The sequence below is a fragment of the Peromyscus eremicus genome, chromosome 10 (assembly GCF_949786415.1).
Source record: "Peromyscus eremicus chromosome 10, PerEre_H2_v1, whole genome shotgun sequence".
Classification (NCBI taxonomy): domain Eukaryota; kingdom Metazoa; phylum Chordata; class Mammalia; order Rodentia; family Cricetidae; genus Peromyscus; species Peromyscus eremicus.
In genome coordinates, this window is record NC_081426.1 from 61,103,331 (window position 1) to 61,680,046 (window position 576,716).

General features: G+C 37.2%; 1 protein-coding gene and 1 long non-coding RNA gene across 3 annotated transcripts; one reads left to right on the forward strand and one right to left on the reverse strand.

The window, feature by feature from the left end:
- Positions 1 to 139,410: 139,410 nt before the first annotated feature.
- Positions 139,411 to 240,183, forward strand: LOC131921232 (uncharacterized). The gene is made up of 3 exons (XR_009381904.1): positions 139,411 to 139,668; positions 237,778 to 237,846; positions 240,131 to 240,183. It is a non-coding gene; the product is annotated as an uncharacterized LOC131921232 (long non-coding RNA).
- Kctd8 (potassium channel tetramerization domain containing 8) lies at positions 228,958 to 466,069 on the reverse strand. Of its 2 annotated transcripts, XM_059275945.1 has the most exons (6): positions 465,534 to 466,056; positions 465,093 to 465,458; positions 350,830 to 350,839; positions 348,982 to 349,002; positions 253,169 to 253,193; positions 228,958 to 230,192 (listed from the first exon to the last, which is right to left on the reverse strand). In XM_059275945.1, the coding sequence occupies exons 1-6, from the start codon at positions 466,013 to 466,015 to the stop codon at positions 229,798 to 229,800; spliced, it is 1,299 nt and encodes a 432-aa protein (XP_059131928.1). In that variant the 5' UTR covers positions 466,016 to 466,056; the 3' UTR covers positions 228,958 to 229,797. The 2 variants fall into 2 exon arrangements, with proteins under 2 accessions (XP_059131928.1, XP_059131927.1); XM_059275944.1 differs by lacking the exons at positions 253,169 to 253,193; positions 348,982 to 349,002; positions 350,830 to 350,839 and having other exon boundaries at positions 228,958 to 230,258; positions 465,097 to 466,069.
- Positions 466,070 to 576,716: the final 110,647 nt, after the last annotated feature.

Below are 576,716 nucleotides of genomic sequence, written 5' to 3' on the forward strand. Positions count from 1 at the left end.
ATAATAATGTGCCAAAGATCAAAAGTGAAAAATGCAATTATTTTTTATTTTTTATTTTGGTTTTTAAAACAGGGTTTCTCTGTGTAGCCCCGGATGTCCTGGAACTTGCTCTATAGACCAGGCTGGCCTCAAACCCAGGGATCCAACTTCTTCTGCCTCCTGAGTTCTGGAATTAATAGCTGAGGAGCCCCCAACTGGATCAGGCCCTCTGGATAAGTGAGACAGCTGATTAGCTTGATCTGTTTGAGAGGCATCTAGGCAGTGGGACCAGGTCCTGTACTCAGTGCATGAGTTGGCTGTTTGAAACCTGGGTCTTATATAGGGACACTTGGCTCAGCCTGGGAGGAGGGGACTAGACCTGCCTGGACTGAATCTACCAGGTTGATCTCAGTCCTCAGGGGAGTCTTTGCCCTGGAGGAGATGGGAATAGGGGTGGGCTGGGGGGAAGGGGGGAGAGAACAAAGGAATCCGTGGCTGATATGTAAAATTAAATTAAATTATAAAATAAAAATAAGCATGCACAATCTTTAAATAAAGCCTCCTATACATCAGGAAACAAAAACAAAACAAAACAAAACAAAAAACAAACAAACAACAACAACAAAAAAAAAACCCTACTTATTTTCAACGTACCATGTCACAGAGTACTCATTTTCATTTAGAAAGGAGACAATGGGGGAATAGTAAGAACATGTTGATCCAAAGTGAGACTGAAACGCAGGAGAGCAAGCATCAAATCCTGCATCTCTGTGTTCATCTTGTGGGTTTTCTAATAATACCATCTCATTTCCAAAGTGCTTAGGTGGCTCCTCCCTTCCACTTCTGCTGCCTGCAACATACATCATCTCTTGGGCTGGTTCTACTCACTGATGCAACTATCTACCCACTGATGCCCCATGGCTGTGGCATCTCTAGTGTTGGGCCCCACAAGGCCCGGGTGTGAGGCCCAGTGTAACTTCCCAAGCCTAGCTCGAGTTTGGTGACCTGTCCTGGGACATGACTTCTGCATGAGTGACTCAGCACTACCTGACCTAGAATCAGCCTCTGCCTAGTAACTGTGGAGATGGCATCGTCTCATTGGCCCGCTATCCTCACCCCATCCCCCTATCTCCCCAACCTATATAAGTTCACTCCTGATGCAATAAAGAGAGTTCCTGCTTCGACAAGACTCCCGGCCCAGTGTGTTTCTCTTCTGTGGACAGGAGGGGGCCGCTTGACACTCATCATCCCACTCAGCCCAGGCAGAGACCTCCTGGCCCTGTCCTGCCTCCACCCTACCTGTCGGTCAGACCAACACTCCAGCATCTTGGGGTCTCCATTGCACCCCAGGTTTTACCCTCACAGCTTCTTTATGTGCCAACTTTTGTCAATCTATGCAGATCTGTGTCGTGTGGACCTGGAATATGATGACCTGAAAAAATGGGGTAGAATATGGTCTAATGCTGTAGACAACCTTACTTCAGTTTCAGTGTGCCTTTATACACAAATGGAACAAGGAAAGCAATGATCCAAGGAAGGTTGAGTTCAGACAAACGTAAATAAATGTCAGTAAGAACACAATAATATTAACTGAGAAGCCCTTTCCCAGAACTTTCTCAGGACAGACCAACTTAAACACAATTGCCTGGCATGTACTATAGATAGTATATGGGAAAGTATATTTTATCTGGGAAAGAAAGAAAGCAAGTCAGAAGGCCATATCTAGATTCAAGATACAGTGATCAGATTGGGTTCTGTAGTTATGTTTTGACATCCAATAAGAATAAATGTATCCTATAAATTAAATGTAAGTGTTTGTCACAGAAGGCATGACATCAAGTCCAAGAATACTCCACGGAACAAAATGCACCTGAGGTAAAATCCCTCTGCCTTTTTTCCTGGAGTCTCTCTCACAGTTCCCCAAGGCATTATTCACCATGAATCATTCTTTTGGCCTTTTGACACATACGTATTTATTTTTAAGGTATTTTTAGTCACATTGTATAGTCATTCTTTGGCAAGGTTTGTAACTTTTCTCAATTACTCAAATAAAATCACTATTAGTAATTAATATTTGATCTTCAATCTATTTGAGAAAGTATTCTGATTTGGAAGTTTGTGTCTATTAGAGTAAGTTCTGTTTTTGGCTTTTTTGTTTTTACAGAATTTTTATTAAGTGTCTTGCTTTAAATTTATTTTTTTCTGTTTTAAAAATTTTATACATGAGTATTTATTTATATTAATGCTACCTTACCCTCTACTGGTTTCTGTATCCCCAGAACTCCCTTATATATTGGTAACCTCTTACTTACTAATGATTATTATATTATTATTATTATATGAATTCTGCTGATTTCAACCTCTTTGAAGATAGTTTCTAGTTTTTCTGAATTCATCCATTCATTTCTTTTTAAATCATAATTGTACACAGAATTTTCTTACTTGGAATTCTTACGTTAATCATGCTTATTTCTGTCTTAATCATTTTACATATGTGTTGAGGTTTATTTCATTATCTCTTTATGTCTAGGTGAGTGTGTCTGTGCTTGAGTGTATTTTCATGTGTATGTTTTTGTCTGTAGAGGCCAGAAGAGCATATTAGATGCCCTGGAGCTTTAGTTATAGAGAAGGGCCATTGTGAATCTTTTGCTGTGGATGCTAGAACAAAACTCAGGTCTTCTGAGAGTGTGGAGCTCAGCCTTCTATTCAGCATCCCTTTATATACTGTTAATCAGGCTAGTGGAATTATAATTTTTTATTTCTTATTTTATTTATTTTCATATTAGTAATTATTGAGAATTCTATACATGCATTTAATGTGTCTTGTTCATCTCTACCCTACTCATAATGTTTAGATTTCTCTATTCTTTCTATTATTAGTTTGCCCTCTAGCTTTAATCATTTCAATTTTTGTGATTATTTGAGGGTCAAAAATTATTTAATTCAGTTGTTGTTCCAAATAAAAGAATATATTACCCTAACAAATTATTTGCCCATTTTAAAATGGAAATGAGAATGGTAAATTTGATAATCAGAGTTATTCTGGTTTAAGTTTATTCATACATTATTACCAATAGAGAGGGTTACAAATAGTGTAAACCAAATTTTATACATAAACATGGTCAAGAAACATCAGTTTTATGTGTCTATGTAAGGGTAAAATAGATTGTGTCTCAATTTAAGTTATTTGAATGACTAAAATGATTAAAAATTGCATATTTAAGTTTTTGAAAACAAATAGATACAGACATTTATTATATCGGTTCAGACTGTTTCTACAATTTTACTTAACTGCTAGTGTTGACAATAGGCAGCATATATGAAGCAGGCATGGAGGTACATGCCTGTAAGTCCAATGTTTTGGAAGGAGAAGGTTGGGGGATTGTTAACTAAAGCACATCCTTGGCTTCATACTGAGTTCAAGGCCAGCCTGGGCTACATGATAAGAAGAGAAAGGACAGTGAATATACAAACTGTTGTAATATTTACAATAAGATAAGAGAATTTTAAAAATGCATAGCTCTTAACTTCTGGCTGCATTTCAAAGCTAATGGAGATAAGGCTTCAGGTACCATAATCTTTAATGGCTTTATTCAAACTCCTAGGAGAAATCTAGTAATGTAATTGCCAAATACTATTTTTTTATTTAAGAAGAATCTTTATTATATCCACTATTCTATAATGCCATCCCTTTACCCAGTATCCCACAATGTGAAATGTTTTGGAATGAATAGTTTTGGTAATCTGTTATGAATTAATAGAGTTACAAGTACATTCAGCTAAGCTTTTAGAATATCAATATGACTTGGAGTCCTGACCATGAGTTGTTATTACTGACCATCTGGAAGTAGAAACAATTCAGTAAAGACATCAACAGTCTATTCTCATTAGCCACATCCATTATTTAGTGTGTGTTCTTTTCCTTTAAAAATGAATTCCCCAGATTGATTCAAGCATCTATTACAAGAGCAGTCCAGTATTCTCTTTCACACTATGTTATGTAAATTCAATATGGTTCTGCTCATTTTCAATATTTAAATCTAAAAAATTAGCCATGTAAAATAATCATCAATTATTTATTTATTTGGCAACCTTAGTTTTTCCTGAGGAGGTTACACAGTTGAACTCAACAGATTTCTTATCTTAATAGTGTTCAATTCTAAGGGAAATGTTTTCAAAAAGTTAGATCAATATAATAGGATAAGTGCTATAGCAGAATGTGATCAGCTATCTGTTAGAATAATTCATTTTTTCAGGAAGCTGAGAATCACTGGAGTAAATATGAGGTATAGCTTGAGGCAGGATAGAACCTCACCATTTAAGATAATTTAAGACAATGACAAGAACAAAAACACCACTTTAGCAATGGGGAATTATAGGATGTGTTTTAAATGTTGTTTAGGGAAATGGACAAATACATTTGAGTAGTTTGTGTTCATTTGCCATTTGATTTAGAGTAGACATTGATTTATGATTTATGCCATTATGATAAAACTTACTGTGATCAATAGGGTACCTAATGTTTTAGCATTGGTTTAAAACATAAATTTTGTGTATGTGTACAATAGGAAAGACAGCTTGTTTTTCTGAATCTTTCCAGTTCAATAATTAAAGGCAATTTCAATAACCGTTTTTAGAGATTCAACCTCTCTCAAAAAAGACTATTGTTTTCTGTAGTAGAAAAATATAATTTCCTGTATTCAGGAAACTCATTTGAAATAACTATGTAGATTCTATGCTTGGTTAATCAAGGAATGTCATATTGAAAACCATTATGTAATTCTTTTATAATACAAAGCAACATGATGTAATTTTCAAATGATATTATGATTTCTTCTTTGAAAATGATCTTATCAAGAGTGAAATTCATCATCTCTTTATGTCACACTCAGAACCAGGCTAGAATAAGAGTTTATTTTTCCTTAAATTTTAAACATTTGAAAATGATGATTCTGATACGTGCATATGATTATTTGTAGATGAAGTACATAATTTTGAACAGTGATAGTATTATATTTCATTTTTTAAAAGGTTATCTCTTCTAGTCTGTCAATAAATACTTGTAGGAAGAAATCCTGCTTCTCCACACATCTGATATAGGAAAAGATATTTGTAAAAATGGCTCTAATTCTGGCTAGTGTTTTGTCAACATGACACAGGCTACAGTCATCCTGGATGAGGAATTTTATTTGAGAAAATGCCTCCATAGGCAAGTCTGTAGGGAATTTTCTTGATGAATGATTGATGTGTGAGGGCCATGATTTCTGAAGCGAGTGCCTTAAAAGATCTCCAGCACTCCAGACATAATCCTTCTTACTTTCATTGTGAAGAGTCAGTCCAATTTCCTCATGGTAATCTGGATCTATCAACCCTCCTAACACTGTTATTCCTTTATTAGTCTGTTGACTTAAGGACATCAGAAGACCAAAGTGACCAGAGGGAAGTCTGAGCTTCCAATGAAATGAAATGTTTGTTGTGGGTACTGGCAGAAACACTCACCCCTCTGGAACCAAAACTTTTTTTTAATTCTAGCTCCAAATTTTTATTCATGTTTTCTTATAATTCTGTCACTTCATTAAAAATATTACTGTGAATTATTTGCTGTGCACTTCATGGGTCTTGCTTTCCTCTGTGTTTGCTGCCAGAACTTCACCATTGTTCTCTGTCAAGTTTTACTTCTCCGGTTTTCTTTTCATTTATTTATTTAATTTAAAAATACTTCTTTTATTCACTTTATATACCAACCATAGATCCTCCTCTCCTCTCTCCTCTAACTCCCCTCAGCCTCTCCATACCCTGTCCACACCAACATGTCCTCCTCCAAAAGGATAAGGCCTTTCCATGGAGAGTCAGCGAAGCTGATTTGCATTTCACTGATGACTAAGGATGTTGAACAATTCCTTAAATGTCTTTTGACCATTTGGGATTCTTCTGTTGAGAATTCTCTGTTTAGATCTGTAACCCGTTTTTTAGTTGTTTGATATTTTAATGTCTAGTTTCTTGAGTTGTAAAAAATCAGGTGTTCATAGGGGTGTAGATTAAGGTCTGGGTCTTTAATTAGGTTCTATTGGTCCACACGTAGGTTTTTATGCCAATACCAAGCTGTTTTGATGACTATAGCTCTATAGTAGAGCTTGAAGTCAGGGATAGTGATGCTTCCAGATGTTGCTTTATTGTAAAGGGTTGTTTTAGTTCTCCTAGGTTTTTTGTTTTTCCATATGAAGTTGTGTATTGTTCTTTCAAGGTCTCTGAATAATTGTGTTGGAATTTTGATGGGGATTTCATTGAATCTGTAGATAAATTTTGGTATGATTGCCATTTTTAAAATGTTGGGAACCAAAACTTCTAAATTATCAGTACTTAGGGTTGTGGCAACAGATAGCAAAAACTTTCCTGGAGAGTCACTAGGGCTGATAGTGAATGAAACTATTCCATTTCCCAACTCTTGATTCCTAGACCCATGGATCCTGGTTATAAGAGAAACAGTGCCATATATTGGATGCTGACTCAAAGCATATGCTACCTTCTATAGAACCCTGTATCAACCCTCCATTCTGATGCCACATAATTGGCACTGCAGCTGTGTCTTCAAAAGGTCATTCCATCTTTCTCTCAGGACAGCTGATGCAAGATAGTAGGGAACATGTTAAGACTAGTGGATTCCATGATCATGGATCCACTCTCACACTTCTCTGGCTGTGAAGTAAGTTCCCTGGTCAGAATCAATATTATGTGAAATACCATGTCAGTAGATCAGGCACATATAAGTCCACAGATGGTGGATTTGGCAGAAGCATTACATTTCAGGAAAGGCAAATCCATAACCAGAATAAGTATCTACTCCAGTAAGGACAAAGCATTGTTCTTTCCATGGAGGAAGTGATCCAGTATAGTCAATCTGCCACAAGTTTGCTGGCTTGTTACCCCAGGGAATGGTGCCATATCTGGTGCTCAGTGTTGGTCTCTGCTGATGGTAGATCTGGCACTCAGCAGCAGCTATAACCAGGCCAACCTTGGTGAACGGAAGTCCAAGAATCTAGTAATTACTCAGTCCCATAAGGCAGGGTGTCTCAGCTGGTCTTCTGTATCTGCTATAATCCAGAAGAAGTAAACTCCAATGCCAGTGAAGGGATGGATTGCTGACAAGTTGAGGCCAAGCAGGAGAAAAAGGAACAACCCTTCCTTCTTCCATTGTCTTTATATAGGCTGCTAGCAGAAGGTGTGACCCACATAAAATGTGTGCCTTCTTACCTCAGATTCTGTATTAAATTTGTGTGTCATTCTGCCTCAAGATCCATATCAAAGGCCTGTGTCTTCCAGCCTCAAGATCTGGATCAAAGGCATGTTTTCTTCCTGCCTCAAGATCCAGATCTCAAGTTTACACTCCATTTCTGAACTGTATTTCATTCCAGATATAGTCCAGCTGACAACCCAAAATAGCCATTACAGTTGCCGTCTAGTTTGGAAAGGTTGCCATGTCAAACCATGTCCATTGGCAAAGGTGAAAGCTCTTGGGGAAAAGACTTTTGCCTAGTGGTTAGTTATTTATAGTAGAGTTGATGACACATTCTGAACTTCATTGATTCATCCAGAATTATTTATTTAATTCCTGTTCACATTATAATTGCTAAAGGACCAGGACTGAACCAACAAATAGCATAGCTCACCAACTTAGATTAAAAGAAATTAAAATGTAAGGGTAGCCGGGTGGTGGTGGCGCACGCCTTTAATCCCAGCACTCGGGAGGCAGAGCCAGGCGGATCGCTGTGAGTTCGAGGCCAGCCTGGGCTACCAAGTGAGTTCTAGGAAAGGCACAAAGCTACACAGAGAAACCCTGTCTCGAAAAACTGGAAAAAAATGTAAGGGTAGTTATAGATATAAAGTATGATTAATAGGAAAAGATTAAAGGTTGATTTTACATGATGTTTACTGAATAGATAAAATAACTACTATAGGCATTGCCATCCCAGATTTGAAACTGTAGTACAGACCTGTAATAACAAAACAGCATGGTATTGACGTAATGCTTTTATGACAAAGTGTTCAATGGAATTTAACTGAAGATCCAGACATAAGTCCACACACTTATAGACACCTATTTTTTTCTTACAAAAAGCCAGAAAAGCCCACTGGAAAAACAAGCATTTTCAACAAAAGATGCTAGTCAAACTGAATGGTTGCATATAGAAGAGAGCGAATAGATCCATAATTGTCATACTGCACAAAACTTAACTTCAAATGGATCCAGAACCTCAATCAGTATAAGGGCAGCTGTCCTGAATCTGATAGAAAAGAAAGTGAGGAATAGGCTTGAGCTCATTGGCACAGGAGGTGACTTTTTGAACAGAATTCTGATAGCACAAATAGGAAGAACAACAATTAATAAAAGGGACCTCAAAAACCTAAAAGCCTCCATATGGCAAAGAACATAATGATTCAGACAAAACAGCAGGCTATAGAGTAGGTAAAGATCTTTACCTATTACACATCCCATAGAAGGTTAATGTAAAATATATAAAAAGAAAATTTAAGTGGACATCAAGGAAAAAGAAACACTCCATTTTAAAATTGGGTATAAACCTAAAGAGGAAGTTCTAAAAAGAGGAAACCCAAATGAATAAGCAACTTAAAGAAACGTTCAACATCTTTATTCATCAGGGCAATGCAAATCAAAACTACTTTGAAATTTCATCTTACCCCAGTGAGACTGGCCAAGATCAATAAAAATGACAGTTCATGCAGGTGAGAATTTGAGTTAAGAGGAACAGCCATTCATTGCTGGCAGGATTGCAAACTTGTACAGCCACTATGCAACTCAGTGTGGTGGTGGTTCCTCGGAAAGTTGGGGATTGATCTACCACAAGATCCAGCTGGGCCAGTCTTGGGCATATACCCAAAGAAGTCTACATCCTACTACAGAGACACTTGCTCATCAATATTCATTGCTGCTATATTCATAGTAGCTAGAAACTGGACAGTCTAGATGTTTATTAACAGATGAATGGATAAAGAAAATGTGGTACATTTATAAAATGGACAATTACTCAACTGTTAAAAAATGAAATCATGATGTTTACAGCTAAGTGGATGAAACTAGAAAAAAATATCCTCTTGAGTGATGTACCCTAGACTCCAAAAGATAAATATTGTACGTCTTTTCTTATATGTGGATGTTAGCTTTTAAGCCTTTGATACGCATGCTAAAATCAGTATAAGCACAGATATCAGGATAGATTAAGAAAGTAGGGGTGAATGGATTATCTTCCAAGGAATATTAAATAGAATATATTATCAAGTACAACAGGGACACTGGAGCGAGTTTACATGGAGAACAGAAGGGAAGGTGGTATAAGAAAGGAAATACGGGGAAGGACAACTAACACTGTGTCATTTGAGGGGTCATATGGAAACCTACTACCTAGAAGTTTATTAAAATACACACATACATAAAATAAATTGAAATATAGTCACCAAATAATGGAGGAAGATAATGCCCCAATTATTGTATAACAGTTTCCTCCTAAATTGAAACATTAATTCCTGCAGAGAACCTCCTTAAGCAAGACAGTAAGCAACTCAAAATAACTTCAGGAAGTCCCTAAATCTGACCAGGCTCACTAGTCCCCTCCCTGCTAGAGTAAAAACTGAGAGTCTCTTTCAGACAAGACAATTTCAAAGAAAAACTCTCACACTAGCCAAGTTGCAAAGACAAAACCAGCTGAGCTTCTACAGCAAAGATTTAGAATAACTGAGTCACGTGGATGGGCCATTTTCCATCCATTGAGTTGCCTGGAGGCTGCACAGTGTGCTCCAGGTTGCCAGATTCTGTGAGCTGTCACCGGGCTCGGGTAGGCTTCGGGGATGCAGCTGTGAGTCATTTCTGCTCTTGTAAATAACCTTTAACTATATTCCTGTAAGTAATCCCAATAAAACTTACTGGTTCACCAATCTGGACTTCAGTGGTTTTCATATTTTGGCCATGTGGAGTCGTTATCTGGGGTAAGAAGATGTGTGTATAGTCTCTCTAGGAAAGGTTTTGTCACACAACACCTACAAGACATCTCTTGCCACAAAGTGAAATTTCTGTTCCAGGAATTAGTTAGATCTAAAGTTGTTGTTGAGAGGATCAGGGTATGGATTAGGTTATTGGTTACTCAGGGAAACTGATGGTAAGGCCATGTTGCTGAAGATAACACATAAGTTTTAAATAACTTCAATTATTTTGACTTAATGAAATGTATTTATACTGCTGCTTACCCAGTCCCTGTACGTAAAGCTCATATATATAATATGTACTGTTGGATTTATATATAAGAAAAGGTCTTGAGTTTATGTTGATTTTTTCCTCTTTGTCCACTACTATCTCCATTCTCTTTTTTTTTTTCATATTGCCCCATCGATGACTGTACGCCGAAGTTCACCATTCAAACATGTTTAGAATTTAGCATTCTGATGGTTAGTTATGATTATCAATTTGAAAAGACCATGAAAGCCAGATTTTGGGAATATACATGAATGATTTTCTAAACTAGATTAGTAGAGGTAGGAAAGCTTATTATAACTGAGGACAGTTATCGTTTGACTGAGAGGGATCCTGGACTGAATTGTAAAGGCAAAGCCAACTGAATATTTGCATTCATCATTATCTACTTCCCGACTGCAGATTCAAAGTAACTAGATGTTTCACATTGCTACCACCATGCCTTTCCCACTATGACAGACTGTTTCCCCTAGAACTGTAGCTAAATGATCCCCCTCATCTCTTAAATTACCTCTAGTCAGGTGTTTGATCACGGCAATGGGAAAAGTAACTAGTACTGAGATAATCCATTTGTTACAGTTTGGAATTGAATAAATCTGAGGTAAAAATCTATAACTAATATTTTTTTGTAAAATTTTAAAATACCTAAATGCATAGCCTGTCACTGATTTATTATTAACATGCACCTAGATTTCTCAATCTTTTGCCCAAGGCTAAAAAGTGCACACATCCATTAGTTCTCAGTCACTTAAGGCAGAGACTCCTGATCCCTTGTCTTGTCTTCTGTTGTCCTCTATGTTTAAATTTAAGGATAGAGTGCAAGCGGTTTCCTGGAGATTAATGATATATTCAGGCCTGCTCACGTCCCTGGGATGAATATCTAACCATTAATCCTTCAAAAATGTTATGAACCAATGCCATCATCACCCCTAACAATGGCAATTTGTTTTCTCATCAGGTAAATTCTTTATTTCAAGTTAATGAAAAGTTTTAGATGGTCATTCTACAGGGAGAAGTGTTTCATTAATTTACTGAACAAGTTTATATTAGACAAAGAAAGAAAGGAAGGAAGGAAAGAAAGAAAAGAAAAGAAAAAGGAAGAAAGGAAACAGAAACATTTAAGCAGGTATTATAATCTAGACCCATAAGTGTTTTAAATTTGGTTAATTACACTAATGAAGGGGTGACTTAATGACTTTGTCATCTGCCTTTATTGTATTTTTGATTTCCTAGTGAATGTGATTTAATCTAAGAGCTTTTCTGTTATTTAATTGATTTTATCAGTCAGCATGCCTAATTCTTAGTTTCCTCAAATAATCTATCTATACTTTGACAGGTTCAAGTCAGCTTCACACCACAAGCTAGAGATTGGTGAGGGGGCAGATGGTGAGTTGCTTTCCTGAAATCAGAGGCAAAAATCAGTATTTTTAGGTAAGTATATAAAGCCACATAAACCCAATCCATTCTTTCATTGAATCAAGGTGTATATGCTGAGCACATGCTAAGTAATAGCCACCCATTTAGGCATAAAAAATTTGGCTGTTACTGTGAGAGATGAGCTTTTGTTCTTAGAAATATACCTCTCATGAGAAAAACACAGATGAACTGATGAACAAGATGACAATATGTTTAGCACTGACAGACAGAGAAAAGGGTCTTGTACAAAACCAAAAGGTCAGTGATTTAAGATGGGGTACAACTTCTGACAAGTTGTTCACAAGCGGTTCCCTGATGCATGAGTATTTTTAAGAATGTAGATGATCAGGTCATATAAAGATGTCAAATAGAAGGGTACAGGAAAAGGGAACAGTAAGTCCCAAGCCTCATGACAATACACTATCTGCTGTATTTAATGAATATAAAGGTCAACAGGCTGGAGCAGAATTAGTAAGAAGAGATTCAGAGAAAACATAATGGTCTGTAGAAAGGTCACTTAAGTCCTTGGATACAACATTCAAGGATTTGCCTTTTTCTTCTGAGTGCTATGACAAGCCATTGGAGAGGGCTTTTATAGGGTGTGTTCTAGATTTGCTTTTAACAAGAATTTTTCTAGCTGTTAACAAAGATTTTCTCCTTGACAAACCCTAATATGACTAGTCTGAGTCTTTTCCTTAACTAAATCTCGAAGTTACTCTTTAAAATCCACAAATAGTTAGCAAATGTCATCTCATCCTTAGCCAAACATTCTCCTTCCCCAACACACACACACACACACACACACACACACACACACACACACACACACACACACACACAACCAAACAGAATTGTCAGTTCAAAATGTATTCCTAGAATGATAATTCCAGCACAAGTAAGTTTCCTCTTGTGAATGGGAAAGGCTGAATGAAGAATGTCCTCTTTGTTGGAGCTTTTAACTGAATCCCCTTGTTCTCATTGCTAGAAAGAGCATAGCAGCAGAATTTCAAAATAAACCAGTTAGCAAACACATGCCCTAATCACATTAATAATTTCTCCTCTGTATTTTGAGAATCTCTACTTATCTGATACCTGAATCCTCTATAGAGACCCCCAACCTCATTCTCCTTGCTAAAGACCAAGTTCAATTGATATGGGACGTCTTTTCTGCTGCCATAATTACTACTGAACAAATTTGGCCTCTCTCTTTCTTCGTGTGTGTGTGTGTGTGTGTGTGTGTGTGTGTGCACATGTGTTTGTGAGGACTCAGAGGCTTTCTGTCTGAGGGAACAGGCTTGGCTCTGGCTTGCTCTGCTTCTTGAACTTTCAGCTTTCACCCCAGTCTGTTTAGCACTTCGTGTTACATCCGTAAAATGATGCATGGATCTAAAGAGCACAGTTTGCTGTGTTTGGATGACATACTCCATAATCTTAAGAACACTCAACAGTCTTCCATCTTTTTTTAATGTTCTTTGGTCTCTTCCCTTCTCAGACTCCCCAGACAATTATAAAAACACTGAAACAATCACTCTACTTCTTTTCATCATAAATTAGTTTAACTAATCCTGTAATGTCTTATAAATTGACTTGTTGAGTATACATATGTATCTATATTAACATCATATTTTGAAACATTATCAGTTTGGAATATGTATTTTGTTATATTGTGAAGTGTCATGTACTGACTTGAGTGATTACTCCCAACCCCCATTTATACATTCAAAATATAATATACATTGTGATGTAATTAAGAAGTTGGACCTTTGAGACAGAATTGAGTTTCGATAAAGTTGGGAAAGTTGGGGGTTTTTGGGATGGCATTATTACTCATTTAAGAAAAAAGAGGAGATACTTCTTTTAACTTTCTGTTTCATAAAAATATAATAAAACGCAGACATTTCCAAGCCAGCAAGAGTGTGTTCACTAGAACTCAGCCATTGTGGCATATTGATAATGAACTCCTTAACTGAACAAGTAGGGGAAATAAGCCTCTCTTAGTTAAGCCACACTCTATGACATTTTTTTTTTGAATAGCCTCAAATAACAAAGACAGGATATAATCCCTTGTATAGATTTAACACTGTGTATTTTTTAGCTTGACTATTCATGACTTGTTTCCAGTTTGAGTCTGTTACTAATAATGGTATTATGAACACCTGATGAGGTTTCCTTTTGTAGATACATAAGAAAAGAATTAGGAGGTTACAGGACAAAAACATGTTTAACAGTATCAGAACCTTCCAGAACCATTCCCCAGCAAGTGCTGGTACTATTTGTCACTTCCAGCAGGGTAACAGAATTTAAGTTGTTCCAAAGACATAAGCCTGGGACACTGTCAGGACTGGGGTAACCATTGTGTGCCTAGGAGGAGAATTTGGTCGACTGTGGGTTTTTTTTTTTTTTTTTTTGAAATTATTATTATTTTTTTTAATTTTTATTTTGCAATACAATTCAGTTCTACATATCAGCCACAGATTCCCTTGTTCTCACCCTCCCGCCCCCCTCACCTTCCCCCCAGCCCGCCCCCCATTCCAATCTCCTCCAGGGCAAAGCCTTCCCCACAGACTGAGATCAACCTGGTGGACTCAGTCCAGGTAGGTCCAGTCCCCTCCTCCCATGCCGAGCCAAGGGACCCTGCATAGGCCCCAGGTTTCAGGCTGCGACATCTGTCACCCCATTGATCGCCAGGGTTGATTCGGCTGATCTGGCTGGCTAGGCGGGTGTCCCCTTCCTCCCTCACCGCTCCATGTGCGTCCCTCCCGAAGCTGCGCGCTCGGTCGAAGAGGACGACCTTCCCCGAGTAGAGGAGGACCGGTCTTCGGTCAAGGGTATACGAGTAGCTGCGCTCCCCTGCTAGAACCTCCAAACAAGCTCTCGACTGTGGTTTTAATTCGCAGTTGTGTGAAGACTGTTCATATGCAGTCATCTTTATGTGTTTGGTCCTCATTTACGTAGTTTCTTTTTATTGTTGCCGTTTTTATTGTCCCATGATTGTTTCTGTATTTGACTCTTTAACTACTAAATTGTTCTATTTATTTATATATTATATATATAATATTTATAATATGTTTAATAAATACATATTATCTGTGTATATATAACAAAAATATTATATTTATATAAAAATATATTATTATTAAATTTCATTCACCAGTTTATGGATATGTCACAAATCAAAATCTTTGTCAGCTCTAAGATTATTTTTTTGGTTCTCAGATTTCTTTTAAATATTGCACTTGGGAGTATGATTCATCTAAAGTTAATTTTCCTGATTGTTTTAAAGTCTGATTATATTTTATATTTTACACTTATATCCAATTTTTCTTCATGATTTGTTCAAAATTCTTTCCTATCCCTACCTAACATATTTAGCTAAAAGTCAACCAATCATAGAATTGGAATTTTGCTGCTACAGTCTCTGCTTCATTTTTAGTATATTTCACTGTGCATATTTGACATTTGTAGCATGATGTTTTGGGATACAGATTGAGAGTACATGTTTACATCAGGGAAACAAGATAGTATCTCCAGTAGCTTTGTTTTTGTGACACAAATAACTAAAATCAGCTTAAGAAAACTCCCAAATACAAAAGAATTTTGTCGATAATATCCTTACATTTTTAAATAGCTCTCCAGTTTTGTTCATCCTACATTGTTGTATGATACCTTGTTTATGTTCTGACAAATAAAGCTTGCCTGGAGATCAGAGAAGCAGAGCAGCCAGCCATAGTCACTTCTTACCTCTATGAAATCTCAGACTGATTGGGCCAAGATCCTGTCTCCACCTGCCTTATATTCCTGTCTCCACCTCCTAGGGTTGGGATTAAAGGTGTGAGCCACCACTGCCTGGCTCTGTTTCTCTTTTTGTCTGATTCAATCCAGGGTAGCCTTGAACTCCTGATCTTCCTGCTTCTTCCTCTCAAGTACTGAGATTAAAGGTATATGCCACCACTGCCTGGCCTCTATGGTTAACTAGTGGGTAACTCTGCCCTCTGATCTCCGGGTAAACTTTATTTGTCAGAATGAAAAGAAAATATCCCACAACACTACATATCGGCTGCTTTGCAACCTTTCATAGATATGTGTTTTTGCACATAAGCCAATACAACACTATGTACTGTAGAATTTCAGTAAGTCTTAAAGCACATATTGTAACTAAATCATTTGCAAGTTTATCTTATTGTGAGTTCTTTCAAATCTGGTTCATGTACAACTAAATTCCTTGCTACCTTCCCAGGGGAGGCTCAATATAACCAACTTCTCTAAGCATAAAGACACACAATGAATAGGTGAAGAGTGGAAAGTGAAACACTTGTGTTTCATACTCAGTTTAAATTTAAGCTTGTAATGCAACTTCCACCATAGAGCCATGCATTAGCAACTGCTGAGTCTCACGTACAGAAATAAAATGACCACCTGTTTTCTGCTTCACTTCCGTCAAGTTTGGAACTCTGTAGAAGAAGGAAGAAGGTGGCAAACATGGTTATTCTTTTCACTACCAACTCTACAGAATGCAGTACTTTGGTTTAAAAAGCAACTACCATAATTTTAGGAGTAATATTGTAGCAAGCTTTGCCATGGAAAAATATTTCAAAACACAAAAATACATTAAAAAGAAATAATAACTTTCACATAAGCATCATGCATTTTTTAACATTTTATCTCTTCCTGGATGGTCTATTCTAGCATTAATTGAAAATCTAAATTCACCTAATTAGTTTTCAATAGGAAGCATAGGGAACTCCTGCTGAGAGCATTATAAAAACATATTTATTTATTCATTTATTTGCAGATGCAGATGTAGAGCTGAGTACGGCTGTTAGTAAGATAAGCTCATATTTGGCGAATGTCTAAAGTGGGGAATAAAGTAAGGATGATGAATTCAGCTCAACTTTGCTCTCCTTCCAAATGGTTTGGTCTTTAATAAACAGAACACTGAATTCCTTAAAGAATACCATCATCTGCTTGGAATACAGCAAGACAGAAACATCAACAAAATGAAGACATATATTTCTGGCTCAGGCTGTGAACATTATGGAACTTCTTGAATGCACTGCAAGCCAGGGGGAATTAATATTCTGTAGCAACTGTGGCCAATATGAATAAAGAACTACCACAGAAAGTGTAAAAGCCTATAAAAAAGACTCAAAGATAAATGTTTTCTGAGCTTTGATAACTCTGCAATGGGTTTGGTCATTTCTCTTGAACTTTCCAAATCCAAATTTTATATTCATGAAACCATCAAAATAATATGATATCTTTGCAGGCTATAGTCAATATTGGCTGAGAATAATGTGGTGGAATGGGAGCAGAAAGGGATTCTACTATCGCTGAGCACAAGGGTGCTGTGGGATGTCCTGTATGCTGTGAATATATGTTGCTATGATTGATTGATAAATAAAATGCTCATGGGCCAGTAGCCAGGCAGGAATGATAGTGTAGGCATGACAAGGAGAGAAAGGAACGCTGGGTGGAAGAAGGCTGAGTCAAGAGACACCAGCCTGCAATCCAGGGAGCAGCATGTAAAGGCAATAGGTAAAGCCATGGAAAACGTGGTGACATACAGATTAACAGAAATGGGCTGAGTTTAAGTATAAGAGCTAGTCAGTGGTAGCCCTGAGCTAATGGCCAAGCAGTTTAATTAATATAAGCTTCTGGATGATTATTTTATGAGCGGTTGTAGGGTCCATGGGGCTGAGCAGGACTGGAGAAAACTCCAACTACACAAAGGCTATAGGTAGATTATCAGAATCTTTAAATTCCTGAGGTTAAATTTAAACAGCATGTTTCATGACTGTTTCTCTTTCTTTAAACTCACATCTTTTATTAATGCTGTTGAACTAAACGATTAAACTCTGAAAGATACCCTGGTTTAGCTTATCTTCTCGCAGAGACCTTAAGGAACAGTGAAATGGTGACAGAAAGAGCAGCGGAGGGCCTGGCTGGAACCAAATATGATGTTTTATTAGTTTATTTTTTTAAAAAAAAATAGATTATTTATACTGCTGTAATAAGATGTAAGCTACTGGATGCTTCTATTCCTCATTTTCAGTTAGTATTCCATGATGCATGAGACTAAGATTACATTAGTTTAAAATAGTGAGTCCTCATACTGTCCTCACAGTGAGCCATATTGCAGTAAGTCCTTTGTATGAATTGTGATGACCAATTCTAAAATGGTAAGGCTATCCACGGAGGAAGCACATAGTTAAAAATCCTAGCCTGGAAAAAGATGCACAGATTAGAATCCTAAGTCTTGCCTGTATTGGCCATGTGAATTTGAGCAAGTTACTTAAATTGTTTTTGCCTTAGTTTCCTTATACACAAAGAAGAGGCAATAATGCTAACTACGCTGAGAAACATGGAACAAAGCAATTTTACCTGATGAGTTCTTAAGGCATGCCTACTGTATAATAGATAAATAGTTTATGCATCAATGTAACAACATATCCATTTCAAAGAATTTAATTAAAAGTCTCAAGTTTTCACCACTTATTGGTAGAGATGAATATTAAACTCAGACCGATTTCTAAATGAAACTTCGGAGTAAACACACTCCTACACTGTTACCATCCTTCATGGAGTTAAGCATGTAGAACAATATACAATACAATTATAATTGCTGAATTCATTTACTGAATGTTGTTTTAAAGGTAGCAAATCGCTTTGCTGTATGAGTTGATGAACGGCATTTCATCAAGGGACACCTAAAAGCAATGTTGTGATATTAGCAATAATTTCAACCTCCTGTTAACCCGTAAGTGGCAATTACTTTCTATGACAGAAGATTTGTCAAGTAACTACTATTCTGTTCTAAAGGTCAATTAAGGTAATCCTCAGCTGTAGCTGCATGTTGTTCTAAGCACAAAGAGGTCATGGGAAGGGAGCCTTGTAACTGAGCTGTAACGGGGCTCAATCTTTAAATTCATCCAAGGATCAAATTTGCTACAGCTGACAACTTAACTCCTCATCATTTATTTTGGTTTATTAAAATTGAAAGTTTTAAGGAAATTATCACTAAAATACCAGACTTTTCAAAAAATAATAAAAATCATTACTTTCAAGGGACATAAGTCAGGGAAGGATACACGTATTTAGCTACCTATTCAAGCACTCAACTTAACTGTTTCACTGAGCACTTAGCATCCGGACATAGAAAATGTCAAGTAAACTTTCCAGTATCAGTCCTTGATAAGATGTAAGACAAATGTTATATTCATAAAAGAAATGGATTCTCAAATTTATAAAAAAGCTTTAGAATATATAATAGGTGCTACCTAGAAAAACTCTTAAATTGTCTATTATTATACCTTATTTGTATAAAAAGAAAAATAACACTCAGAAATTCCATGGTGTCTGATCAAAAATGCAAAAAAAGAATTTAATCCCAAGCTTTTGACTATAAGACCAGTATATGGATAATACATGAGAAAGAAAACATCTGTTAATTTATCATTTGTATTAATCAGGATCTTCTCACAGAATAGGAACAATTGAAGAACTACAAATTAAGAAATAAATAGTATATTGGACTGGCCTATATGATCAGCATTGGAAAGTTCGATGATGGCCTTCTGCAGTGTGTAGAACTAGAAAACACAGGAACTGCTCAGTCCATGAAGCTGAAGAGACTTCAGGACAAGAAGAATCGGTGAATCACCCCTAGACTGACACCAAATACCTGTAGTTTCCCTGGTGAGCTGTGGGTCTGAATCCACAGCCATGTTAAAAGGCAGATGAAATTCAAAACACACACATGAATAAGACCAAAAATTGCACAAACAAATCAAAATGAAAAAAGTACACACACACACACACACACACACACACACACACACACACACGTCAGTATATACATACATTTTCTTCCCAAACAAACAGACAAACAAACAAAAGTGTTAGGCAACTGCTCCTGGGCACACACAGTTGCTGACAGTTTGTAATAAAATAAAATACTTATTAAAATTTTAGAATCTTAAGGAAATCAATTATTCTTTGTTTTGTTTCTATTTGAAGTTTCCAAGACAGAAGTTTGATTAAATTCTTTAATCCTCCATAAAGATCTATTTCAGGCCTATGACCTGTACATCATAAACTCTCACATTGCATGCCAAGATAGCTCTCTTCCTGTGATCCATTCATATATTTGGAAAGGAATATCGGATGAAAAGTTAGGAAACATGAACGGTTTGAGTCATTGCTGAGTCTCACTTAAAAATAATTTAATTATGAGGAGAAACAAAAGTCCCTTCTTGCCTAGGCTTAGTACCACTGAGTATTCACAGCAGTAGTGAAGTTAGAAGGGATCTGTGAGGGTAAGTCTGCCCATCAATTCAGGCCTCGTGTTCCTTAGCTCAGACTGAACTAAGATTGAGATTATCATTCCTGAGACCTGATCTATTCAGATCAACTGGTTTGACAATATGAGATGTCTAACTTAATGTTGCACTGAACAGCATAACATTTCTAAACTTAAGTAGACTCTTAATTGACACTAATAAAAACAGCTTTTTGCCACATAAGCTCCTTATGGTATAGAAATGTAATGAGTAATTACTAGCTTTAACAATGCTAAATGCAAACATTTTCAAAATGTTAATGCCTAATATCTATGATAATAACTGTGGCTGTATTATCTTGTATGTGGCATGATATATCACTAAAATACGAGTGATTTTAAATGCCCAGTGTATTTAATATACTATGGTATTTTTATGAATGTATATTTAGCAAATGAGAACAATTTTAACAAATTATACAATAGCTGGTAGTCCAGATGGCAGGTTTTTTTATTCTAAATGTATGAAGTGACCTGTGAAATCACCATCATCTAAGGTTGAAACTGAATGGCTTAAGTATGATATTTAATTAATGTTTAATTAGGGGTACCATGAGAAGAATGTATCCTTAATCTTTTCCTTTGGGAATCCTGATAAGGATTAAGACACAGGTTATTTCTTTAGGTGCCCAGCAACTGACTGGGACCTGTTCTTTATCCCCTTGTCTTTAGTGAACACCAACATTCAGAAATTAGTTCATTGATTTGCTTAAGGTATTCCAACATAGTTTGCATAGCTATGGTGTCCCCCTGAGCTCTGAGGAGAAAATTCCATGCTGAAAATGAAGGAAGGCATTATTTCAATTGAGATTTGATCTCCACTTGAAATTGAGATTCCTAGAGCTGGAACTCAAAAAATAGATGGACAGACAGTGTCTATTTTTGTACTAACAATCTTATTTTAAGAAAAGTCATTTTGGAAATGCTAAGGAAGATGAGAAGGTATTTTATCAACTGTTTATCAGGGTTGCTTTGGGATGCTTTGCTTTCCTCAAAATCAACTGGACACGTAGTTGATTGCAGAGAAATGCCAAACTCTGATGCTGCCACACGCCACCTGGAGAGTTGGGTCTCATTATGCAGAGATGTGCTTCAGTAGGGAGACACTATATGGTTTAGATCACATTCTGGTGCTTTTGAAAATAATATGGAGTCAAGTGAATGGTGTGTGGAAGGTCAAACTTTTCCATGTTCAGACGTTTGGGTTTGTGTTAATTAGTAAGGAAAGTTCTATAAATACGTATTGTTAATTGCAACGACATTAAATATTCATTTGTAACATTTACTCTAAAACATTGATTTCTTAATGAATATGAAATGAATAGGTCATAGTTTTAGTACATACAGAATTCCTTGCAATTCATTAACAAAAGGAACTAACTCTTCCCCACCTGCCCTCAGTCCACTCATAAAATCTCTTCTATTTCCTCTTCCTGGAAAGATCCAGGTGTCCCCCATGGAACCTCTCTGTTACCTAGTCTCTCTCGGACTGTGGATTGTAACATAGTTATCCTTTACTTTACAGCTAATATCCACTTATGTGTGAGTACATACCATATTTGTCTTTCTCGGTCTGGGTTACCTCACTCAGGATGATTTTTTTTTCTAGTTCCATCCCTTTGCCTTCAAATTTCCTGCTGTCCTTGTTTTTTTACTGCTGAATAACACTCCATTGTATAAATGTGCCACATTTTCTTTATCCATTCCTTGGTTGAGGGACATCTAGGTTGTTTCTAGAATTTTAGTTATTACAAATAAAGCTGCTATGAACATAGTTGAGCAAGTGCCCTGTGGTATGATTGAGTATCCTTTGGGTATATGCTCAAGAGAGGTATTTGTGGTACCTTGATTTCCAGTTTTCTGAAAAATCACCAAACTGACTTCCAAAGTGGCTGTATGAGCTTACATTCCCACCACCAGCCATGAGTGTGATTATTCCCCTTGCATTCCAGCATGAGCTGTCCCGAGTGTGTGTGTGTGTGTGTGTGTGTGTGTGTGTGCGTGTGCGTGTGCGTGTGTGTGTGTGTGTGTGTGTGTGTGTGTGTGTGTGTTTAACTTTAGCCATTCTGACAGGTGTTAGATGGAATCTCAGAGTCATTTTGATTTGTATTTCTATGATAACTAAGGATGCGGAACATCTCCTTAAGTGTTTCTCGGCCACTTGAGAATCTTCTTTTGAAAATTCTCTGTTTAGATTGGTACTCCATTTTTTTTTTTTAAATTGGACTGCATGGTTTGTTGATATCTAGAACATAGGCGATCAGGTTGGGAGGACTGAATAGAGAACAGGAGTACTAAAAGAGACTACTGGAAAGAGGGAGGCCTTTCTGGGTCAGATAAAATCCTGCCACAAGGGAATCTCCTAGGAATCTACAAGGACGGGCCCAGCTAAGACTCCTAGCCATAGTGGATACATAGCCTAAAGTGGACATCTCCTGTAACCAGATTGTTGCCTAGCCCGATTGTCATCAGAGAGGCTTCCTCCAGCAACTGATGGAAACAGGTGCAGACCCACAGCCAAACATTACGCTGAGTTCAGGGAATCCTGCAGAAGATAGGGAGAAAGGATTGTAGGAGCCCAAGGCGTCATGGACACCAGAAGGAAATTCACAGAATCAGCTACCTTGGGCTCATAGGAGCTCACAGAGACTGAACCGACAACCAGGGAGTCTGCATGGGACTGACCTAGGCACCCTGCATAAATGTTACAGTTGTGTAGCTTGGCCTTCTTGTGGGACTCACAAAAGTGGGAACAGGAACTGTCTCTGACTCTTTTACTGGATTTTGGGACCCTACTCCTCATACTGGGTCACCTTGCCCAGCATTAATACATGGGGAGGTGCTTAGTTTTACTCTAACTTGATATGTCTTGTTGATACTCTCGTAAGATCTGTCCTTCCCTGCACAGAAACTGAGGAGGAGTGGATTGGGGGGTGGGAACAGAGGGAGGTGGGAGAGGGACTGGGAGGAGAGGAGGGAAGGGAAACTGTGGCCGGGATGTAAAATCAATAAATAAATTTATTTTTTAAAATATGAATGTTTCTTGATATTATCAATATTCTCCTAAAACATTCATTTCTAGAAGCAGGGAATCCTTTGTTTGCAGCTTAAATTCTAATGTAATAATAATAATGATAATAGAATTTTTCTCACTTTGCCCACTGGTTTCTGTTAATCTAACATTCTCTGCAATTGCAACAGACATAAATCATTATGCACAGCATCCAAAGTTTTCTCAGGTATTTCCTGCTCTCCGTTCCACCATTTCACTTCATACTCAATAGCTAAGTCCTCATGTTGTCCCTTTATGAACACAAATCAATTGATTAGGATTCTTTACTCAAATTGATTTCTTCCCCCCAAAAGGTAAGAGTCTATTTAAGTCTTCTGTTTTTTAATCCTCCATCTCCTTCTGTATCTCACTTTTTTTTATCACTGTCTTGTTACTCTCTCCAAGAGCAGCATGATTATTTTCTATTGTTTCTTTAGCTTCCTGAGCATCCAGCTTAGGACAGCCAGAAAGCCTCCCACGGGACGGCTGTACATCTTCTTTATCACAAACTTAACACATCTTTATCGGAGCTGACCAGCCATGGTGCCAGCCCTCTCTTGTGTATAGCTGCTTCCTGTTTGATGTTCACTACCTGGAGAACACAAGGCCTTCTGACGTACTGCAGGTTTACATAGTTACATACATAGTCTTTCATTTGGTTTCTCTTCCTTTCCCAAATATAACTGGCACTGGCAGGGGGCTTTGGGTTTTTCCAACTGTAATCCAGTTGGAACTGTGTTTGAATATAGCAGACATTTTTTCTACTATGCAGGAATCCTTTCTTTGGATGCTATAGATTAAACTTTTGACAAGGTAAAGGTGACTGACTCATAAGAAATAAAAGAATGATGTGATCTACAGAGGGAAAAAAACATTATTTTGCTAGTACAACCATATTGCCTCTGATTTTAATTTTTAAGTTAGCAAATATCAAGATGATAAGGCGAGTCATAGTCATAAAAGGTTATCATACTACAGAGATCCTTTTAGAGTGCTGGGATATATTGAGATTTTCTTTGTGTGATCATACAAGACCAATGTGAACAAACAGAAATCATGAGCAAATCCAAAGATAACCTGAGACCTGAGTGTAAATCACAAAAGGAAACTGGTGTTTATGTTGTCTTTAGAACACTTTCACACTAGATGTGTTTTTAGTTTTATCTGCAACGCAACTCATACATTTTTGTGGTATTTATACATGGCAAAATAAAAAAAAGGATGGAAGGAAAGAAAAATATTCAAAAATTCAGCCTAGAAAAATGGAACACTCTAGGTTATTTGTTCTAATTCCTGGGTTTATGGTCTATCCCTATCTCTCTGAACAGAAGATAAATCTGATGCCTTCTTGGCAGGTTCTCCATATAGCTATGAATTACTTGACAAGAATATAAAAGTACCTGAGACCATAAGAGCATGTGAATAAATATTCACTTAAGTATGAAAAAAACTAGTTCTTTAAATTCACCATTATAAACAGAAAGGAAGCCAATATGAGCAATCATTTGTAGAAAATAAAGATATAGAGCAAGTATTGTATCAATGCATACCTTTAGAATCCACCACAAAGTATGGAGTTTATTTTTACTGGAAGATTATTGTCCCTGTAACCTTGCAGTAAAATCTTCTGAAGGAAGCATATGTGATTTAGACACGACCTGGAATTCCACCCTTTTTAATAGAATATGAAAATTTGGTTATCTATTTATCATAATCATTTTCAGATTCTGGTGATGCTGAAATTTCCATATCCCATATAAACAAGGTAAGTTTGTTCTGTAAGATACAGGGCCATATGGCAACTTATCACACTGGTGTTTCAGGGACAGCACTCTGAGGCTTACCTAAGACACTCACTAGGAGTCGTTTCTGGTTTTATTGCTTTGAATCTGCATATTTTCCTTCATAATACTCCCTATTTGATTACTTTCCAAGCACCATTTGTATTTCAAAGATGTTTATTTTTATTTTATGGTCATTTTAAATAAACAGAACAAAGTATACTTTGGGACTAGCAAATGTCCTAAAACACTTTAGGGACATGAAAATGGCTGAAAATATATTTTGGGGAAGTGACTCCATTGAAAACTTGGGAAAATATATGAAACTATGTAACTGAGGAAGATGGCTGAAAATTCATATTCATGAAATATCTAGGAAATGAATTATTAATATTTTATATTGACAGTTTACCAATAATTTCATTTTTAAAGTAATCACAAAAAAACAACCATTCAGAAGGTGTTTGCCTCTGATGATATTTCATGGAATGTAAATCTGCTGATGATAGTTTTTGATATTAATCTGCCAGTTCTCAGTAGAATGGGGAAGACATGACGTACAGAGAGTGTCATTTTTCTACTAATTGTGCTGTTTTCCTTACGAATAAGTTATTAACATTGATCTTTTGCAGTTGTGCACTTTTATCCGCATTTTAAAGATGTACAGCCACTTCTATACATTCTAGAAAACACAAACTCTCTATAAAGAAAATATTAAATATATGTGATTTTCCAATCATTATTTTGTGTCAAAGAAAATATAACCTAGGACATCTTTTTAAAATTGATTTGTTGTTGTGGTTGATGGGATCTTATTATGTACTAAAGCTGGCCTGAAATCACAATCCTCTGTCTCAAGAGTTCAGAGACTGGAGCATTTTTTTTTGTAGTCTTTTCAACCATGTTTCTTCTACTCTTGACTCCAGAATAAATAGAATCTTGAAACATTGGCTAGAGAGAGCAATAGCCTTCATATTCATCATACTAGTGAATAAGAGACTATGATGATATTTTTGGAATTATTACTATACAGTAATTGACAATATGGAAAAATGACAATCAGAAAGCAGCAACTCTTGCTGAAAATTGAAATAAAATTTGAGAATAAAAATGTCAAGCTGTGATTCTGAAACCACATTTTTCTTTAATTATTGGTTTTGCTTTGAAATGAGATGATGAATGCCCACAGTACTTCCACAGTACCGCTGTCAGGGATACTTCTATCTGTTGGGAGAAGAAATAAAGCATCAGAAGGATTACGAGTTTTAAAAACTATACATATAATAAAAGCTCTCTATCATCCTTATTAAAAGTCTGTAGATGATCCAGATAAAAATCCCATCACATACAAAAGTACATCTTTCTTTGGTGTCATTAATAAATTTACTTCAAAGCCATTTTCCTTTAGATTTAAACTTTTCCAATTTCTGAAATAAAATTAATATTAATATTTATTGATAGCTTTTCTTCTTATGATAAAAGGTCTAACTTAAGTTTGATATATGGGCTACCTATGTACTTTTAAATTATTTCTCAGGCTATAAAAGTACTTCAAGAGCATAAATATAGAGCAGAGTACAAGGAGTTTTGGTCTTGGTACCAATAAAGTAGTAGAATTCTCCATGATTCCAGGTATTTACTCTAGACACTCTTCTATGTCTCCTCATGAGTGCAACACCATACTCAAAATAACTACCTCTCGGCCCAGATTCCTTTATTTCTACAAATCCCACTATTTTAAATGGAAAGTAATTGGGATTACTTCACATTCTGAGAATTATGGTTAATGCAGCTTCAAAAGGAAATGTCAGTTTCCACATAAGTAATTGAAATGCTCATATCACATTTCTTTATATCCGTGGTATAATTTTCATAAACTTCAATTATCATTTTTATAAACTAATGGAATTTTTTGGATAAAATATTTTTTTGCAGAAGGGCATTAATACAGCTTAAAAAATCAAAGGACAATGACAAAAATCATAGCACTGATTTTAGCCACCGTTATTGGTTATTGATATACATTGACTTCATTAAGTGAAATTTTATTGAAAAAAATTTCAGTATGTAAGCATAGTATTTCATTTTTCAACAATATCTGAAAATACTTGGAAATATTCTTTGCTACAAGTTTCCACAGGGAGGGGGTTTGAAATCATTTTTTTAACATGCATAAAACAATTATCTGCCCATGAAATAACACAGCAAAGAGTTTTTAAAATCTAAATGGGAGCTCTATTTGGACCTAGAGGTGGGTGACTCTGTTCACACCCAGTGAGTCCTGCCCCTAGGACCCAGTGCTGGGCCCCAGCAATTTCCCAGGGAACACCTGCCCAACTCAACCCTGTTGCAGGCCAGCAAGCAGGGCTCCTTCTGGAAGCCCTACCCCCCCAACCAAGATCCCCCAGTGGAACCTGCAATCTACATGCCCTGCCCCCATACTCATCTGCCAGAGAACCCAGCCACTTTCTGAGGCTGGGAAACCAATCCCCAGCTCTCACTAGGCCTAGAGAGAGCGCTCCCATTGAACAAAGTGCTGTCATTGAACCAAGAGTAACCTCAGGAGACAGGGAATCTGCCAGCCCTCATTAGACCAAGAGTGGCTTCCTGAGAAGTAGAATCTGCCACCTCTCATTGGACCAAGAGAAGCTTCCTGAAACACAGAATCTGTCAGCTCTGACTAGATCAAGAGCCCTGATAAGACCAAGAGTGGAACCATGAGTCACAGACTCAATTAGCTTGGGTTGACCCAAGAAAAGCTCCCTGAGACAGAGAAGCTGCCTGCTCCAATTAGACCAAGAGATAAGATTGGAACCAGAGGGGCCTCCTGAGACACAGACACAACAAGCACAGAGTGGAACAACAGCAACTCACTCAGACACAGGCACCTCTTATACCTAATAGAGGAGGAGATAGGCAGACATCAAGGCAGAAGTACATAAAACACAGCATCACCAGAACTTTGCCCTCTTCAACAGCAAGACTGAACATCACAAGGTAGAAGAAGCAGAAGAAAGCAACCTTAAGAATAGCATCATGAAGATGCTAGAGGCCTTTCAAGAAAAAAATGAAAAATGAAATTGAGGAAAACACAAACAAAAAAGTGGAAGAAATCAATAAAGAAATTGAGAAAAAGACAAACAAAAAATTAGAAGAAATCTATAAAGAAATAGAGGAAGGACAAATAAAAAATTGGAAGAAATCAATAAATCCCATAAAGAAAATCATGAAAAAGCATTTAAACAGGTGAGGGAAACAGTTCAAGACCTGAAAAGGGAAGTAGAAACAAAGAAGAAGACACAAACCAAAGGAATGCTGGAAATAGAAAATCTGAGTAAACAAACAGGAAATACAGATGCAAGCATAGCCAACCGAAAACAAGAGATGGAAGAGAGGATCTCTGGTGTAGAGGATACAATAGAGGCAATAGATTCCTCAGTCAAAGAAAATAACAAAGCCAAAAAAGTCATAACACAAAATGTCCAAGAAATCTGGGACACCATAAGGAGACCAAACCTAAGAATAATAGGGATAGAGGAAGGAGAAGAATATCAACTCAAAGGCACAGAAAATATATTCAACATGATCATAGGAGGAAACTTTCCCAACTCAAAGAAGGAAATACCTATGAAGATACCAGAAGCCTATAGAACACCAAACAGACTAGACCCCAAAAAATGTCTCCTCACCACATAATAATTAAACAACTAAACCTACAGAATAAAGAAAGAATATTAAGATCAGCAAAGGAAAAAGGCCAAGTAACTTATAAAGGCAAACCCATCAGAATAACACCCTATTTCTCAATGGAGATTTTGAAAGCCAGAAGGACCTGGACAGATGTAATGCAGACACTAAGAGACCATGGATGCCAGCCTAGAATATTATACCCAGCAAAACTTTCAATCATCATAGACAGAGTGAACAAGACATTCCAAGACAAAAACAGATTTAAACAATACCTATCCACAAACCCAGCCCTACAGAAAACACTAGAAGGAAAATTCCAACCTAAGGAAGTCAGATACACCCATGAAAACACAGGCAATGTATAACCCCACAGCAGTGAACCCCAAAAAAGAGAAGTACACACACACTACCACCAAATGAGAAACACACCTCAATTTCAAAGATAGACACTATTTCAGAATAAAAGCCCGGAGAGAGTCTTCCACTCAAATGGTCTTAAGAAACAAGCTGGTGTAGCTATCCTAATATCCAGCAAAATAGACTTCAAACTAAAATCAAACAAAAGAGATCAAGAAGGGCATTACATACTCATCACAGGGAAGATCCACAAAGATGAAGTTTCAATTCTGAACATTTATGCCCCAAACACAAGAGCACCCACGTATGTAAAAGAAACATTACGAAAGCTTAAATCACACATAAAACCCCACACATTAATAGTGGGAGACTTCAACACCCCAATCTCACTACTGGACAGATCTGTCAAACTGAAACTTAAGAGAGAAATAAGGGACTTAACTGAAGTTATGACTCAAAGGGACTTAATCGATATCTACAGAACATTCCAATCTAACAAAAAAGAATATACCTTCTTTTCAGCACCCCAAGGAACCTTCTCTAAAATCGACCACATACTTGGCCACAAAGCAAATCTCAACAGATACAAAAAAAAATTGGAATAACCTCCTGTGTTCTATCAGACCACCATGTTTTAAAGTTAGATTTCAACAACAAAAATTACAGAAAGCCTAAAACCTCATGGAAACTGAATAATGCTCAACTGAATCACCAATGGGTCAAGGAAGAAATAAAGAAAGAAATTAAAGACTTTCTAGAATTCAATGAAAATGAAGACACCACATACCCAAACTTATAGGACGCTATGAAAGCAGTGCTAAGAGGAAAATTCATAGCACTAAATGCCCACATAAAGAAGGTGGAGAAATCTCACACTAGTGACTTAACAGCACACCTGAAAGCTCTAGAACAAGAAGAAGCAAAGCCACCCAGGAGTAAGAGATGCCAGGAAATAATCAAATTGAAGGCTGAAACAAATAAAATAGAAACAAAGAGAACAATACAAAGAATCAATGAAACAAAGAGTTGGTTCTTTGAGAAAATCAACAAGATAGACAAACGCTTATCCAAACTAACCAAAAGACAGAGAGAGAACATCCAAATTAGCAATGTCAGAAAGGAAAAGGAAGACATAACAACTAACAATGAGGAAATCCAGAGAATCATCAGATCACACCTCAAAAACCTGTACTCCACAAAACTGGAAAATCTAAAAGAAATGGATAGTTTTCTGGACAGGTACCACATACTTAAGTGAAATCAAGACCAGATAAACTATTTAAATAGACCAATAACCCCTAAGGAAATAAAAACAGTCATTAAAAGTCTCCCAACCAAAAAAAGCCCAGGACCAGATGGATTCAACGCAGAATTCTACCAGATCTTCAAAGGAGAGAGAATACCAATACTCTTTAAATTGTTCCACACAATAGAAACAGAAGGAACATTACCAAACTCCTTCTAAGAGGCTACAATTACCCTGAATCCCATACCAAACAAAGATACAACAAAGAAAGAAAACTACAGACCAATCTCCCTCATGAACATTGATGCAAAAATACTCAATAAAATATTGGCACACAGACTCTCAGAACACATCAAAACAATTATCCACCACGATCAAGTAGGCTTCATCGCAGAGATGGAAGGGAGGTTCAACATATGAAAATCTGTCAATGTAATACACCATATAAACAAACTCAAAGAAAAAAAACACATGATCATCTCACTAGATGCTAAAAAGGCACTTGACAAAATCCAACATCCCTTCATGATAAAGGTCTTGGAGAGATCAGGAATACAGGGAACGTACCTAAGCATAGTAAAGGCAATTTACATCAAATTAAATGGAGAGAAACTCAAAGCAATTCCACCAAAATCAGGAATAAGACAAGACTGTCTGCTCTCCCAATACTTATTCAATATAGTACTTGAAGTTCTAGCCAGAGAAATAAGACAACATGAGGATATCAAGGGGATACAAATTGTAAAGGAAGAAGTCAAACTTTCACTATTTGCAGATGACATGATAGTATACATAAGTGACACCAAAAATTCAACCAAGAAACTCATACAGCTTATAAACACCTTCAATAATGTAGCAGGATACAAGTTTAACTCTAAAAAATCAGTAGCCCTCCTATATACAAATGACAAACAGGCTGAGAAAGAAATTAGAGAAACATCACCCTTTACAATAGCCACAAATGATATAAAATACCTTGGGGTAACTCTAACTAAGCAAGCGAAGGACCTGTATGACAAGAACTTTAAGTCCCTGAAGAAAGAAATTGAAGAAGATATCAGAAAATGGAAAGATCTCCCATTCTCATGGATAGGTAGGATTAACATTGTAAAAATGGTAATAACACCAAAAGCAATCTACAGATTCAATGCAGTCCCCATCAAAATCCCAACAATTCTTCACAGAAGTGGAAAGGACAATACTCAACTTCATATCGAAAAACAAAAAACCCAGGATAGCCAAAAGTATCCTGTACAATAACATAACCTCTGGAGGCATCACAATCTCTGACTTCAAGCTCTACTATAGAGCTACAGTAATAAAAACATCTTGGTACTGGCATACAAACTGACATGTAAACCAATGAAACTGAACCGAGGACTCTGATATTAATCTTCACACCTATGATCATATGATTTTTGACAAAGAAGCCAAAACTGTACAATGGAAAAAAGAAAGCATCTTCAACAAATGGTGCTTGCATAATTGGATGTCAACATGTAGAAGGCTGCAAATAGATCCATATCTGTCACCGTGCACAAAACTTAAGTCTAAGTGGATCAAAGACCTCAACATAAATCCAGTTACTCTGAACCTGATAGAAGAGAAAGTAGGAAGTAGTCTTGAACGCATTGGCATGGGAGATCACTTCCTAAATATAACATCAGTAGCACAGACACTGAGAGAAACAATCAATCAGTGGAACCTCTTGAAACTGAGAAGCTTTTGTAGAGCAAAGGACACGGTCAACAAGACAAAATGACAGCCTACAGAATGGGAAATGTTCTTCACCAACCTGACATCTGACAGAGGGCTAATCTCGAGAATATATAAAGAACACAAGAAATTAGACATCAAAATACCCAACAGTGCAATTAACAAATGGGCTATAGAGATAAATAGAGAATTCTCAACAGAAGAAGCTCAAATGGCTGAAAGACTTTTAAGGAATTGCTCAATATCCTTAATCATCATGGAAATGCAAATCAAAAAGACACTGAGATACCATCTTACACCCATTAGAAAGGCTAAGATCAAAAACACTGAAGACAGCTTATGTTGGAAAGGATGTGGAGCAAGAGGAACACTCCTACACTGTTGGTGGGAATGCAAACTGGTACAGCCACTTTGGAAATCAGTATTCGGACTTCTCAGAAAATTGGGAATCAATCTCCCCCAAGACCCAGCTATACCACTCTTGGGCATATACTCAGGAATGCTTAATGATACCACAAGGACACATGCTCAACTATGTTTATAGCAGCATTATTTGTAATAGCTAAAACATGGAAACAACCTAGATGCCCTTCAACTGAAGAATGGATAAATAAAATGTGGTACATATACACAATGGATTACTACTCAGCAGAGAAAAACAATGACATCATAAGGTTTGCAGGCAAATGAATGGAACTAGAAAATATCATCCTGAGTGAGGTAATCCAGACTCAGAAAGACAAAAATGGTATGTACTCATTCATAAGTGGATACTAGATGTAAAGCAAAGGATAACCAGACTGCAACTCACAGCTACAGGGAGGCTACCTAGTAAAGAGGACCCTAAGGGATTACCCAGTGATGGAGAATTGGATGAGATCTACGCAAGCAAACTGGGGGTGAGGGGGTTAATGGAGGACAAGGATCAGGGGAAAGGGAGCTTAGGGGAGCCAGAGGTCCCAGTTGGAACAGGAGCAGAGTGGGAGAACAAGGAAAGAAATACCATGATAAATGAAGACTCCATGGGAATAGGAAGAAGCAGAGTGCTAGAGAGGTCCCCAGAAATCCACAAAGATTCCTCCACTATAGACTACTGGCAATGGTTGAGAGAGTGCCTAAGCTGACCTACTCTGGTGATTGGATGGCCAAACATCCTGTCATGATAGAACTCTTATCCAGTGACTGATGGAAGCAGATGCAGAGATCCACAGCCAAGGCCCAGGTAGAGCTCCAGGAGTCCAATCGAGGAGAGAGAGGAATGATTACATGAGCAAGAGATATCGAGATCATGATTGGAAAAAGCACAGGGACAAATAGCCAAACTAGCAGAAACACATGAACTGTGAACCAATAGCTGAGGAACACCCATGGAACTGGACCAGGCCCTCTGGATAAGTGAGACAGATGATGAGTTTGAGCTGTTTAGAAGGCCCCCAGTCAGTGGGACCAGGACCTGTCCTTGGTGCGTGAGCTGGCTTTCTGGAACCTAGGGCCTATCCTGGGACACTTTGCTCAGCTTAGGTGAAGGGAGGAGGGGACTGGACCTGCCTGGACTGAGTCTACCAGGTTGATCTCAGTCCACGGGGAAGGCTTGCCCTGGAGGAGGTGGGAATGCGGGGTGGGCTGGGGGGAAGGTGAGGGGGGCGGGAGGGGGGAGGACAAGGGAATCCGTGGCTGATATGTAAAATTAAATTAATTATAAAATAAAAATATTTAAAAAAATAAAATCTAAATGGACTCAGTGGGTTGACAAAAAAGAGAGCGCATCATATTGGGAGTCAAAGTCTTGATAGGGTAAGAGAGAAAGGAGGGGAGGGAATGAGAGGGAACTAAAAAGTGATATTTTTACAGAAACGTTCGGCCTTATTTTATATCAATTTTATATAAAATATATTTATATAAAATATATTTTATGTTTTCTATACAATTTGATCATGCTTTCCCCTCCCTCAGCTTCGCTCAGAACCCTACCATCTCCCTACCCACCCAATTAATCCCCCACTTTGAAAAGTAACCAAAACAAACACAAACCAGAAAACCCCAACAAACAAGCAAAAAGCCAATGAGACAAAAATGTCCAACCACATAAAATGAAGGAAAAAGAGAGGGTGTCACCAGGTGTATCTATAACACTTCAGGGCCGGCTCCATGCTCCAGCTGTTGACCAAAAGTAATCCTTTTACATCTTAAATGTTTGTCATTATATTCACATAGAAAACTGCTTCTCTTTGCAGCAGAGGAGACCATAACAGAAAGACATAACCAATCAAGATGCAGACTTGTGGAGCACCGTCCCAAGTGATACATCTATAAAACAACATGTACACCAAAGACTTAGGAACCATTCTGGAAGAGTGGACAGAAAGATTGTAATAACCAAAGGAAGGGGGACTTTACCATGTGATTGTGGCTCCCAAGGATGTTATAAGCTCCTCACATAAAGTCTTAACAACATGACTGCTGAGACATGAACTGAACAAGGACAGCGTCAGTAGGATGCCAAAGTGGACAGTGAAAAGCCAATGAGGCCTCAGCTTTTCACAAAGAACTCCAGGCACCTAAGTGATGCAGAGAGTGGGAGAAATAATCTTCTGTAGGAATAAGTATCCAAATTACTTATCCAACAGCAAATGGTCAGCCCTGAAAACATAATTACACGTAGCGTACAGACTGAGCAGGTTGCACAGAGGTATATTTGGAGGGAAAGAAGGAAAGAGGAAATGATGTAATCTTAAATAACAACATATCTTTTAAAACGTAATCTTGAAACAAGGTAATTTTAATTATAATTGAACAATTATAGCACTGAGTTGATGATGAATTTATATTAAATCTGTACATACAGGAATTTAGAAATAGTATATATTTTCACAGTGAAACTTGTCATAAAATAATTTTACAAACTGGTTGGAGAAGTCTTGAGAAAGATTGCTATAGACTTTGATCAGTGTGTCTCAGAAGACTCATCCTTTCTGGGAAAATTAGCGTGTTCCTTCCTCGCAGAAAGCAGAGCATAAATGTCAACAGGGAAATTTTTTTATTTTTCAGAAATTTGAGCTTGGATTTTACTTGTACATTCGTTATTTTCAAGTTATAAATCCAAGAAGGAGAGACTCCATTTTTTGTTTTGTTTTTTTGTTTTTCGAGACAGGGTTTCTCTGTGCAGCCTTGCGCCTTTTCCTGGAACTCACTTGGTAGCCCAGGCTGGCCTCGAACTCACAGAGATCCACCTGGCTCTGCCTCCCGAGTGCTGGGATTAAAGGCGTGCGCCACCACCGCCCGGCGAGACTCCATTTTAACCACCACTTTTTTCTCCTTCACTCTTTCCTGTTCTAGTAAATGTTCAGCACAGTAACCGAGACACTGAATTTGATGCCTCTGAATGATCTTAGACACCCAATTGCCTGTCACCCCACATGGTTTGCAAGTATTCTGAACTTCCCCTACATTATATTGGAGACAAACCTATATGTTAGCATTTCTATGGACAGAATCAATTTTTGAATGCTAAAAATAAGGAAAATTTAAAAAGCTGTTCATAAACCACGTGAAAATGTAAACTTTCATTTTCTTCTAAAACAATTTTTTCCCAGAATATTCATACACATGCTTTAGATGAGCTGGCTTTATTAGTCACCAATGCTATCACTTCTGCCTTATCATGCATTCCACTGGCATTTTTCTGTCATTCTTTCTGTTGTTTTACCCTGGGTGGCCATCATCTCTTTATAGAACACAACATATGTTGCTAATAGCTCCTTAGCCTGACGTCTTTCCCAGTTATAGCCTCTCCTCCCTTCCATTTATCTTTCTAAAATTCAAACACAATCAAATCAGTCTCTTGTTTAGAACTTTTATTGATTCCCTGGTGACTCCCTATACTCCAAGTGACTCCACTGCATTGATTTAAGCATAGAAAGAAGAAAAATTGAAATATTTCCTACCAGGAAGCTACTTATTATACCATTTCAGTTGTCCTATGGAAAATGATTTATTTTCTTCCAATCAATGTGTGACTCATCTGAGGAATATATTCACCTGCATTTATTGGGTCTTATTTGTGAGTTATCACCTGTAAGTATTTTAAACATACTATCTGCATGGAAGTAATACAGCTCTCAAAAGAGAGGGAGCCGGGCGGTGGTGGCGCACGCCTTTGATCCCAGCACTCGGGAGGCAGAGGCTGGCGGATCTCTGTGAGTTTGAGGCCAGCCTGGGCTACCAAGTGAGTTCCAGGAAAGGCGCAAAGCTACACAGAAAAACCCTGTCTCGAAAAACCAAAAAAATAAAAAATAAAAAATAAAATAAAAAAATAAAAAAATAAAATAAAAAAAATTAAAAAAAAATACTCATTAGAAACAACCTAATTGGGGGAGGGGTCATACTGTTTCATGGTTTCAGGGAAATCATCCACCATGTGGATATAGCCTGATGACTGGAATGACTCCATCTGTGTTGGTGGATACAGGAGACTCTCACGTTACATGTTCATGAGTTAGGAAGTATAGAGCAAGACTGAGAGTAGAAACGTCTATAAATCTTCAAATCCCTGCCCTACTAGCCTATGCTCTCCAACCAGGCTTATGTTCTAAAAGTTCTACATCCTCTCAAAACAACCCCCAAACTGGGGACCAGATGACCAAACACAAGAGTCTGTGTGAGACAATCCATATTCAAACTACAACATAGAAACTCTTGTTTTTGGTTGCACCTTTTATAAGATAAGTTGTCTGTCTATAGCTAGCAATCCTCCTGCCTCAGTCTCTTAATTACTAGAATTACAAGTATGGGTCACCATGTCCTAGCACGATCATTATATTAAAATATGTCTATACATTAAACATAATGGGATTTCCAAGTTATTTAATTACCCGAGTCCATTTCATTTTTCTTATAGTAGAGCTATTGACAGCTAAAGGGTTTGTGTAAAGATAAAAAGAAATAAATGATGCTGCATCAGGATTTGAATATGAAATATTCCTTACAGGCTCATGAGTTTGTCTACTTGGTTTTCAGCTGCTGGCGCTTTTGGGGAAGGTTGTGGAAACTTTAGCAGTGGAGCCATGATGGAAGAAGTATGTCACTAGGGAACTCTCTTGAGATTTTGCAGCCTGGAACCATTTGCTGTTCTCTGTCGCTCCTTCCAGATTAATAACACAGTTAACCACCTGCCCCTGATGACGGCAAGCCTCCCCTGCTGTGATGGATTGGATTCCTCTGGATCAATAAGGAAAAATGCCAAAATGGCACTTGCTCAGCTATGTTCATAGCAGCATTGTTTAATAGCCAGAACCTGGAAACAACCTAGATGCTCTTCAACTGAAGAACGGATAAATAAAATGTGCTACATATACACAATGGAATACTACTCAGCAGAGAAAAACAATGACATCATGAGGTTTGCAGGCAAATGATGGATCTAGAAAAAAATCATCTTGAGTGAGGTAACCCAGACTCAGAAAGACAAACATGGTATGTACTCACTCATAGGAGGATACTAGATGTAAAACAAAGATGACTAGACTGCTACTCACAACTCCAGGGAGGCTACCTAGAAAACAGGACCCCAAGAAAGACACAGGGATCGCCCAGTGACAGAGAAATGGATGGGATCTACATGAACAACATGGACGTGAGTGGGGATAATGAAGGGCTAGGGTCGAGAGAAAGAGAGTTTGGGAGAGTGTAAGATCCCAGCTGGATCAAGAACAGAGAGGGAGAACAAGGAATAAAAGACCATGATAAATGAAGACCACATGAGAATAGGAAGAAGCAAAGTGCTAGAGAGGCCCACAGAAATCCACAAAGATACCCCCACAATAAACTACTGGCAATGGTCGAGAGAAAGCCCAAACTGACCTACTCTGGTGATAAGATAGCCAAACACCCTAATTGTCGTGCTAGAAACCCCATCCAATGACTGAGGGAACTGGATGCAGAGATCCATGGCCAGGCCCCAGGTGAAGCTTCAGGAGTCCAATTGGCAAGAAAGAGGTGGGTTTGTATGAGCGAGAATTGTTGAGACCAACGTTGGATAAAGCACAGGGACAAATAGCCATGAACGGAAACACATGAACTATGAACCAATGGCTGAGGGGTCCCCAACTGGATCAGGCCCTCTGGATAAGTGAGACAATTGATTAGCTTGATCTATTTGGGAGGCATCCAGGCAGTGGGACCGGGTCCTGTACTCAGTGCATGAGTTGGCTGTTTGAATCCTGGGGCTTATGCAGGGTCGCTTGGCTCTGCCTGAGAGGAGGGGACTGGACCTGCCTGGACTGAATCTATCAGGGTGAACTCAATCCTCAGGGGAGTCTTTGCCCTGGAGGAGGTGGGAATGGGGGGTGGGCTGGGGGAATCCGTGGCTGATATGTAAAATTAAATTAAATTAAAAAATAAAAAAAAAGGAAAAACATCCTTTCATCACTGATGTGCTTTCATTAGAGGATTTTATCACAGTAACACAAAAGAAACTGGTGGGATGAGTTCCTAGTCCAGGGATTACACATGATGGGTGTGTTTTTGGATGTGTGTGTGTGTGTGTGTGTGTGTGTGTGTGTGTGTGTGTGTGTGAATATAGACACTTGGCAAAATCTAATCAAATCTCAGAACTCTCTTAGTACCACTTATTATTACATATTTAGAATAAGCTCATTCTCAAAGATTTTAGGAAAATAAATTATTCTTTCATTTTAAATGTTGCAAAAACAGTGATTGAAAAGGGTAAAAAATTTAGAAGTTAGAAAAATTAAACTTAATACTCAGTGTACAATGATAAAAGAACTGTTCTAGATAATCCCTCTGAAAACAGGACTAACTAGAGAGATTTCTGAATTACATCCTTTGGATTGTATGAGAAAATCCCCTTTGAGTATTCCTTCTTCAATCCAACTTCAGTGGAGATTCATGTGTAATTACTGTTTTAGCTTATAATATCTATTTTATCTGACTGTCTTACCTGTGAGGATTTGTGGTATTTTTGCAGCATGTCACTTAACTAAATTTGAGATTAATTGCTGTCAGAGACAAGGTTTTGAAAGCATTACAATATTTTAACTATTATTTTTTACTTGAAAGAACATCATACCTCAAATACAGAGTTTTAAGTAAAATTTCGTGATTATATATTGACACCATACAATTTAAAAATACATAGGTATTTAAATTTATAAAGACCAAATATTTTTTTTTTATTTTTTTGGTTTTTTGAGACAGGGTTTCTCTGTGTAGCTTTGTGCCTTTTCCTGGAACTCACTTGGTAGCCCAGGCTGGCCTCGAACTCACAGAGATCCACCTGGCTCTGCCTCCCGAGTGCTGGGATTAAAGGAGTGCACCACCACCGCCCGGCAAGACCAAACATTTAACTTTAAGTTTTTAAGGAAAATTAAAGTATACAATTAATAAAATTCTTCATTTATCATGGTATCTCTTTCCTTGCTCTCCCACTCTGTTCCCATTCCAGCTCGAACCTCTGGCTCCCCTAAGCTCCCATTCCCTGTCCCTTGCCTTCCATTACCCCTCCTCACTCCAAGTTTGCTCATGTAGATCTTGTCCATTTCTCCATTGCTGGGCAATCCATGCATCCTTCCTAGGCTCCTCCTTACTAGTTAGCCTCCCTGGAGCTGTAGGTTGCAGTCTGGGTAAGTGAGACAGTTTAGCTTGAACTGAATAGGGCCCCCCTCAGGCAGTGGGATCAAGACCTGTCCCTAGTGCATGAGCCCAGGACCTGTCCCTAGTGCATGAGCTGGCCTTTTGGAGCCTAGTGCCTATGGTGAAACACTTTGTGTACCCTTGGTGCAGGGAGGAGTGGCTTGGACCTGCCTCAATTGAATGTACCAGGCTCTGCTGACTCCCCGTGGGAGACCTTGCCTTGGGGGAAGTGGGAATTGGGGGTGGGGTGAGGGGGAAGGCTGGGGAGTGGGAGCAGGCAGGGAGGACAGGGGAATCTGTGGTTGATATGTAAAATGAATAGAAAATCTCTTAATAAAAAAAATCTTGACATAGAGAAGAGTTACTCAGGTTTGAAAGACAAGTTATGAGGAAACAAAGTATTTAAAGATATACACTAGCACATTATCAATCCAAGGTGATAGTGGAGGAAGAAAAGAAAGAGGAAAGAAGGAAGCTGGTATCGTGAAGGAAGAAAGAATATGAAGAACACACAGTGATACGTTTGGAACAGAAACCATGTGCTGTGAAACAGCCATACCAGGCCTGGGGATGTGTTTATAATTCATAGTCCCAAAGTAGAGACATCATCTAAAATAAGGAAAATTAATCCCAAGTCCCTGAAAATGCTTAGAAACAAAATGTCTACACTAAATAAAAATAAGAATCATATGCTGAAAACAGAGAGAAGTGATAGTTTGAGAATGAGGGGTTCTGTTGACTCCAATCAAGACAACAAGACTCAGATGAAAAGATTTTAAGGCAATGTGCATTAGCAACATGTGGCCAATAGGACTGTTATACAGAAAAGACCACATCTATCAGCCTGTTATCCTCATTTACTGGGTGGAAGCAGCATGAAGACTTTCTGGTCTTGGAGTGAGCACTGAGGTATCTCCAAAACAGATTGCAGGTGGATTTGCTTACAAGACAGACTCAGAGATGATGTGAACATGGAACCTGCTAAGGCCACAATGTTCATGAAAATAAAGAACCTCAATATGAGGGATAATTTAGTCAGATGATTTCATGACTCAATGGGGAAAATTTCAAAGGTATTCACAGACTCAGACAATGTGAGAATGTCAGGTTCTTAGATAGATGATATGTAAGTAATTGTAATATAATAAGTGAATACTATAGACAATGTCACAATGACAGAAATGATGTGGAATATATAAATATATTATTATATGTAATATTTATTAAATATCTTATATGACTCTATCACCCTGTTCAACATATAAGTTAAGCAAAAGGCATCAAAATACACATAATATAAATATTGATAGTTTTAGCTTATTTAAAATATTAGATGAGGGAGAAAAAATAAAATAATATATTAGACAAGGTAATAAATGATGAGAAGATACAGAATAAAAACCAACACATTATAACTAATTACAAAATATAAAATGAAATGTAATATAGTATATAATATAAACATGTTATAACATATAAATATAATATAAAAAGTAACACAAAATGCAGCAAATTATAACCAATTAAAAATAATAATTGTTTTAGAAATCCATTCCTAAATGAATCAAAGATCTTAATAAAAGACTTAAATTCTGAAACTGTTGGATGAAAGCAGGGAAATTACCTGAAAATTATGGTAAAAGCATGAAATTTATTAAATGATTCAATAGGGCAGAAAATAATCTCAAGATTTGACAGATGAGATTGCATCATATTAGACAACTTCTGACAGCAATGAGAGAACAGAGTGAGTGGAAAGAAAGCCTAGAGAATCAGAGAGCTTTACTATCACTCTCTGATAGAGAATTATTTACCTAGATTATACAAATAATTCAGTAAGCGAAATAATAAGAAATCAAACAAACGATTAAGAAATGACTTCATGAAATAAGCAGATGGTTCTCCAAAGATGAAATAAAAAAGAAAAAGAAAAGTATGAAAGCAGTTTGGTGTCTCCAGCAATCAAAGAAATTCAAAAATAATGGTCTCTGTTGCCATCTCACCGGTCCCTGTGGCAATTAATTTTTTAAATGCTGTTGAAAAAGGTAAAGTGCAAAACAAGCTCTCAAAAGCTGCTAGTAGAAATGTAAACTTTTTCTGACCACTATGGAAACTCCCCCAAAACTAACCCCATGACTCAACTATACCACTCATGGGTATTTACCTGAAGCATTTTACATTGCTATAAAACAGAGGTAGTAGTGCATTGGTGGTTTTTATAGCATTGATTAAATAGCTAAGTAATTAGATTAACCTAGGTTTCTGACGTTGTTGCTAGGAAAATATGACCCTTCAGGATTCCTTCCACCCCTGGTGATCCAGTAGTCTAGAGTCTTGTGTTCCTAAAGATGAAGACATCATAACAGAGCACAGGTACAGGAGCAAGGGGTCAAGGTTTATTTCAGCTTGTGAGAAAGCAAACTGCAGAAAGAAACTGAGGAACATAACTCCAGCTGGAAATAACTATAAACTGTTGCCTATATTATCTGGACTTAGGAGACCTGCTTTATTTTTTCTCCTCCCACTGCACATACTTGGGGCTATATGGAGTTATCTCATTTCTGGAACAGGAATAGGCTTTCTTAGAAGACATATTAGCAAGCAATTCAATCAAATGCATTCTGTGGAATGCCCTTCTGTATGCTGTGAATGTGCGTTGCTCTGATTGGTTGATAAATAAAGTGGTTTGGCCAATGGTGAGACACAATAAGGTTAGGCAAGACATTCCAACTAGAGAGAGAGAGGAAGGAGAAAGGCAGAGCTGAGGAGATGCTGCTAGTTGCTGCCAGGAGAAGCAAGATGTAAAACACCGGTAAGCTACAATCACATGGCAAAGTATAGATTTATAAAAATAGTTTAATTCAAGATGTAAGAGGGAGCTAGCATTAGATAAGCCATTAGGCCATATAGTTTGAAAATAGTATTAGCCTCTGTGTGTTTATTTGGGTCTGAGTGGCTGCAGGACCAGGCCACACACAGGAAAACTTCCAACTACAAATGCATTATATGCAGGACTGTACATAATACCTACATACTTACATATTAATAGTTTAAGACTATTTAGAATATTAGCTAAAGGGGGCAGAAAAAATAAAACATTAGACAAGGTAATAAATACATAAGATACAGATTAAAACGTAACACATTTTAACTAATTATAAAATATAAAATGTAATGTAAGATATAATATGAATATGTTATAATATATAAACATTACATATTTTTGTGTGTATAAATACCCATAAAGTACCCATAAATTTGACAAGTTTACTATAAGGAAAAGCTACCTATGTCCTATTCCTGCTTCACAGGGGGGTTTTATGGGAGCCAGTGGGAACCTGCCCATATTTAATTTGCTGCTTTTTCCAGCACCCTGCTCTCTCTTACCTGGTCACCTGTCTGATATTCAGTTTGATATAAGTCCTCTTATTTACCTTCTTCAGAATCTCTCTCATTGTTTTGGCATTAACATTCTTTTTTTTTTTCCATTTTAAGCCTAAAACTCTTTTCATTGTAACATGTATGCACAGAGGAATGGATATGGAAAACACAGCATACTTACAAAATGGAATTTTATTTTGCCATAAAGAGGAATGAAATGGTATTTTTTTTTAGGACAATGACTGCATTGGAGATTATCATCTTAAGAAAATTGAGACCCAAAGATAAGTATGTGTTTTCTCTCATGTGTGAATGGTTGACATTGTATAGATGTGCAAAATCATGTGTGCATCTATAACACAAAAGTGAAAACAAAACTGTTTAGGGAAACAAAGATTACTAATGATAGGATCTTTCTAGTAGAAAGGAGAAGGCTGAGGAGTATAGAAGTACATAATCAAAGCCTAATTTTTATACTTGCATGGACATTTCCTTGGGGATTATTGTTCATGGTTAACAAACACATTCCACCGGGCGGTGGTAGCGCACGCCTTTAATCCCAGCACTCGGGAGGCAGAGCCAGGCAGATCTCTGTGAGTTCGAGGCCAGCCTGGTCTCCAAAGTGAGTTCCAGGAAAGGTGCAAAGCTACACAGAGAAACCCTGTCTTGAAAAAAAAAAAAAAAAAAACAAAAAACAAAAAAAAACCAAAAAAACAAAAAACACATTCCAGGAAAAATAAAGAATAGAATTGAACTACAGAACATTTATGAATGGAAAAAATAAAACATACCAAAAGGCAAACTACTCTGCAAGCTGGAGTATACACACTTTGTGTATACAGCCTACCCATATACACTTCATTACCTTTTAATCCCAATCCAGAGAAGAATAAGAAAAATTTACAGTGACTGTGGACTCATAGCAGAGAAAACATCCCACAGTGTAAGGCAAAGGGGAAAAGAGTAACAGGAAAGGGAGTTGTGACTCGGTGACCTCTGAAAAAAATGTCCCCAGCTTTTCCAGAACCTGAAGTGAAGATTATAAACCCACAATGTCACAAAATAAAAGAAGTAAAAGTAAACAGGCAGATATAGATAAAAATCATTAGAAGTGACTGAAAAATTTAAAAAGTGTTAAGAAGATAAGACATTCCATTGTAATAAATGCGAAATTTATATTAGAAACTAAAGAACAAATTTATCACATGAAATGATGAAAGCCAAAAAGAGGCAGTAAAGTAGTGTCTCTAAAGTACATTGAAGTAAAAATCAACCTGAAGTTTTGGCCAGTAGACATATTCAAACAGTGGAAAAATAAATACATTTTTGATGATAAAACAGCTGGAAGACTTCAATTTAAGTAGATTTTGTTTCAAAGAATATTTTTAAAACCTTTCAGCAATAAATAAAGATGATATTTGGTAAGGAAGTACACATGTATAAACACATATCATAGGAAGAATGAGAGTTGATAAAAAATGTGGGGAAATACAAAGTACTCTTAAAAACATCTTTTCAGAGATGTGAGGGAGGGAATATAGGGAGAGACAGCTAGAATTGACAGGTATTTGAGTAGTGATATGGAAGCCTACTGGAGCGGAAACTTCTAAAATATATGAAGACAATCCTATTGAAGTCTGTAAATAATGAGAGAGATGGAGTCTCAACTGGCCATCACTTGTCATCAAATGAAGCTTACAGTACTGGTATTTACAATATTGGGTTATATACAATTGAGCTGTTGGCCAAAGAGGTTCCATGGAAATCTCAAAACAACCAAGGCTGTTGCCAAAATAATAGACTGCTCTCCAGAAGATGACAAGGCTCCATTGCTGAAGACAACACCCACACAGCTCATTGAACATGGAGAGATAGAACTGGTGCCTACATAGAGCCTTTACCCCTTACATTATAGTCTCTTTTATTTATGGGCAGGTACTCTGCTGGCTACCAAAAGAGAAATGTAAACACCAACCTAGCCATGTAATTTTTGATTTACAAAACTGTTCTGCCTGAAAAATATTCTAGGATGATGGTGGCACAAAGCTTGTGGGAGTAATCAACCAATGTCTGATTTGGCTTAAGGCTCACTCCATGAGTTAGAACTCATTACTCTATACTGCTTTGGGTAACCAAGAATCAGAGACTAGAAAGCCCCGAACCTATGGTGAAACAAATAGTACTGTTCTCTAAAAAAAAAATGTAGTGATAAAATGACTCCTATGATGTACTCCTATGACTGTACTCATAGATCAGTGCCTTACTTATTCAGCCATCATCAGAGAAGCTTCCTCCTGCAACAGATGAGAACAAATACAGAGACCCACATTACACAGAAAGAGAGATCTTGGAACACACATCTATAAATGGGAAGGCTCCATTAATTTCCTCCCCTCAGGGTTCAGGGAATTCTGTAGAAGAGCAGGTGGAAAGAGTATAAGAACCAGAGGAGATGGAGTCCAAAAGACCCTCTCAATGGAACAAAGCTCATTTGAATTCACAGCAACTGAAGCAGCAAACAAAAGGCATATAAGACTTTGTGACAGGTCCCTGCATATAACTATTAGCTTTAAGTTTAATATTTTTATGATATTCATGAGTGTGTAAATGAAGGAGTCTCTGATTCTTGTGTCTTCTCTTGGGCTCTTTTTCTTCTACTGTCCAGCTTTGATATGATGTTCCTGTTTTATCTTATATTTTATTTTGGTATGTTTTGTGGTTATCTCTTGGAAGCCTGGTCCTTTCTAATGAGAAACAAAAATTTAATGGATCCAGATGGGAGGGAATGTGGGAAGAAAACAGGGAAGGGGAAATTGTAATCAGGATATATAGTATAAGAAAAGAATATTTTCAATAAAATTAGAAAAATTAATAAAAAATAAACAAATAAATAATTTCGTGTTCATTTTTAGCTTGAAAAAAACTATTAATAATATATTCTGTGGTTCCTGGCAATATGAAACATGATACATAAGTACAATTTAGGAAAATACTATGAAGTGTGAAATAGAAGTGTACTATTGTAAGGTTTGGAAAATATCTGTCAGTGTAAAATAGAATTCAAAGAGAAAGTAAATATATCTATGGTTCATTTTCATGCAGTAAATAAAATTAAAACAAATATTTATAACTGTAGTTTATAATTATGGTTATAGTCCTGTAATGAAAATGAAACAAAAGCATTAAAAACAGTAAAAAAAAAGCATTTTTTAGCATTTAAAAATATAAGCCCATAAGGGAGATCAAAGAAAGTAATTTGTGATAATATCAGCAACATCAATAGTTACATAAAATGGAAAGAGAAAAGGGAAGGGAAAAGTGTTGCAATTATAATAACAAAATATTTAAAAATAAAATAATAAATAAATAAGATGAACAACCACAGTTAGAGGCAAACATGCATCCCTGTATATGATCATATGATGTAGACTCCAGGGTTTGGGAACTACCTAACATCTTTCACATACACCCATCTTTGACCACTTGTTATTACTGTAGATTTTCATAGAATACTTTAAAAATACAGAATACATTTTGAATGTAAATATTATGGGAATAAAAGAATAAAAAGTATGGCTAAAACTTTTTCCAGATCTGGCCATAATTTGTTAAGCTCAGTTAGTCATACTTCAAAATTAAACATTCAGTAAAACAAAGCAAGCTATTTCAACATGAGCAAAAATTAAAAAAAAAAAAAGAATATAGATGAGAACAGATGCCCATAAAGAAGCCAGTGATCTCATGAAGAAAGGGAGTGAAGTCAAATTTTCATTCTACAAAACTATAAATCATATTGCAAATTTCCCATTTCTTTATTCTTATTAATAACTTTCTTTCATAACTTCTGTCATATTAACATAGAAATGGCACTCCGATGGCTGATTATTTGATTATTGTAACATTCATTTAGGCCCATAAGAACACTTGGAGCCCAGAAGATGCCTTATAATTTGCTCTAACAACACATTGGCTAACAGTCTCTGCTTTATATGTAGGGTGTCCCCTTACTGTGTTGGCTATGACACTCATTGTCACAGTAGAGAAATTGAAAACAAACTAGCAAGCATTATAAAAGAGTTGTTACAGTTCATAAGGAATGACCTCTTCTGCCTGCTGTTTACTCTCAATTTACTACTCATATGCCTGGATCAAACTCTACCAAAGAGGGGGGTTAGTGGTGATACAGGACTATTGCCAAGAATTTTAGGTCAGTTGGCCTACAAAAGAAGTGCCAGGTTAGTTTGAATTATATAGAAGGTCTCTGTCTCTATAACCAAAACAATGCAACAAAACAAACAGAAAATGTTGAACATTTTAATAGGTAACTACAATTAATGAACTTGTGTAATCATAAATATTACCAACGTTAACCTATCAAGTCATTCATCTTGCATGTTAATTAGAATTCTAAGCTACAGTAAAAATCAATTTCCTTTATTCACTTCATGATCTTTCTCATAGATAAGATTAAAAAAAAACAGTTGTTGAAACTTTAAAAAGAAATAGTATTGCTTCAAAACCTTTTGTTAGTATTGAGGATTCATTTGTGAACTACAGTGACCTCACTTGACCTTATGAAAATATCTTAAAACAAAAAATATAAAAAGTCCTAGAACCATGAAGATATTAAAATAGTGTGTTGGTTTCACTATTAACTTGATGCAAGCTGGTGTTACCTGAAAGAAGGAAACATCGGTTGAAAAATGGTCTCCATAAGACTCCATAGGATTCTGCTGTAGGGAATTTTCTTGATTAGTGATTGGCAGGGAAGTGCTCACCTCATTGTGGGTGAGGCCATCCCTGGTCTGATGGTCTTGAGTTCTATAAGAAGCAGGCTGAGCCAGCCATAGGGAACAAGTCAGTAAGCAGCACCCCTCCTTGGCCCCTGCATCAGCTCCTGCCTCCAAGTTCCTGCCCTGCTTGAGTTCCTGTCTTCCACTGCCTTTGATGATGAACTATTATATGGAACTGTAAGTGAAATAACTCCCTTTCTCTCCATTGTTGCTTTGGTCATGGTGTTTCACCACAGCAATAGAAACTATAACTCAGACATAAAGTAAAAAAATTATCTGTACACTGGGAAAATATTTTCATAAGATGCTATAATGCCATTTTTAAAAGTACCCCCACTGTACAGCCTAAATGCTGATGTTTTAGAGACAAACATGGACGCAAGATTGTTTTCTAGGAGGAACATTTAATTAAAAGCTTTTAACTGGAGCTAGAGGCACTTTACTCAACCCACAAATAAAACAATAAATTATTACATTTTGTGCCTATGTCCAGTGATACAAAAATACTAAAATAAACTATTGCTTATTTAATTGTCTGTAAGAATGCATCTCCTTTTTCAGTTTTCATCATCAGTAGTAATTTGCTGTTTTGGTTTGTTTGTTCATTTGCTTGAGACAGAGCCTTGTTGTGGGATAACCCCTCTGTGTGTTGTGAATATATTTTATTGTCATTTGGTTAATAAATAAGCTGCTTTGGCTTATAGCAAGGCAGGATAGAGCCAGGAGGGAAATGCAAGCAGAGATAGAGGAGGAAGAAGTGGGGAGTTGAAGGGATGCCAGCCAATCGCCAGAGGAACAAGATGTACCAGAACACAGGTAAAGCCAATAGGCATGTGACAAAGCATAGATTAGTAGAAATGGGTTTATTTAAATTGTAAGAGCTAGTTAGTAATAAGCCTAAGCAATAGACCAAACAACTTGTAATTATTATTAAGCCTCTGAATAATGGTTTAAAAAGTGACTGTGGGACCAGGCAGGACAGAAAAGCCTCTGTTTACAAGGACTTACTCAATATATATTACTGACTGGCCTTGTAGTCAGTACGATACCCTTTCCAGACTCACACTCATGCAATCTTCTAGCTGAGTACAAGCAATTCCCGTCATGAATCTCCATGTCCACCTTTCATGTAAAATCTTACACAAGAAGAATTTCCTCTTCAATGTACAGACAGGATCATGATAACAAAGGGTGAAAAATGAACTATTTTTTTCTTTTAATCAGTGTATCAGGAAGCAAAAGGAATCGCCATCCTCACGGCCTCACTTTTCAAGCCTGAACATAGTATGTTTGGATTTCGTGGCAGATCACTAGACACTCACTCAGAAGAGTGGGCCTCTGAATATCTGAGTGATCTCTTAGATCAGCATTTCTAAGTCAGGATTACAAATGAGAACATATTTAGAAATGTAAAGTGATATGATTCGAGACTCGAAGGCACAGCCATTATAATTTAAGTGGGTCTGTTGTGATCATCAGGACTAAATTCAAGGCTTTTCAGGTAGTGTGAATATGAAGTTGGAATTAGTAGCTATTTTACTTTTATATACAGAACTCCATATTGTATGTTGTATAACTTTTATTCTGCTTTTACATAATTTTTGTTTTTAACAACTTAAAATTTAATGCCTCATTCTAAGAGACAAAGATTTTTATTAATTTGATGGCACTTGGTATATTCACTGGTTATTCATTGATTTTTTTCAAAGAAATATATGGCCACATACGAGATTATATATATTATAATTCTCATTAAAATTCTAAGGAAAATCATTCAACATGAAACATTAAACACAGTAACATTTAATAACACAATTTATATTGGATTTCTGGTAAAATAGGATATTTCATTCTTGCAATAACATGAAATTAGAGTTGTGACTGAATAAATGCAAAGCACAGTGGATCAACATGACTGCTGTGATAATGAATTAAATAATAAAAGGGAATCTTAATGTGGAGATGAGTTAGAGAGATATGCTTGCAAGACAAATTTTAAAAAGGCTTCCAGTTTGATGTGGATTAATCACACTTTTTGCCAGTATCCAATGAAAATTCTTGTAAATGAGTTGATAGATACAAAACTTTCAGAAGAGTCCATGGCACATGTCAAATGCTCATAAGAGTTTTATATTACTAATATAGTCATTTTTAGCAAAGGGACCCTGTCATGACAGCTCTAGGAAATAGAAGGACAATATCACTAGGGCAGATTATTGTTGTTTTTCTGGAAGATATGTAATGATTGATAGTTTACGAATAGCTACTATGCAAAAACACATAAAGAATTCAGTGGATTCTGTGAGTGGCATTCTGCCCAAACAAGTATGGAACTCTCAGTTTGGCCTGGAAAAATGCAAGCACAGGGAAAACATTAAGGAAAAAGCCAAGTTGATGAACTAAAATACGTTCCATGTGGTCACTGTTTGCACACTCCTCCACCAGCCCTGAATGAGAATCCACAAGAGTAAGCCAATAGCAGCACTCCTCCACAGCCTTTGCACCAGCTCCTTTCTCTAGGTTCCTGCCCTGTTTGAGTTCCTGCCTTGAGTTTCTTCCATATGAACTGTGACATAGGAGTGTAAGCATTGGGAATCAATCTACCTCAAGACCCTGCAATACCACTCTTGTGCATATACCCAAAGGATGTACCATCATGCCACAAGGACACTTGCTCAACTATGTTCATAGCAGCATTATTCATAATACCCAGTACCTGGAAATAATCTAGATGCCCTTCAACTAAAAAATGGATAAAGAAAATGTGGTACATTTACACAATGATGTGTTACTCATCTGTAAAAAACAATGAAATTATGAAATTTGCATGGAAATGCATGGAACTAGAGAAAACCACCCAGACTTAGAAAGACAAACACAGTATGTACTCACTCATAAGTGAATATTATATGTAAAGCAAAAGATAACCAGGATACAATCCACAACCCCAGAGAAGCTAAGCAACAAGGATTACCCTAAGAGAGACCCTAAAGGGAAAGAGGTAAGATCTCCTGGGTAAACTGGGAGGGAGTGATGAATGAAAACATGAGAGAACAGGATGGTTGACTTGGGGGAGGGACAGAGAGGAAGAGCAAGGAAAGATACTTTAATAGAGGAGTCATTATAGGGTTAGGGAGAAACCTAGTGCTAAGGAAATTCCCAGGAATTCACAAGGATGACCCCAGCTAAGACTCCAAGCAACAATGGAGAGGGTGCTTGAACTGGCCTTCTCCTTAATCAGATTGGTAACTACCCTAATTGTCATCATAGAATCATAGAATCTACACCCAGTACCTGATGGAAACAGATGCAGAGATCCACAGTTAACCACTGGGCCGAGCTCCTGGAGTCTAGCTGAAGAGAGGGAGGAAGGATTATATTAGCAAGGAGGGTTGAGATCATGATGGGGAAACACAGAGAAAGCTGACCTAAGCTAGCGGGAGCTCATGGACTCTTAACTGACATCTGGGGAACATGCATGGGACCGAACTAGGTCCTCTGAATGTAGGTGACAGCTGAGTAGCTTGGGCAGTTTGTGGGGCCTCTGACAGTGGGACCAAGATTTATCCCTAGTGCATGAACTTACTTTTTGGAACCCACTCCCTATGGTGGGATACCTTGCTCAGCCTTGGCGAGGGAGGGAAGGGCTTGATTCTGCCTCAACTTGATATACCAGACTTTTTGACTCCCCATGGGAAGCCCTACCCTCTCTGAAGAATGAATGAAAGGTAGAGGGAGGAGGGAGGGTAATTGTGGTTGGTATGTAAAATGAAAAAAAAATTAAATTAAAAAAAGAAGTGTAAGCAAAATAAACCCTTTCTTCCTCAAATTGCACTTGGTCATAGTATTCCATCACAGCAATAGAAATCCTAAGACAACAATTTTATATTTACCTATGAAAATAAAAATATTGTATGTTACATCATTTTCAAAGTTGGAAAACTAGATATCCTAAAAATGTCATCAGTTGCTAAAATAATCTACAAATTTGAATAATTTATAATAGTGTGGTCATAGCCTACCTTAGTGCATATTTTAAATTATGAAAAATATAACCTTTAGGTTGTGTATGTGTGTATGTGCACAGGAGTGGACGTGTCTGTGTCTGTTTTGTAGATGTATGTAAGTCCATGTCTGTGTGAAGGTGTGTGTGTGTGTGTGTGTCCTATGTAAATGAATGCAAAGGCCAGAGGAGGACATTGCTATCTTTATGTATCACTTTCCACATTATTCCCTTGAAATGGGGTCCCTTGCAGAATTTAGAGCTGGGTATTATTTGACCAGCCTGACGAGTCAGAAAGCCTCAGACATCTCACTGTCTTCACTTCCCTCAAGGCACCATCCTAGCTCAGCCAGAACTCACTGACAAGTGAGACATATTCAGTTTTTATATGTGAGTGCTGGTGATCCAAACTCAGGTTCTCACGTGCAATTTTTCCACAGAGCCATGTCCTCAACACCTTGCTCCTTCCCCACCACACACAAATAAAAGATTCTAAAGAAATAAAGCACTGGAAGAGCCTGACCTATAGACTTAGAAGACAGAATTACGTTTATACTGCGTTAGCAAAACAGAAAAATAGAATAGAAAAGAGGGCTTTCACACACCTAAGTGTTGTGGATCCCAAGCACTGATATAATTTGTAATTCACTGCAAAAGTAATATTATGAATTAAATACTTAGGGTAGAAATAAAGGTTTTTGTTGGTTTGTGTTAGTTTGATCCCAGTGGTTTAAAGATCATTGTTCATGCTAAATACATTGAATTACACCCACAGCTTCCAAAGACTTTCTGAATGGGGTTTTAGGGCTGTTTTTGCATATTGGAAAGCTTTCAGAAGGTTACTATAGACTTACTTACTTTGTGATAGTTTAGTAAAGTGGATGAAAGTCATAGAATACAGAATTTCTGTGTGGTGTCAGCTCTGGGAAGGCTGAAGCACAAACAATCAGGGTTTGAGGACAGCCAATATAACACGATGAGGTCTTACGTTAAATATAAAAAAAATCAGAAATTCAAGTTCTACTTAAAATTTATTCATAGGGTAGAATACATCCTTACGTAAGTAAATATAGACATTACAAAGTAAAAGAAGATACTCTCCAAGCATCTAAATAATCTAAATAACGAAGGACTAAAATGTAGACCACACTTACTTTTAAAGCATTTTTTATAAAGCAATAATAAAATCTTTACCCAATCATGGCACTGCACACCTGTAATCCCAGTACTTAGGAGAGTACAGAAAGAAGAATGGGATTTGAAGCCATCCTGATCTGTAAAATGAGGCTTGTTCAGATAAATATGCAAATAAATTAACAAATACATAAAGCTGTAGGCAGACAATCAAGGAACTCATAAGACAGAAAATTTAATGCACCAATAAATATTTTTATATGTTTAATTACCTTAGTAATCTCCCCAAATGCCAATCAAAGCTACAATAAGTAATTATCATATATCAAATATGATGGTAAAATATTTAAGGAATTTTACTAAATGCATTATATGTGAAAAAAACACTTATTTATTTATAGTTGGAGTAAGATTGATAAATTATATGCATAATCGAAAAGTTTCATGCTTATGTATGTCTACATTCTGAATTTCCAGCACTTGGAATTTAGACTTAGTTTGTCACACATACTCTAATCATATGATTGGGAAATTCCTTAATATGGTTAGATATAACAGTAAAATTACTCAAATTTGAACCAAACTATTGATGAAAATTTAGTCTTTTCATCACAAAAATATTTCAGAGTATAATAAAATTATGTGAGCTATCTAGCATAATTGAGAGATGTAAGTCACAAAGAATCATGTTGTTAAATATTATAGTGTATATCCACCACAACTACAAACTCATATGTTAAACTAATTAGTCCTAGCATTAATATATTTGGTGATAAAGCCAAGATTAAATTAGGCCATAAGGATAAAGACGGACTCCAAAGACTTGTGTTTTTATGAAAACAGACTGGAAGCATGAAAATCCAGAAGACAGTTTGTATAGACACAGAGAAGAGACTATCTACAAAGCAAGGAGAAAGGCCTCACCAGAAACTAAACCTGTTCACCTGTCAAGTTTAGATTTCCACCCTCCATGGCACAGACACATCACTCAATAGTCCAAAGTTTCTTTTGAGAGTCAAAGCAATCAGTTAACTGTGGACCCCTACAAAGTCAAAGTATTGTATATACTTCTTTCTACAGTGGTGCAACACAAACATTTCCATTCTTGAAGACAGGAATTGGAGACTAACAATGAAATACTAGATTAAAACAAACATAGTAAAACAAACACTGAGCCATGAAGCACTAAGTCTGGCCTTTGGGACTCTTACTGCTGTCATCTTGGCTGAATCATGTGGCCTAGATTTAAAGGCATCTGATGAAAATGTGCATAAGTATCTGCTTTGACTTTAGTGAGTGGCATCCATCACTGTTACTCCCATTCTTCACTGACATCAGAATCTTTCAGCCTTTCTATTTGGACTTAGTAACAGCAAATCTCCAGGGAGCTCCACACCTTCAGTACTGAATTTGGAACACTGAGACATTCAGCTTTCTAAATGAGAAGCTACAAAGCCTCTTTCCTTTCCATCATATAGGTGGCCAGTTTTTAACTACACAGTTTCCTTTCATGTAAATCAATTTAGTAAATCTCCATCTGTTGCATTAGCTCTGATTCTAACCTGCCTAACACATCTACCATAAACAAGGTAGTAAATGATGATGTCTAAATTTAATAAACTAGGAACTAGCAAAGTCAGCTATTTTAGAGATATGCTGATAAAGCAAACCATAAGAAAATTCCAGGCTTAAGTTTGTTTTATAGGCTGAAGACATGTCTCCATGGGTAAAGAACTTGCTCTGCATGGCTGAGAACCTGAGTGTGAATCTTCAAAACACATTTTTAACTAAGCCAAATAATGCACATTTATAACCCCAGTGCTCACGGAGACAAAGATGGAAGAATACTTACATATTCAAAGACCAGCAAGCCTGGAATACACAGAAGCATCCAACAAAGAGATTCTGTCTCAAACAAGATAAAAAGCAAAGACTTACAGGTGAGGTGATCTCTCCACATACATACTTGCACTCATACATGAAAACACATAATACACATGGGAGAAAGGAATTTTACAAATATTTGTTAAGACAATTGAGATTCTGCATAAAGAGAAAGAACTAAAATTTTCATCATAAGCATTGTATGATTATACAGCCTATTAGTTACTTTTCTGTGGCATGATAAAATATCATGACCAAGGCAACTTATAAAACAAAGGATGTATTTGAGCTATGGATCCAGTGGAGAAAGAGTCCACTGGAGCAGCCAGTGTCAGGTGTGGTGATGTCTGCATTGGTTACGTTCCTGTTGCTGTGATAAAGCATCTTAGTCAAGACAACTTATGTTAGGAAGGGTCTGTTTGGACATATAATTTCAGAGGGAGAAAAGTTCATCATGGCAGCAAGCGGCAGGCACAGCAGCAGGAACAGAAGCTGAGAGCTCACATCTTCAAATTTAGGCAGGAAGGTGGGGACAATCTAGAAATAGGGTTGGTGAAGCTTTAGGTTCTCAGTGCCAGCCTCAAGTGACACTTCCTCCATCATAACCATAGCTCCCAAACCTCCTCAAACAGTGACACCAACTCAGTACACTAGTAGAAATGTCCCAAATTCTGGGGGACACTTCTCATCAAGCCACCATGTTTAATACAATTAAAAATCAAATCACTTTATAAATCTATGCCAATCATCAGTTTATAAGATAGGTATGTAGTTTTCCTTCAAACTATCTTCCCTAAATTACTTGAAATGCAAGATATATCCTTTTCTGTAGCTGAGCTAAGAATGACAATATCTCACAAGGACACAGGCAATGCAACATTTTGAAGAAGTCCCAAAGAAAGCATGAATTTCTAGGTTTGAGTCCACAAAATGGCAAAATAGCTACAATACACCTAGACATTGGAAAGGTGAAAATGTATAGACAGATGAAGAGTGAAAATATTGAAATGCTGATTTTAAAATGGTCAAAAGTGAATCCTCTATCTATAAAATACAAATATGAAGATTCTTATTCATTGACAAGTTGTGCTGCACTATTGTGGAAGGGAGAGCCTTTGATACCTTCAATATAATGAGCTAACTTTAACAAGAGGGTGGCGGGTAGAGTCCCCATGGTGACTGCACATCTGCTGTGAAAAAGATTTGTCACCACACAGGACCCAACTGGAGCTATTAAAATAATTTACTAGATGTAACTCATGTTTCATTTCATTTTACGTCTCTAATGAAAATCACAGTTATGAGTAGAATTTGGTAAACCTTCATCTAATTTGACTATGCTGTGTACTTTGAGGGTAATCTTTTTATACTGGAAACATCTTGTTACCGGCTTTGTTCTCAATTACATCTGGATTCAGGGAGTAAGGTGACTTTGTCAAATAGTGTTTTGCCTTTCAGAAAGCAATGTGATCGTTTTTAGAGTATGTAATAGGAGACAGTAAATTATGGAGTTTGCGGAGATACTGTGACCTTTTCAGTATTCAGTACCTTGCATAGCTGGTCTTTCCATCCTGCTTGATTAAAGCTCCACTAATCATCAAGAAAGTTAATGCAAGATAAAACATTTTTTTTTAAATGGCACGGCATTAATCCTTTCATATGGCAGAAGTTAGAATGGAGACTGTTAGACATTTGTAACAAATTTCAACGCCTCTGCTGTAGTTGCAAATCTTTAGACAGCAGCCATTGACTTTGGATGATGAAATTGTGACCTGGAGAAAACTTGATCAAGCACTTTTGAGAGTAATAGTATATTACTAAAGTGTCTGCTGTACACAGACAGTAGCCATGACCTTGAGAGATAACATGAATGACTCACTCTCCCATGAAGCATTACAGACAAACTCTACTTGCAAAGAATCCTGATTATAAACATATCCAGTGACAGCAATTTTAGCATACCTTTCTGTAACCCTCTGAAAATAAAAACTTTTAGTGTTGCTCAATGAAATAACTTGTAGTTGTTATAAATCTATGCCAAACTTACAGCTAGGTATTGTTAACTATTCAATAAAAAACTAATTTATTAGAAGTTAGTGAATAACAAAAATTTAACTAACATTGAAAAGGCAGAAGGTTCTAATGCACAGTTTTAATTGAGAATTAGAGAAGCTGTGTCATCGACCAGTGGTAAAAAATACTGGGTCAAATTTAGGGGAATGGGGAGATTCTACAAACAAGAGAGAACACACTACCGCATTCTTTAATGCCTGCCATTTCATTTAGCCTATTGTCAGAAGGACCAACCTAAGGACGGTAGTTAATACTGTGTGGTATTCTAGGAGTTCAAATGAGGCTTTAGGTGCTCTAACCACCAAAAGAGTGAGGGTGAAATGACAGACACATGAATTGGCTAAGGATATAATTATTTGACTGTGAATATGCAGATCAAATTATCATGCTTTACATCTTAAATATATACCATGAATATTTATTTTGAATACATAGAAATAAAGGAAGTCATCTATATTTCAACACATTGGGGGATTCCTTGCATTATATTTTCATGAATAATGTGCAGGCAATTGAGTTGCGTTGCAAGCAGTAGCTATTATATGTACTGTTCATAGTAAACTTTTTCATGTTCGACACAGTGTGAATGCTCAATAAATATGGCAATAAGTGGCTGATGGTGAATGAGAAAATGAATATTACATGCATGCACACTTTATTCCTTTGATTTCAAAACCCTGAAAGTTCATATGAACCTGTTTTCAACTGAATGACAGATTTAGAAAGTGGAATGATCAATATTTCTTGTTAAGAGAATATTATAAATGGGAATTTATACATATAAACAACTGTTGTTATATGAGAATCAGTCAAAAGGTTTGGAGAATATTAACTAAGTTTGTGAAATTACAAAGTCCTTAAATTAATTAAACTAAAACAATATCTTAATTAAAAAACAGTTTGACTTTTGTAAGTTTAATGGAGACATAAACTTTCTATAACATTATAAAGGTTGGAGTTAAGCATATTTTCTGAATTAGAATTAACCACTTCCAAACAATATTATTTATTTTTAAATCTCATAAAACATTCAATAGGTATTTTATTTTTATAATTGTTGTCTGTGTGTTTGTTTATTAAAGACGATTGTGTTTTTAGGTCCTCAACTGAAAAGTCAACATTAGATTATTTTTAAATTGCCATCTCTATTGATTCTTAAATCAAAACTCTAAGTTCTATTGTAAGTAAGATGAGTATTTAACAGGTAAAAACTGTTTCTTATTTTTAATTTCCATGTCCACTAAAGGTAACATAAGTTTCCATGTTTTGTAAATGTATTTTTAAACTAGTGGGTTCAAATTGTTTCTATAAAAACTATAGTTTAATACTCAGAAAACTCTATACTTCATTATCTTTTGTTTCAATAAAGTTTCTAGTATATGTCTGAGTTACAAAACATACTATAGGTCTCTATTAAAAGACCACAATAGTGGCCTTAATTTACAACTTTTTGTAAAATATGAATCTATAATTAACAAAGAAGACAGTCAGATCTAATAAAAATATGGATGATAAAAATAAGAATATGTGGCTAAGCACGGATAGGGTGTAGTTTGTACTTAACTTATGTATTTTCTATTTAAACCATTAAAATGACTTTGTTATCCTTGTTTTACTGAGGAAGCAAAGTAATAACTAACAGAGTAGTTAACCGATATTGCTTGAGGTTGAATTTGTGGATGTACATTTAGCCACTTGTCTTGTTAACCATAATTCAGTGGCATTATTTTACTATCAGTTCATATTTAATGGATAATATTTACTCTGCATTGTAAATATAAACTAGCTCCTCCATACTGAAGGGAAAAAAGTTATAGGACTCTCAGCGTATGAATAAAATAAGGTACAATGCCAAACCCTTTATGTACAATGACTTTTCTATAGTACATATCTATGATAATGTAAGCACAGTATAGGATTAATGGTAATAGCTGATCACAAAGTAGGATAAATATGACAATATAATGTAATGATAATGAGATAAAACTTAGCAATCACTAACAGAACGTTTCACCTGCTATACCTGACTTCAATGGACCATGAGTAACTGAGGCTGTAGAAAACAAAACCATGGGTACTAAGAATCTATTGTGATTGAAAGATAGTAAGTTCTCCATTCAAATCTAATCTGCTTGCTTTGCATGGATCCTAGTAACAATACCAACTTGATGATCATGTGTCAACTTTCAGTTTCTTTCCTTGTATTGGTATAGCAAGAGAGATGAAACTCCCATTTTACAAAAATGAAGGAGTGATTAAAATACTAGTATCTTTGAATTTTCTTGATATTCATATCTGAAAACCAGCTAAATTGTTTCCATTCCCTAAAAAAGTGTGGCTAGAAAATTAATTTCTGAGTACAACCGAACAATTTAGTAATTAGCATGACTCATGTATCTGAAGGAAGAAGATAGTTTAATTTCAAGGAGAACCCAAAAGTTGTCCTTGAATTTCCAAATGTGCTTTTCTTTGGATTTCAGATATGGGTCATAGGTAGAGTAAGGCATTAAAGCAGCAGAATGCACTTGCATCAACATTAAGATGCTCCTAAGACAAAAGCTGAACATTTGTGTTAAAGTCTTTGTGAAGAGTTTACATTAAGAAGCAAATAACTTTTGTTTCATTAATACCTCATCACATCCATTGTGTAAATAGTTCCCAGGAGTGCAGCTCTCAGAGGGGGAGTGATGATGTATTTAAAACACGAACACAGATGATGCCCCCTTTTTGGGTCACTTTACTATTGCTCATTGAGTCAATGTTCTCCTTGCATGCACATATTGAACAGCTGAGAAAATTTAAAAGGGTATATTCTACATCTATTTGCAAGAGAAAAGAGAGAGTGAAGGGGGATGTTATTCTAAATCAATTTTAGGAAATGAATCCATTGCTTCATTGCTTCTCTACATATTTAATTAAGATTTTCTATGACAATGTCAGATTTTCCTTCTTTGATTACTGGGCTTAAGTTACTGCCATGGGTGTAAATTAGGGAGGCTGTCCTTTAAATGTTGAAAGAAATTTCTGATTACCAAATGTTAAAACTCAGATTTATCTTAGTGCCATTTCTCTTGGGGCAAAGCGCAATAAATCACTCAGTTGAGCCTCGTGAGTTAGGCAAGATGTAAATGCAGAGGAGCAACTAAAAAGAAGAATTTATGGAGTGAGCACCTAAATGCTATGTTTCCTAACGTGTATTTACTGCTGCTGTAGCAGATTTATATCTCTGCATGTGCTTTTCTTAGATTAAAGTCTGTTTACTTTTTTTTTTTTTCTCAAAGAAAAATTTCGATTGTCCTGAGTCTTTAGCCAGGCCTATTCTTGAGAGTTGTGAAATGCTGTCCCTCAGCAGTTCCTGGAGGCTCCAACCTGATGTGCTCCTCACTTACTGTAAGAGAAGGAGAGAAAAAAATCGTGGACAAGAGTTAGCAGGACACAACCTGACAACTTACTTTACTATGTTAATGAGGTGTACTAAGAGGACATCAACTCCACTTCTGACTGCTTCAGATCTTGGGAATTCATGTTGCCTGAAAACTTATCAACACCTATCATGCTTGTGTAGTTTACAAACTGCTAAAAAATATAAATAAATAAATAAAAGAAGCAACCTGTCTGTGAATAGAAGCTAGGGATTTTTGTTGCCTAAGACTAGATCCCACCAGCAGGAACACACACACACACACACACACACACACACACACACACACACACACACAAACAAACAAATTCTTAATGTTTGCACTGAAGTGGAACCTACTCATAGACTTGGAAACCTTGTAGCTCTCAGCTCCTAAGGGGCAACTTTTCCTGTCTGCCTGTAAAAGATGTCATTCACCTTCAAACACAGGCACTCAATATACTAGGAGAAGTTTGGACTTCACTAGGTAGATAATAATGAAAGTCCTGAACAAGGACTAGATACCTACAAATTGTCGAGTAAATCATGTAGATAATCCTCAGAGATTCAGGCTTACACTAGATTCTAGGAACTTTCTTGTTCCTTTACATCACTTTATTCATGCATGATATGCAACATGATTAAGCGGTGCTCCCTCCAAATTATGAGCAGGGCAGGGAAATGACAAAATAAGGAACTCTGTGGAGGAGATTCTGCAGTAATTATAAGCCCTACTTTACTCCCAGGATTCTGAAATATATAGATATTGACAGCTCTGATGTCCAGATTGAGTATTCTATAGAAAAGAAGGTAAACTATTGATCCTTTGTTAGGATACAGTTCAAACAGGAGAGCAACATTGCCTTCTCTAAGCAATGAGGGAATATTTACCTGTGAGAAAGATTCTTTGCAGGGAAAAAAACCAAAATGATCTGGTATGACATAAATATAAAAAAATAATACATTTAAAGAATTTACCCTTTTATATTAAGTCATTCATCTAAGTGATATAAAAATATTTGTGCTAGGTAACTTCTCTGGGCGTTACAATTTAAGAAAAATGTGGCCAGCCACCCACAATAGAAATTGATAAAGCTTTTAACAAAATGGATTATTTTTACCAAGAATTCTTGCATTTTTCTCTTCTGTCAGGATATCATTTTCAGGCATAGTTAATGAAAGAATGCCAAGATTGTTCAAATCCCAAATGAACTAACAGAAATTTCAGCTGAAAAGAAATACAATTTCTTCTTCTCATGGTTGCATTGATAAATCTTAACCTACTGGATACAATGATGAATTTATAGTTATCAATGGTCTTCACAACCAATTTGTTAACCATAGTGATTGTTGAGAGATGCGTATGGCTCTAATGGGAATCAAACAGAAGTCTTGCATAATATATGGGTATATGGTCCTAAGAAACTTGCTACTTATCTTTACCCAGGATTTATAAATTAAAACCTTGTACTCGAGGGTGTTATCACTAGATACTCTATAGACTCTTATCTCAAGACAGAAGCAAAACCACTGCACAGAGAAGCAGAAACTATGTGGACAGAGTAGTGTACAAACAATTTTGATAAGATCTAGACTTAAGAAGGGGTTGAAATGAATTCACTCTCTTTACTCTTTTTAGTGTGCTGAGTTGGCTTTCTAGCATGAACAATTCTATTCTTCGATAAAGAGATGTCAAACACTGCTGGATTGATAATGGTAAATGTCCATTCATACTTTTTGACTGTCTGATCATGTACTAAACAATGATCAATAGTAAAGTAATTTCTTATTTTTTTCCCTAGTAGATAGACTATTCTCCCATGCAATGAAATTCCCTTTTCTTGTTGTTATTATTATTTTATTTATTTTAATTTTAATTTTATTTTATTTTAATATATATCATTCAATAACTTCTATTTTATCACAATTACCTGGAGCCATTGTATCCACTGTAATTATGAGACACCAGTAATTAATAAGTGAATGTGGTCCCCATAATGTTTAATCTTTAATACATTTAACTATGAACATCTTAACAAATAAATAAGACAATCTCAAAAATACATCAAAGTTAGCAAGTGTAATGGCTTTTGACAAGGGTGATATGTGCAAGAAAGCTGTGAATCTCAGCCAGGCTAGCTGGAAAGGTTCTGCTATAAAAGAAACACGTAATATGAAACTTGTACCCTACTGATTTTGAGGTGTGGGGGGGGTCCATTGAAAAAAGAAGACAGTGGAGAGATTAAAGAAGATTGTGTCATATCCAGCAATTAAAGGGGACATAGGAAAAAAGAAACTGTGGAATAACATTCTCACTCACTCTACTAACTTGAAAAGCCTGGAATCAGTCATCAACGGAGTTGATCCTCATTTGTTCCACAGTAAACACTACCATCCCAATGTTTTGCACGTGTACTTGAGTATATGAAATATTTTGAAAAGTCTAGCTCAGCAAATCTGAAAAACACAGTCAATCTTGGCTATGTTCTTTTACTTAGATTTAGAATGCTTTGGGGAGAGAGGCAAAGCTATAACTATCATTCTCTATCAGTCTACGACCATTAAAATGCTTGTCATCCTTGTGATAAAAACTAAGCAGAGTACAAACTGCTTATGTAGCTGAGATGCTGTTGGTAAGTAAGTAGACATTATGTTTAGGTACTTAATATTCTGAACACCCTCCCCCAAGAATATCATAAAAACGTCTCTTTCCACTTAGAGAATCAAGCACATTGATACTATTTTTTTTACCAGAATTTGAATATTCACTAGCAAAATAAATACACCGATGACAAACACATCATGATTTACATAGGAAAGTATGTTTATGGATTCATTGATCAAGATTTATATAAGTGGTATTTCCTTTCTCTACCTCTCCCTGTTTATAACTACATGCCATCACCTATATAAATACCACTTTAAGGTATAATATCAGAACTGAGTTCCTGATGAATAGGATAACAATAGACTTGCTAATGATAGCACTCAAAGCTAGCTCACACAAGGCTGCATAATAGATGGTAAATAAAGAGGAACAAAAGCACTGGGCTATGGTGGTGCACAACTTTAATCCCAGAGACATGCAGATCTTTGTGAGTTTGAGGCCAGCCTGGTCTACAGAGCAAGTTCCAAGACACTCAGGGCTACATACAGAGAAACCCTGTCTCAGGAGTAAAATGAAGGAAAAGCAAAACTCATTTTCAGTGGATCCAAACAGGAATATGCATGTGGTGGTGCCTGATGAATTTTGCATTAAGCATTGAACTGTTGTTGATGGTAAGGATGTCAACAGACTTTCATTGTGAAAGACTGTGTTTAGAACAAATTCAAAGTTCAACATCTGTTCATCCTTTGTCTCAGTTCTTCAGTTTGGTGTAACACGAATTGCTAAATGGCCTTTTTATAAAAAAAAAATCTTGTCGTTGGAAGGTTTCTTTGGTCCTGCCCAGGCTCCACAGTCCTGTGTTCCTCTGGACCTGCCCCCCATCCCCTGCCCATAGTCCCATGGAAGCTTATAAAACAATCATTCAGAGGCTTCATATTAATTACTAATTGGATGACCTAAGGCAGGCTTCTTAATAGCTAGCTCTTATGACTTAAATTAACAAATTTCTACTAATCTATGTTTTGCCATGTGTTCTGTGTCTTACCAGTCTCCTGGCATGTTGTTCCTTGGGCAGAAGGCTGGTGTCCCTTCCCTTTGCCTTTCTTCTTCCTGTCTTTCCAGTTGGAATCTACCGCCTAACCTTATTCTTCCTTGTCATTGGCCAATGCAGCGCTACTTATCAACCAATCAGAGCAACTCATATTCACAGCATACAAAAAGACATCCCACAGCAAAATCTATTGAGGTAAATGCTGAAAGATCAAAGAGACAAAGGAACAAGCCACCTCTTACCTCTAGGACTCCTCAGCCTAAAAAATTTTCCTCAGCCTTTAGTTCCTGTCTCATCAAGCCTTATATACCTTTCTCTGCCCACTTATATAATTTCCTGTCTCAACTTTCCTAGTACTCTGACTAAAGGCATGTGACTCTCAAGTATTGGGATTAAAGGTGTGTGCCACCACTGCCTGCCTCTGTTTCTCTCCTAGACTGCATCCATCTCATGTAGTCCAGGGTGGTTTTGAATTCACAGAGATTCAGGATCTCTCTTTCCCAAGTGCTAGGGTTAAAGGTGTGTGCCACCATTGCCTGGCTTCTATGTTTAATCTAGCAATGTGCCACTACTCACTGCCTGGTTTCTACATTTAATCCAGTGCTTGTTCTATTCACTGATCTTTAGGCAAATTTATCTGGGTACACAATATATCACCACAGTTTGGGATTTGCAAATCTTAGGTGTGCCAAAGAAATCTTACACTTTAAAATGGAACTGCCGTAGGATGTCTTTCTGTATGCTCTGACTATGTGTTGCTCTGATTGGTTGACAAATAAAGCTACATTGGCCTATGGCAGGGCAGGATGGAGCCAGGCTAGAAAATCTAAGAGAGATAGAAGAAAAGAAAGGAGAGTGGGGCAGATGCTGTTAGCCACCTCCAGGAGAAGCAAGATATAAAGTACAGGTAAGCCATAAATCACATGGCAAGGTATAGATTCATAGAAATGGGTTAATTTAAGATGTAAGAGTTAGCTAGCAAGAAGCCTGCCATGGCCATAGTTTAAAAATAATATAAGCCTCTATATGTTTATTTGGGTCTGAGTGGCTACAGGACCGGGCAGGACACAGGAAAACTTCCAATTACATGGAATATCGCAAACAAACTTAAGCAGAGAAAGAGCATTTATATAGAAAACTAAAAGACATAAACAAAATACAGGAGTTAGAGAAAAGCACAGAATCAGCTTCAAGTGCCTTGTGGCCTTTACAAGGATCTTGGCTTGCATAGAGTCTCCAGACACTAAATTTAGCACTATATGATACCCCATTTCAGGTTCTTGTCAAAGTTTTTTGTTTAAATTTATATTTTGAAAATAGAGTCCAATTTGTCATTGAGCATGCATTAACGTGCACTTGGCATTTCCTGGCTTCTGTCCTCATCATAGCTTCCCATGTCTTCTGGAGGGTTTCTGGGCCACTTACCCCCCTGCAACAGTGCAGCAATTGTTCCTGCCTACCACTAGACAGAAGTATGCACAGAAGATGGGACACATCTGTACACAGTTGTGGGGTAGGACTCCCTGTACGTTTAAGAGTCCACACTCATTCCACAAAGGTCCCCATGCCATAAACAAAACAAAACACCATGCATCATTAAACAGGAAATAAAAATCACCACAAGAGGTAAAAACAGAAACAGCAAAAAAAAAAAAATGTTTTATTGGTTTTGAACAAAAGTCTCAACATTTTCATTGGTCAAAAAACTTGTGAGTTATGTAGCTGGTCCTGATTCCAGATCTACCTTATTATGTACTATGTTTATCCATCCATCAATTGGAGATTTTGTTTTCTGCTACAACATGATGCTTACTAAAAATAGCATAATCTTGATAAGAAACAGTGCTGAGTAGCCTTTGAGTTTTACTGACTGATGGGTATTTCAGGTTCTAAATCAACTTAAACGTACAAAGTTATAGATCATCCACAGCCAAGTCATGGGGCAAGATGTAATTCTCAAATATGACAATAGACATGGAAAACACTTCCCAGGGAACTCATTTCTTAAATCTTCACTAGGGTCTAAACACTCTAACCCCATATTTATATTATAGATTGGACATGATTAAGTCACATTGCTTAGAAAATAATTGTAAATTCTCATGCAATAATGCCATTATTATGTTTCCACAGGAAAAATGTGTCTGTATTTTAAAATACAGCAAGAGGAATTTGACATTCTGTCCTGTTTGTATGCTGGATATAGCCCGGCAGTGATGCCTTTTGGGGTGCTTGAGCCATAGCTGTTAAGGATGTGGAAATTAAATACTGCTGACATACCCTTCCAGCTCGCCCCTGCCCTGTATCTGTAATTAAAAACTCTCATGCTAGCAGCAGAATTAGATCTATAGCCTCCCTCCCTCCCTTTCCAGTCATTCATACTTATATTTTTCCCTTACCCATCTCTGTATCTTCACTCGTTAAAATTTAAATGTGCAAAAGCTCATGCAAATTCCTAATTGAAACATAAAAGGGCACTAAGCATTCGTATAAAAATGTTCAGAACTTCTGGCAGGCTGCTTTTCTCTGTGGTACTGAGGAATGCAGTACTTCAGGGAGTTTAGCCTAGAATACAGACAGGTTATTTTCTATGTAGTGTCAAAAGTAAATACATCTTGAAATCCTGTTTCTAATGCCTAATTTCACCATGAAGGCAAAGTAATTGGAGGAACATCTTCCCAGTAAGGGGATTTTAAATTTATAAACATAACATACAGTTTGCACTTTCTGACAGAGCCACAACAAATATATAATTTACAATTTGGGCTTATTATCAGGGACTGTGCACATCAAGCAACTTCCCAGCTAGCTTGTATGAGATGTTGACAGGCAGTATTTAAATTCAGGTCCAAAGATGTAAATGGCTGTTCCACTTTTTCATGACACGGGTTGTCAAGAGCACAATGAAAATAAGAACCAGGTCTGACTGCACTCAAGTATTCTAACTGAAATACTATCTCAGGCCCACTAAGAGCTTATGCTCTTTATAGGGAAAGAGATTTTATAGTTCTTCTTTCACGGACTAATATTGTCTGCAGGTAAGATAATAAAATTATGTATAGTAAAAAAAGAATTTTGAAGAACTAAAGGAAACTAACAGGGAGTGAGTGGTTAAAAGGAAGAGATGTGGAAACTAGATATTGGATGTAAATCTAAGAAGTTTTCTCTAAAGAAACAAAGAAAGGTGAGATGAACAGTCCACTGAGCTAAGAATAGACTCTGAAGATCCATGGTTACATCCATGAGGCACTGATCTGATCTTCTCAGTAATGCTATAAAATTTTCCCTAGTCATATATTCCTATATTCAGAATTTAGGAAGAATCTTATATTGAGAATGACATAAATTGGATCACGCAACATCTCAATGACTAAGGATCTAATTTTGACACCATAAGTCTGTCCTCCAGACACTGTTATGTAATATATATATAATAAATTCTGACATATTTTCTCATAGACTTGCTAACTTTCTCTTGACTCTACTGCTCTCTTTGTTTCTCAAATATTCTTAAGTATTTCTTTTTCCTAGTTCCTTTTCTAACATTTGGTTTCCATTTCCTCCAAATAAAGGTCATTTAATTATTTCCTTAATAATATATATTTATACTAAACTTCATAAAATGTAATTACAGAAAAAAATGTATCCAATGTATTACTTTGTAGAATGGCATAACGTCATATTTAAGGAAGACATATTTGTGTCCATACACATCAAATATTCTGTTTCAAAATATTATAAAATTAATGAAATTTCACATTATATTGAAGCTTTTCATATTTTCATGTTTCTAAATTATGACAGGATAGAAAGTAATATATAATGATTTAGATAAAAAATCAGATGTATTGAGACTAAGGGGACCTTCTATGAACATCTATGAAGTTAATTAAGCTTAGAAAATTCTAAACAATATCATGAAATCAATTTGTAGAACCATTATTTTCAATTTGTTTTATGTAACCATACCACTATCACTAATCTATTCTAATTTTGATGTACCACCAAGAGCTGTGGAATAATCTTCTTGTACACTAAAATTTGTTACTCAAATTTGTTTAATAAGGCTGATTGTCTGGTAGCTAGGTAGGAAGTATAGGCAGGGCAAACAAACTAAGGATGATGGGTGGGGTCAGGAGTCACCAGCCAGATGCAGAGGGAGCAGGAGATGAATGTGACATGCTAATAAAGGTACCAAGCTACTTGGCAAAATAGAGATAGAAATATGGGTTAATTTAAGAGTCAGCTAGTAACAAGCCTGAGTTATTGGCAAGGCATTTATAATTTTATTTATTTTTTGGTTTTTCGAGACAGGGTTTCTCTGTGTAGCTTTGCGCCTTTCCTGGAACTCACTTGGTAGCCCAGGCTGGCCTCGAACTCACAGAGATCCACCTGGCTCTGCCTCCCGAGTGCTGGGATTAAAGGCGTGTGTCACCACCGCCCGGCTGGCATTTATAATTAATATAAGTCTCTGTGTGGTAATTTGGAAGCATCTCCTGAAACAGGAAAAGTCAGCCTACAACCTAGCAAATATCAATCACACTTTTGCACTGGACACCATATATTGTAATTCACACATGTATTGTCTATTTAGTAAAGTTCAAAAAGTTATTTAGGAAAAATCCAGCATTTAATTTCTATATCCTTACCATCCTTAGCTAAAAGTCTCTCAAGTTAAAAACAAAGTTAAAATATTTAAAAATTTCAAAAAGTGTATATTTAAAATGTTCTTACCACAAAACATTGTGTGTATACTGTAATAGGTGCATTCAATAACTTGTGTAAATTATTCTATAACATATACATATTTATAAAATACTGCTTTGCAGTGATAGATATAATTGATATTCATCTAAAAATGAAAGACATAAAAAATACCAACCAAAACTTTAAAAGAAATAACAAAAATTAATAATAACAATTTAATCACCTTCATGGAAAAGTTTTCTTATATTTCACAGAAACAGTGTTTCTGCTATGTTGTTTTATGAAAGAGGTTCCCCTTAGAGGTTAGGAATAAGGTGCAGTTGGGGAGGTGAGAAATGAGGGGGTTTCCATGTGTGCTGCAGAAGAGAATGTGAGTGTCTTATATTCAAATAGAAACTGTCAGAGGCTGGGAGTGGAAATACCAAGGTAATCATTTAGTAGTTGATGAAAATAGTAAATAAATTGTCATGGCAGTTTCTCCTTTTGGGTAGTATTGATAATAGATAAGCAGTATTGGTATCCGTGAATTTGTATCTATGTCTCTCTGTCATTTAGCCACTGCATATACCCTGTAAAGTCGTCCATGTTGTTTCCATTTATCATTTGAGTGTGATGAGGCAGTGATAGGTAAATAACACTGCAGCTTTCTCCCCTACAAAATGGGAGGCAAGGCTCAGACTTATGATTAAAGAATAAAATATTTAGAAGATGACTGGGCTCTCAGACACAGGTTATTTATGTTCTTATTAACATATCTGAAACTATTCATAATTCCTTCCCTCCCTTTGAGAGTCCCTGTGGACCTACAAAGAGAAGATCATTTGTGTGAAATAGATTTCCATTTAATGAGGCTGTCACTCAAGTTATCTGAATCAATTTTTCTGGTTTATATTTGATCATGATCATATATTGCTTTATGAAGCACTACCCAATTAGATGATTGAAACATTTCTGCATGGCAATTAAGCATATGTTAAAAGAGTGATAATTGCAAATGACAGGAAGGAAAATCGATTTAATAAACCACATTAGTGTGTTCATAACTTTGGCATCGCTGTGACCAAAAACCCAAGAGAACAACTTTAGGAAGAATGTTTTATTTTGGCTCATGAGGTCAGACCATGGTTCCTGAAATCCATCTACTTTATTGCGGCAGCAGCCAAGATAGGGGGAGGATGTTCAGCTCATAATTGTCAGGAAGCAGAGTGAGAAGGGAAATAGAGTCCAACGGTTACTATCAATGTCGTGTTCTTGAACCTTACTTTTTCATAAAGGGCTAAGCCCGATTCTTAAATGTTCTGCAGCCTTCCAAAATGGAGACAACACCTAGAGAAAAATGCTAAATACATATCCTGTTAGAAACATTTCATATTCGCTGCAACACACACACACACACACACACACACACACACACACACACACGTGCGCGCACAAACAACAGAGAGAGAGAGAGAGAGAGAGAGAGAGAGAGAGAGAGAGAGAGAGAGAGAGAGAGAGAGAGATGGATGGGAGGATAAAACAAATGGTTCAGAATTAGCAGAGAAAAGGTTGTGCTTTGCACTAACTGTAGTAAAAGCTTAGAGTGTTAGTATTGCAACCTTTCTCTCTGACTCCTCATAGGTTATGTTTTGCCTTATAATATGATATGTAAAAATGATTTTGCCTCCCCAAATTTTTGAAATTGAAACCTCAAAGTAATAGGCGTCATCTGAAATGTCATTAAGACACTGAGCCAAAGCTCACCATAAAGGAGTTTTGTGCTCCTGGTTAAACTGTCTGTTAACTGTCTACATTGTACAAACTAGAATCACCAAGAGTGTCCCAATGAGAGAATGTGTACATTACATTGATCCATGGATGCCCCTGTGGGTCACTATTATGATTCTACCAATTAAGGTAGGAAGGCTGGTCCACTGTGGGTGGCACCATCTCTTCAAATAAGAATTGTGATTGTATAAGAGAAGATAAGCTGAGCTCAACACTGTCATGCTTTAATTAATTACTCTTGATTCTTGAATACAGATGTAATGTGATGAGATCTCTAAAGCCCCTGCCACTGTCATTTCCCTGCTCTAATGGAACGTAACTTGGAAATGTGAGTCAAAGCCAATCCTTTTCTCTATATGTTGCCTGTCAGGATATTTTATCATAAGAACAGGCAATGAAATTAAGACAACCTGCATGAATTAATCCCAAAGGGTTAGCAATACCTATAGTCTTCATGGAAGCACATGGTGGAGGACATGTGCAGAGAACATGTCTTTGAACTAGAAAAGGAGCCCTTCTCAGAATAAATTAACTTTAAAGACTAAATGCTTAGTAAAATAATCAATAACTCAGATTTTATTAAATAAAAATTCACTGAAAAAATCATAATTTCTCAGTATAAATTTTAACAATAAAATAAAATCTATTTGGAGTAGAGTTGATATAACACTTAAAGATATATTTAACATATAATTTAAAAGGCAAAATAACTGAAGACAAGGTAACATTTCTCTCAAGGACAGAACAGTAAATTAGAAAAGTAAATGAAAAAATTAAAAATGTGAACAGAAATTAAATATTTTTATTGAAGAATAAAAAGGCAATTTTTGGAAATATGAATGATATTAAAAAGTCCTTAAGGAAGGAATAAAAACTCAAAATTAATTAAAAGGACAATGAAGAATAAAGTTAAGTAAATTATAAAATAACACATTGGCATTACATATCAGTAAAATTTAAAACATATATGAAAAGAGTGCATTGCATAGGAACACTATAGGATGACAAAATTGAAAATGTAGGAATCTTGGATATGCAAGTGTTATTAAATTTATTACAATAAGAAGAAAGGAGAAAATAGTAATAGAACTATATATTGTTTAAGGATGCACATAATTGAAAAAATTGCATATGTGTGTCATATTAAATATATATGACATATTAAATATGTGTGATATATATCATATTAAAGTGGATGCTACTGGAGAGTAAATATGAGAGAAAATAGATGCTAAGGCATAAAATATTTTATGGTAGAAAAACAAATATAGAGAAATAAGAATTCTTAAACTCTATAACAATCTCTTAATTGCTGAGAGGAAAATAATATGACAAAGGGAAATGATTTAAGAGCATAATTTTAAATGGTTTTGTGTAACAAGCAAAGAAAGGAATGTAATGCCTCAAACCACATACCAACCCTATGGTAAATATCTCAACGATGCACAAAGAAGACATAACTTCTTGGGTTGACAGCAATCCAGATGCTTTATTAGACTCATCTCTGTGTAACAATGTGTCAAAAGTAGAACTTCACTGGTTAGTTTGGCAAAGAAAATTTGATTTCTCTCACTGTAAAAACTTTTTTATTTTGATTAGTTTGGATGGTTAAAATGTTATATAAACATTGTGTAATAACTCATAAATGATTTATGTGAACTCTCTATTTGGAGGGGATAAAGAAACATGTATTTATTTTAGCTACTGACAGTATAGACATCAGCTTACGGCTGACTAAAAGGCTCCCAAGTTCCGGCATGCAGATGTGACTGGTTGAGTCAAACAGGAGTTGTTGCTTTCTTTCTCAGTCTTCTTGTGTGCACACATGGATAAGCCAGACACATCACTCAATAGGTAAGGTATATTAATGTGTACCTCTTCTAAAACAATGGGAAATATTCTCAATTAAAACTATTCTTGTCTACAAATGGAATGACATGTTACAAAATTTTCAATTTATCTGTTTATGTTGAAGACAACCTCTTACAGCCAACTGAATAATCAGGTTTTCATTGTACTTAATTAAAGTTATTCAGTATTCATTTGTGAGCAAAACTCCTGACTCAAAAAAACTACTGCTGAATATTGATTTCATCTCAGTCCACATTTCCATGTTTGCCAATTCATAGCACAATGCAGGCAACTGCCCATCACATTTAATGAGATCCTATAATGACTCCATAAATGAGGTACTCTAGTCAATAAGTACCTTGTGATTTATTGTAAGACTCATCATTATTCCTGAGTAATCTGTGGTTTTATAATAATCTTACATATCATGCTGAAATACATATACAATTACCACTCATGTTTATATTAATTTAAACCAACAATTCTATGAAATCTTTTTTTTAGTGTTATTGCATTGATGCTTTCACTGGGCATTGTATAAATATTTTCAGTTATTTAATTTTATAATTCACTTTTTGAGAGTATACCTTGGTGCAATAATTTTTAATATTTCTATAATTAATAATTAATATTCCTATAATTTAGCACAAAAGTAAAATAAATACTAAAAATAACCCTGCCATAAAATTAACAGAAGTTTAAGGTACTATGTTCCTAGATCATAGGCTTTTCTATACCTGTATCAGTAACTTTCCTAATGCTCAACACAACACAATTCACACAGCTTCCCAATTCAGACTATCATATAAACCTTTTAAAAATAGTTTTTCAGTTCCTGTAACCCTTTCGAAATTCACGCTGAACTTTGATCCCCAGGGGATAATATTAAATGGAAATTTATGAGTTGACAGGGCTGTGAAGGGTTTGCTCTCATAGATACAATTGTGATTTTATAAAAGGACTTTGGGATCTTATTGTTATTTTATTTTTTTGTCTTCCATTGTTTGGTATTGGATTGCCAGCCCTTCACAACTTTGAACAAATATTTTTATAAATTCCCCAGTCTGAGGTGGTATGTTACCATAGCACAAATGACTAGGGAACAGAACACCCCACCCTAACTCAGCAACACCATTCTAGTTCATTTCCTTTGCCTGGTGTCTTTTCTCCTCCGTGCTTGGTTCCACAGAAGAGCAAATAAATGAGAAGATTTCTGAACAGATGATATGGAACATAATGTGCCAAATATTTAATGTTGACTCATGCAAAATCTACCCTCCTTTTCCCCAGGATGAAGCAGTTAATCATCTTTGTACCTGTGGTGAATAAAACCACATTCCCTAAAGGAGCCTTAAGATTTACATTGGTGAAAGAATCATTTCAAATTAAACAAAAAAGTTGTTCAAAAAATGAAATTAAGAACTGTGAAGGAGGGAGATTATCCTAGATTATCACATGATCCCAGTATAATAACAAACATCCGTATCAGGAGACAGAGAAACACTCATAGACAGATTTGCTGAAGTGCTTGAGTGGCCTTGAAGATGAGGAGCACAGATTGAAAAATGGGGTGTCTCTAGAAGCTGAGAAAGGCAGTAAACATTCTTCCTGCACCCAAAGCCCTGTGCCTCCTCTCTCCAGACAACCCGAGTTCTAGCCTCTCACTTCCATTATTGCAAAATAATGAATCTGTGCTGTTTGAGGCCATTGCAACTGTTACTACAGCAGTAAGAAGCAACGTTAGTGCTGCGAACTCATCATGGCATTCAGAAATACGTCTGTTTCTCTTCACAGTATGTTCTTGACACTGTTCCTGTTTCCTTTATTTGGAAATGAGAGCTGTGGTATAGAGGCTTTACAGGGTCAACTGGCTTTTTTGCCTCTCTGTTTATACTCTGTTTTGAATTTTGTTCTATATTTGCACAAGTTCAGTGCCTACATGTGTATGTCATTAATACATTTACTAGAATTTTTTTGGAGGAAGGAAGGGCATTATTTAAAAAAATGTGAGCATTTCTCAACAAAATAGGAAAACTAGGAAATCTTTGAGTCCATTCTTAACAAAGCCATATTCCATGAATCTTGAAGAACAATGAAGTCATTGCCTTACTGTTCATAACTTTGAAAGATAGTTTACATAAGAAAGAAAAATAAAGACCTGTGTCCCAACATGTGCACACTCATGAGAATTACTAAAAGATTTCCTAATCAACCTTCCTCACTTCCTGTTGCCCTCTCATTCTGCTACTCTCTTACCAGCAGAAGTCCCTTCAATCCTGAGCAAAAAGACATTTCATTACCCAAGTAATGTAGTGGTAATGAACACGGTTTCCCTTCAGGTCAGAAGCTTCACCATTCTTCTTTTCCCTTCATTCTGATGTCATAAAAATATTGAGCCGGGTGACTGTGGCACATTCCTTTAATCCCACCACTCAGGAGGCAGAGCCATTCAGATCTCTGTGAGTTTGAGGCCAGCCTAGTCTACAGAGTGAAATTCGGGACAGGCACAAAACTACACAGAGAAACCCTGTCTCAAAAAAACAAAAACAAAAACAAAAACAAAATTATTGGACATTAATGAAGAATAACATTCTCTACTCTGTCACAGTACACTGAAAATTAAAATCTTACATGAGCACTTGTCTGCAGTCAGTCTCCAAAGTCCACTAAAATAACAATGAATGAATATTTTGGAATTATTAAATCTGGAGGACAATAGAAAGAATATTTGAAGTAATTATAATCTACAAAATATTAAGTTGATTAATATAATTAAGGAAATTCAAATTAAGGGTTTTTTAAATCTGGGAGGAGATCAGCAGGGGAAAATTTTATGTGTGTGTGTATGGGTGTTGTCTGCAAATGTCTATGCTCATGTGAGTGTGTGCAGAAGAGTGTGCATATGTGTGTTCATATCTGTAGAGGCTAGAGGTCAACTTCAGGTGACCTCTTCTATTGTTTTCCACCTTCTTTTCAGGATAGAGTCCCTCACTGACAAGGAGCTCATGAGTTCTGCAAGAATAGTTAGGCGAGGCTGCTGTAGGATGTCATTCTGCATACTGTGAATATGTGTCGATCTGATTGGTTGATAAACAAAACACTGATTGGCCAGTAGCCAGGCAAGAAGTATAGGTGGGGTGAGCAGGCAAGGAGAATTCTGGGAAGTGGAAGGCTGAGTCAGGAGTCACCAGCCAGACACAGAGGAAGCAAGATGACAAGGCAGAACTGAGAAAAGGTACCAAGCCATGTGGCTAAACATAGATAATAATTATGGGTTAATTAATTCGTAAGAGCTAGTCAATAATAAGCCTGAGCTAATGGCCATACAGTTTCTAATTAATATAAGCCTCTGTGTATTTATTTGGGTCTGAGCAGTTGCAGACCCAGCAAGACACATGAAAATTTCTGACTACACAAGCAGTCCAGGAATACTCCGATCACTGTCTCTGAAACTCTAGGATAATTTCTCATGTCCCACTCCTAGCTAACATGGATGCTGGTGATCCACATGCAGTTTTTTCTAGTATGTAAGGCAAATAATTTATTAATTGAATTATCTCCTCAACCCTGCTATTTTGTTTAATAGAATTTATGGGAATATTTGATAGCTTTTATTTAAATTCAAATATAATCTAACAAAAGTACAGACGACAAAAGTTAAACTACTATTGTTAATATTGGCAACTTTTTCCTTGTTTAATATCATCTCAAAATATATCTTGTTTTCAAATAACAATAAATTTACCTATTCACATGCACAAAGCTTTGTTATATATCCTAAGTGTCAATGAAGTATTAAAGATGTTTAAATTATTTTTGTTAATTTGTAAAGTTAAAACCTAATTTATTTCATTCAACTTTTTTCCAAGACAATGATTATGACTCCCATAAGAAATCATATAGTATTATGATATCTGACCTGGGCAGACAGATAGCCAATAAAGTACAGTAAAATCAAAATACACCTCACAGCTAATTGATTCTTTTTCACCATCACTCACATTGGATTTATTTCTTTTACTAGATGAACTGCAAACTTTTTATGAAGGTAGTTCTTCATTCTTCAAGGGCATGCATATTTAGAATATCCACAAATTTTGAGCTATTTAATTAATATTGATTCATAGTTACTCTACTCGTGAAATAGAAGCATTAAACCAAAGGCAAAATGTTAGCATTATTTTCTGAAAGATTTGTGGAACACATTTCCAACTTTTTTCTATACTACATTTCCTCCTAGAACAGTCACGGCTATTATGTTGGATAAGATTTTCACAGAGAAATTGACAATTGAAATATAAAATTCACATTCGTTAAAATATTTAAATTTATTTTCATGGCATTGCTTCAGACTATAACTCTAGTGCAAATTCCCTGAACTTAGAGTTTCATACAAAATTTGACAATTCATTAAGTTCTCATACAATAGACATTGCAAATGACAACAGAATGGCATTTTTAAACACATTCATATAAATATTTACTAAATTATAGCCAGCTTTCACTAAGTGTTGACTAAACTCACAGTAACAATCTCAAGTATTGGAAACACAGCAGTGAATGCATGTTATGAATGCCTGATGTCCATCACTTACATTCTATCCATTTCATTGGTAATTTAAAAGATTGCACATCTGGCTTAGTAGATTTCTCAATGAAATATAACAGTGCTGAAGCTGGGATACAAAACGAGGAAGGGGAAAGGCAGGAATACAGAAACATACACTATTTTAAGTATGCCAAGATAACAATTCACTGTCTCTTATTTTGAAATTCAAATGATGAGAAGTCAAACTTGCATTTGTCATTGACAGTGTGAGCCACAATATCTGTGGTAAAAATAAACAGTGTTTACTTTGGGAGAGAAGTATGAATTTTCAACTAGACATGCATAGAGGTGATGTAGAATAGGGTTGGTATAAGGCGCCAGAGTTTAGGAGAAGGCTTTCAGATAAAGATAAAAATATGAGTCATGAGCTTATAGATATAAAACACACGATTCTGGTGTTGGCTGTGGTGATGTTTAAAGTCTTAGACACTAGGTTTTCAATCTTTCTTTCTCTAGAACTCTTTCATCTATGTGTATGGCTATCTTATCAAACACTCAATTTATTTTATGGAACTACATATTGTGATTCTCTCTCTTCTACATTTATGTGTTTTAATAGTAGTTCTGCTGTGGGATGGTCTGTATGTCAAATATGTTGCTGATTGTTCAATAAATAAATCACTGATTGGCCAGTGGCCAGACAGGAAGTATAGGCGGGACAAGGAGGAGAATAAAGCTGGGAAGTGGAAGGCTGAGTCAGAGAGACACTGCCAGCCACCACAATGACAAACATCATGTTAAGATGCCGGTACGCCACGAGCCATGTGGCAGGGTATAGATGAATGGAAATGGATTAATTTAAGCTGTAAGAACAGTTAGCAAGAAGCCTGCCATGGCCATACAGTTTGTAACCAATATAAGTCTCTGTGTTTACTTGGTCAGGTCCGAGCGGCTGTGGGACTGGCAGGTGAGAGAGATTTGTCCCGACTGTGGGCCAGGCAGGAAAACTCTAGCTACATAGTTCTGTCTTTATTTTTACTACAGTAGCATTTGAAACACTACAATGTTCTCTAACTCACCTATTTCCAGAACACTTGAGATTTTGCCTGTCCCCAACTATATCTTCTGTTTTCACTCACTTCCTGAAAATGAAGCATTTCCCTTGTAATATGAATCTCTGTTTAGAGTAGGAAAGTCCTTAGATGTGAATCTGGGTTTTATAACTGGATGGAGATGACTTGGATTTGATTCTTTGTTGCTTTGTGAAAAACAATTTGCAGAGTCTGCAATCAAGTGTTTGTATAAAACTCCCCAAGGCCTCTCTTTCTTCCTTTGGGAAACATACCAGCAATGATTATCACCATCTATGGAGCTGGCCAAGTGGGAGCAGCCAAAACTTTTTTCCCAGTTTGAACTCCATGCCTTTGACATGGCAACATTCAAAGATTCATCACAGAAGAAGGTCATCATCAGCCATACTTACTCATCCATACTCTTACCTCTTGCTGAACCATGAAGTTGGTCTTTATTTTCAGGATAGGATACCTCATTGTGGCCTACTATGGTAGACAGAATCTTGCACTTGAAGTGAGCTGAAGGCGTTTACGGACCATATAAATATATTACCATATGTAATGTGATTGCATATTATATCTTAGTTCTTAATCCTCTGCTACCTCTCATATTCCCTTCATAATAAATGGGCCATTTTTTCTATTTGTCATGGAGAGTGGTTTAGGCTATCTGTCATATCTACCATACAGCTAAGGGAGTATTTCATTGGTGTACACCATTCTAAGAAGTGAAACTGGAATTATAAATGACAGACAATGTTTTCTGTCACTCTATTATTAAAGAAAAACACTGAGGTATTATAATATGGATTTATGGTCTCTATAGCTTTCAAGAGTACATGTTTAATGCTATAAAAACCTGTCTCAAAAACCTTCAATAATCCAATTAACACATTGAAACCTCCTGGAAAAATATTTAGAGGTTACAAAAGTTCAGCACCTTGTAATATATAAAAAATCCAAGACACAATTACAGTTTCTGCATTGACATTGGGTTTCAAATTACCCTTTTACTAATATTATGAAGGTTTTTATGAGCATAATTCATCCCTACTGCTTTTCTCTTGTTCTGTGTCTATTGATATATGGACCACTGCAAATTATTAGAAATTTTATCACAGGGAACAGTTTCTAATTATTTTCACTGATTAAAGTTCAGATACATCAAAGAGCTTGATCTTACATGTGGCCACCTAATGGGAGGAATAATGCTATTAATTAACCTATGTCATTAAAAATAAAACAACAGACTCTCTCCGTTACCATAGATCCAATCCTTAGGGTCGCCCCTAGTACTACAACAGAATACCAGCTGCAGCTTCCCCTTCTCACTGTCCACACCTCCTGAAGATCCCATAGACCCCTGCCCCTGCCCTTTGCTTCCTGCCTCATAGCTGTGATCCAATCCCCACACAGACACCCACTGCTCAACTACGGGCCACAACTGCCAGGAGACAAAGTTGGCTACCTCTGGACCTTTCCCACCCTCTCTGTTATCACTGAGCTAATTCTCAGGGTCACCTATAGCAATAGAACAGAAAACCTGGGGAAGATTTAATTTCCCGGTCCATGCCTCCAATGGATCCCTCAGACAATCTCCCCCTGGCATCTGCTTTCCCCAGCCTCCAATACCAGCAAGCACTTCACCATGAACACACAAGCCCAGCAGGCCAGTAAAACAGGTAACACTCAGCCAATTCTCTGAAAATCCAGAGAGGAAACAGAAACCAAAGAACAAAACTCTCATCACACCAAGATAAACCCAGAAATCATCACTTAGAGCTATAATAACCCCGAAACCAAGATGCCTAGATGCCAGTAAATAGCATGATCAGTAAATAGCCATGACAATATGTCTCCACCAAATCCCAGCTACCATACCACAACAGGATCCAAATATTCCAACATAACTGAAACTCAAAAAAAATACCTTAAAACCAAGTGTCTGAAGATTATAGAGCTCTTTAAAGAGGAAATGAATAAATCCATTAAAGAAATCCAGGAAAATACACATGCATACACACACACACACACACACACACACACACACACACACACACACACTGACACAAAGAAATAAATAAATATTTTAAAGAAAGCCAAGAATAAACAAACAGTTGAAGCAAACGAAACTGTTCAAGACCTGAAAATGAAAATAGAAGAAATAAGGAAAACACACACAGGGAGTCTTGGAAATGGAAAATCTAGGGTAGCAAAGTGAAACATCAGATAAGCTTCACTAACAGAATACAAGATGTGGAAGAAAGAATATTATACATTGAAGATATGATAGAAGAAATGGATATGTTGGTCAAAGAAACTGTTAAATCTAGATAATTTCAGACAGAAAACATCTTGGAAATCTAGGACAATATAAAAAACACCAAACCTAAGGATAATAGGAATAAAGGAAGGAAAATAATCACAATTCAACTGCCCAGAAAAAAACTTTCAACTGTAGCTGGAGTTTTTTCCAGTCCTGCCCAGCTCCATGGACCCCACAACCACTTACAAAATAATCACTCAGAAGCTCATATTAATTAAACTGCTCGGCCATTAGCACAGGCCTATCATTGTCTATCTCTTACCCTTAAACTCAGCCCATTTCTGTTAATCTATATGTTGCCATGTGTTCCGTGGCTTTACCTGTTGCCTTTACATGTTGCTCCCTGGATAGCAGGCTGGTGTCTCTTGACTCAGCCTTCTACTTCCCAGAATTCTCTTCTCTGTTTGTCCCGCCTATCCTATACTTCCTGCCTGGCTACTGGCCAATCAGCATTTTATTTATCAGTCAATCAGAGCAACACATTCAACATGCAGAGTGATATCCACAGCACTTCCCCTCTTCTTTTTTTTTAAAAGGGAAGATTTTAACTTTCACATATTAAAATTACATATAACAAAACAATTATCAAGGAAGAATTGCAGTAACAATATCTAGTTTATTTGTATTTGGCAAAATTAAAGAAGATATCCTATCTATCTTGTATTTGTGAATCTAAGGTTTTTCTATCTAACTTATTTCTTATCATAACTAAGGAAATTATACCTATCTAGTCTTCGACTACATCAAAGACCTCAGAAGGATATAATATTACCTGAGAAATGGGAGAAGGACACAGGCAACTTTAGGGAGTCTTGAAAGAGTAGGCAGAGAAAGCTCGCAGCCTGGACAGTCACCCAATGTTCCTTTGTAAAGTTGGGGCATCTGTCTTCATCCCACAGGCCTAGAGTCTCTCAGTCACTTCTCTCTGTGCCCTGTAGAATGTCTGGCAGTTTCCTCTGCAAAGAAGGTACCTGAAGGACCATCTTGCCAAGCAAAGTTTAGTGGTCACCTTCCTATGGGTCCTCAATGTCCAGTTGGTCAAGCAATCAGGCAAGAACAGTTTCTTGCCCAAATGGCTATTTTTGCCAAGGTGAAGATAAACTCCATATGGAGTGTCTTTGATGCCCATCCTCCTCTCTGAAGTAAATCAGTGCTGCCAGGAGCTGACATGTCTCATTGTCCAGAAAGTCTAAATTTTTAAAACATTTTAAATGCCATATTCTGTAGGTCTTTGACGTGTTTGAAGATTCCCTACCTAATTGAATTATATCTATGTATACTTAGAAAACAACAGGACTATAAGTTTGACTATCATAGAAGACTAGTTATTAATCTGTATTTCTTAATTATTCATTGCAATCTAAATGAGTTACATAAACTTAATACCTCAAATGAGAGTAGAAATATATATATACAGTATAACAAAATTAAGTTTAAACTTGAATCAATAAACTAAAATCCATAGCAATGTAAAACATTTTTAAACAAGTTGTTGCTCTTTAAAAGTAGGTTCAACACTCTACCCTTTTATCCTATCATATCTATATCCTATATATCTATATCATATCCCCCTTTCTTCTTTTACAAAGATATTGTATTTATAATTAACCTGGTTTAAATGAAAAATATTGGTTTTTCTCTGTCCCACTTTCAACAAAGTCATAGGATAAAATTCTACTAAACTAAAGAAAGAGATGTCTCTAAAGGTACAAGAAACTTACAGATCACCAAATATATTGGACAAGAAAAGAAAGTAATTTTGCCATATAATAATCAAAGCACTAAACACAGAGAATGAAATAAGAATATTAAAAGCTGAAAGGGAAAGAGACAAAGTAACATATAAAGCAAACCTATTAAAATTATAACCAATTTCTCAGAGGAGATTTTAATAGCCAGACAGGCCTGGAGAAATGTGTTATAGACTCTAAGAGGACCACAGATCCTGGGCCAGACTACTGTACCCAGCAAAACATTCAATCACCATAGATGGAGAACATAATATATTCCATAATAAAGTCAAAATTAAACAATATCTATCTACAAATCCGTCCCCATAGAAGGTGCTAGAAGAAAAAATACAAACCAAGGAGTTTAGCTACCCATAAAACACAGGAAAGAATTAACTCACATCAGCAAAACCAAAAGAAGGGAAACACACACACACATACACACACACACACACACACACACACACACACACACCACAACCACAACCACCAAACCATCAACAACAAAAACAAAATATCAGGAATTCACAATCATTGTTCATTGATATCTCTCAATATCAATGGTTTCAATTCTTCAATAAGATAACAAAAAAATAGGGATTAACAGAATGGATAAAAAACAAACAAACAAACAAAAACCAGGATTCATCTTTTGACTTCATACAAGAAACATACCTCAACATCAAGGATAGATAATACCTCAGAGTAAAGAGTTGGAAAAATATCCCAAGTGAAGGGACCTAAGAAGCAAGCTGGTGTGGTCATTTTAATATCTAACAAATTTGACTTAAAACCAAAATTAATCAAAAGAGTTAGGGAAGGACACTACATATCCATCAAAGGAAAAACCCACCAAGATGGTATTTCAATTCTTAGTATCTATGCCACAATACATGGACATCTATCTTTATAAAAGGAACACCACTACAACTTAAATCATACATGGAGACACATGCACTGATAGGGGTAGACTTCAATACCCTACTCTCACAAGTGGACAGGTTATCCAGACAGAAAATAAACAGAGAAATGCTGGAGCTAACTGATACTATAAACCAAATGAGCCTAACAGATATTTACAGAACATTCCATCCAAACATAAAAAAGAATATACCTTCTCAACACCTCATGGAACTTCCTCCAAAAGTGACCACATACTTAGACATAAAGCAATTCTTAATAGATACAGAAGAATTGAAATAACCCCTTGCATCATATCACATCACCATGGATTAAAGCTGGATATCAATAATAGAATCAATAGAAACAATAGAAACAATAGAAATCTTATAAACTCATGGAAACTGAACTACTATCTATTGAATGAAAAATGGGAATAAAGAAATTAACAACTTTGTAGCTGGAAGTTTTCCTGTGCCCTGCCCATTCCATAGCCACTCAGACCTAAGTAAACACACAGAGGCTTATATTAATTATGAACTGTATGCCCATTAGCTCAGGCTTATTACTGACTTGCTCTTACACTTAAATTAACATATAATTTTTATCTATGTTTAGCCACATGGTTTGGTACCTTTTCTCAGTTTTGTCTTGTCATCTTGCTTCCTCTGTGTCTGGCTGGTGAGTCCTGACTCAGCCTTCCTTTTCCCAGAATTCTCCTTGTCTGATTATCCTTCCTATACTTCTTGCTACTGGCCAATCAGCATTTTTTTATCAACCAATCAGAGCAACACCTATTCACAGCATAGAATGACATTCCACAGCAGACTTTTCTAGAATTCAATGAAAATGGATACATAACATACCAAAACTTATGGGATGCAATGACAGTGGTGGTAAGAAGAAAATGCCTACATTTTAAAAAATGGAGAAATCTTATTATTGCAACTTAACAGCATACCTGAAAGCTCTTAGAACAAAAAGAAATAATCATATAAAGGAGTAGATGGTAAGAAATAATTAAACTGAGATTTGAAATCAATAAGATAGAAGCAAACAATACAAAGAATCAATGAAACAAAGGAGTGACTTCATTTAAAAAAAAATAACAAGATAGCCAAACCCTTATCCAAACTAATTAAAAGGGGAAGAGAATACCCAAATTAACAAAACAAGAAATGAAAAAAGGGATATACCAACAGATATTGAGATTCATATGGACATGCTTTAAGAACCTGTACTCCATCAAATTGGAAAATCTAAATGAAATTAATAATTTTCTCAATAGATAGCACTTACTAAAGTTAAATTAAGATTAGACAAACAATTTCAAAAAAACCTATAACCTCTAGTGGAATAGAAGCAGGCATTAAAAATCTCCCAAACAAAAAAATCCTAGGTCCAGATGGTTTTAGTACACACTTCTAAGACTTTCAAAGAAGAGTTAACCCCAATACTCCTCAACTTATTCCACAAAGCTGTAACAGAGAAACAAACTCATTTTAGGAGAACACAGTTACCATGATACTCAAACCACAAAAAAAGACTCAACAAAATATTTACAGAATAATATTCGTCAAAAAAATTGAAAAATGAATCAAAGAATACATCAAAAAGATCATCCACCATGATCAAGTAGGCTTCATCCCAGAGATGCAGGGATAGTTCAACATACAAAAATCAATCAATGTAGTCCATCACACAAATAAACTGAAAGAAAAAAAAAAAACATGATCATCTCATTAGATGCTGAAAAAGCCTTTGATAAAATCCAACACCTATTTTTGGTAAAAGTCCTGTAGAGATTAGGGATACAATGGACATACTTAGCATATTAAAGGCAATTTACAGCAAACCTATAGCCAACATCAAATTTAAAGGAGAGAAACTCAAAGCAATTCCACTAAAATCGAACAAGACAAGGTTGTCCATATCTATACAACACAGTGCCTGAAGTTTTAGCTAATGCAAGAAGTCAACTAAAGGAGATCAAGGTGGTACTAAGTGGAAAGGAAGAAGTCAAATTATCATAATTTGAAGACAATATGATTATATACATGTGACCCTAAAAATTCCACTAGAGAACTCATATAGTTGATAAACATTTTCAGTGAAGTGGATGAATACAAGATTAACTCAAAAGTATCACTAGCCCTCTTATATACAAATGACAAACAGACTGAGAAGATCAAGGAAACAACACCGTTATAATACCCTTCCTACAAGGAAGGATATTGTGCTGTTTTTAGTATAAGGAAGACATAGTTCTATATCTCTCAGAAAATTTTAACCTCTAGCAACTGAATCTTCCGCAGGGATTTCCTGTCATAGGTTGAGCTCAGACTTCTTTCAGAGAAAAACATCGATACTCTGAAGCACTGTTTCCAACTTAATTTCCCATGGACAGAGTTCTGTAGACAAGCTAATTTTCATTGTAGTGAGAAGTTTAAAAACTGGAATCAGTAATTAAACCCTTACCATAGGAGACAGCTGTGAAGAAAATAAAGGTCAATATATTTTTTTCCTACACAATGAAGAAAGATAGTTTAGATTTAGAAATTAGTGAACTAAAGTTAGTTTAGTTTTTACCCACTGAGTCCAGCTAATGCTGTCCATACACACACATATGTAGGAACAATGGTGCATTGAGAACCTATAACTAAAGTGACACACCTTCCCCCAGCAGTCATAAACTGCTTATAGCTCCTCAGCTAAGGGTGGGGCCTCCTGAGCCACTTTTCCTTTCCTAACGGAAGTTTTTTATTAAGAAATTTTTATTCATTTTACGTACCAACCACAGATTCCACTCTCCTCCCTCCTCCAAGCCTGTCTCCACTCACCCCTCATTCCCTGCTCAGACAAGGTAAGGCCCCTTACAGGGAGTCAGCAGAGCCTGGTACATTCAGTTGAGGCAGGTCCAAGCCCCTCCCCTTGCATCAAAGAATGTGCAAGGTGTCCCACCATAGGTAGTGGCTCCAGAAAGCCAGTTCATGCACCAGGGATGGGTCTTGATCCTACTGCCAGTGGCCCGTTAAGCAGATCAAGGTGCACAACTGCCTCACTTATGCAGAGGGCTAGTCTAGTCCCATGGAGGCTCCACAGCTATTGGTCCACAGTTCATGGTTTCCCACTAGTTTGGTTTGGTTGTCTCTGTAGGTTTCCCCATCATGTTCTTGATGCCCTTGCTCATAGAATCATACTTCTCTCTGACTGAAACTCGTGGAGCTTGGCTTGGTGCTTGGCTGTGGATCTCTGCATCTGCTTCTGTTAGTTACTCGATAAAGACTCTATGAAGACAGTTAGGGTATTTAGCAATCTTATGACTGGGGTAATCCAGTTCAGGCACTCTCTCCACTATTACTGGGGTCATCTTGTGGATTCCTTAGAACTTCCCTAGCACCAGGTTTCTCACTATCCCCATGATGTCTCCCTCTTTCACGGCATCTCTTTCATTGCTTTCCCACTCTGTCCCTGTTCCAGCTCAACCATCCCATTCCCTTATGTTCTTATCTCCCATCCCCTACCCTCTATTTGCCCCCTCACCTCCAGTTTACCTACAGAGATCTTATCTATTTCCCATTCCCAAGATGATCCATGCATCTCTCTTAGGGACTTCCTTATTCGCTAGCTTCTCTGGAGCTGTGGGTTGCAGTCTGGTTATCCTTTGCTTTATATCTGGTATCCACTTATGAGTGAGTACATACCATGTTTGTCCTTCTGAGTATGGATTACCTCACTCAGAATGATATTTTCTAGTTCCATCCATTTGCCCGCAAATTTCATGATGTCATTTTCTGGGAGCTGCAGAAATATGAAGTGGGAATTCATCTGAGAAAGGCCAAGAGCCTTTCCAGAGGATAAAGCCAAGGCTTAAGGAGTCTTGGTGATACTGGCTTTTAAATATTAGCCATTTCCTGCTACGAATTTCTTGTTTGCCATTGTAGCTTTTCCATCCCTAAGAACATATGTTTGATCATTCATTGGACACAATTTCCTCTATACAATTAAAATATTTGTATAACTTCCTCCAACTGTGCTAACTACAGACACAGTCAAGATCCTTAATTTCAGGCTTTTCTGTAATTATTATCATTAGCAACATCTCTATCCAGGACCTTCTGCAGAGGAAAATATCTTATCTGAGATACTCCCCAGACTTTCTAAGAACAGATTTAAGCATCCAGACGATCTGTTTGAGAAGGCCTGGAGGATGTGCTAATTAAGCTTAACCCTCACCTTTCTAAAGTCTTATCTCTAGTTCAAGATCTCCCTTTAACAATTACCAGGTGCATCTAACTATGACACATGCTGCTTAGCTACCAAGCATACTTCCTTCGCCCAGCCAGAAAAATGGCAGTGGCCGAGAGAGCTTGGAAAGATAAGGGACCAAAGGAAAAAAGAAGGCAGTTTTATTTTCACCCATGACTTAATGACTTATAGATTCTTAACATTTCTACTAACCACTTCTAAGAATATAGTTTGAGCACATAAATTCCCCTTTGCTTAGATATTAACTGAATTTAGCCCCTTAGTTGATGCATTTCCCCATTAGTCACTTCCCTTTTGGGTTGCAGAGACTGGCTGACAATTACTGTTCTTTTGTGTGGATCTTATTGCCTTTCTTTTTGACCCTGAGGGAATTCAAGCCTAGTGACTTGCCTTAGCTAGAGCAATGTCACTGCATGGGTATATAACTGTAAACCTCAGAGACTTGAGGAGAACTATACTGGAGGACCAGAAAAGAGGAAGAACTAGATGAGAAAGAAGGAGATGGGAGAGGAGCTAAGATGAAAAAGAACTATATGGATGAGAAATTAGATGAGACAGAACTAGATGGAGAAATTAAGATAGCACTTAGAGGGAGCAACAGAACAATGTAGAGAGAAACCAGGTGAGAAAGGAGGTAAATGAGACAGCAGAATAGAAGTTGTGTAGTGAGGGAACTGACTCAGAAGAATAAAGTGAATGGACTAAAGAGTTTCATGTACATGTATTCATTTGATATTGTCTTAGATTAGATTATCTGCTGATTGCAGATTCTTCCACAAACCCTTTGAGGAGGATATCAAGGGGCTGTCTGTACCCCAATAGCCTTCAATAGTCATTGTTTTTGTACTGCTGAGTAGTACTCCATTGTGTATATGTACCACATTTTCTTTATCCATTCTTCAGTTGACAGGCATCTAGGTTGTTTCCAGGTTCTGGCTATTATGAATAATGCTGCTATGAATATAGTTGAGCATGTGTCCTATGATTGAGCATTCCTTGGGTATATTCTCAAGAGTGGTATAGCTGGGTCTTGAGGTAAATTGATTCCCAAATTTCTGAGAAACCACCATACTGATTTCCAAAGTGGCTGTACAAGTTTTCACTCCCAACAACAGTGGAGGAATGTCCCCCTTGGTCCACTTCCTCTCCAACATAAGCTGGTATCAGTGTTTTTGATCTTAGCCATTCTAATAGGAGTCATTTTGAGTTGCATTTCCCTGATGACTAAGGATGTTGAGCATTTCCCTAAATGTCTTTCAGCCATTTGAGATTCTTCTGTTTAGAATTCTCTGCTTAGCCCTGTAACCCATTTTTAAATTAGATTGTTTGGTATTTTGATGTCTAGTTTCTTGAATTCTTTATATATTTTGGAGATCAGCCCTCTGTCAGATGTGGGGTTGGTGAAGATTTTTTACCATTCTGTAGCCTGCTGTTTTTGTCTTATTTACAGTGTTCATTGCCTCACAGAAGCTTCTCAGTTTCAGGAGGTTCCATTTATTAATTGTTGCTCTCAGTATCTATGTTACTGGTGTTGTATTTAGGAAGTGGTCTCATATGCCCATGCATTCAAGGCTACTTCCTACTTTCTCTTCTATCAAGTTCAGTGTAACTGGTTTTATGTTGAGGTCTTTGATCCACTTGGACTTGAGTTTTGTGCATGGTGATAGATATGGATCTATTTGCAATCTTCTTACATGTTGACATCCTGCTATGCCAGCACCATTTGTTAAAGATTCTTTCTTTTTTCCATTGTACAGTTTTGGTTTCTTTGTCAAAAATTAGGTGTTCACAGGTGTGTAGATTAATGTCAGGGTCTTCAATTCTATTCTATTTTTCCACATGTCAACTTTTATGCCAATACCAAGCTATTTTTATTACTATAGCTCTATAGTAGCTGGAGGTCAGGGATAGTGATGCCTCCACAAGTTGCTTTATTGTACAAGACTTTTTGTTTTAGTTATCTTGGGTAATGTCCTTCCTGCTCTCTTTTGATACATTTTAGTTTGAAGTCTGTTTTGTTAGATATTGGGATACCTACACCAGCTTGCTTCTTAAGTCCATTTTATTGGAAAGTCTTTTACAGGCCTTTTACTCTGAGGTAGTGCCTGTCTTTGAAGTTGAGGTGGGTTTCTTGTATGCAACAGAAGTATGGATCCTATTTTCATATCCATTTTGTTAGCCTGCATCTTTTTAATGGGTAAATTGAGTCCATTGATATTAAGAAATATTAATGACCAGTGATTGTTAATTCCTGTTATCTTTTGGTGGTAGTGTGTGTGTATTTCCCTTCTTTGGGATTTGTTGCTGTGGGGTTATCTATTGTCAGTGTTTTCATGGGTGCATCTAAATTCCTTAGGTTGGAGTTTTCCTTCTAGTGTTTTCTGTAGAGGTGGATTTATGAATAGGTATTGTTTAAATCTGGTTTTGTCTTGGGATGTTGTATGCAATCCATCTATGGTGATTGAAAGTTTTGCTGGGTATAGTAGTCTGGGCTGGCATCTGTGGTCTATTAATGTCTACTTTATGTCTATCCAGGAACTTCTGGCTTTCAGAGTCTCCATTGAGAAGTCAGGCGCTATTCTGATGGGTCTGCCTTTATAAGTCACTTGGCCTTTTTCTTTTGCTGCTCTTAATATTCTTTCTTTATTCTGTATGTTTAGTGGTTTGATTATTATGTGGCAAAGGTACTTTTTGGGGGATTCTAGTCTATTTGGTGTTCTGTAAGCTTCTTGTATCTTCATAGATATTTTCTTCCTTAAGTTGGAAAATTTTTCTTCTATGATTTTGATAAATATATTTTCTGTGCCTTTGAGTTGGTATTCTTCTCCTTCTTCTGTCCCTATTATTGTTAGGTTTGGCCTTTTCATGGTGTCCCAGGTTTCCTGGATGTTTTGTGTTATGACTTTTTTGGCTTTAGTGTTTTCTTTAACTGATGAATCTATATCTTCTGTTGTATCATCCACACCAGAGATTCTCTTTTTCATCTCTTATATTCTGTTGGTTATGCTTGCATCTATAGTTCCTGTCCATTTACTCAAATTTTCTATTTCTAGCATTCCCTCAGTTTGTGTCTTCTCCATTGTTTCTATTTCAATTTTCAGGTCTTGAACTGTTTCCTTCACCCATTTTCTTTTTTTTTTTTTTTTTTTTTTTTTGCTTTCTTTAAACGATTCATTGATTTCTTCCAATTTTTTCATATGTCTTTTCCTCAATTTCTTTAAAGGAATTTATTTCCTCTTTAATGGCCTCTATTATCTTCATAAACTTATTTTTAAGGTTGCTTTCTTCTGCTTCTTCTACATTGTGATGTTCAGGTCTTGGTGTTGTGGAACTGCCAGGTTCTGGTGGTGCCATATAGCTGTTTATGTTGTTGTATGTGCTTTTGCATTATCATCTACCCATGTCTTCCTCCAACATGTGCAAGAGGTATCTGTGTCTGATGGAGCTGCTATTGTTCCAACTGTGATTGCTGTGTCTGTGTCTCAGGGGGTCACTGCTGGTCTAATTGGAGCAGGTGGATTCTGTGTCTCAGAGAACCACTCTTGGTCCAATCAGACCTGGCTGATTCTGTGTCTCAGAAAGCCACTGAGGCTGCAATAGGACATGTGGGGTTGGGGTAGAGAGTGGGTCTTGTAGATTGCAGGACCTGATGGGGAGTGTGGGTGGGGAAACCTACCTGCAGAAGTCTTTGCTGCTGGCCTGCAACTTGGGCAGTGATCTGTGAGGGTTCTGGTACATGGGTTGTACTCCACTGCCTAGGCCCTAGAAGTAAGACTCTCTGGGTGGTATGAGAGTCACTCACCTCTTAGTCCCATCAGAGCTGGCAGATTCTGTATCTCAGGAAGCCTCTGAGATCGCAGGGATATGGGCGGGATTAGAGTAGGGAGTGGGTCTTGTAGATTGCAGGGCTGGATGAGGGGTATTGGTGGGAAGCCTACTCCCGGGCGTCTTCCCTGCTGGCCTGCAAATGGGGCAGCGATCCTGATCAAATTTTTAATTAACTTGATCTTTGTATGTCTTGGGCAGATGGACTTCCATCTGCTTAGGTTTGACACCTGCATTAGCAATGCCATGTATAGTGGACATTTCATAGGATTCTTCTTCATCCTCTGTCTCCAAGATTCTTTCTACTGCCCTTTCCAAGATGATCCCTGAAGCTTGGAAAGGAAAAAAATCAGAGTTCCCTTTTCTCCCCCGGGAGCCTATACAGCACTGTAAAATCCAGACAGGAGGAAGATATTTTTCTGGTCACTTGAAGATTGATTTCTATATGCTTATTGTATTTTTCTTGAATTGAGAGACCATAGCTTCTCAAGTAGTTTCTTCATGCACACTTCAATATTCTTAACCTTTCCACTGCCCTCTAACTTCCCCATCCCCATCACTCTATTACCTGCTTAGCCATAATATCCCCCCTCTACTTAAATTTCACCTATATTTAATTATATTCTCTCCCTAAATGTACCCTCTTGCTAGTCATCCAGTTTATATATATATATATATATATATATATATATATATATATATATATATATATATATATGAATTTTAAGCTTCCTTGAGAAGGTTATTTAGTTTATCAGAGTTTGGTTTCTTTAAGGAGTGGTTTAAAGAAAATCACCAACACTAAATTATTATTGTAAATTACATGTTAATAATCTTTGAGGCTATTCTTACAAAAGAGAAAAGAGAATACAAATAATTGAGTTAATTTTTTAACTATAATAAAAAGATAACTATCTTATATTCAATTAATAACTCATTGGCAAAAATACAATTGAACAATTATAAAGAAAAACCAAATGTCCAAAACTCTTTTAGCATAAGTTTAAATCATAATGGAAAGTCTTGCTTCAGTTGAAATAAAGTGCTAATAAGAAAGCTTCAAGTAGGCAGCATGTGCCAGAAATGTGATGAAATCTTATAAATATTTAAATAGTAATGCTTATGATTCTATCAATTTAGAATGGAAAAGATAATTCAATAAAAATATTGAATGTACACTTCCAAGCAATAAAAACTCCAGATATGATCAAAGTACACAATTTTCATAATATTCCAGCAGATACCAGATTCTAAACAATAAATATGATGAACACAATGCCAAAGAAAACAACTTAAAATAGGTTTTCTTTTGTTTATTTCATTCTCCAAATCAATTTAAATAAACATATGCTTATCTTAGGCACAAATTTTTTTTTAAAAAAATGGAAATAAAGTAATAAAGGCAATGCCTTTGAAAGAAATTATCATAGCTAAACTATGATTTGTTTGAAAAGTGTTATCTTTCAAAATTACTCGGCTATTTACTTCCTGGTTCTCAGAATCAAAAAAAAAAATCTAAAATCTCAGCCTTGCCATAAAATAATTTCTTCTAAGAGTTATACTTTTTTTTTTTAACTATCAAATGTTTGGTACAGTAAAGAAAATAAAATGGAGAGTGCAGTTCCACTGATGTTTCAGTTTCAAGTTTAGGAAGTGACAGTAGCTCAGAATAAACAAAATATGTTAACCTGTTTTCTTTACTCTCTGACCCCTCATTAGCCATTACCATTGTAGCTGGAGTTTTCCTGTGTCCACCTGGATCCTGCAGCCACTCAGACCCAATTAAACACACAGAGACTTATATTACTATAAACTGTATGGCCGTGGCAGGCTTCTTGCTATCTAGTTCTTATATCTTAAATTAACGCATTTCTACTCATCTATAAGTTGCCACACGGCTTGTGGGTTACCGGTACTTTACATCTTCTCATGGCAGTGGCTGGCAGTATCTCCTGACTCAGCCTTCCCATTCCCAGAATTCTCCTCTCTCTTTGTCCTGCCTATACTTCCTGCCTGGCTACTGGCCAATCAGTGCTTTATTTATTAACCAATCAGAGCAACACATTCACAGCATACAGATATCCACAGCATACCATTTCAGATATTCCATTAGTTAAGAACATTTTAATGCACAAATAGCTGTTATTTGGTGTTATTTTTAATTAACTTTTAATGAACATTTACTATATAATTTATTTCACTTAATTTTGTGATTATATTGAGATATGCTGCATTGGAAATGTGAGTAGTAGTTTACACCCTGTATGAAGACCATAGACCTATTAAGTATGAGGACTTAGTTATTTTAGACATATGCTATCATTAAATATAATATATAATTTCTTTCTGTATGTTTGTACTAAACCCACAGAAGTTAATTAAATTACTTGGTTATTATCAAATCTCTCTGTTGTCTGAATCTGATAAAAGGTTAGAAAGAAATGTAGAAAAATAGGAAAGAACTATTACTAGAAACATAAATACAGATGAGTATGGTAAAAGCAAGCTAATCTCCAGCACTGTGTCTGCCTGCTCGATCATATCACCATGATGATAATGGACTGAACCTCTGAACTGTAAATGAGCCACTACAATTAACTATTTTCCTTTACAAGAGTTGCCATGGTCATGGTGTCTCTTCATGGCAATAGAAACCCTAACTAAGACATATGAAAGATAAATTTGACAAGTTGTTAGAGAATCTAAGAGAATTCAGGAGCTCCTAAGAGAAACTGAATGACTTTTTTCTTGATTTCTCCCATCACCCCATTGTAGTTCAGTAGTGTGTTGTTTAGCTTCCATGAATTGCATTCTTTCTGTTCTTTCTTTTGTTGTTGACATCCACCTTTAAACCACAGTGGTCAGATAGAATGAGGGTTTGGTTGCAATTTTCCCATATTTCTGAAACTTGTTTTGTGTCTTAAAATGTGGTCTAATTTGGAGAAATTTCCAAGGGAAACTGAGAAGAGTGTGTATTATTTAGTATTAAGGTGGAATTGTCTTTTGATACCTTGTATTTAGAATGGATACACCTGCTTGCCTCCTGCTTCCGTTTGCTTGGAATACCATTTCCCATCCTTTTTCCTGAAGGTAGTATGCATTATTTGTCATCACGTGTTTTTCTTGGTGTATCCAGTTCAAAGATAGATCCTATTTTCAGATAAACTATTAGTCTATGTCACTTGATTGGGAAGATTGTACTACTAACAGTAAGAGTTTTATATTACAGTGCTTATTTATTCTTGTTCTTCTTTCTTTCTTTTTTTTTTTTTTTGCGGGGGTACGGGGTGCTGATAAGAGTTATCCCAAGTATCTGAGACTCAGTAATTAAGCTAGGATGGTTGGCCAGTGTGACCCAAGTGATCCACCTGACTCTACTTTCCCAGCCTTTGGAATACAAATATGCAATCAAGCTGGGTATCTAACGTAAATGCTGGGGATCCAGCTCAGGACCTCATACTTGCACGGCAAACACGCTGCCAATAGGTCATTCTCCTCATTCTGTGAATATGGGTTTTTAAAAATTGATTTTGATTACAAAACCTGAGTGTTTTCTCTTTTACATATTTAAAACTACATTAAGATGCCCCAATATAGTGTTATTTAATGTGTAAAATGTGGTTATTTATAAAATAAAATATAACTTTAATATTTTAAAAATTAATTTTGGATTGCAAACTTCAAAATTCAATAATATCAGTACTTTTTTCTACTTTCATTAGTGACCACTATTCAATTCTCCAAATAAAACTGTGCTTGTTACACTTGTAAATTTCCACCTGTTCTGGATTTTGGGGGTTGTTATTAATTTCTGTTAGAAGGAGAATAAACTATTTGATGTAGACAAATTTCTAAACAGTCTTATTAAATATGAAACACAGAGCCAAATACAGGGGTGCAAGCCGTAGAAATCAGAGCAATAGCCGCCAACTAACCTTAGCTCACCATCTTGCCATAGCTTCCCAAGAAAACTTCTTCCTTTCTAACCTGCACCTTTATTGCCTTCCTGTTCTGCCTTCTCATTGGCTCTAAGTCCAGCCACATCACTTCTTTGTCACTGCCTGTCTATACAGACCTCCAGGTTTCTATGGTTGGTACTGGGATTAAAGGTGTGTGCCACCATGCTTGGCAGTGTCTTTGAATACACAGAGACTCTGCCTCCCATGTGATCAGATTAAGGGCATGTGCTACCACTGCCTGACTTCTGTTTATGACAGGCTATGACCTCTGACATCTAGGCAAACATAATTTATTATCATACAAATAAAATATTACCACAATTCTAATGTAATATACACTTCTATCATTAAGAATCAATTTTCTCCAAACTTTAAAAACATGATAGCATACTAAGAGACAGTGTTTGTCTTATCATAATATTATAATTCAATAAATATGGGGAAAATCTACAAATTTTCATTGGAAATATATTTTCAGACACTGTTGAAACTGTTGGCTAAGGAAATATGCTTTGGCAGTTATTACTGTATAATTTCTTAAAATCTATTATGCTAAGTGTCTTTATTGCTTGTTAAGCAATGAGATATAATTAAAAGTATTAATCTTAAATATCAAGAAGACAACCCAAAGTGTATTCCATATAACATGCATTGTTTGTTCTCCTTTTAATATGAAGAACAATTTACTATTCCCCTTATATTTTTTATGGCTACACTCTGCCACAGGAGTTGTATCAACCTTTGCTAGGACTTTCCTGACTTTATAGCTACAGTGACACACTTTGAGAACAGAGTATGTTTTGGATTGATAATAGTGGGTCTTGTGTATCACCTAAGATAATAATTTGAGTAGCTACATTATTAGATATTGTGATGCTCTAACTTAAGAATGGACCTTTGCCCCAGTTGATACAAGGATCACCTTAGCTGAAAATTCATCCAACTAGATCATCCCCTTCCAGGGATGACTGACATGGTTTGAGTGTCTGTTAACATCCATTTCATCCAGTCCAAGGAGACACAGCTGCCAGACCATGGTAGCTCCCAAGTATAACTCATGCTCAGTCAATGCAGTTATCTGGTCCCATGTTCCTACCCAATTCTGATTTCTCTCATTCTTGAGGCTCTAAACCAAACCATTCCCTCTATAAGAACAGAAAGAAACAAAGTAAGACTCTCTCTTAACTTCTGTGAGCTTCAAATTCCCAGAAAAACTGCCTTGCCTCAGAGCTAGACAAAGCTATATGCAACTCTATACTCTGGGTTGGGCAAAGAAAAGAAAAGTTTTGTGGGACGAGGATTCATATAAAAGCTGGAGCATGGGATCATAACCTATGTACAGTTCAGCTGAAGATGCTGGAGGCACAGGGCTCAAATGTCACTAAAGCACCAACTTGTCTCCTAAAGATAAAAACTGCCAACTATGAACTAGAATGCACATTATTCATCAGATACTCTTGGATTTTAAATGCTAACAAACTTCAATTTCTCATAATTTGGTTCACATGTCTATAATACCTTTGGCTTTCTGGATAGAATTCATTCATTCACAGTTTTGAAAATAATTACAGTAAAACTACCAGCGTTTCTTAAACTGAGTGAGCAAAAATTTTTATTCAACATTGCAGTAATATTTAATTTCCTTTGTTCACTGGATATTGAGCATCAGAATGTCTCAAGAAATGACCAGTCTGGTCTTGAAAGCATACAAATCATACAAATCTATCATCAGTAAGCACATTAATAATTAATATAATAAAATAGCAACATCTTCATTTACTGAGAACAGAAGATAATCTAATAATTGTCAAATAGGTCCATATTAATAGGCTAATTAAACTTACAGCCTGTCCTGTCACTTTCTTTGTAAATTTGGACCAGTTGTCTACCTTCTCTGTGTCTGTTTCCTGTTATGAAGACAGAAATGTAAAATCTAAATTCTATTCTACTTCAAATTCTCTTGGTCACTTCCAACTTCTATACCACCACTGTGGTGGAAAGACTCTTACCCATGTCTTGGCCACGTTGTGTAATGGCACTTTACCTAAAGGCCATGTCATATATATCTTTCTTTTGCTCAGTTAGCTCTCTGATGGACAGTATAAGACGTCACCAAAAAGGGTTTCATACTTGATTATATTCAACAAGGAAATGAGAGTAGTAGCACCCATTGGACCACCCTTGATGAGTGCAGACAGGAATTGATGAAGAAATATTTCTTCTCCTTGTTCTTCATGGTAGCTCTGTACCACAAAACTGCAAATGCAAGCACTTGCACTCAAAAATTCAGTTTTGATTCTTTCCTTCCACATCTGTTCCTTAGGATAATATGCTCATGTTTTTTCTTGGGACATTGTTTAATGAATACCTGTTGTGACAGAGCTGGTACCATAATTTTCAAAAAGAAATACCAACATGGGATTTCTGCTCCACCTTAGCTACAAATTTGAGGTGATATGAATACCCAAATATGGACAATTCCTCGTGTGGAGTGGTAGTACTGTGTCACTGTCACAGTTGGTAAAACACTTTTCTGTGCTTCCCTGGAACAAAGCTCAGGTGCAGTAGGTAACAAGTTCCTCAGCAGTTACGCTAGAGGGGTGGAAGCAAGTGCCATGGCCAGCGTCACAGAACTGCCTAGGCTTCTTAACAATAGTTAAAGCTTTTATCGAACAAAATATTTTAAATTATCCAATTTTTTTTCAAGCAGGTCATAAAAAGGAAGCCAGATCCCATGACATTGCCTAGGTCTGATATTCTGGAGGAACAATAACCTGAAAAGCGAGCCAGGGTTTTCACTAAGGATACAAAAACTACAAATGAGATTGGAAATATACACCGAAGTGGTTCAGTGTGTCAGCATCAGAACAGATTTTACAAACTGGAAAGGGATTGTTTACATGAGCCTTAGTCTTATTATTAGAGATATAAGCTACTGAATTCTTCCAGTAGTCTCCACTAGCTCGTAGGAAGACCTCGGATGTTAAAGAAGGACATGACTGATAACACCTTGCTTTCAGTCACCTGACATCCTGAGGAAATTACATGGCCTGCGCACAGACTTCTGATCTACATAATCATTACTTGGTGTTACTCTGGAGCACTGTGTTTGAGATTATTTATAGTGGATCATTAATGGCTTGTAATTAAAAACTCTCAAAGGATCTCTAGCCAGACTACAGCTCAGTTATGTTAATACTTCAAAACTTGGAAAAAATAATTACTTACAGATAATTGAAAGAAAATGCCAGAAATAGCTTAATATGATACTAAGCAAGGAGAAAGATATCTCATGTAGATAATGAAGTTAAAACAGATTTATAAGATTCAGGAATTGGTTTTTTTTTTCTTTTTTTGGTTCTTTTTTTGGGGGGGGGTTTCTATGTAATTTTGGTGCCTTTTCTCGATCTTGCTCTATAGACCAGGCTGGCCTCAAATTCCCAGAGATCTGTCTGGCTCTGCCTCCCAAGTGCTGGAATTAAAGGCATAAGGCAATGTCACCTGGCAGGACCTGGATTTTTAAAGAAGACACTATAACAATAACCCACTCTGTGGGCTACACAAGCATTTATAAGAGTCTTAGAAATGACTGTTCTCTGTGGACTCGGCTTGACTATTCAGCATGTTGATGTACTGTGAGACAAAGATTCCAGAAGAGAAAGGTTGGAGGTCAGAGGTGACTTAATAGAATTCCGATGAGTCTGCTCCACTCAGAGAGTCCAGATAGTCCTGAGCCTAAGCACAGAACACATCGAAATCTCTGAATGTGTTGCACTGCTTAGGAGGTCATTGAGATATCTGAGTTTAATTTGATATCATTAAACATATGTCAAAGTTTGTGCTTGATATATGTGAGGGTAAAGTGATAGTGAGGGAAATAAAGGTAGGCTGTGGTCTAGGCAGACATGATGGTGACTTAAGGGATAAGTGTGGACAGATGCAGTGAGGAGAGATAAAGCTGCCATAATGTTTCAAAATTGCAAAGAAGGACCCCCGAATGGATCGGACTTGGAATCTTTTTTCTTTCGGTAAATAAATAAATAGCATACAAACAAAACAAAACAAAAAGTCAACCTTCACAGTCATAGGGTTTTTTTCTTGAACAGCTGAAGTAAAGTGATGGTGAAAAAAGTGAAAGGTGGTAGTAGTGCTTGTGAGTCAGGACTTCGCTTCCAGACACATTAAAATTTGAGCAACTGTGCTGTTCAGCTAAGTACAGACACCTACAAAGAAGAAAGGATTTGATGATATTAATTTAATGTTCATAAACACAGTGATGTGCTAGCCATGGCTAGGAGCCTCGATAAAATTGCCCAAATTATGAGTATAGGTAAATGGAAGTCACAAGGATGAGTACCAGGATATTCCAGCAGTTAAATGTCAAAAGCAAGGGAAAGCAAAAGAGGAATATATTAGTGGTGAATACATGGCCTACATTAGATTTGGAAAGCTGGCTCGCAATACTACATAAATGGTGAGATGGGTGTTATTAAGGTTGAAGTATAATGAATGTTGAACACAGACTGCCTTCCAGCTAAAAATGAAACACACAGAGTCCAATAAGTGACAAAGTATAAAGGGATTGACAGAGATATACACAATTTATACATTTAACTAAATTCACCCACATGCCTTAAATTGTATGCAAATCTCAATATAATCTATAACAGCCGAAGACCCTAGCCAATAATCATCAAAGCCTCAGTGGTTCCATTCAAAGCAATTGAATACATTTGCTCTGGTCTATGAAATAAAGGTAACTCTGTTTTTGAATTCATAAAGCGTCTTTATTTTTCTGAAGTGACTCAGAGTAAGCTAATCCTGGTAGTATTTCTTCCTTGCAAACAATTCTATATAAAAATTACATCGTGCCTCCTCTCAGCAGACACTTGGAATTGTTGTCAGAGGAAATCAAGACAAACAAAATGTGGTTGCTGTGCATTAAGGCTGCATGAAAGAATTCCCACAATAGCTGTTTGCTAAAGGCAATGTTTTATAGTCTTAATTATAAAACCTCTAGAAAATCACAGGGCATACACAAATTCATTTACCTCATTTATTTCTTACCCTTAGGTGTAATATTGTAAACAAATGTATTTGAAATCTGAAACAGAGATTTATTTCACAACACTGTTTATTCATTTCTAGTAAAATGGACTTCACTCAAGCAGTATGTCATCATAGATAATATTTGGCAAGCCAGAGTTTTAATTTCATCATATGGTACATATTTTATAACTCCAAATGTTTGCCACCATTTGTTGCTGAAGAACTTAGTAATAATTGGAAAATGTGAACTTCTGATTACTGGGAGGATATTTTGGTAAAGTAAGTAATTAGGTAATTATGGCCTCTATAAAAATTAATGCAAATGAACAAAACAAATATGCAGAGACACCATCACAATGTCTTGCTTTGTCACTAAGTGAAAGTCTAGTCATCTCTGGGAAGTAAACATCCGTTTGTTTTGAGTGGAACAAAGCATACTGAATAAATCATAGCGTGAATGCAATGAAGTCTAACCAGGAAATCAGATAGATGATTTTTCCCATCTGTTACTTTCATATCTCAGTGTTTATATCTAAAACACTTTTTGCATCATTATTAGATTCCTTACTGTCTGGTGTTCAACTCATAATATAATAGCATTACAAATGAGTGAAGGATTTATCTCTGAAATTAGGATTAAAAGGCAAGAGAGGATAGCAACATCTCATCATACCCCACTGAAAAAAGGTAACAGAGTTTTCTTTATCTTGTATCCATTCTGCCATGTATCTCTAAGAAAATAATCGTCAGTAGAAACCAAAACCTGCCCAGAAAGGAACTATGACTAATAATCGCCTCTCTGAGATTTCTCCATTGTTGAACTTCCTACATTACACTGCATTCAATGACTCATCAGGATTAGACAGATGAACTGATGAAACTAGTTTTCTTCTATTATTTAAAATTGTAAAAGTCGAGAAAATAAAACTAATAGTCAAACTGTGGTTAGAAAGCATAGAGGAATGATGTTATCAGAACTCTTAGAAATACCTCTTAATTCTTCAGAACTGGATTCCACTGAAGTTATCATGACAGCTATTGAGATGGAGATCATATGGCCTTCTGTACTTATAAAACAATCATAAGAAGCCAAAGCCACAAAGGCATCATGGCCACAAATGTCTGCTCTGTCACAGAGCACCTGATTTTATTCTACCTATTGATGAAGTCTCACACAGGAAAACTTTTAGCCATTTCAGATTATTTTGTGAATCCAATGAATATCAAAGGAAGAAACCAGAAATGGAATAGATGACCATCAAAATTTTAATCTAATATAATTGGTGCCTCAGAATCCATTTTTGGCCTGAAATGTTGTTTGAAAGCCACTCCCAGTTGTGCTGATTAAAACACCCTCTCTATGGCCAATTGACACACAAGTCTACTTTTCCCGTATCTTTTTAACCTATGATTAAATAAAAAGTGATTTACACTTTTCATGTAAATCATTACTCTATCTCCTTAGATGGTGATGCTTACTTTTTTGACTTTTAAAGTAGGACCTGATTGCTTTTATTTATAATCTTCTTATAAATGATGAACTGTAGTAGCTTTGCCTTTCCAACAATAATTCTGACACATGATTCTGCCATAAAATAGATTTCAGTAAATGTTTATATTACTTCCAGTAACTGTACTCTCAGAAAATGGTGGAAGTGGGGATGATAAGCATAATTCACCATTTAAGTGGGACTACCTCGAGTATGAACATAGGTTAAAAATATTGCTTTTTTAATGCACTTTTTAATGCCTGTGATAGGTACTTACAATAAGGAATGGTAGTTAATACTGCTATGTCAATGTGTTTTTGGCACCCCATGACTTTTGGATTTGCTGATTTCAGTGAGTAAAAACATCCTAGGTAGGAAGTTAAAAGACAGGCATAAATCCAAGGGGTAAGATTCATATAGCGATGACATCAGAGAGCAGAACACCCTGATTACTACCATCTTTTACTGCCTGGTATTCTCAGTAAACTTTGTGATAAGATCCTTGACTGTCACATTAGTGTATAATGTGTAACAATGTAAGTCTTATATATTATGCTTATAAGGTTTTTTGAGTAATATATAACAGCTAAAAATACTCAAATGAGATGTAAAGCATTCTGAAGTGCATCACTTTAGTAGAGAGTCATATCATCTCATTCAATTAGAATTAGTCTCTTTGACAACATGACCTTTGTATTTACACAATGTTGGGTACACATTAAAAAAAGATTCTATAAGGAAACTCCACATAAATACTAAGTGTATAGCTCAAGCTCTTTTCCGAAAGGCATAGCCAAGTTTCCCACTGGATTCTAACTCTGAATTGATATCATTCCTGGGTAACAGTCAAGAGGATTTGAAAAGCAAATAAAGCAATATTTTTAACCTATGTTCATACTCGAGGTAGTCCCACTTAAATGGTGAATTATGCTTATCATCCCCACTTCCACCATTTTCTGAGAGTACAGTTACTGGAAGTAATATAAACATTTACTGAAATCTATTTTATGGCAGAATCATGTGTCAGAATTATTGTTGGAAAGGCAAAGCTACTACAGTTCATCATTTATAAGAAGATTATAAATAAAAGCAATCAGGTCCTACTTTAAAAGTCAAAAAAGTAAGCATCACCATCTAAGGAGATAGAGTAATGATTTACATGACAGCTCATTTAGATACCTTATTTGACCAGAACTAAAGACAGATGGGCCTTTGAGAATGGCTGAATTATCATAAGCTTAATTAGGTGGGGTTTCAGGTTGCAGCTGCTGTTCCAGATGTGTAGCTAGAGCAAATCAGTAGAGTAGAAAAGGACATAGAACAGTTAATGTCTTCCACTAGAAGAAAGTTTTAAGCAGATCTTGCTGCCTCCTTGGCATCATGGAATGACAGCCTAAAGTAAAAATACATATAATTTCTGGTCAATTGATTTTCAAGACTATATAATTTTAATATTTGGATGAGCTAAATGCTTTAAAGTAGATGTAAAAGGATCTGAGACAAGAATATTTTCAAGTGTGGTGGTAATTCTGTGTCACATGAATACATATTAAGGGCTTTACTGACCTTTACAGATTGGGTCATTCATTTTCAGAGGTGGAAAACACCCCAGTCAGCAAGTCTGCATGGATAACCTCTGTCACCTATTGCTTGTTTGCTGGGCTTAGAAATATGATACTGAGAGATAACACATCTATACACCAGTAACATGTTCTCATTCATTTATGTTCACTGTGTTCTGCACTCTGAACCTAGACATTCTACTTTTTAGAATTATCTGACAATTGGATTCAGATTAGTGTTAGATGATGGAAAATAATGGTGGTATATTGAAGGCAGGGGAGTTTTTTTTTTTCTTTCTTATTTCCAGTATAATCTGTTGCAATCATTTCATCTTTTTAGTTTCTGCTCCTACCAGGCATCTCCAACAGTTGCCCTCTCAGGCCTTGTCCCTCAAGCCCTAAGGGTGACAAAGCTTCTGTTGCCTCAGGGAAATGCTGCACAACTCTCAAATTATTCTCAAATCTTTTTAACCATTTTTCCAAATACAATATTCCTATACATTTGTAATTGAGTCTGGTCTGGCAGGAGGCTTCCAGAGCTATGGGGTAAGTATGTGCTGGCTTCAGGCTACATTGTTTCTACATTCATCACTTCTACTTCAACACTGGAGAATTTCTATGTTTAAACAGTGGCTGCCCATGTTTTTCCTAATCTATTTTCTAAGCTTTATTTTCCAAATATGTAATCATTTTTGTGGTAAGCTATAGAATGACATTTCCAATTATAAAAATTAAAATCAATGTACATTAAACCACCTAACAGAGTTAATTTCTCATAGGTGACTCTTAAGTAAAAAAATACCATAGGCAATAGCATTATTTTAAAAATTGCTGATAGCCATGGCGAAAATTTAGGGACTGATATCTCTGAAATGAGCACTCCAATAAAGCAGGCTGAATAGAAAATGTTACCAGTTTCCCATAGTTGTTTAAGTACATTTTCCTTGTTCAAATCTCATTATTCCAAAGTCTGGGCTTCAACCTGGAATATTCAAAACCTACTTTTTCAGCTCACCAAGAACGCATACACTTCAAAAGTACACAATTGAAAAGAAAGGTCATAAGAATATTTTGAACATACAAAAATAAACTTTAGTCAGCAATGATATTCTCATAAATTACTGTTTGTAGCCTTAACTGCACATTTTGATAAATGGTAAACAAACGAACAAACAACAAAGCAATAAAACATTTATGGAAGCTCAACTCGTACGTCCTGATTTTATAGTTGTCTGTTTCTCTTTTTACATTGAAAGTGATCAGAATATTCATTGCATTTGAGTTGAATCAACATCTTAGAGTTCAATAGTTATAGAATTATAGGACAGCCCACCACCTGACTGTCCAAATACTGATTACATAATTATGGGAATATCACAATCAATGTCAAAGGACTTTACTTTTCAGTCTAAGGATGGTGTGGAATTCTATCCTTCAAACATCAATAAGTCCTTACCATCTCGAAATCATAGTAGCTTTAATTCTTGAAGAAAAAAAAAAACCTTTCAAGATTGAATCTATTAACATATACTCTTGAAGGATTTGGGTAGTGGAGGGGATCATCAGATTCTTACCTGAGGTCACAGCAGTTCCCTCCTTTCTAGTTCTCATCCAGCTGCACATAATCCTTCCCCAGCTGCAGTCAGACTGGAGAGGTGAGAGAGTATAAAGGAAACCTAAGGCTAACAAGAAGAGGCACTTTATCTATGCAAATTTTGAAAGGTTGTCGTCTTTACTGTGTAGAAATTTTATTGAATGTGGCTGTTTGGCAGTCACCTACACTCCTGTAATACTTATCCATGGTTCTATAAGCTAGTCCAATAAACTCATTAGTTTACTAACCTATACTCAGATGGAATTGTTTCTTTAGATTCTCCTTGATGCCTGACCTGGACCAGGAAAATGTTTATTCTTGCTGTCCATGAGAAATTGCAAGAGAAAAGTAGCATTAATTACTTTTAAATTTAAATTACAGTTGTTTTCTTTTTTGTGGAACAGAATTCATTGTGCTTCCTGAAAACAAAATCATTCAGAAATACTCTTTGGAGTATACGAGGATTGATTCATAAAGTCTTCACAAGTATTATTAGACTACAAAAAAGAAAAGGAGTAAAACTTACCAAGACAAAATAGCAAACAAAAAAGAATGGATAGACAGATAATAACTAATGTGTCTAGTCTGATAAAGCTAAAGCCCATGTAAGACACATGGACACGAAGACAGATGCCCATCTCTCTAGAAATACACAGATAATAAGATGAACTAGAACAATTTCATGACTATGAAATTGTAGATAACGTAATGATAGAAATAAGAGAAATGATAAAAATTCTATGTAGTCACTAACCTTCAATATTCCAGTTATGGTAACATTATCATTGAAGATGTGTATTTTACAGTACACTTGACGGAGGATGAAATACACAGTACAATGTGGAAACCGCTCATATCCAGCCCCATCCTTTTTTTTTAGTCTATTTGAAGATGTTTTCAGCAGGGTACATAATTTGTAAAAGCAAAACAAAATAATTACAAAATGAAGGTCTGTTCCAAGAAAAAAAGTTATAGTCTCTGTTACAGGAATCTCCCTGGAAATGTTAAATCCCACTAGGTAATCTGAATTAGTTTTGAGACTCTGGAGACCCATACCATAAAAAGGTATGGACTGAAGCGAAGGAAGGAAAGAAGGCACTATGACTTTACAGAAATCAAAGTGTCGTTGGACTTCTCACTGGTAATTTGGGGAGTTGAGAGACAATAGGGAAGCATGTAGGAAGTTGTGGTAGGAGAATCTTGAGTTCACATCCATCCTGGGATATATAGTAATATCCTATCTCAAAATTAGGAAAGGAAGAGGAGAGGAAGGATGAAAAAGAGGAGGAAAAAGAAGAGAAGGAGAGGGAAAAGAGGATGAGTATCTCAATCAGGTCTTAGAAAAAAACTTAATTCCTTCATAAATTTCTATTAAGCTCTACAATTTAAGTATAGAATAAAAGTATTTTCATCATCAATATGTATCAAAAGTTACTTCTTAAATCATTTCTCTGAAAGTGACTAGACATAGTGCATACCAAAATAATTAAATCAGTGAAAGGAAATACGGGACCCTGGACATAATATAGATATTACCTGGGAATGTTTTGAGAGATCTACAAGATGGTAGTATAAATGTATCTACTAAAATGGTGCCTGGTGAATCCACAAAACACACAGACTGGAAGAAAAGGGGAAGATTGAAGAGTAATACTCATTGATTAATGACCTCGATTTTCTAATGCACTAGAAGGAGAATTATATATTTCAATTAAATTCAGATAGACATATTAAAAGATATTAATAAAATTTAAAAAAAGGAAATGTGAGATAGATTTTGAACTTAAAAAATTGCCCTGGAGGAGATTGGAATGGGGGGCGGGCTGGGGGGAAGGTGAGGGGGGCAGGAGCGGGGAGAACAAGGGAATCTGTGCCTGTATGTAGAACTTAATTGCATTGCAAAATAAAAATTAAAAAAAAAATAAAACATAGAAAAATGGGTCAAAACTCACTGTTTTACACGGAAGAAATGCAAAATATGAATTTGTCGTTACATTGTATTGTTCCTCTGTTAAATTTTATATCCTACTAACAAGTGAATAGTGGCACAGAACAATAATCCAGATGTGTAGGGGGATGCAGGTGCTCCTGATAATAGCATGTAGAAGAAAGCTGAATCAGCATATCGTTAATAGGAGTTTAGTATTTAACTTGTGAAGATGTAAATGAGGAGCATCAACAAATATATGCAAACGTGAATGCAAATGATGATTAGTGTCAGCTAAGAAAGTGAAATGAAGGTGAGTGCAGAACAGGGATGGGATGAAAACCGGCTGGGAGGAGAGTGGTTAGAAAATACACTAGAGATCTGTACTTTTACCTCTGTGTATGATTTTATATATAGTTCCTTTCATATCAATGATATATACAAATTTTATTCCAAAAGTGAAAATACAAATGTATAAAGCTTTAGTTGAATAATTAAAACTAGAGGGCAGTAAGATGGCTCAGTGAGGAAGGGTGCTTGTCACCATACCTGTGTTCAATTACCTGGACCCAGATGGTAGAAGAAAAGGAGTGAACTGATTCCCACATGTTGTCCTCTGACACTCAGGCATGTGCTCTGGCACTCATACCCACACACATATATACAATAACAATAATGATAATGATGATGATGATGCAATTTAAAATTGCTTAAAAAAAAACAAGCTGGTAAGCCCAGTGATGTAGCACCAAAGGCATGAAGCACACATGTTATGGCCACAGATTAACTCCTTCTAGGGATCGTACCATCTCTTAGCCATGTTAATAGGTATGTCAGAGGTCTTTACATTGAGCATCCATCTTTTCTGTCTCTGTGGCCAAAAGCGTTTCTAAATGATAGACTCGTACTTTGGACAGGCTAATGTGTTAGCTGTTACAGCAAATATACCAGGTGAAAAGTCATTCTCTCTAATAAGAATCAGTTTTACAAGTTGGGGTTATAACCCTTGTATGTCACTTGTCATACTTTCTGATTTTATTCACTTAGGTTCAAAATTCCCAGTTATATTTGTTCTTAGCTCTTCTAAATTGGAAACAATAATGAAACCTAACTCAAAATTAAACCCTTCTTGTCACTACCTACTCCTTAACAACCTGTTTTAAACTCCTTAAAATTTGCACCATAATCTACACTTGTGCCATTTATTTTCTTTCATGCTTTCACTTTATAATTATGTTATGAGCAGTGTGACTAACAGGAGCTAAGCATTTGTATTTTTAAGTAATTCTTTTTAACAAAAAGCACATTGTCTTTTCATAACAAAAGCTAATTGGCAAAATTACTTTAAAATATATTTCTATGGCTGCTTTCTGAATGTTGAACACATTAAATTGGTAGCATTCAGTATCAAACCACTGTGGGATTTATTACCTTCAAAGATCACTTCCTTTATACTAGGAAAATATGTGAAAAGGAAAAAGTGGGACTCGTGAGATTGAAAATACACATAGTATGCTAAGAATTAAATTGATTGTTGAAATAATGTTGAATTAAATTTTAACCCTAGAGCCCAGTTAAACCTTCACCTTATTCCAAGGACAGTAAGTATAACTACCATGAAGATATAGCAAGATAGATACAGCATTTCTGGATAGCTCAGTCAGTGCTGAAGGAAAAACAGGAAAATCTTGCACAAATCAATGATTTCACCCTGGTGGAACTGGACACGGCATTTCTATTTTTGATATGAATGTGTACTCTGGGGAATTCCTTGGCAAATGCTGACCAAATCAATTAAAACTGGGTTCATCTATGAACAGGCTCTAAGAATAACATTGATATGCCAGTTCCCAACCTGTTTATGTGGTGTTCTGTCATGTAATATATACGTATGTACTTATCCTGAGTCTAGGAATGTTTTAAGGTTCCTTAAATATTTGTTGCTCGGACACTACGCTTCTCTTCTTCTCTGTCTCCCTGTCTCTGTCTTGCTGCCTGTCTCTCCTCTCTCTCTCTCTCTCTCTCTCTCTCTCTCTCTCTCTCTCTCTCTCTCTCTCTCTCTCTGTGTGTGTGTGTGTGTGTGTGTGTGTTTGTGTGTGTGTGTGTGTGTGTGTGTGTGTGTAGGTGTGTCTGCATGAGGCTAGGAGTCATACTACTGGGGCACACAGATTCTAAGCAAAAACTCAACCTCTGCTGAGTTTGTATTTTGGATGTTTTCATAGTATAAATCTACTCCATACAAAAATGTACCATGTTACAGAACTCTTTCATTACTGTATTAAAAGATGCTTTTATTTTTTCATTAATTTAAGTATCTGGAGAAAGACATTCTGAAATTGGCACAGAAATGATCAGACTGAGTCTTGTGTTCTCTTGGGTTACAGCGCTGTTTTTCCTCTGTGACAGTCATTGTTCCTCCTGCTTCTCAGTGGGAAAATACTGCTTCTCCTTCCACAATACAGACACTGATCCTCATTGGTCTGCTCTTCTAGGTTATAAACACTTTGAATTTCTCACTCATTTCCTTATGTGGTACAATCTCTTAGTTCTTTGCCAAATAGAGGCCTAATCTGGAAGGACTTAGAAAACTGTTTCCCTTCGAAAATGGAATTTTTAGAATGGAAGAGGATATTAAGTTCTAGAGCTGTAGTCTAAATTATTTCTTGACAAGATTAAAGTGGGATTCCCTGAAGAAATAGTAGAGTGGATTTTAAAACAAATTTGTCTGGGAAACAGCAGCAACTCAGAACCTGAGGACCTAGGAGATGGAAACAACTGAAATGTCCTTCACCCGATGAATGGATAGTGAGAATGTAATATATACACATAATGAAAGTCTCTTCAGTTGTAAGGAAAATGAAATTATGAAATTGGCAGGCAATTGGACTGAGATAGAAAATATTATATGACTGATAACACAGACCCAGTGTGGATTTTATTGCCAAATCCTTATATTTGTGTACATAATCTGAAATAACTGCTAAAGTAGAGAAAATAGAAATGGATGAAGGGAAATGAATGAGTAAGAGGGGAAAGACAAAACCTTTCAAAGGTATATTGCAGAACACAGGTGCTCTGAAAGGGAATGGGAGGAAGTAAGGCCAGACCTTGAGTGAGGAGGAGAGGAGAGTAACACAGAAGAAGAGGGGTGTCTCAGAAATAAATAACACTAAGGCAATTTGAGAAAGACACAAGGAAACAATGCTTTATAAGCTCACTTAAAAATACGATAAATCAAACAGGACCAATGTGGGCAACTCTAGAGAGGGAACACAGGTACTGTGAATGAGGAAAGAGGAGAAATGGAAAAGTTAACTGGAATGATGGGAGGGAGGTCGCTACAGAGGAAGAGAGAGAAAAGTGTGTGTGTGTGTGTGTGTGTGTGTGTGTGTGTGTGTGTGTGTGTGTGTGAATGTATACTAAGGGACCAGGGATAAGAAGGGATATTACGAAGAAATGGAAATATGACTTAGCCTCATAAAGGGATGAAAGGGAAACCAGGAGGTTAAATGGAGATGGGTATGTGAGGACAAGGCAAATGAGGGAATATGGGGAGGGACAACTAACAAAAAAGGCCTTTTGAAAAGTCATATGGAAACCTACCATTGTAGGATCTGTCCTAGTTAGGTTTACCATTGCTGTGGTGAAACATCACAACCAAAAGCAACTTGAAGAGGACAGAGTTTATTTCATTCTCACTTTCATATCACAGTACAGCATCAAAAGCCCATAAAGCAATAAATCATACAAGGCAGCACTCTGTACCCAGGGTCTAAATATAGGGCAGCAATCTGAACCCAGGGTCTAAAGCAGAGGCCGTGGAGGCATGATTCTTATAGAAACTCTGCCTGCTTTCTTATAAAACCCAATACCACTCAGGCTGAGTCCTCCCCCATCAATCACTAATTAAGAAAATATTCTATAAGCCTTACTACAACCCTTTCTTAAGGAGGCATTTTTTTCCAGTCAAAGTTCCTTCTTCTCAATGACTCTAGCTTGTGTCAAGTTGACATAAAACTGGACAGCACAGATCTTTCTCAAATATACAGATATGTGAAACTAATTTAAATGAAGTTACCAGATAACAGAGGAGAGAATGCTCCCACTAGACATCTTATATAAGCAAGTAAAACCTCTAGTGCCAGGAATTGTTCCATCTTATTGAATCATTGGAAAAGGGGCTCCTCAGAAATCCTTAAGCATCAAATGCTATTTCCAAGGCTATTAGTTCCTCTAAATAATATTGCTGAAGACATCCCTTATGTAACTGAACTTGGAGAAATAGAGCTGGTGCCCAAATAGTAGCTTCACTCCTACTGACTAGCTGCAAGATACGTTGTATAATACTTGAGGAGAAAAGAAGTCATTAATATTACTTATTTACAGAGACCCAAGACAGAGACATACCCACAAAATGTAGTGATACAATAGTGGCAAAAATACTATGGGAGAAACCAACCACCTTTTGCTTGGGTGTAAGACTCACTCCATGAGATGAAACTCATACATTACACTGTTAACATGCCCTAGAACCTGAAACTGAATAGGTCATAAGTCCTAGGGGAAACCTACTATTATTATTCTGCTAAAAACAGCAATAAAATGATGCATAATAATGTGTCGTTATACCCATAGATAAGAGCATTACTTACCTGTCACCAGAGCAACTTCTTCTTGTGAGAGATAATAACTGATACAGAGACCAACAACTAGAAAATGTGCTTAGGCTGAGAGACATTGAAACATTCAAACCTAAATAGTCTTTAATTAAATCCCTCTCCTGAAAGCTCAGGGATCTATGCAGAAGAGGAAGTGGGAAGATTTTAAGAGCCAGAAATTGATGACTCCAATGAAACATTGCCATCCAGATACAACAGGACTGATGCTCCCATGGACCCACAAATAATGTGACAGCACACACAAGACCCATACATTTTCAAATCAGACAAAATGCCAGCAAGAAGGTAAAATAATCAGAAAGTCTCAACACTAACCATGAAGTTATTTGCAATCTATACCTGCTAGGAAAAAACAAAACCAGTTTTCTCCAATGGGATGTCACCCTCACTGAATATATCAATCACACTCCAGGTCCATGCCCAGGAGTAGTTAGCCAACATAAAATGGACTCCATTTTGTGTGTGTGTGTGTGTGTGTGTGTGTGTGTGTGTGTGTGTGTATACTTTTTGTTTTCAATACTTTTTTATTCTATTGGTTTTTCAAAGTTTGCTTGTTTAGATTTTTATGAAAAAGGGACAGAAAGAATATGAAGTTTGGTGAATAGAGAAGTGGAGAGTATCTGAAGGGAATTAAGAAGAGAAAATATGTTCAAAGTATGTTGTATGGAAAAGATTAAATGAAAACTTAATTTAAAAAATAAAGTGAAAAATAAATAAATGAAACATTTCACAGACTCTGATCCAGTTTTAATGGTCTAAAGATCATGCTAAAAACCATTAATCTGGATTTTTATCAAACTCAAAAATGCTTTACAATATTACCTCATCAACATTGCCTCCCATTAAGCTTTCCAATAAAGTTATTAAAGCTTGTGGTTGCATATGGATCCCATTTCTGTGCTTCTGCCATATACCACATTATAATGAATTGAAGTTTTCAAGGTTTATTTTTCAACCTTCTTTTTAATTTTGGGCAATGTTTTAACGTGTGTAGGTGAAATTCTTGATCCTCAATTATTCCACCCATTAACATTAGTTCCTCTTACTAGTGTTGTGTTGCTTGGAGATGTGATAAATGCACCTTCATTCGATGTGCAGATAAAGCATTGTAGGCTAAATAGAGAATCTTGTGATATATCACACCAGGAATCTTTTCAAGGGGAAATGATTTATTAAACAACTTATATGGCAGTATCTGTGCATTTATTGAGCTGCTCTGTCACATAACACATTTCTCTGTCTTATCTACATCTGTGTCTTGCCCAAGAGGATGTCCAAGTGCTTTACTGCATTCTGATAAGATTTGACTGATAATGCTCTCTGTTCACAAATCTAACAGAGGTGGTCTTAGTGGGGAAAGGAATAGACATATATTGAGTCTTTAGTCCTACAAAATACACAATGTATTTATGGATAGATTCTGAGAAGACTTTGTTATGCTCCACAAACAAGACTACAAAAGGGCATCAAAACACTGTCAGTACTTGATGTCATGAGCTAGAATGGAATAAGTCCTAGTGTTTTGCCACATGTAACTGCCTACTAGCCATGTGACATTAAATGAGTTTGTCAATACTACCATGCATCATGTATGTTAAGACTTATGTTAAAAGTATTAATAGTCATTTGCATCCTAAATTCTGCTGTTTGATTCACAATAAGTGTAACATAAAGAGTGGGGGTAGTGAAGGGTGAGGGTTGAGGGGAAGAGAGCTTGGGGGAGCGGGAGATCCCAGCTGGATCAACAACAGAGAGGGAGAACAAGGAATAGGAGACCATGGTAAATGAAGACCACATGAGAATAGGAAGAAGCAAAGTGCTAGAGAGGCCCACAGAAATCCACAAAGATACCCCCACAACAGACTGCTGGCAATGGTCGAGAGACAGCCCGAACTGACCTACTCTGGTGATGGGATGGCCAAACACCCTAATTGTTGTGCTAGAAACCTCATCCAACTACTGAGGGATCTGGATGCAGAGATCCATGACTAGGCCCCAGGTGGATCTCTGGGAGTCCAATTAGCGAGAATGAGGAGGGTTTATATGAGCAAGAATTGTTGAGACCAAGGTTGGATAAAACATAGGGACAAATGGCCAAACGAATGGAAACACATGAAATATGAACCAATGGCTGAGGGGTCACCAACTGGATCAGGCCCTCTGAGTGGGTGAGACAGTTGACTGGCCTGATCTGTTTGGGAGGCATCCAGGCAGTGGGACCTGGTCCTGTGCTCATTGCATGAGTCGGCTGTTTGAAACCTGGGGCCTATGCAGGGTCGCTTGGCTAGGCCTGGGAGGAGGGGACTGGACCTACCTGGACTGAGTCTACCAGGTTGATCTCAGTCTGCGGGGAAGGCTTTGCCCTGGAGGAGATGGGAATGGGGGGCTGTGGTGGTATTTTACTTGTACTGAAATGTGATTTTAATTGTATGTTAATAAATAAAGTTGCCTGGGGGTCAGAGTTATAGAGCCATAGCAAGTGCGTGGCGGTGGTGGCGCACGCCTTTAAGGACCTGGAGGGCGGTACATACAGGCAATGACAAGGCAGTCACGTGTTTAGTTTACAACCAATGAGAAGGCAGAACATCTAGAGTATTTAAAGACGTACACACAGGAAGTAGGCCTCTTTTTCGGAGAGCTGTCTTGGCTGAAGCAGGATAGCTGAAGCAGGAAGGGTAAGGCTCTTAGTTCTGACCTCTTGGCTTTCTTCTCTGAATCGGCTCTGTGTTTCTTATTTAATAAGACTGTTGGTTACATCTACATTTGGCGCCCAACGTGATAAGAATCCATTAAAACCCCTTAACTTGGCTTGGCGGCAGGTCCGGGATCCCGCCAGGGTGGCCGGCAGGTCTGGTTTCCCGCCAGGGCAGCCGGCTCCCTAGCCCGGGCCCAGGTCGGCTTGGCCTCAGGCCGGACCAACCTTGAGCTACTTGCTTAAAGCCAGTGTTACAAACAACTCAGGCCTGCCCTGCCGAACAGGGCCCCTGCCTGTAAAACCAACGCACGTGGTTGGAGCTTAAGGTAGCCAGAGCCAAGGCTTGACTAGGCTCAAGCGGGAACACGTGGCTGGATTCAAGCTCTTAGGCAGAACTTGTGGCTACGCTTATTAATAGGAAATGTGCTGGAGGCCTCAGAATGTCATAAAAAACATCATGTCAATAGTAAAGGTTTAAAAAAGGATTTTTCCATAACCTGGCAACAAGCCAAAGAAATAGTAAAGAAATGTCCTACTTGTTCCTTCTACAATCAAACACCATTACCAGCAGGATGTAACCCAAAGGGTACTCAAAGGAATGAAATCTGGCAGATGGACGTGTTTCACTTTGCAGAAATATGTACACCACACTATCGATACTTATTCAGGATTTCAGTGGGCAACTGCTTTGAGTTCTGAAAAAGCTGATTCTGTAATCACTCATTTGCTAGAAGTTATGGCCATCATGGGTATACCTGCACAAATCAAAACTGATAATGCTCCGTCATATGTCTCTGTTAAAATGAAACAGTTTTTTGCTTATTACAATATAAAGCATATTACAGGCATACCACATAATCCTACAGGTCAAGCAGTTATAGAAAGATCAAACAGAACTCTAAAGGATATGCTAAATAAACAGAAAGGGGCAACAAAAACCCCCAGAAATAGACTGCATAATGCTCTATTAACTTTGAATTTTCTTAATGCCAATGAGAAAGGAACAACAGCTGCAGAGAGACATTGGATAATAGAAAAACTACAGAATTAAATCAGCCTATATATTTTAAGGATGTGCTGACCTCAGAATGGAAACCAGGGTATGTGTTACATTGGGGACGAGGTTTTGCTTTTGTTTCTACAGGAGAAGATAAGTTGTGGGTACCATCAAAATTGATAAAGGTTCGATTTGAACAAGAGAAACCTCTTAATTAGAGGAGGTGATAGCTCATCAACCAACATGAACATCCAATTTAAACTAACTTATACCAGTAACACATGTCTTTTCATTTAATCAGATAATAACTTGCCAAAAAGGAACATCCCCAAAATTAGTCTTGGGGAAAGGTTTTTGTTTTTGTCTCTTAGGAGAATGAAGGTTAAGGAATCTGAAGAACACTGGACAAATAAGACAACTGAAGAAAAGGGACAAATCATCTATCCCAGGAAGCAGAGTGAAATGGCGTATGGGTATATATTATCTAAAAAATTGTATGTCTTCCTAAATGTTTGTTTCTGCTTTTCTCTAAAGATTTAACACTATTGGTCTTCTAATAGTCCCAGTCCAATTAAAATTTAAAGCTGACTTTGGAGTTGGAGAATGGCTCTCTCCTTCTTTAAACTCAAGCATGTTGTTAAAAGGAAAATGCAAACTCCCTCTATCATGCCAGAATAAAAGAGCCATCTTCTGCTATGAGACAGGAGAAAAGCCAAATTAATTAAGGGACTATTCTATTACTAATCTCAACTCTTTGATTCTATTCTGATTCTTTAAACTTTTCTTAAAGTATAAATTTTATATCAAAACTTACAAGATTAATATATATAGATATATAGATATACATTTTAAACTTTGCTAAGATATGAATGGTCATATAGAGTACTAATTAATTCTAGAAAAAAGGCTTCAATTAGCTGCATATATATGTCTTTGTGTTCGAGTCTCTTATCAGTTTTCTGCAGGAATTCACGGCCAGGCCTAACATCAACTGAAGTCTCCAGGAAGAAGTTGGGGCCCCACAACAACAACAATTCCACATGGACAATAATAACATCACTAAGCTGACAAACATCATCTACAGATCAGCTTTGAACTACAAGGTGCTCAGAGCAATTTTGAGATGACTAGCTGAGATGATCCAGTCTCAAAGACTACTTGAATAAGGACTTGAGATAAACCCTGAACTTTGGCATTATACACAGAATGGATAATGAAGGATTTAGTTACCTTTCCTAGAATTTGACAATTAACCTAAAATTTTTCTTTCAGGATAAAGATAACTTCGCCCATATCCAGCAGGAAGCAATTTTAAGAATACGACGCCCACATTCCCAAAGAGGTGGTGTGGGGTGGGTGGTTTTTTGGTCTTTTTAATGGGTTTTGGGTCTGGGATAATTTTCATTGTTTAGGGGGGTTGGTTACAAGTTGTTGTCAAGGGTTAGGAAAAAGACTAAGCAGATTAGATTTAAGGTTCTTATTAAAAAAAAGAGAGAAAGAAGAAGAAAAAGACAATTACTAGTTTTAAATACTTTACATTGGATTGGATTGTTTTATATTGTATACAAATTATATATATTGAAATTGATATTGTTAGAAAATGCTATATGTATATTTCTAATTGTACTTATATCGTTCATTTAACAATGCAATTTTCTGATCCTTGAATATTATTATTACCATTAGGATATAAAGAAATGATAGTTAGTAGTTAGACATTACAATAGAACTTGTAGTCATATTAGATATGTTTTAAAAATTGAGCAGATATATTTTAGATAGGTCATCTTCAAACCCTTCAGAGATCTACAGAATATGGCATTTAAAATGTTTTAATAACTTAGAAAATTTTTCTTTTTTGTTATGACTATGAGACATGTCGGCTCCTGGCAGTACCAATCTACTTCAGAGAAAATATGGGCATTGAAGAAACTGCGTATGGAGTTAGCTTTCATTGTGGCAAAAGTTAGCCACTGGACAACAAAGTATCCTCGAATCAACTGATGACAAAATGGACAGACAGGACATGAAACAAAGGACTACTGATTCTTGCCTAAACAAGCGTGGTTATGGCTTTATCAAAAGGCATCTTCTGAGGCCAGGACAATATGGCACCATCCCTGACGTGGCCTTCGCAACTCGGAAAAGGTACAGTGCCCTTTTCTTCGAAGGCAGCTGAACAGGCAGTGGGCCGATGGCTTCTGATGTGCTATGGAACAGCAGCTGAAACAGTTATTTTTGAAGAGTAACTAAGCTCACGCCTCTCAATAGTAGACTGGCATTTGATAGAGAGATGTGGAGAAGAACGGGATGCTGAGATGAAGCCATATGTACACAGCCAAGAAGAATGGAGAGCTGAACTAAAAAAACCATCAACATTTTCCAGAATTTAAAATCCTGAATCATGACATGACATTAGTGGAATTCAGGTGTTTCTGGTGCATGGACTGCTCTCACCCAATGTGAGGTTGAACTGTTGACCTTGTGTACATCCTACTTCACAAATGAGTCTGTCAGATATGCTAAGCCTATATAGGCTGAAGATGATGCCCCAGCATTGCGGAGAAACCTCAGGTGACTGTCCAGGCAGTTGGCTGTTTCTGTCAACTCACAAATTTTTTGGAAGTTGCTTGCATGCACTTTCTGTTTTTATTTTTGTTAGCTAATATTATTTCCTTCTTGGGTCTCTGAGGGAGTTGAAGATTAGTTAGTTATAGTTGAAGGTTAGTTAGTTGAAGATTAATTAGGATAGAAAGTGAATTAGATACATTTTGGACTTAACAAAATAGGATAATGAAATTATCATCTCTGAATTTGTCAAATACAAATGAACTAGACATTGTTTAGACATTTATTATTTGTATATATTGTATATAGTTATTGTACTTTTGTATATAGTTTTTCTTTTGTTAGTTATAACCTTTTTCTTTTTTTTTCTTTTTATTAAAATAGAAAAGGGGAAATATGGTGGTATTTTACTTGTACTGAAATGTGATTTTAATTGTATGTTAATAAATAAAGTTGCCTGGGGGTCAGAGTTATAGAGCCATAGCAAGTGCGTGGCGGTGGTGGCGCACGCCTTTAAGGACCTGGAGGGCGGTACATACAGGCAATGACAAGGCAGTCACGTGTTTAGTTTACAACCAATGAGAAGGCAGAACATCTAGAGTATTTAAAGACGTACACACAGGAAGTAGGCCTCTTTTTCGGAGAGCTGTCTTGGCTGAAGCAGGATAGCTGAAGCAGGAAGGGTAAGGCTCTTAGTTCTGACCTCTTGGCTTTCTTCTCTGAATCGGCTCTGTGTTTCTTATTTAATAAGACGGTTGGTTACATCTACAGGGGGCGGGCTGGGGGAAAGGTGAGGGGGGCGGGAGGGGGGAGAACAAGGGAATCCGTGGCTGATGTATAGAACTGAATTGTATTGCAAAATAAAAAAAAAAGTGATTAAAATGATAGAAATATTATTGAGCTTCTCATTTTGGTTGTATTTATATGTTTAGGAGTGAGTGTGTGTGTGTGTGTGTGTGTGTGTGTGTGTGTGTGTGTAACAACAGTTACAGAAAATAAGGCTTTGAATTTGAGAGAAAGAGAGGGGAAGTTACATGGAATGGTTGGAAAGAGGTAAAGAAACAGGGAAAATGATTTAATTCAATACCCATCTATTCTAATTTCAAAAAATAAAATATTACTTAATTAAAAAGTACCCAGTGTGCAGTATAATGCCACTGCTTTACACATTTAATGATCTCTTAAGTGTTTGTTTGCTTTGAAATAGTCTCAGTATTTCCATGGCTGCCCTCAAACTTGCCACTTTCTAGCTTCAGCCGCCTCAGTGCTTATATTACAAATGAGTTCCAAGCATGCCCAAGGACACTGAATTCATTCTACCCAGCTTCTACATCATGTAAAGCCCCACATTCTTCAGGTGAGCTCATTTTCATAATTGTGACCCTGCTCTAATTATAAAAAAACATTCCAGAAAAATTAACTGGTCAAGAAGAAAATACACAAGAGTTTTATTTCAGAAAAGAAAGCTACATGATTTTTTTCCTTAAAGTAGATCATATGATCCTGTTATTCTGCCAGGGAAGCTAAAAAGAAAAACATGACTTCACATTATATGTACCTTTCCACATACTGAAGTACAAATTAGGTATTTTACTAGGGGTTGGAGAAAATGTATCTGGAGAAAGAACAAATATCTGTTATAAATAACTTAAAAATAAAAATCTAAATTTTCATATTAATATTTTAAGAACCTTTAGTGATTCCAAAGATGTGAACTATTATCATGATTAAAATATATTCAATAAGTATCTTATGGATTCATGGATTCATGTGATTGGTCTACCTTTCAATAAACATTTTGAAATGTCCTAGACATTATAAAAGCACATGGGTATTTTGAGAATCAACAGACGACATGGTCCTCATCCTTAGGTCACTGTTCATATTGTGAAGGAAATAGAATATTAATAAAGTATAATCATCTTTCCTATAAAATTAAGTATAGAAGGACTTGAGAGAAGACTGATAATAAATTAACTAAGCCTAGAAGATTTGAGTAGCTTCAAAGTTATATTTAGATTGACTTTTTAAGGAAAATTAATGACAAGAAGATAAGAAGAAAATGTGCTCTGGGTCAAGTCAATAATACAGGTAAGGCTTACATTAGCATCAGATCAATGGCATAATGAAACTATAATGATTAATGGAAGGAGGCAGGGTGGAGGAAAACACGGCTCTCAGATGTTAGGTGTCATTCCACATACATCCAAAAGTAATAACACACGAAATAGAGGTGTGGAGAGTTTCTTGTTTGGTCATTGCTAGTAACATGAATGGAATATCTAAAGCAGGAAGACAGCAGAGGCCAAATGCTTACTGCACCAATAAGTAGTTAAAATGAGAAATGATGAATAAATGACATCATATGAGAAGGTACCTTCCCAAAGTTATTCATCTTCTGATTGTCTCAAAACCATTTTGTAAGTTGTTTAGTGCTTTAAAGTCTAGAAATTATTACTCATGGGGGAGTAAGGATACTAATAGATATTATGTAACTTTCAGTTTTCCTATCATGTGTTATTCCATTTATTTTGCTGTTGCTCTACTTTTCTTGCTTAAAAAAGGCAGCTTCCACAACTAGAAATCATAAAAATTCATCATAGCATAGGAAATGTGTCAGGAACTTCTTGTGGGTTAACTTCTTGTTCAGTATGTATATAAAATTAGTTACTTGCATGTAAAGTACTTTTATTTAGAGAGGATAAATAACTTTCACACATGTACACAGCGGAAAGTGAGTAGAATTTTTGTACATAACCAATTGTGTCTGTCAATAAGAGAGAGGCTTAGCTACCACTTCCTCCTTACCTGTACATATTCTGTATACATATTTTGTTTACTTAGTAATGAGCAACACATATTTGCATTCTATTTTTAACCTTTTTGGATAAGCTTATCATATGTTTGAATATTCACGTAGTGTATAGGGGTCTTTATGTGTTGCTGCTGTTGTTCCAAATAAAATTTCTGTTTCTCAAAACTATGTATCAGAGGGGAACTCTGATGAGTGAAATACGATGCTGGGAAGGTGTTTAAAGATGATAATGTGTCTGCACATAGACTTGCAGCCTATTCAAGCAGAGTATTTTAAGTAAGAATCCTTTTTGGAATATGCTAAAAAGTGTGAAATTACTCTCTAACATCCCTTAGTTTTATTAATCTCCTTTTACCAGATTGCAGCTTAAACACAGTTTATTAACAATAAAAAGGTTTCAGTTTTCTAGGTCAGCTATTGCAGAAAATAATTTGATAATATTATCAAAGTTATAACTATGTCATTAATACATTTTCATATTACATAAAAATTAAGCATTCTAAGCATTCTTAACATTAGCTACAATTATTTTCAAATATATTGCTTCTCCAATTCTGGTGTTAGATACTTGTTCTGTGTTCAGCCTTCGAAAGATTATTAGAAGAAATGTTCTTTAAGAAACATTATAGTAATAGTCAAAAGCTAAAACACTAGGAGATAAAAATCAAGAGTATATTAAAAAGCAAAGACAGTAATTATTATACAGCAGTGTTTGGAGCCAGGAAGTCATGGTTTCTATTAAAACAATTTCTATGATCCCCTACTTTTATGACCTCATTTAAGGCATTTAGCCTTACTAATGTTCTATTTCCTAGTCTGTAAAGTGCAACTTAAACATCCCTTACTACAGGGGGCATTAAATAAAGGGCTATATGTGAAATGCCTGGGGTAATGTCTAAAGCAGAGGTGATTAAAGACTGCTGATCTCAGTCTTACTAAAAACCAGACCAAGACGGCACCATTTGAGTTAGAATGGAAACTCTTGGAGGTAACTTAGTTCAAATTAACTATTTAATACCTGAGGCGACTGCAGCCACAGTAAACAACACATAAAACAGACAGTAGATATCTCACATATCTTGGTTTCAGTTTAGCCTTTTCAGATTATCTCACACCATTTCAAACCAAGTGAAAAACCTTTTTTTTTTTTTTTTTTTTTTTGTGAAACCACTTAGGAAAAGTATTTTAGTCCCATGAGGAAAGGAAAGGGAAGAATTAAACCTCAGTGGTATAGCGAACATACAATACTATAGAATCTTAATGCCCTGTCATGCTGATAAAAAAGAAAATCTGCTTTGGATTCTAACTGTCCTAAACCATAAGAGAATGGCTTTTAAAAGTGAAATAAGAACAATGGGGAAAGTGAAGTGGAAAAAATTGAGGGCAAGGGAAACTGCTTGGCTCTGCCTGATTCATGATAACAGAAAATAAAAAGACTTTGGGACAGTAAATGGTGATGTTAGAAGTCGCATTTTGAGTTATACAGAGAGAAAGCAAAGGAAAGTCACTAGGAAAAAAAAGCCTACCAAGAGCTGCCTAATACAACATAAAATTCCGATGTCAGTGATGATAGCTACCGTGTGTTAGTTAGAGATTACACACTGCCCAGTATGTGGGCTGTTTGCATGCAATCCTAAATACAAACACTTTTGAAATATTTCAGAAAAAAATATATTGGAAAACATGGCAGAGTTTTAAAGTGGCAAACTAAGATGTAAACCCTCTGAAGCTTGCCTTCGTTCTCTTCCAGAATTCTGCTAAACCCTAAACAGTCCCTAAACTTAACATGAGTAGACAAACGGTCAAGCAGGTCATACAGGTTGATATTTTTCAATCCTCATGACCCCTGCATTGCTCTGAGACACTCTTTCTGCCTACTGATCCTTAAGAAGCCTCCATTGTTTCAAGGAAAATGCAGTGTAGCACCAAGAGCCACCATGCTATCCTTTTCCAGTTAATCCCCAAAGCCCCATCTTTTGGTAGGTTGTACAAAACTCCCTCCTCTAGAAAATATTATTCACAGACAAAACAATACGTTGGAAAAATAGAGAGCAATTGACTTATAAAGGAAACCACAAGGCATTTTAATGCAATCTGGAGCCAAGTACCTGGAGTCCACCCCAGCCTTGACTGGTAGGTCTTGACATGTATGATGCATCGGAATGAATGGAGAAACTTTCCATAGGTTCCGGGGCAAAGGTCAAGAATGCAAAGCCACCAAGAAAGGCTCTATTTGAAGCATGTTGTCATGGCATTCTGGGGACTAACAAGAGTTGGTGCTCACTCTGGTCAGCAAGAGAAAAGAGACATCCCTGGGGCTCAGGGAAAGGATGCATCTGAGTGGCATACTGCAGGTAAAACTTTCACTTCCTTCTGAGAATTTCAGATATGACTGAATTTAAACCTAAAATGACTTACAAAACCTCAAAATGACTGCATGATGACATTTCCTATATTACATTTTTCTGCTAGAGTGTAGAAACTGACAGAAATGTCTTGAGGTGGAAATTTCTTTCCATTTTATAGGAATCAAAATAATGCCCTTACATTATGGCTAAGCTTACAATTTCTAAATATTAGAAATATTATAAATAAAAAGTAAAAACTAGTGTTTAAAATAAAATAACGTAATAGAGTTCTTGACAAGACTTTTTGAATATTCTTTTATATTTTTAAAAAACCGAGTTCTCTTGTACACCCCAGTTTCCATACCCATATTGCAGAGAGAAAAATTTATTAAAACATACCAAATTTATCCTTCAGAATGTCAAGGCTGTTTGTTCTATACCTGAAATAATGACAATGCCTCTTTCCCATTCTTTCCCATTATGATGTTATTATACAATCATGAAACTGAAGCCTCCATTCTATTTCTAAAACAACTGATCAATATTCTTTTCCATTCACTGATAGTGGGAACCAAGATGAGATTATATCGTTAATGAGTCACAAAGTAATGATGCTATTTCATTGATAAATTTAAAGGAATTCCCTAGAGCTTCTGCTTTCCTTAACGGATGGAACAAATTATCAGTGAAGTGCTCACACAGGGGAACAAATCTGCTTCAATACTCTTGTGTTCCGTGTAATGTTAAACCAGCATTTGAGATGGAATTGTGGGAGAATAAATTGCCTTGCTGGTAGCTTCCCCCTTCTTTCTATTTAACTAACCTAACTGAGACAGTTTCATTCTGAGTTGAGCAAGCTCATGCTTTAATGAGCCGAGTAATACGTCTGCTTTCTAAGATATTTCCTGATGGATTGTACTCTGTGATCTCTGAAATAGACTTTTGGTCTTGGATGGTATATGATTTTCTGAAATTATATGCAAATGTTATATATATATATATGTATATATACACACACACATATAAGTATATGTATATGTTTTGTGCTGTTTTATATTTTATTTTTATATAAATGTTTTTCTACTTTTTATATATTTTAATTAAAATATAGTTCCATTACTTTCCACTTACCTTCCCTCTCTCTAGCCCCTGCCTCCAACTCAGTCCACGTCTTCCCCTACTCTCAAACTAATAGCCTTTTCTAACCAATTACTATTGTTCTATACATATATAACACATATATGTATAATGTATGCATACATATATATAAATACAACCTGCTGAGTCTGTTTTTGTTGTTTGTGTTCATGTGGTTCCAGGCATAGCCACTTTATATTGGACAACCAGTTAAGAGACTCATGCCTGGAAGAGGCTGCCTCTACCTCTCTTAGCAGTCATCAGTTGCCTATAGTTCCTTAAACAAGGATGTGGCCCTGTGAGAATTTTCCCCTTCTGTGTTACCATGTATACTGATACTCCCATTGTTCAAATTTTATCTATGCAGCCATTTCTGGGAGAAAATATTTCATAAGAGACTTCCTGGTACTCCAGGGCTTTGATGTTCCCTGAATCATAGATACAGGGTTGTAGCAGGAATGTTAAAGAGTCTTATTATTAAAATCAAACCTGAGGCCAGTTATTGGGGTGAAATGCTGATGGTCAGAGAGACAGAATAAGCCACAGCTAACCTCACCTAGCCAACTTCTCAGCCAGTCTTGTTTCCTCAGACTGGATGATTCTGTGTCCTCATCCCAACGGATTTCAGCTGAACTGTGATGCTCGAAAGCCTGAAAGCTTAACCAGCCAAATGCTTAACCAGGCCAAATGCTTCCAGTTTCTGGTCCTCACGCCTTATACACCTTTCTGCTTTCTACCACCACTCCCTGGGATTAAAGGCTGCTTTCTTGGATTAAAGGCATGATGAGTCACCATGCCTGTCTGTATCCTTGAACACATGGATTTCTGCCTCTGGAATGCTAGGATTAAAGGCGTGTGCTGCCACTGCCTATCCTTTATATTTAATATTGTGGCTGCTCTGTCTCTGACCCCAGATAAGTTTATTAGCATGCACAATATTTGGGGGAATACAATACCACACAGGGTCTCTGATGGAGATGTATACACTGGGGCTGCATTCCCCACAATCTGTTGATCACTACCTCGTATCCAGTGGTGGTTTTCTGTGATAGTCTCTATTTTCTGAAAAGGTAAGCTACTTTAATGAGGGGTGCTAAATAAACTTAATATCTGAAGATTTGGATCTAGGAACTTCCAATGAGAGAGAGTATGTGGCATTTGTCTACTGTGGTCTGGGTTCATAACACAATGTATTTTTTTTTCTAGGTCTATCCATTTGTGGGCAAATTTCTTGATTTCATTTCTTTACAGTTGTATTTAGCTGTATTCCACTGTGTACATCAACCACTTTTTCATCATCCATTCATTAGTTAAAGCACATCTAGGTTGTTTCCATCTCCTATATGTTATAACAGGCAACAATAAACATGGCAGATCTGGTATCTGTGGAGGAAGATATCAAGTATTTTTGTGAATAGTTGAGTCATATGGTAGATTTATTTAGAAACTGACACTGGAAAACACACAAAAAAAAAGAGGACAATTTTTAGTAGTTTCAACCCAAAGGAAGGATGTTATTAATGCCTTTATTTATTCAATACCATCTATAGATGAGGTACTTCAGCATAACAGGCAATGATACTTGAGGTAGTTAATGAAGCCGTTCACCTCTTTCATCAGATCCTCTATTTGGTAGGGCTCTGTAATTGACTAAATTTTATTCTTATTTATTTCTTAAATGAGCATCTTATCCCACCCCATTACCTCTACACAATACTGTATTTGAGTTGTATAAGTTCTATAAATATATGATTATATGGGGCTGGATAGATGATTCTGAAGCTAAGAATGGTTAATGCTTTTATAAAGGACCCAAGTTTGGTTTCCTGCACACACATCGAGCACCTCAAACCATTTGTAACCCCGGTCCTAGGGATCCAATGCACTCTTCTTGCTTTGTCAAGCTCTGAACTCATGTGTATCTACCCATACAGGTACATGTGTACTTTAAAATAAAATAATAAAAACATCTTTGAACAAAGACCTAATTGCACTAAAAAATAATCTAATCAGAGTAGAGTGTACTTTAGTATGAGTAGTGACCTCAACAGAAGAGGAGATGATATTAAGACACACATGTAAGGGGATATTATATGAAGATACCTGAGGGAGATTCATTTAACAAACAAGGAGAGAGATATCAGAAGAAATAATTCAGCACCTTCTTGACTTTGGACTTACATCCTAAAGCATTGTGAGAAAATTGTTTCTTTCTGATGCTATGCATCAACCCTAGAAAGAATTCACTCTTACACACTGTTAGCAGGCTATCTTCTGACAATGTTGACTTGGAATTATTGCCAGTATCCCAATATGACAAAAATGTTCAATATTCCAAGTTTAGCTTCCTCATCAACTTTGGTCATGTATTGTGACTTCCATATTATAGTGATTTTCCAGGAACATGGTACAAGTAACAGTAATTTTCTGTTCTTCAAGCTTCAGGCATTGGGAATATGGAGTGTGTAACATCATCTAATCTGTTATGATTGCTATCCGCAGCAGCTCAGGGATTAAGATAAGTAATTATTCTAAAATTTGTATAATTGTTATCATAATAAAGTGGAAAAGTACAACCATATATATTTGCCAGATAAAAACTCCAGATCCATTCCCTTATTTAATTTAACTCCTATCCATTTTAGTCACATAAAGATGGCACATTTTCTTTGTCCAGACTTTTGAAATAACTTAGAAAGGTGGTTGTGGTGGTTTGGATAAGGATGCCCTATACCCATCAGCTCATATATTTGAGTGTTTGGCCTCCAGAGAGTGGAACTATTTAAAAGGATTGCAAGGATTATTAAGTGTGACCTTGATGGAGTAGGTATGGCCGTGTTGGAGGAAGTATGTCATGGAGGTGGATGTTAAGGTTTCAAAAGACTGTGCCAAGCCAATTCTCTTTCTCAGCCTGTGGATCAGGATGCAGCTCTTAGTCATTTCTCCAGCACCATGCTGCCATTCTTGCCTCCACACTTCCCACCAGGGCAACAATGAACTAAACCTCTGAAACTAGAAGCAAGACCCCAGTTAAATGTTTTCCTTAGTAGAAATTATCCTTGTGTTTCTACAACAAAATATCTGACACAGAAAACTCAGAAGAAGGGAAGAGGCAATTTGGCTCACAATTTATGGTGTTCAACCCATGATTGTTAGTCACTTTGTGTTTGGACAGAACGTCACAGCAGCAGAGGTGTATGAATGTAATGTGTTTCACCTTTTGATATACAAGAAATGGAAAGGGTGAGGAAAAGATGAGTAAGACAAAATAGGGTCTTCAAATCATAATTTTCACTTACCTACTTTCTATATCCATGCCTGCCTCTTGAGGTTTTCAGAGCCTTCCAAAATAGTGCTACCAGTGGAGAACAGAGCTCTAACACATATGTCTTTAAGGGTGACACTTCATAATGAAACCTATCCTTATTCTTCATCAAGAAGTCAAGTTTCCAAAGGAAGAGTCAAGGTAAGCAACAACAAAATGTACTAGTTCATAACCATGGATGAGCTCCTTTTTCCAAAACTGTAGAATAGAACTTGTGATTTTATTTTATTTATTTTGAAGTAGTATACTGAAGTAGTCAATAGTAAAGGGTGTAAAGTTTTGATTCTAAAAATTATTAAATGTTCAATAATGATTAATTTTGAGAGATATAATCTATAAAAATACTCTCATTTTATCTCTAATCTTTCTTAAGACTCTTACAGCTCCAGTAGTGTCTGGCTATTGATTCACAAGTTAAAACAGATCCATTAATACTTTGCATGTTCAGTGCTCTGTGTTGAAAAAAAGGGAACCTAAAAAGATAATAAAAACTTGTTATGAGAAGAACAATCCCCTTAGCTAAAATAATAAAGTTCTCCATGGTTCTGGATATGGAACATATTTAATAACTGAAAATATGATTAATTCTTCTCCATAAGTGGACTCAGAGGGTGAAGATTTCAAAGGACATACACAATAATGAAAAGAATTATATTTTCACATCTCTACAGTATCCAACTTGGTTAAGGACATAGTTTAAAATAGATTGAGCCACAGTGAAGATTTTAATAATGGATTTCATCCTGTCTTAGAAGTACTTAAATTAAAGATGAAACTAACTATTGCTTTATCTAGGTCAGACCCTGAGGGGACTAGCAGGGTTGTTCTTTACAATTTAATGCCTTTGATTGTGTGCAGTCTAACTCCATATGCTTCTGGCAGTGGGATATCCACAATATCATTTTTTACAGTGAATCTTATACTTAGGAAGTATTTGCAGATATTCTGAATAATTTTCTCATTAACTTAATCATATAGATGTGACAATTCTCAGTTTAAAGCTGCATATTACATTAAATACTGGCAACAACAACAAAAACATGCTACTAGTCAGTAAAGTTAAGAAGTCCTAAAAGATGCACTCAATATAAGCACCACTTCCTCGAATTGGCATCAAAGGAATGCATAGAAGGTTGATTCCTATGGAATGCCTCAATTACACTTTATTAATGCATCTTAATGGAACTAGTAACTCATTAGCTTGTTTTCATTGTTCTTAGTACTGAATTAAATAATTTTAACTGATGCAATTAAACCCTCAAATCAGAGTTTAAAAATGGCAGTCTAGGGAGCCAGAGAGGACTTAGTGGGTAAGAAAACTTGCTGTACACACATGAGGAGCTGTATTTTGATAAAAAATCTATGTGAAAAATGCAATGTAGCTGTGATTTCTGCAATCCCAGTGCTAGTTCAGTGCAGAGTCACTGGGGCTTACTTGTTGCCAGCCTGGCTCCAAATTTAGTGAAGGACCGTGGGTCAAGGGATGAGGCAGTGATGATAGAGCAGGATACCTAACATTCTTCTTTATGCATGTGCATGTTACACACACATACACACACACACACACACACACACACACTTTTATTATCTCTTGTTTATTATATTTCTTATTTGACAGCATTGTAAATTGGAAAATGGGGCAAACTGGGGCTTTAACATACTCATTAAAAATACAGCAAACACAAGAGAAAAGAAAGGAAAAAAGAAAAGGGTAGCTGTGGTGGTGGAGAAGGAATGGAAGAAACATGAGAGAGATGGAGAGGAAAAAGTAGGGAAGATAAAAAGTAAATAGGAGGAGATGGTCAGCACCTCTGGGCCAACACAGCTTTTTGATAACAGCTACTCCTTTGTGAAACACAGTCCTATTTAGTGATTATCTTTACGCCTCCAAATTTCCTGTAATGCCCTCTATGTCCTATTCTTTTACATCAGACCCATCACACTTATTTTGTAGCATATTTATAACTTATGTTTACTTTAATCTGTAGTCTTTAATTTAAACATCAAGTTTTTAAAGCAATCTTACTACTCAGATATTGTCTAATTCACCATAAAAAACATTTTGAGAGAATGAAATTGGGTACAGAGTAGAAAGCTCAACAGTGCTCATATCCATTGATTTTCAGATCTATGTCCATTAGGGACAGTGTTTAGTTTAAACTTTTTGCTCTCTGCCTGTGTTTGTCACTCAGTGCCAAAGAACATTGTTCTCTCTTCATCTTCTCTAGGCGACTGTTACTGGAGATGCTTCCTTACTAGGCTTTTACATCGTCACAAGCTTCCTGTTAAAGCCAGTAGCTCTTATTCTCTTTTGTGTTAACATTTTTATGCTTTGAAGATTACATACATATATACAATGTACTTTGATCATATCCACCCGTTACTCCCTCATTCAAACTCTTTCTATGCAAGATTCTATCTCACCCCAGTCAGAATGGCCATTATCAAGTAACAATAAATAACAACAAGTGCTAATGTGGATATGGGGAGAATGGAACATTTATATACTGTTAGTGTGAGTAAAACCTAGGAGAGACACTTTGGTAATCAGTCTGGAGGGGTCTCAAAATCTAGAACTGGAACTATCATATAACCCATCTAGAAAACACCAAGAAATATGCTTACCTGACTTCATATTCTACTACAATTGCCTGTCCATGTCCATTGTTGCTCTGTTTTTCGTATCTAGAAAAAAGAACTAACCTAGATGTCCATTGACTGATGATGATACAATGAAAATGTGTTATGTAAATAGAATGAAAGACAAGGGAATATTTCTCAGCTATAAATAAAGATGAAATCATTAACTTTGTGTTGAAATGGATGGAATTTGGGGAAATTATATATGGAGTGAGGCCAACTGAGCCTAGAAAGAATACTTCTGTGTGTTTTCTTTCATTTGGGGATCCTAGATTCAAATTGATTATTTTGTGTGTTTAATTTGGTTGGCATTTGGAAGCCAGGAAACAATAAAAGGGCCGCTTGGGAGGGACTGCATTAGAAGAGGGAGGATGGTAGCACATAGGTAAAACAGAAGAGAGGAAGCCTACTGATGGCGAAATGTTCAAGCAGAAGTGGTCTAGAGTGAGAGGAAACATAGTATTGGGTTAGAAAAGAGGCAATTATAATGGAGTGTGTATATAAAAAATTTTCTTGAAACCTATGATGTTGTAACTTAAGTAAACATATGATTAGAGCCGTTGTAAAACAATTGTGACATGAAAGAACAGGATGATTCCAGAGGTTTAGGGCTTGAGTAGGGGAGACTAGGGGAGAGAACAAAGAACAGGATAACCAAACCAAGAATGTATGAATAAGCCTCATGGACACTCACTAGTCTGTAAGATCATTAAAAACAGATTTTTGAAAAGGGATTATTAGTCTCTTAAACTCCATCATGACTCATGACAAAAAAGGACATTTTTGATCACAAACTAATTCCTTGTACTCTGCTATTTTTCCTTATCAGAGACAGTAGGCAATAACTGTCCCCACCCCATATAGTTAGTGTTAATTTTCAACTTGACAAAACCTAGAATCATCTGGAAGAAGGCCCTTTGGACATGCCAGTGGAGTTAAAATATTCCTTTTCTTAAGTTCCTTTTTCTGTACATTGTATCACAGCAACTGGAAAAGAAACTAAGATAACACCTTAACTTTACATTTTCAAAGTATTAATTTAAGCATTAATTAATCTTTTGTTTATCATTTTACCAAATAAGACCTTTTATACAGATACATATTAGTCATTTCTAAGCAACTTGGACCTTTTAACCACAAAACTCTTTCCGGAATCACTTTGTTATCAATTTGCATACCTCCAACCACTTTATGGCCTATGTGGAAATCCTCATTAGAGTTAAACAGAAGTTTTTGAAGGATTTTTAATGGTGGCACACAACTTTAATCCCAGCACTCATTAGGCAGAAGCAGGCAGATCTCTGTGTGCTCTAGGTCAGTCTGATCTACAGAGTGAGTTCTAGAACAACCAGGGCTATTACACATATGATGCATATGTATACGATGAATATGTATATGACAAACTTGAATGAGCAGGGAATGTGTTAATTAAGGAAGACTTGTAGAAGTGAATTTGATCAAAACATACTGTATGAAACTCTCAATAAACTAATAGAAACTTTAAAAAATAAAAATATTTATGACATCTAAAAGTTTGAAGAAATTCAGATAGTACATGATTTATACTCTATTAACCTTACAATTTTTTAGTATGATATTGTTTTTCAGGATATGGAAAGCTTTTTTCTTCCATTATACAATATTTCTTAAATTGTCTAGAGTATTTCAGTTTTTCTTTCCACTAAGAAAAGTCTTTAAATTACAGCACATCATAAAACATTCTATATTCAGTAAGTGCATTGATTCTCTCAATGTTCACTTTTATCTCATTTAAGAAGCTCCACTATCTATGTGCATTTCACTTTAAGGAAAATTCCTGACTTTCATGTTTCTTTAATATCTAATATGACTACCTGTTTGGGAAGATCTTGTTGCATGTCTCTTAATAATGAACTATGGGATGACTCATTCTTAACAGGCTTGAGGGCTAGCTGGCCCAAACAAGTAAAAAAAGATACTTTCTGAGAGCCAACATGGGTCGGCCTAAGGGCCTTAGCAACAGCAGCTGAAACATGATCTGGAGATGACCTGGAGCAATGAGAGGCAGCCATGTCATACCAGCAGATGCGTATTCATCAGACCTCCACCCAGGGTCGGGTGAAGAGTATATAAGGCTTGCCTCTTCCTGAGTAACTGAGCTTGTTGTTTCGACATTCTCCTGGAATCTGTGTGGTTTAACTCTGTGCCTACTTGGCCCCATCCCCCAAAGGGAACAACAGCACAGGACCCTGCTACATCAAACATAAAACACAATAAAATAGGTGTTCTTATCCATTTTGAAATGATGTTTTGATTTGCTTTCTATAACTTCTCAGTGTAATATCATTGAAAATGCCCTACTTGCTGTATATAATATTCTTAGTGATTACTATTACTGTTTTCAGTTTAACTTTGAAAAAAACACTCATTATTTTCTCCATGAATGCTTCAATTCATGAAACACTATCTAATTTCTGTCTGTCTCTGTCTGTCTGTCTGTCTGTCTGTCTGTCTGTCTGTCTCTCTCTCTCTCTCTCTCTCTCTCTCTATATATATATATATAAATATATATATATATATATATATATATTGACTTATATATAAGCATTGGCTTGTTTTGATTTAGAAGATCATAATAGCTGTATTTTCTTTTGCATCAAACTCAAGAGCTCCAATCACTGCTGATCACCCTGTCCCCATACATATACATTATATCTATACAAATACAGACACACATACACATATATGTATACATCAAACACATTTACATCATATACATCATTTGGTGTTGCTCACAAGTGTATGTGTTTAGGGCTGAGAACTTGGGACTTGATAAGCTATCAGGGAGATTGACTTCCTGTCACTCAGGAGCCATTAATTGTCTGTAGCTCTTCACCTAGAGTTAGGGCCTTGTAGGATTTTCTCCACCTGCATTGGCATGTCAACTGGTAGTCACTTTTCTATGCGTTGTTAAGGTAACAATATTGAGATTTTATGAGTGCAACTTCCTAATCAAATATAGAAGACGCTATCTATCATATTATGGTTCTCTTGGTCTTGGATTCTATAATATTCTCTGAGCCTTGGGTATAGAAGCTGTTTTGTAGATGCATCAGTTGGTGTTGGGCACTCAAGGTCCAGAGTAGAAGACTTTCTTAGAGACAGCTCTCTAAATAACATGAACAAGTTTCACTGGCATGCCCTGCAAGCCCAGATGGTTGGACTCCTTGCTTCTTGCTGATGCAAGCAGGTACCTCATTATAAGTTATATTAATTACTTAAGAATCATAGAGAGAAAAATGTCTCCTTTTCCCTCCTAAAAATGCTAACCTCAGGCCATTTCTATTTTTAAATTTGGCCAGACACTCCCACTCTGTTGCAAGCAATACATATAATATATTTGTGAGCTTACAATTAAAACTGTTTGTTTTGATGATAGGAGATAGGGTGTTCTAAAACTCTAATAATTTGGTCATTGGAATCTACCTCTTAACTCTTGGGTTATCAATGTACAATAGGGTCAGTATACATGAACACTTAGTTTTCAAAAGCCTCAGTATATTTTGAGGCTGTTTGTGTACATGCACCTTATTAGAATACTATGCAAATGCACTCGTACTCACTAGCTATAGTAGGCTTATGAAAATTAATAGTTTTTGTATTTGTTTTGTTTCATAAATCAAAGTACATTTACAAATTAAATCAGTGAATAAGTTATTCTTCATTTTATCTCACCTTCCAGATAAAAGCGTTGTCACAAATTAGGGTACATTCTGCCTTCCATATTTTAAAAATGATAAGAAGAAATACTGGGGAAAATGATGAGATAGAGGAACATAGAAGCATGAATTAAAAACAGATTACTGTCTTACTTTACTTTATATTTACTATAAAGTTTGGGTAGTTCTAAGTGTTTTATCCATTTAAACTTATGCAGTTATTAAACTGATTATAAAGGTAAAGAAACAAAGGCACAGATTAAATATACTCCGTTGAAATTATGTGTGCCTGAGTCAGAATGACCAAACAAATGGACTCTGGATTCACAAAATCCTGAGCAAAATAAAATTTCTATCTAAGGCATTGCATTTTGGGGTATTCTACTGCACATTGACTGCACAGGACTTTTTGTGGCCCTCAAACTGTATGAGAGAGGCTAGAAAAATATTTGAGACATCAGCCCAACAGCAAAATAATATCAAAAAACCAATTCATTTGCAACAGCTAAGCTGAACAAAAGAAATAGAGCAAGTAAGACATACATATGAAAATATGCACTAGCGAAATGAGTTTATATGATTGTATTGTTGATCAGATAAGTTAAGTCTGAAATTCTTGAAGCAGGTCCCCAGAAAGGATGGGTTGGCATCCTTAACAAGATTTGAAGTTGAGGTTCACAGACAAAAGTCGTCTTCTTCAAGGCAGCTTTAGATCTGGTCTACTCAGGCCTAACTAGGTTGTGCAAGCTAACACGATATCTTAAAGTGGATTTAGATGTGAATCACACAGACAAAAAATCTCCCCACAAAGCCATGAACATTAGTGTTTTATTGGCTCATTGGTTAACACATTAAACTGATCATCACATCACATAATATATCTGTTCAGATGACCTCAAGAGAAGCACTCCAGTAAGATCTGATGTGGGAGTAGACATAAGGATGAGTTAGCAAAGACAGAAGCCAGGCTAGTTATAGCTAGTAGGGAATTTTGAGTGTTTTTATTGGCACACAGAAAAAAGTTAGATTGAGAATCTCCTACTACTATTTTTGTTATTATCATTTTGGAAAAAGTCTTTGAGGAAGCCCAGTCATGAATTTTTGAGCCTGATCTGAAAGTTCATACAACTGTAAAATCTTGTCACAAATTGGCAGGAAACACCGAGATATGGGTGGAAAAAAAAACTATCCCACAAAATTTAATTTACAAATTATCAAGAATAATAATGAACCAAAAATACTTTGTTATGTGGTAGTAGCAGCAGCATGAATGACTACCAACATGGGGGAAATCAGCTGTAGAATGAACAGAAGGAATATCACTCTTGCTTGGAGATTGCTTTTGCAAGTGATTGCTTATAAGTTAGGTCATTAATATGCATTGTTCCTTGTTATTCCAAATTCCTAAATAGTGGTTATTTTTCCCTGTATTTTTCTATAGTGGTTGGCCCTGTGTGTAGCTGAAGTTTTCTCCAGTCCTACCCAGCCCCACGGACTCCGCAATCACTTATAAAATAATCACTCAGAAGCATATATTAATTAAACTGCTCGGCCATTAGCTCAGGCCTACCACTGACTAGCTCTTACACTTAAACTCAGCCCATTTCTGTTAATCTATGTATCGCCATGTGTTCTGTGGCTTTACCTGTTGCCTTTGCATGCTGCTCCCTGGATGACAGGCTGGCGTCTCCTGACTTAGCCTTCCTGTTCCCAGAATTCTCCTCTCTGTTTGTCTCGCCTATACTTCCTGCCTGTCTACCAGCCAATCAGCATTTTATTTACCAACCAAATCAGAGCAACACATTCACAGCATGCAAAGGGATCGATATCCACAGCACCTGTGAAGTATAAGGGATAAAAAAATAGAGAATATTAAAGAGATTATAACTGTAGTATAAAAATAGGTGGGACAAATCATAGAAAATAGCAAGTTAGGGTACTCCAATTCAAATGATAGATATTTTGATTACTTTAAGAATGAAAACTAGTAAAAACACCTTAGTGAAACCATGGAAAAAGCCGAGATGTGACGTTTAAACTCAATGTCCACCAGTCAATAAATGATAAAGAAAATGTAATATTGTACATCATAACATGAATCATATGAAAAAGTAAAACACTTAAAACAAAACAAAACCAAACAAAAAACAAATATTTTAATTGGCAGGTTGAAATCTATGAGCCATATCATGATTTGATAGCTCTCTATTTTTGAGACCTCCCCTTACCAGGAAGTCATGTGATGAAACATGATTATGTTTTGAGTTATTTCTTCGAGACTGATTGATTGGGTCTATGACTGATAGCAAGTCCATTGATAGTTCTGTTGTCCAGAACAGAAGGCTGTAGTGGAGACTGCAGTTCATCCCCCTAAATGTATGTCACTCTCCCTCTTTTATATAACATGTAGGGTATATTGGTACATTGTCCTACATTCAGTAAGCAACTCCCCAGGTACTTTCTCATAATGGAAATTGTGTTAGTAATTATAAACTATGGAATATCAGTGTGGGGGTAACATCCAGGCCAAGGTAGTAAAGATGTAGGTTTCCTATTTCTATGCTCTCATTTACCTTTCTCTTTTGTGCAGAGGTACTCAAGGTATGAATAGGTAATGTTAGAAAATACCTGGATTTGAAACTTACTTCCTTTTATTTCAACAACAACAACAACAAAAATCTCCAACATATGAGGAAATATTTATTCAAGTGTTGTTTGACTAACAAAAAGCAAAAACCAAGCAAAGGAAATCTGTTTTGTTATGCTAATCTACTGAAATTTATGAGATATTTATCATTAAACTTGTTTACCTTGCAAGTATGGTCTAAGCTGTTAGTGCAGCAATGAATTGCAAGTACATGTGATGTCTGTGGTTGGTAATTATCCTAATTCTAATGCCTATATTAGACATCTATCCATCCCCAAAGATTATTCTCCATATGTGATTAGAACCAACTTAAAGGTAGTAGATATATATACATGAAAATAAATAATAGATATAGATGGATGATAGATAGATACACAGATACATAGAGGTAGAAAGAATGACCAAGTGACATTTTGGGTGTGAAAACAATATATTGATTTTTGCCAAGTATTCTGTCTTATATGGTCTATAATTTAATATACTTAAATTTGAAAAATATTAATTTCATCACTTTATTACTATCCCTTTTCTGCTTTACACACACACACACACACACACACCCATCTCTTTCCATTTATCCATCTTTTATCTCACTAATTTCCATCTCTGGTTTAAATTTTTCTTATCTTTTATAATGATAACAAAATCCACTTTGATCATCATGGTAGAAGTTTAGACATTCATTAACGTCCTGACATTCACTCTGCAAACACAACTGTCTTCCTAATCCTACAAATTTCATTGTTTAACATGAACATTGTTAACATTGTTAACATCTCATTGTTTGTTAACATTACATTTCATTGTAATGTTAACATTAACATTTCATTGTTTAACATGTTTAACATGTCTTTATTCCCATTTTTCATGCTTAAAACAAATGTAGTATAATATCAGTGGTGTTCACTATATGCTCAGCACTGCTTCTAATTATGCCACATATAATATCACACTTAATATATATATAAATTAATGTGCAAATTTGTTACAAGTTATCAGTATTTTATAAAATATCTTTCTTCTAATAATAATACAACAAAGGCTCTGATACCAAACACCCAAAACTGGAGCCCTTAATTTTGGATATAACATTTCAGTCTTTTATCAGTTGTAACCTCAATGCCTACATCAGCTCTTGTCCCTTGTCAAGTACTGAAATCATTTAATTATGTATACATGTATACTATAGCCAAATCTAAGTAAGAAACTCTCCTTCCAAAACCTTACAATGCCTTTACACTGCTTGATATAATTTATTGTTTTTCAGGCTCAGTGAGATTCATGAGGCTTTAAAAATCCATCTCAATTCATCCTCATCTCTTAATGTATTTTTCTTCATGTTATCCTCTAAATGACAATGGACCTTCAGGAATCCCCTTAACAGAGAAGGCCTTTCCTAGTCCTATAGCATGGTGCATCAGTAAACACACACCGAACTACCAATGCAAATAAAACCAAAAACATACTACAGTGATTCAGATACTAATAGAAAATTTTATTTTTCATGTAACTATTCAGCATAGGAATTTCTGCAGGGAATCAAGGTCTAGAGTTCCACTCCTTTTGAATTATTTCAAGATTGAGAATGATGGTATTTTAGCCAATAGTACAAAGCTTCCAAAGTTGTCTGAATCTCCATTCCAGTTTACTCCCCAAGTTCCTCGAGCCATCCCTGGAAGTAACACAGTGACTCCTGCCTAACCTCCTTTGCAGTATCTTAGTTACATAAGACTATCATTAATCACATAGAGTTGTAGTTCCCAAATGTTCCTCATGCATTTGTTCCTCCATTGCCACAGAACTAAAAGCAAACAAACAAACAAAAACAAGACAACCAATCCTGAAACAATGCACCACACATGGTAAACATTGTTCCCCCTCATAAATAAAGACTATGATCATTTTCCCTGAAACAGCTTTCTAGATGACATCAATGGTAGTGAAACACCTTTATTACATCTCCCGTATCTCATAGTCAATTACATAACTTCTATTAGATGACAAGATTTATTTTAGTGGAAAGATAAGTTTATGATTCTTAATGTTCTCAACACCTAACATGTTTCATGGCACATATATTGAACCGAAATGATTAAATGAAAAAAATATGATATGATGGACACCTTCTTAAAAGTCAATCACACGGAGAAACTCTCTAAAACATGAGGGATTGGTATATGAACACTAGGTCATAGAAAGGATACAGCTGATATCATATAGATATGAATTATGTTTATTTCTTTTTGTCTAAAAAACAACTTACTAATTTTAACTAAAGAGTAGTGCTGAGCATGTAGGATGCTGAATAAAAAGTGAGCTGAAAGTTGAAACCAATTTGCTAAATACATCTAGAGAAGATTTTGATTTGGATTATCGTAATGATGGAAATCATGTCAATATTATCATAGGATATGGAAAATAAACAGCTTTTTCAATTGTCCTCAAGTGTCTAGACTTGGATTCAATTGTTTCATACTGAGCAAAAATAACATGCCCTCAGGTATTCAAGGTTAGTGATGTCCAATTTTGGATATTCTCAGTTGTCAAAAAAAGTATACTTTCTCAAGTAGCTGAGCAGTTATATAACCAAATAGGCATATTTTATTACTGGAGTCAGGATATTTTGAGTGACTCTGCTTACAAATACGTTTCAAGGTTATTTTGCAAAGAAGTCTTACTACTTCTTGCTTTCTTAGGCTAACATCTGATTTCATTTTCAAAGAGAAAATTTAAATTTGATGTTCTTTTGGCAATTCAAGTGCTAAAATAAGCCACAGGAATATTTACCTCTGCTCCAGTGAAACAATTATTACAAGTGCACTGCACCTTCCTGAGCCCTATGTCAAAAATGAAATCCTTCTCAGTATTTCTCACTTCACTTTTTTTCTTTTTTTTTCGCTCTGGCTTCCAGATCTCAGAAATCTGTCACTTGTGGAAAGATAAAATCATCAGAATATGTTCAGGATTTTTGAGGAAGTGGAGGAGCATTTGCCCACGTTACAGCTCCTCAACACCATGTTCATTGTTAGTCTAGTATCCCCATGGTCATTAACAGCTTTCCAGAGGCAGAATAGCAGATATTGGTGAAGAAAGAAGACCTTGATTGGTCAAATGTCAATCAATTTTTTTTTCTAGTGTGGGGAGTTTTTTAACCCTACCTTGTGCTTGATGAGTATGGGTTCCAAAACTGTACTGTGTGTTCCCAAATAACATGATGTTAGTCCTGAGTTATCACAACAGGCAGCTTCAGAAACATATATTTGATTGACCCAATGATGTCACAGTTCTGCTTTAGCACCATCTCCTAAGACCAGGAGGAGGGAAGGCACTGGTGATTATCAGGAAAACAGCATTTGAACTATAGACACAGTTGCTGTGGAGACAAAGCTGTACTCAGTACCAAAGAACATTCCTGAGGATTGTGACTGTGTCTGTTAGTAACAGAACACACTGTTTGTCTTCAAAGACTTTGCACACTTTCAGAGAGAAGATCTCAGAGCAATATGAGTAGATAGTGATAAAGGAATCAGCCATGATCAATGAAGTAGGAACTATGAACCCCCAGAGGTTTAAAAAAAACAAACGTGATTTCTATCTACTTAAAGGTCTTTCTCCTCTACTCACCTCCTTTAAATGTAGCAAACATTATTGAGAACAAACAGTTTCTACTGAATCAAAGCCCAGTTTGGTATTAGCATTCTAGGTATTCAAGAAGATGAAAGATTTTGGTGAGTAATAATTTATATAAGATTAAGCTATACTTTTTCAATTATTAAAAATAATTCCGTGTGAGATGAGGCTATCATTTGTTTGTATGGGTATTGCCTGTATTGCCTGGACATATATGGATGCTTATTCACATGTCACATTGTAGGGGCATAAGCAAGTAGTGACACGTGTGTGTGTGTGTGCGTGTGTGTGTGTGTGTGTGTGTGTGTGTGTATGTGTGTGTGTGTGTGTGAGTATGTGTGTGTGTGTGTGTATGTGTGTGTGTGTGTGTGTGTGTGTGTGTGTGTATCTGAGTGTGCATGCATTTGAAAGCCAGAAGTTGATGTCAGGTGTCTTCCAAAAGTTGATTTCTTTCTGCTTTATATAGTGAGGCACTATCTAATATTTAAACTAGAGTTTACTGATGGCTAGTCTACCAAGCTAGATTCCTAATGGGATGCTCTGTTTCTGCCTCCTTAGTGCAAAGCTTACAGGCAAGCTTCAAGCCCATAAAGTATTTAGATGTGTTCTAGCAATCTGAGCACTGGTCCTCATGCTACTGTGGCAAGCTGTGGACAAACTAATTAATCCCCATGGATAAATTAACTCTGTTGGGGAACAAATCATCAAATTAATTGGACTAAAATAAATTCTATGAGAATTTCACTTGATAATATTAAATACTAAAAGAATATTTTGAAGTTTATTATAATAATGCCTCAAAAATGCAATACAACATTTGTTTGAAATATATGTTTTTACAAACCAACCAGATAGTTTCCATTTTAAAACATACTTTTGAGATTCAAATCACCTATCCAAAACTCTTCATCTCTAGAAAAGCAAAATTAAAAGTTATTTTATGTTTACAATGTGTAGGCACTCCACTGTCTAATTTCAGAACATTTTGACATCCTTAAAATAAAGCCCATAATCATCAATATTGATCTTTATCAATTGACCAACATCCCTATACCCAGTTCTACATAACAGTAAACTCATGTTAGTTCTTTTATTTCCTAATCTTAAATATTTTATATGAATGATAAAGAACAGTAAGAAGCTATCTGGGACTAGCTTTCTTAACTTACTATAACATTTTCAGTTTTGTCAAATTTTTAAAATGGGTCAATAATACATTTCTATGCATTATACAGTAATTTCCATTGTACATATATGCCACATTTTTATTTATTCATTCATCAGGTGGAAGTCATCTAGTTTTTTTTCCCATTACAGGCTGTTACAAATAGTATTACTATGAAGAACAGAGCACAGGTTTTATGTGGAATAAGTTCCCATTTTCTTGGATTGGATTGGATAATAGTAATATGGCAGCCCCCTGTATGGTTCTTACAATATAGATTTGCATTAATATTTAATTTTTCTTCACCCCTCTGAAAGAGAAAACCATCTAGCCAACAATGACTGTTGTAGAAAATCCATTTGCTTCTTACATAGTGTGAAGAGCAAAAGATCATCTACCCAGTGGGGACACAGAGAGGGAGTCGTGCTGCACTTCAAGAATAGACATTGTATTTATTAGTATGATTGTTAAGAAATCATGCCTCTAAATTTATTCTAGCAGAGGTCTTGGAAAACAGAATGATTTAAAATCTTTATTGTTAGAAGGACTACAAATGTGACAACTTCATCAAAATACAAGAGGGAGGAGTCAGCTGATTTTCACATAAGTAGCCAAGGTATTGCTTCTATTTCACATCAGGATATCTATTCTACATCCTTATTTAATAGTCAGTCTGTTTATTTTGTATTATTTCACATAGTAGAAAGATATGTGACACAGTGTATCAAAACTTGGGTCCGAACTTTGATATCTGGATGATTTTGAAAATTTTGTGTCTTCATTTGAAAGAGAAAGACAGTGGAAAAAAATACTAAAAAGTTCTAACAAACCCTGCTCAAGACAGGTTGGCTTTAATAAGTCTAATGATATAATGGACATGATAACATACACATGAATCTTAGCAACTAACATAAATAAAAGATTGAAAAAAATATGGCCCAGCTCTTACAATATTCATTCTGGGGAAGAGGTACCCACATAAGCTGGAATGTTCTGCATGTAAAATAGACCTAAGAAGGATTCTACAGAGTCACAATACCAGGAGAGTGTAGACATGGTAAAAATTTTCTCTTCAAATTTTTTAATCAACATATTCTCACCATCTGCCTCATCATATATCTGAGCATAGACAATGTCTATTTTGAAAGCTGCTCTGTTTCAAACTCTGTCTGGAGTAAGTAGTCACACTTGCCACATTTAGCTTATACTTACAACCTGTGAAAACAGGTAAATATATCTGTGAAGCAAAGTTTTCTTGGTTACAAATCACATTATAAATAAAAGGAACACTGGAGTGAATCATTGCTCTCTGAAAATTCGTAATCTTGAATAGCTACAATGTGTTTAGTTGATTCGTGTTAAGCAAAACTCACTAATATCTTTGGCATATTCTTTATCTCCCATCATTAATTGTGTATGTGTGATCAATTCATTAACTATAGTGTCTAACTTTCTGTTTCCCCAAATTTGAGTGTAAAATAACAATAGCACCTAAATCACAAGATGGTTGCAGTGATGCTATTTAAAAAAAAAATACAAGAGTATATTATGCAGAATCTACCTGTTTTAGCATCCAGTTATTTCTCTTTTATTTACAGAGGTTATGGGAGTGCTGTGAAAATGACCTCTCCTGTCCTATACTATGCTCTGAAATTCCAAACCAATGCTGCAAATAGTCTCCTCCTTCTGGCTTCCTTCCATTAAACTCACAAAAACGCTGCAGTAACTTAGCCAAGCAGAGGACCCAAAGGGAAAGGTATCCTCATGAAACACAAGAACTGAATTTCAAAGCAAAGCAATACTGAATTAAATGAATGGGGATAATTTTTAGTGAGATTTAGTAGGGGATATGACATGAGTAGTGAGAATTCAGAAAATTTAAAGACATTTAATGAGCAGAACTTAAAATTCAGGGATTTTGCTTTTTATGACTTTACCAAAAAGGGTAAATAATTTCTCCTGGTTTAATTTTTTTTGTCTTTTGCTTTATTCCTATTACTGAAAATGTTCTCTAACATAACAGTTTATGAATACAGATTTCCTTTGTCCATATTCTTATAGCAAAAATATAGTTTTCTACAGCTGTCAAATGAAAGTTGTAGTGTCATCTTTGGATCAGAATAGTCAGTGGCTGAGACTTTATGTTGTTGTTGTTAACAGTATATTGTTTATTTTCTTTTTTAAATTTTTTTATTCATTTTATATAGCAACCACAGATCCCCCTCTCACCCCTCATCCCTGACCCTCCCTGTCTTTAAAATCACCCCCCATCAACTCTTCCCAAAGGGTAAGGCCTCCCATGGGGAATCAACAAAGGCTATTACATTAAGTTGAGGCAGCACTAAACTCCTCTCTCCTGTATCAAGCCTGAGCAAGGTGTCCCACCATAGGAAATGGAATCCTAAAAGTCAGATCATGCACCAGGAAAAGATCCTGTTCCCACTGCCAAGGCTCCTCAAACAGACAAAGCTATACAACTGTCTGCCACATGCAGAGGGCCTAGTTAGGTTCCATGAAGGCTCTATAGCTGTTGGTATAGAGTTCCTGAGTTCCCATGAGCTTGGTTCAGTTGTCTCTGTAGATTTCCCCATTATGATCTTAACCCCCTTGTCCATATAATCCCTCCTACCTCTCTTCAACTGGACTCCAGGAGCTTGGCTCAGTACATAGCTGTGGATCTCTGCATCTGCTTCCAGTGGTTACTGGATGAAAGCTCTATGATTATAGTTAGGGTATTCACTAACCTGATTACAGGGGAAGGCCAATTCAGGCACACTCTCCATTATTGCTGGTAGTATTAGCTGAGGTCATCCTTGTGGAAAATTGAGAATATCCCTAGCACCAGATTTCTTCCTAATCCCATAATGTCCCTCTATCAAGTAATCTCTTTCATTGCTTTCCTACTCTCTCTCTCCCCCAGGTTGACCATCCCATTCCCTCATATTCTCAAACCCAGTTCCCTCCCCTCTACCACACCCTTCCCCTAGTTTTCCCAGGAGATCTCATCTATTTCCCTTTCCCTGGGCAATCCATGCATCCCTCTTAGGGTCCTCCTTGTTAACTAGCTTCTCGAAAGCTATGGCTTATAGTCTGGTTATGCTGTAGAATGTTGCTCTGTATGCTGTGAATGTGTGTTGCTCTGATTGGTTGATAAATAAGCTGTTTGGCCAATGGTGAGGCAGAATAAGGTTAGGTGGGACATTCCAACTAGAGAGAAGGGAAGGAGAAAGGAAGAGCCAGGAGACACTGCTAGCATCCACCAGAAGAAGCAAGATGTAAAGTACCGGTATGCCACAAACCACATGGCAAAGTATAGATTTATAGAAAGGGGTTAATTTAAGATGTAAGTGCTAGCTATCAAGAAGACTGGGCCATTAGGCCATATAGTTTGAAAAATAATATAAGCCTCTGTGTGTTTATTTGGGTCTGAGTGGCTGCAGGACTGGGCGGGACACAGGAAAACTTTCAGCTACATGGTTATCCTTTTTTTTACATCTAATATCCACTTGTGAGTGAGTACATACTGCAGTTGCCTTTCTGAGTCTGTGTTACCTCACTCGGGATGATTTTTTTTCTAGTTCCATCCAATTGCTTGCAAATTTCATGATGTCATTGTTTTTTTACAGCTGAATGATACTCTATTGTGTAAATGTACCACATTTTCTTTATCCATTCTTCAGTTGAGGGGCTTCTAAGTTGTTTATAGATTCTGGCTATTACAAATAATGCTGCTATGAACATAGTTGAGCAAGTGTCCTTGTGGTATGATTGAGCATCTTTTGGGTATATGCCCAAGAGAAGTATAGCTGGGTCTTGAGGTAGATTGATTCCCAATTTTCTGAGAAGTCACTATATTGGCACAGGAGACTACTTCTTAAATATAACACCACTGGCACAGACACTGAGAGCAACAATTAATAAATGAGACCCCCTGAAACTGAGAAGCTTCTGTAAGGCAAAGGACACAATAAATAAGACAAAATGGCAGCCTACAGAATGGGAAAAGATCTTCATCAACCCCACATTTGACAGAGGGCTAATATCCAAAATATATAAAGAACTCAAGAAACTAGACATCAAAATACCAAATAATCCAATTAAAAAATGGGGCACAGAGCTAAACAGAGAATTCTCAACAGAAGAATTTCAATGGTCAAAAGACATTTAAAGAATTCCTCAACATCCTTAGTCATTAGGGAAATGCAAATCAAAGTCACTCTAAGATACCATCTTACACCTGTCAAATGGCTAAGATAAAAAACACTGAAGACAGCTTATGTTGGAGAAGATGTGGAGCAAGGGAAACTTTCCTCCACTGCTGGTGGGAGTACAAACTCATACAGCCACTTTGGAAATCAGTATGGCAATTCTCAGTGGCTGAGACTTAATCATTGCCCTCACTTAAACCTATGACAGCTGTGACTGTGACTATACTATAGGTCACATCCTTCGACTACCACCCATGGAAATAGGGAGCTAACTCTCAACCAAAATGCATAATACCACACAGAGAAAATACTTGAGTTTTACTCAGAACAAATCTACACTTTTGTTAAAAGTGGGTAAATGAAGGAAACTAGCTAAGGGAAAAATAATTCAGTGATTAAATTAACACAAACAAAACATCAATAGAGCTAGTAAATCAAAAACCATTGTCTTTACTGACAAAAAGAAACTCTTGGGAAGAATGTATTTGCAAAGCATCCATGTTAAAGTCACATATACCTGGATTTGAATTATGGATCAAAAAATGTCTTTAAATGTGAATATTAGAGTGTTCTCTGTGCTTTGCTGAATAAAATAAAGAACTCAATTCCTTTGAATTCACACTGCAGCAAAAGATCTGTATAATCTGTTATAATAAGAAACCATATAATAATGGCAATATAATAAGTCAGTTATAAATTATTCCAGAAGATATGGAAGATGAAGAGGAGGAAAACTCAAAGAAGTTTCAGCTTTAAAGTATAAGACTCATCATGAAGTTGATATTTGAAAACATATGAAGTAACTTTTTCCCAAGTTGATATTTGGGGAGTAGCATTCTAAGCTGTGGGACAATTCAGAGTTAATAGTAAGGTTGCAGGCATATGCCTAAGAAATTCAACAAGGAGCAGAAAAGATAATTGCACTAGTCAGATTTTGTCAAAACAATTACCCCTTAAGGGGAAAGGATTTCTTTTGGATCATGGCTTCAGCAGCTCCAGCCTAGGATCAGGAGGACCCATCGCTTTAGGAAACTAGATGATAATGGTGGGGAATCCATGACAGAGAAAATCACCTCATGTCCAGGAAGCAAAATAAAGTGGAGGAAGAAGATATCAGTAGTGTATCATGTCCCCTTTAAAGTCTCATTTCTAGTGACTCAACAGCCCATCTTAAAGTTTTTACAACCTCCCAGTGTTCCATATGCTGGTATCCAAACTTGAATACATTGGCTTTTCAGGGTGATTTATCTAAACCACAATTTGGGCAAAACACTGTGAGTGAGATGAGTGTGAGAGAAGGCGGCAAAATACCTGTGAGACCTTCAGGAACAGATACTTATAAACACAATAATTTATTGTTTCTGAATATACACTCACTTGTATAATAGTGCATGTTTATATTCTGCAAATCTGTATATGAACCAATTTGTATAGCTATAAAAAGTTTACGTGCATGTGTATCTGCAATATATATTTATGTGTGTGTGTGTGAGTGTGTGTGTGTGTGTGTGTGTGTGTTATTGTCATCTTGTGTAAATTTCTTCAAGACCAAACAACTAAGTTTTAAGAGTAAGAGTAGAAATCACTGGAAAATTATGCTTGTTAATATAGTTTAGCATCCTATGAATTTTTCCAATAGATATGTAGAGTTATTATTTTATTATGTAATGTCAAATTCCAAAGACAGGTGCACGGAAGTAAATGGATAGATGAAATGATTGTTAATAGGCCAACATTTAGGAACCAAATCTCAGGTCAAGAAGTGAATGCTATCAGTAACCCTGAGACACCCATGTCTGTCTATTCTATTACGGTGGCCTAAGGGAACTTAGCATGCTGATCTTCACTGTAATTACTTTGCTGCTTTTCCTGTTATTTCCAGCTCCCAAGAAGTCATTTCTGCAAAGAATAAATACATTTTACATTATTTAAATCATTTATTTGAATAGATTCATTTATATCATTTGTATTTTTATTTTGAAACCATTTTTACCTGAGTAAAAGTTTTATGGTACTTCTTCTATTTTATGGCTTATGTATAAATTATCCCATAGACTCGTGTACTGAAGCTTTATCCCTTATCCAAGCAGTTCTGTGCACTTGGACTCCAGGGATGTCATTTGATCATGTGAGTTGTGACTTCATTCATGAATTTGGAATCTGAGGGAACTTTTGGGAGGGTAAGACATGGCTAATGCAGCCTCTTTGGGAAAACTGGGTCATCGGCAGCATTCCCTGGAAGACAACCCTCAACCCTGACCTTTTCCTGACCCTTCTTTGGCTTCTGGTTTATCATTAGGTGAATGATTTGGTTCTGTTGTCAGGGTGATGTTCCTTATTACAGGCCCACAGCAATGGAGCCAGACAACCAAGTGAACCTCTCCAACAGTGAGCCAAATTTAAGCTTCCCTTTACATTCTCTCATGTGTTCATCGTGGAGATGAAAAGTCTAACACGTCTATACTTCAGTTACATGTAGTTAGAACGTATAGGTTTTATTGCTGAATTGTCCTCCACTTTATTAATCAGCAGTTATGTATCTATTTTCTAAGTGATTTTTCAAAAGAAATTACATCCATTGTTAACTGTCGAAAATAATGCTGCCCTGAATGTTCTGGCACAGACCTCTAGAAGGCACACTGGCATATATGTGATTGTTACCATCTGTTGTTTTGTGGCATATGCATCTTACCGCTCTCATCCTAGCACATGAAACTATTTTCACAAGTGAATATATAGATTTATAACTTTCCAATTGATGTGTAAAAGTTTCTAAGGTTTTATTTTCTTAATTACTCTTGGATAAGACTTTAATTGTATCATTCTCTTCTATAGTACATCATTGAAGCTTGAGTTTCCATTACTGTGTTGTAAATGAGGTTGGTAAGGTTATGTATGTTTTTGGTTATTTGGAAGCTTTTACATAAACTGTTTAAATCTGCCATTGTTAGATTGTGTTCCACCTTAGTAAGTCACAGAAAGAAAATAAATGGATGTGTGGTGTGGTTGATATATTGTGCACCCCAATAAACTTATCTGGGGGTCAGAGAACAGAACAGCCATAATATTAAACATAGAGGTTAGGCAGTGGTAGCACATGCCTTTAATCCTAGCATTCCAGAGGCAGAGATCCATCCGGATCTCTGTGAGTTCAAAGCCACACTGGAAACAGCCAGGCATGGTGACTCATGCCTTTAATCCTAGGAAGTGATGGCAGAAAACAGAAAGGTCTATAAGGTGTGAGGTCCAGGAACTAGAGCTGGTTAAGCTTTTACGCTTTTGAGCAGCAGTTCAGCTGAGGTCTATTTGGATGAGGACACAGAAGCTTCCAGTCTGAGGAAACAGAATCAGCTGAGGAATTGGTGAGGTGAGGAAGCTGTGGCTTGTTGTGCTTCTCTGATCTTCCAGTATTCACCCTAGTAACTGGCACCGTGTTTGATTTTATTAAGACCTTTTAAGATTCATGCTACAGTGTGGGGATTCTCTATTTTGATTATGAGTCAATTCGTTTATAGATTTCTCTTTGTGTAATTTAATTTTTCAAGTGCTTCATTGTCTTTGAAGAATCAAAGTGCTTAGATATTAATGCCTTTAAAATTGTTATGTTTTCTTTAATGCTTAGAACTTCTTAAATCTAGTTTGTTTTTCTCCACCTGAAATTATGCTTTAAGCTAGATTCTAGAAGCTTCATTGTTTCAAGACTTTCAAATTTAGGAGCTGTTTCATCTATTGATTTATTGAGTATCCTGTGAGGTAAAATTTTATTCTGTCACCCCTGTATCCCAGATATGCTTAGCATCATTTATTTCCAAACAAAACTTTCATGCTATTTTGCTAGTTGTATTTATTTGTTTATTTTGATTCTTGAGAATTTTTGTTCAACATGTTTTAATCATGTTTAACCCCTGTCAACATCCCCTTCTCTATCCACTCCACTTTTTGCCTTCCGTTTAAAATTATTAATATATGAGTCCAATTAGTTTTGCCCATATACTTTTGGAGGTGAGGCCTTCTGCTGTAGCATGGTCAATCAGGGAAAACACTATTATACAAAATTGACTCTCCCATTCTCAACAGCTACCAAATACCAATAGCTCCTAAGCAGTGAAAGAATTTTGTTCTCACCTCTACCCCTCCATCCTGGGGTTATGTTTTATTTGAGTCTGCAGAGATATTGTGCACACTGTCATATGACTGTGGCTTCATATGTGCAAAGCCTTATTTTAAAATCATTATTCAGATAGGGATGTTTAGAAATGTTTGCTCCTATCATTTCCCATGATATAAAGAGTATATGAGCTATTTTGGATTCTTTACATTTCCAAGAAATTTGCACAACAAGCATAAACAAAAATATATTATGCTTTTTATATATGTTCCAGAATGTATTTTTTATTGATTTAAGTATTTCTTATAATTTATTTTTGTATGTTTTTATTAGTGATTATTACTTGTACAAAGATTAGTTTCATTCTGATATTTCAGCATGCCTATGCAATGTATATCAACACATTTACCCTCTTTACCCTATTGCTACAATCTCCTTCTGGTCCCACTTCTTCCCCAAGTGAATCCCTGTTAGTTACTTTGCTGCTGCTGTGATAAAAAACAAAACAAAACAACAACAACAAACAACAACAACAACAAAAACCAGGAACAAAATAAACATTAGAAGAAATAAACATTAGAAGAAAGAGTTTATTTTAGCTTATCATTTCAGAAATTTAGAGTCTGTAATGTCAGGGGGAAGGGAGGTAATGTGGCATCAGGTGGCCAGAGGAGGAAGCTAGTTGCATATTTTGTCAGCGTACCAGGAAACAAATATGGAGATGGAAATGGAGCAAGGCATATAACTCTAAAGTGCAGCTCTCAGTGATATACTTCCTCTAGCAATGATCCTTGTCCTAAAAGTTTAATAAATTCCCCCAAACAGCAATACCAACTGAAGATTCAAATACAGGATCTTGTAGGGGAATATTGCTCTTTCAAACCACCACAAGCCCCTTTCTACTTTGTGATATATATATATATATATATATATATATATATGTGTGTGTGTGTGTGTGTGTGTATGTGTGTGTGTATACATATATATGTATATATATATGTGTGTTTGTATGTGTGTGCATTTATTATATTCAATATGTATATGTGCACATAAATAATATAATGTGTATATACACACAGACTTGCATACACACACTCAGCCTACTTAGATGGATACTTTTTCAATAGCTTTTCAGTTCACAATATCCTAATTTCCACGTTTCATTTTTTTTTGAGAATAATAGATCATAATTTGCAATTATGTAGTTTACATTTTTAAAATCATGATCTCCAAGTACAACCCCTAGCTAATAAGCTATTAGAAAGTGATAGTTGCTGGGACAGTCAATGTCAACTTTCTTTAAAGACATGGATGCTGATGGGTGACCACATGCTGATAAAGGCAATTCATCCAAAAGCCCAATCACTTCTCAGTAATTTTAAATATATATCTAATCCCACATGTAAAGGAGATGAAATAAGGGTTAAAACTTCTATCACCCTGGCCCTAAGGTCTATATCCTTGCAATAGCACAATGATGTGAATGTATTCACTGAAATGTAATATATGCTTACTTGGGAAATGTAAGGCAGACCAACCATGAAAGGGAAGAAATACAAACTCAAGAGAATATGAAAAAGTAAATTGATCAAAGTACAATATGGGTCAAAGTGGTACAGGAACATAAAGAGATTTTAGTAAATTTTTCATAGTATGTATTGGGCTGATTTGATTTTCATGATAAAGTTAGAATGGCAATACTATGATTTGATTGGTACTGTAGGTTAGTGGGGAGCAATGAACTTCAGAATTGTTTAGGCTATAATTCCAAAATCTCCTGCTGTGGAGAAAGCCTCAAATTCAATCCAGCTGTCTGCAAACTTGCCTGCCAAATTAGTACTGCTATGTGCTGAGTTCAGGACTTAGGAAGACCATGGATGACTTTTTTCCCCCAGCAACCAGAATATCATCATCTTGCAGAAATGCTAGCCTGCTGGAAGTCTCCTAGTTAGCCTGAGATTGACTTCTCTATGTTATGCAGCCATCATTCATGGGTGGTAACTCTATCTTTAGGGTTTCACTGAATTGTTAGGATTGGTAACCAAAGGGAGTGGGCTCATCCTATGATGATTCTCAGTATTCTGAAGTGTCCACCTACACTGTCAATCCATACTGAGTAATTCCATTCTAACTTGATATTCTCTCTTCCCATAAATAATCTTATTTTTCTGATCTGTCATTTCTATATCTCTGAAGAATTTTCTAAAACATTTATTTTAAGTCAAGCCTTCTAGAAATTAATTCCATTAGTTTATCTAAGAAAATTTTTAAGTATCTTTCAACTTTGACAAAAAGATTCACCAGATACAGAATATTATGTTGATGATTTCCCTCTCTCAACCCTTCTCTTATTTCTCTCACCCATTTTTTCCTGTACAATATCTTAGGAGAAGTCAGATGTTATTCCAATCATTGTCCAAACCATATAAGGTGCTTGTATCCTATGCCATCTTTAGGAATTATTTCACTCTTACATTTTTTATGTACTTTGAAAATGCAACATAGAAGCATGTATGTGAATAGTGTACTGGGATTGTGGTTTGATCTTCCACATTATGACAGTGTCTTAGATACTAATCAGCATGTGTCTCTTGAATAGGCATGATTAAGGGTCTTTCAATTCATCCTTTCTTTTGTTAAGGAGGGTGGCTCCATAGGTTGGGATTGAGTATTTCCATTCCATCATGTCAAATAGACTCTGATAAGAGACTAGAAATTTCATTACTGTGCAACTAATTTCTTCTAAGAAAATCTGTGTTAAATAGATCACAGAGTAGCTTTGTCGAAAATACAGCCTTTCCCCTGTTTAGTACTGGAAACTTAAGGTTTTTTCTTTTTTCCTTGCTCTCTGATATTTACTATGAGAGCTTGGCTGATTTCCAAGATGTAATCTTACAAAAGTCTGGGTCCCACAGGATTTAAACTCTCAGAGTTATTCACAGTAAGTTTCCAGAACTTGTGCATCACAGTTCATGTTCCATACTCACCTTAGTTTCCCAGTATGGATGGTCCTGAACTTCTGCTCTAAAAAACCCTAGGTTCCCTTAATTACTCACCCATTTATTCCTCAATTGTCCTCAATTACTCCTGCTTTTTGTCCTTATCTCTCTTATGGATCCTAGAGTTGATAGTTTTTCAGGTCCTTCACAGGAGCAACAAAACTAAGAGCTCTGTACAACATTAATGAATAGTATAATCAGAGAAGGAGTGCTTTTAGGGTTCAAATACAAGAGGGTACTATTGAGTAAAAGAAGTTGGAGACATGGATATTTTTGAAGAGTCAATGATGAATTAATTTATGTTATTTATGTGTTTCATTGAGAAAGGATATATTATGGTAAAATTTAAGAGAACTATTAAGACATATTAATTGAAGAATAATTGCAGTAATAGACTGTGAGGAGAAAGCTGACTCTCTTTCCGGGCTACAGATATGAGAAAGGTCACAATGTTTAGACATACTTACAGACAGGGTTTGTTGTCATTGTTGTGAGTGGTGGTTGCTTTGTTCTGAGGGGTCGGGCCTCCTCATAGGCTAAACAAGAACAGGCTCTTAACAGTTCGGTTCACGTAACGTGAAGAAGTTAAAATGATGTTTAGTAAAAATTTGAAAAAACACATTTGTATGTCACAAAAGAAGAGATGCAAAAATTAATGTGAAGGAGCACAGGGGATGTGATTTCCAAGTAGAAACAAATATCTTTTAATAATTTTTTTAAAACAGATTAACTGTTACCATTAATTATTCTCAAGACAATTATAGACTGCAGTTAATTAGGTTCATTTTTTACCAAAAAATCAACACACTTATCTGAAGTTCATTTAAATTATAGAAATTCCACTGAAATTAATAAAAATAAATTGTTAATAGTGATATATGGATTTTAGGGGTTTTTCTTTTTATTATAATCTATTTAGAAACTTGGAAAATGTTGGTTCTTAATTGAGTCTGTCCTGATTTAAGTCACCAAATAATTTGTTATGGAGAAAATTAAATGTTTATTGATTATAAGTCTGTGAATATTCTAATTAATTTTAAGACATAAAAATGTAAGATTTGAATTTGCTTTTCTATTCTATTTTTGTAAAGGAAATTAACTGTGTGAGTTCAAAATTGAATAGTTCTCCTGATTGTTATTCTGTCGGGCCTTAGATTTCTCAATTTTCAGCTTTTTCTCCACAATAGACTACTGGCAATGGTCAAGAGAAAGCCTGAACTGACCTACTCTGGTGATCCAGGTGACCAAACACCCTAACTGTCGTGCTAGAACTCTCATCCAATGACTGATGGAAGCAGATGCTGAGATCCACAGCCAGGCCCCAGGTGGAGCTCCAGGAGTCCAATCGGTGAGAAAGAGGAGGGATTGTATGAGTGAGAATTGTTGAGACCATGATTAGAAAAAGCACAGGGACAAATAACCAAACTAGTGGAAGAACATGAACTATTAACCAATAGCTAAGGAGCCCTCAACTGTATCAGGCCCTCTGGATAAGTGAGACAGTTGATTAGCTTGAACTGTTTGGGAGGCATCCAGGCAATGGGACCGGGTCCTGTCCTTAGTGCATGAGCTGGCTGTTTGGAGTCTGGGGCCTATGCAGGGACACTTTGCTCAGCCTGGGAGGAAGGGACTGGACCTGCCTGGACTGAATCTACCAGGCTGAGCTGAATCCCCAGGGGAGTCCTTGCCCTGGAGGAGATGGGAATGGGGAGTGGGCTGGGGAGAGGGTGGGGGGCGCAAGAAGAGGGAGGACAGGGGAATCCGTGGCTGATATGTAAAATTAAATTAAATTATAAAATAAAAAGAAACTGAAAATGATGAAAGCCTGAGAGGTTTTGCAGCAAAACAAAAGCAGCTTGATATACTTGTCACCTGAGACAAATGCATCAACGTACAGGAGATTTTTAACCCACAAATCAGACTTCATCCTGGTGCACATACAGCAAAAGCTATGGTTTGATTCTGTATTATTTTGAATCTTCCTTCTCTATCAAGCAACTTATCACCTTGCAAGTGATTCAACTCAAAAATTTTATAAAAATTGCAGAAATGTGAGAGTTTTACATGTTCTATATTTGCTAGCAGTCAGTTCATTAGCCATATTTGGACACTAAACAACTGTCAAGGAAAAATTGGAACATTCTTAAATTTGCATTGAGTCACTGTTGTGGTGCAGTTCAGATCATGACATCTTTGCAAGCTTTAATTGAACCTTGAAGCTGGTGAGCTATGTTGTTTTGCCTCTAACATTTTCTTCTATATTCCAGTTATTGGCTTGGAAGTTCCAGGTAGCAAGCTTTGGAAATCTGCCACTGTGGCTCCTCAAAAAAATATATGATAAGAAAAGCCAATACCCTCAAAATTCCAGCACTAAAATCTTCCAGTTACTTCTGAGAAACAGGTAGATAACACTTTGAAGGGTCGACACTGGCTACTTGGAAAAACACTGATAGTGTTTTCTATTTACTAAAAGCAAAGTGAAAATAGAATCAGTTAACTATGGTTACAAAAAAAGAGGCTACTTAATCAAGCCTGGGTCCCATGGAACCAATAATAGCTGAACTAAACAATCTTGCTGTATGCCAGCTCACTGCCAAGCACATTTAGGATATAGCTTCCAAACTTATCCTGGTGATTGAGAAAGTCATTACACTCTAAATAATTATTCTTTTATTTCTGTGTCCTGTATCAACAGGATTGTTGTGTGACTAAAACATAAATAAACATGATTACACTTGTTTATTTTATATGTGTATATGTGTGTGTGTGTGTGTGTGTGTATATGTATATGTATATCTCCAGATATGTGTTTTCATTGGATTTAGAGGATATTATTACAAACCAAATTTGAGTGACTAAGAATAAGAAAACAGATAACACTAAATGAGTGAAGATTTATATAATTTCTTCTTTGAATAATTTTACTAGGTGCTGTTTAGTTGCTTAAGCTATGACATATCTCAAGAAACAAGAATTAAATATATTTCTTTACTATAACTTTGTGTTCAGTTGGCTTAAGGCTTAAATATTTTGAGAAGTTTTATTTAATAATCATGATAACAGTTATATCATAAAGGGCAAATACAATGTCATTACAATGTCCCAGACTCCATCATTAGGGATCCCATTTGTTTATTTTGTTTACTACTCATTACTGTCACCATTTTGTGCAGGGGGAAAGAAATGTTACGCCATTGTGGCCAATATCAGATCTCCAGGATCTTCTGGTTCAAAACTCATTCATATTGTAGAGTTTCTATGCCTATCAAATTGCATATTCTTTATTTATACTTTTAGAAACAGATTTTTTCATTTTTCTTGTAAAATTAACATTTATATGTAACATGTAACTGATTTCATGAGTGGATATAGTAACACACTTTTTTATAAATTTTAAATATAATTGCATTTTCTGTGTAGGAAATGTTTTGCCTGAATGTACATATGTGCTCTACATGACTATCTGGAGCCTGAGTGTGCCAGAAGAGGACATTAGATCCCCTAGAACAGGGGTCGAATACCATTGTGAGTTTCCATGTGGGTGCTAGTAACTGAATCCAGGTCCTCTGGATGAACAGCCAGTGCTTTTAAGCACTGAGCCATCTCTCCTGCTCCTTCATTTACTCTGTAAATTTCTTGAGTTCAAGATTCTAGGAAGAAGCAAATATAACATTTTCACTTAAGATTCTTGGTGGCCAACTGGATCAGACCCAGATAAGTGAGACAGTTGATTAGCTTGAACTGTTTGGGAGGCATCCAGGCAGTGGGACCAAGACCTGTTCTTGGTGCATGAGCTGGCTGTTTGTAACCTGGGGCTTGTATGGGGACACTTGGCTCAGCCTGGGAGGAGGGGACTGGACCTGCCTGGACTGAATCTACCAAGTTGAACTCAATCCTCAGGAGAGTCTTTGCCATGGAGGAGATGGGAATGGGGGGTGGGCTGGGGGAAGGCGGGGGGGAGGAGGACAGGGGAATCTGTGGTTGATATGTAAAGTTAGATTAAATTACATATATATATATATATATATATATATATATATATATATATATATATATATATGGTTCTTGGTGGCTGTGTTCTATAAAACATTTCAGCCTTAAATTGCAATTTTTATACCTTAAACAAACAAATAACCAAAAAAAAGAAAGAAAGAAAGAAAACAAATAAAAAATGTAGCCACAGGTTCTGACAACAGTTACTGAAGTAGAATTTCACTATTTGAGAGATGAGTGGTTTTCATTTTTGTGGCATCTGGATATTTCTATAATAACATATAAGTCAAACAATGGGTAATAAAAGATATTGATAACTGAGAATTACAAATGGCAGTTATAAATTGTTGAGAATAGTACGGGGAAAATATACAACCTACAGGGTCCACAGTTTTCTACTTCCAGGGTACAAATTCAGTCCTCCATGAAGAGAAATGATTGTGAGGGTGTAACTCTAAAGGGCTGTGATTGATTTCTTGGGTGACTAGAAGCTATTACTCTCTTCCTTTTGAATTACACCTCATGTGTCACAACTCAAAGAGCCTTAATGCCATTTAATGTCTGCACCCAGGAAGAACAAATAGTGAATTCATGGATTGTCTTTCTTTCTACACTTCATTTATGGAAGCTAATTGTTTAGGGAATAGACGTTCCTTGGCTCATTGGCTTAATAATACAGGAAACTCTCTTGGAATTCCACACAAGGAAGCCAAACTCAGCCTAAATGAAAAATCCTTCCTTAACTCACGCATGTGAGAAGAAGCAGAAAGTCTTATTAAATCTAAACCAATAGTGAATGAATTCACTAACTATTGTTCCCTGCTGGGGCATTTAGCCTTTAGTAGCCTTGAGCTCTAAACTGCAGAAAGTAAATCCTCATTAATTTGAAGCAAAAGAAAGTCACAAATGTAACATTCGCTCACAAAAAAATCTATCTCCTAATTGAAAGTGATAGGAATTAGAAGTGAGAGAGCCCTATTCTTTAGGCAGCTAGTCAGGTCACAGGCCTAAGCAAACAAAAGTGTCTCTATGTCCTGACAAAACTGGACGTCAAGCCTAGAAACACAAAAGTTTTCTAGTAACCTCTACACAATGATTGATAAAGTCAAGGAGTAAATAAGGGGTCCAGGAACTGAAATTCCAAAGACTACCCAGGCCTCATCAAAAGACATATGATTGACACTCTTTCTTTTTTTATTTTTCTGGTTCTTCCTTCTTGGGGCCTTCAGTGGGCTTTTCTGAGTCTGTCCTCTTCCATTCTATCCCTTGACCAATCATTCAGTCCCTTGGACTCTCCATATATCCTAATTAGATAATTAGTTTCATCACAACTTGACACCTGGCTTATGTATGTGCATGAACCAATCGGCTGTCCTCAAGTTATAAAAACACTTCCTTTGCCAAGAACTACTTAGTAATCCATATTGAGACCCCTCCTTGCTGAAGGGAGCAGTTACTCTATATTTCTCAGTAAAACCTTGTTTCCTAGCCTATAATGAATATCTAAATTGTTCCCATATAATAAAAACTCAAGAGTCGGAAACTGAGATAAAGACCTGATAAATAAGGAAAGCACACAGCCATTTGGCTGACCCTCGCTCAACGTTTTTCCAGAACCACCAGACCCAGAAATCCCCTCTTCTCTCCTCCTGTCCTCTCTAGCAGGCTTCCTCAGTCCTCTAAGAACTCTATGGTTAATCCCTGTCAGCCAATGAGTGACTCATTCCTTTGATTCTAGGTGGCTTTAAGGGCACAGTGGAATGGCTGTAGGAACAATTCTCCTGCAACACTAGCCCTTCCTTTGCTCTTATCATTCTTCCAAATCTATTGTGAGACAGTAAGTGCAGCCCTGACCCAGGCACCTCCTAATAAAAGGACTTCTGCTATAAGAACACCACTGTCATTTGTGGGTAATATCCTTGGTATTGTATTATATTATTTGCTTTCATTAGTTCTGATAGAGTCCCAGCAGTCCTACAACAACATCATTATCTTGCATTTACTTTCTGAAATGAAAATTCAGAGTGGGAAAGAATGGATTTCAGCCACTATACCTAGAATGGATATGTTGCTAGACTTGTGTGTTTTATTTGTGAAAATCACCATTTCTGTATTTGAAATTTGACATGTTAAGAATAAAAATGATTAATATTTTATATGTCATTTAAAGAAGTAAACAGTTCTCATATTCAAAAATCTACATAAGTAGAGGAAAAATGAACATATATACAATTGCCCTCTGAGTTTTATATTGTAAATCTGCTAATATAATAAATTAATAAGTAATACAAATATGACTATGATAAAATAGCACCATGGTTTTCATAATTATGATGTTTGGAGATTGTGATATATAGCACATTCTGCACATGGTTTCCTATGTTTGTGGCTTAATTTTTCTTGTTGTTGTTGTTTTTTGGGTTGTTTTTTGAGACAGGGTTTCTCTATGTAGGCCTGGCTCTTCTGAAACTCCTTCTGTAGACCAGACTGGCCTCAAACTCAGAGATTCCCCCCGTCTCTGCCTCCCAAGTTCTGTGATTAAAGACATTCTCCATCATGCCTGGCTCATGGCTTAATATTTCCAAATAAAGTAACTCTGTGACCAATAAATAGTATTGCCAGTGAAAACAAGGCCATAATATAAATCATATATCTATAATTTTCTAATGCAATCAAAGTAGGTTCGCAACATTTACACATCAAATTTATATCAACATTTCTGAAGGATAAGGATGAATAAAACTGGAGTAGAAAAATTGTAAGAGGACTCGGTGGCATTCTGAAAGGCAACCTGCTTTTCTTTAATTTATGCTCTTGGTTAATTCCTCTAGCATTGATATAATCCATAATTATGAATAATATGCCACTTTGTAGAGTAAATGTATATTTGCTGTCTCCAAAAATTAATGTTGAAATAATACAAAGGATGTTCCTGGATTTTGAAGATGAGCCCCTCACCAGAAATCGCATTTCCCTTTAGCACTATGTCACAGTGCAGACAATTTCTCTCACCACTACAAAGGTTCTAATCTTTATATTTGTAGAAATAAAGTTGTTAATAAATCAATAGAGGACAAAGAACACAAATTTACTAATATTCATGTGATTACACAGCCTGTAAAGGTGTGGCACTAGAATGGCTAGAAGATTGAGGCTTAAATCCCTTCTTCACAGGGTGATGGGAGTGCTGATATAGACAGTTTTATAGGGGAAGTTAATTATGTCTAGGGTAAATAGACAGTGGCCTAGGGCTTGGCTCCTTGGGCTCTATGTGTAAAGTCTGCCGATCTCTTTTGCATGACTGATTTTCTTGGAGAGTGGTATTTCATAATGATGCTTTCCTTCTAGGGTAGGAATTAGACTAGAAAAGTGAACTTCAGAGGATGTCTGCTATCATTTCCAGCATCCTCCTAGCCACTTCCGGGGTCTCATGGCCACCTGTGCACTCTCAGTAGTCAGGCAAAATACTTTGTCACCCCAGGTGTTAACATTTCTGGGGGTCCACGGCCGTGCATGCACTGTCAGCGTTCAGGCAAAATGCTTAGTCGCCCCAGAGCCTTCCATCTTGCACATACATAAGCCCCTGTATGAATGCCAAGGTTTTCCTTAAAAGCGTACTTCATCCGTTCCCTCCCTGCTTCAGCCACACTCTCTCTGGAAGGCCTGCTCACTTTTTCTCTTTCCCTATTCCCTTAGTAAAACTCTTAAAGTGGCTTTCGTTGTGTATTTATGGTTCATTCTCACCCCTGGTAAACACTACAATGTCAGTCCCTGTACTTCTGGAGAAAAGGGGCGTGAAAGAAGATAAGAAAGCCCGGTATGGCTGGAGGTCAGAGAGAACTGTTTTATGAACAGTGTGAAAGAATTTATTCTGAAAGATTTAAAGGAGAAAAACTGGGATGAACTCTCAATATAAGGACGGCTAAGGGTGTATGACAATGAGATGAGAGAGAGGCAGAGAGAGAGACAGAGTCAGAGACAGACAGACAGACAGAGAGACAGACAGAGAGAGGCAGAGAGGCAGAGTGGGGAATCAGTGAGGACCAGTGGGTTAACAGTTACAAAGAAGGTCTCAAGCAAGAAAAGGGACTTTTACCAAATTCAAACAAGTATTATTCATGAAGGTAGGTCAAGGACTCAGGCATTGCCAGTGTGAGAAAAAACTTGATCTGATGCCAAGGATGAGGGAATCTCTGAAGTGATGGATCCGGGAAAGGACAATTACGGAATCCAAGCGAATAAGCCTGATTCAGTCAAGGACCCACGCAGCCTGTGTAAAGCTTGTTCAAGGAGGGAGCTGAGCCCCTGTCAGCAGACATGTCGACCTGAAAGCCTTGCAGGGATCCCCAGTTGTGAGAGCAACACAGAAGGACCCACCACCCAAGGTTTCCTCCAAAAATGAAGAATTGTCTCTGCACAGAATCGGCAAGGAAACAGAACACAATGAGGCCTTTCTCATCACTTAGTAAGGTTTCCTAGAGAATGGAGAACCCAGAAGCTGTATAAGAAAGTTGTTGAGGAATTTACATCTAGATATGCTCCATATTTTGTCATCTTTTCTTGGTATAGCACACACACACACACACACACACACACACACACACATTGATAAGCTCATCCTTGTAACTGCCATTTTATGTTTTGAACGATGACATTTTCTCTAAGTTGAAATGAAAAGCAGTACCCATCACCTGTTGCCTGGATACTTCTCATAATCTTTCCTTTTATGATTTAGAAAATTTAATGAAGGCACCCTGAATGGCATCTAAACAGGATGTAGCAGGGACACAGACATTTACATTGGCATTAAATCATAGAGAGAAAAAGGGTCTCACACTCAAGACAGCAGCATGGAATATATTTGCCTAGGTGATTGAAGAATATCTGTGATGATAATGGTTCCATGAAATGAAACACAATGTAGCCATTTTAAATTGTGTCTTTAGAACACTCTATGACTTTTTTTCCTTTTTTTATTCATTTTATATACCAACCACAGATCTCCATCTTATCCCTCTTCGCATTCGCCCCACTTTATCCCCTCCTCCAACAGGGTGAGTTCTCCCATGGGGAGACAGCAGAGCCTGGTACATTCGGTTGAGTTGGGACACAATGCCTCCCTGCTTTATCAGGGGTGAGCAAGGTATCTGACCATAAGTAATGAGATCCAGAAAGCCAGCTCATGCACCAGGGATAGATCCTGCTCACACTGCCAGGGGCCCCTCAAACAGACCCAGCTACACAACTGTCTCCTGTATCAGAGGGTCTAGTCCAGTCCCGTGCTGGTTCCACAGCTGACGGTCTAAAGTTTGTGAGTTCCCTTGAGCTTGGTTCAGTTCTCTCTGTAGATTTCCCCATCATGATCTTGACCCCCTTTGCTCATATAATTCCTCCTCCCTCTCTTTGACTGGACTCCTGGAGCTCGGTCTGGTGCATGGTTGTGGATTTCTGCATCTGCTTTCATCAGTTACTGGATGAAGGCTCTGTGATGACAGTTAGGGTATTCACCAATCTGATTACCAGGGTAGATCAGTTCAGGCACCCTCACCACTGTTGCTAGTAGTCTAATCTGGAGTCGTCTTTGTGGATATTTGGGGATTTCCCTAGCCCAGGCTTCTCTCTTACCCCATAATGTCTCCCTCTATCAAAATATCTCTTTCATTCTGTCTCCCCACTGCTCAGCTCACCATTCAGTTCCCTCGTGTTCTCATCCCCCATCCCCCCTCATCCCCAGCTTACTCACCTGGATCTCCTCTGTTTTCCTATCCAATGGTGATCTCTACATCCCTCTTAGTATTCCTGTTGCATGAAAAGTAAAATGCTGATCTTATTCTGAAGAGTATTTTACTAAAAGAAAATTTCACAGAGGAGAAATTGAAAAGAGAGTGATGTGTTGAGGGCTATCATCTCTGGAGAGTGGTGCCAGGTGTACCCTTGCTTTTCAATTTTTTTTCTTTTATGAATTAAAAATCCTTACTAATCAGTAGTATGTATTTATTAAATGAATTTATTGCTTTTAGAACCAAGCAAAAATCCAGCTGGGGAAATGGAGTATTAGCATTTATGATGACTTTGATGATCTATATAAAATGAATAAAATGTAGCCTGAACCTTCCCTAGATCCCAGTGTCCTGATTCTGAGTTCACATGGGGACATGTTGGAAGCCGGGAACTTCACTGGCATTTACCTAATGCCTATATTTCACAGCATATCGTAAATGAAACATTACTCAGTCTCTGTAGCTATAAAAAGTGGTAGGCAAATCAGATACACTTTATGATCTCTCCAGCTACAATGTTCCAAAATTCCCAATTCTGTGATTCACTGACAGAGTTCTTACACATTCTCAGATTTTGATGCTGATTAGAAATTCCATTTGGTTTTTAAAATATACACACTCAATACATACAACCTTAGAGCCTATTATGAAAGGAGACCTGGGATGGATGAAAATTGAGGTACAATCCAGCATAGCACTGGGGAGGTCTTGGGTGCCACCACTTATAAAATATGAGACTTGGAACAAGATACTCCACTTCTCTGTGCCTATACTTTCACATCTAATAATAATAACACTAACTGGAGAACTCATGGCATTGAGCTGGAAACCACCTTATTTAAGTAAGAAAGTATATACTTAGGAGAGTAAATGCTTAGGAAAGTATCTGGTCTATGTAGAATGGATATTAGCTATTGTTATTTTCCTTAAGTAGGAAAAATAAAATGAGCCAAATGAAAAACGTAGCTTGTGGGAATGGAAGTAGTTTATCCTGTGCTAGGAAACGGCTGACAGAGACACTCACAACATCTCAGTTGAAGCCATCTTATTAGCTTTATGATTGCTTCTCCTCCAAAGCCTTGTCTTTACCTTTAGGAATACATGGAGGAATAATTGTGGACATGGTTCTGAGGACAATGAGGGAGTTCTGAGATTCTAGCTGGGAATTGAAGGTCTCTGTGTCTAACTTGGTTTTCAAATTCAATTCTCACCATGCCTTCAAGGTCACTTAAATGCCATCTCACCATGCTTTCAAGGCCACTCAAGTGCCATTTTCTCTGTGAAAATTTCCCATCATCTTTTCATGTTGGCACAGTCATTACTTTTCACAGTCTCATTGAATAAAAGAGTGAATTGTGGTAACAAGTTATTCAACATATATATAATACTGTGTATTATACCTCAAGTGTGTTCTAGCACTGTGAAAATATAATCTCTTTCACTCCTTATGATGAGATACAAAATCAGCCATGATTCTTCACATCTGTATTTGCATACCTCTCTATACCATGTCTTAGCTATGCTTCCCCAATTTTTTTTCTCTATCCCCTCAGAGCTCTGTTACTCTGAGAGTTTGTTTTGATAGAGCAGGAAAGGGATTTTGTGTGTTAAAAATTGAGCCTTCAAGGGTCACTGCCTGTAATATAAATGTAACATGGTTCCCATCTTACAAATGAAAAAGCCTGGTTGATAGAAGTAGTAACAGGAACTGTTTGATACCTATTCTCTCTGCACAGGCATTGTCTAAGGTACAGGCACCATGCTTTATTTTAAGGTGAATCTGTGTGATGTAGATATGACAAAAACTCAACAAACACCACATGTAAATCACTGAAGGCATAGCATTCAACCTTTGTTTAATTTATCACACACTTCCTTTTGCAAATAAGTTCATGTACGTTTCTTATTTATATTGTTCCACTGAAGACCATATATGCCAGAAAATATTTGATAATGGCCTATATAGCTATTAGGAGTCATGATAATAACTTAGCAACGCCTACACAGAAATAAACACATTTTTCCTCTTTCCTTTATGTTTCAACTGAGTATTTAGGGACTTTGGTGACAATAATCTTAAAGATGTGAAAATTTGTGAAAGAGAAGGTAGTCTGATAAATACAGAAAGACAGAATGTTCGATCGTAGACTCTAGGATAATAGGCTTTTGACCTAAATATATTGCAAGAAATTGAAGGTTATATTGCTGTGGGATGGTCTGTATGTCAAGTGTGTTGCTGATTGGTCAATAAATAAATCACTCATTGGCCAGTGGCCAGGCAGAAAGTATAGGCGGGACAAGGAGAAGAATAAAGCTGGGAAGTGGAAGGCTGAGTCAGAGAGACACTGCCAGCCGCCATGATGACAAACAGCATGTGAAGATGCCAGTAAGCCACGAGCTACGTGGCAAGGTATAGATTTATAGAAATGGATTAATTTAAGATATAAGAACAGTTAGCAAGAAGCCTGCCACGGCCATATAGTTTGTAAGCAATATAAGTCTCTGTGTTTACTTGGTTGGGTCTGAGCGGCTGTGGGACTGGCAGGTGAGAGAGATTTGTCCTGACTCTGGGCCAGGCAAGAAAACTCTAGCTACATTATATAGTGACTAACCATGCATATTTCATCTCCATGGAGAAAATTTAGGAGCTCTTCTTCATCATTATCTTTGTGGACACACACATGCACACACCACACACATACACACACACACACACACACACACACACACACACACACACACACTTGATTTTTGCTTCAATAGGACCTACGTTGCCTATTTAACTTAATTTCGAGAAGAAACCTCAGATAACATATGTGAGCCTCAATTGCTAGTACAGTCCATACCCTTTTGATTTATAATTAAATGAATAAATATCACAAATCCTTAGCAAGCTTAAATATCAGGCCTCCTGACCTATTCAGATGCTAATGTCTCATTGAAGTCTATGCCTTTGCCTCAGGAAAAATAGAACTCATGGGAACATCATGAATGCCAGCCCCAGGGGGTTGAACTTTAACAGCCAATGCAAACACCAGGAAGGTAAGATCTATGTAAGTTAAGGGATGCTCCCAAAGGAAATGTAAGTATAAACATGCTATTTTTCCACCATTGCTGCTCTCTTTCCACACCTAGGTACTTTTGGGCATTGGAGGCAAGCAAGAAGTATGCCCATTTAGCAAAATGAGTTCACTATCAAATGGGCAAAAGTAGAAAGCACATTAATTGCATTTTCAGAAGATTTTAATGCAAAACTCTTCACATTACAGGCAAGACTGTTACCTTTGATGAAATACATTTTAGACATGGAATTAAAAGCTAGGCAGCTGTGTGTAGTTTTCATTGTGGCTACTTTTATCCTAAAAAAAAAGGCCAGAAACCAAAGTGCAGACACAAGGTAAGAAGAGGAGAGAAAGAAGCAGCATATTTTTACGGAAGTTTGAAAAGTTAGATTCAGAAAGATAATAAGATTTGTACATTTCATAATTTCTTTCTTGTCTTATTTTCTCTTCTTGTAGGAACTCATTAATAATAGGAATATTAAAATCCTAGGATGCAGACTTAGACCTTAATAGATTCAATGCTGATACAGTGAGGAAAAGATCATGTCCATATCACTATGCACACAACTAACACTAAGAATTATCTGGATCTAAACTAAGCTGTTCAGGTTGATGATGTAGTCTGCCTTCTAATATCCTGCCTTCACAGGCAAGAGGATTTGTTCCAAAGCCTAGATACCACATTTCTTAATGCCTTTTCCTCTACAATATTTAACTAAAAGATTCTTACAAAAATGAAGACAAGAATAAAAAAATCCTTTTATCTCAATATATGACAAAAACTTAGTTTAACTCTAAATCCCAATTGTCATGTCCTCTGTCTTTATAGTTCCACATCCCTGGAAATATTTCAAATTTAAAGTGTGGGACACATCAGGACAGGCAAACTCTGAGCATATAAGCAGACATTTGAAAGGAGGGTCAAGTTTTTTCAACATTCCAGAAGCAAAATACATGATAAAAAGGAAAGAGACAAACCAGCATTGCCTTCAGAGTCTTCTTAATGAGCCCATAGCACATGTACAGTAAGCGACCACACTTTGGCTCATGAGAAAAGACTGTGAGAGTGGAGAAGTAGCCCCAAGTTCTTTAACGCTACTTCCTCCCTCAAGTAGAAAAGGATGTCACCAACAAATAAGTAAATAAACCAGGAAAAGAGTGTCCACTCTGGTAGAACCTCGGAAATGGTTAATTTTATCACAAACTTGACCCAACACTGATTAAATGTATTCCTAAAAGACAAAACAATTCCTATACAAGCCTTTTATTGCTCTTTTTTTTTTTTTTTTTTTTTTTTTTTGAGCTGAGGACCAAACCCAGGGGGCCTTTTGCTTGCTAGGAAAGCGCTCTACCACTGAGCTAAATCCCCAACCCCGCCTTTTATTGCTTAACATTGCAGTTTAGACACTTAAGGCTATCAGTTCGTGAAGAAGGAGGGGTGAACAAGAAAGGAAAAGAGAGAGAGGGCAGGCAGTGGTGGCAGAGGAAGAAGAATAGAGCATGGGAAACTGCCAAGTGTAATCTCATGGTAAAAAGAAGGGGGCATGCGGAGTACAGATAGAAATGTGTCCACCCATTGAAGAATAGGAAACAGTTTAATACTTTCTTAAAAAATTCAACCTTGTAAGATATTGTCAAATCCAAAACAGTGCTAAAGTCGAAAAGGCAAGAGGACTTCATTCAAGGGCATTGACAGAGCAGACCAAGTCTGAACTCTAATCTCCAGAAGCCTAGGGTGCTCAAAGCTCTAGAAAGAGAGAGGCTAAGATGCAAAGCTCTAGAGAGGGGAGAGGCCAAGACTCAAAGCTCTGGAGAGGAAGAGGCTGCAAAGACTCAATGTTCTAGAAAGACAAGAGGCTAAGATTCAAGGCCATCTGTGTTTTATTGCATTTACCTAAAGCAGAAGTCAGGATTCCTTGAATTTTCTTATTCCTCAAACTTGAAAACTTGAAGCAGTTTAAAATTTGGACAACATCTTTACCAGGATTAAATTCCAATCCTCACCCAAACACCTAAGTTACTTTTTGCATTTTGGAAGAAATAATCTTGAAAATTATGTGGAAGTGCAAAAGAACTTGGAGAAACTATGCAAATTTGAACACAAAAAAACAGAGCAGAATAAAAAACAAATCAAAACCTGATTATCTCACTCCAGTTAGAATATCTATTATCAAAATAAATGACAATAATGATGGTATGGAGAAAAGTAACTCTTGCACACTGTTCATAAGTGTGTAAATTAGTAGAGTCCCTATGGAGTTCAGTATGGAATTTCTTTATAAAACTGCCCTATGATCCAGTATTCTACCCCTAGCACCATGTCCAAAGGAAATGATTTCATCCTACAACAATAACATCGGCCTTTCTGGTTTCCTGTGGTGCTGTCCACAAAGGCTCACACATGGGATCAGTGTATAGCTCCCATCAATGGATGACTGGACAAAGAAATTGTGCCATATGTACACAATGGAATATTACTCACTATCTGGCTTGGAGAAAAAGTAGATAGAAACATTCTTTCTCATAGTTTCCAACTGAAATAAATTACAGAAAGATAAGGACTCTGTGTTCTTTCTCCTGGAACAACTGATGCCCCCAAAATTAACAAACCAAAGGTTGACCAGAAAGAAGAATGTGAATAGGTGACAGGTAGAAGGAGATAGAGGTAGAGACTGAAGTTCACATGTGATCATAAAAAATAAAGTTCACTGCCACCATTGCCTTCTCCCACACAGACAAAATCTAGCATGTAGTAGCACTGCTTTCCTTAATGATTACATTTCAAAGAGACAGTTTCTGATAGCATCTAAGATCTTGGGTTTACAGAAGAAACCTGTGTTGAAGGTGTGAACATTGAAAGGATGCTGTTCTAAGGGAGGCTGATGGGATCGGTAAGACCCTTGTCTGTCCAGGTTCTTAGTCTCATCAGTATAAAATGTGTAGATAGGCATAGCAGGCCAGAAGACCAATTTCTTTACAAGAAGCAATATTATGTAGGGATCCGTACTGGAGACTTTACAAGTGAGACCCTGCTGGAATTACTTGGGCTTATTTTAAATGGGTCAGACACGTGAAGGGAGGAAGGAGATGTCAGTGTGAATTATTTGACTCACTCCTTCTTCTACCACAATTGCTTTATGGAGTGAGTTATACAACTCTGCCCCGGTAAATGCATAATTACCTGGAAGCTGAGAGACAAACCTGGAGCTAATTTTTCTTATTTGTCCTTACATGATTGTTAGGTGGGGGCTTTAGAGAGCTTTGAATGCTCTGAAGTTTTATAGCCAGTGATGATTTTTAAAAGGCAGGAGGACATCTGCCTTTTAAAAACATTGTCCCATATGAATAGACAACTGAGACCAGCATGTTCCCTGTTATGTGCAAGAACAAGGAGAGGAGAGTATAATGAGGGGGTTGACCACTCTCTCTGGTCCTTGATTTTCTGCTTAGCAAATATTTCTCTTTGTGATGAAATAATTTCAGAGGTACCAAAAGCACCAGAGTGCCAATGTTTTAGAGCCTGGTCCCAGTACCAGAATTTTTGCTGACTTACATTTCAAAAATAGTCATAAGAAAACTCAAATGAATTAAAAAATAAGACACTTAATAAATGGTTAATATATAAAAGAAAGGAGAAAGACCATGCTGAGTTGGATGTTGTGGTATTAATAGGAAGATGAAAGGCCCCTTAACCATAGAACTCTTAAATAAAGAGATCACATTAAGACAGGAAATTAAAAAGCAAACATCATTAAAATGAAATTAAGCTTCAATATGAATTATGATAAAAGTACACAGGCATTTAAAATTAATTTACAACCCAGGTCCAAGTCTCCAAAAGAAAAAAATCATGAAGCAGAATAATCCAATGCATCCAGGAGGACAGGAATATTCAGGGTTCATAAATTCCATTAATAATGTTTGAAAAACAGTGCAAAACAAAGTATATGTTCAAACTATTTTTTTATTATTTAGAAGGTGAGAAAGGTAACTTTTCTTTAAAATCTTATAAGCTAAACATTTATTTACTGTATACATAATCTCCGGTTGGGGATGTTTCTTTATGGATTGAAATGATTGATGATTACTCAAATACAAAAAAGTTATGATTTTTAAAGATTTAATTAATTCTTTATAATCCATGGTGTCCAATTTTAGTACCGCCCATACTTGTATGTGCATAGGTCCATCCACTGAGCATAGGAGCCCTGTCAAAGCCTAGGGAACACCAACTTTCTGTCCCCCAGCAGCATCATTGATAATAGTTCCTCAGCTAGGTCTGTGGCCTTTTGATAACTCCCTCACCCAGGCTGGAATATTGACTTGCCTGATTCCGTGTTTGTCTTCTGAAGGCAGCCACAGCTATTGGGAGTTCATGACTACAATGGCCCTGTCATGTCCAGAAGACTTTTTTTTTTGCAGTGTTCTTTGAAAATGGGAGGGGGATAGATGACTGAAGAGTGAAGAACAAAAACGATCAAAGTGCATGATATATGTATGAAAATTTCAAAGAATATATACACATTAAAAATCAATTTCTTTTTGCCTTATCAATTTATGTTTTGAAGTTATAAAACATAAGCCTAATTTAATAAATGAGAGGTGACTATAGATATTGTCTGAGTTATAGGAAATGCTTCTCTAAAAGATGTTATTGTGCATATTGATACATATGTGAAATACATATTATAAATTTTATTACTTATGAAGACTAAACAGCCATTTACTTATGAGTTAAGGTACAAATGATTATAGCAAAAATGATTAAGTATCTACTTTGACATATTAAAAATGCTTCAGTTTTAAATGTATGTAAGGGAAACGATCCCTGAATATTGTTGATCATTTTCATGTTATTACTTTTATCTTATATCTCAAACATATCTTAGGTAGTACTATCAATACTACAGTTAATAATTTAGAATTTCATTGCTGAATAGAAACATGGGAATGAATACAAGACAGGTGAAGACTGACCAGAATTCTATTCGTCCCTTCTTTTTGTTTTACCATATTTAAAGACGTAATGAATGTCTCGTCAGTTCTCTACCATTTCCAAAATGCATTCCTCATAAGATTCTGATGTTATTTATTACAGTTAATTATAAATTTTACTTCCTGTTCCTCCCAGTGCAATTGCGTTGAAACAGTCCATTCACCCACATTGTGTCATTTAGGTTTTCCCTCCATTCCGTAGCACTGTGGAGATACAGCAATCACTCCAAAACTGTTTTTACTCACAAGCATGAGAACATGGCATTCAACCAGTGTGCTAAATCTACTGTCCCCTTGGAATACCAGCACAAAGAACTGATAATAAACATCATTATGATAACACATTGAAACTAATCCCAAGGAACTATGAACAGATGCCCACCTCCTAAACAAGGGTAATTTATTTATGATGTTAAGGCTGCAGTTGGAGCAGAAATAATTATCTTTGTGAATGAGTTTGCTCCCCTTAAGCAGTGGAGACTTCTTTACAATCATGTACAAAATTAAATGGACGCCACATCTGACCAGGACTGCAGAATTACATATATCACTGCCCACTGCCTAATTTTCCTGGTGTTCAAATTGAAAGTTCATGTCAGTATTCTGAAAACAGAATTGGAATCACTGGACCTTTTGACCTGTTCTTCCCAAGAACAAACTTGATTAAAATATGCTTTCTCTCCCTTTACTATTGATTATATATTTAATTGGTTTACTGGGATGAGTGGCCTGTGCTTTTGACAAAATTCAAGAAGAAGCACAGTTTATATACTGTAATATGCATTCTTAAATTATTTTTTATGAATTTAACATTATGGTTATCAAGTAAATTGTTAAGTCAGTAGATTTCATGTCTCAATAGTTTCCTAAAAAACAGACAGTATAAATTTTCACTCATCTCTCACAATATCATTCTATAATAATATTATTATTGTATATTCCTTTAAAAATGTAACTTTTCCTATATCTTCTGTTAAACTAATGTGTGTGTGTGTGTGTGTGTGTGTGTGTGTATGTGTGTGTGTAATTTTGCTTTTAATTGTGTGCATGACTGTTTATATGTATGGAGAAATTTGTTCATGAAGGCAGGTACATATGGAGGCCAGGGGTAGCCTGAGGTTGTGAGCTGCCCAACATGACTGATGTGCATTGAACTTGGGTCCCCTGGAAGAGCTGTAAGTGCTCTGCTCTTAACCACTGAGCCAGCTCTCCAACCTTCACTCCATAACATTCTTAGCAAGTATTTGGCAGTTCTGGATCAGTGACAGCTGCTCTTTTATTGATTCAAAGTACAATATTTTTTTTACTTGGCTTACTTCATTAAACAAGCACTGAAATGCTAGTGTTGGCCAAGTTTTTCTGTATTCTTTTTTTTTCCTGTCTGAGTATTGTTTTAGCATGTTCCTTGAGAGGCACTGACACTCTATTTATACCAGTAACATTGATACAGTGTCCTCATCCAAGTCAACAGAGTTGAATTTCAGTGCCTTCTGCAGGAATAAACTTAGTGATCTGCTGCTGAAGGTATTTCATACCACATTAAGCACATATGAGGAAGGGTCCTAATATATTTGGGAAGCCTTCCTTTGGCACCAGGCTTTCTGAGTTGGTACCTAGCAAAAAGCAAGTTAAATCTATGCTGCTCTCAAATCATCCTTCCTTTGCCTACTTCCTTCTTGCAACTGAATTAAGTATGGCTATGTCAGTCCTTACATAGATTACATCCACAGGATCTGTTTCATTCCCAGCTCTGTTCAAATTCTGTCTACAGATCCTCATGTGATCATGCTTCCTTTTCTTTCAGCCTGGGAATAACTGGTTTTTTATTGGCTGCTATCTTTTCTATAGTATGATGACTCAGGGGTCATAAATGTGATAGAAAAGAATCATCATCCATCTATAAAGGGAAGCCAGAAACTAAAAGGATCCCCCAAAGGAAAAGATAGCCCTTAACCCTTTAGGATGGGATGGTGGGAGTGACAGAAGAAGTATCCTTCCAGGATACTAGATGCCGGCTTTCCTGAATGACCTACCTTCCAAAATTTTACCATTATGATGCTGCCTATTTGAAATCCAGAACTGATAATACCCATATACCCATCTATCATGCTGTAGATGATTTTTACAACATGTAAGCCACTTCATGTCTGGTATTTGCCTTTAGGCTTCTCCTCATCCTTTCTGCATCAATTTACCCATCTACATCATTTACCCAAAGTGAACAAAAGTACCCAGAGCTCACATGCCAGTCCCTCACATGACTCCTTGCCTTTGCTATTTCAGTTTGTGTTTGCAACCCTGTCATCTTTCTTCTTATGTCTGATACCTTTGTTTCTCTAAAAAACAAGCTCAAAGATTTTCCCCCTGTTAAAGTATACATGCTTTTCTCAGATCTCCACGGGACTGTGGTCTTGTAATGACTTAAGATATGTTTTATTGGAGCATCTTCTATGTAAAAAAAACAAAACAAAACCAAAAAAACCCTAATTTGTATGTATTTCTGTGTATGTGTCTTCCACTAACTTAAGAATTCTCTAACTTAAATTCTGTGCTTTTCATTATAGTGTACATAATGTTTCTCAATGTAAATGCCAGTCCCATTGTGTTTGTGAACATTTCTCATTATCTGTGCTATTCTCCTCATTGTAAGATATTTTTTCCATCCATGACCCCATTTTAGCAAATATTTGTAGGACTCCAGGTCAAATTTTTTTTAATTGAAACAAATATGTTTATGAATGTTTGTATTATTTTTAACCACATAGAAATCAGAAAATTGCCTCTATGGAGAAGTAGCCTGAAAATCTGTCTAACAGAGTCTTATAGAAAACATTTCTATATGATCAACACATATTTGAAGATATAAACCTGAAAAATTAGAGGATAGTAATTAAGTTTTATGCTTGAAATGCAACAAAAACTAAAACTTAAAAAAAGAGTCCTGAAGGACATAACACCAATAGCTAGCACTATGACTCAAATTGTTATGTTCTGTTGAAAGTAAACTGCAAGGGAAAGTCAGGTCAAATTTTTTAATGCTCACTAAGTATTCATCATCATTCATAGCCAAGATTAAGAACGGATAGAGAAATGACTTATTGGCTCCATGAATGAACACATTTGCTTTAAAATAAATTATATTTTTCTTGTTCTCCTCTAACAAATCTTAAATGAACTAGCAGTATTTCTCACAAATATCTCCAATTACTCTGAAACAATCTTTTTATACATTTTTGTGAATACATATATATATGGACAGGTTCCCATGCACCTGTGTATGTGGAGACAGGTCTCTCACTTGTCTGCAATTGATCACATAAGTGAGGCTGGCTGGCCAAAGAGCCCTGAGGATCTTCTCTCTCTTCCTTCCCAGGTGTGGGTTCCAAGTGTGCACTACTATCCTTGAATTATTTTACTTAGGTTTTAAAGACAAAACTCATGTCTTTATGCTTACAAGGCAATCGCTTTACCAATTGCATTATCTCCCCATGCCCTTTTAAAGAAAACTTTAAGTGATATCTTTTTAAAATTATATATATGCAATTAATAGACATTCAAATTTTAATTTCATTCCAGACAATGTTTAGTTAATGTAGTGTCTATTAACTTTAATTTATAGCTATATATGCACATGACATCTATAAAAGAAAAATACCTTACTTAAAATTGATACTGGGTGACTTCAGCTATAGCCACTATTAAAATAATTCTACTTCACAAAGCATGACATATGGCAACATCTGTTTCTGGAAGAGTGATAGAGCTGGTTTTGAATTTTTCAGTAGCTGGATCCCTAAATTTTTGAGTGTGTGCTGTTTTGACAGAATGGAGATAATGCATCATTAAATTGGCTTTGTTGACAATTTGGAGTTCAAAATCATTTTCTCTGGTTTCATGAGACAAACAAACAAACAAAAAACCCATAGTATTTGTAAGTATAGAAACAGTAGTCTAGTCAGGATAGAATTATTCTTTTGCCAGTCTTTCTCTGGGAAATAGGAGATTTAGTGATCATTTGTCATAAAAGAGTCATTTTTTTCATATTATTATGTGTTTAATAGGAACTTTTGTGGCATTTTCACATGGTTATCTTCTTCATTCCCTTGCTCCTTCTCTGCCTGTGCCCTTTGCCTACAGTATTCTTTGGATCACTTTCTTCTTACATGTGAATAATAGTAATTATTATGAAAGTTTGAGTATAAATAAGTTCAGTCTTCATGCTTAACAGTAAACCTGTACAAGCTATATATTATCTATTTGAAGATTTTATACACGGGTAGATACATATAAACTTGCCTTGGTAACAAAATCTTTCCCTTAAATTGCTTCATAACATACACTAAAATATATTGACTTCTTTGGTAAAGAATTATCCCTCTTAGATTATCTAGCAAAAGCTTTATACAAACTGTCGATATAATTGCTGCTTACCCTCTTGACATCTTTGGGCTCCTACAATAATTAATCTTCCTCTCTACCCTACACTTATTCAATTGTCTCCCTCCTAGCATCAACCATCCATAAGCAGCCACCTCCTGTCAATACTTGGAGACCTGGAATGAAAAGAGATTACAAAAATGAGCATGGATTTAGCTAGAATTTAGATTTGTGTCTTTTACTGTCTGTCTGATCCTTAAGCTTGTCTGTCCTTTTATCTACAGAATAAGGATAAATATGATGGGAACTTAGGAATTTATACTCAGCTGTATCTAAATAACTAAACTGCCTGAAAAGGCTAGGCAAATCAGAAGACTTGAAACCTCAGACCTTGTTAGGCAGTATTCTAACCCTAAGTACTGTATAACAGTGTATAATGGAGGTAGATTCAGATTATCTGAAGGAACATCCCATTTGACTTCATAGCATTGACTCCTTCATGTGTCTTTACCATGAGTGATAATGTGTTATGTGATATTTTGTGTGTGTTCTGACAAATGAAGTTTGCCTAGAGATCAGAGGCAGAGCTAGCTGCTAGTTAACCATAGAAGCTGGGCAGTGGTAACCCATGACTTTAATCCCAGCACTTGGGAGGCAGAAACAGGAAGTGATAAGACAGGGCAGAGACAGGATCTTGGCCATTTTGGTCTGAGGATCAAGAAAGGTAAGAAGTCACTGGTGGCTGCTACTCTTCTTCTCTGATCTTTCAGGTTATTACCCTAATACCTGACTCCTAGTTTTAGTTGATTAAAAATAATTGGGCCCATGATTCACCTGCTACTCAATATGGTACATAAATTCACAAAAAAGCCACATGTTCTTTGCTTTGCAGCCAACAGCACATACCAGAGTTACATGTAGGAGCTCCCACCAGAGTCACCACCCCACCAGTTAGGTTGTCTTTTTTTCCCCAAGCCCTGTGAATAAGTCTGGGATTTTTCTGTTGCAGCCTCTCCACAGCAAACATCACAGGTGCTTGAGCTCCAAACAGCCCTGGAGTCAGCTGCTTTCACAAATTTCCACCATACAGATGACTGACTCATTAGCTTCTTTTACCTTGTGGGTTGTGGGCTTTCCCTGGACCCCTTCCTCAGGTCTCTGACACACAATCATCAGTAGCTGACCTCAGCCAGGCTATGTGCCACATGTGTTCTCCATTCAGATGTTATATACCTCACATTTCACCATCATTAGCAGCAGATTTGGTGAGACAATTGGGAATTCTTAAAGTGTGGATTAAGTTAGATTAAAAAAAAAGAGTTTTTTCCCATATTAAAAATTAGGAAACAATATTACAATGGAGAGAGTTAGGTCTCTGTATGATTACACACTGGATGGTTTAAAAATGGAACAATTAAATGAAGGGATAATTAACTTGGATGGGGTTTATATAATGTTAATTATAAACATTATTTATTTGATAATTCTTGTTTTATCCCTAAAAAAAGGTCAGTTGATATGAGTGCCAAGATATAGGCCTTCAAAACAGCTACTACTGATAATATACAAGCCTTACAAATAATTACTAAGGAGAATAATACAATTTTAACTGATAAGATAAAAGCTATAGAAATACTTATAAAATGAGCAAAAAGGTGACTGATAATATGCGAACCTCAGAAAAAGTTACTATTCAAAAGATACAAGCCTTAGAAAAGGTTACTTGTGATAAAATGCAAGACTTACAAATAATTACTAGGGAGATTAATACCATTTTAATCAATAAGATGAAAACTCTGGAAATATTTACTGCTGAAGAGAGCAAATACATGACTGAAAATATGCAAACCTTAGAAAAACTTACAAAACAGATAATAGAGATACTAAGACACAGACAGAGAAATTTAAAGGAGAATCAACCTGACCATTATATTATAAAATTAGATAAAAACAGCCCAAGGTTATCAAAAAACCAACCTTAATCTCTCTAGTTTCCATACAGGAACAATGGCCAAATGACAGGTATCCCTAAAGCTATGCAAGAGCTCACTGGACTCCTATGGAAATGTTAGATTTGACAAGATTTGAGGGAGCAAAAGTCTCATATGGTATGCATTCACCTTTTGTAAAGTAGATGTTAATTCATGGTCAACTAGTAACAAAATTGTCCCACAAGACTGGAAAGACTTGGTTACAGCAGTATTGGAACCTGGTCCTCAATTACAGTGGAGGATCTGGCAGAAAGATGAGGTTAGGACCATTGAACAACAAAGTAGGGCTAGAGGTATTGAAATCTCTCAAGACCAACTTGTTAGAGAGGTCAATTATATGGATGTACAAAGATAGGCTCTATATGATGATCACAACCTGGCTCTATGTTGTGCAGTAGTTTTGAATGCTTGGGACAGAATTGAAAAAGTTGGAAAGAGAACTGAGTCATTTACTAAAGTTATACAGGGCCCAAAAGAAACCTTCACTGATTTTTTTTTATAAAGATTAACTTCAGCTGTAAGTAGAATGATACCAACTTCAGAAGTTGACAAATAATAATTGAATCTTTAGCATTTGAAAATGCTAATTCACAATGCAAAAGGGCAAATAGGACTTTAAAGGCAAGATCAGTGTCCACAGAGGAATGGATATGAGATACAGTCAACATTGAATCTTATAAACATGATGGTATTTGGATTAGATAGGTGATTTCCATAGGCTTGAAGAAAAATCAATATATCAGGTGTTTTAATTGTGGCAAAAAAGGTCACCTAAAAAGGTATTATAGACAGGACATTCTTAGAAACAATGTTTTTCTAGGAATAATCCAAACAGGCCTCTGCCTTCTGGAGTATGCAAAAGATCAGGCAAAGGTTGACATTGAACCAATGAATGCAGATCAACAGGGACAGACATTGGGAAATGTATTGGGGAGGTCTCTTGAAGGTCCCCATTTCATATTTGGTTCTGTCATTCCTTGACACCATGGGGGAAACTCCTTCCTAAGGCAAATAAAGGACCTAATACCTATTGGAAAAAAAACCTGTACTACTCTGGATGATAGAACAGCTTTAGAAGATAAGACAAAAAAAATTCAGGAGAGACCATAAATCAAATATTTTGGCAGACTTCTATAAATGATCAAAGATCAAAGCTAAAGGTATGCATAAATGACATTTAAATTGAAGGTCTTATAGACATGGGGACAGATGTAACAATAATTGCACCTAAATCTTGGCATTCAAATTGTCCTCTCCAGGAGGTAAATGATTGGCTTTTAGGGATTGGACCTTTATCTCAGGTAAAACAAAGCACAAAATGAGTCAAATGTATAGAATCAGAAGGACAGATGAAAATTAAAGCCATATGTGACTAATACAGCAATGAATTTATGCAGGGCATGATTAGTTTCAGCAATGGAATACCCAGATTAACATTCCTCCAATCTCAGAAACAAGTTATAAACTGAAGTATGTTTCAGAGAAAACTATTAATAGGTATTATAAAAAACAGTCCCCAACTATTCAAGTTGTAAATAAACAGGGTAAAACAGCTGCTGATTTTTCAAAGTACCAAGAGAAACCTGAATGCGTTGGGTAGAGGAAAGTAGAGACAAACCTGAATGGGTTTGGTAGAGCAATGACCTTTAACATCAGAGAAATTTCAGGCCTTAGACTAGCTGCTACAAGAGCAGTTAAATGCTCAACATATTGAAGACTCAAATAGTTCTTGGAATTCTCCTATATTTGTTATTAAAAAGAAATCTGGAGCAAGGTGTCCAACCACAGGTAATGGGCACCAGGAGCCAGCTCATGCACAAGGAATAGATCCTGATCCTACTGCCAGGGGTCCGTCAAACAGACTCAGCTACAAAACTGTCTCCCATATGCATAGGGTCTAGTCTGGGCCCATGCAGGTTCCACCACTGTTGGTATAAAGTTTGTGAGTTCCTATGAGCTTAGTTCAGTTGTCTCTGAGGAATTCCCCATCATTATCTTGACTCCCCTTGCTCATATAGTCCCTCATCCCTCTCTTTCAGTGGGTTCCCTGGGCCTACCTCAACTGAATATATCAGGCTTTGCTGTCTCCCTATGGGAGGACTTACCCTTTTGGAGGAGAGGATGGAGGTGGATCACAGGGGAAGGCAGGGGGGAGCATGAGGGATGAGGGGGGATTTGTGGTTGGTATGTAAAATGAATAAAAAAATAATAAAAAAGAGAAATTTGGAAATGAGAATGGTAACAGATCTGAGAGCTATGAATAAGGTAATTCAGCCAATGGGACCTTTACAGCCTGGAATTCCCTTGTCTTCCCTGTTACCTAAAAGGTGTTCTATTATACTTATTGATTTAAAAGATTGTTTCTTCACTATACTTTTACATGAACAGGACAGAGAAAAATTTGCCAACATATTGCCTACTTATATTTTTCAGCCTGTTAAAAGATACCAATGGAAGATTCTCCCACAAAGGATTTTAAACAGTTCCACTCTGTGTTAACAATTTATATAACAGCTGTTGGAAATGATTCATGTACAATTCCCTCAATCTATAACTTACCACTATATAAACTATATTTTAATAGCTGATTTCAATGTAGATACTTCAAAGAAAATATTTGAAGAAGTAAATAAAATTTTGCCTTATTGGAGATTACAAATTGTTCCTGAAAAATACAAAGAGGAGAGTCTATTAATTACATAAGATATAAAATAGGTTTACAAAAAATTCAACTCCAACAGGTACAAATCAGGAGAGATCAATTGTGGACACTTAATGACTTTCAAATATTGCTAAGAGACATTACCTTGCTATGACTCCCATTGGATTAACAATTCAAGAACTGAGTAATTTGTTTCAAAACTTACAAGGTGACAAGGACTTAAATAGTCCAAGAAAATTATCCCCTGAGCCTGAGAGAAAATTGGCTTTAGTAGAAAAGAAACTACAGGATGCATATGTGGATCATTTGGATCCAGAGCTTGATCACCATCTGATAATTTATCTTCTATGCATTACCCTATAGAAATTTTAATGCAGAGATAAAATGATATCTTACAGTAGATATTTTTGCCACAAAAATCAGTGTAAAAAAATTAAAGGCCTATGATGAAAAGGTTTCTGAGTTGATTCTAAAAGGAAAATTGAGACTTCATCAATTAGCAGGAATAGATCCAGCAGAAATTTTAGTATCTTTTAATAATGTTGAAATTTCTTCTTTATGGACAGAAAATGAACATTGGCAAAGAGCTTGTAGTATTTTTTTGGGGGGGTTAACAAAAATTATCCCCAAAGCAAGAGAATTCAGTTTATAAAGAGAACTAATTAGATCCTTCCTCACTTTGCATGGGGAACACTAATTTCTGGAGCCCCTACATTGTATACTGATACCAACAAATCAGGAAAGGCAGGATATATCAGGAAATTTTAATAAGGTAGTTCCAAGTCCTTAAGGCTCTATTCAAAGGTCAGAATTATAATGTATTCTCATGGTATTATTATATTTTCCAGAACCTCTTAATATAGTTACTGACTCTCAATATGCAGAAAGAATTATTTTACATATTGAAAGTGCTAACTTATTCTGCATAATACAGAATTCACTTACAATAAATAATCAGAAATACAAATCATATATATATATATATATATATATATATATATAATATATAGATATATTTGCATATTAGATCCCATATGGGTCTATGAGGCTCTCTATCACAAGGTAATGATGATATTGAAAAACTATTTGCGGGAAATGTGTTAGATACATCAGAATTTCAAAAAAAACCCACCATGTCAACAGCAAGGGTTTCAAAAAAATTCTCCATCACTTGTCAAGAAACCAAGGAAATTATAAGAAAATGTGCTACTTGTTCCTTGTATAAGGAAACTCCACTACTTGCAGGAAGTAACCTAAAGGGTACTGAAAGAAATGAAATTTGGCAAATGGACATGTTTCATTTTGCAGAGTTTAAAAAATTAAAATATATACACCACACCATGGATACATATTCAGGATTTCAATCGGCAACAGCTTTGAGTTCTGGGAAGTCTGATTCTGTAATCTTACATTTATTAGAAGTTATGGCTATCATGGGGATACATGTACAAGTTAAGTTTGACAATGCTCCAGCATATGTTTCTAGTAAAATGAAACAGTTTTTTGCATATTACAACATAAAGCATATGATAGGTATATCACACAATCTTACAGTGCAAGCACTCATAGAAAGATCTAATCAAACTCTAAAAGATATGCTTGATAAACAGGTATAATAAAGACCCCCATAAATAGATTTCATAATGCTTTATTAACTTTAAATTTTCTAAATGCTAATGAGAAAAGAATGATAGGTGCAGAGAGACATTGGATAATGGGAAAAACTACTGAATTAAATCAACCTGTGTACTTTAAAGATGTATTGACCTCAGAATGGAAACCAGGATATGTATTATGTTGGGGAAGAGGTTTTGCCTTTGTTTCCACAGGAGAAGAAAAATATAGATACCATCAAAACTGATAAAGATTAGATTTGAACAAGAGAGATCTCTTGATTAGAAGAAGTGATAGTTTATCAACCAGTATGACTATAATCTAAAGTAACTTATACCATTAACACATGCCTTTTAATTTGATCAGATATAATGTGCCAAATGTGAAGATACCCAAATTTAGGATTGGGAGAGGGTTTTGTTTCTGCCTTTTCATGAGAATGAAGCCATCCAGCTAAGGAATCTGAAGACCACTGGACAAATGAGACATCTGAAGAAAAAGGACAAATCATCTAGAGAAAAGTTTTCAAGAAAGAGTAAGTTGGCCTATTGGTATATCACAATTTAAACAAGGATAAAATTTTATAAATCTTCCCAAATGTTTGTTTCTGCTGTACTCTGTTTCTATAGTCCCAGTCCAATTAAAATTTAAAGCTGGTTTTGCAGTTGGAGCATGGCTCTCTCCTTCTCTAAACCCAAGCATTCTTGATAAAAGAAAAATGCAAAATTTCTGTCTTATGTCAGAAGAGCCACTTGATATGGGACAGAAGAAAAAACAAAATTAAAGGAATATTCTATTGCTACTAATCTCATGATTCTTTGGTTTATTTTGCCTCTTTAAAACTTTTTAAGGTATAAATATTATATCAAAATTTATAAGATTAATATTTATATATATATATTAAACTTTTGTCATGATATTAATGGTCATATAGAATATTGATTAATTCTAGACAAAGGCTTCATCTAGCTTCTTGTACATGATGTTGGGTTTGAATCTCTATCAGGTAACTAGTAATTAAGTTTTTGTACCCTGGATATATTTAACAAATTATGGCCATTTAACCTCGTTGAGATCTACTGCATATGAAATTCAAAATGCTTAAGTTTTCTGCAGTGAACCATGACCATTCCTAACAGCAACCTTTAAGGTCTCCAAAAGAATGGGGCCACACAATGATGATTCCACCTCAACTATGGTAATGCTCCTAAGCTGACGAACACCACCTAAAGATAGGCATTGGACTACAAACTGCTCAGGACAATTTTAAGGTGACTAGCTGAGATGGTCCAGCCTCACAGACTGCTCTAGCCAGGACTTGAGACAAGCCCTGGACTTTTTCGTTATACAGAGACTGAATAACAAATGATATAGCTAGCTCTCCCAGGACTTGAAAATTATCTCAATTTTTTTCAGGGTCCCCTAAAGATGCTATCACCCCCAGACAGCAGGAAGTCATTTTAAGATCATAACACCCACATTGCCAAGAGATGGAGTAGGTGGTTATTGGTCATCAAGGAGTTATATAAATTTGTCATCATTTAGAGTGGTTGGTTACAAGTTGTTATTGGTAATGGTCAGGAAAAGAGCTCAACAAAGAAAATTAGAATCAAGGATCTTGTTCTAAAATTTAAAGGGAGATATAGAAATAGGATAAAAAGGTAGATTATTGAATCTACTTTTAAACCAAAATATCAACTACTAGTTTTAAATATTTTACATTGATAAATATTTTTGTATGTTGATACACATTTAAGGTTATTTTGTTAGAAAATACTGTACAAACATTTCTACTCTTGTTCAAGGTATTATACCTATACAACTCATTCAACAATATAATGTCAATGTCTAGTCCTTGAAAGTTATTATTGCAAACTATTTAGGATAATAAAGAAATGCAGTTTAGTAGTTAGTCACCTATTACAATCAAACTTGTAGTCATGTTAAGTATGGTTTCAAGGTCAAACAGATATATGTTTTAGATAGGTAGTTGGTTTTCAAACATTTCCGAGACCTACAGAATATGGCAATTAAGATCTTTTAATAACATAAAATACTTTTTTATGACAATGAGACATGTCTGCTCCTGGCATAACCAATCTACTTCAGAGAGGATGATGGGCATCAAAGAAACTCCATATGGAATTTACTTTCTTTGTGCTAAAAGTTAGCCACTAGGCAAGAAATTGCACTTTCCTTGACTCCTGACATTATGCTGTACAAATTGGACAAACAGTACACAAAAGGAAGTGACTGCCAAACCTTGCCAAGACAAGGCCAGACAGTCCTTCCAAAAATCCTGCTTCACAGAAAAGTCTGTCAGATATTCTAGGCCTGTAGGCTGAAGATGGATGACCCAATGTTGTAGAGGAACCTTGGATGACTGTCCAGGTAGCCAGCTGTTTCTTTCATTTCTTATTTTTAGAAGTTGTTTGCTCTGCACTTCCCATTTATGTAGGTAATATTATATCCTTCTCAGGTTTCTGATGGAGTTGAAGACTAGATAGTTATAGTTATACTTTTTTTTATTACCAGACTCAGAATAGACACTCACTAAAGAGGTATAAAATGCATAAAGTTGAGAGTCATAATAAGATAGTTTTGGGTTAGTAATGCAAGTTAGGATAGAAAATCAATTAGGTATAACAATTTGCACTCACCAAGATAGGATAGATAATCAAGTATTTTCTGTGAATTTGTCAAATTCTAATGAACTAGACATTGGTAATGTAATTCTTTCCTGTATATATTAGAATATAGTTATTGTACTTATTGTATATACATTTTGTATGTTAGTTAAGACCTTAGCTTTTTACTTAGACAAGAATGGGAAAATATATTTGCAAAGAAACACTTCAATTGTTGGCTTATTTTTGCTTCAATGTAAGGCTTCTATAGTTTCACCCATTTAGGGTGAAAACATGTCATTGGAAATCAGACAGCCTCAGCCATAAAGGTGGGGTGAGATTTGCTTTCACGTGTGTTAGTGTGGATCTTTGCACCCTGAAAAAGGATGCATGAGTAGGGCAGCAAGAACAAGAGGAAAAGTTTCTTATGCCTCTGCGACTTCCCTTTCCATTATATCATTTGTAGTTTTCCTGGTCCTGCCTGGGTCCCATGGCCCCAGGTTCCCACAGCCTCCCAGGTAAATACACAGAGGCTTATACTAATTAAAACTGCTCTGCCATTAGCTCAGGCTTACTACTGACTAGCTATTACACTTAAACTCAGCCCATTTCTGTTAATCTATATGTTGCTACATGTTCTGTGGCTTTACCTGTGTGTTATTACATGCTGCTCCCTGGAAGACAGGCTGGCATCTCTTCCTCTTCCCAGAATTCTCCTCTCTACTTGTCCTGCCTATACATTCTGCCTGGCTAGTGGTCAATCAGTGTTTTATTTATCAACTAATCAGAGCAACACATTCCCAGCACACAGAGCAATAGCCGGAGCAACACAGTTAGAAATATTGCTCAAAGTGGGCACCCTATGGCTAAGTAAAGTTTATGTGGGAAGCTAACTACAAATAACCAGGTTCCATCCTTTCAAAAATGACCCCATTATCCTTACCTCCAGTCAACTATTCTTTTCTGTTCCTGGCCTTGAGCCATGAGACTGACTATCCACCATGTTCCATAATGATCATCCAAGAGGTCATCCTTCATGTCTCTGTCTTCACCACATTGTTTGTGTCCCAAAAGTATCTCAGAGAGCATAGTCACAAAGGACTGACCATGCCCTGCCCTCAAGGCTATCTCCTCTCAAAGATTCTTTGTGTTGATATTAATATGCTCAGTAACATTACTCAGAAACATATGGTATTAGGGGCCTTGCTTTGTTTCAATCCCTCCCATGTCACCTGTGATCAAATCTTCTTGCTTTTTTCCTTTTTTAGTACTATTTAAAAGCCTTTTCCTCTTTACATACCATACTGTTTCAGCTTTACCCAAATTCTTTTATTTGGACTCTATTGATACGCTTTACCAATACAACCTACTCTGTGTTGTCAGGGATCTATTAATGACTGCATGTTACAAAAGAAGTGTGTATATTCTCTATCAAACTCATAACCTATAAAAACATATACCCTATCCAAATAAGAAATAGACCCTCCTCTCTTTTTAACTCTAAGAGATTTTTAAGATCTGATTATCATATTGTTTTAATATTTTTGGCTCAAGGCTATCTTTTCAACATTGGATCTGTCTTTGCCCTTAAAAAATTTAAATTTTATTTGGATGACAATATGCAGACCCATTAGCTCTTGCAATTCAAAATGTAAGTCTCCTTTATTTTTTAAGGCATCCATGGAGTTTCATATAAACTCCTACAATTAATCTAAATTCATTTTCATAGAACACTCTGGAATATTACAGGCAGTGCAGGTATCTGATATTATAATAATAAAATACTCCTGATAACTCCTTCCATTCCATTGCATCATTACTGTGACACATTAAGTTATAGTCACAAAATGTATTGCTTTCAACTGTTGTTGAATTTTGTGTGTGTGTGTGTGTGTGTGTGTGTGTGTGTGTGTGTGTGTGTTTTTCTCCTGCATGTTTGTCTGTGCACCATATGCATGCCTGGTGCCTGCAGAAGCCAGAAAAGCATGTCTGATCTCCTAAAGCTGGAATTACAAGTAGTTATGAGGTGCTAGGAGTATGTTGTGAACCACCATGTTCTTTGGAAAAGCACACACTGCTCATAACCATCTCTACAGACCCTGAAACATTCTGTTTGATGGCTTCTAAGATGTCTCAGCTGAAAACACTTGCCAGCTTGCCTGAAAACCTGAGTTCTATCTCTTGAACCTTTACAATGAAAGGAGAGAATCCACTTCTGCAAACTGTCCTGTGACACCCCCCCACACATACACACACACACAGGGGGAGAGAGAGAGAGAGAGAGAGAGAGAGAGAGAGAGAGAGCAAAAAATTTAAAATTCAACAAAATTATTAAAAACTACTAATGTGTTGTTTTTAATTTTTAAATTATGTATATGAGTATAGATCAATGTTTGGGTACATGCATTTGGCCAAAGGCATCAATCCCCTGTACTTGGTGTTATGGGGAAATATAAACTTTCTGATGTGAATGCCAGAAACTGAACTTAGATCCTATAAAGAGAAGTGCTTGCTCTTAACCCCTGGAATCTTCATCACTACTGGCTAGCTTTCATAGTGGTGGAAAGTGCCATGCATGCTACCATAAGAGAAAGGAAATTGCTGAGCTTTCTCTGCTGTCTACCATGGGACCTACAATAATGACCAACCTGGAAAATATGCTCATTAGTGCAACAGTGGCAAAGATGTCATGGAAATAACCAATCACTTTCTGGTTGGATTTAAAATCTACTCCAATAGTAGAAACTCATACAATGTCCAAGAACCTGTAGTTAGAGGGGTCACAGGCCCTGAGAGAGAAACCTACTGCTATCACTCTGATAAATGGGTATGATATTAAACATAATAATTATACCTATAAATTAGTGCCTCTCTCAATACTCAATATGATCAAAATACATTGAACAAAATTATCAAAGAACTAATGTAAGTATGAGAAGAAGCAAATTAGCTTAAAAGAAGTGTTACCTGTTAGATGAATGAAGAATAAGAAAAATAAAATACTTTAGTTTTGCCTCTATTTGCCCCATCTAGTGCATTTCTATCTTTATGCTTCTGGTTGCTGACCTACATCATTTTCCTCTCACAAAAAATGCAGTATAACTTGTCAAGAGGGCATTTTTACCAACAACCTACCCATTTTTTTTCCGCAGAAAAGTTTATCTCTAAGTTGGTAAGTGGTTTCTTGTTTGTTTGTGTTTTGAGTTTTTTCTCATAATTGGCTCATTTTCTTCTTGTTTTAATGGATTTTGCAGAGAAATAAAATGTTACTCTAACAGTATCCCATGGCGGGTAAAATTGTTTCACCTAGTCTCCATTTCTTTTATTTGTTTGTTTTCTTAGATTTCATGCAATTTGGCTGTCTGGCATATCTACATATTGTTTTGTGTTTTTGTTCATGCTAGAAAATCTGCTAGATATTATCTGGACTTTCTGAGTCTGTGACTGGGAATACTGTAACATCTAGGAATGTCAGCCTCTTTACTGCTTCACAGGTACCTTCTGTCCTCTCTAGGAATAGCACCATGCATGGGGTTCAATTTATCTAGTTTTTTTCTATATTTCCTGTATGTTCTGATCCATCTCTTTCTCTGCCTTCTCTTTTTTTTCAGTTTAAAATTCTACCTATGCATTTTAAAGCTTATAAATTATTTTCTCACTTTACTAATGGATCTACACTAATATATTAAATCACTATGATACTTCCTTATGTCTCAGTTTTTGGCTCTTTTCTTAGATTTCCATGTTTATATCGCCCATCTGTTCTTCATGGTGTCTGTTTTAAGTGTTAGTTCCCTAAATATAATAATGATGGTTGTTTCACGTTTCAGAACCATTAATTGCGAAATTCTTATCACAAAAGGCTACAGTTTACATGCTTACTCTTCCTTCTTAAATCACCATGGTCCTCTTGTTATACAATGTAATATTTTTCTTGAAAATCAAAGGTGGTAAGCAGGCAGAAAGACAAAACAGCTATAAGTGGACTGCCAATGATATGATAGGAAATGAGAACCAGTCTAGACTCCCATGAACAGTTCTTAGTTCTTCTGTGAGTTAGTGTCTCTAGATGGTGAACCTCATAGTGTTAGCACCCCAGACTGCTTAAACAGGGAACAATGGCTGGAACAGGATGTGAGTGGATATTCCTCTTGACTGGGTGATCTAGGCTCTGATAAAGCCCCAGTAGAGAAAATTATGGCAAAAATAGCTTTTCTTAGGGTAAATTTGTTGAACAAAATGTTCCAATTATTCCCTTCCTCTCCCCACTAAAACTCAAAGGATCCTTCTAGATACTGTTCTCCCCTTGGAGGTCCTAACCCTCAAGCTTTTCATGTAGAATAACTACTCATGGTCAGTAAGAACTGAACATTACCTAAGTGAATATTTTCTGACTTTAGCCCTGATTTTTGCCAGTGTAAAAATCTAGTTTGATCTTTGAGAAGACCGTGGACTTAGGGTCTTTAAGATTACTTATTTCCTTTTGCTTGTGACTTTGTACTTTTAAATTATAACACTCTGCTTTGGGTCTAGAAGAAAGAGGATGCAAAAGTTGAAGGGAAAACAGTTCTATCTTTGAACTGTTGTATGTTGCTATTCTGTAGGACACATGTTCTTAAGGGCTCATCTTCATGGAACACTAAGGGGATTCCCTTTTGAGCCTTTGTCAGTTCGTCCCTCGAGCCCTATGAATAGATCACTCAGCTTTGGCTACTATCATGATTACAGAGTATGGCAACTTGCATGTCTGGCATAGGCATCTTTCTTAGCAGACACTCTAGGATCATCTTATGGGGAGCTCCAGTTTTTCTGATTATTTGAACTCATACAACTTGTGGAATCTGGCTTCTTTTGAGCCATTCTCTGCTAACAATAGTGCTTTCAAACTAACAGCTCCGTCTCATTTGGGGTTTGCTTCCTGCTACATTAGTCATTTTCATTTAGTAATCTTTATTCTAATCAAACTTTCCCACCCATAGTTAGCTGGTCATTCTTCACACTTCCTCCTCCACAGTCTCAGGCTTTGTTCTCTATCAGCATGTAATGTTTCTCTGCATTTGGCATAGTGGAGCATTGTCAAATTCCTTATAAAGAGTCCTATCAGACCTATTAACTCATGAGAAGTTCCCTCATTCCTGGATCATTGCACAGTCTTTCCTTCTTACAGCCTTACATATTTGTTATACAGCTCAATACCACTAACATTTGTCTTGTATACTTTTTTTTTGTATTTGTATTTGGGTTTTGTAGTTGTTTTTGTTGTGGTATAAATAGTAGCAGAGATTGTGGAGTTACTTGCTTATCACTCCTCCATTTTTTAAATGTATGTAGGTTTCTGTTGTTCGAATCTTAAGTGGTCTTATAATAAAAAAACCAGAGCCAGATTTTGAGATAAATGCTGAAAGATCAGAGAGACACAGGAACAAGCCATCTACTGACACATCTCACCTCACCAACTCCACAAATCCTGTGACTGAATGTTTCTGAGTCCTTAGCAGAAAGGGGTCTAGCTGGAAAGAGCTCCATGAAAAAAGGGCTTCAGCCTAAAGGGGCTTCAGCCAAAAGGGGTTTAGTTCCTCTCTCCTCACGCCTTATATACTTTTCTCTGCTCAGCCATATTACTTTCTTCCTAGTGCTTGGATTAAAGGCATGTGATTCCCAAATACTGGGATTAAAGGTGTGTGCCACCATTTCCTGAGTCTGTTTCTCTCCTAGACTAAGTCAATCTCATGTAAACCAGGGTTGCTTTGAACTCATGAGATCCAGAGGGATCTCCGCCTCCCAAGTGCTAGGATTAAAGGTGTCTGCCACCACCACCTGGCATCTTATGCTTAATCTAGAGGTTTATTCTATTCTCTGATATTCAGGCATATTATTATTATTAGGGTACACAAATATATTATTAGGGTATACAATACTTTACCACAGGTTTCCATTCAGTAAGTACTATAGTGAGTGAATATATACATTGTTGTACACTCCATTGTAGCTACAAAATATAGGAAAGAATCAATTATTTATTTATGAGAACTAAAGATATATTTCTTAAGTGAACAGATAAGTTGTTTTGGTACAGCAACCTCTTTCACTTTCTAGAGAAATAAATTAGGAACAATTTTCTTATTGCACATGGTACTCAACAACATTGGAAGAATCACCAAAGATGATGAGCTTGCATTACAAGACATGTCATGATACAAAATGGCTCAGCTGGCCAGCAGATCCCAGCTAAGGAGAATAATGTCATGTGTGTAAAAGAAGCAGGTTGATCTTCTCCAGCTAGGATCATACCACTTTTAAATAGCTTTCTTGTCTGACTTTGGTATATAATTCAATGTAGGTAACATGGACTATTCAGCTTTGTTTCATGCTTTGCCTAACTAATCTAGTGGACATTTTGTGTGTTTTGTCATAAACTTAAGTGATATATTTATTAAAAATGGTGGGTGTAAGGATATTAATCTAGTAAAACCTATAAAATCTGGAGAAGCCTGCTGATGCTTTGTCATATGTGGATCTTCATGGTTTAAGATGATGCTGTAAAATGAAAAATGTTTAGTTTCTTGATTAATGGAGCTGGTAAGCATATAAATTAAGATTTTATTCAGGCTAATGTTGTTTCAAGCTTCCTCAAGCCATGGTGTTCTGTTATTTTCTAAATTATTGCATCAGCAAATATTTTGTGTATTTTATTCTTATTTCAAATGGGTCTTTTTGTTTGTTTGTTTTTGGCTTCTAGCATGGACACTTATCACAATAATTCCGTGTAACAGTTATCCCTAATACAGATGATAAAAACTGTGGTCCAGCTGATGATGGGAGGGTTTGAGAGGTGACTTTGCTGTAGTCTGCAGAAGGTCCGTACATGAGGCAATGGCTTTATTCCTTTGGTTGAGTTAATTTGCATAAAATACAACATAGCCTGCTGTGTTTTGGCTTTTATACCAATTATACATTGTGGAGGGAAGAGAATCATGACAGCATCATTTTTCTTTCTACTTACTGTCAATAATGAAATGAATAGTAAAGTTAACCGGAGCTGCTTATATGGCACTGGAAAAAATTATCCCTGACTGGCATGCTTTTTAATTAAATTTATTCTTTGACAATTAAAAAAAAAAAGAATAACTACTCATTGAGTGACAGTTCAGACATTCATACCAAATGGTTCCTGCCGAAGTCTCCGTGAGTGGAAATACACTACGTGTCTTTTCCTCCTTCTATCTTCAGCTTGGAAGGAGTGCTTACACTGTAACTAATTCCCTAGGCAAACCAACGAAAACTTGGTATGTCTTTATGAGCCTTTTTGGTTGTTAATAAGGTCTGGTGGTAACAGCTAAAATCCCTATGTGTAAAATCAGAAACCTTCTAGTATTTATTTGAACTATCCATTCTCTTCCATAGCTTGTTATCCACCTCACCAATCCAGTTGTCTCAATAGCAGAGTTGAAGTCTTTCTCACATTTTTTTTCTTTGTCTAGCCTTTCTCTCTCTCTCTCTCTCTCTCTCTCTCTCTCTCTCTCTCTCTCTCTCTCTCTCTCTCTCTTGCTCTCTCTCTCTTTTGTCACCCCCTCTCTCCTGTACTTGGTGTACTTTGTATTAAATTCAGAGCCTCATGTATACTAGCCAAATATTACACTAGCGAGCTATATCCTCTGTGCTGTGGGATGGTCTTTCTGTATGCTGTGAATATGTGTTGCTACCATTGGTTAATAAAGAAGCTTCTATGGCCTATGGCAAGGCAGAATGGAGCCAGGTGTGTAATCCAAGCAGAGAGACAAGGAGAAGAAAGCAGAGTCGGAGAGACACCAGCAACTGCTGGAAGAGTAAGAAGCCAGCAGACCGGTAATGCCATGGCCACATGGCAAAAATACAGATTAATAGACATAGGTTAATTTAAGATGTAATAGTTAGGTAGCAATAAGCCTGAGCCATAGACCAAACAGTTTGTAATTAATATTAAGTCTTTGAGTGATTAGTTTATAAGCAGCTGCTGGACCTCAGGACCAGGCAGGACAGAGAAAATGTCCAGCTACACTACTACCCTTGTTTTGTACTTTTAAATTTTAAAACAGTTGTCCATGCAGTTGCCCAGGCTGACCTTATAGTATGGTCCCCATCTCAGCTTCTCTTATTGTTAGGAATATAGAGGGTTTTCCAAATTTTACTTTAAAATACAGTACTTTTATTTCACAAAACATCTTCAGTTGTGTACTAATGAAGTGAATTCTGTGCAATAGCTTCCTTGTCTCCAATAAGAACCACAAGAACAGAAACCACTTTTAATTGTGTATCATCCTATATTTAATACTTCCACTTACTGCATCATAGTAAAACTTTCAAATGTTATGTATTCATGCTACCTGTATTTTCTTCAATTAAAACTCTTGTTCAAACATATTCATTTATTTGTTTGTTTTACATGTATGTGTGTTTGTCTGCCTGTATGTATATGCACTGAATGTACTTATGTATTATGAAGGCCAGAAAAGGGTGTCAGATCCACTTTAACTTGTGTTGCCAGGTGTTCCTGAGCTGCTGATGTGGAGATGCAGGAAACTGAGCCTGAGTCTTCTACAAGAGCATTAAGGGTTCTTTACCACTCAGCCATCTCTTCAGCCCTCAAGTCTTTCTTTCTTTACAAATTTTTCTTCCCAGTGCAATTGCTTTGTTTCAGTGCAGACATATGTGTAAATTTAAGAGGAAAACCACTGGAATTTTGTATCTTACAGTTAAGGAGTCTAGGCGGTCTAGGAAAATGGAGCTAGCCCTTTTAGCCCCCTGTAAGGACTCTTCCCTCATGAATATCAACTCTGGTTGCCTTCAGTCTTACAGAGGGGAATAATATTCTCTCCAAAGTATCTTTTATAAGGTCAAATAACACTCATGACTCAATTAACGCTCAGAAGCCTACTTCTTACTGCTAGAGCTTTCACAAATTTCAAGTGAATTTGTGAAATCACATTCAGACCATGGACTCACGTAGCTCCCAGAAGCCAAGTGCTCCAAACTCACCTCTGAAATGTGGGGCCATTGCTGGTCTCATCTCATTTGTTACCAGTCCTCATTCCAATTTAATCTTCTCACTCTGGTCATGTTGGTGGCTTCTTGTTCAGAATCTTCACACTTTATTTTTGTCTTTCTTTTAGGGGGTGGTGGTTTTAAATTTATGTAACAATAGAGTGAGGTGTACTCTGAATTCTTATATGCTTCTTCAATCTCTCTAGTCTGCTATCACTAAAGTCTTGCACTGTTGCTTGTTGCAACTGATGAATTAATATGAGTCTACTATTGGCTACAACCCACTGTTTATGTATTTACATTAGTGCTTCTCTTTATAAGTGTCAACATATAAAACACTTTAAAGGGGAAAAGAGATAGTTTATTTTGGAGCCATTTTAACTGACCATGGCCTGAGAACACAGATTAAGTTATCCCAAATTCCAAGTTCCAATGTGGAAGAAGTTTCACAAAATTTTTATAGTTTTACAGAACAACAACAGTCATAAATCAAGGCAAGTTTAAAATGGATTGGTGGGTACAGCAGGAAGGCATGTACATCAAGGTGGAGGTAGATTTTCTATAGGCCTCAGATGATACTGATGACATTCTTAACTTTTGAATTGGGAGGCACTAGTTGCCTGAGAATTTAATACATTCTAAAGTGTTTTGATCTATGGTCATAAAATGTTAGTTCCTATGCAGAGAGACAAGGAATTGCTGTTTGGGCAGAACTTAGCCCAAAATAAGGTAGCTAGCCTCTGGATCTGCAACATTCCAGTCTCTTCACAGCACTGACATTCTAATCAGCCAGTTTGTAGACACAGCTTCTTTTCAGGAGATTTTATTCACATAAGTTTATGGATTTTGAAAACCTGTAACGATGCATATTTGTTATTCATTCATAATAGTTTGGCTGCCCTGAAAATTTCCTGTGCTCAAATGATTTGTTCCTCCTTTCTGCTAGAGAACTCCTGTACATAATTTCCCAAGCTTTACTTTTCTAAGATGTTCAAATAGTGAAATTCTGTATTACGAAGCTGCTTTTTTTGTATTGACTTTATTTCATTACCAATAACTCGCTTCCTTCATGTTTTTCATAGCTTGAGAGCTCATTTATTTCAGATTGCATAATAATCTGTCATATAAATATACCGCAGCTTGTTTTTCAATTCTTGAGTTTTAGAAATTATGATCACAATTACTTTTGAATGTTCATTTTCAGGAGTTTGTATTGACACAGGTTCTCACAATATTTTACATAACTGTGGACTGCGTGACAAAGAATATGCTTACTTTAAAATGGAAATCTACGCAATGACCTTCCAGATTTTGTCCACAGATACATTTTTGAATGTAATCCTATGTCAACTTCAAGCTCTATTCCTCTGTCATGACCTTGACATTCTCAATGTCAAGACAAGAATGATTATGTCTTTCCAAACTAATATGTTATAGCTGGACTACCTCTCATCCCTTCTCAACTTCTTTGTGGTGGTATCTGGTGGTAATACCTCCGGAAAATGAACAATTAATGAAGGCATATCATTCATGTGTTAGTGTCCTTGATAAATCTGGGTGACAACCTCATATCTTCTGCTTAGTGAGGACACAATGAAAAGATGGCTATCCGTAGCCCAGGGAATGGGCCTCTACCACACATCAAATCTAGCAGTGACTTGATCCAAGGTCTTTCCAGCTTTCTAAAATAGAATAATTTTTTTGTTTATAAGCATCCAATCTATTGTATTTGATTATAGTATTCTGAGGTGGCTAGGATGACACATGACCCTCTGTCTTTACTACCGAACACTAATCTAAATAATCAATAACATATCATCTGATACCATTAGTATATAATTCAGATGAAAGCAGAGATTTTTTTTCCTATTTAATACCTTATTTACAAATCTTGTAACAGTAGATCATAAAGGCACTTTAGATATTTATTAACTTGAAGGTCATTTAATTTCCAGAACCTTCCAAGGTCTGAAATTTTATTCTATTTACAAGCTGAATTAGATTCTCATGATTTCTTAGATGCTGGCGAAGATGGGATGCCACTATGTTAGAGAAGAAGGGACACACTAGATATGGTACAGCAAGAATTATGGGTCTGAGGATTATAGTTCTCACCCTTGCTTCCAAAGCCCACATGTTCAATACCGAGATGGGCCCTGGTGTTTAGTGCTTATGCACTAAGGTAGAAACTTCAAGAGTAGAGAAATGCATTCCTTTATAAGGAACTAAAAGCAATTCCTAGAGGTCTAGGTTGTAGAGCAAGTTAACATACCTAATATAATTAGTACAAAACAAACTTGTCTCTGCTTGAAATGTATTTATTAACATCTGACAAAAGATATCTTTAAAAAAAAACTAAAAAACAAACAAAAAAAACTCTGTTACAAACTTTGTATAACTTAGAGAATTGTCTCTCAGCAAGCTACATTTCAGGGGGTGGGGGTGGGGTTCCTGCAAGCATTGTAGCAGAAAAGGAAATAAACTGCAAATAATTGAGAATGAAAACTTGATCAGCCCAACCTAGTCAGTCTGGCTGTATCAAACTTTCTAGAAAGTCTGATGCCAGGTGGTTTACTGTAAACATATTTAAATACAGTATAATTTGGAAAAAGATTTCCAGGCAGCAATCATTCCAATTCCAAGTTCACAATAAAGCTTAAGGTGTGAGTGACTACATAAAAACTCTTTACAAAGTACATTTTGACCATGAAGATGGGTTCTATAGATTAAAAGTCTAGGATATGGTGTGGTCTCTGACTGAGATAGCATAGAGGACATCTGTAGCAGGAATCTTAAAAAGTTCTTATTAATAAGATCAAACCTGAGCCAGGTATTGGGGTGAACTGGAAGATCAGAGAACCAGAACAAGCCACAGCTACCTCACCTTGCCAGATCCTCAGCTGGTCTTGTTTCCTCAGACTGGAGGCCTCTGAGTCCTCATCCAAAATGGGTCTCAGCTGAACTGTGCTGCTAGAAGCCTTAAAGTTTAACCAGCCAAATGCTTAACCAGCCAAATGCTTCTAGTTCCTGGTTTTCATGCCTTATATACCTTTCTGCTTTCTACCACCACTCCCTGGGATTAAAGGCATGTGTCACCATGCCTGGCCGTTTCCAATGTGGCCTTGAACTCACAGAGATCCAGAGGGATTTCTGTCTCTGGAATGCTAGGATTAAAGGCCTGAGTGCCACCATTTTCTAGCCTCTGTATCTAGTGGCTGTCTGTTCTCTGACCCCAGCTAAATTTATTAGGGTGCACAATATTTTGGGGAACACAATAACGCCATGGACATCTATGCAGGTTATCTCCCTTAAGGGTGGGTTCTATTAATTGGGACCTAAAGATAAAGGTCTAGGGAAAGTCTGAGGTGATCATCCTGGGAGATTTGGGTGATATCTGGCTCTACAGATAGCAAAAGGGCACCGGGTAGTTGACAACATCCACTCTCAGTTTTCTGAGTGGAATGCAGATATTTTATTTCCTCCACTGAGGAGATTCCCCTGCATGTTTAAGATTCCTGTAGCTGGAGAATTTCTCTCCAGCTACCGCCAAGTCCCGCCAGTCCCAGAGCCCACTTATAAAATAAACACACAGACGCTTATATTATTTAAACTGTTTGGCCTAATGGCTCAGGCTTCTAGCTATCTAGTTCTTACATCTTAAATTAATCCATTCTTATAAATCTATACCTTGCCACATGGCTTGTGGTTTACCAGCATCTTTACATGCTACTTGTCATGGTGGCGGCTGGCAGTGTCTCCTTCTGCCTTTCTGTTCTCTCAATTCTCCTCTCTGTTAGTTCTGCCTATACTTCCTGCCTGGCCATTGGCCAATCAGTGTTTTATTTATTGACCAATCAGAGCACACACAGACCATCCCATAGCAGATTCCTTTTTCCCTAGTGTTTATCTGTTAATACAAGGACCCTTGTGCCCCCAAGAGTATATTTTATATACCATGGCATTCTTCAACTTATCTGTGAGAGGAACATGATATTCTTTACTTCCTTTTCTGGAGGAAATTTTAATATCTCTTCTTACAAGATGTTTCACATTTTAATTATCTCTCCTTCCATTACAACTGAAATAAACCATCATTTTCCCATTAAGACTTCTCTGAGTACTGTTAGCTCTTGCATTATTGCTTAGATAAATATCTGCCCAAGCACCAAAGCGTATATGTTTTCATGTACAAATTTTTTTTAAGATTTAATTTATTACATTTTAAAGATTACAGTATAATTACATCATTTTCCCCTTCTGTTTCCTCCCCCAAACCCTTCTATATACCCCACCTTGATGTCTTTCTATTCTGTGGTTACTTTTCACTGTTGTCCTATACATTTGGGATTTGGATAACCAATTGGTATGCTTTCCCTGGGAAAGACAATTTCTTCTGTTCTTAGAATTACTTAGTTTCCTGTAGTCTTTTGTGTAGGGTTGAAGACTCATGTCTATTTTTGTTGTCCTTGTTCAACTCATGTTTAAACAGTCACATTGGTGATGTTTTATAGGTGAAGCTTCTGATTATCTTAAGAAGCATAGTTTCACAGCAAACTTGCTTTGCCTCGAGCTCTTATTATCTTTCTGCCTCCTCTTCTGCAATATTTCTTCATTCTTAGGTTCAGGGGTTGTTTTGTAGATGTATCCATTGAGACTGGACTTCACAACTCTGTCCTTTGATTGTTGTGGGTCTTTGTAATTTTCTCCTTCTGATGCAAAGATAAGTTTCCATGATGAGGGGTGTGAACAACACTTATCTGAGATTATAAGGACAAATATTTAGAATGTACTTAGGGATTATACTGGTTTAATAAAGCGTCCATCATAAGTTTTTCTCCCAGATTCACGATCTCACTATCCCTGGGGAGTTGGTTGGGTTTCCCATACCAGACAGGATTTCTCTTTTATTGAGCAGATCTCAAGTTCAATTAGAGTTGGTTACCACCAATGTATGTATGCATATCACACCTGCATCATTAGGTTTATGTTACCATACTACTTATTGATGTGGCTCATAGGCATCACTGGATAGTGATATGTTTCATAGATAGGACTGTTTGTTGCTTCTGTTTTTGGAAACTTGCACGATGTCTTCTGTTATCATCAATGCTAGTCCTCACAGAGGAGCCTTTCATGTCAGTTCCAGGTCAAGGTCCTTCATGCTTTGTGTCAGAAGTGTGAGTATACAGTGTCTTCTGCAATAAGAACTTACCTTCAACCTCTTAGAGGAAATGAAGGACAATAGTAAGACTTGGAAATATTTGGAGAATGCCTTGGGCAACCCTGCTCAACAACTCAGAAGAGGTTCTTATGCCTGTTATTGGGAGTTTTGTTAGATGGTCTTTGGCTCTCAAAGGATGCATTAGAGGGGAAATTTTCATTTAAATGGTTTAATGCATGTTTTGAACTGACTTACATGTACTATAGATATTTTATGTAGATAGCTAATGGTGTGATTTCTTATGACTTATGAGACATCCTTACTTTCCTTTACTCTCCACCTTATTCTGCATTTATCTTCTTTCTCTCTTCCTATTTTAAATGTCCTATGCCCTCTCTCACTTGGTCTAGACACAATAGTAAGATATAAAGAACGGGAATTACAAGCTAATTATTACTACTAATAATATACTGGATTTTGCTTCTTCTTTGTCATTTAGAAAGTTTGAACTGCTTTAAAATATCTTCTTTCAGTGTTAAATATTTTCTTTCAATGTTATCTTCATACTCATATATTTTAAGATACTTCCTTAAGTGAGAGAGAAAATGATAGTGGGCACAGGGAGTACCTTTGTTACTGCTTAACTCACTCTCTGTCCCAAATAAACTAATTTCCCTTCTAAAAATAAAGAAGAAAAAAAATAAAATGTTACAGAAATATTAATTACTGTCTTCCATTTTGAGAATGAGTTCTAGATACGTGAAAACATAGATAGTATTGAACTCCATATGTATCTGATGGGCAGGTAATGCACACAGTGTGGCTTCTCTGGACTGGACTTGAGTGTGAATCTCAGCATGATTCTCAGAACATTGAGAAATTTAACACTTATGAATTATTTCCAGAATTTTCCCTTCAGTATAATTTGTTCATAGTTGATCACAGTAACTGAAACAACGAAAAGCAAAGTCATAGACACAGAATAGAAAAAGTATCTAAGTGATTTATGGGTAATGTTTCCTTTGTTATTGTTATTATTATGTTGTGTGTATGGGTATTTCATCTATGTACTATGTATGTGAGGGGACCTTGAAGGCCTGGAAAATACATTGGCTCCCCTGTGACTTGAATGCAGACATCTGTGTTTCTATGTGGGTGCTGGTGATTAATTGCAGGTTCTTCAGAGGATCACCTGGTGCTTTTAACTACAGGCCTATTTCTACAGCCACATTTAATATTTCTGTAATACTTTAGTTTATCATTATAACAAATGAAGGACCGTGGATATAGTCCGGTTGCAGAGCAGTTGCCTTATGCATGAGACCCTGTGTTCTATGCCCAGACTTAAAAAGAAAACCAACAACAAAAGCACATACTTTTCAAAAAACACAATATCTGCAAGGCAGGCTTGTTGGTGCCAACCTATTACATCGGCAGAAACAGGGATTCAGGGATTCAGTATTTTCACTATTCAGTTAATTCAAGAACAACCTGGCATACATGAGACTCTCTTTAGGAATTTTTTTAGAAAGGTAACTAAAATAAATATTTGTTTTGTTTTTTTTTATTTTGTTAACTTAGATAAAGGCATGAACTTAACACTGGCTGTATATATACGACCTTAAAGTCGATACTCAAAAAATTTACTTATAAAGTAGTATTAAAAATGGCAGCAGATTACTGTACCACTCAAATGTTCCTATGTTTCAGATAAAGGGGTTTCATCTCTCCCCAGGCACTCACCAGAAGTTGAGCATTGTTTAAAATCCTGCTACATATTTTTAACATCACTATTAATGTTAAGTACTAAGTTATTATGTAAGTACTCATGCTGATGTTGATTTTCTTATGCAAAGTATAAAATACAGGATGATGGCAGTGACTTAACTCCTTCACTTACACTTATTGGATTTTTCCTTGGTGTCTGGCTGCCTTGAGATAAGGTGGTTATCAAATGGCGAGAAGGACCACCTTCTGGCCAGCAGCAGGCACTCTGAACACTCAACAGATGACACCTTGAAGAAACTATGTGACTAGTGAGTGAAGGTGCAACACAATTCAGATTCCTAAAGGTGAGAAACCTCTCCCCACCCCAGTCTTGACTGATTCAGTGTACAGATTGTGAGACAATGATAAGCTTCAATGTACAGGAGATAAGCCTGAAGCCTTTTCCAACCCATCCAGAAAGAAAACATTTTTCCTAGAGTGCCAGTGGGTAAACTGTTGTTACTTGTAAACAAGAGACAGAATCATAAATGTTTGAATACAATACTTAACCTTCATGAAGGTCTGCTATGGTTGCTACAAACATCCCTGCTCTTGAAAATAGACTGGCTCATAGGTAAGCTAGCTGATAGAAAATGCATTTGGTATTTTTTCTATTTCTGTGATTAAAAACATCATGACCCAAACAAGTAATAGAAGGAAGTGTTACTGCCATAAAGGTTTAAAGTCCGTGATAGTAGAGATGACATAGCAGTGGGCAGGCAGCAGGAGCAGCAAGGGAGAGCTTACAGCTCCGATCATAAAGAGGAACACGCAGAGAGCACACTCAGAATGCTGGGAGTCTTTTAAAACCCCAAAGCCTGCCCTTAGAGACATACTTCTCCTGCAAGGCCACATCTCATTACCATTTACAAACATGCACAAACCGAGGACCAAGCATTCAAATGCCAAAGACTCAATGGAGAACATCTCAGGCAAACTACCACAGACATCTTTTTGTGCTGCCGCTTCTGGCGCTTCAAACATTAGGACTTCGGTGGTACTTCCTTCCTAATTTTGACATCCATCATTATTAAAGATGGCACATTTCTTAACAAGGAAGTGATGCCAGTGACCCTGGGGGATGGAACAGCAGTGACAGTGGAGAGGCTGGAATAAACTGCATAAGCCAGAGACCAGACAGTGGCCAGTAACTTCACGGTTGCTAAAATGCCCTTGCCAACATCAATAGCATAATCGGAGAAGCTTCAAAGCAGCTATGATAATGGCACAATGACCAGCAGAAGCAGAAACTGCTGCCCTGGTGGTAGCAACCTTGACACTGGCCTCAGTAACAAGAAGCAGCTACTAGTTCAGGAGAACACTCAGGCAAAGAACAATGGAATCTGCCAAAGCAGAGAGAGTCCAGGAGAGAGGCTGAGCTGAAAACAAAGGATGGAAGGCTGTAAAGAGGCAGAGAAAAGAAACCACAGGCCCTAGTCCCTGGAAAACATCCATATAACTCTCAAGTAAAAGGGTATCAGACTCTCCAAGCCCAGAATCTGTGGCAATGCCTTCTGTCAAGCTCAGGAATCCTGACATACTGGCCCTGAAGTTACAAAGGTAGTCTCTATCAATACAAGACTCTCTAGACCAACAAAGACTGGAACACTTTGGGATAAAGGTTCCAGTGCCCGAGGCCTGCAGGAGAGCTATGACTCCAGAGGGCACAGCCTTCTAATGGTCCCAGCTGTCTGCTCCTGCTCTTACCACTGGCAACTGCCAAGAAATATAAATACCAATGCTGGAGGAGCTTTTGCCCACAGTGGATTTCTATTGAATATAAAAAAAAAGACTCTAACTCCAACTAGCTGATTGATGATCATGTGATGGTATACAACGTCATACTTTTTCATAGATACTTTGTTACAGAAAAAATATATAAAATAATAGAAGTGCTATTGTTATAGTTTTGGACCAGAGCCCTTAACACACTGTGCCTTAAGAATGAAGCAACTCTACTAGTTTCCTTTGTCTCCTATGCTGAGACCTCTGCAATTGCTTGGGGGGGGGGGCGGTGTGCCTGTTGCACACTTGCGCTTTTTACATTCAGTTGTCTCCCTTAACTTCACTGCTGACAATATTGCTAGAAATTTCATGGTGCCACTATTTAACAATAGACTATATTCACTTTTTTATTTATCTATTTTGAATAGCTATCTGGCTTTTCTTAACAAGAGTATTTAATAATTGTACATACTCCTAGGTTATGCTGTCAAATGTATTCATGAAGAAATCAAGTTAATCAATTTATTGGTGTAAAATAAAAGAAGTCAATATACATGGTGTAAAAATGAAAGAAATATTTCCATAGAAGGCACAAAGCTTAAAATGAAACCCAGTGCTGTTTAAGGGTGTGTTTAGCCTGGAATCAATTCACATTCACAGGTAGGGTCTACACTGTCCTAAAGAGAAAATAAATGATGTGCAGTAAAACATGATTTTATAGATTTCTTCTAAGTTACAGTTGCAGTAACAAATGAAAGCGCAGTGCATACTTCAACAACAGTGGCCAAAGCAGTTAGGAGGATTAGGCATGGGTATGCGCATCCTACAGATATTAATGATTATTTCTCTCATAATGTCATGGCAACTGCATATTATAGAGTGGAGGTTTGATATGCTGTAAGGGACAAGGGACCACAGGGAAATGAGTAAACTTTTGGGATTAGGTTAAAAATCCAGTAATACATCTGCCAGTTTTGTGACCTTGAACGAATTTTATCACTTTCTGAACTTTAGTATTTACCCTTATAAGATGGAGACAAGATCGCATTTTATCTTCATTTTGAAGATATTTGAAGATATATATTTGAAGATATATATATATTATATATACATGTAATATATATATATCTTCATTTTGAATAAATATTTTGAGTTTTACATGACTTTGAGCCAATATTTAGCATATTATATGTATCATTTTATTTAACTATCTTAAAGCAACTGCTGTAGTCGAGGAAACTGAAGACTAGAAAAGCCACATCATGTGACACACAAAAAAAGAAGAAAAAGGCAGCTAGTCAGCTAGTTGTGTCTGAATTCAAAAGCTGTCTATTTACCTACACTGTGGGGCTAAATAAAGGAATGTATAACAAGCTATGTGACATCATCCAAGTCACATATGGCAGATATGGCCACAAGCAATTTGTGGAAGATATGGCCCTGAACAATTTTGTAAACTCGAAATTTTCTGGAGCTGTTGGAATAAAGCAATAAACAAAAAGAAACACCCATAACTGTTTCCTTCTCCATTTTTATTAGTGATTTGTACCATGAGTCATGCCAACATAGTTTTAGGATAATGAACATCCAGAACAGGGGACAAGAAAATAGACCAGCAAAGATAAATGTTGGCAAAGCAAAGCATCTGTCAGAGGCAGGCAGCAGTGGCAGTGGGAGTGGGACAAGGGAGGAAAATATTAAACTTCTTCCAAACTTTAAGATTATTTTATAGTCTTAGACTAAAAAGGAGCGGTCAGGAAGGATAAACTCACAGTGAATTCACAGCAAACAGTTCATGACTCTCCCTTTGCTGGCTGTTTACGGTACTACTCATGTTGGCCTTACTTCCTTTTGGCATTGCTAAAACACTCCCCTATTTGCCTCCTTTGTGGACTAAAACCATATACATGCAGACTTTGGAATATGTCTAAAGTCATTCATATGTACCTGTATCAAAATACCTTGCTTTGTAAAATCTTTACCCAGGAACACAGACATCCCTTTTTATAGTGTTTTCTCCAGAGTCTCCCTGAGGGACAGTTCATCCTGACCAGTTTCTTGCCATGCTAGATATTCACATAGTTTCTGGCCAGTGCTTCCAAGATAATGAGGGAATTGTTGCACTTGCATAGTTTGCACAGTAGACATTGCAGAGAATGATACTTTGTTAGGCTTAGCATAACAAAGCACGGCAGATAGGCTGCTTCCAACAACTATCAATTTCCTTGGTGCAAGATGAAGGTGTTAGAGAAGAAGGCTTCTTCTGAGCTCTCCTTACAGGTAGACAGCCATCCCTCACTGCATTCATTTACACATGCTTTTCTCTCTGTCACTGTGCCCTATTTCTTATAAGGTATCTATTCTGAATGGATGACTACTCACCCCGACCGGTTCCTGCTCTCCAGTGAGTGTCCATAAGCATCTGGAACCTCACCGCAGAACTACATTATCCATGTTCTACATTATAGCCAAAATTCAGAGATCCTCCTGGAAATAAAACAGCAAAAAAGACTGAGTATGCTATGGTTCTGGACAGCATTTCTGGGCTTTGGATCACCTCATTTTTCATGTGTTTATAAAAGAGCAGTATAATTTACTCAAACCAGAAGTTCGCCTCAGGTTCCTTTGCACATTGTCTCAATGATACATTTAGAGACAAGAGAAAGCTATTAGTGTGGGACTCAATAAGATGGGCTACTGGTCAGCCAACATATGTAAACTCCTTCCTTATGTAACTGAGGGGATTAGAAGAGAGAGGAACCCAGAAATTCCCTCTTGCTTTTCTGATGGGTGATGTCACTCTGTATGCTATAAATGTGTTGCTCTGATTGGCTGATAAATAAAATGCTGGTTGGCCAGTAGCCAAGCAGGAAGTATAGGTAGGATAAGCAGACAAGGTAAATTCTAGGAAGAGGAAGGCTGAGTCAGGAGTCACTAGCCAGACAGAGAAGAAGCAATATGTGAAGGCAGAACTGAGAAAAGGTACCAAGCCATGTGGCTAAACATAAATAAGAAGTATAGATTAATTTAAGTGTAAGAGCTAGTCAGTAATAAGCGTGAGCTAATGGCCATACAGTTTGTAAATAATATAAATCTGTGTGTACTTATTTGGGTCCTAGCAGCTGCAGGACTGGCAGGTGAGAGAGATTTGTCCTGACTGCAGGCTAGGCAGGACACAGGAAAACTTTAAGCTACACTTTTCATGATGTTTCTGTTACCCCATCTCATAACAGCCTATGATGAGTGAAGCTATTCTAAAGAGAAATTCAAGCTTCTTTGTCTGACTATGAGACTATTGAAAACATGTATCCCAAAGAAATGGGAACTCCCCCTGGAATTTAATGCTTAGGGAAGGAAAAGAATCCAGTCAGAAGAGAAACTTGTCTCCAAGAAAGCGATTTCATACTGTTCTAATGACTTGTGGGAATATCTTACAGGATGAGACTGATGCCCAGACAATGAAGGGTCAATGGTAGGCAGGACCATACCCTTAAAGGGACTATTTAGATGTACAAATCCACGGCCTCCTGTTTAAATTTTAACATTACTTCAGGACCCCAGTGACTGACTTGGGCAGATCACTGGATAGCTCCTTATCCCTCTTTCCAATCTGACAACACTGAATAAACCTCCTTTTTCTGATTTCCCCTTTTATTTTGACTATTTCAGCTGGCTTATTTTGAACCAATGACTGAACTTAGCTTGTAGCATAGGTTGTGACCCTCAAGTGTGGTAACTGTCTTCCCACTGCCCCATGGGAGTGGGCATGTGTATGGTTGTGACAGCTGGTTCCAGTGTCAGCAATGAGATTTGGGCAATCATCCTCCCTCATGTTATCCTGATTCATGGAGGACCCAGGTGTCTGGAAGGCAAATTTAAAATTAAATTCCCTTTGTTTACCAAGTCTGATGGCAGATACAAGTCTGCTCCATGTGACACTCTTCCGTACTTGACCACATGGAGTTCATCTGGCTCTACAAATACATTTTTCCTGGGGACAACTGGCACTTGTACTTGTATGTATTATTTACCATTTTAACATTTTCCAGTGCCCAGATAGAATTACTGGAATTCTTTTTAATGGCGTCTTTTTTTCATTCTCTTTCTTTCTTCCTTTTTTAAATGCTGTCCCAAGGCCAAAGGGACTAGGTGTATTGTGTAAATTCAGTAAGAGAGATTTAGCAAAGAGGAAAATGGAAGTGCTCCTAAGGGCTCAGTCTAGGCATATTTTGCAAATTGATGATCCTGGAAGAACTACTGTTGAATAAATTAAAGCCCTCAGTATGTGTGTGAGGGGCTCTGTCCCCTCAGTCCTTGTCAGAGGCAACATCCAGAGAGAGAACAGGGCTCCTTCTGATCTTACTTTAGAGCTACTTTGACAGCTTTTGCTTTTTGTATATGCATTCATCACTCTTGCCTTAATTGTTATTTTTTTATTTTAACCACAGAGGCTTAGAATTTTTTTTCTGCAGCATTGAAAGTAAACTTTCAGAGAATGGTCCATTAACCACATTGATTCTAAGTCATTAGCAACTGTTAATTACATAATAACAAAAGATCCACAAACACAGCCTATAACTAATCACAAAACCTGAGCAGCACTTTTTTTGATCATTTAGAACTTGGTTTGTTTCAACCTTTCTACGGTTATCTGATATTACATTTATGAAATAATTTAAGCCTAGATTGCAGTTACCGCCACTGAAATAAATGGTCTCTGTTTCTTCCACGGGCTGGGATGCTTTTGCTCCTGGTTTCCTCTTGCATGTCATTTTTAATATCACAAAGCTTATGGATAGCTATTCTTTGACCAAAATGAATTTCACTTTAACAGCAGAGTTTTTGCTCTAATGAAAAAAATTGATTAAGCATTTAAACCAGTGAGGTTTTTCCTTTTAAAATCTGAAATTGTGGAACTGAAACGAATATTAAGTTCTCTACCATGTTCATGCTAAATTTCTGGAAACATTCCAATTAAACCACCATTGTTTTATTTTTTCCCCAGCCTGGATGATATCACTAAACATTACAAGTGGTGGTACCCTTGAATCCATAAATCACTTTTGTATACTTGGTGCTTAATCAACACTATAAAAATGAAGGACTCAAAGAATCAAGAAAAGTAAAAGCAGAGTAATTATCTTCATAAAACATATATTGCAATATTTCAAAGCTAGGACTGGTGATTTCTGTAATTCATACATTGCAAAGAAGGAAGAAAGGACTTCTTAGAGAATACACAATACACTAAATAATTAGGCCAGTTTGCGTTTTGTTACTCTTCCTATGTGAAATGACCTCAAGTACACCAAATTGTTCAGTTTTGATAGAAATCCAAATGAAAAGAAGTAGATTTCATAAGATGGTTTCCATCTGTGTCACATTTAAACCTATTTTCAATATGATCATTTCACTGTTTTTCTGTCTTCCTATTTCCCTCTTGTATTGTAACACTATTCCTGGGAACACACGAACAACATCTACTTGCCTAATAGAGACTCGATGACAGACCAAAATAAGGATACCACCAAACCCATCTGGGGAACCTAATGAGTTTTATTGCAGCTACTTCCAAGAGTATGGATTTGGGTTACTCATAGGATCAGAAATAAGTGAAACACAGCTGCATCACCAAAATCCCACTCTTGCATGAGTGAGTGCTCATGAACCTGCAAATTGACGTGTATTACACATTCTACAGGAAGCTCAATGGGTGGCTGAATGTCATTTCCAGGTTGCTCAGTTTGTCTGAGCCTCTTTCATGGAGTTTGATTGGCTTCCAGTTCTGCTAGGCAGGTTGACTGGTCTCTACTTTTTCTAGGTGTCCTGCCTGGCTAGAGCCACTTCTAGGCACCTCAGCTTATATGAGCATCTTCAAGGCCACTCAGCTGGCCTGCTTCTTTGTGGTTGCTTGACTGGTTTGAAAGTGTCTCTCAGAAATTCTTCCTATTTAAATGCTTAGGGAGGGAAGATTCTAGATGCTTACAATCTACTTTCTAAGCTTAAGGCGGTCCCCTGCAGAATGGAATGTTCCTCATCATCTTAGAATATCCTGCTGTTTTACTTTCCTTTAACAGTCCGCGTCTTTGGGAGCTTTCCTCCAAGATGGACAGTTTTATCTCAGAAGGAATAACAAGACAACACACTTTTATTTTCCAACATCTATTTTTTCTATCAGTTTTCACCCTTTTTTTTCCTCCTCAGATCTTGTTCCTTCCTTCAAAGACCCTTTATCTAAACTGGTTAAAAATTACATTTTATTTTAGCTGGTGCATAAAATCACAAGAATTATAACTTATAATGCACTGTGAAATATTTCAACACATATGCCTTATATAATATTTAAATGTGATTAAGCCTATCTCCTGAAATAGTTGTCATTTCTGTGGAGGAAATATTCACAATCCTTGATTCTGCTATGCAGAAAGACACAGTTCTTATGCCTGTCTAAATACAACTTACCAATTACTAGTCAGTCTCACTCTATCCTTTCTTCCTCTGACTCCTCCTACCATCTAACAATCATCATTCTGCTTTTATTCTGAGGTTAACATTTTTTTTTAATTTTACATACCAACCACAGTTCCTTCTCTCCTCTTCATCACACCCCAACCCCACCCACTCCTCAAAGAGGGTAAGGCCTCCCTTGGGTAATCAACAAAGTCTGGCATAGCAACTTGAGGCAGGACCAAGCCCCTCTCCCCTGCATCAAGGCTGAGCAAGGTATTCCACCATAGTGAATGGGCTCCAAAAAGCCAGTTCATGCACCAGGGATAAATCCTGGTCCCACTGCTAGGGGCCCCACAAACAGATCAAGCCACACAACTGTCACCCAAACACAGAGGGCGTAGTTTGGTCCCATGTAGGCTCCCCAGCTGTCAGTCCAGAGTCCCTGAGCTCCCGCTAACTTGGGTCTGCTGTCTCTGTGATCTTGACCCCCCTTACTCATATAATCCCTCTTCCCTCTCTTCAACTGGACTCCAAGAGCTCACTCCAGTAATTAGCTGTGGATCTCTGCATCTGCTTCCATCAGTTTACTGGAAGAAGGTTCAATGATGAAAATTAGGGTAGTCACCAATCTGACTACAGGAGAAGGCAAGTTCAGACACCTTTTCTACTATTGCTAAAAGTCTAAGCTGGCATCATCCTTGTGGATTCCTGGAAATTTCCCTAGCATCAGGTTTCTTCCCAATCCCATAATGGTGCCCTCTATCAAGATATCTATTTCTAGGGTGATGCATGCATGTCCTTCTTAGGGTCATTCTTGTTACTTAACTTCTCTGTAATTGTGGATTGTAGCCTGGTTATCCTGTGTTTTACATCTAATATCCACTTATGAGTGTGTACATATTATGTTTGTCTTTCTGGGTCTGGGTTACCTCACTCAGGATGATTTTTTTCTAGTTTCATCCATTTGCCTGCAAATTTAATGTCATTGTTTTTTGTGCCACTGAGTAATACTCCATTGTGAAAATGTACCATGTTTTCTTTATTTATTCTTCGGTTGAGGGGCATCTAGATTGTTTCCAGTTTCTGGCTATTATGAATGGAAGAAATCAAACTTTCACTATTTGCAGATGATATTATAGTATACATAAGTGACTCCAAAAATTCTACCAGGGAACTTCTACAACTGATAAATACTTTCAATAATGTGGCAAATGTAACATTAACTAAAAAAAAAATCAGTAGCACTCCTGTATACAAATGATAAAAGGGCTGAGAAAGAAATCAGAGAAACATCACCCTTTACAATAGCCACAAATAACATAAAAAATCTTGGGGTAACTCTAACCAAACAAGTGAAAGACCTGTATGACAAGAACTTTAAGTCTTTGAAGAAAGAAACTGAAGAATATATCAGAAAATAGGAAGATCTCCGATATTCTTGGATAGGCATGTTCAACATAGTAAAAATACCAATCTTACCAAAAGTAATCTACAGATTCAATGCAATCCTCATCAAAATCCAAACACTATTCTTTACAGACCTCAAAAGAACAATACTCAACTTCATATGGAAAAACAAAAACCTAGGATAGCCAAAACAATCCTGTACAATAAAGGAACTTCTGGAGTCATCACCATCCCTGACTTCAAGCTCTACTATAGAGCTATAGTAATAATAAAAACAGCTTGGTATTGGCGTAAAAACTGACACATGGATTAATGGAATCAAATTGAAGACCCTGACATTAATCCACACATCTGTGAACACCTGATTTTTGACAAAGAAGCTAAAATTGTACTGGAAAAAGAAAACATCTTCAGCAAATGGTGCTGGTATAACTGGATGTCAACATGTAAAAGATTGCAAATTAATCTATATCTATCGCCATGGACAAAATGCAAGTACAAATGGATCAAAGAACTCAACATAAATCCAGTTACACTGGACCTGATAGAAGAGATAATGGGAAGGAACCTTGAACCGGCACAAGAGACCACTTTCTAAATATAACGCCAGTAGCACAGACACTGAGAGCAACAATTAATAAATGGGACCTCCTGAAACTAAGAAGCTTCTGTAAATCAGAGGACATAGTCAATGAGACAAAATGGCAGCTCACAGAATGGGAAAAGATCTTTACCAACCCCATATCTGACAGAGGCCTGATCTTCAAAGTATATAAAGAACTCAAGAAACTAGACATCAAAATACCAAATAATCCAATTAAAAAATGGGTTACAGATCTAAACAGTGAATTCTCAACAGAAGAATCTGAAATGACCGAAAGACATCTACAAAATTGCTCAATATCCTTAGACATCAAGAAGATACAAATCAAAATGACTCTGAGATACCATCTTGAACATGTCAGAATGGCTAAGATCAAAATCACAGATGACAACTTCTGTTTGAGAGGATGTGGAGTAAGGGTTACACCCCTCCACTGCTAGTGGGAGTGCAAACTTGTACAGCCACTTTGGAAATCAGTATGGCAGTTTCTCAGAAAATTGAGAATCAATCTACCTCAAGACCTAGCAATATCACTCTTTGGAATATACTCCCCAAAATGCTCAAAAAGGACGTTTGCTCAACTATGAGGTTAATTTTTTTATACACAACATTTGTGTGAGATTATGTTGCCCTAGTCTTCCTATGCCTGAGTTATTGCAACTAGCTTAATAACTCCAGCCCCATTCATTTTATTGAAAACAATAGGGTTTCATTCTATTTGGGGGACTAAATTGTATTCCATTGTGCATGTGTGTTTGTGTAAATGTATCTGACTGTATCTAGGAATGTATTTTTTAAAGTTTTTAATTTTTTTGAGATTTTTAACATAAGCACATAATTTGCCTCTTTGCTTTCTTTTCTCCAAACTTCCCACTTGGTCTCTTTCAAATTCACGCTTTCAAATTCATATCCACTTTTTCTTTACATATAGTATACCTAAATACATAACTAGAACTTGCTCAGTCTGCATAATGTAACTTGTATGGTGTCAGGGCTGACCATTTGGTATTTTATAACCAATTGTTGTGTTCTTCTGTGGGAAAGACTGTTTCTCCCACTCACCATTCCTTATTTGTATCTAATTCTTTGCCTAGAATGGGGCTACTTAAGCTTTCTCCCTTCCATGTTAGCACATCTACTCATGTTGTCCATTTTCAGGTCATATTTAAGGAGTCATATTGGTGATACTTCCTTAGTGTAGCTTCTGACATTCCTAGAATACATAGTCTCACAGCAAACTCCCTTTTCCTCTATTACTTACTATCTTTGTGCCCCTCTTCTGTAATGATTCTTGAGTCTTTGGTGGAGGATGTGATGTGATATATATATATATATATATATATATATATATATATATATATATATATGATATCATATATATATGTGTGTGTGTGTGTGTGTGTGTGCAGCACTGTGACTGAGATTCACAACTCTGTATTTTGATTGGTTGTGGCTTTCTATAATGGTCTCTGTGTGTTACAAAGAGAAGTTTTTTTGATGAGGATTGAGAACTACAATTATCTTTGTGTACTAGAACAAATATTGAGAATGTAGGTAGGGATTACACTGTTTTAGTAAAGTGGTAGTTGTAGGTTCTCCTCCAAGATCCATGATTTCACTAATACTGGGTATTTGACTAGGTTGCCTTTATCAGGGATGATTTCCCTCTTGTTCAACAGGTCTCAAGCCCTGACCTGAAGGTCTCCTCCCTGAGGACAAGTTTTCATGGTACAAAAGGTACCATTCAAGCTTCTAAAGTAAGGAAACAACAACCAGTCTTATACCTATGAACCACAACAATAACCAGCATGGCATGATACCTCTAAGGATGCAGTAGTGACATTTGTTTCCTTGTGGTCACCAACAACTCATTTTCATTTACTAGTTGATGAGACTTGTGTTGTTTCTTTTTCGTTCTTCCTTCTTTCCTTTAATTTATTTTATTTGCCCTTTACATTAGTGAAGGCTAGCCTTGAAAGCATCCCTAATGTATAAATCTTTTTAGTATGCCAGTGCTGGGTGTAAGCCACGCCCCCTGGCTTGTGTCCATTTCTTATCTGTTGTAAATATCATTGCAATAAATGTGACTTTTTGACTACTGACTTCATTACTTTAGTATATATAAGAAGTGTAGAGTAATTCTAATGTTATTTTTTGAGGTACCTTCACAATGTTTTCCATAATTATCATACTAACGGACATTCTCAAAAATTATGGGCAGACATTTCCTTTCTCCACACTCTCAACAGAATTTTCTGTTTGTTTTAGCTTCATAGTATTAGCCATTTTTATTGGAGTATATTGTCCTTTATCTTTGTTCTTAATTTATCTTCTTTTATCTATTCTTTTTGTAAGTTATCACAAAACATCCTATTTTTTTATTTAGTGCTTTCTACTTTGTACTGCTTTTAATTCTCCAGTGTGTAATTTGTGTGTGTGTGTGTGTGTGTGTGTGTGTGTGTGTACGCTGGCATGAATGTCTCCTTCCCTTTTCACATCTTATTCTGCCTATCATCTTATAATATAAATGATATCACATGTTCTTCTTCCTAATCTCACCAGAGAATTTTGCTATTGATCATTTGATGATTTTATGCTGGATCTTACAATCCATTTTTCAGATAATAAAATTTTAATAGGAAAGATTAACATCATTAGTGAAATCTATGCAACATTCAGAAGGTCAAGAGTGGGGAATATATTTTGAACAGTTTACCAAGGCAGTGCTCGTGAGTACTGATAGAAGTAAGAGATAAACCAGAGTGACTCCTTGCACAGACTTGGTGCAGTGGGGAGGGGCTTGGACCTGCCGAGGCTCAGTGTGCTGGGCTCTGCTGACTTCCCATGGAAGACCTTGATTTAGAGGATGTGGGGATGTGGGGTAGCTTGGGAGGGAGGGCTGGGGGTCGGAGGAGGGAGGAGGTGGGATCTGTGGGTGGTATATAGAGTGAGTAGAAAATTCCTTAATGAAGAAAAATGGAAAAAAAAAAGAGATAAACCAGCAATGGTTTCCCTGTAGGTTTTATTTAGAATTTATCCTTCAGGTAAGCATCTTAGGAGAGGATCATCAAAAGTTCTTTTACTGTAAAACTTCTTCTTTTGCTCCAGGAACTGTGTGCTAAGGAATAAAAACTGCAGAAGAATGCCTTACATTTCTCACCCTGTGTTTTCTACAAAACACGAAGTTAATTTATAGAAAGGGAGAATGAAATAAAGATAGGGTAGGACTGGAGAAGGGAGGAGTAGAGAAAGAGTAAGGAAGCAAGGGAGGAGAGAGAGAGAGAGAGAGAGAGAGAGAGAGAGAGAGAGAGAGAGAGAGAGAGAGAGAGAGAGAAGAGGGGTGTTCAGGGAAGTCAATCTGGAAGATAATAAAATTCCTTTCTTGGACTGTAATGTTTACATCAAGAAATTTCTGAAAGAAGGAGGTAATTCTGCATCACAAGAAAATGATCATATCATGTTTATGAATTGCCACTGGTATCTTGACTGTAACAAAGAAGAGTCAGCTAAAGTCAAAGAATGGAATCTACAAGAAGACTAAACTGGCAGCCCCAGCATCTTTTTCAAGTGGCCCTTTGTTTATTCAAAATTTGCTGATATCTATAATCAGGGAGGCTGTTGATAGAAGCCCACAAAAACACTTACTTCAGTCACGCTGACACATACATAAGATCTGAATACAACTCTGAGGAATACAGTAATAAAGTGAGCCTTAATTAACCCAGATGTGAGAAGTCAAATTTTTGTGATATTGGAAACTTGAGGGTGGATGCTGTGTCTACAAGAGGAGTTAACTGCATGTTTCCTTTGGCACCAAAGCTTTGATTAGTGATTGGAAGCTTTTGATAAATGAATCCAAACATGGCCACGTTGCAGCCATAACAGAGCTTTCTGAGATACATTGGAATAAGATTAACACCCACTCTTAGAATCTTTCCAATTTTATAAACCAAGACTGTGGGGGAACTTCACCAGAGGAATAAAACATCACAAAGACAGATTCCTCCTTTTCCTTCTTCCTCCTAAGGAGGCAAAGAGAACAGTCTTGATGTCATATTGCCGCTTTTTCAAATGTTGGTGAGTCATTTTAGTTCTTATCTCCCTGCCTACAAACTGTACTATGGAAGCCACACTTCCTTTGTGCCTTAATTAAAATAGATCACAAAGTAAAAGGGACACGAAGGCCTCGTGAAGATGGCCAGAGGCACACCTAAGGACAAAGACTGTGCCTGTTGAAACTCTCCGAAATCCTAGCTAAAATCCAAAGTGTGATGTCTTCAGCCTGGAAGCTGTATCGGGGACATCTGGGAATGCTCATAAGAAGTTCATAAGAAGTCCAGCCAGAACTAAATAGGGAACTGGTGGCTGACACAGAGTCACAGAAAGGGGGTTAGCAGAAGGACAGAAGCTGAAAAATGTCCGAGAAAGAAAACTGTAAAAGCATCAGGATAGACCACAGAATGAAGAAAGCAATGTCAGGACAACCTGCCACTTAGACAGTGGGTAGCAGAAGACAGACACAAGATATATGCTCTTTGTGGTAGGACACAGGCTGCATCTGTGCGCTACCTAATAAGTTACAATGTATTTAGGGCCTATGCATTCCACATTTCCCTGGTGAAACAGACTCTCATTAGGAGAAGGACCCATGTTAACAGTCACTAACATGAAAGGAACTTTCAACCTCTCAATGTAAGGATAAAGATGTTATGGCAAAATAACATGAAGTTACAATGTTATCTTTAATTAATTAAAATAAATGTAGAGCAAAAATGAAAAATCATCTCAGTTTTGAGAAACAGATTTAGTTACATGTGATGAAAAACAAACTTCTTATTTGTTTATGTCTTGTGCACGAAATGAAATATGTTGGCATATTTGAATGGAAGATAAACCTTTCTTTAAAGAGAGATTTTTAAAGAAAGGTCAATTGAAAGAGAAAATTCTAAATACCAAGCTTAAGGAAAAGAGCATAGAATACTTGTTTATCAGCTTTAGCTAATTGGTGATCTTTCTTCTCAAAGATGTATTATATATTCTTGATTTTTAAAATTCATGTATGCCAGCCAGAAGCATTTAAAATTTCCCCTAGACTACAATTACATAATCCAGATCTTTTCAGCCAGCAGGATTTTCAGTGTAACTGATTCTACTTAGTCTTCCCCCGTCCCAGCTTTCTTTCTTGCTAATTAGGCATTTTAGGCACCAGTGACTAATGGATAAGCCTTTTAAGTGGAAAGGATAACTGAGCTGTGCTTGATGACTATTGGAAATTTAGAAAGTGTATATAATCCAGCAAAAGGAAATAGAATGGAAACAATGAAGGGATAAGAAGTTATTAAACGGAGTATTTAGCATTGTGCTTAAAGGAAGCTCATTTATTTTGCTTTATTTTACACTTTTTCTTTTGCTGTGTCTGTGATTTCACAGCTGCACAGATGTAACAAGGAGGTTTTTGCTGCCAGCTGTGACTTAACACCAGGATCTTTCTAAGTCTTAGGAATCCTGAGGGCTATTTTCTGTCTGTCATCCATGGACATAATTTTAGTTCTCATAAAGTTCATCTTTTCTACTTTCACTTTCTATAAAAACTCCTTAGAGATGAAGATTGATTAGCTATTGTAGCAAAGAAGGAATACTACCAACACTCAGGCTATTTAAAAAAGTTTTGAACAATGAAGGATAATGTAAAGAAGCATAATGATCTCACAGGTAGTCATTCAAAGAATTTCTCAAAATGTACATTTCAAAATAATACTGAATAACTTATGTCAGTTAGGATATATGAAACCAAACATAATAAGAGTTAGGGTTTTATTTTAAATCACTTAGATGCAGGAAAACTTACATTTTATGCTATGGAGGAGAAAAGAGCTATTGACTCTGAGATGCAAATTATAGAAGAAGAAAGATTTAAAATAGAATTTAATAGTGTTAGTTATATGTGGTTGCCCATATTTAATGTATTTTATATAAACATTATTGGTAAATGGATTACTATCTCAAATAAGTAATAACATCAGTTATTGTAATATACAAAACTGAATATATATATCCATATGTATGTAGATACATGATAAATATATAATCAACTTAAATATATAAACAACTGAAAAATGATCATATAGTTTTACAAATTATAAATTATATGTAATGGATTAAATTACACATAAATACCATACATAAGGGTACTCATGTGTATTCTGTGTGTAATTACATCTTGTAAATGATACTTTTACTGTTTTTTTTCCTATAATCCTTACCAAGTAAACTAAAGTAGAATTGTTAACACATGAAAAGTGATACTCCAAGAGATCATTGTCTGAATTCATCAGGTAAGTAAATCTAGTTCACAGAAGTTTTTGAGAGACTCAGGTGTCATGATGTTTTACTTTCTTTCGTCCTGCTCTGTGAATGATAAAATTTATTTCCTTGAATTGGAATAGCTTTGGCTTTAGTGTCATTCAGACTCCTAGCAATGTTTTGCTGAGTTCATGTGTTCACAGCTCAAGGAAACTCTGTATTGTGACACATGTTCAAGAACCTTTCTCAGCTTGCCAAGCTGGGTTATTTAAGGGCCGCCTATCACAATGATCCAACTTCTGAATATACCCTAAAATGGAGAAGGGCAATAGAGAACATGACTATTCCATTCACCCTGATAGGTTAATAGAAGATAATAAATGTTCACTTATTCATACAAAGCTAATACAAGGAAGTCTGAAAAGACAATAACAATAGCAAGAACAACAAAAAATGGCTGAAAGCAAGTTTTCCTATGTGGTAAACAAAAACAAAAACTTCAAGTCTTGATTTGATGACTACCATTGTATCCCAGGGATAAACCCTATTTAAGATAATGAGTGATTAGAATTGGTTTGGTACCAGAAAGACTGTAGAGTGTCTCAGATGTGCTCTAGGGCATTTCTTCTACTTCATTAAGTCTGCAATCACCAAAACACAGGTTCCCACACTCAACCTGTCCTTTCTTCTGAAAAGAAAATTGAACCAATTGTATCACCCTTGTCCTGAAATGCTCCAGTATCCTTTATCAACTCCAGAAGCACTTATGTTTCTAAAGAGAAATAGAAAACCTTTTATTTTAGAGGAGATGGGAATAAATTTTTAGTTGTAAAAGTTCATACATCAGTTTCACAATATGTGGCTGTTGGCGTATTGCAGTGCTGGAGCTCCATGTTCTTCAAATTGTGGTATACAAAGATCTAAAAATACTTTTGTTAGCTAATGATTCAAGCTTTATGCCATGGTTATTACAAAAAGTAATAGCAACATGATTTTAGCTTTAATTGTCAACTTGAACCTATGTAATATCACCTGGAAAGAAATCTCAGTGAGGGACTGGGATTGTCCATATTTGGTGGATGCTGGTCATGTCTGTGGAGTTATTTTACTAAGCTAATTGATGTAGAAATATCAATTACACTGTGTGTGAAACATTCCTAGTCAGAGAACCTGAGCTGTATAAAATCGAAGAAATTGAACTGAGCACAAGCAAACCAGTGAGCATGCATGCATCCATTCTTTCTGTTCTTCACTCTTGATTTGAGATAATGAGTTGTTTGTGGTTCCTGCCTTGACTCACCCATAATAATGGGCTCTGATCTGGAGCTGTAAACTTCAGTAAATCCCCTTGTCCCCCAAGGTTTTTTTTTTTCTCTGTCATGATATTTTATCATAGCAATAGAAATGAAAACAGAACACTCTAAAAAGCCTTTTATAGGAAACATTTGACCAGAACAACAAGAAAAATATATAACATATTAATTACAATACTCACTTATGCGGAGACCCACACATAGTCAATTGATTTTAAGAATACATGAAATTATAAAGTGATCAATGATGGAGTAAAGTCATCATTCACAAGAAAGTGTATTAATCATCTCTTATACTTATGAAAACAGAAGAAGATTTGTTACCTTCTTAAAAAGCTAAAAAGAAAACCAAAGTCAGTTAAAGGAGTGCTTAGATCAGTGAATAGCTACTTTATATTCCTCAAGGACACAGCATATTCAAACGTTGCCATAATATATATCCCATAATTATTCTCACTTGTCTACACACTACAATTTAGAAATAAAAGGACAGTATTTATTTAAAGTAGGTAAGTGGTTCCAATTATCTGAAGTTCTGTGGGGATTTAATAGATATAGTTATCTTGGAATCAAAACAAAAGTTATAGTGAAAGAAGATTGAAATCAGCATGAATAGAGTCGAGTCCAGGCCTCTGAGCCTTGGACCACTGGTCCATACAACGATAATCCCACTACAGGCAGTATGATTATACCACACTGATTTCTTTAGCGACTCTTTGTTCTGGAGTATGTAAAACACACATTTCCAGGGATGGGGGTGAGATCATACACTGCTAAAAAAGAGGGAAGAAACACAATATTTCCCAATGAACACAGAGACGGTGACTAAGGCAACAAACAAATCAAACAGGGAAGGAACACCAAATCCTGAGCACCCCCCTTGTAACTACCCACAGCTATGAATGACTGGCATGCTTTGATGACCCTAGGTGTACTTACTTTAGGCTGCTTGAACTAAACTGAGACAACTGAATCACAGGACATGTTTTTTTTTTTTGTTTTTTTTTGTTTTTTTTTTTTTTGTCCCAAGGATATGTGTTGCACATGCCATATCAGACACAGTAGTGGGTAGAACTTTGCTGGTCAGTGTCCTTGTGACTCACAGGAGTGGAAGAAAATGCTGTAACCTGTCATGATACATTTTACAGAAAAGTAGATTAGCATGACAGTTGCAAACCAGGCTTCTTCCTGGTTTTCCACAGGTTTGGTGTTTCTGCAGGTGTGTCATTTGACAAGTGCACAAGATAGTCAACAGATTGTTGCTAAGAATGTAAAATAGAGCATTAAACATCTTAACAGACATCCCTTTAGAGAGTAGTTTATCCTATTCTCTATACACATGTCTTCCTGCGTAACTGGACTTTGTTTTATGCTTATAAGGGTAATTTTCCATATGTAATATAAAATACTTTGTATAATGTGTTATCTGTTAGGGATTTTGGACCTCAACTGTACCTAATAAGAACTAATTCTAAGAAAACTGGTTTTCAGAGGGATTGCATAACCAAGCTGGATTCCAGTTGTATCCACTTCTCTCTTTGCTAATCCCAAGTATACGTATAATGGTTATGAAATGGTTATGCAAGGCTAAGCTCACAGGAGCATTTATGACAGACATACAAAAGTATCCAATGAAAAGACTACACTCTTGCTGGTGTAGTTGTGTATATCTATAATCTCAGCCATGGGAAGGCTGAGTCAGGAGTATTGGCGTTGATTTCAAGGCCAACCTGAGCTACATAAAAAATAATAGGCTAGTCTAGGCTACATAGCAAGATCTTGTCATATATATGTTATATGTAATAATATATGAGACATATATTTTATATTTATTCATTTATGTACGTGTGTGTATGTGTGTGTGTGTGTGTATGTGTGTGTGTGTGTGTGTGTGTGTGAGAGAGAGAGAGAGAGAGAGAGAGAGAGAGAGAGAGAGAGAGAGAGAGAGAGAGAGAGAGAATTCTGGGAAAAGGAAGGCTGAGTAAGGAGATGCCAGCCCACCATCCAGGGAGCAGCAGCATGTAATGGCACACAGGTAAAGCCATGAAAAATGTGGTGACATATAGATTAACACAAATGGGCTGAGTTTAAGTGTAATAGCTAGTCAGTAGTAAGCCTGAGCTAACAGCCAAGCAGTTTTTATTAATATAAACCTCTGTGTGTTTACCTGGGTCTGAGCAGCTGTAGGACCCCAGGGCCACGGGAGCCAGGCCAGGCCAGGAGAGCTTCAGCTACAAATGATGTAATGGAAAGGGAAGCCACAGAGGCATAAGAAACTTTTCCTTTTTTTCTTGCTGCCCTATGCATGCGTTCTTTCTCAGGGTGCAAAGATCCACACTAACACATGTGTAAGACAGTCTCACCCCACCTTTATGGCAGAGGCTGTCTGCTTTCCAATGACATGTTTTCAGCCTAAATGGGTGAAACTGTAGAAGCCTTATATTGAAACAAAACATAAGCCAACAATTGCAGTGTTTCTCTGCAAATATTTAGAGCAGTGAATTATTTAATTAGACTTCTACTTGTTCTTTGGCAACTCGGGAGCACAGTGACACCTGTTAAAAGCAAGGTTGCTGAATATAAAATGGTGTGTTTATAGCACACCTCATATTCCTCCTATCCCCAGACAATAAGAAATGTAATTTTCAGTGAAAATATTATTTGGACAAATCTAGCTTGAGATTTGATCAATTTAATTGTGAGTATATTGTACAGTAGTAGATTCTGCTTTTCATGCTGACATGTTAACACTGAGAAGTTCATGTGACTGCAGAAACACTGCTTTCTTACACCTTTGTATTTTTCTGGTTTAAGATGGAAAAAAAATCCAGTATTGCTGAAATTATCTACCAAATAAATGAAATTCACTGAATCGGGAGGGTTTAGTCACTGGGCTATTGAACATAAAACTTGTGTTTTACACTATTAGAGGCTTTCTTAATTTCTACAGGGCCATGCACTCTACAGCAAGAGGCAATTTATATGGAGCTGTGTGCATCCTGTCAAGGTGAACTATGCCAGAACCCACACTCCAGTACTGACAAGTTTCTTTGGTCACTAGTGATTTTCTTTCTTTTAATGGAATTTTGAAAGGTAAATATTTTCTCTAGGAAGTAGTATTGACAAAGATGACTATCCTAAGTAGAAAACATTTTACTGCAGGCTGACTTGATCAAGACAAGATGTGAGTTTTTTTTTTGTTGTTGTTGTTTTTTGTTTTTGTTTTTTTTTTAAGTGATTGGACATTCTTAGTGCAAAAGCCTTGGAGTCATATTTTTTTCTTTTTCCTTTCAATAACATTTTTTTATTTATTTTATGTACCAACCACCGTTTCCCCTCCCTCTTCTCCTGCTGTCCGTTGTTGCGTTGCTCCCATCCCACTCATACCCCCACCTCCCATCCAGTCTCCATTCAGAAAGGGACAGGCCTTCCATGGGCTTGAGCAAAGCATAGCATATCAAGTTGAGGCATAACGGAGCTCCTCCCTTGTGTCAAGGATGGGCAAGTTAATCCAGCATCAGGAACAGGTTTCCAAAAAGCCAGCTAAGTACCAGGGACACGTTCTGATCTTATTGCTAGGAGCCTTACAAAGAGACTAAGCTACACAACTGTCACACTCATGCAGAGGGCCTAGGTCAGTCGCATGAAGGCTCTCTAACTGTTGGTCCAGACTTCCTGAGCTTCTAGGAGCTCAGGTCAGCTATCTATGTGGATTCCCAGTCATGACTTTGACCTCCCTGGCTGGTACAAGCCCTCCTCCATTTCTTCAGTCAAACTTCTGCAGCTCAGCCCAGTGCTTGGCTATGGATCTCTGCATCTGCTTCCATCAGTTACTGGATAGAATACCTCTAATGACAATCTGATTAGAGGAGATGGGCAGTTCAGGTACCCTCTCTGCTGTTGATAGGAGTCTTAGCTGGGGTCATCCTTATGGATTCCTGGGAGTTTCCTTGGAGCCAGGTTTCTCCCTAACCCCAAATGCCCCTCCCCCCAATCAAGACTTCTCTTTTCTTACTCTTCCACTCTCTCCTGCTCCCACCAAGTGAAGCACTCTGGTAGGATTTGCTGAAGGAAGTGGAGGCAGGAGTATCATGAGTTATCTATCTTCTTTCACACAGACTTCTCCCTTTTAGGAAGTGAGGAAGTGCAGGGAAATGAAGAATAGTGAAGGCAGCTAGGAAAAAAAATATTTCTGCTGGTATCTGTTGCTTCCAGGGAAAAAAGTTACATACAACAGGGTTCTTATAATTATTAGATGCAAACTGCACTTATTTTCAACTATGAGAAATGTGACTTTCAGCATACAGCGTGGTCCTTGATTTTTTTTCCGCCTCCCCCCGGGGGTCTCCGCGGCTCCGGGTCCCCCTCCCCCACAGTCACCGTGGTCCTTGATTTAAGCTTTCTTGCTGCAGCTCGATTTTTCAAGATGCCTAATTCATTGGATTCTAATACAGTCAAAATTTTAGAGTCCAAAGAGTGAGGAAATCAAGAAGTGAGACTATACTAAAGAGCAAAAAGACTGTCCTTGTGGCCTTTGTTCCATCAAAGTCAATCGGGGTGGGTTTCCAAAGCCACGGTGGGAAGTACAGTATCCTGCAAGAGTTTACATGACAGTACTGATTAAGTATAGGCTCACAAGTTTTGTAAAGAAAACGTTTTAACAGAGTTCTTAAGAACAGTAAAGTGTTAAGATGGCATCAGTTTCGAATACTTGCAGAAGACAAATAAATCACTTCCTTAAGTCCTCTCCACTTGGTAAAATTATTCCAAACATGGATATGGTTTGTTGTGTGGGTGACATATGTTTTGCTATGATAAGAATGTGGCATGTAATCCTTCTCACTGGGAAAATGTTATACTACACCTTATTAGACTATGCATGTGGCTACTGGCCTCCATTCTGGACTCTAAAGCACAGTCTAATTCTCTTATCTACAGCGCAAATGTTCCCTGATGTCCAGTGGATGTAGAAAAGTGAGAACAGTCCAAACTCTGTGCATACTGTTCCTTTCCTATTGAATTATGACACAACCTAGATAAACCTGAAAACGTGATGAATCAACAAATTCCATGAAAATGGCTACATGCTGTATATATTCACACACACACACACACACACACACACACACACACACACACACACAAACACATATATATATACATGCATGAAATGACCAGAATAAACTAATCAATGAACATCAATGGTCAATATTGATCATTGGATATTATGTACATGGTGAGGGGTACAGACTAATGAATGACTGCCAAATAGGACTTCCTTTAGAGGATAATGAAAAGGTTCTAGATATTACTATGATGAAAAATCTACTAATGAACATTAATTCATGTAATTCTGTACTTCAAAACAGTGAATTACATCTCAATAACAACAAAGCTGATAAAATATTTGAACTACAAAAAATATAATCTACTTTGAATACCAGTTCTTGCATACCCAAAATAACAATTGATGCCATCAAACAAACATTCAGAAATATGCTACTTTGGATACAGTAGCACTCCCTAAAATTCTTTAGTACAATTTTTTACTACATTGGTACCGATAGGTTAGAATCTTGGAGGCTGACTATTTACATAAATAAGTATTTAAATGTCAACATTGACTTGTGTGTTTGGTTTTACATTTTTATTTGGCACAGAGAAGAACTCTGTGAACCTTGGCTAAGTTTCTGAGTTCTCTCTAAGATTGCATATTTTCATAAAAGTTTGTATAGCAAATAAAATTTACTAGAATACAGAAGGCAGGCATAATTAAGAGGAACACATGTGCTTTAGTTTTCTGAAGCAGAAAGGTGATGAATAGTTAATGGCTGGTTGTAACTCAGAAGTCCAAGATGAAGCTCATATGAAAAATTCACATCCTAGTGCAAAACAAGTTGGAAGTTTGTGATAATTCATTTCCCCTGAAATTTCACTTTATAAGCTCATGCTACCTTGTTTAATCTTCCTTCATTATTACTTGTCTTTCACCCTTTGAACTATTACTCTTTTTTCAGTTAATTTAAGTATTGACTATTTGATGATTCCCAAGTCTTATCAAGTCATTGATATTAAATAATATTTTTCACTATTACATTTGTTCATGCTTGTGTGGAGGGTGTATGTATGTGCCATAGCATGCATGTGGGACTCAGAGGACAACTGTCTTCTTCCATTATGTGAGTCCCAGCTTGTCAGGCTTGACAGCAGATGCTTTCCCCTGCTGAACCATCTTGCCGGGCCCCAAAATTATTCTTTTTTGTTTTGTTTTATTTTTCGAGACAGGGTTTCTCTGTGTAGCTTTGTGCCTTTCCTGGAACTCACTTGGTAGCCCAGGCTGGCCTCGAACTCACAGAGATCCGCCTGCCTCTGCCTCCCGAGTGCTGGGATTAAAGGCGTGCACCACCACTGCCTGAACCAAAATTATTCTTAAAATGAATTCAAAAGTAGCAAAGGTCATGTAACTGTAGAACAAAATCCTGGTATCATATAACAATGTTTTTAGACATAGTGTGGGGAAGTCAAAATAAAAAACTACTATCATAGAAAGGGGATCTTTCCATAATTAGTTTGAAACAAATTGAACAGTGCCAGACATTGTTCTGATTGTCTGTTAAAGAACAATTCTAGAACCAGGTAGCCTTTTATTTCATACATCATAACATGTGTTCTAAGAAGTCAAGTGTAAGAGATGTGCTTTATAGAAAGGAAAATTGTTAAGAAAACAGAAACAATACTGAATAGCAGATTTTGCTTTTCAAAGTTATTGTTCCTTTAAGGCAAGGAATGGAAAGATAATATTTAAAAAAAAGTTGGTCAATTAACATGCAGTTGCCTCCTGTTACTTCTTATATGAGCAGATTAAAGCATATCTGTCTCCATCAGGCTGAAAGCAACTGGTATGATCTGGAGATTGGGTTAATTTTCTAATTCCCATTTCTCACACAGGCTTTAAGAGTAATTGTGATTCAGTCCTTTAAGAGTAAAGAAAATAATGGTGCACTGCTCTTATTACATGTTGTAACTTGAAGATACATCAGTAAAAAACAAAACAAAACTGAGAGTTATTAGAAAAGGCATATGTTTGATTTCTCAGTTCTCTTTATCTTCCTATCCTGTTTCCTAGCATTGCTAAGAAGTTTACCTACGAATCTTTCTCCTTGCTATTTATGGGGAAGTAGAGGAAGAATGCGAAAACCTGATAATAAATATTTTCCTATTCAGAATAAACTTTACATCAGTGACACAAAGAAGAAGTATTAAATTTCACTTGGGACTTTCAAGTATTTAGAAAGAGCTGGAAAGATGTTAAGAATTATTTGAATGTTTTTGTTTGTGTCCTTCTGGTGGACACATGGATCCATAGCACTAAGAACAGACAAAGAAGAGAGAAAAGGGAGGAAATTTTTGGGTAAAAGAATCTGTAATTGTTTTCCTCAATAGAGAGTAAAATGAAGATTTTCATCAAGAGAAAAGATTTAAAAAGCTATATATAGGAAGACATCGTCAGTGTTATACTCAGCCATCCTTAGAGAAGCTTCCTCCTGCAGTAGATGGGAACAAATAAAGAGATTCTCAACTGGACACTGTACAGAGAGTGAAAGACTTTGGAATACCTAATCTTTCCTAACTGGGATGCCTTTATGAAACCCCTCCTCTCAGGGCACAGGGAACTATGTGAAAGAGGATGCAGAAAGATTGTAAGAGCCATAGAAGATAGATAATGCCAAAGAAACCATGTCTTCCGGACACATCAGGACTGATGAATACATGAATTCATAGAGATAGTGGCAGCATGTACAGGGACTTCACAGGTCTAAGCCAGATGGGGTCCCAGCACTGAGAGAGGAAGTGGACCCAAAGTCCCACCCTACCAAAGAAGTTATCTCTAATTAACAACTGCTCAAGGAAAATTACCTTTCTCCATTGAAGTCTTACTTGATATATAATATAAACCACAGTTAAGGGTAGGCCCCATATCCCATCAGATGGTCACCACAATGGTATTTTTTATTTTTTGAGATTTTTTTTTGTCTCAAAATTCTTTGTTTTGGCATATATTTATCTAACGGTTGTTTGCTTTAATGTTGTTATTTCCTATTTTGTGTTTTTATGGTGATTGTGTGTGTGTGTGTGTGTGTGTGTGTGTGTGTGAGAGAGAGAGAGAGAGAGAGAGAGAGAGAGAGAGAGAGAGAGAGAGAGACTGTTTCTTGAGCCTTTTCTTTCTTTCCTTACTTCTTTCTTTATATATTGATTTACTTTTTTATTTATTTATTTTTCCCCAGAGCTGAGGATCAAACCTAGGGCCTTGTGCTTGCTAGGCAAGCGCTCTACCACTGGGCTAAATCCCCAACCATTTATTTGGTGTTTTGAGACATGGTTTGTCTGTGTAGCCCTGGCTCTCCTGGAACTCACTCTGTAGATCAGGTTGTTCTAGAACTCAGAGATATACCTGCCTCTGTTTCCCAAGTGCTAGAACTAAAGGCCTGCACCACCACCACCCAGCCTGCCTGTTTATTGTCTAAGGAGAGAGAAAAGGAAGGCATGAAGTTGGATGGGCAGGGAGATGAGGAAGATCTGGAAAGCGAAGGAGGGGAAAAGGATGCATAGTATATATTGTATGAAAAAATGCATACTTTCAATTTAAAAAAATGTAGAAAAAGAAAGAAAAGGAAGAAAGGATGGAAGAAAAGGAAGGAAGGAAGGAAGGAAGGAAAAGAGAAGGGAGGAGAGGAGAGGAGAGGAGAGGAGAGGAGAGGAGAGGAGAAAACTGAAATACCACACATGTAGTAGAAGAAAAGATGATCTGGCAGAGATAAGACTAAATGTAGTTATTGTTGCTTAGGTGAACATGATGAGGGTCTGAACTTGAACTTGTCATTACATTTGGGATTGATATATTTTATGGTCTCTTGGATTAGCTCTTCCTAGTTTTCTAATCTGGCTTCTGCATGAAAACACCGGGCATAACAAAAAGATGGAATAGAACCAATCTGCCACACTGTAGAAAGTAAAGAGAGAAGATTAAAAAGACAATAGAATCAACTATTAACTATTCTGCTCCCAGCACCATACTTTTGCAGTTTAAAACAGCATGGAATACTCTATGCAAAAACAAACAAAAAAAACATTTTGTTGATGTAAGCTCTAATTTGTTTCATTCATTTTTGAATTGATTAGTTTCCATTTAACATAAAAACATTTTAGCATTCCTAAGCATATACGTATCAAGTTTATAAATTTCTATTAGTATATCCATGCACCTATTATATTAAAAGTTTAATTTCAAATATTGTTGTTTGAGTTGCTGACTTGAGTAGCACATATGCATAGGCATGTACATGTGTGCATACACACACACACACATACACACACACACACACACACACACACACACACACACACACACACACACACAGAGGCATGGCACCTGCCCAAGTGCAGTTATTATGTTTTATGTTTTACATTCCTCTATTGGTGTCAGAGGGGCTTCTGTTCTCTGTAAATCATGTAGATTCCGTGTTGCCAGCTTCTTTGGTACCCAGTCTCAGAAGATGAGATAAAATGAAAACTGTGAAATGACCTCCATGGTACTTCCTGTGTTCTTGTTATTCCTAGAACGCCTTCTTGTAGACTTTTACACTTAGAGAGGAAAGATAAATCTTATCTAAACTAAACTGAAAATCTGGTCTAAGCTCTCGTCTAGAACAATAATCCTCACTAATGACTTTGTTTCTTTACTCTTTGGGTGCTCTGCTTCGCTAAAGGCCACAAGTAATATGTCTACCACATATTCAACAGAAGAAAACTATGAGGAGAAAAAAAAATGAACTTCAATAGCTGCTTCTAGGTTCTGCAATTTGTGTGTGTGTGTGTGTGTGTGTGTGTGTGTGTGTGTGTGTGTGTGTGTGTTTATCAATTTCACATTCTGATCATTAGGAAATGAAGCATTATAGACCAATTTCAGTCTATCATATCTCTACTACTTTGTCATTTTTTTCTTTCAAAGAGTCCTTGATGTACCTACTTCCATTGGTTCCTTGTAAGCCTACTTTAGGTCAGGCAAGTTCTAGCCTCTACTGACAGAAAAGCAGTTTAGAAGAGTCAGACTCTAAGCCTCTTCCTAAGGAAAAGAACTGGTAAATGATACCTGTGAATGTATTGCTGATGTGTCAATCAAGTGTGTCCCATATGGTTACGTACACAAAAACGAAAACAATTAAGATGTAGTAATTTTCCTCTCATGGTTCAGAACTTTTATTGACAAGAAGGAATATAGACTTATGTGCTCCACTCTTTAAGGAGGCAGAGGTTAAGTGGATTAGAAATCATACTCTTACTGAATTCTTTCAATTATAACTCTACTTGATCTGGTTCATTAGGAAACACATGGAGGGTGCAAGATAGTTTTCAGGCATAGTACTTACCATTTGTTTCTGGGCTTTGTCTTATAGGTGATCACTCTGGACATTATGTCTTGGTTTCTTTGCCAGCTGGCTTGTACTTAGATTGGAATACGGAAAATATTGGAAGAAAATTGGAATGTGGAAGGAAATGGGGATCTAGAGTAATCTCCCCTTCCTTCTTTGCTTAGGTTCTGTCTTTGGAAGTGTGTGTGTGTGACTCCTTAGAGGTTATAGTTCTTACTAGGTTGCTTGTCTCTCTGTATTCTAAACTCACTGATAGTCGTGGTTATTTAATTCTATATATTCACCATTTTTATTGTTTTCTTTCCAGATCAGTGATGAATAGCTATGCATTTATGTAAATTGTATCTTAGAAATCTTCTCATGGTGTGTGTGTGTGGGGGATCTGGGTCTGTGCATGTGTATATATGTGAATTGGCACATGTATGTACAGGTGCAGGTGCATATGGAAGTCAAAGGTTGATATCAGATATCTCCCTCATCATTTCTACTTTATATGGTGATGGGGCCTCTCACTTGTGACAAGACTTTTTGGATTCAGCTTGTCTAACCAGCTAGCTTGATCTATCGTTGGTGCTAGAGACCTGAACTCTGGTCATCACACTTACAGAACAGTTAGTTCTTTATCTGCTGAGCCATCTCCTCAAACCTCTGAAATCTTCCTTATGGTATCATAGCCCTTTCATTATCCATCAGATACATAAAACGTGAGTGGTAGATGTGGAATTGGAAGCTGGGCAGCCTGTTAGTTTCTATCAACTGACTGGTGTTTTCCATTTATATCAAACCACAATGGGACTGCCAGCTTCTCAAAAACATATGCAGAAATCGAGAGAAGATGCTTTCCCAATGCCGGACAGCTAATTGAAGGTTAATCGTATGTCTTAGTTGACTTTTATTGTTCTGTGTAGATGGCACTTTATATAATGATGCTATGAAAAATAAAAAAAAATCTTGAAATGAATGTAGATTTTTTTTTAAACTTTCAAGGAATGATGCTCACATCCTTCATATACTGGAAGAGAGGACACTGCAAGTGCCACCCACCCCCTTTCTAAGTCACTGCAAAGAAACTCGAATTCATTCTTGGGGATAATTTTCCCTCTCATGACCCATTTTCTTTAGCTAGACTCCATGGTATTTTGTATTTATCTCTCTGAAGAGTTGGAAGCATAATTGGGTGGCTTTTGATCAGGAAATGCCTGTCCCCACATACCCAGGAAGAAAACACTTTTCATCAAGAGTGACCTTTCAGCACACTGTTGACATTTTTGTCTCTTGCTTTATAAGAGATAACTTCCCAATTTATTGTGGAGAGGTTTTTCAATCTGGCTGTCAGTGAAAATAAACTTTTAGTGTATTATCAAATGAGGTCTTTCTTCTCTTGTTGACTGGGGGTTTATTAAGCAACACACCACGCGAGTATCTGGATCTCTCTCTACTTCAATTTGAGTTAGGCTTAATCTTTCCAGCATTCACTTTTAACAACCATTCTGCAATATAATGTTTTAAGTGAGACTCAAGGACAATAAAATAATATCTTTAAAGAAAAGTCAGTAGAAATTAAGGAATTCTAACACATTTTCCTTTTTTTAATAAATACATAAAGCTCTTTGCCATTTCCCTCAATTATTTTGATTAACATGATAATAGGATCTTTTAAATCATCATTGTACCAATTTTCACAGCCTGATGTAAAAAGACTCATTTCACAGAAATAATCATGATTAGCATTGATAGATGAATGTTGATGCCATAACATAACAGTATAAGGCATATTTACACCATCTTAACATACAGAAACACCATACACCTACACAAAAGAACCACAGATCTGGAACAAAGGAAGTTCAGTCTCCTAGACAGCTTACATTGATAGGCTTTGCCTGAAACTATATATATTTATATATAATTTTTGCTTTATTTTTTTAATTTTTTTTCTTTCATAGCAACGAACAGATCTTCCTTATTTCTTGTGATTTATTTGTAACATCGTGTTCATGCAAAAATAATACTTATTTATTGCATTAACATTTAAACAGTTGTAGATTTGGGTTCTAAAACCTTCACCTAAAATTTTACTTCATGTTGCTTCATCCACATTGTTGTCTGAGTTGGTGTGATATGAAGTTTCTTTTGTTTAGTGAGTTACAGAATGACAAACATGTCCAGTCGACCACAGTTCAAAAATCAAGATTCTTAAGTTTCTTGATCATGCACATTATACGTTCATTATCACAAAATGGCTTGAATCAGATAGATACACCATTTTGACACACATTTGTTGGTTTCATTTTTAAAATTACGTTTCTAAAAACAACAACAAAAGTAATGAAAAAAAAATACTGTCCCACATCCACGGTTCACAAAAAAGAAAGAGCAGCAGGAATCACACCCACCAAGAGTCAGGTGGTGACGTTGTAGTAAACATCGAATGCCATGAAAACAAGCCAGGAACATCATCCTTACTACAACCCGTACTTTTGAAGCAGTTCAGATTGCCACTGGCGTTTGCGCTCTGGAAAGCAATCTGGAATGTGGATTTTTTTAAAATCCTGAATACATTTTTTCATTTCCTCTTCCACGCTTAGCTTCTCGCAGACCTTCTTTTTGGAGAGATTTGTTTCTCGGGACTTGCTGATGAGTGACTGAAAGAGTTCACTGTTTCTGCGCTTGTCTGGTGGTGGCATCCATTGCACTGGTGCTTTTTTGGAGGGTCGATCCAAGGTTAAGGTGTTAGGCTGGTGAGCTGCAGCCTGTTGGGCATTGGGCGGGTTGTCCTGTGGTGTGCTGGCCTCTGAGTGGCTGTCACAGCTGGATGTGGAGAGCTCGTTGCAGGAAGTCCCGCTCTCACTTCCTTTGTCTGTGACTTTGTCCTGTTTCCTGTCTTCATGTTCTTGTTTGGGTGATACTATTTTCTGAGGTGGTCCTAAGGAAGACAAGTAAGGGGAAGGATAGAAAAACTGAATTAGTACATGTGTGTTTTCTATTTATGACAAGAACATCTACCTGAAGAAAAAGTGTTGTTCTAGCCTGCTTTTGAGAGGTTCAGCAGCAACACTTAGCTTTTCACGTACAAACATGCTACAAGCCAGTTCACTACTGACACCAGAAATCTTTTAGAGCTATACTTAATGACCTTTCAATAAAAGACCATGACTCTCATCATGCTGAAAGGAAGTTCTCTGCTCATTTGGTTTCTGACTCCTATTGGAGCACATCAAGAGGACAAACCTACAGATGCAACACAGCAGGATCTCCATGACACAGGACGTCAATAGGATATCCATGAGGAGCCCTAGTGAGAGCCCATTTTTGGTGGTGTAGCAGAAACCAGAGGACTGAAGCCAGACCAATGACTCTTGGCAATGAACACATGCAAGTAAACATGAATGGACTAAAAGTGGTTAAGCTGTGTGACTCAACAGGCCACACTACAGCTTCCACAACAAAACTCTTCTTCTTTTTTTTGTTTTTGCTTTTGTTTTTGTTTTGTTTCTTTGTTTTATTTGTTGGTTTCTTGTTTTTCTTTTAAATTTGGTTTTGACTCGGGGGAGGTTGCAAGGACATAGGGTAGATTTGAGGAGATGGGGAGATGAGTAGGATTGAAATGATATGAAATCCACAAAGAATCATTAGAAGTTAAAAATAAAAGATGCCACACACAAACATTCCCCTAGTCTTATTTCTGCATCTCTAGAAGCCCTGATCACTTTTGGGACAATCAGAGCCATAGATGCTGTCCTTTGCATGCTTATTTTCCTCTGTAAACCAGGAAAGTGCCGTTGCTCAGTTCTGCAATGCAGTGAGCTCAGCCCAGAGATATAATCCCATTGTTAGTGCTCCCAAGTGGGAGGCTGATTTAAACATAATTCTAAAATTTTTCATCCTGTTTCCTTGGAGAATTATGAAACTGCTGTAATCTTAATATTATGAAGACCATAAATAGTTAAAAAAAAGAGTGCTCCTCCAAAATATAGGGCCTTGCTATTTGAGGTAAAATACATAGGAGGACAATTTTCAAAAACTGTTAGTTTTCCATAGGGTATGTAACATCATTCAATAAATATTAAAGGGAGGTCCTAATCCCACAGTAGAATCAAAAAACAAAAGAAAGCAACAACAACAACAAAACTAAAATATGCTCAGTCTTGAAAATAAGCTGTTGAAATATTTAAAATAATGACCATGGAAATTATAATTTTAACTGCATTCTTAATGTTTTCACCCACAGATAAGTGCAGCTTTCACCCTGCATTAAAAAAGTTTCTTTTAGCAACAGATGGGTGTCATAACACAAAGACACCACTGGCCAAAATGCAGAGAACAAGTGACTGTGGGTGCCTAGCCCCAAATGAAACATCAACAATACAACCCCTTAAATTTTTTTCTATTATGAAATTCTCTAGGTTAAAATGATAAAATGACTAAGAAGGAACATATTTACCATGGATATAAATTAGTCCCTAGAAGAGAAAAACAATTTCAATTTCTACTTCTAGAATAACAAATTACAAGTACAGCTTTCCATAATCTCAATGAAATTGAGTCCCAGAAGAATACAATCAACTTATAATGGCTCTGTTATACATATTCTTAGTCTTGAAACCCAGGCAAGAGAATGTTAAGGTTGCATAATATGTTTTACTTTGGGTTTACAGTCTAGTTCAACAGTACACAAACTTTGGCTTCTCTAGATACATTTTTAAATCTGGAAGATTGAATTTCCTTATGTTTAAACTTCTAAAACCTTTTTTGAGGAATCAATACATATGGAGTATTTTGATTGATTCTGGTGTGATCAAATGTTAATTATTTTTGCTTAGAATATGTAACTCTGGGCTGTTGACCATGTAAATGAGGCACTTTTATTCTAATTCTGGCTCTGCATATATTAACTATGCACAGATTAGTAAGTGTTTAATTTTAGTTTCTCTGATTCCAAGTTGTTAGTTTACATGTTGAAATTAAGATGGCCATACCTGCTCATATGGGCTGGGATAAAACGTAAATGAGGGGGTAATATATGTGTAAGAAATTTGTAACCTTTAAAATTCTATTTTAGGTAAACTATTATTAGTTCAGAGTCTAAATTCATCTACCATAAGTATTAAACTTTTATGTCTGAGAAGAAATTTGTTTAAGAAAATAAAGTCTCCATCATGTTTTCCAACAGTGCTAATTCAAAGCACCTGTAGAACTAGGTATGTACTTAGTGGCAATGTGCTTGCTTAGGAAGAGAAAATCTGTGTTGGACAACTGGCACCACAAAAATAACAGTAACAAAAATAACAATACAAATTATTACATCAAGTAAAGTAGACTAGAGGATATCACCATAGCCCCAAATTTGTTCAATTCAACGGAATAAAGCTTTTGATGGATTTTATTGGTCTTTCTTATATTGCAATAAGGAGGAAGAAAGTGATAAAGCCATTTGGGAAGTGGTACAGAAATTCACTGTCAATTCTTGTATCTGTCAATAGGCCATGTAAGCTCTTTGAAGTGATGTGGATACATGCTGTGGGATAATGCTCTTGTACACTGGTTTAATAAAATGCTAAAGGGCCAGTAGCCAGGCAGGAAGTATAGGTGGAGCAAGCAGATGAGGAGAATTCTGTGAAGAGGAAGGCTGAGTGAGGAGACACCAGCCTGCCATCCTGGGAGCAGCATGTAATGACACACAGGTAAAGCCATGGAAAACATGGCAACATATAGATTAACAGAAATGGGCTGAGTTTAAATGTAAGAGCTAGTCAGTGGAAAGCCCGAGGTAATGACCAAATAGTTTTAATTAATATAAGCTTCTATGTGTTTACTTGGGGGACACAAGTAGGAGAGATTTGTCCCAACTGCCAGCTGGCTGGGACACAAGAAAACTTCGGCTACAGATATACTCAGTCATAAAACCATAGTACAGTTAGTTTAATGCAGAAGTGCTTCTAAATGAAGTCTGTGTACAACTGCATGCCTTACAAATTGTACTTTAATCTCTTTACATGCATAGCAATGACCAAAAAGACTGGGTATGTAAAATTTTTCTGCAGCAGATGTAATTCCCAGAAGGGAAATTACCTTTTAAAGGTGCTAAACTCAACTCTGTGTGAATGGTAATGTGGTTCTTAAAAAGAACGAGCAACTCATCTTAAGTATTTTAAGTGTTAAACAGTTGAGTCAAAGAGGAAAAAAACAAAGGCTTGTGATTCCACAAAACTTTGTTGAATATCTATATGTGTGGAAAATAATTACTTAGAGGAGACGGAAAAGTTCACCTGATCCCTGGCAATCATCCTGGTATCAGTTATTCCTAACTTGTCAGGTAGATAAGTATATATGTAACTGAAGCTTAAATAACACATGTACAGATGTGAAAAATTATGATGTGATTTATTGAACTAAGGAACAGGAAGCATTTTTAATTAATTTTTGAAATTCCTACTCTGAATTGAAACTTCACAGAGGAGTAAAGACTATTTAAATGAAGAAAATGTAATGGGTATTAGAAAAAAATGAAGTCATTTTTGTATATTCTAATATCTTTATGGGAATTATCACATTTATGGATGAAGAGGAATTAAAGAAAAATCAAGATTGCTTGATAAAAATCTCAAGGAGTCATATTATTTTATATTTACCTAAATTATATAAGTATTTAATATGTCATATATAATTTAAATAAAGTCTTTACATTCAAGCTGACAATGCTCCCACAAGGGCCATAGACTACCCCCCCCCAAAAAAAAAAACAGGCATGAGCAATCCTTTTTCAAATGATTGGTCAGAGTAATCTAAGTGACTGGCAAAACAATACGGCAAAACAATGTTGCCCTTGGTTGCCTCTCAAAGTAAGTAGGTAAGTAAGTCCCTACTGTTGAAGACATTGTACACTTAGGTTATAGAACTCAGATAATCTGAGACAGATCTGACCTGGAAACCTCCTTCCTGTGATCTAGCTTTCATAGTTTTAGAAAATATTAAGCAAGATGTCAACGATAGGAAGCAGTCAATAGGTCTATACAATTGTGATGCCTCTGAACAACAACACTGACCAGCATGGTAAGATATTCTTTTGTTTTTTTTTTGGTTTTTCGAGACAGGGTTTCTCTGTGTAGCTTTGCGCCTTACCTGGAACTCACTTGGTAGCCCAGGCTGGCCTTGAACTCACAGAGATCCAAGATATTCTTAAAAGAACAAAAATGGTACTCATAGATAACTCATAGGTAACCAACAGCTGTCTTGTAGGAAGATAAGGCCTACAAGGCTGAGAGAGGAGCCAATCTGGAATCTGCCTGAAGAGGTCCTTACCATGCCTAGCCAATAATAAGTGACCAAGCAATGTCACTGGTTCCTACAGGTGCTATCAGAGGTCCTGATTGTGCTTAGCCAATGAAAGGCAATCACACAATGTCAGTGGATTGGGACACAGCCTGGGTGCTGGGAGGAGGGTATATAAGGCTCTTCCCATTGCTGAATAAATGAGTCTGCTGTTTGCCTTTTATCTGACTCCGGGTGTCTATGTTGTTGACACTGTGCCTTTTCGCTCCCTCCCCAAGAGAGCTGTTAGGACTCAGCAACATCTGGCACCCAAACAAGTTTTGGTTGTCTCCCTCCCCTTACTCTCAGTGCTGGACAGCACCTCCAAGATGGTGTGTTTTGGTGAGAAAGCCCCTCAATGTTGTGTGGTTTTAGTCCCTTCAGCGGGTAAGGTTTGGGACTCTCATTTCTTTCCTTCTTTTGTGTTGTCTGTCATGTTTGTCTGTCCATCCATTTAGGAAGGCATATTTTTTTTTTCTGTTTTGGTTCACCTGGTGCCTCCACATAAGGGCTGACTCTCCAGGAAGTGGAACCAAGGCTTGGCCCCCAAACATGTTCCTTCATCCAGACTCACCGTGTGGGCATGCAGCTATGGCCTAAAAACACCATGTATTTCCCCCACTAAGCACAAAACATGAAGGTCCAACACAATTTTCCACCCCTGTTGACTGCCATTTTCTCTCTGACTGTTGCTTGCCTGCTGTCTCCCTCTACGAAATGGGCAGCCTCTCCATCCCTCCATCCCTTCCATGTCTGATCTCTGTATGGCATCTGATGAGGAGGAGCCAGACAGTTCAGGCCCTGGGAGACCTGCTGAGGAGAGCACCACCATAGTTGACACCATGTTTGCACCTTCCCTGTCAGTCCCACTCCCACCTGGGGAGGCTACACCTCCCTGTGGTACCACTGGAATGAAGTGCCACAATGTCCACCTGCTCCTGAAGGTGGAAATTTCCTCAGGCTGAGGTATGCCCCCCACCCCCAGCTACTGTAGCCTCAAAGGCCGGCAGAAGTCTTTCTGGTCAACCTGGGACATAAGGCCACCAATCAGCCGTGGATTCCCCACAGCTGAAAAAGGTTGCCATAATAGAAAAAGACTATTTGATCCCTCCTGGATGCTCACATATGCCTTAATTGGCAGGGTGGTATTGTTAGTCCTTATTCTCTTTAAATATCTCCTGTAACATATTCGACAGCATCAGGAAGCAACTAAGGTAACTCTTCAGTTGTTAATGGCTCTTAGGCATCCTTCTTGCAGTCCTCATCAGAAGGTTATGCATGCCTGGTTATCTGAAATTCAAAGGCTACTTCCTAGATCCCCACCCGGCAGTACTTCAGGAATGGATGCTCTTTGAGGGCCAGTAGTCAAAGCCAGGTAAGAGCTTGTTTGGCAGGCCAACCTAATACAGGCACAGTCCAGTTGCAGCCTTCCTGAAGCAGGGTCAACAAGGCCTGAGCAAAGAACTCTGGCTTTCACTGAGTGCCCATGTAATAAATAGAAAAGGGTGGGATATGTAGGAAGATAAGGCCTACAAGGGCAGGAGATGAGCCAAACTGGAGATTGCCTAAGGGCCTAGCAACAGGAACTGTTAGATGTCCTGATGATACCTAGCCAATGAGGGGCAAACATGCAAAGTCACTGGATATGGACACAGCCTGAGTGCTGGGAGGAGGGTATATAAGGCTCTCCCCATTGCTGAATAAACAAGTCTGCTCTTTGCCATTTACCTGACTCCTGGTGTCTGTGCCATTCACGTAGCACCTTCTCACCTTCCCCCAAGGGAGCTTTAAGAACCCAGCAACACTGCCTTATTGGAATTAAGATGTGCTCAACAGGAATAAAATCATACCTTGTATTAGAAACATCCAACTACACATGTAGTGGGGTCATGGGTCGGAGAAGAGAACCTATTATGACCACTTTACTAGACCACTGTAATTCTTAACTACATTCTGAAACTTATCCTTATACCCACAGATAAGTGTTGCTCTTTCCCCTTATCAAAATAACTTCTTTTTACATCAAGTTGAGTTCATTAAAGTGTACCACAACTGGACATAATTCAGAGATCAATGGATCATAGGGAACTCATCCTCTGTGGACACACATTCAACATAACTCCTGAACCTAACTCAAGGAATATTTCAAAAGAGGGTCTGAAAGATTGTAAGAAACACAGAACCAAGAAGTCTGCACTGAGACTGTGTATCCTAAAAATGGCTGCCTAAAGAGACCTGAACATGGACAAAACCAATAGAAGTACTAGCATGAAAGTGAAAATCTCAGAGTTCCACCCCTATACAAAGAAATGCAGGCAACTAGTGACTTCTACTAGAGAGAGAATTAGCCTATTACAAAGGTGAGTCCCCTAACTACTTATTCAATATGAGACAGTCATCCCTAAAATCATGTATACACATGCAACAGAAATAGACTTAGTAGGATTTGTGTGTGTGTGTGTGTGTGTGTGTGTGTGTGTGTATTCCTGTTTGTGTGTGTGTAAAAAGAAATGTGACCATCAATTTCAGAGGAAGACAAAGATTAAGAGGTAATAGAGGGAGGGAAGGAAAAGAAAGAAATGATGGAATTGTATTAAAATATATTGAATAATAAAGAAAGAGAGAGTTAAAGAAAGGAAGGAGGAAAGGAAGGAAGAAAGAAAGCTATGAAGGAAGAAAGGAAGGAAGGAAGGAAAGAAAGAAGGCAAAAGAAACACATGATTAAAAGGGACATTGCTACTTCTTGTATTTTCCTATGAACATGTCCCTTACTAGCTTAGTCTTATATTTAACCCAGTGATTGATTTTTTTATTGTATTTATTTATATTGTGTCTTTCAGTCCAAAATCCAGACTCCTTGAAGACAGAAACAGTGGCTTTTTTGTATGTGTTTCTATGGTTCTTTGATCAGAGAGATTGTTTAATGAAAGTCATGAAATGTTCTTGCCTCTCAATTTGTGTAGTACTTAAATTGACCCCACCATTCATCTGGCAGCTTATATTCAGCACTTGGTATTTTATTAAATATCTTTCTACTGACTGTAAAGTAGCAAGTTAATCATGTTTCCATCTTCGTAACAAACTACCTGAGATGACTATGAGGATGAAAGATTTGTTTTTGTTCACAATTTCAGCTGCTTGCATCATGATCAAAAGGCTCCATTGCTTTGAGCCCAGGAAAAGGCATATATTCATGGCAAAGGGTAAGTGGTAGAGCATCTCACTTCCTGGCACCAAAGATATTCACTTTATGGCATCCAGGACATATAAGACAAACAAAAGATAGGGTACTCAACACCATCAAATTCCAATGAATTTAACATTCCAATGATTTAATATTTCTCCATGAAATCCCTTAAAGATTCAAAAACCACCCAATATTGCCAGTATGGGGACCTACTTTTTCTCATATGGGCTTTTTGGAACCTTTTACAATCTGAATAATAACATGTTATCAGAATGCCCCCACCATCCCGCAACAAAATCTGGGTCTCACAGTCACACATTGGTGACCTGTCTCCCTCAAAAAATTATCACTTTTAGAAGCACATGGGCTGTTGATTATGTTTCTTTGTTTCACTCAGGTAGTTTAGAAAATTGATTTGTATTATCTCTAAAACTACTAAGAAAATGCATAAGAAAATGCAATGTAGCATTAGGATAAGAAAATATATTTGCTCAGTGGAGTGTATATTAAAGGAGGTCTCTAACAGTAATCTTTTCTTCTACTTTTTATTGAAAATAGATTGTTTTCATAAAATATATTCAGATTATGGTTTCCTCTCCCTCAACTCCTCCAACTTATTGCTTTCTTTGAAAAAACTCAAAACATCCCAGTGATGGGGGCATACACAAGCCTGGTCTACATAAGGAGTTCCAAGACTGCCAGGGCTATGTAGAGAGATTTTTAAAAATAAATAGATAAATAAATAAGAAAAAATAAATATTCAAAGCTGGCTCCAAATACTGCTTTGAGACTAAAACCTTCTCATGATTGGGTGCATTTTTTTCCCTCTTAGTGACCCACAAGTAGTTTGCTTAAGTCCATATCAAAGTACTAAAGTTATTTTGCTTTAAATAATACTTTTCCTGTTTCGAATTTGATCCTTTGTTTTGTCTCAACATACATACACCACATCCACATCATATACATACACTGAACATGAACTACACACACACACACACACACACACACACACACTCATTACACCCATAAACTACGCATACTACACACATACACAACACATGCACTCATACACACACACACACACACACACACACACACACTCATTACACCCATAAACTACGCACACTACATACATGTACAACACACGTACACACACACACACACACACACACACACACACACACACCTTATTACTATATTTACTTAGGGTCAAAGATTATTCTTATTGTATTTCCTAATGCACAACCAAGTAATAGCTACAAAATATTGTAAAATCACATATGAGACAGGTTCATTTTAAAGACTTTTTTCTATTTTGTTTTGTATTATACAAAATTAAAAATATAGACAAAAGTATAATCAGGCTCCAGTGATGACAGAAATGAACAAAACCCCAGGGTACTGAGTAAAATCAACCTCGGGCAGTGGTCCATGAAGAGATCATCACAGTATGTAGTTAATGAACACATCACTTTGGGGGGAAAGTCCTGCTTTACCCTTCACTTTATTTAAGAGAAATAAGAACTTGAAGACCATACACAATGAGGAAATTGTTTGCTCTGCTCTGCACGGCACGTGAATTCTGTGCTGCTTCCATAGTAGTCACACTTGCAGCTGTGTGTGTCTGGAGAAAATGTGTTGAGTCTATTTGTCTACCCAGAGGCCTTGTCATCTGAAAAATTGTTAGAGAAACTTCACCAGGGCTCTATATTTAAGAATTATCTTAATGCTGCACCCATGGAAGCTAAGATTCTATGCTTTATTACCATTCTGATGCCTAAAACAAACTAACAGATGACAGACACGGAGCTGCCAGTTTCCTTTGGGATCTTTGAATCAAGACTGTGGAACCACTCGGTGGATATTTCTGTTTCCTCTATTTGAATCTGTCATTCCTTATTAAAGATGTTGGTATATTTTTCATGTGTCATATTAGTCACCTCCTTCTAATGACCTCCTTTTTAACTGACACATGGTACAACGGTAGAGTGATTTATCTGTTTTTGAAATTCGTGAACAAAAGCCTACGCTTGTTTGTTCCACATCTATAAAACTAGGATCATAACACCTACAAGATTCTTGGCAAAGATTAACGAGACATTGTATCAACAGCATCTCAGATGGTTGGGGAAGGGTGGGGGAGAAGATCCTCTATAAATAAGAATGGAAGTTGTGCGTATGGTGTGTTATATATAACAAATTTATATGAACATAAAACCATGCTAGTATAAATTATACTTGTCTTTTATACAATACCGAACAACTGTTTCAGGCCTGATCAAAACTTTATTTTTCACCAGGTGGTGGTGGCGCACACCTTTAGTCCCAGCACTTGGGAAGCAGAGCCAGGTGGATCTCTGTGAGTTCAAGGCCACATTGGAAACAGCCAGGCACGGTGACACACACCTTTAATCTCAGAAAGTGAGCCTTTAATCCCAGGAAGTGAGGGTAGAAAACAGAAAGGTATATAAGGCATGAAAACCAGGAACTATAGCCTGGTTAAGCTTTTAGGCTTTTGAGCAGCAGTTCAGCCGAGATCCGTTTGGATGAGGACTCAGAGGCTTCCAGTCTGAGGAAACAGGATCAGCTGAGGAATTGGGGAGGTGAGGAAACTGTGGCTCGTTCTGCTTCTCTGATCTTCCAGCATTCACCCCAATACCTGGCTCTGGGTTTGCTTTTATTAATAAGACCTTCTAACAATTCATGCTACAGATTTTTATCTGCTGAATCATTGTAGATCTCAAGTGCTTATTTGGCAATAAATATTTTCAAGTCCTTCCAGTAATCGGCAATAAGATACAACTTCTGGTAGCTGCCTTACATTTAATGTGAGTGCTGCCTCTTTTTCCTTTGAGGTTTATAAATGCTTGTCTCTTATGGAAGTAATTTGGCACAGAGCCATGAGGCTGAATGGGAAACAGAAGCATGTATGTGCATAGCAGAGTTTAATTTCACTTTTCGGTAAAATAAAAAAAGTGCCTTATCTTTGAAAATAGCGAAACTGTGCTCATGGTAAAAGTTCTGATACCTGCTTGTTAGGTCTTTAAAAAGCCAATTTGCTACCTTGTTTCAGAAGGATGAAAAATGTGACATCAGTTTGCAAGGGTGACTTTCTGTCAGAGTATCTGTGGAGTAGACCTTTGGATTGGCCTTAAATGTAGCCACAATAGGGAAAGAAATGGAGAGCAAGACACAGAGAGTGAGAATATGTGCAAGGAAGAATTTTATTTAGTGGTGATAATAATGGCATTGTTTTTCTTTCAGGACTGAGGATAAAGCATAGGACTTTACACATAATAGATAAGTTCTCTACCACTAAGTCACACTCATAACTCTTATAGTATTATACAGTGACTGGTTAATGGATTAGTGTATATTAGTCTTCAAATTTAAGAAAGTGTACAGAATAATGTATATGTTTCTATCTTTTTATATAAAAATATAAAAAATATAAAATATAAGAAATTTATATAAAAATTTATATAAAAATAAAAAAATATAAAATATAAGAAACACCTGATCAACATAATGGATATTTATTCAGTCATGAAGAATAAAATGATGTCATTTTCAGAAAAATGGATATAACTGGAGATTATCAGATTAGACAAAGTAAGTCAGAAGCAGAAAGCTAAATACAGCATGCAATTTCTCATTTGGAGGTCCTCTATTTACGTAGGTACAGAAAATAATATATGTATATAGGTCATGAGAGGTGAAGCAAATTCTCATGAAATGGGGTGGGGCCGATGGAAGAGAGGGGAAGGAAAAATCATGACTAGAAGATATGGAGTGAATGTTGTATATATACAAAATAGAAAAACAAACAAACTAAAAAACAAAAGCAAAACAGTTTCCTCATAAAAGAGAGGAACCTATAAATGTCACTTTATGTGACAAAAATCTTTACAGGCATGATTAAGAACTTTGGAGTGGTAGAAATATATTGAATTGTTTGGTGCGAACTCTTAATTTAATGAGAGATTTCTTTCCCGTAGGAGGCAAGAGGGACATTGTTGGCACACAAAGAAGAAGAGCAGAAAGCATAGGCTGGGAGAAGCCAGCAGAGAACTCCCTAAAGCTCCTGAAGGGAGAAGAGACTTTTTGATACCTCATGTAAATCTCTGATTCAAGTGTAACAGTGATTGCAGTCCTCAGACCTCCAATGCTTCTGGACAATACATTTGTGTTTCTTGGAAGTTCCCAAGTTTATGCAGTCTAGTCAGGTGCCAGGATCTTATATCATCATAATTGTGTGAGTATGAGTCAACCCTTAATGGCAGGGTATATTGGGTCTGATTATAGGACCTCGGTTTCTCTGTTACAATGAAATGTCTTTGAAGAATCTGTGTTTCTGTGTAAGCACATCCCATAATGATAAGCTTAGAATATCATACAGCATACCACTGCCTTTTGGGGATATCCTTGTTAGTTGAAAACCCCTAAAAGTAGTCAACATTTACTTCTCATCAATATTATCTCCATCTTTCAGGGAAATATTCATTGATGGTTCTCTTCCTTACACTAATGGCCTTTGATTATTTTTAAATGATTGCCACACCTATTCTGGGTACTCCAATTCATATAAATTAATAACCATATGGATGATATTGAATAGTTTCCTTATATCATCTATAATCACAAAATACATTTTCTTTCTCTTTCTCAAAACAAACAAAGCTATCCATCTACCTATTTTAATGCACGTGAAAACATACAATATAAGAAATCACTTTATAATCCTTCTTCTATAGCTGACACCACATATCCCTACCACCTGTCTATTCCTTGACATTCTGACCCATTTTTCTGCCTTCTCCTATACTTCTAAAACTATATGCTGAAGGATAGTATTGTCATTCTTTCCCTCTCTTTTTATTTATTTTAAAAAATTATGTGAATATGTATGTTGGAGCAGGTGTGAGGCAACTAATTGTTCATGGAGGATAGAAGGGGGACTCAAATGCCCTGGAGCTAGAATTACATGTGGTTGTGAGCTGCCTGACCTGCATGCTGGATCTCAAACTCAGGTCCTCTGCAATAACAGCATATGGTTTGAAACCACCCATCCATCTCTCTATCCTTAGACTCTTTCCATTTTCAACCAGTTCTTCCATGATTTTCTTTTTTAAATAAAAACATTATAATCTCAAGTGTACAATCATGTACTTAGGAACTGGATTATTTAAATTCCTCTTGTATAAGGTTTTCCTCCAAATATGGAGCTATCTGACCACATCCTGTATGCTTTTAAGTAATTCTCCCATTCTCCTCTTGGTCTCTCTCACAACTATAATCATCATCAACACACTGAATTTATTGTAAAGACTCTATTCCTACAGATCCATTCACCTGTATCTCTATTTTTTATTATCCAAACACCAAGATTCCAACTTCACAACAGTGAAACAGTTTTTAAGAATGTACCGATTCTCAAACACCTTCAGTACCTTTTGAAAAAGAAAGAAAATCCCCATTTCTTCGCTCTGTTGACAGCACACTCTGTAACCCAGTCTACTCTTAAAATCAAAGAACACTTCATATTACTTTCATCCATTGTTCAGTTCAAACTGGAAGAACTTCATGCCATATAAATCTATCTCCAATTAGCCACCTATGTAATAAAAGGTTGGTTTCTGTCTTTATACTTGTCTGCATGAAGTAAGTAAGCTCTTCACTGGCAGTGTGTGTGTGTGTGTGTGTGTGTGTGTGTGTGTGTGTGTGCATGTGAATATAGTTGGTGCTCCATGTATATCTGTATTTAAAAGAGTCAAACACCAGGCTACAACAGTGGATTTATTATCTAGACTGAGCCATTCATAATACCTTACTTAGCTAGCCCTATGATCTACTACACGGGCACAGGTTAGAAAGCAAGTAATTATGGTTGCTCAACACCAGGAAGTTTATGGGATGTATTAAACTGCTCATGAGGGGAAGGAAAGAGAAGATCTTTACAGCTCTGTACAAAAAAGCTCTCAGATATTATTGCATCTGACTCAGCTCATATACAGCCAGGGAGAAGAAAATCTAAACAGGAGCCCCTATAATGTTAGAATGTTGGGGTGAGTAGATCACTAATTGCTTAGGAAAGGTCCACCTATTTAATGAGTAACTATAGACCATATAAAATATAAATCTAGCTGACAATATATGTCAGTCATGGAGTGTCTGTGTGGTGCTGAAAGTTTAAATGTATGTGGGCGCTCTCTCTCTCTCTCTCTCTCTCTCTCTCTCTCCTTCTCTCCTTCCCTGTGTATGTGTGTGTGCAAAGCATATGAGAAAATATATTTTGTGAATGTGTCCAACTATTTTAACTGGAAAAAAAGATAAGTGATGTGTTTGTCATACACATCAGCAGAAAACGCTAACCTGTAATATTTAATGCATGAATTGAGACTTTAAAAGTTGTAGCAGGGTCCTTGCTGTTGTTCCCTTTGGGGGCAGGGGCCAAGTAGGTGCAGAGTCAAACCACACAGACTCTGGGAGAATGTTGAAACAACAAGCTTAGTTTATTCACAAAGAGGCAAGCCTTATATACCCTTCACCCCACCCTGGGGGGGGGGGTCTGATGAATATGCATCAGCTGGTGTGACATGGCTGTCTCTCATTGGTCCAGGTCATCTCCAGATCATGTTTCAGCTGCTGTTGCTAAGACCATCAGGCAGACCCAGGCTGGCTCTCAGAAAGTATCTTTTTTTACTTGTTTGGGCCGTCTGGCCCTCAACCCCTTTAGGGACGAGTCATTTCACATATCCACCCCTTTTTTATTATTTTATAGGACATGCTCAGTGGGAGCTAGTGTGCATTGCCCTAGCCTTGTTGACCTCATCTCAGGAGAGCTCAGCATAATGGACTGTGCCTGTCTTAGATTGGCTTGCCAAACAAGCTTGTATCCATCATTAACTACCAGCCCTGGAAGAGCACCAATCCTGGAGAGCTGTCTCAGTGGTGGGCTTTCGGCAGGAGCCTTCTGTATCTCAGTGAGCCATGCATGCATTATCTCTCTAGGAGGACTCCGATCTAGGTGTCTGAGAGCCAATAAAACCTGTAGGGTCACCTTTGTGGCCGCCTTCTGTTGGTGAACCTGTTGCAGAAGATATTTGAAAAAGAGAAGGATTATTCAAAACTTTCAATCTCAAGGACATGGATGGGACACCAGTCATTTTTATTGTGCCAATCAATAAAAGTCCTTCTGGTGATGCACTAGCGACCTTGGGGGGGAGGGAGGCAATTGCTTAATATCTAGGGTCATATGCCAGTGATAACGTGACCTTTACTAATGCCACGGCAGCAGGGCAAATCATACATTACTCTTCTGAAGCTTTTTCTTTGTCCAAAGTCTCTTGGTCTGTTGCCAGACACACATCTCTGGAGGGTACCCATATTGGTGTTGTGGTATTCTGGGGAAAAATGCAAGCATATCCTCGCCCCTGGGTTAATAGGGGAGCAGGGGGTTGCCATTGAAGGGTAGTGGGATCCCTTCAATGCACCAAGAGCAATGGTGTCTCCCAAGGCAAGTAAATAAGTGTGTTGTCCAATTTGGGCTTATGTGACATGATTAACATATGGTCCTCGGCCCACGAGCATCTCAAGAGAAATAGTGAAGTTGTGCTGTATATTAAAATGAGCCTGAGCCAATTAATGAAGACCGTAGGCTCCAACACAGCCTTCATCAAATGGTGCTAGTCATAATACGTCTGTAAATGCATTGCCCATTGTCGTAGGACTTGCTCAAAATATGATGAGTCAGGACATGATTCATTAGCAGCCTTATGGACCAAAGACAGGTCTGCAAGAGGAGTAGGTATCCACGGCTGGTTAGCCACATTGGGGCCCACATTAACTGGAAATGCCATGGTGGGCATGTGTGGCACCATAGGTGGAACAGGCTGGGAGGTATGCAGAGCAGCTGGCTCGGCAGGCAGACATCCAGGCAAATCACTCTGTGGATACCGCAGTGGGGGGGTAGCCGCTCGAGACATGGGGGGAACAGAGAGAAGGGCCGCCGGTATGGGCTTAGATGCTGCTGCAATCATTTCCTCTCTCTTTCCATCCCTTTCCTTCACTTTATGTCTATTCTCCTGCCTCTCGTCATCAGAAGCAGAGGACATATCAGTCATGGATGGAATGAAAGCAATAGATAAGTTAGGGTTACATTGTTTCTGGCAGTGCTTATTGTGGGCCTCAGTAGAAGATGACTTTAGGCCAGCAATTATAGTCAACAAAATGGGCATAACAAATAATTAGAGAGTTACTCCTGAGGCCACTACCCTTTTAAGTTAATTTAAGTTATTTTCAGTTAATAATTATAAACTTTAGGGAAATGTGGAGTATGTCGGGCATAAAAATGTAATCAGTATGCATCTCTGAGTAAATATTTTGGGAATATGAACAAGTACTTTACCATTATTTGTAGCATGAATCCTAAAAGGTCTTATTAATAAAAACAAACCTGGAGCCAGGTATTGGGGTGAATGCTGAAAGATCAGAGAGACAGAACATACCACAGCTAACCTCACCTCACCAACTCCTCAGCTGATTTTGTTTCCTCAAACTGGAAGCCTCTGTGTCCTCATCCAAATGGATCTCAGCTGAGCTGCTGCTAAAAGTCTAAAAGCTTAACAGCTTCTAGTTCTTGGTCCTCACACCTTATATAACTTTCTGCTTCTTGCCATCACTTCCTGGGATTAAAGGCATGTGTCTTTCCCAAGCAAGACATGAGATCTCAAATGCTGGGATTAAAGGTGTGTGTCACCATGCCTGGTTGTTTCCAGTGTTGCTTTGAACTCACAGAGATCCAGATGGATCTCTGCCTCCAGAATGCTAGAATTAAAGGTGTGTGTGCCACCATTTTCTGGCCTCTATGTCTATTAGCTATTCTGTTCTCTGACCGCGGGTAAGTTTATTAGGATGCACAATATCACCACAATTATTCTACATCCTGAGTAATAGGGTCATGTACCCCTATTCCTTATGCCAGAGTGGATTTTAATAATCCTATTACTGTTTCTATTTTTGGCCTAGTCTCAACATGCCATCCATTCTTGTATTTTAAGGGAAACGATGTGTTTCATAGATTCCTGTCTTCTGGAGCAAAGATGTGTTTCATCTTTATTTGTTTTAGGACTATTTTATTTTGTTCATATTTCACCTCATAAGTTAAAAGTTGTAACCATAGTGACATGCCTCATGCATTGTCCACAGCTTTCCACTTATACTCTGAAGTAACCTGGCATCATGTTATTGATTTGTCCTGCCACAGAGCTTATCTTGAGTTACAGTCTGGGATAAACTGCTAAGAAAAATCTCAGGACTCTTTACTGAACTGCTTCCAATAATCCTAAGGATGGTACTGCGAACATGATTTTTGAAACCCAAACCAAAATGTGATCACTCATAAACTTCATGTTCTAAAAGGGATAAGACTATATGCCTATCTGTGAAAAGTTGGGGGTTAAATGTCTAACTACATGAAGTGTTCATGTTTATTAAGGTTGTTCACAATACAGCATTTTCAAAATCATGCATGAAGGTAAAATGCTGTGTATTTAAAAATGTTTCCTCTGTTTTCTAACTCCTTAATTGTGCTATGATTGTGGTCCAGACACTTCTGCCAATTAATCTTAAATTGATTTTTTTTTCCATTTCAAAACAAAGACTGGGGTTACATCATCTTCTAAAGTGCATATTCTGATGAATTCACCAATAATATAAAGACTATTTTCAATTAGTAAGAGGGGCCCAGAGTACGACACCACTATGATGTAAGAGAAAAAGATACTGTTTCTAAGATAAATCTTATAAATTTTTTTAGAGAGAGATGTAGGAAATAGATAAGCTTTCAAAAGAGCAGAACAGAACAATCAGAACACAGAACGAGCCACATATCTTAGGCCAGGGACCTGTCAACATTGTGCTCTCTACGACTCGGGGTTACATTTGTACAGCAGGCACATTTAAGAAGCACCTTTCACTGATATGCACATCTGGATCAGAGAGGTTCTGACATAAGGGCAGCAATTTCTGTAAGAGCTCCCACGGCTTAATTTAATAATGCGTGAGTTCCGCCCCTGTCAAGCGGCCTTCAGCTTTCCCGTCACTTCCCAGGGCACTTTAGTACAAAGTTAATATTTAACAACAGCAGCACTGCCGCTCTTCTCTTGACACCAAAGCCAAAAAAAAAAAAAAAAAAAGAAAGAAAGAAATTAGTAGGAAGACAGAGAAATGCTGCTCATGCAACTCTTTCCAGATGAAAAGATCGTTGTAAACCGTCTTTGTGGAGACACCCAAATGGCTACATCAAAGCATTTGCACTGGAAATACTTATGGAAACCCCGATTTAATTACCAGATGAATGAGGGTCACTCATTAATAACTTAGAATGTCTTAAAAATAGGAATTATTGGTAACAGAATCCTTTCTTAGTGTAATTTATATTTTAAATATTTCCATGAAACGACACAGAGACAGGATTCATAAAAAATGGCTGCCTGTTTTGTCTTGATGTAATTCAGTGAAAGAAATCAGTGATAGCCACTCTTTGTCCATTTTACAAAAACTTAATAGAATAATGTGCTATTTTAATCAAAAGTTAAAATATATATACAATTCTTATAGAAGAAACATATAAATAATGAGGAACTAAACTGGAGCCATAATTAGCTATTTAAAATGACACAGATTACTAATTAATTATAACTACACCTTACAATATAATTATCATAATGCAATTGTATTTCTATATTGACATTATATAATTATCAAGAACAATTATTAAAGTATTAATTAAGGACTCATACTCCTTTGTTCAAATAGCTAACTACTGAATTTGTTTATCATGTGCAAACAAATCTGCAAGGTCGAGTCAAAGATCATATAGAAGAACGAGAAGATTAGGATTATATACTCCAAAGAAAAAAAGTGAAACTGTTCATGTGAGGTTGTTATTGATTTTGCTCCATCCATTAAAATGTCATAGTGATATTAGAAAAAAGTATAATTAAAATCTATAGTATGATATCCCCAAGTTACTCAATACTCAATAATACAATTATTATTTTATAATTTAGTTTTTATTAATACAAATTCATTTATATATAAATTTTATCATAGTATGTTTTTAAGAATTCAAAATAATTACAGCAAAAAGTGATAAATTCACACAATCTTTATTGGTAGTATGTATGTTTAGAACATAACCAGGGAATGGGGCATTATGCCCATAGTTTTATAAAATTAGTAAATCTACTTTGTCATGTCATGATCTGGTCTAGAAGGGACAGGAGAAGGGATGGAGTTGGATGGGGTAATGAATAATTTCTTTTGGAGTCCCAGATTTCTATCAGAAGTCTTTAAAATGTTTTTCAGGGGATGAAATCCGATGGGAGGAAAATAGAGTGGAGGAAAGTGAGAGGGAAAACACTTCTTTGATCTTTAATCTTCATTACCAACTTGACTATATTTAACATCAGCACAGAAACACACTGATGGGTGTGTCTCTGAAGGCGTTCTCAGAAAGGTTTAACCAAAGTGGAAGGGCACAGCCTGATTCATCTCATGGATCAAGGTCCTGAAATGAATAAAAAGAAGATTGTCACCTGAGCAGCAGCACCCCTTTCTCTCTGCGTCCCCACTAGGGAACTGAAGCATGATCTTAATTTTCTGGCTAGCTCAGTTGGTAGAGCATGAGACTCTTAATCTCAGGGTCATGGGTTTGAGCACCCCATTGGGTACCAGATCAAGTGTGAATCTAATTAATCTTAATCAATAAAAACCTGGAGTCATATATTGAGGGTGAAAGTTGAAAGATCAGAGAATCAGAGCAGCCAGCCACCAGAAACTTCTTACTTCTATGAATGCTGAGAATGAATGGGCCTGAGATCCTCTCTCCACCCGCCTTTTATTCCTGTCTCGATGTCCTTAGTGCTGGGATGAAAAATGTGAGCCTCCTATATGCTGGGACCAAAGGCCTGAGCCTCCCATATTCTGGGATCAAAGGTGTGAGCCACCACCAACTGGCTCTGCTTCTCTTTTAGACTGATTCAATCTTTTGTAGCCCAGGACATCCTTGAACTCCTAATCTTCCTGTTTCCTCATCCCAAGTGCTGAGATTGAAGGTGTGTGCAACCACTGCCTGGCCTCTATGGTTAAGTAGTGGCTAGCTCTACCCTTTGATCTCCAGGCAAGCTTTATTTGTCAGAACACAAACAAAATATCATATAACAGGGGACCAATATGAGCACCTTCTAGTGATCATGGCCCTGCTGCCACATTTTCATTGCCCTGATGGACTATACCCACAACCTATGATTCCAATTAAAATCTTCTTCCTTAAGATGTTCCTGTCATGCATTATGTTACAGCAAGGAAAAGAAGTGATACAACATCTGAACAATGTAAGGCAGGGAGTTGGGGGGTAGGGTGCAACAGAACAGGTACATGTTTGTGCTTTTATATCAACCATTCTGATTCAAACATGGAAGACTGGAGATGTAATAAGCAGTGAAATGCTGTGTAACAGTAATGTCATTTTCTAGGCAAGGTGATGACATATTACAGCAAGATGTAGGTCATGGTAGTGGAAAAAAATGAAAAATATGAGACACTTTCAGAGGTGAGAGGGAAATGCCCATAGCAGTCAACAGGGTTAGGCCCCCAGCCTTCATGAACAATAATAGACTGGATTAAAATGGCATATTTAGAAAGTTGATTTTGAATGAAAATTATGTTTATAGAAAAATAAAACAAAATATGATCCTATTCTTTCAAATCTCTTGGTTCTGGAGAGCTAACACGTCCAAATGGGAATAGAGGTATGACTTGGGGCATATACTTGTCTGTGTTTTAGAAAGTAAGTTGGATCTGAATTCTTAAAAAAAAAAAAAAAGAAAGAAAGAAAGAAAAGAAAAGAAAAAGTAAATAAAGAAAAATGAAAAAATAGAAAAGTAATATAAGGGTAAATGTGGAAGAAAATAAGTTATTAAGCCATGCTATTAATGATTATTAGCAATCTAAAGCTATGATCTAGATGATCACAACAGGAAAAGTAAGAGGGCCAAGAAGAAAGAACAAACAATGGATACTGTCTTATTGACAGAATGTGCATGCTTGTTAGAATCAAAATTGTGGTGGTATTGTGTTCCCCAAAATATTGTGCACCCTAATAAACTTATCTGTATTCAGAGACAGAGCAGCCACTAGACACAAAGGCTAGAAAATGGTGGCACTCACTCCTTTAATCCTAGCATTCCAGAGGCAGAAATCCATCTGTTCAAGAATGCAGCCAAGCATGGTGACTCATGCCTTTAATCCCAGAAAGTGAGCCTTTAATCCCAGGGAGTGATGGTAGAAAGCAGAAAGGTATATAAGGCGTGAGAACTAGAAATTAGAAGCATTTGGCTGGTTAAGCTTTCAGGCTGTGAGTAGCAGTTCAGCTGAGATTCATTCTGGATGAGGACTCAGAGGCTTCCAGTCTGAGGAAACAGGATCAGCTGAGGATCCGGCGAGGTGAGGTAGCTGTGGTTGGCTTCTCTGATCTTCCAGCTTCACCCCAATAACTGGCCTCAGGTTTGATTTTATTAATAAGAACTTTTTAAGATTCATGCTACACAAAAAGGTAAACTGAATTAAATATGTGAGCAGTAAAGCATATATAATTCAGCATGTTGAGAGGTGAACATGTGACATTAACTATGAGTAAACAGGTAGGAAGGTAAGCTCACTGACAGGTCCCACAGGCCACATTCTCTGTCACAACTAGAACTTGCAAGAATGCTGAAATTAAGGAACAGCATTCCAAGAGTTACATTCCAAATACTCAATAGCTGGCATCATGTATTTACTTACACAACATTATATGATGACATAAAAAGATAGATTCATGGTTCTCTTTTCTCCTAGTCCCTCTCTGTTCATCAGTAAATTAAAAACAGAAGATCCATATTGAGAGTATTTTGTGTAGTGTTTCCACTGTTCTGGCAAGAAATGCAAAACAAAGCAGAATAGCAACAGTGTGATTTGGGTGGTTGTAAGTACCAGTGTGTACCAAGTGAGCTATAGAGCACAACTTTTTCTAACAACACACACACACACACACACACACACACACACACACACACTCACACACACTACAGAAAAAAAAAAACAAAAACAAACAAGCAAAAAAAACCCCAAATTGATGTTGTTGGGCTGGGAGATGATTCAGTCAGTAAATTGAGTACCCCATTGCTATGACAGCAAGTGTTCACATCCACAGAACCACATGTTAAAAAGGTAGGCATGGTCATGAACATTGGAAACCAGATACTGGGAGGTGGGAAGCCAAGACACTACTCAGAGTTTGCTGGCCAGTCAATGTAGCCAATCATTAACCTTCAAGTTCGGTAAGAAACCCTGTGTTGAAAGATAAGGTAGAGATTGTAGAAGAGGGCAACCAGCATGAGACTCTGGCCTCCATATGCACCAGAATGCACACGTGAGCATGCTCGCAATACACACAATATCTGGCAATGCAATATTTTGGTTTGGATATTTGTATGCAAAATGTCATCCACAGACTCTAATGTTAAAAGCTTGCTTCTACCTGAGAGGTGATTGGGTCATGAGGGCTCTATGTTTATCAGTGGATTAATTTATTGAATCAGAATTTGATAACATTATTAGCATGTGGTAAAATCCTCTAGCAGAATTACTGGTGGAAGAAAGTAGGTCACTGGGGTGTGCTCTTAGAGGCTGTGTTTTGCCCTAGCTCCTTTACTCTGCCTTCTCTGCAATGAACTGAACAAATTTACTCCAGTACATTCTCCCAACCAATGTTGTTCTGCTTCACTGTAGCCCACAAGCAATGCAGCCATGGAACCAGAGAAGATAATCACTGAGTCCATGGGTACTACATAACTTTCCTCTTGACCGTTTCTCGATGTTATTTGTCACAGTGAGAGATAAGTGACTGTCATATATCACCAAGATGAACAGCAAAATTCAAGAGGATAATTTAAAAATTTCATCACTTAGAGCAATACCAGGTGGAAAATAGTAAAATATGCTACAGACAGACATACACAGACACAGAACTCACTATAAAATTTTGAGAGCGTATTTTAGTCAATGTTCTATTTCTGTGAAGAGATACTATGACCACAGACATTTTTTATGAATATAGGAAATAATTTAATTTGTGCATGCTTATAGTTTCAGAGGTTTAGTTCGTTATAATCATGGCGGGGAGCATGGGAGCACACAGGCAGATATGGTACTGGAGTAGTTGAGAATACTACATCTGAATCCAAAGGCAGTAGGCAGAGAGAGACACCGGGTTTAGCTTGGACTTCTGGAACCTCCAAGCCCGTCCTCAGTGACACACTACTCCGATAAGAACACATCTACTCCAACCAAGCCAGTTTCCTAATCCTGCTCAGGTAGTCCCACTCCAGGATGGCCAAGCCTTAAAATATATGAGCCTATAGCAACCATTCTTACTCAAACCACCACAGACAGGAAACACAGAAAAGGAATCACTGTAATGTTTGCTTTTTGTTAAAAATTTTCCTTCAGCTTTTTGAACAAAAGATCTCACATTCTTACTTGGGTTGGGCTATGAAAATTTCACATTCATTTTAAGGAAGAGCCCTATGAGGATACTAAATACCAAATATGTAAGAGACCTTCAAAGTGAAGGAAATTATAAAAAAAGAGAATTATAGTTTTAAGTAGAGTTAACTGAAAGTGAAAAAAGCTAGAAATATAGGAACTAAGGCTTCAACTCAATATACTGGAATATAGTAAAACAAAACAAAACAAACGAAATGGTCACAGATTTTAAAAGTAGCAATAAAGGCAGAAAATAACATAAAAATATGTCATATATATGTTTTATATGTATGTAATAATGCATGTAATAAATATGAAAAAAAGGGATATGAGAGGGGCTCAAAAAAGAGTAACTAGCTGGGCGGTGGTGGCGCACACCTTTAATCCCAGCACTCAGGAGGCAGAGGCAGGCAGATCTTTGTGAGTTCGAGGCCAGCCTGGTTTACAGAGCGAGATCCAGGAAAGGCACAAAGCTACACAGAGAAACCCTGTCTCAAAAAACCAAAAAAAAAAAAAAAAAAAAAGAATAACTAGCTGGGAGGGGCTGGAGAAAGGAAAGGGAGGGGAGAATGATATAATTATATTTAAATTAAATATATTAAAATATATATTAAAAATTGACAATTTTGTCATATCTGATTAAAAAAAAGATACCCTTAATGTTGAGAAACTGGGACTTGCCTCAGAAAGAAAAAATGACTAGAATAATCAAAGATGTAGAGGATTTAAAATGATGGAAATGAGTCATTAATAATGTAACATCAATATCCTTGAAATTAGTAACCTCCTTAACATAAAAAAATATCAAATTTAACTCATTAAGAATTATAAAATATTAAGAAATGCATTCAACCTACTGAGTTCAATCAATGTGAATAACAAGAAATAATTTCAGGGTGCTGTCCTTTGGAGGAAGCTGTGGAAAGGCTTTTAGAAGGGAGCCTGTGAAGAAGTGATAAGACATTGCACACACATCTAACCAAACAACAGAAAATAAAAGATATCACAACTAATTGTGAAGCAAGAATAACTCTGAAGCTATCAAAACTAAATATATACAAATAAGAATCCTCTGAGTTCAACTACATTTTAGACCTGAATGAAAAAACATAAACGAATTGAAGCTACAGTGAGGTGAAAGAAATACGTGATATATAGATAAGTAACATTTATTTCAAATATGGAACTTTATCATCACTAATTATGTGCTACATTCTCAAAAAATATTAAGACTATAAAAGTAACAATAATATCCACTCAAAATGGATTTTTACCTTTTGTCACATTCTTCTAAGCATTGCACTTTACATATTTACGGGATTATATATTTATACCCAAGCATCAGAGAAAAAACTTGGCCCTCAAAGCATAAAACTTGGTCCTTGGAGATGTCAGAGGTCTTAGTTTGGACATGTGCTATGGCTTTTGAGCTGTTTGAGCTTATACAAGTTCCTTGAACTCTTCATATGTTGGATTCTTATTATATGTAAAATAGTGATTTAAATGTGTGTTTTCCAAAGAATTGTGTCTTAAAATTTGTGCTTTGCTTTTATGACCGTTGGTGTGATAAAATACCTTGACAAAATCAATGTTAAGGGAGGAAGGGCTTATTCCCCATATAATTCTGGCCTACCATTGTAGAGAAATCAAGGCAGGAACTTGAACCAGCAATCAAGAGCAGAGAGAAAAATGAACGTGTTCATGCCTACTTGTGGTTAATCTACTCTCTACACTTACTGCATCCAGATCCAAACCTAGGGAATGGTGTCACCCACAATGGGATGGCTCTTTCCACATCAATTAATGTAAACAACACAATCACCAACAGAAGTAGCCACAAGACAACTTAATCCAGACAACCCACAATAAAATTCTTTCCCCAGGTGATTCTATATTGTGATAAGTTGACAAAAGTATCAAGGAAAATATTAAATAAATATCTTAAAGTAAGAGAGCAAATCTTCAAATGTACTGCAGACATGAAGGCATCATCGAGATTTTGTGATCCCTTCTTCCATGAATTTGGCAAATATGTATGTGCATTCCTCCTTTATCTTAAATTGTAAGTCAGCTCCATCTCTTCCTGACTCTCCTTCAATCTCCCCAATACATGATAGAATTTACATTTTATATGCCTTTTCATCTCCACCTTACTTCATTAGTATATAACACTTAGCATCTGTTATACACTACATGGCTCACATACCACATGTCCTGGATAAAGGTAATATTCACGTTTATTGAATCAACAAAACAATGAACAAAATATTGAACTGGCCTCACGTTTTAAGATATCTCAGATTATAATGGGTTAAAGAAATCTGTGTTTGTCACAGACATTTAATTTTGGATTTAAAAATTGAACACCGCCTTGGAGGGAGGAGGGGTTTAATGTAGCTTTCTTAGAATTGTTCTCAATTTCCTCCGCAATTCTCACTCTACTTTCCTTTCCTCCATTGGAACATCATTTCTGATCATTATCATAATTGTGACATAGTAATTGCATTTGATGTTTAACCAAAGGCACCATTAGTAATTACTTTTACAACAGTTTTACTCAGTCAATAGCAATTGGTGTCATCTCTCACATTTGGCCTGTGTCTTCTGGCACTGTGAAAGACCCACTCGGAGAAGTAATTACCTGGGACCATGGCCACAGGGACCTTAGAGAAATGCAGAACTAACAGAATGCATCTTAATGAGTGGCCTTTGAATCTCCACCTCCACCTCTTCTCATTGCATCCATGAAATGAAGGTTTCTTTAATTAGGAGTATAATATCAGCCCACAAGACAGAATGCAAATTACATCAAAAACTGAAAAAAAAACCAGCATCAAAGAAGTAGTTTTGCATGCTCCAAAAGTAAAATGTACGCATTTTTTGTCATCCTAAAGGAAAATGATCATGTTGAGAGGAAGAATAATTACGTTGTGATTATTGACACCTGTGTCCTACATGTCTCATTGATATATCACCCTGTCCTTTAACTCATTTGTCCTCATGACAGTCAAACAGAATTTCCCCTTACCTAGAAGTACTGCAACAGCTGAGTAAGGGAAAGGCTTAAAAGGCATCTCAGTATGAAGAGTAAGAAAGAAGACTAGGATATGTTTATTCTGATGATACTTGTCAGCTCCGATTTGATTGGAGGAAGGTCCAGACAGAAAATTATATAAACACTTAATGTCTAGCTTGTGCTCACCAGAAAAATATCTAGGGAAATATGGAAGGGATTGTGCTTGTTTGTTTCCTGTTTAAGAAACATTTAATTTCCTTTCATGAAGAACTTATTTGAGAGTTTGTTATTTTAGTAATGGTAGGTGATGCCTGCTAAGTATCCTAATAGAAAAATTAAAACAGAAAGAATAAAAATACTTGATGCACAGGCTTGGATTTCTAACTCCTCACAGTAATAACACTTAATGATCTGTTAAAATGGTGTTTTCTGGACGGCTTTTATTATGCATACACAGCAGGACTTGCTTTAGAATGCCTTCTCTTGCAAGGGGGAATAGAGAGAAAGAGATGTGATGGGCAGAGCACTTAATAAAAGAACACGAGATTCAGAATTCAGAGTTCAAAGGCAAAATACGCACTAGGGAATATGAAGTTCACATATGATTTTCATCTTTTTGAGTTCACTGTTCAATCTAAGTAAACATGTGATTCTAGAGACTTGGGAAAGAAGGGCTACTTTCTCTGTCTTTTGCCACATGCCTAAACTGTTCTCTTTCTCAGTTCCTCTTTTCAGAGATATGGAAGAAGACAAATAGATATCCATCTTGAGAAACATAGACAGAGATGTAGTCATAAGAGATAGCTATACTAATAGCTATCTATTAATCTAATATTATCTATCTAATAATCAGAGTTCACTGGACCACTCCTTTTTTGTTTTGTTTTGTTTTTTTGAGACAGGGTCTCTCTGTGTAGTTTTGTGCCTTCCCTGGAACTCGCTCTGTAGACCAGGCTGGCCACGAACTCACAGAGATCCACCTGCCTCTGCCTCCCGAATGCTGAGATTAAAGGCATGCACCACCACCGCCCGGCCCACTCCTGTTTTCTAAGCATTGCTTTGAGTTTCTTTCTTTGCCTATGATTAGTGTGTTAAAACTAAAATTGAACATTTGATGTGTATACAAGAGCTACATTATAGAGATAGCATACCACAGACTTTTTTTTTTGTATGCATTTCAATGTATGCATTGAAAGATACAGCTAGATTCTAGAGTGGAGCTATGGTTTACAGAAAGCAAAGCTGTAACCAAGGCAGAAGATAAAATAACCTCTCTGAACTGAACTTGCCACCACCGGCTTCTTCTTGTCATTGCTTAGAGGTGGGGTCTCACTGTGGAGTCACGACTAGCTCAGAACTCACTAAAACCAGGCTGGGATCCAACTCACAGAGAACTGCTTGCCTCTGCCTCCCAAATACTGGGGTTAATGACAAGCTCTGGCATGCCAGGCTAATTATTCGGATGTCGAAGTAGCAGGGAAAAGATACTGAGGCATTTCCCGTTGGGTTATATACTTCTATCAGTTAGAGTGGAGTTTTTGTGTTTTGTTTGTTTGCTTTGTTGTTCTTTCTGAAAGCAAGAAGAAATGATCTGGAAAATTCTAAATTAATCAAAGAGGAACTCTTGCCAAATAAGCTTGTAAAAACAAGTGATTAGGAAATTATAAAGCAGTTAAAAAAGTGGTTACTTTGCTGTTATTTCATTATTATTTTTTCTCACTTATAAAGCATCTACTCTCTGTGTTGTAGCATGAATTGTTAGAAGGTCTCATTAATACAAACAAACCCGGGAGCCTGGTTTTGGGGTGAACGCTGAAAGATCAGAGAAACAGAACAAGTCACAGCTAACCTCACCTCTCCAATTCCTCAGCTGATCTTGTTTCCTCAGACTGGAAGCCTCTGTGTCCTCATCCAAATGGATCTCAGCTGAACTACTGCTAAAACCTAAAAGCTTAACAAACTTAGTTCCTGGTCCTCTAGCCTTATATAGCTTTCTGCTTTCTGCCATCACTTCCTGGGATTAAAGGCATGTGTCACCATGCCTGGTTGTTTCCAGTGTGGCTTTGAACTCACAGAGATCCAAGTGGATCTCTGCCTTCAGAAAGCTAGGATTAAAGGTGTGTGTGCCACCATTTTCTGGCCTCTATATGTATCTAGTGGCTGTTCTGTTGTCTGACCCCAGATAAGTTTATTAGGGTGCACAATATATTGGGGGTCACAATATCACCACACTGTGTATTTTAATGATATTTAGTTATTGATAGAATCAATAACTGAAAATAATAGCCACAACATTTAAGTTAAATTGGATTAATTAATGCTAGGAAAATTTCCTGAATGGAAAAATAAGAATGGGATAAAATTAATGATATGCAGTATTTCTTAGTACAAAATCAAATATACTAAAAATGTCATTTTATTATTAAATAACAATGATAAAATAAAAAATGAATATCTTATTTCATGACAAAAGCTAGAAGGAAGAGGGGGAGTATGGGATATTAATCAGTTAACAGCTGCAGGTAAAGCCAAGGGAATGATTACAAATATTTACTTGAAGCTTTGATTTAAATATCATGACTCCTAAGCCATTTTCCCTTGTCTAAAAATAAACATTCAGGACTGTTAATCCAAAACTATCTAGAAATAAGAACTGCTTCTCCTGGACTTCACACTCGCTGCAAGGATTCATCTGCTCCAGGTTACTCTGCTTCACATTACACATTTATCCCTAATATAGGTCATTGGATTTTCCTTTCTCAGGTACAAAACAAATGCTCTTCAGTCTGGTCCAACTGCTACCTTGCCCTGCTTCTGGTCATTGTGGGAACTTATCCCAAGGTCTGACCCTATTTTTGGCTAGCACCTGTCATGTTTCAGTAAATCTTCTGTACTAGAAACATCATCTCTAGTATTTTAGTATAACAATGTCATAAGCCAAAGAGAATTTTTAATTAGAAATGCAGATAATGAATAATTCAATTAAAATTATATATATTATTTTTAATTTTACATTTAATTACATTTTAAGTCCTTTATGGTATTTATAGGAAGCCACTTGTCACTGTCAATAAATTTATATCTCACAATTCTAAATTTTATTATTGATATCTAATTATGACATAATAGTTATTTTAATTAATTGATTAAAATATTAATATGTTATTATACATTATGTATTTTAAAATTCTTATAAATAATTAATCCTGCATCAGAATTCTTCACGGAATTTGCAGAAAAATAGTAGCAAAATTTTCTTGAATCTTATCCATAGTCTGCTTTGAAATGTGGCTGTATTCTTAATTGGTTATAAATACCTCATTGAGCTTACACAGAGATTTAATGAACCTAGAATTATGTAATAAAAGGGAGATTGTGGAAATTGGTGGACCAATGCTAACTTCTCTCGTTCTCTTAAATGAAAGCGCCTCCTGATGAGAAAAGCACAGGATGTCTGCTCCCTCTGATGTGTCCTAGATTCATAGGATGAGTACCAGTCTCCTAGGTTTGTCTTCTGAGAAACTTCGAAAATGTACTAAAGGCTTACAGTATGGTCATCCACACAAAGAATCCACAGCTAAGATTCGCCGATGTTCACTGACACCAATACACTTTCAGGTTTCTTTGATTCAGAGACTACAGGTGACAAGAAACATCGAAGAACGGGAAGTAAGTGTCTGTGAAAAGCATATCTGATATTATGTTTTTCTGAGAGGCAACCCTATCTAAGCAGTCAGGACAACAGTGATTCTATTACAGACGTCATCAGTATATACATCTTGATTTCACCACTTAGTTTTCTGACGTCTGTTTGTTAAAGCAACACTTCAATTCACAGATATGAGTGGATATGTTTTGAGTGCTGGTTTCCATCTCTTACTATTGCAAAGAGTAATTATTAAAAAATTATTAAATTTCATCGTGGTATTGCTAGATGTTGCTAGAATTATTTTATAAACAATAGCAACAGATATATTTTATGACCCAATGGAGTAGATGACACTATGACTCTAGCATCCTAAGCAAATACGATGGAGACTGTGGATGCTATAATTAGCACAGAGAGAGCAATATTCACAAACAAGTAGGAGGTAGGAAACATTGTAGACTGTAAGGACAGTGGGAGGGTAGAAACCAAACACAACGTCAATTTTAAGTTTTCTGTGAACTTAATGAAAAAAATTATGTGACTCAAAATTAGGCCTGAGGATATCTGAAAAAAATATGAAAGATGCCTGGATAGGACAAAGCTGTTAATACACACTAAAGTCATTGTTGGCTTATGACACAGAAATAATTTCATTCCACTGTTCTGTTTGTGTCATTTGTATGCATAAAAAAGCAGCATGATAACTAACAATACACAAAGTTTGACAATTTTTTTAGTTATTAATATTTTCCTGTCTATGAAGTTTGTTTTCCTGACATGAAGATCCAGTAAAGTACTGTCATGTAGAAATAAATGTCCACTTGTTTCTTAGTGTACCAAATATGGGAAAATGAAGCTTTAGTAGTTTAAGTGAGGCATGTTCCCTATATGCCTATGTATGAGCACTTAGCCCTGGATTGATGGTCTTGTTCATGGGACCTTTGTAAAGTGCAGCCTTGATGGAGAACGTACATTCCTATGGGTTGGCTTTAAGAGGTTACCACATTATCACACTTGCTGTTCACTCTTTGCTTCATGTATGTGTAGTTGAGATGTGAGCTCTCAACTTCCTCCTTCTCCAACCATGCCTGCTACTTGCTGCCATCCCCTCCCCGCCACCATCACACACACACACCCTGTTAGACTCTTATCCATTTGGAACTAGAAGCCAAAATAAATGCTTTTGTATATAAGTTGCTTTTGGCCATAGTATACGATAATATTATCACAGCAACTGTGACTGCTGCTCTTGGTTGTCTGGCTAGGTAATCTAGTCTCTTGATGTGGCATTTCTTCACTCATATTAGAACCAAGCTGTCCAGGATTCCAAAATGGACAGAAGACCAGCAAGCTCCCCAAGAATCCTGCATTCCTTCAGTTTCAGAATGGGACTGTAGAGACATTTAGCCTTGTGGACTGACTAATTGCTGGATTCTCAGCCTTTTTGTTTTTTTTTTTTTTTTTTTTTTTTTTTTGGTTTTTCGAGACAGGGTTTCTCTGTGTAGCTTTGCGCCTTTTCTGGAACTCACTTGGTAGCCCAGGCTGGCCTCGAACTCACAGAGATCCGCCTGGCTCTGCCTCCCGAGTGCTGGGATTAAAGGCGTGCGCCACCACCGCCCGGCTCAGCCTTTTTGATATGTGATAGACATTGTTGGACTACCCAGAACATATCCTGTAAGTCAATCTAATAAATTTCTTGTAAATACATACATACACATACACACATATACACACACATATATATATATTCATTTTATTAGTTATGATCTTTTAAAAGAACATTGGTTAATACAGCAACAAAAATTAAATGATACAACATTTCTCATTGCATCAAGTAGCAAATAAACTTAGAAAGAAAAAACAACTTTGTTATTAAATGCAAGAAAAATTAACTAATACAACACCTATCTATTGCCTCAGGTAGCAATTAAAAAGGAAAACCTTGACATTAAGTGAAATAAGTCAGACATAGAACACAAACATCATATAATATCAATTAGATGTAGAAGATAAAAGTTTGATCTCAGAAGGAGACTGTAAAGCAGCCAATATCAGAACCTGGGAAGACTGTGTGGGGGTAGGGCTGGAGAAAGGGTATTTAGGAAGTATTTGAAATAATTGAATGAGAGGAAAACTTCCAGTGTTCTATAGCATAGTGGACAGTTGTTGTGGCCAACAATGAACTGGATAGTTCTGCAAAGCTACAGAGAGGCTTGTGGATATTTTTAACTTAACCATTAATGTCTGATAATATGGATATGCCAATTATCCGGTTTGATCCTTTTAGTACATATGAGTATTGAACTATCACATAATACCCCATAAATATATGTAATTACTATGTGTCAATTAAAAACCACATATATATTTAAACATATTAACCTTTATAATTGCATAAATCTGAGATGATTTACTAAAAGCAACAGGTGATCCATACCTAGAGAGTGAACCAACAGTTCTTACCAAGATTTTCATTTATTCCAAGTATGCTATGAGAAAGCGGATTTAGGGCTATGGCAAAAATTAGAAGAAACTCCTTGGACTGTTCATAGACTGAGAAAACAGATTTGATCTATTTATTTTTCAGACTATGAGAAGTATGATATAAAATACTAAATTTAGTATAAATACTAAATGATTCATAGGCACAAATTAAGGGTGCGACTGGGGGAGTATAGGGAATTTAAATTGTTCTGTGTAGCTAGAGTTTTCCTGCCTGGCCCACAGTCAGGGCAAATCTCTTTCACCTGCCAGTCCCACAGCCTCTCAGACCTGACCAAGTAAACACAGAGACTTACGTTGCTTTCAAACTGTATGGCCGTGGCAGGCTTCTTGCTAACTGTTCTTATAGCTTAAATTAACCCATTTCTATAAATCTATACCTTGCCATGTGACTCGTGGCTTACCGGCATCTTCACAAGCTGTTTCTCATCGTGGCGGCTGGCAGTGTCTCTCTGACTCAGCCTTCCACTTCCCAGCTTTATTCTCCTCCTTGTCCCGCCTATACTTCCTGCCTAGCCAATGGCCAATCAGTGTTTTATTTATCGACTAATTAGCAACACATTTGCCATACAGAACTTCCCACAGCAGTTCTGTAGGATATTTCTTTGCCAAAAAGAAAATATGTGGAAGAAACAAACACATATTAGCATCCAATATGCAAGTTGCAAATGTAAGGAAAAGAAAATATTGGTTGTTGTGTATGACGTATACGCTTCCTGCCTCAACAATGTTCAAGTTCTGTTTTCCTGCATCTAGGCTTGTGGTCTTTATTAGCAACAAGGTCTTTGCCAGTGTTGGTTAAGTTAAGATGTGATCATACTGGATCTAGGTGAGACCAATGCCATTAGAGAAGTGTAGCATATAAGGACTGAATGAAGAGAGAGCAAGCTGAGAAGCATTCATTACTGTTGCATATATTGGACTGAATGTGATCAGTGATATCCTGCCCCTGATGCCTTAGTTCTACCATGAAGGACAGTAACTCCTGGAGTTGTAAACTCAAGCAAACCTTTCTTTCCTTCTTAGACTGTCTTTACTAGGTGTCTTCAAGTACTAACAAGAGAACTAACTGATATAACAGACACAAGGAAAGCTGCTGTGTGAAGATGGTGGCCGAATCAGGCATTCCACAGATCCAAGTGAAGAGAGGCAAAGATCAGCAGTCATCACTTGAACCCAGGAAGAGGCAAGGAAGGGTTCACTTGGAGTTTTGCATGGAATCAGATGTCTTTATTCCAAACCTTTAACTTTGAAACATAAAAGACAATATTCATATGTTGTTTTCATCTACCTAGTTGTGACAATTTGTTGTGATAACCCTAGGAAAATACTAATTCAAACACTAAATATTTGTCTTAGTAATGGTCATTACAGAGGCCATTTTTTTTCTTGACTGTATTTTTATAAAATAAATTTTACAGTCACAATTCTTCCAAAGAGTGATCTCAATAAGTGAGAACTGAGTCAAGAAAATATAGGTGTCTTATTCTCAAGCAAATCGTTTGTCACATTCAATAATATATAATTTAAGAATACAAACATTTGACCTATTAAATTTGCAGTTACTAGAAAATGATTGAAGGATTAATTATGTACACATTTTTTCAGTATAAAATGATATAAGAATAATAAAAAATATAACTTGTTTCTGCACTCACATTCAAGGTAAACATACCTTTTTTAAAACATAAATGTAGCAAATATTTAGTGCAGAAAACTTTCCCATGAATGTTTTTACTGACTTTACTGCCCATTTTTATTATATTGAGTCTTGAGTCTTACTTTTAGATTGGCAATTATTTTTACATGTTGTCCAATATTCACCTAAGCCAAAGGACAACCTCTGAATAGTATATCATATGGTAATTGCAGTCATTTGAAAGGATGCATAACGTAAGATAAACAATGTTCCTTGTCTACTGAACTTGACTCTTCAAGGCCTTCTTCTGAAACTGAATATTCTAAGATCTTGTAAACAAAGCAAAGCAACAGTCAGCATTATATTGGTTAGAGCAATACCTACATATGAAAGGCTGGTAGAGAAAGAGACAGAGCCATCAACATGATGGATCTAAACAACTTGCCATCCTCAGGAAATGTATTAAGAGATTTATTTTTTCCATAAATTAAGTCAGTAGTACCCATGACAAGATAATAAAAGGAAAAAATCCAAACTAACAGCAGGAACTTTCCTTTGGGGAGTGTTATTGGTGATCTAGATAAAGATTCACAAGGCTAGTAAACTTGTTGGGGATTCATGGAAGCCCTTTTATTTGGCTTAATTTCAACAAAGTATTTTTAAAGTTCACTATCATGTTGGGGCCTGTAGAAAGAAGGAACATCTAAAGTATTGTTAAATATATGAATACAGAAATGTTTCTTGATAGAGTGAAAATCATCAGGTGTGTGTGTGTGTGTGTGTGTGTGTGTGTGTGTGTGTGTGTGTGTGTGTGTAAGGACCCCCTTCATGTTGCTGTTTATAAGTAAGAGGCTTTATCAACAATTATAACCACATCTGTGATGGCCACAATGAGAGAAATATACAATACAATTGATCCATTTATAAAAAGAGGGATCTGGAGACAACTTTGAAAATGATATCAAAACTTATGTTAATGTTCTCTCATGGAAATAGGATGGCTTTAAAGTTTTAGAATAAGGACATTTCTGTAGGGGTTAGTCAATACACAGTAGTGAAGGAAAGCTGGAGCTAGCTGAGAGGCAGGGCAACCTAGGACTGGCAGAGACATAATAGAAACTACGTGAGCTTCTAAAACTGTATTCATCTTTCAAGAATTTTAGCCTTGCTACAATGGTTAACCCACAGAAATACTGACAACTTCTGCGTAGCTTTGAGGCATTGTCCTATAACTCACAAAAATTAACGATGATTTAACTGAAGTAGGAGGACCTTTGGCTGTGCCCTGAAATATTGGCTGCCATTTGCTTTCACATTTATATCTCCTGAGAAGCCTCTCTTTTTTCTTCTATGTGTGTTCATGTATATGCATGTGTGTGCTTTATGCATGTATGTGTATGTGTGTGTGTATAGGTGCACCCTCTCATACAGGTATGTGGAGGTTAGAGGTTGACACTGGCTGCTTTTCTTTACTATTCTCTATCTTGCTTCTTCAGACATGGTCTCTTACTGAGCCTGAAACTCAATAATTTGACTAGACTGGCTATACAGTGACCCTCTAGGTTTGTTCTATCTCCTTTTCACCCAGGCCTGATGTCATAAAACCCACACTACCATGCCTAGGTTTTGTATGCTTGCTAGGGATACAAACTTAGGTACTTGTGATTACACAGTATGTGTTTTACCCATTGAACTGTCTGTTAGTCATCATGTTCAAAGTTAACTCAAAATTATTCTAAGAAGATTCTAGGAAGTCTATTCCAGTAGGCCAAGTATCAAAGGCACTCTACCTGCTTACTATGCAAAAATGTAGTAAAGATCCCTGCAGAAAGACCTGGAAATATGTAGAAGGAAAAGAAAGACTATGAGGGCTTTTATGGAATACCAGGAACATGACTGGAAACTAGCAAATAATCTTGATAGTACATTAGGAATATGAAAACAACTAACCATGGAAGTCCTTGTTGCTTATGTTGAAAAAAAAATTGTACTAAATCCAACAGAAAATCATGTACCAATTCTAACCAGGAAAGTAACAGATTTAATTAAGTATCTAATGCAAAGTGTGTAATGTTCCTGAAAGCCTGTATGTATTGCCATAATCCAAAGAAAATAGATGTTGGGAAGAAAATACAGATTTCTAGAAATGTTATGGCTGTTTCTCATTCACCCAAGCTCAGTGGATACTCTGGCACAACTTACAGCCTTTTTTCTCATGTTCTATATTCACTCCAGCAAAATTTATCCAATTACTTAGATCAGTGTTTAACTGAGGACTTCATATGTTCCCAGTAATGCCAATGATTAAACTCAACATATAACATGCTACACTGGTGCAACACATCCTATTTGACTGAAAACATACATAATATTTCTTTTCCCTCTCATCCATCTATTGGTGAACAGTCCATAGTCTTCCATCTACAAGAGAGCACACAGAAATACAGTTTGGGGCCTGGATAACTGCTTTTATAAATGAAGTTCTACTGGAATACAGAAATATTATTCACGTAGGTATGATATATGACTGTCTCATGCTAGAGTATCAGATTTGAACAATTACAACATGGATTAGAGCTTCAAATATTCATGATCTATTGCTACAAAGGAGCCTTCAGAACTCTGATTTGATTTTATTCATGTATTCTTCTATGTGAGTTTTTTATTTCCTCTCTCCTCAAGCCAACCCTTCCTATAGATCACCACAAGAGTGGCAACAATTCAGAACTATTTTTACAAAAAAAACCACACAGCTGGAATAATTTTAAAAATGAGAAAGAGGGAATGGAGAGATGTCTCAGTGGTTAAGAGCACTGGCTGCTCTTCCAGAGGACCTGGGTTCAACCAGCACCCACATGGCAGCTCACACTTTCACATAGATGCGTATGCAGGAGAAAAAACAGCAATGCATATAAAATAAAATAATTAAAACTTTTAAAAACAAAAAACAAAAAAAAACAAAAAAAAAACAAAAAACAAAAAATATGAAAAAGCTATCTAATAAGTACTTTTACTTTTGACTCTATAGGGCCATAATAATTAAAAACTCTCTGTTGGTTTATGATTAATTATGAATACTCATGCTGACATTTAAAGGTCTTTATTGGACAACCCTGGCCATCTCCAGCATTATTAAGCAAATTGAGGTACAGGTAAAAAGTAAATTAAATGAATGTGGCTTTGTTCTAAGAAAACTTTATTTATAAAAGTAGATGAGGCCCCACACGTGACTCAACAAAGATACTGGCTGCTAAGCCTGAAAACTTGAATTATATTGCCTAGAATCTATGTGGGTGAATGGGAGAAATGATTCCTGGAAATTTTCCTCTAAGCTTCATGCTTATTGTATGGTATGTGTATGTACAGACTTATATAAAAAATAAATGTAATTAAAAACTAAATAGTTTAGTCACCATTGATATCACCAAAATATTGGAAAGCATTTATGTTTTTTGTTTGTTTGGTCATGACAGAGTGGAGTAGTCCTAAAGAGATATCTTGCTGATTGTTTTTCTATCAACTATAGATTCAGTCATTGAATAATTGATTTAAGAACACAAGGTGGTAGAGTCTATACAGTTGTTCAAATCTACCCACTGTGTGAGAAATATAGCTCAGTGAGCACTTTTTTTGGTTGTTTCAGTATTCTCCTTATTCTGTGGACAAACATAATTTAAGGAATAACATTTAGAAGTATCCCACAGGCAATATAATTCTGGTATAAACATACTATACCAGAAAGTCTCAGTGTTAGTCCTCCTTCCCTTCATTGCTTTTATTCAGTCCATGTTTCTAGTTTCTACAAAGATCTTTCTCTGTTACCTTTGCAACTTCTGGTAATTTTATTCTTAAAATGTATTTCAAATATCAACATTTATTCAAATTGCAGACCTTTACATGATCTGAGTATTGTGTAGTCCTGCCAATGTAGGAACTCAAGGCAGAAACTTGGAGGCAAGAAATGAAGCACTGAACGCAGAGAACAGTGGCTTCCCCATGATTGCTCAGCTACATATCTTTTTTTTAATTTTAATTTTAATTTTAATTTTGCAGCACAATTCAGTTCTACATATCAGCCACGGATTCCCTTGTTCTCCCCCCTCTGGCCCCCCTCACCTTCCCCCCAGCCCACCCCCCATTCCCACCTCCTCCATGAAAGTCAGGACCATCTGCCTAAGGAGGACTCCTCCCAGAGTGGGCCTCCAACCAGAAGGAGGCAACTCCTTAACGGGAGTTTCCTCTTCCTAAAGGTATCCATCTGACAACAAATATCAGCTGTCACAGTGACTAAAGATGATTCAGGCAAACTTTGGTTGTTTGCTTCTCATCTCTTTCCTCTTGGTTCCTAGTAATCTTCTCTATGTGCCTTCTCCATCTCTTCTGCTCATGCCAATCTCATCCTTTTATAAGCAAACCCGTCACATTAGCCTAAAACCACATGACCTCTGTTACCATAGTAATGTACCAAATATTCTGTGTTAAAATACAGCCATGATCTAAGGAACTGCGAATTTGGAGAGACATAAGTAATTCAGAACACACCTTTCTCAGCCCATGTGAACAGGATGACTCACTGTTTATTCAAGCACTTGAGATTCTTTTTTTGCCACTGAGTTTTCATGTGCCTTCTCTATGCTTGTATTCTTTTCTGCTTTTTGTGCATCTGGATTTTCCTCATTCTTTTTTGTTCTCATTGCCATTTCCTAAGAGGGTTCTTTCCTCATCAACCAATCTAAAGCACTCTGATTGCCCACCCTTCCCTCGTCACTCTCTAATGTGGCTCATTTAATGTGTACTTCCCTATTTAAAATCATACCTCCCCTAGGACTCATCTGTTATTCTATTCCTCACTGCATAGTAAAGAAACTATGATATATCAAAGTCCCTCAGTACACATTGTTCACTTTTATTTCTAAAATAAGTAAATATTTTTTAAAAGACAAAAAAATAATAACTTCGTTTTTACAATTAAAATACCAAGACTCTGAATCCACTTCCTCCACATAAATCTTTCCAATGAAAACTCATTGTTCTCAATTAAGGCAAGTTGAATAACTATATTTTCACTCAGTCTTCACAGGTGCAAAATGGAATTCATACTTGCACACATGGATTGGGCAATTATCATAATGGAAAGAATTTTTTAAAAGATTTATACTCACATTCATCACATCATCAATGCTATACAAATCTTTGATATTATTAGATGAAATAAGCGGTTCAGTGCTAGTTGCTGTCATTGATCAAAGGAGATGAAGGGTCTTCACTCTCAAGGATTTTACTTATCACTAAAGAGACTATGTAAAGTGATTCATAGAGTGCTCAACTTAATTATTTAGGGGAACTAAATGATACAAGTATGAAATATCTCTATGAGGAAAATAAAGATCATTAATGTGGTTTTGCATCATGTAGGCATTCTCCTTTGTGGATTATATTTAGTAATGACTTTTCCATCTCCTTTATTCTGTGTTCCAAGACCTATGATTAGCAAGGAATTTCTGTTGATAGCAAATTAACTCACCCTGAAATATATCTTTAAAATTTCTCTTCACACTGTAAAGAAACAAACTTATTGCAGAAATCTATAGAATAAGAGATGGCTCAGTCTTTCAAATGACACCTGAAAGTTTAATATTTGGGGACGAGAAAGAAGACTCAGCAGTAAAGAGCACTGGCTGCTCATTCAGAGGACTCAGATTCCTCTCAGAGCATCCACAGGGTGGCTCATAACTGCAATCCAGAGATCTGATTCCCTCTTCTGGCATCCATGGTCACTTCATGTATTTGATGTGCAGACATACATTCAGGCAAAACACTCATGAACATAAAATACAAATAAATGTGTTTTTCTTTTTAAAATATTCTTTGTACCACTAAGTGGTCTTTCTCATGGAAGAATTCTTGAGCCAAACTCTAACTTCAACTTTACCGTTAAATTTCTTAGTATTCTATGCTTTTCTGCAGGATTTAGGAACCTTAAAACACACCATTTCACCAGCTAATGGCTGGAAATATCTACACTCTCAAAACTAATGGGTAGAAAGCAATGTGGTTTCTGAAACCATCTGGTCATATGTGCTGGACAGCTCCAAGCAAACACCATGAAAATATTGATTTTTCATTGCAAATTTATATATTGGGTCCTAAATTCTCTATGTTTGTTTAGTGTTTCTGCACTGGGCAGGAAGGATGCTAAATTGTAATGACGAATTCAGATATGCATATTTAGGTGATTGTTTTGGGTTCCAGACACCTGTGCCAAGAGAATGTTACAGCTGCAATATGACCATTTCACATGTAGGCTAAAGAATGATCATACATCTCACCCTCATTTCTCCCTATATTGGCCTATCTCTGATTTTCAGGCCCTTCTATAATTGTTCCAATCAATGCTATTATACACTAAGTGGATATTTATGGAAAATCAATTCAGAACACTGTAATTAGCAAGCACTGTAAGCTTCAAAACGTTAATGCAAAGCAGTCACTCCAAGCAGGAATTTACCCATAATGAAACTTGTGTGAAATTACCTAAGACACTTACCAATACTGTCTTGGTTGATACTCAATAGTGGTGTTAATTTGTTTATGTGACATATTTCCACAAACAATGATGATGAATAATATTCTAAAACTCCATTTTGCCAAAATAGAAAACTATCACTGGCATGTGGTCTAAGCATTTTCAACATCATGTTGTGAGAAATCCAATTTCACATTTTCTTTGTGAAACAATATTAATATTTTTCATTTATCAGGCAGGAATACTACAAAAGAAATTAATTGCGTTATTATTTCCATTTCAGTGGCTTACAGAGATATTTTTCTAGAGTCCCTTGCCCTTCCTCTGCTCCTCTTTCTCCTTGTCTCTAAGGAATAGAAGTTGCTACCAGCTCAGGTTGGTTCTAGGTTGCAGAAATGAAGTCAGAATGACTGCTGTTCAAATCAAGATTCCAGAAGGAAGGGTCTTTAGTGCCTCTGTTTTCATAGTAGAATAAATACCTTTAGGTTAGCTGTTTCTGCTACTCTCACTAGTTCTCAAACCTTACAGTTCATCAGATTATTATCTGTGGAAGGATGTTTGTTGCTATGTAAACTTGTAAGCTGTCAGCATTCAAAGTCTAATTCATGAGATGACATGACGCCTATTTTCTTTAACACTCAGGTAAGGCTGAACAGTAATCCAGAACAATATTCTCAGAAATGGCAATGCTTAGACTAAAAGGCCTTTTTTGTGTTGCTCGAATAATACCACTTTTCTTTCAATGATTTTTAGTATTTTGTCTATATTCTTATAAGAGAACATATCAATTGTTTTATTAATAACTAAAATTTTTACAGAGCTATGAAACCCTGAAAAGTATATAAAAACCTCACATCTACTCTTTCTGCTATCTGTCTTCTGCTAGCCCCTCCCTGTTTACAAACCTCAGTAGGCCTGCCTGGATAAGGACGAAATCTGATAATCAGTGAGGCTGTAGGCATCATTAGCATCCCTCATCCCTCAGGGTTAAAGGCAGTTGTATAGCTAGGGAAAGAAGTGGCCAATACCTTCTAAATGAAGCTCAACTCACAAAGGAAAAGGAACTGAGCTATGAGTCCTATCATTGACGAATCAACTTGTCTTTAACTTTGCCTTCTGAAATATGGTGACAGATTCTCCTATTGCAGTTCTAGATCAATAAAAATTAATAAGACATAGCCTGAGGATAGTGGCTTTTATTTTTGGCAAGGGCCAACACAGCTTTAGCTGGATTATTCCAGCTAAAATTATTCTAGCTATATTATTTAGTTTTCTTTCTTTTACTTATTTTCAGTGCTTGAGTTCAAACATGAGGCCACTACACAAGCCACATAAACAGTCTTTCTCTGAGCTCCACTCCCAGCCGGTATGTTCTGTTTCTCAAGTTGAGACACAGCCCTTATACTAATACATGCACATTTTTTTTTTGTTTGGGGTGCTAGACTAGGGTGAGAGGAGGTCTCACTAGGTAATCCAAGTTTGTAGACCAGTCTACCTATTCACGTGAAATTCTCCTGCCTCAGTATCCCCAAGGCTGTGATTTTTTTTGTTTTGTTTTGTTTTTTGAGACAGGGTTTCTCTTTGTAGCTCTGGCTGTCCTGGAACTCATTCTGTAGACAAGGCTGGCTTCAAACATAGAGATCTACTGCCTTGTCTCCCAAGTGCTGGGATTAAAGATATGTGCTGCTACTACCTGGCAGTGCTGGGGATTTTGTATCTATTTTTTTTATTAAATATTTAAATGAAATGATCTTAGATGCTTATTATCTAGAAATGCAAAAATAATATAATTAAATAACAAGCAAATAAGTAGAAAATCATTGTCTCTTATGAGCTTACACTGAGAATGGAAAAGTAGAAGATGCATAAAACATTTTTTGTTACAAAAATTTAACATCTGAGGGAAACTTTTGAGCTCCACACTTCACTATTCAATTAATGTAAACTTTAGTAAAAGCCTTACGTTTGTTAGCAATTGTCTTCACATGTTTACCATATGAAGAAAGCTGCTTTGTCCTTCCAGAGAGGCTGAAGAAAGGCTTATTTGACTTCTCATGTGTGTGCTTAAGCTCACACCATTCCGAACTGTGCTTTTTGTTTAGGAAATCTGTGATTTGTCTGAGTATCTTTTGCATTTTTGTCTCCCAAAGCTCTAATTGTTTTTCCTTGAGATCAAGTTTTCCTCTCATCATTTTTTAACTTCTCATTTCAATCAAAGTGCTTTGCGAGTCTAGTACTCACCAATATAATCTGTTCTGTTTCAGGTAGCTTCCAGTTTACCTTGGGGCAACTTAGTGGTCCAGTTCCACCACCTTTGTTTCCCACTGTAACAACCTTTAGAGTGTTTGAAGCCATTAATCTCTGATTTCATTAAGATTAGATTGTTCTAATGCAATAGATACAGTTGGCCCTAGACGTTGATAATGAACTAAAAGACAGAAAACAGGTTGTTGTCATAAAGAATTGTTCTGTGTCCTAGGTTTTATATATATATATATTTCTGTATCTGTAGGGAGATGTCAAAAGCTACCATCATTTTTATTAAGATTGTGACTTACCACAAACATGTTATGCATTGAATTTTTATTTTTTTCTCAGAAATATTGTTTTCTTAAAATCAAGTGTTACTGACCTAAGGACAATTTAGAACATTGAATTCAATATTGGTCTCTATATATTGTGGTTTCAAATGCTTTACTGGGAATCCATTTGTTGAGTTTTTCTAATTGGCTACACGATTTTAAGAAATCTGTTTAACCTCCCTATTCTTTAATTTGCCTTCAGCAGAATGAGACTTATAATAGCATCACTGTTGTAATGAAATGTTTCTAATAATAAGAGCTAACATTATGTGCATCATTCACCATGTGTCAGGCACTATTTAAGCCTCTTGGACATAATACTTGTTTAATCCTTAAAGCAGCTCATGGCAGAGCTCTGCCTTAACCACATCTGGATCTTGTATATGAGGACACTGATGCTGACTGGCCCATAGAGATATTGCTGTCTATGACAGACAAAATTTCTACGTACCAAATACAGAAGGCAAGCTATTGGAATCGAGAGTGCCCAGCGTTCACATACAGACACTGAGGAAGTACAGAATGTAGGCTGTTCTGTAAGGTGAAGGAGTAAACCCCAGGGCAATTGAATCAGGGATAACTGAGTGCTATGTGTTCTGAAGATGACAGCTCAAGATGACAAGGAGGACAGTCTCTGCCAGTGATCTTTTGCAGGAAGATATCAATAGAGAGCTGAAGAAAAGACCTTTTAAAATGAGTTAGGGAGAGTGGATGCTGCTGTTTGTCTGTTCATATTAGTGCTTGTCACTGGACAGAGAAAAATAATTGGAAAGAAGTCCAGCCTTGTCCAAGGGCAGACAGCAGGCATGGTGAGGTGACATTGTGTCATTGTGTCTCTGCTTTGACGCCACCGGGACCAAAGCAGAAGGTGATTCTGTGCCACACCCCTCCCTGCTCCTTTCAGTCCTAAGAATGTAAGCCTGTGCTCTGGGGCAAGCCCTGCTGTGAAACATCAATGAATGTGACAGAGAACATTCCTGCTCTCTGGGCCTGGAAATACCTAAGTGACCTCAGGGAAGTTACCACTTGTGCACGGGTGGTGTTTTGTTTGTTATGTTTTGTTTTGTAAGAGACGTTCTCAAACATTTAGACTTCTGTTCCATCCTATCTTACATTCCTTTAATGGTAGCATTGGTAAGTGCACTTACTTTGAAGTCATACTCTAGGAAACAGACTGTATGGGAAATGGCCTGGCACCAGGTGGACGTCATCATCCAACTTCATAACAACTCAAGGTTATTCAGTGAAAACAGAGAATCAACATTGTGAGGCCTGCCTCATCCATGAGGGACACATTCCCATACTCCCAGTCAATGCCTGAAACCATATCCAATGCTGCGGAGCCCTTAGATAGTGTTTCTCATATGCTCACATATCTATAATAAACGCTAATTTATAAAATTATTATAAGGTGAACTCAGGCACTCCAGTGCTCACACAGGGATCTCATAGCTGAAACAGCTATTGATTGACCAGTGGCCCACAGCTAACGCAGCACAGACACACTAGACATGGGGAGAGCAAATGGCCTGTGTGGCAAATGATACCATCATGTTCTTTCAGATGAATGTAGAGAAGGTAGGGTGGGGGCTGGGAGGGAGCAGGAGGGGGGAGAACAAGGGAATCCACGGCTGATATGTAAAATTAAATTAAATTATAAAATAAAAAAAAACCTTGAAATTTCCATTTAATATTTGGGATTGGGATTGTCTGCATGTAATTATAACTATGGAAAGCTGTATTGCAGATAATAAAAAAAAAACGAGCTTTAAAGAGCTAATAAGAAGTGTGATAAGGTATTGAAAGATGAGTTGGTTGTGCTTTCTTGGAGGGCTGCTCTTTTTGGAAGAAGACCCATGGAACTGGGAGAGAGGGGAGATGAGGAGGGCTGGAGGGAGTTGAGGGAGGGGAAATTTGTGGTCCAGAAGTATCATTTGAGAGAAGCATCTATTTTCAATTAATAAAAGAGAGACTACACCTCACTTAACATTCAAAACCTCATATGCAGACACTTGAGGAAAGTAACCAGTCCAGAGTCATAGAGAAACTGAGAAATTGAGACTTAGACCTTTATTTGTTATGTATTTTGGATGCTAATAAAGTTCTCTCTCCTTCTCTTTCCTTCCCTCCCTCCCTCCGTCCCTCCCTCCCTCCACCCCTCCTTCACTCCATCCCTCTGCCTCTCATTCTGAGAAAGATTGTTTTCTCATATGCAAACATTGTGCACGTTAAGAGAATTTTGTCTGTAACAACACTACTTGTGTATTTTTAGTGCTCGTTTTCTGGCTACCGCAGAACCTCCTTACACATGGTTTGGCTTTATCCATGATTGCCGTAACAGTATCACTTAGTGAAATATCTTATTTGTGCACAAGTTATTTTAAACGGCATACATTCCACACATATCCACATGTATCCAGAGAGCAATGGAATCAGTCCTTCTCAAAACATATACTAAGCATTCCAGGCTTTTACTCTGGATACAGCTTTCACCTGACAGATGGTGACTGGTGGTAGTTAAGGAAAGGATAATGGGTGAGGATAAAAGGGATTCAAGAGACGCTGAGCCACAAGGAAGGATATAGAAGATGCAGGGCACAGGGAGGCAGCGTTACTCTAATCTAGAGAAAGTGGCCACACTGAAGTCATAAACTCAGTCCTAGGCTTACCTGCATCCAGGAGAGGGGGGATGGGGATTGCATATTCTGAACCCCCCACTCTCTAGCACTCACATATCTTTTGCTGCCACCTACTGCCTAACACCTGGCCGAAGCTTATCTCCTGGGGTTCAGAGGCTGGAGATTTGAATAGTTCTAGATGTTTCCAGGCTGCTAGTTAACCAGTAGATCAAGGCTACGACACACTCAGTAAAGCAATCTGAGACAGATGAGGGATAAGTATATTTGTTTGGTTTTGCTTTTGAGAAGGCATCAGTAGATGTCCCAGTCTCAGTCTCTACATCCTCCTGCCTCCTATCTCCAAGTGCTGCAGTTACAAGCATGCACAACCAAAGACTGCTGGGCAAACTTATTCTAATGAACATTGCAGTTTTGTAATATGTACTACCTGCTCTGCAGTTTATATCTTTCAGGAATTCTTGCTATGCTGACATGTGATTCTGAAACTACTTAAATAGAAAGGAAAGAAGCCTTAATTGCTCCTCTTGGCATTCTAAGTTTGTGTTGCTTGAAATATACACCTTGTCACATGTTATTAGGTTAAGTGTGTATGAAAAGGGTGAGCCTAAACCTTACAGAAGACATTGAGGAAACAAAACAACATAGAGAAAAATGAAAATGCATACAAATATCAATGGGGTCATTTTCCACTTCACACCCTTGTTTCTAGACTATGGAAAGAATTTCTCTTGTATCTTTTAAGAGCCTGCCTGGGGTAGGGGATTGACCATTCACACCTCTCTTTTTTCATACTATCTTAATTAGCATGAGAATTGCTATGATGAAACACCATCACCAAAACCAAGTAGGGGAGGAAAGGGTTTGTCTGACTTATACTTTCACATCATAGGCCATCACTGAAGGAAGTCAGAATAGGAACTCTAGCAGGGCAGGAACCTGGAGGCAAAAGTCATGGGAAGGTGCTGCTTACCAGCTTGCTCCTCATGGCTTGTGTAGCCTGCTTTCTTACAGGACTACCAGCCTAGGAGTGGCCCCACCCACAATGGACAGGGCCCTCCTCCATCAACCACTAAGTAAATGCCCGACAGGCCTGCCTACAGCCCTATCTTATGTAGGCATTTTCTCAGCTGAGGCTCCCTTCTCTCAGATGACCTTGGCTTGTGCCAAGTTAATATAAAACTTGTCAGTACATATTCCTTATCACTCTCTCCAAGGAAGGGAGAGTGATATCTGGCTGGTAAAAGGTTCTAGATGGTATGTTGTCTCACCTTTTATCTTCTGCCAGTTTTCCATTGTATGATGCACAGTAGACCTGCTCTTCTGAAGGACATGCTAAGTACCAATGATGCAGACCTGATATACTGCTGTTGGAAATGGGTGTGCGTAGGTGGGAGGTCTATAATACTGGTAAATAAACCTGTTTATTCATATAATCATATAAGATCAATCAATGGTACCATTGATGTTAGCTGTTTTCCAGCTCAGGTGGTCAATGGTGATGCTATCTTTAGATCTCTAGCAGCCTAATACACATATCACTTGAATGATTTTCTGGGAAGAAAAGAGAGGAATGATTTTTACTGATCTATGCTGAGAAGCCCAGCAGCAACTATTTTGAAGAATGAACAGCAGAAGAATTCTCTAACCCTCCACAGAGACAATTTTATAACAACTCTCACCCACCCACTGGGTCTGAGCAGGCCCATCACAGGAGCAGGGAGATGATTCTGTAAATGGACCTCAGGTGCTGGAGAAGCGATGAGCTGCTGAGAGACTGAGCTGAAACCAATGCAGCAGCTGAGGACCAAATTTGAGCTTCTATTCATGTACAGATAACACCTAAATCTGCTTCTGTCATTCATTACTCCCTTCCCAAATGACCTTCTAAAACCAACAAGAAATAAACAATACAAAAGCCAACCTTCCCTGTATCCCCAGTTCTCCCTCTCTGGAATCCTCTTATATCTCAATTTCCCTTACTCTTCATGTGTCTTTAAATGGAAGAGCCGTCCTCTGCCACAGCTTTTTGCACGTACCATTTCCTCTGCTGAAAATGTTCTCCCCATCCAGGGCCTAGTTCCTTCTGCCCATTATTCCTGTTCAAATGAAGCTTGTTCCCAGCTAAGGAAACTTTTATCTATACCACCACACTGTTCATATGTGGGGGGTTTTTTGCCTTTTTTTTTTTTCAATTATTACAGCAGAACTTGTGACAGTTTTAATTGTCAACTTGAAACAATCTGGAATCACCTGTGAAAAGAATCTCAAGGAAGGGTTGTGTAGAGAAGGTTTGCCTGTGAATATGTGTGTAGAGGATGACCTTCATTAACTGATGTGAGAAAACCCAACCCATTGTGGGTGGCATCATTCCTTAGGTTTGGGTCCTGGACTGGAAAAGAGGGAAGAAAGGGAGCTGAGTAGGAAGCGTTACTGCGCTCATTTCTCTGTGCTCTTAAATGAGTTGCAATGTAACTACCTGCTTCAAGTTCCTGTTGCCTTGACTTCCCCACCATGATGAATGGTCACCTGGAACTGTGGGTCAAACAAAACTTGCTGCTCAAAACTGCTTTTTTTTTTTTTTTTTTTATCATGGGGATTTTGTCACAGCAACAAGAATGGAAGAAGTAGGACTCCTGTTGCATGCTCTTCCACCCTTCCGTCCCTCTTCTACTTTTACTTCCTCTTCGTTGTAGTTTGGGTTCCATTGCTCAGGGAAATACCATGAGCAAAAGCACGGGAAGGAAGGGCATTATTTCAGTTTGCCAGCTACAGTTCACCTTTGAGGATATGCAAGAGAAGAGCTTGCAGCAGAGACAATGGATAAATGCTGCTTTCTGGATTGCTCTTTCTCTGGCTTGCACAGCTGGCTTTCTTATATAACCCAGGCACACTTGTTAAGGGTTGACACTCACCCACACACAGTGGTTTAGACCCACACTACCACCAATTAGTACTTAAGAAAATGCATCAAAGTCATGGCCACAGGGCAATCTGACCGAGGCTTCAGCTGAGTGCCTCTGGTTTTGTGTCAACTTGACTGCTGAAGTTAACCATGATATGCGCTGTGGTATTTTTGTTTTACATCTTGATGTTTCATTCACTATTTGGTTAAGGATTATTTCAGTCCAGATTACAGAGACTATGTGTAGTATTTTGCTCATTCTACTATTTATGATTTTTTTAACTAATGGAAAAAAGACTGAAGACAAATGATTGAGAAGATATAGTCACCCAAATGGGCATATAGCATGAGGCTATACAGAGCAGTCCTGACAAAGTAGAATTTTAAGCCTAGAGAGATGTCTGGGCATTTGGAAAACTTGTTACTTTTTCAGAGGACTAAGGGATCTGACACCTTCTGATCTCTATGGTTACCAGGCATGCACATACATACATTTGGGCAAAAGACTCATACACACAAATTAAAATAAATTTTAGAAATAGATTTTATGGGTCTTAGAATACAGGGCTTTGGTTATTTTTTTATTGTATATTGGAAAGTAAACTTCTATCTATATAAGACTAAATTTTTTTCTGTTTTACAAGCAAAAATGCTTATTTCATTTTTATAGCCTTAAGTGTAAATTATGCTGATATAAAAGGAAATAATTTTTTACTGTTCATATTATTACACCATTTTTAAAGTCTATATAATTCACATGCATAGTACTGACAGTATATATTGCTTTAAATACCAACATACATAAATGAGTTTTCTAAATGAATCCATTCCCTAAATAGGTGCAGCACAATCACCAAAACCTTTGTTTTTATTTTGTTTTTAGACAGGGTTTTCTTCTTTTTCCCAGGCTGGCCCCAGACTAGGATCTATCACCCCACTTTGGCTCACTGAAGGCTAGAATACAGGCATGTACAAAAACTCCTGTCATGAGCATGTGCAGCAACACCTGTCATCAACAGTTTAATATCAGCTTTCACTTGTGAACAAAAACACAGGGCATTAGACATCAGACCTTAGAGACTGCTCTTGGGAAAAAAAAAAGGAGCTTATGGGTTGTGATTTATCTTGTAAATCTCTAGTCATGTGCAGGGATAAAATCAAACAACCTGAACATATATGTAAATGAAGAGAGTGATATTTGTACTGTCCCTTCACCAAGTGGAGATCTCATAGACTATAACGTGGGCTTGACTCTTGATAAGGTCTATTTCACAAATCAAATATAAAACAACCACAATCTATTCTTGTTTGTGAAATTTCACAGAATATTTGGTGCTGTGGTAGTCTCTAAGATACATTCCTTCCAAACATGCAAGTGTGGGGACTGAGAATACAGGCCCAAAAGCTCAAATTCTAGCTTGCACACCTAAGTGAACTCAGACAAGATACATAACTCCTCCACGCCAATGTTTCCTTAATGTATAAATAATAAAATCACTGACCTTATAGGATCATCCCACAGATGAAGCAGGGACATATGGGAAGAACAGAACAATCCATGATTATTATTTATAGACAATCATTCTTGGGCATGGTATCATTTAAGAATCCATCCCGTAGTATACTGTTTCTTTATATTCAGTGGGGTAGACAACAACAGTTTATTAAGAAGTTCATCCTATGATTCTATAGCCTTCTAATGAGGAACTAAGAAAATTTCCATTTAAGATTTGGGGAAATTTTTTTTTTTTTTGAAACGTGGTCTCACTATGTAGTTCTTATTTGCTTGGAACTTGTTATGTATAGGTTATCTTCAAACTCACAGAGATCCACCTGCCTCTTTCTCCAACATGGTATAATTAAAGGCATGCATATGACACCTGGCCAGATTTGGTAGATCATTTATCAACGGGGCATATAACATTGGCAATGCGGTTTTGAGGATATTCATGATTCTTCCTTTATCGTTCTCACCACCACCCTGCTGCCCGCTTTGCTGTGGACTTCTCTTCTTCCACAGTGAGAAGTGTGCCCACTTTTCTCGGTGAGCTTCATCTCTCAGACCAGGCTTTCATGTTTCCAAAGCAGTTTGATTTCTTCTCTTAATACTTGGCTTATAGACTAAAGTTTCCTTGCGTGTTCGGCAAGTTTTCTTCTCTATATCACATGTTACCTCTCCAGAAGGATTTAGTAATAAAACAAATAGGAAAAAATACCCACTTAGACCTCCTACAGGAAACACTGGAACTCTGCACAATTCTGCTTGTCAAGACGACGCTGATAGTCTCCATTACGGGAAGTGGGTTCCCTTGAAAGCCTGTTTGAATCAATTTGTAAAACTACTTGAGGCACTAACAGATGATGTCTGGGAATTGAGACGTAGCTGGTGCCTTCTTGGCAGTCAAAAGTGATATCCTATATCAAAACACAATCTCACGAGCTTCTCCTGAATTGTTTTGAGGAGACCTGCCGACGTCATTGCTCACATTTGTCCCCATCCCCTTACTTGAAATTGAAGAGATTTGGGGGACTTGGGAACTGCCTGTTGTGCAGTGCCGAACGTGTTTTCCTCATTGCCTTGCATTGCTGCTTGCACGTTTTCATGTATGTCCTTCGTTTTTCTCGTGAATAATTTTGACCAGAAAGGGTTTATTCTTGTCTATGCTTGTGAACAGATTTCTCATGTTTTCCAGGGCTAGGCTAGGCATCGAGTGTTTTCAGGAGTTTGGGCTGAGCTAATTCCTACAACAGCTTTTAAAATGCTTCTACATCTGAATGTCTACAGTTCTAAAGATAAGTTACCCATGGTCAAAATGATGTATAGAGATGTGCAGAGTCTGCAAACAACTATTAGCTATTAGTCAATTGCATAAACTCAATAGAGTTCCAGTGATCTTACCCAGTCTGTCAGGAGTTGTTGAGAATGGAGAGCCTCTGGTCCTTGTTCCCTTTTCCATGATCCTTCCTGACTTCAGGTAGAACTGCATGCATCTTCAGACTCAAACTCTGCAGAACTCATTTCCTGCGTTTCCTCCCAATACCAAGTTCCCCTTTACTTTTCAATGTTAAATGTTACACTGCCCTCATTCTTTCCAACAAAAAAATCTTTAATTTGATTTTTCAATTTTTTCTCTGTTGGGCTTGCAAGTACTGATGAGTTTTGCATATATCTTCTTTTCTAAATGATGAAAATGGAAACGGCATACATCATCTTAATATTAACACTCAAAACACTAAAATTTTATAAGGCTATTAAATTGTTGAAAATGTGTTTTAGAGTTCTACAGAGGGGATTAGATTTTGGGGGCAGTTAATAATGTAAGATCAAAATAAAATAACGTACACTGGGTATGCATTCATCATTTGTGGCTTGATAGTCCTAAGACTATATACAGGCACCATCTTCAGTCAAGTATAAATTAATTAGATGGACATACACATAATGGTTACCTTCTAAGCCCACAGGCTCTGGGTCCAGAAATTTATTGAACTTGTAAATTTGAAAATATTTTGGGAGAATATAACTTTCTGCACTGAGTATGTATAGGTTTTGCTTTTGAGTATGTACAGGTTTTGTTCCTGAATCAAAACTTTATTCTAATAACTGTTTACATAGCATTTACACTGTTGTGGGTATTATAAAGTAATATAATTATAAATATTATAGGTAATTGTAGGAGATGATTTCTATATATAAAAAGATGGATATAGATTCTGTAGAAGTAGTATACCATTTTTCATAAGGGACTTGGATATCCTGGATTTTAGTCTCCAAGCTATTTGAGCCCTAAATTTAACTGTCTGAAGATGATGGAGTGCAACTGCACACACAAAACTAAATGCACTCAAATATGCGCCCAGACCTAGTCCACAAAATCCTCTATGATCTGATCCATTTCATGAAATGAGTAAAATCTAGCATAGAACAGTTAAGAAGCTTCAGAAGATCAAACAGTTCAACAAATAGATGTCACATTTGGAACCTAATCATCTTCTTCCATAGCTAATTCGATAATCCCTTAATGATCATATAGTAATTCACCATGCAGGATATATAAATAATTATCACTTATGGAAATATCTATTTAGAAGATTTACATTCTAATAATTACTAATGTTTGTTGATTTATCATTTTTGTGTATATATGTGTATTCCTGGGTCTACATGTGTGTGTGTGTGCGCATTGATTCATGTGTGGAGATGACTGAACCACTGGTGGGAGTTGGTTTTCTTCTTTGAGTATATGGGTTTGAGGGATCAAATTCAGGTTATTATGCTCATGGGCACACCTTTACCTGGTGTGTTGTCTAACTGGCCAGCAAATTCTAATTTTATGAAAGGCGATTACTACTTTTTATGGAAGAGAAATCTCAGTCCAATGAAATAGACAGGGACCAAGCCAAGCAAGGGTCTTTTCCCTTAGATGGCAAGCAAAATTAACCAGGTTCCAAATAAAATAGAATGGCACATATGTGAGTACACATCAAACATCTTAACCCAGCTAAAGCAATCTGTGATGAACACTGTTTCCAGGTTATGCAAATGAATAAGCATAAAATATCTTCTGGTCTGCTCCTTAAGCATAGACTGAGACCTATGATCACACAGTGGATTCCATTGATAAGGTTTCTCTGCTCTGCAACTGAGCCACTGCTTTAACATAATCCAGTGTTGCCTTCCATGCTCACATCAGTCCTCAGTCTCCAGACTTGAAGCCATTCAATATGGATAAAATCTCCCTACATTTGGTAAGGATGGCATGGCAGTCCAACACAGGAGACCCACCTAATATTGGAGCATGGTTTTCAGACATCCAACTATTATAAGGCATTCTATATGTCTTTTTAATTTTATTTATTATTAGTATGTGTCTGTGATTGTGTTTATGTATCTGTATATATGATGTATACGTGCAGATTCATACATGCTGTGGAATGCATGTGGATTTCAGAAAGTGACATTCCATTATGTCATTCCACAATGGGTTCTGGGGATCAAACTTAGGTTTCTAGGCCTGTGTGGCAAGAGCTTTTATCTACTGAGCTGTCTAACCAGCCAAAAGCATCCTATACTTCTGTTTCTAAATTTGGTAGCCCTGTGTCAGGAGACACTAGCCTGACCCAAATAGCATACTTTTATTAGTCAATCACCTTTTCCCTCTTCATATGCCTTAACACAAGCATTGTACTTTTGTCATAATCTCTGTATTAGATGTGAAAACCTTTATTGAGCCTGAAATTTTATAATGCTAATATTTATCATGGGGAAACTTCTTAGACCCTCTGTTATTTTTTCAGATTCTTTTGAATAAGACAAAAGGGCAATGTTTCTCTGTTTCTTTCTTCAACATGAAAACAACAACAACAAAAATAAAGTATAAATTTTATATTTATGACTTTCAAAGCTATATCAAATGTGCTGAAACAATCAAAGAGAAAATAAAAATAGGAAGTACTAAACATAGCTTTTTTTCTCGGTTATATAAAAGAATAGTCTATTGGCATGGACAATATTCAAAATACATAAACTATTAGCACCAGTACCCTGAGAGTAAAGAAAACACAGGATGTACCTTGCTGAACAGAGACCAACACTGGAATGTACTAAGATGCTAAATCTACTGGAAACTTGATAAAACGATCTCACAGAGGCAAAAAGCTCATAATTTGTGAACACTGTGCATGGTAACTGGTTTAAAAAATACATAGTTTCTATGTTTTTTTTACTTTTATAACAATCACTAAAAGTATGATATTGTCTAATTTTACTTAGGTGAACTATTTTATAGTAAATGATTTGTCTATTGAAATGATAAAGAATCCCATCAACGAAATGTGATCAAGAGTTTAGCTCCATCAGTGTTAAAATGTCAGTATTTCCAATAACCCCAGAGGTCAGCAGTAAATTCAAATTAATTGATTTTTTCTTATCAAGCAATAAATCAAGTAGCAAACTGATTGTATAAAAAACCAGCTGATTCATTTGAACCAGTCTGAAGCTGGTTTTCTGGAAATAAGGTTCCTACATATAGATCAAAAAGTGCTTGGATTTGTTGAACAATATGAGCATTCAGAACATACCATATCTTTGTTTCAACCAATCAATTGTCTTTACATATGCTTCCAGTACTGTACATTTTTATGGTTTTGTTAGTGACACTAAATAAACAAGCAAATGGTACAGTCTCCTATTGATTAGAAATGGGATGCATATTGGAAGAATCTGAACTGGAGTTGTAGACGTTAATATATGAAGAGAGCTGCAAAATCTACTCATTTCCAATGTATGGGGAATTTTTCAAAGCTATGGTAAAATTCCACTGATTCAAACTATTTAAAATTCATTCAGACAGTCCTCAAAATAAGAGAACTTTGAATACTTTGCATTCCTGGCTAATAATTCTCCCATTTCTGTTGAAAGGGGACTATGAAGCCATTAGGCTTCTGATATAGCTGCTGTTTATCATCCCTCATTGCTTGATGTCTCTCAGAATGAATTCTTGGTGCTCTTATTTCATTTCTGTCTTTCTGCTTGTGGTCATTGACATTTTATTCTCATTCTCTTCAAGGAACTTTCTCCATAGATCATAACTAATTCCCCCTTGAGTGGTTATCTATTAAATATTCTTCCAGAAGAAGGGACTAAATTTTCTCAAGTTTTGGAAAGTAAACCCCTCATTATCTTAGATTTAGTAGCTACACTTATCTCTCAGTTGTCCTGTTCAGTATCTTTGAAGAGTCATCACTCATTTATCAAATCTCACTGCATCCCTCCCCCTACTCCAAGACTTTGTCTTTCCCTGGAAATAATCTTGTCAACATCAACTGTGAATACTTCTGAGTTTCCTGGCTCTTCCTCAGTCATTTGCCTAGTTTCCTACCACTTGAGGTATATAGGCAGTGAGTGTATTGCTGCCTAACATCCACTTCAGCTTCAAATTCTGAACTCTGAAACTTTGGACAGCTAGATCTTAACTGCAGCAGGGTTCCTTCTCCTCTTAAATATAACATTTCTCCTCATTTGTAGTATTATTTGGAGACTGGTCATTTCCAATTTATCACTCTAGTCCAGACATCTTATAGCCAAGAAGAAAACATATGTCTCCCTACTGGCTATTGTCACCACGAGAATGGCTCACAAATCAATCAATGATATCAAAAGTTCCCAGACTTATCATCCTTTACCAGCTGCAGTACCTCTGTCCCATGCATCCTTATATCAACTATTTTAGCTATGCATTTTCTAACTCTGTTTATAGTGTCAATGATTCCAAGTAGAAAAAATTGGGCTCACTTTGAGTGATTTATGCTTCTCAAACTAGTTGCTTCCTCCTGTGAGTTCTAATGATTTTGTGGTTGGCCTTTACTTTTTTGTTTTTAACATTTTTATCACTAATTATATATTTACTAAAAGCTAGTGTCCTCTCGCTCTCGCTCTTGCCCTTCAGAACATTTAACATAAGATCTACCTCCTTCATTAACTTTTAAATACACAATACACTCTTGTTAATAGCAGATTTCTAGAACTCTGTTACCTGGTAAAAGGAATTTTAAACCATGGCAACCATCATTCTTCTCTATGTTGCTATGAGTCTATTTTAGATATTTTATACAAGTAGAAACTTATGGGCCTGATTCTGCTGACAAGATTACTTTATTATCTTGATATGCCCTACAGGTTCAATCTTGTTGCTACCTGTGGTGTGGTTTCTTTCTCTTTTAAGGCTGAATAATAATAACACAATGGCTATAATTTTATAGTATGATTCCATGTTATAGTTTATTTCACGTTTTCTTTCTTTATTTCTACATGAAGTTCTTGCTATTTCTAAATATTGGCTAACCTGAAAATGGTGTAGTGAACACTCCTGAAAAATTAAAAGCTTCCCTACTATGAAATGATCTACTCTCTGGTTTTATATTCAAAGAAATGGAAAATGGGATTTTGAAAAGATATAGATTTTTCACTATTCTCTTCTGCCTCTAGTTTTATGCCTTACCATTTTTATTGCACATACGTCCTGTTGGTGTGACTTGTTTTGGTTTTAGAGTGGTGTTGATGGACTGCAGGACTTCCAGTATTCTATCAATGGGCAACAATCTCATCTAGTGTGACTTTTTAAAATTTGTGCATGGCTATGTGTATAGTAATTACCCACTTCTCAGATTAATGTGTGATTACGAGTGACCATCTGAGCAAATCATCTCCACTACAACAGGAGTGTGTATTATCTGTGTTTAACCTGTAGTCATAAAGCCTTCAAAGGCTGTCACTTGATGTTCTTTAGAATAGAGACACAAAGGACTCCAAAACATTTATGGGTCATTATCCTACTGCTGTTACCCTAAATTAATCAAAATCCAAATGTAAGAAGTCCTCTTTTTACTCTCTCCTGGAAGATCTTCTTCAGAACATTTGGTGATAGGGGGAAATCCTGTGTTTTAGACATTATATTCACTGCCTAATTAGCTTGTTTTACTAACTGACTATTCTTCCTCATACTTAGGTCTTAAATACATATTGTCAATTGTGGGACTATTATTTAATATAATTGTTACCAATTATACCTACCACATACTGGCTGCATAGGAAGATAAAGAGTAAATAGAGGCAGATGGTTCTGAGGATTAAGAGATGGCACTGAGACCAAGAAAGGCTACCTATACTCTACTTGGGATGTGGAGTAGATTGTATGATTCCTAGTTCTCCATTAATTCTCATGAACAATGAAATAAAGGCTAATGACATTTTTTTACAAATGATAAAATATAGGCCTTTCTAGTGTTAACCTTTGAAAAAAGTTACATGTAGACAAGTTATCAGCAAAAAGACCTTAAATAAAATAACTCAAAAAGCAAATAATTTTACAAATTACTGTACTCATATTTTTAAAATTATAAAGTACTTAAGTAAATGGAAATATATACTGCACTCTATGCTGGGCATTGGCTTTTTTACTTATGAGGAGTCAGATAAGAAATATTTTAGAATTACTGGCCATGATGTTTTTATCACAATCATTTCATTCTGCCATTGGAATGAAGTATAGCCACAGATAAGAGTAGTCATCACTCTTCATTGAGGAAAATTCTCCTTGCAGCAGACAGAGACCATTGCAGAAAACCACAACCAATCAAAATTCAGTATTTTGGAGCCCAGTCCCAACAGATGCATCTATAAAACAATTCCTACACCTAAGGCTCAGGGAACCTTTTGGAAGATGGGGTAGGGTGGAAAGATTTTAAGATCCAGAGGATGAGGGAGTTTTCTGTGAGATTGTATCTATTAGTAATGTCAGAGACTCCACCCACAGTGTCTTACCAACAGGACTGCCTCAACAAGAGCTGAACAAAGACAACGACAACAATAGACATGTTAATGTGGAGAGTAGAAAGCTCAAAAGGCCTCAACCCTACACAAAGAACTACCAGCAACTAAGGAATGCTGAGAGAGGGAGAAACAGTCTTCCCCACAGAAGAACACACCAAATGGTTATCCAAAACCAAAAGGTCAGCCTTTGAAACACATATACAAGTAACATTATCCAGACTGAACAGGTTATACTTAGAAATATTTATGTATATACATATACATGCATGCAAGCCAAAATTATTTAATGAAAAAAGAGGCCATGGATTTGAAAGAGAGAAAGCATAGAGTATTATGGGAGGGTTTAGAGGGGAAAAGTGGAAGGGATAAATGATGTAATTATAATCTCAAAAATTAAAAGAAGTAATAAGAATGAACTATAGTAATTGAAAACATAAACATGAATGATTGTTTACAGAAAAAAATCCCACAAACTTTATTTAAATAAGTCAGGACAGCCTGCACAATTTAACCAACATGCTATAGAGTTCCTACTGCTTATAATCTCTACCAAATAACATAAGTCAATAAACACTACAAATTACATTCACATTTTATCACTCTCTCCTCACACTTTCCCTTCTTCATTAACCATTTTCCTGTCTTCTTCTCCCTTCCTTTCTTTTTCCCTCCTCTTCCTCCAACATGTAAAATATCACACATTGAGATAGAGCCACCTCCGTGCCTAATGTTATTTTGGGAAAGTATTTCCACCAGATAATTTTCTCTTTACACGCATCAAGATATTATAATTGCCATATCTTCTATGTCTTACTATTTAGTAGGTTGAATTTACTTACATCTATGGAAATATTAGGGCATGTCTGCCTAATATTCCTATTTTGTGCCTTTTAATGTCTTTCCTTGAGATTTATATTTTATTACTAAGGTTCTACATGGCATTTATTAGAATTACTCCTAGGGTTCATTATTATTGTAAGCAATATTGTTCTCAACATTTCAGTTAATAATTGTTTATTGATGTTTTTATGAAAACTATAGATTTTTAGGGTTATTAGGTTTTTTGATTTTGTTTCTAAAATGAAGTTTCATTTTTCTACTGAGGGTGAATCATATTAAAATCTATAGATGATGAATTTATTGAGTAAAACTTTGTTCTTTCAGATTTTTCATTTGGTATGTATTGGTTATTTTGGACAGATAATTTACAAATGTTTTCTTGTATGTGTTATAAGGTTATCTCATTATTTATTAAGAAATATTTTGGTGATGATAATTAGGGTAGTCACTAATTTGATTACAGGGCAAGGCCAGAGAACCTACATCCAATAACTGATGGAAGCAGATGCAGTGTTCTACAGTCAAGCACTGGGCTGAGCTCCTGGAGAGCAGTTGGAGAGAGAGGAGGGATCATATGAGCAAGGGGGATCAAGATCATGATGGGATAAAACATAGATACTGCTGACCCAAGCTAGTAGGAGCTCACAGACTCTAGACTGATAGCTGGGGAATCTGCATGGGACCAAACTAGGCCCTCTGAGTGTGAGTGACAGTTGTGAGGCTTGATCTGTTTGTGGGGCCCCAGGTAGTGGGACCAGGACTGATCCCAGGTGCATGCACTGGCTCTTTGGAGCCCATTCCCTATGGTGGGATACCTTGCTCAGCCTTGGTGCAGCAGGGAGGGACTAGGCCCTGCCTCAACTTGGTGAGCCAGATTTTGTTGACTACCCAAGGGGGCACTTACTCCCTTTGAGGAGTAGATGGGTGGGTGGGATTGGAGGAAGTTGGAGGGATAGGAAAAGTGGAGAGAGGAGGAACTGGGTATGGTATGTAAGATGAAAAAATTTTAAATAAAAAAAGAAAGAAAAAAGAGAATTATTTCAAGAGTAGATATTAGGCAGCTTACAGCCACCTGTAACTCCAGTTCCAAGGGATTTAACATGATCTTCTGACTTCTAAGATCACCTGCATTCATGTGACATTCAGTCCGCCAATACAAACACACACACACACACACACACACACACACACACACACACACACACACAAATTTAAAATAAATATTTAAAAATTTATATATATATAAATTTAAAATAAATATTTAAAAATTCCCATGCAAGTCTCTATTGATATACTATTTATTTCTTACAGTAACTTTTAATTTTTTGATTGTATTCATTTAAAAGAAAACATTTGTTCAGTTTTTTTTTAATATGCTTGCTAAAGCTCTCTCTATATTAATATAAAGTCACTCATGGACTGTTAGTTATAGTATTCCAGTTTCCTGGTTTATCATATTTCCCTTATCTCTTATTCCACTGCAGTGTATAACTGCAGGTCACTAGATTTTTCAAAGAAGTTTTGAGATTTTACTGTTTTTCATACAGATTATTAATGTCATTTGGACCTAAGGTTTTTAAACACTAATACCTTATTATAAATGCAAGTTTTGATTCATATTGTCTAATAAGACTTTTCTTTCCTCAGTTTCAATAAATTATGATCTTTTAAAAATAATTTTTTCTGTAGGATAAAAATGGTCTTTCTTTGCATTTTGAAGTAAACACACAATGCTGTTTTGATTCTATATTTTTAGTTAATTAATTAATTAATTAATTTTTCCAGCCTAATCACAGTTTCCCTTCCTCCCTCTTCTCCTCCAAGTCCCTTGTCCCCAACCTCTTCTACCCACCCCCACCCCCATTAGCTCCTTCTCCTGTCTCTTCTGAAAAGGGCAGGCTTCCCTTGTATATCAGCAAGGAAAGGTATTGTTTTCAATTTCTCTCCAGGCTACTTCTTCAAATATGTTTGTTAGGAAATGAGCTTTTCATTTGTGAATTCTTCACTGTAGGATCCAGAACCTTCAGATGAAATATATGACATGGACAAACAGCACTTTTATATATAGTTCGGTAGATAGGTAAACCTGAATGATGTCCTATAGATGTGAAAGTTACAATTGCAAAATGGGATAAGGAAGGATGTGGAGAGGCAGCAGAAAGAGACCATAAAGAGGGCCAAGATGACAACAAAATGAGCATGAGCAGGTAGAGACTGTTTTATACTTCTGATCTCTTTAGGCTTCTTCATCTAATACAGAGTTATCGCTAATCTGATTGTGCGTATGATAGCAGTCTATGTTCTGATTTCATGTAAGAGTCACATTTATGTGTTTCCTTTAATTTATTTTGGACCCAGTTTTAGCAATTTAAAAGAGATTTTTCTCCATACAAATAAAAATTATTTCCTCAACAGTGTACAGGATCATAGGTGTGTCAGATCTGAAGCCAGCCCATATAGGGATTCACAGGTTCTACTTCTATATGCTTGTTCTGCACTGAAACGCCAAGCAAAGAAATAAGCTGGAGGGGTTGGAGAGAGGAGGAGAAGGTGGGAAATGGTATAAATGCTGTACTCACACATGACATTCTAAAAGAACAAATTAACAAAAGAAACAGCTTGCATGGTGAACCCAAGTGGACACAGAGAGAAGTCTGAACATGTCACTCTTTCCCTTTCTAAACTTCCAGACAATTATCTACAAAACCCTCTATACCATTCAGCCTAAGCTGCTCTCTGACTATTGCTTCATATGAGGTCTCAGGTGAAATCTGGGGATTAAGTGATTGATCAAATCAGAAGTTCAAAAAATAATACTTGAATGCCCCTGTATTCCGCCATTGAAAAGCCCCTCAGGCTCCACCAACGCATTCTTTCATCAAGGAACCCGCAGTACCAGCTGTCTATATGTGGTTGGAACTTTGGTATATCTTATTACAAAACCCCAGGACTTTCTTTTCTGCAAACCTTAAGATATGAGCTACATGATTTAATTTTTTTCTATTGTATCTTAAAGCAATAGTGCATCTAAACCATTTTGCTATCTTCCCAGATACTTTCTTCTGGTAATTTTTCATGAATTCTTTTCATAATAGGACACATTGATTCCAATCATTCTTACATCCTTATGCCAGTAACCCAGTTTCACTACTTCAAGCTTTAATGGTGAAAAATATTTTTTGTCCAGAAATCCATAAATTATTAAAAAAATTGTTGAATTGAGCATCTGTAGAAAAAATTGTATGCATCCCTGATATTATAAACCTAAGTCCACTATAGATAAATTTCAGGTATAATTATGAAAGGAAAACTAATTACTCTGTGGCATTTAAACACATGAGGATCTACTGAATACAGAACATGAATGTTCATCATAAAAGAATAAAAATTACAAATTGATTTTTAATATATACAGTTAAGTGTTTCTGTTCAGCCAAGAAGAGAATGAAAAATACAGCCACAATCTTGATCTATAGACTTGCATTTTCATTGTATAAGAGACAAGTATCGCCGGGCGGTGGTGGCGCACGCCTTTAATCCCAGCACTCGGGAGGCAGAGCCAGGCGGATCTCTGTGAGTTCGAGGCCAGCCTGGTCTCCAAAGCGAGTTCCAGGAAAGGCGCAAAGCTACACAGAGAAACCCTGTCTCGAAAAACCAAAAAAAAAAAAAAAAAAAAAAAAAAAAGAGACAAGTATCTAGAGAGGCTGATGAAGAACCTTTGGCTACATAATGTATAGCTGCAGAAAGAAATTAGATGTATTCAAGCATATGAAAGAATCTCTAAAATTCAACTAAAACTATAAATTTCAGCTAAAACTAGTCAATGAGGAGAGTAGATCCCCCAAGAAAAAACTACACATGTACATGTGGAGTAAACAGGTGTAAGCGGTGTTGCTTCCTTAGTTTTCTTGTCGACTACACAGCAATTTCCTATAAATTGAAACAGTCTTTCCTGAAGGAAGAAGAGAAACTCGTGAGACACAAGCAGTGAACAAACCACATGTCTGGGAAAGCTGAAACTTCCAAAATTCACAAGGACGTTTCCAACATTAAAAGGGCCGTAAACAATTGCTGGGGAGATTCTCTGATGAGTGGCGCAGCCTGAGAAGAAGTCTACATAACTCCTTGCAAGTTGTGCAGAGAGCTCCTGTAGGTGCTTATCTCGGGTAGAATATGATCAGTAATGCAACTGCCTCTGAGCTGTACCCTAGCCTGAAAGTGACCTTTCACCCATGCTCTCAGTTTGCCAAATTAGACTTCCCTAACATCATCTCTTGGGTCTGTCATTGGTGCTTTGTCTGGATTCAGTAGACCTTCCATACATTTTCCCAGGAAGAGTCTCGTGCAACACTATGAACAATTAATGGGGATGCAGAGAAAGAAATCTTTATATATTGCTGGTGGTACATTTTGAAGAGATGTTTGGCAACACAGTGAACACTAAAACTGAGACTCAGCATTGCCTGTGTGACAGGCAGACTGATGCTCCCAAACAGAGTCACAGAATCATCATCAGAACCTGTGAAGGAACCACTTCACCTGACAGAAGAAAGTGAGATGATGTGACTAAATGCAGGCTCTTGAGGGGTATGCTTACGTAGGCAACCCTGGGTGAGTTCAATACGTTGACAAGTGTTCCTATGAGAAAGAAGCAGATGCATAATCAGAGAGGAGTGGTAACCATGGACTGAGAAAGTAAAGGTGATGTCAACAAGGATAGCTTCCAAAGACTTCAGGGAGCTCCATGGATGGGGATAGTCAAGGGGCTTGGGATGAAGCACAGTTGTGAAAGTGTAATTCAGACTTCTGAATTTCAGACGCATTTGTGTTGTTTGAATCTACTATCATTTCGATTATTTAATAGAACTGAAAACTTTCTGTTGACCCGACAATTTCTTTCTTTACGATACTCTAGCACAGAACATTTTTTTCAGGAGAGACACTAGAATTTTATATCAATAAGGTTTGTTGCTTTAAGCTTTAAGCAAACTCCTTATCTAGAGTACACCGAATAAACACTGTGATATGTTTTCACCACAGAACACATGTAGTGTTGAAAAATGAATGATCTATGAATATATGAAATGTTGTGAATGGTATCACCCACATAATACAGCCAGAGTCTTCAAACAGTAAAAGTTACATATCATAGTGTGTGTAAAACAAAAATAGGGTCTGGCAAGGGAGAATATACTTTGAAACTCAGCACCGGGAAAAGCTGAGACAGGAGGATTCTAAGTTTAAAGCCAGTCCGCTGTATAGTGAGAGCTTGTCTCAGAACTCTAAAACAAAACATGAAGCAAAAATAATGATTATGGAATTTTTGAATAACTGCTTGCTGTGTTTGAATAACTTATATCTAGGAAGAGTTCTCAGCACAGAAGGCTGCAAAACAAGGTCCCCAAGTGCTGCAAATGCTCATTACCAAAGTTGGTCAAGACTAACAAGGGTTCTTGGACTGTGATATCTATCAATTTTACATATTTCCTTCACATTTCAATTAAAAGTGTAACAATACATTAAAAAGCATGACACAGTGTAGCTGGAGAGCTTCTCTCCAGGTCCCACCAAGCCCCCTGCAGTTCCACAACCCAAGTATAAAATAATCATTCAGACGCTTATATTACTTACAAACCATATGGCTGTGGCAGGTTTCTTGTTACCTACTTCTTCTATCTTAAATTAACCCATTTCTATTAATCTATAAGTTGCCATGTGGCTCGTGGCTTACCAGTACCATACATCTCACTTGTCATGGCGGCGGCTGGCAGGTCTCTCTGCCTCAGCCTTCCACTTTTCCCAATTCTCTTCTCTTTGTCCTGCCTATACTTCCTGCCTGGCTACTGGTCAATCACTGTTTTATTTATTACCCAATCAAGCAACACGTAACATAAAGAACATCCCACAGCAACACAGAAATTTAATTTGATTGACAAGAGGCAGATTAAAATATGTGTAAATTTTAAGTCATTAAAATTTTTAAATGATTTTTAAAACTCATCTTGCATGATTTACCAAAACATCAACCAAGGACTTTCTGAGGTCTTATTTAAAATCTGGAACATTCTCTCAAGGCCCCAGGGTCTCGCCTGAGGCTAGCAATGTCCCTAGGGTGCTACCTTCAGGCCATGCATATTTAATTGAACAGTTAATTGAAATACACACACAAAATATTCCCTCAAGATGACACAATGACAAAATTTTCTTCTCTAATTATTTTGCTCACATCCCTCTTGGGACAAGAACCTTAATTTAGGTTACATTTTTAGCTATACTCACTTTTGGCTAGCTTTCTTTCCATTTGTAGCAATCACTAAGTATTTTTTTTTCCTTATACTTAAAGGTATACTGATGTCCTCAGTGCTGGCTGCTTTCTGTTCAAAGTGCCAAGAAACAAGAATGGAGTACAGTGGCCATAGTTTACACAGCGAAACCTGAGAAGGAGCAAATGGGCTCCTTCTCTTCATCCACCGATACAGTGGAAAGCAGCCCATGTCAAGATGCAGAACCCTTTATTTATTGGCTGAAGTTCATTTTGTAAGAGGCTCATAAGTTCATGGTTGGTGACATGCATGGATAACCTCATCTTGACTGAATTGCACTATACCAAATTCCTTCCAGTTTATAATTTTTATTTCAATTAGCATCCAATGTAATGTATTTTGAGTTGCTTACTGTGTTTCAAGATGTGTTGCAGGAAACTAGGAAGATCATAAGACACAAGGAAATTGTACACTCAAGCAATCCAGATATATTCACAAGGCAGGTTGTCATAGTTCACTGACACATTGGTAGGGTATTCCAGCAATTGACTTAGATGTTCCAAAAAATAACTGAATATTCAGAATTTCATGATTTTTATTAGGAATAAAAATACTGAGAATTCATTAAATGCACGTGTACTTACATTAAAATACTCACATGCTTTTTTTTTTTTTTTTTTTTTTTGGTTTTTCGAGACAGGGTTTCTCTGTGTAGCTTTGCGCCTTTCCTGGAACTCGCTTTGGAGACCAGGCTGGCCTCGAACTCACAGAGATCCGCCTGGCTCTGCCTCCCGAGTGCTGGGATTAAAGGCGTGCGCCACCACCGCCCGGCCCACATGCTTTTTATATACTTATTATGCATCATATACATACTGAGAAAACTTTACAAGCCAAATTTTAAATTTCACCTGCAGACAACATAATGGAATGAAGGCCTTACTATCTATAACTTGAGATTAATTTCTCAGTTTTAGTTTTGCTACTGGACATGGGCAAGTTCTTTTGAAATTCTTTTTTTCTTATTATTATTAAGAATTTTTTTATTCATTTTACATACCAACCATGTAAAAATAATGCCTGACAGTCAACTCTTTTATTCTTGAAACCCATTCTAATGGACTGAGAAGTCTATATTACCCAATATCTTCCATTCCAAATGAAATACTAATCCTAGTTTTTTTGACTAATGTTTTGACCCATCTAAGCTGGGCTGTTCACAAAAGCCAACTAATTATCCTGATGATAAATGATTAGACCAAAAAAAGACCAACTAGACCATAGACTTTGAGTGTTAGAAACCTTCCAAAAAGTATATAAACATGAGACCAAGAAAATTCAAGGGTTATATTTGAATCAAAAATTAAAAACACAGATAATATCAAGAATGTGTCTAAGAAGAGAGCTGTGAGAAACACAAGTAAACCAAAGTTATCAATATAAGTTATTAATAAGCAGAAATCAACTGGTATAAAAGTAGAGTCATTAAGATAGGCAACTGGATTGGCAGATGTAAAACAAGTACGGTTTGTAATATATATATATGCAGGGCAATGCACTGCCTTCCAAATGGAAATCTGTGAACTTACATCCTGAACACAGAAAAAAGAACCTGTGCATCTCAGCAATGAGGGAGACAAGCCTCTGAAAGGTGAGGACAGCATTTGAATAGATATTCCTTTAAGAAACAAATGTGGCCATTAAACATATGAGGAGATCCTGAACATTGCCGGTCATTAATGAAATGCCAGCACACTGAAAATGAGGTACTACTTCACATTCACTGCAACGCACTTAAGTCCAGAGTCAGAGAACAGTAAGTGTTGACGAAGATACAGAGAAAGCAGATGGCAGTGGAAATGTAAAAATCCTTCAATTTCTTAAAAAAAAAAAAAAAAAAACCTGACAAATGTCTTCAAATTGTTAAACACAGCTGTATCAAAGTGACTCAGCGAACACATTCCTTGTTAGATATGTAAGAGAAATTAAAATATAGGCATTCAAAATGAGTGAACAGATGTTCACAGGAGTCTTAGTCATAATTATCAACAAATGGAATCAAGATAAATATCCATCAGCTGGTGAATATATGCACAATGTTTTGTATCTTGATACAATGATATATTGCTCTGTAATACAGAGAAATGAAGTACTCATACATGCTAAAACTTACTGGATCTTGAAAAAACATGTCCTTAAAGAGCAGCACTGTACATAGATATAAAAGAAATGAATAGTGATGGAAATCTGGGAAAGGAGAAAACGCAGAATGATAGTGAGTGTGTAAAGGCATTGTGTTTGGAGTGATGAAAATGTCATTACCAAGAAATGCGTCACTCTTTCCATGTATAAAACAGAGGAAGGAAAAGGGGACAAAGGTAGGGACTGAGAGATGGAAGAAGGAAGCAAGAGAGGGAAATATCTCTGCAAATAGGCTTATTTGGCACCAAGCGGATTATGTTGATAGAGACTTACTTTAAAGGGCATCACTATTACTTTTCATCTTTCTATATAGCCCATGTGAAATACTTGTGAATGTCCATAACTTCTGGTTATATATTTGTACTTTTACAAATGAAGACAATTCTACTATAATATCCAGTATGTGGATATTATTAGTTATCCTGAAAATTTATTATTTTTATTTTTGAGATTATAATCACATAATTCTCCCTTAGCTTTCCTCTCACCAAGCCCTTCAATTTACCTCTCCTTGCTCTCTTTCAAATTTATAACCTTTTTAAAATTAATTATTGTTGCATACAGACATACAAATATACACATACATATGTGCGTGTGGTTTGTGTGTGTGTATATATGTTTGTGTATCTGTGTGTGTTTATCTGTGTGTGTGTGTGTGTGTGTGTGTGTGTGTGTGTGTGTGTGTGTAGTTTTGCCCCTAATTACAACCTACCCAGTTTGTATAATGTTACTTCTGTGTATATGTGTTCAGGACTGACTATTTCTTACTGGATGATCATTTCTTGTTTTCTTCCCTGGAATAGACTCAGTTCTTTCACTTTCAGTATTCCTTGGTGGCCTGTAGTTCTTTGTAAGCACCTTAAACTGTAAGTGGCCTGAATCTGATGGCTTTCTTCAAAATTCAGCTAGAATGTTAATATACTTTATTGCAGACTTCCTCCTTGCATTTTCCTTAAATGATTCTGCATATTTTTAGTCAAAATTGAGTATGAGAAAAACATTTAATCTTAGTGTTTAGATGGGTGAAGTGGCTAGACTGGTAGGCTCTGTAGCAAGAACACTTGGCTTCCAAATTGATTTACAACTTAAAAACTATTGTCTTAACAAATCATTTAACCTCTCTGTTTCATTTTGGTCAACTGAGCAATGGGAATAGTCACACTTGCTTTTAAAGTTCACTGTGATATTATCTCTCCTGGTAATGTTGGAAGCTATACCCATAAAGTCTCAATGATATGACTGCCTAAACATAAGCTGAACAAGGACAAAAACCATAGACATACCAAAGTGGAGACGGGAAAGCCCATAAAGCCTCAACCCTACACAGATAATTATAGACAACAAAGGACTGGCAAAAGCAGAAGCAATGGTCTTCTCCAGTGAAGAACACACCAACTGGTTATCAAACACCAGATAGTCAGCCCTGAAAATATGCATACAAATACACTATATAGGCTGAGAAGATTATAATTAGGATTATATATTATATATATATATATATATTTATTTATATATATTCAAGTCATGTAACAACAATTATTAAAAATGAGTTCATGGATTTGAAGAAAAAAACAAGGAGTTGTATATGGAAGGGTTGGACAGGAGTAAAGGGAGTAAAATGCTGTTATTATAATCTCAAAAATAGAAGTAAACTTAAATGTTTAAAAAAGAAAAAAATGATAGAGTCTCACGATTAACAAGCATCAACAAATGGTAATTGCTCTGGTGCCATCTAGTAAGCAAATGGTTTCTAGACAGCATTTCCAACATTCCCCAATCTCCACTACATCTAAAGGTCCAGTTGAAGACTTTGTTCTTATTCTGAAAAAAAAAAAAAAAAAAGCCAGTAACCTTCCAGAACTTTGTTTACTTGAAGGCAGTATTATGGCTTGGTTTTGTAATTTGGTTGTTTTTGTATGTTTGTCCTTCTTAAGTCAACTTTTTTTTTTTTACATCATGATTTTATGGGTGATTTGCTTGCTTGTACGTTTGTGCACATTAAGCATGCCTGGTGCCCTCAGAGGCCCGAAAAGGGCATCAGATCCCCTGAAACTGGGGTTACAGATAGTGGTGAGCCACCATGGCTGGGAAATGAACCTGGTTCCTCTGGAAGAGCAAGAGTGCTCTTACCACTGACCCATCTTTTTATAACAGGAGGTTTTTAAACTATTGAACATGTATAAACTTGACAGGGAAGTCAGAAGAAGGGGAAGGAAGGACAATTTCAGGCTTCCTGCCTCATGTGGAAGAAGGCATGCTACAAATACCTTAAGCTGGATTATGTGCCAAATAAGGCATGGACCTGACACACTAAGATTGTGAATTTAGCAAAAAAAAAAAAAAAAAAGTGTCATTTCTTTCCACTTGACTCAAGAGAGCATTTAAGGCATTTATTTAGTTCACTTTCCTATATCCAAGTACCAATATCACCCCCTAAGTAAGCTACCTAATTTTCAAAAGCGTCTTGACAGAGGAATGCAAATCCCTTGGCAACCCATTTCAATTTGCAAAATAATCTTTAAAGGCAATAAATGGTTTTCTTTTATAAAAAAGATTTATATTTATTTTTACTTATATGAATACGGGACATAATTTCCTATGTGAGTACAAGGAACTGTGAGCCCAGAAAAGGGTATCCCATTCTTTGAGGCTAGGTTGCAGGTGCTTGTGCACAGTCCAACATGAGTCCTGAGAATGAAAGCTGGGTCCTCTGTAAGAACACTAAGTGCTCTTCTCAGCTAAGCCATCTCCAGCCCCCAAGGAGCTGTTTCGAGAGCAAGCCTCTGAATAAAAAAATATCAGCTGCACTTACATTACAGCTCTTTCTTTATGCACGATGCTGTTCTGCACAGAAGCAGCCTTAAGTTTATCACCAATTTGTGAGATGTTTAAAGGCATTAATGCAAGAAATGTTGATGTGCATAAATACCTTCTAAAAGGCAAATTGTGCTTTATGGATATGTTCTTTGAGGTACATTGAACTTCTTCATGATTTTTCTTAGCAGAAGGTAATCCTTAAATATGCCAATTAATCCAAGCTAACCATTTTAAAAATGGTTACATCTCAGGTCTACATCTCAGGTTTAACTATGAAAGGAAGGCACTATTTCCACATATATGCGTCATTGTCCCATAGTTATTTTGATGTTAGGAGGACAGGCCAAACATGTAAACAAATTTTAAATATTTAAAAAATATTTGATTTAAAAAAGAGAGACTCCCCAAACACATAGCCAACTGCTTTTGACTTTGGTTACCATCCAGAAGTGGAAGGTAAGTCCCTATTGCTGAAGATACCATGTACCTCAGCCACAGTGCCCCAAAACCCCTGAGCTGGGACTGGCCAGAATTATTCCTCCATTGGGATTAGCTATCATGGTACCAGTAGGAGCTGGCAAGCTTCCAAAGGAGGGAGGCAATCAGCAGTCCTACCCAACTATGGCTCCTATGAACTCCATCAGCTACTAGCATAGCACTATAACCTTAAGGGTGCATTAGTCACACACATACCTCGGCAGTTACCCACATTTTTCTAATTAGATTTAAGACCTGCTCAAAAAGAGGGATATTGTGGTTGGTACTAGAAACTTTGCTAACTAATCAGTGCTAGTCACGTCATGGTTATTGGGAGAGAATCTACAACCATTCATTTACTAAACCAGCATAATCCCTAACAACAACAACAACAACAACAACAAAACAATAAACATTTGTCCTTATACCACAGCAAAGTGTAGTCTTCACACCTCATCAGGGGAACAACTTTTTGTAATAGAGTCTGCCACAGAAAACCACAAAACAGTAAAACGATAGAGTTGTGGAGCCCAGCCTCAGTGGCTAAATCTACAAAAATTTCCCACACTTTAAGCCTCAGGAACATTGCAGAAGAGGAGGCCAGAGGTTGTAGGAGCCAGAGGATTAGGGAGTTTGCTGTGAGATAGTATCTCCTAGTAACAGGAGAAGCTACATACGTAAAGTCTTACCAATATAACTGCCCAAATGTGAGATGAACAAGGGTGACACCAAAGAACATGAAAAAATGGACAGGGAAAACTTCATGAGGCCTCAACCCTACACCAAGTACTATAGGCAACTGAGCAAAGCTGAGAACTGAAGGCCTTCCCCACTGGAGAGCTTAACAATTGGTTGTCAAGTACCAAACAGTCATCCCTCGGACCTAGACATACAAGTAATATTATGTAGACCCAAAAGGTTATGATTAGGAATAATTCAATAACAATTAGTGGAAACAGAGGTAATGAATTTGAAGGAGAGTGGGGAGGAATATATAGGAGGATTTGGAGAGAGAAAAGAGGAGGGAGAAATGTTATAATTAAATTAAAATATTAGAAACAAAAGAAGGAAGAGCAAAGCTTTCTTCTGTAGCTGGAGAATTTCTCTCCAGCTCCCACCAAGTCCCACCAGTCCCAGAGCCCACTTATAAAATAAACACACAGACTTTTTTTTTTATTTTACAATACAATTCAGTTCTACATATCAGCCACGGATTCCCTTGTTCTCCCCACTCCAGCCCCCCTCACCTTCCCCCCAGCCCACCCCCCATTCCCACCTCCTCTAGGGCAAAGCCTCCCCTGAGGACTGAGATCAACCTGGTAGACTCAGTCCAGGCAGGTCCAGTCCCCTCCTCCCAGGCCGAGCCAAGCAACCCTGCATATAGGCCCCAGGTTTCAAACAGCCAACTCATGCAATGAGCACAGGACCCGCTCCCACTGCCTGGGTGCCTCCCTAACAGATCACGCCAATCAACTGTCTCACCCATTCAGAGGACCTGATCCAGTATGGGACCCCTCAGCCATTGGTTTATAGTTCATGTGTCTCCATTCGTTTGGCTATTTGTCCCTGTGCTTTATCCAACCTTGGTCTCAACAATTCTTGCTCATATAAACCCTCCTCTTTCTCGATAATTGGACTCCCAGAGCCCCACCTGGGGCCTAGCCATGGATCTCTGCATCCAGATCCCTCAGTCACTGGATGGAGTTTCTAGCACGACAATTAGGGTGTTTGGCCATCCCATCACCAGAGTAGGTCAGTTCGGGCTGTTACAAATTGGAAAGGAAGAAGTCAAGCTTTCCCATTTGCAGATGACATGATAGTATACTTGAGTGACCCCAAAGATTCCACCAAGGAACTGATACAGCTTATAAACACCTTCAGCAACATAGCAGGATACAAGATCAACTCAAAAAAATCAGTAGCCCTCCTATATACAATGGACAAAGAAGCGGAGAAGGAAATCAGAGATACATCACCCTTTACTATAGCCACAAATGACATAAAATACCTTGGGGTAACACTAACCAAGCAAGTGAAGGACCTATATGACAAGAACTTTAAGTCCCTGAAAAAAGAAATTGAAGAAGATGTCAGGAAATGGAAAGATCTCCCATGCTCATGGATAGGCAGGACTAACATAGTAAAAATGACAATCTTACCAAAAGCAATCTACAGATTCAATGCAATCCCCATCAAAATACCAACAAAATTCTTCACTGACCTGGAAAGAATAATACTCAACTTCATATGGAAAAACAAAAAAACCCAGGATAGGCAAAAGAATCCTGTACAATAACACAACCTCTGGAGGCATCACAGACTCTTACATTATTTAAACTGCTTGGCCATTAGCTCAGGCCTGTCATTGTCTAGTTCTTACTTTTATATTTAGCCCATTTCTATTAATCTATACTTTGCCACGTGGCTCATGGCTTACTGGTACCTTACATCTTGCTTGTCCTGGCAGTGGGTCCAGGCAGTCTCTCTCTCTCTGCCTTCCTGTTCCCTCAATTCTCCTCTCTGTTAGTCCCACCTATACTTCCTGTCTTGCTACCAGCCAATCAGTGTTTATTTATACAGAGCGATATCCACAGCATTCTTCAAACAAAATACAGAAGGCAAATAAAACACTCAATATTCAAGTGTCAAATCCATTGATAAACAGTAAGAGTTTTTGGTAATACCAAAGCAATGAGGATAAACCAAATAGTATCTTGAATATTTTTCAGAAAATTTATGATGTGAGAGTCAGAAGATTTGGAAGCAGTAGTTACAACTCAGCTTTGGTGAACTGACCAATTGATATGTAGCAAGCACTGGAAATTCAGCACTGGGAAGCACAGGCAAAAATACCTTCATATACCTAACCAGATTTAATAATAACACCAGAATATACAAAGTTATACCAAATAGATTTTTGTATATGTGATAATTGCTTTAAAAGAGAATAAAGTGTAATTAGGTTGTCAATGATTTTAAGTTATAGCAGCAGAGAATGTTCCTTGTGATACTATCATTTCATTGCAGGCCTGAGACTATGACCATTTTTCACTGCAGACATCCACACAGAGGTCATTCTAGGTCAAGAAGCCTAAAAATATCATGCTCAGTATTTCCAAATCAACAGAAAAACAAAGTCAAAGTCAGCTGGAGCCTGTGAGTATACAGTGTAAAGTAGTCAAAATGAGTCATAGGAGTTTTGCTGAGGCTTGATATTATGGTTCACAAGACAATCACTAAAGTCTAAATGTGTTTGGAACCATTGGCAGGTCAGATGTGTGTGAGCTATGGAATTTGTTTGAAAGAGGATGGATGGCTCCAGTTGCTCATGGAAAGCAGGTTTCCATGAAACAAAGTACTAGCTAGTCTCCTGAATCAAGGTATGCAAGCCATGCTTAGCTTCAGTCTTAGTGATGAAGATTATCTTATCATTGTCCAAGTTCATAAATGTTGTTGTGAATGGCAGGTTTCCTTATGTCTAAGGCTGAATAATATTCTATTAAAAAAAAGAAAATTATGTGTGGTGATTTTTCATGCCTATTGGCCTGGTTCTGGTAATCATTCACAGATATATCTTCTATTGTTAATTTTAAGATAAAATGAGTGGCGGGGGTGGGGGGGGTGTCTCGGCTTTGAAGTTAGATCCCTGTGACTCTGTAAAATATCAGTAGTGAGAGGATCAGGAGGACTAGGAGTGAGAGTAGAAACAGTTATGTGGAGACAGAAGACTCAGGAAGGTATCATATTTTATAAAACAAAAGATGGAAACATTGCAAAAAGAAAGTGTGTCTCCCCATCAAAAGACGATCAAATATGAACAATTATAAAGTGGGCTTGAAAATCTATAAGTCTTATACGGCTGTTTTTGACTTTGTTATTGTTTTTCATTTCTGAGACACAGTCTGTTTATGCATCTTAGGCCTAGAATTCATGCTTTGCCCCCCCCCCCCAGTGCTAGAACTATAAGCTTGGAATACAACAACCTGTTATCATGGATGATGTTAGCATTAGTTTGACTGAGTGATGAGTGGAGTCATAGAAAGAAATTTTGATAGCAACGGCTTGAACAGTAGGTTAGAGATGAAGAAAAAGGTAATTCAAACTATTTTCCAGAGAGAAGAGAAGTCATGGTTGTGACACAAGGGTGTTTACTCTCTTCCTCTCCTCCTCTCCTCTCCTCTATTCTTCTCTTCTCTCCCTTCCTCTCCCCCCTCACATAACAGCCCTATAGAGAAAGCTATGGAAAGAACATAACTACAATTACAAAACATCAAATGGCAATAAAGTAAAGGGTTCACAGTACACATACAAAGACATGTCTCTTTTAAAATTGTGTTGTAAATGGATGTTCCGCCTGCACGTGTCTGTGCACCCACCCCTTGTATGCTTGGTGTTTATAAAGGCCAGCAAAGGGCACTGGTTCCACTGAGACTAAAATTATAGATGGATGTGAGCCACCCTATCAATTCTGAAATCAAACACAGGTCCTCAGGAAAAGCCGCTAGTGCTCTTTACTGCTGAGCCATCTCTCCAGGCCTTGAAGACACTTTTTAAAGAAAGTTTACTCCTGACTATAGTAAACCGTTCTGCCTTAGGGTAAACAAAAGTAATTTTATTTCATTCATATAAAGTTAACAACTAGAGAATATGCTAGTTGATGTTGTTCTTTTTTGACAAAAATTACTAGATGCTGTATTTAGGCTAGAGAGATGATTCAGTGAGGACTGAAGTTTGGCTCCCAGAAGCTTCCAAACTCTTCTGGCTCCTGCACTGTATACACACACACACACACACACACACACACACACACACACACACGTCATTAAAACTAAAAATAAAATACTTTTAAAATATCCTTATGTTAGAAACTACATTAAATTTTATTCACATCACCTTTAGTCAATGTGTTATAGTAACCCAACACACACACACACACACACACACACACACACACACACACACACACCACATTTTTTTTTTTAACAAAAATACATTTCCCTCTTGGGATCTTAAAATGCTCATTAGGTATGATTATTTATCACAACACTTGCACACATGTGAAGGGCAGGGACACAGCCTAGAACTGCTCTGCCCATTGTAAGAAGAGCAGCATGCTCAACAGCTATGATATAGCCTTCTGTATGGTGCCTTTCCAACTTCAAAGTGAGACTGTTTGATGTAATTTGTATGAAAACTTGAGAGGAGTGGAATATGCAATGTTATGAAATTAGACATATGTTAAATTACTGGAATAAAAGATCATCCTAGGTCTGGGGGCTGCTTGTTATCGAGAATGTTTGGTAATTTTTTATACTCCACACATGACAAATCTGAATTTTACTCCAATGTGTTTTTTCTCTTGGCAATGTGACAATAAAAAGCATATGGCACTTTTTGGGGGTTCTATATTTTGACAACCTTTATTTTGTCACATTTTAGACATACCAGTAATTTGAAAATCTAGTTTTCTTTTTTTTTATTGTAGATAAGCACACATTTCTGTGTTAACTCTCTGGTATACTAGGAAATAGAGTTATTTTACTTGTCAAAAATGCTAGTTGTACAAACCATAGCTCTACCTCTAGGCTCTTTCAAGGAGAATAAGAATATCTATGTTGTCTTGGCATCCTGCTAGTACTCAATAGGGTTGCTTCGGTCAGAAGACACAGGTATTTGGGACCTAAAATTGATCACTTCTTAATTATTTGCTATTTATGTAAGCCTTTTAAATCTAGGCATAGAAACAGTACATTATCAGTGTCTGCAGGACGATTGATATATAGTCTAGTTAATATCAATTACATATTTGAATATAGAAAACTAAAAATAGAAGAAAATGAAAGGAAAAACAAAGGAATAAGGAAGGGTGAAGGCAAGCTAGACAGGGCATTACTCATTCTGGAAAAATAGTGGTATAAATTTTTAGGACCAATGATGAACGAAAATGCATCCCAGTCAACATTCTTCAAAAAGAACATGAAATGATGTGTCATCAAGACAGGAAGTAGATACGTTCACTTATGAGCATGATTACACCAACCAGCCACTATTTCTGACATCAGGATCGTCTGTACCTATGTCCTTAGCAGAAACCTATGCTTGCTCTGGGAAAGGCTTCTATTCATCAATGGCAGCCTGACAGTGGAGATTTCTTTTCTGTTTAGGAGACTGTGTCTTTTCACCAGACACTGGGACATGAGACTGTGTTTGACTGTGCCCTCAAGACATAGTAATTCAGAGTATGTTACCAGAATTCTTGTACCTTGATCTAACAAAAAGACCATATATTAGCTCTCACTTTGAATGGTTATTGTAGGGATTAAATAATTAACAGGGGAATATGCTTTAAATCATAGGGGGCATAATTTAAGAATTAATTACATATTGGTAACTACAAATTATCACTAGTCTTAATTAATGTAACATAGCCACTTCTTTCCCTCAGTGTGTGATTTCAAGACTGAAACTGACTTTAACACTGGCTTTCTGTAGTAGATCATTTGACTGAAAACATTAGGGGGCCCTAATTAGACAAGAATTCGGTATCTGCTTCCATTATTCCTTAACCACTATAAAAATCAAATCACTTGGCAGGGCTGCTGGAATCTTGTAGTATCTATCATAATTACACCATATCAGGGCATTAATGAAACCTCATCTGAGTGTTTGTGTTACATTATATAATAAAGACCTGACAGGAAGTGGCAAACCTTCTGTAGGAATGTCTATTGTGAATATATCATATTCAGGTTGTATGGGTTGTATAGTACTTTGCGAAATATTTTTCCAAAAATCACAGGTGATGTAAACACACTAGGTTGTTAGATGTTGTTCTCCCGAACCAGCACTTGGCTTAGTCCCCAGAGAGAGTTTAAACTGGAGGTCTCCGTGTGGTCCCTCCCCTAGGATACTGGGGAAACCCAAGGAAGATTTAGAAGGAAGACTGTAGGCCTCAGAAGAGATGATGGATATGAGGAGAACACAGTCCACTGAATCAGTTAAGCAAGGCTCGTATGGGCTCATGGAGACGGAAACAGCAACTAGAGGGTCTGTGTGCATCTGCATCAAGTCCTTTGCATATATTTTATGGCTTTTAGCTTGTGTTTTTGTGAGACTTCTAACAATGGAAACAGGTCTCTCTCTGACTCTTGGGACTCTTTTCCTCTTATTGTGTTGCCTTGTCCAGCCTCAACATGAGGGCTTTTGCCTTGTCTTATTGTGTCTTGTTTTGTCCTGTATGGATGTCTCTTGGAGGCCTGCTCTTTTCTGAAGAAAAGTGGAGGGAGAGAGATGTGTCAGGGAGTTGGAATGAGTGAGAAGAGAGGCAACTGAGGTTGGGATATATGGTATAATTCAAGAATCTATTTTCTTTTTAAAATTTTTTTTTATTTATTTTACATACCAACCACAGATACCCATCTCATTCCTCTTCCCATTTCCCCCAGTCTCCCCCCACAACCCACCCCTATCCCCTCCTCCAAAAAGATAAGTCCTCCTAGGAGGAGTCAGCAAAACCTGGTACATTTAGTTGAGGCAGGTCCAAGTCCCTCTCCCCCTGCATCAAGGCTGTGCAGGGTATCCCACTATAGGTAATAGGCTCCAAAAAACCATCTGATGCACCAGGGATAGATCCTGATCCCACTGCCAGGGGCCCCTTAAATACGTGAAGCTACACAACTGTCTCACTTATGCAGACGGCCTAGTCCAGTTCATGTAGGCTTCACTACCGTTTTTCTAAAGTGCCTGAGTTCGAACTAGGTTGGTTCAGTCTTCTCTGTAGATCTCCCCATCATGATCTTGATGCCCACAGCTCATTGAATCCCTCTTCCTTCTCTCTCTTCAAATGGACTCCTGGAGTTCAGCCTGGTGCTTGGCTGTGGGTCTCTGCATCTGCTTCCGTCGGTTACTGGATGAAGGCTCTATGATGGCAGTTAGGGTGTTCACCAATCTGATTCTCTTTACTTATCAGCTACATCATCTATTAGAATCATAACACGTACTTCACTTGAAGGGTTAGAAGGCTGACAACATAATTAGAAAATGGAAAGAGTAACACATGAATCACAAATATACTTAAATAATCTTAAATGGTATATGACAGTTCATTTCTCTATCACCTTATTCCCTAAAACAAAATATTTCCCAGTGTAAGTCAAGCATTCATAAATATTCAGAAGATGGCATTTTTCCCGTGTGGCATCATACATAATTCATCAGTTCTTCCATGCTACCATTATGTAGGTACAGTGTTTTGAAAGAGGGCTGAGTGACCATTTGAATTTAGAAATAAGGTCTAACAGTATCAAGTTTACAGACAAAAAAAAAAACCCTTCCCAAATATGTACATTTTCCAAATGTATATTGACAGACTTCTCCATAAATATTTTCTAAGAAAATGCAGCTAAGGCATTCATGGTGTGAGAATTGTAAAATTTTAATGACTTTTCATAACTGAAAAAAGGAACAAATGTTTGCAATTTGAATTATAAATATTATAAAAGGTTAGAAGTATTGCTCAATAAAACAATTTGATCACAGTGAGAAGGGTGACAATTTCAAGAAAATCAGCCAGTTTTCAATAACCTTTGAAAAGCTCACAGGTTCTTGATTTATGCATTGGCTGTTGAAAAATGCATTCTTTACAGAAACGCAATAATAGAGTTTTTAAAAGTTAAGTATCAACAATAACGATGTGACAAGGCAAACCCAAAGCTGTCAGTTAATCCAAATAATCCAGATGTCTGTGAAATGATTTAAAAATGTTAAATAATCTTAAAGTGTTGTAATGATAACATGCTTTACAGTATGTCACAAGTATGACAAAATGTCATATTGAATTCTCATATTGGTGGGGCTGTTAAAAGCTGCTCTGTACCAAGGAAAGGATACATATCCTGTCATATCTACTTCTTTAAATAAAATTTTACTGATTAAATTAATGTAAATATTAACAGATGAGAAAGAGTGTCACTGAGTTTACTTTCCTAAATTGAAAAAGACTTTAACAAAATTCCAGATTCACATCAGAGGCACCACTGACTGAAAACCTTCATTTTAACTATAGAGTCAAATTTAACAAATTCAATACCAATTGTCATGTCAACATGGATGTGGGAAAACTTGCAAGGCCCCACACCTAGATGAAGAGCTACAGGCAGGCAATCAAAGTCTTATAAGAGTGGGAGAATCAATCTTCTCTAGGAATACACCCACTTAGTAGGTTATAGAAGAAGGTTATAGAAGATCCCAAGAGATCTGATCTAAATAATTATACATATGAGCAACATTAAATTACTAGTTTGTGTTTATATATACATATGCTGAAGCCTGGGATAGATTGGGGGTGGGGGATAGTAGAAGAGTTCCATGGAGAGAAGAAGTAAAAATAATGCAAATGCAGTACTCATAAATAAAATATGTATTCTCCCCCTCAAAAAAATCTTAATAGTAATTTAAAATTTATATAGGTAATCTATGCGTTTTGGTGAGAAACAATGTCGGCTTAATGGCTTTTGTTAGTACATATATAATATATGTATATTATATATATATAAAGTATATAGTATATATTAAGTATATACTTATAGGCTTCCTAAACTATATATATATATATATATATATAAACATGTATTTATATACTAAAGGAAAGTATATGTGTGTGTGTGTTGTAAAAGTTTTGTAAATATAAAATAATATAATTCCTCGAGGCTTTATCAAATAACTTTGCTGTTATTTGTCCCTTGTCCCTCCTTCTCTCCTTTACCCATACTTCTCCAAGTTGGAGGCCCCATCCCCATTTTCTGTTTCTCACTTCATATCAATTGTATCCTATTATAGTCGAGACTTTCACTGTCTTTCCTTTCTTTATACTTTCTTGGATTCTCTGGTTACTTCATGCTGTATGTTCACAAAATTCTCAGTACCAGGCACATTAGGACAATTCAAGTAACTCCCAAAACAAAATACACTCTTTCTAGTGCCCTGTGTTGCGCCATAGATTTGAAGGTAAGTCCCTTTTGCTGAAAACACCATGCATTTATAACATAGGGCTTGGATATCTTCAATCTGTATCTAACCTGAAAGCCTCCTTCCTGTAGTCTGGCTTCCATGGTTACCATAAAATACTGTGAAAGTTACCAAGGGAGCGAATCAATTAATAGTCCTACACAGTTGGAGTACCTAAAAATTTACAATAACCAGCATGATAAGATATCCATATGGGTAAAATAAGTGTCATTCATTTGTTAGAGTTACTCAACAGTTATCTTAAAAAATGTCGCAAAGCTACACAGAGAAACCCTGTCTCGAAAAACCAAAAAAAAAAAAAAAATGTAAGTACACTCACCAACAGGGAAATCATGCTTAGTTGACTTTCCACCTGCCGGATTTTCCAGGGCTACTGAAGTCATGGACCTTAGTAAACAATCTACTACTATCATATTACTAGACCTGCATTATGGTGATATTTTATTTGTACTGAAATGTGATTTTATTTGTATGTTAATAAATAAAGTTGCCTGGGGGTCAGAGCTAATAGCAAGCCATAGCAGAAGCCAGGCGGTGGTGGTGCACACCTTTAATCCAGGCACTTGGGAGACAGAGCTAGACGGATCTCTGTGTGTTGAAGAATATAGCCAGCATGGAGACACACGCCTTTAATCTCAATACCAACCATAGAAGACCTAGAGGTCTGTACAGACAGGCAGTGACGAGAAGGTCATGTGGTTGGGTTTACAACTAATGAGAAGGCAGAACAGAAAGTCAATAAAAAGGACAAACACACAGAAAGTAGGCCTCTTGCTGAAAGACAGCAGTGGCAGACAAGGGTAAGCTCAGCTCTCAGCTACTGCTCTAACCTCTTGGGCTTTTAACTCTGCAGTTGGCTCTGTGTTTCTTATTTAATATGACTGTTCATCTACATCTGGCCCCCAACATGGGGCTCAAACCCATGACCCTGGGATTAAGAGTCCCATGCTCTATTAGACCTAGGAAACAATCCACTGTAATTGTTTAAGCATTTGTTTCACAGGAGTGTGGACTCCTCTTTATTCATCATTACTTTTGGTTTCTTCTGTCTTAGTTTGAATGAATAATTACAACAGTGACATTTACAGAAATGTTTGTTTAACCTAGTTTTCTACAGAGGTTAACACAGGGCATCTTGGTGGGGTTGGGTGGGGCGGAAATCCACTCTATAACTATCAGCACAGCCATTAGCATAGTGAAACTACGTGTGTATTATATTCTCATCCCAATATGTTCTGGTTGCATTTCAGGATTTCTTCCCTTCTCACATCTATACTTCCTAATGAAACTGACGTTGTAGGATGAGGAAGATAGCTCATTTTAATAGGAAAGAAATGCCTATTTAAATCAGAATATTGATAAAGTGAAAGAGAAATTAAGTATCAACTAACAATACAATATGGAAAATGAGGTGCTGAGGAACTTCTCTAGAAGAAACAGTCATTGTTTACTGGTTTCTGACCTCACCTTAGGAAATTGCCTTGGAGTATGAAAATGTACCAGGTCCAGATTCGTCAGTAGAATTCAAGTAGAACAATAGGAGTGACTGAAATCGTACATCAGGGGTTTCAGTGGTCAACTTCACAGCTAGACTGGAGCCTCTATGTTTAGCCTTCTGAGCTCTTTAGAGAACTGACAATTGTGTGCCCATCCTCAGCTGTGCTAGAAGCACTGACTACCAATTCTGTCTGCATGTACTCCTCAACGCTTTCCTTCTTGATGTTGTGTGTTCCATTGCCACTTCCTCTGATAAGTACTATTTGTCCTTGTTCTCCTCACTGGTAGAAATTCTCCTCTTAGAGAAGTGGGAACTGACGACTAGATAGTGCATGGGCTTTGTAATTAAATATTAATGTTCTTAAACACACATAAGCTACGTAACTGGGATACTATATGTCTCTCTAAATTCATTCTTAATGTGTTAAATGAAAGTAACATCTTCAACAAAGTGTGTTCATTTTCTATGACTGAATAATAAATTGCCTTGAACTTACTAACCTAAACTGACAACTATCTATTGTTTTACTTTTCTCCTTTGTCAGAAGTTCAAGCACAATGGGTTTCACTGAAGCTTTCTGCACAAAATCCCACAAGGAAGAAGTAAGGGTTCTCAGGTTGTTCTGTATGGGAGGCATAATGGGTGGAATGTTTCCCAGTTCATTCATGATACTGACAGAATTCAGGTCCATACAGTGACGTCTGTGTATCTTCAATTCGACCAGTCTAAGGCCATTTTCACAAAACTGCCTATAGTATCATCTTTAACTCTGCTATGCTCGGTTAACTTAGAAAATTGTCTCTATTTGTCTGGAGTGATCTCAAGTTAAATAATACTGATCACATCCCTGTTACTGATTGGTGAATTTTTCTTGTTAATTGTTACAGAGTTACCATTATATGACCTGTTTTCATGGAGCATGTGCCTCAGTTACCTGGAAGAGACACAATGTCCCACTCAGATGTAGGAAGAAGACACGCCATCTTGCTTCCTCCCATGCACATAATCAACTACAAATGACACCAGTAACAGGAATATTTGCTTCCAGTGGCTTCTTCTAGACGTCGCTTAGAGCACACTTATGTGGACACTCATTAAACACTGGGGTTTGACTGATAAGAGTGTTCCCTGGGCATCCTGCCTAATGACATTAAGACAGAGTTCCCAATTTGTACTTGTGGTGATTTACTATTCCTCTCCTGGTTGTAATGATGGAAAATACTTCTCCACTATCATTTAATTAGCCCAGCAATCCTGGTAGAAATTAGTGTTTAAAATGTACTAGCATAGAAAAGATTGAGGGAAGCTATAAAGCACCTCCATGAAGACTGTACAATATCTTTGCACTGATATTAAACACTATCAATAATAGGAACAATTATTTACCATAAGTGGATTGGAGCCACAGTTCCTTCATCCTGGGGAGCTGTGTTCCATATCTTTATAAAGAAAAGTCTTGCCCAAAATATATGAAATATTACTTCTGATCCTGGGACTCTATTTCATCCCCCTAAGAAATGGCATACGTGAAAGCTGCTTTGGGGAATGATTAAAATAACTAAAAAGGTATTTTACGGCAATGAATAAAGTGTGCTTTGATTAAATACATATGACTGATCACAATAGGCTAAATATTGAAGTCTTATGGGCAATCACATTTTGAAATTGTTTTATATAACATGGAGGAAATGTGAAAGTATCAGGGCCAGGCGTATCTTAGAGTTGCCAGTAGACCTAACAATATGTTAGAAATTAAAGTAAACTAATGTGCACATAATAAAGACACAGCAAATGAAACAGATGCTGATGCATTATTCAGAATTTCATAGTGATTTTGAACCATGCTGTTTGCTTTAAGCTTCTCAATTGACCATAGAAGCCTCTCAAGTGAAAACATATCTTATGCTTTATGAGACAGACAAATTTTGGTGAGTCAATTTTAATAAAAAATAAATATATTCTCTTCCTCTATATTCTCTAGTTTTCTTTTGGCCCAAGTGAGAAATTAAAGACAAACATTGGATCTCAGACATGAAACAGATACAAACTCTCAATTATATTCTGACTTTCAGGCATAAAACTCTGAGGTTATTAATATTTTGGGGGCTGGTATCATCATCTTGCCTTGAGTTTCGAATTTTTCTTTATTTATTTATTTATTTTTTTATTTTACAATACAATTCAGTTCTATATATCAGCCACGGATTCCCTTGTTCTCCCCCCTCCCGCTCCCTCACCTTCCCCCCAGCCCACCCCCCATTCCCACCTCCTCCAGGGCAAAGCCTTCCCCGCAGACTGAGATCAACCTGGTAGACTCAGTCCAGGTAGGTCCAGACCCTTAACAAACATAAAAGTCAATGATGATGGACTTGAGTATAAGAACCATAAGCCATGTATCTAAATTGAAGAAAGGAATGTTTCTTTTCATGTTGAAGTATAGGTTAATAATTGTAGGAATTAGTAGTTTGTAGGTGATCTAGAAATCAAAATGATTACTAGTGGCTCCTTTTCAGCTTCCAAAAACCCTTGGACAAACCTCTATGAAGGCACTGTGAGGAGTCAATTGTATGTCTGCCTGTACTAAATGACTCTCTCTGTCATGCCAGGAGGCAAAGCAACATCAAAACTTTCATTACAGGAAGAAGTGGTTCCCCTGCATATTGTTTGAAGCATTAAAGCAAGATGTTTAGGAATAGGGGTCAGAAATTGTGCTGCATTTCATAATTTCAAGAATAAGAGACATCCTTACTCTGAGAGTCTTTTATAGATCCTGCTGCTTGCAATAATAGCAGATTAGTGCAACTATTAAATATTTTTTCATAATTGAAAATATTTTGTTTCTATACTTTTAAAAATGAAAGAATAACAGCACTTAGAATTTTTCTATGTCACTTAAGTCCGGATTCTTAGTCATGTGAAAAATATTATATGTAATTGGGAGCCTTACCTTATTGTAGGAGGGAATGAGGGGTGAGTTGTGGGGGAGGCTGGAGGAGTGGGAGGAGGGAAGAGGGGAATCTGTGATTGGTATGGAAAATGAATTAGAAAAATCTGAGTAAAAGAAGAAAAATATGTATAATTTTCAAAACAGTTTCCCCCTTTACTCCTTCCATTTTCTTTGAACCTGGTGCTTTCTGTCAACTAATGGCTTCCTTTTCTATTTTTTTGTAAAAAACAAATCAGAAAGACCTTCCATGACCTTCCAGAGCACTCTGTCTGTCTGTGTGTGGCTATATCCACACTGTCTGCCTTCCTGTGAAGGAGTCGTCTGTATTGTTTAATAGTAATCTCCACATTTTCTCAAGAAATCCTGCTCTCCCTCACAAAGCCAGGGACCTTGTTCATCCTGTCTAATTTTATATCACTGGCATTTTGATTTTCACCTGCACATTTCCATTCATACAACAGCAATAAAAATATGATGCAGTTTCTTCCACTGCAAACAAAGCCAAACAATCAACCATTGACCTGAACTCATATGTGCTTCAGCTGTAACCCATATCAGTTTGTTACCTGTGCATAGTTTCTTAATAGAATTCTGTAAGTTTGCTGACTCTAACTTCAATTCTATTTCTCGTAAAACCACCAACATTCCAACTCCACCATTCCACGAAATGTTCTTATCAAGGCCGTTAGCGCCTATCTTGTTATTGTTTCCAGTGACTCATTCTAAATTCACAATTTATTTGATTTATTAACACAATTTGACTTTGCTAGTCCCCTATTACTTTCTTTGTATATCTGCAATATGTCTGTACGTGTGTGTGTGTGTGTGTGTGTGTGTGTATGTCTGTGTGTGTGTGTGCTCACGTGCACATATGCATGCGTGTGTGCATGTGTGCTTGTTCTTCTGTGTGAGTGTTGGTGTACATTTGCCATGGAGCACAAGTGGATATTGAAGTACAATTTGAGGCATCTTTCTTCAGCTTTTACTTGTTTGAGGCAGGGTGTCTTTGTAATTAATCACTGTGTATGTCAAACGAGCTGATCTACAATATTCTGTGGATACTACTGCCTCTGTGTCTGAGATTTCCGACATGTGCTATCATGCCAGGTTTTCATGTGGGGTCTTGGGAGTTATAACTTAATTACTCACTCTTGTGCATCAACTTCTTTGCCCACTGAGGCATTTCCCCTGTCCCCTTTCTTCATACATACTTGTCACTAGGTTATCTTAAGTACTGAAGTTTCCTCACCAATTATTCCTTCTGGGACTTCAGTACATATACAATCTCTGCCCAAGCACTCTCTTTTAGTCTAATGTTTCGCAGATGAGTTCAAGGTCTCTCATTTTGCAAGTACCTACTGTTGGCTAATGAAGGAACTTTTGTGACTGTGATGCTAAGGTTATTCTAACAATTCACAAATTATACCCAAACTTATATTTCTTCTTTTTTTCAAATACAGACTCCTATATCCAATCCTTAAATAGCTCAAATCCTCAAATCAAGCATTTCTCAAAATGAATTCCTTTAAATCTACTACATACTTATCTTTTTTCTTAATCAATGGTATTCGATCTTTCTAGGAGCTCAGACAAAAGCTGTAGATAATTTTGTAGATTCCGTCCGCTGGAGCAGGAGGGATATGTCAGCAGTTAAGAAGGTTTGGTACTCTTGTTAAAGACCCAAGTCTTGACCCCAGAACGCATGGGTGGCTCACAACTTTTGGTGCTTCAAAATCAAGAGATCTGATGCCCTCTTCTGGACTCTGTGAGCATCTTCAGTCATATGCACACATCCCCACCACATACACACGCATGCACACACACCCCTATACAAATAATTCAATAATAAAAACAAAAGAAAATCTCTTTTAGTGATAACTCCAAAATGTATAATATAGAAATTTCTTATCCTTTTTAGATTGTCTTTAATATTACCATATGTTTTCACTTATAAAAGTGTGACATTATCCTAAAAGATGATAATCAGGATATCTAAGTATGTAGATAAAGGAAAAGAAGTGAGGAGCAGAGAAAAATATCCAGGTCTGAGAACTTTGGACTTTGTAGGAAAAAGTATGAAACTTGAATTTTATACAACTGTCATAAAAATATGTTAGAGCGTATGAAGCAGGAAAGTGGTAGGATGCTATATATGCTGTAAAAAGATGACTTGGCTTCTAGGAAGGGAATAAAAGAAATGTGGAGTGAGAGGAGAAGCAGAGGGAGCAGAAAGGAGGCATTGCCACAGACAAGGGAGGGGGATGGAAAAAATAGGTATGGAGGCCACGTTGAGAATTGAATTAGAGACTGCAGTATTGTTGATGTGCTGGGTGAAGGAAAGTAAGACAGTATGAAAGTAAATAGCTGTGGCAGTCTTGTAGGTGATAGGGCTAATTATGAGTTTAGGGATGATTCAGTGATTACAAGTTTGCAACATCTTCAAGCGTATAATTTAAAGTCAATTGCTATCAGTTGAATATTCTATAGATTGAAACCACACAAATGCACATAAGTTCATTAAGACGAGTAACTGAAACAGGATTTCCATATATGTAATCATTCTCCCCTGCTTTAAAATTAGTTTATTAATAGTACTCTAGTCATGCTGGTAAACTACTAGAATTCATTTATTTGGAAGGTCCTATAATAGTTAATATTTCTCAACCATGTGCCTAAATGGTTATATGGTAAAAATTACCACAAATAGTAAAATCATCTTATCCAAAGGAATTTCATACTAAACTGAATTTTTAAAGCTATCTAATTATTAGCTGCTTTTCCTCATATTAAGCCAAATCTACCACCACAGGGTAGGTTTCCCATTAGTACTAATTCTGCTGTCTGCTGTTAATAACAAGCATCTAATCTAGGATGAGTGGGATTTTTCACTTTTGTACATTTCTATACTCAAAGCAGAAATTACTAATCAATTTCTACCCCTTTTTTGCTGATTCATTAAAATTGAGAATTACTCATTGTATTTTTGGCAGTTGCTACAAATCAATAAATGATAAAACTGATAAGTTCAAATCAAAAGAGCATTTTTGCATATTTATATTGTCTCTGTATTTAAGGGACTCATGTCAAGGCTTATACACTGATGACTATAATAAAGTAGCTTTGCAAAAATTATGATAAAAGGAAGTATAGAATACAGAGAAAATGTAGAAAACAGTTGTCTGGCCCAACAAGACAATTAGAAAGATCTATGTTTTTCTAACTATCACTTATTTATACAGATATTATGCATCTCCTGGATTTTCTTTTCTCTAGGCTAAGGGTGCTCCATATCTTTAAGCCTTGGGCTAAAGGAAAATATTGATAGGTGAAGTATGGAAGTTATTTCCAACCTGTACATCATTAATATTAGAATATAATTGATGAATGGATACATAATTCTAGCATGAAAGTATAAGCTGAATTTTGTTTGCTCAGCCAAATGCTCCACAGTAAACAGAGGCTTTAGAAATTACTCAAGAACCAGGCAATTAGCAGAGCAAGAAGCATGCCCTTAGGTGTATGTATATCAGACCAACATTTAACACTAGCTAGCCAAGAGCAATTAATCAATGTCACAAATAGGAAAATAGCGGTAATCAAAATATGTAATAGTGAGAACTTAATTTATTTAGAAATGTAATTTAAGAAACTTTAAATACTTTAGGGCACCAATTTCTTTCTTTTTTCCTGTCAAAGAGTGAATAGATATTCTGTAAAGTTAAAAAAAAATCAAATGTGTATTCAGTCCACTATTGGATTAAATTTACAAATTTTTTAGTCAGAAGCATTTGTTTTGAGTTCAACAACAACTTCAGTTTTGTTTCAGTTACTTATTCCAGGCACACTAAAGTAACAAGAGAATATTTCTATTTTATGTAGAAACGTATAGTCCCACTTTTAAAATCCATGTTTCTCTGAGTAGCTATCTAATTCTCCATCTTCATTCGTGCGTATATGTTGAGCACTGTAGCTATATAATGCAGTGAGGTGGGTAATTAGATCAATTTTGGAAGATCAGAATTTGAATTGTTTTAACATAATCCCAAATGAATATACATTGCTTTTTCTATAAAAGGAATCAACTATTCTAAGAGTATATAACTTAAATCTACATGGAATTTCACTTTTACTTATAGGCTATAACTCTGTTCAGAATTCTCATTGTAAAGTCAATGTGACAAAATGGTTAATTTTAAATAGACTAAATTATGTGAAATTAAGTTCTCATGAGTTTCATATTCAAATTTTTGTAAGTAAATATGCCTATTAGTGGTTAAATGTAAAATAATATTATTAGCAATATATAAGACCTCATTTGACATTAAACATATTAATACAGTGCCCCCCTCATGTCTCCCCCCTCTCCACTCTTCTCCCTGCCTACATATTCTTTTCCCTAGGCCTTACTTGATCTACTTTATTTTTACCAATATTCTGCTATCAAGAATCTTTAATGTGTTTTCTTTTCCTGGCGTCTCTCTAGCTTCCTAACTTTCGTATCTCCATGAAGTTAAATGAATCAAACAAAAGACTTGAAGCCAGGATCCAAATGTGTGAAGTAACACAGGTCTATTTCTTTCTGAGCCTTGGTTACTTTCCTCAGGTAGTATAATTCCAGCTTCATCCGTGCTAGCCATGGTATAACTTCCTATGAGTTGGGGTCAAGAAAGCCCCAAGAGGCATCCAATCAACACAGGCCATTGGCTTAGCTTTTAGATGCTTATTATGACTAGATTGTAAGGCCTTATAGCTGAAGTCACCACATACTTTTGGATTCAGAACAAATCAATTTTATTTGACTGAGAGTCTTCCCATCAGCTTGATGCTACTGGGAGCTTCCATAATGCAGGAATAAACCATATGTGCCACTGGGGGTAGAAAATACATTAATTTACTTATCTATCCCTAGATCCTGAATGCTAAAGTACAGATCTGCAAGGCAATACAGGCCCACAAGTGAAATAGTAGAATGAGTATTATGAGGGAAATGAATCACTTTCTGGCCAGATTTGATGTCTGCTTCAACGAGACAATTCATGCTGGGTACCATGTTGTGCAATATTATTTTAAGATGTGTTATATTTCTTTATGCTATGGAACATGTATTTTAACAATGCAAAGATGTGTTCCATTCTTTTATGTTGCATTACTTTAACTCTGTGAAGCTGTGTTACTGTGCCTGTCTCAAACACCTGATTCGTCTAATAAAGAGCAGAATGGTCAATAGCAAAGCAGGAGAAAGGATAGGCTGGGCTGGCAGGCAGAGAGAATAAGTAGGAGGAGAAATCTGGGAAGAAAAGATGAAGGAACAGAGAAGTAGGAGGAGGACACTGGGGGCCAGCCACAAAGCCACACTGCTAAACACAGAGTAAGAAATAAAGAAAAGATACACATAAATAAAAGAAGGTAAAAGGTATACAGGCTAATTAAAGTTAGGAAAAGCTGGCTAGAAACAAGCCAAACTAAGGCCAGGCATTCATAAAAAGAATAAGCCTCCTTGTGTTTATTAGGAAGCTCAGTGGTGGGCCCCTCAAAAGAGTAAAGAATAAAAAAAACACAACTAACTACACTACTATAACCTTGTTCAATAGCGCCAACACTACAGAGGTCATAATCCCTACAAGGGTATACTATTTCTTGTTTCTTTTTAAAAATGGTTAACATGTGCTTACTTTTAAGAAGGTAAAAGCTGCCGGGCGGTGGTGGCGCACGTCTTTAATCTCAGCACTCGGGAGGCAGAGGCAGGCGGATCTCTGTGAGTTCGAGGCCAGCCTGGGCTACCAAGTGAGTCCCAGGAAAGGCACAAAGCTACACAGAGAAACACTGTCTCGAAAAACCAAAAAAAAAAAAAAAAAAAAAAAAAAAAGGTAAAAGCCAACTACCAGTTTTTTAAATCACACATTTTTGTTGTTTTTTTAAATAAGAGGCCCAAAAGTTTATTCAAGTTTGGTTTACCACTCTTCACTATACTCCAGAATATCTGTTGGCTTGTTTATTTTTACTTTAAATGTTTTTTAAATATTTTTTAAAATTGTAATTGCATTTATTAATTATATAGAATAATAGGTTTCATTATTACATTCCATTATGTATATAATATACTTGGATCATCTTCAGTCACCTACTATCAAATCCTGCCCCTAACTCCCACTGTGTCCCTTCCTCAACCTCTAAGCACTTTATCTACTTTCATTTATTATCTCTGTTTTTTCCTTTGTTAATGATGTTGTTATTTATAGTAGTTACTGACATAAAGATATGTTATTACTGCCTCAGAGGAAGATCAGACAGATCGCCATAAACACCAAGAAACAACTTTACAGAAAACATTTGTAAACTTTTCTCCCTAATCATCACCCTAAGAATTTCAATATGGACTCTCTGTCATATGAGAATAGCTATAAGCTCAGCATTCACTCATATATTTCACATTAAAGTTCCAAAGCACCATCATCTCTACAGGGAATACCATTTATGTGACAAATAATTCTCACTTGGTCCAGAAAACTGAGTATGGCACAGAAGTTAATAACAGAATACTTATTAAATGATAGCAATTAACGTAACATTTGAACAGATCCATTTAACTCATACAATGAATAGCCTTTCAAAGTGAGAATGGGCAGTGATATATGGAGATGGCCATCTGTACTTCTGTATTCTGCTTCTTCCTGTCCCACTCTGGAACCAAATTAACTAAAAATGAATCTGTTCCAAGGATACACATACCCTTTTTTTTGTCATTATTCTATAAATGATTCTATTTTCATAGGACACAACTGTATTTGTAGTAAGAGTAACATAAAATTTATTCAAAGCATACAATATGAGGTGTGTAGGTTTTATACAAATAAGATAGCATTTTATGTAAAGGATTTGAGCATAGACGTAGTCTGATGTTTGCAATCCCTGTATATAACAAAGGATGACTAGTTGTAAAAAAATAAGTGTGAATTCAAGGCTTCCAGTAGCAAGGAAATCTAATTTATTTATTCTGAGTCTATTTCAGAACAGCCATGGAGCAAATTTAGAAGCATTAAGCATTGTTGACATCTTCTTTATAACACTAGGTTTTATTTTTTAAATTGACTCATAAAATTATAGGCATTTCTGGGGTACTTATGACATTTCAATACATGTATATATTGTATAGCACTCATATTAGGATAAATTTACCTAACTCTCCACACGTCTACCATTTTTTAAAGATTTATCTTATTTTTAGCTTATTGTGCATGCTTGTGTGTATGTGCATCCAAATCCAAATCCAATATGTCATTACCTAACAGGGCTGGGGCAGTGGTATTTAAATGTGAGTGTAGTGTGGAGGAGAGAGATCCACCTGGAATTGGAGTTACAGGCCTTAGAAGGGGAGCTGCTTAATAGGAATTGAATTCAGGTCCTCTGGAAAAACAATATGCACTCTTTAACCACTGAGCTAACTTTCTAGCCCCACATCACGTATTAACGTATGTTAGTTATGTACGAATTAACCTTATAATGGAAGTGAATATGTATGTGCTGAAATTTATTTTTTAAATGTGAAAGTAAGAAAAAAATCATTATAAAGGTAATAATCTTTTTACTGAAAGATTAACAGCCACAAAAGATCGATATAAATTCTTTCCAAGCACTGGATTAGATTTGTGATAATCCTCTTTGATTTGTTTTTTAAACAGACACCCTGCTCGTTATTTCTTCTCAAAAATCAGATAAGTCACCATTTTACTATTTCATGTAGCAGCAGGCTCATATGACCAGAATAAAATGTTTTAATTTAAAAATTTAATGTAAATGATCATACAATTGTGTTTCTTCTTTTTGCATAAAATATAGTATTTTAGGTGATTTATTAAAATATATTAATCTTATCTATGTTTATATGAAATAAAATTCAGAGTTGTCTAAAATGACTTATATTAATATAGATTAACACATCTTTTCTTTTTGCTGTATAATTAAGTCTACCTACTTGCAAATAAATTCGGATTGTCTTTGATGTTCTGAAGGTATGATATTTATCAGAGACACATTATGTGTTTCACTTTCCTTATCATGATTTTATTGCTAGTCATAAAAGCAAGAATAAGTGTTAAGCACCTTCCAAAATGGGTTTATTTCCAATGATGCTATCAGAATAAAGATTGTATTCACATAGTTAATGAGGAAATTATACTGTGTTACATCTTTTTAAATGAGAACTTATGTGAACCATTACATTAAGAGATGGCAGAAAGAATAATCAGATTGGAAGTCTCATTGCAACAAAAAAAAATGCTATCACAGGTAATAGCGACCAGAATACTACAATTCTTACAGTATGCCTTTAAATGTGAGAGTCAAACAGATTTAATGTTCATGAGATTATCAATAAGGATGCTTAAATGGTTTAATGCTTTTGTGAATAATGTAAATATAAGCAACATTTTTTTAATTAACAAGTGATTAACAGAAAGAATGAGTTCCAGTTTCTTAGCTGCAAGATAAATACACATAAACACTAATCTGTTGATTCTAAATCAATAAATAAAAATAAATAAATAAATAAATGAAGTTACTTTGATAACTGATTACTGAACAGGGGTGGAGATTCAACTCAGATGGCAGAGTGGGTGCTTGACCCACAGAAGCCCTGGCTTCAATCTCATAAAAAGAACCTGGTGGCACATGGCTGAAATCCTAGCACTCAGAAAGTGGGAGTGGGGGTTTAAGCATTCAAGGATAACCTTGGCTACACAATAAATTCCAGGCCAATCTGGAACAGATCTACCGTGTCTATAGTGTGTGTGTGTGTGTGTGTGTGTGTGTGTGTGTGTGTGTGTGTGTGTGTGTGTACCAGTACTAAAGCCTATGACAACATACCCCTTTAGGCTCTAATAATCTCTTGCATAAAAGGAGATATTTCTTAGCTGCATGTATGTACAGTTTGACTCTCTGCAAGCTTCATTTTTTATTGTATAGGAATAGTCTTCCTTCTACAGAAACTTTTGTTTTGTTTTGTTTTGTTTTGCTTTCACTAAACTCAAAAAGAATAAAACAAAATTAAGGAAAGTTTAATAGAGGGTATACAGGTCATTCCAGGCGACATTTGGAGTGACAGGTCTGACATTGGCAATGTTCTCAATAAATACCTGCTGATACAATGGAAAAAAGAAAAGCATGTGATAAGGATACTAGTCAAAACTGATGAGAATCTGAAGTTCTGCATTTTAATAATAGACTCTCAGACTGGCAAGATGGCTCAGTGTGAAGAGGTGCTTGCCACACATGTCTGGTGACCTGTGTTCTAATGCCAAATCCCATGGTGGAAAGAGAATCAGCTGTCAGAAGTCGTCTTGACTTTACCTGACAGTAGCCTGTGGCAGTGTATTACCTTTCTCCTCTACCATGTGTTGCATTCACAGAGACATTACTTAACTCAAAGGATCTTAAAGAGTTGGCTCTTTGTAAGTTTCTCCAAGAAATTACTTCAATATGTTAGAGAGTGAAATCAAGATTGTTAGCTTGATGGCCTACAATTGATTTTTAAACCCAACAAATGTATACTTCTAACTCATGTTGTACTATGTTATTCACTGGACCAACATTTTCTTCACAAAATTCCAATAAGAAAATTGCTACTCATTCTATTTTACAGATTATAAATTTGAGAAGTAAAGGCCTCAATCATTATCAATTCCCAGGTTCTGAGTCATTTGATTCCAGAGTCCTGTGTTCTCCTTTGTGACACATCTTGTAATTTGGACTTAAAATAATATTCACTTAAAATTACATTTACATGTGAGAAGACCAAGTTGTCCATTGTAAGATATGATAAAATCAACCTAAGTAAATACTGTGATTACGTATCTTTACTTAGAAATACCACATTCATATCTTGACTGGGACATCAAAATTGTCCTAAATATTCATCTCTACTTTTTACAGAGGTTATTTTTATTACATTTGTAAATCTGACTCTTAATAATAACAATAATATAATAGTAATATCTGTAAAACAGTTTGCTTTCTCTCTCACTGCGGTAGTGATTTCGAGAGGCAAGTTAAAGGTGGCCTACCACTACTCCAGTGTCTGAGACTTCCTGTCCTTTTTATCTTTCTACCCTTTCAGGATCAGCAAATGTTAGTTCTTCTTTGGCACAGCATGGCTGCTCTGCTTCCTGTTTCAGAATCACAAGTACACAGGTTAAAACGTTAACAGAGAACTCTCTCTCTCTCAATGGGAATCAAATACATGGTAGAGATAGTTTCATGGGAAATATCCAACATTTTGTGCTTATGTGTGATTGTCCAGCAGTTAATCAATGGCCATCTCAAAAAGAAACATGGAATTGTATTGGATTTATCTGCTGTAAATGCATTCCTATGTAAATGAAAATGAAAGTTGTATGTAACAGACAGGACAGACAAGTGTTCTCTCTTTTTAACATGTTGAGAGAGAGAGAGAGAGAGAGAGAGAGAGAGAGAGAGAGAGAGAGAGAGAGAGAGAGAGAGAATCAAATTAAATTATAATATACTCAATAGAAGGCAAGTCCTAGAATGGCTGAAGAGTTTAGAGAAACCTAAGATACATTTAAAGGTGCTTAAGACACCTGGTCTTTAAAGAGCGATGTGTCATCTGTCTTCAGACATGGGATGACTTTTTTAACTGGAAAAGACACAGTCATGCTCAGAAGAATCCTTTTGAACAAATAAAACTGAACTTGAGACACGGGAAGATTCTGTGTATGAGCTAGCTAGTCAAAAACTAGGTAAATCAGAGAGCCCCTAGGTATAAAAGGGTTCTTAAATTTTAGTGAAAGACTGAGTCCTGTTACAGAAGACTCACTTGTCTAGGTAGGAGTTCAGATTGGAAAAAAAGCTGAAAATAACTTCCAAGTCCATGGTCAGATATTAGCAACAAGGATGACATTATTTCTTTGCTTATCACATGCACAGTTACTCATGTTCTATGTAATGTAACAAAGTCAGCGTATGCTAGCCCATCTGTTTGTTCTCTAAAACTTTATCTCTTATAGGAAACACACATTTTCCTAGTGTAAATATCACCTCATACTTGTCATTCGTGGCTATTTTTTTCATTTTTATTTATTTTTTCTTATTATCAGCTTGATACAGTATAAATTCTTATCCTAATAGTGAAATGTTTTATTGATGCTTGCCCAGTAATTGAGTAAAACCAAAACTTATTATAAGCCACAGTCATCCTAGGGTCCCCCCTGCTATATAGCCTCCCTGGTTCTGTGGGTTGCAGTCTGATTATTCTTTGCTTTATATCTAGTATCCACTTATGAGTGAGCACATATCATGCTTGTCCTTCTGGGTTTGGGTTACCTCACTCAGGATGATTTTTTCTAGCTCCATCCTTTTGCCTGCAAATTTCATGCTGTCATTGTTTTTGTCTGCTGAGTAGTATTCCATTGTGTATATGTACCACATTTTCTTAATCCATTCTTCAGTTGACAGGCATCTAGGTTGTTTCCAGTTTCTGGCTATTACGAATAGTGCTGCTATAAACATAGTTGAACATGTATCTTTGTGGTATGATTGGGCATTCCTTGGGTATATTATATTAGGTACGTGGCTGTTTTTAAGGATAACATCATTGTATGGAGTAGCCCAGCACTAGATAAACATATTTTCAGCAAGATTCATCCAGATAACAATGATACATACTCAAGTTCAGTGTACCAATGCTATGATATCCAATTACAAGTAAAACATGAACCTTTATTTAAAAAATGGGCCACGGGCCCAAAACTCACATCGTAATTTATTTTCCAATTAATTGCATAATTAACCATCAAATACCAAGAGAAAACACACTAATTGAAGTTTCACATTAGCCTATGGTTTTCATTACTACATCACTTAAGAAAGTGAATAAAGTAGGATTATCATGAAATGCAAAAATGTGCAAGTAATATTTGTCTAAAATGTATACATATGTAGCTAACACATGTATGGGAGAAAACAAAATACTTAGGCAAAAATACATAAAATAAATATGTTATAAAATTTCAGTATGTATATTTAGAATCATGAGAAAAGCAGATTCATGTTAGAAAAAACACGGAAACAATTTTTTATAAGTGATTTAAAAACAAATACAGCCCACATTTCATATCATTTGTTTCCAAATAAGAGAGTACATTTTGTGTAATTTTTAATATATATGCTATAATATTATCATATAATACAACATTTTCAAGTACACAAGGGTTTTAACATGTAGCACAGTGGTCTCAGTTTAAAAATTAAACAAAATATTAGCAAGACAGAAAATGAGAGTATTTTAAATATGACCATGTCCTACAGCTAAATGTGGTTACAAAATTTTCAAATGAGAGATTAGCGCAGTTAAGTTAGTCATGCAGATGCTTGTTAAGCTCAAAACCTATGTCCACAGTAGAGGGGAAATTACAGTGGGTCCTTTCTTCCTTCAAGAAAAGTAGAATTTGCTTCCTATTCAGACAGTAAAATTTTCTAGATTGTATTTGCCTGATATAATAGATCATATATACTAGTCATAAGCTGAGTCATATGTGAACAGAAAACAAGCAATAAGAGAAAATAATGACTTTATACTTCAATATCCTAGTCTGAATTTTATTTTTTATGGATAATTTTTGTAAGATGCTGGAGAATGAATAAAGGATCCTGACCATACTAAGCAAAAGTTGTAAACTTAGCCCCAGCAGAAGAATGAAATATTTTTTATAATGTTGCAATATTTAGAGAAAAAGTAGATCATTAAATGAAAGTGAATGTGCTAATATGTACTAATACATTTTACTGTTATGGCTTGTTCCTTAAAATATATTAAAGATAATAAAATATAGATTAAAATTTAACATCAATATAATAGATTAATCAACAGCAAAAACATAGAGTAACAAAAATATTACCTAAAACACTAAAATATTCAATGGGAAAACAGATAACTATTAAACGCCTGCCACACAGTTTTCACAGGAGTGATATAAATTAGAAATTCCAGGACATTACTTCAGTAGAGTTTACTAAAACCTGTATGTGCAAGATAATGCCACTGTGCTATTATTTCAAGGAAACACAAGCATATTCAATAATGAAATTAATAGTCAACACAGCATATAAAGCACTCGTATTGCCTGGACTCATATCTGATAAACTATATAAAATAATTTTAACCATAATATTTTAGAGATTATTAAGTCCTAACTTAAAATTTCAAAGCACTCTAGATACATTAATTTAAAATTCATATTTACAGAAAAGGCTGTTTACAGCAAGCTTATAACCAGTATCAACCTAAAAGCATAGAAACTAAATAAATTCCACTCAAATTGGAAACAAGGCAAGGTTGTCTGCTTTCTCCATACTTACTCAACATAGCACCTATGGAAAGTATTAGCTAGAGCAATAAGAAAACTGAAGAATACATACTGAAGAGGAAGAAATCAAAGTTCTTTATTTGAAGATGATATGAAAGTACATGTAGGTGATCTTGAAGTTCCCCCAGAAAACTACTACACCTTAGCAAGGCAGCTGGATACAAAATTAATTAATAAATATCAATAGTCCTCATATACACAAATAACAAATGAATTGAAAAAGAAACCAGGGAAACAACACCTTTCACAGTAGCCTCAAATAATATAAAATATCTTGAGGTACCCAAGTAAGTAAACCAAGCAAGTAAAAGACTCATATGATAAAAGCTTTAAGACCCTAAAGAAATGAACTGAAGAAGATATCAGAAGTTGGAAAGGACATTCATGCTCATGGTTCATAGGATTAGTGTAGAAAATATAGGCATCCTACCAAAATCAAGCTGCAGATTTAATGCAATCTCCATCAAAATTCTGACACATATCTTCACATGACCTTAAAAGGACAATTTTTGGCTTCCTACAGAAATACAAAAAAATTAAAAAAAAATCCTAGGAGAGTTAAAACAATACTGAATAATAAAAGAACTACTAGAACTGGCATGTAGCTCAGTGGCAGAGCACTTGTCCCAGCATATATTGCCCTGGGTTCAATGCCTGGGTAACCAACCACTGCAAAAAGAAAAGCAGCTGTAGCTCTAGCTGGTGGCACATTAGTGTGTACCTGCAGATCCCAGGAAACAGGAGTATTTTGAAATTGATACCAGCCTCAAAAAACAAAATGAAACAAAATAATAAAGAAACTACTGAAGGTACTACTATCCTAAATATCACATGGTACTACAGAGCTATGGTAATAAAAACAGCATGATATTAACACAAAAACCAGACATGTCAATTATTGGAATTTAAATAAAGACCCACAATATTAATACCTATTTTTTATAAAGAAGCAAGAAACACACACTAGAAAAAATACAGCATCTTTAACAAATGATATTGGTCAAAGTGGTCTTTGTGTCAAAGAATAGATCTATATTTATCACCTTGCACAAAATTCAACTCAAATGGATCAAAGACTTCAACATATAACTAGACACACTGAAACAAACAGAAGAGAAAGTGGGGAATAGCCTTGAACTCATTGGCAAAGGAAAAGACTTTCTGAACAGAACATTGTTAACACAGACACCAAGATTAACAATTAATAAATTGGACCTAATGATGCTGAAAAGCTGCATGGCAAAGGACACCAACATTTGAACAAAGCAATGGCCTATAGAATGGGAAAAGAATTTCTACCAATGACACATCTGATAGAAGGCTAATATCCAAAATATATAAAGAACTCAAAAAAGCCATCTCAAACAAATAATCCAATTGAAAATTTGGGTCCAGATCTAGACAGAGAATTATCAAAAGAAGAAACCTAAATTGCTGAGAAACACTTAAAGAAATCTTAAACATCTTTAGTCATCAGGGAAATGTGAATAAAAACTACTTTGAGATTCTATCTTATACATGTCAGAAGTCTAAGATCATTAACACAAGTGATACCTCATGCTGATGAGGAAGGGCAATAAGGGGGACACTCCTCCTTTGGTGATGAGAGTGCAAACTTGTATATCCACTATGGAAATCAGTACAGTGGTTCATCAAGAAGATGGGAATCACCCTATATCAAGACCCAGCTATACCACACTTGGGCATATACCCAAAGAATGCTTCATCCTACCATAGAAACACTTGTTCAACCATATTCATTGCTGCTCTGTTCATAATAGTCCCAAACTGAAGATAGCCTGTATGTCTGTCAGCAGATGAATCGATAAAGAAAAGGGTGGTACAGTACACAGTGGAGTATTACTCAACTATTAGAACTAATGAAATTCACAGGTAAATGAATGAAACTAGAAAGACAAATGTGTATGTATTTGCTTAAACATGGATATTAGGTATTAATTCAATGATCCCCAAGCCTTAAGCCATAGTACCACAAAAGTTAGGTAGAAGGTAAGTGACTAGAAATACAGGCAGATCTAGTTAGGAAGTAGAAATAGAATATATAGTTATGGCTGGATGGGGGTGGACTGGAACAGGAGGATCAAGAGGGGAAGGGGAGTGTGGATCAAGGGGAATGAATACGCGGAACAACAGCTAAAAGAAGAACCATTTTAGGAGTAGTATGGAAACCTAATACAGTAGAAGCTTCCTAAAATGCTTACGCATATGAAGGCAATATGAATGAAATTGCCAAATAATGGAGGAGACAGAGCCCCAACTGGACATCTCTTGTCACCAAATGAAGTTTCCAGTACTGGGATTGGATTACTTCTAGCAGAGTTGCTGGGCAAAGAGGTCCCATGGAATCCCCAAACAACCCAGGCTGTTGCCAAGCCTGTAAGTTGGTCTCCACAAGGTCAATGCAAGGCTCCCTTGCTGGAGACAACACCTTCACAACTCACTGAACATGCAGGTGCCTATGTAAAGCCTTTAGCCTGGGCTGAAGAGATGGCTCAGTCATTAAAGCCTAAGGCTTGCCATCAAAAGAGAGCCTTCACCCCTACAATGTAGTATCTTTGCTACAGGAATGTACTCAGCCTGCTACCAAAAGAGAAATGTAAACAGCAAGCCATACTCAAATTCTTTGTTCTACAATGGTGTCCTGCCTGCAAGGTGTGTTAGTACAAATCGTGGCAAAAATCTTGTGGAAATAACCAATAGAGATCTGATTTGACTTAAGGCCCACTCCACAAGACAGAACCCATACACCACACTGCTTATGTGTTCAAGAACCTGAGAATAGATAGCCCAGGTCTTAGGGTCTAATGAAACAAAAACAAACAAACAAAAACATAGCAATTAAATGACTCCTGCTGAAAGTCGGCTGTAGTCAGGGCCTGGTGCCTTGCTCAGCCACCATCAGAGAAGCTTCCTCCTGCAGCAAATGGGAACAAATACAGAGACAAATGGCCAGACATTATACAAAGAATGAGAGACCTTGGAATACTCAGCCCTCAGTGGGATATCTCCATCAAATTCCTCCCCTCAGAGCTCAAGGAACCCTGTGAAAGAGCAGGCAGAAAGGGTGTAAGAGCCTGAAGAGACTGAGATCACCAAGAAAACAAGGCTCTTTGAATCAACATGATCAAAGTTCATATGAACTCACAGACACTGAGGCGGCTTGTGCTGGGCCTGCACAGGTCTGCACCAAGTCCTTTGCATATATACTATGCTTCAAATTTAGTGTTTTTATGGGATTCCTGAATGTGCGAAGGAGTGGGTCTCTGATTCTTGTGCCTTCCTTGGACTCTTTTCCTTCTCTCTGTCTCTGTCTCTGTCTCTGTCTCTGTCTCTGTCTCTCTCTCTCTCTCTCTCTCTGCCTCTGTCTGTGTGTGTCCAATTCTAACATGTTAGTTTTTGTTTTACAATATTTAATCTTATATTTTATCTTATCATTATCCCTTAGAAGCCTGTTTGTTTTTTTATGACAGACAGAAGGGCATTAGATTTGTATGAAAGGGGAGGTGATAAGGAACTGAGGGGAATAGAGGGAATGGAAACAGTATTCAAGGTACATCAGGTGAGAAAAAGAAATCTACTTTCAACAGAAGGAAAGATAAAAGAAGTAATATATGATCCAGCTGGGTCACTCCTGGATAATATACCCAAAGGGATCTGAGACAGCATATCACAAGTGTTTTCAGATATATGTTTGCTGTGGTACTTTAAATAATAGTTAATTTATGGAATAATGGTAGTTGTCCATCAATAGGTAGATGGATAAAGAAAATGATATATATATATGTGTGTGTGTGTGTGTGTGTGTGTGTGTGTGTGTGTGCATAAAATGGAGTTTTATACAACCATGAATCAGAATGTAATTATATCATTTGAATAAGAAACAATCACACTGGGAAATGTTGCCAAATTATATCCAATAAAGAAATAATACAACCTTTTCCTGGTTTATATGAATACCTTTAAAATAGGTGATCTTTTAGAGATGAGTTTGAAATATAGATATTCTTAACTTGATTAAGTAACTTGATAATATAGCGGCTGATTATACAATGAGGACTGTGAATAGTCTAATTTTTGTATACAGGAGCAGTTTTCACACATAGCATCAGGCCAAGGAACACTAGGGGTAGTGAAGTGTTGTTAAATTGGAAGATTGTTAGTGCTACAATATAAAAAGCAGTAGAGGAGTTGATGAAATAACCTGTTAAAATTTACAAATAGCAACTAAAAATGTATTTTTCAGAAAAAAACTCTGATATTCTTAGCGGGTCTAATTTGATCTAGCCCAGTGACACTGCTACTAAGTGATATGTAGGAGAAAATACAAAAGGATTTAAATATTACTGTGAAAATAAAAACCCTGAAGTGTTTCAGTGCTACCTGTCTTGGAAACATAATTGCACCACTCTAAAGAAAGACGAGGAAATTTCTCAGAAAACTGGGAACCAATCTACCTCAAGACCCAGTTATAGCGAGCGCTCTTGGGCATATACCCAAAGGATGCTCAATCATTCCATCAGGATACTTGCTCAACTATGTTCATAGCAGCTTTATTCATAAGAGCCAGAACCTAGAAACAACCTAGATGCCCCTCAACCAAATAATGGATAGAGAAAATGTGGTACATACACACAATGGAGTATTACTCAGCTATTAGAAACAATAAAATCGGGAAATTTGAAGGCAAATGGATGGAACTAAAAAAAAAAAACAAAAAACAAAAAACACACCCTGAGTGAGGTAACCCAGACCCAGAAAGACAAACATGCTATGTACTCATTCATTAGTAGATATTAGTTGTAAAGTAAAGGATAACCATGCTACAATCCAGAGCCCCAGAGAGGCTAGATAACAAGGAGGGCCCAAAGGACACCAGTGACACGTGGATTTCACTGGGAATGGGAAATAGAAGAGATCTCCTGGGTATACTGGCAGGGATAGGAAAACAAAGGATCTGATTTGGGGTGAATAGAGTGGGGAGAGTGATGAAAGAGATGTCTTGATTCAGGGTGTAGCATTTTGGGGTCAGGTAGAAACCTGGTACAAGGAAAATTCCCACAAATCTACAAGGATGACTCCAGCTAAGACTCCTAGAAATAGTGGATAGGTAGCCCGAACTGGCCATCTCCTGTGATCAGATTGGTAACTACCCCAACTGTCATCAGAGAGCATTTATCCAGTGACTGATAGAAACAGATGCAGAGATCTACAGCCAAGCACTGGGCCAACCTCATGGAATGTTGAAGAGAGGGAGGTAGGATTTAGGAGCCAGGGGTTCAAAGTCATCACAAGGGAACCCACAGAAACAGCTAACCTGGTCTCATAGGAGCTCACAGACTCTGGACCAATAGCTAGGTAGCCTGCATGGGACTGACCTAGACTCTCTACATATATGTGACAGTTGTGTAGTTTGATCCATTTGTGGGACTCCGAGTGGTGGAAGCAGAGACTGTTCCTAATGCTTTGGTTGGCTTCCAAGAACCTACTCCTCATACTAACTGTCCTTGCCCAGCTTTAATGCAAGGGGAGGAGCTTAGTCCTACTGCAACTTAATATGTTTTGTTGACATCCATGGGAGGCCTGTTTCTGTTCTGTTCTGTGCCTTTCTGAACAGAAATGGGGAGGAAGTGGATTGGGGCATGAGGGAGGAGGGAAGTGGTGGTTTGGGAACAGGAGAAGAGGGGGGAGGGGAAACTGCAGTTGGGATGTAAAGTAAATAAATAAATTTATTTAATTATAAGAACAATCAGAGCATACAATATAATTTGTATGTCACTTCCAAATTGCAGAGGTTTGCAGATCTGATGAAGGAATGCTTTAAATATAAATCCTATTGGAATGTTTCATTTGAACAATGTATAGTAAGTCAGCAAGCAGGGTTCCTGTTTCCAGTTTCCCTTTCTGTTTCCATGGTTTCTGTTTCCTGTTCCAGCCTTGAATTACTGCCCTGACTTTCTTTAGTGATGGACTGTGGTAGAGGCATACCAACTGAAATAACCATTTGATCAGACTGTTTTATCAGAACAACAGAAAAGCAAACTAGAATAACTCATAAAGCAGCCATAAGAATTATATTTGCTCAATTATGTAAATTATGTGTGCTCATTCATTTGATCCATAGCACTTTAAACATTATTTTAAAAAATGCTCCCCTCCCAGCAACTCTCAACTGTCAATAATTCCTCAGTAAGGGATGGAGCCTGGAGTTCCTCTCATCCAACCATGTGGGCATTTTGGCTTGAATTTATTCAGGTAACCACAGCTGAAACAGTTAATAAATGTGACAGTCATGACATATTTTATTTTAGTGAAGTTTTGTAAAGTTTTGATACAATTTCTGAGGGAGCCGTGTCTGAAAATATTTGTATTTTCCTCCTATATTTGATTAATAAAATATCAAAATATAGAAGAGTAAATTCAGTGCATTCTTTTCTTAGACTTAGCCATTGTTCTGAAGTTTCACATCTTAATGAGTTCTAGTCCACTGGATTCAACATAATTTAACATAATCACTCTGTATTGCAATTACTGAGGTTGAACTTGGGGCACCATATCACTGAGCTCCATTCACAGACATTTAGTTTGTTTCTTTCTGGATGGTTTCAAGGTTATACCTTTTAATCTTGATATTCTCTAATTTTATTGTTCAAGTCCTTTTTGTTAGTTATTTCCATCCCTAAAAAACTTGTGCTCATTTATGGAGAGTGGGTGGAGAGTAAGTCTGTGCCTGTATACTGTACACTTTAATCTCCTTTCAGGATACTGTGGACTTCCTCAGCATACTGTGGACTTCCTCAGCATACTGTGGACTTCCTCAGCATGCATTTTCCTGTTACTTAAGCTTTCACATAATTTTTATTTCTGTGTGTTTAAATTCTGTCAGATTCTCTTATTTTTTATCATTCAGATTTTCTTTCTTTTTTTTTTTAGTTTTGTTCTTTGGATTTGTATTCCTTTACTATGCTCATTTTACCTTTCAAAAATCTTCCACTTTCATTTCCTCATAATGCTCTAAAAATTTATGATTAGTCCTTCCAGTAGGCTCAAGTTATATCTATAACTTTAAAGGGCAACTAGGATTACCTTTTAATTTTCTTTTGTTCTATCCATAATTTCTGTTTTATCCAGGACAGCTTTGTGTGTGTGTGTGTGTGTGTGTGTGTGTGTGTGTGTGTGTGTGTGTGCATGTGCATATGTGTGTGAGTGTACATGTGTATGAGTGTTATCTGTTAATTTACATGTTTATTTTATTTTACAATGTGGACTGTCATTTCATTGCACTTTCATAAATATAAAAGAAGTGTTATGTTAACTCCTATGAGTCAATGAAATTTCTTTTGTATCCAGTTGTGTGTCTCTGTCCTAGTTAATAGCACTTTGAATTGGAAGACCAACTGTAATTCTACATAAATATTTAAATATTTGTGTGTGCTAACAAGCAATATTCCAGTAGGATGTAGAGATAAAAAAATAGTCATAAACCTGTAGTTATTCAAACAAGGAGATAGTAAGTTGTCAGGAGAGACTTCCTTTTACTACTGGACATATTTAACCGTCTTTTAAATTCTCTCCTTTGCTGATGTTGTGGTTTCAAGTATGTTACACATGAAACAATGTTCTGTGCTTTAAAATATGTCCATTTCTTTAGGGGTGGTCTATAGTGTTAGTGTTTTCATGCTGCAATAATGGACTTGAGGATCTGAACAGAAAGCATGCACCCCATTAAGTCTAAAGTATTTGTTGTGTGGTACTTTCATTTAAAATTGTCTGCCAACTCTTGGTCAAGAGCATCCTTATTTTCTAAGCCTCCTTTACTTCTCTAACAGTCAATAGCAGTAGAGTTCCCACAGATCAGGCTCTGTATTAGGAAGCATTTTCAGGGTGGGATTGATTTGCTGAGCTTGTGGTGTACAAAGGAGAAAAGCTGCATCTCAGAGATCTCTATAATTTACCTGATTGAACCTCATGGATTTTTGTGTTTGATGACTCTAAACCTGGAACACTTCTTAACTTTTGTGAAATGTCCCCTGTTAACTCTGGTGTATTGTGTTGCAGTCCCTGTAGTAAAGTCTGTATCGGTCCCATGAACACTATCTTCTCTATTCTAAATATCACAAATTTTATCCACTACTTGTATCATTACTGTTTGGTTTTCATTGTTATGATGTTGCATCTTTTGTCTCAGTGAAGTTTTCAAAGAGCTCCCAAAACTTTGGAAATGAGAAAACTATATTTTGGGCTCAGACAAATGAGGATGGCAAGGGTGTTCTGGTTATAGGAACAAGGATGCCATGGGTCACTTTGCAGATACAAAAGTAAGAGGTTCTTGATCAAAGAGGGCAGAGTGGTAGCATACAGAATGAGAGAAATGAAGAAATAGATAGAGTGAAGATATATAACTTTAGTACCTGACTGTATCATGAATCTTAAAAGGTCTTATTAATAAAAACAAACCTGGTTCCAGTATCGGGTTGAATGCTGGAAGATCAGAGAAGCAGAACAAGCCACAGCCACCTCACTTCCCAGTTCCTCAGCTGATCCTGTTTCCTCAGAATGGAAGCCTCTGAGTCCTCATCCAGAATGAATCTCAGCTGAACTGGTGCTAAAAGCCTAGAAGCTTAACCAGTCTTAGTTCCTGGTCCTCATGCCTTAAATACCTCTCTGCTCCTTCCATCACTTCCTGGGATTAAAGGCTCTTGTTACCACTATGGCCTTGAACTCACAGAGATCCAGATGTATCTCTGCCTCTAGAATGCTAGGATTAAAGGCATGTGTGCCACCATTTTCTGGCCTCTATATCTAGTGGTTGTTCTGTTCTCTGACCCCAGATAAGTTTATTAGGGTGCACAATATTTTGGGGAACACAATATCACCACACCTGACTGTGAAGAAGAAGAGATAAGTGGCCTATTGAGTGGCTAGAGTCATGAAATTAATCTTATGGACTTCGTTTAATTATTGATTTTTAGACACAAGAGACTATATCTCAGTGTAGAGTGGTAGAAACTTTAAGATGGAAAGGCATAGAGAAGAAATCAAGGATGAAGGAATAATTTATGAGTGGTATTCGTGAAGAAGCAGAGAAGAATGGAATCTTAGCACAGATGGAAGAACTCACTTTAGGCAAGAGGCCAGATGGGAGGAGAGGATGGGTGTGGATGTAGTCCTGAAATAGAAAGCACCAAGTGGCAAAGGTTTGTATCTCATTGCACTCATTTTCCACATGAAATACAAGTTGAGACTGTGTTTTAGGTACTAGAGGATCTAGGAAATTCAAAGAGGGTTGATTTGATAATGATGAAACGCTGAATAAGTCTTTAAGGTCTAAGGGAGAATATATGTCATTTGATTTGAGTGACCCAAGCTTAGGTTTGCAGTTTTAGTAGTAATATTCCATAGTTTGAGGAAGAGTACAAAGGAACTAACATAACAGTAGGAGATTTACCTCTGAAGGGCCCAGGGGAATTCCAGAGATGAACTTTGGATCATAATGTTGAAAAAGAACGGGGAAGGAGTAAAAAGAGACAGTGAAAAAGAGGGAGGAAAAGGAAAACGTTCAATGTGCTTCTGTTGTTAAAAAAACAAGCAAAAAAAGAAAGACGTGCGAGATGTGGATTTCATTCAGTATAGAGTGCTAGCCTAGCGTGTGCAAAGCTCAAGACTCTACCCATGTCCAAAAGTTTGCAGTACAGAAGAAACAGAAACAGAATGTATGATAAGAGTCACGCTTAATTAGATGGTAAGAGAATACTACAGTGTGACCCATTCCTTGTGTAATTGAAGAAAGTAGTTGTCTAGTTAAATTTTCACAGGAAGTTGAAGAGTAATGGGCTTCCTCTCATAGAAGAGGAAGTATGTCAATGGCGGTACAATGCCAATAAGCAGAGCACCTGCCATCTGACATGTGTGATTCTGCAGCCCATCCCATCTTCATCACGCTTTCCCCAGTTCCCAGTGGCATTTTCAAGAAGCACACAGCACTAGAGACAGGAAGGTAATTTTGTGCCCTGCTCTTTATGAACTTCAAATGCTGCCACAAACCACTGCCATTTTTACCTCCTCCACCTATCTATCCTGCCAGTCAGTTTCCCGTAATGAAAATCACTTATTCACAGAAATTTTCAGAAAAATTAAAATCTGGGAGAAATTTAATCTTAAAGTATTTTCTTTTCAAAAACATAATGAAGGGGATATTTGTTGTGTGTGTGTGTGTGTGTGTGTGTGTGTGTGTGTGTTTATGGATTATAACATGTATTTCTATGTTTTAAGGCAGCACCAGAATATATAGAGTTATCTATGGCAATATATGTTACCATATATGTATGTGTGTGATTTTATATATTTGATCATATATATTTGAATATACATACACACACACACACACACCCATAGATAACTCTATATATTCTAGTGCTGCCTGAAAATGTAGAAATATATGCTATGATCCAGATATAAAGCTATGCCTACTAGATGAAACATTTTTCTTGTAAATATTATGAGATAAGGCTTCATACATTTTTTGGTAGTATAGAGCGATTTGCTGAAAAATAGGCAGAACCCAATAGAGCATTTTCATTTTGAAAGCGTAATTACAACCTCAGAGGATTGTGCTGCCATCCGTTTTGTGGAAGCTTCTGAACAGTAACTGGGATTAAAGAACATAAAGCTGGAGGATATCTGAGAAAGAGGAAGCATACTAAAGGATCTGTCACAAATCTCTGCGGAGACTAGAGCAAGGGCAGAGACAGAAGCAGAAAGTCCCTGACTGTCTTAAAAGCCTATCAATAACTCCTCTTGGCTAACGTACATCTCTCCTTGCTTGTGTCTTTCTTTAAAGACACCTTAAGCTAAGAAAAAGCATGAGATTAGAGTCACAGAGTCTAATAGTAAAAGCATACAGCCTTGGGAAGTAGCATCCTTAGGTAGCTATGCAGATAATGCTGCACTTGTAAGTGCCATTTACTCAGCGCATTTCACTGACCCCTGTAGGTAAATACCAACTTCAGTTTTGTATATCCTAACTTCCCTTCCTTTACATGCATGTTTAAATACATTTCCTTATTCCTATAAGTAACCTTACACACATGCTCTTGTGTTTTATGTAACAATCCCATGGAAACTCATTTGGGGGACACACAAACACACACACACACACACACACACACACACACACACACGCCATACCACATGGAAATAGAAGGAGGAACTGTTCAGAAAAGGAAGGGAATCCAGGGAAGGAAGAAGGCAGCAAGAAAAGTTAATGGGAATGAGTATAATCAAAATATATTTCCTACATTAAAAATAAGACATAATGAAACCCATTATTGATATATAATACTGCTAATAAAAACAATAAAAAAGAGGCTAGGAGAGTAATGAATTTCAACAAAGAAGATTCACTGAACAGACTTAATATCTGATGGTGAGATTAGATTATATGATTTGTATATCCTGAACAAAGGAATGGCCTTACCCTCAGACAGGAGCATTTGAATATTCCTGAAGAAAATGGCATCTCCTCCAGAGACAGACCTACCCATCTTTGACTTTCTCTTTACTGTACTTCAGGTTCTGGCTAACTCCTTTGTAATGGACATAGGCTTCCTTTTATTATTATTTTGTATTCAATTAAAACTTACTTTGAAATAGGGAAGCAAGACTTCCTCTGTAAACCCAATATGCTTATGTATGCTCTGATCTATTATATGTTGACACAACTGTTTAACTCAGAAAGAATTACATTTAAAGTTTCCCCAAGTTCTCTTGGAACTCTTCTGTATATTCATGAAAAATGAGCTGTCCATATAGTATATTATATAATAGACTATAAGTTGCACAGAATTGAATATAAGCTAATTTACATAAAAGATCGTGCCTATTTTGGATTCTTAAAGTTGGCTAATAAATATTCACCACAGAAAATTGTCTAATTTTTGATTAGTTCTTCCTTCAATTTCCCCAGTCTAGGAAATGTTTATGAAGAATAATCTAAGAATAATTATTCTCTTTAGTGATCTCATATTGGCAGGTTCAAAAGCACTTTGTTGACACACTCTGTGCACAGACACATATCACAGCATGTTTTAGGTAATTTACATGCATAAATAGTGTCACCACCAAAGGCCTATGATCTGCATTCTCTCTCTCTCTCTCTCTCTCTCTCTCTCTCTCTCTCTCTCTCTCTCTCTCTGTGTGTGTGTGTGTGTGTGTGTGTGTGTGTGTGTGTGTGTGTGCCATTCTGTTTATATTGGTAGGTGTCTATACTTCCAAGATTTATAACAGGTAAGATTTGGGTGAAGGGTCTTATGTCTTTAGTCCTTAAGAATTTAGAATCATAATTACTGTAGTTTTATTTGCTGAATGTGATTAACACCATGGCCTGAAGAAAACCTCATATCTACCCCCATGCATTTTGCGTGTACATGATTTAATTTGTTTGCAGGGTATGGGATAGGAACTACAATAATAATTGTTTGCGTTCTCCATTGAATGTTCCTAGTTTGCTCAAGCATCATTTTGTTTTCCTACTTCTGTTTTTCTTCTTACACACACACACACACACACACACACACACACACACACACACACCCAAGCTGCATTCCACTATGCTTTGCATCACATTTGTTGTTAGCTCTTTTTACCTCATGTCATTGGCAAGGTCCATACTGTTGCGTCACTAATATATAAGCACTGGAAGGCAAGCTGTTTCCCTTAATATTCCCATGCACGAGTAACAGGTACTCCAACAGTGAAATCACAGCTTGTCTGCTGCACACTTTATCCTTCCGAAAGAGGAAGCTAATCTTGTTACATAAGATATCGCTACTTCATCCCCTCATCAGCTGCTTCTGGCATGCTCCAGTTGGCTCTCAGATTGCAAATGAAATTACACAAGGATGAAGGCAAGGCTTGTTTCAGAATACTTTCAAGGAAGATTTGTTCCTTTAATGGGCTCTTTGCTGAAAGAAACGGGTTTTAATTTGTGAGAAAATAAAAATGCAGTGTAGACGAGTGAAGCATATGAAGACAGGGGTCAAATGGTTTTCTAATTTTTACATCAGGGAAATTCAAGCTCCATGCACAGTGAAATTAAAAATACACATTTTGCTGTGATTCTACCTCTAGCAGTTTGTGCAGTTCATCTGAAAAGAACTAAAATTAAATCAGGTTTTGAAATGTGATTTTTTTTCATGCACATTAGTCTCAGAATCCATTTTCCCCAAGAAAGTATCTGGCACGTGGACCTCCCCTTCCCATCTTTGTTTTCTTATAATTACAATTCTCTGTTTCATACTCACTAGCAAAAATAATATTTCTAATATGATACATGGGACCATAAAGAATATTTGCATAATGTTCTTCACAGTACCTCTGGTTGCCCGAGATTTTATAAATACAAAAACTGAGATCAAACCCTCAGGGAGGATTGAAATAAACAAGTCTTAAGAATAATAGCCTAGGACTGAGCAGGAGGAGACCTACATGCCTTCTCCCATGGTGGCCTGGCCTGGACAGTAGGGAGAAGACAGAGGTTTGCCCAGGTGCCTTGTGGCACAAGTGGTCGGGCACCATTATGGTGAGAAAATATACAGTGAAGTGTAGGAGAAAGAGAGAGAGACAGAATGGTCCATGTCCTATGCAGAGAGGCAGATCTGAAGAGGTGAAGGTGGTGAGGAACAGGCTAAGGTGGGTGGCTTGCTAGGTATCTGGGGTCATGGTGATGTCTGAGCCCGGGCTGTAGCCAAGGTCCATGTCGGCACCTGTGGCCCTGCTGCAGCCAAATGATCTATGTTGTATCTGTGGCTCCTGTTATAACCAAAGGCCCAAAGACCCAGAGGATATGGTTGCACAGAGTTGTCCCTGATCCCTCACTGACTGGAACGCTAGGGAGAAGTGGCCCTGCCTCTCACCAGGGAGAGTGAATCCTACACCTCACCTGGTCAGCACAGCAGAGCTGACTCTGTAGGGATGCAAGCAAACTGGCTCTGAGGGGGTGAAGAGTGGGAGAGCTGGTTTCACCACCCTCATCTGCCATGTGGTGGCAAGGGTGAGGGAAAGATGTCCTCCCCCCTTCACCAAGAAAGCTGGGGAGCTGACCCATTCCCTCACCAGCTGCAGCCCCCAGGAAAACAGGCACTGCATCTCACGTGGGCAGTACAGTAGAACCGACTCCTTTGGTGGATGCCAGGGTGAGCCAGCCCTAAGGGCTTGAGCATAGGAGAGCTGGTCCTAATACTCCTCTGTCATGCAGAGGAGTGGGCAAGGGAGAGATGCCCCACCCCACCCCTTGGCACCTGCAGAAGGCTAGGGAGCTGACCCTCCCCTTAGGAACTGAAGCATTTTGGAAAGTGCCTGTACCTCGCCTGGGAAGCACCATAGAGCTGACCTTGTTGACGGGGTCACCTGTGGGCCAGTAAGAATGTGAGCTTGGGAAATCTGGCCCCGCCCCTTTATCTGCCATATAGTGGCATGGGAATGGGAGAGATGCCCACCCTGCCCCCCAGTCCCTCACCACGTGTGGCAGATGGGAGAGCTGGCCCTAAAGTCATGAGAGCAGGAGAGCTACCCCTGCCCCTCACCAGCTGCAGCACTTAGGAGAGGGGCCCCTGCACCTTGCTTAGGCAAGCCCTGGTGGTGGAGGTGAGCCTGCCCTGACGGCATGAAAACAGGAGAACCAGTCCTGCCTCTTGTTCATTGCACCATAGGGTGAACTAGCTGGGGAAATGCTGGAGACCTTATCTTGGTCATGAGGACCAGGAAGAGCTGGCAGGCTGACCAACCCTGCAACCATCCAGGCCCAGAACCAGGACTATGAGTTGGCCCATTCCTGCATCCACCTCATCTATGACCTGCTAGAGCAATTGAAGGGACTGGTCCTGCAGACCCAAAGCTGCAGGATCTCCACAACACAGGGCAACAACAGGATATCCAAGAGGAGTCCCAGTTAGGGTCCAGTATTGATAGCATTCCAGAAACCAGAAGCCTTGAACTAGATCAATGACTCTTTACAAAGAACACTAGCAAGTAAAGATATACGGACTAAAGGCTATACTATGTGACTCACTGCATTATAACACTACAGCTTCCACAATGAGATCTCTCTCTCTCTCTCTCTCTCTCTCTCTCTCTCTCTCTCTCTCTCTCTTTCTCTCTCTCTGTATTTTTTTCTTAAATTTTGTTTTACTTTGTATTGTCAGGGGAGGTTGAAAGGGCAGAGGGCAGATATGAAGGGATAGGGAGATGAATGGGATCGACATGTATGATGTGAAAGCCAAAAGAATAAATAAAAAGTTTTAAAAAGTTCAAATAAAAAAGAATAATAGCTTGAGATGAAGTTATTTATCATTATTTATAGTATTATTGTTTTAATACTATCTATGGATTTTCTAGAAGGTAGAAATGAAGCAGAAACTATATAGTTTCTCGAAATGAAACTTGTATATTTGCATTCTAGATTTTCCACCAACTAGATGTATAAATTTGAACAAATTTCTCAATATCTGTGTGGCTTGATAGAATATATTAAGAATAAAGTATTTAACTCATATAATTGTGAAATCTTAAAGAATATTTTAAAAAAAAAATCTATCATTTCCTGTATATCTTTCCTTGGTGTCAAATACTGATAGAAGCAATTTACAACATAATTTTGCTGAATTTATGAGAGATTTAAAATATTAACTATCAAAGCACTTTGGGAACGTGTATACACCTTCAAGAGTATTTCTTTTATAGGGAATAAAAGCAATGCCTCTTTCTCAAATCAAGCACCAATATATTACTTTATTTATTGACATTTAAATAACCTGTGCATAGATCCATGCCATTGCATTTGCTTTCAAATACAAATGCATATTTATTAGAATTATTGCCTGGCAACGTGCTTTGTATGAAACATCAACACAAAAAGTTCAACAAACAGAATTGTATGCTTATAAATAGGTACATTTTATTTTATCTTAATTAGGCACTGATAAAATCAAATAAAACAGAAAAAATTAAAAAGAGTTTGTTTGAGCTGTCCCTTGTAGCTACGGATTATTAAACAAAAACTTCTGTGCTAGGATGAGACATGGCATTGTGAGCTGTTCATTGGGAAGACCCAAAAGTTCCCCAAACAACACTAACTTGCCATTCATCTTGATTGCTCATCAGACGTAGTTCATAAGACCCTATTGCTGAAGGCACCATAAACCTTCAATGCATGATATAGAAGGGTAAAAACAAAAAGTGAGCTGGAAGATTTCTCCCTGTGGGGTTGCTCTCACAGTCCTGGAAGGTGCTATGCAGTCTGCTGAGAGGAGAAAGAGTATCAAGTACCCAAATGCTACTATGTTAAAATGATCTCTCCTACAACTACTAATTGTTCTGTCTGCTGATATAGCACATTACACTTGAATTATCCAGAGGTTGTTGCACACTTGACAACTGGATCAGCACATCTTTAATAAATACACATTAGCGACCCTACCCAGTGGTCCTTCTGTACGTTGTGTGTCTTCTTCTGGTTTAAAGCTATGTCTATGTCCTTCACCTTCTAAAGGTGTATGCAGCATTGCACATATCAAATACCCAATAAAAATAAGTTGGGTGGTTTTCCATGAGGAGCACCGAGGTGCTAAGTACTCTGCATGGGGCAAGATCATGAGGGTCAAGCTGTTGCACTATCATCACCTTCCCAGGTTGCTTTAAGCTGCAAGAAGAAATAGATGTGGATGCACTGGGCTAAAAGAAATTGTGGTTGAACTGGCTCTTTTCACCACTAATTTTGTGAAATACATTAAGCCATTAAAGTCTTGTGAGAGTCCCCTCATTACTGACTGTCATTAGAGGCTGCTGTTATCTGTCACTCCACAGCAGCTGAGGAGTGACATCCCCTCCATGCCCACAGCCCAGAGAGCCCCCTTATGGAAGTCACTTGCTCACCCAGGGCTTTAGTTTGTTCAGACCAAACTTCAAAATTAAAAAAAAAAATTCTCTCTTATGATTCCAACTAAACGTCTTTAACTCAAACTTCTCTTTTTATGTTGTTGCTAAATTTGGAGATGATAGACACTATAAAAAGCAGCTTTTGCTAGGCATATGCCTGAAAGTCAAGCACTTGGGAGGCTGAGGCAGAAGATCATAAAATCTAGAAAAATCTGGACATACAAGTAAATCCTCTCACAAACAAACAAATTGTTACCAAAACAATTGTCAGAATTTCCTCTGAAATACCACCCCAGTGTCAAATATCCCCTTTAGATCTTGAAATAGGTAATAGGTTTCAGTGAATTAAGGGCAAATCCTCTACCTGTATTAAAGACTCACAAAACCTTGCTCCTCTCTTTCTCTTCTAAAATGTATTTTATACCAAAACCTTCACCTGTCAAAAAAGAACTACTTATAAATCACATTTCTAGCAAATATTGAGTTTCTTAAGTAGTATTTGGAAGATGTTGACAACAAGAAACATCCTTTCCTGTTTTACACATTATTAAGCTCCTTCCTCAGTTTCTTTCTGTATTACCTTCAATAATGTCAATGTGAGGGGACACGTTAAAATACTGAAATTTTATGAACATGAAAGCATTTTATAACTTGAAGAGTCTATGTAGACATAGCACCTATTATTATAATTATTGTGCACATCAGATTAAGAGCAAGACCGTCCAATGCAAACTTTTATACTAGATTACAAACAATTCATAAAAATTTATAAAGTGTAAAACTGAGTTGAGAAGGTGAACACTTGTTATAGATATACTGCTAGCATACTCTGTCAGCATGATTTTCTTAAGACACAAAGGACTCACGTCATTGGTTTTACAGGTTTTAATTTTCAGTGTCAAAATGTGAACATGAGTGGGTGGAGACAATCAAAGAAAGGTAGATTTTACAGCCTAATTATAATTCAAAATATATTTGATACACCTCATATGGGAAATGCTGGTGGACTTTTAGGCTGTGAATCTGAAAATTATTTTTAATAATCCAAATAAATTACCGCAATTACTAAAATTAGTATGGCATATGCCTGTGAGCATAATATATGTTATTGATTATATGTATGTATGTATATATAATATATATGTGTTTACATTTCACATATACATGCTGAAATTATTCACATAGATTTTTATTATAGAGGAAACAACAGTGAATATAATTGTTTTATTTTTACTTGAGAGAACAGGCATGTATGCCTACTTGTATTTACTCAAATGTCATGAGAGGTATATCATGAAGCTTAATTCCCAATACTGAAAAGTCTGGCCTCATTGTATACTCAGTGTAGGAAGGCTCCCATCACTTCAGACAAAAATGTAATGAGCCTGTAGACTTTTATTAGCATGCTGTTTTTCAGTGCAGCTAAAAGGCTCATATTTCTGATATCAGAGTCACAACACTAGAGAGGATCTTTTAGTTAATCCCTTGGCCATCTGTAATACACTGTTGGAATTTCCTTTAAGATTTTCACATGTGTGCTGTACCTCAGGCATCTCTATCAGTTATTAAAGTTATACCCACACTGCCTAGCTGGGAAAAACAGCCTTTAGAGGCCTTTTACATAGCACTGGAGGTAGATTAGTTTAATACTTTATTTGGGTCTATTGATGTGGAGCACATCTGCTTCTAGTCTTAGACTGAGACATTTAGAGAGCATAATAGTGTGTGTGTGTGTGTGTGTGTGTGTGTGTGTGTGTGTGTGTGTGTGCACGCGTTGGGAAGTTAATCTGAAATTCCAGTGTTCACCAGAGATTTGCTACCTAGGAATTTCATCAGTGTCCTAGGATATGCAGGTCCCTAACAGGGGCTCAATCCATTTTACAGAAGCTATTGGGATGTAAGAGGCTAAATGTACTACGTGGTTACTAAAATCTAAAATCAGACAGACTTGGGTTTGAATTCAGAATCTGAAAGCAACCACAGGTATGAGCTTGAGTGAAGCCATATGATTTTTCTCAACTTCACTGAGTTTGTATATGAATCATGTGTGAGAAAAAAAAAAAAACCTATCAGGAAGGAGTGCTGTGGAAATTAAATGAGGTGCTACATGCAAAGCACAAAGAACATGGTGAAGGTTAGTCCTCAGTTTCATCCTAGGGCTGTTTGTGGTGATGAGGACTGGAGTACTGATGATGAAGTCAATGTGTCAATAACTACAGTTTCTACTACTTTCCTATTTGAGCCAGAAAAGAAGGAATCCTGGCACAGATGTGTTCTCTTGGGTGAAATAAGTGGTCCACCAGGCTATGACGCTTACCCAACCTTCATTACATGCCATTAAGAAATAGCAGGTGTTTTGATCAAAAGGTAAACACTTGTCAATTTTGTGGATTAAAAACATGGCATATTTTTTAAATCATTGGAGGAGTTGCTGGCATACAGCAACCTGGGAAGACACACAACTTGATATTATTTCCAAAGAAATATCATGCCAACAAAAATAAGTAATTTTAAGCAATCCGTTCCTTCTCAGTTAGGCAATAGCTTTTATGAAAACAATTGTTCTAATTGTCATGCTCTGAATGCATGTTTTTCATTTTTCACCCTCTAATCCAGTTAGGAAAAAGTGAAGATGAGAATGTTTATTTCAAAGGATGTACCCCATGTTGAGGATATTTTAATTCAGTGCTGATAGAACTATAGTTAACTCCAACAGTGTAGCAGTCTTAGTATTATATATCACATTATTTTAGAAAGATGTCTGTCCCTTTTGATATCGTTTATTGTATTATAAAGTGTGCAGTGTAGGATTAGGACATGGGAAAATGGATCATAGAAAGACATGTAACAATGGGGTATTGTTCTTAAGGATGAGTTTGAGACAATGGGAATTCAAAATCTATCTGAAAACACAGCACAACATTATTTCTGAGTAGAAAATTCACCAGCAATCTTCCTTGCTGAGTCTAAATTATGGATATCTTGATTGAAACACTGAGCATAAAGAAGAAAGAAAGGGCAACACTATAGAAGTCATGTAAACACCTAAAACATTCTGAAAGCAATTATTCAAAAATCCTTAAGAACACAGAAATTACACTACAGTTTCTTCACAAAGACTAATAGCTACCTTCAAACAAACAAACCAAATCTCTCTACAATCATCACCCCTTTGGCAGATATAAAGTCCAATGCGTTGTGCTAAGAGAAACACCCTGAGGAGTAAGAAGATTTTAATTTCAATGACCATTCCACTATTTTCTAGGGCACAGTCTTAATTCACTCATCCTGTAAACTTCAGTGTTCCTAAAAGACCTAAAGAGCGGCAGTGTTCCTGGTTTGCAGAACAGCTGATTCCTTCTTTCAAACGCTCTACACAACGTCAATGTTTCCAGGAGACCACTGTACATTTGTTCTTTGGGGAGGATGAGAGAAACTTGGTCCCAGATCTTCAGTGTTGACTGTTGCACACAGCTCTTACATAATAACCCGTTAAGTTTCAAATCTGGTAATAAAATCTCTGTGCCCATAATTCCACCTATAAAATCGAATCTCTTCACACAAAATGATGGGCATAGGAATCAGCATTGTTATTCCCAAGAGTCATGTACTGTAAGTTCACAAACCGTTGTTGACTTAACTGACTTCAACTACAGTAATACCTTTGTGTGCTATTTTTCCTCTCACAAGGCACTTTCACACAAATCTCCACATTATCTTGCCACTCTCACTAATGAAGTAGGACTATCAGGTGTAAATTGAAAGGAGGTGTGTTCTTTCTCACCATGCTAATAGTTTTCTTTAAAACAAAATGTTAACAGGAATACATTCATCACACAAGCTACATCTTCAATCAATCTGATTTTATCAAAACAGATACCACAAAGATCCCAAATTAATATTGCAAATTTTTGAAAATTAATTTTATTAACTAAATATATTCATTGATTTTACATCCCCTCCCTCTTCTCCTCCCATTTTTATTTTACATGTGGGGCTAGAGACCCAACTCTGAGAGTTCCCAGATTTGGGGAAGGATAATTATATGCTGTGAAGTCCTCTATTGTGAACTACAATGCTTGATTATCGTTCACGGCTAGTGGGTTGAACATGAAAGGATCCTCATGGACTCTTTTACTGGCTGTGTGGATGGTAGCCTATATGCTTTCTGGAGACGATGGGAACCTGAGGACTCTGATATTATCAAAGGCTGAATCTCTTGACAAATTCATACAATGTTAACTCTATTGTGAAGAAGTGAAAGTATAAATTGAAACCTAGTTAGAGGCATCACTGGGCTTGACCTAGAAAGACCAAAAGGCTCTTGACTGTTTTTCACTCTTTGGTTCATGAACATAATAAGAGGAACATGATCCTTTCCCACTTGCTCCTGCCACCAAGGTGTTCAGTCTCGTATTAGGCCATGAGTAATGAAAATGACCAGCCATGGGCTGAAAGCCCTGCAACCTTGACCAAAAATACATCTTTGCTCATTGAAAGTAATTCCATCACACATTTTTCAGTATTGAGAAAACTAAGCAGCATCTTGCCTTTGTGAAAAATATATCCCCATGACATCCAATGCATTAATCTCATGATACTGAGGATACGATACTGTCCTCACTTGAAATCTGCCTGACATATAGCACTGAGCTAATTACAGTGACCTATTCATTTCAATGTGCCTGCCACATGCACAGTTCTTTGTCTTGGTTGCCCAGAATAAACAAGCACTGTCATTCTATTGAGGTTTTTTTTTTCTCCTCTTATATCTGTGCATGTTGTATGCCTGTGTGGCTGTACGTGTTCGCCTGTGTATTGACACATTTGTGGGAAATGGATATATTTTTGGAGGCCAAGGTTGATGTTTAGAGTCTTTATGTCTCTTCCACCTTACTCATCCCAGACAGGATTTCTTAATCATATCCTGAGCTCACAGCTACAGCCACTCTCCCCAACCAGTTTGCTTTGGGGAATGCCTTTTTTTGCATTCCAAGGCTGGAATTTCAAGGAAGCTGACAAGTCCATGGAACATTTGCATCAATTCTGTCATGGTAATAACTGTTCAGAAAATCCCTTTTGCCTTCATAAATCCTACTCTTGTCGGATCTTGCAACCAAGTTTGCAATATGCCTTCATACAATTTGAAACTATGTACTCAAACTCCTTGTGACTGTGTATTCTGCCTGTGTGCGGTTTACCAGCTTTGGTAGAAACAATGTAACCAACCTTACTAGGCCTTGGATTTCCCCTGTATTCAGCTTTTATAGCCTAAACTAAAGGCATAACTTTAATCTCAAATTATGTGATATAAAATGTCCTTGATCCAGAACAGTGTGTGTGTGTGTGTGTGTGTGTGTGTGTGTGTGTGTGTGTGTGTGTGTTGCAGGTGCTTTGCTAACCACTTGCTGAAAGCAGCCAAGAGTTGAAACAAATTTAAAGAAAACTTCATCATAAACATTGGAAACATGTGGATATAGGTTTATAATGTGTTTGTGGTTTTGATGCTATTCTGGGTCAGTTGGGCTGAGTAATGTAACTTCTTCCTTTGTAAAACCCTCTGGAAGAAAAGAATCTCTCATTCCTTACTTATACTGTACTCTCTGTGATATTCAACAAAAGCCCTTTGTTAGGGACAAGGAAATATGACATTAGATACCTACAACAGGGGACTGACAGGGCACAAAAACATAAATAACAGAAAGATAGGACACACTAAGAGAAGTGGAGAATTCAACTTTTGGCTTGCTCTTGGTCTAAACTACTCCAACACTAAAATTACAACTCTTAATGCATTATCAGTGCATTCTAGAGATTCAAAGTCAGGTCTTGTTGCTTTCCTACAAAGTGCTTTCAGCACTGAACCATCTCCCCAACTGTTCATTCTTTCCTCTTCTTGATGAAAGAGTCAGCTGTTCACACTGGTATCTTCACATTTTATCATAAGGAGACAATGGCATGAATGTCTCATAGACTGTCATGTGTAATTTTAGACCTAAGAAGAAAACACTATATTTCTTATGGATATGAAAGATGAAGACAGAACAATCCAAAGCCGGAAGCAGGAAAAAGTGCTACTCATGAGCAGTGTTTGCTTCTCAGATCGTCCATGCAGTGGTGGACTATGGAGAAAGTATCATGCATTTGAATAGCACTCCAAACACACAAAGAAAAGGATTCCATTAGAGGGATTCTGGCTACTGTCTTTAAAACCAAGTCAGCACTTAAATATTAAACTCAAGTCACAGTCTCGTACAGTATGAATCTTACTCTTTGAGTACAGAGATGGTTATAAGCTGGGCATATGTGCCTAAAATCTAGATTCCCATGATTACCTAGCAACAATATTGAATAGATAGTTCTTCCAGGACTGCTGTGGAGATTGCTACTCATAACTGGTTCTTTCAGTTACTTCCTTTCATATTTGTTAAATGTTTACTGCACTGGGGGTGGTGGTGGAAATAGAAGCCATGTGGCTGTTATGTGTGTGTGTGTGTGGGGGGGTGCACCAGCACTGACTTGAACTCCTAAGCTTAAATGACTATTTTGTCATTTTCTTGAGATTATAACATAATTGTATTCTTTCTCATTTCCCTTTGCTCCTTCCAAACCCTCTTGTATAAACCGCTTTGTACTTTCTCAAATGCTTGGCCTCTTTTCTCATTAATGGCTGTTAGACGCATAGGTGCATCTGTATATACAAATATATTTCTAAATATAACCTGACTATTTTTAAACTAGAAAACATGATAGATGGGAAAGTACAGATAAGATGGCAAAGAGCTAAGTGTTCTATGTTGTATTGAGGGCACTTAGCTTCATGCCACAGATGAATAGATAAAATTGGGAATTCTTTTCAAAGAAAGTTTAAAAATGAAAGGAAAAGCCAAAGGCCAAGCCAAATGTAAACAGAGTGATGGGTGTGTGGGAAATTTCACAATCCCCCCAACACACACAGGTGAAGAAAACATAATAATTATGACTTCTGGGAAGCAGAAAATAATTCTTCCTTAAGGGTGTACCCCCAAGTGGTTATCCAATACCAGTAGTCAGACCTAAAAACATATACATGTGAGCAACCCTAAATGGACTCAGCAGGTAGTACTTACATATTTATATGTTATGGTGGTTTGAATAAAAATGCCCCCCATAGGCTCATATGATTGAATGCCTAGTCACCAAGGACTGGAACTTTTGAAAGGACTAGAAGAATTAGGAACTGTGGCCTTTGTTGGAGTAGGTGTGGCCTTTTGGAGGAAGTGTGTCACTAGGTGTGGGCTCTGTAGTTTCAAAAGCCTACACCAGGCCCCCATTCTCTCTCTCTGTCTGTCTCTGTCTGTCTCTGTCTGTGTCTCTGTCTCTGTCTCTCTCTCTCTTTCTCTGTGTGTGTGTCTACCTCTCTGTCTCTCCGTCTCTCATCTCTCTGTCTCTCTGACTCTCTCCCTCTCTCATATATACATAGTCTCTCTCTTTCTCTGCTGCCTGCAGATCTCAATGTAATCCTCTCATCTACTTCTCTACTACCATACCTGCTATGCCTACACCATGCTACTTTCAGACTAACACTCTTAAACTGTAAGCAAGTCCCAAATTAAATGCTTTCTTTTATAAGAGTTACCTTGGTCTTGATATCTTTTCATAGCAACAGAACAGAACACTGACTAAGATATATATATATATATATATATATATATATATATATATATATATATATGAAAATAGAGTGATGATTCCTGAAAGTAGAATTATAGCTTGGAGGTAAAAAGAGGGAAATGTTGGGAAGGGTGAGTCAGATAGGATAACTGGAGATTGAAGGTGAACAAATACATATTACATACATTATGGGATATTATAATGAAATTCATTAGTTTGTGCAGTTAATAAGTGCTAATCAAAGGAAAAAGAATGGTAGATGTATCATTATGTGCCAAAGAAATAAGGCCAGATAGATTTATGTAAAAGATATGATATTCATAACTTTTTATACTGTGTAAATTTCAACATACATAGAGCAAAGACTTCCCAAGGAATCATGACAAAATGAAACAAAATACAATTGTATATAATTCAATTAATTTATACCTAATTATTTTAAGACAGCAATTTGGACAGCTGCAGAGAATTCATAGACTTTAGTTGGCAGTTATAGCATATAGAACTTGGCACTATAAGGAGAGATATTATGTCTCAGACATATAAATTATTGAATACTTAAAAAATCATTTTATATATGGGTTGTGCCTTATGTGTCAAATGTTATTCTAATCTCTGATAATCAACAGAAGACAATGGTGTTTTCATCATTGTTCAATGTTAAATAACCAAGAAACCTTCAACACGTTTCAAGGCCAAAAGTGTAGGGGATATGGCTACTAACCACACACAAGGGACTGTATTAGATTAAATTAATCCAAATAAAATCCTTTCCAGAGAGTCTTTAGAGGTGTTTATTTCATTTCTATCAGTTGTACGAGGTCTAGCAATTTGTTCTAGAAAGACAACTGGAGGTGGACATATTAATTTTCTTACAAAGGGATTGATAAAGACATAATATACATTAGTAAACCCTCACAAGGACTCAATTATGAATGTATGAAAAATACTATAAACCACATATTTTGTCAAATATCCAATAATATTTAGACATGGGTTGGAGTAGAACACACAGCAATCTAAGAAAATCACTGAGTCTAACAAGAAAGAAATCTCAGAACATTTGCTAATGTAAAATGGTTGATCACAAAGGAACAAATCACAAGAAGAACCCTAATTATGAGGGACTGGAAGGGGAAGGATTACAAGTTTATCAAATCAATTGATTTGTGAATTATTTTTTGCTTGATAATTCAAGTGAAGTGGAAGCATGCAATTGTGGATGATCTGGAATACACACAAAATATCAAATTCATAAAATGATTAAATTTTAATTAAACAAAACCCAAAAGCCAAAATGTGTGTTTTAGATGACAGTCCAAAAACAATCAAACTGGGTGACTAATTAGAGGTTTATTTCTGCTCATTTTTAAATAAGCTAGATATAAAGTTTATATATAATAACATTTGAAAATTCTGAGACTACATACAAGTATATGGTAATAAATTTGATAGTGTCAATAAAATGAAAAAAATATTTTAAGTAAAACCTAACAAAGAAAAAAATAAAAAAAAATTCTTAATGGATTGAAAATTCCATTAACCATGGCAAACATTTTATTCCACATTTTTCTTTAATTTGTTCATTTATGTTTCTTGAGGTGAGTTCACCATATAAAGACCCAACTATCCTAGGAATCACTATATACCCTAGGTTGGCCTGAAGATTACAATTCTGATTCCTTGCTTTCCCCAGTGTTGAGGTTCCAAGCATGTACCAGGATGCCCAGCTATGGGATACATGTTGGAGATAGTAAGGGTCCTCTACAATTTTATTAAATTGTAGAATCTTCAGTGAGCTTGTAATGCTTTCCTAAACAGTGCCTGCCATAGTTTCCTCTACACACACATTCAAAAGCATGATTGTCTAGAGACTGCAAAAGAGAGAGTATCAATTTCCTAAGACCATAGAAATCCTGAGCAAACTAGAAAAATCATCTCATTAATGACTTACAAACAAATTTAATTCTTCAAAATATAGCAAATTGGAATCAACTAAGCAGGGCTCACAGGACTCATAGACACTGAAGCAGCAATCGCGGATCTTGCAAGGTCTGTGCTAGGTCCTCTTCATGTATGTTATGGCTGTTAGCTTGGCGTTTTAGGGGGATGCCTGACAGTGGGAGTGGGGGTGTCTCTGACATTCATCTGCTTTTGAGACACTTTTTCTCCTACTGGGTTGCCTTGCCCAGCCTGGATATGTGGGTTTGTCCCTGGTCTCATTATATCTTGCTGTCCCATGGTCATTTGATGTCCCTAGGGTGCCTCCTATTTTCTGGGGAGAGACAAGAGGTGGAGGTAGGGGAAGAGAGGAGATGGAGGGAACTAGGAGGAGCAAGGGGGTAAAGGGGGGGGGAGTTACAGTCAGGATGTATTGTATGAGAGAATAAATAAAAATTTTAAAATATTAGCAAATTAATTTAACAGAATAATGAAGCAGTTACAAAATACTTAACAGATAAGTACCACAGAAATATGGATTATTTAACACTACAATGTCTAATAAAATAAATATCAATAGGACAAATTAGAAAAATTATCATCTTTCTGGAATGAAAATTCATATGTTTAAGTTTCAGTATTATCTGTCAGTAAAACAGGGTATCAGGGTTAGATATGTGCCTCCTGCCTGAAATCCCAGAACATAGGAAGCAGAGCACAAGAGGCAGGTGTTTGAGTAAGGCATTTGCCTCCTTAGTAATTTCCCATTAGAGTGTTGTCACATGACTTCTCTAATACACCTTTCTTGAGACATTTGAACAACAAAGTACAAACATGTGCACAGGGAAAAAGCAGCCGTGTGGTTTCAGGTTATAACTTATGTTTGGTAATTCAGTGACTTTTTTGAAACGTGGAAAAGGTTGAAAGAACACTGAAGAAAATGATTTGAGAGGCAAGTGGTTCAAAGAATTAAGTAGGTGGGAAAAAACATTGGTGCGGGAACTAATTGGGAAACTTTTCTAAGAAAAGGAAATATATTTTATTCAGATTTTTTAAAGGAATTGGCTGAAGGTGGTGAACAAAATAATGTGCTTATAATTGAAAATAATTCCTTCATGTGCCTCCAGCATACTGGAAGAAAACGAGTATGTAAGGGAAAGACTTGGGGCATATTGAACAGGAAGACATTCTAAATATGAAGAAATGGAACTAGTTGTTGGTTTGTTTTACTGATTTGCAACAACTGTGCATTAAAAGGGAATTGAGGGTGTGAAGACTGGAAAAAGAGGAGGCTTAGGTCATTAAATCTCTAATTTAAATAGAGGGTCACATTGAGATTTCCTGACTTTATCCCATTAATATTACCTGCCCAGTTTAGCCACTGGGGTTGTTTTAAAATAAAATACAATGTAGAGATTTATATCTAGCAAATTGATTGCTAGATATAAATTGTCGTATGGTTACCTTAAAAAAACGCAGAAGTTGGGTCAATGATATGGCTCAGTAGGTTAAGGTGCTTGCCAACAAGACTGATGACCCTGGAACTCACATGGTGGAGGGACTGGAGTCATTATCACTCTGTCCTCTGAACTTCAGACTTACTTGTTCTGTGGCAATCAGGAACTTGCACATCATGCGTACATATGCACACATGTACACACAGACACACAAAATAATGTAACAATAATTGCTAAAAAATGAAAAAAAAATTTTTTTAATTGAAAATCTGCTAACTATAGCTAAAGTTTTCTTGCTGAGTAGGAAGAAATGCAATCCATTGAGTCACCTGAGTGAAACTAGAGCTCTGATTTTCACAGCAGCAGGATCCCTCAAGTCAGAAAGGAATTTTAAAATAAGCACTATTCTCCTATGATTTTTAGAATCCCAAATAAATGACTTAACCATACTAAAAGCAAAAATATTTTTCAAAATCAAAACTAAAACAATACTAAAATATTATTTCAACTATAAAAAAATAGTGCAGATAAAATACATATATGTCTGTGATTAATTTCTCTAAATTTCTAATAGAATAAAAAATAGAAAAAGAAAACATAAACACACACAAAGTGAACACATGAGCATCAGTTGGACACATTTATGTCTTGTAATGTTAGTTCACTACTAAGACCATTTACCTGTCTATCCCCTTTCATTTCATAGAAGGAACTGCTTGTGCAAGCCTTGGTAAAATAGAGAGCAGAAAATTTTTGGTTAATGTGTGATTAGACACAGGGCCTCTGTTGTCCAGTATATGAGTCCTATATAAAGAGATTTGAAAGAGAAATTCTTAGACACTTTTGAAGCCTGAATTAAGCGTCTTCCTTTTCTAAGGAGGTTTAGGACCTAACATTCATTTTATATTCGGAAGTAATAACAAGGGGCTGTACAGGTGTACTTTTATTATCTGAAGTAATAACAGGGCTGTACAGGTGGGAGTTGGTGGTAAGTGGAAATAGGAAATAGGAGGCTTCATGGATTAAGGGAGTCAGCCCAATATATCCTTAAGTCCTTAAGGTAGAAAAAATAATGAGTGAATCAGGAATAACACATTAGGAGTCACCACATTGTTTGGGCTTTGAATTATTGATGAAAACACCACCTGCCACAGAAGGTCAAGGCTCCTGAAAGATGGACATGACCTCAGTTAAGAAGCAACAAAAGAACACAGAATTTGTTCCACAGGAATATGCAGATTAATCTTGCCAACAACCCTAAAGAATAAATGTGCAAAGCCAGGAGGAAATATAGCCATGTATACACCTAGAGTTCAGCTCTGCAGTTCTTAGTGGACTTATGATCAATGGATTGAAATACATTTTAATTTATTATTTGTTTATTTTAAAAGAGAACTTTACAGCCCAAGCTAACCTCAAACTTCTGTATCCCAAACTAGTTTCCAGCTCACAGTGATATTCTTGCCCCCACATCTAGTGTCCTGGGATTACAGGCTGTGACATCATGAGTATCTTATATTCATTTTTAAACTACTAAATTTATAGTAGTTTCTATGGTCACTATAAAACATAAAGTTATTCTCTAGTACAAATAACAATCATACAATTATTCTCATATTCTGTCTAATATCTGTTAGAAAACAAGTTGTATAGTAAATAATGATACTAATGACCTATATAGGCTTTGAAGATGATGCAATCTTTAAAATGTAGCTTTTAATGACACAATTAACTGATCACTGCATCACAAATTTGCCTTTCATTTAGTATACATGTGTGCCAACCAATTATTGAAATAAATTACCATTTTGTTTTTGTTTTGTTTTTCCTCTGTAGTCACAAGAGAATATTCAGTAACACAGAAATTCACTTGATTTGGCCCAGATTCATTCTTTACACACTGTTTTCCTTTTCTTTTTTTATTGGTTGCAAAGTTGAAGCAGTCTCCAAGACAGGCTCAAAATCATGTGTAATCACAGGCCTGTGATATGATATTCCAACACAGTGAGCAAGCAGTTAACTGAGAATGTGTCAACACTAACTTTCAAAGACTCCAACTGAATTGAAACCTGAATTGAAATATAGGTACTGAATATTAAACCTAGGTCTTTGCACATGCTAGGCAAGCAACACAATGGCAATACATCCATAGCTCTCCTTTAGAATTTTACCTTGCTATGACGGGGTCTTACTAGATTGCCTGGGTCTGCCTTCAACTCATTATTTAACTCAGGCTGGACCAGAACTTACAAACTTACAAGCCTCCTTACTCAACCTCATAAATGGCTGGGATTCATTCTGCTGACTCTCAAAACATAATGTTTAATTTTTATTTTGATGTGTATGTATGTGTGAGTGTATTTATATATTTAGGTTGCCATAGGGGTGTGTGTGTGTGTGTGTGTGTGTGTGTGTGTGTGTGTGTGTGTACACAATACATGCACAGGTGGAAGTCACAAGTAGAAACTGAGTACTTTCCAACACTTTTTTTGAGACAGGATTTTTCATAGAACCTGGAAGTCATTCTTTCGTGAGGATAAAAGGTAACTCCAGAGTTCCCTCTCTATGTTTGTCTAATCTCCAGTGCTGGGTTTAGAGGCATGCTCTGCCAGGGTCTTTTGTTCCATGTGGGTGCTGGGATTCAGAACTCATGCTTGCATAGGCAAGCGCTTTCTCCAGTGAGCTATCTCCCCAGTCCTCCAAAATAGAATGTTTGTAGTAAAGAGTTTCTATACACGTGTGAAGAATGGAACTCTTAGGGCAAATTTAGAAATGCTGCCATGAACTTTTTTTTGTTTTTTCTTTTTTCTTTCTTTCTTTTTTTTTTCCACATCCATTTCTTTGAACAGTAGGGCAGAGAGTAGCCAAAGCTGTCTTCTCCTGTGCCCTTAAGCCTCAACTTCAGCTCACATTAGTCTCTCCTCCCTGGTTTTCATGTTTTTTATCACTCCCATGACACCACTTCACCATCTTTCTTATACCTCAGGGCATGTTATAGTTGAACTACTTCCTTTGCTCTCAAGCCTCGGTACTTTAAACATTGTATACTGTCTTATATTCACATCTTGTGGGACTTCTTTTATTTATGTCTAGTAATCTAGTACTTATCATGTAACGTTTTATGAAATACTAAGCAACATGTAAGTTAGCTTCTGTCTTAATTCATTATAAGAATTATATTTACTCTACTCAAAATCCCATAATTTAAACAGAAGTAGTTTTCAAGAAAAATAAGTACAAAATAGCATACTATATATTTGGAAATGTTCCTGAATATGGTTTTGACAGACTTGAATAAAATGTTCTCAAGGAAATAGCTTTAAACCTCATCAGCCAAAGCAAGGTAACACAGAACACTAGTGTGACAAATGACAAATTGTGGAGATATAGTCAACCAGCCTGAATTACTAAAACAACAACATGCCACAGGTCATAGCTACAAAAATGGAAATGTATATATGCCATTAATATTCAGAATGTTATGTGCTGTACAGAACCAGGAGAACCAGGATCAATGAATGATTTACAGTAAAGTGTTTCTGTCCAAAACTGAAGTCTAGCAACTAATTGGCTTTACCAGTTCCTTCCATCATTTTATCAAACAAAACTACTAGCCCACATGGTGGAGGTAATGAAATGCTTGCAGAGGGCTATTTGAGGTGGTCCTCTTCAGGTTTCAGAGAAAGAGTGAAACTGACTCAAGCCTGAAATAGATACAGACATAGATGTAACCTTCCTCCTAGCTGCAGAAAAGGTCATCGTGATTGGTGTTATAACTGGAACTAAGAGAAACAAAGAAACAAGGGTAAGGCTGGATCTCTTTAGTTACCGATTCCCTAGAATCTGAGATTTTGTTTTTATAATGGAGCGTGTGCTCTTCCACATAAAATATATATCCTTGTACCACTACATGTTTGCTAATAGGAATTGGGTTTGTAACCCAGATTTTATGAGCCATGAGCATAAAAATTAAGTATGTATTCGGAAAAAGAAAACTGGGACTTGGGATGAATCTATTAAGACCTCAGAAAAAAATGATAAAATGCTTTGTATTCCAAGGAGTTTTCTAGAGATCCTAGAGCTTAGATTCTCCAAAATGCATTATCTTGGATGATGCAATAACTATGATTCATGGTGCCAAATACAAAGAGTCTTGATTGAGAGGTCAAAATACAGTTCACTGTTCAGACACTAAGAGAAAAGATAGATAAAATTATGGCCATTTGAAGGTAAATGTCAGGATAACTCTTAGAAGTGACCAACTGCTCATATTGTTTCTAATCTGATCAGACCTTGTTAAACATAGTAACTTCAGAATTGGGGACATCAAATGAGTGACAGTGGCAACTGAGTTTATCTGACCAAGGCTCTGGACCACCGTGGTTGGAGCACAGGCATTGCACCACAGTTAGTATAAAGCAGTCTTTAAGAGTCAACAACAGCTAAGCACAAAAGAGAAGATGGCGAGAGATTCATCTTTGGTTACAACCAAGAGCACTAGGATGGAAAAGCAAAGGATACCCAGGACAGATGGCTTGTGTCCCTATGGACCTTCCAACCTCCATTCTTAGTGTTTAATACAAGGTGTTATCTCTTATTTTTCCTATCAGTCCCATATGATTTAGTTAGCTGCTCTTGTGCTTTGTCAACTAACTCATCTACTTCTCTGCTGAACAATGATCAAGTAAAGTGGCTTTGTCACATAAAACTTTTATGTTATACAATATTTAAATTAGCTTAACATGTAATTTCATATTATATGAAAAATTACAATCAGACTAATAACAGCACAAGCAGCCACATGTTTCTCCTGATATCATTAAGGAAATAATTAGATCAATACTTTTATATAAAAATATTATTATTATCCCTGTAGGGCATAATCTTGGCCTTTTACTTGACATGATCCAGCAAGTTACCTTAATGATAAATACTAATATTAATATCACAGTTGGAGAACTGTTCTCTGAATACACACAGCAGGTGCATAAATTATAGCCCAATTTTGCTTGGAAATGCACTATTTTCTTCTAATGAGCATGTCCAATTTCAAATAACACAAGACTGTGTTAAGACCATAATTAAAGTAATTGTTCTATACACACACACAAAAAAAAAGACTTTGCAACTTTGAATGGTGTAGTGTGGGTCAACTGAGAAAACCATTAAAGAAAAGAACACTGCTAATTGGGCTAAATATAAGACAAGTAAAACATTGTTCAAATGCTTGCTTATGCTTCACATTTAATTCAGCGTTAAATAACCACAGCCATACAGGTGGCACATGTAGTGTCATTCCTGAACTCCTGCTTGACTCTATACAATGTAACTGTACACCAACAAAAGATAGTATTGACTCTGCCAGCTTAAATTAGGGAAGAAAATTGACACAAGCTTCATTAGAAAATGAACTATCCAGAATCTCAAAGCTTTGGGCTGTGTGATCATCTGTTCTTTGTTAAGTATATAATATCACTCAGCTTAAACTCCTCATGAACAAAATTACAGTATCTTCTATAAATTCTGCAAAGTTAACAGAGACAATGCTTTGGGATCAAAAAAGCACTTAATGTATATTAATTTTCTTTCCTGGTTTTTCTTCTCTGCGTGCATCCAATCAAATAAATTTCTATGTCTTGAATGTATCTCATTCTTTCATGCCTATAATTTTCCTCTGTTATCTTTCAAAACTATCTGTTACATGAAGATTTCCTGATACATTCTCAGCCATGAAAATCCACCCCTTACCAGAAGTCTTACATTATATCCCCTGCAAAACAACTCATACAAATGTTCATCTAAAACTGAAACAAAAACTGGTTAAGAAAGGTATGTATTGAATATATGTATCCTGTTTTCTGCTTTACCCATGTATTTTGCTTTATTCTTTTTCAAAAGATTTTATGTTTATTTTTAATTGTGTGTCTATGTGTATTTGTATGTGGTTATGTGTATGTGAGTGCAGTTATACATGGAGGTCAGAAAAGGATTTTGGATGCGTGAAGTTACATGTGGATATGAGTCAGTATGTAGGTGCTGGAAACTGAAATGGAGTCCTTTATATAAGAGCAGTATGTGATCTCAACCACTGATCCATCTCCCTAGCCCATGTTTTATTCTCAGAATAAGCAGATCCTGAAGTCAAAGTCAGTATATACCCTGATTGATATGTAGATGAAAGTCATAGAAGATTCTGTAGCTAATAATTGTTACATAACATTATCCATGGATATAGAAGCTAACACATCTATCAGATTATTGAGTGAGGATGTAAGGATACCTAGTCAATATATGATATTTCCACCAAAGGTAATTATAAAAAATTTTGATAATCACTTTTCTATGGTATCAAGGTAAAAAGCCATCATAATGAATATGGAAGACTGGGTCATCATTTAAAGTATTTATTTAACAAATATTGATTTAATGTCATAATTGAGTTTCAGGCCTAGGAATAACTGCCAGTAACAGTTCTTGTCTGCATTTCCAGCCCAATCTCTCTACTCCTATCAGACTTTCCTCTCAATCAATTAGACACATTATCCATTTGACAGTAAATTAAATGCTGGTTTCTTCTTATTATAAATTCAGATCTGCCCAATATCTTACTTTCACTTTGATCCTTAAAGATAGACCTTCTTACAAAAAGAAATGTTTCTGTATTTATCTGTTTCTCTTGTTCTTTTCCCATATGCTTTTAATTAGCAAAATACTTCAGATATTAATGTTGAAGTTGGTGGACTTCTCTTTTTCTTCTTTCTTTGAATACTCCATTGAGAAGGGAATGGACAGTCTCCTGTCTTCAGAACCTAGGACAGTACTGGGCTGCCAAAAAATGTAATCCCCTAAGATGCATAAATAAATGATATTTTGAAAATAACATGATGGAGCCTTCTCCCCTTACCTTTATCCATAAATTTCATAACTGATATTCTACCTATTGTTTATTTTTAGAATGATTAGAGGATTGCCATAAATGACACTTTTGTTATTATTTTATAATCTAAAAATCCAGGAAGCATTACTAGTGTAAACTATCAATACCTACAATAGGATACATTATCAAATCCTTCTGAAATCATAACTAGGCTTTCCTTATCTCTATGTATCCTTACATATGGCACAGGACTAGCAACAGATATAGCTGTTTAACAGCAAAAAAGAAAACCATGTTATTTTAAATCAACATTAGGTCTGAGAGATACAGGAAAGATAATAATAAAGCGACTAAAAATGCATAGTATTTTGCAAATGATGGGACTTTTTAAAATACTTGTAATGTGTAAAACAAATTGAAAATTATTAAAAATTTATTGGAAATATATATATATATATATATATATATATATATATATATATATATATCCTATCAATTTGTCATCTATTACCTGTCTAGCTAGCATATGTCTGTTTCTCCACGTGACAATCAACATGCACAATTAGGCATACGTCATCTTTAAGGAGTTTAGGCCACATTATGTTCTCTTGCACTATAGAAATGTGTACTATCTCTTTTTAAAAGACAGTTTTGTCCTTTTTAAAGCTTTTCTTTTTAAAAAAATTTCAAATGTGAATTAAATGAAATAGGATCATACATAAACCCTCCCTCTCCAACTTCTTTGTATATTTGCTCCCAGCATATCACTCTATAAGCTTCATGATTTTTTAAATAACCCACTACATCCAGTTAGAGCTGCCTGTACGTGCATGGGTGTGAGCCATATGGAGTACGGGAAACCAATCATTAATAAAGAATGATTATCTTCCCTGCCCACTTTTAATAGTATGGGGGAGGGCCAGAAGATCATCTACCCCATCTATTTTGGGATTTCAGCTCGCTTGCTCTTCTTCAGGTTTTGTGAAAGTAACCACAGTTGCCATCAGATTTGATTGTAATTGCTATGTCATGTTCAGAAGACAGCACGCATAGTATGCCTTCCCAGTCTTCAGCTCACACACACTTTTCTGCCTTTTCTTCCCAGATATTCCATTTAGGGCTGAACACTGAGTCTCTTGTGCACAGAACTCTGACCAGTTAAGCATCTCTCCATTGATTTCTATCTACTTCATAATTAAGTTTATTTTCTCTTTGCAGCAGTAGATACCATTACAAAAAAACACAACAGATCAAAATGCAGGGAACAACTGACTGAAAGGTGATCAGCTCCAATGAATGCAGCTGCAGCACACCCCTGCACCTGAGGAAGATCATAAAATGGGTCATGGAGAGACTTTATGCCCCAGGGCACATAGACATCTGCTGCAAGATTATGTCTTCTGTATATGATGAGAAAGCTGCAGCTATGAAATCTCTTCAATAGGATCGCCTAAACAAGATCTGAACAATGACATCAATTGACATGCCAATGTGGATAGGAAAAATATCACAAGGCCTCACCAGTACTTAAAGAGCTACAGGCAATAGATAGTTGAGATCATTTTACATTCTGTGGTAATAGTGGAGTTACTCTGACTTTCTTTTTTTTTTTCAAACAGCATCTTGCAATGCAGTCACAACTGACCTCAAACTCACAGCAAATCCTTCCATCTCAGCTTCCCAAACACTGAGATTAGTGACATAAGCTACCTAGCTGACTCTAGTTTTTTAATCTCTTTTATTTGCATATGAAAATTTTCATTCATAAAGGTAACTGTTTACACTCCATGAAGAACTTATACATAATTAACTGCACTGCCTTCAATTATATAGCACCAATATCAAGATGGGGATTTCACTGGTTTTGATTACTTCATAACCTACAAAAGTTCATTGTCTACTTTGTAAAATGTTTCTACCTAATCCAGATAAATCGTGCATGTGGTGTATATCACCATAAGTAGGTGTTTATTTTCTAGAAGTTCATACAAATAAAAATACAATAGTAATAACTTTTTAAGTTCTTGCAAGCACTATGTTTCAATGCTTTACTTGCAATGCCTGTCTGTATTACATGTCCAGAAATTCACAAGGAATAAGCCTTCTAAACTATTTTGAAAAGTCCTGGTAAACAATAAGCATAGTGCAATAAATATCTGCTCCTGGCAAATGGAATTAATAGCTAAGAGGTGTTACTGTTACTGAAAATTTGATGTTTTTTTGTGGGAAAATGAGGAACAACTCAATAATTAGGGAGAGGAGAGCTTTAGTCATCCCAGCACTATGTCACACAACTGCTGTGGGATGGTCTGTTTGTCAAGTGTGTTGCTGATTGGTCAGTAAATAAATCACTGATTGGCCATTGGCTAGGCAGAAAGTATAGGCGGGACAAGGAGGAGAATAAAGCTGGGAAGTGGAAGGCTGAGTCAGAGAGACACTGCCAGCCACCACGATGAGAAACAGCATGTGAAGATGCCGGTAAGCCATGAGCTACGTGGCAAGGTATAGATTTATAGAAATGGATTAATTTAAGATGTAAGCACAGTTAGCAAGAAGCCTGCCACGGCCATACAGTTTGTAATCAATATAAGTCTCTGTGTTTACTTGGTTGGGTCTGAGAGGCCGTGGGCCAGGTAGGGAAACTCTAGCTACACACAACATTCTATTAGTACTAAAGTTTCCAAAACAAAACCTTAGGGGCACTTTAGCCAGTTGGGAAAAATGGGTTAACAGATCAATATGCAATGATGCTGTTTCCAGACAGTTTGCCATGTAATTTCAATTAAGCCATTATTCCAAAACTTAATAAACATTTTGTTAATAGTTATTCAATGACCTAGTCTTTCTTCTGATCATTGCTTTTATTTTTAAATTTGTTGTTTCTGTTTTGAGGTAGGATCTTACTTTCTAGCTATCCTTAAAGTCACAGTCCCCCTGCATCAGTGTTCTGCCTGCTGAGATTACAGGGCATGACTTCTGTTTCTGTTGCTTTGTAAAACACAGAACAGTAAATATGACTTATCTTCTTCTTAACAATAGAGTCATTAGAAATATTGATCTCAAAGACGTGCAGCAATCAGGCTTTCCTCCGAGGAGTTGCTGAGATGAATGTATACTTCTTCTCTGTACCTCAGTGTGTGGCCTCTTGCCTCAGAACAAAGTGTTTTAGTCCTTACCATCTCTAATTAACTTATGCTATTGGTGGTTTGTAGTTGGAAGTTTTCCTGTGTCCCGCCTGGCCCACAGTCAGGACATATCTTCCTCACCCGCAGTCCCACAGCTGCTGACAAAATGATCACTCAGAGGCTTAATATTATTTACAAGCTGTATGGCCTAATGGCTTAGGCTTCTCACTAGCTAGCTCTTATAACTTAACTCATTTCTATTAATCAGTAAGTTGCCACGTGGCCGTGGCTTACCAGTACTTTCGCATCTTGCTTTTCCTGGCAGCAGCTGGCGTCTCTTCTCTCTCCTTTCTTCTTTCTGTCTCTTTGCTTGAATTTTCTGCCAGCCACTAAGATGCCTTGCAATAGGCCAATACAGCTTTATTTATCAACCAATTAGGGCAACACATATTCACAGTACACAGAAAGACAACCCACAGCAGTGGTTTGTGATCTTAAAATTATTAATTTGATCAATATAACTTTACACACAATCAATAAATATCCCTTGGTATTATAGGTAATTTTAATCTGATTACACTCCTATACAAATTTCGCAATATGGTTTCCACTAAGTTACTTGAATCTCTGCATCTGCTGGAAAAAAAAGCTCTAGGATGACAGTGTATTCACCGATCTGATTACAGGGGTAAGCCCATTTTGGAAACCTCCCTGCTATTGCTAGTAGTCTAAGCTAGGGTCATCCTTGTGGATTCCTGGGAACTTGCCTAGCACCCCATTCCTCTTTATTCCCATGATGTCTCCCTTTATCATGGTATCTCTTTCATTGAGAGAGAAAAGAGGGATTCTACAAGTAAGAGACATCAAGATAATGATGGGGAAACCTACAGAGACAACTAAATCAAACTAGTGGGAACTCATAAAATTTAGACCAACATCTGTGGAGCTTCCACGGGACTAGATTAGGCCCTCTGCATAAGCAAGACAGTTGTGTAGCTTGATCTGCTTAAGGGCCCCCCTTGCAATAGGATCAGGATCCATCCCTGGTGCATGAGCTGGCTTTTTGGAGCCCACTACCTATGGTGGGACACCTCACACAGCCTTGAGCCAGGGTGAGGGGTTGGACCTGCTGAATGTACCAGGTGGTTGGGGAAGGCTGGAGGGGTGGGAGGAGGAAAGAGTGGGATTTGTGATTAATATGTAAAATGAATGATAAAATTTCTTAATAAAAAAAAGAAATTTACATCATTTATATGCGTTAACTTCCATGTGACAGAAACATTTATAAGATTATTGCTTTTGCTTAAGTGAAGTATTAAGTTAAATAGAATAAATTACTATTGAATATCTCCATGAAAATCATTTGGTCTGCATATGAAGGGAATGAGTATGATCAATAAGAAATATAGATTAGCATATAACTCCATTTGATAATATCTATCTCTAACTACTAATTTGATTGATCTATCTTTGTATTCCACATGGTAAAATGTAGTTACTTAAACTTATTAATAAATGAACAAAGTTATATAAGAGTAAGAATACTCATTTAGGAAAATTCATTAACCTATAGAAAATAATTAGCACATTTGCAGCAAAAGCATTATTAAATCAGTCATCTGCAATCAGTATGTAAAAAAAACATGAGTGCACACATACCAATATGCACATTCTCAATCTTAACTACTCATGCACTTTCATAACTTCTTCTCATCCTCATTTCACAGATCACACTTAAATAATAAGCATCCTTCTGCTTCACTCTCTAATCTACACTCTTTCGTAATTTTCAGAATTTTTGACAGCTTAAGAGTATAGGCTTTCAACAAGAGTTTTTGCTTCTTCTTCTTTCTTAACTTTATTATTTTATCCACTTTACCAAAAGTTTAGTAAGGTTCTAATAATTCTAAAGTTTTGTCTTGAATTAAAGATAGTTGTTGTGAACTCTATGTTTTCACTTCTTGTTTTGTAGAAAAATAAAAATATAAAGAATGACTAAGCATTATAAACTGACAACTACAAAAGAGTAAATAAATCTATTTATAAGTTTATTAAAAGAGTTTTACATCTCAATTTCCTCTACCTCCTGTCAAGTCCCCCGAAGGTAGTATGAAATGAAAAGAACAGTTTACTACAATTCTTGTTTTGTTTTGTTTTTTTTTGGGGGGGTTGTTTGTTTGTTTGTTTTTCGAGACAGGATTTCTCTGTATATCTTTGTGCCTTTTCCTGGAACTCACTCTGTAGCCCAGGCTGGCCTCAAACTCACAGAGATCCATCTGCCTCTGCCTCCCGAGTGCTGGGATTGAAGGCATGCACCACCACTGCCCGGCAAGTTTACTACAATTTTTACAATCCACATTCCACTTTTATGTAAGATATTTGCTCTTCATGTAACTTGTGATAGTAAGAATAAGCCATGTGAGAAAATAAATAACCATTGATCCTGTAGTACAAAATTCCCTTAAAATTCAATTAATTCTTTGTTTAGAATAATATTTTTTAAAACTTGCAATGGTAATAAATCACACACTATTATAATAATTTTGCAGAATATCTTCCTTTGTTAGATGGTTTGTACTCAACTCAATTCTAAAGGTATTAATTTTTAAGGAAAGACAAATTTAAAAATTCAAACCTCCTTAAACCAAATATATAAAAGAACTTAATGCTTAAAATTACGTTTTCCTCATCCTCTACTATACTACAGTGCATCTCCATACTTTAATTCAAGCACAGTGGCAAGTTAAAAATGACAGACATTGGGAATAATAAGTACAGTGTTGCAACTCTGGGGTCAGATTGTTGATTGTGCTGTGGGTGGACCCTTTGCCATGATCCTTCACTTCTTCATCATTATCAATCCACCAGAACAGGAGCATTCAACAAGGAACTAATAAGTGATTTAAGTTTTCTTTGCTTGATTTAGAATAATCCAGGCAACAACAGTTATATTAAAAAACAATGTCCTGGAAGGTGAGGTAGGTCAGTAGAAAAGAGGATGAGGACCTGAATTTGGATAATAATAATAATAATAATAATAATAATAATAATAATCAGACATGCCAGGAGACATGCATGCTTATAACTCTAGAGCATGGGTGGAGGGAGTCAAGGAGAGAATGGAAACTGAAGATCAAAGCTTGCTGGTTAGCAAGCCAAAAAGTTAATCTCCAGCTGCAGTGAAAGACCCTGTCTCAAGGGAATAAGAGGAAGAGCAATAAGGAAGCTACCTAAATTCAGCATAACTTTTTTTTGTACATTGTACTTTCTTGTAGTCAGAAGTTTTTCTGTGTCCCACCCAGTCCCACAGATGCTCAGACCCATATAAACACACAGAGGCTTATATTAATTATGAACTGTATGACCTAATGGCTCAGACCTCTCATTGGCTAGCTCCTATAACTTAACCCATTTCTATTAGTCTATAAGTTGCCACATGGCTGTGGCTTTCCAGTACTTTCACATCTTGCTTCTCTTGGTGGAAGCTGGCATCTCTTCTCTGCCTCCTTTTTTCTTCCTGTCTATCTGTTTGAATTTCCTGCCTGCCTCTGAGATGCCTTGCCATAGGCCAGTACAGCTTTATTTATCAACCAAACAGTGCAAGACATATTCACAGCATACAGAAAGACATTACACAGCACTTTCTTTTAAAATCAATTCTGTCATCTGATGTTATCAAAATAAAAGAAAGCATGAAAATTAAAGAAAATTATAACTGGCATGATAAACTCTATGCACACACAAATACTTCATAATTGGAAGTTCTGGGTTTTCTTCCATTTTTTTTACTCAAAAAGCAGGTGAAAACAACATATAAGGAGACAGCAATGCTGACATCAGTATTCCTTATGGTAACCTTGAGTGCCATATATAGAAGGAGAAACTGAGTTGGAATTTCTACCAAATTCAGAGTAACCAAATTCCTAACATAGTCAGGATATGCCCCCCTTGGAGTGACATGCTTCTTGCAACAATCTAAGAATAAGGAGTTCTTTAAAATGTCAAGTAAGATCCCTATCTAATTAGTAGTTTTAAAAGTATTTCAATAAAATCTAATGTATGAAGGCAATATCTTATAAATGTCAAACTTATCCATGCACTTGCAGGTATGTCTATAATGAGCCAACTTTGATTCTTCGGGGTATGCATACAAGTGGTGTAGCTGGAGTACATGCAACTCTACTTCTAAATTCTTAAGAATACTTCATACTTATTTCCATAGTGGCTGGACTAATTCACATTCCTACCAGCCATGCATAAATGGGATCCTCGACAACAATCCTCACCATCATTTGCTGTATTTTCTGTTGTTTGTTTTTATGATACTTATTCTCTCTTAAATGAAATGGGCTCTCACTGTAGCCCTGATTTGCATTTCCCTAATGGCTAAAGATTTGTTCATGCAGTTACTGGGCATTTATGTTTACTTACTCAAAATGTATCTACTCGTTTGATGGCTCTATTTCTAATTTGTGAGAAAGCCTCCATACTGATTTCCATAGTGGAAATATATTCACACCAGCATTGGATCCCTAATTATTGAGTTGCTTGCTCTTTTGTTGTTTAACTTTTTGAGTTATTTAAATGCTTTGGATATATTAATCCATAGTTGAATCAGTTGAGTAAATAGTTACCAGATATTTTCTAATGTGCAGCAGTCCATCTCTTGTGATTGTTTCTTTTGTTCAGAAGCTTTTTATTTTCATGCAATCTTATCTATGACTTCTGAAATATTTGCCATGACTATTGGATTCCTCTCCAGAAAGTCATTGCCTATTTTGAGATTTTGGGAAACTTTTTTGCCTCTAATAGCTTCAATTTCTTTCAGATTTTTGGGGTATAAGGTCTGTGACCCATTGGAAGCTGCTTTTTGCACAAGCAGAGTGACAGAGGTCATCTTTTGTTCTTCCACCTGTGAATGCCCAGTTTGCTCAGCAGTACTTGTTAAAAATACAATCATTTTCCAGTCTTTCGGTACTTTTATCAACAATAAGATGGCTGTAGCAGGATGGCTTTCTACCTCTTCTATTCCAGTATGTGCGTGGTGTGTTTTTTTTTTTCCAGTACAGCACTGTTATCACCTTGGCTCTATAATGTGGTTGAAGTCAGGTATTGTGGTACAAGCATAATTTCTCTTCTTAATTAGGATAGTTTTGTATTTTCAGGGTTTTGCTTCCCAGATAATTTTTTTAATACTTTTGCTAAGAATGTCATTAGAATTTTTAAGGTATATGACAGAGAATTTACAGATTACTTTATGTAAAATAGCCATCTTCACAAGATTTAATCGGCTAAGGCACAAACATAGAAGATCATTCCCTTGTCTATTGTCTTCTTGCATTTTTTTCCCTCAGTGATTTTTATTTTTCATATAAAGATCTTTAACATATTTGGTAACATTTATATTTAGGTATACTTTTGTGGCTATCATAAATGGAATTTTTACCTAACTTCTTTTCCTTTGAGCTCATTACTTATGTATAGAAAAGCTACTCAAGTCTGGTGTTTCAGCCTTCAAGATCAAAACATTCATGATGTATAATCTGTGAATTTTTAGCAGCAAATTCATCTCATTTCTGAAGCATACAATTTCTATCTGTTTTGTTCGACCGTTAAGTTTGTTTTTCTTTCATTCTGAAGTTCCGCCACAACATACTTAGTTCTGTATTTCGTGTAAAGGGAAGAATCAGTTTAAAGGCTTAGCCTATTCCCCACAATACAGCATATGACAGAATTCAAGAAACAAAAGACACTCAAATATCATTCCTCAACATTCCTTAACAAAACTATTTGTGAGCCACCATGTGGTTGCTGGAATTGAACTCATGACCTCTGGAAGAGCATCCACTGCTCTTAACCTCTGAGCCATCTCTCCAGGGCCTACAAAACTATTTGTATTAGTAATGAGTTACAGTGTATCAAAGAAGCTCAAGAACCAAAATGCACAGGTTCCAGCCTTTGCCCCTTTGCCCAGTGCACTGTAGTAAGGAATCATCTGTGCTTTTGTATCCTTCTGTATCACAGTAGGTGGTTTTCACAAGTAAATAAAATCAATAAGTGCAATGCCTCAGGAATTCATCCAGCACAGACTGAGTGCTTTATAATTCATGTTAGTCCTTACTACATTGGATTATTTTCTATCTTAGCATCCAGATAAAAATAAATTCTGTCAACAGAAATATGGGGAAAAATGTTTCCAATTTGGGTGTAGAAGTGACTGCTCCAAACACCACTGACAAACAGGAATTAAAAGAATGATAATTAAAACTGGACTACATTATGAATAAAAAATAAAATAAAAAATTAAATCATGGTCTCTTTATGAATACAAAATGCTGCTCCCAGAATTCATGGGATTTTCAGTGAGAACACCAGTACCATTGGAGTATGGCACTGAGCTGTTGGTTAGGAAAGTCATTCATGAGATGGAAACACTAATTAGACACAGTGGCCTAAAAATAGAAAACATGAAATTGGAAAAGATATAATGAGAGGTTGGTTGTCTTGAAAGAATTGGAGGGGAAGTGAGTAGTAGAAAATACATTGAATACATGCTTGAAAATTGCAATACATAAAAACTATTTAAAATAAATAGAAACTATGTTTGCATATTAGACATCATTCAATTTGTGTGAGCACTACTATTGAAAGCTCCAATAGGTCAGTAATAAAAAATTGAATTAAAAGTAAACAGAGGAAGATATTAAAACTGTCGTAAATCTGTTATTTTATTAGCAAAGAAAGGAAAATTAAAATGAGATGCCTTTCATATATATATATATATATATATATATATGTGTGTGTGTATGTGTAAACATGTGTGTGTGTGTACATATGTCTGTATGTACGTTGGACCCAGGTATTATATTAGCAACATGTTCTCACTGAACCACTGTGTGGCAATTATGCCTTAGAAAAGAGATAATCATCATGATTCAGTTTCCCAAGCTCTGGAATTGTATGTGTTTCATAATACGTATCTGGAAGATCATTCTGTCCCTAAATCTACTAGTTTGTGAGGTTACACACCTTCTTTTAGAGTTTAAAATACAGAATGCTTACCAGCATAAGTGAACATATCCCTCCCTACTATAATCCCTTGCAAAGGGTCTCCTCTCGCGTTCTACAACCTAGACAAAGATACAGAAAACTTTGCATACATGTACAGGGTAGAAAAAAAAATTAACGACTGCTTTTTGTTAATAGAAACCAAACAACGAAATTGTTCCTTTTTACATGAAAAATGTATGTTTAGATGTTTCAAAGTTCTTTGTTGTCAATATTTCAAATGAGGAGATGAATTGTAATGAGAAGGAAGTAGTGCAAGTCCCATTGCAGAGGCAGCTAGCCACCAAATGTTAGTTGATGAAACTTGGTGTTTGGGAATGTTATGGTTTCCCATTGTTTTCATAGCAGAGTGACCAGGAGTCCAGCAATTTCTGAACTCTCCTACATTCATCTTGCAAATTATGCCTTCCAAAAGTTAGCCATAATCCATTTTTGATCCTGACAACCCAGCCCCACAGATTACCTTGGGGGGATAATGGCATGAACACAGTGCTGTGTTTCGATGCATGAGGCCTACTGACCCGATATAAAGTCACTCTGCAAAGATTTACAACTGTGCTGGAGCCGTGGCTTTTAAGAATCAATGCTAGTTAAAAAAAAAAAATTGGCAAGCACAGGAGAAGAAAAAAACAACCCTACAGTAGGATTGAAACTCAAAAGAGACATAGTAGATCTCTCCACAGGAAAGTACAACATTTTCATGAATGACATTAAGAGAAACCCCAAAATTTGATCTATATATCGTAATTGTTGAGTAGCAGATGCAAAAATTCAAAGTATTGATGTTTCATAATTCGTTCTAGAGATTGAATAAAATTCAAATAAAAATAAACTCTAATACTACGTGTGTGTGTGTATGTGCATCTGTATGTCTGTGCGTGTGTGTGTGTGTGTGTGTGTGTGTGTGTGTGTGTGTGTTTGTGCGTGCAAGTTGCCTGACTGATAAAATAATGTGTATGTAAAGAACCACCAGTAGCCAATACACTGCTGAAGAACAACTAAACAGAAAACTGGGCTCTATGGGAAATCAAGAGTTAAAATATAAAACCATTAAAAGAGTGTGCAGTATGGTATTGGCATAAGGGAAGAAATCACATGATGGTCTGTTACCAGATGCACACAAATATCAACAAATACTTTATGACATACTTGGTACTCTATACAGTGGGAAAGGAAAGCCTCTCTCAGTAAATAATTCAAGGACGGTTTAATACCCGCATTCAATAAAATGAAACTTGACATCTATCTCACCTTATACTCAAAAATCAATTTCAGGTAAATTGTGCAGATAAAGTATAAAAGACAAAATAACAACACCAACAAAATCTAGACTACAGCACAGAAAAATATCTTTGCAAAGAACAGGTAGGAAATTCTTCACTAGGATTCATTGAGCATTAACTATGAAAAAGAATGATTGCTAAATTTTGCTACATACAAATTAAAAATTTTTGCTCCCAACAAGTAGGACTAAGTGGTTGACAATACAAGCTGTACATTGCGAGAAAAAAATATATATATACACGCACAACAAATATAACCAATAAAGGATTTTTTAATCTATGTATGTGTGTGTGCACATATGAGTGTTTTTGAATGTATTATGTAGCAGCCAAACAAGTCAACAAAAGCCAAGACAACTCATTAGAAAAACACAATAGCTATTTTAAATGAACACTTTGCGAAAGGTCAAATCAAACCCAACTTCTCTGGTGAGATATGCACTTTCCAACTGTGTTCTGACAACACAATAAATCAGTCAGAGCGGCCAGACTTTAAACACTTTAAATGCCACAGTTAATAAGGAGGTGTGGCAGTGAAAAAAATAAAAATGTGGTGATTAAAACCATTTTGTGAAATAATTTGTGATTGAACTTCACGTTCCACCTGAGTATACATCCAAAGATGTGAGAAAAATGACAAACATGTTAAACATTCATACAGCATGGGATACATTTGCAAACTGTCAAATATCCATGAAGGCAGCTACACATTGTATGGAAAATACAACGATGTTGGAGGAGAAAGCTAGGAAGGTAAAGGTGATACTGTGTGGTGCTGTTTTCTAGAAATGATGAGAAAAACATGTAAAAGAGTAGACATTTCAAAGTTTATACTATATAGCAAAGAAAAGGAATTAAGAACAATAAATTAAGAATACTAATATTAGTCAGCATAAAACTTAAGGTGAGGAACAGATAGAGAGTGTGAAAAGAAGGTGGAGGACTGCACTGTGGGGGAAGATCTTTTTTTTTCGGTCCTGCCTATGGTAGCACAAGTGTTGACGTGGCCATAGTTAATGAAGGCTCCATCCACTTCCTGGCTTTTCTTACATCTGATAGCAATATTTCATCCCTGCTCCCCTCCCTTCCCAACCCCCACCTCTCTTCCCACTGCTCTCTTGATCTCACTCTGTGCTTGTGTGTGTCTGTAAGTATGCATATGTGTGCATGTGCATAAGTCTATGTGTGTGCACATGGACTCCAGAGGATTTTGACTGACTTGCTATCACTCTACACCTTATTCCGGTGGCAAGAAAAGAATCTTCATCAATCTTCTTTAACTCCTCAAAATGCTGAGTTTATAGGCATGCGTATCACCACACCTGGCTTTTTATGAGGGTTCTGGTACCAAAACTCAACCCGAAGCTTGTGCAACAAGTGATCTTACTCACTGAACAATCTCTCATTAGATTTTATGTGTTCTAGAATAATATTGGAAATAATAGCTACATATTTTATCAATAACAATAGGATTAATTTTAATATGTTAATTTATTTGCAAAACTTACTGATAATTCATCAGTTGTAGGTGAAATCAATGATTATCATAACTCAGAGGCCATATATAATCTATATAAGTCAATTTGCCTTCCTCTGTACCTTTTTTAGAAGTACCATAAAACTCAAAAGTACACTCAGCATAATTGAATCATTTTATGCAAATATATTTTATTTCATTAGTTATTTAAGACACCCTCTCTTGTCTCTCTCGGTTTTGTGTTTCAGAGACTTAATTCATGCAAAAGAGGAAGTGAATTCATGTGCAGCCCTTATCTTTCTTTAGATTTAATTAAAATTCAAAAGACCATTCAAAGTAACTTCAACATTAATCATGAAATGCAAATGATCACAAGAACAGATGAGAAATATACTTTATATGCTTTTTAAAATTGAATTTACTTCTCCCTGAAATATGTCTGAGAAAATGTTGCTTACCTGAGATACAGGTAGCAATCTAATCTTTTCCATAGATGAGAGACAGTAGTTTCCCTAAATGTTTTCCTTTACATTTTATTTATAAAGAGAGAAACATAAAAAAATAAATCATAAATATAATATAATAAAGGGTGGATTATACAAGCTTTCTTGTACACACATTCAAATTCTCTAAGAAACTACAAAATCATTATTTTCTTTATGGATTGATTCTTAGTGTCAGGTCCAAAACAAATTTTGACAAGCCCTACTCCCTCTGTGCCTTCTCTCTCTCTCTCTCTCTCTCTCTCTCTCTCTCTCTCTCTCTCTCTCTCCATGTATTTTTACTTACATTGATGTCTTCCATGCTGATATAGTAGTCTTTCCTGAGATTTCCATACGTTTTTTAAGAAAATACAGGCATTGGTGAGGGAAAAAATTGAAGCCGTCTGAGGGAAAGTGAGAAGTAATTGTACAAATGAATTGTTTCAATCAGCCGGGAATCTACTAGGAGGCTGGAGATGATCATATATTGAGTATTCTTTTTCAAATGGCCAGGAGTATAACCAGGAGAGAAAGAAAAGCATAATACTTCTTTAAAGTTCAGTTGCTAAACACTAACTAAAGTAAATGGAGAACTCTCTGTGGAATCTTTTGAGGAAAGTAACCATAAACACTATTAAGACTATTTTAGTTAAGTATAAATAGCCAACAGCTTCTTAAACTCTAGATACAGGCAAGAGCTATCTCCTAGGGATATGGTGAAGAAAAGCTGCCTGTTTGATGTTGCTCTGCCTTTCACGTTTCATTCGTATCTCAGAACTTAGCAGTTAGAAGCCTTTCACATCTATCTCTCACCCTCTCAACCTCAAGCTAACTAAAACACTTCTTCCTTGATCATACCCTTCTACAAACACCACTGACTTCTTTAATCTTCTTTAATTGTTCTGAAGTTCATTTACTCAATTCGTGTGTGAAGATTCTGATTGTGTAAGACACTATGTAGTCACCTCCCCTTGGGATAAGTATACCAGATAAGCTGTCTTCCTTTCAGAAATCATTTAGTTGAACATTGCCTGAAAAGAGGGGAAATGTACTGGACAGGTTAAACATTGTTTCATAATATCATTGTATATAAAAACAGTATGCATTGTTTGAGTCATTGTTTAACATAGTCTCCCAATAAAAGGACATTCACTCAGTCATACGATGGAGCTTGTGAAAAAATGGATTTGATTCATGTATAAACTAGATACACTAAAATACGAAATATTAACTATGGACACCTCATATTATATCCTCAATGGAAGTGAAAAATCTCAAAATAGGATATGGTAGGGAACATTTTGGCTATGAACTAATTTTATCTAACTTTCTAGGCAATAGTATTTTTAAAGTGCCCCAAGTAAGATGCATCTTCCATTGCTGAAATGGTCCAACAAGTTCCTTTAAGCCAATATAAAAAAAACCCACAATTATAGTAAATTTTGTTAAATTTACCATCACCTAGTAAGGGAATGATTTATCTCTGTGAGGCAGAATTCTAAAATGAGAGTTTAATTATGATGAATAAAAAGCTAAATGACACATCGTGGAAATGAGGAAATGATTATTTGTATCTCTGTCACCAGGACTCATGAGTAGAACAACAGCCTTGTTATCTCACAGTCTCTTGGGAAATTCTTTTCAGACAACTATGATTCAAAACACTTAGCTCAGGGTCATAAGAAAGTAAAAAGTCTGTGTCCTACAAACTTTAGGAGGAAAGAGATCATTGTAATACGGACCCAAATTCTCAAGCATTTGGCAAAGTCATTTCTAGTAGTGTGGAAAGACAAGGTCATTGTCAATAAGTGGTAAAGGTAGAGGGGGGAAAAAGAAAAAAGAAAAATCTCAGGTATGGGAAACAGAAGAGGGTCATGAAGCAGAGAAGTTAAGGGAGCGTGGAGTTCAGAGTGGGCTCTGGCTAACTATCTGTGATGTACATGTGAGCCAATGTAAATGTTGAGTTGTTGTATAAGACTAAATTGTAGTTGATTTTCGATATAAGAATAACAATTTTGAACTTAGTTATTAAGTACTTAAGATCTAGTATAATATTTTCATTTAATCATAACCTCAAATTTTGTGAATTGGTCAATAATACTTGATTTCCATTACAGACTATGAACATTAAGGTGGTTAAAATATTTCCAAAGTCCCACAGATAGGACTTTTTGTTTTTGTTGTAACCCTATATTCTTTCCAAACACAATATGGAGCTTCTTTAGGGTAATATGCAGTGTTGTTTTTTATGGAAGATGGAATAAGAGTTTGGGGAAAAACTGTTACATAAAGACTTTCATGAGGGAAATGAGGAAAATATTTTTGAACACCCCACGGGAGATGAATGGAAGGTGGGGTAGTTGCACTAGAAGCACACTGAAAAGGAAGTATGTCGCCGGGCGCTGGTGGCACACGCCTTTAATTCTAGCACTCGGGAGGCAGCGGCAGGTGAATCTCTGTGAGTTCAAGGCCAGCCTGGTCTACAAGGTGAGTTCCAGGAAAGGCGGCAAAGCTACACAAAGAAACATTGTCTCCAAAAAAAAAAAGGAAAAGAAAAGAAAAGAAAAGAAAAGGAAAGGAAACATGTCAAATAACACCACAAATGTATTGCATAACTTCCACTGAATAGTGAAGAACATAACAAAATAACTGAATGGCTAATTCTTCTGTATCAAATAATAAAAAACAAATCTCATTAAAATTTCATACCATAAAAGGTCCTTCTAAAAATACAGATATTTGAGTAGGAGCCTATAGCACACGGATTCAAAGCATAACTCTCTAAATACAACAGGTGCAACTAGATGTAATATTTAATCCATCAATATCATTTTTTTTCTTTTTGCTATTTGACTTAAAATAACCTAATAAAGCCAGCACAAATAATCATTTGTTCCATCATTTAAAATAAGTCTTAGAAATTCAATATAAGTTTGCTTGTGTATGCCAGAAAAGCATTTCTGTGCAAGGTAATAATTTAATCAAGAAGTTACAAGAATTCTAAGTGTGTTGCTTTGTCGGGTCAACTGAAAACATCATTAATTCTAAGTGTTTCCTTGATTCCTGTCGCCATGGTATCACATCATAGACTATTAGGAGAGATGCTTTAGAACTAGAGTTCCTATGCTTCTTTTTTTTCCCCCAGTGTAAGTCAGATAAAAATTTAGAAACTGGAGAAATACTTCTGTTTTTTTTTTATATTATTATTATTCTAAGGTAAAAGGGAACCATTAAAAAGCACTTTGGAAGCATTCTCAGAAATTGTAATGCATGGCCGAGAGCTGGTCTCCAAGGGTAAAGATCTGGAGCTGCGAGATCTACCTGCATGTGGGTGCATCAAACCATGAATGCAGTTTACTCTCAGCCATAAAAGACAGAGACTGTAAAGGAGTCTAACACCATCCAACAAAGAGGAGAGGAGGCTAACACCAGCTGGCAAAGAAAACAGGTTGAGGAGAATTAAAAGCAAATGTTGTAAGAAGGACCAGAACAGAGAGGGGAGATGATAAAATAACAGAAATTATATTTCTATGATATAAACATGAAATACAAATGCACATTTATATTTTTGCAACAACTTAGGAATAGTTCTTTCTCTCTTTGTTCAAAACACTACATAATTTGAGCATGATGGAAGCATGGTTACTAGTGATCTCATATAAATCAAAATTATTTGTGTATTCATAAAAACAGAAGTCAGAAGAAGTTAAACACTCAAACCTGTCTCTAAATTGACAGTTGCATTAATATTCTGACAGAACTGCTGATGATTCTAATCATGAACCAGAAATATCTGTGGTGATTGAATAACAGGACATCTAAGCAAAAACTTTATTAAAATTAAAACCTTAATTTCTAAAAATCAATTAAAAACAGATCATGTATAAACATGGAAAATATAAATATTTTAAATTACTGAAATATAGGGGAAATGTTAGATAATCTTGGATTTGGTAGTCTTGGATACAACTCCATAAGCACTAGCCATAATGAAAAACTATGTTAGATAATATTACAATTAATAAATATACCCTATGAAAAATGTTATTAAGAGAATCAAAAGGCAAGCCTCAGGAAAAAATATTTGCAAATACAGATAGAATTAAAGACTGTTTGCTCAAAAAAGCAAATAAAAAAGAAACTCTTTTGAAGCAATTAAATCAATTATAACTCAATCACAGGAAAATAAAAGGACAAAAAGCAGAAGAAAACAAAAACAGAAGAATCTCAAATGGCCGAGAAATACTTTAAAAAGTGTTCTGGATCCTTAGCCATCAGGGAAACGCAAATCAAAACGACTCTAAGATTCCATCTTACACCTGTCAGAATGTCTAAGATAAAAAACAAGTGACAGCTCATGCTGGAGAGGATGTGGAACAAGGGAACACTCCTCCACTGCTGGTGGGAGTGCATACTTGTACAGTAACTTTGGAAATCAATATGGCAGTTTCTCAGAAAATTGAGAATCAATCTACCTCAAAACCTAGCTATACGGCCCTTGGGCATATACCCAAAGGATGCTCAATCATATCACAAGCACACTTGTTCAGCTATGTTCATAGCAGATTTATTCACAAAAGCCAGAACTTGGAAACAACCTAGATGTCCCTCAACCAAATAATGAATTTTTTTAAAATGTGGCGCATTTACACAATGGCATATTACCAAGCTATTAAAAAACAATGGCTTCATGAAATTTTCAGAAAAATTGATGAAACTAGAAAAAAATCATCCTGAGTGAGGTAACCCAGATCCAGAAAGACAAACATGGTATGTACTCACTTGAAAGTATATATTAGCTGTAGAGTAATGGATAACCATGCACAATCCACAGACCCAGAGAAGCTAGATAACAAAGAGAGCTCAAGAAGGGATGCTTAGATCTTCCTGGAATGAAAAAATAGAATAGATTTCATGGCTGGACTTGGGGTGGGTGGGGAAGGGAACATGAGGGATCAGGATGGAGGGATGGAGGGGAAGAGTACTGAAAGAGATGACTGGAAAAGTGGAGCATTTCAGAGTGAGGCAGAAACTTAGCACAAGGGAAACTCCTAGGAATCAACAAGAATGACCCCCCGCTAAGACCCCTAAGCAGTAGGGGATGAGTAGCCTAAACTGGCCATCTCCTCTAATCAGGCAAAACTTCCAGTGGAGGAATTGGAACACCAACCCAGCCACATAATCTTCAACCTACAGTCTGTCCTGCTTATGGTATGTGCTGGGGTAAGGGTGGCACAGAGATTGTGGGAGTGTCCTACCAGTGACTGGTCCAGCCTGAGACCTATGCCACTTGAGGTAGTCCACCCTTGACATTGACTGGAGAGCCAGGACTCAGAAACTGGATAGGCCAGAGACCAAACATAACTGGTGAAAAAATAAAACCTCAATGTAATGATGCCTAATGATATTCTGCTATACTCATAGATTGTTGTCTACCCAAGTTGTCATCAGAGAGACTTCATCCAGTTATTTATGGAAACAAATGCAGAGACCCACAGCAAACATTAGGGCAAGCCCCCAGAATCCTACAGAAGAGGGAGAGGAAGGATTGTCGGAGCCAGAGGGGTCAAGGACACCACTAGAAAACTCACAGAATCAACTAACCTGGGCTCATAGGGGCTCACAGAAACTGAACAATCAACCATTGAGCCTGAATGAGAGTCACCTAGGCCCTCTGCATATATGTTACAGTTTTGCAGCTTGGTCTTCTTGTGGGACTCCTAAAAATGAGAGCAGAGGCTATCTCTGATTCTTTGGCAGGCTTTTGGCCTATTCCTCATACTGAGCTGTATTGTCCAGCCTTCATAAGAGGGGAGGCTCTTAGTCTTACTGTAACTTAATATGCCATGTTTTGTTGACTGCCATGTGAGACCTGCCCTTTTCTGAAGAGAAATGGAGATGGTGATAGGGTGGAGGGGACACATAGGAAAGGACAAGGGGAGGGACTGTTAAGAGAGGAGGGAGGCGAAACTGAGGTTGGAATGAAAAAATAGAAAGAAAAAAGAAGGAAATAAGAAAGAAAACAAAAGACCTACTTTTAAAATATATTTACTTTATATAAATTTATTTTAAATATAAGATATGTATATGAAATACAAAATTTAGGTATACAATTTAAAATTTTCATATCTTAAAATTCATATAGAAGCAGAGTCTCCAGAGAGATAAAACAATTGTGTGAAAAGAGAGAAAATTTGAATCTATTACCATACTGTGTCTCAAGTTATGCCATAGAGCCATAAAATAAAAAAGAAAGTGTGGTACTGGCACAAAAATATAAACGGAGATCAGTGGAACAGAATATAAGATGCAGATTTATATCCACTCAATTATAGCCATGTGACTTTTGAGGAGATGCCAAAAATATGCACTGAAGAAAAAGCATCTTCAGTAAGTGGTGTTGCAGAAATTGAAAATGCTGCATTACCAGTGGAAGAACAAAAATCAACATTTATCTCTCCACATGTAAATCAGCTTGAAATGTATTAAAGAAGTCAATGTGAAATCAGGAAACTCCAGAAGAAAAGGTAGAGAGTATACCACGAGCTAGGCCCCAGGAAAGTGTCTCTAAGTAAGATTTTAGCCACTCAACAGACAATGTCACTCAACTGACAAATGGAACCTCGTGCAGTTAAAAAGCATCATAGGGTCACCAAGGATGGCTCACCAGGTAAAGGTACTTGCTACCAAGACTGACCAAGGACCCACACATGCACACTGTGGCATGTGAGTGTGCACACACACCCATACCAAACATAGGCTCACATAAATAAATAAATAAATAAATAAATAAATAAATAAATAGCTAAATAGACTAGAAATTTTTGATAAAATTGCTTCTGTATACCAAAAGAAATTGTCAAACAAATAAAGAGGTAGTGTACATACTAGCAATATATCAGACAGATGATTAATATCTAGAGTGTACAAAGAATTAAAAAATACCAACCCCTTCAAAAATGGACAATAGATATAAAGACAAAGTTTTCAAAAGAAAAAATACAAATTTCTAATAAACTTTTGTCAATAGTATTCAACATTGTTCATTATCAGGGAAATAAAATTAAGAAAATTTGATATTCTATCTCACACCAGTCAGAATGACTAATATCAAGGAATCTGATGACAGCAGATATGGGGAGAAGATGTGGGCAGAGGAGCTTTCATTATTGATGAGTGTATACATTTGTGCAGCCACTGTAGTAGTAACTGTGAAGATTCCTAAGAAAGAGATTTTAAAAAAGGGGCTGAATAGGTTGTTCAGTGATTAAGAACAAGTATTGCTCTCTAGAGGATGTGAGTTTGGTTTCTAACACTCATGTCTGGAAGGTTACAACTGCCTATTAATCCAGTTCCAGGGAAATGCTATACCTCTGACCTCTACAAGCACCTACACACAAGTGTATATCCAAATGCTGACATATACACATAAACATAATTTAAAATAGTTCTAAAGCTAGAGATAGAACAACTGTATGACCCAATCATTTCACTCCTCAGAAAATCCCCCAAACACTCCATATCCTGCTACAGAGATACTAGCTCATCAATGTGCACTGCTATTTTATAGATAAGATCCCAGCTTTGAATAACTAGTTTTGTGTATTTAACTTAGAATGCTTGTAGAAGACAGAAAATTAAAAATAGGCCATTAAGATCTGCTTTACCTTAAGAGAGGAGATATACTTGAATATAAGGTATATGAAAGTAGAGAAAGAAAAACCTAGGTCTGTAAATATTTTAGTGCTGAAGGTGTAGACAAAAGAAATACGAAAGGGTAAGGGCAGAGTTGACCCAACAAAGAGTTAATGAAAAATGCAATATTTCAATACATATATATATATATATATATATATATATATATATATATATATATGTAGAGAGAGAGAGGGGGGGGTATGGGATAATGTCTTCTAAGTTGCTCAGTGAGGCACCAGAGGCCCCCAAAAGTAATATAGTCTTTTTATATCCTTGTCAGTTATTTACCTATAGCTGGATTAGAAGACACTATTGGTAAAACATCACATGCCTTGAATGCGAACCACAGAGGAATCAAGCCACAGCTGTTCTAGAAGATTACTCCACATTGGTTAACTTTCACTGTACTGTAACAGACTACTCAAGATGCTAGGGTAGAAAATACATCAATGTTCTTACTTTACTGTGAACTCTACAAACTACACTACTAACCTCTGAGGCAAGGTACAACTCTTTACACAATAGTGACATGACTTTTATAAGAATAACCAGCTACGTTATGATTAGATGTGGACAGTGGTATGATATCATGTCAATTTAGTTAAACAACAGTGGTAACTCCCCTCAGACCTAGAACTTCTCAAGCTTGTGTTTTGGATCAGGTTTATAGTGCCAGATATGAACTTCCTGCTATGAAGCAGCCCTTATATCCACACTCTCTAAGTCTGGTAAATATCTTATATGGGGGCCAAAAAGAATGTAAGAGCAATAATCTAGGGAGAAGGGGTTTGAAATTTCATCTTCCAGGCATGACACAACCAAAATGATCATGAACTCATATCAGATATGGTTACTTACATTAAGCCTGTACAAGAATAGGTAGGCATGGGAGAGGGATTGGTGAATCCCTGCATCTGTCTGCTGAACTACTGTCAACTTATGGACTCTGGGAAAGAATTAGTCATTATCTTATAGATAGATAAGAAGTGGGGATCCCACTAATGAATAGTTCAAAAACCATATGCATACAAAACAGCCTTGGTAAAACAGAATAGGTCACAAAACAGAACACACAGAAAGGAAAGTGGGAAAAGGACTTGTAGAGAGGAAAGGCTGACAGGTAACAATGGGGAAGAAGAATCTAGAGAGTGTGCATAATGTACTATATACAAGTACAACATTGTCACAGAAAATTCAATTAGAACAATAAGGAAAAAAGGTGGAAATATCATAATACATGCACAATGGAACAAGCATTGTACCAAGAGACATTCAGATGGCAAATAAGCAAATAAAATGTAGCTCAGTATGACTTACATTAGTAAATTGCTATTTAACTAATCAAGGTGATAGCACAATAGGCATATTAGAGTGTATTACACCCAAAACACTGGAAAAAAATCTGTGGGCAGAACTGTAGAGCCAGAGAAATACTCATTCATTTTTGGTGAGAATACAAGATTGTTCACCAATTTAGAAGAAAAGAAGTTGGTGTGTGTGTGTGTGTGTGTGTGTGTGTGTGTGTGTGTGTGTGTGTGTAATATATATATATATATTATAGCTAAGCATAATCTTAAAATATGAATCAAGAAGTTTGTAAAATTAATTGAAAATGTATGTGTATATAACAACTTGTGCATAAATATTAACAGCCACTGTTTTCTTCACAATTACTAAAATCTGGAAGCCTCTAGAATGACCTTCAACAGGAAAGCAGAACTTTGGTTGAGAATATTACATAGTAGCATGAAGAAATAAGAGGCTAATCTGAGAAAAGACATGGAAAAACCTTGCATGAGCTGTTGCCAAAGAAAATACTCTGCAAAGTTACATGTGAATAATTCCATCCATGTAAATTCTGTGCAAGTCAAAATATAGACAACTGGGAAAAAAACAGAACTTACCAGACATCTGTGGACAGAGAAATGGAAGGACAGGTTTACAAATAGAGTGCAACAGGTTGTTAAGACTGAAAAAATATTTTGTATAAAGCAGGCCTGTTAGTTACTAGATATCTTCCAGAAACCTTAGAGTGTACATTACAAAGAATGAACCTTATAAGACACAATGTGCCATGAAAATTATACTGTATCAGTACTGATTCATAAATTGCAACAAATGTACTACAATAATAGAAGAGGTTAACACATTAAAGGAATTAATAATAGGAAAATCTGGGTACCAGCATATTGTCAAATATCCTGCTAAGTATTTCTTAATACCCATAGACCTGTGGTGCTCTCAATTTGGTCAGGAAGATTTCTTTTTTGAAGTGAATAATAAGGGAGATGTGTAACTTGTCAGAGTACTTAGAATAAAAGAGTTGTATACTCATTCCTAAAGGAGATATCTACATCAATTCCACATCAAATATCATAAAATAGGAGGTAGAAAAAAACATAAAACCAGAGGATGAGAGGAATGCTGTGCAGTCTTGTCTTATGGACTTAATATAGCTATTATACTCACAAAATCACAGCACCTGTGGTTACCTGCACAAGATCTACTTGAGATGAAGCCAACCAAAATCCTAGCATAGGTGGGTTAGTTGATCTTCAGGCCCATGCTATACTGATAAGCTATTGACATCTGATAGGTATAATCAGAAGAATATTTTTATTGTTATTGTTTTATAACGTAACCACTGGTAGGCTTCCCATAATCCAAGTGGTGCCCCCCCACACCTAGCACATATAAGCAATGCCCCTCCACACCTATGCACATATAAGCAACACCAACTTAAGTTAATGGGTTACACAAGTAATAAATAATAACAGACACGAAACTAGAGGAGGGCATGATTCGAGGGCATGGGGAAGTTTCTGTAGGAACAGAGGTGGGTATATATGACCAAAACACACGTATGCAATTCTCAAAAACAAGAAAAAAATGTAAAACCCAAGCACTAAAAAGATGATAGATAAGGGAACCAATTTCTATTTTATACATTGGATTTTTATAAACCTATAGCTGTTCTGAAAATACATTTCACTCACTTTACCAAAAATTATAAAATATTTAGTTGTGAAACAAGTAGGGGGTTCACCAAAGCAACATCAAGGAAACATATCATTACACTATTAATTGATCCTGATACAAAAAAAAATTCTTTTCTTTCTCTAAATGTAAATGAAGACCTCAAAGTCCCCCAAGAAAAGACATATTACATTAATCTCTGAAATAGTTTAATGATTTTTGACCATTTTAAAGTTCTGAATATGAATTTACTAAAATGTGATATATAGTTGTTAAGAATAATGATACCAAGTTAAAAAAAAAAACAAAGAGCCAATTTGAATAGCAAAACATATCAACTATAGTTTATCTGAAGGGCTAAAAATAACAATCATAATAAAAAGTGCCTTAGCACAGACATGGGATAATGGACATTATCTTCAAAATGATAATGATTAAATTGTCTCAACCTTTTTGAAGGGCAGATAATTCACAAATGTATTGAAACTTTAAATATGTATACCAAGAGACCCAATAATTTCATCTTGGAATTTCTCCCAAGGACATAATCAGAAAGGGACAAAAAAATTTATGTGCAAGGATATCCATTCTAATCTTGAATACTAGTAGAGAACGGGAAGTAACACATATGCCCATCACAGAAGAAGCTATTAAATAAATTATGGCTGCTTTTTACAACATTTTACCAGACGATCCTCACCACAGTTGCTATAAGTCACTTTGACAAGGAAATACCTTGCTTACATATTGACTTTGTAATGGAGATTGTAAATTAAATTTATAACACAACCTATTTCCAGTAATATACAAGCTTTCTGCATGTATACATTTAGACATATGTTTCCATCTTTACGTGCAAAGAGAGAGGGCTGGAAAGGATTTATGTCTCGTTTGTAAAAATTCGGCCCACAGCCAAACATTAGGCTGAGTTAGGGACTCCTGCTGAAGAGAGGGAGGAAGGATTGTTCAAGGCAGAGGGGTCAAGGGCATCGCAAGAAAACCCACAGAATCAACTAACCTGGGATCATAGAAGCTCACAGAGTCTGACAACCAGGGAGCCTACATGGGACTGACTTATGCCCTCAATATATATGTGACAGTTGTGTAGCATGGTCTACTTGCGGAACTCCCAACAGTGGGAGCCAGGGCTGTCCATAATACTTTGGCTGGCTTTTGGGAATCTATTCCTCATACTATGTTGCTTTGCTCAGCCTTAATACAGGCAAGATACTTAGTCCCACCACAACTTGATATGCCATATTTTGTTAATACCAATGGACGGTCTCCCCCTATCTAAACAGAAATAGAGAATTGAAATGGGAGGCAGAGAGGTGGTGGGGAAAGGGAATGGGAGGAACTGCAGTCAGGATGTAAAATAAATAAATTTAATTACAAATATAACTAAAAAATGGACTTAGGAAAATCAATGAAATATGTAGGCAAAAAAGTAAGGCCAGGAAGTGTGGATGAGAAGATGGCCAAGAGGGAGCCACAATCTCTTGAACGAGGCTTCCTCGAATCATCAGTCCTGTACGTGCTCATCATTTGGAGATATAAACATTATCACCAATGTATGAAAACCTTGTTAAGCAACCTGCCATTTGCAGAATCCTAGGCAGATGAAATGTGCACACACACACACACACACACACACACACACACACACACACACACACACCAGTTCTCTGTGGCTTCACAAGCCTGGAAGGTCTTTTTGGAACAGAAATTCTGTTGTATTGCATATATTCTTCTCTGCTTCACTCATCACTTTGAACTGTTAATGCATTCGCTGTGCTCTTCCAGCAAACATAAAAAATTGCTTAAAAATCCTTGTTGGGAGGTTGGTATTTCAAGTCTCCAGCATGAGGGTGAGGATTCTTCTCACTCCAGCCATGCAAGGATTCCCAGTCAGTTGTATCTACCATTCTCCACACTGCTACAGGATGCATGCACAGCTTGTGCCCCATCCCATTTCTGCTAGTTAAAACTTCTACCATCCTCTTCAAGTTGCCAAAGGAAGTAGTCTCGAGAGGCACCATGCCTACCAGCTCTGACCATGTAAATTTCCTTATTTTACGTTTCATAATATCACTCACTTCTTCTTTTGTTGCCCTCATCACAATTGTAATTTGTGACATATTTTTTAGTGCCCATCACCCTACTCTTCTATAGGCTCCAAGAGTATACAGAGCCCATTTTTGCTTGAGATTGCATTTCCAGCACACACCCTAAAACAGAGAAGATATTAAATAAATAGTTTATTGAATGAAATTATGAATCCATCAATTATCCAGCCAATCAAACAATCTCAAAGCCTAGAGAAGTTTTAGAGGTCCATCATCTATCACCAGACTAACTTTAGCTATGAGGCTCTGAAGCTCTCATTGTCATTTAAGTGCACAGCAAAGAATCGCCATGGAAAGATAATCACTGGCTTTATAAGAAAGTGCTTTTAATTTCTAGGAAGAAAAAAAATGAAAACATGAACTTATTTTCTCTCAGTATTCAACATTCTTTCTGTCTTCACATACATGGAATTGGAATCAGTGTTGCTATCTACTCTATTATTTAAAAGTATCTCAAACCTCCAAAATAGATACAATCATCATGAAATTCTCTCTCTCTGTCTCTCTGTCTAATTCATGGTACAATTGAAACCTTTATCAGTCTAAAGATATTCATGATTTATTTAAACTTTAAAATGATCACTCTAGGTTGCTATCTTAAGCCATAACAGGTATTAAAATAAATGAACTGACATAGCAAAGAAAGTATTTCTCTTCAGGAAATCTTTTGGTCGCTCCATGGATACATTAAACTGAAGCCTCTGATACAAGGAGGCATGTCCAGGAAGTGAGATTAAGGATGAAAGTCAAGATTTTCACAGACTTCACAGCACAGTTCTAAGCAGTTGCTTCAGTGTCTACTTCATATCGTTCCAAAGGCAAATGCTATTACACATCAGGTACGCCATGAAATTCAACCAGTTATCCCTACAACTCCGTGTCTCAAATACTTTTTTGATGACATTAAGGAGAAGTCCACATCTGATTGAATGAAGAACCCCTAATCAACACAAAGAAAATATATGATGCTGTACATCCTCAGGCTGTTAGAACTAGTCAGCAGCAGGGAAATAAATATAGATTTTATCCTACAGTGTAGGAATACGATTATTCAGAAAAAGGCTTCTATATAAACTAAACAGTAAAGAACTAAATGTAGATACAACTACCAACAGATTCAGTTAGCCTCCTCCTTAACACTTGGCATGCTCAAAATCACTTTCCTTAAAGGAATCAATTTCAACCTAGGTTACAATGCATGCAAAGTTCAATGGTAATATTTTGGGAAAGCATTGAGGTTTCTATTGTAGCAGGAATCTTAGAAGGTTCTTACTAATAATATCAAACCTGAGCCAGGTATTGGGGTGAACACTGGAAGATCACAGAGACAGAACAAGCCACAGCTAACCTCACCTGGCCAACTTCTCAGCTGATCTTGTTTCCTCAGGCTGGAAGCCTCTGTGTCCTCATGTCCAAATGGCTCTCAGCTGAACTGTGTTGCTCAAAATCTAAAAGCTTAACCAGCCAAATGCTTCTAGTTTCTGGTCCTCACGCCTTATATACCTTTCTGCTTTCTACTATCACTCCCTGGGATTAAAGGCTCACTTTCTGGGATTAAAGGCGTGAGTCACCATCCTTGACTGTATCCTTGAACAGATGGATTTCTGCCTCTGGAATGCTAGGATTAAAGGCATGTGCTACCACTGCCTATCCTAAGTATCTAGTGGCTTTTCTGTTCTCTGACCCAGATAAGTTTATTAGGGTACACAATATTTTGGGGAACACAATACCACCACATTCTATCATTAAGAAAACACACTTTCAAGAAAATTTCATCTGCCTTCCACTCCCTGCAACAGGTTGCTTCAAACTTGAGTTTTTACACTTGACTGGACTTTGGTGAATCATCAGTAGGTATACTATTCCAGCCTTTCCAGCCTTTTTGTTGGAAAGTTACATGCAAACTGCTCATCTAGGATTTCTATACCAGCAATCCATCTGAGTAAGAACTGAGCTCACAACAATGTCTCGTAGACTAGGAATGAAAAGATCCCTTCTGGTTCCGTGGGTATCGATAGGGCACTCAATGACACTGAAGGCTCTCCACTGAAAAGAAGATGTATTGAAGGGGAAGAGAATCCCCCTGTTATCATCTTCTGTATTTGACTCAACATTTACGATGGGGACTAAATAGCTTTAGCATTTATATTCCTAATAAGGTCATATTTAGATTCCTACAAAATAAGTCCCTAGGCAAGTTTTCTATTTTCCAAGTAGCAGAGCTAAGTATCACTTCAAACTCAATATATGATCCATTATTCAAAAATGAGTAATATATCCACTGCTTTTAGGCTAAGCAAGGCATCCCATCACAGGTAATGGGCTCCAAAAAGCCAGCTCACACACAAGAGATAGATCCTGATCCCACTGCCAGGGCTGCCCCCAAACAGACCAGTCTACACAACTGTCTCCCATATGCAGAGGGCCTGTTTCAGTCCCATACAGGCTCCACAGCTGTCGGTCTATAGTTTGTGAGTTACTTTTTCAGAGGAGGGGATGGGAGATAGATCTGGGAAGGGGAGGCTGGGTGGGAGCAAAAAAAAATTATGGGGGGAGGATCTGTGGTTGGTATGTAAAATGAATAAAAAAAATTCTTAAATAAAAAAGAGAGAAAAGAAAATCTACTCCAAGAAAATGAATAATATGTATAAGATAAATAAAAATTCCATTTCAACCTGACAGCAGAATCCACACATTTAATGTCTTCACACCAAATTTGCAATTTGTTGAACATTGGGATATGAGGTCTTTGTACTTTTGCTGAATTTAGTTGATAATCACATCTTTTTCCCAAATAGGGTAAGATTATAAGAAATGAATACCATTGTATTACTTTTCTAAGAATCTTCAATTTCAAATTTTCATTAAAGGTATGAAGCCAAATGGTTGAGAATTTTCCTGGACTTCTCCCAAACAGTTGGCAGATACTCTGGGTGGAAAAAACGCGCATCTATTCCAGAGTGATGGAGAAAACACAAGTTGGATATGAGCAAATGTCTGCTGACACTGCAAGGTAAAGACATTTGTTCGGGTTGCCTTGGTTATTAAAGTCGTCTGCAGAGTTCACATAAGAAAACACTCCCTTGGCAACATGTGTCTGAGTGCTCACAAGTGTTCCACTACTCTTTTTAGTTTTGAATTTTTGATATTATCATATTATCACAACATTTTTTTCCTTACCTTTCCTCCATCTAAACCAGTGATTCTCAACCTGTGGGTCACAACCCCTTTAAGGACATAATGACCCTTTCACAAGGGTCGCCAAAGTCCATCTGAAAACACAAATATTTGCATTATGACTCATAAGAGTAACCAAATTATAGTTATAAAGTAGCAATGACAATAATTTTATGAATGGGGCCACTACAAAAGGAACTGAATAAAGGGTTGTAGCATTAAGAATGTTGGGGTGGGAGAAGGGAAGAGAGGGGGATCTGTGGTTAGCATGTAAAATAGATAAAAAAAAATCCTTAATAAAAAAAGGTTGAGAACCACTACTAAATCCTTCCATATACTCCACTCTCCTTCAAATCAGTATCTTTCTTCTCCACCAATTGTTATTCTGTGCATACATGTTTGTTTATATACATATAAATTCCTACATAACCTGTTCAGTCTGTATAATGCTCTCTCCATGTAACTATTCAGGGCTAATCTTCAGCACTAGACAACCATTAGTGTGCTTTTCCCTGGTCAAGATTACAGTTCTGTATATAGGGTGAAGGCCTCAGAGGCTTATCTTCATCCACTATGGCATGTTTACTTGTTAGAAAGCAGTGTCTAATTGGACTTAAGATCTGCTAAACAAGGGAGAAACGATGCTAGGTACTGGAAAACTACCTAACTAGTCAATGCTGGTGAAGTCACAGTTATTGGAGGAGAATCTACCAATTCACCAAACCAGAATAATACTTAACAATAATTTATAAATATTTGTCCTTATAGCCACAGAGAAGTGTAGTCTTTACCCATCATCAAGGAAACTTCTCTTTGCAACAGACGGAGAAAGCTACAAAAAAAAAAATCACAACCAATCAAAATGCAGAGTTGTGGAACTCAGTCCCAGTGGATACATCTTCAAACCACTCTTGCAACTAAGGCTAAGGGAACATTAAGAAGATAGGCAGAAAACGTAAAGAGCCAGAGGACCAAGAACTTGACTATGAGACTGTGTCTCCTGGAAGCATAAGGAGCTACACACTCATCAAGTCACACCAACAAGATTGCCCAAATGTGAGCTGAACAAGGGTGACTTCACTATTTTTTGAATTCTCCTTTCTCACAAAAAGCATGTGGGGCTGTTTTCTGAAATCAAATCTGTTATTTCTATTATTAAACACATACTATGAGTTGAAGAAAAACAACTGGGAAGTAATTCTCATTTGTAATGGGTGCTCTTCTGTATTTTGAAAGGCAAACTGTTTCAAATTTAAATATGTCTAAATTGTGTCTCAATACATCTAAATATGTCTTAAGTGTGTCAGCGGTTTCTTGTGTCCTGCAGTTGTATACCACACAATTTATTTTATCAGAATTTCAATTGGCCTAACCTTTGTTCTGATGAAGTTATTCTTTATAGCATAGTTTAAAATTGGGGGAAAGTGACAAGAGACTAAAGATGCAATAAAAATAGTTTGGCTAAATAATAGAAAACATCGTTATTGTGTCTAGTTATAAATATCAGGAAATTTGACCAGTCAAAATTTAGCAAGTCAGGGTTAGTTTTTTATTTTTTGCCATAATCTCTTTACTTCAAGGTGTGGAGATTTTTGCCATTAGAACAACAAAAACAACAAATGAAATGATAGTTCTTTACCAGCATCTTTGAAGTTGCAAGTCAAGCCAATTTCACCTCATCTTTGAAATTTTACCACAGAGATATTGGCACATCCATGTTTATTGCTGCTCTATTCATGACAGAAAGAGCAGCACAAGCCCACATGTCCCTCAACAAATGAATGGACAAAGGACAAGTATATCTACTCAGTGCAGTTTTACTAAGCCACGAGAAAGAATGTGATCATGACCTTGGCAGGGAGATGGATGGAACTGGGGATCACTGTGTTAAGCAAAATAAGCCAAGCTCAAGAAGACAAATACTGCATAATTTTCTCTTACACATAAGTCTAGATTGAGGTTGGTGTGTGTGTGTGTGTGTGTGTGTGTGTGTGTGTGTGTGTGTGTGTTATGAACACAGAAAGGGGCCTGTGAGAGGGAAAGCAATGTACAGGGGAAATGGAGGGAGAACAAGAGAATGTAATGGGCACGTATGGCAGGAAAGCAGACGTGAAGCTACATAAAGACTCTCTTCACACACAGTGCTGGACCTGCTCAGGTGTTCAGTGATACCCAATGGAACAGGATTTTCCTTCCTGAACTTCTCAGTAGGCTGCCTGTATACTCCTAGTTGACAGAAAAGACAACCCAAATATCATGCTTTCTATGAAAGTAGAAAAAATAAAAGAAGAAAGGAAATGATTGTCAAGAATCTCAATGTATCAGCCCCTCTATATGAAAAGCACAATCTTCCCAGAAATCTTGTCCCTCGCTTGAATTTCAATCACATAAGCTACAACTGAGTTGCGCGACCAGCTGCAGCTGGAAGAGAAGTTTGGAAGGTTTCTTTTCCAGCTTCAGTTTCTGAGACTGTCAAGAGATAAGGACATGAATGTCAAGTTAGCCAACTGATAGTATTGGCCACTCTGTTAGCATTTTCTCGAAAATTATACACAAAAGGATAAATGGATAGAAAATACAATATATGATACGATGATATGATATATATATATATATATAATAGATGATCAGATATTATGTGAGCTTTGTTTACAGATACGTGGTGTGTATATTTTTGTCTCTGTGTTTCTACGTGTGTGTGTGTGTGTGTGTGTGTGTGTGTGTGTGTGTGGTATATGTGGTATATGAGTGTATACAGGCCTATGAAAGCAAATACTGAAGCCAGAAGTTAATGTCTACTACTGTCCACTACCCATATACACCTTATTGTTTTGAGGAACCCAGAGATTATTCACTGAACCCAGAGATTAATTTCTGCTTCAGCTAGACTGGCTTGGCTGGCCAATGAGCCCATCTGTCCCCTCGACACATATGCCCAGTGCAAGGTTGCAAGTTTCCAACCACCGAGCCAGCTTTCTGTGTAAAGACTGGGGATCCAAACTCAGGTCCAAGCTTTTGACAAATAATACATGACAACGTTATCCTCAGCCAGGTTCACACATATGAGAGCACAAAGAACAAAAAATACTGTGATCACTTGTCTGATAAAGAGGCAGGAAAGCCAAGATAAAATTCAATCCCAACCCCTGATAACAGGAACACCAATGTTATAAATCCATATCTCAGTCTGAAAGCCAAGAACCAGGAGCCACAGTACTGTGAGGCAGCTCGAGATTGCCTCAGTGAGTTACAGAGGAACTGTACTCTCCTCAGCTTTTTCTTTTCTCTTTGAATTCTCAATGAAAAGGACAATATTTTTCACTTTTTATTGTTCCATGTGAATTTTCAAATACTAATATCTTTTAGAAACACACTAAAGAGGCATACTTAGAAATACTACCTTACTACCTACCTAGTAGTACTAAGTTTAGTCAAGTTGACACATAAAAAGAATAATCACAACCACATAACCTATATCTTTGAAGCAATTTATTGGAGAGCAGCAACACCATCCGTTGGCTTTTGCACCTCCAAAGTTAAGTATATTGCTTGGCCCAGGGTAGTGTTCAGTAAATGTTTGATAATTGAATGAATGAATGAATGAATGTATTAGTGAATTGACAAAAAATGGAATGTATGTAAGAATTTAAAGTATATTTAAATGATATAAAAACAGTGAAATTTTCTCATGTATTTTTAAACAAAGAAATTAGAACATATACCTATATGTTGTGTGATCCAAATCCTAAAACATGCACATGTAAATATAGCTGAAAATAAATCCCAAAGTTTTAAGAGTGAACTTTTTTCAAGAGATACCTCACCATCTAAGCTGCAAAATATGCGATAGGTTTATAGCTCAGAGTTACTGCAAGTGTGGTATGAAATGAGTTCCTTTGTTAGGAAACCGAAAGCATGTGCTTTCTTTATGCACTCCTCGTTTCTAATGATAATTTTAGTGAACTGAAAACTTTGGTTTGTGCTTTAGCTTTGCTTTTCATCCTGATTCTGCACATTTTTTGTCTAAAACAATTTATGTGAAACTTGGAGCTGACATTCTATGCCAGAGGCCAATCTTCACTATACCATAACGCACAATCTCTCCCTCTCTCTGTCTTTTAATGCCCATCTCTGTCTCCATCCCCTCTGCCTCTAAAACACACACACACACACACACACACACACACACACACACAGTACAAACATACAATAATATGTATGCATATTGGTGACCAGCTCATTACTTCTTGGCAGCAATGCATTTTTTTTTTCTCTTTGCTGGTTGAAATAGCATTATCTCTCCATACAAATATTTGAATGAAATAATTGTTTCAATTTTTAAGCAAGAATACTGTGTCAGACACTCTTGTGTACTGAATGTCATACAGTCCATACTCTCTAGGAGCTCACAATGTAGATGAGGTGTTTTGCTGGTGCTCCACCCATCTTGCTGTCTGTGTGCAGCAGAAAAGGAAGTAATAGACTCTACCTTTATGAAGGAGGTAATGGAAGAGCAAGTCACACCACAGAAGCAGCTAGCCTGAAGCAGGAGGGAAATGAGACCTCAGAACAGCCCCTATAGAATTCTCCATTGGTAGAGGGAGGGGCCAGTGGTAGGTTTCCAACTAGTCACTTTACTCACAAGCCCATTCCAAGATGCAATGTGTTCCTGTTAATGGAACTACGTCTCTCTTTCAGCAAAGTCTTAGCGAATGACAAGGATGCACTCCCAAGCAAAGGCTTGTGTGATAATTTATGCTTCTGCAAATCAGCTCAGATTTCACACATACTTTTTCAATTCTCTTAAAAAGGAGAGACATGATTACAAGCTGTATCCTGGGTACAGAGCAATAACTCCACATTATCTTTCACTGTGGTAAATCTATAATAAAATCCCAGCTGTGTCAATGGCTTTGGAAATCCATGTGATTGGTTTTAGCAGCACATTCAAAACATAGAGGGACACTTTCCTATCTAGAATGACTCATCTTTAGCAAATTCTTTGTCCCTTATATAAAGTAGTTTCAAACCCCAAACCTTTGCCTGTACTAATAAGGCCTAGCTTTCATGAGTTTCACCCTTCTTGCCTTACTGACTTATGCTAGACCACCAGCAGGCATGACTATCACCTCTGATCTCATTTCTCACTCTGAGACCTGGGGATAGAATTCTTTTTGCTTTGGGTCTCTGTCTTTCCGTGATCTTTAATCTTGTAAATGCCTAAAAAGTGCTGTCTCCTTTACATTGCTCATACCCTATGCAAACTCTAAGAGGGTTAAGTTAGAACAAAGTCCAAATGCTCCAGAGCTGCCTTCACCTAAATTCTAACCCTGCCACTCAGAGCCTTAGGAATGCACGTATCTAGTCAGTTTTATTTATCAGTGTTCTTATTTGCAAAGTGGAAAGTTTAAGAATGCCAGCTTCATGGGGAGGCTATGAAAATGAAATGATCTAGTATTTAAAACTTCATTGTGGATTGTCTTGATCATTGGTAAGTACTAAAAAAAAAAAAAATAACGATTTCCATTGCACTCGGCTCTTTTCCTTTATGTGGGGGGTCTCCTCAGATACATATGAACACTGTAGACTGCACAATCAAGCTTCTTCTACACTGTGAAAAATGACTGTTGTTTGGGATTTGGGAAAGCAGAGTAACTGTCTTCTCTTGGGCAGAATAGATTAACAGAAAGAGGCCAGCAGCCACCATGGAAATGGGCTTAGTCATATGCTTGGGGTAGAATTATAGAGTGCTGAACACCTGAAGTATGGTTGGAAAGAGAAAAAGGGGTAGCTACCAGGGGCAAACCAGACCTTGATCTCAGAACACATATGCTGTGGGGTAAAATACAACTGTAGGATGATATGGGGCCATACAAACTTGGCTACTGGCATATAAGTTCCTACTGCTCAAGTGCAAGAGGAGTCCTTCTGTAGAGAGATGAAAGGAACACGGCTGTGAATTGTTCTTTTTCTTTACTTTTCTGTTTGTTGTTTTTATTCATTTAGTCTCATCTGGCTTTAAACATTTGACCTTCCTGTCTCCCTTTACCAGTTCCTGAGAATTCAAGAGTCCGCCACCATGTTTGACTAGTTTGTTCTTTGGCTGTTCGGTTTATTGTGCTGTATATGCTGTACTTCCACTCAGGGAAGTCAATGGTGAGACAGGTGAGATCTTAAGATCTGTCTCCAGACCCATAAGCCTGCTTGTATAGTGTTTTGTTTAATTCCTTTCTTCCCATGGTACATTTCTTGAGCAGAAGCATCAGTCAAATTAAATGACTCTTTACATCACTAGCAAAGTCTTTGCATAGTTCTATTCACCATACACAGGTAAGTTTATTGAACACACATGTTTATCTCCATAGGTTGTGACAAAATTAGTGTGTATGTGTTTGTGTGTGTGTGTGTGTGTGTGTATATGCATGCATGCACACACGTGTGTATCAGATGTATATAAACTCAACCATTTGTAGCATGGGAGTTGATTTGTGAATAGAAACCACAGCCTGCTACTTGATGGTTCAGTATTATCTTATTTAAATAAAGTATACATCGCTACTCTGATGAAAATGCCAAGGTCACACCTACTTTCACTTGTAAGCAAAAAGGAAAAGAAACACTTGCAGTAACAGGTAATATCCTACATACAAGTGATACAGAGTGCAGCTAGCATACACAACCCTTAATCATGAAGGAGCTGAGGGTCATTTCATTCATTTATTTATTTATTTATTTATTTATTTATTTATTTATTTATTTATTTATTTATTTTGGACCTGCTATGTTCAGACCACACATTTTCCATGGCTACCAACAACCATGAACCTGTTGACTCAAAAGAACAGTTACCTGTCTTTACAGTTCTGGTGGTTAGAAATGTGAAACTGGTCTGACTGGACAAAAACGTAAGTGGGTATCAGGACTGGTCCTCTGCCAGCTCTAGAGGAGTATGTTTCTTTCCCATTGCTAAACTTCAGTCACTACCCCATCTCTTACTCAAAGAGTCATGTTCTATCTCTAACATCAAATACAGAGGATCAACCAATCATCTTTCTGACTCTGAACATCTTGCTTTTAGTCAGGACCCAAGGAGATTATATTGAATTCAGCTGAATAATCCATGATAACCTCCTTACCTTAATATATGTCAGTTAATTGCACAGGCAAGCTTCTTTTACTGTATATAGTAACATTCCATAATCCTCAACTAGGATATGAATATCTTGGAGGTTATTGTTCATCCTGACATAGATATCAATGGCTGTCATGTATGATTGAAATAAATCTGTAGGTAAATTAAGTGTTTCCTATCATCAATTTAAATAAAAAGCACTGAAGGAAACAAAATTGTGCAGACTTGTTCCTAATCTTCACAAGTGAACATGTCTTCTACTGAAACTATACCAACTGACAGATCATTGAAAGTTATTGCTGCATTTTTGCATACTAGTGTAATTACTCTGTATACTCTCTTTGCCAAGAAGTCTTTTCTACTTAATGTTTGCAGTTCTTAAAGAAACTATGTGATTTGTATGTGAAAATTGAATAAAAGCTACAAAATGGAACTTGATATGTGTATGCATGTGAATAGTTAAAAATCACATCTTGTTTTCTTCATATTTTATTATAAAATATCCTCAGTGAGGTGGCAAATTACAAAGAATATGACTAATAATTGGATTGAAATAACATATTAAGACAATAATAGAGTTATATATCCTTGTTATGTAAAATTACGGGTTGCTGGTTTTGTCATTTTAATCAATTTACCATGTGAACTCCACATATTCCATACTAAACCCAGCAATTATATAGACCTAACACACATTTAAAAAGTCATCCTATTTCTAAAATGTTAATATCTCTGTAATCTCTCAGACATAGCTAAGAGTTTTCTTTTCAGTTAAATAAAGTCCATCATGATGCTTCATATTTCTCTCTTACATTAACAGCAAACACTAGACAATTATTTCTCTGACCCAAATATGGCAGTGCACACCATAGAGCCTAGACATAGAGTGTCACATATGAAATCAAAAGAATTTGAAATGATGTCGAGACTATAGAATGTAGAAAGGATAGTCTTTCCAACACATAGTGTATTAGGGAGAGTGAATATGTACATGTGAAATAACGAAGCTGTTCCTTATCTGACATTGCATACAAACAATTCAAAATACATCAAAGCAGTAAACAAAAGAAAGCTAAAACTATAAATCATTTTGAGAAAAATGGGCAAGTCTTCATGTTATTGGGATTAACGTGATTTTCTACAAACAGAATGGAACAAAATATCACAAAAATAAACACAGATAAGTGAAATTGCATCAAAATTAATTTCTGGGCAGCAATGATACAACTCACATAAAAAAAACAGGAAAAATCCAAAATTATGTGTTTGAAAATGGCTAATATTCAGAATCTATGAAGAACTCCTACAATTCAAAAGTTAAAGTCCAAACAAGTAATTAGCAAAGGATTGAATAGACTGTTCTCAAGTAAAATCCAAGTACCAATAAACCCATGAAGAGACCCTCAGCGTACCAAACCACTGAGAATCAAAGCAGTACTCAGACTAGATACCGTGACCCCCCTATTAGAACAGTTACCATGAAACAAGTAAAACAGACCTAACGGCAGAGATAAAGGTTTGTTAAGGATGTGGAGACACTGGAAGCTCAGTGCACAGCTGGCAGTAAGGGAATGATGCAATAACAGTAGAAAATGTAGGGCTGTCCCTCAGAAACTTGAAATAGAACTGCACTATGATCCAGCAATTTCAGTTCCAGGTATTTACCCAACATAGTAGAAACCAGGATGTATAATAGGTACTTTTATGTGTATATTTGTAGGAGCCATGTTGACGACAGCAAAAAAGGCAGAAGAAAAAAAACAAGTATTCATGTTCAGGTGAAGAAAGAAAATGTATAAGGGATGATCGCTGAGCTTTAGAAAAAGAAAGGGGATTCTAAAATAGTATAATTATTAGTAAGATGAAAGTCTTTCATCCTAAATTACACACAATATTTACCCCTCACATATTCCATGTGTGATTATGCTTATGTGAGGTACCTGCATAACTGAGTTCACAGAGACAGTACTGAAAGAGTGCTGTGTACAGAATGAAAGAGTAGAAAGCTTAAGTACTGTTAAAAAGGGAAAGATGTAAATTGGTTACACAACACATGTACTTAACACTATGGAACAGAACTTAAAATGTGGCTGATTTCAAGTGTGTTTTTACCAAATTTTTAGGGTATCTTAGTGATAGAACACTAGCGTAGAATGTGCAACTCCCCAAAATTTCTCCCCTGCATTGGAAAACAATAAGAGAAAAAAAAAGGGAATTAAATAATATAAAAAGCTCATAACAAGTGTTCAAATGTTCAGAATCAGTGCAAGTGGCATGCTTTCTTTCTGCTATCTGATTAGATGTGAGGGTCATCTCCTTCTATACCACATCAGTCTCCAGAAATGGCACATGGTGGCCATTCACCCAGTCAAATCTTCCAAAACCCAAAGTCCAAGAGCGTTTGTGTGCAAATTTTAATGCCTACAGTAAACTACCCTAAAATGAACTATACTAAATACTACCCTGAAGTCATCTTAGAGTTGTTTTCAAAGTTGTGAAATATTCAGCTTTCACATACAGGGGCGCTACAAAGTTTGGCCACATGTCCCTTTGTGTTTTCCTTCTACTCTCACAGACCATAATATTTAGACTGATGCTGTGTCATTAAAACATAGGACTGGCTCTTTAGGTCTGATTCTCCTCCAAATATCAAATATGTCTCCTTCCTTACAGTGGTGACAGGAGGACTATTGAAGAAAGGAGATGGAATGGGTCCTTGAGACAGGATTCAGAATCACACTCTCATGCCTTGGAAGTATCACTCTGTCATCATTTAGTGCAAAGTACTTACTCATGCCTTATTATTGCTGTATCATGCATCAAAATCCCCTTCCTTTTTAAACCTCAGCTGTATCTCCTTTTTTTATGTACCACATCTTGTTTGTTTAACTGGACAAGAACACTTTTGTACTTGTTCATCCCCAGCTTTTAGTTACGAGACTATGGCTAACAACACACAGATTAAAGGTCTTCTACAAAAAAAATTAATAAAAAAATGTAAAATGGGCTTTTTTAAACCATACCATTTGGCCTATTAACATAAAATAAATTGAGCTTACGGACTGGGATTTTAAATGTTCTGGCTGCGTCAGATTTAGCACAAAATCAAATACATAACCCAGCTATAGTATGGGTGTGTTTGGAGAATACTTAAATTGCTCCAAAGCACATTGCTTTACCCTGCCAAAGGCTATATGTATCCTAAGGCTAATGGCCTTATTAAGTCTGATGAACTCATATAAAGTACACTCTACAATCTTAGAGGGTGGTTGGTAAGATTTATTGATCACAACAGTGATGAAAACCTTCAGGAAGTAAGCATAACCAACTGTAAATAATCTTAAGTAATGAACACTACTAATTTTCCAGGTTAAATGAAAAGACATTTGAAAATGGTGAGGCTGCTTAGACTGCAAAGAACCATTTAGCTTCATCATAATTTCTGCCATGAGCACCGCAATATAAATTTTATTATAAACCATAGCTCTGTGCAGCTGAAAAACATCTATTTTTACAGAATGCCAAAAATACCACCAAACGATATTCATAAGATGAACCTAAATATATCAAATTGTCAGAACAGATACAGACAAAGAAGCACTTTTCCCCCTCAGCCTGCAGAGCAAGAATACTGATCACCACTGAGATGTTGGAAAGTGCTGACGCTGAATCTCAATTCTAGCTCGAAATAGTGACTCCACAAAATATGGGAACGATGTGGTACTGTGACAACACAGTCAAGCTGCACTTCCTCACTGGGGCATTGGCTACAGTGAGCACACTTCCAAAGCCCTGGGTGAATAGGTATTTTTAGGAGCATTATGAGGATAGGCTAACGACAGCTCTGGTGGATGTCCAGGAGGATGATACTGTTTCAGCAAAGGAGACACAGGGGTGGGGAAAGCAAGGTTGTTCTGCATTCCAAAATCTGTAGAGTGAGTTAAGAGAGCAATGCAGATTCATCTTGAAAGTAGCATGTCCCTGAAGGAAATAGTGTATAACAGTTACTCATGCACCAGGAGGTCTAAATGGGAGCAGTGAAACACAAAGTTAGAAAATTAGAACTACACTAATAATATTGGAAAATGTAATATATTTTCAAGCAGAACAGTCAATAAAAGTTACACACACACACACACACACACAATCACAGAAATCATAGAAAGGAGGCCTACTTACTTCCTTTCTTAACAGTGAAATATTAAATTCAAGTTTCCAAATCTAGTCAAAAATATCAAATGATCATTTATAAATACCTTCATGTGTTAATAATGGGAAACATGAACAGTGATAAGCAGAATATCTAAATATTTTATGAATTATTAAGATAAACATAATGTTATTCAGAATGACAGTACAAAATACACACATACCACTTCAAAATTTTCTAATCTATATAGTATGCCTTTGGGCAACTAAAACAGAGAGTTAAGGAGAAAATAAACTTTCAGTCACTCTGCAAGCTTGGTTAACTGTTAATGCTCTTCTCATAAAGTAATTAGAAAGTAATACAAATCTATTTAAAAATGCAAAATCTTCTTCATTAAAACAATTATTAATATCAAACTCAAATGAAAAAGAATGGGGAAAATATTTACTGGTTTTTCAGTAGCATAGAAAGGACTAGTTTTCACAAGGAAGATCAGCATTCAATAGGAGGCTCCTTCACAACAGGGAAAGCTCAAGTAACCAGTGAAACTTGACAGTTTACAAGAGTAGGGTTGGAGTATATGCCTTCTGTGTGCCTCCTCTTTCTTTTCGTTTTTATTAAGAAATTTTCTATTCACTTTGCATACCAACCACAGATCCCCCCTCTTCCCTCCTCCCACCCCCAGCTTTCCCCCCCAACCCAACCCTCAACCCAACCCCCAACCCCACATTTTCCAAATTAAGGTCTCCCATGGGGAGTCAGCAGAGCCTTTGACACTCAGCTGAGGTAGGTCTAAGCCCCTCCTCCCTGCACCAAGGCTGTGCAAGGTGTCACACCCTAGGCACAGGGCTCATGCACGAGTGATGGATCCCGATCCCCCTGCCTGGGGGGCCCCCTAAACAGTTCAAGCTAAACAACTGTCTCTCCTATCCAGAGGGCCTGGTCTAGTCCTATAGGGGCTCCATAGCTAGTAGTCCACAGTTCATGGATCATGATGCGAAATCGTGTGTGCCTCCTCTTAACTCAGCATCCAGCTGTAATTTGTCTCAAACAAAACTTAGGAAGGGCTGGGGAGGTGGGTAAATTGTTAAAGTGTATGCAACACAAGCATGACAACCTGTGTTCGATCCATGGAACCCATGTACCAAAAAAAGAAGATAATAATAATAAAAAAAAACTTCATAAAGTTGTCCTCAGACCTACATCACCTTGATGCACACACACACACACACACACACACACACACACACACACACATGCACCAAAATCAGTTTTTAAAAATCATTAGAGACTGGAACTATAACTCAGGTGGTGGAACAGTTGCTTAGCCTGTATAAGACCTTGGATATGGCCCCCTACACATGCAAGATGAAACTGAGAAAAAGAAAAGGCAACAGAGGGGCCGAAGGGAGAGAGAGAACAACCTTTGATCTTCGCAGATACAAGAGAAGGATCCTGCAAGAACATACCCTCTATGTACATCCATATTATATTATTTTATGTCACAAATCTCCATGTTGTCCTCACTATGGTCGCTGTATTTAATTTGGATCATTAAGATTATATCCCAGCATCAAACTCAAACCTCATTTATTTTATAAAATGACACTGAGTCCAATTCAGATCATTTGACTTGCAAACCTTATTATTGGCCTAGTACAAAATACTGAAGGATTTTGTCTAAGGACTTTGAATTATAACAGATCTATGCCAGATCAAATTGTCAAAAACACCAAAAATCTCTTTTATTAAGTGAAGAAACAGACACTGCATTTATTGGGACAGATTTATCTGAAAATGATGGTAAAATAAATATTAACAGTGACAATCGTTTTTGCTTGTTTTGTTTTTTGACACAGGGTTTCTCTGTGTAGCTCTAGCTGTTCTACAACTCACTTTGTAGACCAGGCTGGCCTCAAACTCACATAAATCTGCCTGCCTCTGCCTCCCCAAATGCTAGAATTAAAGGCATGTACTGCCACTGTCTGGCTGACTATTAAAAAGAAAAAAGAAAACATTTACCTAAAGCCAGGCATGATAGTTCACACCTGTAATCCCAGTACTTGGAGGAAGAGGCATAAAGACTGAGACTTCAAGGACATCCTAACAAAAGACTAAATGATGAATTAGAGAGATGGCTCAGCAGCGAAGACTGCTTGCTCCTTTTACAGAGGTCTGGAATTTGGTTCCCAGCACTCATATATGCCAGTTCAAAAATGCCTATAACTTTAGATCTGCTACAAGCCACAGAAACATGCAGTAGGAATTCAGCAGACAATGGCAAAAGAGTCAAGAACTCTTTCAGAGGATAAGGCCAAAACTCAAGGAGTTTGGGGGATATTGGCTTTTGAATGTATTAGATGTTTCCTGCAGCAAATCTCTTGTGTGCTATTGTAGCTTTCCCATTTGATTTTTTCCCCCAAGATCTTCCAATAGTGTGATTGATCATTTATTGGGCACAACTTCCCCAATACATTTCAGGTATTCGGATAATATTTCCCAGTTGTTTATTCTTCATTAGCAAACATCTGATCAGGGTCATTCTCTGGACAAAAGTATTTCAACTAGATACTGTTCTACATCCAAGGACAGACTGCAAATAGATAAGCATTAGCTCTTCTTACCTACAGATAAAAGAAAATAACCACTAACAATTAAATCCTTAACTCCTTAACTTCACCTCAGTTTATTTACACAGACCCTAATTTAAGAGATTTACTCCTTACAATTCTGGGATGGTTTTTTTGGCCATCTGCTAGTTACTGAGATAAGGTAAATATTCCTACTGATCCAAGGAGACAAGGGACAAGGCCAGGTAGAGGATAGGTGCCAAGCTTCATTTCTTGTGCAAAATTAAGCTTTTATCCTCCTTCTTTTATCTCAGCCCAGGTGCTATTCCTAGTTCTAAAGATTTCCCCTTTTTGCAATTAACTCAGAGCGGAAAGTGCTTTTTATTAACCAAACACTACATATTGTGATGCAGGTTGCCTAGCAACTGAGTTAATTTCCCCCACCCTGCCAGAAAACAGCACAGCCAGAGGATTACTGATTATATGTGTTTATATACTGGAAAGTTCAGAGACCAGCAGAGAAAAAGATGGAAAGAACTAAGACAGAACAATGAGAAAACAGCAGAAGAAGGGACAGAGAGGAGCTAAGTACGAGAATAGAAAAGAAGCTGTGTAGATAGAATTAACTTAGAAGAATAAAGTGAAAGGACTAAAGAGTTTGGTGTACTTAGATTCATTTGATATTTCTCCGATTTAATTCTTCACCACTGGTAGTGTCTATTGTGAGCCCTGGGAGAAATATCTACCAGGAAGGTACTGGTGGAAAATTTGATATAGATCCAGGAGATCCAATACCCTCTTCTTGGCAAGCACTGGCATACATGTGACATATATTCATAGTGACACACATAAAAATAAATAAAAGTAATAAAATATATCTTTAAAAACCAAATGATTCAATGTGGAACAGACATTAATGTTGAAAGAAATACTAGAGTTAAAATGATATAGTCAAGAATACTAGGATAAGAAAAGATTTAAAAGAAAGAAAGAAAGAGAGAGAGAGAGAGAGAGAGAGAGAGAGATGAATAAATAAATAAGTTTATTTTAAAAATAATAATAATTATACCATTTCTCCCCTTCCCTTTGCTCCCTCCTAGTAAAGCTTTACTTTCATTTTAATTTGTCCTTTGAGTTATATCCTAAACCACTACTGTAGTAAGACAACAAGCTTTAGCAGCACCAAATCACATTGACTTTGCTAACCATTGATATTCGGCTCCTTAATTTCCTCAGTCATGAACATCTGGATTGTGAAATATCCATCAAAATACAAAAAGAAACAAATTCTAAGGTTCTGATCTATGGATTGGCCAAATGAATAAGATATTTTAAGCCTTAAGTGTGATTTGCCGGAAGTTCCATAAGTATGGAAATCCAAATTGTGAAGATAGCTGTTCCAACTTCATACTTGGCTGTTTTTCACTGAAGAAGAAAGGGGAGGGGTCAGCTACTGCTTTCCACTTTTAATTGGAAACAAGATGTTTCCTGGCACATTCCCATCAGATTTCTTTCTAATTCCAATATCCAGAGCTATGTGTGCAATCCCTCTAATACTAGCAGCTAGAAAGGCTGAAAGAAAAGTGCTTGTGTTTCTAGGCACTATGAAAACCACAATAACGAGAAAATAAAGACATGGAACATGTCTACTCTCCCCATCTTGTTGTTAAGAATTATTCAGGAGGTATTTTTCATACAGTCTTTAAATATTATTTTACTATTGACTTTTTAAAATAGAGAGCTTACCATCTTTTTTTCTAGAAAAAAAAATGAAATCTTCCTAAGGGAAAGAGTTAGGATTTGTTGTCAGTAATATTCTGAAAGAAAAATACATTACTAACTGCTATTAATATATGAAGAAAAGTAATTATTAAATAATTATTTCACATATAATGTACTATAACTATCATGCCTAATGTTTGCCATATATATTGTGCAAATACTAGTAGCATAATGAATTACAGTTAAAATTACATTTAAAATATCCCAAATGTCTCTTGGCTGCTGTTATTCTGCTTTAGTGAAAGAACTTAAAACAGACATGTCATGCAGGAAACAACCACTCACAGGGAGTTTGGCTCTTAGGATCATAAAAAAAATAAAAATAAAATAATAAAATAAAATCAGAAAGGTAATTTTATGAGGAAGGCCTGAGATCATCTTTGAAATGGCACACATAGCAAGTAAACAACTGGATTTTACATAGCTCTCTACTTAGAAGGAGTTGTCTTTATTGCATACAAGTTGCTTGTAAATATCAACTATTTCAATCATTTAAATTTTTGATGCAAGAATATGATGTGCAGTCCCCTGAGCTAAGCTGTCCTCTTGAACACCTTTTGCCTGCTCTTATGTGATGAATAAATGAAATGTGTAGATTCTCTTTGTAATTTCTCACCCAAGGCAAAAGAGAAACACACAGTGAAACATAAGCACCATATCAAAACGCACACACAAAAAAGTGGCTCCTAATTGATTCCTTAAGTGTCCACTAAGACTTAATCACACTCAAGCATTTCAAAATACACTTACTGATGGGGATACTCAAGGATATCTTACTTGGTGATCACCAATGCAACTTTCCAACTCTATCATTTTCGACCACTGAGGTCTCTCATGGAATTAAGGCCCAGAATACATTTTAGGGGCCATCTAGCACTGTTCATTTTATGGGTGATTTCTCTAGAAGTGTTAAAACAGGCTCATCTTATACATAATAATTATTCAAACTAATGCCTGCACAATGAGCCAATCATATAAATAACTCAACTGAGGTGTATCTTATGTGCATGAAGCCTCAATCACTGAGCACTCTATTTTTAGAAGAATGGGTACAGAGTATAGTTCCTAGGAGAGAGAAAAGGAAAGGATGGCAGAGGCAGTGTAAGCTAAAGTTTAAAAGTAGGCCAAGAACAGATGAAGATGCATAGAGTTCATTGTAAGCAGATTGGAATTTATCACTAAACCAAATTGGTCTGAGACATAACTGCATCCTAGATGCCAAGGGAGGAGAGTATCCCAGGTAAAGAGGGGGCCCTTCAATAACTAAAAAACACTGAAGACCCACATGGAGTCATCCAATCTAACCCTTAGATAAAAACAGTTTCAAAGTAAGGGACAGGCTGAGGGATTAAAAAAAAAACCATTGATTAATGAAAAAAGTCAGGCAACTCGATTTGGGAAATGAAGGCAATATTAGAGGGAAGATGAAAAGGGACTGTGCAGATGAAGTACATGCTTGTTTGAAATTTTAGTTGTGTAAAGACAAGAAGTGAGTGGAAAGGAGGATTGAGGAACTAAGTATGGCTGATGCTAGAAGAATTAGAAGGGTATGGAATCGAAGTCAGAGTGAAAGGGTTACCTGGGGAAGGAAAAGAAAAGGGAGATTATTGATCTTTTCCAAAGAATTTGAAAAGGGCTGGCAGAGTCAGAGGGGAACAGTTACATGAATGAAAATACAAGGAAAGAAGAAATCAATGCTCTTAAAGAAATACAAAAGGCTAGGTCAGTTCATAATCGATGGTCCTCAAACAAGATATAAGGAGTCCAATAAAGCAACAGTCAACACATGGTTCAGGACCCTGAACAGAAAGTAAAACTGAGAGAATATCCTGTTAAATATTATAGCATCCCTTGTGCAATGAAAAGGAGCTGTAGAGTCATCAGGAAGGTCTAAAGTTGGACAGTGGGAACCACAGACATAAGGAAAAAGGAACAAAATTGGTGGAAATTCACATATGTCCCCAGTGACAAATGGATGAATCAGATACCTTAAAAGGCACTAACATGAAATATAGCCCATAATATTCCATGAACGACAACCCTTACCACATTTGCTAAAATAACATCACATTCCCCCATATCTTTCAACCATCATTCCTTTGTTAACAAAAAATAATAGTTCAACAGAGCTTAGAACCTAGAAAACATACAATTAATCAAGTGCAAATACTAAGTGTACATTTTCAATCTATGTAATTGGCATTGCAACTACTTGTTCAATAGTAAGTATTCAGTTTTATTTTTAATTCTATCACTAAAACAGACTAAATTTTGTCAGTCGGACTTAATTTCTAAAAAGGAACAATCTGTATGTTTTTTTTTCAAATTCCTGAAATTCCAGTACCCAACTAAAAACAACTGCAGAGTGTTTGAATCAGACCCAAAACTTTAAAACATCTTTTACAGTGTAGCATCTCCTCCACTTTCTCCAGATTTCAATCAAAGACTGATGTCCAGTTAAAGCCATAGGATCCTTGATCCTAACTTCCCTATTACTCTGGTGCTACCATGCTGAGGCCTGAAAGAAAGCAAAAAAGAAGAAAAAGAAGACATCAAAAGCATTTCTCTTAGCACCTTCAATTCAGCAAGCTTAATCAATCTCACAGGAATACACCACATCTAGTTTATTTTAGTTCAATGGGTAAATTTCATAGACTTTTTTTTTTAATCTTGAGTTTCTTAAGATGTACTTTGGTATGATAAGTAAACAGTGTCAGTTTTGAGTGCTGATGTCTTTTCAAAAAAAGACCTTATGATGCCTAACTTCAGAACATTTCTTCTGATCACTGTATCAGAAACCCTGACTTCTTTAGAACTCTCTGGATTGACTGGAGTGCCACTTTTGCTGTCTCTAACTCACTTCTCTGGTTTGCATCTTCTTCAAACTCTCATTCATCCAAAGGGCACAGACAATTCAGGCCACTGACCAAGTTCCTGAGGATTGAAGTTAGAAAAAAATCTGCATTTCCAGAGCTTGCATACAAGATATATTACCTCGTGCTAGGGAAATTTCCAGGAATCCACAAGGATGACCCCAGCTAAGACTCCTAGTAACACTGTAGAGGGTGCCTGAACCAGCCCTCCCCTGTAAACAGATTGGCCACTACCCTAATTGTCATCATAGAGCCTTCATCCAGTGACTGATGGAAGCAGATGCAGAGATCCATAGCTAGGCACTGGGTCGAGCACCTGGAATCCAGTCAAAGAGAGGGAGGAGGGATTGTATGAGCAGGGCTGACTCAAGACCATGATGGGGAAATCCACACAGACAGCTGACCCCAGCTAGTGGGAGCTCACAGACTCTAGACTCACAGTTGAGGACCCTACAGGGGACCAAACTATGGTTACAGCTGCATGGCTTGGTCTGTTGGGCCCTGGCAGTGGGATCATGATTTATCCTTGGTGCATGAACTGGCTTTTTGGACCCCATTCCCTATGGTGGGATACCTTGCTCAGCCATAATGCAGAGGGGAGTGGCTTGGACCTGCTTCAACTTGACTGGAAGTATTTGTTGACTCCCATGGGAGACCTTACTCTCTCTGAGGAGTGGATGGGGGGTGGATTGGAGGGAGGTAGGAGTGGGGAGCGGGAGGAAGAAAGGGAAAAGAAACTAGGGTTGGTATGTAAAATGAAAAACAAGTTTACAAAAAAGAAAATACATAGATGATAGGTAGGTGGGTAGATAGATAGATAATTATAGATGATAAATATTATAAGAAATAGATATTAATCCATACACAAATACAAATATATGACTAATATTGATGAGATATGAAATTTGCAGTGATGATTAATTTACCTGTGTCACACTGCTTTTAAAGCCCTCAAGTTCATATTTAGATTCCCTAGGAATGTTTAATAATGATTGAGTTCAAATTCTTCATTTCAGCATTGATAGTATAGTGATGACCATAGCTGCCTTCTAAATTCTTCATGATATTCCCTTTCCCCACCTCTGAACTCAGTTTTCATTTTCCATAAAAAAATCATCATTTTCTCTCTTCTTACTTTGTTTTAAGAGAGACCTGCAATTAAATATGTTTATATTAATATTAATTGTTTGAATGAGAATGAGCCCCATAGGCTCAGATATTTGAAGGCTTGCTAGGTCCCCATTTGGTGGAAGTCTTTGGGAAGGATTAGGAAGTGTAGCTTTGTTAGAGGAAGTGTGTCCCTGGGGTGGGCTTTGAAATTTCAAAATCCTGCATCAATCCCAGTTAGGCCACCTTCTTACTTTGCCTCATACTTGTGGCTCAAGATCTAAGCTCTCAACATCTAAGCTCTCAACATCTAAGCTCTAGCATCTTGCCTTCCTTCCTAATGTCATGCTCTTTTCCATGGACTCCAAACCTTCTGGAACCATGAGCCCCAAAATTAACACTTTCTTCTGTATGTTGAGTTGGTCATGGTATTTTGCCAATAGTAAAGCAACTAAGACATTCATTCTTTAGAAAAGAAAACATTAATTTTTGTAACTGAGATTTTTTTATCACACTAATAAATCAATATCCTTATTGACTTTAAAATAGAAAAAGGAATGGTATTTGAGAAAGTAAAATCAATACATGCTGGAAAGAACCACCTACAAGCCCCAAGTGAAGACTGCATTAGTGGTACCCAAGGACTTGGAGATGTTGATGAAAGGAGAGTGTTCAATGGGGATTATTGTGCTATTCCATCTTTTATGAAAATCAAGTCATACAGCAGTTTGTAGAACCTTGCCTTGGGGAAATGTACATTATTGATTAAGAGTGGCAGGACCTGATGAAACAATAAGCCATATTTTTCCTTCAGTGTGCCCCTGTTGGTCAAGCACCATTAAGAAAGGGCCATTTAGCCGGGCGGTGGTGGCGCATGCCTTTAATCCCAGCACTCGGGAGGCAGAGCCAGGCAAATCTCTGTGAGTTCGAGGCCAGCCTGGACTACCAAGTGAGTTCCAGGAAAGGCGCAAAGCTACACAGAGAAACCCTGTCTCAAAAAAAAAAAAAAAGAAAAAGAAAAAAAAAAAGAAAGAGCCATTTAAGGGGCATCTAGTAGAAGTCTTGGGGCTCGTGTTCAAGGGATTTGTTACTACCCATGATTTTAAAGAGAGAAAGCAAATCTAGAATGGGTGACTCCCTTAAGTTTTCTGAAAGTAATGGAGAACTGGATAGGTTGTGTCACAGTGTGTGAAGTAAGGAGGGAGAAAGTAGAAGAGGGAGTGGGCTGTTTTCTCCAGCTCTTGACTTACCTGGTCTCAAAATTGAACATGGAAATTTCATCAACATTTGGTGAAAATTGAATATCACTCTTGTCAAGAATATACAAAATGGTGTGGCATAAAACAACTTCCAATGCACGTATCAGAAGAGGTGAGAACAGAGGAAACTAGAATTTCTCAGAATTATTATTTTGGCCACAAAGCTCTAGCAATGCTGAAAGAAATTGAGTATATCAGTGTCGAATATGACAGGTTCTCTGTATTCCAAAATAAAACTAATCCTCAAACCTTCATCTAAAACAAAGGCTGCATTAGTTTTCTAAATTTCTGTGGAAAAAATAGTGTAAAATCAGTTTAATATATAGAAGGTAGAAACATATGTTTTATATCAAAGATAGAGATACAATGCATATAGTCAGTATCCTAAACAATGAAACTGTGTCATCTGGATGCTGAATGTGTCTCAGATTATGATGTAAGAAGGTTTGTCTGTCCTGAGCTTATTTCTAGTTTGCATGTGCAACCCTCTCTCCCTTCACACAGCCATTCTTTTTGTATGCAACCTGTCCTGGCATCCCTTTGAATGTCCTCTCTTCTCTCACATGGTCATTCCTTAGTTGGCTCCCACCTCTGAAGTCTCTTTGTGTCCACATCCTCATCTCAGCTTTCTATGAAGAACCAGGAAGACTAGTTTACATACATCTTAAAGACCTCATTTTCACTTAAGTGTTATTTTTACTTCAGGGGCTCATATCTTTAGTTTGTTTTGGGATATATAAACTATGAAATTACATAATGATACATTGTAACATGATTTATATGTACATAGCATATTTTGATCACATTAACTCTCTCTTATTTAATCACCTTTTCAAGTTTTTGTTTCCAAGTATCACAAATTTCAAAATGAAATTTAGAGAAATTCAGTTAAGTCTCTAAGAGACACTAAGAATAAGTAGTGAAAAAGCAGTCAGAAAATAACAAGAACACATTTGGCCTTTAACACTTTCTTAGTATTATATATTATTTTCATGGATTTTGTGATGTTTCTGACATTTGTCACAATTTTGATATCTATTTCAAAACTAGGATCCAAATTTAGGATATAAGAGTCCTTGGGTCCCATCCTAGTATTCAAAAAAGGGGGTAGAAAGAGAGATTCACCTCATGTTTTATCTGGAATGCCTTCATAGAGTGGGAGGTAACTGATGAAACATAAAAACTTAAATCATTGTATTAGATTTAAAAACAGGTAGACCTTTGTTTCACAACGATACAGCCATGGCACACTGCCCTTGCTCAAGTAAATAACCCACATGCGCATATACACACACCACCCACAGTCATGCAAGCAACCTTGATTAAAAACAGTCAGTCAGTCAGTCAGTAAAACACACACACACACACACACACACACACACACACACACACACACACATATGGAGGGGTTGGCATTAAGATTAGGAGGGGACAAATAAAAAGGTTTACAGGAGGGCTTGGGAGGTAAAAAGGGATAATTGGATGGGACAGAATTAATGATTGATATACTTTATTTATATGTCTGAAACTGTGAAAAATATTTTTAAGATATATTCAATTTAAATATATTTTGAAAAAAAATCATCATCTCTGAAATTCCAGAGGAGATCAAAATGTAATTTCTATTGTTCTTGGTCTGATATCTAAGTGCCCTGAAAAGTCTAGACATTAAACCTGTTGTTTTATTCTTGGTATAATTTTTATGCCTTGTTTATATGATCACAAAAGTCAAATGCTATGAATAAGGAAAAATTTCCTAGTGACATTATTAATCTCTGCATGAGCCTGGTCTCATCAAGATGACAACTAAACCATGCTGTTCTGTATCTTTAAAGTCTCCTGTGCCCTTCTTTAATGTAACACCAATTATGTAACTGCTACATAAAACTGTCCTGGCACAGCAGAATGGACTTGTGTGGTCCTTAGTTTTTCTCATAACTAAAAGAAAAAAAAAAAGAATGCAGAGACAAAGTGACCTAAAGAGATGGCTTACCTTTAAGAAAGAAAGAGGAAGAGAAATGAGGTGGTTTTTCAGTTTATAAACTGCCATGTTTTGTATTTCAATAAACCCCTTGATTTAATTCATTCAGAATTCAATCCAATTACCACTATTAACTTTATTGTGAAGTAATGTAAAAGCAATGAGAATGGCTGAGCGTCCTCACTTCAAATGTTCCTGAAATGCTGAGGATTTAGGTCAGACTTGCAGAGACTACATGCATCTTCTATCTCACAGTTCACTTTCACTCAGTATTGTTTGAATAAGAAACTTTGAGATTTTCAGGATAAAATACTTTGAGAACATCAAAGAACTACCAGGTCAGAGTTGATGAAGGTAATTTTATTTTTCACAAGGTCCAAAGTATGATCATCTGGACCTTTAGAATTAAAGAGGAGTTTGGGGAGTCATAGCTGTGCTCACTCTTCTAATTCTCTGTGTCTTTGTCTCTGCATCCCTCCTTTGATAGTTTCAAATGCAAGAAAAATGTTTTCCAACTTTTCACTTAAGCCAAATAAACAGTTGTTATTCTAGGAAGCCATCATCTAGGGAAGAGTATATCAAAAGCTTTGCCCTCCCTGTATTCCCTGAGAACACCAACTACACAGTTTCTCCAATCCTAAAGCAAGTCTTTATCCTCTGAGCCATTGTTCTAAAACATTTTTTTTGTTGCAGGGACTTGGACAATAGTAGAAGAAATGGGTGTCCATTTTAAAAAATGGGAGTGATGTTTTTCCAGTCTAGCTTCCTTTAAGATCAACATTTAGATTATCCATCTCATTGCCAGGTTGAGACTAATAGATAATGTTAAATATTTTCCTCCTATTGAGACACATCTGCTTTTTTCTTGCTAATGTACATCTTTAAATACTTTTCCTCCTCTTATATCAGGACATGCAAAAGATAAAAATTTTATATATATATATATATATATATATATATATATATAGAGAGAGAGAGAGAGAGAGAGAGAGAGAGAGATAGATAGATAGATAGATAGATAGATAGATAGATAGATAGATAGATATAGTAAGTAAATGCCAGTCCTGAAGTGAGAATGGAAAGGGAAAAGTCTTTGGTAGCCCAGGCAACATCTATAATATGTAATGCATTTTGGGGCCAAAGACAACTCAATCCATCATGTTCAAAGCACTCTTTAAAAGAGTGATCTATAAAATATCAAGTCTTAAGAAGAGAATTTAGGAACATAGATATGATACACTAGTGAGAGCCTTTATTTTAAAAGAATAGTTGAAATAAAAAAAATCTTGTGAAAAGAACATTTTCATGATTTTAGTAGAAGATCCCATCTGTGCTTCTTGTCACATTATTTTTATCCTCAAATTTACATATTGTATTTACAAATGTTTCTGTTCTCAGGTTAAATTGAAGAGCTCAAGTTGGGCACTTAAATCCTCAAAATAGAACATAACTAAATAAACATGAAACTACAAATTCTTCATGTTCAATAGAAATAGTTTACTATTTTTTTCCCCTTCAATCGTCAACCAGCACAAGTTCTTTTCCATCTGTCAAATAGCCTTTTAGGCATATCAGTTCATTACTTAACCACTGGGATGATTTAAATTAGAAATATTCCCCACAAGCTCATACATTTGAATATATAGTTCCCAGGTGGTAGCACTGTTTGGGAAGATTATGGAAATTTTAGGTGAAAGAGCTAATGGAAGCACATCACGAGGGACAGGTTTTGAGGAGGTATAGCCTCACTCTACTTCCAGTTTACCTTTTGCTTTTCTGTGTATGGTTGAAGATGTGATCTTTCAGCTTCCTGCTCTGATAACCGGATGTCTTACTCTCCTGCCATTATGGACTCTCTGTAGCATAAATCTTAAAGGTACTTATTAATAATATCAAACCTGAGGCCAGTTATTGGGGTGAATGCTGGAAGATCAGAGAAGCAGAACAAGCCACAGCTACCTCACCTTGCCAGTTCCTCAGCCGATCCTGTTTCCTGAGAGTGGAAGCTTCTGAGTTCTCATCTGGAATGAATCTCAGCTGAACTGCTGCTCAAAAGCCTAAAAGCTTAACCAGCCAAATGCTGCTAGTTTCTGGTCTTCACGCCTTATATATTTTTCTGCTTTCTGCCATCACTCCCTGGGATTAAAGGCTCACTTTCGGGGATTAAAGGCATGAGTCACCATGCTTGGCTGTATCCTTGAACACACAGATACCCAGGTAAATTTCTGCCTCTGGAATGCTAGGATTAAAGGTGTGTGCTACCACTGCCTATCCTATATTTTAATATTGTGGCTGTTCTTTTCTCTGACCCCAGATAAGTTTATTAGCGTGCACAATATTTTGGGGAACACAATACCACCACAACTCTCCCTCTGGAACCGTCTATCAAAGTGAACTCTTTCTTAAGCTGTTTTTGGGTATGGTATTTTTTTGTCACAGTAACAAAAAATAACTAATACAAATACTGTACAGTTTTCTAAATACATTCTTTATTCACCCACAAGGCATTCTTCTTTATATTGTCCTTTAATCACTAGTATCACAATTCTTGCAATTATTTTAAAGACCCATTTCAGTGGCACTATCCTCCCATTCATCACAAACTACAACCCCAAATTATGCATTTCATCAACCTTGGTTTAGGTTGTTATCAAAAATACAACACACACTTAATTCGTTTTTATGCTACATCTTTTCACTTACCCCAATATGATCATGACATTAATTTTTCTATTTTACCATTATTTTTGTCATAACAACTTCTTAACCATGAATTAAATCCTCCAATAGTTTGTTAACACTTTCAGAAATAATTTAAGGCTTCCTAGTCTATTACAAAGGATAATAATGGCAAATTTATCTCCTGTTAAACTTTATTATTACTATCAGAGTGATCTATTTGAGCTCTGCAAATAAATTTAGATCTCGTGTTTGCTCACCTATTATTCTACTTTCCATATTTTATTTAAGGAGTGCTCACTGACTTTGTTACTGCTAACTGAATGTCCCTCTTCCTAGATACTTCTCTTTGCCCATCCTGTCATCAAAAGTGATATAGTAGAGTGTACCCTGAGATTTTAGTCAACTTTGAAATCAACTGGAGTGCTATCTTCTCTTCACTGTGAAGGGCAAGTTGAATCCTAGAATCTTGGGTTTTTCTTTTCAATACAGGGGCTGATAGGACCAATGCTTTGGTCAATGAAAGATCAAGTGAAACAGTGTATATTAAATACTGCCCTGGGTGAAGAATTTTATCTGGCAATCTAACAAACAATAAGTCAATACTTCTAAGTATAATTGTAAAGTAGTAGTTAAAATTATAATCTTAAATCATTAAATAATCACTAAATACTTATCAAATAAAAAGTAAATCTCTGTAACATTGTTTTATTGACATCCATATACTTTTATTAAATGAGGAAACTGATAATCTATACACTTAGCTAGAATGTTTTACTAATGAAAACAAGAAGACCATGAAATGGCATGCCCATAGACAGCCATAACTTAATATGAAAGAAGGTGAAGATTTTCCAGTTCAGAAGTCTTTGAACAGATAACTTTTTAGTGTCATTTTAATATCAGGATTTTCTTAGTAAAAGTAGGCACGATGTAAATAAGGACATTGTGATAAATGCAGGTAGAATATAGATGCATAATTCTTGTTCCAAGACGGACCTACCTAAACTGCAGAGCTGTAGTAGGAAGGTGTTGCAAGGTATTTGTTCCCACTGGCATTCTGAGATTGCCAATAAAGTTAAACCTTGAATCTGGGGGTGGAGTCAATGACTGGCTGACCAGAATTAGCCACAGAGATTTTGGAGGACCAAGATAGAGAGGTATAGGAAGAGATAAGAAGGATCTTAGGGAGATTTCAGGGACTGTTCAATCCGGGAAGGTGAGGAAAGGGCCAGCCAGTTGTTTCTCTGCTCTTTTCTTGATCTACCAGGTTTACATCCCACTATCTGACTCCAGAGTTTTCACTAACAAAAGAATAACTTAGATATACACATTATCTAGCATCCAACATGGGGCATGAGATCATGAGGCAGCCACTCTCTGCCGGCTTTGTAGGCCCCAGAGTCATTGTTCATGGCCCACTCTGTCATGCCTTTGCTTCCACCATGCCCTTGCTTCCCACCGGGCAGGGTTCTCCTATACATCCTTCTGTGTTTGCTTTCCAGGTGGCTCACTACCACTCATCACCAGTTGTGGCCTTTCCCTGGACCTCCTCACTTAGCTGCCTTGACACCTACTCACACCCAATGCCATGAACCCTCAGCACCGAGCAACATGTTGATCCTCAGTTATAATGGACAGCATGGTAGAACAAGAAAGTTGGGGTCATAGAACAATGAAATAGAGATAGAGGTATCAAAATTTCCCAAGACCAGCTTCAGAGTGAAGGTCAGTATGTTGATTTGCAAAGATAGTTTGGATTTGATGATCACACTTTGGCCCTATGTCATTTAGCAGCTTTGAATGCTTGCAACACAGTTGAAGAATCTGGAAAGAGGACTGAGTCACTCACTAAAATTACATTAGGCCCAAAAGAAGTCTTTACTGATTATTTGAGAAGATTAACTTCAACTTTAAATAGAATAATATCAGATCCAGTAGTGAGACAAACATTAATTGAATCTTTGGCTTTTGAAAATGTGAATTCAGAAGGCAAAAAGGTGATTAGGCATTTAAAGGCAAGATCAGCACCCATAGATGAATGGATCCAAAATACAACGGATATTGGAAATCACATTTATGATACTTTGATATAAGAAGTGATTTCTAAAAATTTTAAGAAAAATCAAAAGGATATATGTTTTAATTTTGGTAAACAAGGTCATCTAAAATGGGTTGCAGGCAAGGCATTCCTAGAGACAATGTTTATTTCTAGAGTTAATCCAAATAACAGGCCCCAGCTTTCAGGAACATGCAGACAGTATGGCCAAGGCCAGCACTGGACTAATGAATGTAGATCAACAAAAGACAGTCAAGGTAACCCTTTGTCATCTGGAAACACATTCGAGGACCTCTTGCAGATCACAATGTCAAATTGGGTTCAATCATTCCTTGTCAGCATTGGGGAAACTCATCCACAAAACAATTAAAAGACTTAATGTCTGTTGGTAAATAACATATTGTTCTGGATGATAGAATACTTCAGTAGATAAAACAAAATTTTCAGGAAAAACCATAAAACAAATATTTTGGCAAACGTCTATAAATGATCAAAGACCGAAGCTAAAAATATGAATAAATGGCATTGTAATTGAAAGGTTGGTTGACATAGGCACAGAGGTAATAATAACATCACTAAAACCTTGGCATCCAGATTGATCCTTTTAGGAGGTAAATATTTGATTCTAGGGATTGGAACTTTATCTCAAGTAAAACAAAATACAAGGTGGGTCAAGTGTATAGGGCCAGAAGGACAAGTAGAGAAATTCAAACCATGTGTGACTAACATAGCAATGAATTTATGGGTATGTTATTTGTTACAGCAATGGAAAACACAATTAACATTTCTCCAATCTCAAACAAAAATAAAATAAAGAGTGCTTCTGAGAGAAATATTAAAAGATATTATCAAAAACAGTTACTGACCGTTCAGGTTGTGCATGAACAAGACACAACAGCTTTTGATTTCTTTTGTTTCTTTTGTTGGTACTTTCAAAATATCAACAGCCCTACCTTTGAAATGGTGAATTGATAAACTTGACTGTGTGTAACAGTGGACTTTGACATCAGAAAAATTACAAGCACTAGAATAGCTGGTACAGGAGCAGCTAGATGCTCAACATATTGAATCAACTATTTCTTGGAATTATTCTATATTTGTTATTAAAAAGAAATCTGGAAAATGAAGAATGGTAACAGATTTCAGAGCTCTTAATAAGGTGACTCAGCCAATGGGCTCTTTACAGCCTGGAATTCCCTTGCCTTCTTTATTACACCTTGTATAGTTTATTATAGTGAATGATTGAAAAGATTGCTTTTCTACTGTAACTTTATAAGTACAGGAGAGAGAAAAATTTTCCTTCACAGTTCCTACTTACAATAATTCCCAGCCTGTTGAAAGGCATCAGTGGAACGTCGTCATTTAACAAGTGATGTTAAACAACCCCACCTTGTGCCAATATTTTGTACAACAGCCATTGGAAATATTTAGTAAACAGTTTCCTCAATCTATTATTTACCAGTACATGGATGATATCGCACCAGCAGATTCAGATGCAGATACAATAGAAAAAAGATGTTTGAAGAAATAAAGGAAATTTTGTATTGTTTAAGAATACAAATTGGCCGGGCAGCGTTGGTGCACACCTTTAACCCCAGCACTCAGGAGGCAGAGCCAGGTGGATCTCTGTGAGTTCAAGGCCAACCTGCTCTACAGAGCAAGATCCAGCACAGGCACCAAAACGACACAGAGAAACCTTGTCTCAGGAAAAAAAAAGAATACAAATTACTCCTAAAAAAATACAAAGAGGGGGTTCTATTAATTACTTAGGATATAAGGTAAGTTTATAAAAAATTTGACCAATTTTTCATAAAGAATGTACAAATCAGGAGAGATCAAATATGAACTCTTAATAATTTTCGAAAATTGCTGGGAGATATTAACTCAATGTGGCCCACAACTGGATGAACAATTCAAGAACTCAGTAATTCATTTCATCACTTACAAGGTGATAAGGACTTAAATAGTTCAAGAAAGTTCTCAGCTAAGGCTGAGAAAATTGGCCTTGGTAGAAGAGAAATTGTGGTGCACATGTGGATCACTTAGATCCAAAGCTTGATTGTATCCTTGTAATATTACCTTCTATGCATTCTCCCACAGGAATTCTTATACAGAGAGAAGATAGTGTCTTAGAATGGATATTTTTACCACACAAACAGAGTAAAAAAAATAAAGACTCATGTAGAAAAGGTTTCTGAATTGATTCTGAAAGGCAAATTGAGACTTCATCAATTATCAGGAATAGACCCAGCTGAAATTGTGGTGCCTTTTACTAATGCTGAAATTCCCTCATTATGGGCAGAAAATGAACATTGGCATAGAGCTTGCAGCAATTTCTTGGGAGAAATTAGCAACAAATAATCCTAAAAGCAAGAGACTTCAGTTTATAAAGAGAAATAATTGGATCCTTCCTCAAATTGTATGAGAAACACTCTGAAGCCCTTACATTTTATAATGATGGAAATAAATTAGGAAAGGCAGGTTATGAGTAAGGAAAAAAAAGCAAAAAGTCTCAGAGCCTTAATGATACTGTTCAAAAGTCAGAATTATATGCTATTCTTATGGTATTATTAAATTTTTCAGAACCTCTTAATATAGTTACTGACTCTCAATATGAAGAAAGAGTTGTTTTACATATTGAAACCACTGAACTTATCAGAGATGATTCAGAACTAACTTTGTTATATATTCAACTACAAGTAATCAGAAATTTAAATTATCCATTATATATAACATATATCAGATCCCATATGGGTCTATCAGGCCACTTAACACAAGGTAATGATAAAATTGATAAACTACTGGTAGAAAATGTAATAGAAGCCTCAGAATTTCAAAAGAAACATCATGTTAATAGCCAGTGATAGAAGAAAGATATTTCTATCACTTTGCAACAAGCCAAGGAAATTATAAGGAAATGTCCTACTTGTTCTTTGTATAACCAAACTCATTACCTGAAGGAAGTAACCCAAAAAGTACTCAAAGAAATGAAATTTGACAAATTTTGCAGAGTTTGGGAAATTAAAGTATGTGTACCATACCATAGATACTTATTCAGGATTCCAAGGGGCACCAACATTGAGTTCTGAAAAAGGCTGATTCTGTAATTACACATTTATTAGAAGTTATAGCTATTATGAGAATACCTGTAAAAATTAAAACTGACAGTTTCCAGCATATTTTTCTTGTAAAATGAATTTTTTTTAATATTACAACATAAGGCATATTACAGGTATACCACAAAATCTTATAGGTCAAGCAGTTATAGAAAGATCTAATAGCACTTTGAAAGATATGCTTAATAAACACAATGAGGTTATAAAGACCCCCAAGATAGATTACACAATGCTTTATTAATTCTTAATTTCTTAAATGCTACTGAGAAATGAACTACAGTTGCAGAGAGACATTGGATAGTAGAAAAACTGCTGAATTAAATCAGTCTGTATACTTCAAAGATGTGGGGACATCAAAATGGAAACCAGGATATGTGTTTTGTTTTGTTTTTTTTAACAGAGAAGAAAAGATATAGATACCATCAAGATTGTTAAAGATTAAATTTGAACAAAAGATATCTCATGATTAGGAGAAGGGATAGTTCATCCCACAGCATGGCCATTCAATCTAAACCAACTTGTAGGACTACCAAATGCCTTTCATTTGATCAGATATAACCTGCCAAAAAAAGGAACTCCCCAAAGGTAGGGTAGGGACCAGGTTTTGTTTTTGTCATTCCAGGAGAATAAAAGCATCCAAGTAAAGAATCTGAAGACCACTTGACAAATCAGACATCAGAAGAAGGACAAATTATCAAGAGAAAATGTCCCCAAAAAAAGAGTAAACTAGTCTAATGGTAAAGCTCACATCCAGCAGAATAAAATTACATGAATCTTGCCCAGTGTTTGTTTCTTCTGTTTTCTAGAGACATATAAGGGAAAGGGTCTTTTTGTAGTTCTGGTTCAATTAAATATTGAAGCTGCCTTTGTAGTTGGACCATTACTCTTTCCTTTTCTAAACCCAATCATGCTTATTAAAGGAAATGCCATTGCCCCCAGGAAGTAATTTTAAGAACACAATGCCCATATTTCCAAGAGATGGGAAGGTGGTTTTTGGTCAGTGAGTTATAGATATTTATCATCATTTAGAGGGATTGGTTATAAGTTGTTACTGGTCATGATCAGGGAGGAAACTAAGCAAAGGAGGTTATATTCAGGGACCTTGTTCTGGAAAAAAAATTGGAGCATATAGGAATGATAGTATAAAAGGGTAGATTATTGAATCTACGTTTAAACTAAAAAGTGAATTTTAATCTCAAATATTACATTGGTATGGAGTTTTGTATATTGATACAAATTAAGGTTATTTTGTGTTATATTCTATATATCTTTCTACTCTTGTTTAAGGTATTGTTCCTATACATCACATTTAACAATGTAACATAAATTTCTAGTCCTTAAAAGTTATTATTACAAACTATTTAGAAGAATTAAGAAATGAAGGTTAGTCATTTAACAATCAAATTTGTGGCTATGTTAAGTATGTTTTCAAGGTCAAACAGAGATATATTTTATACAGATAGATGATCTTTAAACACTTTAGAGACTTACAGAACAATGTCATCTAAGTTGCTTTAATAACCTAAGTCTTTTTATGAGAGTGAGAAATGTCTCCTCCTGACAGTACCAATTTGCTTACAAAAAAGGAAGATGGGCATCAAAAAACTTCAATATGGACTTTGCTTTCTTTGTGGCAAAAGTTAGCCACTGGGTAAGAGACTGCCCTTACCTCAACTGCTGACAGTGTGCTGTCCAAGTTGGACTAACAGGACACAGAAGATTGTGACTGCCAAAGTTTGCCAAGACAAAAGTCCTGCTTCACAGAAAAGTCTGTCTGATATTCTAGGCCTGTAGGCTGAAGATGGATGTCCTAGCATTGCTTAAGAACCTCAGTGACTGTCCAGGCAGCCAGATGTCTCTGTCATTTGTATAATTTTGGAAGTTGTTTCCTCTGCACTTCCTGTTTACTCAGGTAATATTATACCCTTCTCAGGTCTCTTATGGGATTGAAGACTAGATTAATTATAGTTACAGTTTTCCTTGTTACCAAATTCAGAAAAGAAACTCACAAAAGAGATGTAAAGTGTATAAGGTTAGGAGACATAAAGCTTCAGTTGTTTATCTAGGAAAATGTTTTAAGTTTTAAAAAGATATTTTTAGGTTGGTAATACAAGTTATGAAAGAAAGTGAATTAGGTACAAAACTTTGGACTCACCAAGATAGGATAGATAATAGATTATTTTCTCTGAATTTGCCAAATACAAATGGACTAGATTTTGGGAATGCAATTTTTACTTGATAATTGCTCTTATTGTATACAGTTTTACTTTGTTAAAGTTAAAACCTTTCCTTTTTATTTAGAGAAAGTTGTAGGGTATTTTGATCACCCTCTGACATTGCTGAGACTCCAATAAAGTTTCCCTTGAATCAAAGGGTAGAGCTAGCCACTGGTGACCAAAATAAGCCATCAAGATTTTGGAGGACCAAGGATATATAGAGAGACACAGAAAGCAGTAGGGATGGGTTTAGAAAGATTCTCAGTCCCTTCTGAATTAAAAAATGAGAGAGAGAGTGAGATCACTAATTGCTTCCATGCTCCTTCTCTCATCATTCAGGTTCTTATCCCCATATCTGACTCCTGAGTTTTTATTGATAAAGAAAAATTAGATAAACACTTCAAGATAATTCAAGATAACTTTTCCTATTGTACATAGTTTTACTATGTTAGATTTAAACCTTTTCCTTTTTATTTAGACAAAAAGGGGAAATGTTGAGATATTTGTTTTCACTGACTCTCCAAGACTGAGAATAGTGTTAAACCTTGAATCAAGGGGCAGAGTCCATGACTGCCTGACTGGAATTAGCCATAGAAATTTTGAAGGGCCAGATAGAGAGGTACAGGAAAAGATAAGGTGGGGCTTAGGGAGATTTTTTTTTTTAAGCTGGGAAGGTGGAGAGAAAGAATCATCCTGTTGTTTCTCTGTTACTTTCTGTTCTATCTTCTTTGCATCCCAATATCTTACTTCTGAGTTTTCACTGCTAAAAGAATAAGTTAGATTGAACACATCAGGAAGGCACACCTAGTATGAGAAGGATGATGGAGAAAAAGACTGCCCTATTTGCTCTGGTGCATAGTAGGAGAATTTTTACATAGTTAGAGGGTAACTATGTTTACCTCTTTTTATGGATACATAATTTAAAATTTTATTTTTAGGAAGCTGGGTTAAAGAAGAAAGCTAAATAAGATGAAAGTTCTACGTATTGAGCCAAGACCTATAGCTAGACATACCATTGGACCGATGGGAGAGCCTTCTAGTATGATGCAACTACATGGACATAGGATGGACTCCTAATGACTTCTTATTTTACCCATCAATCAATCTATCTCTCAACTTTTGCCTAAAAGGGTTCTATTTCTAATAGACAGTGATTAACACAGATATCAACAACTGGTCAAAGTGTAAAGACTAAGAGAATAAGTAATCCTTAGAGAGAACACACACACACACACACTATATATATATATATATATATATATATATATATATATATATATATATATATATATATATATATATATATATATATATATATATATTGCCCTCTCCACAAGACCCAGGAATCATTGTGGAAGAGGGAGTGAAAAGATTTTAAGAGCCAAAATAGTGAATAACTGCAAAGTAACATTGTCTTCTGGACACAGAGGGCTGGTATGTTGCTGGAGAATTGTTCATATAACCATTCCACTGTGTGAAGATGTATTTTCTGTGATTGGTGAAATAAAAAGCTGAACAGACAATAGGTGGCAGGAGGTATAGGCAGGATTTCTGTGGAGAGAATGGAAGAGCAGGAAACGAATCATTGTAGGCAGGAGATGGCATGGAGACTCAGGAAGTCAGACATACAAAATAAAAGAAAGGTAAAAAGCCACATGGTAAAATGTAGATTAATAAAAGCAGGTTAATTTAAGTTATAAGCACCACTGAAAGAAGCCTAAACTGAGGCCAGTCTTTCACAATTAATAAAAAGTCTCCATGTCATTTTTGGGGAGCTGGCTGTCAGACTCATTGTACAGCTGCACACATGAATTCATAGTGATTGTGAAAACATGAACAAAACCTGTGTAACCCCAACAAAACTAAATCCCAGCATGTAGAAGAGAATTAGGCACACAACCCCACCCCAGCCATGGAGCAAATCACAATTGTTACCTGCTGGAAAGAGGGAGAGAGTTTTCTTTAAAAGTACATTATCTGTAATATAATTAACCATGCTCCAGTGGAAGGCATCATATTCATAACTATTTGGGCACCACAAATTGGTTTTACAGGGTTTAAAGAAAAAGACACAAAGTTGAGTGGGTATTGAAGATGGGGTTCATCTAAAAAGAGTTAGGGAAGGGAGCAAATATGATAAAAATATCATACAAAACTGTAAACTCTCAAATAACTAAAAAAATTAACGATAATGCTCATAAAAAGAGTGTTTTGGCTGGAGGAGCTCTAGCAGTAGCTAGGAAAGCCCTGATTTGAAGAAATCATAAACAGCTATCACGGAAAGGAAGACACTCAGAGAGTAAACAACACGATGAAGTGGGGTCTTGTTTGTAACCTTTGGCTAAAATAAAAGTGATCATTTTAAGGAAAAAAATGACAGTATCATGTTACCAGGTAGATCGAGGTCACTGAATCAGCTATTTCAATGTGTAGAAAAATATACTAAAGAGTGTATAAGGGAAAAACTAAAATGCACCTTTATAGCTTTAAAAACCATCCAATAACCCTCCTTCTTGGGTTTCCAGTTCATGGTATATTTGAAAGGGTTTGGCATAAATGCTTAAACAAAACACCTGGAAAAGAAGAAAAAAATCAGCTCAATGACTGGAATAATGGATAATTAGTAGAGTACATATGAATGCCAAGAGTATATTACGAAACATTTAGTACAATGTTTTTCAGTCATTTGTATTTCAGTTGTGTGGTAGAGCATTTCCGTATTAATAACACAATAAAAAGAATGATTTCTTTATTGGGAACCTGCTTTCAGTCATTCTATGAAACATTATTTCTAAAATGTAACAGTTTCTCTCATATTTATTACAATAATTCTAACTAAAAGAAACTTCAAGCTGAGACAGGGGTATTAATAAGTAATATTTTGGAAAGAAGCCATGTAATATCTCTAATTTGTACATTATATAGAAATTATGTTCAAACTAATGAGCATGGCCTTCTGTGCTAATAGATCATTTTTTGTTCCAGATTCATGGCTGGTGACAAAAAAAAAGTGGCTGATACAATACTAAGCAAAAAAAATGAAATGATAAACATTGAACAAATGGGTCATTTATTACTTGTATTATCAAATTTCATCATCTCAATTATTTTATGGTTTAACTATGATTACCTTTTACATTTTGCACTTAAAATTTGCATAAAAGGTTAAATGATGGGAGGATTGACCTCAGGCCCTATAATTGCTAGGCAAGCATTTTACCAAAGTGCGAGTTCTTAAGTGCTCTTTCCAAGTTCTTAATGAATGTGAACAATGGCATGTGTGTTGTAATCTCCTAACTTGACATTTACTTACCAAGACAACTGCACAAAACAATACTATGTGACAAAGAGTTCCCAGAATCAAGTATATTTGGGGAACTTTGGAATAGGTTGGAAAAATTAAACAGAAGTCTTCTTGCAGACTTAAATAATTTAAAAAGACTACAGTATATAAACATAATATAGAATATTTACATAAGTGGACACAGCAAGATGTATCTACATCTATATGCATATTTGTATCAATAATAATTAAATAAAAAGAGACTGTGAACTTGAGAGGGACTGGGCTGGGAAGCACAGGAGTAGTGAGGAGAAGGGGAAGGAAATGATGTAAATGCACTTTGCACAAACAACTCTGAGATACCACCTTACGCCTGTCAGAATGGCTAAGATCAAAAACACTGAAGACACCTTATGCTGGAGAGGATGTGGAGCTAGGGGAACTCTCCTCCACTGCTGGTGGGAATGCAAGCTTGTACAACCACTTTGGAAATCAATATGGCGATTTCTTAGAAAATTGGGAATCCATCTCCCCCAAGATCCAGCTATACCACTCTTGGGCATATACCCAAGGAATGCTCAACCACACCACAAGAGCACTTGTTCAGCTATGTTCATATCAGCGTTGTTTGTAATAGCCAGAACATGGAAACAACCTAGATGCCCTTCAACTGAAGAATGGATAAACAAAATGTGGTACATATACACAATGGAATACTACTCAGCAGAGAAAAACAATGACATCATGAGGTTTGCAGACAAATGGATGGATCTAGAAAAAATCATCCTGAGTGAGGTATCCCAGACTCAGAAAGACAAACATGGTATGTACTCACTCATAACAGGATACTAGATGTGGAACAAGGATGACTGGACTGCTACTCACATCACCAGGCAGGCTACCTGGAAAACAGGACCCCAAGAAAGACACAGGGATCGCCCAACGACAGAGAAATGGAATGAGATCTACATGAACAGCCTGGACAGGAGTGGGGGTAGTGAAGGGCGAGGGTCGAGGGAAAGAGAACTTGGGTGAGTGGGAGATCCCAGCTGGATCAAAAACAGAGAGGGAGAACAAGGAATAGGAGACCATGGTAAATGAAGACCACATGAGAATAGGAAGAAACAAAGTGCTAGAGAGGCCCACAGAAATCCACAAAGATACCCCCACAACAGACTGCTGGCAATGGTCGAGAGACAATCCGAACTGACCTACTCTGGTGATGGGATGGCCAAACACCCTAATTGTCGTGCTAGAAACCTCATCCAACTACTGATGGATCTGGAGGCAGAGATCCATGACTAGGCCCCAGGTGGATCTCTGGGAGTCCAATTAGCGAGAATGAGGAGGGTTTATATGAGAGAGAATTGTTGAGACCAAGGTCGGATAAAGCACAGAGACAAATAGCCAAACAAACGGAAACACATGAAATATGAACCAATGGCTGAGGGGTCACCAACTGGATCAGGCCCTCTGAGTGGGTGAGACAGTTGATTGGCCTGATCTGTTTGGGAGGCATCCAGGCAGTGGGACCGGGTCCTGTGCTCATTGCATGAGTTGGCTGTTTGAAACCTGGGGCCTATGCAGGGTCCCTTGGCTCAGCATGGGAGGAGGGGACTGGACCTACCTGGACTGAGTCCACCAGGTTGATCTCAGTCTGTGGGGAAGGCTTTGCCCTGGAGGAGATTGGAATGGGGGGCGGGCTGGGGGGAAGGTGAGGGGGGCGGGAGGGGGGAGAACAAGGGAATCTGTGGCTGATATGTAGAACTGAATTGTATTGCAAAATAAAAATTAAAAAAAAAAAAAACAAAAAGAAAAAAAAAAAAAACAAGAGACATGATTAAATTGAATTTAGATAGTAGTGAAGTTTAAGTTTGTCATAAAAACTCAATAAAAATACTTTAACAAAAAAAAAAATTAAGAAACACAAAAAAATGTAATAGTTATTTTCATGCAATCATGTGGCATCCAGTTCTACAAAAGAGGGAACACAATGATGAAATAAATCTAGGTTTTTACAAATGTGATAACCATAGTACTATAAATAGTATTGTGACTATCAAAATTTAATTTTTGATGAAATCCTAACCTTCAAGGTCTACAGAATAATAGCTTATTTGGCTTAAGGTCACTGAAAATTTAATTAGAATAAAATCATATTGTACTAGAATGGACCATTATTCCACAGGGGATGCAAAAGGCAAATGCCAAATGGCAGTAGCCAGGCAATGGAGTGCAGCAGTTGGAAGCCAAGGGATGTCATGAAATGACAGCTCCCTTCCCCAAAGAAACTCGTGAGACACTGTGCTACAATGGGTAGGGTCAATGTTTGAAGAGAAGGTAGCTAGAGTTTTCCTGCCTGGCCCACAGTCAGGACAAATCTCTGTCACCTGCCAGTCCCACAGCCACTCAGACCCAACCAAGTAAACACAGAGACTTATATTGCTTACAAACTGTATGGCCGTGGCAGGCTTCTTGCTAACTGTTCTTATATCTTAAATTAATCCATTTCTATAAATTTATACCTTGCCACATGGCTCATGGCTTACTGGCATCTTCACATGCTACTTGTCATAGTGGTGGCTGGCAGTGTCTCCCTCCTCCTTCCTGTTCTCTCAATTCTCCTCTCTGTTAGTCCCGCCTATACTTTCTGCCTGGCCACTGGCCAATCAGATTTTATTTATTGACCAATCAGAGCACATACAGACCATCCCACAGCAGAGACACTTGAAAACAGATACTCAGATGACCTATGTAGAAGAAATACTATTTGTAGTGAAGAAAACACAGCTATTTGAGTAAGAAACAAATCCATTACACTCTTTTCTTGGGTAGAAAAAAAATGAATCTTTCAGCTTAATCCTGAAAAATCACTATAGTATTAACTTAGACAAATGGCACCCAGGACACAATCAAGAAATATTGTATGAGCTATGTCATACTGTCATTATCACTCTGACCACCAAACTGCTGTTGACCCTTTGTGGTGCTTTACAGAACTCCAAAGGGAATTTACAGTATTACCATAGCAAGGAGAGAAAGAGTCATTAAGGTACAGTTTTCCTAATGAGAATACTGTTTCTCAGACATCGGGGAAATATCTGTGTCCATAGGGTTATGATAGTAGTGCATTTACTAGAGGCACATGTCTTTGACAATTAGTAGTCTCTGTAATAAAGTTGGTAGACAGAGTTTGGCCTGTGGCAATACAGTGATTAGTAGTACTTAATTGAAACAAACTTGTTTCCAAAAGTATATTGGAACTACAAAGAAAATACTATAGTGACATTTAAGATACAGTTTAAAATAATAATGTCATTTCTCTTGGCATATTGTTGGTATTCATTAAATTATTTAATATGCTTAAGATAGTTCCCAGGACTTCATGTAGATGATCTTAAATTATTCAAAAGGTTGATCTAAAACAAAAAGGGAAACATGGTCATCTTTTCTCTCAACCTTTTATGCTCACATTTTCATGGTCATTTGCAATTTATTTGTTAATTCAGCCAACTCTACAAAGTGTGATCTAAATGCTAAGTGGGAATCATCCCCAGATAAAAGATATTTATTCTGCCTGATGTCCTGCTCTTAAATAGAATAAATCTTGTATTAATAGAACCAGTGACATCCTATCAGTGCCCACATACTGCACATGAGAGGTCTAGGAGAGGAAACTCATTGAATAATTTACCTATATTGACAGTGAGAAGCATAAGGAGGTCTAGATGAATTATAGGATCTTTTATTTTTAAGAAATTTCTATAGATGCTGCAAATATGCTACCTACATTCTGTTACTTAGCAAGAGTAACTCTATAAAGGTTAATTCTCCAAGTAACTGACACACCTAGTAAAAGACAAACTTTGTAAAAGAACTCTCCACTAACATAGATAGAAATCTATGAAATTCATGACCTACATACTTATGGCCTGTAGTGGGTAAGAGGATTACTCGAACTTCGATGTAACAGTAGCTTCCAAGAGTTGAACTACTAAATTTAACATATAAAGGATAAAATGACCTACATAAAGAGCCTTGACCCAAAGACAAGATTTCTCCATAATTAGTGCTTTTGAAAGCACTTTGGAAATCTAACTGGGGTATTGTTAAATACAAACATGCCATTTTGCAGTAAATAATAATAATTTAACCAAAGAAAGAGACTTGTGAGATGGTTGTGAAACACAAAGCAACAGTCTTTCTAATATTGTCCACCCCTTACTTTCCAGGTAGTTATATAAAAGTTTTTGCAAATTAATCATTTTGAGACATGGGTTAACCCTGTATTGTCCAGCAGGCTACACAGTAATCTTAAGTAGAAAGCAGTGGACAGAGAATCGATGAATAATATATTTGAAAAAGCCACACTAATGTCTTTGAAGATAAAAGGAATCCAGGAAGAAGAACAACAACTTCTAGAAGCCTGATAGGGCAAGAAGAAAGACTGATCCCTTAAACTACTAAAAGGAACATAGATTTTGGCAACATCTGGATCTTTATCCCAAGAGAACATTTTGATTTGCAGTTTCTAAAACTGTAAATTAACAGCATCATGCTCTTTTAAACAATTAAGTAAACTGATCATGGCAGTGATAGGAAACCATTGCCCTGAGTTTTTACAGAGTTCTAAGAAAAAAAAGAAGATATAGTGTCCTGGGTTTTATGGCAGTTGCCAATGATACCAACACTTAAAAGTCTGAGGCAGAAAGCTGACCAAATGGAGGCTACTCTAGACTTCATAGTGAGAGCCTATCTCAATATTTTTAAGCAGCAAAATATTTTAAGTATTTTATTTAATACTTAGGAAAGATTCCCTCTTCATTGTAAGGAGGAAACTTGATACTTAAAGAAAAATACTGTAATTATATCATAATCACCAAATAAAAAATTTTTAAAAAGAAATTTGAATTCTATAAAAAAATTTCTTAAAAACAATGCAACCCATTTTGATCTGCTTTGCTTTCATCATGAAATTCTCTAACACCTAAATGAGGTTTCAGGATGTAAAATACAGAATAGGTGCTCTAGGTGGTGAATTGTATTCCACCCATAAGAATAGTTTATCTTTACTACAAATCGGTGAAAAGTAAGAGGGCTCTTCAGGGCCTCTGAGTCTGTTTAAAGTCCGTCCTGCCTGCATTATGTGGTGGGGTAATGGTGGTGCAGAACTTGTGGAAGTGGCCAACAAATCACTGGTCCAACTTGAGGCCCACACCAGGCGAGGGAGCCCACACGTGACACTGCCTGGATGACAATGACTGGACGGCCCAGAGACACAGGATTGAACCAAATATGACTGGGGAAAAAATTCAATGAAATGATTTCTCATGATATTCTGCTATACTCATAGGTCAGTGCCAAGCCCAAATGTCATCAGAGACATGTCATCCAGCACCTGATGGGAGCAAATTCAGAGACATACAAGCAAACACTAAGCAGAGCAAGAGAACCCAACAGAAGAGCAGGAGGAAAGATTGTAGGAGCCAGAGGGCTTGAGAAAAACACGAGAATGTGGTCTCTTCTAATTTTTATGCTCACACCTTTATGCTGGCAATTTTTGAATAGATACATCAGAACTGTAAGATAAACTCATGGTCTGCATTATTTGAAATGTTTTTAAAGACAGTTTTAAATATTTTTAAAGTACTCATAATTTTATTGATATAAAGATAACAGATATATTCTGAAATCTTGCTAAGATTGCTGTACTTTAATTTGAAAAAAATTAGAATCATACTTTAACCTCCAAAATACTTTTTGAAACCTTACAGAAGTGAGAAATGATGCTTAAAGTAACTGAGTAACCTGTAAAATGACAAAGTTATTAACCAACTAGCCCAACACTGAATCCTCACTTGGCTGATCTGAAAGCTAAGATTTGAATGGAAGTCACAATGGCACAGCTGCTAAGGGCCAGAGTATTTCTTCCCCCACAGCCAACAGGTCAACAAAGCATGCTTTGGACAACCTTAAACGCTGTCTTTATGTGTTTCTCCCATCCCATTATCAAAACTGAATTTGTATCTCTCACAGAAATTAAAGTGAAAAGCTTATAACAATTATGCCCATAATACTGCTCATAGACTATTACTTGGAGAAGAATTTTGTTTACAAATTGTGTATTATAAAATATTTTTTCATTAAAAATTGTTTTAAATGAAATGATAACCCTGTCTATTTTACTAACTTGCTGGTTCAAAGGAACTTGATGTTTTATAGCTATCGATCACAGGCTTTCTTGGTAAAAGCGTGTGAGGGAAGAACGAAATTAAAGAACCTCTATCCCATTCTCTGGAAGATCCTTGTGGAAATCTCATCCATGAAGTCTGCAAAAAAGTGAATAAAATGATTGATTTTTTTTCTGAAGAGATGTGAACAAATCACCTTAGATAAGACATGAAGGAAGCAAACAAGCAAGCAAGGAAGGAAGGAAGGAAGGAAGGAAGGAAGAGAAAAGAAAGAGTAAAGAAAGAAAAGATGATCTTATCCAAATGTAGCCTGGTGTTCAAATAAGGTCACCACAGCAACCTGAGCAATATGCAAGGGGCTACACCACTGAAGAAAAAAAATCGCTTTCCCAGGAACCATTAACTGCCCCTAAATGTTTAGGGAAGAGCATTGCCTTGCGTGTCCCTTCCCCAATCCATGATGAAGAGTTACTGTGTAATTACAGCTGCTGATAGTTCACAAAGCCAATAGCCATATCATGCCTGGAGGGTATCATTCCACAATAGACATACACCACACAAAAAAAGAAAGGGTTTGTTTTATGTTTGTTTCACTTACAAGGAACCAGGGCATTAGCCAACTATATCTACAACTACCATCCAAAACAAGTTTCTCCAAGATTTACGACCAGACTAGAATAAGAAAAAACATAGAATATCCTAAAATTTCCAAGACAATTGGGGGGTGCTTCTTTTAGAAATTATCCTTACTTCTGTCTCTATTTTAAATTATAAACATATTTGTTTTGTCTTGTAGTCTTTCAAGTGGAGTAACTCCGCACCCCACCCACGCTGCTGGTATTCAAAAGATTCCAACTTCTGCCCTGACAGGAGCAAAGATTTCCCCTATCCAACAAGGAGATCATGGAGAATTCATGTTTGCAAGGAAAGAAAAACACTTTCAAAAAAAGATTGGCAAGATGTGATGCTAGTCATTAAGAAAACTAAATTTGATACCCATGATGAATATTCTTGTTTGTATACTTGACTACATCTGGAATTGACTAAAACCCAATCAGTTGGGTACCCCTATGAGAATTTTCTTCTTAATTAAATCATTCGTAGTGGGAAGATCCACTTTTAATCTATATCTTTTGAGGTGGGAAGATACACCTTTAATCTGTGCCACACCTTCTGTTGGCAGCCTATATATAGGACAGGAAGAAAGAAGCTCTTCCTCAGTCTTTTTGCCTGTTTGGTCTCTCTCTCTCTGCTTGCAAGTCCATACATTTTTCTAGCATTAGAGCCTACTTCTTTGGGACTCTGGTATATATTGAAGAACAGCTGAGATATCAAGCCTCATTGACTGAACAATTACTGGATTCTTATACTTCCTGCTGAAAGACAGCCATTGCTGAACTAGTTGGACCACAGCCTGTAAGCAATTCAATTCAACCATGCCACCTTGTTCAGGAAACAGAGATAGTTTGCCTCCCTTCTGAGTACTGCCTGAGATGCCAATCAGAAAACAGTAAATAGAAAACCCGTTTTTTAAAAAACCTTACTCAATGACTCTCAATGTCCTAAAATTTCTATCTCACTTTAATTCAATGAAGCAAAGTAAAATCTTTCCAAAGAAGTTATGACTCCTGACTTGCAAACATTCTAGAACTATCTACAGATGACACCAACTAGTTGTCAATACATATCTGATTTGTTAAGTTTGTGAATGAACTGAATGGATGAAGGGAACTTAAATTGCTGTCATCAATAAAGCATTTGAAGCTGTAAAGAGAAGAAAATCAATCTAAATTTGGCTTTATAAACACAGTGTTTAATTTCCTTTTTAAATTCAATTTGCTTAAATGAATATAAACCACTAGACCCAAGAATAAAGAAAGCTGATTACAAAAGTTAATTAAAAATATTTCATTTTGCTGGACAAGATGAGGTACATGAAGAAACATTATTCATACTCAGACAATTTTCAGAGAGCTGCCATGAAAGATAAAAAGTTGACTTTGTGGCAAAAACAGGTATACAAATGCTATCTTCTTGTTTATGCAGGCTTACTAAAGTGTAATTTTGAATGTATGTTAATAGATAATAAGAGAAAGGAAATTGTGCATGCAACTGCTTTTTTGTTATCATTTTCCAAGAAGCTAAAATAAGTCATATCTAGTAATATAATCTCATAGACACTAATTAGAATCATACAATAAAACTAGTTTAATTAACTACTATATTTCATGCACTGTGGGGACCCTGTGGTTAGATAGATAAATAAGATGTTGTCCTACACATAGTAAGCTCTGAGTTTGACAGAGCACACATGAACATAAGTGACTGGCCTAAAGACTTTGTGAAAAATGCTATGATCTAGAAGGCTAAGTAAGGATCATTGAATGCCATAACTCAGCATTTGGAGGACACTGGGAAAAACTTCATAGAGTAAGCCATGTAAGTATTTTGTTTCTGGAATGGCAATGGAAAGGAAAATATCACATGAAGAGGTGTGAGCATGAGCAAAAAGAAGGATAAAGTAAAGGACAATATTGTAAGCACCAATGCTTACTCATCAATCAAAGGTTACCTGATTGTAGTCAGAGGGGATGTCAACTACCAGGCTTGGGTCAGAGGAGTCACAGCAAGACTAAGGATGTGTGAAGTGTATGGCAAGTAATCATACTTTTTATACCTTTATTAGAAACAGAATATAATGGTAGTTGTCAGGATAAAATGATGTTTGCAAGCCATACAGAGTACACAAGATTAATATCTAAAACTAATTGTTCTGTCAAATTTCTATATGATTTGTTTACGTATAGGGAACACATAGGGAGAAACGGTTTTCTGGATGTTCTACTGCCTAAGGAAGTCCCTCAGTTTCTCAGAAATTGAAAGACACAGTGCCCCAGGAGCCATGGACACTAACCTTAAAGTCTTATGATATATGCCTCTCAAGGAAGCTAGACTGGGCCAGCTCCATAATCCCCTGCACAGCATCCCTGGAAGAGATACTGGTGTAGCCCAAACCAGGCAATTGTTACTGGAAACCAGGCAAAGAATAAAAGAATCAATGATGCAATGGTTCAAATTTCATACAAGGTCAACTCAATGTGAACTGTAGTAGTTTTGTTTCAAATATCCTCCCAACTAAAACTACAGAGGCTTTTACATTGTTGCTTTATATTTTTATGAGTGAAATATGGGTATGGTATAGGCCAATGAAATCAGTAAGAGGTTATTTTTACATGTTCTTACAGAGGAAGAGCAATTGAAGAGATAAAAAAAATCAGTCTTACTGAACACATGAGTGTTGTAGAATATTATTTTAAGATGTGTTACATTTTTTTATCCTCTGGAACATTTATTTAATGATGCAAAGCTGTGTTGCATTCTTTTATGTTGCATTTGTTTAACTCTTTGAAGCTGTTACTGTGCCTGTCTAAAACCCCTGATTGGTCTAATAAAGACCTGAGTGGCCAAGCTCAAATAGCAAGGCAGGAGAAAAGATAGATGGGGCTGGCAGGCAGAGAGAATAAGTAGAAGGAGAAATCTGGGAGAAAAAAAGAGAAAGAGCAAATGAACAGGGAGAGGATAACACTAGGAGCCAACTACTCAGCCATACAGCCAGCCTTGGAATAAGAGTGGAAGTAAGATATACAGAAGTAAGAAAAGAAAAAAGCCCAGAGGCAAAAGGTAGATGGGATAATTTAATTTAAGAAAATCTGGCAAGAAACAAGCCAAGCTTGGGCCAGGCATTTATAATTAAGAATAAGCCTCTGTCTGTGTATTTTTGTAGATCTGGGTGGCAGGCCCCCAAAAAAGTAAAGAGTCAAAAGAGCAAAAACAAACAACAACACATGAGAGTATATCAGTGTTCAAGATGTGATGTCTATCATAGGACATGCCTTTGGTGAAATTCCAGCTTCAACCATTCATTCTTTCACTCTGAAGAAACCACACATCCTTCAAACCTCAGTCTCTGCATACATAAAGCTGTGAAAAAAAATAACTAGGTCTCCTAGGTTAACTAAAAGCACATACAAAGGACTCAGTATTGTACAATCAGTAAACAAAAAAAAACTATATATTAGAAAATTGGCATAATCTGAATGGATTTTTCTGTGAGAACAAGAGGACTGGTGGTGTCTCAAGTTCTCAACTCCAAAGTGTAATTTTTCAAATAGGGTGTTGTACTAGTTCCTTTTCTGTTGCTGTTATATGGCCAAACAGGATTTATAGAAGAAAATTTTTATTTCAGTTTACGATTCTGGAGGGGTGAGTCCATCATGGTGGAGAGGCATGATAGCAAGCTGTAGGCAGGATGGCTACAGCAGGATGCTGTTTCATCACATTCTCAGTCTAAGCATGCAGCAGACAGCAAACTGAAAGTGCGATGAGACTATGAACTCTTAAATCTTGTCTTGGGTGATGTACTTCCCCAGAAAGGCTTCACTTCCCCAGTGTCAGCAACTCGGGACCAAGTGCTCAAACAGCTGAGCCTATGGGGAACATTTCTCATTCACTTTTACACAGGTATGTGTGGATTACTAGAACATAATACCAATAGCCAAAAGGAAGCTGTATTAGAATTCCTTGAGTGGTTAATGTTGAGTAAAACCTCATTTTATTATTTATTTATTATTTTACTTACTAATTTTTTTGTGTGGGCCTGTGCACACATGTGTACTTGGGCATGTGGAGACCAGAGATAAAACACGATTCTTCACCTTATCTTTTGAGATAGGGTCTATCCATGAACTTAAATCTCATTGATTTGGCCAGGCTGGCAGTCTAGTAAGGTTTGAAAAATCTCCTATCTCTATCACCTTGTCACTGGGATTGGTAAGTCTGCTTCTGCACCCAGTTTTGTAGAGAGGTGATGGGGATCTGAACTTGGATCTCCCTGTGTGCATAGCAAGTACTTTTTTATTGAATGATCTCCCCAGTTGAGCTCTCTCATTTTTACTATAGTTGTTTTAAAAGAATAGTATCATATTTGAAAAACAGTAATAATTTTATAATTTTTATTAATACGTACAAATGATAAAACCTTAAAGTCAAACTAAAAAAAAAAACACAATACTTTAAACCAACAGTAGAATATACACATGGTGGTTTAAGGGTATAGCAGAAAGAAAAAGAATAGGAATTAGTGAAGGGAAGTCACTAGTGGAGTAATTCTCAACCATATCATCTATCAGATGTTCAGTTTAATTACTCTGAGCTACAGCTCCCGTGGCAGTAGAATTAGAACGGCTGTCTTCCCTCTCTTCATATAGGAATTAGCATGATTAATGGAAATAGTACAAAGGAACCCTGATAGTATCTGGTAGCTGGCTTAGATCCAGAAAATATCCCTTTCCATCCTTCCCTGTAGTATGATATTGCTGCTATTGCTGACATTGTTGATACCAGTTAAGATTGAGATGGCCTCCACAAAACTTCTTCAGCTTGCAACACCATTTTAACTGCTTACATTCCCAAGGTAAACTTAATACTAATAGAGCTAGCAACTCTCAGAGGGGCCCTTTTGCCTCTCAGGAGAAATTTGGGAGTCTGGGGACATTTTTCTCTCTTACATCTGAAGAGTGGAAGAGAAGAAGGGTGAATGAATAGTACTTACTGGGTAAAGGCCAGGGATCCTACCAGGCATCTCACAATGGGTAGAAGCTATTGTTTCTACACAAATAGAAACATGGGTATGGTAACAGTATCTAAGTTAAGAATGGTTGAGCTAAAGATTGACACACTTATTTCTTCTATGACAGAAAATAGATTGCAGGCACTTCCTCTCTGGGAATGTTTGAAGTAAGCAATGCCAATACTCTGAACTCAAAGTAGCCCATCAGTAAAACAGTTACACTTTTAATTACTTTGTGAACTGTCAAGATGACAATGGTACACAAAGTTGTGTAGTTCATTAACTGACACAGTTGTGGCTTAAGAAAACACTGACAATTGTTTCTAATTAATTATGAATGATCCAATCCATCTCCATCTAGGCTGGATGAAGTTCTTGACTATGGTCCACAAAGGAATCCAGAAACATCAAGACAAATGGAGAATACTAGGAACTTTTCCTAAGTAAACAATCACTGTGTCATAAAATTATTTTTAATTTGGATAGATAGTCATTAATTTTTTTTAAATCCAACTGAAATATAAACAGAAGGTGAACTGCTTAATAGACAAAAACAATGCTGTTCTCAGCAGATTCATCCACCTCCATCCTGAAGGCACATTTTAAAGTCTTATTCAGAGGAAAAGTTCAATTTCTAGAGACGGTATTTAATGAGGTCTCTGAATTGTCCTTAAGGCAATTTGATAGAAAAGTGCATTCAGCAAGCTCTTACAATTGCCGATGGTAATTAGATTACTTACATGGTATCATAATTCCACCTTGCACTTACATCTCAGAAAGCAGTCTTGAGCACAGAGTTTCCATCAGTTTTACTTAACATTATCCATCTTTAGCTCCCCTACATGAGTTGTAGTTGATTTAAAACAATCAATGTCATCATTCTTTAGGTCCAAGAACACACTGTCCACCGATAGAGTTGGTGAGTCTTATAAAGATGTCATGGTGGAGTTCTGACTTGAACATGAAGTGTCCCCAGCATGTGGCACTGTTTTGAAAGAATGTGCAGACTTAAGCTACGGAGCCTGAAGTAGGTTATTGGGGTTAAGGGAGCTTTGAAAGTTTTATCCAACCCGGTTCTAGTCAGTACTCTCTGGTTCTTCATCCCTGCTGCTTGAACAGTCATTAACACAAGTTCCCACTGTAGAGATCCTCACAACCACATACTTTCTGCTTTGAGGAATGAAACTGAACGCCAAAATAAAAGTCTCCTTTAAAGTGTTTCTGTTGTGTGTCTACTTGAGACAAAAGTCACTAACCTGTTGCCACAAAAGAGACTATTCTAGATATCCTAGAGTCTTCCCGATAGCGTTGCACATAATCAAGGTGGTGATTAGCTGTTCTTCATGTACAGTAGCCAGCACTGCATTTCTTACCTAGTCACTCTCACAAAGAGCTTTGCATTCTCAGGTCTCTTCCTATAACTAAACCTATTTTCTGTGTTAACAGCCCTTGTAACCCTTCTCTGTCATTCAAAGCCCCCACTGTACTTATGAACAAATTAGTTTCATTCAACAGAATAAAGAAATTAAGCATTCTATAAGAAGTCCTGCTTGGGAATTATCTGTTAAAAGAATTCCTATTTGCTGTAGGACATAAAGTTATTTCCCTTTCATAATCAAAATGTATCATTCAATTTTATTGCTGGGCAGCGGTAGCACATGCTCTCCCTCTCCTAAGTTCTCTGGCCGGATGAATTTTAGGTGTCTTCTACCAAACTATCAATGAAAGAATAATTCATACCACAAGTAAAACAACAGGAGAAAGTTAACCATTAGATAAGACTAGTGAAATTCAAAACTAGTTGAAGATTATACAGAAGAATAGTACAGTCTTCTGATTTCAAGTTTTGTAAACACATTTCTCCACATCAGTATGCTAATCCTATGGAGTAATTTGCATTATGATGATGACAATGATGATAGTGTAATCAAGTGTGTATCTTTTTTAATGTAGTAATATCACATCTGCTTTTAAACATATTAGCAACATACTATATACACAAATTTCTGCCCCTTTTCATTTAGTATTTAAAGACCACATTTTTTCAGGGAACATGCTTGTCTATATTGACCACATTCTTAAACAATAATCCATAAAACTACCTAAATAATTCCCCAAGCAGTATCTCACAGAGAATTGAATTCAGTAGGGAACAAATACTCATTTATAGCTAATATCTCAAGTGACCCTACTGTAAACATTTTTAAGTATCATATCTTTACTGATTCCTTTACCAACCCAGAAAGAAGAAACTAGCCACATTAACTTCTTGTGTTAACATCTTAACCAGCCCCCATCTAGTCTTCAAAATATCCATACTAAAAATTCACAGAGGAGATCAGTTTAATTTTCTACCATCTCTACAGCTATAGCCACACCAGAGACTATCTCCCAGTAATACAATTTAGTACAGCAAATTTACAATTTTCCTTAATTATCTCTAAAGTCACTAATAAACTCCTAGTTGGCAAATCTAATTGATGCTTTTAGTCTTAATCCACAACTCTCTCCCTATGTCATGTACACTGCAGAATGTACATTTCTTTATATTTAACTTTCCCCCATAGCTTTCATATTTATTCCTTTCATCTGATGCTTCTAATGTCTAAATGACTTCCCCTTTGCCTGGTTCTTCAACACCCTCAACATGTGCCTTTGAAAACTCAGTGGTCAGTCACATAACCACCAGGATATGCATAAGGGATATCTTACCTCCAATTTATATGGCAACTTCAGGTATCTAAAACTGACTTGTTACCCATATTAAAGCATAGTGAAAAAGCTCCTTCATCTAGTGTTCCTCCCTCTATAACAATCAGTTCCAATCTCACAATAGTACTTGAGGTCTCATTCCCACCCTCTCCTCTTCACACCCAGGAAGTTTGTGCTAAAATCACACTATTTAATCAAAATCTTCCAAATCAGAGACTCATGTGTCAACTCCAAACAATAGAAGCCTGGTATTCCAGAGGTATAGAGACTAAGCACATGAAGGTTACCATGAATCTGAGGACAGCTTGGCTTCCACAGTGGATTCTAAGACAGACTGATAGGATGTGAAGCATAGCAGTGAAGCAGAAATTATGGAGGCAGAGCTGAAACAAGAGATGTCTGGACCATCCCTCATAACTTCTCAGTTCTTCCTGTCCTTGGACATTCAATGCCTGCCTCAGAGTTTTCAATGAGGAATTTGTGGAAAATAATAAGAAAATTTATGGATCACCTCATAATAAGGGAGTGTATGATCTTGAGTGCTTTACATTTCATACGCCCAGAAAATGAATAGTTGATATGGTATCCTTCAGGGAGTTCTGCCTCATAGATTCTGTATATTTACTGTATGTCACATTTCAGCCAGGGTCATTTGGCAAAGACCTTCATGAGATAAGGTCTCTCCCTGTGAGAAATATTCATCTTCTTCTTGGCCAGCCACTTGACAAGGAGATTAGAAATGTTCATCTATCTCTTTCCTTTCTTCAAGGCAGCTCCATAGAAGAGGGAAGGAATGAGTCACAGGCCAGCTTGTTGATGTTTTAGTGCCCTCCTCCCTAGATTTCTTTGAAGACACCACCACCTTCAGAGCAGAATTCATCCCTCACTCCTTATTGCCACAAATAAATTTGGTTTAGTTAATTTCTAGCCTGAACCCTTTCAATAGCCCCCACCTACCCAAACAAATTCAGTTTACAGTTCAGTGTCACAATGCTGTCAAACATACATTGGAGTACATTCAGGTTGAAAACATTTGATGAATAGCTAATATATTATGCCTTCTTGCCTTTGCCTACATTTCCTGATTTCCTCATTTCCCCAAAACATTCTTACTGTTTCATCATCATGGCAGGTTTTTGTGAACTAAGTAGTTCAATCCCTCTCACACAGATGCCCACAGTTCTGTCAATAATTTGCCAGGTCATTTTTCACACACACACACACACACACACACACACACACACACACACACAAGCAAACTTTCTATCCAGTTCAGGCAATTAGTTCCTTCCCTGTTTCGACATTATTTTTCATAAATAAATATGTAAAATTGTTCACTTTAATGTGACTCATATTTGAATCAGGTCCTGTGCAAAGTACTTTCTGTCTATCATATTGTTAAAGATTCAGAGCAACACCCTAAAATACTTTTATCTAATAACTTTTAACAAAAGAATCTATGCTTTTAGAAAAACAAAACTGCCTATTCACAAACTTACTAACTGTGAAGGAATTGTGTGAGAATGTAGTTCGGGTTTACTACAGAACTCTCTTCTTAAACACAGTCACCATGGATCTCTACTCACCTAGTACACAAGCCAAGTAGCAATTAAGTAACAAACATGGCTTGAGGCTTTACAGAACTTGCACTGTAGATATAGTTTACAAAGTAGCCATTACCAGAGAAACCACAAGCTCAGATTTATTTAAAATCCTGGTGGATAAAACCAATCCTTATTACTTTAGTCTTGAAATAGTTCTGAATTTCAGACATGTGTAGGACTTTTGAGCAAAAGCAGGGCAGCTCTAATGTAAAACATACTTCCTTAACCTGGATGTCCTAAACGTTTGATTCTGGCTTAAGAAACAGCATCTCTGGGAAATTGAAAGTCAACTCATAATCATTACTATCCATGGCCTTTTGTGTTTTTTTAAAATGAAGTATTACACTAGAAATTTACATTATCTACCCTGTACCTCAAACTTAACTGAATTCAGTTTTGCTGTGGAATGTCGTTCTCTGTGCTGTGAATGTGTGTTGCCCTGACTGATTGATAAATAAAGCTGGCCATTGGTGAGGCAGAATATGGTTAGGCAGGACATTCCAACTAAAGAGAGAGGAAGGAGAAAGGCAGATCTGAGGAGACGCTGCTAGTGCCACCAGGAGAAACAAGATATAAAGTACCAGTAAGCCATATGCCACATAGCGAAGTATAGATTTATAGAAGTGGGTTAATTTAAGATGCAAGAACTAGTTAGCAAGAAGCCTGAACCATTGGGCCATATAGTTTGAAAATTATATAAGCCTCTGTGTGTTTATTTGGGTCTGAGCAGCTGCAGGCCTGTGAGGGACAGAAGAAAACTCCAGCTACACAGTTTATACAAAATGTTGGGCAAAAGTTGTTCATTGCTTAGCAACAAGTATATAATTTTATGAATTTTATATATATATATATATATATATGAGACATATATATATGAGATATGGAAATATTTCTTTAATCTCCTCTTGTTTGTATTTCTCTCAAAGCAATTGAAGAATGTTATTTATTTATTTATTTTGTTTATTTTGTTGCTGATTCAATTGGTAGGGCAAAATGCACCTGAGATAACTAAGCACACCTGACGAGTGTTATCTTTTCTATGCTCAGATATTTTTTGATATGGAAAATAAGGAGACAAACTCAAAGCATTTGTGTGATTTTCATGAGACCAATACAAAGAAAGTGATAAAGACCAAAAGTAAATCAAGGTTTTCAAATTTTCTCTAATCATTGCTAGAATGCTAAGGAATGTCAGTAAACCTACATCTGTAATTGTCTAATAACTCAGTGGATACTCACTTATTCTCTGTGCTATACCTACCTTGAAGTTGTGCTTTTTTTATAAAATAAATATTCCCCAGGAATTTGCTGTTGCCCATACTGAGATTCTGTTTCCGGTACCTTTTGCTCATGGCAAATTCACAAATGAGAAACTTTGTGGGTGATAAGAGTAAATTCATCTGCCCCAATTCCTCCATAGTCATAGCACTTGTGAGTGGGAGTTCCTGGAATGAAGCTATGACTACAAAAGCTGTTCGAATGCTTAGAACTTCCATAATGTGGAGAGACTCAACTGCTGCAAGTCCAGAGCCAAAGTATCTTGAGCAATGGTTAGCCTTTAATAGGTGTTTGCTACCCACCTCTATGTGTGAGCTGACATCTTTGTGGCTACTAGGTAAATAATTGGGAATCTGCAAACGGACCTCAGTTTCCACCAATTAAAAGGCTACAAAGTTATCAGATAGGATTCAAAATGTATACTAGATATTTCCCTTATTTGAAGTAAACCAATTGGGATGTACTCAATGTCTATATAAATATATTTGAAAATGTCTTGTTTTATTATTTATTTGATTCTATTATTATAAAACTTTATGGAAATTAGGACATGGGAACATGGAACTTGATGTAATCCAAATCTCTGTTCCCAAGGCCATGATCACTCATATTTGGCTCCATAATAAACTAGTTATTACCCGCCTCTGAAGTAAGTTGTGATTTTTTTTGTCAACACGGTATGAATAAATGCCAACATAAAGCTATATAAAGTTGTATTTGCAGAATCTTTATATGTTTAAATATGAAAGAAATTGTAAGTATTTTAATAAAATTGTTGTCTTTAAAATGTTCTCAAATTTAAATAAGATGTAGTGTGTAGAATATAGGAACGAGTGCAAAAAAGCTAGAGGGTTGAAATATAAATTTCTTGATTTTGGTAAGATGAGGTTCTACATGTGATCAGTTATCTGAGAGTTATGTGAGAAATAAAAACAAGTAAAATTCTGACTCTCCTCTATAAACTACAGTTTAAGTAATTCATTAGAAAAAGTTCCTCATTATAAAACTCCAATCAATAAACCATGACAAACCACAGTAGTGTAGACCTAATATAACATGTGAATAAGGCAATTTTGTATCATAAAGATACACTTAGATAAATATTCAGATACTTAGAAGAGGGGGATCAAATCATTCGCATCTACCATTTAATCTCAGTAGCATTAAAAATGGGATGACCAGACACTACATACTATAGTCTTGGCTATGAAAAGTCTAGCCAAAAGGCTGTAAAATACAGGTGTTTTACATTTTCAAGTATGTAGGAGTAAAATAACATATTATTTTCTTATTACTTAAATGTCATCAAGAATGAAAAGCAGAGATGCCGTTGTGATTTCATGACTGTTATGTCTAAAGGGTGAACGTGTGGAAAGTTTTGTAAACCTTTCTGTCTCTTTTTCACATGTTTGAAATTTGCATAATATATTTTAACAAAGCAATGGCCACAGTGAACCCTATGGAGCTGCTGCAAATCTGCAGCCTTAGCCGGAGCTGAGACTGATGCTCCTTCCCACAAAGGCCACTGCCCTGCTGACGAAGCTGGCCACTTCCCCTAAGCCATTATTACATTAAGAACGAGAAATAACTGACTTGCAGAGGGCACAAAAGAGTCTTTACCTCTAAAAATCATTAAGACGCTTTGGGCTAATTTGCTCTCGAACCTGACCAGAAGTGCTCCAAGAGTTTTCAGGAATTAAATCTTTTTGCAAAAGAAAGTGAAAGACTGGCTATGAAACTGCACAAGTATTTTAGCCGTTAAGCCAAGTCGAAAGCCCCTGGCCTACAAATCCATGAAATGAACTGTGAAATCTGTGTGGCTGTAAAGAGAGCATAGTGCCCAATGTGTCTCAGAGGTGACTGTAGAGGACAGTTAAGAGACAAGAATTTCCCAGAAGGCAAAGAAGGGACTCACAAGAGCAACAGACAAGGGAGGTTACCCATTGGAAGAATCAAGCACTGTGACGAGGATTTCACAAGAAATTCATTCTCTTGTGGAAAAGGACATTCAAACTGTCTGTGTAGCAATGTTTACTATGTAGATCTGTGACTGTTGAGTTTTCCATCCCCCTATTCTCAGAACAAAAGCTGTCACAAAAGTCAACCTTGCCCTATTTGACACTGCTTGAATGCTTTGGAGACATATGACATGTTAGCAGGAGTCACTGATGACCGTTCTACAAGGAATCCCATTCAAACCTCACATAATATAGTGCTGAACGTGGCAAGAAGATAAAGGCAGGCTGATGAGAGTTCAGGGTATCCTCTTTAGGCAACTATTAAAAAATATTCATTTGTGTAAAGGACAGTCCATGATTGGAAGCAGGTACATGTAATGGTGGTACTGTTGCTATTGTTGGAATTTTTATTATATTTACTTATGTATTTTTTATTTACTTGTGGTTTTTAATGAATGTGGTAGTTTGAATGAAAATGCCCCCCACAGGCTTTGGCATTTGAAACCTTAGTCTCCAGTAAGTGACACTATTTGGGAACACTTAAGAGGTATGGCCTTGATGGAGGAAGAACATCACTGGGCGTGGGCTTTGAGAGTTTATAGACTCCATTTCCAGTTTACTCTCTCTGTTCCTTGTTTGAAGTTGAAGATGTGAGTGCTGAACTGTTTCTGCCACCATACCTGGCACCTGCTGCCATATGCTATCTCTCTGTGATGGTGAGGAACCCATCCCTCTGGAACCTTAAGCTCCAAGTAAACCATTCCTTTTATAAGTTGCGTGGGCCACGATGTTTTATCACAGCAATAGAAAAGTAACTAATACAATGTTTTATTTATATATTTATGATTTATTTATTTAGTGTATATCTGGGGGGGCTGGGCATGCACATGCCAGGGCACACTTGTGGAGGTTAGAGGACAACTTGAGAGGATCAGTTTTCTCTTCCACCATTTAGATTCCAGGAATTGAACTCAGGTTATCAAGATTGCAAGCAAGTGTCCTGACCTACTAAGCCATCTTGATGTCTCTCAGATGAACCTGTCTTACGTGATAAAGTGGCCAAAAAGATGGACTGTTTGGATCTTTGCTCAAACTTTTCGAAATATACAAATTTACAGAGATTGTGAATCAAATTGTAACTTCCACCCATTAGGAGGATTAAAAACATAAATTTTCAATTCATGATGAAACATCACCTGTGTTTGCAACCATTTTAAATCTGGGATTTATTGGGTGAAGGCAGGAAGTGGGGATGAGGGGCTACACACACACTGCTTCTGTGTAGACTAGTGCACTTGTTTACAAAGCTCACTGATGGAATTCAGCTAAACGATGTCTGCACACAGACTGAAGCCCAGCAATTCCCATCATAGATATATGGTCAAAACTTTTCACATGGTCAGATGAAGGCATCATGACCCAAATCAATTACAGATGATGATGTAACACACAACAGTTCGAAACAATCTCTTAGATGGGTACATGAAAACAAAGAAATCATTTTTAAAGCACTTAATCTGATAGAAAACAAAAGCCAATTACCAACAGAAGCAAGACAAACTAAATAGACATTCATTTTTCAGCACCTATTTAAAAGTGAAGATCACTGTTAAACTTGTATACACACACACACACACACACACACACACACACACACGAGAAAATTATTTGTATAAAATGAAGTGATGAAGGCTTAATGGTATAAAATGTGAAAATACTGATAGACATGAGAACTTCTCATACATGTAACAATGAACACTCTGCGGATATACGGGGGTTGGCTGGGTTTAAAGATCTACTTCACATATTGTCTAGTGATGTGGGTTATATACATGAACCAAATTCCATAACATGACACTGTTGTGAGCTGAGGCATAAAGGGATCCAGGAAGTATATTGAGGATTTTATTTTGAGTGCCTTGAATAATGTTGTGTGTAGATCCAAAATCTACCAAAGAGATTATGGGCTCTGAAATCTTTGTCAATCAGCCCCTCCCTAGGAAATTCGATTTTAAACATACGAAAATGCAGCCTTCTCAACTAGTGTAATGTATTACTCTACAACATTATTTCCAGCTTTATTTAGCTAGAATGGAATTTGTTATGCAACTAGCCTCTGAAGACTATAAGAAATCTGAAAAATATTGCTTTTCTCAGTTTTGATTTTTTTGTTTGTTTATTTGGTTGGTTGGTTTTGTTTTGCTTGTTTGTTTGTTTTTTTTTCCAGACAGAGTTTCTCTCTGTAACAGCTCTGGCTATCTTAGCACTCATTTTGTAGACCAAGCTGGCCTGGAACTCACAGAGATCCACTTGCCTCTGCCTCCTAAGTGCTGAGATTAAGAGCATGTGCCACCACAGCACAGCTCTGGATAAATTTTTTAATAGGATCAACATCTTGAAACCATTACAGTCATTTGTTAAGGCTGATGAAGCAAAGCACCCTAAATGAAGTGGCCTGAATAATACAAATTCACAGTGCTGAATGTTGGAGTCTGTAACTGAAGTATTAATATGTTTGGATCATCCTGAAAAACATAGGGAACATCCACCCCACTCATTTCTCCCAGTTCTGGTGCTTTTTGGCCAGTGTTGGCATTCTTTGATTGTAAATGCATGACAAATATCTCTGCTCTTATGCTCAGTTGTCATCCCTCGTGTGCTTACATAACTATCTTTAATCTCTGTTCAAATTTCCCCTTTGGACATGCACACTATCAGTGAGAGCCCACCCTAGTGACCTCAGTTTACTAGATTCCCTCTGTAAAGACACCATGGCAAGACAAGGTACAGAACAAGGAGAATATGTGATCATGATCCCAGCTCCAATATATCTTCTTGAGAAGTTATGATTCAATCCATAAAACAATGCATGCAGTGCAGAAAAAAAAAATTCCATTGGTCCCAAGAGTATAGTGACTGTGCTGAAACTGTGGCTAAATCTCTTCCTTTTTTTTGTCTTGCAAACACTGGATACGAGTGAGCCTCACAAGTATGAATGTTAAGTACCAAAGTATTACGATAATAAATATGGTTTAGTAGCAGCAGCTATAATCCAGACAGCTTGAAAGAACTGTTTATTTTACAATCCAAAAATTCTCATACAGCATGAAAGAACTAAATATCATAATGGTTCTAGCATCTATTAGACTGATATGTTCATCAATTTAGCAGGGGAAGAAAAGCAGCAAACACACTAAGCTGCAAAATTTTAGTCCTAGGCTTCCAGGCATATTTATTCTGGAATGCACTTGTTGATAGTATTGATAACTATAGCAAGGTTGTTTCTTCTGTTGTATGGCAAACATCTATGGCCACTGTCACAAGGCAAGCTAAAGTAACCCATAATAGATCTACAGACTAAAAGGAAGGTGTGGTGGTATTGTGTTCCCTAAAATATTGTGCACCCTAATAAACTTATCTGGGGTCAGAGAACAGAACAGCCACTAGATACAGAGGCTAGAAAATGGTGGCACTCACACCTTTAATCCTAGCCTTCTGGAGGCATGGATCTCTGTGAGTTCAAGGCCACACTGGAAATAGCCAGCCATGGTGACTCATGCCTTTAACTCCAGGAAGTGATGGCAGGAAGCAGAAAAGTATATAAGGCGTGAGGACCAGAAACTAGAAGCTTTTGGCTGGTTAAGCTTTTAGGCTTTTGAGCAGCAGTTCAGCTGAGATCCATTTGGATGAGGACTCAGAGGCTTCCAGTCTGAGGAAACAGGATCAGCTGAGGAACTGGCAAGGTGAAGTGGCTGTGGCTTGTTCTGCTTCTCTGCTCTTCCAGCATTCACCCCAATAACTGGCCTTGGGTTTGTTTTTATTAATAAGACCGGTTAAGATTCATGCAACAGGAATGGGTTAACTGGAGACCATTGCTGATTCTAATTTAAACTTTTTTGTTATGGCTGCTGTTTTGTTTTTTGAGTTGGGGTTTCTCTGTGTAGCCCTGGCTGTCTTGGAACTCACTCTGTAGCCCAGACTGGCCTCACACTCACAGAGATTCACCTGCCTCTGCATCTTCAGTGTTGGGATTAAAGGCATGTGCCATCACCGCCCAGATCTAATGTAATCTTAATTATAAGGTACTTGCCAAAGATAACTAGGAAAATGTTCACCTTAATTTGACATTGGAATTTGTTCCTGAGTAACAAATAGTGTCTCTTGGAATGATGGCAAAAATCTGGACTCTCGAATAAATTTTACTTTTGTCAATTTTAAAATTTCTTATAAAAAAACCTCAGGTGAAATTCAGAGACAAGAAAGATTATCACTAGGGAAAAAAATCCCTTCATATTGCTCTAAATTTTTATCAGAAAGTCAGACATGCCTTATTCAAGAACATAAACTGACCATTAAATAGTCACTCTTCAGTGGACACATTTGTAGTTGTCTACAATCACACAATGAATTACATTGATACTTGCCCAAAACATGCTTATGTGTAAATACATATGCTTGCATGCATGTGTACACACACACATACACACAAGCACACATGCATACATATATACAAACACTGTCATGTCTAGACTCATGATCAAAAATTAATAAGGGACAAAGTCAGTCTTCAGCCATGAGCAGAGACTTCACGCAAGGCCATCATATTTGTTAATTGCATATTTACTTGATGGGGGAATGTCTTTCTGTATGCTGTAAAAATATGTTGCTCTGATTGGTTGATAAATAAAGCCTTTTGACCTATGGCAAGGCAGCTTGGAGGCAGGTGGAAAATCCAAACAGATAGAGAGGAGGAGAAAGACAGAGCAGAGGAGATGCTGCCAGCTGCTGCCATGAGAAGCAAGATGTAAAACTATCAGTAAGCCACAAGCCATGTAGAAAAGTATAGAAACGGATTAATGTAAGATATAAAAACTAGATAACAAGAAGCCTGCCTTGGCCATAGTTTAAAAAATAATATTAGCCTTGTTGTGTTTATTTGGGTCTGAGTGGCAGCAGGACCGGCGGGTGAAAAAGATTTGTCCTGACTGCGGGCCAGGTGAAACACAGAAAAACTTTCAGCTACATTTACTCATTATGGTGATTTGAAGGACCATAGCCTCCAAAGGCTCATATATAAATACTTGTCCCCCAATTTGATAGAACTGTTTGGAAAGGACTAGGAGGTGTGGCCTTGGTGAAGGAGGTGTCACTGGAAGTGGACTTGGAGCTACTTGCTAAAAAGGATTTAAGCTTTCACTTAGTGCCCCAATGCCATGCACACCTGCCTGCCTGCTACCATGCTTCCTGTCATGATGCTTATGGACTCTAACCCTCTAGAACTGTGAGCCCAATCAAATGTTTGCTTTTATAAGTTGGCTGGGTTGTGGTGTTTTGTCACAGCAATACAAAAATAACTAGGACACTTAGTGTGCTAGTTACATGGCATGCATCCTAAAGACAAGTAGAACATATGATACAGACTCATATTCCATGGCCCTAGTCATAAGGGGCAGGATATTTATTCATTAATATTTACTATTATACCTCCAGCATCTGGCAGCTTTATAACATTGATCAAGGAACTCATGAATGCCTTGATGGAATAATAAGACTAAATATTAGGTAAGATTAGATACCTTAAAATCAATCTACTGAATTTCTCTTGACTCAATAGGTCTTATATTTCTGAATAATCAAGCCATTAAAAGAGATAATGCATGAAAGGCTGCAACTCTTCAAGAGTTTGGTGGTAAAAATAAACTCTGCACATTTCCATTTAGAAATGGTAGTTGGACACATCAAAACAGGAAGATATACCCTATTGTTATTCAACACAAATTATTTGGCATATATTACTTATAGCAGTCTATGGTGGTAAGAGAAGAAAAGATACATTTCTATTATCATTTGCCCTAAGAACTGAGATACAGAAAAATAAAGGAACACAAAATAAGATATATATGTATATATTTATATACATATACATATATATATATTAGAGAGAGAAAGAGATATGTGAAAATTAACACTTTAAGTCCAGAGACTTTGACTGTCAGTTCTTTCTCTTATTACAAATCAAAATCAACATGAAAGACTCATTTGTCCCCAAACCGATACAGAGTTGAAACCAATGATTCACAAACACCATAGGAACATCCTCCACCATCACTGTACAGTTACCATGGAAGCCACTCCCTTATCAAAAATGGAAGCTGCTGTGGAATTGAATTTCTGAATCTTTTTCTTGCACCTGCAAAGAGAAGTGCTATCTGCAGCCTTTACCAGCTGGAAGAAACGAGGTCATAATGTTAGAGAATTATCCCTGAAAGGCTGCCAGCTTTTCCGTGCTTTCTTCAAATACCTGGATTTCAGCAACCAGAAAGCTTATAATCAGAATGTGTCAGAGAGTTTCAATAGGAACTGATTGAGTTGACAGCTCATCGCTCTCCCAGAATTGAAAATATATATATTTAAATCTAAAATACAGTCTTAAATTTTGGCCAAATGCCTAAACTCTGGGCCATGTTTGAGTCCAAATGTTTCTTGAATGAAACCATGGACAACTGAAGCTGAACACTCCCAACAAAAATGTAAATAAAGAACGTGTGTAAGATGTGCTTCACCTGAATATGCCTCATAGATTGAGGCAATTTTCTCGAAAACTAGTGCTTGTACATTTTGGTTGTGAGCCATAGACTTTAACAGCTGAGCTATCTCTTCAGCCCAAAATGAGTGCTTTTAATAATTATATAAAACTTGACCACCTGGGGCCTGGCCGTGGCTCTCTGCATCCGGTTCCCTCAGTCATTGGATGAAGTTTCTAGCACGACAATTAGGGTGTTTGGCCATCCTGTCACCAGAGTAGGTCAGTTCGGGCTTTCTCTCAACCATTGCCAGTAGTCTATTGTGGAGGTATCTTTGTGGATTTCTGTGGACCTCTCTAGCACTTTGCTTCTTCCTATTCTCATGTGGTCTTCATTTATCATGGTCTCTTATTCATTGTTCTCCCTCTCTGTTCTTGATCCAGCTGGGATCTCCCACTCCCCTAAGCTCTCTTTCCCTCAAACCTTGCCCTTCATTACCCCACTCACGTCCAGGTTGTTCATATAGATCTCATCCATTTCTCTGTCATTGGGCGATCCCTGTGTCTTTCTTGGGGTCCTGTTTTCTAGGTAGCCTCCCTGGTGATGTGAGTAGCAGTCCAGTCATCCTTGTTTCACATCTAGTATCCTCCTATGAGTGAGTACATACTATGTTTGTCTTTCTGAGTCTGGGTTACCTCACTCTGGATGATTTTATTTCTAGATCCATCCATTTGCCTGCAAATCTCATGATGTCATTGTTGTTCTAGAGATCCACGGCCAGGCCCCAGGTGGAGCTCCAGGAGTCCAATTGGCGAGAAAGAGGAGGGTTTGTATGAGCGAGAATTGTCGAGACCAAGATTGGAAAAAGCACAGGGACAAATAGCCAAACGAATGGAAACACATGAACTATGAACCAATAGCTGAGGGGTCCCCAACTGGATCAGGCCCTCTGGATAAGTAAGACAGTTGATTAGCTTAATCTGTTTGGGAGGCACCCAGGCAGTGGGACCGGGACCTGTCCTCAGTGCATGAGCTGACTGTTTGAAACCTGGGGCTTATACAGGGACACATGGCTCAGCCTGGGAGGAGGGGACTGGACCTGCCTGGACTGAATCTACCAGGTTGAACTCAATCTGCAGGGTAGTCTTTGCCCTGGAGGAGATGGGAATGTGGGGTGGGCTGGGGGGAAGGCGGTGGGAGGAGAGGTGCAGGAGGGGGGAGAACAAGGGAATCCGTGGCTGATATGTAAAATTAAATTAAATTATAAAATTAAAAAAAAAACTTGACCAGTACTAGAACTAGGCCTGGAATAATGTATTTTTCTCAGGCACAATAGACAGTCAACTAGAATAAAGTTTTTTAGTGGCATGTTGCAATTAATGTTTTCAATAGTAGATGAGGAGTTTAAAAGTAAAGCTCATTAATGACGGCAGAACTTTCCCAGGTGGTTTTGAATACCCATTGCTTTCTATCTTCTGCAGAACAATTGTGTTACTGAACATTTTTTTCAGATAGAGGAGATTGGCGACATGTGTGAGGGCTCTTCCCTTAAAGAATGGCAACAGCTGGTACTTATTGAGCATTTTATTTATGTCTGATATGATTATGTGTTTTACGTTGATTATTTGATTTAACCATTATAACAAATCTATAAAGTGGATATATCTGTTTTCCTCACATTCCCTTCAGAAGGGAAAATAAACTGCTTTTCCAATATCCAAAATCCAGAGCCAGTCGTTTTCACAGAATCTATGAAATATTAAATCATTCATACTGTCAAGAATTTACTCTTCATGGCCAACAGCTTCTAGCATTGCCCCTGACTAAATAGTACTAATTGCCTTGTTCTGTAAGTTATAAAATATACAATTACAGAAATGAATGTGAAAGCACTAATGTATGAAACCCATAATGAAAATTTTTGCTACTATAAAGAGTGAAAATATTGAAGCAACCCAACTAAGTGGTAAAATCACATACTATTCTGGTTACTGAACTCAACATTATATTTCTTGTATCCTTTGGTTGTGTTTTACTTCTTTGCACTCCTGTAGAAACATCTATAACATGATAATGGTTGCAATGTGGTAAGAATATCATTCTAAGTGCTGACAAAGTGTTACACTAGTGTTACCTAGTGACTAAGCACAAAATTAGTAAGCATCCTATTGTATGGCATCCAAATGAGTACTATTATTGTCATCTACATATCTTTGTTAACTCTCAAAATAAAGTTAAAAGGTATCAGCAAAATTGATGTTGCCATATTTGTCATTAAACAGCAGCTCTTAAGTGCCTTTTAGAAACTGAGTTGAGCCGGGCAGTGGTGGCGCACACACCTTTAATCCCAGCACTTGGGAGGCAGAGCCAGGCTGATCTCTGTGAGTTCGAGGCCAGCCTGGTCTCCAAAGAGAGTTCTAGGAAAGGTACAAAGCTACACAGAGAAACCCTGTCTCGAAAAACCAAAAAAAAAAAAAAAAAAAAAAAAAGAAAGAAAAGAAAAGAAACTGAGTTGAGTGCGATGTAGAGTTGTTTGGCTCCATAAATAGGCTCAACATAAACAGATATTTTCTGATACTAATTTCCACCAAAACTAATTTTTTAATAGTTTAGTTTAAGTGTATTTGTATTTTGCCTGAATGTATGTAGTTATGCTACATGCAGTTCCTGATACCTGTAGATGCTAGAAGAGGACATTGAAACCACTATAATTTGAGTACAGATTATTGTAAACCACCACATGTGTGCTGGAGACTAAATCCCAGTCTTCTCCAAGAGCAACAAGTGCTCTTAAGAATTGAGCTATCTCTCTAACCTCACACCGAAACTACTATTTTATCTGTCGTGCCTTTTATTCCACAAACAATTTGTATATAAAGAAGTGTGTGTGCATCCTTGCATGGTGATTTGTATGAGAATGCCCCCCCCCATAAGTTCAGATGTTTGAATACCTGGTGCCTAGTTAATGGCACTATTTGGATAGGATTTAGAGTTGTGACATTACTGGAAGAAGTATGTCACTGAGGTCAGGCTTTGAGTTTTAAAAGCCACACACTGTTGCCAGTTCACTTTCTCTGCTTCCTCCTTGAAGTTCAAGATATGAGACCTCAGTTTCCAATCCATCAGCCATGCTTTCTTGCTGCTTGCTGCCATAATTCCTGGCAATGACAGCCTTTTATCCCTCCAGAACCATACATAAAAAAGTAATCCTTCTTCCTATAAGTTACCTTGGTTGTGGTTTCTACTGCAGTAATAGAAATGTAACTAATACACCTTGTGTGTTTACAGTTCTAACAACTCAGTGTACAAGATCTTCCTAATTTGTCCCACAGTCAACGTTTTATTTATTTTCACTCTTTATAGTACAATGTAATTATAGCACTTTACAGTACTTATAAAATTATTTTCACTTCTTGCTACTATACTAGGCATCACCATTATAACATAATTCACATTACATAAAGTTGTATATGATCATCTAAAATGCAAGGTTTCTTCTTATCCAAATTAATGTGTATAGACGGTGATGTTTCTTGGTAGGTGCTCAATGAATGCACTCTAAAATGAAAGGAAACTAAATCCCAAACTAAGTAACTATCTTAATGGAATCTCTAACATCTCTAGCTCATTCTCTAATCTACACAGTCATTCAGACACCAGACATTTATTAAATCCTTAAACACTGGTGTTGGCCATTTTATTGCAGATTAAGAACACAAACTGTGGCAATTGAAAACTCATGAGAAAAAAGGAAAGCTGTATGCAAAACCAACATAAAAACAGATGATCACATATATAAGACACTTCATTTTAGACCTACAGCTACCATACAATGAACCAACAGAGAAGGGAAGACACTCCATGTACAACAAGGGTCCACTCCACATTATATGACCATGAGATCAGGAGATATAATAAGAAGCCAATAATCAAGAAATATGTTTATAAGGAACACAAACTCAGTACAGAATATGTCATGGTTTTTTATTGTTGAAATGCAAACTATATCTATATTTGTACAGTACTAGACACTTGTTTGGGGCTACAGCTTTAACTCAGATAGAGTACTTGTCTCTTTTGTGGAAGTCTTTGAAGAAAGAAGGGGGAGGAGGGGATAAGCGAGAGGTGAGAGAGGAAGGGAGGAGGAGAAAGCAGAAGATGAGTGGGAAGGAAGAAGGAAGGAGAGAGACTGAGATAAGGGGATGGGAGGGACTGAAGGGGAGAAAATTAAAAAAAAAAAAGAACAGTTGATTGTTGTGACCAATGTCTATAACACCAACACTACAGAGATAGAGAGAGGCAGGAGGATTACTATAAGTTTGAGGCCAGCCTAGGCTACATAGAGAGTCCCAGGTCAGCTTGAGACATATAATGCAGACTCTGTCTAAAACTAAACGGGGAAAAAGGTAAGAAGAAAAGCAAATCAAAGAAAAGAGATCACACACACACACACACACACACACACACACACACACACACACACTAAACAGAAACGAGTGAGAAGTGTGTTGAGGGTAGACATGCGACACCTATCATCTTCTACTAAGGTCAGCACCTGGAGCACACTCAGTTGGAGTGCCTAAAATCCTACAAATGAAACAACCCATTCAATCTTTACCTGCGTTTCACAAAGCCTTTTGAAATCGTGGCCTCTCACTATTAAAATTATTGCATTGGATTAGAGGATCTGTCAGCATACTTTGTAGGCCTCTGGTTGCTATGCAGAGCAAATACTGTGAAGTCTGTGAAAAGAAGGTCTCAAAAATTCTATCTGTATTTAAATCCACAGTTAAGGTGAATTTGAAACACTGCTTTCAAAGAATTTCAGATTCTTGATGTAGCTCCATGTTTCATATTTCAAAACTGCTGAAAGTCACTCTCAATACTCAGCATGTATTTGGAGACTTTTAAGTCCATTTATACCAAATACATAATTTAATGGGATTAACCAGTATTTAAAAATGAGAAGCAGCTATAAACACGTAATTCATTCTGCCACTTTCTAAGAAAGTGTGTTCTATTTAAAGAGGTAAAAATTAATTTCTTGATTGATCATTATTTAAATGTGTGATTTGTCAAAGACGTAGGTATTACTGGTTTAGCAATATTTGTATTACTGCCCCTCATAGTGTTAAAGAAAGGAAAACATGTTACTTTAACTTTAAGAACACTATAAACATGTATATACCCTTAATAAATAAAACAAACCTTTCAGCAAGTAAAAGACACAAAATACCAATTAACTATATTTTAAGGAAATCTTGCACAAGCGAAAAATTATTACCGTCACACATGTTAGCTCTTCACACCATACTTTTTTCACTTGTAGATTGAAGTTCTGAGAACTCAACAAACATTGAAATTTATTTTCTTCTTTATATGCTTTAAATGTTTCCAGTACAGAACTAACCTTGGGTATTAGCTGACCTCTCCACAACTGTGTTCTACCTGAAGCACTGGGAAGCCGATGTCCAGCTCAAGAAATGTTACAGGAAGTATTGTATATAAAACATCATATAACCAAGTGTATCATTCTGGAGGTACATTGTATAAAGCACTCACTACATAACCAAGTGCATAGTAATTGTTCCTTTTACTATGTAAACGTCTGTTTGGGAAAAGTCAACTTTACCCTAAAATTTCAGGGAACAACAAAGCAGGAAGTAAAAGTCCTCACATTGAGAAAGAAGATAACTTCAGAGAGAAAACTATGCCACAAATAAAGAGTTCAAAGCCCCTATACGGCAGCCAGGATCACATCACACAGCTTCCCAACTTTTTGCATTCCAATGATTTTCCACTTTTTCTCTGCTTCATTGTTGAAATTACCTCTACCTATGACAGACACTCATGGTTCAAGCAACATGGGGCGACCAAAACTTGAAGTACTAATGCAAAGAAAAGAATATATGTACACCATGCTCACTGTGCGGAGCAAAAGAAACATACACTGCTAGTTTGAAGCACAACTGATCTACTTAGTACATTCCAGCATACACCTGTCTACAGCCTTTTCCGTACAGCACAGAATTCCTTTTATCCTGTCTTGCTGTTTAAAAAAGGCACTATTCCACTTACCAAGCACCTGCCCCTCCCCCAAGTACAGAAAACCCAATAAATCATTGTGGTTTTCCCAAGAAAGGACAACCTGTCTTCAGTATTTGAGGATTAATAAGAAGACTTATCACAAAAGTGTAAGAATTATTATGTTTAAAAGTCTTTGTAAACAATGAATTAAGAATGAGAACAGGTGAAAAAGTGTCCTGGTAATGCAATGAGGCTGGTATTTAATGTCTAATAGCCTGCCTATAATCTTGTGGATCTGAACCCAGTTATCTTAAGTACAAGGTTGATATGTGTAAGAAAAATATTGCTGAAGTTTCAAGTTCTAGCAAGGAGTACTAAAACACTTTTTAACCCTGAATCAGAAGTGAGTGGTGATGGTTTTAACCCGCACAAACTAGAATATGATGGGAACATCTTGGTGACTTGGGCTGAGGAAAGCAGTATTTAAATACTCACTGCAAACTTAGGAAAATTTGGTGTGCTGTTCTTGAAGTAAATTTTCTAATTAACCACTCAATTCACTATAATTCCTACAATAAACAAAAACATTACTGTTGACAAAGAAATAAACTATAGAATAGCACCAACCAGCATTTTTGAGTCAAATTCTGACGTAAGAAGTACTTCACATGGACTCTCAAATTCCATAAAATTGGAAGTATGACAGCCTCCATTATACAGGTAGGGGGAAACTAATGCATAAACAAGTAAATAATTTGCCCCGCCCCCACATTTAGTAAAAGGGCCATGTCTGCCATCCTCTTCCCTTCTTCAGAAATTTTGGATTGATGGTGAGCACTAAATTCGATGCCGCTGTGTTTAACTGCTACTTTGTCGCTTTTAGAGCAGTATCAAACTGTTAAGTTCATTAGCAACCTAAATTCAAAAGATTTGTTAAAATGTCTGTCACATGCCGGGCGGTGGTGGCACACGCCTTTAATCCCAGCACTCGGGAGGCAGAGCCAGGCGGATCTCTGTGAGTTCGAGGCCAGCCTGGTCTCCAAAGCGAGTTCCAGGAAAGGAGCAAAGCTACACAGAGAAACCCTGTCTCGAAAAACCAAAAAAAAAAAAGTCTGTCACATGACACTAAGTAAGTGTATGCTATACACCTTGAGGAAAGAATCATGTCGAAGAGGTAGTAAATGTACGTAAGTGAAGAGGCCATTTTCTGCATCAAAACATGAGTAGACAATCAGGTCATCTAGTAATTTGGATCATACAACTATCACTGATAAGTATTTCCAATAGAGACATTTCAAGCAAAACAGTAACATTCTGGCATTACCAGACTGAATGGAACAGAAATAGAACAAAAAATAAATAAATAAATTAGAATATACCTTTACTTACAAACAATGGAGAGAAATCAAATTCAAAATTTTTTTTCAGATAGAATGTAACTGTTCAAAACACAGATTAATAAGTGCTTACAAATATTTAAAATAAATTTTATATCCAGAAAAATGACAAATATATTTGGTGGATCAGTGGCTGGATTTCAACTTCGAGAATAAAAACTTTACTCTTGAGTTATGAATTTTTGTCACTAAATTGGGATAATCCATGAAGACGATCAATTTCTGAGGCTGTTATGAGTAAATTTCAGCACTCACTAGGAAAGCAACACTCAAGAAGTGGCGGTTTTCACGACATAAAAATTAGATTTTTATTTAATGTCACCTCTAGTTTCAAAGGTGCAACAGACACTAAATTTCACGTAATTTTCAAGTCATCTTCTTAATTAAATAAACAGTTTCCAACTTCAAGTAGCTATTGTGTGGCATTGTTTTACCCCCAGTTTACAAACTGTATTTTCCTTTTTCAGTGGACAGTAAAGGGAGGGAAAAAAGGAAGACCAAAGTTGTGAGACATTTCTGAGATTTAAGAGACTTAACTCCACAAAGACACCACTCACACTCAGGCAGGCATGCTGGGAAGTGGCTAGAATCCCAGCCTCGGGAGTCAGGAGGCCAGCCCGAACCTGTCTGTGCAAGACCCTGTCCTGAAAACCACCTCCATCATTCTATCCGGAGCTTGCTGCTTTGTCCCTTACTACTGCAGTTAAAAACAAAATCATGAAGTGCCCTCATGTTTATATCTTCTGTAAGAGAAAACACTAACCTTGTAAAATTTAAAAGTTCAGTTCCCATCATTGTCCGAAATGGTTGGAAGGATATCCTGGATAAAATGACTGAGAGGCTTCATACATTCAAAATTCTGGTAAGTGTCTCAGTGACAGGGAGTGCTTTATTTACCTTTAAATATCTTAATTGCTTAATGTAGATCGAAGAGATGCCAGTTTTACACAAACAAAGAAGTATTAATTTCCCTTTTGTACTTTCCCAAATACCAGTCTTTTTTACTGTGTAACGAAGAGTTTTTGTTGTAATAAAGACAGTGAGCCAGGCCTGGGGCAGCAGCCCTTTGAAGACAGCATTCAGAAGGAAGAGGGAGAAGGATTGAGAACTCAAGGCCAGCGTGGTCTGTGTAGGAAGACCTTCATAAATGATAAGTACATAAGCAACGGTTGGGGATTTTATTTATCACTTCACTGGATATTTATTTGCTGTTCTGCAGAAGGGCTTTCCTCGGGACCTCCAACACTGTCTCAAAAGGTCATCTAACTTTCAGAAGTAATGTGTTGTCACTCTACCTTCAAGGTTACCAATAAATAAATAAATAAATAAATAAATAAATAATACCCTCACTGAACGACTGAACCACTTCCCCATCAATCCTGCACCTGTGTAAGGAGAGGCTCCTTCCACCCTCTAGTCAAGTGTAGAAAATTATTCATTTTTGCTTCGCAATTGAGAGCTACTTAGCAAAGCAAACACAATGCAAGCTAGGCTACTTCCGTTCTAGGCTTTTAGTGCTGTCTCCAGCCCACTGAAAACACACACACACACACACACACACACACACACACACACACACACACACACACACGGTTTTAAAGCTTCTCGTATCTCGCCAAACAAAAACGCTGGCCAAATCATTTCCTAAGGCCGTCCCTACTTACTTTGTCCACCTTGGAATCTTAGCCCCACTGAAGACAAACCCACAACCACCTGCATGTTAAGACTGTGGTGTTCCGTTGGGGTTTTGAACTCAACAGGGCCCCCTCTGGAAACAGCATGAAAAGCATCTCGCCAAAGAATTTCCATAGACTCTCCCTCTTTTAGAAACTATTACCTTGCAAAGTTGATTCAACACTCTACACACACACACACACACACACACACACACACACACACACACACAAGCACGCAAGCGCGCATGCACAAGCACACGCACATGCACTCAGAAGCCAAAACTCATCTCTCCCCTCTGACCCCTGTCCAAAACATCGGGCACTTGCACTGGAGGTAAGCGACAAAGGAAAACCTATCTTGTTACTAGCTTATGGAGGCTATGTTACATTAGCAGCCCTCATGCACAAGCTCCCAAGAGGAGGTGATCTAGACGTACAGTCATCATCTCTTGAGTTGCCCCCTTCCAAAACCACATGCAACTGGAGCTCTTGCGCGGGAACACACCACAGGAGATAATCCTGGCATGGCATGCGCTGCGCTGTCTCCATGCCAGTTCGCCCTTTGGAAGAAGGCTCAAATAAACTGACGCCCTAAACTCATATCTCATCAGATAAGAGGAGGACGACCTATAGGCACAGACAGTGCTCTCTCTCCTCTTAACCCTGTGCATTGGAGGGTGTCCAGAGCATCCTGGAGCTAGGCGGGGCAAGAGGGCAGGATCAATAAGTTCAGGAAGAGAACCTGAATCCAGGAATGCGGGAGGACCCAAGGCTTACTCTGCACTGCTCAAGGGATGCTGGAGGGAGACCTGCTGATACAGATTAGCAGGCTCACCGCCAGGGCACTCCGGAAAGGAACGTCCCTTCCTGGCCACAGCGGGGCTCCTCCCGCATCAAGTCGGCATGGTGGAGAAAGGGTGTGAGATGCATAGGTAGGTAGGTTGCTAACTTACGGAAGAAGATGTACTCGGTATAACTGCTCCAGATCTTGTCGTCTCGGTACTGGTTGACAAAGGCGGCGGTGCCAGAGGAGTTGCACGCCACCATGTGGAAGCCGGCCTCAGACAGTCGATCGAACGCCTGCTCCAAGTAGGTGAACTTGAGGTAGAAGCGGGACGTGTACTTCTCGGGCTGCCGGTCAGGGTCGCGACTCTCATTAAGAGTGTCCCCAAAGACCTCTTTGGCCAAGGCTATGCGCCCGCACACCATGATGCGCGCCACACGCCTGAACTTGGCATCTGCCTGGTTGTCGCGCACGGTGGTGTAGGAGCCACGGTAGCCCAGGGTGAGGAAGCCAGAGCGCTTGTCCGGAGCGCTGCCGCCCCCGACAACGCCACTGACACCGTGCGCTCCAGAGCCCGAGGGCGCGCCGCCGGCCGCCGCCCCACGCAGCAGCAGTGCGTCGCTGCTGCCCTGGGAAACGTTGTCCTCCAGGTCGCTCTGGCAGCCCTCGTCGTTGAGCGAGTTCTGCTTGGTGACCTTGGGCGACAGCAGCTTGACCAGGTCGGTGAGCTGGAAGAACTCTGCCTCGCGCAGGAGCCGCTCCTTCTCGGGGAAGTGCTCGGGCAGCGCCAGCTGCTTGTCGCGCAGGTAATCCAGAACGTACCGAAAGAGGAAGCCGTCGCGGTCGATGAAGAAGCGCGCACGGCTGTCCCTGGGCAACTCGCCCCGGCGCCGAGCGCCGCCCCGGGGGCTAGAGGGCGAGAACATGCTGGCCAGAGTGCTGTCCGGGACGCTGAGCAGCGTCGAGTGCTTGGTCACATAGACCTGGCCGCCAACATTCAGCTCCACTACCTCGGGGAAGGGCGACGGAGCGCAGGGCCCCGGGGCGGCGGCCAGAGGAGCGCCAGGAGAACTGGACGCGGACACCATCTCGCTGATGGGGAGGATGGTGCTGCCGCCGCTGCCCGTGTCCTTCAGAGCCATGGTCCCTGCCGCCGGCCAGGTAACCCAGGCGAGCGGCACGGCGTGCTTTCCAGAACCTCGAGGCCCCCTGTCCTCGGTGTGCGCCCGGGTACTCTGCACCCTCGGACTGGCCGGCACCGTCCTCCGGACACCCGGACAGGCTCAGGGTTCCGGGCAGCAGCGGCGTCGGCAGCGCCCGAGCTCCATCGGGCAGAGAAGCTCAGGAATGGAGCTCTGCGGGCACTGCTGCTCCTTTGGGGCGACCGGCTGCAAGTGTGCTGGAGACTTGGAGAGGTTCGGGGGCTGCGCGCGGCTCTCCGAGGGGGCGGGCAGGAGGCGGGGCTCGAGCAAAGAAAACTCACCCCCGGCTGCTCGCGAGCGAGCGCGCCCCAGCCAGGAGCGCCGGCGCCGGCGCTAACTACTCGCAGCCCAGGAGGTGGCACTGACGTCAAGCCCCGAACCGGGACTGGAGCCACAGCTGTCATTTAAAGGGATAGGCTCTGGGGCTGGCGGAGAGGCTCGCCAGCTAGGGAGCCTGCCTGGGTGAGGGCAGAACCAAAAGGAGAGGCCCGAGGGTGATGAAACCAAAGGAAACATCAAAAAGAATCGAGCGAAAGTGGACTGCAACTCATCTTTTCATCGGAGTCTCATTTATTTTCTCTCCCTTTTCCTCCCTCTCCACCCATTCTTCCGAGTCTTCCCCCTCGGAGTTCACCTTGACAGAAGTAGTTTGACTGTCTAGAAGGCTAGGATATTATCAATATTGGCATGTGGGTTGTATTTGCTAAAAAGGCTGTGAGTGAGGCTGAGTTGAATCACAGCTAGTGGCTTTTTAAATGATACTTTTTTAAATGAAGGGCAAACTCCCCTCTACCCATCTACTGAGATCAAATGGCATAACTGGCCCTTTAACTGATATTCTACACACAGTTAGGGTTTAAAAGTCTTAAGTTTGATTCCATTTCATAAAAGCAATAAAGGACTGTGTGTACCAAAGCAACTCTTTTCGGCCACATTTACAAAAGTTGGCGCATGGCTACTCCCTGCTTATGGAAGAGAGAGACTGAGGGACCGTGTTCCTTTGTCTAATCTTAATCTCTTGATCCATCCTTCTGTTAATTTATTTCCCTTGCAGGTTCTCAGGGCAAGAGAATGGCTTATACTTTGTTATCTTCCTGACTCTAGCAGTCTGCTCACAAACACAAACCAGCAGTGTTTGTGATGGGAAAAGGGGACAGAAATTCAAAGGAGAAAAATCTTTCCTATTGCTAGACAACCTAACAGCAATAGATTGTCCAGCCTGTTACATGTTTAGTGACCAGAAACATGAGTCGTGGACTTACAAAGTACAAAAGTGAATATGGAATGTTGAGACACAAAGCAATTTGCTTCAAAGGTATTAAGATAAAAATTACATACAGACCTCAATATTTTAAAGCCCCTAAAATGCCTGCCTATGATTCCTCCCATTCAAATTCACCAAAATAGTAACGGATTTGGGATTCAATTGTAACCTTAAATTTTCATAAATGATTAATATCCTATTATTTGAGCATTACAAGCTATATTTAATTCATTGATTCTTATAAGCCACATCCACTGAAAATGCTACATCAATTTTCAAGTTTGATTACCTGAGGCAGACAGAGCTTAATGGACCAATGAAGGGACACAATACACTTGCCAGATGATTAAGACATTAAACAAGGCTTGCAATGGGCATATTCACTGAATCCCCTCACTCAAACACATTACCTCATCCCCAACTTACATTGATGAATCAAATTGGGAAGTAAAGTTGATTTAAGTCTTTTTTCACTTAAATGCTTAAATTGAGATTGAAACAATCTGAAAAGAAGTGCATCATTTTCTACCTTATTTGAAGAATAAGAAAATATTTGGACTTTAAAATAATCATTTCCAGAAAATGAATTAATGAAAGCTTTATAACCTTCATAAATGAATAAGTAATAATGCCTCAAACCGCTACTAATGAGGCCTATTTATCATGAAGTAAATGTCTCTTAACGATGAGGATGGTGCAGACCCTAGCATTCTAATGAAGTGGGTATACAACAAATATAAATATGGACACAGAAACATGAGATTGCCAATGTTATCAGCTTAAAACTTATTTTCATTTGTGTTACATAAAATATACCTGTGAAATGGTCTGAATTTTATTCTGTAAATGAAATCACTTTAGTAATTGATAATGAATCACATTGTGAGAGGTATCGTGTGATATATTACTTTTGAAAATTATCTCTTCAACGTTGATTGAGTGTTTCTCCTTAATCTCTTCCTTCTTCATACTGTTATTACTCCCACCCTCTATCTATACTCTCCAACCAAACTCCTAACTGAACAAAAGGCAAGTCACTCAAAGTGCTTCCTGCTGCAAATTCCTTTCTTCTTCTACCCACTTCCCTCCCCAGGTAATTTTCCCTCCCAATATAAGTACTACTTATTCTGGAAATCCTTCCATTATCTGAACAACTTCATGTTCACTACTAAGGTGTTCCTACCCAACACTGTGCTTTTGCATGGACAAACTCTGGATTTCCTACCAGGCTACACGTGTGTCATGCAGCCGAACAACACTATTCCATCCTCAGAATGGTGCCTAGGGCATGAGAGGTAGCAACTTTCTATTTGAAATATGCAATGCTTGTAAATGGAAGACCCGTATGATGGTCACCAGGATAAGACAGAAACGGGAGAAAACATTAAGATGTGGTCCTTCACACACAATCAAAATCAAGACAAGGAAGAAATTTCTTGTCAAAATAAACTCAGACTCAACAAAGAAGAGAAAGCAGAGTCTGGGTTGTAGCGATCCATTCTGTGCACTAAACAATGATCAAAGACCATAATCAGAACCATTTTCCTCTAAACCACAGACACTACTAATGTTCCCCAGACCTAGCTGATGAGAAGAAAAAAAAATGGATCCTTGAAGATCTGCTGCTGCTGTACAAATGCAGGGCATCAAATTTCTCTGGCAGGGAAGTGATGCTGGATTCAACCTCCAGTGCCTTTTAAAACAGCACAATCAAATCAGTGTGTCTTCAAAAACACAGCAAATAAGCCATATAGGTTCCATGGCATACCATTAATTAATACCATTTGTAATTTAAAATAGCAAAGTGCCTATTGTTTATCATAAGGCAGAAAACAAGTTAAATGCAGAAACTATCTACCTTGATGAAGAGAAAGAACATGAACAGGTGACTAAGGGGTTTAGATACAACTCGGTTTAAATCTAACTGGCTTTGTAATTTCAGCAAGTTACTTCATCTCTGAATATGTTTCCCTTTAGACACTGTGAGCATGACAAAGACCACAGGCTTATCTCTTCAGTGAGGGAGCATCCAAGGCTTCAGGAGTCCTTCATATTTGTTACATCTATTTCTAGGGTTAGAAATAGTCAGATACTCACTTAGATGGACCCAAGTGGAACACTGAACACCAATGTAGCTCAGTAACAGAATAATTGCCTACCATGGGCCACAAAGTTGGTTGCTACCCCATCACCACATTTTATATATCATGCTATATATACCAATGCAGGGTGTGTGTGTGTGTGTGTGTGTGTGTGTGTGTGTGTGTGTGTGTGTGTGTATGTGTGTGTGTTAATATCAAGCTATATATACCAAGGCAGAAAGGTGTGTGTGTGTGTGTGTGTGTGTGTGTGTGTGTGTGTGTGAATTCACTTTACATAGTATTCTTCTATGCATCCTACACTGCCCACAAAGTTTGCTGGAATGTGGCCCCATCATCAGGAAAATCCCTCACAAATCATAATCCTTCTCTGTCTGTATCCAGGGTGGATACCATTTCACGAACTGGATTTTCCTTGGCTTGCTTGCTTTCTTTCTTTTTTCCTTTGTTAAGTGTTTTGACTGAGTTTTTAATGTAACAAACACATTGGATAGTTTGTGTCCAAGTCCAAATCTGCTTTTAATTTTGAGGACACTATCTGATATCTATTTAACTTATTTAAAGTTTTGAAGGTTTTATAAAAGTAAAAAAGACAAAAAAACAAGTTCCTGTGTCTCATGTCAGTCTAAGTAAAATGCCTGAATTTCTTTCTCACTAGCATCAGAAACAGAAATATTTAAGAGCAACGTTGTCTTATATTAATATGTAAACCATGTGTCTAATTTTAATTTCTACCTGCCACATTCAAAAGCAAGTATGAAACCTATAGTAGCACATGCCTTTATTCTTTATTCCCAGCACTTAGAAGGCAGAAGTAGGATCTCTATGACCCTAAGGCCAGCCTGGTCTACAGAAAGAGTTCCAGGAAAACTGTTTTTTTTTTTTTGGGGGGGGGGGGATTTGTTTGTTTGTTTCTTAAACCAGTTCTCAAAAACAAACAAAATAACTACAATAAAAAGTAATCATGAAACAGGCAAAATAACTTTACTAATACAGCTTATATACCCTACGTGGTTGTTTAAATGTAATTGGCCCCCATAATCACATAATCTCATAGAGAGCGGCACTATTAGGAGATGTGGCTTTGTTGGAGTCAGTATGGTCTTGCTGGAGGAAGGGTGTCACTGTAGTTGGGGGCAGGCTTTGAGGTTTCATATACTCAGGAGATCTCCCAGTGAGTCAGTTGATTTCCTGCTGTCTGCAAGATGTAGTATCTCAGCTCCAGCACCACCTCTGTCTGCACACTGCCATGCTCCCTGCCATGATGGACTGCACCTCTGAACTGTAAGCGAGCCCCCTCAATTAAATGCTCTCTTTATAAGTGTCTCTTTATATGGTGTCTCTTCACAGCAATAAAAACACAAACTAAGACAGCCTACTATATAAAAATATTTTCAGCATATAGCCAGCATATGTATGAAAAATATGTTACTTTTTCCCACCTAGGTCTTGAATATGAAGTATTTCCTTTACACTTAGACTGACTATAATTGAGACTAAGCCTATTCTGTATGTTCAGGTGCTACACGTGGCTAGAAGTCACTCCACTGTAAGTCAATGCTCCATGTAGCTCTGTAATGTTTGTGGATTAGAAAAACCAACATATTTTGACATTTTGATAAGAAAGCAATGGTTTAAAGTATTTCATCACAAGACTGTTGTGAAAGGAGACAGGAAGTCAGGATTGGAGAGGAGTCATTTAACATGTGCAATTCAGACCATTATTGTTTTCCTAATGCACATGTCTATGTAGAGTGGGGAGGAAATAGGGAAACATAAAATATTATAATCATTAAATAATTTGGGCTCCTCTTATAAACCTTTATAATGATGGCAACTGAATAGCACACCTTATTTTGGGGAGGAAATAAAAAAGCCAGGGCAGGAGTTATTTTGTGGGCATACAGCCTCCTAGGGTGTAAAAAGTCAAGGGTTTCCTGCCAGCACAAAAGGGGAGGACTAACCTCTCCAGCAACAAAGCTAAGAATGAGAAGAGAAAGAAAGTACATACTCAGGGATTCCTACTACATCTGGAGACTGCTGGAAGGCCAGCAAAAATCATACATCAGTTTTGAGACGATCAATGATTCCACCACAAACAAAGCTTATAAAAATGGGATTCAAGTAAATTCAGGCTATTTAGGCTCAAGGCACATTTTATATAGTATATTATTTCAAATTAAACATCTTCATAAGGTAATACCTATAGTCAATTTACATTAGAAATTTTATATAGGTCTTATGCAAGGTTAGGGTAAACTTAAATACCCCATGAAATAATGAAAGTTTATAATTTGATGTAGCTAAACCTTTAATATATTCTGTGTCATCTAAAAAGTGATCCTCTGGCATTTTGAAATAGCATCATTTGCAAGCCATTTTCAAATCAGCATATTTAATATATACACCATGTTTTTGGAAGTGGAGTGTAATCAATCTTGGGCATTTCTGAGTGTATTGGGAAGATACTTAGCAAAGAGGTCTAGTATTTCATCTTTCCTAACTCTATGCATGCTTTAAAAATGTCTCATATACCCAAACAACAAAAAAAGCAACATATTCCTCACACTCAAAGAACATTGTGGGTAACACCTTTAGGTACAGGACTAAAGGGACATGATACTCAAGCTAGAATAGAATCTAAGCTCCTTCAAATAACACAGAGGCCACAAATGCAAGCTGTGTTGGAGGTATATAAATTTAACAAATCCTGTAACATTATTTATCACATCATATTGTACTACTAGGAATTAATATTTTAATTACCTCTCTTTACTCTGTGTACGTAGTTATTACAACTCAATGAAGAAAACTTACAAGCCACATAACCAACCTTCAACTTCCATATACGTGAGAACTTACACTTACAACACTTCATATCTCACCTGTCCCTCATTAGAAGAAGGCTCTGAACTACAATATAAACCTAAAATATTACTTTTAAGAACCAGTAAGAATGTCCTTGAGGGATAACTCCAAGCTACAAAAACTAACAGTATTTTGACTAAAGACGCTTGACTATTGAATTTAATTCCATCATTAACACCCTACTTTTTGCACGAGTTTATTATTTCTGATACTCGTCAACTTCTTCACATTAGGTTTGTCTAGAGAACCATTTAGATAATGACTGTAAGGCAGCACATGCTCCTTGAATGAATTCACTATGGAAATAGTATCACTGGAAGTGCATTCTCCTTTGTGATGACTGTCCACAATGGGAGGACAGGGTGAATTACGTTGAGAAAATAATCCTTCAATCTTAAGTTTCCATTTAGCAAAATGTTTGGGAAATACCCTAACCTGAAATAAATCAATTAAAAGTAAGGTCCCCAAATGATCAGCTATGAGTATAGGTGGAAATGCTGTTAGACAAAATTAAACACAGTATTTACTTAGAAACGAGTCAAATTCCTTGTTTTTAATGTGGGATTTTCTTAACTGAACACGAAGGACTGGAGGGATGGATCAGGGATTAAATGTTCTTATTGCTTCCAGAGGATCTTCCAGCTTGGTTCCCAGCCCCTTTGTTGGGTGACTCACAACTGTCTCAAACTCCACCTCTTACATTACGTAAACAATGTAAAAATAAATCTTTAATATAAAAAAAAAACTGGATATAGGCAGTTGATTGGAGAGCCTAATGGGGTCATTTCTAAACTTCACATGTAACCCACATGACGAGTCTGTACTATATGAAATAGCTACCTTTTGCCTGATTTTACATAGTTCAATCTAATGGTTTTTAGTGAATGCACAATTAATCTCCTACCCTATGAATAAAGGACAAAGGTTTATATACTTATGCTAAAGGAAGTTATGTCTACCACTTTTACTCTCAGTTCCATGAGAATTTATACATGCTTACACAAAGATTTATTTGTCCATCATAGGCCAGTGATGTTCTGACATATTATTTGTATGTGTCTCTTTCTGTCTCTAGTTGGATTTGAAACTCTCTAAACACAGACACTATGATCCAGTTGTTTTAAACTGTAGTTCTTCATAGAAGAAGCAAGAAACTATTTCTCTGTAGTGTGACTCACTAGTGATGTTTCTCCCTAATAGAAGTGAAGCATTATTTAATTCTTCTATGTATTGGTAAATATGGAAATGCTTGTTATTTGTCTATCTCTAATTTCCACATTTAAAAATATACCAGTCAGTTCAAATATAAAAATAGAATTAGTGGCTAGACATATGGTTCAGTGATTGAGAATGTATGTTACACTTGCAGTGGACTGGAGTTGGATTCTTAGCGCCTAAGTCAGGCTACTCACAACAACTTTTAGCTCTAGTTCCAGTTCAAATACTTCTGGTCTCCACAGAGAAACACACATAATTAAAATAGAATAAAATCTTAAAAAGTAAAATTAAAGCCCAATGCTTTAATCTAACAGAGCATTTGAATGTGAGTTCATCTAGTAATCATACTATATTCTCTTGTAATCATACTACATAACTAGTTCAGTTAGTAATCATACTATATTCTCTTGTTCGGGCTCAGTGAGAACCTCTTTAAAAAACATTTAATTTCTAAGTGAAATGTATGATATGATATTGCTTGTCAGTAAATGTCATAGTGTAAAATACTTTTCCCCGTTAAAACTAAATTAAAACCATGTCAGAGAGAGAGAGAGAGAGAGAGAGAGAGAGAGAGAGAGAGAGAGAGAGAGAGAGTAAGTAAGAACTCTCATCATAACAAAGACACAGCTTTACTAAGAATTTTCGTGTCAGTACACTAGCTGCTCAAACAGACACATCCTAACATCTCAGGAAATCCTGTTCAGATTATACTAGCCTCCCAACAAGCCCAATTCTTTCATTTAAACAGCATCAACTTTCTCTCCACCTTTTTGTCTCTAGGCTTAGCTGAACATTTATGGTTTAAGATATCTTACAAGATTGACATCAGACAGTGGCTGGCTGTGAAGATTCAAATAGCCAAGGCCTTCAACAAGTGAAGGTTTTGAGTCTCCCTTTCCTGAGTCTCACCACCTTCCCACGCCAACCCCATCATCTTTACATCATGGTGATCCAGGGCTCCAAATTTGCCAGATAAGAACAGAGGGCTGAGCAGAAACTGAACCATTTTGTAACCTAGTGTAAAAAATCACAAAGTATACTTTCCATTATATTTTACTAATCAAAGCCACACAAGACCCTCCCAGCATTAAAAGGAGGAAAAATAGATTCTACTACTTGAAGAAAGAAAAAGAATCTTTTAGAAGTGATTGAGAAAAATATATCATTGTGACCATTGGGAAAAGTACAGTCTGCCTTACAAGCAGTCAGAACCATTGTCTTTCCATTTAAAAGTTTTATTTACTTTTATATTCTAAAGTTAAAATACAATTACATTATTTCTCCCCTTCTCTTTCTTCCCTCCTATCCCTTTCTTGGTCTTTCATTTTCTCCACTTATTGCATATATAATGTGTGTGTTTATTCATATACACACATACATGCATAAGCAAATAAATGTAAATGAGTTTATATACATATATGTATATAAAATTTTCAGGGCTGAACACTAGTATTGTATAACCAATTAGGAGGCTTATCCTTGGGAACAACTCATTCCTCCTTCCTCAGTTGTCTTTAGTAGTAGCCCAAAATAATTTGACTATGGGTGGGTGGTGCTCCCCGAGATTTCCTCCCCTCTGTTATAGCATTTCTACGGGTGTAGGTAGCCATAGTGTTGAGGTACTGTGGGTGAACCTTCCTTATTATTTGTAGAAGATATAATTGCACAGCAGACGTCCCGGTCCTCTAGCTCTTGCAGTCTTCCCACCACCTCTTCCACAATGTTCCCTGACCCTGAAGTTCAGGAGCTGTGTTGTTGACGTATTCACTGGGGCTGGGCACCCCACTCTATGTTGTGCCCTGCATTTTCACCAGCCCTATGTTTCAGTAATGGTTTCCATCTGCTGCAAAGGGAAGCTTCTTTGATGTGGGGTGAGAACCGCTCTTATTTGTGGATAGAATGACAAATATTTAGAATGCAGTTAGGAGTTACACTGGCCATCTACATTTGTGATATAAGGTTCTCCTCTAAGATCCTCCTCATTGCCCCATTGTTGAGTAGGTTTTGTTGTTGGAGAATTTCTCTCCAACTCCCGCCACCAAGTCCGGCCAGTCTCAGAGCCCACTTATAAAATAAACACACAGACTCTTACATTATTTAAACTGCTTGGCCATTAGCTCAGGCCTGTTATTGTCTAGCTCTTACTCTTATATTTAGCCCATTTCTATTAATCTTTACTTTGCCACATGGCTCATGGCTTATTGGTACCTTACATCTTCCTTGTCCTGATGGCGGCTGGCAGTGTCTCCCTCTCAGCCTTCCACTTCCCAGAATTCTTTTCCTTGTCCCGCCTATACTTCCTGCCTAGCCAATGGCCAATCAGTGATTTATTTACTGACCAATCAGCAACACACTTGACATACAGACCATCCCACAGCACTTCCCCTTTTCTTTTCTTAAAAAGGAAGGTTTTAACTTTAACATAGTAAAATTACATATAACAAAACAATTATCAAGCAAGAATTATAGTTACAATATTAAAGAAGAGATCCTATCTGTCTTCTATTTGTAAGTTTAAGGTTTTATATCTAACTTATCTTTTATTATAACTAAGGAAAATTGTAAGTATCTAGTCTTTAACCACATCAAAGACCTCAGAAGGATATACTACTACCTGAGAAATGGAGAAGGATATAAGCAACTTTTAGGAGTCTTGTAGGGTAGACAGAGACAGCTGAGCCTGGACAGTCATGCAAAGTTTTCTTGTAAAGTTGGGGCATCTGTCTTCAGCCCACAGGCCTAGAGTCTCTTATTCACTTTTTTCTGTGTCTTGTAGAATGTCTGGCAGTTTTCTCTGCAAAGCAGGAACCTGAAGGACCGTTTTGTCAAGCAAAGTTCAGTGGTCACCTTTCTATGGGTCCTGCATGTCCAGTTGATCAAGCAGTCCAGGCAAGAACAGTTTCTTGCCCAAATGGCTATTTTTGTCAAGGTGAAGATAAACTCCATATGGAGTGTCTTCGATGCCCATCCTCTCTGAAGTAAATCGGTGCTGTCAGGAGCAGACATGTCTCACTGTCCAAAAAGTCTAAACTTTTAAAACATTTTAAATGCCATATTCTGTAGGTCTTTGAAGTGTTTGAAGACTACCTATCTATCTGAAATATATCTATGTATACCTAGAAGACTTAACTAACATGGCTACAAATATTATCATAGATGACTAACTATTAATCTATTTTTTAATTATCCATTACAATTTTAAATGAGTTACATAAACATAATACCTCAAACCATAATAGAAATATATATACAGTATAACAAAATTAAGTTTAAATTTGTATCAATAAACTAAAATCTATAGCAACGTAAAACATTTTAAACAAGTTGTTACTCTTTAAAAGTAGGTTCATTAATCTACCCTTTCATCCTATCATATCTAAACTATCCCCCTTTTTGTTTTAGAAAGAGATTGTATTTATAATCAACCTGATTTAAATAAAAATATTGTTTTTTCTCTGTCCCACACCAGAGGGCTCTTCTGATTTGGGACACAAGAATCTCTTAACCATTTTTTTTTTTTTTTGAGCAATATGTCTGGGTTTAGAGGGGGAGTGAGCCAATTCCATCTCTAAAGCCAGCTTGGTATATTTGGGAATTTGGGCGTAGCTTCTCTTACTGCTTCCTGCTGGAGGGGGGCGCTGTATCTTCTGGAGACAGAAAGAAAATTTTAGGATCATGGAGTGGTCCGTGAGGCTGTATATCTGAGCCAGTTGACTTGAAACCATTCTGGATGTTGAATCATCTGGGCCATGGTGTCATTGGAGACCTTTCAGGGGGTCTTGGCTGGTCAAACCTGATGTATCTTAATCTGGAACAAATCCATAGTCTCTGGCTTTCTGTGGAAACAAGAGCAGAGACTCTTTTCCAAAGCAACATATCCTTATATCCAAATTTTGAAGTCAAGGTACCTTTAAAATATACATTTTGGCATAACTCAACAGCTTTTACAATCAAATGTTTTTCTGCAGTTACGAATATCAAAGAGAACATAATCCAGATTCTCTGTGTGGTAGTCATCTTTACGTGGCTTATTTTTTTATATTAGCGTGAGCCTATTGCTTTAAACTGCAGCCTTCTAAGCCTGAAACGGCGCAGTGGCTGCTGGCTCCGCCCACTTCAGTTTCCCAACATGGCGGTGGTCCGCTTTCCGCCAGCTCTGGGAGCCGTAACTCTCAGAAATAGTGGGTCTACACTTTTACCAAAGTAGCGTGTAACCCAGAAATCTCTTTTTTTGTTTTGTACTAGCAAAGGCTAAATCCACCACACAGTTTAATGTGCTACTTGCAGAGGCCTCATTCCCACCATACTGCAGGTCGAGAGCGCACGCTAGGAACCCGCCAGTAGCTCAAACCGGCAGCTGCCGCTTATTTGAGAGAGACAATTAGGAAGCTGTTTTTAGGTCCGTTTTAGAATCTTTTTTCTAAGTTTTTAGGTGGAAACTCTTGCCACCACGTTGGACGCCATTTGTTGCTGGAGAATTTCTCTCCAGCTCCCGCCACCAAGTCCCGCCAGTCCCAGAGCCCACTTATAAAATAAACACACAGACTCTTACATTATTTAAACTGCTTGGCCATTAGCTCAGGCCTGTTATTGTCTAGCTCTTACTCTTATATTTAGCCCATTTCTATTAATCTTTACTTTGCCACATGGCTCATGGCTTATTGGTACCTTACATCTTCCTTGTCCTGATGGCGGCTGGCAGTGTCTCCCTCTCAGCCTTCCACTTCCCAGAATTCTTTTCCTTGTCCCGCCTATACTTCCTGCCTAGCCAATGGCCAATCAGTGATTTATTTACTGACCAATCAGCAACACACTTGACATACAGACCATCCCACAGCAAGGTTTCTGGTAACAGGCATTATTTCTCTTCTGTTAAGCAGGCCTTGAGTCAAGTTAGACAACTGTTGGTTACTACTGATGTCTAGGTGTCTATTGTACTTCCAGGACACCTTGCCATGAAGCTCAGTGGTGTGGTTGATGAGGTCTATTGAGCGGGACTATTGGTTACTCCCCTGTTGGCAGCATACATAGCAGTGCCCCATGCTGTGAAAGCTAATCCTCAGAGGGGGCTTTCAGGTCAGATCCAGCTCTGAGCCTCCCAATCTTGTGTTCAACAAGCATGGTGCCTTCAGCAATAGGAACTTATCTTTAGCCTCTGGAAGGAAATCAAGAGTAAGAGCAATGGCCTATATTACTTCAGCAGTCTCTTGAACTCCCAGACAAACAATTCATAAGGGGTAACTCATGCTTGGTACTGAAGATTTTTTAGGTAGAGCCTATGGCTCTTGGAGGGAAATATGGTTAGCCTGAGCAGCACAACTTGGTTGAATTAAACACATGCACGCGCACACGCACGCATATTTTCTACATGTATGCTTAAAGAAAATGACAGGATTCCTTATGGATTTTTCAAACACCCCTGGTGTTGTTTTTACCTCTTCTCTTCCTCTCCTTCTGTATTTTCCCTTTTCCTCCATCTCAATTAATACCAATCCTTGTTTTCTAACTTCTTTTATATAACTTGTAGGATATTAAGAGAGACAGAGACCAAGAGAAACAGACAGAGACAAGCAGAGAGATTTGAAAATAGAGCCATAGCATTTTGCTGTGACATACAGTTTATAGGTTGTGCATACCTAATTCTGATATATGGGATACATAAGGAAAGACACACACACACACCACAAAGAGCTAGCTCAATTTTAAGGCTGTCTGAAGCCTTAAACCAGCATTTAAAGACATGAAAGTACATCCAGGTGTTTCCTTCATTTTTAATAAGAGTATTCATTTTTTTCACCCTGATCATTTATTCTGCTCTAATAAATTGCTTCAGCCAATTTGCATTTGCTCTAGTTAATCCAGACCTCCCCTCTGCTGCATTCTTTCAGCTTCCCTTACAACATCTGCAGGCTTTAATTCACCCTCGGTGAATCATCTCTTTTATCTTTTAGATGCTGACCCAGTAATCACAGATACATCTGTGAACACTTAAAAAACGTACTTGGTATCCCTCTTCCCACAGTGTTTTCTACTCCAATCACTACACAGTTGATGTAGTCCTACTGTATAAACTCCCATTTCTCTCTTGCAAAGTTTGTTTTGCTTCCTAAAGCAATACTGACTTTCTCTAGCAGAACTCAAGCTTTCTGTTTGTCTGTGTGTAGCCATGACCCCCCATCATACTCTTATTATATTAATTCAAAGCTTAGAAAGACAATGTATTCTATATGGCGCTATATGTGACTACCCCATAAAAGCAGATATTTTAAATTTCTGTGGGTAGACTATAGTATAGAAGATTGAGACTAACAAGAAAAATAGTATAACTACACATATCATAAATTTCTAAATTATTAAACTTGGCCTAATTTGGTATAAGAGCTATGGCATATGAGATTCCAAGAGGAAATGAAGGATCATCAGTCACAAAACTCAAAGTATCCACAAGGAAATGAAAACTTACCTATACATTTAAGAAAGCAAATTGATCATGTCTGAAAATTAGGACTCCATGATCATCTTCAGCTACATAGTAAGTCTGAAGTCATTCTGGTCTACACATACATACGCACATATATACACTTGTGTGTGCACACATATACACACGCAAGCTTGACATAAGGTAATAGAAGTAGTGTATCATATATATTATAATATATTAAGGAGAATAGAAAAAAATTTCATCATAAGTTCTCAATACAATAAGCTAATTTATAGCTTAATAAAAACAATTCTCAACACGATGTTGGTAACATTATCCTATTTTTTCAAAAGAGGGAATGGAGATATCTGGATGTTCACTGAACAACTGAAGATCACACAGCTAATATCTAATGGAGTTTGGATTCTGATTCGTGTTATTTTTATGGAAAAGTATTGAGAGAACTGTAAATGATGGAGAGTTAGTGAAGAAAAAGACTGAACAGTCCTTCACAAAGTTTAGTTTTGACAGGGGAAATGGAGCATATGCTGCAGGATTAGGGAAGGGAACTGGGGGAGGGGCGATCCCTTTCACTTGTGAGGAAGAAGCCTGTGGACAAAAGGAGAGAATAGAATTCTAAGTGGGAAAAAGAAGGGAAACCAAGGGACCCGATACAGGAAAGGTTTAACAAGGAGGCAGGACTATTTCTCCTCAGACAGATTACAAATAACAATAATATCAGTTATATTCTCCAGGAATTGGTCACCTCACCTCCAAGAACGCTTGGATTCCATCAACCTAGGCTTTGTTTAGATTATTAGAATAAACTCCTTCATGTCTAATATTTCTGTTTCCTTTTGGCTCCTGAAAGAAGCATTCCCTAAGAGCAGAGGGGTAGGACAAGATCAAATTGCAATTTTTCGTTTTTTATTTTATTTGCTGCCCATGAAATCAATTATAAATGTGACTCTGGAAATGTGCATCTTAAATTGAGGGTCAGGGTAATTAGATTTTACTGTTAGCCATGGAGGTGGCAATAATTAATCTCAGTCTGTAGGGTGTTTTAAAAAGTAAGACCAGCTTCTGGGTTCCTAACTTTGAACCGCTTGCTCATTTTGTCAGAGCTTCAATATTATCATACAAAATAAAAATTTAAGATTCTCGTTTTGTTTTGATTTGATTGCCAATTAATTGTGCCTAGGCTGTGCCAGCACACAATAAGCAATCAACGGCCATGAGTTATGCTCAGCATGTACAGTCAATTCTCCCAGAACACATTTTAGGATCTGACAGCCAGATAGGAATCCTTAATAGAAGAGTAGTAAATGTCTCCTAGTCTGGCATTTATTCATTATTTCATTCCCAGTTTTTCCTCAATAAATATATATGCAATGCCTTCTTTGTGACAGACACCCAGCTCAACTTAGAAATGACATGGAACTCAGGGCCAGTCCGCCGTTCTGTCCTTGTTTACCTTGACCTTGGGGGTCTGCTTCCTGATTCCGTTCTTGTTATCTTTTCCAATAGTTTGTCACGTCCCTTCCTTTGACATTTGAACTGCTGTCTCTTAAGATAGATCTTGATTCTCTTAAACTATATTGTTCCTGTCATATCTCCTTCCTAGGTCCTAATGTCTGGTACATGTATCCCGATGTCGGTGCAGCCTTGCAGATCAATGAGATTTCATATCAAATGAGCTTTAAACATCTTACAGAATAGAACATGGACAGGAGGAAAATACAAATGTGTCTTTTACCAATAAAAGGAAAAAACATTGAATGCCTGTGTTAGATTAATGTTTTCCTCTGTAGTCATTCCAGCAGGGAATTAATCTCTTTCAATCTTCTCCTTAAAAGGCACCACGAGCACCGCGGCAGAGACATGGTGTAGGCAAACTGCTAGGAACAAAGAAAGTGGGAAATAACTGCTCTGATGTCATTCTTCTCCTTTACTTTGGTTTCAGGACTGTGATCATCACTTTGTTAAACACAGCAAAGACACAGAGAGAGTTAAGAAGGCTCCTCCTTTATTCCTTACGGTTCTGCTTCCTGGGGACACAGAGCAGAATGAGGAAGGGAAGAGCGGACCTGCAAGACAAAATAGAGATCTCAAGAACAGAGGAATTCCCCAAACTGCCAGGAGTATGGTATCAATCTCAACAAAGTGCAGAGATCGACAAGCCAAGGAGGAGAGCGTCGAAAAGAAGATGGCAGTGACGGCCAAGGGAGAAGAAAAGTGGAAGATCTAGAACAAATTCAATAGGCCTGTTGGGGGCTTGTGAGGAGTCCATTGGGTGTTTTCAACAATTTCAGTAAACTGGCCCAATCAGAACAAAGAGGGAGCTAATGGAAATTAACTGACCAACCAACAAGCCAGATGTTAAATGATTTCACATTTATTGTGTAAATATATTGTGATTTTTGCAGATAAAGTCAGGGTTATTAGTAATGTTATCATCCTACTGGTTAAAAAAAAAGTGGAAGAACAAAAGATGCTTGGATGGACAGTAGCACCATTTGTACACATTTTCATGGAACCAACAGAGACAATAATGGTAAACTAATTCTAAGCCTACAGAGTATATTCCAGGCACTGTTCTAAGCAATTGGATTATATTAAGCCATTTAATCCTCAGAAAAAATACCATAAAATATGTACTGTATCATGCCTGCCATCACTTGGAATTAAAATGAGGCAGAAAAAAATTGAATAACTTCCCTAAGTTCATACAACCAGCAAATGGTGGATGTGCTCTTCACCATCAGGCAATACAATTGCAGTTACAACAGCTCCTTCCCAGTACTTATTTCTAGGCCTGACTGTTGTTGGCTTTGTCTTATTTTGTTTATTCATAAATAGCAATAATGGTTTATTTAGTCTTATCATCCATATTATTTTACTTCCCTTTCAACTGACTGCACTTCTCTTTTGATTGTTTCTGCAGATCAAACTCCTGACATCTGCATTATTGTGCTCCAGCCAAATGACTGTCATTCGAACTAAAATTATTAACTGCCATTTAGATAAATGTTAGAGAACCGTTTGCTTTAGCAAACTTTGGCACATGGTGCTGCCTCATTCACCTTTCCCTGCTAGACAGATAGCCTATCCTAGCGCTGACTGAAAGAAATACAAGCCGCTCACTGGGACATGCACTTTCAGATGTTCTGGTCTAGCCGCAGAAAACAAAGAGTGGGATCCAAAAGTTCAGGAGCAGCCCCAAATACCACTCTCACTCTGGCCCAAATCACAAGCCACCCACAGAGTTGATACCATCTAGGAAGACCCAGCACTCCCTGGAAGGTTTTGTTAGTTTAGAGTTTGGACTCAGTGAAGTGAAAAGAAGCACCGTAAAATCAGTTGAGATCAGAGACATGCAGAGCAGAGTTCAGGAAAGCCTGGAGCTTCTATTTTTTTCCCAGTGAAATCCTTCTCTGTGTACTTCACAGCATCAGTGTATGGGAATACACAAGGTTTTGTAAAAAAGGGAAAATCAAGTCATTTAAAGGGCAAAGGTTTCCACTGCAACTCAGTCACACAGACAAGGTTTTCTGCCATGTGTCTGGCTTCAGTCTCTAGACCCCTCCTAAGTGTGAGCTGACAAAATGGTATACAAGAACCCCATTGACAATCATACTATTAAACAGCTTCTCACGCTCTAAGCCACCTAGATAAAGAATCATGTTTTTACCAGTTAGGACAAGGGATAAAGATAACTAGAGGTAGTCCACTATGAGTTGAAGGCAAAGATCAAATTTGTCCCTGCTGAAAGTTAAATTCTTTACCCTAGACGAGTAGATTGAGTATATTTTATTTTGTTTAATGTATTCCAAGTTAACACTTCTATGTGTAACATAATATTGATGTAAAACATTGACACATCTTAATTTTCTGTTGCTAAGTATTTGAAATCCTTAGGTATTTTATATTTAAAGTTCATCAGAACTTAGTCTGGCTTCATACCTACTTATGGCTCTTGACATGTGACTGGCCAAGTTCTATTCTCTCCTCATTTTTACTAAATTGAAAAAGAAAACCTTTATATACATCAAGTATAGACATACTAGTCAGTATTTTCTAATCATGTATATTATTCTAAATCCTCCCAATATTAGAGAATTTCATCACATTTATAATGTTTTATATATACATTTATAAAATCAAAACAATATCAACAAATAAACCTTTTTATCACCTATTTGATATGTAACTTGTTATTTATAGCCGCATCCATGTATATTCACACAAACCTACCTTTTTTAAAAAATTTAATTTTTTATTTTTATCTTAAATATGTAAAAATTTCAAGAATTTTTCAGAAACCTTGAAATGCTCTGCATTCTTCCTAAGTTATCAATAAAACAGGAAGCTCTATGATCTATAAGAGAAAAAAAAGCCTCCTAGAAATCTCTTCCAGTTGCAGTTCAAAATTTCAAGTTTTAGATTTAAGCTGTAGTTAAAGAAAACTAAAATTTAGAAACAGAATGTATTCTTTGGCATAGTTTATTTTCTTTTCACAAACATGTAGTTTAAAGGCTGTTTCAGAGGTAGAGCTAATGGTGGCTTTTGAACTGCCAAGCTGAAAAGGTCAGAGTCTGTCCAAATGTCTTCACACTCCTTCCTGGCCCTTCTATTCATCTGTTGTGTTACCCCTTGCTGGGATAGAACACATTGTGAGCTGGTGGTCAGTTGGGATGGAACAGCTTTAATATTCAACTTTCTTCACCAGAATTTTATGAGTTACACCTGCTGTCTTTCCCTTGTTCTCTCCCCTTAAAGATTACAAGATTGAAGTATCATCCACCTTAAAGCCACCTGGGTTCTTGTCATTCACAGAATCCGTTGGCATGAGATAGTCTCTACACATTTTCTGTTATTGCTTCCCTGTTCTGTTTTAATCTATAAACAAATGTTGGACTAGAGCATATAACTATTCAAAAATGAGAGCATTATTTCTAATGTAATATACAAGGCTATTTATTTATTTATTAACTATCTGAATATGTGTCCTTTTATGTTGAAAATTAGTGTTTTTTATAATTGTTATAAATTTGAGTTTCGTGTGTGTGTGTGTGTGTGTGTGTGTGTGTGAATTGTGTCCCAAGAATTTATCGTGACTTTTAAAAGTCCTCTTCAAGTTCTTCAGTGTTGACACATCTCTTCACAACACATGTATTTCTTCTTCAGTTAGGACAAAATGCTCTCTCCACTTATGAACAGAAAAAAGTTCATTTTCATGTCTTTTTCTTCATTGTCTTCACAGCATTTATGACCAAATAATGCTTGAATGCTCCTTCCTACTAAAGTGCACTTTTTTCCTGCTTTAAACATTACCAACAGATTTCCTTCTTCTGTCATGGTAAGAAGCTCTTCCTCTCTATCATTAAATAATTAGTTATCTAAAATCATTGTATGGTTAGATATTGAGTAGGAATATCACCTCAAAATTAACTATACCTTGTAAGTAAATGAGCAATCATTTCCAGTGGGTGAGTTGAAACCTTGAGCACATATTAATGAAGCAAGACTAGATGAACCTGTGATGGCAGTATCTCTAGTTATAAACTTCCCTGGATCTCTACAGGAAAGTATAATTAGAAAATAAAATCTTTCAATAAAGCATGGATATTATTCAAAGACAAAAAAGAGAGAGAAAATAAAGCAAAAAAATGATCATTTTGCAGCTAGAAGATTAGTCAAATACTACAAACAAAACTAAACAGTAAGCCGGGAATGAAGTGTTGATGGCCTTGGGCCCAGTATTGTTTTTGAATCTCCTTCAAATCAGCCATTAAAAAAAATGCAGCAATTGGGATAATAAAATAAAAATACAACAACATTTACCAAACATTTAAAAAGAAGAAATTGATCTGTCAGCTACATTGTAAAGCAACTAATTAAGGTTGAAATTTTGTTTTCCATTTTAAGAATGTGCTGCAGGGCAGTGGTGGAGCATGCCTTCAATCCCAGCACTTGGGATGCAGAAGCAGGAGGATCCCAGTAAGTTTGAAGCCAGCCTGGTGTATAAAGTGAGTTCCAGGATAGCCAGGGATGCTACACACAGAAATCCTGTCTCAAAAAAACAAAAACAAAAACAAACAAACAAACAAAAAGAATGCCCTACATATTGTTATGGGACACGGTTTTATAGGATACATTATTTGGGGGCTGTAAAGATGACTTAGTGGTTAAGAGCACTGGTTGCTGTACAAGAAGACTCTGGTTCAATTTCTAACAGATGCTGCCAACCAAAAGCAGGGGAACCATGGAAACTGAGCAGGCTTTCTACATTCTCCATTGCTCACTGAGTGAAGGAGTTTGCAGTGAGGTCTATGTCATCCTACTGATATGGACCTTGTCACCAACTCTAGGTCCCTTAGGAGTGAAAGGAAAATCCAAAGAGTCCATAGAAAAAATAAAGATGAGCATGAAAAAGAAGAGGCAAACAAAAGAAAATTAGGTTAGGGGATCTCTACCTTACTATCTTATTTTAATGCCAGGAGGATTTATCATAATGCATTTCTCCTTTCCAAGTATCCATTATCTGGGAAGTTGTTGAACAAACTACAGCACATTAGTACAATAGATTATGATATGCCCCTACAAAGGAGGAAGATAATCTCCATGTTAAATAACTATACTGAGATTCTTCCAGGATACATTATCCCATGAAAAAAAAAATGTGTGTAATACAATAAACCAGGTTAAGAAATGTTTATGTTCACATTAAAATGTAAAAATTGCAATAGAATAAAAAAATCCCATGGAGTTTTTTGTTTTGTTTTGTTTTGTTTTGCTTTGTTTTTTGTTTTTGTTTTTTTTTTTAGTTTTTTGCTTTCTCCTATTGTGGGAATAAAATGGTAGAACCAGCACAATGAAGAAGAACTCTTTAGCACTGTAATCTTTTGCTTATAAAGAAGAAGCTGCACAGTAACGATAAGTTAATAATAGCTTTGAATCTAAGAATAATTTTGAATCTGACAAGTTTCAGAGAGAAGTGAAATGAAAAGGGAGTGTAAGTTCACTTTTCAGCACTGTCTCCAGAAACTGTCTGCAGAGGTATTCTTCACAGACAAGCATACCATAAATACTGCCACAGTACACTTTAAAAGGCAATCACAAATTAGAAAGTGAAGGAAAGCACAATAATGGAATTTGTTCTGGTTTTAATTTGCTGACTTTGGTATGTAAGATGCAAATTTTAAAACACAAAGCCAGCAACACTGAGCGACACCGCTGTGAAAATGTGACTAATGAAAGTTTCAGAAAAGCAACTATACGTCACATTTTTCATGATAGTATGTTGAAACTATCCAGAAAACTCCTAAATTTATTTTAGGCTATCAGTTCATGTTGTTCAACTGAGCCTCCCTACCCACAGTATTCTTAAAGTTTAGAAGTGTTTGTGGAATTAAATGAGTTATCAAAATCATTAAAATTAGCATTGCCCTTTCAATATCTAACTTAAAAGTAAATAAGTTTTTTTTTCTATATTCATCTGTGTCAGGTATAAGTATGAAGTTTGGTTGGTTTGTGTCCTTTTATTGAGGTCTTCCTATGGGGATATTTTTACCCTTAGGAGATGAAAGGAGCTTACCCTTCAGTCTACAGAACGTCAACAGATTGCATTCTGCGGCTTTTGTTTCTTTTTCAAATTTTACTTTTTGTTGATTCTTTGTGGATTTCCCATCCTGTATCTCAATTACAGTATTCTCCCTTTCCCTTCCCATCTAATGGGCATATGGATGGGTCCTAAAAATTGTCCTTATTCAACCGTCAAGAGAACTTTTTACTGATTTTCTCGCACCTTCTACCCTTGCAACCCCCTGCCACCCCAGGATAAAACATTATAAAAATTAAAGAAAAATCTCGTTATGGAAGCTGTGTAAGAGTCACACAGTCCTTTAGTCCATATATTATTACTTGCAAGTGTTCATTGCAATGAGTCATTGGTCTGCTTTGAAGTCTCTTGTTGTTGTTACATCATCAGTACTGAGCCCTTATTGGGGATCCTCATGGAGATCCTGTAACTTTGTGTTTATGAGACCAGTCCCATCACATGCTCAGCAGATCATAGATGGGATAGATGATGGGATGGACAAACTCATAGCTCTTTGGGTCTGGGTGATTGCTGGGTTGGTCATTCTGCCAATCCTCCTTCATCCTCAACACCAGAGTGAGCTCTCTAGCACTACCTCAGCTAGCTCACCCTATGTAGTAAGCAGCAAGGAACAGGCCAGTTCTCCTGGTCTCATGACCTTTGGGCTGACTCATCCACACCTACACCACCAGGATCAGCTCTACTATATTGCCCAGGCAAGGTGTAGGGGCCACTCTGCCCAGTGCTGCAGCAAGTGAGAGACAGGGCCAGTTGTCTTGCTCTAGTGACCTCCAGGGACCGTTCTCCCACCTGCCACAGGCCGAGAAGGGTTTGGAGGTGGAGGGACTTTTCTCCCTTGTCCACACCACCATATAGTAGATGAGGAGCAGGGTGGGCCCAATCTCTCACACTCACTTTCTCGGGTGGGTTATCTATGCCTCTGTCAATGGTGTCAGCTCTACTCTGCTGCCCAGGGGAGGTACAGGGCCCATTCTCCCTAGTGTTGCATCTGGTGAAGTGCAGAAAGATCAGACTCAAACCAGTTGCCAAGGCATGCACATAACATACTTCCTTATGAGCCAACCTGGAGTCTGCCTGAGGGACTAGCCACAGGCACTGTCAGATCCTGATCCTGCCCAACCAATGAGAGGTGACCACACAACGTCACCAGATCACTGTCAGGGGTCCTGACTGTGCCCAGCCAATGAGAGTTGACCACAGAGTCACTGCAATGGGATGCAGTCTGGGGGCTGGAAGGAGGATGTATAAGGCTTTCCCTGTTACTGAATAAAGGAGTCTGCTCTTTGCCTTTCACCTGACTCCCAGTATCTGTGTCATTGACGCCATGCCTTCTCACCCCCTCCCCTGAGGGAGCTGTTAGGACCCAGTGACATCTGGCACCTGAACATGGGACTTCTGGCATAGGTTTTGAGCTTGTCTAGGTCAGGGTCCCTTTTTTTCATTGTAGCTGTACTTTTCAGGTTTTGGGTTTTGTCTGTTTTTGCCATTGCTATTTACAGTTCAAACAGTTATTCTCACTTTCCTGGGGCCAGTTCTGATTGTCTCCCTCTCTTCACTCGCAGCACTGGACGGCGCCCCAAGACAGATTGTTTTGGTGAGAAGGCCCAACAATGATGTGTGCTTTTGGCCCCTTTGGCAGGTAAGCATTGGGACCCCCTTTCTTTTTTTCTTTTGTGTTGTGTGTCATATTTGTCTGCCTGTACAGTTAGGAAGACCAACTGTTTCAGGTCACCCAGTGCCTTCATATAAGGGCTGATCCCCCAGGAGGCAGAACCAAGGCTCAGCTCCCAAACGTCATCTCTCATCTGGAGACACCAATGGACATATGGATGTGTCCTAAAAATTGTCCTTATTCAACAGTCAAGTTAACTTTTTACTGATTTTCTCGCACGTATCAATGAGGCAATGAAGCACAGAGTAGACTAAGGCCCCACTAGGGAAATATTAGTCAAACATTTGGTATGGGAAGGGCTTAATGCTCCTACCTACTATGTGGTGGTAGCGGTCTGCAATGAGGACATTTACAAGTGGGTACTGGCCACAAGAGATTTTGACCCCAGTAATGGTCCCATTACTGCCCTCATCACTTCCCTGGATGCCCTCCTGTGGACAGGCAGCATTCTAACTACACACTCAGGGCCCCCATGTAGACAGTTTTGTTTGAGATACAGCAAACCAGGCCATCTGCTACATGACTACTCCAGACAAAACCTATGACCCGATGCCCCAGATGCAATAAGGAATTTCACTGGGCCAAAGATTGCCGATCACAGCCTTCCAAAGCATCAGCCCCTTTAAACTACAGGTGGGGCACTCCTCAGCCCTGCCAGTAAGAAGAGGCTCTGGTAATCCAAAAATCTACTGACAATGCCCATTTTTCTGTACTCCCCAATGTTGACTGTCTATCTTGATGGACAGGCTGTTAAAGGCTTGGTGGACATGGGTGTGGATATTACATATGTTATCCCTAACCCTGAGCTATTGGCCCTCCTCAAGGTTCTGGTGAAGTGCCAGACCAAGCCCATTAATATTTCTTCTGACAGACAGTATGATGTGAAGGCAATTCATGTGCTGGCCTTTTCTTGAGTCAAAGAGTCACTGATTTCCATTGCCATTACTATGCTGCTCATACAAGATGTCCTAAATCAGAGGACTGAGCCCTGGTACCTGTCACATATTAGATCTCATTCCAAATTATCCAGAATATTGGCTCAAGGAAATGAGGTCACAGACACCATCATAGTAACAGTGAGTATGGATTTCCTAGAGCAAGTCAGGGCTCTTCACCAGTAGTTCCAGCTGTCACCACAAAATTTGAATAGACTTCTTCCAGAATGACCAGTTTCCCAATGTAAACATTTGTCCTGGGCATGTGCTATTTACACTCCTATTGCCCCCTTAGGACCACTTCAGCATGCAGGGGTTAATCCCCAGGACTCGTTGCCTAATGCCATCTGGCAGATGGATATCACATATTATGTCCCCTTTAGCAATTATAAATATCTTCATGTGGTAATAGATACCTGTTCCTCCTTTGTTTATGCCCTTCCCCTTTCTGGAGAGAAGGCTGTCAGTGCTTTCAAGGCCCTTAAATCGGCCATGGTAGTCATAGGGGTACCTTGGGCATTTAAGACTGACAATGGCCCTGCCTATGCCTCTCAACAATTCAATGTTTTTTGGGGTTCTGGAAGATTTTCCATGCCACTGTCATTCCCTAAAATCTGCAAGGACAAGACATTATGGAGAGGACCAACAGAACTCTTAAGGAGCTGGCCAAGGCTATCTTGCCAGAGGCTAGGAGAGATCCTCATCTGGCCTTAACAGAGGTCCTTTTTCCATATGAACTTTCTCAGTTTTGATGACAAGGGGCACAGCCCAGCCTACAGGCACCAGACATCTCTGCCAAGGAACATGCCCTTCCCCCTGGTGAGATGGAGAGATCCTATCTCCCTCCAATGGCAGCCACCAGCTCCCCTGCTGACCTGTGGGAGAAGGTATGCTTGTGTTTTCCTCAGGGTGTCACTATGCCAATATGGGTCCTAACAAGAGATGTGCATCCAGCCATGAACCAGCCTGCCTCCACCAAAGAAGAATTGGCCATATTCATATGCAGTGGACAGCAGCTTAAGATGACTCTTCAGGTGTTAATGGCTTTCAGATATCATACTCATAGCCCTCCAAAGGAGGTTATGCATGCCTGGTCCTCTGAAATTCAAAAGGCTACTACCTGATCCTCTCCACTTGGGCTGCTCTTCAGGAATGGATGTTCTTTGAGGGCCGGTAGTCAGTGACCAGTAAGAGCTTGTTAGGCAAGCCTAATACAGGCACAGCAATTCCAGTTGCTGAGTCCTCCTGAGGTGGGGTCAATAAGGTCAGGCCAAAGAACTCTGACTCCCACTGAGCACCCACATAATAAATAAAAAAGGGTGGCTATGCAGGAAGATACAGCTCAAATCAGCTGCTAAGACATGCACACAATGTACTTCTTTATGAGCCAACATGGAGTCTGCCTGAGGGCCTAGCAACAGATGCTGTCTGAGGTACTAATCATGCCCAACCAATGAGGGGCAACCATGTAAGGTTACTAGATCACTGTCAGAAGTCCTGATCACACCTAGCCAATGAGGGGTGACCACACAATGTCATTGGATTGGGATGTAGTCTGGGTGCTCGGAGGAGGGAAATATAGGACTTTCCCCATTACTGAATTGTTGAGTCTGCTCTTCACCTTTCACCTGACTCCCGGTGTCTATTTCATTGAAGCTGTGCCTTCTCACCCCCTTCCCTGGGGAAGCTGTTAGGATCCAGCAACAGTGAGGGGCACAGTCAGCTCTCTAGTCTGCCCCAGGTGGCAAAGGGTGAAGGGGTGAGCACATTCTGCATTTTTAAATCTTCTAATTTATATTTGCCATTTGTAGTCACTTTCTATCCTTGTTCCCTTCACACTTTGAGTGGTACCATTTGTTTTTTCTGTACATTCTTCGATCATTTCTGTATACATAAAATTGCCATTGCTTTATTCTTGTATTTTAACATTATATAAATGGCCTGGTCATATAAACTTCACCTACTTTTTACTTTCTCATTAAGTTTATCTTGGTGTGCATAGCACATTGCTATTCACATATAATAGGGTTGTTTTCATCTATGTACATTGTCAGCGACCAGCCTGACCTGGTAAACAGTCCTTGAAAGGAGGAGTGACGATTAAGAAATAATAGATATGAAAACTATAGATGTGGATGAAGAAAAAGACATAGACATAGGATAGCTTTGGGAGGGCTCTGGGTCAATACCACAGTTGCCTCGAGTTTATTCCTAATGGGCTTTTGATGATATACCAGCAAGGGGAGAGGCAAAAGACTTCCCCCTTTCAAGGTCTAGGTACAAAGTACAAACAAGTGTAGACCCTTCCTTAGTTTTTAAAACACCTGGTAATCACGCCTTATGAAATGCATCTTGTAATTAGTCTTTGAAGTATAAGACAACTGATAACCATGCCTTTGCCCAAAACATTCTATTATTCAGCCTTGCAAGGCAAAGCAAACTCAGACTCTCTGACCCTGAGTCAAGATGAAATAAGGCCTCACTATGGAGTCTCTGTGGGCCCCCATAGCGTACGTATATTGTATAGTTATATGATATATATGAAATATATAGTATTATATATATAGCACGTTAATTGCCTTCAGGTTTGCTTACTTATATACTACTAAAAAGTCTTAGTAAATGTCTGTGTAACTACTTGAATGAGGACTCTTGGTTAAATATATCCAAAGTCCATTGACACTCCCTCAATTATACTGAAATACTTTCAGCTTGTACTAAAAAAATGATTCTAGTAATTCATAATTAAAAACAAGGTAAAAGATTTTTATATCTTAAAGTTACTGTTTACAAATTATTAACTGTTCTCATGTCTGTCAATTATATATCAAATGAGTATAAAATGTCAATGTCCATATTTTATAATATAACTTGTAATGAATTAATATGCAGTATTTGTAGTATTATTTACATTGTTCTTTTTAAATGCTTATTTAAAAATATTTACCTGCTTTGTATAATGGAATCTATTCTAATATCTTAATTGTTATTGATATTTAAATTGCAAGGATGAAAAAACTTAAGAATTTCTCAAAAAAACAAAACAATCTGTGTATGTAGAGGAGTACTAGGTATCAACCTAAAGTGCTTCTGTGGCCCAGAGTAAAACACGTATGTGCACAAGTAGATACTGATGAAAGCAAATGATTGGAACATAAATAAATAGGGAAAATACACAAATCTATGCAGAATTACAAATTATTTATTTATATACCACTACCTACTCAGCAAGGTGGAATATTGTATTTCTCAACCCTTATATCTGATTGCTCATAACAAAAAAAAAAAGCTGTACTATGAGAAAGAGGAACTTTACAGTGGGAAAATGTGGTGAGTACTATATAAAGAAAAAGGTCAACCTCAAGTATGATGAGTATTGGTGGTAAATATATTTTTCATATATACTAAGAATTACACCATTTCTCTCTGAAGTTCCCTTCTCTAAAACACATGACCCAAACTCATCACAAGAAAAGCAACAGCCCACTACAAACTGAAGGACAGTCCCTGCCTTTATCAATGTTCTGTTTCTGTGAAGAGGCACCATGACCATGGCAACTCTTATAAAAGAAAGCATTTAATTGGGGCTTGCTTACAGTTTCAGAGATTTAGTCCATTGTCATAATGGTGGGGAGCATGGTGACACACAGGCAGACATGGTGCTGGAGAAGTTTAGAGTTCTACATCTGGATCTTCAGGCAACAGGAAGAGATAGGCACTAGACCTGGCTTCAGCTTTTGAAACCTCAAATCCCACTCCTGGTGACACATTTTCCCCAACAAGGTCATCCCTACATTTTCTTTACAAATAGTGCCACTCCCTGGTAAATAAGCATTCAAACATATGAGCCTATGGAGCCCATTCTAATTCAAACCACTACAATCCCCCAAATAACTGACTAAAACTTTCTAAAATTGTTCAAGTCCCTCCAACAAGAAGAGCCTCCAAAATTGTGACATATTGCATAATCCTAAAGACATACAATGACTTAATTTCATCTACATTCATAGATACGACCCTGAAAGAGAAAAATGAGATAGATTAAAAACTAACAAAATTTCAGATAAAAGTACACTTTACTTAATAAGCCCATAGCAGTTCAGATTTAAACGTTGTTGACAATGAGCCACACCGAAATATGATGTTAACAAATAGTGGGCACTGAGACCAGCACATCTTAGAGACTAACATTTAGTGGGTGACGCCAAATAAAGAAAAGACAGACATGCACAGCTGAGGTCAGGTGGGCTATGTGTTCTGGAGGAATTGCAATAATAACAGCCTGGAAACAGCACATTTATTATATATTACAGAATGAGATGAGTTTATGGTACATGGTTGATTGTGGAGAAGGCAGGGGAGATATCTCTATAGACAGGAGGTCTCCTTAGGGGAGCAGCCTCAGGCTCCAATCACCTAGGAGAGAAAACTGCTGCTGATATGTTCTGTTCATGCTGTCAACATTGAGACTCAGACCAGGAGAAGGCTTTGCCATTCCCATGTACTGGAGGCACTGGGATCTCATGGCCCTGCCCACGTCTTTTCATATATGTTCTATCAGGATTTCATCCACACTCCACAAGTGAAACTTTCTATGGCATGCATAGAAATTCTTTGCATTCGTTTCACAACCTTCATGTAAACACAATGTGTGACAGAATTAAAAGTTTAGTTTTGCAATTCTGCCAATATTTTCCCTGAGCTCAGTAAATCTATGAGTTCTGTCTGTGATGACTTCACTGAAAAGAAATCTAGTTAATTTAACTAGATGGTTAATTCAACAAACTTAGTAGTAGTGACAGTAAAGGGACAAGCTTGGGAAATTTCATAGAGGATGGAATTTTAGAAATTGAACAAAAGAAAATAGGATGCTGAGGACAGAATAATTTCTAGAAATGAGCCTTTGTTATGATAAGAAATAGAATTCTATTTTCTATTTTGATTTATAAATGACAAAATTCTATTAATTTATACATATTTGTCTTTCTGCAATGTTTTTTTAGATAACAAATAACATCCAAGTTCTCTCTGTGTACATGAAGGTAATCACATGATGATTCCATTGTTGTCCATTAATGTGATAAAGTGTATCATCAAAATTTCTGATGTGCACTCTCCTTATGTTCCTAAAATAAATCCTCTTCAGCTCACACTACAATGTTAAAAATGCATTGCTGAATTGTGTCCATTAACTAATATTTGGAAACATTTAACCTATGATCAAAAATAAAGGTATTTATCATTTCTTTTTCCCATTGTGTCTTCACCTAGGTTTGATACTCTGCAGGGTGGTTTTTCATTTGCCCTTCAGGAGTTAGCTTTTTCTATTCTTCTGCCCACTCAGTTGTGGGGTGTGATTGAATCAGTCCCATCAATGGTCCTTCATCCTGTGATTTCTGGTAAGAGTTCAGTCAATGCTCTTCTGGCAGTAGTTGAGTGAAGTTTATCTACTATCCTAGAGCCATTTCTGTTCAGTTACAAAGTTGAATGACTCCCTCCACAATAGACACACTCCAGATTTTACTGAAAGTTTTTTCAAATTGCCCTTTTGGACAAAAGAGTGTCTCTGGCTCCTTCCTTTGTTAAATCTGGGTCCAAAATTAATAGTGTCAGCCTTATTAAACATGGCCCACAAAGCAAGCATGCTTGTCCCTTCTTGCAGGAATACAGACTGGTATAGATATCAAACATTTACTTTGTTAATGAGTTACACACTTGCTCTCTTTTCTTTTAAAAATGTTTGTGCCTGATATGGTAACACATGCCTGTAATTACAGCACTCAGGAGGCAGAGGCAGGAGGATCACAGCAAATCTGCACTAGCCTAATCTGCATAGTGAATTCCAGGCCACAGATGGCTACACAGCAAGGTCTCAAAACACGAAAAAAATAAATGAAGAAATTGTATAAAATAAAAATGTATTCATTACTAATCCACTAGAACATATTAAGCCATATCTGTAATGTAAAATGTTGTTTACTAGTCATCATAAATTATTATAGATTTTCTGGCTTTGCATCAATTTTGAAATATTACACTGCAAAACATCTATTTTTCTGATTTCAACTTGATGGCATTTACCAGCTCACGACAGTCTAATGTAACATTTTTTTCACCTATCACTGTTTTCCCTTTTATTGAATATTTAGGTTATTATTAAATAAATTCTTGGTAAATTACAAAGTTTATATCTTGCTATGTCACTCAAAGAACATGCTTCTGCTTTTAAAACCAACTTTTAATTATATTTGTTAGCTTTCACTATCATCTGTCTCATCTATTACCTTTACAATCTCATTCTTCATTTCTATGTGACAAAATAAATCATTGGGTTTAGATGGCATGAGTTTGGAATTCAAAGTATGAAAATAAACTTTATGTATTGGTTGGGGAAATAGTCTTGTACTTTCTAAAATGATCAAAGCACCTAACACATTATTTCTACCAGAAATATTGCAGAGAGACAAATTTTATTCTTTCTATTTCATAATTCTTGATTTTGGAGCGTTTGAGTCATCTGATAACAGGCAAATGAGTAAAACTGTTTAATTAGGCTAGAAAATCCATTAAGAATACTACCAAGGCAACCTGGGAAGCCCAGATTTAATCACTAATTCTGCTGTAGTGCCTGATTATTTACCTCTTGAGATTCACCACCTAGTCTGTCTTGCTCACTTTGTTCCACAACATTCTCCATCATAACAACAGGTTCTGAATAGTCAGGACTCCCCGAGTCTGGGGATGCAACACATCTGCATGTTTCAAGACTTATATGAAACACCCTAAGGCAAGTCTTCTCAGCAGGCTACCAAAGCCACCATTCAAAAAAACCTAGTGACTGGGCAGAGTTAACATCTTATGGTATGACATATAGAGTCACATTATATTGACAGCATAAGGAAGAACGCCAGCGGACAAGTTTCTCTCATGTCTTTCTTCCAGTTAGATGCATAAGGCAGAAGTTTCTTCATATAGTGTTCACAGAGTCCTCTTAGGAGAGGCCTATGGGTTGAGCTGCTGCCTCAGGGCCATTTGCAGGCATAGCACAACTCGTCTGTCTTCAGAGGTCCAGCCCTTTCTGCCACTTGTCCTCTCCCTCAGTCTTGTTGGCCAGAGACTGCACTTCTCATGGAAGCTTGGCATTTCAATCATTGTTTAGGCTTTTCCCCAGGAAACCCTAGGAATATAAGTTGTATACCAATCACTCAGCGTCTAACAAGAATGACCTTATCCTAATTAGAAAAGAAAGAAGTGGGAATTTTAATTTTGAGGTGTTTTCCCCTTTTGTAACTTTAACAGAGAGGAAAAAGAAACAGTAACTTTGGGATAATATGGACCCCATGGTTCTTTTAGCTGCCTCATAAAAATTGTGTCTTTATACTTGAAAGATTAGACCCATGTCTGTAGTCAAGTCTCATATTTCCAAACAGTTCAGCCACAATTGCCTTGCTCTCTTTTCTACTTTTCAACCATTTGACACAAGTACACTATTCTAGGTATAATCAGTTTTCTAAGAGTAACTCTTAGAATTCTTTTCATCCTGAAGAAATTCCTAAAATATAGACTTTGTTCTAAGCTATGCAAGCCTTAGAGAGAAAAGGATAGTCTCAAGAGGATTTACTAAAATGCTAAGTCAGAACGACTATAAGCTACAGTATCTTTTCACACCTACAAGAATAGAAATGATAATAATTAGAAAGAAAATAAACCACCAAAAGGGACAATAAGAAATATAGATAAGAACATGAAGAAAATGAGATCGACACACATTGTAGGTGGATCCAAGTCGATAGGTCACCATGGGAAAAGTTCTGTGACACTCCAATAAGCTAAACAGAACCACACAGGTAGCTGTGGGGCGGTTGGTTTTTTTGGTCTTTTAGGTCTTTTAATGGGTTTTGGGTCTGGGATAATTTTCATTGATTGGGGGGTTGGTTACAAGTTGTTGTCAAGGGTGAGGAAAAGGGCTAAGCAAAGGAGATTAGATTTAAGGTTCTTATTTTAAAAAAAAGAAAGAAAGAAAGAAAAGAAAAATGTAAATACTTTACATTGGATTGGATTGTTTTATATTGTATACAAATTATATATTTGAAATTATAAATATTGAAATTGATATTGTTAGAAAATGCTATATGTATATTTCTAATTGTACTGTTCATTTAACAATGTAATGCAATTTTCTAATCCTTGAATGTTGTTATTACCAGCTATTAGGATATAAAGAAATGAGTGTTAGTAGTTAGACATTATAATAGAACTTGTAGTTATATTAGGTATGTTTTCAAGATTGAGTAGATATATTTTAGATAGACAGGTTATCTTCAAACCCTTCAGAGATCTACAGAATATGGCATTTAAAATGTTTTAATAACTTAGAAAATTTTTCTTTTTTGTTATGACTATGAGACATGTCGGCTCCTGACAGTACCAATCTACTTCAGAGAAAATACGGGCATTGAAAAAACTGCAATTGGAGTTAACTTTCATTGTAGCAAAAGTTAGCCACTGGACAACAAAGTATCCTTGAATCAACTGCTGACAAACAGGACAGACAGGACACGAAACAAAGGACTACTGATTCTTATCAAAACAAGTGTGGTTATGGCTTTATCAAAAGGCATCTTCTGAGGCCAGGACAATATGGCACCATCCCTGAAGTGGCCTTCGCAATCCGGGAAAGGTACAGTGCCCTTTTCTTTGAAGGCAGCTGAACAGGCAGTGGGCCGATGGCTTCTGATGTGCAATGGAGAGGTAGCTGAAACAGTTATTCTTGAAGAGTAATTAAGCTCACACCTCTCAACAGAAGAATGGCATTTAATAGAGGGATGTGGAGAAGAACGGGATGCTGAAATGAAGCCACATACACACATAGCCAAGAAGAATGGACAGCTGAATTCAAAAAACATCAACAATTTCCAGAATTTAAAATCCTGAATCATGACGTGACACTAGTGGAATTCAGGTATTTCTGGTATATAGACTGCTCTCACCCAATGTGAGGTTGAACTGTTGACCTTGTGTACATTCTACTTCACAAATGAGTCTGTCAGATACGCTAAGCCTATAGGCTGAAGATGATGCCCCAACACTGCGGAGAAACCTCAGATGATTGTCCAGGCAGCTGGATGTTTCTGTCAACTCACAATTTTTTGGAAGTTGCTTGCATATACTTCCTGTTTTTATTTTTTTTTTTTTGTTAGCTAATACTATTTCCTTCTTGGGTCTCTGAAGGAGTTGAAGATTAGTTAGTTATAGTTGATGATTAATTAGGATAGAAAGTGAATTAGATACAATAGAATAGATAATGGAATTATTTTCTCTGAATTTGTCAAATACAAATGAACTAGACATTGTTTAGGTATTTATTACTTGTATATATTGTATATAGTTATTGTACTTTTGTATATAGTTTTTCTTATGTTAGTTATAAGCTTTTTCTTTTTTCCTTTTTATTAAAATAGAAAAGGGGAAATATGGTGATATTTTATTTGTATTAAAATGTTATTTGTATGTTAATAAATAAAGTTGCCCGGGGGTCAGAGCTATTAGCAAGCCATAGGAAAGCAGGGCAGTGGTGGCGTACACTTGTAATCCCAGCACTTGGTAGGCAGAGCTGGGTAAGTCTCTGTGTGTTCAGGGATACAGCCATTATTGGACACACATGCCTTTAATCTCAATACCAAGCAAGGAAAACCTGGAGGCCTATACAGACAGGCCGTGACGAGGCGGTCATGTGGTTGGGTTTACAACCAATGAGAAGGCAGAACAGGAACACTATATAAAGACTTTAACACAGGGGTAGTTAGTTCGGAGAGGTAGGACCACTGCAGGAGGAAGGGTAAGGTTTTAGCTCTTAGCTCTGACCTCTTGGCTTTCTTCTTTGCAGTGGTTCTGTGTTTCTTATTTAATAAGAAGGTTGGTTACATCTACAGGTAGCACATGCAGTCTTGAATGTATACTCAGATTTATTTGAAAACAGTTCTCTGGCCAAACCCTTGTACACAGATTTTGCAGTCTCTCTATTGCCAGTAACCAAAGGGTAGAGACAACTCAAATGTTCATTAAGTAATGAACAAATGAAAAGTGCCATAACCATGTAAGACAAATTTCTCCCACCAGACAAAGAAATAAATTCAATATATGCTAGAATATGAATAAATCTTGAAATGTTACACTAGGTGAAAAAAACCAGGCATGAGATATCCTATATGATTCTTCTTATATCAAATCTCCCAAATAGGTGGGTTCATTAAAGGGTGATTCGTGCTTGCCATAAGTAATTAAGAGGGAGGGTGTCTTAGTTACTTTTCTATTGCTGTGAAGAAACATCATGACCAACACAACTTATAAAAAGAAAGTATTTAATTGAGAGCTTGCTTAGAGTTTCAGAGTTTGTCTGTAACCATTGTGGCAGCAGGTAGACAAGCAAGGCCACAGAGCAGGAGCTGAGAGCTTACATACCAATCCACAGGCAGGAGGAAGAAAGAGAGAAAGAGAATGGGCCTGGGAAGGGCCTTTGAAACTTCAAAGCCCACACCCAGTGACACTCCTTCTCAAACAAGGGCACACCTCCTAATCATTCCCAAAGACAGTTCTACCAGCTAAGGATGGAGCATTCCAATATATGAACCTATGAGGGCCAGTTTCATTCAAACCACCACAGAGTGGAACAAGAAATGAGTGCTTGAAGGTACAGGATTCCCTTTTGCGGTATAATCATGTAATAATGACAGGTAGGAAACACTGAGTAAACAAAATATTATTATGAATCTCTATTTGGTATATTTCACTATAATGCAAATTTTAAAGTATATATGTGTATATGTATGTATGTATCACACACACATGACTTCACTCCTTTGTCCTTAAAAACACTTGACTTTTTCCTAAAATACTTCTCAACTTGTTATTGAAAGTCTCTAGAATAGGGGATTGCAGGAAGAAATTTCTTAAATGAAGCTTTAAATTAATAATTATTAACAATTACCAATTATTAACATTTTGTTCACTTTCAGCACTGACTATCTGTGATGATTCTTCTTACAGTGACTAGCAACCACAATTTTCAATGAATTTCTGTCTAACACACTGATATCACTTCTGTTCACACTGGGGCACCAAGGCCACCTTTGAAGATATGTTTATTAATTCATTTATAATCTGCCTCATTTCAGACAGTACTGAATATTTTTATTCTATTATCATATCATTAAATAAACTATGAAAGTGTAATTCTCTTATAATTACAGATATACATGGGAACAGCATGCCATCTATTTGTTCAAGGCAACTAGAATTTTTGAAAAGAATGAAAACTTGTTTGGCATTCTAGAAGACAATTTTCTTTGAGAATTAAATACTTAGGAAAAGATGAAAAAAGGATAGCTAAGAACAAAGGAGTTGCTATAAAAAATTAAATGGGAATTTATTAACATTAAAATGAAGGAATCAAAGATCAGTAACGGGAGGATATGAAAATAATCTAGCCAGAATTAGAAGGTTATTCATTTAAGGCAAAGAATTATGCTATAATTATAATTATAACCTGTGGTTGAAAGTATAATAAATACCCCAGATATAATGAAAGATGTAACTCACTGACAATCCTATCAGAAAAGAGTCTATGAATTCAAAAATTTGGTAGGTATTAAGAAATTCACGATCTAAAACATGAATTCACTATATTAATGGCACCACAACCATTAATAGGGAATTAAAGATTGATTTTAAATTTGAGAGACTTTTGTACCCAGTTTTATTTCATAAGGAAAAACAATGGCCTGTCTGTAGCACAGTACAGACTAGAACATGGGGAAGGAAGAATTACTACTACTTCTAACTATCTTCCTTTTATGTTCTAGTAATGCAAAAGTTTGCAAGATTTTCTGTTTGTTTGTTTCTTCAAGACAGGGTTTCTCTGTGCAACAGCCCTGATTTTCCTGGGACTCTCTTTTAGACCAGGCTGGCGTCAAACTCACAAATATCCACCTGCCTCCTGCCTCTGCCTCTCCAGCATTGGGATTAAAAGCATGCACTACCACCGCCTGGCTTAAAGATGACATTTTAGAGACAAATAAGGATACATATGAAAAAAAATAAACATTATGAACACATTAGTAGAAGCAGGGATAAAGTATTCCAGCAGTTTAAAGGTATATGTAGAAGGAGACAGTGTTGGTTCTGTGAGGGAGTGTCAAAAATATCCCTGAGAAATGGTGTGTACATCATTCTAATAGCCAGAGGCAGGAGAAATGACCAGGGGAAGGGAAGTACAGGTGGCCTGAGTGTGATAGGGGTGACTGCAAGAAAAATATTGTGAACAGAGTAGAAAAAAGGAACGGAAACAAGCACCAAGTATTTTAAAGCCAGTTTCTCACCATTGTGAGGAATAACCCAGTAGTCAGAGTTAGCAATTGTCTGCAAAAGGAAGGGCAGGCAAGGACACATTCCTGTGAGCACTTTTATCTCCATTGTTTCCTTAGCATCTCATCCGAACTTGTACAAAGAATCTCTTCATGTCATGACACTTACATTCTCTGCTCTGGCTTAACTACAAAGTTGACTGTATTTTCTTTAATGCGTCACTGATTACCTCTTTCCGTTTTCCACTATAGTGTATGTGTGTGTATGTGTAGGTGTGTGTATGTGTAGGTGTGTGTGTTGTGTGTGTGTATGTGTGTATGTGTAGGTGTGTGTGTATGTGTTGTATGTGTGTGTGTATGTGTAGATGTGTGTGTGTGTTGTATGTGTGTGTGTATGTGTAGATGTGTGTGTGTGTGTTGTGTGTGTGTGTGTGTGTGTGTGTGTGTGTGTGTGTGTGTGCTTCTGTGTGAATGTCTCTGTTGGTTGATTAGTTTCTCATCAGTAAATTACCAAGTTTTCATATGTCACTTTGAAGATCATCTCTACTCATTGAGGAATTTTCTATTTGCCTGGACATCACCTGGCATAAAGTCATATTTATAATGATTTATGCTCAAGCTGTCTTCCCCCTAACCAGCATTTATTTCTTAAAGGAAATTAGAGTAAAATTGCCCCTAAATATGAGGCTTCCAAATCTTTAGCACATGACAGAAAGCCAGCTGGGAGAAAAGATTTGTCTCCCCTACTCTACTCTGTACCCTGCTGCAGGTGAACACTGAGTTTTCCCTAGATACTAAAACTTTGGGTGCAAAGTCTCTTTAATTTAATATCAGTCTTTAATTTGCTTAACTTACTATATTACTACTGAAAAGAGATGCCCATGTTAGTCAAGAATTTTATTCTTATAAAGTATTTTTACATAGTACATTTCTGAAGCCTTAGCATAGCTCAAAGAGATAAAAATTGAGGTTGTGAGGAACTCAGAAGCTTGCTCTAGATTATACAATTAGTAAACATGCCACCAATCCTGCACTTGTGTCAAGCATTCAGGCTCTAAGTTGACTGTTTTCACTGTTTCTATACTCTCTTCTTCTTGTTTTCCCTACAGGGGTCTCACCTACAGTTACAAGGGCCTATTCACTGAGCAGTGATTTCAGGCAGAAGTGCTTTGAATCATGGATGATTCTGAGGCAGGTATCAGGACTAACCCTCTGGGGACTCTCTTATCACATATGCAGGGCAGAGCAAAAGAGGGTCAGTTCTCCAGTTAATTAGGATTGAACAGTGGTGAAAACATATTTTAAGTTCTTTGACCTGAAGGCCTTATGTTTGAAGCACCCCAGCCTTGAGGCCCTGACAGGGATAGGCAGTGGCTGTCTACAGCTCCCAGCCCAGCCCTACACTGCAGTCTAGTGTATTGAGTACAGGACATATTTCTACAGATTGAAAACAAGGCAAACAGAATCAACTAGAAGAAAGGCTTTTACCTCCCACAAGAAATTTCATAGCAAGAACTTGAAAGTGGTCAAGACGATTGTAGCATTAAAGCTATCAGGAAGGAAAGGGACCTTTAAGCTACCCCAGTAGCTCCAAAGTCCTGAAAACATATCAGCATATTGTGTTACTTTTCTTGCTTTGTACAGCAGCTATTACTAAAGAGGGTTTTTATTGTGTTCTGTTGTATAGTTTTTATAAGCATAGCAACAGATGATGATGTTTTAATATACAAAACTGAGTACTGCTGTGGGATGTTCTGTATGGCAAATGTGTTGCCCTGATTGGTTGGTAAATAAAACACTGATTGGCCAGTAGTCAGGCAGGAGGAAGTATAGGCGGGACAAGGAGGAGAATAAAGCTGGGAAGTGGAAGGCAGAGTCAGAGACATTGCCAGTTGCCATGATGACAAACAGCATGTGAAGATGCCGGTAAGCCACGAGCCACGTGGCAAGGTATAGATTTATGGAAATGGATTAATTTAAGCTATAAGAACAGTTAGCAAGAAGCCTGCCACGGCCATACAGTTTGTAACCAATATAAGTCTCTGTGTTTACTTGTTTGGGTCTGAGCGGCTGTGGGAATGGCGGGTAACAAAGATTCGTCCTGACTGTGGGCTAGGCAGAAAAACTCTAGCTACAGAGTACGTTTTTTTTTCTGAAAATCTCTTAAAGGAACAAGTAACGACCATACCTTTTATCAAAGTAGTCAGAGTTCTCACTTTCTAACCCAGTGTCACAGGGTTCTTGAACTCTTCCTCTGCAAACGAGGATAAAATGTTTTGGCTGGTGTCAAAACGCAACTAAATAATTAGTGAACACAACTAAGCCTATAATAAAGGATTTTATTTTATTATTATTGACAGCAGGTTAGTTTAATAGAGTTGCGGCAAATGACTTTAGAGAACAAAAGTGAACTGATCTGTGCAGAACAGACTGTGGTTCTGTTCATCACAAGAACTTCCAGTAGATGACTTTTTTGTCTGTTTGACACCCCATATTTAATATATATTGTTGATTTACCAACTTTCAACTCATTGCCAAGAGCACCATAACATCACCTACACCATCTTAAGTTCACACTGTTTCTGTGACATCCAAACATTTTGCACTTGGGACATGTAACAGCACTTCCATGCTTTTTTTTTTTTTTTTTTTTTTTTTTTTTTGGTTTTTCATGACACTTTAATGCGTCACTGATTACCTCTTTCCGTTTTCCACTATAGTGTATGTGTGTTTCAGTGTGTAGCCCGCCTGCCTCTGACTCCCGAGTGATGGGATACCACCACCAGGAGCACTACAATACATTGTTGTTGAGAGTCATTTTCAAAATAGCCCAAAAATTACAATGAGCTTGGCATCACACAGACCTTGAAGTAAGCATATGCAGCAGTCTGAGAGCCAAAGAGACAAAGAGAATGAATCCTGTTCTTCTGCCCCAGCTGGGAGCATGGGATTAGCTGACTTTTGAAATCTTTTGCCACTTTATATCTGCCAGTTAGTACACTGGTGCCATAAATACTGATTTTCTGTCTGTTTGTTTAAAAAAAAATGTTTAATAAGCAGGCAAATTTGTGAATACAGAATTTTCTGGAACCAATCGAATCAGTTAACTGTATAATCTTATAAGTGAAAACTTCATTCTGTCAGCAGATGGACTGGCGTTGGTCACTCACAGCCTGCGTGTTCTGAGGCAAGGGGTCCATCCTTTTCAGATGGCTGTACCCTCTTCTATTTAATAATAAATGTGAAGCTGCATGTGCAGTGTTTGCCAAGTATACCTGAAATGCTAATAAAGAGAATTTACTAGCACAGGAAAGGTAAAAAGATGATAAAACGGGGCTAAGATAAGTAGAAGTTTCTTACTAAGACTGCTAAAAATGCTGGAGGAGGAAGGAGTGTTTGACAGAACAATTTGCTGTTTCTTTTTATTTCCTGTGTATGGGCGGAACACATTTTCATGACAGATACAGAGTGTTGTGTTGTATTATAAAATGATTTGGGTGAAATTTTCTAAATCAATAGTGTCATTTTGAGGGTCTTGACTAAAACATGCATGTGATAAGTTTTAAATGGGGCCTCATGTTAGAATTTCAATGAATGCATAAGGAACTAAAGTTGAAACTGTTAGTCCTAATTGTATTTGACTAGATCAAGGCAGGAACAAATGTAATCCTGTCTTTAAGTCCGGTCTCAATGTTGAACGGGTAAATGCACTGAAATATAGTACTATGGCCTAAAGTTTCATCCATTTATTCACTTTTAACTGCACTTTCCTGGTACCAAAAAGGGAAATAAAATTAGAAAAAAAAAAAAAGCACTGTTAATTATTAACCCTAGAATTCCTGCTGAAGACCAGTTCGTGATGAACTTGTAGAGATAAAACTGCAAGTTTGTCTTACTATATTTCAGTTAGGTACATTCAAAACTCAGCTTCCAAAGAATAGTACAAAAATGAAGCAAAGCCATAAAGAGAGCAAGTAAGTCTGTTGCCTTTTTCTTACGGGCTATACGATGAGTATAAAGTGTTAGATAGGAGCAAGATGAGACGGCTCAACCATTCATCAACAAAAAATACACTACAAACAACAAAGAAAGACATACTCAATAGCTGCTCATAAACATTGCAGGTTGAGAGTATTCAAAAGAAAAACAAATAAAGTCTAGAGAACTTTTGCCCTTGGAGAAATATCTAAGGCACTTAATTTTCTGCTTCACCCATGTAAGTGGACTTAGGAATGCCCTGTACATCCATGGGCTAGTTCATCTCTTTCCTAAAGAGTAAAGAAAAGCTGTGTTTAAGTCACAAACATTAGCTTTGTAGCAGATGGAGCTTTTTGACAAAACAAAACAAAACAAACAAACCGTAAGTTAAAGAACTATCAGAGAAGTTAAGTATATAAGCACATATTTTGCTTGTATTATATTCATGTGGATTTTTGGAGTCCCCTGACCTTGCTGTCTTCCAGACATGCTACCTGGAGATGTTGTTTACAAAGGGTAAACTTTGTTTATGTTGTTGCCTTTTTATACTGATGGAGAACCAGAACACACACTGCAGGGATCTTTTTTTTTTTTCCAGTGAAAGTTTGCACGACCTATTGATTTCAATAGGGAGAGCAAAGAGACAGTGAACTGCAAGTAAAGTAGTCTCTAACAGAAAAAAATAGGAAGATATCATTCCATTCTGTATGTTTGATGGGTGCTGTTTGGGGACATGACCCACATCTTCCTTAAGCCTATGGTCCGAAGCAAAAGGAAATCATCATTTTCATCAACAAGTGTCCTATATAACCACAACCTCTATCCCTGAATATTTCACAGTTCATTATGCTCTGTAGACATATCATGGGGATTCATCTCAATCACATTACAAAAACATCCAAAGGCTGGAAATGATTTACTTTGCAAAGAGCCATTGGTCACATCACTTGGCTTTAATAGGAATATACGATTATGACTGCTAGTGTCATCCAACACACCATGATTTGGAGTTTCAATCTGACGCCCTTTGGTGCTTATCTTTGGCATCATCCAGAAGCTGCATCTGATGCCAAGCTTGGTCATGCAGAGAATGTAAATTTAAAGAGCCATTTTCCTTTATAACAAACAGACCCAGCTGGGAACACAGCTGTTAAATGGTAAAAGGAAACAGCATTTCCTGCTACCTGGGAAGGTCTAATTATAAAACCACCCAGACAAGGTTTCAAAATTCATAAAGGAACTAGTTCACTGTCACATGAGTTTGACTTAGAGTGATAAAGGGGAAATCATCTCAAACACCAATTACAGAAGAAGTGGAAAACCTGTATATCTTAATTGAAGCTTTGATTTTTAACATAGTTTCTTAGCTTATCTATATGCCTACATGTAACTAAATTTTGCATAACTCAGATCAAAACTTTGTTTTTGTGAACTACAGATTTTTTTTGCACTCTTTTCCCAATATTCTTCATTAAGGGACACACAAGAAAATATTAGCAAGTAAACCATATGAAAACAATATTCTGAAAATTTAAGTATAGTAGTTCATTTTGATAATCAGAGGAGATAGATGTATTTCCATGTACAACCTCTGTAGCTTTCCCTAATATTTTGGAAAGATGACATAAGATTTTCATTAAGATATTTTGTTCATAGATGTCCTTTCTTAAAAGCATGTGACCTTGTGAGATGAAGTAATCTTGATGTACATGATTTGATCTAACTGCTTAGCTGCCCAATTACTATTCATCATGCATCACAGTCTTCCCTATATGCCAGTCCTGGATCCTACAGACTGATTCAGATTCAAAGGAAGACCTGCATAGCGTTTCCTTCCTCTGACCCACTGTCTCCTTTGAGGTTTAGTCTTTTAATGTTTTGAAATACATCTTGGACTGTTACAAGAGATGTATATTTTAAGTATTTTCTTATATTCTAAAGCTCTCAGTGTCTCCAAATCTGAGCATAGAATCACCACATCATAGAGGAGGTATTTCACAGACACTAATTAGATTTGACTTTGTAATCATTTCATTTTATATTTTACCTCGTTCCGGGTCATCCATGAAGATTCTCTAACCTACCACGTAGCCCTTGGAGCAATTATGATGAGTAAACTTGAAAAGCTTTAGTTTTTCAGATCGTAAATTGAATTTGGGGTTTTAAATTTTAATTCCATAACTTCCTTTCAACTTATCCAATTCTTAACTTCTTCGAAGTAGAGAAAAAAATGTATTCTAACTAAACTCTCACAGCTTTATTTAATGGAAATGTACTTTATATAATGAAACTGTGTTTGGGTTTTACCTAAGAAAAATCTGGGGAACTGAGTTAATTCAAAGTAAAAATATTTCAGAACTCAGTCTCAAAGAACTTTTCATCCTGCTGTACAGTTTTTTCATGATGTCATGCACAAGTTATTGATACTTCCCTGTGTGTATCGTCTGAAAGCTCTAAAGTTGAGGTTTTACCTGTGACAAACACTTCTACCTACTTTGTATCAGGAATTTGTATTCAAATTCTAGTCCTCAAAAATGTATTCCTTTAGCTAAATATGTATTTCCAAAAGATACCTAAAGAATAAATACAAATGTACTGCCCTTAAAATGAATTTTCCAAAGAAAAGAATGATTACGCATCATTAAAAAGGCAGTGGTGTCACTAGTTGGAAGTGTTTATTATCCAGAACTGATCTTGTCATATTTTTCTCCCCTTCGTGCTCACAAAAACTTTATGAAGAACAATTTTCAGAGTACAGTAATTGGTGAGTAATAGAGTGTACCCATTAAATTTGTCTCCAAAATTTGTTATTAGATTATCTCTCTGAAATAATGCCATATTAGGTTATCTGCAGTAGGGAGGGCTCAACATGTATTCAAGATAAGGAGCCACTAAGGCAAGGGTTGTTAGGCTAAGAATTTTATGGTGAGTAAAGTACTTTAGAGCATTGCTCCCAACTTTATGGGTGAGTACACAGGTTTCTCTCAGAATTAACCCCATTGGATTTATGAGATGACAGAAATATCCCAGGAAACTAAAGCAAACTAGTGATGAAAAGTTTTAGAATCTGTTTTAGAGGTGACATAGATGAAAACGATGGAGTGAGAAGTTTCCTTTCTGTGGAACCAACCAACTTAACTGGAAAGAGAAAACATGCTGCCATTCAGCTACTTAGAACCCTGGATATCTAGTCAAGTTACATTCTATCTAGTTCATTGAACTGACATGTAGTTTGTCAAGAGCCTCTTGAACTTGAATGTGCTCAATTTCAGATGTTAAGTAGGGTTGAGCCTGGATAGTGCTTGGATGGGAGAACAAGCATGTAGCTAAGAAAAGCAACTGATTCTTGAGGAGTGGACTAACTTGACAGAATTTCCCCTTAACTCTCGACTGACCTTGACCCCACCCCTCCAACATTGTGGAAGCCCTGAAATAACAGCATCCATTATCTTGAAATTGACAAAAATCTAAACTTCTTTTTGTCTGAAATAAGTTTTCACTGTGCTTAACAACCCTGTCTTTATCCATTTCCCCTATGATGGACACATAAGTTGGCTCCAAAGATACATGACTGTGGATAGTACTGAAATAAATATTAATATGCTAGGGTCTCTGTGCTATACTATCTTGGAGCCCTGTGTGTACACATTCAGGAGTGCTATAGCCTGGTCATGTGGTAGATCTGCTTTTAATATTTTGAGAAATCTCTGTATTGATATTCATACTTGCTTGATAACTTAAATATTATATAAATCAAGCTAGTCTTGGGAAGACAAATATTATATGTACTTTCTCATTTGTTGTTCTTAGAGTTTACATGTATATACAAGGTCATGCACATATATGACGTAAAAGTAAAAGCAAGATCATGTAGGGGACAAAGCCACTAATGAGAGGGGTGAGAAAGGGAAGATTACTGGGGCATGAGAATGGTTACGCTCACTCTCTAATGCATAATTGTTCATGTGTGTTCATATATAACATTGTGCATGTACAATGATTGTATTTGATGGATTTTTTTAAGTGAGCTTTCACAGCACCAGATGGAGCAGAACAGGGAGGAAGCTCTCTAAGATTTCATCTCCGTAAAGGAGACATTGCTTATTCCATCTGGTGGTTCCATGGAAGACAAATGGAAAGATTGATCATCCATTGATCTCGGCTGAATGTTGCCTGTATTTACAGTTTCTCTGTGGAGCTGTTTATCATTTCTTTTCTTGAAGCAGGGTTTCACTCTGTGACTCAGGCTGCCTGTAACTCTGCTTCACTCCTCTTCCCAAGTGCTACCAAGTGTGCAAACCATGTCTGGCCAATTTATCAGGTTTACTTGTCTACTCTTAAGTATCACTGCTGCTTGAAGCAGCAAATAACAACTGAAATAACAGATTAAATGATATGAAAGGTAAGTGGCAATGTTCATTGTGTGTATATTTCAGAACTGATGTACAAAATTTTAAAAGGTCATGAATTTGAGAGAAAGTAATAAGGGGTACAGGGGAGAGTTTAGAAAGAGAAAGGGAACAAGGGAAACTTTGTAATTATATTTTAATTTCAAAAAATTTTAAACTTTAAAAATTTGAGCTAAAAATGAAGCAGCTGAAGGGCAATAAAAGTCTCAAAAATATTAAAAACGAATCTAGAAGATAATGTGGATTTCTAGCACATATGTATTCAGAAAAGACTTGAGAAAGTCCAAAGCGTTCACCCCTGATTGGACTTCATGCCCTATAAACTGGAGATACAGGATAAGGAAAAGTAGAAATTTTAATGTAGAAGATAGGTACAATATGTACAAGGAACTCCTATGTAGAAATGAATGGTTCATTACTTGTAGATTCTGTTAGTCAGTCTTGTGTAACCATCAATACAACCACCTGATGGAACCGCTTGAAAGGAGAAAATATCAATTTTGGTTCCTGGTTCAAGGGGTTCATTATACAATTACTTGATCAGAAGAACATTGTGGGAGAATCATGGGAAGGAGGAGGTTGCCTGATACAGGAGAGATGGGGTACACTACTCCAAGTCATGGCTGCAGTGACCTACTTCCTCCAACCAGGCTATACCTCACAACATTTTCCCACCACCCAAAAGAGTGTCACCAACTAGGAGACCAAGCATTCCACAAATGAGCCTATGGGAAATATTTCAGATTCACTTTGTCTTTTTTTTTTATCATCAAAGGCTCATGATTATCTCATAATACATACATTCATCTTCGAAAGTTCTCAAAGTCCCAATAATTCAAAAATTGTTCAAATTAAACTCTCTTCTGAGACTCCAGGTAAACTCTTAACTGTGAATTCCAGTTACACACTGCCAAGATAAAATGACACAGAGTAAAATTTCCTTTTAGAGATAATAGGGAAAAGGAAACAACTTAAGAAAAAGAAAACAACTTAAGAAAATCTAGAGTTCAGTTCTGTATATCTATGTCTGGAATTTAAGGCAGAATGTGTATGTTTACAGTAATATAAATATTTAAAATACCCAAGTATTTAATGACTACTCAATGCATAAGCAAATGTATGACATACATAGATGGAATATTATTCCACCATAAAGATAAACAGAATAGCAATATATGCTATACCATGGATAGATCTTAAAAACTGTAGGCTAAGTCAAGGAAGTCAAATATAGCAAATGATTATATTTATGTGGACTTACTCAATGAGCAAATCCACAGATATACAATAGATTATTAGTCAAGAAGGAGCAGGGACATGAGAAATGACTAAAGGCTGTTTATAGGTTTAAGAATTCTTTAGGGGTTGATGAATGTGCTCTGGAATCAGATTTCAGTTATGATTGTACAACTGAAATACACCAACAGCCACTGAACTGAATTACATGTTTTAAAGAGGTGACTCGGATCCTATATGGATGATCTCTTTTCTTTTTAAGAGAGAAAATGAAAAACTAATATTGTGAAACAAATTTTTATCTGGAATTTGACTCAAAACCACCACAGTCAACATATGCCAACTAATGCTTATGGTCTTTGCAGATCCTGGCTGTCTATCATCTAGCTGGCCAGAGGTTACCATAGCAACACATTAGATGTTTCAGGATGTCTACCACCTATAATAAATCAATACTGTTTAAAAGAATTCCAAAAAGAATATAAAACCATAGCTCAACACTGGAAAGGTGGATCAGAATCACCAGAGTAGCACTGCAGGCTTCCACTCTATGGAACTGGTTTTCTTCCATATTGAATTCATTCATGAAATTTTTCCATGTCAAACTTATAAAGAAGGCTACATTGTCCAACATCTCTTATTTTCTTCTACTTGGAGAGTTTGTTTATTTGTTTGTTTGAAGACAAGATCTCCCTATGTACCATTCAGGCTAGGAACTTGCTGTGTAGTCCAGGCTGGCTTCTAACTCACAATGCTCCTACCTCAGCCTCCCAAGTGCGGGGATTGTACTCATCACACCCAATGGGCTTTTCCAGAGAATGGAAGATGGAGGCAGTGTAGTGCACAGAACAAGCTATGAAAACCAGAGTGCTGATAAAACAGTGTCTGGAGTCTTAGGTGAGTGATTTCACTGCTTACCATCACAGTCTGATAATAGTTCTGTTTTCACTTTTTCTATGCTGTAGAATGAGATGCGTTACGTGAAATGGCTTCATACACGAGATGCCTGTGTTTCACACATCATTTTATCATACTGACAAGCTATTGATGAGTTAAAACTTACATCATCTTCATTGATGGTTCAGGACAATGCATATCTCCTTTTCTTTGATTCTTATAAATAAATCACAAAACATGATTCCAGGACCTTATGTGCATTTTATATGACAAAGAAGTGCTATTCTCTTTGCTTACTGAGGTGACTATTTGATTTCAGACCTTTATTAGCTTTGTTTGTTGGAATTAAGGAGGAATAATTGCTTCTCTGACTCCTGTTGTCATGGATGAGAAACAACTAGTACACATAATGATTTTGTGAATTCTGAGCTCCAAAATGATTCCTAAATATCCATAATTGGAGATTCAAATAAACACAAAATGCCCATGTAATTTTGGCTTCAGTTGCAGAGAAAAATCATTGAGGCAAAGTAAGAATAAATTGGATGGTAAGAGTTCAGGCAGAGAAAATAATCTATGGTTGAAAAAAAAATCTAAATCATTTTCTAATTATTTCCATTGACTCCTTTCTCCGTAGCATAAATAAAGAATCAGAATAATAGGAAAAGGAAGAAAAATTTTAGTTGGCTTAATAAAACCATTAGATTATAGAAAAACTAAGAGCACAGTATAGGACTGCAGACATGAATCATTTGCCAAGCATGCAAAAGGCCCTGGGATTAATCTCCAGCACTAAAATAGTAAAGCAGCACAGTTATTTCAACTACCTGAAAATACTCCAGCATAGCTGAGAAATGATCTCCACTGGCCACAAAATACCCAGTAAAAAATTTCTCTTTTGGAATTACTGTTGATTTCTCTTGCATCCCACATAGTGCAGGCAGTATCATTGCTCACTAGAGTCTTCCTATAGAGGACTCATATATGTTCACACCCTGTAGTAAAACCTAGAAGAGTTAAAGAATCTCTGTGGTGATTAGGACAGGGCCCAAGAGTCAGACCTGTTAAAAAATCTTGACTTTGTTGCTTCTTAGTAGCTTTTGTCCTTGAAGAAGTTACTTAATCTAAGCCTCAAATTCTTCATCTACAAAATATGTACTGCCTGGACCTAATAGGATTTTAGGAAGGGCTATACATCCCAATGCATGCCAACTGCTAGGCCTAGATCTTCTGCATTCCTCTAAGTGTTCCAAGGTTGTTTTTTTGTTTGTTTGTTTGTTTGTTTTTAGTGTTTATTCCTGCAGATGTAGGAAAGAGTAGTAAATGGAAAGTAGAGCACATCAACGATGGCGGCCATTTCAGTAACTGGTACTAATTTGCTCATATTTGTTTGCCCAAAATAAAGCTAAACATCATTAGAATATGATTGATGGTTTTTGGTTTGAACTACTTACAGGTTGATCTTCCAATCTTTAAAGTTTGTGCAAACCTCTAATCATGGCATGCCTGTGGGATCCAGGTGGCCGAATGCACAAAGGGCTCTCAAGTGGACTGTCAGTGGGACTTGGTCTTTGGCAAGATTGGAGGTTGGCTCACACTTGTAACGGAATTTTCTGTGACATTTTCCAGGACATATGTGAGACCTAATCTACTTGTGCTTCTAAAATTAATACATACCTGTGGTCAACAAATGCACACAGTGGGGAAACCTGCCAGTAGTTTGTAGCAGAGTTTGGAGAGATTGGCTATTTGTGAAATGAAATGAAAAGAAGTCAAATTGTGTGTATGCTACAAGTTTAATGCTTGATAATTCACTATGCACCAAGGCAGCCAGGGAAAAGGATGACTCCATTATCTAGAGGGGCCTAAAAGATTCTAGAATGTTTCTCAGGATGATATATCTGCCTCCATAGTAAAGATTCAGATTAAAGGGAGAAAATTCAAATTGATAAATTGCAATTTGTGAGATTAGAGAAATTTCTAAAAATGTAAATATCTTTGTCCAAAATGTAACAGAAGGGGGCTGTGATGTAGCTTAGTGGTAGAAGGCTAGCCTGGTACATATAAGGGTTTCTGTTTGTCCCTAAACACTACAGAAAATAATAGAATACCTAGTAATTTTGGACAGTAGGCTTCTGTGATTAAAAAAAATTCTTCAAAACAAAGTTATCATAGTAAGAAGTACTGATTATCAATTCTCTTATATCTCATAATCATCCAGCCCCCTGGGATTGCCGGGGTGCTTATCATGTTAGATTTAGTAGCTCAATAGCTCTCCAGGTGTGGTCATCAGACAGTAGTCTAAATAGTACTTAAAAACTTGTTAAAGATGCAAATTCCCTTAGCCCTATCTCACAGCTACTGAGCTCTTTCTGTCTTAACCAGTTCTCTATGTGATTCCAAAGAGGTCTTAGTTTGAGAACCCCTGCCATAACACGTGGTTACAGTGGCAGATACACAAAGGATGATCAGGAAGACCCCCAGAGAAGGTTCAAAAGACTTTCACTAGCAAGATGTGTAAGAGAGTGGTAATATTTGCAGGGTAATTTAGTGACAGAATTAGAAGAAACTATACAGCCATGCTCTGTATAGTGACATTTTGATGAAAGACGGACCTCATGTATAATGCAGATTCCACAAGATAAAAGTCACCTAGTAAGTGCTTGGCAGTCATTTTGGTTTGTTTAGTATACTATGATGTTCCTACTGTGGCCAAAACACCCAGTGTTGCATTGCTAGACTCATGGCTTAAAATAATCCCAGAAACATGCATCGTGTTGCTGAGCAATGGAGGACTATAACTTACATTTTTACGTTTATTTGCTGTGGTATAGTGCTTTTGTACACTGGTTTAATAAAATGCTGATTGGCCAGTAGCCAGGCAGAAATTATAGGTGGGATAAGCAAACAAGGAGAATTCTGGGAAGAGGAAGGCTGAGTCAGGAGACACTAGCCTGCCGTCCAGGGAGCAGCATGTAATGGCACACAGGTAAAGCCACAGAAAACATGGTGACATATAGATTAACAAAAATGGGCTGAGTTTAAGAGCCAGTCAGTAGGAAGCCTGAGCTAATGGCTGAGCAGTTTTAATTCATATAAGCCTCTGTGTATTTACTTGGGTCTGAGTGCCTGTGGAAATGCAGTCAGGCAAGACTGGAGAAACTTCTAGCTACGTTTATTCAATTATTTATTTTGTGTTTGTGCATCTGTGTTGATGTTTGTATGTGAGGGGGAGGAAGTATATGTGTATGTGAACATGTCCAGGTGCATGCCTGTGTGCAAAGTATACATGTAGAAGTCAGAAGACAATCTGTGGAAGTAAGTTCTCTCCTTCCATTGTGTGGGATTGTGTGGGTCCCAGGGATTGAACTCAGACAGCCAGGCATGACAGCAAGCACCTTTGCCCACTGCACTACCTCACCAGCCCATGGCCATCGTCTAAACTGAGAGACAAGAGGCCTCTTTCATTTCCAATCTTTTTGAACTTTTCTTATAACCTTTTTGAAGTAGTATGCTTGATTTGTTAAGTGAAGAAGCTACCGGTTATGTTTGTTATGATTGTAAGCTGATGTCTGCAGTAGAGAAAACACATGCTAGACTGATTCTTGCCTCAGTTCTGCCTTTACAAAACACAAAAACAAAACAAAGACAAACAAACAAACAAAAAACAGTTGAAAACGTTCAAGCCAAATAAGATCCAGGTAGGAAGTCAAAGGCAGTGGAGGAAAATTAAGCATTGTCAAATGATTGTAAAATAAAACAATGTAATAAAGAAACCAATAAATAGAGACCACACTACCTCAATAGAAGCTGTGACTTCTTACTGAACAATATGAAGTAAGAACTTCTCATTCTGCAGCTTAAAATTTAGTAAGGTGGATAACACATGTGGCCAATTGTAGGGACTATTTTAAACATTTCTGAAGGACTTGAGAAGCTAAGAGGTATACAACAGTGTATGGCGCGATGGAAGGGATTCTTGTTATTGTCTGCTTCTGTGATGTGCTGGGAACAGCACTAGAGCTTGGCACATGCTAGGCAAGTATTCTCCAACTGAGGTACACTCCCAAACACAGGACGCTTAGGATGCCTCTTTTCACTAAGACAGGAACTATGTTGAAACACTAGCCCGAATTCAAATTTTCTGTCCAATCTGTGATGGCTCTACTTTAGATGACCAAGACTAATGAAGTGCATCTCCATTGGTGCTGAGGTGAAGAAATGAACAGAAAGTGCTCCAAACAAAAAGGCTATAATAAAAGCAGTTTTAAAATACAGAAAAAATATCAATAAGTGTGATGATCAAAAAAATCCTGAAAACATAACAGGAAACAAATTAGAGCTTTATTTAGGATGAATCTGAACAGATTAAGTCTACAGACAGGACCAACAGCAGCTACCAGGTGGTGGGACACGTTATTGGGCTAAGGAAATCAAAATATACATGTATTTAAAAACATGAAATGCGGCACACAATTAGATACCAAGGATAATGTATAAAAATGCACAAAGCTGAGAGTATTCTATGAGAAAGGCAGCAGGTGGGTGAGGGTGGAGGGATGGCACATGGCATCTCTACAGCAGCACAGTCAGGACTATCTAATCAAAGTCAGTCTGGGATGACGGTTACTTGCCTGATATAGACAGCAAAAGTGAAGCGGAGATTATTAGTGGTTGGGGACTTCAATTATCTAGACATCTGCTGGCTGTTCCATTCAGCTAAGAGCAAAACAGCTGATTAAACATTGTGGAAAATGTCATTTCAGAGCAGACAGAATTACACAGTTTTTAAGTGTAGAAAAGATTTTCATGAAAGTTATGTTCGATCTTTCCCCTAAATTAGGAAGACTAAGGAATTGCATGACTGTTACCACATTTGTATGTGAGACAGAAATCAAACCGAGGTTCCATTTCAGTCATCAACATTTTTTTGCTAAGGCTTGTTTGTTTAGCTTTAAATTAATATTGCCGAGGCTGGGCTTCCGTTCAATCTGCTTTCTCAGCTCTGCAGACACTTGGATGAATCTCAGAGGTAGCAGTGAGCTGCCGCTGCTGTAGACAAGTCACAGGGTGGGCCCAGGGAGGCATTCCTACGCCAGGCTTCTCTAAGAAAGCAACTTGTAGCAGCAATCAGGAAGTATTTCATTCACCCAGTCATTGCCTCTAAGCCTTAAGGAAAGAAAAGAGTCTGCTAAATGATCCATGTTTTCTGTCGCTAATATCACCTACAGTAGGAATTTTTTTTTAGTAGAACAATGAAAATAATGCTTCTTCCTTTCCCAGGAGGGAAGATAGAAAGGCAGCAAATAAATTAGTACACGACATGATAGCCAGAAAAAAAAAAGTGTGCCCTTGCAAAAGGTAAAACTGGAATATTTCAAAGAGTGATGTGAGTGAGAGGTGTGTCTTCAGATTGGATGATGCTATTAGTTTGGAGAAATATGAAACAAGGCTAAGCAAGTTGTAGAATTATAAGGCAAACTGATAAGAATATGTTGCCCACCCAGGTGAAAGAAATCCCAAGCCAAATGCAAAGTCACTAAGGTTGAGTCATATTTCTAGAAGAGTAAGAAATTCACCCAATTTTGAACCTTATTCATATTCACAGTGTTCCTGTGTGAAAGCAGATGTCACATATGAAACAATAAGCCATGGCATTTGGCACAGTGACCATTGTGTACTTATGGACTTATCTGAAACATAAATCTGCTAACATTTTTATGCAGTTGAAAAGCATATGTTATAGCTGAGTAGCTTGGTGTTCTTGTGGGATTCCTAACAGTGGATGTTCTGATTCTTTTGCCTGCTTGTGGGACCCTTTTCTTCCTATTGGATTGCCTGGTCCAGCCTTGATGTGATGGTGTATGACTGGTTTTATTGCAGCGTCATTTGCTCTGTTTGGTTGATGTCCTTGGGAGGCCTACTCTTTTCTGAGGGGAGATGGAAGTGTTTGGGATCTGGAGGATAAGGGAGAGAGACTGGAGAGAGAAGAGGGAAGGAAAACTGCAGTCAGGATGCAATGTATGAGAGAATAATAATAATTTTTAAAAAGCGTAATACCATTATGATTTGGAAAGTAAATCACTGTGTTCATAAAGGTCTTGTTGACTATCCCTGGAAGTTCTTTATGGTAAACTGATTAAGTCTGTGCCCCTTGGTGCATGACTAAGAACCACAGCTAAATAAAAATTTCCCCTCCTCTCTTCCATAATAAAGTTTCTCTATGTACTGGTAACTTACCTATTAAAGAGAGGAACCTCCTTTTATTTTCTCATTTATCAGGTATATCTTAAGTAACTTCTCAAAATTAAGAAACATATTAGAAGATGTATAATTAATTATATCCAGTCCAAATGTTCATCTGCTAGTCATCAGGTTACATGTCAATAAAATCATCATATGTTAAAATGGTTCTAGTTGGACATTTTATTGAACCCACCTCATCTACAAACATCACAACTGAATAACAGAGCACACTGAGAGCGTTGATTGCTAACTGGATGACTGAGATGTGACTGGACACTATGGTGCTCTGTCACTGCCCAGAATCACAAGAAAGTATCCTATCATATATCACTAGTTCAGGGGATCAAAATTTAGAAACTGAAGTATGGTTTCCACTGAATATATATCATTTTTGCATCATCACAAAGTTAAGGATCACAAATTGAACCATCATATCTGAGACCATCTGCAGATTATATTTATCAAATGAGTCATTCCAAAGAGTTATTCAAAGAGTATCTGCATTGTTACTATTGAAGTTTAAGAATCTTGTCACAGATCAAACAATCCATCCTCTCTCTCACTGATTAATTGAGACTATGATTGGAAAAAGCACAGGGACAAATAGCCAAATGCATGAACTGTGAACCAATGGCTGAGGAGCCCCCATAGAACTGGACCAGACCTTCTGGATAAGTGAGACAGTTGATTAGCTTGAACTATATGGGAGGCCCCCAGGCAGTGGGACCAGGACCTGTACTTGGTGCATGAGCTGGCTTTTTGGAGCCTGGGGCCTATGCTGGGACACTTTGCTCAGCCTTGGTGTAGGAAGGAGGGGACTGGACCTGTCTCAGCTGAGTCTACCAGGCTGGGCTGTCTCCCCAGGGGAGACCTTGCCTTGGAGGAGGTGGGAATGGGGGTTGGATTGGGGGGAGGGAGGGCTGGAGGGTGGGAGGAGGGAGGACGGGGGAATCCATGGCTGATATGTGAAATTAAGTTAATTATAAAATAAAAATATTAAAAAAGAGTGTTTTCACAGGCCAGCTAGATGGTAGAAGAAAAAAGAAAAAAAAACAGCTTTTGTAAATTGTTCCTGACCTCCACATGGATATGCTACATGCATGCCTCTGTACCTCCACACAAAATAAATAAACACTTTTCAAATTGTTTCAGAGTAATCAAGAGCCTTCTCTCAGTCATAGAACTATGACTAAAAAAGCAAACAGGAGCTCACATTCCCAACCTAACGCATTTTAATTTGTTTCATGATAGAATGTATTTAAGCTTACGGTATTTTAGGTTATCTGTCTTCTTCAACAGTGGAAGGGTTCAGCCACACTGACTTCAAACTTATATGTGGCAGAAGTTAGAACTAGATCAAACAAAGAAGTGACACTCAAGTTCGTCCCACTGTGTGCTTCTGCAAGCTGTCTTCACTTCTTAAGTTCTATCACCAACCGTCTTTGGCATTGTACAGTTTAGTTAATTGTACAATGTTTAGTACTTGCTTTAGAACTGAGTCGTTTGACTACTTTTAGAGTTTACATGAGTCAAATAAATGGCATATCCCTTATAATTTACAAGGTAAGGAATTCAAGCCATAGTTAAATCCTTTGTAGATTTTTCAAGACCCAGGAAGGGGCTGAGGGTGCAGTCAGTGGCCCATTGCTTACTTAGCATGTATAAGGCTCTGCTTTTGATCTCTAGCATAAAACAAGTTTTTTCTCCCTATAGCTCATGTATCCTAGCCCGAACCTCCTTTGCACACTTCTCACATGGTAGAAAGAAGTATAAGAAGCAAGGTTTCCAAGATTGCATATTTATTCGCTGAATCTGTAAAGCTGAAAAGAGAAAGTTCACACCACTGTTATTTGGTTTTCTGCTGCTGCCAGAGGGGAGAAATGTCCAGTGAAAACAGAACATATTTTGTTCTTTTAATGCAAACACAAGAAAAATGAAGGGGAAAAGTAAATGAAAACAGTTACTAAGAACAAAATCTTATTTGTGTGTTTTAAATTTCTTTCAGTACTATAATGAAATGACTGACACTTGAGGTTTGTGGAAGCTATCATGAAGCAGATTTTAATCTGGTGCTGTGTTATAGATTACTAGACCCTTTTAAATATATATTTGATCTTTTAATAGTAAAAATGGGACTGATCATATCACAGTCATAGCATTGTTTCAAGGGTTACAGAATATGCATAGGACAGCCAAGTTCACAGGAGGGTAGTAATCAGTTCCTTGTTATTATAATTCAAGGTGAGTATGTGCATCTCACCTCTAACATCTGCAGACAGAAACAGTTGCTAAGAACTTGATTTAGACAGACTGTAGAGTTCAAGGGTGACTTCTGATTATTAACCCCAACTTCACACGCACCCAACCATCTGTTTTCTTTACACTTGAACCTATAAATTTCAGCACAGCTAGAAAACAAAATCACACAATGGAGCAAATCTCACTATGAATTTTGATTGCTGAGTTAACATAGTCCCCCCCAAGTACTACCTAGAAACCCTACAGTAGTTCTCTATAATGTTTTTCTTTTGGTTTTCTGAAGAGAATTATCTCATAATTTCTTACTTTGCAAAATGCTTACCCTTGTTTCCTCCTTGCTTACAGCTGATGTTTGTGTTTTACGCTTCGATGATGAGAGACAATTAGTGTGCCAGAATCTGCTCACATTTCCCTCAATAAATCTGCAGGACAAACAACTTTCCACCTCACCCTGGTTCCAGTGAAGGAGATGTCACTGCCCCCATCACAACCGTCAGGTTGCATCCTCTGATGAGCATCCTCAAGGACGCTCTCTTCTCATCCTTAATTGCTCTCAGCTAGTGTTACCTTTGTGAAAACAAATACTGTTCATCTTTGTTTTTATTATTGTGTTTTGTTTTGTTTTTAAGACAAGATCTTATGTAAACCAAGCTGACTTTACACAGATACTCCTGCCTCTGCCTCCAAAGTGTTAGGACTACAGTGGTGCTCCATCAAGCCAGCTTAATAACATCATTTAAATTAGCTTGTCTTTTGCTTTGTTTACTTGTTTGAGACAGGACCTGTCACATAATGTAGAATGGCTTTGATATCATTAAGGATCACTTTGAACTCCGGATGGTTGTTTATACATCCTAAGTGCTCAGAACACATTCATTTTTCACTTTCTGTTCCCTTTTGGCAACATGTTATTCACATTTGAAGTTTTCACTCCTTATAACCTAGTCATTCAACTCTTTCCAAACTGGCTTCCATTTTATTCAACTGGAATAGATTTTGCTTCTGTAACCAAAGATCTACATATGGCTCTCTTTATAATTAAGTCTATTTATCATATTTACTATGCATGTGATCCACTAGGGTATTAAAAAATTGAAGATTCAGTTTGGGGCCTATAATGGTGTCCAAGATTCTGCATTGTTCATAAGAACTTATCTCAAATTAATAAAAGTTTTGTGATGGTTAGCTTTAATTTGCTAACTTCACATAACCCTGAATCACCTGAGAAGAAAACCTCAGTGATGATTGTCTGCATTGGGTATCTGTGGACATGTCACTGGGGAATTATGTTAATTGAGTTAATTGATGTGGAAGACCCAGCCTACTGTGAGTGGCACCATCTTCTAGACAGGGGTTTGTTCCTAAACTATACAAAAGTGCAAAGCAGAGAAATGAATGCAAACATTCATTTGTACCTGGTGTTGACTGTGGATGTGAAGAACTAGCTCCTACTTTGGCTTCCCCATAATGATGGACTGTAAGCTGCATTGTAAGCCTTTCTCCCCTACACTATTTTTACCAGGATATTTTTCCACAGCCACAGAAGTGAAAGTAGAATATTTCTTCCTTGTGTTTTGTGTGTGACGTCCTTCTTTACAGTCACTATTAAAGCTTGACCTCCATAAATAGCTCCAACTCATCTAAAGTAGATGCTTTCCACGTTTCTTTAATAGCATTCTATACACCTCACAGTACATAGAATGTTCTTGCTTTCTTGGTGGTGGTATACTTTCACACTAGTCTGTAAACTCCAAAGAATGGAGACCCTATCTTTACTAATCACTATGAAAGCATAAAGCTGGGCCTTTGCTGGTTATATATTAAATTTTCTTAAATAATACCAAAGTAGGTAATCATGTAAGATCATGTTCTTCGAGCATAAATTGCAAAGTTCTTAAAAGTGCCTTTGCTGACTTTGGAGTATTTTTTGTTTTGTTTGTTTTTTCACCTAAACTTGGTGCCATAATGAATTTTCTGCTCGAGTGTCAGTCTTTTCCTTCTACTCCTTCTTTCTATGCTTCCTTCCCCATTGGTGATAGTTCAAAGAGTGGAGCAAAGCTCAACTTGTTCAAGAAGCCTTTTTAAGTCAACAATCACTAGTTTCTATGCATCAAATCACCCATGGTATTTATGAAGACTTTTCAGTGAACAACCCAGTGGTTTCAGTTCACCATATCCTCCGTGGTATTTGTGACACCTTGAACAAGTCGGGTTTTCTCTTCAAAATAATAGCAGCTCTCCGGAGTTTAAGAATTGTTTCATAATAAGGGCAACAACTCAATTAATATCAAACATATCCTGTACTCTATTAAAATCATTTGAGAGGGTGCTTGAGCTGACCTACTCTGGTGATCAGATGGCCGAACTCTCCTTCATGATAGAACCCTCATCCAGTGACTGACGGAAGCAGACACAGAGATCCGTGGCCAAGCCCCAGGTGAAGCTCCAGGAGCCCAATCGATGAGAGAGAGGAGGGATCATATGAGCAAGAGATATTGAGACCATGATGGGAAATAGTACAGAGACAACTAGCCAAACTCGTGGAAACACATGAACTGTGAACCAATAGCTGAGGAACCACCATGGAACTGGACTAGGCCCTCTGGATAAGTGAGAGAGTTGTTTAGCTTGAACTGTTTAGGGGAACCTCAGGCAGTGAGACTGGGACCTATCCTTAGTGCATGAGCCAACTCTCTAGAACCTAGGTCCTATGCTGAGACCCTTTGCTCAGTCTTGGTACAGGGAGGAGGGGATTGTACCTGCCTCAACTGAATGTACCAGGCTCTGCTGACTCCCCAGGAGAGACCTTTCCTTGGAGGAGGTGGGAATGGGGGTGGGTTGCAGGGGGAAGGCTGGGGGGTGGGAGCAGGAAGGACAGGGGAATCCAAGGTTGATATGTAAAAAGAATAGAAAATCTCGTAATAAAAAAAATTGGAAAAAAATAAAAAATAAAATCCTTTGTAATTCAGAACAGTTTTCTTTGTTATTTTCATTGTGCTGATTTTAATAATAGGGAAATTATGATGGATGATGCTACTTGTCCAAGGTCATCTGAAAAAAACTGGGAAACTGTGAATGTATACCTGTAGCTGGAGTTTTCTCTCTGGGTCCCGCCAAGCCCTGGCAGTCTGACAGCCCTCTTATAAAAAAAAACACACAGATGCTTATATTATTTACAAACTGTATGGCCGTGGCAGGCTTCTTGCTAACTGTTCTTATATCGTAAATTAACCCATTTCTATAAATCTATACCTGGCCATGTGGCTCGTGGCTTACCGGCATCTTCACATGCTGCTTGTCATGGCGGCAGCGGCTGGCAGTGTCTCCTTCACTCAGCCTTCCACTTTCCAGAATTCTCCTCTCTCCTTGTCCCACCTATACTTCCTGCCTGGCCACTGGCCAATCAGTGTTTTATTTATACAGAACGATATCCACAGCATATACCTACTGCTCCTTTTACTGAGGTATTTCTTTCCGCTTGTCCCCATCACCCTTCTCCGACATAGTCATTCTAACATGTAGTATGACTCTCTCTCTCTTATGCAACAAGAGTGCAACTGTTGGTATAAAGGTCCACCTATATCCTCCCCAGAGTATGAAACAGAAAATAGCCAAAGTCACTAGTACTTCTATATCTCCCTTGTCTTACCAGGAGTATCTATTCCAATTACTGTTTAACAAAAGCCCACTAATATTCTAACATTTTTCTTATAACTTTGCATCTTATACAGTTAAAAGAAACTCATAATGTCTCTCTTTTGGAATAACATAGTCAAGTGCTCATAGGTTTTCTTATCTTTATGGTGGTATTTGGAAAGTGTTTATCTTGCATAATATGACAATAAAATATTAGAGGAATGTAGGAACAAATATACAAGATTTTTTTCTAAAATTTTCATAGCTTTTGCTTTAGAAAATAAAAAGAAATGGTGAAATAATTACCAAAATGAGAAAAAATATATATTCCACTTCAGATGGTTCAAGAAATCAATTCAATCCTCAAAATTGGGGAAGAGGTTGGAGACAGAATACACTGTTCTTGTTATATAGGGGAAACTAGACCCACAAACTTCTCAATAAACTGTAAAAATAATTACACAGTTGGGAAATATATTCTACCTAGCCATAAAAAAGGAGAACAGGCCTGTCATAAAAATCTACTATTGCAAACACCCTGGAAGAGAAATGGGAATTACCTGCTAAAATGATGCTGGATCAAGAGATGAAAAATAAAAAAATAGACTCATGAAAACTTCAAAGCAATAAATCAGCACCAAGGCAGTTCCCAAGCTGGAAGCTGTCTGAACAACTAAAACTAAAGACACATCAATTCCTGGTAAACGGGCCTTCCTTCCCAAGGTGGATGTAGCTTGTACAGAAAGGTCTCATAGGGAGGGCCAAAAAAACAGCACCATGTCTTTCAGAAGCTCCATTGACTTTACAGGAGAATTTACCCTGACATGAATAAATCACATTTGATGCTCATGGGACATCTATGCACAATTCTGTTTTGCTTCCTTTGTGTTTATTTTTCCTTCTTCCTGAATTCTCCAGGCCATTTTCCTTGATATGAAATGGCTCATGATGTAAAGTTGGGTTCTGACCACCACAGTGCCTGAATGTAGAAGACAACGATGATTTGCTATTGTGTTAGGACACTCCGTAATAGCAAAATATATTTTTAAAAAGAAAAAGGGAAATTGAATATACCTGTTGATGATAACTTATATCAGCTCGAGGTGATGGTTTTAGAGTTTATGGATTTTATTTTATAATTGTTATTATTAGTGTCTGTATATTTTGGGGGGTGTGACCCGAGGAAGGGGCACATTGCGCCACAGTTCAATGCAGAGGTCAGAAGACAACCAGAGATGTCAGTTTTCTCTTTCAATCTTTACATGAGTTTGGGGATGGAGCTGGGGCCAGCAGACTTGTGCTTCAGGTCCCTTTCCCATTGCATTGTCCATCTCGGCAGCCCAGTTTTAGAAGATTGTGTGGTTGAATGTTTGAGAATTTTATACATTAAATATTTTATCCCCTCCCTCATCTCTCACCACCACCCTCATTCCATACCTATCAAACTTTATGTTTTCATTTATTTTTCAAACCATGGACTCCAATCAGTGCTGCCCTGGGTGTGTGGGCATCCACGGGAGCTTGTTTGACTTACAAGACGCCACACCCTGAAAGAATACTAACTCTCCCTTTCCTGGTAGCCATCAGCTAGCGGTTGCACTTCGCGCCCTCCTCCACCCTCCATGCTAGGATTGGTTTTTCTAATTTAAGCTTGAGCATGTCTTCTGCATGCATATGCTGTCCCTACCTCTGTGAGTTCATATGTACAGTTGGCTAGCTGTGTCAGAACACTGTTTCCTTATTGTCATCCACCAACTCTGGCTCCTACAACCTTCGCTCTTCTATATTGATCCTGGAGCAGGGGTGTGCTATAGATGTCGCCATATAGATACTGAGCACTCTGAAATCATTTATTCTCTACACCTTGACTAGTTTCAGAGTTTTAATGTAAATGATAGAGTGGTCAATGCTCCTTCCCACTCCTAATTTTTGTTTTTCTCTCATGCCCTGACTATACCTCTTTTTTTTTTTTCCAAAAAGTCTCCTCCCCCTTTAATGGCTAATATTCTTTCAGAGGTAATGAAAATAGGAGGAAATTTTGAAGCAAATGACAGTAGAAAAGTAATACACAAAATAATATGAAATTGAATGGTTTATTATTTAATAAATTCTCTTTTACTTATTCAAAAGTAGTGGTATAAACAACCAGTTCTAAATGAGTACATAACCATTTTAGCTGGAAATTATCTTCTTGCTTCATTTCAACTAGACAAGGACTCAGAGTTCTAACAGTAGTTTATATTCAGTTAATGAGAGAATTTTCATTTAAAAATGAGACCAACTGAAATATGGAGGAAGCAGAGAGAGGGAAAAGATGTGAACAGCAGGCCAGGGGATTTGGGGAAAGCCAACCTATGACTTAGCAAGATATTTGTTGGCCACTTGTGGGATAGGTGAAACAATATTTTGAGAATAGCTTGGTAGCAAAGATGTAATCTCAGATGCTCAGGAAGATGAGGTAGAGTGATTTCAAGTTCACATTCTGCCTAGTAACAAAGGTCAAGGCTAATTTGAGAAATTTAAGAAAACACTATATCATAACAAAAAAAGTGGATAAAATGGCTGGATACATAGTTTAATATACTTGCCTAGCCTATGCAAGGTCCTATGTTGAATTCCTAGTACTTCAAAAATATAGGGAGTGAGGAAGGAAGAGAAGAAGGAAGGAAGGAAGGAAGGAAGGAAATTTTATACAGAAAGAGTGCTTGGTCCACTGGCTGACTGAGTTCTTGGTAAAGACTACAGTAGTTAACTTAGTCATCAAAACAGCCAATGAGAGCGTTCCATTTCCCATTATGTCATTCTGTGTTAAATTTGCCCAGCATCTCTATATCCTTTTGCAATAAAATGGTACATGACCCTTTTGCCTCTGAATAAGAAGTGTTTTTTTATTAAATGAGTAATTGTTACTCACTTGAAAAGATACTAAATTTTTAACTACATAAAAACTATCTCATAGGTATTTCTAGTTGCTACTATGGATAGTTGCTGATAATTTATATAAAGTTTAAGGAACTATATTCACCTTACTTTCATACATTTTGAGTTCCCTTAGTCTTCAATAGTTAAAATATGATGATTTCTCTTTATGTGCTACTAAATATAGCTAGTACTTAAATTCCCCTTGAATAAGTATAAATGACTAGATATTATCTTTTGTTTATAAATGTTTTTTTCCCATGAGCATTCATAGTCATACATTTTACCACTTATTATTAAAGTTTCTATCATTTAGAGTAACTCCATAAACTTGAATAGTGTTTAATTCTAGTTTTTAAATACTTTATCTTAGTTATTTGACTATCATGACTAAAGAGCTTTAGTTCTTGAGATGGAATCAAGGCTATAACTTCTAAACTCATTGCTGTCATCATTTTGAGGTCCCATTTTTATTGGCATGAAGAATTGACATGCAGAATCGACAATATAACTTTAGACAATACTGTAAAAATCATTCCTGCTTACAAACTGAACTGCATAAACCTTAAGTAGCTTGGTTTCAGAATGCCTCCAATGACTAGATAATAGCTTACAAATGATCATTAGAAACTTAAAAGGAAAATTGGGAGGTTAAGCCTGTCTTGTCTGGCAGAGTGGCTTAATTGTGATAATTCATCTCCAAAGATCTTGGGTCAGGAATATTACATGTGTCAGCAAAGCAGGAGAAAGTGCCCCTGTGTCTCTAGCAGGGGTTCAGCCCTTCACAGAGTTCTGCCTCTGTAAGAAGGTCACATCACAGCTGGAGAGGCAGAAGCAGCAGAGAATTTCACAGAATGACTAATGCATTTTCAGAAGGAGTACTGCTCCCTGAAATTAGCAGGTAGTGGTCTTTCATATTTTATGCTTTCTTGTTTGTCTTTGTACGAGAAGAAAAACCATGAACAAGCTCATCAATAAACAGAGTGGAGGATAGTGGACCTCTCTTTCCACTAGTTGATGCCATTCTGTCCTGATCCAAATCACAGAGCATGAAGCAAATAATAAATAATACAATACAGCCAGCACTGTTAATTATAATGCACATGTCAATTGAGGTCACCTTATTTTTGGATGTTAAATAATATTTAATAGAGTTCCTGTCTCTCACCTAGGATAGTCTAATGGGCTCTCATAAACTTCTGTAAACTTGGCAGAGGTATTGATGTGTGTTTATAGTCATCTTTAGCTAAAAGTTCCAATATCAACAGAAATCATTAACAAAGTCAGCTTCCTGGTAATACGCAATGTTATCCCTGAAGAAGTCAGAGCAATTAGGTAGACACAAGCATGAGACCACGACAAACTTGGCTTAGTAAAGAAACATGCAGGAAGCCACTGAGTCTATCTATATTGGTATGGCCAAGGAAAGAGAAAAATTCAAGTAAACATGTCAGCATGACAATAGGTTATAGCTCTGGGATAGGGTGAATTGTGAAGAAGGATCTTCAAGGCTGAGCATTTGGGGAATGTTTTAGAATGAGGAGAGCCACCCAAGCATCTCTGGCAATCAGTCTTTTATGAAAATGGTATCTGAGAACGATGCTGCCCTTCTTCTTCCATCTTTGGCGTGGCCTTCTTTGTTCCTCAGTCTTCTCTTGTGGGGCCCACTTGAACGTCTGACCAGGCTCTTCCAGTGCAGAGGGATGGCCAGGCTTCTTCCCGCTCACCACTGACCAATGAAAGAGACATGTGCAAACCGGCATTTGCCTTAAGGAAGCTACACATGCTTTAGTGGACTTGACACAGAGAAAAAACAAAAGAGCAGCTTTAGTACTAGAGTGAGTTCCCAAATGCATGCCCATGCCTTTTGTAAACAGCGTTGTGATTTACTAGAGAGGCTTGCCTGTTTTCCCTAGAGATGATGGATCTGTGCACTAGGATCACAAAAAGCCTGTCTGAGGCAATCAGAACACATTCCTTTATCTAGCTAACAGTCTGCTGCCAATCACTTCCTGTGGGACAGAGCAGCAAAATGTTAGTATGTACAACATAGATTTTAATATGAAGTGCAGCTCCACATTATTTTCATGATGCAATTCCAACTCTGCAGCATTGCCCTTCAGGATTCTTCAAGTGACTGTTACGACATTTTTCTTTCTTTGTTGTTTTTCTCTTTTGATGAATTTTATTTTTTAATGTGATACACGACTACAATATTTTCATGATTTAAACTTATCCCTTTCTCCTTTCCAATACCTCTGATGTCCACACATTTTCCCACAAATTCATAACCTCTTCTATAACTATGCATAGATATAAAAGTTAATGAGTCTATTTAGTATTATTCATAGATACATGTGACCACTTGGGATTAGATAGTACATTGGGAAGCTCATCCCCAGAGAAGACCAATTCTCTGTCTTTCAGCAGTTATGGATAGTCTGTAGCTCTTTATTTATGAACTAGGCTTTGTAAAATTTCTCCTGTCCACATTGGCATGTTGATTGGCGGTATCATTATGTATGACTTTTTTTTTTTTTTTTTTTTTTGGTTTTTCGAGACATGGTTTCTCTGTTTAGCTTTGCGCCTTTTCCTGGAACTCACTTGGTAGCCCAGGCTGGCCTCGAACTCACAGAGATCCGCCTGGCTCTGCCTCTCGAGTGCTGGGATTAAAGGCGTGTGCCATTTTTAGGCAACTACATTGTTTTATTTCATGGGTACAGCTTCCCTGTCATGTCTAGAAGACACTCTAGAGGCACACCCTAATCTCTGGTTCTTGCAATATTTTCACCTTGGTCTGAAATATTCCCTGGATCTTATATTTAGATTTGTTTGTTTGTTTGTTTGTTTGTTTGTTTGGTGTGTGTGTGTGTGTGTGTGTGTGTGTGTGTGTGTGTGTGTGTAAGTTTGTGGCATGTGTGTGGAGGTTAGAAAACAACTTACAGGAGTTGGTTCTTGCTGTGCATATCGTTCTGTATAAATAAAACACTGATTGGCCAGACAGGAAGTATAGGCGGGACAAGGAGAGGGGAGAATTCTGGGAAGTGGAAGGCTGAGTGAAGGAGACACTGCCAGCTGTTGCCGCCATGACAAGTAGCATGTGAAGACGCCGGTAAGCCACGGGCCACGTGGCCAGGTATAGATTTATAGAAATGGATTAATATAAGATATAAGAACAGTTAGCAAGAAGCCTGCCATGGCCATACAGTTTATAAGCAATACAAGTCTCTGTGTTTACTTGGTTGGGTCTGAGTGGCTGTGGGACTGGCGGGTGAGAGAAAATTGTCCTGACTGTGGGCCAGGCAGGAAAACTCTAGCTACAGGTTCTTGTGTTCTCTCATGTGGGTCCCAGGGATCAAACTCACGATGTCATGCTTGAGAGCAAGTGCCTTTACCCATCAAATCAAATGATGTCCCTGAAAGCTACTGCAGCTTGTAAAACTCAACATACTCATTGAAAACTTAAAAGAAAGTGCTATTCTCTCTGTGATGATCCAAATTCATGTGAGTTTGGAGTTTTACTTCTTTGTAGTTCATAAAGTACTATAGTCTAGGGAGTCTCAGAAAAAGTATCTGGAAGAAAGTTACCTTGAGCTTTTACATGAATGGCAGAGATAGAAACAAACAAACAAAAAGCAAATGGATTAACCATCTTGAAAGCTGTCAAAAAAGATCAAAAGAGTGGGCATATATGTGAAGACAGTAGCAACAGTGACTGAGATGGGAATAGAAGGTCTGGTAAAGACATGCAGAGTTCCCCATGAAAAGTAGGGATACCAGATAAGAATGAAATAAGAGCATATAGTTAGCATATAAGAACCTGATTTGATGACTGTACAAATATCACTACTACAGTGAAAAGAATCTTCAGGGTATAATAAGAGTATTGACAAGGAAAGATCATCTCTACTTAGGGGAACTAAGTAAATGGTCCCGGAAAACTCTGAAGTCCAGTATCTAAAGTCACATGACAAATCACTAGGAAGATAAATAAGATATATTCAGTTCTTCTGCCAAAAAATAGCAGCGGTGTGCAGAATGTTAGGGGCAGAGATAGACAGATCTCTGAGTTTGAGGCCAGCCTGGTCTACAGAGAGTTCCTGGACAGCCAGGGGTACATAGAGAAAACTTATCAGGAGAAACAACAACAACAAGAAAAGACTATTAAGTATATCTTGGAGGAACTAACTTCTTAAAAGTAAAAAAACACAGGTTCAGAGAGTATTATGGCCTGTCTGTGAATTACATAGCAGATGGTATCACTGCATTCAGAAAAAGTTATTGCCTTTCTTCCAAATTGTTCAGAAATGAGAGTACTGGTTTTTACACCATTATAGTCTATTGATAATCTCTTTGTGTATGCCGATGTAGATATAGGGAAAATTGATCACAAATGAGAAACAGTAGTTTCTGTAACATGTAGTAAAGAACTCATTTAGTTGTGTACAATATCTACCAATCTAGGAATAGCAAAGAAGGTTCTTTATTACTTTAAGAATATTTTGAAGAGAAGACTGGATTTTGCAGAATGTACTGTACAAATCAATATGTGCATTAGTTCTGTTACTGTAATAGCTAAACATTAATGTCTAGTCCAAAGTTTTATAGGAAGGCCAAATGCAAAAACTAATCATATGGTTTCACAATGAAAACCATTCTGCCTACCACTGTAATGGTTTCTATTTTATGTAACATTTTTCAAAGAAATGTGACCATACCCTAATGAGGAATAAGTAATATTGGAAACTCTTGTCCTCCGATAATAAACATTTCATAGAGTAAATGGCTCCAATGTAGGGAATAAAAAAATCTCTCCAGGTAAAACACAGCAGTTATATGAATCTTCTCCCAGTGCTTCAGCATGTTCCTTAGAATTAAAGTCAGACCCTGATAACCTGAAGCCATGTGTTTCCATAAAAGGGCAGTTTCTCATACCAGATGGAGAATGAAGGTATTGAAAATGATCTATAATCATATTTATTGAGACTTTAGTAGGGATCAGAAAATTTACAGTATGGTAGTTTCAATGGTAAGAATGGTAAATGTCATATTCCAAAACATGGTACCTAAATATTCATTCTACATGTTCCTTTTAAATTGTGACCTGAATATTCTTTTTGAAGAAAGGTGGTAAAGTGGTGTTATATTCTTGTATCTATGGTAAAATGAAATTGTGACATTTATGAGGTCTGATCATGAGAGGCAGATAGCTTTTGCTTGTGTTTCTTAGAAAGCTTTCTCTTAAAATTAAGTAACCTCGTGGGTAAGCTATCACAGAAAGGAACTCACAGTAAGCACCATCGGGCCATCCCCAGGCATGAGACATCTCAAAGTAAATCCTCGAGTCTAGCCCAAGTCAAGTCACCCCAGCTGATATCACAGAGAGATCTAGACTTTCCCCACCAGCTTCCTCTCCTATAATATCATGAGAAAGATAAGTTATGGTTGTACTAAGACTCTGTGTTTGGGGATATGGATATAGCTCAGTTGAAAGTAATGACCTAGCATCTAAGAAAACCTGGATTTTTCTCAAAGACCCAACTCTCAGCAGGTAAGAGAAACAGGAGAGGAATTCCTAGACAGATGAACAAACACGCTAGAACTTTTCCTGAGGAGCAGAGCTCAGTTCTTCATTTTATTTTTCTCTGTCTGTTCCTACTCAGTTCTTTCTCAGTTCTGTTCTTTGATGTTGTTTGCCTCCTCCTCCTCCCCTTCCTCCTCCTCCTCCTTCTTCCCTGATGTTCTCCTTCTTCTTCTCTTATTTTTCTCTTATCCTTTTTATACTTCCTAATACAAAGATTTCTGTACAAGAAAAGATTACCTCACAGCCAAAAGTGATGTTTTCCAAAACAAATCAGAATCTTTGCACAGGAAGAAGTCACATTATGATCACAAGTTACATGTTTTTCTTAGAAGCCCACAAGTAGTTAAATATTTTCCTTTGTTTTACCTTTCCTATCATAACATTTTCACCCAAAAAGCAATTATTATTTTATTGCTGATTAACAAAGTTTTAAGCAAGCCAAGTGTATTTCAACCAATTTCTTTTGGACTAGCAGGCAACTGTTTGCAGGTTCAGTGTAGTGGTGTCTGTTTTTTTGTTTTGTTTTGTTTTGTTTTGTTTTTTTGAAGGGGGGTTGTATCAATCTCACCTGTTTAAAATTACATTTAGTTGACTTTTCATGGACACCATTCTACTATGTTTCTCCAGACATGTAAAATACCCCATCACATACTGTCTCAGTTTCTTTTCCTGTTACACTGACAAAATTCTTTGACAGAAACTCCTTCAGCCAGAAGAGGTTTGTTTTAGCTCTCTGTTTAGGGCGTAGTATGTTGTGGCAGGAAATTCAAAGCATTGGGAGCTGGAAACATCTGGTTACCTCCCATGTATAATCCAGAATCAAGTGGAGTGAATGCATCCTAGTGCTCAGCTCAACTTCTCCATCTGTACAGTCCAGGATCCCAGAAAGGGAATGGTTCCACTCACACTGTCTGGATCATCCCACCTCAATATAATCCCCCACAAGCATCTGCCCTTCTCTCAGGAGATTCTGGATTCTGAAAAGCTGAAAATTAACAGAAACCACTACACATGTTACATAAATATCATAAAACTACCTTTTCATTTCTAGTTCCCCTTATACTTGCATCCATTCCATTCAAATGTAACAAGGATGTGACGGGAATTCATTGGTCACTGATAAAGTTTCTTGAAAAATTGCCTACCATATGGCAGGCATTCAAGCCATTGTCATGTGAATTAATTGCTAAATATTGACAGAGATGGTGGGTTTCCCCTGTCCTTTTGTTCATATGCTTCATAATTTAACATAACATTTGGCTGTCCTTTTCGCTATTGAATTTCAGCCATGGAGTTGTTTGCCTTCTCTCTCCCTCCTTTCTACTTTGACTGAGATTGGAATTTAATCAACTATCAATGTTATGTTGGCTTTTTGGCCAGACCAAATACCAGATAGGATATTTCAAATATTAAAACTCATGCCATTCCAGTACGGAAAATAGGAGGTGGCCTTATGTAAGACATTGAAAATTTAAGTGGCTCATTCAGGGTCACTTTTTCAATCACTATGGAGAATAACCAGTACTTTAAAGGGCATGGCTTAAATTCAATATATATTAGGAAATGGATAGGATGGTGAAGAGCACCCTGAATTCAAAAAAAGAACATGTTTAGTGTCTGACATAAAGTACCTCCATACATACGGTGTGCATACAGGTCCTCTCCTCTGTTTTGCAACAGCTCTGTTTGAGTGCCATCATCCTGTATCCATATGCCACTGTAGACTTTTCTAATTGAACTTCCTCCAGTATCCGGCAATCAAAAATAGCTCCCCTGGCTTTCTTCAGCATCACATGGCAGTTCTTAATCATGATTTGATATAGTTTATGTGCTCAAAGTTTAGTCTTCGGTGTGCTGGCATAGAGATAGTAGAATAGGTCCCATTATTGAGTGAGGCCTAGAGGAAAATAGTTTTGACCCGAGGGTGTCATGGAAGAGATTAATGCTGGCATCATTAAGAAGATAGTTCTCATGAGAGTAAGTTTTTGTAAGAGTAAGACCAGCCCCTCCCTACTCTGGCTCCTATCTTTCCAACTCATGACTTCCCCTGCACATGCTCCTACCATGTTTCATGACAAGTACACGAGAAGATGGTCAACACACTTGTTACCGAAACTTCAAATCAAACTCACAAGCTATTTCATTGTCATTGAAGTGTCTGAGATTAAAAAAAAAAATAGTGGACATAGCAAATGAAGAGAGGCAGCGGGACTCCAACTCCCATTCATTACTTGTGAGAAAATAAAACTCTACAACTCACTTTGGAAAAAGTGTCTGTAGTTTCATAGAATGCCAAACACCTATTTACTATAGTGCCCAACTATTACGCACAAGAAAACGTGAAAGCTTATCACGTATGCAGACTTGTTTGCGAGCGTTTATAGCAGCGTTATTTGTCTCTGCATTTAGTTGGAAAGTACTTAGCAATAAAACAGAATGAACAATTGATACTCATAGGAGCATGAATAAGTCAATGTAATTATGACGACAAAAGGAGCGCATGCTATATTCTATTTAATAAAAATACTAACAAATGCAAACTAATTAATGGATAGAAATAGTAAGCTTCTGGGGGAAACAGATGTATTCTTTCTTGTGACAATAGTGGCAATGCCAGAAGTATATTCATGTGCCATTACATTATATTATTTATGTACATTTTATTCTATGTGAATTTGACCTCTGTTGGGCAGTTTTAAGGATAGATATAGCTTAATTTGTCATAAGTCATTTTGAACCTGTATTTTTCTGTATTGTTCCACGTGCTTCATACACATGAACTTAAACTTCATACTATCTTAATGGATGGACAGTTACCATCTTATATTTCAAATGGTAAGCCTAAGGCAGAGTATTAAAAGTTTTACCCTAATCATGGTTCAAGTGAGTGTAACAGCATTGTCGAGCTATGACACCAGGCTGTCTGCTATCATGTTAGCCCTGCCCAGCCCCCTGTTTCTAGCAAAAAGACCTACATTTTGAGGACTCATCACTTGTGTTGTTTGTCACGTCCACATTTTTTTTTTCAGAGAGAATGTGATATGATGAAGCAGGACTACAGATAGAAATAAGCCTTTGCCTCTTTTATGTTTTAATACTTCATTTTATAGTAAGAAAAAGTTATTCTATCCCTATTTAAAAATCAACTTCTTTGCTCATAAGGAACATAGATTTAACTTACCCGTGAATAAATATATTCCTGAAAATAATTTAAAAAAATAGTTAAACTGTGTTCATGCTCAAGGGAAGATAATATTTTACAGGAGAATTATACAGAAAATTTATTAAAATTTAAGGTCCCTTGAACTAAAAGATATTTGTCTTTATGTAATTAATATGCATAACATAATAATTAATACCTTAACCATTTTTAAGTATACATGCCAGTGGCACTGAATGTATTTATATTGCAATGCAACCACACCATCATTCACCTCCAGAACTCTTTTCATCTTATAAAACTAAAATAATATTCCCATTAATCAATAACTTCCAATTCCTCCAATACCTGTTCTCTGGAAACCACTATTCTATTTCCTACTTGATATTTTCATGTGGTACTTCATGGTAAATATAATTGTATGGTATTTGTATCTCATAACAAATTTATTTCATTTGACATTGTCTCCAATGTTTATTCTTGTCATAGAATATGTCAAAAATTCCTTTATTTTGAAGAGCAAGTAATATTTTACTGTATATGTACAACACATTTTGTTTATTCACTCATCTGTTGATGGACAACTGAGTGAGGCCCAGGTTTTAGCTTTCGTGAATAATGCTACTCGACGCATGAGGGAACAACGGTCTCTTTGGAGAACTTTTTTCAGTTCTTCGGAATCTTCATAGCAGTACAGTTGTACTCAGGATCTGCAGTGGTATCTTTTTATATTCCCCAAATAATGTACACTGTTTTAGTTTCTCCATCTTTTTAGCTCTTCTTGTTTTTGGTGTTTTTAGCCAGATGCCATAAGTGAAATAAAAGTGGTTATTTTCTTGTGGTTTTAATCTTTTTGGTACTGACCACCTTTCCAAGTAGTTATTGGCCTGAGAATTCATATATCTTCTTTTTTTAGAGAATGGTTTATTGGGTCCATTGTTCATTTTTTAAAAATTGGGTTGCTTGTTGTTTTGAGACTTAACTGCTTTCTGTATAACCTCTATACTCCATATGTCTATTTTTATAAAGAATTATATTTTTATTTATTTGTTTTTGTGTGCATCTATGTGTATGAATGAATACAATGGCACAGTGTACAAGAGAGAGGAAAACTTCCTAGGGTCCTATCCCTCCTTCCAGCGTATGGAGCCTGCAGTTAAACCCAGGTCATTAAACTAGGCAGCACACACCGTCTTGCTGGTTTCCCATGTTTCTGTCTTTTATAAGCACTTATTGTTTGCTTCATGCTTAGTATGGTATTCTTCTAGGTGTGGTCCACACAGTATGTAATCATAGTTACTTGGAATATATGCTTGGAATGCAGGCTGAACTCACCACCATGCTTATTGAATCAGGAGCATTGAAATTAAAGGAGGGACCTTCGACAGTGCAATTTAACATGCTTTCTCGGTGGAACTTACGAGCATTACGTTTTCCAGCTTTCTCTCTCAGCTCACTGTTGAGCTTTCTCTCTCAGCTCACTGTTGCTATCTGCATGACTGACACACCACCTGCCAGTATGCTGACATAATTTGTACATATTAGTTTATTTGCTTCTATTTCCTTATGTCCAGTAAATATAGACACCCCATAGTCAACACAGACACAAGTCAGCTTATCATCTTTTCCCATGTACAGTTGATTCAGCTTTCAACAGTACCACTATCAACCACCTAGTCACTGAAATTAAAACTGGGAAGTTAAAAGTTTTAACTTCAGAAAAGAATCCTAACCAATTAATTTAACACATTTAACTGATTCTGCCTCAAAACCTTTTTCCAGTTATTGTCAATTATTACATGCCTTTTTAATTCTCTCTCTCTCTCTCTCTCTCTCTCTCTCTCTCTCTCTCCATATATATATATATATATATATATATATATATATATATATATATATATATATATATCTCAGTTTAGTTTATCTAAATGCAAAATATATTCGCTGAGTCTCTAGCATTAAACAATGGGTAATTTCAGAAGAGGGCAATTCAAATAAGGCTTATTCACAAGAGGTGAGTCTTACAAGTTTGAGTGACAGCACATGATGTAATAATCTGACCAAGATGCCATGATCTCTGAGCTCCTTGAGGAAATGAGTCTTGGAATGAGAAACGGAAAAAAAAAAAATAGGTAGAAGCAGAGATCTTTGGTTAAACAAGGGACACAGTTGTTCAAGGTGTCCTTACAGAAAAGAAACTAGATACACAATCCACTCTCACTTCTGCATTCCTGGTTTCCTCCCAGCAGCAGGTGGAAGAAACAGAGGACACAGTAATGTGGTCTGAGCATGTCAGTCTTCTCAGCAGATCACAGAATGAGGAAGATAAGAATGGATCAGAAACAGCAGTAGTAGAAGAGGCCAGTGCACAAAGCATGTAGTGGGGGCCCAATACTTTTGAATTATCCTACATCCTGTTAGACAAACTTATTTTCCTTAAAAAAAAAAAAAAAAAAAAAAAGTAAGTAGGAAGAGTAAGAAGAGGAGAGAAGAAGGGGAAGAGAGAAGAAAAAGGAGGGGGAGCAGGAGGAGGAGGAAGAGGAGAAGAAGAGGAAAAGGAGGAGGAGGAGGAAGAGGAGGAGCAGGAGGAGGAGGAGGAGGAGGAGGAGGAGGAGGAGGAGGAGGAGGGAGAAAGAGAATAGCTTTTCTTGCTGCTCTGTTGGAGCCTCCAGCTTGCCCCTGCAAGTTCCTGCAAGCCTCATTCCTACATTCCCCTCCCCCTCCCCTCCTCTCTCTCTCCCCCACCTCCCAACAGTCCAGTTCCACATTCTTGGCAACTTTTGCAACCTCCTCTCCTGCTGCTGCCAGCCCCCCAAGTCCTCACTTAAGTGCTCATCTTTTGATCATACTTGGGCAAGAACCCAGCTTGTGGCAGACACTTCATTACCCCTCACCTACAACCGATAAAACTTGCTCTGGCCTGGGTGTGTGACTTCTGGCCTCGATCTCTGGGACTGGAGAACCCTCAAAGGAGTTGCATTGCTCAGTATACCTATTGTTATATTTTTTCAATTCAGCTTGATCTGGCTTAATGCATTGGCAGAGAAACTTACCTATTATTTGCCTCATTGCCTTGTCCAGCACTGTTTGCGGGTTTGGCATGTTACAGTTACAGAATGGAAGCTGCTTGTGGTTCCCTACACATCTCCTGTTATTTCTCACTTAGTGTTACTCAAGACCTCCTATGATAATAACTGCCATTCTTCTTCCTTCAAGTGTACCCCAGAAACAGCTTAACTGTGCCTGTGAATGCCATCACCTTTCCTATCTTCTCCAAATAGTTTGCCATGATTAGTTAGGCTCCCTCCTCACTCTGTGGATCTGCTCATCCTTGTTTCTATCACACTGTTTCTCTATTGGCTACGCATGTGTCTGGGTCATCATCTCTTACTGCTCTAGTTGGCATTATGAACCTGGAAAAGAGGAGCCTAAAAATCAGGCAGGCAAAAGACTCATGCAATAGCCAAATTTCTTCAGGGCATCAGACAATTTATATTCTGAGAGTATTCTGAGGATTAAGAAAGTTCATATAAGCAAAGGTCACATGAGTTCAGGCTGTATACAGTCCCAAGAACAACTGGTTCTTGGAGACACCATTCTAAATAATAATGGATAACATGATAGGTAATCTAAAGTAAATCCATTCCTATTTAACTACACCTGGGAGGGGCACAAAACATGTTCAAGAACAAGCCATGTGATGGAGAAGCAGAAGTTACAAGACTTTTGTCTTGTTTACTTGGAGTTTTCTCACAAGGACTCAGAAATCTCCTCACATAGCTTGTTCCAACACTCATTCAGTCTTTGAATTCATTGAATTAAGAAACAAAATCTGCTCCAGGGCAAAGCCTTCCCCACAGACTGAGATCAACCTGGTGGACTCAGTCCAGGTAGGTCCAGTCCCCTCCTCCCATGCCGAGCCAAGGGACCCTGCATAGGCCCCAGGCTTCAAACAGCCAACTCATGCAATGAGCACAGGACCCGGTCCCACTGCCTGGACTGGAGGAGATTGGAGTGGGGGACGGGCTGGGGGGAGGGTGGGGGGGTCGGGGGGGGGGGAGAACAAGGGGATCTGTGGCTGATGTGTGGAGCTGAATTGTATTGCAAAATAAAAATTAAAAAAAAAAGAAAAAGAAACAAAATCTGTAGCAGTTTGTATGTATTTGGCCCCCATAATCTCATAGAGCATGGCACTATTAGGAGGTGTGGCTTTGTTAGAGTAGGTATGGCATTGTTGGAGGAAGTATGTCACTGTGAGGTGGGCTTTGAGGTTTTCTATGCTCAGGATATTGACCAGGATCTCATTGACTTCCTGCTGCCTGCAAGATGTAGGACTCTCAGCCATCTCTCCAGTACCATGTCTGCCTGCATGCCACCATGCTCCCCACCACGATGATAATGGACTGAACCTCTGAAACTGTGATAGAACCACCCAATTAAATGCTTTGTTTATAAGAGGTGCCATGGTCATGGTGTCTCTTCACAGCAATAGAAACCCCAATTAAGACATCTTATATACTTTTATAGTATACTTATATACTTATATACTTCACAGAGTGAAGTCCAATGACTATTTGTTGAAAGAAAAATAAATGAGCTATTATTCTCTGTCTCTTGACTCTTGCTATGCATGCATTAATAGTCAAAAGAATCACTTTCTGCCTGCTAACAAATGCTGTGCATCTATGCACCTCTCCATGAGGCTGCAGCCAACATTAATATCGAAGGGGGAAGCAATGGCCATTTTTCCCCTCTGTAATGGAAACTAATGGAAGGAACTTCACCATGGATAATTAGATTGATTTTAGTTTTATCACTTTAATATCACAACAAATCTCAAAAGTGATTGTTTTAATGACAGAATGACAAGCTGATATGCAAAGCCATTTTTACTTTTTCTCTCTCCAGTACAGATTCACTGTGAGGTAAAAAAAATAAATAAATAAACCTCTCCCCAGCTCTCTGTTCTCCTTACTTTCTGCCTACCTTCCTAAAATGGGGTGTGCTTTCATGTAAATTAGCAACTTATCAGTGTAGATTAGAACACAGAAGATTAAGGCCAGCATAAGGGCACACGGAATCAATCTCCACACCAGGAAATTTTCATTTCATGACTATAGGGTATGTACTTTGATTATAATGTGACATACCATGTAACAAAAGATAAAATTCTAGTCTGCATTCCAGAAACTTACCTTGAAGTTGCATCTGCAAAAGGTAAGTGGACATGTCTGGGGAGAGGCCTTTTCCTATATCCTGTTACCTGCTGGAAATGTTTCCTATTGCTCTTAGCTCTGCTGATTTGTATTTCTGTCTGTTCCCTCCTCCCCCTAAGGAGCAGGTAGTACATAATGCTTTTTAGACACTGCTGCAACATGTAACTACATATCTCAAAAAGGTTTCAGAACATTGCTTGTCAGCCATTGTGATATTTGGGTGGGTTGAGCCTCCCACGCAATATAATACTCTTCTGTCAAGTCAATTGCCAAGCAAATAAATGCTGGCATTGACATCGTAATCAATGATTTTTTTATGATTACAATGTTCTAGATGTGGTTAAAATTTTACTTAGAAACAGACAGTTTTTGTTCACCCGCCTTTTTCTTTTCCATGATGCAAAGGAATAAGAATGTGGTTTATAAAGAGACCTTTCTCATTTATATTTAGTAATCAAATTATAAGGGGGGAAAAGGAAACTCACTTAAAACAATAAAATTTCTTCTGTGAATATAAATGAGAAAAAGAAATCACAATGAAGACATTGAAATATCCTTGAAGATAGAATTTATATTCACTATTGTTCCTGGAATAATTATTTGCATATCAGTACTGCTTAACCAATTTTTTTCACAGCAAAAATCTATGGATTTACTCACATGTACTTCTGTGTTTTGAAACAGTTCATTAGAAAGTCGAAAGGGAGTATGTTTATTTAGACATCATAGTTAGGCAGGTATGTGGTAGGCATATTTCCCATATCACATATCTCCTTATTTAAAATAATTCTGGGCTTCTGGCAAAGCTCAGTGGGTAAAGGTACCTGCTGCCAAGCCTAATGACCTGAGTTGGAGCTCCAGGACCCACATGGTTTAAGGAGAAAATTGACCTCTGCACTTTGTCCTCTGACCTCCACATATGCACCATGGCACATGCATGTACACATACACACTAAGTACTTGGATATAAACAGTAAAGCAGATGATAATTCTTAAGAGTGTGGACACTTGACTATTGGAATAGTTTTACAAGCACTCTGATCATTACTAGCTATGTGACTTTGAGACATGTCGCTTGTCCTTTGAATCCTTAATTTTTTAATCTGAATATGGACACATTTGTCAAACTATTATGGTTTTATAAATATCAAAAGAGATAATGCATACAAATAATTTTCATGGTCCTCATAGATAGTAAGTACTATACAATTAGCAGTTATTTCTAATTTTAATAAATGATGGAAAAACAACTTGAAAGGGCTTAGTAATTTGAATGTGTTATTGTTAGGGTTTCATTAACAAAAACTGAGAATGTAACAGAAGATCAAGACCACTCTGACACAGCAAACAACCTTCAAAAGTAAGCGTGCAATAAATATATCTAAGAGAAATTTGTTCAAATGGCTGATGTATAGTAGAAATAGCTGTAAGTAACTCTTTCCCTAAATAAAAGGAGGAAGGGACTCATCCACTATGTCCTTCTCTGATTGACCATGAGGATCTAATGATCACTTCCTTCAGCAAGGCACTCCTGAGTGGCAGATTAGATTTATTCCTTTTTATATATGAATTCCCCCATATCATAGCTACCTGTGATTCAACTTATTCAATAAATAATTCTTTCTTACTTGAGTTCTGAATCAAATGAAAAATTGACAGAGATTATGACAAATAGAGGCACAATTACTAACAGAATTAACACTGAAAATGTGCTTTATGCTTGTCAGTAAGTGGACATTCTGTCCTGAACTGTGAACTTGAGACTGTCTATACAACTCCCAGCACTGATCCTTGAGCATAGGCCCATCCCATAATAACAGTCATCAAATCTTATGGTTATTAATAACATTCCTCTCACAGTGTAAACTCCTACAAAGGAAAACATTAATTTGATTGTATGACCATTACATAAGCAAGACTGAGCATGGTATTACGGGTATTAACATTGTCAGTATCTTAGTCAAGGTCGTTGTTGCTGTGAAGACACACCATGACCACAGAAACTCTTATAAGGGAAAAACACTTCATTGGAGTGGCCCATGTTTTCAGAGGTTTATTCCATTATCATCACGGTGTGACGTGATGGCTTGCAGGTAGACTTGGTGCTAGAGAAGTAGCTGAGAGTCTTACATCTGGACTCACAGGCAACAGGAAGTGGTCTGTTTTTCTGTCTCTCAAGCATGGCTTGAGAATATATGAGACTTCAAAGCCGGCTTCCACAGTGACACACTTCCTCCAACAAGACCACACCTCCTAATAGTGCCCTTTAGGGGTCATTTTCTTTCAAACCACCATAGTCATTTTTGTCAGGTATACAATTGTCAACTAAGACATAAAGTAATTACATTTCCAAGGTCACATGCTAATGCTTATAGAGTTAATTACTCCAGTTCAATATTCTCCACAAACCTTATCACAGAATGAGTGGATCACAAATCAGACTATATACTCACCTTAGTTTTAATTATTAATTAGTGCCCAATTCTATAGAAGTCCTTAGTTAAAAAAAAATGGATAACAAATATTCTGTATTCTTTTTTAAATAAATTATTCAGGCACATTTTCTTTGCCAGAAATATAAGACCCTTTATATCTGTTTTACAAAGCTAATACTTAGCTGTAAGGCATCTAGAAGTCCAAATATGCAGCATTTCCCTGGTCACATGTCTGTATCCTTCCAAGTTATTGTAAAATGTAAAAGTCACTGGATCTCTTAATTCACTATCTGTACAAGTCTACTTAGTTACTACATTCATTCAGCTAGAGGGTGACAGTGATTACCTTTGGAGTAGATGTGATTACCTTTGGAATCTAAATGTCTTTTGCTGAACCTGAGATAGAGGTATTATTTGAGTTGTTTCTGCTGAATTCAAAGAGACACCATTTTTTTTTCTGTTCAAAATGAGTGCCTTGAGTTTGGGAATATTCTTCAGAGTTCAAATAGAGTTCAGTTTTGTGTAAAATATATAGGTTTGATAGGAAAAGCTGTATTCCATTGATTCTTTGCTTCAACAAATGGACCAATTACTGTATACATAATTTAAAAGCCATATTTGATTTGACAATTCATTAAACCACCAACTGACTTGGTTTTGGAAAATTTACTGTGTGCAGAAAGCTGCTTGTTGTAGAGGGACTAAAGCTGATCACAATTCAAACAAGCAAAAAAAGAAAATGACCACCCAGTTGATTATGAAGCACAAAGCTCTGCATGTAGGTCATGCATATAATGGTGTCATTTGGAAAAAAAAAAAAAAAAAACCCTTTATGAAAGTTTCCTAGACAGAGTTAGACTTTAAGCTATGTTGGTTTGTTTGTTTTTAATTGTATGTGTATGGATGTTATTTTGTATGTATGTCTAGGTTTCACTCTCTATGTAGTCCCCTAGAAGATCAGAAGAGGGTGTCAGATACGCTGGAACTGGAGTTACAGACAGTTGTGAACTGCCATGTGGGTACTGGGAATCAAACCCCTGCCCTCTCGAGGAAGAGCCAATGCTTTTAATCACTGAGACATCTTCCCAAGCCTATTCAATTGTTTCTCAAGGAATTAGTAGAACTGGGCGAGTTAAAGAAAAAATAATAATAATCCAAATTCTATGACAAACAAAGAAAATGAAAAAAAAATAGAAAAAGGATAGAATATGGGAAGTAGCTAAGCACTGATACTAAAAACCCTTTCTTACCCTTCACTGCCGCTGCCATCCTTCCCCTCAGAAAGAGACCTACTTCCTGTGTGTCTGTCTTTTTACTGACTTTCTGTTCTGCCTTCTCATTGGTTGTAAACCTAACCACATGACCTCCTCGTCACTGCCTGTCTGTACAGACCTCTAGGTCTCTGTGGTTGGTATTGAGGTTAAAGGTGTGTGTCTCCATGCTGGCTGTATCCTTGAACACACAGAGATCTGCATGTCATGTGATCGGGATTTAAAGTGTGCGACACCACCACCCAGCTTCTGCTATGGCTAGCTATTAGCTCTGATCCCCAGGCAACTTTATTCATTAACATACAAATAAAATCACATTTCAGCACAAATATCACCATACTACACTATGTCAAGTTGACAGTTAATGCTAACTGGGACATGTCAACACAGGAAGTGAGACTGTGAGAAATGATTAGACCATGAGGCCTTGTAAATGGAATTAGTGTCACAAGAGACCTCAGAGGGCTGTCCTGACAGGCTCACCATGTAGAAGCACAGAGAGAAGCAGGTGTTTATGGATATAGGTGACTTCAGAAGTATCAAAGAAAAACATATCCTAGCCCACAACAATGGCAGAAGATGTCTACTTTACCTGAGACCAAGGCAGTTCTAGGAAACCAAGGTAAGATACTGCTCACTGCCAGCTAATACTCCCTGAAGTTGACCCAACACCCTCCAACTGCTTCCCCTCCCCCAAGTCCCATATTCCAGCCTACAACTTTAGGAGAAAACTCCTGCTTTACTGGAGGCCATGCCATGGTAGGAATCCCAGAGACCAAGCAGGAAACTTAGAACCCCAGAGGCCACACAGGTACTTGGAACTGCAGAGGCAAAGTTGACACCCAAAACACCAGAGATCTTGCAGAATACAAAAACCTCAGTGTAGACATCCTTCTGGACCTAAAGACTCACTAGTCACCAGAACTCCTGTCCACTTAGGCCAGAAGACCATAGAGGAGACAGAAACCAAGGAACGAAATACCCATCCAACATAAACAAACTTAGGAATCAAACCTAGACCTATAATCGTTCCAAACTCAGACGCCTAAAGTTCAATGTAAGAGCATAATCAACAACAACCAGGGCAATGTGGCACCACCAGAGCCCAGCTATCCTATGACATCAAGACCCGAGCAATCTAACACAGCTGAAGCATGAGAAAATGACCTTAAAACAAACTGTATGAAGATGATAGAGGTCCTTAAAGAGGAAATTAAAAAATCTCTTAAAGAATTTGAGTAAAAGACAAAGAAAAAAAATTGGAGGAAATCAATAAATCCCTTAAAGAATGCCAAGAAAGCCAAGAAAAACAAAAAACAAATAAACAGGTGAAGGACACTGTTCAAGATCTGGAAATGAAGATAGAAGCAATAAAGAAAACACAAATGGAAGGAATTCAGGAAATGTAAAATCTGGGTAAGTGAACAGGAACTACAGCTGCAAGCATCACTTACAGCATACAAGAGATGAGAGATGAAAGAGAATCTCAGGCCTTGAATATATGACAGAAGAAATAGATTCATCCATCAAAGAAAATGTTAAATCTAAAAGATACCTAACACAAAAAATCCAGAGAATCTGAGAAACTGTGAAAAAGACCAAACCTAAGAATAATAGAAATAGAAGAAAGAGAAGAAACCCAGCTGAAAGGCTCAGAAAATATATATATTCAACAAAATTTTACAAGAAAATTTTCCTAACCTAAGGAGGGACATGCCTATAAAGGTATGAGAAGCTTACATAACACCAAATAAACTGGACCAGAAAAAAGTCTCTGTGCCATATAATAATCAAAACACTAAACATGCAGAATAGAGAAAGAATATTAAAAGCTACAAAGGAAAAAGGCCAAGTAATATATAAAGGTAGACCTATTAGAATTAGTCTCTCAATGGAGACTTTAAAAGCAAGAAGGGCCTAGACAGATGTCTTGTAGACTATAAGAGGCCATGGATGCCAGCCCAGACTACCATACCCAGCAAAACTTTTGATCACCATAGATGGAGAAAATAAGATAATTAATGACAAAGACAAAATTAAACAATATCCATCCACAAATCCAGTCCTACAGAATGTACTAGAAGGAAAACTCCAACCCAAGGAGGTTAACTACACTAACTAAAACACAGACAATAAATAACCTCATACCAGAAAAAAAAAACAAAGAAGAAACACACACACACACACACACACACACACACAAATACTCTACCACCACCACCAACAACAACAACAACATCAAAATAACAGAAATTAACAATCAATGGTCATTAACATCTCTCAATACCAGTGGACTCAATTCCCTATTAAAAAGACAGAGGCTAAAAGAATGGATACAAAAATAGGATCCATCCTTCAGCTGCATACAAGAAACACAACTCAACAAAAAAGATAAACATTACCTCAGAGTAAGGGGTGGGAAAAAGATTTTCTAAGCAAATGGACCTAAGAAGCAAGCTGATGTAGCTATTCTAATATCTAACAAAATAGACTTCCATCAAAACGTGGTTCCATACAAAATTAACTCAAAAAAATAGCCCTCTTACATGTAAATGATAAATTGGCTTAGAAAGAAATCAGGGAAGTGATACCCTTCACAATAGCCACAAATAATATAAAATATCTTGGAGTAACTCTAACCAAGCAAGTGAAAGACCTGCATTGTAAGAACTTCAAGTCTTTGAAGAAAGAAATTGAAGAAGATATCAGAAGATGGAAAGATCTCTCATGCTCATGAATTGTTAGGACTGACATAGTAAAAATTGCCATCTTACCAAAAGCAATCTACAGATTCAATGAAATACCCATCAAAATTCCAACAAAATTCTTTACAGACCTTGAAAGACTAACATGACCCCCGACCCCATCCCTGGGCACCAGCCACTCCGGGGAAGACCTGCCCAACTTGGGCCCAGGTTCTGGACCCCGGGCAGGTGCCCTTCTACCCCAACCGGGAAGGATCCCCTTCTCCAAGACCCCTGGCAGACCCTGCAGTCTCCACGCCCTGCCCCCACGCCCATCTGCCTGAGCCCCAAGCCTCTTCCTGAGACTTAGAGGCCAGCCCCCAGCTCCCATCTTCCCCCGGACTTCCCTTCTGAAGCACAGGTGAGTGCCCTAGCTTGCCCCCGACCCCATCCCTGGGCACCAGCCACTCCGGGGAAGACCTGCCCAACTTGGGCCCAGGTTCTGCTCCCCGGGCAGGTGCCCTTCTAGTCCCACTGGGAAGGATCCCCCTCTCCAAGACCCCTGGCAGACCCTGCAGTCTCCACGCCCTGCCCCCACGCCCATCCGCCTGAGCCCCAAGCCTCTGCCTGAGACTTAGAGGCCAGGCCCCCCAGCTCCCATCTTGCCCAGGACTTCCCTTCTGAAGCACAGGTGAGTGCCCTAGCTTGCCCCCTACCCCATCCCTGGGCACCAGCCACTCCGGGGAAGACCTGCCCAACTTGGCCCCAGGTTCTGCTCCCCGGGCAGGTGCCCTTCTAGCCCCACCGGGAAGGATCTCCTTCTCCAAGACCCCTGGCAGACCCTGCAGTCTCCACGCCCTGCCCCCACGCCCATCCGCCTGAGCCCCAAGCCTCTTCTTGAGACTTAGAGGCTGGCCCCCAGCTCCCATCTTGCCGTGGATTTCCCATCTGGAGGAGAGAGAGAGAGAGAGAGAGAGAGAGAGAGAGAGAGAGAGAGAGAGGAGAGCGGAGAGCACCCATCCTCCCCCGGACTTCCCTTCTGAACAAGAGCTTCCATCCTGCCCCGGACTTCCAATTTGGACAAGAGAGCTCCCATCTGGACAAGAGAGAGAGACTTCCTGAATCTGTCAGCTCTGAACCAAGTGTGCGGATAAGGCCAGGAACGAACCACAAGGAGATGGGCAGACGTCAAGGCAGAAACACATACAACAAAATGAATAGTAATACACCATCACCAGGCCCTAGCCCTCCTCCAACACCTAGACCTGAACATCAGAAATTGGAAGAAGCAGAAGAAAATAGCCTTATGAATGTCATCATGAAGAAGCTAGAGGCTCGTGTAGAGGAAAAGACAAAAAAATGTGAAGAACGCTGTAAACAACTAGAGGAAAGGGCAAACAAATTAGAAGAAATCAATAAAGTCCTGGAAGAGAACAATAAAATACTGAAAGAAAATCAAGAAAAATCAATGAAACAAATGAAGGAAACAGTCCAAGACCTGAAAAGGGAAATAGAAAAAAATGAAGAAGACACAAACAGAGGGAATGCTGGAAATAGAAAATCTGAGAAAACGATTGGGAACTTCAGATGCAAGTATAATCAACAGAATGCAAGAGATGGAAGAGAGGATCTCTAGCGTTGAAGATACAATAGAAGAAATGGATTCATCAGTCAAAGAAAACACTAAAGTCAACAAAGTCATGAACCAAAATGTCCAAGAAATTTGGGACACCATGAAAAGACCAAACCTACGAATAATAGGGGTAGAAGAAGGAGAAGAATACCAACTCAAGGGCACAGAAAATATATTCAACAAGATCATAGAAGAAAACTTTCCCAACTTAAAGAAGGAAATGCCTATGAAGATACAGGAAGCCTATAGAACACCAAACAGACTAGACCCCCAAAAAAAGTCCCCTCGCCACATAATAATTAAACAATTAAACGTACAGAATAAAGAAAGAATATTAAGAGCAGCAAAGGAAAAAGGCCAAGTGACATATAAAGGCAAACCTATCAGAATAACACCCGATTTCTCAATGGAGACTTTGAAAGCCAGAAGGTCCTGGACAGATGTAATGCAGACATTAAGAGACCATGGATGTCAGCCTAGACTAATATACCCAGCAAAACTTTCAATCGTCATAGATGGAGTGAACAAGACATTCCATGACAAAGCCAGATTTAAACAATATTTATCCACAAACCCAGCCCTACAGAAAGCACTAGAAGGAAAATTCCAACCTAAGGAAGTCAGATACAACCTCGAAAACACAGGCAATAGATAAAGCCACAGCAGTAGACCCCAACGAAGAAAAGTACACACACATCACCACCAAAAAATAACAGGAATGAACAATCACTGGACATTAATATCCCTCAATATCAATGGACTTAATTCACCTATAAAAAGACATAGGCTTACAGAATGGATACGAAAGCAGGACCCATCTTTCTGCTGCATACAAGAAACACATCTCAAATTCAAAGATAGACACTACCTAAAAATAAAAGGCTGGGAAAAGACTTTCCAATCAAACGGTCTTAAGAAACAAGCGAGTGTAGCCATCCTGATATCCAGCAAAATAGACTTCAAACTAAAATCAATCAAAAGAGATCAAGAAGGGCATTACATACTCATCACAGGAAAGATCCACCAAGATGAAGTCTCAATTCTGAACATTTATGCCCCAAACACAAGGACACCCACATATGTAAAAGAAACATTATTAAAGCTTAAATCACATATAAAACCCCACACATTAATAGTGGGAGACCTCAACACCCCACTTTCACCACTGGACAGATCCCCCAAATCGAAACTTAACAGAGAAATAAAGGACTTAATTGATGTCATGACTCAAATGGACTTAATCGACATCTACAGAACATTCCATCCTAACAAAAAAGAATATACCTTCTTCTCAGCACCCCATGGAACCTTCTCTAAAATCGACCACATACTTGGTCACAAAGCAAATCTAAACAGATACAAAACAATTAGAATAACCTCCTGTGTTCTATCAGACCACCATGGTCTAAAGTTGGATTTCAACAACAACAAAAACTACAGAAAACCTACAATCTCATGGAAACTGAACAATACCCACCTGAATCACCAATGGGTTAAGGAAGAAATAAAGAAAGAAATTAAAGACTTCCTAGAGATCAACGAAAATGAAGACACCACATATCCAAACCTATGGGACACTATGAAAGCAGTACTAAGAGGGAAATTCATAGCACTAAACGCCCACATAAATAAGCTGGAGAAATCTCACACTAGTGACTTAACAGCACACCTGAAAGTTCTAGAACAGGAAGAAGCAAAGTCTCCCAGGAAAAATAGATGCCAGGAAATTATCAAAGTGAGAGCTGAAATCAATAAAATAGAAACAAAGAGAACAATACAAAAAATTAATGAAACAAAGAGTTGGTTCTTTGAGAAAATCAACAAGATAGACAAGCCCTTATCCAAACTAACCAAAAGACAGAGAGAGAGCATCCAAATCAACAAAATCAGAAATGAAAAGGGGGACATAACAACAGACATTGAGGAAATCCAGAGAATCATCAGGTCATACTTCAAAAACCTCTATTCCACAAAACTGGAAAACCTAAAAGAAATGGATAATTTTCTGGATAGGTACCACATACCTAAATTAAATCAAGACCAGATAAACTATTTAAATAGTCCAATAACCCCTAACGAAATAGAAACAGTCATTAAAAGTCTCCCAACCAAAAAAAGCCCAGGACCAGATGGTTTCAGTGCAGAATTCTACCAGATCTTCAAAGAAGAGTTAATACCAATACTCTCTAAATTGTTCCATACAATAGAAACAGAAGGAACATTACCAAACTCCTTCTATGAGGCTACAATTACCCTGATTCCCAAACCAAACAAGGATACAACAAAGAAAGAGAACTACAGACCGATCTCCCTCATGAACATTGATGCAAAAATACTCAATAAAATACTGGCAAACAGACTCCAAGACCACATCAAAACAATTATCCACCATGATCAAGTAGGATTCATTCCAGGGATGCAAGGATGGTTCAACATACGAAAGTCTGTCAATGTGATACACCATATAAACAAACTCAAAGAAAAAAACCACATGATCATCTCACTAGATGCTGAAAAGGCATTTGACAAAATCCAACACCCCTTCATGATAAAGGTCTTGGAGCGATCAGGAATACAGGGAACATACCTAAACATAATAAAGGCAATTTACAGCAAGCCAACAGCCAACATCAAATTAAATGGAGAGAAACTCAAAGCAATTCCACTAAAATCAGGAACGAGGCAAGGCTGTCCGCTCTCCCCATACTTATTCAATATAGTACTTGAAGTTCTAGCCAGAGCAATAAGACAACATAAGGAGATTAAGGGGATACAAATTGGAAAGGAAGAAGTCAAGCTTTCCCTATTTGCAGATGACATGATAGTATACTTGAGCAACCCCAAAGATTCCACCAAGGAACTGATACAGCTTATAAACACCTTCAGCAACATAGCAGGATACAAGATCAACTCCAAAAAATCAGTAGCCCTCCTATATACAATGGACAAAAAAGCGGAGAAGGAAATCAGAGCTACATCACCCTTTACTATAGCCACAAATGACATAAAATACCTTGGGGTAATACTAACCAAGCAAGTGAAGGACCTATATGACAAGAACTTTAAGTCCCTGAAAAAAGAAATTGAAGAAGATGTCAGAAAATGGAAAGATCTCCCATGCTCATGGATAGGCAGAACTAACATAGTAAAAATGGCAATCTTACCAAAAGCAATCTACAGATTCAATGCAATCCCCATCAAAATACCAACACAATTCTTCACAGACCTGGAAAGAATAATACTCAACTTCATATGGAAAAACAAAAAACCCAGGATAGCCAAAAGAATCCTGTACAATAAAACAACCTCTGGAGGCATCACGATCCCTGACTTCAAGCTGTACTATAGAGCTACAGTAATAAAAACAGCTTGGTACTGGCATAAAAACCGACATGTGGACCAATGGAATCGAATTGAAGACCCTGATATTAATCCGCACACCTATGAACAAATAATTTTTGACAAAGAAGCCAAAAGTGCACAATGGAAAAAAGAAAGCATCTTCAACAAATGGTGCTGGCAAAACTGGATATCAACATGTAGAAGGCTGCAAATAGATCCATATCTATCACCGTGCACAAAACTTAAGTCCAAGTGGATCAAGGACCTCAACATAAATCCAGCTACTCTGAACCTGCTAGAAGAGAAAGTAGGAAGTAGTCTTGAACACATTGGCATAGGAGACCACTTTCTAAATAGAACACCAGTAGCACAGACACTGAGAGAAACAATCAATCAGTGGGACCTCTTGAAACTGAGAAGCTTTTGTAGGGCAAAGGAAACGGTCAACAAAGCAAAGCGACAGCCTACAGAATGGGAAAAGATCTTCACCAATCCCACATCTGACAGAGGACTGATATCCAGAATATATAAGGAACTCAAGAAATTAGACATCAAAATGCCCAACAGTCCAATTAAGAAATGGGCTATAGAACTAAACAGAGAATTCTCAACAGAGGAAACTCAAATGGCTGAAAGACATTTAAGGAATTGCTCAACATCCCTAATCATCAGGGAAATGCAAATCAAAACAACTCTGAGATACCACCTTACGCCTGTCAGAATGGCTAAGATCAAAAACACTGAAGACACCTTATGCTGGAGAGGATGTGGAGCTAGGGGAACTCTCCTCCACTGCTGGTGGGAATGCAAGCTTGTACAACCACTTTGGAAATCAATATGGCGATTTCTTAGAAAATTGGGAATCCATCTCCCCCAAGATCCAGCTATACCACTCTTGGGCATATACCCAAGGAATGCTCAACCACACCACAAGAGCACTTGTTCAGCTATGTTCATATCAGCGTTGTTTGTAATAGCCAGAACATGGAAACAACCTAGATGCCCTTCAACTGAAGAATGGATAAACAAAATGTGGTACATATACACAATGGAATACTACTCAGCAGAGAAAAACAATGACATCATGAGGTTTGCAGACAAATGGATGGATCTAGAAAAAATCATCCTGAGTGAGGTATCCCAGACTCAGAAAGACAAACATGGTATGTACTCACTCATAACATGATACTAGATGTGGAACAAGGATGACTGGACTGCTACTCACATCACCAGGCAGGCTACCTGGAAAACAGGACCCCAAGAAAGACACAGGGATCGCCCAACGACAGAGAAATGGAATGAGATCTACATGAACAGCCTGGACAGGAGTGGGGGTAGTGAAGGGCGAGGGTCGAGGGAAAGAGAGCTTGGGTGAGTGGGAGATCCCAGCTGGATCAAAAACAGAGAGGGAGAACAAGGAATAGGAGACCATGGTAAATGAAGACCACATGAGAATAGGAAGAAACAAAGTGCTAGAGAGGCCCACAGAAATCCACAAAGATACCCCCACAACAGACTGCTGGCAATGGTCGAGCGACAATCCGAACTGACCTACTCTGGTGATGGGATGGCCAAACACCCTAATTGTCGTGCTAGAAACCTCATCCAACTACTGATGGACCTGGAGGCAGAGATCCATGACTAGGCCCCAGGTGGATCTCTGGGAGTCCAATTAGCGAGAATGAGGAGGGTTTATATGAGAGAGAATTGTTGAGACCAAGGTCGGATAAAGCACAGAGACAAATAGCCAAACAAACGGAAACACATGAAATATGAACCAATGGCTGAGGGGTCACCAACTGGATCAGGCCCTCTGAGTGGGTGAGACAGTTGATTGGCCTGATCTGTTTGGGAGGCATCCAGGCAGTGGGACCGGGTCCTGTGCTCATTGCATGAGTTGGCTGTTTGAAACCTGGGGCCTATGCAGGGTCCCTTGGCTCAGCATGGGAGGAGGGGACTGGACCTACCTGGACTGAGTCCACCAGGTTGATCTCAGTCTGTGGGGAAGGCTTTGCCCTGGAGGAGATTGGAATGGGGGGCGGGCTGGGGGGAAGGTGAGGGGGGCGGGAGGGGGGAGAACAAGGGAATCTGTGGCTGATATGTAGAACTGAATTGTATTGCAAAATAAAAATTAAAAAAAAAAAAAAAAAAAAAAAAAAAAAAAAGAGGTTTCTGGGCTACACGCTGCTTTGATAGAAGCATAGACCCACTATTTCTGAGAGTTGATGGCTCCCAGAGCTGGCGGAAAACGTACCACCGCCAAAAAAAAAAAAAAAAAAAAAAAAAAAAGATCAAAAACATGTGACAGATCATGCTGCAGACAATGTTCAGAGCAAGAGGAACATTTCTGCATTGCTTGTGTAAATACAAACTTGTACAGCCACTTTGGAAATCAGTACAGCAGTTTCTCAGAAAATTGAGAATCGAGCGACCTCAAGACCTATCTATAGCACTCGTGGGCATATACCCAAAGGATGCTCTACCACATCACAAGGACAGTTGATCAACTATGTTCATAGCAGCTTTATTCATAATATTGAGAACCTGGAAGTAACCTAGATGTCCCTCAACCAAAGAATGGATAAAGATAATATGGTACATTTACACAATGGAGTATTACTCATCTGTTAAAAACAATGACATCTCTAGAGGGTACCTGAGCTGACCTACTTTGATGATCAGATAGCTGAATACCCTAACTGTCATCATAGAACCCTCATCCAGTGACTGATGGAAGCGGATGCAGAGATCCACAGCCAGGTCCCAGGCAGAGCTCCAGGAGTCCAATCAACGAGAGAGAGAAGGGATTCTATGAGCAAGAGATATCTAGACCATGATTGGAAAAAGTACATAGACAATTAGTCAAACTAGTGGAAACACATGAACTGTGGACCAATAGCTGAGGAGCTCCCATAGTACTGGACTAGGTCCTCTGAATAAGCGAGACAGTTGTTTAGCTTGAACTGTTTAGAGGGCCCCCAGGCAATGGGATCGGCACCTGTCCCTAGTGCATGAGCTGGCTTTTTGGAGCCTAGTGCCTATGGTGAGACACTTTGTGCAGCCTTGATGCAGGGAGAAGGGGCTTGAAACTACCTCAACTAAATGTACCAGGCTCTTCTGACTCCCCATGGGAGACCTTGCCTTGGAGGAGGTGGGAATGGGGGGGTGGGTTTGGGGGGAAGTCTGGGGGGTGGGAGGAGGGAGGACAGGGGAATCTGTGGTTCAATTGTAAAATGAATAAAAAAATCTCTTAATAAAAAAAGAAAGAAAGAAAAAACAATGGCATCGTGAAATTTGCAGAAAAGATCATCCTGAGCAAGGTAACCCAGACCCAGAAAGACAAACATGGTATGTACTTACTTATAGGTGGATATTAAGTGTAAAGTAAAGGATAACCAGACTACAATCTACAGACTCAAAGAAGCTAAGAAACAAGGAGGGCTCAAGGGGTGACACATGAATCTCACTATGAAGGGAAAGTAGAATAGACATCACAAGTGGACGGTGTTCTGGATTGGGGTTGGGGCATGGGAACAGGAGGGATCAAGTGGGTGGAGGATGAAGGGAGAGAATACTGGGTGAGACAATTGGAATCAGGGAGCATCTCAGGGGCAATCTAGAAACCTAGTGCAATAAAAACTCCCAGAAATCTATGAAGGCCACCCTAGCTAAGACTCCTAGTAATGAGGGATATGGAACCTGAACTGGTCATCTCCTGTAAGCAGGCGAAGTGGAGGGATTGGGGCTCCAACCCAGCCACATAACCTTGGACCTACAATATGCCCTGCCTACAAGATGTGTCAGGGTAAAGATGGCACAAAAAAATATGGGCGAAACCAACCAATGACTGGTCCAACTTGAGAGCCATACCATGAGAGGGAGCTCATCCCTGACACTGCCTAGAGGACCAGGACCCAGAGGCTGGACAGTCCAGTGAGCTAGGACCAAACATGACTGGCAATAAAAAAAAAAGGCCAATGAAATGATTCCTAATGATATTCTGCTATACTCATAGATTGCTGTGTATCCCAATTGTCATCAGAGAGACTTCACGCAGCAACTGATGGAAACAGATGCAGAGACCCACAGTCAAACATTAGGTGGAGCTTGGGCAATCTTTTGGAAGAGGGGAAGGATTATCCAGCCAGAGGAGTCAAGGACACTACAAGAAAACCCACACAAACAACTAACCTGGGCTCATAGGAGCTCACAGAGACTGAATCAACAACCAGAGAGCTTGCATGGGACTGACCTAGGCCTGCACATGTTACAGTTGTGTAACTTGGCCTCATGTGGGGTTCCTAACAGTGGGAGTAGGGGCTGTCTCTGATTCTGTTATCTGCTTTTGGGGCCCTTCCCACCTACTGGTTGCTTTGTCCAGCATTAATAGAAGAGGAGGTGCCTAGTCTTACTGTAACTTCATATTCCATGGCTGGCTGATACACAAGGGAGGCTTGCTCTTTTCTGAAGAGTGAGGAGGACTGGATAGCGAGTGGAGGGGGATGGCACAGGTTAGGGGAAGGGACTGGGTGGAGAGAACGGAGGGAGGGGAAACTGCGATCATGCTAGGAAAAAATTAATTATTTAATAAAAAAAGATACGTATTTAAAACAAAGTTACACAAATATACTCAAAAGTAAAGAGAAAGTCTAAAATAAAAAAATCTCTTTACAATAGCTTCTTTAAGATTATAATCCAAAATAATGATTTTTTTCTTTATTCCAAGAAATGTAAATACCTTTATTCTGTTAAAATAAAATAGTGTTCCCAGTTAAAAATAAAAATAATGTTCCCAGAGGAGAGTAGGAAGAATGTGATAAGCTATGAGCTACTGTGCTTTATTAATTGCTCTTGGGTGTACACCATAACAACCATGAATCTGACCATAAATTAAATGTCCATGACTATAATTGTTACATGGCATGAGTTTATGTTAATGTTGCTATCTAGAGCTGGTACATGACTAAAACACAGTGCCTGTCTTCCTAATTATACACAATAATAATTATTATAACTTCAATTTGACATCATCTTTTCAGGAATTCACTGCATAGTGTTTACATTATCTTTACTGGCATTTGGAGAAGACATTGCAATGCCTCACAAGACCAATTTGTTTTCAAGGTTTGGTCTGTCTGATTTTGAAGGTAAGGACACAGATAACCCTCCCCACAATATCTTGGAGAAAAATGCCAACTATTCAGGGTGGATTTTCCTCATGTTTCTTCATTATGTGTTTTGTTCTGAATGAGAATAGCATTGCTGACCCTCTCAGGAACAGCATTAGAGGCAATCCCTGTGAGTGGGACAGATGTGATCAGCAAATGATAATTTTCATTCAGCTTTAGAATTACACCATAAACATACTGGGCTCCTAATAATTTCTTGCACGTTGGGACCTTCTGATCTGCAACCTTAATGCCCACTGAGCTTACTCCATTATTAAAGAGTCTAAGAGTCATTGGTTAATGAATTCTGGGATGAGAAATCACAGACAATTACATTTGTTCTTCATTCTGTCTCTTGGATTTCATTTTTGATGTTGCAAATGCCTCTGGCTCCTTTGTACACTTGATGTCAAATCATTCCTAAGAAAAGCTAAAATTCCCTATGAAAATTCAGGCTACCCAGGTATTTAAAGAGCATAATATGGAAATCAGAATGAAGTAGAAATTGTCCCTGGATCTGGAATGCCAGTAATCCGTGGATCTTCTTTAAGGGCAGCCTGATGACAGCCAGGAACTGAAGATAACTGAGCACCTGCTGCTATTTGAAAGCCCTGATGGTTTTTTTTTTCCCCAGTTCTCTCACTGATAGGATTCTCTGTTCAGATTCAGCTCCAGTCTCAAACCCAAGCTGGTTTTTTGAACCTATAAAAAGGATACAGGGATGTGTGTTAAGGAAAGGAAACACAATAAGGCCATTCTATAGGCACACAGAATAAGGCAGCAGTTGATGTTGTTTAAATGTGTATCCATAGAAAATAAATAAATGAATAAATAAATAAATGAATGAATGAATGAATAAATAAACATAATATGCAATTGCACAGATTAAAGCTAGCAAAATACTTTTATAACAGGCTAATAACTGGAGTGGCTTATAGAAAACTCTGGCAGAAAAACTTTGGGTCTTGAATATAGGTGTGAAAGCTTTGGTCTGACCTATTGCCTCACATATAGTCTATATATAGCATAATTTCCCCCAGATTATCCATTTTCCAGCAACAAGGGTGTAGACATGGATTGCCATTACATTGTTCATCCTTTTATTATGGTGAAATCAATAACTCATAGGATTTGGTTTTTTGGGTTGTTTTTTTCTTTTCTTTTCTTTTATGAGACAAGCCTCAAGCAGTAGAGGCTGTCTCAAGCTCACAAAGATGGCCTTAGCCTTCTGATCTTCCTGCTTCCACCTCCCAAGAACTGAGGCTCCAGACCTGAACCATTTCGCTCAGATTTGCAGGGCACAGAAAGCGGGACTTTGAGCATGCTGGGTAAGCACTCTGTTAACTGAATTACTGTCCTAACCTTCCAATATGAACTTTACAAAGCTGAACATCACTAGATTAAAAAAAAAGAAGAAGAGAAAAGAAAAGTGAGAAAAGAGGCTAAAAGTGGCCTAAATCTAGAATAATGTTTCAATTTTCCAATCTATGGTTTCTAATTCTTTATTAAAGGGAAAAATTTAAGAATATTTATCAACATTTTTCTATCAAAAAGCAGATAGGTAAATATTTTAGATTTTTTTTTGCCAGGGGGAGGGTCCTATGCATCTACTGAATTCTACTATTATAGCACAAAAGCAGTCATTAATATGTACATAGCACTCCATAAATAAGTTTGGTGGTTTTTTAAACTAATCTTGATAGTAAATATGTGATGTAACTATGTACCTTGGCTGTTCACTTCTCCTATTTACCCTCTTGAATTTGGGAAAACCCAGCTACACAGCTACAATAGAGCCATTCTTTTTAGAAAGGCTATTCTAACAAGTCTGGGTTTTATATTTATCTTTATATTCTTTCTATTTATATTCTCCACAATAATCATATTTCATAAGATAATTAAACAAGATGTATTCATTGACATTCAATATTTTGTAAAAAATATTTTTACTTTATTAAAAACATCCTTGATCACGCAGTCATGTGTATAATTTCTGTGCTTTTTTTTTCTATTTAGACACTTAGGAAGACTGGATGGTAAGTAAGCAGTCGGGCATTTTTTGATTGAATGTTTGTGATGAAGTTCTGGAGAAGAGACTAGCTTAATTTTTGTACATGATCTAAGATGTTAATGCATGTCTCATATGTCATCAGTATTTCATGTGAAATAGAGCACATAAGTAAAATCATATCATGCATAAAGATACATATCTTTACACTTCTGTGTAAACATATATATTATATATAAATATATATAATACATAAAATATGCTACCTTAAGTACTAACGCTCATCAGTTTACAGTGTGGTCTTGATGCAGTTGAATTAACATGTCAAGAATACATAAAATCTTCTAAACTACAGAACAACCCAGCTTTACACACAGTTGCACAGTAGAGCAATAGCTGTTTTCTCTTCTGGACAACTGGAGATATACATTCCTGCCCTACCAACATCTAGAGAGAGGAATGACACAGGGAAAGGTTAACTCCCTAAAGTCATTATGTTTTCTGCCGAATTCCTCTGACTTTTATCTGATTGTAATGTTGAAAAGCCAACCCACCTTAAATCAATAACATATAAGTATTTTAAATAGATAAGTATATGTTACCATCACATATATTGAAATACGTTTCAGTTTGAATTCATGATGCTGATGTTTTTAAAAGAAATCAAAGAGTTCATTCACCTTGTTTCCAATATGCCTGATTTAGTTTCAGAGAGTAAACACTCAGTATGGTTAGTTAATGGCTTAACAGCAAAACTTAACTATTTATTACATAGTTTTTTATTAATAGAAAACTGTAAATACTGACAATTTTACTGATGCCTCTCCAAATTCCCACTCCTTCTCTACTTCCTTTCTTCACTCCAACTCCTATATTCTGTATCATGGGAAGAAAATGGAGAGGGTGTGCTTCCTTTCAAACTCTGCTCTCAATTTTAGTGAGGAACCTGCCTAACTCCATTTTGAAGGCGGGAGGAGCCATTATGCTGTACTGTTAAAAATAAGTTTCCATTTACTGTAAGAGCTGAGTTGCTGTTTTTAAGCCTGTTTCCTGAAGCCTGATCTGCACAAACCCATGACCTTGATTTGTTTTTTAGAACACCCTGACCTTCCTTAATCCTCCTCAACCCTCCCTAATCACAATCACATGGCAACCACATGGTGGGTTATGGGTTTTGTTTTTTTTTTTTTTTTTGAGATTTTTCTGCATTTTCTTATTGTCCCATTTTCTCTCTTCTATAAATCTGCTTTGCAACTATTTATGATTTTACTCCTTAAAGGGGGCCCAAGAAATGGACTCAGGGCTAATCTCTTAGCTATCTACCTACCTACCTACCTACCTACCTACCTACCTACCTATCTATCTATCTGTCTGTCTGTCTGTCTCTCTTACATCCCAACGGAAGCCTTCCCTTCCTCCTCTCTTTCCACTTTTCTCGCCTTCACCCCCCCCCAATCCACCCCTCCTCTTTATTCACTCAGAAAAGGGCAGGCCTCTCATGGGCTTCAGCAAGCATGGCCTAAGGCCAAGCACCTTCCTCTGTATTCAGGCTGGGCAAAGCAATCCAGCATGAGGAATAGGTTTGCAAAAGCCAGCCAGAGCACCAGAGATAGCCCTTGCTCCCATTGCCAAGAGTCCCACAAGTAGACCAAGCTACACAACTGTCACATAAAGGCAGAGAGTCTAGTTTGGTTGCATGCATTCTCCCTGGTTGTTGGTTGAGACTCTCTGAGTTCCCATGAGCCAGGATAGCGGCTTTACCCCAACTTAGGAGGCAGTCAACTTATCTTGCTTCATATTTGGCTCAAAATTGTGGTAGTTGTTTTATTCTCACCTGACGGGATTAATATTAGCCACAAAGATAGTTTTAACAATTGGCTCCATTTTTCCATGCTACAAAAAAAAATAATAAATAAATTCTGTAGAACTTAAGTCTCTGAAAGCACTGAAAAAGAAAGTTTGGTTAGGGACAAGAGTACTAAACACTTCAAATTAAAGTCCATGAACAAAGCAAATAATGCTGATTAATGGATTTCTTTAAATGTTTTATTCTTACATAAAAATCAAAGTCAATTCCCTTATTCAGCAGAAGTAAATTCATCTAAATTCTCACCTTAATTAATGTGTCTTCCTAAAAGAAGCCAAAAAAGAGAAGATTGAATAGTAATTAAATGATAATTTCGCACAGTTAAAATTATCACAAAATGCATGCAAATTGCAAAATGTCATTAGTAAAGGTTTATTCTCTGTGAAATTCTTGGTGCCATACATCATCTGATTTTATTTTGGGGAGCCAACTTTGGTCTTTGGGAGGACAGACAGCAGCATTTATTTCAAAAACATGAGCTCATTGTTGTTGGGATCAGTTGAGCCTGGGTTGATAAAATCTTGAAACAAAATAAAAGCAGTAGGAAAGGAGAGGGAAAAATTAATAATCACAAGTAACAAATTAACTGTGTTTGCTAAACATAAACTCTTCTCTGAGTGAGAAATCTTAAAAATTGAAATATATATCTTTGGCTGAAAATCTTCCAAAGCAGTTGATACTACTAACAAAAATGCTGAAAGTGATACAGATTTTACTTTGGAGAATGTTGACACACAGTTTCTACAACTCTGGTGTTTCTACTGACCATTTTATTAATTTTATGAACTGTCTAGTAAAGTCTTCATTGTGACAACTCCTTGCAATGTCCCATTTTCCATGGAGACCATGAAGGACTAGCTGCTGTCTTTGATTGGGATGGTGTGGTGTTGTCCAGTCATCATTCCAGAGCCACAGGCCCACTCTCTCCATCTTCTGAGTGGCAGGTTGGAGATGACCTTGGACTGCAGCACGCACATTCTCCAACTCTCTCTGCGAAGCAGAGATAGCAGTAATCAACACAGGTTGGTGTATGTATAAGAAAAGAAGTCAGAAGATATATCTAACAGCCACGTGCTTTGCTCTGCCAGAGACTGTGTTCCTCTAGCTAGAGTTACAACTCCTTCCAGGCCAGAGTCTAATCAATACCAATCAGCAGAGTATTAGAGAAAGCCATATTCTATCCCTTCATATAAAAGATAATAACTGTGCTAGCTGGTGGAATTCCCAATTATTCTCCTTTTCTACAGGTACTTTTAACTATTCCACACCTCTGTAAATTGTCCTTTAGTTAAGTGGTCTCCATTATCATTCTGCGTATTTCTTGAAGTTCCTGACAAATTAAAAAAAATACTTCATAGTCTTGAAGCATTAAGTCACTAATTATTCCATGGCAGTAAGAAAAAATTATAGATTCTGGTTTTTAAAATTCACTGTGTTAACCCTTTCTTTGGCATTTACTACATTTTGTTTTCCTCAAATATGCCTTTCATACTTTAGGATTAGTTTTTTCCCATACTTGTGATGTATGAAACTGAGAGAAGTTCCCTATAAAGAGATCTTGTGAAGGTTTGAATGAGAATAGCCTCCATAGGCTCATATATTTGAACACTTAGTCCTCAGTTAGTGGAACTGCTTCAGAGAATTAGAAGGTGTGATCTTGGTGTAGGGGTGTCACTGGGGGCAGGCTTTGAGGTTTCAAAAGACTTGTACCATTCTCAATGTTCCTTTCTGTCTCCCACTTGTGGATCAAATGTGAGCTCTTGCAGTTTTTCTTTCTTTCTTTCTTTCTTTCTTTCTTTCTTTCTTTCTTTCTTTCTTTCTTTCTTTGTTTTTAACTCTTTGGGAGGCCCACTACCCAGCACCCAAACAAATACAAAAAGGTTTATTCTTACTTATAAATGCCTGGCCTTAGCTTGGCTTGTTTCTAGCCAGCTTTTCTTGAATTATCTCATCTATTTTTTGCCTCTGGGCTTTTATCTTTCTCTATTCTATATACCTTTCCATACTTCTTACTCTGTGGTTTGTTGTGTAGTGGGTGTCTGGCCCCTGGAGTCCTCCTCATTCTCTTTCTTGCATCTCTATCTCCTGCCTAGCTATTGGCTGTTGAACTCTTTATTAGACCAATCAGGTGTTTTGGACAGGCAAAGTAACACAGCTTCATGGAGTTAAATAAATGCAACATAAAAGAATGCAACACAGCCTTGCATCATTAAACAAATGCTCCACAGCATAAGACCAATCAGGTGTTTTGGACAGGCAAAGTAACACAGCTTCATGGAGTTAAATAAATGCAACATAAAAGAATGCAACACAGCCTTGCATCATTAAACAAATGCTCCACAGCATAAACAAATGTAACACATCTTCAAATAATATTCCACAATAGGCTCTCAAACATTGCTCCAGGAACATGTTTGGATGACTGCTGCAAAACTCCCTACATGATGGTCATGAACTCAACCCTTGGAAACTGTAAGTCCCAAATAAATGCTTTCATCTACATGTAACACAAATTGCTAAATGGTCTTATTAATGAAAAGAAAAAAATGGAACCAGATATTGGGATGAAAGCTGAAAGATCAGAGAAACAGAACAAGCCACAGCCAACCTCACATGATCATCTCCTCAGCTGATTCTGTTTCCATGAATCCTCAGACTGAAAGTCTCTGAATCCTCACCCCTGAGGGTCTCAGTTGAGCTGCTGCTTAGTTCCTGTCTCCTCATACCTTATATACCATTCTCCGCCCAGCCATGTCACTTCCTGGGATTAAAGGTGTGTGTGCTTTACAAGCAAAGGCATGAGATCTCAAGTGCTGAGATTAAAAGTGTGTGCCACCACTCCTGGCTCTGTTCCTAATGTGGCCTTAAACTCACAGAGATCCAGATAGATCTCTGCCTCCCAACTGATAGGATTAAGGGTGTGTGCCACCAATGTTTGGCCTCTATGTCTAATCTAGTGGCTGGCTCTGTCCTCTGATCTCTAGATAAGTTTATTAGGGTACACAATATATTGGGGTATATAATATATCACCACATCTATAAATTGCCTTGGCCATGGTGTCATATCATATAGTATTTTATCTATTTAAGAAAACTAAAACAGATCTGCATTAGGTGATTGAAGGGTCATAAGAATGATCTTAAACTGCATGTATGGGAAAGTAGATTCTGAGCTACTTGGCATAACCCAAAGAAGCAGGTAGCTAGCATTCGATGTAGATAGTGCCTTTTAAAAAAAGTTCTAGTATTTTCAGAACTAAAAAAAATCATGACAAGGCCTAGAAGTTTCTGGACATGCAATTCCAGAGGACTCCTGGTGGTCTAGGCACCTGCAACAGGATCTTGAGGGACTAACTCAGTTCCATTAAGCCTTCTTACTTTATTTGCAAAATCTGTACTTTTAGTATATTTTGTATTATAGGGTAGTTGTGAGGATTGACCCAAACTGCTACTCACTATATCTGACAGGATGGCATCAAACTTATATCAATTCTTCTGCCTCAGTTTTCCTAGCTCCAGGATTTCACATATATGCCATCATATCCAGATGATATTTCATTTCTTTATATGAGAATAATGGTAAAAATTATCAAAAAGACTGGCTATAGTTGATGATTTTTATTTGGCTTTTAAACTTCTAGTACAAGTATATATTTATCTCACTAATTGTGTTTATCCTGGATTGAAGCTAATATTTTTCTCCTTCAGGGGAAGCATGGCTTTCTTCCTGTTTCACCATCATTTTTGCTCCTTCACTATTAGGTAAGTTTATATCTCTTACTGGAGACTCATGTTTCACATTGCCTATTTTCATCATTTCCCTGTCTATTCTGACCTCATTGCTGCCTGTTACAACATGGAGTCACATAACCTAATGTGGTTCTCTAAAGAGCTTGATCACTTTGTTATTCCACTCCACAATGCTGCCAGGCTTGCTCTCTGGACCAGTCATTATTAATAATGGATGCTGATCATATATACTGGACCATAAGCTACATTTATCAATTCAGAGGTACTATTAAGAGCAGTGAATGGCTGTTCCAAACATAAACTGGCTTTTACTGTTATTTTAACTTCTTAAGTCTTAGTTTTCTCATCTATTTAATAAGGCAATAAGGAACTTTTTGATAGGAAAGTGATTATCTAAATTCAAGCCTCCCTAGTCACCATTGCTAAATTATAAAAGACAACAAAGAAATGAGTAAGCCAACCAACTTCCATTCTTCCAATTAAATAAAATTTAATTAACTTGTAAAAATGAGGAAATACCAATTCTCAGTGTACCTATTTCTCAACACTGATGCCAGGTTTTACAAAGAGGTAAGAAGGTCTAATAAAATGGTGACAAATGAGAACAAAAGGCCCATCAAATCACCTTAGAAACAGATCGTTCTTAAATAGGAAATAACATTGTCAAACCTGGTGCCTCAGTAAGAACTTTAAAGTGTGTACAGGGCTCACAGAAGCAGTCTGGGGACAGCGCTGCTGATGGACAAGGCAAACTAAAGACCCAGGGGCCAGGGAGCCCCCTTTAAAAATTATGTGATTAGGTATTTTATAATCCCTTTAAATAAGAAGAAAGAAAAGATATCATAAGAAACAACCCTGTCTTCACTAACAAACCTGAAGAAAGAGAGAAAAAAAATGAAAGAAAGCAGCTAAAGAGATCACAATCTCTTAATCTGGAGGAATGTTTTCATGAGCTATAGTTTCAGAAACAAACTAAAATTATGTCTAATTTCTATCCAAAATATAGAAGTTCAGGCAATTTCTACCATGTATAGCTATAAAATGATAAAAAAAGAAACTGAAAAAAAATGCAATTAAATGGTCTCTGGCTATTACTTTTTCTTCTTCCTCTGAAATAATCATAGGCAACCCAAATTAAAGAATCTTCAAACACACATAAATATTCACTTGCACTCACAAATGCTTACACACTTTGAAATGTGAAGCTAGAACAATGAATCAGAAATTCAATTGATAAATACATATTAGAAATAATGTTATATATTACATTACTATAACATTAACTACATACAACATGATTAGTATTGCCATAATATAATTATATATAACATGTAATATACATAATACATAGGCAATATTTGAATGCATATAAAACTTATACGTATGTAACTTAGTAAATAAAAATACAACAATATTAATACATTATATATCAGGAAGAAATTAAATGGGAGATTATTGAACTCTGGGGAAAATGGAAGAAAGAGAAAATTATGCAAAAATGTAATTAAAATTATAAAATACTCAAAGGATATTGAACTAAAACAGTTATTTTCTTTCCACATCAACTTATGTATCAAATTATTTTCACATCACCATGCCACAGGTAAGTGCCAAAAGTTTGCTATAGCATGAATCTTAGTAAGTTCTTATTAATAAAATCAAACCTGGAGACAGGTACTAGGGTCAACGCTGAAAGATCAGAGAAGCAGAACAAGCCACAGCCACCTCACCTTGCCAGTTCCTCAGCTGAATCTGTTTCCTCAGACTGGATGCCTCTCAGCTGAACTGTGCTGCTCAAAAGCCTAAAAGCTTAACCAGCTCTAGTTCCTCGTCCTCATGCCTTAAATACTTTTCTGCTTTCTGCCATCACTTCCTGGGATTAAAGGCGTGTGTCACTATGCCTGACTGTTTCCAATGTGGCCTTGAACTCACAGAGATCCAGATGGATTTCTGCCTCTGGAATGCTAGGATTAAAGGCATGAGTGCCACCATTTTCTGGCCTCTATGTCTGTTTAGTGGCTGTTCTGTTCTCTGACCCCAGATACATTTATTAGAGTGCACAATATTTTGGGGAACACAATATCACCACAGTTTGCCATCATTCACTTGCTTCTCTTATTTTGTTCAACACACACACACACACACACACACACACACACACACAGACAATACACATACATTCATGCAGTAGCAGTTGGTGCAAAAAGAGGCCATGAATTTGAAGAAGAGTGGAGAGGAATATATGGTAAAATTTGGAGGGAGGAAATGGAAGAGAGAAGTGTTATAATTACTTAGAATATCAAAATATTACTTAGAGCATTTCAAGATTTTAAAACATGAGTAATCAAGTATGACAATGATGGAATGTACCATCCAATCAACTTCCAACCTAATAAACTCTTATAATAAAAAGCCTTCAGAAGGCCAGGCGGTGGTGGCGCACGCCTTTAATCCCAGCACTCGGGAGGCAGAGCCAGGCGGATCTCTGTGAGTTCAAGGCCAGCCTGGGCTACCAAGTGAGTTCCAGGAAAAGGCGCAAAGCTACACAGAGAAACCCTGTCTCGAAAAACCAAAAAAAAAAAAAAAAAAAAAAAAAAAAAAAAAAAAGCCTTCAGAAGATCCTATCACATTTCCAGCCATACAGGCCATCACTAATGTTAGTGCCATGAATATAATGTCACTCAAATTCTGAAGCATGTGTGACTATACAGCTTTCAAACCAAGGTATAAAGTCATGGTTCATCAACTTTTTAAAATTAATACAAAAATGTTCCTCCACATTGGCACCCATGGTGAAAACTCTAATAACATTCACAAGACTGCTGACATGTCCGTGGTTTCCTAATTAATATGGAGCATAAAAATTTTTATCTACATAGTCACAAAAATTATAAATAACTAATAAATTTGGAAACGTGGGGGATATAATAAAGTTCTAAGGCTTACTTTCTCCCTTTCTCTTACATGTTTTTATATCCATAGCTCTCACTTGTTTTGCTGACTATTAATTTCTGCATTTAAATATGACCAATTATGAAATAAAATAGAGACTTTAGATTAAAGGATTTGTCTTCTTGTTAATATCTTTAAGTAGCTTAGATACTAGTAAAACTCAGCTGCATAGTTGACATTGATCTCTATTTTATGTCATGCTTAGCCATATGTAAATGTAGAATTGAAACAAAAATTTAAAAAGAACACTAAGTCAACCATGGGAAAAAAAAAACAAAATAGCAAGTTAAGTTTAAAAAAAGAAAGTAGAGCAAGTTGGGATGAAAAGGAGGAACCTACATATGCAAAAAAAAAAAAGAATGGAAACAAAATACTATGAAGGCATGTTGAAATGTGTATTCTGGTAAGTAATGAATCACGTTTGCAGAAGATGCATAAAATCAGGCACTACAATCAACCTCAGCTAACAGAGCCCATCTAGTTCCATCTTATAGAATTTCTGCAAACAGCATCTCTAGAAGGTACTACAGTGCAACATGAAACTAACAAACTAAAAAGATCTTCTACTTGGAAATTTTCAAATTACTGTTCAAATTTGAATTATATAACTTCTTTAAAATTATAATATGAACATGAAACATCAAATCTATGGGATGTATGAAGCATACAAAGTAGGGAGTCCAAAGCCATAAATATTCATATCAATCAACACAAGGAATGAAGGGATAAAACTGAAGGAATGAACACAGTCATACAGGATTATAGAAAGTGCTGAAAATAGTAATATATGTAAAATACTGGGTACAGTCTTGGCATAGTGTAGCACTGAATAAATGATGTTGGTCCTATGGATATTCAGCAACTTTTAAAATATCCTCCATGACAATGATTGTATAAAAACATTCAGATGCTCTGTGAGCTCGCTCGGTCTTTTCTATCACTCAATCAATGTTCCTTCCCCTTTTATCTACCTCAAAATAGTTTCCATCATGTCTTCCCACTCCTTTCCCCAGTTTCACTGATTTTCCAACTTCATAGTCCTTAATTAGTTTCAATTTTATACCCAGGTCAAACATTCTGTATGGCTTCTTTTAAGGAACATTGTCAATGTTGTGCTGAACAAAACACCAGACAATCATATCAAGCATTAGAGAAAATGATACAATAAAGAGTTGTGACAAGCATGAGATGTGTGAGCCTGGTAGTGGCCACACTCATGTGCAGCTTATTTTGTCTGCAACATCATTGTGTAGTGCATAACTACACTCATCTATAAGAAAGCTTTCACGGCCGGACAGTGGTGGCACACCTTTAATCCCAGCACTCGGGAGGCAGGGGCAGGTGGATCTCTGTGAGTTCGGGGCCAGTCTGCTCTACAAAGCAAGATCCAGGACAGACACCAAAACTACTACACAGAGAAACCCTGTCTTGAAAAAAAAAAAAAGAAAGAAAGAAAAAAAAGAAAACTTTCACTTTGTTTTACTTCTCAGAGAGTGTGTAAAACAACACACTTACTTTGTGGTGATAATGCTGCAACAACTCATTAACACCATTTTTTTCAGGCATGCACTTGATTTCTGTCTGCTTGTCACATTTTTTGTAAGTCTCACAGCACTGAAAACTATTAAAATATTATTAATTGTTATTGTGCATAGTGTGTAAAAGAAAAAGAAAGTATCAACTTGAGAATGGACATAGGAGGTGTTTGGAGGAGGGAGAAAGGGGAGAGCATAAATGGTATAATTCTATTTCAATTGAAAACATTTTTTAAGAAAATTATATTGGACTGGAGAGATGGCTCAGCAGAAAAAAAGTACTTGCTATGCAAGCACGAGGACTTGAATTTGAATGAATGAAATTTACATACAAAAGCCTGGCATGGCTGTGCATATGTGCAATCTAGCTCCATGGAACAGAAGCCAAGCCTGAGCTCTCCCTGGACAGCATCCTAGCCAAAATGACAGCCTTCCAGTTCAATAAGAAACCCTGTCTGAAAGGAATGACATAGAGAGCAATAGAAGAAGACTCTAGTATTCTGTTTTAGCCTCAGTACGTGTGTCAACATTTCAGGATGGATAAAGAAAGGGCACAAATGGCCCCAGATGTGGTGCAGGTGCTATTGGCAGTTGCTAGCGGCGATGATGGGGAACTCATTTTCCTTGAGAGATGTGGCCCATGATAGATGGCCATGCGTCAGTGGATGGAGCAGTACCTGTGCACAGATTGAGAGTATTAATGAACTCAGTAGATTATAAACAAAAATGAAAACAGGGCATGAACATGGATGGGAGCTGTAGGGAAGTTTATGGAAGTGTTGTAAGGGGAGTAGGAGGTGAATGTGATCAAAATCCATTGAACATGTTCGTGAAATTTTCAAAAATAAATAAAAAAAATATTTTTAAAAGAAAATACTAATGTTTGTTAAAACTGTACCTGGCCATCCAAGAACTCTGATGAACTTGTGCAGTGAAATTAACGTCATTTTCATGTCTGCTAACAGAAAAGCCAGTCTGTAGCCCACAGTGCAAGGAGTCATTTTGACTTTCCAGTCTTACTATTAACGAAATGCACTTTATAAAGCTCTATCTGCATGAATAAAGATTCCTCTGATGGATCTGGCTAAAGTACATTGAAAAGCTTCTGGAAATGATCCACCATTCTAAACGTCATTAAGAACACTGGTGATTCGCATACAATTCAAAATAGCAGCATTAAGCTGACCTTAAAATATGCTGATTTCAAAACCTCATGGATGACCTTGAGGTACCCAGGGCTTCAGTGGAAGCAGCAAATGTAGATGGGAGAGAAACAGCAAAGAGCTAGAAATGGAAGATAAAACTGAGTTGCTGTTGTCATACAATGAAAGTTTACTAAACAAAAGGTTGTTTTTGAGGAGTAAACAACAAATGTGACTCTTGGAGACAGAATCTACTCCTGTTAAAGATGTTCTGTAAACATTGCTAAGACAGCAGAGCTCTTGGTGTTTATCCTAATCTTAGGTGCTAGAAGAGCGGCCACACTCTTGACAGGATGAAAGAAATCCCACTGTGTGTTAAATGCTACTCCACATTACAAGTGACACACAAAGAAGTCTTTTATGAAAAGAGGAGTCAGTTAATGTAGCAAACATCACTGTTGTTATTAGAAATTATCTAGCCGCCTGGACCTGCAACCAACATTTGATGATGGGTCAGTCACCATCAGCATTGGGCAAAACCCTCCATCAGCAAAGACTATAACTCCCTGGGGTCCACTTTGTTCTTAACATTTGCAGCAATAAAATAATTCTAAATGAAGATACATATGTTGTTGTCTAAAATCTATCAATGCTATTGTACACTTAACGGTCTGTGATATAGTATAAAGATAGCATTTGTGTCATTCTGAAAGACCGAACTAAACCAGAGCTGTTGACTACATGTGGCTTGTCTTCTAGAGATAGCTCTTTATTGTAGGTTTTTCCTACAAACCTGCAGTGTTACTGAGATATAACTGTGCTGGATTGAATTAAGAGTAGCCAGCTATGAGAAGGCTATAGCAATAGTAATAATAATGTAAGAGTAATAATAATAATAATAATAATAATAATAATAATAATAATAATAAACAAAATCTTGCAAAATTCTCTCAGTTGTAACTTTTAAGTCTTGGATATAAAGGTGCTGTCATTCCTCCTAGTACATAGAAGGTGTTTTTACACAGGAATTTCATTTTCTATTTTTAGAAAATAGAAAGAAGGCCTGAGAGATTTTTTTTAATCTCCTTTTTGTTTTCTCAAGTGCCCTTAACTAGTTACTATGTCAGAACAGTAATGCTGTAACTCCTGTGGAAGTGAAGGCACATAGGCTAGCTGATAAGGAGTATATGAAGCTGAGGATGCTGGGAAGATGAACTTTATGAGTACAATTTCAGAAATGAAATGTGTGAACTTTCTAGGCTCCATTAGCTAGCTCTCCATTTATATAGAGCTCTGAACACCTTAATGTCAGCTCACCTCTATCTCAGTATTTTCAACCAGCCATGACTTGAATCTCATGATGATCAGGAAAGCAGAGCTGTACAGTGTCCATGATTTTCCATCCTTGTTCACACGCTCTCACTTTGCCATTCTTGTAAACGGTTCCCTAATCAGCCATGGCAAAATACACTTAAATTTCTGAAACTTTCCCCAGGCCTGAAAATGACTTGCAATTCCATGATCATTCACTAGTGTCTTGAAATTTTCATAGAATAAGATAAATAAGGAATAAATCTTTGAATAAAGAACAGATGAGTGAATGAACACATGGAAAATGTTGTTCAAGAAGATGATTAACACAAAACTTATTCTTGAAAAAGATTTGCATAAATTGTGTAAAATTAACAGCATTGACTATGGTTTGATAAACCATTAACAGAGGGCAAGTACATTACCAACTGACCTCTTAAATCTCTTCTGTGGTTTTGTGATTGTAAAATGTCAATCCTAAAGGCAATTTCCTTAATCTAAAGGTATTTTAATATTGAATGTCTCTTTTCAAAAAAATAGAGCTAGGTATCTGCAGCTAAGTGGGGGACAGGGCAAGGAGTAATGAGGTAATATAAGATCTGACACTTGCAAAGAAAAAGCTGAGCTCACTCTTGATGACCCTGCCAAAAAGACAGAAGACCCAGAAGAGAAAGCAGTTAAGGGTGATTGGCAAGCACCCTGCTGAAAGAGGTATCATATCTTATGTCCTGCAAAGAGCATCTCATTCAGAATGATGGTGACAGGCTTTATCAAGATCAGACCAGAGGAGATCTAGTAAATTCACTCGTAGTTCAGTGACATCATGTATTCCTCCTTTAATATTATTAAAATATTCTACACTGAGAAAAAAAATGCCCTAGATCCAGAGGGACAATGAAGGATGGCAGCCAGAGGACTCAGGGCTCACCTGCTCAGAGTTGACCATGATGCATCCTTCTAGCTGCACAGAAGGTATCATCCTCTTAGAATAGACCATTTCATACCCCTGTAATAATTACTATTGCTCTTTATATTTATAAATAACCTACCCATTGACAATTCCTGGTATTTGAGGATTTGCTCATAGATTCCTAGACAGTAAGAAATTCTTTGTCTCATCAACAGTCAAAAGATTAATCGACATGGGAAATTTCCATTAAGAAACATTAATATCTCATACCTAGGGTACACGGTAGTGGCCATCACACAGCAAATTGCCTGCAATAGTTGCCAATGCTTTCAAGAAAACAAAGGCTGAGTGGTTAGAACCAACAGTTTTTGCCAAAGAATCCAAAAGCGATCATGATTCATTTCTTATGTTACTTTGTCCTCTGCCCATGCTTCCAAATAGTTTGTATAGACTGTTTACAGCACAGGGGTGTCTTGTCAAACAGACATTTGGAGCAGGAATGAAGTCATACTCCATTTGCCAAGCTGTGTTCCCCAATATAAACCTCATTCCTTTAAGACAATCATCTTTTTTCAAATTCTCCTGAAGCTACTCTGTGAGTTTACAGTAACTTTGCCTGTTTCTCCTATCTAATTCAAGGCCATACTCTGCCTAATACGGAAAGAAAAGGTCCCCAGGAAAAAATGCTACCAAATCACCTTTTCTCCTCCCTAAGAAAAACTTGATATTACTCTTGATGGCAATGGGTGCAGTTGAAACATGCAATGCCTCACGTTCCTGTCAGTAGTGCCATGAGTGTGTGTGAATGTGTGTGTGTGTGTATGTGTGTGTGTGTGTGTGTTCTATGAGAAAGCTGAGTCTTCTTAAGAAATCTTTGTCCTTCGGATGTACATGGTCATGCTTCCTATTCTTTTTAATTTCCCTTTTTGTTTTCAAAGAAAACAGTTTTCTGAGAAAACAGAGAATACCTCAGCTGTGGTGTGATTAGAAGACAACACAGACTGTCAATTAGGAGGATCTTTCTAGAAGATGGACATTCTCAAGACATGAACAGCATCATGGAGACACACTTCATAAATGCTTTCCCATATCCAGACTGCTTTCTTATTTGCAAAGATGTGCCACCTCTTTCAAGCCACTGTGTACTGGTTACTAACAAGCCAATTTTGTCTATACTGTAGAAAAGATGGATGAGAAAGGTCTTGTGAGGTTTTATGTCCCAAATAGTTATTGCACATAACATTTATCTAGTTTAAAAGTTTCATAATTAATTTCAAGAAGGAGCTAGTTCATTGGCTTTCTCATGAATAAATAATGTAGTTATGTTTTAATTAAACAGTGTACATGTATTACTTATGACAAATTATGACTTTTTCCAAAGTCTTGGTAGCATTCCAAGGAAAAGGCAACAACAGTTAATATTAAGCTGAGCACTGCTGTTTTCTCCATTTCATATGCTTAGGATACAGAATGTTTTACACAGATTCTAGCACACGGTCAGTAAATATTGAATAATGATTATGGTGATGGCCATATATCACTGGTTTTTAACAATTTCCAAAAGAACAGTTTATGCTACAGACAAAAATAGAATGAATAAATTATACAACCTGGTCTACATATCCTCAAACAGGAATCTTCTCTATTTTAGAGGCCAAGGTTTCTTGCCCCTTGAAGAGTGGAAAGTTTCCGTGTCCTGGGTGCCAGCATAACATATAAGAAGAAAATAATCACCTAGTGACTAAGCTTTGTGCCTTATCTCCTGTTCCACATTTGAACTCCAGGGGGCAATGTTTCTTGTTGTGCACAGCTGTGCTTTGAACAATGTGTTGCTCAGACATTTAAATGCCTTTTCCAGATTGTTCCCCAAACTTGATACCACTGGAGAGGAAAAGTTAAGTTTGGACTGTTGACTTTCCTGGAATTGGTCATGGTCTTCTGGGAAAAGAGTATTTATTTGTGTATTAAAGTGAAGAAGATCTAGTGTTTGAGATGATCAGGTGAAATTTATGGATGAAAGCCACAGGGAAATAATCAGAGGTGGGCTGTATAATAATAATGTGCTTGCTGAGCATGGGCGAGGCCCAGGGTTCTATTTTCAGCACTGAAAAAAGACAATAAGACAGATGATGGAGAAGGAACAAAAGCAGGTAAGAGAGAAAGAAAGGTGAGTGGATAGGGAAAAGAGAAGAAAGGAAAATAATACTTAAAAGAACATTTATTGTCCTTTAATCTTTGATGAGATTGAACAATAATAATAAAACAATTATAATAGAAATTCAGCAAGAGACTGTTTGAATAGCTCATAGATAGAAAAGCTTATACTGACTAAAGAATACGCTTTTTATCCTTGTTTATAAAGCTTTGCAAACAATACCATGAATTCAACTACAAAGAATGTCAACTATTTCCCTAAAGTGAGATGCAAAACTGCATTGTCTCCTGACAATACAATTATTCTACAAATGAATAAATATATAAAATATGAAAGAAATACCACTTAGAAATGTTACCAAACATTAAGGGGAAAAATATTTCTGATCAGAACATTTACACAACTGGCCTGTGGTCTCCTTGTC

What these genes read in the sequence shown, in the direction of transcription:
- Kctd8 (XM_059275944.1), bottom strand. Translation starts at nt 466,069, where the DNA reads ATGGCTCTGAAGGACACGGGCAGCGGCGGCAGCACCATCCTCCCCATC. An exon ending in TACCGAGTACATCTTCTTCC is followed by an intron (nt 230,259 to 465,096) that starts GTAAGTTAGCAA and finishes TGTCTTCCTTAG; the next exon opens with GACCACCTCAGAAAATAGTA.